At 46.7% G+C, this 507,843-nt stretch overlaps 26 protein-coding genes, 3 long non-coding RNA genes and 3 pseudogenes across 109 annotated transcripts; 15 read left to right on the top strand and 17 right to left on the bottom strand.

The window, feature by feature from the left end:
• Positions 1-44,278: 44,278 nt before the first annotated feature.
• Positions 44,279-64,642, top strand: SCIMP (SLP adaptor and CSK interacting membrane protein). Its single transcript, XM_017657516.3, has 5 exons — positions 44,279-44,936; positions 55,042-55,165; positions 56,615-56,678; positions 60,042-60,115; positions 61,922-64,642. The coding sequence occupies exons 2-5, from the start codon at positions 55,054-55,056 to the stop codon at positions 62,128-62,130; spliced, it is 459 nt and encodes a 152-aa protein (XP_017513005.1). The 5' UTR covers positions 44,279-44,936; positions 55,042-55,053; the 3' UTR covers positions 62,131-64,642.
• Positions 64,643-74,900: 10,258 nt separating this feature from the next.
• LOC140849052 (uncharacterized) lies at positions 74,901-92,165 on the top strand (annotated as a pseudogene).
• Positions 92,166-94,226: 2,061 nt separating this feature from the next.
• ZFP3 (ZFP3 zinc finger protein) lies at positions 94,227-111,309 on the bottom strand. Its single transcript, XM_017657518.3, has 2 exons — positions 110,071-111,309; positions 94,227-98,996 (listed from the first exon to the last, which is right to left on the bottom strand). Exon 2 carries the CDS (start codon positions 98,986-98,988, stop codon positions 97,486-97,488), a length of 1,503 nt encoding a protein of 500 aa, XP_017513007.2. The 5' UTR covers positions 98,989-98,996; positions 110,071-111,309; the 3' UTR covers positions 94,227-97,485.
• Positions 111,310-126,704: 15,395 nt separating this feature from the next.
• Positions 126,705-127,632, top strand: LOC118974018 (cardiolipin synthase (CMP-forming) pseudogene; annotated as a pseudogene).
• Positions 127,633-146,471: 18,839 nt separating this feature from the next.
• Positions 146,472-169,138, bottom strand: KIF1C (kinesin family member 1C). Of its 2 annotated transcripts, XM_017657519.3 has the most exons (23): positions 168,860-169,138; positions 167,068-167,188; positions 166,683-166,815; positions 166,215-166,291; positions 165,639-165,818; positions 164,942-165,007; positions 164,400-164,578; positions 164,202-164,313; positions 163,689-163,766; positions 163,517-163,582; positions 163,350-163,425; positions 162,784-162,862; positions 162,436-162,581; positions 161,351-161,520; positions 161,106-161,185; positions 160,900-160,975; positions 155,454-155,533; positions 154,524-154,618; positions 151,334-151,417; positions 150,729-150,915; positions 150,508-150,580; positions 149,323-149,937; positions 146,472-147,798 (listed from the first exon to the last, which is right to left on the bottom strand). In XM_017657519.3, the coding sequence occupies exons 3-23, from the start codon at positions 166,786-166,788 to the stop codon at positions 147,115-147,117; spliced, it is 3,309 nt and encodes a 1,102-aa protein (XP_017513008.1). In that variant the 5' UTR covers positions 166,789-166,815; positions 167,068-167,188; positions 168,860-169,138; the 3' UTR covers positions 146,472-147,114. The 2 variants fall into 2 exon arrangements, with proteins under 2 accessions (XP_017513008.1, XP_017513009.1); XM_017657520.3 differs by lacking the exon at positions 167,068-167,188.
• On the top strand, positions 168,604-174,615 carry INCA1 (inhibitor of CDK, cyclin A1 interacting protein 1). Of its 7 annotated transcripts, XM_037026899.1 has the most exons (8): positions 169,377-169,691; positions 169,861-169,954; positions 170,858-170,945; positions 172,436-172,549; positions 172,783-172,822; positions 173,101-173,294; positions 173,753-173,918; positions 174,142-174,615. In XM_037026899.1, exons 3-8 carry the CDS (start codon positions 170,863-170,865, stop codon positions 174,283-174,285), a joined length of 741 nt encoding a protein of 246 aa, XP_036882794.1. In that variant the 5' UTR covers positions 169,377-169,691; positions 169,861-169,954; positions 170,858-170,862; the 3' UTR covers positions 174,286-174,615. The 7 variants fall into 7 exon arrangements, with proteins under 7 accessions (XP_073091070.1, XP_073091069.1, XP_073091068.1 ...); XM_073234969.1 differs by lacking the exons at positions 169,377-169,691; positions 169,861-169,954 and adding an exon at positions 168,604-168,809 and having other exon boundaries at positions 173,143-173,294; XM_073234968.1 differs by lacking the exons at positions 169,377-169,691; positions 169,861-169,954 and adding an exon at positions 168,604-168,809 and having other exon boundaries at positions 173,122-173,294.
• LOC118974002 (uncharacterized) lies at positions 174,064-175,389 on the bottom strand. Of its 2 annotated transcripts, XR_012130520.1 has the most exons (3): positions 175,250-175,389; positions 174,623-174,818; positions 174,064-174,274 (listed from the first exon to the last, which is right to left on the bottom strand). It is a non-coding gene; the product is annotated as an uncharacterized lncRNA (long non-coding RNA). The 2 variants fall into 2 exon arrangements; XR_005063578.2 differs by lacking the exon at positions 175,250-175,389 and having other exon boundaries at positions 174,623-174,885.
• Positions 174,977-191,209, top strand: CAMTA2 (calmodulin binding transcription activator 2). Of its 10 annotated transcripts, none has more exons than XM_017657525.3 (24): positions 175,002-175,065; positions 175,500-175,644; positions 176,323-176,417; positions 176,619-176,722; positions 177,873-177,940; positions 178,023-178,158; positions 178,629-178,765; positions 179,084-179,148; positions 179,482-179,616; positions 180,207-181,147; positions 181,788-181,914; positions 183,336-183,470; positions 185,368-185,483; positions 186,092-186,276; positions 186,599-186,677; positions 186,861-187,083; positions 187,274-187,581; positions 188,628-188,824; positions 189,079-189,262; positions 189,472-189,543; positions 189,651-189,671; positions 189,835-190,022; positions 190,181-190,255; positions 190,359-191,209. In XM_017657525.3, the coding sequence occupies exons 1-24, from the start codon at positions 175,029-175,031 to the stop codon at positions 190,420-190,422; spliced, it is 3,837 nt and encodes a 1,278-aa protein (XP_017513014.1). In that variant the 5' UTR covers positions 175,002-175,028; the 3' UTR covers positions 190,423-191,209. The 10 variants fall into 10 exon arrangements, with proteins under 10 accessions (XP_017513017.1, XP_017513014.1, XP_073091066.1 ...); XM_017657521.3 differs by having other exon boundaries at positions 175,004-175,065; positions 178,679-178,765; positions 178,995-179,148; XM_017657522.3 differs by having other exon boundaries at positions 175,005-175,065; positions 178,694-178,765; positions 178,995-179,148.
• Positions 190,439-195,446, top strand: SPAG7 (sperm associated antigen 7). Of its 3 annotated transcripts, none has more exons than XM_037026904.2 (7): positions 190,439-191,424; positions 193,865-193,932; positions 194,171-194,259; positions 194,375-194,459; positions 194,572-194,661; positions 194,745-194,901; positions 194,995-195,446. In XM_037026904.2, exons 1-7 carry the CDS (start codon positions 191,340-191,342, stop codon positions 195,129-195,131), a joined length of 711 nt encoding a protein of 236 aa, XP_036882799.1. In that variant the 5' UTR covers positions 190,439-191,339; the 3' UTR covers positions 195,132-195,446. The 3 variants fall into 3 exon arrangements, with proteins under 3 accessions (XP_036882799.1, XP_017513028.1, XP_036882800.1); XM_017657539.3 differs by having other exon boundaries at positions 190,446-191,424; positions 195,022-195,446; XM_037026905.2 differs by lacking the exon at positions 190,439-191,424 and adding an exon at positions 191,996-192,135.
• A 771-nt stretch (positions 195,447-196,217) lies between these two features.
• On the bottom strand, positions 196,218-201,183 carry ENO3 (enolase 3). The gene is made up of 12 exons (XM_017657541.3): positions 201,029-201,183; positions 200,316-200,402; positions 199,943-200,038; positions 199,723-199,781; positions 199,472-199,541; positions 199,001-199,134; positions 197,863-198,085; positions 197,561-197,758; positions 197,164-197,365; positions 196,656-196,764; positions 196,446-196,504; positions 196,218-196,366 (listed from the first exon to the last, which is right to left on the bottom strand). Exons 2-12 carry the CDS (start codon positions 200,398-200,400, stop codon positions 196,297-196,299), a joined length of 1,305 nt encoding a protein of 434 aa, XP_017513030.1. The 5' UTR covers positions 200,401-200,402; positions 201,029-201,183; the 3' UTR covers positions 196,218-196,296.
• Positions 201,184-203,727: 2,544 nt separating this feature from the next.
• Positions 203,728-206,681, top strand: PFN1 (profilin 1). The gene is made up of 3 exons (XM_017657543.3): positions 203,728-204,034; positions 205,512-205,704; positions 206,319-206,681. The coding sequence occupies exons 1-3, from the start codon at positions 203,903-203,905 to the stop codon at positions 206,414-206,416; spliced, it is 423 nt and encodes a 140-aa protein (XP_017513032.1). The 5' UTR covers positions 203,728-203,902; the 3' UTR covers positions 206,417-206,681.
• A 465-nt stretch (positions 206,682-207,146) lies between these two features.
• RNF167 (ring finger protein 167) lies at positions 207,147-211,748 on the bottom strand. Its single transcript, XM_017657545.3, has 10 exons — positions 211,548-211,748; positions 210,912-211,412; positions 210,749-210,829; positions 209,443-209,568; positions 209,240-209,327; positions 208,959-209,049; positions 208,652-208,757; positions 208,423-208,516; positions 207,707-207,787; positions 207,147-207,631 (listed from the first exon to the last, which is right to left on the bottom strand). The coding sequence occupies exons 2-10, from the start codon at positions 210,993-210,995 to the stop codon at positions 207,339-207,341; spliced, it is 1,044 nt and encodes a 347-aa protein (XP_017513034.2). The 5' UTR covers positions 210,996-211,412; positions 211,548-211,748; the 3' UTR covers positions 207,147-207,338.
• Positions 211,749-211,864: 116 nt separating this feature from the next.
• SLC25A11 (solute carrier family 25 member 11) lies at positions 211,865-214,622 on the top strand. Of its 2 annotated transcripts, none has more exons than XM_017657546.3 (8): positions 211,865-212,098; positions 212,677-212,829; positions 212,913-213,119; positions 213,290-213,380; positions 213,463-213,553; positions 213,640-213,739; positions 213,820-213,871; positions 214,002-214,622. In XM_017657546.3, the coding sequence occupies exons 1-8, from the start codon at positions 212,004-212,006 to the stop codon at positions 214,155-214,157; spliced, it is 945 nt and encodes a 314-aa protein (XP_017513035.1). In that variant the 5' UTR covers positions 211,865-212,003; the 3' UTR covers positions 214,158-214,622. The 2 variants fall into 2 exon arrangements, with proteins under 2 accessions (XP_017513035.1, XP_073091067.1); XM_073234966.1 differs by having other exon boundaries at positions 211,877-212,015.
• Positions 214,623-214,836: 214 nt separating this feature from the next.
• On the bottom strand, positions 214,837-219,831 carry GP1BA (glycoprotein Ib platelet subunit alpha). Its single transcript, XM_017657547.3, has 2 exons — positions 219,092-219,831; positions 214,837-218,887 (listed from the first exon to the last, which is right to left on the bottom strand). The coding sequence occupies exon 2, from the start codon at positions 218,879-218,881 to the stop codon at positions 216,773-216,775; it is 2,109 nt and encodes a 702-aa protein (XP_017513036.1). The 5' UTR covers positions 218,882-218,887; positions 219,092-219,831; the 3' UTR covers positions 214,837-216,772.
• Positions 219,832-234,546: 14,715 nt separating this feature from the next.
• Positions 234,547-239,637, top strand: CHRNE (cholinergic receptor nicotinic epsilon subunit). The gene is made up of 13 exons (XM_017648297.3): positions 234,547-234,727; positions 235,094-235,201; positions 235,471-235,613; positions 235,751-235,795; positions 235,914-236,023; positions 236,165-236,320; positions 236,551-236,651; positions 237,007-237,207; positions 237,283-237,397; positions 238,661-238,775; positions 238,844-239,030; positions 239,118-239,224; positions 239,349-239,637. Exons 2-13 carry the CDS (start codon positions 235,156-235,158, stop codon positions 239,496-239,498), a joined length of 1,476 nt encoding a protein of 491 aa, XP_017503786.1. The 5' UTR covers positions 234,547-234,727; positions 235,094-235,155; the 3' UTR covers positions 239,499-239,637.
• Positions 237,514-238,802, bottom strand: C4H17orf107 (chromosome 4 C17orf107 homolog). The gene is given in 5 exon segments (XM_017648298.3): positions 237,514-237,992; positions 238,079-238,161; positions 238,164-238,272; positions 238,374-238,437; positions 238,439-238,802. Coding segments are annotated over 5 exon segments (588 nt in total). The 5' UTR covers positions 238,468-238,802; the 3' UTR covers positions 237,514-237,689.
• Positions 239,638-240,154: 517 nt separating the features above from the next.
• MINK1 (misshapen like kinase 1) lies at positions 240,155-288,246 on the bottom strand. 15 transcript variants are annotated; one of them, XM_037026799.2, is made up of 34 exons: positions 287,986-288,246; positions 256,938-257,003; positions 254,910-254,966; positions 254,704-254,829; positions 252,743-252,853; positions 252,232-252,322; positions 251,639-251,769; positions 251,348-251,402; positions 251,136-251,214; positions 250,704-250,879; positions 250,144-250,213; positions 249,593-249,794; positions 248,092-248,205; positions 247,570-247,656; positions 247,211-247,402; positions 246,902-247,075; positions 246,335-246,595; positions 245,806-245,891; positions 245,541-245,651; positions 245,286-245,398; positions 244,972-245,060; positions 244,740-244,763; positions 244,461-244,624; positions 243,946-244,051; positions 243,725-243,862; positions 243,499-243,607; positions 242,960-243,127; positions 242,711-242,854; positions 242,357-242,491; positions 242,071-242,171; positions 241,814-241,963; positions 241,575-241,734; positions 241,339-241,478; positions 240,155-241,000 (listed from the first exon to the last, which is right to left on the bottom strand). In XM_037026799.2, exons 1-34 carry the CDS (start codon positions 288,040-288,042, stop codon positions 240,917-240,919), a joined length of 4,071 nt encoding a protein of 1,356 aa, XP_036882694.1. In that variant the 5' UTR covers positions 288,043-288,246; the 3' UTR covers positions 240,155-240,916. The 15 variants fall into 15 exon arrangements, with proteins under 15 accessions (XP_036882694.1, XP_036882686.1, XP_036882689.1 ...); XM_037026791.2 differs by lacking the exon at positions 287,986-288,246 and adding an exon at positions 278,995-279,014 and having other exon boundaries at positions 243,946-244,048; XM_037026794.2 differs by lacking the exon at positions 287,986-288,246 and adding an exon at positions 278,995-279,014 and having other exon boundaries at positions 246,335-246,535.
• LOC118973993 (uncharacterized) lies at positions 282,779-292,078 on the top strand. 3 transcript variants are annotated; one of them, XR_012130518.1, is made up of 3 exons: positions 282,779-287,917; positions 290,107-290,156; positions 290,852-292,078. It is a non-coding gene; the product is annotated as an uncharacterized lncRNA (long non-coding RNA). The 3 variants fall into 3 exon arrangements; XR_012130516.1 differs by having other exon boundaries at positions 290,107-292,078; XR_012130517.1 differs by lacking the exon at positions 282,779-287,917 and adding an exon at positions 288,261-288,397 and having other exon boundaries at positions 290,107-292,078.
• Positions 292,079-295,393: 3,315 nt separating this feature from the next.
• On the bottom strand, positions 295,394-306,560 carry PLD2 (phospholipase D2). Of its 6 annotated transcripts, none has more exons than XM_037026943.2 (27): positions 306,215-306,560; positions 305,845-306,037; positions 305,546-305,654; positions 305,328-305,458; positions 305,079-305,221; positions 304,558-304,663; positions 304,405-304,470; positions 304,204-304,262; positions 303,975-304,067; positions 303,731-303,883; positions 303,131-303,280; positions 301,041-301,124; positions 300,821-300,899; positions 299,964-300,074; positions 299,619-299,789; positions 299,098-299,316; positions 298,822-298,974; positions 298,627-298,740; positions 298,408-298,512; positions 298,114-298,202; positions 297,892-298,005; positions 297,685-297,734; positions 297,281-297,415; positions 296,919-297,072; positions 296,440-296,554; positions 296,109-296,189; positions 295,394-295,704 (listed from the first exon to the last, which is right to left on the bottom strand). In XM_037026943.2, the coding sequence occupies exons 3-27, from the start codon at positions 305,652-305,654 to the stop codon at positions 295,543-295,545; spliced, it is 2,946 nt and encodes a 981-aa protein (XP_036882838.1). In that variant the 5' UTR covers positions 305,845-306,037; positions 306,215-306,560; the 3' UTR covers positions 295,394-295,542. The 6 variants fall into 6 exon arrangements, with proteins under 6 accessions (XP_036882838.1, XP_017525938.1, XP_036882839.1 ...); XM_017670449.3 differs by having other exon boundaries at positions 298,822-298,940; positions 299,098-299,224; positions 306,215-306,375; XM_037026944.2 differs by lacking the exon at positions 305,845-306,037.
• A 3,208-nt stretch (positions 306,561-309,768) lies between these two features.
• PSMB6 (proteasome 20S subunit beta 6) lies at positions 309,769-312,098 on the bottom strand. Of its 2 annotated transcripts, none has more exons than XM_073234964.1 (6): positions 311,941-312,098; positions 311,451-311,518; positions 310,706-310,837; positions 310,461-310,590; positions 310,110-310,254; positions 309,769-310,006 (listed from the first exon to the last, which is right to left on the bottom strand). In XM_073234964.1, the coding sequence occupies exons 1-6, from the start codon at positions 312,040-312,042 to the stop codon at positions 309,942-309,944; spliced, it is 642 nt and encodes a 213-aa protein (XP_073091065.1). In that variant the 5' UTR covers positions 312,043-312,098; the 3' UTR covers positions 309,769-309,941. The 2 variants fall into 2 exon arrangements, with proteins under 2 accessions (XP_073091065.1, XP_017525912.1); XM_017670423.3 differs by having other exon boundaries at positions 309,769-309,986.
• Positions 312,099-316,096: 3,998 nt separating this feature from the next.
• On the bottom strand, positions 316,097-317,706 carry GLTPD2 (glycolipid transfer protein domain containing 2). Its single transcript, XM_017670421.3, has 4 exons — positions 317,573-317,706; positions 317,402-317,466; positions 316,986-317,152; positions 316,097-316,889 (listed from the first exon to the last, which is right to left on the bottom strand). Exons 1-4 carry the CDS (start codon positions 317,676-317,678, stop codon positions 316,352-316,354), a joined length of 876 nt encoding a protein of 291 aa, XP_017525910.3. The 5' UTR covers positions 317,679-317,706; the 3' UTR covers positions 316,097-316,351.
• VMO1 (vitelline membrane outer layer 1 homolog) lies at positions 316,961-321,084 on the top strand. The gene is made up of 3 exons (XM_017670422.3): positions 316,961-319,522; positions 319,655-319,770; positions 320,014-321,084. The coding sequence occupies exons 1-3, from the start codon at positions 319,337-319,339 to the stop codon at positions 320,309-320,311; spliced, it is 600 nt and encodes a 199-aa protein (XP_017525911.1). The 5' UTR covers positions 316,961-319,336; the 3' UTR covers positions 320,312-321,084.
• A 139-nt stretch (positions 321,085-321,223) lies between these two features.
• On the bottom strand, positions 321,224-328,399 carry TM4SF5 (transmembrane 4 L six family member 5). Its single transcript, XM_017670426.3, has 5 exons — positions 328,191-328,399; positions 322,364-322,444; positions 321,836-321,972; positions 321,401-321,584; positions 321,224-321,323 (listed from the first exon to the last, which is right to left on the bottom strand). The coding sequence occupies exons 1-5, from the start codon at positions 328,365-328,367 to the stop codon at positions 321,309-321,311; spliced, it is 594 nt and encodes a 197-aa protein (XP_017525915.1). The 5' UTR covers positions 328,368-328,399; the 3' UTR covers positions 321,224-321,308.
• On the top strand, positions 321,874-367,476 carry LOC108403339 (uncharacterized). The gene is made up of 6 exons (XR_012130515.1): positions 321,874-321,995; positions 356,332-358,082; positions 358,327-358,422; positions 366,096-366,232; positions 366,497-367,014; positions 367,203-367,476. It is a non-coding gene; the product is annotated as an uncharacterized lncRNA (long non-coding RNA).
• On the bottom strand, positions 363,652-369,374 carry ZMYND15 (zinc finger MYND-type containing 15). 26 transcript variants are annotated; one of them, XM_073234941.1, is made up of 14 exons: positions 369,178-369,374; positions 368,135-368,735; positions 367,456-367,690; positions 367,212-367,367; positions 366,813-366,973; positions 366,135-366,287; positions 365,733-365,813; positions 365,473-365,589; positions 365,275-365,375; positions 365,089-365,187; positions 364,791-364,944; positions 364,651-364,709; positions 364,253-364,518; positions 363,652-363,953 (listed from the first exon to the last, which is right to left on the bottom strand). In XM_073234941.1, exons 2-14 carry the CDS (start codon positions 368,703-368,705, stop codon positions 363,782-363,784), a joined length of 2,325 nt encoding a protein of 774 aa, XP_073091042.1. In that variant the 5' UTR covers positions 368,706-368,735; positions 369,178-369,374; the 3' UTR covers positions 363,652-363,781. The 26 variants fall into 26 exon arrangements, 23 of the variants coding, with proteins under 23 accessions (XP_073091042.1, XP_073091044.1, XP_073091045.1 ...); XM_073234943.1 differs by having other exon boundaries at positions 364,253-364,464; XM_073234944.1 differs by having other exon boundaries at positions 364,253-364,413.
• Positions 369,187-376,844, top strand: CXCL16 (C-X-C motif chemokine ligand 16). Of its 5 annotated transcripts, none has more exons than XM_073234959.1 (6): positions 369,187-369,202; positions 369,531-369,918; positions 370,265-370,403; positions 370,700-370,782; positions 372,706-373,113; positions 373,575-374,942. In XM_073234959.1, the coding sequence occupies exons 2-6, from the start codon at positions 369,849-369,851 to the stop codon at positions 373,640-373,642; spliced, it is 768 nt and encodes a 255-aa protein (XP_073091060.1). In that variant the 5' UTR covers positions 369,187-369,202; positions 369,531-369,848; the 3' UTR covers positions 373,643-374,942. The 5 variants fall into 5 exon arrangements, with proteins under 5 accessions (XP_073091060.1, XP_017525933.1, XP_017525934.1 ...); XM_017670444.3 differs by lacking the exon at positions 369,187-369,202 and adding an exon at positions 375,439-376,844 and having other exon boundaries at positions 369,387-369,918; positions 373,575-373,644; XM_017670445.3 differs by lacking the exon at positions 369,187-369,202 and having other exon boundaries at positions 369,387-369,918; positions 373,575-373,644; positions 373,959-374,942.
• On the bottom strand, positions 371,188-375,782 carry MED11 (mediator complex subunit 11). 2 transcript variants are annotated; one of them, XM_017670447.2, is made up of 3 exons: positions 375,649-375,782; positions 375,325-375,455; positions 371,188-371,416 (listed from the first exon to the last, which is right to left on the bottom strand). In XM_017670447.2, exons 1-3 carry the CDS (start codon positions 375,731-375,733, stop codon positions 371,324-371,326), a joined length of 309 nt encoding a protein of 102 aa, XP_017525936.1. In that variant the 5' UTR covers positions 375,734-375,782; the 3' UTR covers positions 371,188-371,323. The 2 variants fall into 2 exon arrangements, with proteins under 2 accessions (XP_017525936.1, XP_017525935.1); XM_017670446.3 differs by lacking the exon at positions 371,188-371,416 and adding an exon at positions 371,457-374,694.
• On the top strand, positions 376,066-427,842 carry PELP1 (proline, glutamate and leucine rich protein 1). 3 transcript variants are annotated; one of them, XM_037026810.2, is made up of 17 exons: positions 376,066-376,180; positions 413,730-413,794; positions 414,177-414,282; positions 417,448-417,597; positions 417,791-417,862; positions 422,380-422,439; positions 422,765-422,915; positions 423,113-423,242; positions 423,382-423,469; positions 423,927-424,015; positions 424,096-424,212; positions 424,347-424,494; positions 424,639-424,798; positions 425,510-425,565; positions 425,725-425,931; positions 426,067-427,542; positions 427,701-427,842. In XM_037026810.2, exons 1-17 carry the CDS (start codon positions 376,082-376,084, stop codon positions 427,791-427,793), a joined length of 3,267 nt encoding a protein of 1,088 aa, XP_036882705.1. In that variant the 5' UTR covers positions 376,066-376,081; the 3' UTR covers positions 427,794-427,842. The 3 variants fall into 3 exon arrangements, with proteins under 3 accessions (XP_036882705.1, XP_036882704.1, XP_036882706.1); XM_037026809.2 differs by lacking the exon at positions 376,066-376,180 and adding an exon at positions 396,608-396,899; XM_037026811.2 differs by lacking the exons at positions 376,066-376,180; positions 417,448-417,597; positions 417,791-417,862 and adding an exon at positions 396,608-396,899.
• Positions 382,898-391,558, bottom strand: ARRB2 (arrestin beta 2). 2 transcript variants are annotated; one of them, XM_037026827.2, is made up of 15 exons: positions 391,408-391,558; positions 388,541-388,571; positions 387,778-387,838; positions 387,621-387,665; positions 387,167-387,417; positions 386,875-386,934; positions 386,397-386,464; positions 386,141-386,276; positions 385,834-385,918; positions 385,453-385,525; positions 385,060-385,197; positions 384,141-384,224; positions 383,900-383,979; positions 383,740-383,794; positions 382,898-383,445 (listed from the first exon to the last, which is right to left on the bottom strand). In XM_037026827.2, exons 1-15 carry the CDS (start codon positions 391,428-391,430, stop codon positions 383,352-383,354), a joined length of 1,284 nt encoding a protein of 427 aa, XP_036882722.1. In that variant the 5' UTR covers positions 391,431-391,558; the 3' UTR covers positions 382,898-383,351. The 2 variants fall into 2 exon arrangements, with proteins under 2 accessions (XP_036882722.1, XP_017525929.2); XM_017670440.3 differs by having other exon boundaries at positions 387,221-387,417; positions 391,408-391,557.
• Positions 427,843-454,422: 26,580 nt separating the features above from the next.
• LOC108386766 (polyunsaturated fatty acid lipoxygenase ALOX15) lies at positions 454,423-463,877 on the top strand. 2 transcript variants are annotated; one of them, XM_073234933.1, is made up of 14 exons: positions 454,425-454,836; positions 456,359-456,563; positions 456,831-456,912; positions 457,008-457,130; positions 457,239-457,342; positions 457,539-457,699; positions 458,332-458,475; positions 459,649-459,858; positions 461,187-461,273; positions 461,366-461,535; positions 461,711-461,832; positions 462,471-462,571; positions 462,678-462,845; positions 462,949-463,877. In XM_073234933.1, the coding sequence occupies exons 1-14, from the start codon at positions 454,702-454,704 to the stop codon at positions 463,126-463,128; spliced, it is 1,992 nt and encodes a 663-aa protein (XP_073091034.1). In that variant the 5' UTR covers positions 454,425-454,701; the 3' UTR covers positions 463,129-463,877. The 2 variants fall into 2 exon arrangements, with proteins under 2 accessions (XP_036882572.1, XP_073091034.1); XM_037026677.2 differs by lacking the exon at positions 461,187-461,273 and having other exon boundaries at positions 454,423-454,836.
• Positions 463,878-497,494: 33,617 nt separating this feature from the next.
• On the bottom strand, positions 497,495-502,214 carry LOC118974019 (polyunsaturated fatty acid (12S)/(13S)-lipoxygenase, epidermal-type-like; annotated as a pseudogene).
• On the bottom strand, positions 501,900-504,814 carry LOC140843026 (uncharacterized). Of its 5 annotated transcripts, none has more exons than XR_012129861.1 (3): positions 503,458-504,814; positions 502,488-502,610; positions 501,900-501,925 (listed from the first exon to the last, which is right to left on the bottom strand). XR_012129861.1 is itself a non-coding variant. In XM_073232950.1 (3 exons), exons 1-3 carry the CDS (start codon positions 503,690-503,692, stop codon positions 502,410-502,412), a joined length of 351 nt encoding a protein of 116 aa, XP_073089051.1. In that variant the 5' UTR covers positions 503,693-504,809; the 3' UTR covers positions 502,230-502,409. The 5 variants fall into 5 exon arrangements, 1 of the variants encoding a protein (XP_073089051.1); XR_012129864.1 differs by having other exon boundaries at positions 503,486-504,814; XR_012129862.1 differs by lacking the exon at positions 501,900-501,925 and adding an exon at positions 502,230-502,414 and having other exon boundaries at positions 502,500-502,610; positions 503,486-504,814.
• Positions 504,815-507,843: the final 3,029 nt, after the last annotated feature.

Genomic DNA, 507,843 nt, shown 5'->3' with positions numbered 1-507,843 from the left:
AGTGTGTTGGTTTGGACACCTAGAGCACCCCATGCCAAGGAGGTGGTTGAAAAAGAAATTTTGAAATCAGGTAGAAGCATGCAAGAGCTATGAGCACATTTTCATATTTTTAGGTAACTCCTAAGGCCCAAAAATGCCATCCCTAGGTATATATTCTAAAGAAAGCTAGTGTGTGTTCTCAAAACCTATATATATTAGTGTAAAACACATGATTCTTGTATTCTGAAAGCAATTGGGAAATAAGATTTAAACACATGAAATAATTACTTACAATTACATTGCATATGTGCCTGGGAGAAGAATACTCAAGCTGGCATGGTTTATAATACAATAAGAAAAAAAAAACCCAATGTTCATCAACAGTAGGTTATGTTTTAAAATATTCATACAATGGATGAAATACTCTACAGCAATCATAGCGAACAAACCACATCTACATGTTCAATGGAGATAAATCTCAAAAACTAAATTTAAAGAGAAGCAAATTAAAAAATAATATGTACAGCATGATTCCATTTATATAAAGTTACAAAATCTGGGAAACATGTAGTTTAGGTGAGAAAGATTTGGGGGTATTTGCCAATTACAAGCTTAAAATGAGCAAATTCAATGCAACTGTTGGAAAGCACTTATTTTGTGCTTTATTAATGGAGTCACAGAGTGTAGATTATAGGAGGTGACACCTCTCCTGCACTTTGCCCTGATCAGGTCACATCAGCGGTGTTGGCTGTGTTTGTTCTGGCACCATTATTTGCTAGGGATACGGATCAGCTGGAGTGGGTGGAGCCCACGGAATGAAGAATCTAAAAATAATTTGGTGCAAAGTGCATGGAGATATCAGAGGAAGGTATCCTGGAGGAAAAAAAGATGACTTGGACCTTGAAGACTGTCTTCAGATCCTGTACTGTATGCCCAAAGACTGCAACAAGACAGACTTCAACTCAACCTAAAGAAAAACATTTTCTCTGTCAGAGCCTACCATAAAAAGTGCTATCTTTCAGGGAGTAAGCTCCCTGCCACTGTAAGTGTACATGTAGAGCTAGCTAGCAATTGGTAGAGGTACTGTAGAAGGATTCCTGCTACGTTTGGGGGATTAGACTACATCATTTTTACAGTCATTTTCAGCCTCAAGATTCCATAATACTAATGAGAGTAATTAATTTGCTGCATTTTAAAGTTTACTAGGTGCTTTCCCATGTATTATTACATTTTACTCCTCACAATAACCCAAAAGGTGGACAATAGGCACAGAGTAGATAAACCAACATTTGCTGGATAAATTCCATTTAAAAATCCTGTCCTGTGGTTTCAGTTTGTACTTACAGAAACCACAGGACACAATGTCCAGGTGTCCCAACATGGAGTTCACTGATAGTACTCAGTAGTATTGGGGTTCTCTCTCTCTAGGACCCAGAGTCTCAAGGGTGGGAGAAGAGTCAGGACACCATACTTCTCTGGCCTTCAACAAGGGATGGCTTTGGTAGAGGTTATGGGAGAAGGAGAGGAATCAAGGGGACTTTCCCCCAGGGACCCTGTCTGCTTCCAGGCACATGGAAACATGGAAATTCCTAACCTGGGTACTGGTTCCCAAGAAGAGCCCATGAGGGACAAATGCCATTATGCCCTCAGCCATAACGGTCCTTCTCTCTCACTATCCCTGATCTATTTGACACAAGCAGCTACCTCTCTCTCCTGAGACCTGGAGTGGGTAGAAAGTGACTGTTGATCATCACTCCAATCGATCCTTACCCTCATCCCTCTCCCAAGTGAGAAGTGTACGGGAGAGTGCCGCAAACAGAGATGACTTCTCTCTCATACTCTCATGAGATACAGGTTGATGTCCCGGGCAGAGCTCCAGGCTTAGAATCAGAAGACCTGGAATTCTGGCACACATTAGCTGTCAACCCAGCACACATTATTTGACCTCTTTGAGCCCCTATTTACTTACCTTTAAAATGGGGATAATAGACTTTCCTCATGGCACATCAAGAGGACTAAAGGGATAAGGTGCCTAACTCCTAACCTATGGTAGTTGCTCTATAAATGTCTGCTTCCTCCTCTCCTCTCCTTCTCTCCTTTCCTTCCTTTTTTCCTTGATCAGTAGTTTCCATCCTGGAAAGAAGAGTCCCTGGACATTAGAAATCAGTCTGTGAAGGTATTCCTAGAGATCCAGGGCAGAAATTTTCAATATTCTCAAAGCCTAAAGGATTATACTAGATAAACATTATACTAGATAAGGTGCCAAGTCTAAAATGTTAAGTTTCCTTGCTTTGGACAGATATTATATCACATTGCTTATCTCATGATGCTAAGAAGTTCTTATGTCAGTTCTGTGTGAGCTGTTGATTAATAACACAGTCGGATCCATTATGACTTCATATATGAAGTTTGCTAAGTACACAGGTATCTTTAGACCTGGTGGGTGCTCCCTTCTCTTGGAATTCCCCTTTTATAACATTGGCCACACCAATAGCATAACCACCTGGAAATAAAAATGGATGACATTTACTAGTGTGCACCATGTGCCAGGCACTGGGCAATGTACTTTATCTTTGTATGGACTCACTTAGTCCTTTAAGAGCCTTATGATGAGGATGGGGGTAGGGGGACATGGGAACTGTTGTCAACTCATTTTGTGGATGATGGGACCAAAGAGGTTAAAAAACTCATCCAAGGTCCCAGAGCTTGCAAGTAATAGAGCTGGAAATCAGACCCAGGTCTAATAGCCATGTGGGTAATTCCCATGCTTACACTGCCAACTAGCTATGTGTCTCTGTCTCACTGAGGGAAGATGTCAATTCCCAGAAAATAGGGACAGTCATTTATTTCTAACATTGTATGGGCTAGTGTCTAACATAGGTAGGGCTCAATAAATACTTATTGAATGAATGAGAGATTAAATGGATGAAAAAATGATTTAACACTTGGAACATACGGAGCAAATAATGAAAGGATCCTTGGTGGTGGGAAGATCTACAGTTTGCAGATCAAATCTGTGTGATTCAATTCTCTTCGGTCAACATTCATCTGCTTCTCATTTCTAACTGGGTTACAGACCATAATTTTAACCATCACTACTGATAATAATTTCCACCACTTAACTGAGCACCCTCTATGTGCTAGAGATTTTACCTGTATTATCTCAATCCTCATAACAGCCCTCTGCAATAAGTTCCATTTATTATTCCAGAGTTCAGAGAGGTTAAATGATCTGCCTAAGTCATACAGTGCACTGGAGAACCAGAATTCAAATCTCTCTGACTCCAAAATGTATGTTTTTTTTGCCATCAGTGCTGGCTAACCATGTCTATCAGATATCAGCAAATACCCCTGCACTGCTATGCCATTATCAACTGAATTCATTCTTAGAATGTTCTATGATATTTCCAGAAGTTACTTTCCTTTCCATTTCTAGTTTATTTTTTTCAAATTACTCATGTAAGATTCTAGCTATAAATTTATTTTAATTACACATAAAGCAAAAGTAGCTCCTCAAACTCTCATCCCCTAATACACACACAATCCCACACCCCTCCCCAGGGCAAGCTACTATTATTAGTTTTGTATGAATCCTTTCAGACATTTTTCTATGTATCTATGAACATGCACAAACATGCACCTCTGTTTTATGTTACATTTTACATAGAAGATCACATTGTACAAATTATTCTGAACTTGCCTTTTTCCATAATAGCATAGTCAATACATATAGCTCTACTTTATTCTTTTTAACTCCCACATAGTTTCCCATTTTAGCAAAAGGGTAGGTTAATTGTAATTTGTCATTATTTACAAGGAATGCTGCAAGGAACATGCACGTCTGTTTAGGAACTTAAAAGAGTGATTTTCCAGGAGACTTACTTAGCTGCTTGGAATTACTAGATCAAAAGTCATGAACACTTTTTCATTATAATAGATACTGACAGATTAGTCTCAAGAGTATTACACCAATGCATATTCCTACCAAAAGTGTAGGAACATACTCATTTCTACACATCCTTGCCAATGCTAGATTTTATCGATCTTCTTTAAATCTGCCCATCTGATGGGGAAAAGATTATGTACCAATGTCATTTTAATAAGAATTTCCCTGAATACCAATAAGAATAGGAGTCTTATTCTTATTAGATATTTGTATTTTGCCTACTATGAATTTTATATATCTTCTGCTTGGCTTTTATTATTGATTTGTAGGCACTATTAATGTATATGGGATATTAATCTTTTATAAGTTAAATACATTGTGTTTTCTTCCAGTTTGTTATTTGTCTTTTAACTTTAATAACACTAATAGTATTATTCATTTATGGAAGTTTTAAATTTTAATTGTCAATGTATCTATCTTTTCATAGCTTCTGAATTTTTCATCTTGTCCAAAAAGGCCTTACTCACCCCTGAGTTCATAAATGTATTCTCAGTAGTTCTCCCAACATTTCCCCCCAATTTTTATAGTTTTGGTTTTTCATGTTTAAGTTTGTCATCTACTTGGAATAACTTTTTATATGGTATGAGGTAAGGGATTGAACATGGAAAATGGATAGGCAGTTGCCCCCAAATTATTTCCCCCCTTTTATTGTTGGTAAATTCCTACAAATATATAAATTATATTTTATTGTTTATAAATTCCTATAAATACATTAACTAAAATTATTTTCTTTGTTGCAAGAGAGGAAAAAGAAACCCTCAAACTGGTTTAAAAAAAGACGAGGAATTTGTTTGCTGATAACTGAGATGTCCAGAGCAGCCACTGGTTTGAGGAGAGGCTTGAATAAAATTAACTAGAGCATTAGTGGATGGAGCTGCTTTGGCTGAGGCTGAGTGGGGAGAGGGAGGGAGACATGAGAAGATGTGGAAGGGAAAAATATTCAGGCAAAAAGAGGAAAACTTTTAAGAATTCTAAAAGTATAACTAGCTTGGCATGCTCACTATAACTGGCTTGGCATGTTCAAGAGACAAAAAAAGCACCAGGGTGACTGCAGCAGACTGAATGAGAGCCAGGTGGGTGGGAGACAACTGCGGAGGTAGGCCAGGTCCAACCCTGCAAGACTTTGAAGCCCTAACAAGTAATTGAAGTATACTCTATTTTATTCCATCTACTATGGGAAGTCCCTGGAGAGTTGTAAGCAAAAGAGCTACAGGATTCAATTTACACGTTTAAAGCCCTCATACTGGTCCTTCCATTTGGAAAGAGGTAAAGGTGGTCGTGGGGAGGCCAGCAGGAGGTGCTGCCAGAGTCCGGGAGATGATGATCGTGGCTTGGCCCAGGGTTATACCAGAGGAGATACAGAAAAATGGTCAGAGAGAAAGACAAAGACCATATGATTTCACTTATATGTGGAATCTACAAAACAAAACAAATGAACAAACAAGCAAATAAAATGGAAATAAACTCAAAAACACAGACAACAGACCAGTAGTTGCCATAGGGGAGGGGGATGTGGAGATGGGTGAAATAGGTGAAGGGTAAAACGAATTTGGTGAGAATGTTTGAAATCTTGATCTCAGTGATGGTTACAAGAGTGTATACACATGTCAAATTCTTTGAGCTATACATTAAAATTTGTGCATTTAATTGTATGTACCTCAATAGAAATATATACTTTTTTAAAAAATACAAAGAAAACAACTAAAAAAAATGAAAAGTGGTCAAGTGTTTTGGTAATATTTATTGAGATGAGGATTTGCTGAGAGGGAGAAATAGAGTTCTGTTTTTGCTGTGATAGATCTAAGACACTTAGTGGGAATCTAAGAGAAAATATCAAAGAGTTGGATAGACAAATTTAGAGCTCAGGCATGAGCATATGGTTTAAGAGTCATCAGTTTAGATGATATTTGTAGTTAACAGCTAGATTATATAAAAAACTCTGTGAAACTCTGCAGAAATAAGACCAAAAACCTGACAGAAAACTGGGCAAAGGATATGGCAGTTCACTTGAAAAGTCCTCAGAAGTTTTTTAAACACATCAAAAGACACTTGGCTTCACTCAAAATAGAATTCAAAAATGAAACTACACTGAGATCTGTTTATCAGCCATTGGTTGACAAAAATTCAAAAGGTTGACAACTTCCCCTACTAATGAAACTGTGAGGAAAATAGGAACGCTCTCACACTGCTGTTGGAAGCACAAAATGAAACAAACACTATGGAGGGAAAAAATTGGTAGTATTTAACAAAATTATATATTTGTACACATTGATCCCTCGAACCAGTAATCTGTTTATGAGAACTTACCCTGAGGTTATATCTGCAAAAAAACAACAACAAATGCACAAGGTTATTAACTGTGGCATTATTTCACATAACAAAATATTTAAAACAACCCAAATATCACCTACCTAGGAAACTTGTTAAATTAAAGATAGTACAGCTACATAATTAAGTACTATGTAGCCTGTAGAAGAGAATGAAGAGTTGTATGTACTAATTTGAAATAAATGCCAAAATATATTAAGTGAAAAAAAGCAGGTTCGAATGTATATATAGTATGCTACATTTTCATAAGAAAAAATGAGGAAATAAGCTATATATTCTGTATGTCCTAATTTTTTATTACAGCTTTATTGAGAGATAATTTATATAACATAAATTTCACCCTTTTAAAGTATGCAATTTAGTGGTTAGCTGTAAATTCATGAAGACATGCAACCATCACCACAATAAATTTTAGAGCTTTTTCATCAGTACCAAAAGAAACCCCACACTCATTACAATCACTCCCTATTCCCCTCTCCACCCAGCTCCTGGTAACCACTTGTCTATTTTCCATGTATATGGATTTTCTTATTCTGGAAATCTCATATAAATGGAATTGTATGTACTTTTGTGTCTGGCTTCTTTCATAAAGCATAATGTTTCCAAGATTCATCTGTGCTGTAGCCTGTATCAGTATTTCCTTTTCTTTTGTGGCCAAATGATATTCTATTGTATGGATACACTACATTTTGTTTATCCATTCATCAGTTGAGGGACATTTGGGTTGTTTCCATATAACACTGAATATTTATATATAAATTGTGTGGATACATGCTTTCATTTCACTTGGGTATATAACTATGAGTGGAATTACTTGGTCTATGTTTAGCATTCTAAGGAACTGCCAAACTGTTTTCCAAAGTGGCTCATAGAATGAGTGGAGAAGGGTCCCCTCCTGTTTATTTTTTTGAAGAGTTTGTGAAGTATTGGTATAAATTCTTCTTCAAACACGTAGTAGGATTTTCCAGTAAAGTCATCTGGTTCTAAGATTTTCTTTCTGGGTATTTTTTTAAATTACCAATTCAATCTAATTATTTGTTATAGATTTATTTATATTTTCTATTCATAAGTCAGTTTCAGCAGTTTTATCTTTCTAGGAATTTGTGCATTTCATCTAAATTATCTAATTCATTGGCATACAATTGTTCATTTTATTCTCTTATTATCCTTTTCTTTCTATAAGATTGGTAATAATGTCCCTGCTTATGTCTTGGTCAATCTAATTAACAGTTGTCAATTTTGTTGATTTTTTTTCAAAGAATCAACTTTTACTATGTAGTTACCTTAATTGTTATTCTTTATTTCTTTGTGTGTATTTGAGCCACTGTCTAGTGTCCTTTCATTTCAACCTAGAGGACTCTATTTAGTAATGTTTGTAGGGCAGGCCTGTTTGTAATGAATTCACTTAGTTTTTGTTTATCTGGGAATGTCTTGATTTCTCCTTCATTTTTGAGGAATAATTTTTCTGAATATAGAATTCTTGGTTGACAATCTTTTTTCTTTTTTCTTTTTGCCCTTCAGCCCTTTGACTGTATCATCCCATTGCCATCTGACATCCATGGTTTCTGATAAGAATTCATCTGTTAATATTATTGAGTATTTCTTTTATATGCTGAGTCACTTTTCTCTTGCTGCTTTCAAGATTCATTCTTTGGCCTTTGTTTCCAACAGTTTGTCTGAGGCAGCTAGGTATGCATCATTTGAGTTTATCATACTTCAAGTTAGTTGACTTGAGCTTCCTGAATGTGCAAATTAATGTTTTTCATCAAATTTGGGAAGTCTTTAAATATTCTTTTTATCTCCTCTCTCCTTCTGGGACTCCCATTATTCATCTAACTGTATGCTTAATGGTGCATGTCCCGTGGGTCTCTTAGGCTCTGTTCATTTTCCTTCATTCTTTTTCCTTTCTAGTTCTCAGATTGGATAATCTCAAACAACCTATTTTCAGATTTGCTTATTCTTTCTTCTGCCAGTTCAAATCATCTGTTTAGCCCTTCTAGTGAACTTTTCACTTGAGTTATTGTACTTTCCAACTCCCGAACTTCTATCTGGTTCCTTTTTATAATTTCCATATCTTTATTGATATTCTCTATTAGGCAAGGCATCACTTTCATATTTTAGTTTAGTTCTTTAGAGATGGCTTCCTTTAGATCTTTGAACATATTTATAGTAGCTGATTTAAAGTCTTTATCTAGTAAGTCCAATGTATGGACTTCCTCAGGGTCAGCTTCTATTGACTGCTTTTTCCCAGGGTATGGGTGATACTTTCATGTCTAGACATAAATGATGCCTCATTATAAACCATAGTTTTTTTTTCTTGAAACTGTATATTTTAAATAATATAATGTGGCAATTCAAAATCAGATTCCCCAAATTTGTTGTTGTTTCAGATTTTTGCTGATGCTGTTGCTGTATGTTGCATTAATGACTTAATTCTGTAGAATCATTTTTCTTCTCTCTGCAGCCACTGAAGTCTCTACTCAATTATTTCAATGGCATCTAATTGGGCAGAGATTTCCTTAAATGCTTTGAACCAATAAACTTCACAGCCTTTGCCAAAAGGCTCCATGTGTGTGTTCAGTTATGACTTCAATGCTCCAGCAGGGAATTTACAACTGGGTCTTACCCTTCATTTCCTACTTGTGCAAATATAGGTCAGTCAGAAGTGAAAGACTGAGTCCTATCAGGTTTTTCTTGGACATGTGCATAGCTCTGCACATGCATGTGTCATTCTAGAGTCCAAAGAATTAATCAGATATTATCAAAGCCCTCTATGCACCTCACTCCCCAGTTCTTCTCCTTAAGTGCTTTGGTCAGCCTCAAGTTAGCCCCAACTGGTATTACCACCTCTGGCAGCTGTAATGTTAAACAATTGCAGCTGATTTTTTCTTCAACAAATGCCCTGGGGATAGGGCTGTTTGCATGGAGTGAGCTCTGAGTCATTTCAAATAAAAACAAGCCCTAAGAGTGGAGATTTTTAGGGAGCTGACAGTGAGATCAAATAGTGACAATTCTCTGAGTTGGGGATTTTGGAGGCAGTTCACATCTATTTCATACCCTCCAGTGACATCTAGGCTGCTGATTTTTCATAGTGTACTTTCAAGTCTACTGCAAATCTAAGGGGAATAGAGTAAATTAAAATGCCAGAAATCTTTCTGTTCTTACTTACTTTCAGCTGTTTTTCTTGAATAAATTCTCAGGTTTCAGCAAGCCTTTGGTTAGTTTTCAAAGTTCTGAAAAAGATGAGTTAAACAATTTTTTCCAGTATTTTTGTTGCTTTTATGGAGGAGCAGAATTTCAAAGATCTTCATTCTGCCATTCTGGAAATACTTCTGTATGTATTCATTTTTTTCACAAAAGGAAACATAGGCTAACCCAGAGGCGACTGAAAATCACAATATAGCAAGTAATTCTCAAACTGTTTTAGATATAGGATAGAACAAAAGCAGAAATATATTGACTTTGCTGAGGATTCTCAATAGTGCAAGAAGGAAGATTCAAATATAGAGGGACAAAGGTGTTATAGTATTTGTTGAATTCGAATTGGTGATAATAATATTAATTATTTTTTTAAATGTATTTTTTTCAAGAATTCTTGATTTTTTGCTCTTTCCACTGAAAGGGCTTAGAAGCAATAATACACTAGTAGCAATGAAGTCATCTGGCACACAGTTCATCTAAATACTGTGACCTATTAAAAAAACATGTAATATTTGTAGAAATGGATGATTCCAAGGCAGGTGCAGGAAAAGTGGAAGATGAGCATGGGACATATTTTGTACCAGAATGCAATGAAGACTAAGAAGATTAAAGAAAACTCAAAGACTAATGGAAATGTTGAAAGGACACAGGAGAAAACTTAAAGTAACCACCACTGGCCAAGTTAGTGACAATTGGAGCATCAAAATGAATAACGATGGTAATGCTTTATATTAAATTAAAATTTTCCGTTAATCAATAGTAATACTAAAATGAAAAGAGAAACAGAATAAAAAGGTCTTTACAGAAGAATGCCAGCTAGTAATCATTGAAGGAATGATAGAATAAAAAGTAGCCATTCTGCAACCCCCAGTGTAACAGTTGCTTCAGGTAAGGATCATCAATCAATGCTAAACTGTTGGGTCAAATATTTTGAAATTATAGAATATTCACAAGATCTCCAAGTATCACCCCACAGGTTACTTATTAATTACAAAGGGAGAAATTGTAGGTTTCCAATGGAGAAATCCAGAGCCTCCACTTTTTCAGTGACCAGACTTATGGACCACCGAGAGATTCAGTTTGACAAGGAAGGGCTTCTGTTGAGATTCACTAAAAAGCCACAGTATCACCTGTGTATGTTTCTCACCAAAAAAACTACACCTGAATCTAAATCATAAGTAAACAATCAGATAAATATAAAATAGGGTTTCTCAACCTGAGCACTACAGAGATTTTGGACTGGATAATTCCTTATTGTGGGGACCATTCTGTACATTATAGGATGTTTAGAGGCATCCCTGGCCTTTACCACTACATGCCAGTAGCACATTGCAATAGATCGACTATGTCCCCACAGAATTTGTATGTTGATATCCTAATCCCCACAGTGAATTCATCAGAAGTTGGGGCTTTTAGGATTAGGTCATGGGGACACAGCCTTCTTGAAAGGGATTAGTGTCCTTATAAATGAGACCTGAGAAAGTTCCCTTTCCCCTTTTGCCATTTGAGAGTATAGTGATAAAACAGCTACCTACGACCCAGGAAGTAAATCCTTGCAAAACAATTACTCTGCCAGCAACACTGTGATCTTGGATCTCCCAGCCTCCAGAACTGTGAGAAATAAAGTTCTGTTGTTCATAAGCCATTGTTAATAACCATCTGTTATTTTGTTATAGCAGCCTTCAGAGATTAACACACACCTCCCCAGTTGTGATAAACCAAAAATGTCTCCAGACATTGCCAAATTTCCCCTAGGAGGCAAAATCACTGTGGGGAAAATGGAAGTCCATGGCCAGGATCCTCACCTGATCCTAATCTCCTTTCCTGCTGTGCACGTGCAATGATGTAATATGTGTTCTGCAAGGGAGGTGCATTGTTGAGCACAGGTTGGCAATAAGCCTGTGTTGTTATACAAAGAGCTCCACCCAGCGTTCAGTACAGAGCCTGGAGTGGAGGCACAGATGGAGGTGGACTTGCTGCATGCAGACTTTTCAGAGGCAGATGTGATTCTAGCACACAGCCTGACACCACAAGAATAAAGCTTGGTATAAACCCTTTTACCCTGCAATGTACTATCATTGTTATTCAGTCTCACAGAATTCTGAGTGAATTTGCCAGGAGCTGGGAACCCCCTCCAGCCTGGAGCTTCAATCATCCAAGTTGAAAAAGACTTATTTAGAATGCATTCTACTACAAGAATGGCCTCTTCAAAAAAATCAACTCTGTGAAAAAGGCAGGGAGGGGTTGTCCAATTTACAATAAAAGAGACTAGAGGTATTAATGACCAAATGTAATAGATAAATCTTGATTTTACCTTGGATCTAAACTAAAATCTTCCATAATTTCAGAGATTTGGGGAAATTTTAATATGTGCTGCCTATTAGATTATTTTAATTTATGGTTAATTTTCTTCTGAATTTCTTTTTATTAAGGTATCATTGATATACAATCTTATGCTCAGGTTTCACATGAGCAACATTATGGTTACTACATTCCCCCTACTATCAAGTCCCCACCACATACCCCATTACAGTCACTGTCTATCAGCATAGTAAGATGCTATAGAGTCACTACTTGCCTTCTCTGTGCTATACTTCCTTCCCTGTACCCCCCCTATATTATGTGTGCTAATCATAATGCCCCTTAATCCCCTTACCCCTCCCTTCCCACCCACCCTCCCCAGTCCCTTTCCCTTTGGTAACTGTTAGTCCATTCTTGGGTTCTGTGAGTCTGCTACTGTTTTATTCCTTCAGTTTTGCTTTGTTGTTTTACTCCACAGATGAGTGAAATCATTTGGTACTTGTCTTTCTACACCTGACTTATTTCACTGAGCACAATACCCTCTAGCTCCATTCATGTTGTTGCAAATGGTAGATTTGTTTTCTTCTTATGGCTGAATAATATTCCATTGTGTATATGTACCACCTCTTCTTTATCCATTCATCTACTGATGGACACTTAGGTTGCTTCCATATCTTGGCTATTGTAAATAGTGCTGCGATAAACATAGGGATGCATATGTCTTTTTGAATCTGAGAAGTTGTATTCTTTGGGTAAATTCCAAGGAGTGGGATTCCTGGGTCAAATGGTATTTCTATTTTTAGTTTTTTGAGGAACCTCCATACTGCTTTCCACAAAGGTTGAACTAATTTACATTCCCACCAGCAGTGTAGGAGGGTTCCCCTTTCTCCACATCCTCGCCAGCATTTGCTGTTTGTCTTTTCGATGTTGGCCATCATCCTACTGGTGTGAGATGATATCTCATTGTGGTTTTACTTTGCATTTATCTGATGATTAGTGGTGTGGAGCATCTTTTCATGTGTCTGTTGGCCATCTGAATTTATTCCTTGGACAAGTGTCTGTTCAGATCCTCTGCCCATTTTTTAATCGGGTTATTTGCTTTTTGGTTGTTGAGGTGCATGAGCTCTTTATATATTTTGGATGTCAACCCTTATCAGATATGTCATTTATGAATATATTCTCCCATACTGTAGGATGCCTTTTTGTTCTACTGATGGTGTCCTTTGCTGTATAGAAGTTTTTTAGTTTGATGTAGTCTCATGTGCTCATTTTTGCTTTTGTTTCCCTTACCTGAGGAGATATGTTCATGAAACAGTAGCTCATGTTTATATTCAAGAGAGTTTTGCCTATGTTTTCTTCTAAGAGTTTGATGGTTTCATTACTTACATTCAGGTCTTTGATCCATTTTGAGTTTACTTTGTGTGTGGAATTAGACAGTAATCCAGTTTCATTCTCTTACATGTAGCTGTCCAGTTTTGCCAACACCAGTTGTTAAGAGGCTGTTATTTCCCCATTGTATATCCATGGCTTCTTTATCATATATTAATTGGCCATATATGTATGGGTTTATATCTGGGCTCTCTAGTCTGTTCCATTGGTCTATGGATCTGTTCTTATGCCAGTACCAAATTGTCTTGATTCCTGTGGCTTTGTAGTAGAGCTTGAAGTCAGGGAGCATAATCCCCCCAGCTTTGTTCTTCCTTCTCAAGATTGCTTTGGCTATTCAGGGTCTTTTGTGGTTCTGTATGAATTTCAGAACAATTTTTCCAGTTCATTGAAGAATGCTGTCAATATTTTGATAGGGATTGCATTGAATCTGTAAATTGCTTTAGGCAGAATGACCATTTTGACAATATTAATTCTTCCTATGCAAGAGCATGGGATGAATTTCCATTTATTAGTGTCCTCTTTTATTTCTTTCAAGAGTGTCTTGTACTTCTAAGGGTATAGGTCTTTCACTTCCTTAGTTAGGTTTATTCCTAGGTATTTTATTATTTTTAATGCAATTGTGAATGGAATTGTTTTCCTGATTTCTCTTTCTGCTAGTTCATCATTAGTGTATAGGAATGCAACAGATTTCTGTGTATTAATTTTGTATCCTACAACTTTGCGGAATTCAGATATTAGTTCTGGTAGTTTTGGAGTGACAGTGACAGTTTAACTTCTTACATACCAATCTGGATGCCTTTTATTTCTCTGTGTTGTCTAATTGCCATGGCTAGGACCTCGAGTACTATGTTGAATAACAGTGGAGAGAGTGGGCATCCCTGTCTTTTACCAGATCTCAGAGGAAAAGCTTTCATCTTTTCACTGTTAAGTATAATGTTGGCTGTGGGTTTGTCATATGTGGACTTTATTATGTTAATGTACTTATGGTTAATTTTCCTAGATGTAATAACATTATAGTCTCTTAGGAAAATCTTTATTCCAATCTTGATGTATACATGCTAAAATATTTAAGGGAGAAGTATCATGTTGACTGAAACTTGCTTCCAAATAGTTAGGCAAAAAATATAGTGGCAGGGGTAAAACAAGGGAGAAAAGAATAGAAAGTGTACACACAAATGTTGGCAAAATGGTAACAACTGGGGAACTTTGTGAAAGAGTATATGGGTATTCATAGTTACTATTCTTCCAACTTTTTGGTAAGCTTGAAATTTTTCAAAGTAAGATGAGGGGAAAATAGAATGAAATTCATGGAGAAAAAAAATAGATAAAGAGGCTGGAAATTATTGAGGGAGAGAATGTAGATAGAGAGTAGAAGAGAATGAAGGAAAGAGTCCTGAGGGTGCAAGGTAGGTTGAGAAGGGTGAGAAGAACCAGAGAGTGTGAAGTTCCAGAAGCTCAGAAAGAAAGCATTTCAAAAAGGACAAACATTCAACAGTATCAAATGCCACTGAGAATTCAATAAGATGCCAACAGAAAAGTCCAACAAAGATCAGCTTTGGTAAGATGTAGGTCATTGGTGACCTTGATAAAATTGTGACAAGAGACTGACTGAAGTGGCTTTTGTGGAAAAGTTGGAGATGAGGACAAGTGAAAACAAGAATAGAGCTTTCTACGGAGGTTTGTTTGGGAAAGAGAAACAGAGATATGGGGCAAGAGTTGGAAGGGGCCATGGGCTTGGAGCAGGGTTTTGCTTTGTTTATATTTTTGAAGGCCAGTGATGTGAAGACACATTTCCATGCCAGTGGGAATGATCCAGAATGTGAAAGAGGAGAGAATACATGAGCAAGGATTTTGAGTAAGTGAGAGGGGATGGATTCCAAAGAAGTTGAAGGGTTGCATTGGTGGAAAGAGGAGAGAGATAGAGCACCTATGAATGCATCAGGTTTCTTGAGGGGATCACTAGACAAGGGCATCTTTGGGCTAGGGGGAGATGTTGGAGAGTTGAGGAGAAATGTAGGAAACAGCATTGTAGGGGCCAATGGCAGTCTGCCCCCAAACATGCCACTTTGGCAGGCCAATTATTTCAAAGCTGAAAACAAGGAAGGAAGGCCCATAAAAAAGCCACAACTTTGAGGAAGGCGGAGCCAAGATGGCGGCATGAGTACAGCAGTGGAAATCTCCTCCCAAAAACACATAGAGCTATAAAAATATAACAAACAAAACTCTTCCTAAAATAGAGACCAGAGGACACAGGACAACATCCAGAACACATCCACACCTGCAAGAACCCAGCGCCTTGCAAAGGGGGTAAGATACAAGCCCCGGCCCGGCAGGACCCGAGCGACCCTCCCCCCGGCTCCCGGAGGGTGGAAAGAAACCTGAGCGATTTTTTTTTCTCTTTTTGGCGAGTGCTTTTTGGAAGCCTTAAAGGGACAGGGACCCCGTTGCTAGGGAGGCAGGGCGGCGGGACCAGTGACAGGGTGCCTGGGACCGGCGCCTAAGGACAAAGATTACTGCGTGTTTTTCCCTACGGGACTGGTGGGCGGGTGCCTGAGACCGGCGCCTGAGGACGGAGGAAATCGCACGTTTTCCCCCCCTTTTTTTTTTCTCTTTTTGGCGAGTGCTTTTTGGAGGCCTTAAAGGGACAGGGACCCCATTGCTAGGGAGGCAGGGCGGCGGGACCGGTGAGGGGGTGCCTGGGACCGGCGCCTGAAGACAAAGAATATCGCACGTTTTTCCCTGTGGGACCGGTGGGCGGGTGCTTTTTGGAAGCCTTGAAGGGACAGGTACCCTGGTGCTAGGGAGGCAGGGCAGCAGGACCAGTGAGCGGGTGCCTGGGACCGGCGCCTGAGGAAAAAAAAAAAAAATCGCGTTTTTTCCTTTTTTTTTTTTTTTTTCTGTTCCCTCTCTCATTGTTGCTGTTGTTGTTTTGGTTTGGAGAGTGCTTTTTGGAAGTCTTAAAGGGGCAGGACAGGACACTTAGACCAGAGGTAGGGAATCTGGGGATCTCTGAGCACTCTAACCCCCTGGGCAACAGGGAGCACAGAGGCCCCTTACTGAGAAAAATAGCCTACCGGCGGCTCCCCCTCCAACAGGGCTCCACCACTTTGGAGGAGCAGCCCCAGCCAGGCCACGCCCACAGCAACAGCGGAGATAGACTCCATAGCAAACGGTCAGGTAGCAGAAGCCCTGTCTGCGCACAGCTGACAAGCATAAGCCACTAGAGGTCGCTATTCTCCCAGGAGAGGAAGGCCACAAACCAACAAGAAGGGAAGCTCTTCCAGCGGTCACTCGTACCAGGTCTGCAAACTATCTCTATCACCATGAAAAGGCAAAACTACAGACAGACAAAGATCACAGAGACAACACCTGAGAAGGAGACAGACCTAACCAGTCCTCCTGAAAAAGAATTCAACATAAAAATCATGAACATGCTGACAGAGATGCAGAGAAAAATGCAAGAGCAATGGGATGAAGTCTGTAGAGAGATCACAGATGTCAGGAAGGAGATCACAGAAGTGAAACAATCCCTGGAAGGATTTATAAGCAGAATGGGTAAGATGCAAGAGGCCATTGAAGGAATAGAAGCCAGAGAGCAGGAACGTATAGAAGCTGACATAGAGAGACATAAAAGGATCTCCAGGAACGAAACAACACTAAGAGAACTATGTGACCAAACCAAAAGGAATAATACTCATATTATAGGGGTACCAGAAGAAGAAGAAAGAGGAAAAGGGATAGAAAGTCTCTTTGAAGAAATAATTGCTGAAAACTTCCCCAAACTGGGGGAGGAAATAATCGAACAGACCATGGAATTACACAGAACCCCCAACAGAAAGGATCCAAGGAGGACAACACCAAGACACATAGTAATTAAAATGGCAAGGATCAAGGACAAGAAAGAGTTTTAAAGGCAGCTAGAGAGAAAAAGGTCACCTATAAAGGAAAACCCATCAGGCTAACATCAGACGTCTCGACAGAAACCCTACAGGCCAGAAGAGAATGGCATGATATACTTAATGCAATGAAACAGAAGGGCCTTGAACCAAGGATACTGTATCCAGCACGACTATCATTTAAATATGATGGCGGGATTAAACAATTCCCAGACAAGCAAAAGCTGAGGGAATTTGCTTCCCACAAACCACCTCTACAGGGCATCCTACAGGGACTGCTCTAGATGGGAGCACTCCTAAAAAGAGCACAGAACAAAACACACAACATATGAAGAATGGAGGAGGAAGAATAAGAAGGGAGAGAAGAAAAGAATCTCCAGACAGTGTATATAACAGCTCAATAAGCAAGCTAAGTTAGGCAGTAAGATACTAAAGAAGCTAACCTTGAACCTTTGGTAACCACGAATCTAAAGCCTGCAATGGCAATAAGTACATATCTCTCAATAGTCACCCTAAATGTAAATGGACTTAATGCACCAATCAAAAGACACAGAATAATAGAATGGATAAAAAAAGCAAGACCCATCTACATGCTGCTAACAAGAAACTCACCTTAAACCCAAAGACAAGCATAGACTAAAAGCCAAAGGATGGAAAAACATATTTCAGGCAAACAACAGTGAGAAGAAAGCAGGAGTTGCAGTACAAATATCAGACAAAATAGACTTCAAAACAAAGAAAGTAACAAGAGATAAGGAAGGATACTACATAATGATAAAGGGCTCAGTCCTACAAGAGGATATAACCATTCTAAATATATATGCACCCAATACAGGAGCACCAGCATATGTGAAGCAAATACTAACAGAACTAAAGAGGGAAATAGACTGCAATGCATTCATTTTAGGAGACTTCAACACACCACTCACCCCAAAGGATAGATCCACCAGGCAGAAAATAAGTAAGGACACACAGGCACTGAACAACACACTAGAACAGATGGACCTAATAGACATCTATAGAATTCTACATCCAAAAGCAATAGGATATACATTCTTCTCAAGTGCACATGGAACATTCTCCAGAATAGACCACATACTAGCTCACAAAAAGAGCCTCAGTAAATTCCAAAATATTGAAATTCTACCAACCAATTTTTCAGACCACAAAGGTATAAAACTAGAAATAAATTCTACAAAGAAAACAAAAAGGCTCACAAACACATGGAGGCTTAACAACATGCTACTAAATAATCAATGGATCAATGAACAAATCAAAATAGAGATCAAGGAATATATAGAAACAAATGACAACAACAACACTAAGCCCCAACTTCTGTGGGATGCAGTGAAAGCAGTCTTAAGAGGAAAGTATATAGCAATCCAGGCACACTTGAAGAAGGAAGAACAATCCCCAATGAATAGTCTAACATCACAATTATCGAAACTGGAAAAAGAAGAACAAATGAGGCCTAAAGTCAGCAGAAGGAGGGACATAATAAAGATCAGAGAAGAAATAAACAAAATTGAGAAGAATAAAACAATAGCAAAAGTCAACAAAACCAAGAGCTGGTTCTTTGAGAGAATAAACAAAATAGATAAGCGTCTAGCCAAACTTATTAAGAGAAAAAGAGAATCAACGCAAATCAACATAATCAGAAATGAGAATGGAAAAATCACGACAAACTCCACAGAAATACAAAGAATTATTAAAGACTACTATGAAAACCTATACGCCAACAAGCTGGAAAACCTAGAATAAATGGACAACTTCCTAGAAAAATACAACCTCCCAAGACTGACCAAGGAAGAAACAGAAGTTAAACAAACCAATTACGAGCAAAGAAATTGAAACGGTAATCAAAAAACTACCCAAGAACAAAACCCCGGGGCCAAATGGATTTACCTCGGAATTTTATCAGACACATAGAGAAGACATAATACCCATTCTCCTTAAAGTGTTCCAAAAAATAGAAGAAGAGGGAACACTCCCAAACTCATTCAATGAAGCCAACATCACCCTAATACCAAAACCAGGCAAAGACCCCACCAAAAAAGAAAATTACAGACCAATATCCCTGATGAATGTAGATGCAAAAATACTCAATAAAATATTAGCAAACAGAATTTAACAGTATATCAAAAGGATCATACACCATGACCAACTGGGATTCATCCCAGGGATGCAAGGATGGTACAACATTCGAAAATCCATCAACATCATCCACCACATCAACAAAAAGAAAGACAAAAACCACATGATCATCTCCATAGATGCTGAAAAAGCATTTGACAAAATTCAACATCCATTCATGATAAAAACTCTCAGCAAAATGGGAATAGAGGGCAAGTACCTCAACATAATAAAGGCCATATATGATAAACCCACAGCCAGCATTATACTGAACATCGAGAAGCTGAAAGCATTTCCACTGATATCAGGAACAAGACAGGGATGCCCACTCTCCCCACTGTTATTTAACATAGTACTGGAGGTCTAGCCACGGCAATCAGACAAAACAAAGAAATACAAGGAATCCAGATTGGTAAAGAAGAAGTTAAACTGTCACTATCTGCAGATGATATGATACTGTACATAAAAAACCCTAAAGACTCCACTCCAAAACTACTAGAACTGATATCGGAATACAGCAAAGTTGCAGGATACAAAATTACCACACAGAAAACTGTAGCTTTCCTATACACTAACAATGAATCAATAGAAAGAGAAATCAGGAAAACAATTCCATTCACCATTGCATCAAAAAGAATAAAATACCTAGGAATAAACCTAACCAAAGAAGCGAAAGACTTATACACTGAAAACTACAAGTCACTCTTAAGAGAAATTAAAGGGGACACTAATAAATGGAAACTCATCCCATGCTCATGGCTAGGAAGAATTAATATCGCCAAAATGGCCATCCTGCCCAAAGCAATATACAGATTTGATGCAATCCCTCTCAAATTACCAGCAACATTCTTCAATGAATTGGAACAAATAATTCAAAAATTCATATGGAAACACCAAAGACCCCGAATAGCCAAAGCAATCCTGAGAAGGAAGAATAAAGTAGGGAGGATCTCACTCCCCAACTTCAAGCTCTACTACAAAGCCATAGTAATCAAGACAATTTGGTACTGGCACAAGAACAGAGCCACAGACCAGTGGAACAGATTAGAGACTCCAGAAATTAACCCAAACAAATATGGTCAATTAATATTTGATAAAGGAGCCATGGACATACAATGGCAAAATGACAGTCTCTTCAACAGATGGTGTTGGCAAAACTGGACAGCTACATGTAGGAGAATGAAACTGGACCATTGTCTAACCCCATATACAAAGGTAAACTCAAAATGGATCAAAGACCTGAATGTAAGTCATGAAACCATTAAACTCTTGGAAAAAAACATAGGCAAAAACCTCTTAGACATAAACATGAGTGACCTCTTCTTGAACATATCTCCCTGGGTAAGGAAAACAACAGCAAAAATGAGCAAGTGGGACTACATTAAGCTGAAAAGCTTCTGTACAGCGAAAGACACCATCAATAGAACAAAAAGGAACCCTACAGTATGGGAGAAAATATTTGAAAATGACAGATCCGATAAAGGCTTGACATCCAGAATATATAAAGAGCTCACACGCCTCAACAAACAAAAAACAAATAACCCAATTAAAAAATGGGCAGAGGAACTGAACAGACAGTTCTCTAAAAAAGAAATACAGATGGCCAAGAGACACATGAAAAGGTTCTCCACATCGCTAATTATCAGAGAAATGCAAATTAAAACTACAATGAGGTATCACCTCACACCAGTAAGGATAGCTGCCATCCAAAAGACAAACAACAACAAATGTTGGCGAGGCTGTGGAGAAAGGGGAACCCTCCTACACTGCTGGTGGGAATGTAAATTAGTTCAACCATTGTGGAAAGCAGTTTGGAGGTTCATCAAAATGCTCAAAACAGACCTACCATTTGACCCAGGAATTCCACTCCTAGGAATTTACCCTAAGAACCCAGCAATCAAGTTTGAGAAAGACAGATGCACCCCTATGTTTATCACAGCACTATTTACAATAGCCAAGAATTGGAAGCAACCTAAATGTCCATCTGTAGATGAATGGATAAAGAAGATGTGGTACATATACACAATGGAATACTACTCAGCCATAAGAAGTGGAAAAATCCAACCATTTCCAGCAACATGGATGGAGCTGGAGAGTATTATGTTCAGTGAAATAAGCCAAGCGGAGAAAGAGAAATACCAAATGATTTCACTCATCTGAGGAGTATAAGAACAAAGGAAAAACTGAAGGAACAAAACAGCAGTGGAATTACAGAACCCAAAAATGGACTAACAGGTACCAAAGGGAAAGGAACTGAGGAGGATGGGTGGGCAGGGAGGGATAAGGGGGGGGAAGAAGGGGGGTATTAAGATTAGCATGCATGGGGGGCGGTGGGAGAAAGGGGATGGTGGGCTGCACAACACAGAGAGGACAAGTAGGGATTCTACAACATTTTGCTAAGCTGATGGACAGTAACCGTAATATGGTTGTTAGGGGGGTCCTGATATAGGGGAGAGCATAGTAAACATAGTACTCTTCATGTAAGTGTAGATTAAAGATTTAAAAAAAAAAAAGAAAGAAAGAAAGAAAGAAAGAAAAGGGGGATTACTCCTTGATAGGATAAAAATATTGGTAAATCAAAGATCAACGCATGCTTTAAATATCCTTAATGTTGATCACTTAAAGGGTGTCAGATGATCAGCTATGGAGGTACTCTTTTCTGATAATATTCCTTTCTCTTAATAAAAAAAAAAAAAAAAGCAGTCCCTGTGTGCTGACCTCCAATGAGTTCTGCACAGTGGTATAGAGGGCATGTCAAAGTGTGGGCAAAGGGTCTGTTTGTTTCTATGCAGAAGATCAAGGCCTAGCTTGGATACCCAGAAAATGAACTAAGATACGATATGAGGAGGAGTTTCCGGCATCAGCACTCTCTGGAGGACTCGTGCCGGGGGATGATCATCAAAAAGCCTCCACAGGGATCCGGGCGATGCTGCGGTCGTGGCTGCGTCCACCCCACCATTTCCTGGACTTGCCATTGGAATGAGGAGGGAGATGTCTAGGCTGGCATGTGCATACAGTGAGACAACGAATTTGACCGGATCTGTACTGTTAGAACTCAACCAGGAGTTGGGAGGGGTGCAAGGTGTAGCACTCCAAAATCTTATGACTATAGACTATCTACGGTTAAAAGGACATATGGGAGGTGAACAGATCCCAGAAATGGGCTGCTTTAATTTGTCTGATTTTTCTCAGACTGTTCAAATACAGTTGGACAATATCCATCATATCATAGACAAATTTTCACAAATGCCTAGGGTGCCTAAATGGTTTTCTTGGCTTCACTGGAGATGGATGGTAATTATAGATTTGCTTTGTTTATGTCACCGTATTCCTATTATGTTAATATGTGTGTACAAATTAGTTAGTAGTTTAAGACCTATACGTACTTAAGGTACTCTACAAGAAGATATGTCAAAGAAATAATCAATCCTCCCATGTTTTCTTCCATATGCTACCTCTATAGCTTTTCTTCTTCCTTCCTAATTACAACCCTTAAATAGAATTCGTGCCTCATATCAAAGTTACCGAGTATCATAATTCCTCCAGGTGGTAAAGATACCTCGAGACAAGTGCTGGGCATAGAAGTCACAGGGCATAATTTTGCAAAGAAGTAAAAAGCTAACCTTTTCAAACAATATGGCTTCTCTCTCACTTACCAACTTTACATTTCCCTGTATGGCCCCGGAAGATGACTGGTTAGCCAGAGACAGGTAAGATTCCTCAAGGGAGGAACAACCTAAGACAGGCACAGTTGCAGGGAGGCCATCAGGTGAGAAATTGGGGATCAACAGAGGTGAGGCTCAGAACCTCATCCCCCCTGCTTTGAGAGAAATCTTCTGCATCCATGGATGGTTTATTGCCCTTGTCTAGCTTGGATTAACACATAGTCTACAGGCACACACCTGATCATCTACAATTGCTCTCCTACAACACTAAACTATGTTTTCTACCTTTATCTTGCATCTACCTACCACTTCAGCATTTTATTAAAAATAAAAATAATAATAATAATAAAGGGAGAAATGTGGGATCAACATATAAATCAAGTATAAAAATCAAACGAATATTCATATTTGACCTGATTGTTTATAGTTCATAATGCGTGATCAAAACCGAAAGTTTCTGTGATGAATGCCCTTGTACTGTTCACCATGTAAGAATTTATTCACTATGTAAGAATTCGTTCACCATGTAAGAACTTGTTCGTTATGCTTCAGAAGATTGGAGACTGACGAGAGTTAGGCTTGAGATGGATTAATGATTGTACATTGAGCATTGACCCCCCTATACTGAATTTTATTGTTGTTAACAACCATTTGATCAATAAATATGAGAGATGCCCTCTCAAAAAAAAAAAAAAAAGCCACAACTTTGACCTTTCCCTACCCGCAACTCCATAAAAAGAGTCTAGATGGAGGAGCTGCTCCAGGAGAGCTATCACCATAGAAGCTGTATTAGAACGTGACCTAGGTGTGGTGGACCGGGAGGAATGTGGCTAAGTCTGTGAAAGCTCCTTTGTGTCCCATTGCTTCTGTGTGGCCCAGCATACATTTGTTTACCAAACATTTACTCTTTCAAATTCCTGTGAACTGCCTCCCTTTCTTTTGAAGTCCCAAACCCCTACCCCTTCTTCCCTGGTTCAGGATTGTCTTTGGAATCTCGTGTCTGTGGAGTCCCACACACACATAATCACACTTCAGGTTTGGCCTCCTGTTAATCTGTCTCACAGCCATTTGGTTCGTAGATCAACTAAAAGAATCTCGAAAGGTAGAGGAAAATTCCCTAACCGTATCTCAGAAAGTAGAAAATTGAATTTACTAGGAAAGTGAAAAATAGTCTGGCAGTGCCGAGAGCTCATTTGAGGCTGTGGCCATGAATTGTGAGTTCCGTCAATACGGTGAGGTGGTTTTCTCTTGCAACATGCAGTTGTTTGGGCACAGATGCAAAGGAAGAGGAGAGCTGGGGTAAACCAGTTGTGACGGGCTTTTGTAACTGTTACTGATTGCTCAGAATCTGAACGCCTTTCCCGTAATTCGTACTTTTGGGACCCTTTCCCTATGTTAACAGTCTTGGTGAATGGTAGAGCCCTCCTCCCACCACAGAAGCTGAAACGGCCTGGAGACTTACTTTCCCAGTCTCCTTTGTGGTTGGGACTGAGCATGTGACCTAGATGCAGCCAATAAAATGCGCTGTCCCGAATTCTGAACTGGGAGTTGAGGAATAAATAGAGGCAGTAAAGAAATGTCACTGACAGTAGTGGCCATAGTGGTGACAGTGTCCAGTTCTGTTATCAGCAGTGGCAGCAACGCCAGTGGTAGCTGTCAGTTCCCAATGCCGTCAGCAATGTCACTGTGGCATTTACCCCTCTTGAACAGTAGCAGCGATGTCCTCTCCAGACTGATTCTTTGCTGTAACTCTGTGGTCCTCACCACATAGCCTCAAACCTGGTTCCCCAGCTCTCCCAGCAATTCTTTGAGCCAACCAATGTCTAAGCAATGCGAATCACTCCACTTATGAAATGGTGCTTCATTAATCATAAACCATTGAGCTCATTTACGGATTAAGTGAGCAAATTGCCATTTCCTGTAACAAGTATGGTTTGTGGCTTAAATGAACAAATACAATCTGTCGTAATAAAGATATTTTACAAGTTTATAGTCATCCCAAGCCTTGTGGTTAAAGGTTACATTCCTGTGAAATTAAACAGAAACAAAAAAGCTCTTGTCCTCTTAACAGATGACTATCTCATGGGACATCTTTAGTTCCTTCTCCTTGAATACCAGTGAACACATTGAGAGAAACTGCCATCGGGATGACAAGGAAGTACGCATGTATAGTTTAATCATAAATTAGATCTTTGGTGACAGCTGGCTAATTTCCAAAAGTGCTTTTTCCTCCTTCTCTTGCTTAGATGACAATAGCTGACATAATGTTGGAACTCTCAAATAATTCTGGCACAAATACATTGCCTTTCCAGCCTTCACATCAAAAACTCTTGTGACCAATAGTTTCTTCTGATTTTTAACTAAGGCTGGATTAAAGTTTTTAGTCATAATTTTGAGCCTACACTTTTACAATTGCACCTTTTGTTTCCTTTTTTTTTTTCCCCCTTGCTTTTTTGGTCTCATTTCATTGACTCGAACCCTTAGATCACCAAGTAACAGAGGTGAGAATGATTGTGTTTACTTTTTCAATCTTGCAACTGAATTCCTTCAGTAACCAGTGCAAATCATTTATTTCTCCAGCCTCCCTGTAACTCTGAGCTTCAGGAAAGAATAAGGTAGGTGAAAACTGACATGTACACTCCCTGTCTAATCTCTCATTTCATCTTGGCTGGTTATTCTGCCCTCTGCCCTCAGGAATCCCACCTGTGCTTCTCAGACCTCCTGCATTCGATTTTTTGTTAATTGTCATTTTGCAAATGAGGAGGGCCTTCAAGAGTTTGAGTCAGCTACTTAGTGACTGCCAAATCTATGCTCAGATTTTGGTGGCAGCAAGTCCAAACCCTACTCAGGATATTGCACAGCTGCTGAATTTTGTGAGCTTGGTTTTTGTTCTAATTTAAGTTCCTAGAAGATGGTAATGATATTTTGCTGTGTTTATGTAATGTAAATCAACTCAGCCAATGCAGACAGAACTTTAACTAAATTCAGTATTAAAAATAGTTAAGGAAAAGTCTTAATTGAGTTTTTAGAAATACTGAAGCTTTGTAAAATAACTTCTCATTTGTAAAAAAAAATATGTTTATTTCGGTAAGAGATTCAAATGTCATAAAAATGAAAGTCTAAACATATAAGGATGTTCTAAAATCATAACTTCCAGAGAAATGGGAACATGCTTTACGTACTATTCAGCAAACCATTTTGTAATTTAACACAAATTTGTAATTTAAATATAATGGACATTTTTTTTCCTTTCAGTACTTATGGGTCTAATTCATTTTTGAAGTATTTTACAGTATGTTAATGGACAAATGTACCATATTTTTTATTATCCATTACCCTACCTATGAGCATGTAATTTGTATCTAATTTAAATCAATGATGCAGTAATGAACAGTAGCTTCACAAGTAGAGCTTTGGCCAGTGAATTTCAATAAACTAGATCCCTGTAAGTGAGATGTACTTAAAAAGTGATGGTGTACAACATGGATGGAGCTGGAGGGTATTATGCTCAGTGAAATAAGTCAGGCAGAGAAAGACAAGTACCAAATGATTTCCCTCATTTGTGGAGTATAACAATGAAGCAAAACTGAAGGAGCAAAACAGCAGCAGACTCACAGACTCCAAGAGGGGTCTAGCGGTTACCAAGGGAAAGGAGTAGGGGAGGGCCGGTGGGAAGGGAGGGAGAAGACGACTGAGGGGTATTATGATTAGTACACATGGTGTGTGGGGTCATGGGGGAAGACAGTGTAGCACAGAGAAGACAAGTAGTGACTCTGTGGCATCTTACTACACTGATGGACAGTGACTGCTGTGGGGTATGGGGGGACTCAATAATATGGGGATATAGTAACCACATTGTTTTTCATGTGAAACCTTCATAAGAGTGTATATCAATGATACCTTAATTAAAAAAAAGCGATAGTGCATTTAAAAATATTTTTGGTACAAATTGCCAATTTTTTCACCAAAAATGCCAGTTTATATTCTCACTAGTGGTATATAAAAGTGCTCATTTCCCCACACCCTCACCAACACTGTGTGCTATCAGTCTTTTAAATGTTTGACAATTTGATAGATGAAAAATTATTTTGCATTTCTCTGATTACTGGTTTATTCATAATTGCCCATTTTTATTTCTAGTCTCAAATTACCTGTTTGTATCATTTTACCTGTCTTTATCATTGAATAATATTCAATTGAAGGGATATACTATAGTTTATTTATCCATTCTGCCTAAGTTTCTTTAATTGGTTTATTTGTCTTTATAGGAGTGCTCTATATATTATATATAGCAATCCTTTGTCTGTTATGTGTGTTACAGATATTTTGTCCCATATTCTTGCTTATCTTTTAACTTTTAATGCCTATCCTAGTATGGAAGATTTTGGTTTTTACTGTATTTAACGTCAAGCTGGTAAATATTTTCCATATGGCTTTTAGTCTTTATAAATTTGTGTTATATCCTGCCATTTAATTAAATTGAGCTCACTCTTAAATAAGGAATAGAAGTTGGCCAGGTGAAGGCAGGGAAGAACATTCCAAATGGAGAGACCTGAAAGGCAAGTCCATAGAAGTGGGCAGGTGCCAAGTCTTTTCCCTCAGCTCACTTCCTTCCAAACTGCTTCATTTCTGCCCCAGGGCCATGTGACTGTCCATTCTGGGCCCCCAGTACCCTTCTGTGTCACTGCAGGGTGGAGTCACAGAAGGACATGAACTTAACCGTGAGGTGTAGATCTGCCCTCACTAGGCGGGTTACCTTGGCCAAGTCACCAAGCCCAAGGATTTTTTTATATCATGTATCCATCCAACCACCTAATATTTAAAGAGCAATTGCTACCTACCAAGCAATCTGTGAGGTACTGGAGACGCCCTGATGAATGAAAGAAACAATGTTCCTGCTCTCACGGGGCTTACTATCTAGTGGAGAAGATATAATGTATAAGCAAATAAGTAAAAGGGCGATTTCACACAGTGACAAGTTCTGTTTAAAAAAACAGCATGAATAACGGATGGAGAGGAAGTGTGTGGCATCGTGGGGCATGGAGGCAGGTGAAAGTGCTGCTTAGGGTAGTGGGGAAAATTTTCTCTGAGGAGGTGATATTTGAACCAAGGATGAAATATTGAGGAGGTATCTGCCATGTGAAAATCTGGGAACCGTGTTCCAGGTAGAAGGAACAAGTGTGAAGACTGAAAAGAAGAAATCCTCAGCATGGCACAGGACCAGAAACAAAACCTGTGTGATGAATTTCAGAAAGAAGCAGGGAAACTAACTGTAGGACATAAGCTTGAGGTTATGTTTTAGAGTAGCTTTTCAGGCCAGTTTCCCTGGGACTTGTCCAGTTCACACCTGTCATCTGGCCCCTTTACAATTTGTCCTGCTGTCTCACTTTCAATACTGTTTGGGTTTGGACAGCAAATTATATAGTTGCTCTTACTACATGGCCATATTAAGGGATTCAGGTATTTTCTCAATGCAATGAGAATCTGCTGGAGGGTTTTAGTCAGGAGAATCAAGGATCCCATATTGGATGCTTCCTATAGCTACCTCAGAGCTGTCTCTACTTCTGAAATAAGAGATACCTGCTACCATAGATATGGCTTCTATTTCTGGGGATCTGCAAGATAATCCATCTGGGTAAGATTTTGTATGAAACCTAAAAAGGTTGAAATACACCATATATGGCTAGCAAATATTATGCAGATTGACACTGGCATCCTGTTGTACAGATCAGAACTTGTCACTGTGTGAAATCGCCCTTTTACTTATTTGCTTATACATTATATCTTCTCCACTAGATAGTAAGCCCCGTGAGAGCAGGAACATTGTTTCTTTCATTCATCAGGGCATCTCCAGTACCTCACAGATTGCTTGGTAGGTAGCAATTGCTCTTTAAATATTAGGTGGTTGGATGGATACATGATATAAAAAAATCCTTGGGCTTGGTGACTTGGCCAAGGTAACCCGCCTAGTGAGGGCAGATCTACACCTCACGGTTAAGTCCATGTCCTTCTGTGACTGTACAGGTCTGGCAGGGTATACAGATGTCCTGATACAAGGAGGGGCGGTCCACCTGAAGGCTTGGAGGCAAAAGTGTGCGCAGAAGCAACCATGATCTTTGCTTTCAGCATATTGCAATGGACTGCAGCGTAAATGGACCCAGTTAACCAGGTTTCCTGATGACATTATCCAGTGTTCACTAAGCCAGCTCTCCAAAACTGGACATGCAGTTTGCAAAGATAAACAAGTAAAACCAGTACAATCCCCAAATAAAGAAGCAGTGGACCTGATGCTTCTCTTGTTCCCAGTGGAGGTCCTTCTGCAGCAGTGTTATGATGTAAATACAGTGATGCACTAATCTGATCAGACAAAAATCTGGCAAATGAGTGAGAAAGTGAGAAAAATCATCAGAAAGCATGTTTGAAATACATTTATATCCACGATTATTACCAATGCCTCTCATCCTGAGTGTATAGTCTGCAGAAAATGATAGCTGTATGAGTCATTAGAAATAAAGAACTGAAATGAGTGGTAGTGTGTGCTCAAAAATGCTTTGCTATTAATGGTAGAAATTGTCTAAATCTGGAGATCCCTGGATGAGAGCAAATTCTTAATGGATCTGAGACTATTCTTAATCTGCTAACACAATGTCTAACCCAGAGTGGGTGCTCAAAATATATTTGTTCAAAAATTGTTAATGGCAGCATCAGTTTCCTGCCTGTAAGTGGGGATGATGGTAATCGTACTTCTTAGGGTTTGGGGCTGAGGGTGATGCCGGGGTTCTTGTTTGAGGAGTCAAAGAATGAACTTAGCAAACACCCAAGGTAGGAGAGCTAGGAAGAGGCTTTTATTTAGAGATACAGAGAGGACAGAGCTCGTGGCTCATGCCAGGAGGGGACAAGAGAGCCCATAGTTGTGCATTGTCTAGGGGTTTTATAGGCATTTGCAGATTTTTAGGAACATGATAAAAGGCTTAGGGGTGCAGACTTGTTAAGTGGTCCCTGAATATTTAGAATTAACTTAACACAAGGAACTTCCTGCTCTGACTTCTCCCTGAGATACCAGCATCTTGGTCTGGGAGCATATCAAACAAGACCACCTGCCCAGCCCCCAAGGTAGGCTAAGGTATTATCTGTTTGCTAAAGAGTAAGTTAAGAATATTACTTCCTAACTTCCTGGATATTAAAATGCAATCTTATCTTTAAGGTGGAATCCTTCCTGCCTTTTACTATGTTGTTTATCCCTGGGGTTTACTTGCTCAATTAGTTGCCCAGTTTGCAAATCACCTCATCAGATCTGAAGGAGGAAAGACAGCACATAGGTCTGGGCCTTAAGCATGCTAAGGTGAATCTTACACATGATTACAAATGATTAGCATAATAAAACATGTGCTACTCTTCTTTATCTGGGGAATATTAACTGATCTCACTGAAGAATGACTCTAGAGCTTAATGTTTAACACTGAGTTTTGGAAGGGGGTTTCCTTCCGTGTAGTTAAACTGCTCTGACTATAACTATCCTGCTTTGCTTTCTCTGGAGGCCCTCACCCTGTTTTTTCTAAGCCCATGGTCCCTGTCTCAAGGGGTGGGTCAAATTCTACCTCCTTCAAGCCTCAGTCTGTCTCTTCTTCTTCTCTGTGCAAATGTCCAGCTCAGGACTCACCTCTAATCACCTGGGATGACTACATTTCCCCACCTCCCAACTTGCTTATCTACCATTTATTCTCCATTCCATAGTCAGAGTGATCCTTCTAAATGTGCCTAAAACCTTTGATGGCTCCCCACTGCTGGCTGGATACAGCTCACTTCTCTTAGCCAGGTATACAGGGCCTTCAAGAGCATGATCCTGCCATAGTGCCCAGCCTTGCCTCACCTTGTCCCACAGACCCTCCCCACCTCACCCTAAGGACCCAATATCCAAATAGTTCCTTGAAGGTATCTCCAAGCCCATCTGCCCTACCCAGCACACCTCTCTCCATTTATTCCTGTTAACTCTTTGACATGGGAGTCTGAATGGGATCTCTTCCAGCAAAACTTTCCTGACCCATCCCCTCCCAGATCTGGGCTGAAGACCGTGTAGGGCCCTTCTCGTGGTGTTTGTAATTTCCGGTTTTGTTGTTTTGGTCTCCACTCCTTGAAAGCAACCAAATCAGTGAAGAGGTTTCAGTGAAGATTTTGCATGAAAGAATAAATAGATGAAAGAATGAAAACACTTGGCTTGGGCAGGATTTACTACTTGGTTCAGGCACCAGCTTACCACCAGGATATCAAAAGTTCCTTGCAGAGTGCCCACTGGGGAGGATGAACCTTCCAGGAATCCACCCCTTGGGATGTTAGTCACTCTGCAAGGCTATTAACCATGCCTCTAGCTTTGGGTTTGGCCCCCTTCTTTCTCTGGACCGTGCTGTATCCTACCACACCTTCTCTTGCTCTCTCTGTCATCAGATTGCCCTGTGTCCCTGTAGCAAGGATCTGGGTCTGCAAGCTTGGGGAAGGCACAAATCTTGGTCTCTTGCCCTGAGCACACACAGGAAGTCAGCCAGCCAGGCAGGCAGCCACAGTTATATTTAGATCTTTCTGTCACCTGATGGAGTCATCTATTAATCAAGGCATAGTGGCAGCTGTAGCATTTCAGGAGTAAACTGAGGTGGGACCAGGGCAGTGTGGAAGTGGGCAGGAAAAATGAGCATTGACTCAAGGCTCATTTAAGCAAGTCACAGGGCAGGGATGAAAATGAATGACTTCCATTAAACCTAGAGAAATTAGGTCAGTCCACAGAAGAGCATGACTTTAGAGAGAAATCAGCGCCTGGCTTGGGCAGAGGAAAGGCTGTGTCCAGAAGATGAGCAGTAACAGTGGGCTCAATTGATCAACCCCTTTCCTGCCCTGGTGGCCAGGCAGAGGCAAGATCTCTCACCCCTTCCTGCTGGTTGAGCATGGCTGAGTGGCTCTCTGACAGGCAGTTAACGCCCAGCTGTGATCAGCAGAAAGAGCTGTGGTCACAGGACCCCATTCACAAGGGAGAAACCAGAAAGAGGTGGGTGAGCAGGATTTTTTTTCAAGCCCCAGAGGACTTACTTGCCCTAGATTTGATTTATAAAATTACTACCCTGGGAGCCTGGGAATGGGCCTTAAATTATCATTGATCCAGTTACTTCTCCTTCTTTTTACCTCTAGAATCTGTCCCCACCCCTCTGGTGGAGCCACTGCTAGGATCTCGTGACCTGGCTTTCCCCCTGCAGGCTACTCCAGACCCTGCAGAAGGGCTTGGCTCCCACAGGGTCATCCATGCCCGCTGACACCCAGCCTTCCCTGCCAGACCCACTTGTGTTTTTTTTAACAGCTATACAAAAGTATTATTCACATAAAATAAACTGCATGGAATTATTGACACATAGATGTGTACCCCAGAAACCAAAATCACAGTCAAAATAATGAACATATCTATCCCCTCAAGAGATTCCTCACGTCCATTGTCATCCTTTCTGCCCACTTCTCCCCGCCCCCAACCCCAGCAACCACTGATAAGCTTTCTGTCTATAGGTTAGTTTGCAATCTGGGGGGATTTATATGTGTAAATGGAATTATGCAGTACTGGTTTCTTTCATACAGCACAATTATTCTGAGATTCATCCCTGTGATTGTGTGTATCAGTAATTCATTTCTTTTTATTGCTCAGTTTAGTACTGTTGAAAAGAAAATCCAACCAAGTAAATTTGAAGATCTAATTGGCTTTATTAAGTGGCTCATGAATAGCGCAACATCCCATCTTGCAAGTAGAGAGATGCTCCAAGGCATTGTACAAAAATGGAAGGTTTTTATAAGAAGGAGTGGGGACAAGAAGTTAGTAGCAAAAGAAAATAATGGATTGTTTCAGGCAAGGTCACCTGTTCTTAGGAGATGGATTGAGGGGGTCCTATCATGCAGATGACCTTGGAGAGGGCTCATATGATACACAACCTCATTGGTACTGACCAGAAAATTCCTGACAGACTAAATTTCTGGGGAAGGTAGAAACTACAATTGGGTTAGACATTAAGCCCAAGTTTGGTGACTTGATGGAGCAAAAGTGACTCCATTTGTGGTTTTCTTTTAACAATATTTTTCACTTTTGAATATATCCATTTACCTGTTGATGAACATTTATTAGATTATTCTTTTTTTGACCCTCAAATAAAGCAGATCTGAATGTTTGTGTACAAGTCTTCATGTCATTCCTCTTGGGTAAAAACCTAGGGGATCAATGGGTGGTCATATGGTAAGTGCCTGTTTAACTTGTTAGTGTTTATCTAAGCAGTTGCTCCATTTAGCATTCCCACCAGCAGCGTGCAAGAGTTCTAGTTCCTCCACAACCTACCCCCACTTTGATGGTAAGTCTTTTTCATGTTAACCATTCCAATAGGTGTGTTGATACCTCATGGAGGTTTTAATTTGCATTTCCCTAATCACTAATGACATTGAGGATGTCTTGTCTTTTTGGCCTTTTGATGAAGTGTCTAATATTTTCCCCATTGTTTAATTGAAATTTTTTTTCTTATCATTAAGATTTGAGAGTCCTTTATATATTCTGTGTTCAAATCTTTATCAGATATGTGATTTTCAAATATTGGCTTCCAGTCTGTGGCTGTTCTTGTCTTTTCATTCTCTTAACAGTGCTCCTTGAAGAAAAGTTTCTAATTTTGATGAAGTCTGATTTATTGATTTTCTGTCTTAAGGATAGTGCTTTTGATGTAGTATCTAAGAAATCTTGCTAACCCTAAGGTCATAAAGATTTTCTCCTATGTTTTCTTCCAGAAGTTTTAAGTTTTACATTAAGTTCTATGATCCATTTTGAGTGTTTCGGTTTGGTCTTGTTTGTTTTGGCTCAGATTTTTTTGTTTTGTTTGCATATGAATGTCCTATGGTTTCAGCACTAGTTGTTCAAAGGACTGTTCTTTCTTTCTCCATTGAATTGCCTTTGCACCTTTGTTGAAAATCAACTAACCATAAACATGCAGGTGCTGTATTCTGTTCCAGTGACCTATTTGTGTGTTTGATATATTTGCACTGATAACAAACACATGGCTTTCGTTACTGTAGCTTTACAATAAGTCTTGAACCAGGTAATGTTAAGTCCTCTGACTTTGTTCTTCTGGTTCAATATTACTTTAGTCATGCTGGTCCTTTGCATTTCCATATAGATTTTATTTTATTTATTCACTTTTTGCAGTGCTGTGAGATGGGTACTATGTTATCATTATCTCCAGTGGAGTCTAATGTGGTGATCAGTACTGTGGGTCATGGGCTCTGGATTTTCAAGTACCTGGATTTGAATCCCATCATTGTCATTTATTAGTTTAATCCACACTACATACTTATTTAGCTTTTTTATGCCTCAGTCCTCTCATGTATAAAATGGGTTTGTTAATAATACTTAAACAGATGTAGGGATAGTTAAATGAGATAATTATATTAAGTTCCAGGAATACTAGCATTTTGGTAAGTACTGGCTACAATTGTTATCTCCATTTTGCAGGTGATAGAAGTTGAGTTGTTAAAGAGGTTAAGTACTCTCCTAAGGTAGAGTTTAAAAGTGATAGAATAAATTTATAAGTGACACAACCACAGTATTTGGACTCCAGACCCCAGCTCTTTAGTCGCTATAGTGTAATCTATCTTGTGAATTTTATAAAGATAATTTATAATTCTCATACAACGTTGCAATAATAACAATAAACCCTAGCTTGTGCCAGACAGTATTCTAAGTGCTCACGTATCTTAGTTCTATGCAATCCTCACAATTCTATGAGGTAGGTATATTGTTATCCCCAGTTTACAGATCAGACACTGTGATGTTAAGCAATTTAACATGCACAGATAGTAAGTAGCAGGACCAAATGCTATTTTGGCCTTCCTAAGTCCTTTGAATTTCCATATAAATTTTAGAATCAGCTTGTTTCACACACAGAAAAAAAAAAGCCCACTGAGGTTTTGATTGTAATGGTGTTGATTTTGTAGATCGATTTGGGGACAGTTGACACCATTCTAATAACAAGTCTTTCGATCCATGAATATAATACAGCTCTCCATTTATTTAGGCTTTAAAATTTTTTCTTAGCAATGTTCTGTAGCTTTCAATGTGTAGGTCTCACACATCTTTGTCAGATCTCTCCCTAAGTATTTATTATTTTGTATGGTATTATAAATGAGATTTTTTAAAATTTCAATATCTGATTGATCATTACTAGCATACAGACATACAGCTTAGCTTTGTGTTATGTTCTGAAACATTATTAAACTCATTTATTAATGCTAGTATCTTTTTGTCATTGTATAGAATTTTCCACATAGACCATCATCTCTTCTGTGAATAAACAGTTTTTCTTTTACTTTTCAAATCTGAATTCCTTTTATGCCTTTCTCTTCTTTATTGTATTGACTAAAACTTTTAGTACAGTTTCAAATAGGAGTGGCAAAATCAGACGCTGTACCTTGATCCTAATTATAGGGCTAAAATTCAGTATGTCAGCATTAAGTATGATGTCAGCTGTAGGTTTTCCATGGAAGCCGTTTTTCAAGTTGAGAAAAAGATTTTTAAAATAATAGGAAGTCTTTCGTGTTTATCTGCCTATTTACCTATTTCGAGGCTCTTTGTTCCTTTGTGTTGATCCAGATTTTATCTAGCATCATTTTCTTTTGATTGAAGGACTTCCTTTTTTAACATAATTAATTAAATAATTTAAATTTTTATGTTGAAATATAGTTGATGTACAATATTACATTGGTTTCAGGTGTACAACTTAGTGATTCAACAATTATACACATTACTAAATGCACACCATGATAAATGTAGTTGCCATCTCTCAACATACAAAGACATTATAATATTATAGACTTTATTTCCTATGCTGTACTTTCATCCTCGTGACTAAGTTACCTTATCATTGGATGTTTGTACCTCTTTATCCCTGAAGGACTTCCTTTAACAGTTCAGGTTCATCCCTGCTGGGGCATGTGTCAGAATATCCTTTCTATTGAAATCCAAATAATATTCCACTGTATGTGTATACCACATGTTGTTTATCCACTCATTCCTCAGTGCATTCATGGGCTGTTTCTGCTTTTTGGCTGCGATGAATGATGCTGTTATGAACATAGGTGTACAAGTATCTCTTTGAGATCCTCCTTTGAGTGTTTTAGTTAGATCCTGCCTTACTGTTTTCCATAGCAGCTGCACCATTTTACACGCCCACCATCAGTGCATAACGATTCCAATTTCTCTAATATCCTCACCAGCACTTATTATTTTCACTCTCTCTCTTTTTTTAAAATAGTAGCCATCCTTGTGAGTGTCAGATGGTATCTCATTGTGGGTTTGATTTGTATTTCCCTAAATGATTACGATACTGGACATCTTTTCATGTGTTTGTTCATCATCTGCACACCTTTTTTAGAGAAATGTCTGTTCAAGTCCCTTCTCCATTTTTTAATCAGTTTGTTTGCTATTTTTGCTGTTGAACCAATGCTTGGAATTTCAATCTTTCTACAAAGTAAAGTGAAACAATAAAAAGAAGAAGAACAGTGTGTGGCCAGGGGGGTTGGAGATAGAGAGATTTCTGGTCAGAAGCTCCTTCTCTGGGCTCTCATCTCTCCAGGCAGTATCTGCTTTTGTTTGCTTGTCCTCTTAACCCGGACACTTGAAATTCCCACTTTCTGTCTATCTCCTGGGGAAGCAGGTTGGGTTGGGCTCTGCCAGGCTCCTCTGCAGGAGCATCTACCTCTTGTCTGGTTTAACAGTTAGCCACGGTCTGTGTGTGTGTGTGTGTGTGCCCACGTGCCGTAGAAGGGGGACAATGTGCTGATTGGTGGTAAAAGTAAGAATATTTCTAGACTCTCTTTAATTTATCATTTCCTTTGAGAATCCCAGGAAGAGGCTGGGTGGATGTAGAGGAAGGGCTTAGCAGCTCCAGCCAAGCTGTAACTCTGTGAGGATCTTTTCAGCCCAGCAGGTACTGAAGTGCTTCTCCACTCTCACCTCTGGGGGTGTCAGGACAGAGACCATGGGCAGAGCTCCCTGTACTATGTTCGCAGGAGCTCCAGGGAATTCCTGGGACTCCTTTGGGGTAACCTCGTCCTTTCTGCCTCTAGCTCTGGAATGTGCATCCTTCCATTCTGGGCCTCCCCAGTGTGGAGAACACTGAAGGCAGTACCTGGTCTGAGTGGTCCAGCCTTGGTCAGGCATCCTGAGCGGCCTAGGTGGCACCTCCCCTGCTGCTTTGCCTTCACCATGGGCACTGTGGGCCTCCTGCCCACAAAGTCTCTGGGGTCCTGCCTTGCTTTGTGGCTTCACCTTCCTGGCTGTCCCTGAAGCAAGCCCTCAAGTCTTTCATATCAGTTTCACAGCAAAAACTCAGCAGGGACCCAGATAACAGGCAAGTATTTAGCAATGGAAGCTCAGCATCTCCCAGAAATATGAGTGCCCAGTCCTGGTCTACAGACCACTCTTGATACCCTTCTGCTCAGAAGCTCCACTGACCTGCTCTTCTAATTCCTCAGTCCTGCCATCACTCATATAGAGAAAACTTTGTGTGTCAGTGGAAAGTTGTGCATTGTCCAAACTCCAAAGGACATCCTTCTGGGTTTCCTGATCCCAGTTCTCTGTAAGGTGTAGATAACTGATAGCAACACAAAAATAATTTTTGTCTATTGATATGCAAATTCTGTCCTACCCTGCAGAGGTTGAATAGGCTTTCCTCCCCACCCCACCCACTTTGTGGAAAAAAACACTTTTGCTTGTATTTGCACATTCATTTCAATATTTCTGATAGATAAGTGTATCTGTGGTTTCTATTTTCTTTCAAATCTCTTATGACGTCTGTCCACTTCCCCTGTTGAATAGTGAGTCGAAGAAAATCTTTCACAGGTGCTCATGTCTACGTATGAGATTTGTGATTTTATTGAAAATTATTCTTTAGCATTGAACTAGATTATATGATCTAGGCCCTGCACCCAGAAAAGACCAGAAATCTCCAGCACTAAGACCCAAAAAGAAGCCTCTTCAGGGGGAGCTACAGGGGTGACCTGGTTCCCTTTCAGTTGCCCCCAACTTCCAGTAGAGACCTCCCCTCTGTGTCCTGGTCGCCACAAGGAGCAGTACATGTGGTTGGTGAACACGTCATGAGCACAAAGGTGAGATTTTTCTGTATCATTTTGCCCCAGAACAGTTAAAAAATAGCTCAGGATCCTGGCCATCCATGTACTTGCCAGGAGATAAAATGGTTGGCTTTTGAAGGTTTTGAAAATACTTTAGCTTTTTTAAGAAAAAGTTGTTACCGAGGGCTGGGAGGAGGGCGGGTGGGGAGGTTATGTTTAATGGGGACAGAGTTTCAGTTTGGGAAGATGACATAGTTCTGGAGATGGTACTGAGGGTTACACCGCAGTGAGAACATACTTAATGCCACCGAACTGTACATTTAAAAATTGGTTAAAATGGTAAATTTTATGTTATGTACACCTTACTACAATGTAAAAAAGAGAGAGAGTTGCTGGTTTGAATGCTTTTTTGCGTGGGTTCCTGTGGAGAAAGCTGAAATTGGACAGGATTTCACAGCCTTTCAGAGACTGAACTTTTCTGTGTATGTGATTTTTAAAAATAAAACTACCTCCACCCACCCCACCTCCCCAGGTCTCAACCAGACAATGACTGTGACCCATCATCTAGAGGCTCCAGGGAACAGTGTGAGCCGGAGACAGGTCTGTCCACAGGATACTTGTTGTTCTGGAAGGATTGTGTTGGTAGCAAATGACCAAGACTTTCCTTGAGCTAGCTTAGACAAAGGCAAGGGAAGGTACTGGGAGACTCCTGGAGGTGCTGGTTGTGGGGGTGGGGGTGGGGGTTAATTTCCTATGGCTGCTGTAGCAAATTACCACAGGTTTGGTGCCTTAAAGCATCACAAATTTAATCTCTTCCAGTTCTGGCTGCCAGAAATCTCAAATGGGTTGGCAGGACTCGTTCCTTCTGGGGGGTCTAGGGAAAAATCTGTTTCCCTCCATTTTTCAGCTCCTATATGCTGCAGGCATTTCTTGGCTCCTGGCCCCTTCATCCATCACTCCAACTCTTACTTCCACCATGCATCAACTACTGCTGACTTTGACCCTCCTGCCTTGCTCTCGGGAGGCCCCTTGTAATTCCTTGGGCCCCACCTGGTTCACCCAGGATAATCTCTCCATCTCGAAGTCCTCTACTTAACCACATCTGCAAAGTCCCTTTTCCCGGCTAACATGTTCTCGGGTTCTGGAGGTGAGAAAGGCACTGTTCTGCTCCCCATACCCTCTCATGGGCATCTTCACCTCCAGAATGGGGATAAGTGGTCAGGGACCCCTTTAGACAGCAAAGAATGAGGGCCTCCTGCCCACCCCCACTCCCCCAGAATCTACATACAGACTTTACATCTGGGCCAGGAAGGTGCCACCTCAGTGACCTCACAGTGTGGACCGCAGGGAGAGGAGCTGCAGAGCCTGCTTGGCTGTGCTGGGGATGAACAGCAACCGCAGTGGCTTAGCAGGGACTCCCAGCCCCTCCCCAATGCTTTGGCCTCCCAGGCCCCTCTCAGAGCTCTTCAAAGATGAGCTCTTGTTTCTGTGATTTACAAACATACCCAAACATCTTCAGACAACTAAATGAAGACAAATTAAATCTCTAAAAATCCCACCAACTCGGAGGAAACCACTGTTCACATATTGATGCACATCTTTGTTTCAGAATCACTGACATAGTTTTCTACTCTGTTTTCATCACTCAGTAACATGATCATTTTCTACCTCAGTACATGTAGAATTACTTCTCTTTCTCTTGGTCCCATAGTATTGAATAGAATAACGTAACTCGTACACAATTAACTACCAAGGTGCTTCTAATTTTTCAGTATCATAAACAAAACTACCCTGAACCTCTTTGCCAGTTACCTAGGTATCTCCTCAGGGTAAATTTCTAAATATGGGATTGCTGAGTCAAAAGTACGTTCATTTCACATTAGATATTATTATGGGTTAAATTGTATCCTCCCAAAAGATATATTGAAGTCCTAACCCCTAGTACTTATGAATGTGACCTTTATTTGAAAGTAGAGTCTTTGCAGATGACCAAGTTAGGATGAGATCGTTAGGATGGATCCTAATCCAAGATGACTATTGTCCTTATAAAAAGGAGACATTAGACACAGGCACACAGAGAGAAGACAACATGGAAATGGCCAGAGCTTGGAGATACGCAACTGCAAGCCAAGGAACGCCAAGGATTGCCAGTCAGCACCAGAAGCTGGGAAGAGCAAAGGAAGGATCGTACCTAGAGTCTCAGAGGGAGCACGGTCCGCTTTGGTTTCTAGGCTCCAGAACTGTGAGACAATAAATTTCTTCTATTTTAAGCCACCCAGTTTGTGGTACTTCATTATAGCAGCCCTAGCAAACTAACACAGCCGTATATTGCTTAACTGTCCTCCAGAAAGGCTTTATCAGCTTAAATTCTCTTCACATTGTTATACACGTTTTTTTATTATTGGGGAGATGTAATCGTTTTCATATGTTTGCAAACTATTTGTATTTCTTCCACGAATTGCCTGTTTATACCTTTTGCCCATTTTTCTATTGGGATGTTCATTTTATTTATTAGCTTATAAGACATGTGTTCAAATTAGCAACATTGGCCCCATCCCATTTATGTACCAAATTAGTTATCTCTTTCAACCATGGACCTGGTTTCTCTTGTCCTTCAGAAACTTTTTAAAAATATAATTGAATTTAAGGATGCTTTCTTTTATGGTTTCTGATTGTATAGCCAAATTTAGGAAGTCTTTCCCCACCTGTGATAATTTTAAAAAGAAAATTATCCATATTTTCTTCTGGTACTTCAATAATTTCATTTTAAAGTTAAATCTGTGCTATACCTGAACGTGTTTTCTTATGAAAAGTGAGATTGGGATCCAGCTCAATGTTTTTTCAAAGTGACTAGATAGTACTATGAAATGAAAAGTCCGTCTTTTCCATGCTGATTTGAGATGCCACCCTTATCATATCCTAAATTCCCCAATGTACTAGAGTCTACTTCTGGACTCTTTATTGTGGTCACTGTCACAGTTAGTAGTAATCTACTCATTTGTCTCTATCCCCACTGAACTGTGAGTCACTTGAAGGCACAGGGTCCCGTTCACACTTGTGCTCAAAGACTGGCACATAGGAGGCACTCAAAAAAATATTTGACCAAATAAATGAGAACTAATAGATGGTGTCACAAGGCACCATTGCTGCCTTTCCCTTAGGTGCCCTAGCCCCCCAGTGCAGACACACACAACCTCTCATCTCCTGTGGAGGACCTGCACACAAAGGGACAGCTTCAGAGGCCATTAGACAATGTAGTGGAGGCACCTGTTCCAGTGTCCAACTCTCATTTGTGCTGCAGGCTGCGTGAGCTCCCAAGAAAGCTACCTGAGGGTCAGGACATGCGGAGCAAGGCCCTGGGCAGAGTATTTAATCATTTCATGGGGCAGACAACGATTATAAATCTCTATGGGAAAACATCAGAATCTAGACCAAAATAGGAGCTTTTTTTCTTTCTATTTAACATAGTTTGATATGTTGAACCATTCAAGTGGGGAAGTTGGTGGCCTGGAGGTAAAGAGCTCAGTATGAAGGCAGGAGGAAAGTCAAAACCACTGTAAGAGAGAGTTGTCCTTCCAAGTCATGACACCCTGTTTCCAGGACATCAGGAGCCTGGTTCAGTGGAAAGAGCTGTGCGATTTGCAGTTGGAAAGACCTCACTCAAAACTGAGTTTGCCAAACTGAGCAACTCTTTCCACTATATCAGGCTGCCCAACTGTTCCCTGTGGGTCAAGGTATCAAACTACATTATACTAAGCTTCCACCCTGAGGCCTCTACCCTCAGTGACCACTCTCTCTAAGGGTGCCAGTTGCCCCCACAAGGGCTTTCTTCCATATTAGGAGCTTCCACCCATGGGTTCTGGTTCCATTTTGAAGCCACATGATTTGAGCGGAACTTCCCTTGTGTGAGTAGTTTCTCAATTAGAAGGCATAAATCATGGCCCCTTGTGATATTTTTGCTGCCTGTATAACAGCATCCACCCCTTTCTTCAATTGCTCTTCATGGCAGGGATTGATTGACCTTGTGAAGTGCCACAAGTGGCAAGACCCTCATTTTATACGTGTCTTGGATACCTTGTCAAGAGGAAACAACAGAAGTTAAGTACCACCTGGCAGGATGTTGACAAAGACATTGAATCGTGGGGTGAGGAGTCGATTAAAATCCCTTCCAAGTTTCTGCTAGTCTGACTGTCTTGGGTTCTGTGGGTTTAAGAGCTGAACAGTGTGTGTGTGTGTGTGTGTGTGTGTGTGTGTGTGTGTGTCTGTGTGTGTGTGTGTGTGTCTGTGTGTGTGTGTGTGTGTGTGTGTGTGTGTGTGTGTGTGTGTGTGTGTGTGTGTGTCTGTGTGTGTGTGTGTGTGTGTGTGTTCCCGCCACCCCCCTTGGGAATCAGGGCCCCACTAGAATCCTGAAGGGAAAGGGAAAGCACCACAGTGACCACCAGGGGGCACCTGCAGCTCTCCTTGGCTGATCAGGGCCCTGCTCAGCAGGTGCATCTCAGCTGTGCAGAAAGGCCAAACAGCCCAGGCTAACTTCCTGCCCTCCTTTTATGGCGGTAAGACAATGGCAGAGCCAGGGGAAGAGTGTGGGCGGCAAGGACGAATTTATTAATCATCTGGGACAGCCCTGTTCAGCTGTGACACTGACCTCAATAGACCAGACGCCCTGCTGTGGAGCCCTGAACTTGACTCTTGGGCCTCCGTTTGAGGACACATTTCCCCCTGGTCAGCCACAACCATCTGCTGCAGCTCCAAACGCTCTGTCTTGGTGTATCCACATTCTCTCCGATTGGTGAGCTCCTACACAACCTTCAAGGCCCAATTCAAACACCACTACTGGGACCCTCCCACTTCTGTGTTCCCAGGGCACCAGCATTCATTGTTTTCAATAGCGTATCCCCATGTGCCCTTCTGTTCTGGAGAACCTGTACTCCACCAGGAACCATGACTTGCTCAGCTCTGAGTGGACTTGGAGTACAGGGTCTGGCACAGAGTGAAATCATTGAACCTCACCAGCATTATATTATGACTTCACCTTCCTCCCACACTTTGAGGGACTTCCCTGAAGGCAGGCACGGGGTCTATTTCTTGTCTCTGGCCCTCAGGGAAAAGTAGGCCTTCAAGTTTGCTAGAATGAAGTTGCCTCCTTTGGTGTATGGAACTCGCTTCTCTCTGTGGATGACTTGCTTCTTTTCTTGGTCAACAGACAGGTACCTGTCAGGCATTTTCTGTTGTGCTCAGGACTATGCTGGGTACTAATGGCTGGGAAGGGGAGTTGAGGAGACCTCCTGTTGGGAGAGCAGACAATCACAGAAGAGACTCATGGCACAATCCCTGGAGCACCCTCATGTTTATAAATCCAAATCTTTCAATGTACAAATGGGGAAGCTGAGGCTCAGACAGGGGACAGCTTCATCTAGGAAGTTGTTGGCAAACTGAGACTGGAATTCTGATCTCCCAACACCCGGCTTCGACTTACTATGCCAAGTGCATTGTGAGAAGCAGTAGGTCTATTGAGTTCAGTGTCACAGCTGAACAGGGCTGTCCCAGAGGATTAATAAACTCATTTATTGGATGAATCAGTGGAGCACAGATCAAAGAGTCACAGCTTTGGAACAGAGGATGAGCTCTCCCCAGAGGAGCATTTATTCACTTCTCAAAAGGTCATTTTGCATTTGTTTTTAAGGAGTTTTTTTAAGCAGTTCACTTCCAGATCAACCCCAATAAGAAAGAGCCCGGACTTCGCAAATGTTCAGACTTGGGTTCAAAGTCCTTCCCTGGCCATGCAAAGTCGATTCATGATGTGACCTCCCAGAGCTTCGATGTTCCATCCATAAGTGCAGATCTCCCAGGTAAGCAAGGATGAGATAAGGCTGGGAAACGCTGGTTTCAGGCTCTGGCCCCCAGCAGGTGCTCAAGAATGGGAGTTACAGATCCGCGACATGCCGCTGGTTGGGTACATCTCCTCCCAATTCCAAGCCCAGTGATGTTGTCTTGGCAACTCCAAGTTGGCCATGGTGGGAGTATTTACATCATCGATATTAGCAAGCACTACAAATCAGGAATCTTTTTGTTTCCTGGGAGCCGGTTGGTAAACATTTACCAGACATCCCAGAGTATCAATCACCATCATTACTGAGAACCATGAGAACTTGTTCGCTCCAGGCAGTCACAGAGCACACCAGTCTGGTTATTTTTACTGATCTGACAGCTCACTTCAGCCGGAACAGACAACTCAACAAAATGGTTGATTGGCTCCCCCGCCCAAACCCACCCCATCCCACAGCCCCCATTTTAAGAGGCTGTGAGCCTTGCTGGGAAATGTCTCATGGTGTTTCTGGGAGAGACCCAACTCAAGTCAGACTGGGCGGCTGGCCCCATTTCTCGATGCAGCCGGCCACACACCATAGAAACAGGACTCTGTCCCTCGCCTCCCTGAGCAGCTGGGCCAGCACTTACAGGGTTCCCGGGGTTTTCAAGAGCTGCTCTCCTTGTGAGATGACAGATCTGCCACACATGAGTCCAGGTTCTTCCCCAGGCCTGTTTCTGGGTAGGAGTCAGTCCTGCCATTCTTCTGGAGCTCCAGGCTGCCACATCCAGGAATGCTCAGGGCAGGCTCGTCTGTGGGGACACCCCTGTCGCCCTATACAGTGCCAAGTCTCTACCCCAGGGCCTGACCCCTCCACCCTGGAATGGACCTCTGGTCGGCCCTGAGCACAAGAGGCAGTGAGAAGATTCCGGCTCCAGGAAAGTTTTGAGTAGTCACCTTCCTGGGAAAAGAGTTTGGGTGCCTGATGACAGTGCAGGCAGGCTGAGCAGAAAGGGGAAGTGCGGTCAGGCTGCACTCACTGCCCTGAGGTGGGCGGGAGGCCTGTGGGCGAGGAAGGCCTCTCTTCAGCCACGCCTGAGCCACAGGCACTCAGGGCACTGCTGTCCTCTCAGCGGCTCGCATCTGGATGCCTTGCAGCCCAGGTAAGTACCTGGGCATGTGTCCCTGAGAGTGACCACCTGGGTTTGGGCTAGGGATTGTGGCCTGGGGCCTTGGTCTGACCTCTGGGTAGAGTTGGAGAATCACTGGCTTTGAAGAATCCACTCTGCCGGGCACTGGCTAGGTGACCTCAGAACCATTCACCTCCCTGGGCCTCCATTTTCTTGCACATATGATGGCACAGTGAAGAAACCTACCTCTCAGGTTGAAGAGACATAGGACTGGGAATGAGCTGTGCAAACTGTAAGGGGGTTGTGACTGCTTTCTGGATTCCGATGGTGACCACTGGTAACTGATTCATGAGCAGACACCAACAGGTCTGGGGGTGGGGGGTCTAGGCAGTGGCTATGTGAACGCCGGGCTACATCTTAGAGCCCTTGGAAGAAAACCCTAGAACACCGCCAGCTTTGGTGTCTTTGTTGCTGTGTCTCTGGTGTTTAGGGCTTTGCAAGGCAGCCTGTCTTCCGAAGGACTCGGGATCCAGGTGGTTGGGCTGGGTCAGATGTTGACAGAGCCGGGCTCTTGCCCTCTGGAAAATTAGTACAGGGGAGACCTGGGTTTGCCTTTGTTGTTTCCACTTCACCTTGTCATGCATCATTTGTCCCTCAAGCCACTCCCTTTCTTGGCCCCTTTGCCCATGTGGGCCTCTGAGGTAGCATCGAAAGTGAGGATTACTGGGCCTGGAGAAGACAGGGCCTGAGAGCTTCTTTTTATGTTTTGGAACCTTTTTTCACCCTCTAAAAAGTTGAAAACTGCAGAAAAAGAGGGGAAACAATGACCTCAAATTCCACCATCTCAAAGAATTAGGTGTTTTGCCTTCTAGTTTTTTTTTTTTTCAGCTATTTTAGCTATTCTGAGAAGTTTTTGTTGCTTTATTTTGATGTGAATACATTCTGGAAATAAAAATACAAACTTCACGCACCCCTGGTTCCCTCTGCCCCCTTATAAAACCAGTGTGATGGCCAGAGAGCCCCCCACTGGCAGGTTTTGCGCTTTCCTCCACACTCTTAGAACCAGACAAATCTGTTTATCTATACTAAGGTTAACATCTTTATCCCTGTTATCTATACTAAGGTTAACATATTTATACATTTAGGTTTTACTTCCTTTGGGTTACTTCTTAGGCTATAATTCTAGAAATGATATTATGGAATCAAAGAATATGACCAATTAAAAAATGTACCCACTTATTTTCAAAAAGATTTTTAAAAATCAATGCATACTGCTGTTGGCCACTGTTGGCCATGGGAGGAAGATCTGTTTTACCATAACTTTGCCAGAGCAGGATTTTGTCATTATTTTTTCATTTTTGCTTGCCAATAGATGTAGTTTCTAACTGTGGGCAGACAAATATGCCAGGGGAACAATAAAGTAGGATGGGTGAGCATGTAGGAACAGTTGAGTTCTGGAAATGAAATAGATGTGATGCAAGATTAACCTGACAGCTATGAGGACATGATAAGCTACTACACTGAAGGAAGAATGTGCCATCTGCATGGCTCTGCAGGGCCAGAAAGGGCATGTTCAGTTCCACCCTCTCCTCTTAGTTCTCTAGGAACCAGTCAGCCTTTCACAGAGGCGGGAAGACAGGGAAGGAGAAGAGAGGTTGGCTTCCTTTTAATTATGTTGCCCTTTGGGTTTTCAGTTGCCACCTATCAACTATCCACATGACCATGTTGAGTGTTGACATCAGTGAGGAGCTCAGGTGGGAACATGGGTGGTAACAGTCTGGGAACCAGAGGTGAATTCAGGCAAGAACTACTCATGCTGACTTGAAGTGCAGCCTAAGTGCTGCCTACAGTCCCCCAGGCCCCTGGGATCTAGGCTGAGAGCAGCTCAAACCCTCATTCGTGTCCTGTTGGAAGTCCAAAGCCCTTTCCGAGGCTCTGGTGGGCCCCCAGGAGGCCACCTCTCTCCCACGGTTTGCACTGGCTCCGGGCTCTGTGGGTGAGCTTATCACATCATCAGGGCTCTCAGGTCAGTCTGTGTCTGTTTCCTCCTGCTCTGACTCAGGGGGAAACCCAGCCCCTTCCTTGCTTCCCCATACCACCCAAACAAAGCTGCTGACTGGAGCACTGGAAGATGCACTAGGCATCACTGAAAACACTGGGTGGGGGGCCACAAGAGAGGTTTCTGATGCTGCAGTGCAAACATCTGCCAAATGAACATAATACAGCCCTGTTCTTAAAATGTTGTTGGCCATTCCACTGCCAAGCTCCTACCACCAGTTGCTTCTTTTGAATCATCCAGCTGGCTCCCTTCCTCCCATTCCTTCTCCCCCAGAACTCCAAATCCTACTGCCCAACGCCCAGAGGAATCAACCGTCTCCAGTTCCTACCAGCAACCTTCATTCCCTAGCCAGCCAGCTAAATATGTTAAAGGCAACTCATTCTATCTTTTCAATTTTTGCAATGAGATATAATTGATACCAGTAAAATGCATCAGTCTTAAGTATACAGTTCACTACATTTGACAACTGTATATACTCTGTAACCGCCACCCAAATCGAGATGTAGACTATTCCCAACACCACAGGAAGCTCCTTTGTGCCCCTTTCCAAGCAGACCTTTCCTGCCCCATTTTGGGGGCATTTCCTGATTTCGACTGCAACAGAGTAGTTTAGTCTGTTCTTGAACTTCACATAAAGAAATGCATACAGATTTGTGCCTTTTACATCTGGCTTCTCTCACTTAACATAATGTTTTCAGGATTGAGCTATGCTGTGTGTATCAGGAATTCATTTTTAAAAATTTCTGGGTAGCATTTCATTGTATGAATATAGCAGCATATTTATCCATTATTCTGGATGTAAAAAACTATTTTTACATAGTTTCCCACTTTTTGAGCTGACATCAGTAATAACACATGCCCAGACAGTTGATCCTAAGACTCTGAGCATGAGCAAGGCAGAGGGGGAAAAACTTCAACTGGGGGTGGGGGGAATTTAAAAGAGGGGGAAAAAAGCTAAAATCAGTTTTAATGATACATTTAACATAACCCAATCTATCCAAAATATTATAATTTTAACATATAATCAATATAAGCATTTATTAATGAGGTCTTGTCTACTCTTCTTTCCATTCTAAGTCTTTGAAATCCAGTGTGCACTTCACACTTGGAGCACATCTCAGCTCTAACTAGCCACCTAGAAAGTGCTCAGTAAATAGCCTCATGGGGCCAGTGGCTGCGGTCTTGGACAGTGCAGACCTCAGGTAAGGAGATTTGTGTCCAAGACCACAAAGCCCTTAAGGCAGAGGACAAGGATCTGGACTCAAATCCAGGTCTTCCAGCTTCCTGCTGAACTGTTTGCAAATCCGCCTCTCCCTACAGAGACCTTTTTGAGGTCTCTGCCACCTCCAACTTCCTGAAACTCTAATCCCCCCCAACACATACACACAGGCATTCTACTCACACCTTTTAGGACCCATGGTTATTTCAAATCGTTTATTTTTCATGAGAAAAACTCAAGCTTCTCAATATACCAGGCACCACCATTAGTGAGTCTTGAAAGAAACATAAGGGTTTACACTCAGTACTTCTTTTCACAGACTGGCTGTAATAGGTGAGGAAATATTGGAGTGCATCATGTGTCATGAAATGTTTTATGAAACTTGTATAATTTATGGAAATATATTGTGGCTGTCACAGTGTCAACTGCATTTCTGACTCTGAGTATCTTGGTCAGAAAAAAGCAAGTGCTGAATAAACCCACAGTCCCTGGAATTCTCGGTTTTGGGGTGTGGGTGTGCTTTCTGTCACCGAGTCCCTGGAAATGCCTTTTGGGGAAGTGAGAGTTGAGACTGGGATGGTGGCTGCCTTTAGCTGCTCTCCAGACCTGACATCACTCAGAATTTCCATAGGCTTGCAGAGGAGGATGTCTTAGGTTACTAGAGGAAAGGGGAGCAGCCCACGAAGCTGCCATTCCACCCTCAACACTGGCGCAGCCTCTGCTTCTCTGCCAGCCTGGTTAACGCCAGCAGCACATGGCAGATGGAAAGCAGGGAGCCTGTCCAAGGTTGTGCCCAGATGAGGTGGCTTTAGAATTGAAAGGCACAGTGCCTGAATTTCAGACCTGGACCCAAACTGTCCGCCACCCTGCATCATTAGAGGGGAAGTCCACAGGAGCGGAGGAAGGAAGTCGGGCAGCCCTCATTCACTCACACATTCACAGATGTGTATGAGCACCTGCTGTGTTCCAGGTGATGTTCTACCTACTGGAAACAGTGTATTCAGTTATGACTGTCCTCTAAGGATTTTGGACAAGATTCCAGGAAGCCCCTGCTCCTGTCAATGCCCTAGGGAAGAAATCCTGAGGCTCCAGTGAAGTCATTCACACCCTAGAAAAATCAGTTTCTCTCCCTCCTTGTCGAACACATCCGCAAATGAGTTTAAATGGACGGGAAGTGGGAAGAAGAGCAAGTGTGACACTTTGCTCTGGAGAGAAGTGACTTGATGGAACAGCAGGCCCTGTGACAAGCAAACAGGAAAGGTGTTTGGGGTTCAAGGAGTCTTCATAGGGCCCTTCACTCCACCCACCTACTGCCACTGCCTGTGACTGTTGCAGGGAGCAAGCCTCCCGATTCCTCATCTGCCCGGCAGGGGGCTCTGCAGAGCGGCCCAATGCAGGGCTCCTCCCTGAGGCTGAGAACCACCGGGAGTGCTTATTAAAAATGCTGATACCCAAGACTCAAGCCAAACCTACAGGTCAGGACTGGGAGTGAGTAGGGACATAAGACCCTGGTATCCGCGTTTTAATACATTTCCCAAAACCCTGGCTTGGTGATCACAAGTTAGGGCCCTAAGGTCACAAAGACATGGGTTTGGTTTCTGATTTTTCCACTTACTAGCTCTGCGACCTTGGGCAAGTTACTGAACGCTTCTAAGCCTCTGTTTTCTTCTCTGTAAATGGGGTGATAATTACAAGCTGCCTTATAGAGCCATAGTGAGGATTAAATGAGGTGGAACACGTACAGTACTTGGGACCTGTAGTAAGTTAGCTCACAGTACATGTTACTTTTCTGAAGGGCATTTTCATATTGTGGTTCTCATTATGTGAAACAAGTCACAGCTAAAGGCTGAGGTCTTGCCAATACTGGAAGTTCTTGAACAAGGGTTCTGCTTTCAGTTCTGTTATGAAAAGAAACATTACTAGCTTCATGTCAGCTGAGCAGAATAAAAAGCACATGAACTCTGGCATCTAAGAGTTCTCTTAGACCACTCTTAGGTTAGTCAATTACTAGCTGCATTTACCTTCAAAAATGGCGTGATCTCTCCAAGTTCTACTTCTTCAACTGTAACATGGGGGTAATAATAGCCCCTTGCCAAGGTAGTAATGAGGATTAAATGATAACGTGTATATCCCTGGGACTCAACCTTGGCCTCCCACTAGAATCATCTGGAGAACTTTATTAAAACAAACCTGCAGTGGCCAGGCCCCAGCCCAGATGGGTTAAATCAGTCTCTGAGGTGGTACAAACCGAGGCAGCTCTTCCAGCTCCCCAGGTTGAGAACTTTCGGTATTCCTCAAGTTCTTGGCCTGGTCCTGACACTCCCACGGTACTCAATGACTGATAACCAAAGGGGGGGCCGACACTTCCTCTGGCTCTTCTGTTCCATGTGTCCACCACATGCTTCCCCAGGTGACAGGAACTGAGGTCTGGCTCTGTGGCTGTCTGGCTCCTCCCAGTAGATGGGACCCCACACCTGTAACTGTGCCCCCAACCCGGGACCTGCTGACCTGTGGTCACTGGTCGTTGGCTTCTATCCTATTCTGGTCTTTCCTGGACCCTGAGCACCCACCTGGCTCTCAGGGCCTGGCCTTACCTTTGAGTCTGAGTCCTGCCTTTAGAAACTTCCTATGTCCTCAGACTTGAAAACAAAGATTTTCTCTCTCCGAAATAGAGACCCATGTCAGTCCCCAGCTCTGTGGCAGGTCCTTGCTGCTTCCTGACTGGGTCAGCAACCTCGGGCCTGATGCGGCGGCCTGCCCACCAGAAGATGGCAGAACCATCACTCGCTTTTTCCCCCTTACTTTTCTGGGACATCAATAGCAAGCAACATTAAAATTTTTTAACATATAAACCCACGGAAACCACTTTAACTAGGGTCTCATCTTGTGGAGATATGAGCATGAAGTGGTTTGCATGGCAACCCCACCCACCCCAGGACATCCCACATCCCAAACTCAGGAACCAGTGAGTATGTCCGATTACATGGCGAAGGGGACCTAAGTTTGCAGGTGGCGTTCAGGTTGCTAACCAGCTGGCCGGGAGATGGGGAAATGATCCTGGATTACCCGGTGGGACAAAGGCAATCACAGAGTCCTCTTAAGTGGGAGAGGGAGGCAGAAGAGGAGGCCAGAGGGACAGTGAGTTCAGAGAACTGTCAGAGGAGGTAAAACTGCTGGCATCGAGGCTGGATGAGGGGCCAGGAGCCAAGGAACACGAGTGGCCTCCAGAAGCTGGAAAGAAATGGCTTCTCCAGGGGCACCTCCAGAAGGGCCTGCTCACACTTTGACTTTAGCCCAGTGACATCCTCCTGGGCTTCTGGCCTCCAGAACCCTGAGAAAACGCAGTGGTGGTCACGGTCACTGGCTGAGCAGCCCTAGGAACACATACACTTAGCTCCTAACGACGCCTCAGCCCAGGCTCCCCCTTGTTCCAGTGCGAAGTGATCTCCCCAATGATAGTTCAGTCCGATTTCAAAACTCTCAAGTACTTTTGAATACTATGCAGGCTCATTTCGGTTTAAAAAATGTAGTCCTGCTCGTTAAAATCGTCAGCCTTATCTTCCTCTCAGAGCTCCCTCCTTTGCCCCAGTGAGCGAGGCGGTGAGGTGGAAGGGGGGTTCGGCTCCCTCAGCACCCCTTCCCTGCACTCGCTTACCTGGCCTTGGATTGAGGAGGACAGACAGGACTGCTCCACGGGAAGTCTCCCACCAGTGGGCCGTTCCTGCCGATCTAGTTAGTGGAGTTGGGTGGAGACTCGACACTTGTGGTCCCTTGAGAGAGTTGACTCATCCTCGGGCTGATACTCATGAGAGGACAGTATCCTCTCCTGCAAACCCTTCTTTGCTCCACACTTCAGTAGCTCTCAGGGAGCATGCACCCCACAGTCTGACCTAATCCAGGCCTGTCAACACAGGTGGGATTCAGCTGCCCTACCTTTCCAGCACCTGAACTTGATCATGCAGCCATCGTATGCTCCCCCCTGGCTGGACTGCCCACCATCTCTCCCAGAGCTCCTCTGCCCTCTCTGGTGGCACCCTGGCCATTAAACGAGCCTGGTAGTCCAGAGGACATCCAGCTGGGAGTGGAATGTGATTCTCTTGGGCTTGATCAAATAGAATGTTCTTCAGCTACTAGTGAAAGTAATATGTAGCAAAACCAAAAGCTTCTCTCTCCCAAAAAGCCAAGCTCTTCTTGGTTCTGTTGAAAAGGCATCTCTCAGCAGTCCTAGGAAAGGGTGCTGTTCCTCCACTCTTAGGATGTGGGGTATCTGGGGCTTTTATTATCAACTGTGAACCCTGCTCATTCATTCTAGGTCACTCTTGGGCCCTCACACCCATATCACAACCCAGCAATGCTTCTTTTAATGTAAGCTATCCTGAACCCCATCTGGCCTTTCCCTGATGTCTTGGGAGGCACCGTGATTAGCATCCACAGAGGAAGGCCTTGTGACATAGAACAACACACCCCACCTCAGTCTCAGTTCCCCAGCTGGAAGCAGGTGTGGTGGTGAGGAGGCAATAGGGTGGGAGAAGAGAAGGCTCTTGCAGCCTGCTTGGGGCTCTGAACACACTGGAGACATCTAATGGCACATCCAACCCATTCCATTTGCAAGAACAAAATGGAAAAATACTTAACACTCTGCGTAGTTCTGAAAAGTGACCCAGAGTTTCATTTTATGACATCATTCTATTTCCCCCTTCTTCCCTAGGAATCTGATGAGAATGAAATTTCTTTGGATGTGAAATCTGAGCAGTAGCTTTGCCTAGAAGCTACACTATGTGATTGATTGACTCTTTTTCAATGTTATCAATGTAAATGCAAATAGTTAAAAAATCCAGTAATTCAGAGGGTTTATAGTGCAAAGCTACAGCCCTGTCTTCCCACTTCCATCCTTCCCCCCATCATGCTTCTCAGACTCAGCAGCCTTTAACTCTTGTGTCCTGGTATTTACTTCTGTAGCTCTAGAAAGTGTTTGTGTTGCTTTTTGAAGAAAGCCTTCAAGAGTAAAACAAAAACACAAAGAGAAAATATGAGAGGAAAACTAGACAAAGAACCACATTTGAATAAGAGACTACCGAATTAGAAAATGGAGAGAAGAAAATTCTTTTTATCCACCCATCCATTCATCCTCCAGCCACCCATCTATCTATCCATTTCTCCAGAGCTAAAGAAGGTGATATTCCAATCTAGGTCTGTTGAACCAAGAGGCCACCCTCTGATATGTGGCATCTTCTTAAGTCTGGTGCCCTGTGACCTCACTGGGCCCTGCAAAACCAAATTTTAAAGCCCCACTGAGAGCCACATTTCCAGTCTCCATGTTTTTTCTTTTTGTCTTCATTCTTCTTCTCCTACTGCTTTCTGTTGTGCATCCTGAGAAGTGATTTGCAACAAAACCTCAAAACCTCACTTGAGTACATGCCTGGGGGATGAGATATCCCAGGTAGCGGACACTTCACTCTCTTAAGAGTAAATCACAGCACATCTACCAACGTAGAAAAATGACAAAACATGATGTTTAGCAAAAAAGTAAGCTGCAGAATGAGGTGTACCAAAGAGTGCCAGTTACACACGACTTTGCTACATAGACTTTATTAATAGCCAAAGAACATTTTATTTGATCAAGTCAAACCTTCACTGATTTAGAACTCAAAATCAAATCTAATACAACAATTTAATAAATGAAGACACTATGCCAGTAATACAAACATGTGTTTAACTAGTAAACCAAGTTAGGTCTTCGTAGTAACAATGGCTTTAGCAGCAACCTAATTTTGCCCCATTGCTGGGCCACCTGCCTGGGTCCCTGTTGATATCATTACTATTACTCAAAAGCGTGAATTGGAAATGGCTCTACATGAACGTGCGTGGAGGTTTCCATCAGCTAAATGATGACAGAGGATATTGATTCTCAGATAACCAAGATATGCCAGGATGTCTCAAGGATCATTTTTACTTTAGGCTTCAAGGATCATTTTTACTTTAGTGTCCAATTTAGGTCATTTTTACAGTGGGGACTTTGTAATGATCCTCCAACTTCCTGCTTCTCTTTTGTTTTTTCTTTCCTTTTCCTTTTCTTCCCTTTTCTCATTCCTTTTCCCTTTTTTCTTTTTTTCCTGGCTTTATCAAGATACAATTGACATAACTTTGTGTATGTTTAATGTTTGAATTTGATACACTTATATATTGCAAAATTATCACCACCATAGCTTTAGGCAATGTAACATCTCTATTGCATCACATAATTGCCATGTCTTTTTAGTGGTGAGAACATTTAAGATCTACTTTCTTCTTGCTCTCCATCCCCCTCTCCTCTTCCCAGACTCTCCGACCACCCATTCCTGTAACTTTTCTCCTGCAGCTAATGCAGTCTTGCCTATTCACCTTCTCCCTTCTTACCATGTTTCACTCAGAGACCTGTCAAGGTATTTTTCTAACCCCTAGCATCCCCCACAGAAAAAGCTCTCAAAATTCTATCTCCCCTGTTATAAGTTAAGTACATGTCACCCCTTTCATATAAAAACTGCAGCCAGCTATTGCTTTAAATGGTGATTCTCCCTCCTGCTGTATGTTTGACAACGAACAAAGAGTGGTGATCACATCCAACATCGCTACAGTACCCAGTAGGAACAGACCTCTGATCCTCATAATCTCCTGTGAAGCAGTAGATGGCACTGCTCCCACATTGGAGATGAGAACAGTGCCTCTCAGGGAAGGTTAAGTGACTTGCCTGAGGTCTCGCAGCTGCTAATGGGCAGGGCTGGGCTGCAAACCAGTGCCTGCCTGATCCCTGAGCAGGTAATTGCCCCCACCCCAGGATGCCGTCCACACTTGCCTCATTCCTCTCTCCCCATTCTTCTCAGGATTCCACAGCAATGGATTGGTGGAGGGACAATTTCTGGATCATCTTGGCTGCGGTCATCATCGTTGTTTCCTTGGGCCTGGGCCTCATCCTATACTGTGTCTGTGGGTGCCTGCTTAGACAAGGTAATGACCATCTCACCTGGGCAGGTGGAAGGAGGGGAAGAGGGAGGGTGCTTCTCAGAGCATTAGGGCTCCTTTAGGGCAAGACCGCCAGTCTGGGCCTGTAGAAGCCCTGCCACTAACTTATATCTCTGGGCCTCAGTTTCCCCATCTGCATCAGTGAAGGAAGAAATAATCTCCAGGAACTCTTCCAGCCCCAAAAGTTTGGGTGAAAGCAGAATCTGTTTCAAGGCACACCGTGCTTTTTCTTGCTAATGTGGCTGCTCATCACACAGCTCTTTGTATGTCAATCATACCTCGATAAAGTGGTTTTAAAAACAAACCCTCTTGAGGCATGAAACATGGACTTGATCCATGATCAACATGTTTGGCCATCATGACTACCCACATGAGATCATACTCTGAATTATCCAGTATTATATTCGCCTTTGCCAGAGGTTCTTGGCATCCTCGGCCATAAATAAGCAGCTTCGTGGAGGATTAACACTAACTTTAGATTATCTACAAGTGGGTTTCCACTTCGCTATTCATCTCCAAAGTCATGAAATCCTTGATTCTGTGGTGTGTTGTCTTGAGATCCTATCCCTTTACATAATGGCCTAAGCCTGAAGGACACCTGGGGGCAGTTAAGCCACCTTCCCCTGGGGCGACCTGGGCAGGTGTCCGTCAGTGACAAGGGCACTGCCTTCCTGTTCTATGTGGACTCAGCCTCAGAATCCTGCTCAGCCTGTGCCGGAAGGTCAGGGCTGCACAAGAAGTGATTCCTTTTTGTCATTCTTCTCAAGCTCCTCTTAGAGATGAGAAAATTAAGGTTCAGAGAGAGGCAAAGCCTTGGGTGGTCTCATAGGAGCCGGTGGCAGAGTTGGGACCAGAAGTTGGTCCACTGGACTTTCCATTCAATGTTCTTCCCCTTTACCTCTCGAGGGTAGTTTCTTTAATACAAAAAGTGTATCATAGCCCCTATAGTAATCTATTGCCTTCTTAAAACATGTTTCATTTTTAGATGTGGACAAAAGCATGATCCTGAACAGAACCTTTACCTATTCTCTTTTATCTTGACCCACTTCAGTTATCAGGCAGATTATAATTATTAATAATCTATGAGTCTAGCTCATCACGGTTGGCAAGCTGCTTTTTCCATTCCTTATCCCAGTGCCTCCCAACCACACGTTTGGTTATTTGACCAATATTTCTGAGTACCAACTACGAACCAGGCCAACTACCTACAGGCAGCATGGCCCTGCCCTCTTTGCATTGGCAGAAGGCTCTGTGGTCAGACGGCCTGCTTCCATCCTGGCTTCCCCACTTATTAGCTCTATGTCCCAAAGCCCGTTTCCCCTTGGTGGTTCTTCCAAATGTCCAGAACCTGCATGGTCTCTGAGGGCCTCTAACCTCTAAAATCAGAGCTTTTGCTATTTCTTCCTAACTGATTTAGCGTATTTGTTTCCTTAGGCAAGAAGTGGGACGTTGCCAAGCCCTTGAAACACAAGCAAAGTGAGGAAGAAAAGATGTATGAGTAAGTGGGGTGAAATCCTTCTGCTTTTTAATTTTGAGAACTGCCTCTTCACTTCCACTCCGCACTGACGCTGCCGCACTGGTCTGACTTTCACACCCATTTTCCTGGGCCACCAGTGAAATGTCATGCCTGCCGGCTCTCCCTCCTTTAAGGGGAGAGGTCTCAGGGCTTTGGGGTGCAGGGCACCATCTGGCCCTCTCTGCTTTCCAAGTCTTCCTCTTCCCACCTAGTTTGATAGAGGTCACAGGCTAGGCTCTGCATTCTGGACCCACCCCTCAGGGTTAGGGCTAGCCTTCTTTAGAGGGTTTACAAGTAGAGCCCTCTAACAGCTATTGTGCTGCACAAAAATAGGTCACGCGCTGCACTTCTATATTTTGTGACACGTTTGGGCTTTGTGATTGCTATCTGGGTAAGGGGGTCTCCAAGACCATCTCTGGACTTGATCCACTAGAAGGATTCACAGGATGCAGAAAAGCTATTATATTCAGTTATGGGTTATCACAGCAAAAGGATACAGATTAAACTCAGTAAAGGGAAAAGGCACCAAGGATGGAGTCCAGGAAAGACCAGGCTCACATATCCTATTTAAAAGAGACAATGAAGTTTAAACGGGGCTGACCAATACTGCTGATATTCAATGTGTAAATTCATAGCGATATCCCAGCTTGGAGCATAAGAAAAAATAATTTAGGGTTGTCACTGGGCCTCTCCCATTTCCTATCAGAAAATTTTTCTGGCTCCCTTGACTGGATTGTTCTCCCTTAAGCATTTCACATAACTGGCTTCCACCCTTCAGGTGTCAGCTCAAATGTCAACCCCTCGAAGAGTCCGTTCCTGACCACCCTGTCTAAAGTAATCCTGCTTATTTTCTTTATTAAACTTAAGGCAATTTTCCGAGATTGTCTTACTTAATTATTGTTTGTCGTTGTTTACTATCTGTTTTCTCCACTAGAATATAAACTGTTTCTCCATTAAGAACAGTGCCTGCAGCTTGAGAGATAATTAATAAAAATGTTTTGATTGAATGGATAACTAATATTAAGTAACATGTCTTGAACCCACCCCGTGCTAGCTACTTTACAGGCATGATCTCATTGATTCCTCCCAACAACTCTGTGAGGCAGGTGCATATTATTCCCTTTGACAGATGAGGACACTGAGGCACAGAGAAGTTAAGTTCCACACAGCCAGTGAAACTGAAGACAGCACTTAATTCTCCCAACCTCGACGTATGGCAGCATATGCAAAGTATCACCAATCAGATGCACTCCCTCAAGCCTTGGTTTCTAGGGTTTTACTGGAGGTCAGTTTTATAGGCATGGAGCACCCGCATGACCTATTTCAGCTACTCAGCCTCCACCCCCTCCAGAGGCCACGCGGATAGAGCACCACCAGGGTCCCGGGCAAACCCAGCAGGCATTCACCATCAATCACCTTGTTAGCATAAACTATCTGGCTGCTGCAGGGCCCCCAGTATACAAAAATACTCTTATCAGGCAGGATATTCCAAGAGCTTCTAGGTTATCTCCCAGGACCTGGTCAAGGGCCAATCCTTTCTTTGAAACCGTATTATCTGCCACAAAATCTATGCTTTCCTGAAATGACTTTTTTGGGAATGGGGGAACCCAGCAAATAACAGATCTCTCCTCCACCAGTTCTGATCCCCTCAAGGAGTAAGATAAAAGTGTCATGCAGTTAGGTAACATTATATTGAGAATAAAAATGGCATTGCAGCATGTGGCTCTTCTCCATGGGCAAGTGCATTTCCTAATTCAAAACCAGCCAAAGCTGTCTGCACAGGCAGCTCTGGAGAACCTCACGGGTCTCCCTCAGAGCACAGCCCCTGTTTCTGATGGCAAAGGCCCGAACAGAGTATATGCTTTCTGCAGTCAGGACAGTTCTGGAGGAGAAAGTGGGAGAAGCTAGCCTTTCCCCAGTCAGATAAATTTCCCTCCTCTGATGGGATAGCCACAGAGGGGTGCAGAGAGGCCACTGACAAAACTCTTGCTGGTTCCCCTTCTCCACTCATCCAAACCATCTAAAAATGCTCATGGATCCCCAGGTGGATTTCACCACATTAAAGGAGGCCAAAACGTGGCTCAGAGGAATTCAGAACCAGTTTGGAAATCAGAGTACACAGGAGGGACTGGGAGCCTAAGTAAAGAGGCTTTCTTGGAGTCTATGTTTGCATTAAAATGTCTTATTGAAGTATGACAGGAATACAGAAAAGTGCACCTGGAAAGAGTACAACTCAGTCAACTTCCACAATCTGAACAGACCCAGATAGCTGGCACCCAGATCAAGAAGCAAAATCACCAGGACTTTGACACCTTATATTCCCTCTCAGCCATTACACCTCAAGATAACCACTATTTGAAATAGTATAGGTTCATTTATTCTTGGCCTTATGCTTTACATAAATGGATTTGCACAGTACGTATCATTCGGTGTTTGGTTTCTTTTGCTCAACATTTTTTGTGAGGATTCACTGTATGTGCTGGTAGAGTGCTCATTCCCCCGCTGTACAGGGTCCCACTGTGGGGGTACACCATGATGAATTTATCCCTTCTACTGCTGATGGGCAACTGGGGAGTGTCCAGTTGGGGGCTATTATGAATAGTGGTGCAATGAACGTTCTAGTGCATGTCTTTTGATGAACATCTGCAAGCGTTTTGGTAATTGAATCACTAGTTCAATTACCCCCTTTGCCACCCAGGGGTTTGCTTTCTCCAGAACACAACTGTAAGTATATTTTGCCAATATTTCATTCAGGGTAGGATAACAATTTATCTAAATGTCTTAGTCAGCTCAGGCTGCCTACACAAAGTACCATAGATAAGGTGGCTTAAATTTTTTAAAAAATTAATTTTCTCACAGTTCTGGAAGCTAAAAATCCAAGGTCAAGATGTCAGCCAGTTTGGTTTCTAACGAGGGCTCTCTTCCTGGCTGGCAGATGGCTGCCTTTTTGCTGGGCCCTCACGTGGTCTTTCCTCTGTGTGTGTGTGAGGTGGGAGGATGGAGTTCCTACGGGAGTGGGGCTGTTGTCACACCATGTGTGTACGTTTAGCTTTAGGAGGACACCTGGTGGCACCTCCCCCTCCTCACACAGCTCAGGTGAGCAAAGGGAGGTGTGCTTCCTGCTCTAAATTGCCGTGCTTCAACTCTCTTCCCTCTGGTCCAGCTGCTCCCTGGACTAGAGGAGATAGTTGTTTTCGAGCACCAGTTACAAATGGTATGCGATTTTTAGAGACCAAAATTCGAATGTTCAGCCCTGTGCATGTTATTTGCTGTTTTCCTTGAAATCTGTGGACAGCAGGTGCGGGCAGCACTGAACGCTGACTCTTCCTTTTTCTCTCCCTCCAGGAATGTTATTAATCAATCACCAGTTCAATTACCCCCTTTGCCACCCAGGGGTTTGCTTTCTCCAGAACACAACTGTAAGTATATTTTGCCAATATTTCATTCAGGGTAGGATAACAATTTATCTAAATGTCTTAGTCAGCTCAGGCTGCCTACACAAAGTACCATAGATAAGGTGGCTTAAATTTTTTAAAAAATTAATTTATTCACAGTTCTGGAAGCTAAAAATCCAAGGTCAAGATGTCAGCCAGTTTGGTTTCTAAGGAGGGCTCTCTTCCTGGCTGGCAGATGGCTGCCTTTTTGCTGGGCCCTCATGTGGCCTTTCCTCTGTGTGTGCGTGAGGTGGGAGGTGGTAGGGGGCAGGGAAGAGAGAGAGAGCTCTCTGGTGTCTCTTCTTATAAGGACACTAGTCTTATGGGATCAGGGCCCCACCCGTATGACCTTTTTATACCCTTAATTACCTCCTTAGAGGCCCCATCTCCAGAAACAGACACCCTGGGGGCTTAGATCTGCAACATATGAATTTCAGGGGTCACAAATATTCAGTCCATAGCAATTGGATTTACAGATGGCAGCATCCTATTTAAAAGAGACAATGAAGTTTAAAGGGGGCTGACCAATACTGCTGATATTCAATGTGTAAATTCATAGCGATATCCCAGCTTGGAGCATAAGAAAAAAATAATTTAGGGTTGTCACTGGGCCTCTCCCATTTCCTATCAGAAAATTTTTCTGGCTCCCTTGACTGGATTGTTCTCCCTTAAGCATTTCACATAACTGGCTTCCACCCTTCAGGTGTCAGCTCAAATGTCAACCCCTCAAAGAGTCCGTTCCTGACCACCCTGTCTAAAGTAATCCTGCTTATTTTCTTTATTAAACTTAAGGCAATTTTCCGAGATTGTCTTACTTAATTATTGTTTGTCGTTGTTTACTATCTGTTTTCTCCACTAGAATATAAACTGTTTCTCCATTAAGAACAGTGCCTGCAGCTTGAGAGATAATTAATAAAAATGTTTTGATTGAATGGATAACTAATATTAAGTAACATGTCTTGAACCCACCCCGTGCTAGCTACTTTACAGGCATGATCTCATTGATTCCTCCCAACAACTCTGTGAGGCAGGTGCATATTATTCCCTTTGACAGATGAGGACACTGAGGCACAGAGAAGTTAAGTGACTTACCCATGGTCACACAGCCAGTAACTGCTGGAGCCTGGAACATGAACTAGGATCTAACTGCAGAGCTCTGCAGGAAGCAAAGTGGTGGCAGGTTTTCAGGTCCTCTTAGGAAAAGAGGAGGTTGTGGCAGAGGCAGCTCCAGTCCCATTGGAAGCAGAAAGAAGCTGTCTCATCATGCTGCCCTGAGCCACCTTAGTCCTTTTCCTATGGACCCATTCTCCACTAATCCCACTTTTTGAAAACATCACTGTCCCTTCCTTCTTAGCAGACAGATTCATACATGACCAGTCGTGGAGAGTTCTGGAAAACAGTATAAGTCATTGTGAGGGATATGCCAAAAAGGAAATAGGGTTTGTATCACTTCCTTATGAGAATTAGGATGTGTAAACACAGCACCACTCAGTCGGCTACTAGCTCTAGTCAGTTTCTTGTCTCAGCTTCTGGCTCATCGCTGCCACTGCCATGCAGTCCTACGCAAAGGGACATGGAAGTCAAGATGTCTGACCAATACATGCCATTGACTCACTGGGGTGATCTTGAGACTGTCATGTCTGTGTATCAGTTTCCTCTGTCAAATGGGGTGCTGGTCCACCAGGAAGTGGGAACATCACCAAAACCCATGACAATCATGCTGAGCCCCTGGGTCAAAGCTACATAAACACATAATAGCTTTGCATTTAAGAACCCTTTTGTGTATTCTAGCCCCACAGGAAATCCCAAGTCCGCCACCAGCTACATACTCAATCGTAAATAAAGTCCAAAAGAAGAAGACACTTTCCATCCCAAGCTATATTGAGCCTGAAGATGACTATGATGATGTGGAAATCCCGGAAGATATGGAAAAGCATCATTTCGAAACAACTGTCTCTGCTTTGTGGCAAGCTGAAGAGGCTTCACACAGTTTATTTTAAAACAATCAAGAATGGGTGAACTTCAGGAGGGATCTGGGCCCCAAAAGCCAGTGGAAATGTTCTGTAAGATCTTTCTGACCCTCAGGCAAAGAAGCATCAGCGATCAAACTAATGCAGCCAGAGGGAAGCCCATGCTCAGCCCTGGAGACCCAGAGGAGGCAGGCCTTGACCTCCCAAGGAGGGGATACTCTCCAGGGAGGACCTCTGGCTCCAGGGCTCCCACCCAAGAGTGAGTGAGCACTCAGTTCTCAGCACTCGTCCCCCTTTCCTTCCTTGTTGGTATGGTTCTAAGGGATCTTAAACCTTGGTGTCTGGGGAGGCCTCCCAGGCTCCCACGCCCAGCACGCCTGCACAGCCCCGCCACCTCCTGCATTCAGGGGCTGTGGGTGGTAGTCACAGATGAGCACTCTTGTGCACAAAGCAGTGCGTCACGCCTTGTGAGTCCGAGGAGAGGAGAGCTTTTTGTTCTTGTGAACCCTCCCCACCTACACACACCCCACCCCCAGTGCCTCTCTGTGACATTGGCCAGACCAACCATTGAAATTCAAGTGCTCACCCAGGTTTTTCTGTGCTTCCCGGTTGCACCAGAGCAATTAACAAAGGACAGAGTTGATGCAGAGGCGTCATTTTGCAATGCATGTGCTGGGGGAGCTACAGGAAAGTATGTTTCCCCAAAAAAAGTCATGGGGAAGAGGAAAGAAAGGGTGATGAAATAGCAGCTTCAAAATGAGAGGTCAGGGGGCTTAATGCCCCCTCCATAATTATCATTACTGCTTCTTCCCTTAAAGTTCTAAGCAAACAGCGCCAAGCCCCTGCCTTCCAGATCCCTGAGCAGCTGGGAAGCGGAAACTGCACTGCGATGACCTGCAGCCAACGTGCTGCTGCTGAGGGATCCAAACATCTGCTGTCCTTTAGACAAGGGCCCTTGTCGCCCAGCCCAAGTCAGCTTTGTAGGCTCCTGAGTCCCCTCCATACCTTCGCAGTGATCTGCTGGAGCCCTAGGACTTGATGCTTTGTAACCAGAACTGCAAGACAACTTTCTAAGCAATTCCCAGGAAACCGGGGGAATGAGCAGGGAGAGCACTAGGAACCACTCAGCCGGCACAGACCCCTGGACCGAGCTCCTCATGAAACGGGAAGGGTGTTCCCTCCCATTCAGGCATCCTTCCCCACCCACTGCTGCCCCACTGGGGATACGTGTGTCCTCTTGGCTTCGCTCTTTCTAGGCTCCATGGAGACTTCCAGCTTCCTGTTGGCACCTCCTTATTTTAGGCCACTGGTTCTCTAACTACGGCCTGATGGAACTCTGGTATTCCACAAGTCAAAGAGAGGATTCATTTCCCAAAATTACAGAAAAAAAAACAACTAATAAGCGGAGGGATAGAACTGTTTCGCATGTATGCTTTCCTCTTATAAATGTTCTGTAAACCATCCACATCCATCACCAAAGTTCAAAGCTGAGGGGGAGGCACTTGCCAGACTAGTATCACTGCCAGCAATCCGGTCCCAAACAGTAGCCGAACCTAATGTCCCTTCCACAGGGGAAAATGTCTGAGAAGGAGAGATTACAGCCAAGGGTAAAGGGAAGAATAAGTGGGTGATGCAAGGGAAATCCAACATTGTATTAATACCTCAAGAGAGGCTCAGAACAAGAGAATAATATTTTCTCTTGGCAAAAGCAGACCAGATGCCAGAAGGGTGAAGCTGTATGTTTGCCAAGACTGCCTCTGCTTCTGGAACCTGACAGGGTTGAATGGCAGCCTGCAAACCTGAGTGACATCGCTCTGGGAGACACTCTGATCATAAGACTTGTTGATGAACTGGACCAATTTAAAAACATTTGTAATGACTTTATAGGATAAATGAGTTGTCTTGTTAAATCTGTCCCCAGCCCACACTGGCTTCTCCAAATGTCATGCCTATTTGCACTGGTACTATTGTTCTATCTGTTGAATAAATGCCATGCCAGATGTAACTGCCAATCTGCAACAGGCATGATCGTTTTGCTGTCAGGAATCCATGTTTGAAGACCAGGGGGTGGACTTTGATAAAATGAGTTATAAGAAACACATATTTAGTCATTCAGATGATCAAATATATTTTTCCTAGATATATCTGGTCTTCATCCACAGTTCCTGAAAACACTTCAGAGCCTTGAAGGTGAAATGGGTGTCTTGTCATGTTGATGAGACACTTTTGGATCCCACCCAAGGGTTTGGGGCTGGAGGTTGAATCAGCCAATGGCCAATGATTTAGTCAATCATGACTATGCAATGAAGCCCTTACAAAAACTCATGAGAAGAGCATATCCCTCTATTTTGAGTCCTGCTTCTCTGTCAGAGAGAGCCTCCATGCTTGGGGAACCAGAACGTGTCCACGTGCCATCAAACCAAGCCCCAAGCTCCAGGAGGATAGAAGCTCCTTTATTTGGGGCCCTGCCCTACATATCTCTTCATCTGGCTATAACTAGTATCCTTTATTAAACTGGTAAATATAAGTGTTTTCCTGAGTTCTGTAAGTCTCTCTAGCAAATTAATCAAACCTAAGGGGGAGGTCGTGGGAACCTCCAATCTGCAGCTGGTAGGTCAGAAGTACAGGGAACTCCTTGGGGTTTGTGACTGGCCCCTGGAGTGGGATGTCTTGTGGGACAGAGCCCTTAACCTGGGGAATCTAATGCTGTCTCCAGGCAGATAGCATCAGAATTGAATTCCTGGACAACCTGCTGATATTCAAGAATTGCCTGGTAGTGTGTGGGGGAAGACCAAGAACCCAAAAAGAGTTATACTTCTGTGTGTACTATTATTAGTGTGTATGAAAAAAACACAAAAGCAAATGATGGGTAAATGTTAACTCCTCCTTGGTTTCTGGGACACCGCCATCTCCTGGCTCCCCTCCTGCCTGTCGGGCCTGTCTCGGTCCTGTTAGTGAGCCCTCGTCTCTGAAACATCTCTTCAGTGTGGGTCTTCCTGAGGGTTCTGTCCCCATCCCTGCCCCCATCTCACAAATAGTTAACAGTCTGATCTTTGTGATACAAATGAGGTACAAATGAGACCAGCCCAGCTCTGCCTCCGTGGGGGAAGCTTGTTCTTCCCTTCCCCATATGTATGCCACTCTTTGCAGCCAAAGCCCCTGATTTTCCTTTTGGATCCACTTCTTTCTTCCCTCTCAGTCAGTGCAATTTGTGAGAGCCTCACCCCCACCTTAGGGCTAGAGCATGTGACTCAGCCTTATGTATGCTTTAGGCTACAAGGAACAGGCTATTCACCTAAAGGTAACTTAGACAATGAGGAATTTATGACCTCACAAAGTGAGAAGTCTAGAGGCAAGCACTGCATAGTTCAGCATCTCTAAGATTCAGGAGTATGGGCTGACTTTTCTTTGTCTTAATTTTACCCTCATGGTGGCAAGGTAGCTGCCATAGCTCCAAGCATCATATCCTCACATGATAACATTCAAAGTTAGGAACAAAGGGGGCATTTTCCTCCATGTTGCTCTTTTTATTAGGGAGGAAAATCTTTCCCAGAAATACCCAGCAACTTTTCCTAATTTGTCATTGGCCTGGATTGGTTTACATGACCCGCTATAGGAAAGGCTGGGAGTCAACAGTGGGGATTTTCAGCCTTTATGGCTGGAGGTGGGCTTTGCCATCAAGAAAGTATAGTAATGTCTGCATCTTACCTTGAGATGCACCCAAAGACAAGATGGCTATAGAGCCTGCACTTCCAGCCTGGGATAAAAATAGACTTCCTTGTTATCACTCTAAGTAAAAGCAGATCTGGGTCTGCAGGGCCAGCTCCACACCACATGCTTATCCCCTTCCTGGGAAGAGAAAATGGAAGAGTAGCTGCACATGGGCTGAGAGGGGTCGGATCCTGTTCTCCCTTCTGAGTCCAAATAACTCCATCTATACTCTGAAGGAATGTCTTAAACTCAGCTCAGTCAAGTCAGCCCCTCCCTCTTCCTCATGGGAAGAGAAAGGGATTCTCTTCCTCTATGGAAATTGAGAGAAAGAGCATAAGACTCCCTTCTGATTATGGACCTTGCCTGATTATAACCTTTCCTGACCTTGACCTGTGGCCCTCTCCAGAGGCAGCAGTCAGAGCGACATCCTGGAGAACAGCCCAGCTCTGCCTCCGTGGGGGAAGCTTATTCTTCCCTTCCCCGTATGTATGCCACTCTTTGCAGCCAAAGCCCCTGATTTTCCTGTTGGATCCACTTCTTTCTCCCCTCTCAGTCAGTGCAATTTGTGAGAGCCTCACCCCCACCTTAGGGCTAGAGCATGTGACTCAGCCTGGCCAATGACAGATTCTCATTCCCTTGGCTACAATGACTGGCTGATGCTTTGAGGACTGGGGCAGGTGTTCCTTCCCACTGCATTTGCAGCTGTGGGCATATAAATTCCCAGTAAGAATCTGTTACAAATGACACTGAGCTAGGACAGATCCTAAAGGCATTGTTTGAGCCCGTGTGCAGCCATGCTTCATGTTCCCTCTGGATTTTTTTAGTTACATGAGCTGCTATTCTTTAAATGCTTTCAATTCTGCCCCTTAAGACCCACCCCCACTATCACTGCCTAATTGTGGCCCTATCATCTTTCATCCGGCTTAATCCAAAAGCCTCTTGACTGTTCTTTCCTCTAATCCATCTCAGACTTGCTGTCAGAGTGAATTTCCTAAAACACAAATCTGATTGGGTTGTGGCCTTGCTTAAAATCCTTCAATGGCTCTTTTATGCCTGCAAGGATAAAACCCACACTCCTCAGAACACCCTGTAAGGCCCTGATAACGTGCTCCCCACTGGCCTCATTTCAGCACCACCTCTTCCCCCACTGCACACTCTGACAGTGGGAAACCACTGGAAGCAACCCCAGAGCAACAGCATGGTGCTGAGGCTTTGTATAGTCTCTTCTTTCCACTGGGAACACCATGTCCCTACTTCTCCACCTGATAAACTACAACTCACCCCACAGTGCCTGGCTAGGGCATTGCTTTCTCAGAGAGGGCTTTCCTCACTGAGCCAGGGACACCCTCCCCAGCATTTCTCTTGCACTTACAATAATGAATAGTTATGCACATCTTGTGGTTACACATCTCTCCTCCCCATGAGATATTGGGACCCTTGCAGGTTAAGATTGTCTTAGGGTGATTCTACATTCACATTTGCCCAGGACAATTTTGACTTTGGTTTGATGTCTTGTTATAATTATTACCAGCACCCCTTTTCACTCTCAAAAGTGTCCTGGTTTGGATGGTGAATTATATGTTCACCCTACTTATTCATAATTAGGTTAGTGACTGTACACAGTCTTTAAAAAATATTTTTCAAATGAATGCATGAATGAGTAGGTGTCATTTTCTTCTATCAAAAAATAGCTGGATTAGATGACTTCTCTGCACTTTACTGCTTAAAGTGATTCAAATAATGTCAGTACTCCAAAAGGCTAAGACCAGCCTCCCCTTGAAAAGGACCCTCCATACAGGTTTCACATTCAGATTCATGCCTGGATCCATGACCTTTAGAGACCATTACCCTCTGGGAACCTGGCTATCAGCACCAATAAATACAGATCTCTACTGAAGACAAAGTTCCCTCAGTTAGCCTCACTAGTGGTTGGATAATCTCCTAACAGATAACAGATCCCATTTGTTTCCGGGATGTACGTTGCATTAATAGTATGATTACGGCTTGGACATGTCTCCTGAACTGTAGTGCACTTAGTTTCTAACCTATCTTATCTGCATTCTTTGCATGCAGGTGTTTGCTTCACTGTGGCCGAGCAGCAGAATGAAATCTCACCTAGATTAATACTTGGATGCTGTAAACCCTCTACTATAAATAGACACATAAAATTGACTGTGGTCACATTTAATTTTACTAGAGCAGAGTATGCATATCACTGTGCACAAAGCCATTTTAAGAAATAGCCAGTTAAAATCATTGTATCTTGGCCCTTCCACTGTAAGACTGTTTTTTATATTTACCCACATCTCATTACCAAAATTTAGTGCAGTTCAAGTTTAGATCAGACACACTTGAACAATTTACATATTCTACAATCAAAAACACCACCAAATTGCCTAAAATAACATTAGTCATTTATAAAATGACCTCTATTACATTAACAGCCTTTGTTTGTTTTTTTAACATTTGATGCCTCGACATTTTTTTTACGAAGTGGTGTCTGCAGAACATGGCTTAGGTTTAACAAAAACCGCAGAAGGTAGTAACTTAAGAAAAATGAAATTTGCCTGATGATAAAAAAAGTTTATTTGCATAACTTGTACAGTTTTACCTCCCATGAAGCACCAAATAAAAATAAATTTTCCGATTATCTTTAATATTGCCACTCTACAATGCTCTTCTCTGTGACCAAGAAAAACTTCCCGAGTACATTAAAAATAAAGATGACCCTTCATTTCTTATTATTGTTTAGAAAAGATATTCAATCACTATTTCATAGATCAAATCTCTGTTGAGTCACTGGCCTACTTTAATAATTCCACAACTCTTCACAGTTTGAAATTTGCCTGAAAAGAAAACAAACTATTTACAGATTTTTCTAAAGGTCAGCTTCAGCTACTTTGGAAAGCAATTGGGCAACATCTAGTAAAATTAACCATGTGGACACCTTACATGACCCAAAGCCCCACTTCTGGATACATACCCTAGAACAGTGGCTTTTGAACTTTTTGGTACCAGGTCTCCATTACATTCTTTTTTTTTTGTTTGTGCAGAAGATATCTATTGATATATACCTTACTGGAAGTTAAAACTGAGAAAAATTTAAGATATTTATGCATTCATTTAAAATAATAAATCCAGTCACATTAATATACATCAGTTTTATTTAAATAACTATATTTTCCCAAACAAAAAAAAATAGTGAGAAGAGTGGCATTGTGTTACATTTTGTGAATCTCTTTAATGTCTGGCTTAATAGGAAACATCCAGATTCTCATATCTGCTTCTGTGGTCAGTCTGTTGCCAACATCAACATCGTGTAGCCCCTTGAAACCTCCACTGTAGATTCACGAGAGTAAACATGAATGAGGCAGATAACATCTTAGTATTATTATAAAAATAGCTTTGATCTCATGGCCCAGCCCACACTAGAACTACTGTCCTAGAGAAACTTGAGCACAGGTATAAAGACGTTACTTATAATACTATTCATTCCAACAAGAGAGTGGAAGCTATGTATCTGTCCATCTAGAGACAACAGAAAAAGAAGCTTTTAGACAACAGAGGGGACTACACGATCCATGGGGGCTTCACTAGTACAGCTATGACTTTGAACATACTGGTGGGTGCTCAATAAATATTTGTGGAAGGAGGGAAGGAAAGAAAGAGGTAGCAAGGGAGAAAGGGAAGCAGTATGAATATTTTTCTGCGACTTGCTTTAAATTTTATTTTGTGGACATCTTTCCACTAAAATTGTAAACTTTTAGTTTGCAGGGTAGGAATAACCTAAAGCCATTCTTTTTTTTTTTTTTGAGAGGGCATCTCTCATATTTATTGATCATATGGTTGTTAACAACAATAAAATTCTGTATAGGGGACTCAATGCACAATCATTAATCAACCCCAAGCCTAATTCTTAACAGTCTCCAATCTTCTGAAGCATAATGAACAAGTTTTTAAATGATGAACAAGTTCTTACATAGTGATAAGTTCTTACATGGTGAACAGTGCAAGGGCATTCATCACAGAAACTTTCGGTTTTGATAACGCATCATGAACTATAAACAATCAGGTCAATTATGATTATTCGTTTGATTTTTATACTTGATTTATATGTGAATCCCACATTTCTCCCTTATTATTTTTTTTTAAAATATAATGCTGAAGTGGTAGATAGGTGCAAGATAAAGGTAGAAAACATAGTTTAGTGCTGTAAGAGGGCAAATGTAGATGATCAGGTGTGTGCCTATAGACTAAGTATTAATCCAAGCTAGACAAGGGCAACAAAACATCCACGGCTGCAGAAGATTTCTCTCAAAACAGGGGGGGTGAGGTTCTAAGCCTCACCTCTGTTGATCCCCAATTTCTCACCTGATGGCCCCCCTGCAACTGTGCCTGTCTTAGGTTGTTTCTCCCTTAAGGAATCTTACCCATCTCTGGCTAACCAGTCATCTTCCAGGGCCATACAGGGAAATGTAAAGTTGGTAAGTGAGAGAGAAGCAATATTGTTTGAAAAGGTTATAAAGCCATTTGATTCTTGTATAACTAGTAAGCTTCTTTTTCTGTTGTCTAAAAGCAAAGGTATATTGAAGATGTTTTTATCTGAAATCACCAGAGGCTACAAACCACTGCCACCTAGTGGTGTACTAAGAAGTCCACACATTCTGGGCAGAATGTCCTACGCTGTTAAGAAAAAATAACTGAATATTTTGCCCATATTTTGCTTGGGGGTATTCTGCAATTCAGACAGAAATTTGAGCCATTTATTGACAGGAATTTCTAGAAATTAGATGTAGACCTCTTTGGTACCCCTGTACATGGCAGATTTTCTTAAGGTAATTTAGGTAAATTTGTTAACACTTTTCAGACTAAACAGCAAAAACAACGGTTAAAACAAGTTAATAGAGTATTTCTTTCATTTAAATATCTTTTTCTTTTTCTCCTCTTTTCTTGATTTTGCCTGGTCCCTGATTTACATGGTAAGATTTTTTAAAATGCATGCAGAAAAAAATAGCAGTGCATAGTAACTGCTCAATAAATGCTTACTGCTGATGATGAGGAAAACACAAACATCCTTGGCCCTTTCTTTTTTTTATTAAGATATTATTGATATACACGCTTATATGAAGGTTTCACATGAAAAAAAAATGTGGTTACTACATTCACCCATATTTTTGAGTGCCCTGCCATATTCCATTGCCGTCACTGTCCATCAGTGTAGTAAGATGCCACAGATTCACTATATGCCTTCTCTGTGCTACACTGTCTTCCCCGTGACCCCCCACACACGTGTACTAAACATAATACCCCTCAATCCCCTTCTCCCTCCCTCCCCACCTGCCCTCCCACACCCCTCCCCTTTGGTAACCACTAGTCCCTTCTTGGAGTCTGTGAGTCTACTGCTGTTTTGTTTCTTCAGTTTTGCTTCATTGTTATACTCCACTAATGAGGGAAATCATTTGGCATTTGTTTTTCTCAGCCTGGCTTATTTCCCTGAGCATAATATCCTCCAGCTCCATTATCCACACTGTTGCAAATGGTTGGATTTGTTTGTTTCTTATGGCTGAATAGTATTCCACTGTGTATATGCACCACCTCTTCTTTATCCATTTATCTACTGATGGACACTTAGGTTGCATCCATATCTTGGCTATGGCAAATACTGCTGTGATAAACATAGGGGTGCATGTCTTTTTGAATCTGAGAACTTGTATTCTTTGGGTAAATTTGGGAGTGGAATTTCCGGGTCAAATGGTATTTCTATTCTTAGTTTTTTGAGGAAACTCCATATTGCTTTCCACAATGGATGAGCCTTGGCCCTTTTTTTTAAATACCTGTTTTTGTTCACTTTTGTATCCTTAATGTCCAGCACATATGGGAGCCCAATAACTATCATGGAAGGAAGGTGAGGGGGGCAGGAGAGGAGACAGAAGGGAGGATGGAACACTGTTTATGCTCAAAAAAGAGATGAAAGGCTATGATCTTCACAGTCCTTTCCATCTCTCTGCATATTCTAGAACATTAATAACTATGACGAAGAAGTCATGGCAAATTACAAAGACTTCAAAGGCAACCTAAAATCATTGAACTGACGATGAAGTTTTCAAGCCTCCTTACCCTTTATCACCAATGAAACAGGCTTGCCCTAAAGATGATTACTGGCAGTCCCTCATTTTTCAAATATTCATTACCTAAGTCTCCACAGTTATTAGCCTGGTTAGGAAAAATTCATCAAAACATGCCCATCCACTTCCAATTAGTTCCCTTGCAAAAAATCCCTCCACACTTAATATTCATACCTATCCTCACCTATGCAGTCAATATCTTGTCCCTCAGGTGATGGAAACATTGCTTAATAAAATAAAAATACTGTACAATGGAAATGTATTACAAAGTAAAATTGCAAATCTTCCAACAAAAGAAAAAAGGATTTCACCAAGTACACAAAAGTGATGGGAGACAATTTCTTGAGTCACGAGCGAAAGTATGGCTTGCCAATTGAGACTGGCCAAGAAAACGGATACGAAGAGTATTCCATGACAGTGATAGATGCTACATGTTCTGGTTATCTACTGCTGCATAACAAATCACACCAAGTTAACTTGCTTGAAATGACAATGATCTTATTATCTCTCACAATTTCTATAGTCCGGAATTCACAGGGGGCTGGGTTACCCAGTTCTGGCTTGGGGTCTCTTGTGTAATTGCAATGAGATGGTGGCTCTGCCTTCTCACACCAGGTTCCCTGCCCTTTTTAACCTCTAATAGGTCTCTACTGCCCTTGGATAAACCCAAAAGGCCTGTATATATGGGTTCCAGACGCTCAATGGTGTGGCCCAGTCTTTCCAAGCTCATCTCATGCCATTCACCCACACTGGCCTTCAGTTTCTCAGATGCGTTACGAGGGACCACAGGGCCCTGTGCATGTAGATCCTGCTGCCTGTTAACGCTCTCCCCCTATGGCCTCCCTTGGTAAACTATAGTGCCATTTCTCCTGTCCAAAGAGCTGTCTCATTTTTCTGATAAAAACAAACAAACAAAAAATCTGTCTTGGGTCTTGTAATGTCACAGCTCCTCTCCCGGTCTCAACATGTAACCCAAGCTGACCAAAGTACCTCATCCACTGGACACAGTGATTGGTCCAAAGTTGGCATATGATCCAAGCAGAAGCAATCAGAGTTCTTTTTCCGTAAGTGCTATAGAATCTCAACTTCTGTAATCATGGGCGCTGAAACATATCTCCATGTGGAAAAAATATATGAAGTCAACACAGAGAAAAGCAAAATTAAGAGATGGAGAGACAGAAAAAGGTGTCCTGATAATAGTGTTTAAATCCCTGAATTCTGGTCTTTCCTGAAGTCAGTCTCTCCCTGGACTTCCCTGTTAATGAGCCAAGCTGGGCTCAAATTAGAGCTGGGTTTCTTACCTCGTTGTCCTTCATCTGCCTAACTTCTCAAGAAAAGCCTGATTGCAGAAAGCCTCCACAGACCTTCCTGTGCAGGTCAAATCTTTGTTTATAAGTAGCTCTTTCAGCACCAAGGACTCTCCACTGCAGTTATTTTATATTTATAATGGAATTGTTCAAATATTTCCTCAACGTGACTTTGTGTTCCAGGAGGGGCCTTGGATTTTGCTCAGCATTCATGGTACCATCAGTGCCTGGCAGGGAGTGGGCACTCCGTACTATTTGTGTTAGAAATGAATTACAGAATGAATCAACGCTGCTGACAGGGGTACCATGTTAAGCCCAGAAAGAAGAGCTCTTTGCTTTGTTTTTGTTTTTTTAATGACTAAAATGCCAAAATTAACTACTCTTAACATGACTATATTTCTCAACAAAAAGGAAGTTCCCTCGACCATTTTCATTCTTCTGACTTAAGCAAATGTTGGTTCTTAAATCAAAAACAAACAAAACCTTCGTTATTTCAAAACATAAGAAATACAAGAAAACATTTATGCTTATGACTTTTCTGAAAAAAGACCATAGAGGACTAGCCCTACCGGATTTTAAAGCATATTTAAAAGCTCACAACAATTATAACAGTTTATTATCAAAGAAAGACAAATAGATAAGGACAGAAACACATCCAAAACACATAGCCAAATACGTACGTAAACTTAACGATAAAGCAGGCATTGTTTAAAATCAGTGAAGGAAAAGGAGAATGAGCCATTCACTGGAACTCAGGTTAAGTAACTTGCCCACAAGCGGCGGGTCAGCGTTTATCTTTCTCCCTTCAAAGCTCGCTCTTTTAAGCATTATGCTATCCTTGTCTGTCTCTGTGTCGCCAAGCCTTTGACAATAGAAGGCACCAATGAATGGGACCACAAAAGCATGCGATATATGGGGGGGGGGGCGGCGAGGGGCTGGGGGAGAGGTGGAGATTAAACAGAACAAAAATGTGAAACCTTTAATGGGGTCGCCCACCCAGACGGACCGGCTAAAGCCCGGCCGTAGGCGAGTCTAGGACCCCCGGAGAACTCAGCGTCTCGATGGTAACCTCGCTCCCGCACAGACCTGCGGGGCACGAGACCTTCGAAGAGTCCACTCGCGCGAGACCGTGACCACCACTCCGGGCCGGCCGAGTATGCGCACAGGAGACCTCTAAGCCGGTGGGAGGTGGCCTGGGGACGAGTGCGCAGACTGGCGGGCACACCCGGGACGGCGGCCGAGCTGGCCCCGGGTCCCGCCGCCTCGGGGAGCTCGCCGGAAGTGGATGCCGGGTGCGGCGCGGTGTCCAAGGTGGTGGCGCCGCGCCCGAGTGAGGAGCAGGGGCTTTGTGATGGCGGCCGTGGAGGGGGCACCGGTCGAGCGGGAGGTTGGGGGTGGCCTGGAGGTGAGGCCCCGCTGCGTTCGCAGAGCTGGGTACCCCGGTGCCTGGGTCCCTCTGGGAAGGGCGGTGGAGGGAGGCGACGGACCCCTCATTTCTCCAAGTGAAGAGAGCCTGGGGTCTCGGGCGTAGGCCCGTTATTAGCAAGGCAGAGTTCTCTTCCTTGGCCCTCGTCTGGGTCTCGGCCTGCCCCTCCCGCGGCCCTCCCCCTCCCCTCCCCCTCCCCCTCCCCCTCCCCCTCCCCCTCCCCTCCCCCTAATCTAGGCTGTTCCAGTTCCTTCCTGTGGGTAAAACAGCATGTCCCCCAGCCCAGAATCAACCTTCAGATTGACCCTGTCCCTTGGCCAATACTGTACCTGCAACGTTATTAGATACTTGAAAGTATATGATCTAGACTGAACCACAGGAATGGCCTGTATGGTCCGGACATGTTCTAACACTTGATCTAAAATCGTCATACTGTTGGAGTTCAGAGGAGGGAGGGATTTAGACTAGGCCCTTTTTTTGTAAAGTTCTTCATACTTCTTTTAGGAGTAGCTTCAAATGTCATTTCGTTTGGGAAGCTTCCAGGATTGCCACCTCCCTACCTCCGTCTTTAAGCTTTACATCTTAATTTATTTAGTGCTTAGTTGGTGTCGGTTTCATTAACACTTAACTAGCGTGTTTCGTGTCTGTGTAAATTTTGCAGGCCCTTCCTTCGGTGAGGCCTCCCATCTTTGTTTAGCATCACCTAATGCATGCACATGAACATGATTAAAAAGGATTTGAAATGGTTAGAAAGTACCGAGGCAGGCCTGCAACAGTGGGAACTATTTGTGTAAGTCAAAGATTGAATAATGATGGCCCCTGGGCCATATTTGACTGTAGAAACATCGTCTTGGCTCATGCTGTTAATTTTTATTTGAAATAACGGCTAACACTTAAAATCAGGAAATTTCTTTCACATGCATTCACACAAGATCTAAGTTTGCAGCAGCTCTTGAAAAATGAGAAGATGTGGCCAAATGGGACCCACATGACTGCCTGGTGCAATTAGCAGGAGTTGAGTAGCAGCTCCTCTAGACTCAGCATGAAAATTTCTGGTCCCCAGACCCCACTAATCTCTGTTGTATTCCAGACATTGAAGCAAAGTATCAGTTGTCATTGATCACCCAGTTTGCACTACCCATTCTAATTTATTGCCTGGCTTTTTGCAGCCATTTGAGGTGCCCTATGGGTACCTCAAACTGATGCAGATGGAGATGAAGGAAAATAGGAAGGGCATCCCAAACAGAGGTCTTGGGCAGAGGACAGGAGAAGCATAGTGGGAAAGGTACAGATACTAAAACATGGGTTTGCTTTTAGGTGAATCATAGAGTAGAGCTATTACCTGTTTAATTGTGTCCTCCTAAAAAGATAATGGTGAAGTCCTAACCCCCAGTACCTCAGAAGGTGACCTTATTTGGAAATAGGGTTGTTGTAGATGTAATTAGTTAAGATAAGGTCATACTGGAGTAGAATGGGCCCCTCATTCAATATGACTGGTGTCCTTATAAGAAGGCAACCACGTGAAGAGACAGGGAGAAGCCTAGATTGTAGTGATGCATCTACAAAGCAGGAACACAGGGCTTGCCAGCTGTCACCAGAAGCTAGGAAAGAAGCATGGAACAGCTCTCAGAGCCCACGGAAAGAAGCCGCCTTGCCCACACCTTCATCTCAGACATCCAGCCTCCAGAGCTGTGAGAGAATACTTTTTTTTTAAGCCACCCAGTTTGTGTCAGTTTGTTACAGTAGCGCTCAGAAACAGTAAGTACAGCTCTGTAAGTCAATCAGAAGCTATAAATTCCTTGAACAGGTGATAGAAAATCCATGGTAGGTTTCTGATCACTGTTGTCAGTGAAAGCAGTATTTTAGAAAATTATTTTCATCTGATGGCCTTACCAGAATCAGCTGGAGCCAGAAAACATGTTTGGAGATTTTACAGCAATTCAAGCATTGAGGAGATAAAGTTCTAGATTCAGATGTAGTTGGAGAGAGTCAAAGGGGCAGTTTTCAGTTAGGTGGGAGGTATGCACAGTGGGGCTAGAGAGGAACAACTCGAAGTTGACTAGAGCAGCGCTTCTGGGATCGTGAGCATAGCTGACTTCCCTGGAGGGCTTGGCAAGCACAGATTGCGAGACCCTCCCCCAAAGACTCAGCCTCTGTAGGTCTAAGGTTGTGCTTGAGAATTGGCATTTTTATCAGGCTCCTAGGTGAGGCTGGTGTTAACTGTGTGTGGATCACATTTTAGGTGGCACTAAGTTACATTTTCTGACTTGGAAACCACGAGAATGGTCCCATGGAGAGGGGCCTCGTCTGGTTCAGCGGTGCATCCCATAGCCTAGAACAGTGTCTGGACACTGTAGGTTCGTGATAAATATTTGTTCAGTGAAAACTAATCATTTGGGCAAAAATGGATAGTAAGGGGGATAAGCTTAGAGGCAAAAATGAAAAGTTCATTTTTATCCACTTGATTCATATTGACTGTCAGACATTGGACTGGAGATGCATTGTAAATACAGAGTAAAATGTGGGTGAAAACTAGGAGTTTTAGATGTATGACTCATTCTGGACAAAGGTTATGATTGAAGCCAGAGGTGATATGGTCAGTAAGATGTTAAATATAAAAAGACGATGAGGAGCTGGGCCTTAGTAACACCAACATTTAATAGAAGAAGAAAACTGAAAGGGTCAAGACTGTAAAAAAGTAGGGTTGGCGTATCATGCATTACAGAAGCCAAGGGAGAAAAGAATCTCAGGGGTTATTTGGTCAAGGGAAAGAAGGAAGAGCATTAACCTACTACTGAGCACCATACTGTGTTCTAGGTACTGTTCCAACACCGAATAAAACAAAGACACCCACCCCCACCATGGAGCTTACATTCTTTTCTATTTTTTTACAATTTTTTAAATTAAGATATTATTGATATACACTCTTATGAAGGTTTCACATGAAAAACAATGTGGTTGCTACACTCACCCATATCATCAAGTGCCTCCCTCATACCCCAATGTAGTCACTGTCTTATCAGTGCAGTGAGATGCCACAGAGTCACTACCTGTCTTCCCCATGTGGAGCTTACATTCTTGAGAGGCTTACACTGTAGTGGTGTATGGCTTTCTCTATGTTGGTTTTTTTTATCTGTACAGTGACATTTTGGAGTAAGTGGTATTATTTCTGTTTTACATTTGAGGAAATGATTGTTGAGGGAGAGTAAGAGGCCAGGATTCTAATCAGTTCTGCTTGCTCCCGAAGCCTATGTTCTGTTTAGGACTCCAAACTGCCTCTAAGCTCTAATCACCAGTGTCACTTTTCTGCTTTAGACACTACTTGTACTGATGATTCTAAAATCCGTCTCCATTGTAGATTTTCCTCCTGGGCTCCTGACCTGTGGCACCATCGACTCCTGGACATCTCTTCCAGATGCCCTATGGGTACCTCAAACACAATGTGTCTAGAAATGGAATGCACCACTGCCTCTCCCCTACCTCACTCTTTCAGCCCAACTCTCCAACTTAGGCAGCTGCCCAGTTTGGAAACTTGGATTTCCTTCTTAATGCCTGCTCTTTTTCCTTCACCCCTGCAGTCTAGGACAGCCACAGTTCCACATGGTTCATATTGATTCGATCCCCTTCTCTGTCCCCCATGCCAGTAGCTCATTCAAGCCCTCACTGTCACCAGTGTAATTACTGCTCTACTTTCCTAGCTGATGTCCCAGCTTTCAGCCTTGCACCCACCACTCCATTTTCCATCAAACAATCAGAACAGTCTTCTTAAAAAGATGAATCTGAGTATGCCATTCTCCTGCCTGAAGCCCTGTAGGAAAAAGTCCAAACTTCTTAGCCTAGTACACAGGCCCTCCATGATTTCACCAGTACTGCAACTTTATCTTTTTACTGTCTGGTCCTCTGGGCTTCAGTCATATGGTGCATTCAGTCACATACATGAATGCATTGTAGTTTCTCCACCTCCTGGCCTTTATACATTGTTGTAGCCTTGATCTGAAAAGCTCCTACTTTTCCATGTAGTCTAGCTGCTTCAAATTGTCTCTCAGACCTCAGCTTAGAAACCATCTCCTCAAGAAGTTTCCTCCCCGTCCCACTCCCTTAAGGTTGTGTTCTTCACATGAGGTTCCACAGCACCCTGAACTTACCCTTTTTTAAAAGCACTAAACCCATTAAATTGACTTTGTAACAGCCGCCAAAGCCCCTCAAGGAGAGGGCCTGTGTCCTCCTCATTACTGAACCACTTAGCATGTTGCCTGGCCCATAGTAGGGGCTCAGTTAAAGAGCAAACAAGTACGAGGAAATACAGTAAAGATGAAGAGTCACTGGAAAGAGAGGGTAATGTATGAAGTGCTTTTTGCCACATGGTCTCCCATTTTTGAAGTGAGGGTCAAGGTTATATACTGAGACCAAGAATAATGCAGGAAGTAGTAGAGATTTAAAAGAGAAGAGAAGGTTTGTCGTAATTGCTGCTGATTCCCTATTGGGTAGTTACGGAGCCAGAACTTCTATTTCAGAAATTCAAGATGCTGCAGGACGTGGCTGTGAATGAATCACAAAAGGATGCCAGGCTCCAGGGATGCACTCAGTGGAGTCTCTGCAAGGAAGAGATGCTAGAGGAGAAGACAGATCCAGCCTCACTGGGTAAGGGCTCTGTCCTCTAACTTAGAATCCATACACTCTGAGTTCTTAAGAGCTTTGATGGGAAAACAAAAAAACAAAGGTTTTGAAGAGCTCAGTGGAATTCGAGGATGAAGAATTCCCAGTGGCTTTGATTCTCGGAGGTAAGATGCTTCTGCTCTTTGTTTGCACCAGGCATGTCTAGCCTAATTTGTGGAGTTGAAATGGACAGTTCTTTGACTTCCCCTGAGCGTGCACTCTCTCTGTCTTCCTAGTCCTGTTAGAAACCAGTAGATGACCAAAACTCAACTCATCTTCACATCTTCAGACCTACACTTCCCACCTCAAAACCTACACTTCCTCCAACCTCTGTCTGCATGAACAGTACCATATACCAGCCATTGCCTATGTCAGAAAACAAGTCACTCTTGAGTCCTTTCTTTCCCCACACGCAGTTAATATGTTCTGTTGATTCTAGGTTCTCCCATAATAGACAGACTTTATTAGTCACTGGTCACACAATCTTGTTACTATCCATTTACACATATATCACTCCTCCATTAAACTGTAAGTTCCTTGAGGGCAGAGAGCATCTCTTACATCCATTTTTGTATTCCCCATAGCTAGTACAATGTTTGGGCCTAGTGGGTGCTCAGTTAATGTACATTAGCTGAGTAAATCAATGAATGACATGAAACACTGTATGCCTTTTTCCCAGAAACTTAAGTTCAGCTATAGAAGACTATAGGGGAGGACTCACCTTTGATCAAACCTGTGTGTTGAGCAGCATGGCCATCTCTGCAGAGAGAGCTATGTGGGACTAGGACTGGGTGCATTCCCATACCCATGCCTATGGCAAAAGTTGATCCTAATGGTTTTAATTTGGGAGGAATATTTTTATCACTGTGTACAAACAATTTTTTGTTTCCCCTTTCTATCCCCCTTACTAGTACTTGCATCACCTTCACTTTGTTCTAGGTCTTAAATGAAATGATACTACACATACCTATCTGTTGGAATCCAGTCAGGAGTCAAAAACTACAGCAGTAATTTAAACAAGGGACATTTTAATACAAAGAATTTTTAACCAGCAAAAGGTAGTTAACTGCTAAAAGGGTTAGAAGAGGACTCTGAGGAATATAGAAATAGATAATGCAGGAAGTAGCCTTTCCTCTGAGGCTAAAGAAGAGTAAGGAAGGAAGGAACCAAGAATTTAGAAGAGGCTACCCCAGCGCCAAAGCTGAGAGTCAGACTTTGTGGGAGCTCCTGTGGCTGCCACAGGGACACACATCCGGCTGGCAGCGGGGAGACTTGTCTGAGGGCAGAGGCCAGGGCTGGTCTGTAAGGGCGGCCTGCCGATGGCACAGGAATTCACCCAGGGGTGTAGGCAGGCTGGAGGTAGGTAGTCCGTAGGAAAATCTGCGGGGTCACGGACAAGCAGGCTCACTGGAGGGCATGAGCAGGCCGAGCTGGTCCACAGGAAGCCACTGAGCCTCCCATGGGCTGATTTGGCTGCCCCACCAAAACACTTCACAGGCACCGGGAAGAGAAATCCCTTTCTCTGAATAGCTTAGGTGTTCCTCTGGCCCCCCCAGCTAACAAGGGAGACACACAGGCTCCAGCTCCAAGAGTACAAGGAAGGCAGAGAAGACAAAAAAAGGACATGTGTAATATCCCATTTTTGTATCAGAAAAAAATATGTCCAGAAATAAGATGGAAAGAGTATACAGCAAAACATTGGCAGTGGTCACCTTTGGGAGGCAGAATCATGGGGTTATGGGTGCTTATTATTTTCTTCTCTGTGCTTTTTTTTTCCTATAATAAGCTTATAGTATTTTTGTGATCAACAGTGATGTTACGGAAAAAAGATTTCTCTATGATTTAAAAATACTACTCTAAAATTATGAAAAAATGATTATGAAACACATTAAGGGTTTGGAGTCATTTTTAAAATTGTACACTTCTACTTTAAGATGGTGTCTATTGAATTGATTCCCTGTCATGAAAGATACGTGAATTAACACAATTTATACTTACTCCCATCACCTCATCCCTCCTCCTCGCAGTACAATTTTTATAATTATTTTTACATCATCATGGTTTAAGCCATTTACTTTCTATTTTACACAAATAATTTCCAGTTGTTTAATCTCAGTTTTACATTTTAAATTAATTCAGTCCTCACAATATTCTTTTGGCATGTCTTCTCAATTCCTGAATATTTAATTCATTTCTTCCTCAGCTCTATTTCATTGCCCCAAAGTTCTGTCCAAAAGGAAAAGGGTGTCATACTACCTGAGTTTTTACCTACTTGAGAATGTTTGCCTGTTCTTTTTACATGAATGAACACTTTGCTGGGTGAAAAATTAGTGGAACATGCTTAGTTTCTCTTCACAACTCTGTAGGCATCACTGTAGTCTGGCATGAAGTATAGCTGTGGTAAAGTCAACCTGAAATTCTCTCCTGCGCATTACTTGCTTTTCTGCCTAGATGAACATTTGTTCACTTAATTCTGAAATACAGTTACCCCACCAGGATATGTCTTGGTGTTAACTGTTGTGTATCAACTTTTTATGGACTGTAGCATATACTTCTGGTAGATTCAAGTCTTTATTTCAGCAACATTTTCTTCTGTTATATATTTAAGTGGTTTTGTCTCTCTGCTTGTCCTTTTTCTCTTCTTTAGAAATACTGGCTATATATATTTGAATATCTTTATATTGCTACTGGTCTTCTGTATATCCATTTATATCCATTTCATTCTGTATTTCTCCAGGCCTCCTCATGACCCTGTAGTGATTGTTTTTGTTGTTTCATAGGTGAATTTCATCTGCATAATATTTTCAATTTTCCCTTCCATTTCTTTCCTCAGCTCTGCCAAATTACTGCTCACTTCTTTTTGTTGTATTATGACCTGTAATTTATTTTGAACCCTTACATCTCTTTGAGTACTTATATGAAGAGTGATTTTGTCTGTAATTAATTTGAGATAGTGGAGAACTCTGCTGAATCCTTCATATTCTTTTGGTATTCCTCTTGGATGTATGCTCCTTATCCTTCTGCTATTCATGTTCCTTTATTTCCTAAAATAACAACCATAACCTCTTTTCAGCACACATCCCACAAAGTTATCTTAATGATTACTATTCAGCAGTGAATGAAGCAGGCCCCTATCAAAAGAGACAGTGAGAAAAGGTAGAGGGCATTGAGCAAGAAACTTCTCAGTCTCTGTACAGTGTTGCTACCACAAACACCCTCCCATCAAATCTACAGGCATATCTTCCTTCAGCTCTTGGTTTCCAAGAGGTCAGTATGGAACTTTAGGTAACAGACTTTTGTAATACAGCTTGACAGTTCACACTGTCTACTGTCTCGTCACCTTCCTTTGCCTCTGTCAGTGTTCCATAGCTGGAAACTCAGTGAGTGATAGTAGGAATGACCTGCCAGCATGGTTTCTTCTTTAGCATATGCTCCCTTGCCACTCTGATATATCAAACTAGATTTCTACAGAGACAATCCTCACTTTCTGTGTGACAACCCTTCCCACCATACCTCTGCATCTCTTCATTGCAGAAGACCACTGAGTGTGCTGTTCTGGACTGTGATTCTTTGGGAGATGTCTGTATGTGGCCCTCTTTTTGAAAATGGAGTTCACCTCACTTGTTATTCTTATAATAGCTGCCAGTGAGTTTTGAGAAATGCCTTTTAATAGTCTCTGAATTTCTAACAATATATATCAAACACAAAACACTTTAAGGGAAAATTATGACAAAGCCAGTTCTTTCCAGCTTTTATTTTAATGTTATTTAAATGAAATCCAGCCTGGGTATGAAAGTTTGTGCTAAGAACACATTACTTAGTGATAATTCTTGCACTTAAAGAGCAAAGATTAACAATGGTAGTAGTAATAATAATAGCAGCTGACAACATATATAGTGCTATCTATATGTCAAGCATTGTTCTAATATGTTCTACATATATTTAAATGTTCTACATATATTTAATTCCTATAACAACTGTATAAGGTATGTACTATTATTATCTCCGTTTTATAGATGAGGAAACTGAGGCACAGAGAGTTCCTGTGACTTGCCAAAGGTCACACAGGCCCTGCTCTTAATCACTATGCTATGCTATCCATTACTCATTGCAAAAATATTAATGGTTAGAGAGTTCCTAGTACCAGAGCCAAGGTGAAATGGCTCTCTCAGGAAGCTCAGAGATGAGTTTTTGTGACTGAGCAAGGTCAGGGCTTTGAGGATATGAACACTCAAAAGCAAAAAGCTCATCTGTCTTCCAATCATAGGAGGTTACAAAATTGTTATAAAAAAGAAGACAATTCCACCAGAATACCAGAAAGAACGGTCTGGGAAAGGAGAATTCATTTCTATTAAAATGGCAAACAAACATTTTTATTCTAGGTATAGTTTCAGATTTGTTTAATCATGATACATTGCAAGGAATGGGTAGTGTGCCAGTTATTAATTTATTGCCTCTCAATTTCAAATCTACCCTTTTTTGGTTTGATGTGTTACTGGATCTGGACCAATTCTCCTTTGCCAGCTGGCACAAGATTTAGGTTTTATCAATAGATGCTGGAGGGACAGTGCAAGGCCAAAGGAAAAGGAAGGAACTTCCTGATGCTAGTGTGCTGTTATATTATTTTATTTTATTTTATTTTGTTTTGTTTTGCTGATTGGTGTGGCTGCTGGAGATCAACTTGTGGGAGGCTGGTGGCACTCATCCTAGTGGGCTGCTTCCTGTGAACCTGTTTTGGCCCAACTACAAGGCCTAGCAAGTTCCTGCCCCATTAAATAGGCCACTACCTATGGACCGGCTCCAGACTGCCCACTTTGCCCCGTGAATTTTTCTGCCACCCTGCAGGCCACTCTCATGCACCAGCTCTAGCATGTCCCCTGGAGAGTTTCATCTCCACCAATTGGGTGTGCTGTGGTAGCCACAGTCTCTCCAAAAAGGTCTGAATCTCATCCCTGGGGGGTGGGGGAGGATCCTTGTCTAGCTTATTTATTCCTCCTTAGAATTCCCAGGATAGGGAAGAAGTGATGTTTGCATTAGGAATTATAGGATGGTCTACTTATCATTTCAGATTCTGAGGCCAGGAATAAAATGAAGAACTGGAAATCAAAGATGGAAATTCATGAAAAATAGTCAGCAGGGGCTGTATCAGAAAGATTCCAAAAACAGATCTCCCAGGAATGTGGGTTAGTTGAAACCAGTGATCATAAGGACAGACTAATGAATCACTGGGTAAGCCCCTTGGAGGATTCAGTGAGACAGTTGCCTTTGCAAGAGAGAGGTATTAGGGAAGTGAGTCTCACCCCTAAGAAAGCCATTACAGGAAAGAGAAGCCATGGATGTAATGAAAGAGAAAACATACTTTCTGCAAGAGAAAGATCCCATAGATATGAGTTCTGTGGCCAGAGCTTCAAGCAAAGTAACTGAACATCAGAAAACTGATAATATAAAGAAAACTTATGAATGTAAGGACTGTGGGAAAACTTTCAGTAGGAACTCATACCTGATTATACATCACAGGATTCATACAGGAAATAAACCATATGTGTGTAATGAATGTGGGAAAGACTTTAATCAAAGTTCAAACCTGATTATACATCAGAGGATTCATGCAGGAAAAAAACCTTATATATGCCATGAATGAGGAAAAGACTTCAATCAGAGCTCTAATCTGGTCAGACATAAAAGAATTCATAGTGGTGAGAATCCTTATGAATGTCAAGAGTGTGGAAGGGCCTTCAAGGGAAACTCAAACCTTGTCCTACACCAGAGAATTCATAGTGGAGGAAAGCCATATGTATGTAATGTATGTGGGAAGGCCTTCAATCAAAGCTCAGATCTTATAATACATCACAGAATTCACACTGGAGAGAAACCCTATGAGTGTTATGAATGTGTACAAACCTTCAGTCAAAGTTCACACCTTGTCACCCATCAAAGAATTCATACTGGAGAGAAACCCTTCAAGTGTAATGAGTGTGAAAAGGGCTTCAGGCAGCATTCACGCCTTACTGAACACCAGAGACTCCACACTGAAGAGAAACCCTATGAATGTTGCAAATGTGGGAAATCCTTCAGTGGGCGCACAGCTGTTCTTAAACATTAGAAGCTGCATACTGGAAAGGAACTTGAATGTGAAAAAGCCTGTATTTCTGACTTGGACCTTATCAAACAACAGAGAATTCATAGGGAAGAAAAACCTTATGGATGTATACTGAGTGTGGAAAAACTTTCCAAGGAAGTTCAGATCTAATAAGGCATTGGACAGTTCATACTGGAGAGAAACCCTATGAATGCACTTAATGTGGGAAAGCCTTTAGCTAGAGGTCACACCTTGTTATGCATCAGAAAATTCACACTGGAGAGAAAGCCTATCAGTGCGGTGAATGTGGGAAAGCCTTCCGGCAGCATTCACTCCTCATTCAGCATCAGAGAATTCTTAATGGTGAGAAACCTTATGAATCTTAAGGAATGTGGGAAAGCCTTCATCTGGCACACAGCTTTTCTCAAACATCAGAGACTTCGTACTAGAGGAAAAACTTGAATGTGAGAAAACATTCAGCAAGAATCCGTTGCTTAGAGAAGAGCAACGAATTCTCCAAGAGGAGAAAGCTTATCAGTGTTACCAGTGTTGTAGAACTTTCCATGGCAGCTCAGACCTCATCAGACATCAGGTAGCTCATACAGGTGAGAAACTATATAAATGTAAAAAATGTGGGAAAACTTTCTATCAGAGCTCAGACCTTATGAGACATCATAGAATTCATAGTGGTGAAAAACCTTATATATATAATAAATGTGGGAAATCTTTTAGGGGCAGCTCAGATCTTATTAAACACCAGCGTGTGCACATCAGAGAGAAACCCTATTAATGCCCTGAATGTGGGAAGGCCTTCAGTCAGAACTGACACCTTATTAGTCACCAGAGAATTCATACGGGAGAGACACCCTTTGAATGTAGCAACTGTGGGAAGGCCTTCAGTGGGCGCAAAGCTTTTCTCAAACATCAGAAACTTCATACTAGAAAGGAACTTGGGGAATGTGAGTCTTCATACAGGTCTAATAGGTAACAGAAACCTAATAAGTGTAGGAAGAGCCTGATGGAGACCTCATATTATTGAACTAAAGATTTTTTTTAACCATGGAAAAGCTCTTGGACATTATGGCTTTTTTTCTGCCTCAGAGTTGACACTGGACAGTGATCCCCAGGATGTAATTACTTGAGAATGTTTTAGGGGACTTCTATCATTATTAAAATCATTAGATCAAAAATGATTTTGGCAACAACCCAAAAACTAAATTCTTCATGAAGGAGCCATTTCAATCTTGACTACCTAGTACAGTGGCAAGTACAAATTGATTTAAGTACTTTGGGGTGATTAAATCTTTCTCTGGGATGAATTATTCCCATAGGTATGTGTTTTATACATATTCTACTTTTTTCTTCCTTATAAAAGTATACTTATGCATATGTAATAAGTAGATGGTACACTAATTGAGAGGAAATGAAAAATAATCAAAATGGCAACAGGATAGCTGAAGGCTAGGAACCAGAGCCAATGAGGTGTTCCCCCAAGAAGCACTTGTAACTTTGAGGAATGAAAGAGCAAGAAACCAGGAGAACAGTATGTGTTGGAAATAGAATTAGACTGAATGCCAGGGCACAGCTTTGAGTAAACATGAGTTGGTGGGAATCAGAGGAAATTATCTACCTTGACCAGTCAGGTTATTACAGGGAGAGTTCTTCTGTCTTCAGCCAAAGCTTTGTAATTAGGCACAGCTTATTTGAGAATTGGAGAGTCCAGATAGAACTCTATAGAGATGCAAGTCATCATTTAACCTGATAACTAATATTGGTAATTAAGCTCTGCCTATTTGGGCAATCAAATGTTTGTGCTCTGAACTACTGACAGATTGTATATTAATTTACGTGAGTCATCAAAGAAAGCTACCAAATGGAACAATATAAGACAAGAATTTCAACCTCATATCTTTCTTCAGTGGGAGTAGCTTGTGAGATGCACAAAGGGGATCAGTATTTCTCAACTGGGGTGATTTTGTCTCCCAGGGGACATTTGGCAATCTTTGGAGACATTTTGGTCATCACAAATCGGAATAAAGAGTGGCACCTCAAGACCTAGGATGTTGTAAAATATCCGACAATACACAGCTCCCCACAACAGAATTATCTGGCTCCAAGTGTCAGTAGTGCTATGATTAAGAAACCATGCCCATGGATATTTAGAACAGAAGTCACCTGGGGTCGTGTACAGATTTCAGTGTGATGTGCATAGTGGCAGTGCATCCCAAGGGGAACCCAGGGTTTGATAGAAATCTAAAGTTTGATGAACTGTTTCAAGACAAGCAATCTGGTACAGTGAAGGGAGCACAGACATAAGCAATCAGACATCAGTTTGAATCCAGTAGAATATATGGGCTTCAGGACCTTGAGCAAATTATGTAACGTAACCCTCTGATCCTTATTTTCCTTGCTAATAAAATGGTGGTGAAATAATAAACCTCATGGAATAAGTGGGAGGTTTAAATAAGAAAACTAAAATGACTGTTGACACATAGAAGGACATCTGGAACCATAATCATTTTAAACAGAAGATAAAAGTATTTACAAGCAAAGTATAAGATGTGTAAGGTATAGTGGAGTCTTGGGGCGGTGTGAAGAATGTGACCTGTTAAAGTTCAAAGGACGGGCACTATGGCTTCCCCAGAGGGGTATCCTGAACAGTAGTCAGATGTCTTGAATTGGGGAAGCCCATCCACACCATCCATGAAAACTGGCTACTTGCAGATGATGTGTGGTACAGAGGCTCCAGAAGCCTGCATAGCCCCATCACCTGCCTCAAAGCTTTTAGCCCTTTTATAATCTCACATAAACTAATAATCTTTTTACATAAGAATATCTTTAAATATATTTGGGAGGGAAAAAGAGTGCAAAATAGCCTTCATCAAGTGATGCTGGATTAAAAATTGAAGATACTTAAATATTTTAGTTACTCTGATTCTAATCAAAACCTTTAGTTAACTGAAACATTTTAGCATTCTATTTTTATGAAAGAAATAAATTGAGAATTTACTACAAACAACATAACTTCATCTCCTCTACCTGTCTTTACAGTGCTATGCAGTGAGAGTGATGTTTACATTTATAAGGATAAGCAGGAATCTGAAACAGGCTTGAAGCTAATTTAATGCTGTGGTTTCCAGCGTTTTAAACTTGGACACCTCTGTACTCTGTGTTTTAAAAGATTTTGTTTACCAAAATACACTTATTAAGTAATAATTATTTATTTTTTGCTATTCATATGTGTGTATAACCATCAGTCATGCTTCTGATTGGCATAACACAACCAGACTTAGTTGGTTGTTATTTAAATTCCAGCCCAAAGCCCATTTGACCCAGGAATCCCACTCCTTGGAGTTTACCCAAAGAATACAACTTCTCAGATTCAAAAAGACATATGCACCCCTATGTTTATCACAGCACTTTTTTTACAATAGTCAAGATATGGACGCAGCCTAAGTGTCCATCAGTAGATGAACGGATAAAGAAGAGTTGGTACATATACACAATGGAATACTATTCAGCCATAAGAAAGAAACAAATCCTGCCATTTGCAACAACATGGATGGAGCTGGAAGACATTATGCTCAGTGAAATAAGCCAGGCTGGGAAAGACAAGTGCCAAATGATTTCCCTCATTTGTGGAGTATAACAATGAAGCAAAACTGAAGGAACAAAATAGCAGACTCACAGACTCCAAGAAGGGACTAGCGGTTACCAAAGGGAAGGGGGTGGAAAGGGAGGGAGAAGGGGATTAAGGGGCATTATAAATAGCACACATAATGTAGGGGGGTCATGGGGAAGGCAGTACAGCACAAGTACTGTACTGTACTCAGTGTACTTGTACAAGAAGACAAGTAGTGACTCAATAACATCTTATTACGCTGATGGACGGTGACTGCAATGAGGTCGGGGGGGACTTGATATTATGGGTGAATGTGGAAACCATAATGTTGTTCATGTGAAACTTTCATAAGATTTTATGTTAATGATACTTTAATAATAATAAAAGAAAAACACATTAAGGGAATCTTCTATTTAAAACAACATCAGCAAACACTTACTGAGCCCTTAAATATGTTCCAAATGTTGTTGAGTGTGCTTTCCTCGATCTGTCCTTTAATTCTCAGGACTGTCCTATCAGGCTCATACTAATATTACACCCATTTTATAGATGAAGAAACTGAGACACAGATAGATTAAATCACTTTCCCAAGGTCACACAACTAATAAGAGGCAGGGAGTGGGGTGGGAGGCAGGACTGAAAGCCAGGCAGTCTGACTTGGAGATTCTGCAATTAGCCCCTTCTCTGTAATACGAGTACTTTCTAAATGGATTTTTAAACACTTTGTTAAAGAAATGATCACAGACTTACCCATGTGGTAACACTGGATATTGTCATAAAAATCACAGGTATATTAAGAAAGGGATTTTCAGAAGTGTTAGATCTCATCTACTGAAGTTCACCCCCTGCCTCTAGGCAGGGCCACAAATAAACAACCAGAGCCTGGTAAGAAAAAAAAAAAAAAAGACCTTCTGAGAACAAAAGCCCACAGCTTCCACTCACAGCTGATTTCAAAGCTTAATAGTCAGAAAGTCTTAAAACTACAGCTAATTTAAATCCCACATTCCTTGGGCTGATAAACCCCAACATTTCCATTTGTCTTACTCATTCAACTATTAAATAAAAATTTATTAAGTGTGAAAAAAATTAAAGGCATTCAAAGAAACAGGAAACCGTAACTCATTATGAGAAGAAAATCATCAATAGAAACATCCAGAAATGGCATAGATGATAATTATTAGGACACTAAAAACTGCTATTATATGTTCAAGAAGGTAAAGGAAAACATGCAGAGAGAGACATAGAACATATTAAGAAGACCCAAATTCAATCCTAGATGAAAAATGCAATGTCTGAGATGAAAAATATACTGGATAGAAACTATCCAAAATGAAACATGGAGATATAAAATACTTTAAAAACAGGGAAGAAAAAAAAAAGCATCAGTGAGCTGTGGGACTTGCGTCAACCTAGTAGGTATGTAATTAGAGTCCCATGGCACAAAAAGAGTAAAGTAGAAAAACATTTGAAGAAATAATGGCTGACAATTTTCCAAATTCAATGAAAACTATAAATCCACAGATCCAAGAAGGTCAACAACGCCCAAGCAGAAGAAACATGAAGAAAAATACACCAAGGCATTGTCAAAATTAAATTGCTTAAAACCAGTAATAAACACATATGCAGCATAACTGGCTGAGATGTGGAATTTCATTTTAGAAGCAGCGACTAAAATTTATAAGCAGAATGAAGTATTGACTTTTCATAAATCTAAAGACTGTAAAACTTCACAGTGGGATTCCATATAAAGGAAGAAACCTTCAATGACAGATTCTCCAACACATTACATTCTGCAGTTTGATTGAAATCCACTGGTTAGATTTGACAGTGTTACAATGGTAATCAGATTTCTATGTCAACTGACAAAGGCTATTTAGCAGCCTTAAGGTAAATGAAATAAATGTTCATTTAAGATAAAAACAGCAGAAAATAAAAATCAGTACAATGCAGTGGTTAAGATGCAGTTTTTATTCTCTCTGAATTCTAATGCTTGTGGAAAGCATTACCTGGGATAAATCAAAGGAGAAGGAAAGTGGGTAAAGGAGAAAAGGAAGCTGCATTCTGTGGGTTCCTACCATACACCCAGCAGTGGGCTTTCAGATAACTGATAATGTACTCTACTCCTACAACCCTGAAGAGTAGGTATTTCCTTTCACTTTATGGATGAGGAAATTGAAACTCAGGGAGTAACCATGACAACACAATGCTGAATTCTGAGAGACCTCTGGGCATGCACAGGATCTTGACAGATTGGTGACACTGCTCATTTGGCCCAGACTGCCTTCAAAACAAATGGCTCCTTTTTCATTTGCACTTCCTGCACTACTGCTATTTCTTTGCCTGATGGAAGCTTATTTCTAGCTCACAAATGGGTCCGTGTGACATAGAAAGGAAAAAGGACATTAGGTTTCCCAAGGTACCCAAGCAAACACTGTAAGAAAAAAGAGCGAAAGAAAGGAATTAAAGAGGCAATGCCTGTATTCCAAGGACACAAATCCAGCTCTTGACGGGGCCCTGCTCTAGCCAAAAAGGCTTCCTGCCCACGGTTAGTCTCGCAGTAGATTCTAATCCTTTTAATAACAAGCCATATCAAAACCGATTTTCAAAGAGCATATTAATACATTTGAGGAAAACATAACCCTGTGATGATGATGAAGCTGCAAAAATAAGAACACCAAATCCTAGCAAATACATTTAAGATAGCTCATATGCAGAAATAATGTATCCAAGAAGATGGCAATAATGTGTCAGAAACAGAAATGAGATTAAGAAGTAAATAAAGGCTTTTATGAAAGAAAGACTTTAAGAATGATACAGAAGAAGTATCTGATTTTTTTTTCGGTGCTGAGAGTTATGGGAAAAGCGTAATTTAAAGCAACCTGTGGCTATCTTGTATTTGAGTAAATGGTACAGTAGATGAGTTCCCTCAGCTAAAGAGAGGTTTTGGTTCACCTGTTTAGCATTTTGCCTCTGTCTGTGTCACCTAAAAGGGTACAATTTAGATTAGATGGGTGATAGAGACCTTCAATGCCATCACCATCATGTGGGGGGATAAAGGATTTGCAGAGAAAAACAAAGAACAGCAAAGGCATCATTATGCTATCTCCGGTTAATTAAATTTGAAATGTCCACTTCCTCATTTATAGGCTCTTACTTATTGAACTCATTCATTTATTCATTTTTGAGTGGCAACCCAGGACTGAATGTGGTACACTCTTCTACAAGACTAGCCCTGTCCTCAAGGAGCAAGACAAAAGTGGCTGACACAAAGGGGTTTCCAGTCTACTGACCCCAGTACAGAAAAGGAAAGATAATTTCAGGTCATAATGGAAGTGTCCCAGTCAGTAACCCCCTCAGATCACTAGGCACTATGGGTGTTCTGATGGTGAAGTTGGTGAGAGCTCTGACTAGAGGTTTTACACATTAATTCAAAGGGCCTCTCCAGTGTGAATATTCTGATGAACTCCAAGGTGGTAATTCTATCTAAAGGGAATTTCATCTGATGCACAGAATCCTGAAGGCCACCTGAAGATCTCACCTAATGACATGAAGACTTCCCAGGTCTTTCACACATTCACTGCACTCCTGGCAGTCACCCCGACTTGGGAGCACAGGAGAGGAATGTGTATTATAGTCCTACTCTGTCTGAAGTCCCTCACTGTCCCCATCCATAGTCCAGTTTAAAGACTGCCAATTTAACCAGCAGCTAAAGGACATAGAAACGTTTTTCTCCTTTCCTGATGATTTTTTGGGTAATCCGGCCAGGAGCTGCCCCAGACCTCTACCCACTCCAATGTATAACCACCCTCCCTAGCGAAAGGCCTCAAATGATCACCTCCACGTCTATCTCCTTAGTCAATCCGGCAGGCTCAAGTCACAGGGCCTGCCCCCTTCCTAAAGCCAATCCTGTCTCGTACCTCGATACTATCCATTCCCACTGCAACTAGACTAAAATGTAATAGTACCTTATTCAGTAATGATGGTACTAGGCCTGGTTGGAAGTCCGAAAGAAGCTGGGCAGCTTTCAAGAACTCCAAAAATATAGGTGGAACGGCTGAATGAATCCCACCCAAGGATGTGACTCGCCCCCACCAACTACGAATTGCATCGGCTGAGAACAGTCCCAAGTCCCGGCCTGTGGTCCCCAGAACGCGCACGTGAGCGCCAGCTAGCGCGCCATAGCCTGCGCGGGCGACCAACACCGCGGCGCGGGGCTGGGAGGTGGGCCCCGCTCATCTCCACCTATCAGCTCGCGGCGCCCCGCCCCCCGGGCCCCAGCCCCACGGGCAGCAGTTGGTGCCTTTCTCCGCAGGGCTCCTGTGTCTGGGAGATAGGGTGGCGGACGAGCGCATTTGCCGACTCTTTGGAGACTTAGGGGGCGCTGGCAAAGCTGGGTCCACCAGATGGAAACGCGGCCTGCAAAGTTTGTTACAAACAAGTAAAAATGAGCGTTCTCGTCGGTGGTACTGCAGGACTCACACAAAGCCCCGGGAGACGAGGACGTGGGAAGGACGCCCAGGGGGCCGAAGGAGGGTGAGCTCGGGTCCTGGGGTTCACGGTGGGGGCCCGTCGGCCGCCGTCCACAAGCCCTCAAGCTGCCTTCCTCCTTCCCAGCTCCGGGCTTGGGCAGAGGCGGGGGCCGATGCTTCGCGAGCTGATGGGAACACCTCAGCCTTCTCTCTGCTCTGCAGCGCTGACCACTAGGTCTTTCGAGTCCCCAGCAGTCTCTTGGCGCTTAGCCCCCACACCCAGCACAGGTCGCAAGCCGTCATAGGCACTAGGCACGTGGTTGATGAATGTGCGTGCACGTACGCTACTGAGGCTCCCTTCCTCAGGTTATCGCCAAAATCGACCCCGCCCTTCCCACTGGGTTTATGGAGACTCCCGGTCCCTCCGTTTTCAGGGGTTCATCCAGGCAGGTCGTTTTGACATAGCTTCATCCCAAAAGCTGAGGGATGTGATGAGGGAGAATCTTGTTTTGTTTTGTTTTTAACGGAAAAGTTTGCTTCTAGGAAGGTGCAGGACTATAGGGGTCCACGGATGGTTTCAGGTGGTGCACACTTTCTAGGCAGAGCTTTCCTGGGTCTCAAAGCTCTCTGACCTACAACCTAAGGAACCTGCCTTAGACCAGGAGTCACTTAGAAGAACACATAAAAAAAATGAATCTCAGAAACAATAAACATCAACCCTGGAATCTCAGTAATAAGTTAATTTTTTAATTGGACCATCCAGATAACCTAGAATATCTTACACGGTTAGTCATGAAGCACATTATATATACAAAATATGTAACATTTGTCCTGTTATGAAAGATACAAAATCTCACCAAGCAAAGCAGATCAAGAACAGAGTGAACAGTTTTGATGCAAAACCAGAAGCTAACAAAGTATGTTCCTGTACTTAGTAAGGGAGTGAAACTCACAAGTGGGGAGAAAACTGGCATTTCTTAATAAGAGTCATATTAAGACCACCAGATCAGTATTACTGTAAACAAACATTTACCTAAAGTGTTAGCATTCCAGTAAAATTGTTGGGAAGAAAATGTACACAGACATAGCTGCAAAATTCTGAAAGGTATTTCTGGGTATTTAGGTAGGTCTTTCAGATCGTGAGGACTGTTTTTTTTTTCAGTCTAAAATTAAGAAAATTCATGTCTTTTGATAGACTTCTACTTGCACAAAATTATGACTACCAGTCTCAATTATCATCAGATTTTGACTACCCAGTAAACAGAGGGAGAGATGCAAAGAAGGAAAAGAGAAATCTTCCTGAGATAACTGAGTGAGGCAGGGAATGAGGTTGCAGGATGTGTGCATAGTGTGTAGAGTTAACTTCACCAGAATTTCTCAAGAAAGCATATATAATGAATACATTATATAATATATAGTTACATATTATATACATTATATATGAAGATTCTTCTTGGACTGAGATGTGAGACCTCACCTTTGAGAATATGCCTGTCAGGTACAACAAAAGTTGGCCATTAAATTGCCTTTTCATGTTCCATTGAGTGGATTGCTAAAAAAGGGCTTTTTCTTTTGCTGATCAGTGCATTTAAGGTCATTGAGCTGGGGCCAGGATGGCAGGGACTGGCTATATGACAAGAAAAAAGGAGGTGACTGAGCCCTGAGAGGGAAGGCAAAGAGAAAAACCTTCAGTGGTGCTTTGGCCAAGGGACTTCTGAGAACAAAAGGTCTAATAAGATGTACAATGTGAACTCCTTTCTCCACCTGTTACCCAGCATCCTCAGTAAAGTCCCTATTCTTCATGGATGTTTGTGTGAGTAAATTCTGTTAAAGACATGCTGAATTCTTTATCAGGGCTGGTAAGAGGGTGAATGTGGAAAGAATACTGGGATGCAGGAATCCGAAGTTAAAAGGATAGGTGACACCCAGGTTTCCTGTGAGACGGATAGTCTGGATATAGTTCAATTTGAATGCGAGTAAAGAATAAAGGAATGAGAGCACCTGCACTTGTAACCACCCCAAGGAAAGAGGTAAGTCAAAGAATTTCTCCTCCTAAGGGTCTAACTGCCAGAGGCAGAGGAAGGGTGGAAAGGGTGTGGACACCGTGTAGTCCGCTGTTTATACATTCAGCCCTTCTCTCCAACCAAGGATTGGAACCTATGGGAACACATTGCGGCATAAAGTAAACCCAATTTGTGGGTTTGGTTATGACCAGTTATGCTTCCAAGGACATGATTTAAATCAATTATATTAAAAACTACATAGTAATTAACAACTAATACAAATAGTGCAAACGGTTTCAAACACAGCAGCAATCAGTCTGCCTATCCATGGCACAGGTAGTGGGTAACACAGACCAGGGCTGGAGACGGGGCTCTAGCATTTACCAGCTGTGTAGTCATGAGAAAGTTACCTAACATCCCCTTGCCTCTCCTCATCTTTTAGATCGGGGTAGGAGTACCCTAACCATTGATGGCTGTGCAACTCTGTAAATTAACTGAAAGGCATTCAACTGAACACTTAAAACAGATTAATCTTATGGCATGTAAATTATCGCTCAGTCAAGCTGGTTTTTTTAAGACTGCCCACCTCATAGAGATGCTGTGAAAATAAAAATGTAAACTGGCACTGTGCCTAGCACAAAATGACAGTAAATACTAGTTATTAGTGTAATGAAGAAGAGATTAAATAATAGAACACTGAAGATATATTTTTTTTTTCAGGAACTAAGAATTATTGGGCTGGTTAAAACTCCAAAGTTCATTTAGTTCAACTCTCATTTTACAGGTAAGAAAGTTAGGAAACAGCAGGCTAAGTGCCTTATTCAAGGCCTAACTATAAGACCAGACCCTAGGCCTGCTGGATCCCCCTTAGTGCAATTGCCACTACTGCGAGGATGTGTTTCTTCAAAGAAATAACACATAGGAGAACGCAGAAGACTCATGTAGAGGTGCTGAAGAAAGAGAATTCCAAGGTCAAGGCCAAACTGAGAGGAGGTCATCGCATCCTGGCCTATCAGCCAGGGCCCCCAGTAGGGGTCCAAGTCAGAGAGCTTATGTGCTGTGGCAAGGAAGGCCCTTGTCAGTCAGGTGAACTGGCTCCTCACTGTGGCCAGATGCCAGGTGACGGTGAAGCTGCACCATCCACTCTGCTACTCCCTGACATGAGGTCTGTCAGCAGCAGCGGGAGCTGAGGCCAGAAGGAAATGCAGCAGAGTTCTTGGGAGCAGCCAGTCTGAGCAGCCCTCAAGTAGGAAGAGCTGCCAAAGGGCTGCTTCCCATCTTGCTGAGCAGTCTGGCCTTGTTTATCCCCCAGCCTTGCTAATCAGCCCCTCCGGATTCTAGGGCCTTCTCTTCCAATCCTGTAAATTGCCTGTCAGCTTCCTCCATCAAAGTACCCTCTGTAGATGAATGAGGAAGTCTAGCAGGAGATGTGAAATGACCCAAGCTTCCCACTTCATTACTGCTGCCATCTTCTAAAATGTGACTGCATGTTTGGAATATTTTGAAGCTAATAAAAGCTTACTAAATTACTCCAGTACTAAACAGTAAGCAAGAGAAAAAGGTGTGTCTTCCAAGCCATGACTTTGTAGCATTTTGGGGGACAACATTCAATGAGCCAGCTCTGTCATTCTTAGGAGGTAGTAGAATCATGCATGTTCCTCCATTTTTCCTGAAGAGTAAGTTTAGGGTAGATGGCTGGTACAGATCCCTAATGTACGTGATCTACTAGGGGAGGGAGGGAGGGAAGGAAAAAGGGACAGAGGAGAATTAAGGCCTGAAACAGCTTTTATGATATAACTTAGTATATTGAAACTTCTCAATGAATAGTTCATAAAAGTGCCTCATCCTTTTGAACCATTTAAATAAAAACCAATGGAAGGACAGAGAAGGTCTCTCCATTGATTTGATCTGCAAACTTGGGGTGCACATTATGAAACTAGTGAGTCTGACTTCAAGTTCTCCACAGAAAGCTTTCCCATTTTGCAGGTCATTCCATACAGTGAACACTTTGATGTCGGAGAAGGTGAGAGCTCCGACTAAAGGTCTTCTGGCATTCTTGGCACTCATAGGGTTTCTCTCCAGTGTGAATTCTCTGATGTATGATAAGCTGGGAATGCTGGCTGAATGTTTTCTCACACTCATTACATTCATAAGGTTTCTCTCCAATGTGAATTTTCTGGTGAAGCAGCAGCTCAGAATGATCCCAAAAGGTTCTTGCACATTCATTACACTGGTGAGGTTTCTCCCCAGTATGAATTCTCTGGTGGACAATAAGGTGAGAGGTCCGCCTAAAAGCCTTTCCACACTCAAAGCATTCATAGGGTTTCTCCCCAGTGTGAATTCTCTCATGTCTAAGAAGTTCAGAGTTCCCCCTAAAGGCCTTCCCACATTCCTTACATACATAGGGCTTCTCACCAGTATGGATTCTAATATGTCTAATAATCTCTGAGTTTTGACCAAAAGTTTTCCCACATTCATTACATTCATACGGTTTGTCCCCTGTATGAATTCTTTGATGCCGGATAAGCTCAGAACTCTGACCAAAACCTTTCCCACATTCGTTACAAAGATACGGTTTTTCCCCAGTGTGAATTTTCTGGTGTCTGATAAGGCCTGAGCTATGCTTGAAGGCTTTGCCACACTCGCTGCATTCATGGTATCTTTCTTCAGTATGAATTCTCTGATGCTGAATGAGCTGTGAGCTGACCCTGAAGGTCTTCCCACATTCATTACATTCATATGGTTTCTCTCCAGTGTGGATTCTCTGATGTAAAATAAGGGCTGAATTCTGACTGAAGGCTTTACCACATTCTTCACATTTATAAGGTCTCTCTCCAGTATGAATTCTATGATGGTGGATAAGATGTGAACTCTGAATGAAGGCCTTTCCACATTCATTACAGGCAAAGGGTTTCTCTCCAGCATGAATTCTCAGGTGCCTTCGAAGGCTTGAGTTAGTTCCAAATGTTTTTCCACACTCTTTGCATTCAAAGGGTTTCTCTCCACTATGAACTCTCATATGCTGGATAAGATGTGAGTTCTGATTAAAAGCTTTTCCACATTCTTTACATGTATGAGGCTTTTCTCCTACAAAACTTCTCTGTGTTTTGTTAGATTCTAAATTTTCTATGAAGTTTTGGGCAGAGGTAGCAAATGCATGAACTGCCTCTGCAGTAGAACCTCCCTTCTGGAGGTTTGGACTGGGACTGCGGATGCTCTCGCTCTCATTATTCCCCTGGTCTTTCTCACTTGAGGGTGATTTCTTAAAGACAATCAGTCCTGATGCAAAGTCCCTCTCCCGGGCAGACATCTGCTCCATAATCTCTTCTGTGGCCTCTCCTGAGTGCCTCTCCAACATGTCTTCACATACTGCTCCCAACTTTTGACCTTGGTAGAGCATCTTTGCAACTTTTTCTAATATTGCGCCATGTGGCTCAGTTTCTTCAGAAATTTCTTCCTTGGGAATTACTTCCTTGTTCTCAGTCCCCATCTCACAATCTGAAATGAGAGAGGGTACAAATGTGAAGGCTATATCATACTGAAATGAAGCTAACACTTGCGGAGTATGGAGCTTTGATAGGGATCTGATGGCACTCAAAAGCAGTGTTGGTATCTGGCAAAATGATAAGATGATGCTGAAAAAAGATTTAGGATTATGGTGTACATAACTAAACAAATGGCTGACACTGACTGAAAAGACTGAGAGAAATTATCAGACAATGGTTTAAGGAGAAAAATAGGAACTGGATGGTAAGAAGTGATGATAAAAGTTCCACAATAGTAACAGTGAGTTGAAGTGGAACTTGAGGTAGGTAAGGAAAATATTTAGGGAAAATGGTGGCCATATGAATAGATGGGTATATGTGAAAGGTTGGGAGAAGGGGCAAAAATGATGAATTAATAGAAATCTTGGGTTTACAGAGGAAGTAACCACAAAATGAGTAGCAAGAGGAAATATCCTTAGTCCAGCGCTGTGGTGCTCATCAGCTCTACAAGTCAGGGGACTGTATATGGGGGGGTTGCCATTTACAGCGCTACCTGGTGTGGGGGCCCGGCCTACGGCCGAGGCTGAGCCCCACTCCAGCTGGACAATGCCCTAAAGATGGCGCCTGCTTCCCTGTTGGGGATTGGCCCAGCAGACTTCCATACCCGTGCACAGCTCGTGCTGCCCGCTTAGAGTGGCGCGTGACACCTATCCGCTTAAAGGTCACGCATGATACTGTCCCGGATTGGTTGGGTGACTGAATATAAGGGAGCCCGCCGGGAGGGAGAAGAGCTGCCCGACAACTGCTGTAACCACCGTGAGAGATTAGACAATAATGTTGCTTCGGTCCCTGAAGGTTGCGACAAGTGGTGCCGAAACCCGGGAATCGTTAAACCTCCTCGCGACCTGATCCGCTGACCCTGGCGCCTGCCGATGAAGTAGAGCTTGTAACTCTTCAGGAACCGTCGCTGGACGCCGTTCGGTCGGCTGGCCAGACCGGAAGAGGGAACCGAGGAGGGTGAGTGGATCGGCAAGTAAACTGAAAGTATACGTGGCAGGGCAGACAGCAGGCAGTTGCAGTGGGTGTTTATGTGTAGTGTGTGTGTCCTGTTAGTGTTTGTGACATTGTTTATTATAATATATGGAATGAGGAGGCGCCAGTGAAGGTTCGCAGAGCGGCGACGAAATCAAAAGGTTCACAGAGTGGCGACGAAATCAAAATGTTCACAGAGTGGCGACAAAATCAAAAGGTTCGCGAAATTAGCGACGTAGTCCATCTAAATCATAACTAGGATACTTCCCCCTTTAGAGAGAGGATGGGGACGGAGGACCAGGATTGGGTTTTTCTTCGGGGGCCACTGAGGGAAAACAGCCTAAAAAGGCCCGTGTGGGTACCTCAGTGGCCCCTCACCAAAGAAAAGAAGGAAGCAGCCCACACTTTAGTACAAGAACAGATAGCAGCTGGTCACCTCCAGCCCACTACCTCGCCATGGAACACACCTATTTTTGTAATTAGGAAAAAGTATCAAAGACTGTTTCTTCTCCATCCCGCTTCACCCCAGAGACTGTCAAAGGTTTATTGCCACAGGGCATGGCTAATAGCCCCACCATGTGTATGTAAAGAAGGCCTTACAAACTGTCAGGAAACAGTTTCCCCTGATAATCTATCATTATATGGATGACATCCTTTTGTGTCATGAGAGCAGCAGGGAGCTGGAGACAACCCTCAGGGTCAGGGTATGGTGGAACGCACCCACCTCAGCCTCAAGAATGCCTTATATAAACAAAAACGGGGAATAGGAGAAGATTTTAGAACACTGGACAAAAATGGCTGCAGTGCAGCAGAGTGGCACGGCCAACAATCCAATCCAAAACACATGCCTAAAGTTTTGTGGAAGGATGTGTTGGAAGGAACATGGAAAGGCCCGGACCCAGTGATAATCTGGACCCGAGGCTCGGTTTGTGTTTTTCCACAGGACCAGCAGAACCCCGTTTGGGTGCCTGAACATCTGATACGCAGAGTGGAAAACCCCGGAGCAGAGGTACAAGATGATCGCACTGCTTCTGCTCCTGCCGTGGATCCTACAGCAGGCGACGGCGGAGCTGAGCTGCAGCTGCAGCCACCGCTGCGCTATCACCATTCCTACGGCAGAGACGCTGAATGGTCTGTCCCAGGCCACTGCCTCGGCAATGACAACGCAGAACGTCATCAACGGCCATTTTAAGAATGGGATGGCCTTGGTCAACCAACGCATGAACCTTCTTCAAGAACAATTGGACCTCTTGGGGGAGGTTTTGTCTGTGGGCTGCGTCCATTCTTATACAGGGGTGTATTACTGGTATTCCTTTTCATAATTATTCTAAAGCTGCCAACTTGTCCAGACAGTTAGGCAAGATGTTAAACGCCACCAAAGCCTGGTCAGGTGTAGGTGTCATAGGAATATTGCTAATTGTGGGCCTCTCCGGCTTGGGAGGAAAGTCTGTTACAAAAACAGCAACGGGGAGAACGGAAGGTCCTGTTGCAGGCCATGGCAGCGCTAGAGGAAGGCATCTCCCCTAGAGTATAAAACAATAAAGGGGGAAATGTGGGGGCCTGGCCTATGGCCGAGGCTGAGCCCCACTCCAGCTGGACAATGCCCTAAAGATGGCGCCTGCTTCCCTGTTGGGGATTGGCCCAGCAGACTTCCGTACCCGTGCACAGCTCGTGCTGCCCGCTTAGAGTGGCGCGTGACACCTATCCGCTTAAAGGTCACACATGATACTGTCCCGGATTGGTTGGGTGACTGAATATAAGGGAGCCCGCCGGGAGGGAGAAGAGCTGCCCGACAACTGTTGTAACTGCCGTGAGAGATTAGACAATAAAGCCTAGAGAAGAATCAAGACCTTGGGCGTGTTGCTTCGGTCCCTGAAGGGTCGCGACAACCTGGAACAGAAATAACTGTGGCTCCCTTACGTTTGGATCAAGTAAGGGCATAGCTTAACTTTCTCCAGACAATAAGTTTTCTTTTTCCTACTGATTTGAAATGCTTCCTATACCATAATCTAAATGTCCATATACATATTTGGGTTACTTTCTGGACTCCATCCAGTTCTACTGATCTATTTCTTCTTTAATACCAAACTGTTCAACCCACAGTTGTTTTATTAAAAATTTTAAGGTTAGAGAAAAGTTCTCTTCTTTTTTAAGTATTTCCTGTCTATTCTCACATTTTTCTAAATAAAGTTTACTATAATTTTTTAAAGTTCCAAATTTATCCTGATGTTTTTATATCCATCATATCTCTGTATGTCTCTTCTTTTACTGAGTTTTTCTGGTACATTCTACCTGGTCATTACTTATATATCTATCTTGGATATACATATATATGCTGTTGATTTTTATATATTAATTCTGTAATCAGCCCCTTTATAGAATTTCCTTAATACTTTTAGATCTTAAAATCCATGATTTTTGTTTTGTAAAAGGCTGTGGCAATAATTTTAGTTGTCACTCCATGTCCCCAATATCCATCCTTCCCTACCTCATCAGCAACAGAATAATTAATTTATTTAGTGTAGCAATGTTGGTAGGTAAAGAAATAAATTCCTCAGCTAAGCAGCTAGGTTTGGCCAGTAAGACACAAATGAAAGCACATGGGACTTCTGGGCAGTCTTCTTAAGAGTGAGAGGAATGCATTTCTTCACCCTCTTCCATGCTGTGATATTGGGGTGCCGTCTTGGACCATGAGTATACCAACATACCCCACCACTGGACTAGAACTGGGAAAAACCCGAGTCTCTGATGACTCCATGAAGCTGCCACACCAGCCTTGGAGTGCCTGCCTCTTGACCTCTTTATCTATGAGAGAAAGAAGCTTTTGTCTTGCTTACGTCATTATGGCCTTTTTATTTATGAAGCCAAGCCTATTCCTAACCAGTACAATGGCCTAGGGACTTAGCTATCCCCATCACAGAAGTGAAGTCCAAATACTAGGCTAATGAGCCTGGCGCTTGCTCAGGCAGTAAGCAACCCAGAGCTAATACTGAAGTGGCCCTTTGCCTTGGGCAGTGCACTTGTGCTCCACAGCAAATCTGAGGAATACAATCCTGCCATCAGTAAAAATGTTAATTATGGAAGGTGAACATGGAAGCTTCTAAGCCAAGGAGTGATACGGTCCATGGTCAGATTAGCATTTCAAGTAGCTGTACACTAGTGGCCATTCAGTAGCTTACCTAGAAAGCAGCAGGCCTAGATGCAGAGAGATCAGTTAAAAGGTTGATGCAGTCACCAAGACAAGGGGTGATGAGATTTAACTTGAGCAACAGTAGTAGTGGGAATGAAGAGGAAAGACTGGAGAAATATTTAAGAGGTCAAATTCTGTAAGACTTGGTGTATGACTGGATATAAATGTAAGGAAGAGGGAGGAGTCAAAGATGATGCCCAGATCTCCATTTATTTGAGAAATGCTAAGTGGACGGATCATGGTGCCACTGAGGTTGGGAATCCTGGAGGAGCAGCAAGTTTAGGAAGGAAAGTGGTAGATGAACTCTGTTTTGGACAAGATAAGTTTCAAGATAAAGAGGTATCAAGGAATCAGTCAGAATGTATTGGTCTAAAGCTTACAGTGGTCAGGCCTAGAGATACAGATTTGAGAGTACTTAGCATAGATGGTAATGAGTATAGTGTGAGAACTGCCAAAGACTGAGGCCAGAAACCTAGAAAGCAAAATCAAACATTTAAGAGCACTCCAGTTATCTTCCAGAACTTTCTACCTTTCCTACCTTCATTCCTATATCTTTCCACCTTTCTCTACTTTACTCTGTTCCCAAGAGGCAGGTGGCTGGAAGGTGAGAGAAGAGAACAGTCAGGATATTAATTCTCTCAGTTCCTTCCTATGAGGTCATCTTGAGCTGGTGGTGTCCCTCAGTAAAGGTCATTACTCCTCTCAAGGAGTTTAACCTACCCGACCCTCTCACTGTTCAGGCTCCAGTAACTTCTCATACCTCGTCTCTTTAGGCCTGGGCTGGTGACCACTTCACTGCTGCCAACCTCAGGTTCCTCAACAGCCTGCCCTCATCTATATATACTGGCCTTTTTGCAAATAAACCTTCCTCAACTTATCCTAATCTGAGTGAGTTGTTTCCTGTTTGGACCCTAACAATAAAGGGAAGGGTAGAGGGAGAGAAGCCTGTCAATAAGAGAAAGAATAGTTCGTGAAGTAGAGGAAATACCAGAACACAGGGTTACGGAAGCTACCAGGGTGATGGCAGAGGGAATTAAAGTGTCACATGCAACTGACAGATCCAGTAGGGTAAGCCCTGGAAAGTTTTCACTGGGACAACTAGGTGGTCGCAGGTGATCCATGAGAACAAACTTAGTGGAATGACAGAAGCGGAAGCCAGGTGGCAGTGGACTGATTAATAAACTTGTTTTTTTCAATATTTTTGGATGAAAGTGGAAGACCAAGATGGGCAGTAGTGTGAAAGGTCAAAGGATTTTTCTCTGATGGTAGAGACTTGAATGTGTTTCTATTGGCAGGCATGGTGGCAGGATAGAGACAGAGGTTAAGAGGAAATAGAAGATGAGATTACTGAAGAAATGAAGAGCCTGAGGCAGCAGAAACTGGGGTCAAGTGGTGAGGGAAAGGGAAAGTGGTGATTTGGGGTGACTGCCCTTCTCTGCCCAGCCTCCAGTCACCAACCATCCTACCCCAGGGCCTCTCTAGTCACTCATCAGGGCAGCCCTGGCAGCAACTCCCTCTCCTGACACCTGGGAGGAACCTGATCTACTGGAATCCTCAAGTCTTGCAAGCTCTCGGTGCTACCCCTCAAAATGACCTGGAATCTTCAATTGCCCTCCCCAGCGTCTTCTCTAATTTTCCCACAAAGTAAAGGTGGGCAACCAAAAAATGAATTTCTTTTTGCTGAAATTTTTGAAAATGATAGAGAATACATATCTATATAATTCTAAGGACCCACTGCAGAGAATTAGCTGTCTCCTTTGTCCATGGTACCATTTGAATTGGGAAGTGCTGTTTTAAAAGTTTCCCTCTAATACTCAGCCAAGAGCAAGTTCCACAAGCTGGTACTTCAGTCTCTTCTATTTCCAACCCCTTCTCTGACCTTTCCTTTCACCCTCATCTCTCCTGTAGTTACTCGTTTTCATCATCTAGCTGTTTACAAGGTCAGCACTCATGGAACCTGTATCTGCACCACACCATAGGGGCAATGATAGGACCACAGTAAAACAAGACCTCAGCTTCAAGACCTGGTTCAAAATTCAAATGCAGAAAGTCTTCCTCAACTAAATTCGACCTCCTCTGACCATTATTTTACTTTGCATTCTGCTAGTGACATAATATTAATGTCATTTGTTAAATATTGCTTTACAGGTACCTTCCCATCTGCAAATCAGAGCCACTTTCCATTTGGTTGATTTTCCTAGAGACACAGCCACACTTTAGACAGTATCTTCACATGAAAACACTCCACTTCTCATAGCCCGCATCTAAATTTCCAAACATAATTTCCTGTCTTTCTGTTTCTCACTTCTTCACTTTACTTTCCTAAATCTGAAATTAGCTGTTTCTGGAAAGAGATAAGGAGGTGCCCCCTGAGGAGGCTGACCACTCTTGATGCTCAGTGTGAAGGGTGACAAGCAGATCTTTACTGGGTCCCCAGCTCAGAACAGGGTCTTCAACTCTGCAGACCTGGGGTTGTTTTTTTTTTCAATGCACCTGAGGAGAACAGGCTCAGAAATCCTTATGCACAAAATATTGATACATAAACCAGATACCCACCTATTAATTAACAAGGAGAAATAATCTGAAAACCAAACGAATGAACACACACACACACACAGAGGGACTCATAAATACAGAAAACAAACTGGAGGTGCCAAGGTGGTGAGGGGGGGTGAGGAAGATGGGCAAAATAGGTAAAGGAGATTGACAGGTACATACTTCCAATTGTAAAATAAATGTCATGGGCAAGTAATGACTCCATAGCATCTTACTAGGCTGATAGACAGTGACTGCAATGCGGTGGGCAGGGGAGACTTAATAATATGAGTGAATGTTGAAACCACAATGTTGTTCATATGAAACCTTCGTAAGACTTTATCAATGATACCTTGATTAAAAAAATTAATGTCACAGGAACAAAAAGTACAGCATAGGGAATATAGTCAATGATACTGTCGTAACTTTGTATGGTGATTACACTTACTGTGGTGGGCATTTCATAATGTATATAAATTGCTGAATCACTATGTTGTACATATGAAATTAATATAATATTGTATGTCAACTACAATTAAAAATAAGATGTTTTTTAGTGAGAAACTTCAAAAGGACCACATTGCCTAGATGAAAAACCTATATGGGAAGCCACACAAAACCCTGAAAATCATTTAACAGACTTGCAGTCATAGCAGGAATTTTTTTTTTTTTAATGAATGATTCTTAAATAATGACTCTTGGTCTGGAACTAGGCTGGAGGCATAAGAATCACCTGGGAAATCTGTTTGAAACACTAATTTCCAGGTCCCACCTCAGACCTCTCAGAATCAGAATCTCCAGGGGTGGGCCAAGGGATCCATATTTTAACAAGTGCCCCAAGCAATGCTGCCACCCCACCAAGTCTGGAAGCCACTGTGTTAGACTGTCTTAGTGACAGGGGTCATCCCACTACCAGTCTGGTGCATTATCTCTACCCAGGTCTGGTCCCTCAAGATGAACACATGTGTAAAGCAGCAGGATAACAGACACATTGCCAGTTCTTCCTCTGATTTCTCTTCTCCTACTCTCCATCTTGAATACCTCTCTTCTACCCTAAAATTCTGAGAGGAGACAGGGCAGATATAGTGCAACTGACTAGATCCACTTTTCTAAGTTAAAAATCACATTTCCATTACACTTAACAGAGTATCCCCAGTTAGTGTGGCTGAACCCGAGTGGCCCAAACTGCCTAAATCAGAGTTTACAACAATCTCTTAGGATAGCAATATCACTTAATCCTTTGAATTTATCTACCAAAATCATATTGCAATTTGTAGTTTAAAAAATATTACTAAATAAACTATCAGTTGATGGTCTGATTAGGTCTTTTAAAATTTTTGTTGAAAGCAAAGATTGGGACTCCAGTTATAAAATTCCCAAGAATCATTTACTTCCTCAACAAATTATCCCTTTGTGTGGCACTCCAGGGGCTTTTCCCCAAAATGATATAAGCAAAATTAAGGAGGGCATGGGTGACAGGTCTTTCTTCTGTAAAGGGGGAAAAGAGCAACTGTGAAAGAGAAGGTGAGAATAAAGAAAGCTGGAGGCCACCGGCCCCCTCTCAAGCAGATCAGTAGTGCACAAGGATAGACATCATCTTCACATGGAAACAACCTTCAGATTTCAGCACCCATCCATATGCCCACAGATGTTACAGAAAGCATTTGTGTACCCCCTTGGGTCAAAGGCTACTGCACTGGCATTCTGGGTAGAGAACAGAGTGAGCAAAGCCTCAGAAGCCAGGAAGCGGAGTAGTAAGAAAAGGAACAGAGAAAAAGGGGTAGAAAAAGGATGAGACGTGAGGATACTCTGATATGTTGATGTAGAGGGATGGTAAGTGCTCACTGTGTGCTGTGTGCTAAGCAATATACCCACATTAGCTTGTTAAAGCCCCACAAACTCCTTGAGACAAGCATGCCAGAGAGCATGAGCAAGGAGGAACCATCAGCATGTTTCTGACAAGGCCCAGAGCAGGTTAAAATCTGGGGGTATGTGTGGTGGAAGAATGGGGGAGTGAGGGACTGGAGGACGTTAGCCAGGATATAGCTGAGCTGGCTGAGTGAGACAGGGGGGCAAATGAAGTCAGGGGAAAGAAGTGGGAGTGTGATGCTAACAATGGAGGTTACAGAGAGGGTAAAGAATGTGGTGAGCACGTGGAACCAATGACAGGCATTCTGGAAATTGGCAAGGGGTTTCATTTTGAATGTTGAAAATAAACCAAATCTCCTTTGCAACTATTCAAATTTATGATGAAAAAATGATGAAATGGTTTGGATGTCAACTTACAAATATGTAAGGGGAAAGGGGCATTCCGATTAGCACACATAATGTACGGGGGGACACAGGGAAGGCAGTATAGCAGAGAAGACAAGTAGTGATTCTATACCATCTTACTACGCTGATGGACAGTGACTGTAAAGTGGTATGTGGTGAGGACCTGAAAATGGGGGGAATCTAATAATCATAATGTTGCTCATGTCACTGTACATTAATGATACCAAAATATATATACATATATGTAAGGGGATGCAAAACTTTTCAAGTTGTTTTGTGATGTATTAGAGCAAATGTTTCCAGTAGCCTTGCTCTCTTTGCAGAATATCTGACCTCAGCCAAGATCTCCAGGAATGAGCCCCGACTGAGGTACCTAGTCAAATTAACACCATTCCCCTGGAAGTGATTATTCCAAACAGCAGCGATTGGTTCAGGAATGGACATACACCTTCATCTGGGCTGAAGATACTCTGAGGAAGTTTGCTAGGAGATTCTGGGAAAAGTTTCCTGTCATCCTGAGAGAGCCACAGAAGAGACTTCAATATGTTGTTACCTGGAACTGCTATTGCCATTTTCAATACCAGCTTGTGTATGAAGGCAGGTAGAGCTAAGAAAATCAAAGGGAAACGGAACCAGAGCCACCAGATTGTCAGTCCCGAACCACTTTACTTTACCTCTTGACTTCCAATTATACACGTGCATATTTTTAAGCCAGCTTGTGTTGCCGTCTGTTATTTACAGAGAAAAGCATCTTAACTGATAAACTTTCTCTTACCTTCTGAAAGGCCAGATCCTACCAAAAACTCAGTATCTAGTACAAGGATCACTTTCTCACCAAAGTTTTCACTAACGCCTGCAGGAAGAAGGTTCTCTTTTGTCCTGTGAACCAGCATTTCACTCACTTCTTTCTTTGTACTATAGTTATCATGATGCTTTATGTTCATTGCTCCCCAAGGCCTACAGAATAAAAACTTCTTCGTACGGCTCAAAATGCCCTCCTGGTCAGGCCCCCATTTCCCTTTCCATCTCCTGTCCCACATTCTCCAATGGCTGCTGGAAGCTGCAGTCATGCCCAGGGTCCTGCAGTTCAAATACTTCATGTTCTGTAAAGCTTCTTTCATTTAAGTAAAGTTATTCCCACTTCCTGGAATACTAGTGGCCACTTTGTGCCCTTAATGAACATCCACAGGAGTCAGCTCAAGTACAGGCAGTCCCCTCCCATTTTCTTCCCTGCCTCTAAGACCATCTTTTAACAGTTACCTCATTGTATGTCTGCTTGATCTAGCGGTGAGACGGGATGATGTTCTATTCGTCTTGTATTCCCAGTGCCTAGCACATTTTGGGTACCTGGTAAATATTTGTTAACTGAACTTTTAAAAATGTTTATTCAGTGATTCCTTGATAGCCTTGAAGACTGACTGGGTATCTCATTCATTTTTGTATCTAAAGAGATACATTTTGTATCTAAAGAGATTCACTTTGTATCTAGAACGGTGTCTGACACACAGCTGACATAAACAGTTGTTTGTAAAAATAAGTTCTTTATCTCAACCTGGATTAAAAAATCTTTATTTAATTTAAAGCCCTGCTACCCTCCTTTCCTCTGTCCTCCCCTGGTCCACACAATCAAGGAGGTTCTATTAACTCTGCTCTCCGATCTGTCTCCTTTCCATAACTAACCCTCATGAGCCCATATCCTGTCTGCAGGCACAAGGCACAATCCGCCGGGGGGTCCTTAAGTTTTTGATACTGCCAGCCATTTCGCCCCGCAGTTTACTTGGGATGTAATGTGTGAGAAAACCGCAGCTCCCATCGGCCCCCACGTAAGGGGTGTCCCTGACAGCCACGGCAACAGGGGGGGATGGACCCCGGCAGTGTCCCGGCCCCACACCCTCTGCGTGGAGGCCCGGGGAGGAGGTGGACCATAACGTCCAAGGTCACACAGCGAACTCGGGTCAGGAACGGGCCTACACGCTGGGTTTCTGCTCGGCTCGTGGGCCGGAGAGTCGGAAGCCCGGCGCCCTCCTCCCCCCGCCGTGACGGAATGAGGTCTCACCGCAGGCCGCTCCCGCCCCACGCTCACTCCGCTTGGGCTCCCGAGGCTCAGCCCTCTCGCAGAGAACCGGCAGCTGTTGTCTTGGTTTCACCGGCGGCGGACTTCGGCCACTTCCACTTCCGGCTGCATTCCAGCCAATCAGCGCGCGCCGCGCTCCGCTGGAGGGCAGGTGGTCCGCACGCCCGCGCCTGCTTGCCTCTTCAGCCTTGCTCTTCGCGCGTTCTGGCCCTACCCGATCCGCTTCTCCCCGCTGTCTGCCAAGTCAGCATCCTGGGGTGGTCCGGTGCACTGGGCGATATCCACTGCAGCTCCAGGATCACTGATGAGCTGGGTCCTCCGCGTTTCCTAGAACAGCTCCAGGGATGCACTTCCGCCCTGTGACCGGCCGCTCTGCGCACTAGTGTCGCTCCCGGAGCATAGATCTGGGCTTGAGGAGGTGAGAGATGGCTCCTCTTTCTCGCCGGGAAGTGATTGCACGGCCCCTTAAGACTCCCCAACCCGCACTCCATATCCCGTCGTTCCTTTCCTAGCTCTATGACTATAGAAAACACTGACCCCTAGATTCTAGGAACAGGGTGGTCATCTGCTGAGGGTGAAGAGAGACCTGCTCAGAGGTCAAAGAGGCTTCGCTTGAGGGAGTGATATTTGGGCTGAAATCTGAAGGTTGAGCGGGAATTACCCAGCTTAAGAAAGTGAGGAAGAGCGGTTGAAGCCCTGGGAACAGCACTCTACGCTAGCCTTATCTCTTGAGCAAGCACAGCCCGTCTCACCTCAGAACCTGTGTACTTCCTACTTTGTGGAACAAGCAAACTTACTCAGGTCTCAGTTCAAAGGTGACGTTGGAGAGCCTTCCACCCTAACTAATGTGGCCTCAAATGACACCACCCCTTTCAAATATCAATTACAAGGAAGGGCCTGTGATTGCCTGTTTGGCGTTTACTCCTGGACCAGTCATTATATTCAAAGGGATAGCAGGATTAGCCAAGACAGAATCATCGGTCTGCCCAGTTGGGGGTGCAGAGCTTCAGTGTTCGCCTCTCCATAATCCTGTAGAATAGGGAAGGGAGTGACTACTCTCAGTAAGGGATATTGTATACAAATTCAGTGCACAAGCTATCAGAAACTCTCATGAGTTCGTCGCTGGAATTAGGCCCTAGACCCTAGGGTCCATCACTTTAGCCACTCTCACACCAATATTCCTTACTCCTTTGCCTTACTGTTTGCAACTGCCTAGGAAGTTTAACCCTGGATCTGTTGAAATGTCCATTTTCTTTGCCCGCTAACAGCTACTGGGGAAAAGTTTTGGAGAAGAGTCCCCAAATAAATGTATAGTTTCTACTTCACAGAGATCTTTCACTGCTGCCCAGAAATAATTTTCTGTTTCCCTATCAGCTTGTTTAGCATTTTTCACTGTTGCTAATTCAGCCTTCTTCATTCTGCTCAACCTTTATCTAAATCATGATCCACCATCATCGCCAGCAACATCCATCCCAAGGAAAGATGCCCAGACTACAAAAGTGTCCTGCCTCAGAATCAAAGGTGGGAGACACTTGGTTCTACTTTTTACCTAGTACATCTGCGTTAACGGGCATCTGACTCAAGAACCTACATCAGTGATTCTCAGCGTTGGCTGTACATCAGAATCACTGGGGTTCTTTACAAATATTAATGTCTGGTGACACCCACACAGATTCTGTTGAAATTTATCTGAGATATGATCTGGGCACTTCCTGTGTATTTTATTTTTTAGCTTTGCAAGTGATCCTAACATACAGCCAGCAAGCTGAAAAACAGTTGGCTTAGGTCAATGATTCTCAAGCATGGTCTTTGGATGGGAGCATCAATATCGCCTGGGAACTTAGAAATGCAGATTCTCAGGCCCCACCCACAGATCTGAATCAGAAATTCTGGGATTAAGACTCAGCAAGCTGTGTTTTAACAAGCCCTTTGTAGGGGCTGCTGCACACTAAAGTTTGGGTATCACTGGCCCAAACATTGATCATTGGATCAGCCCTTGGATGTGGGTTAGACATGAAAAGGATACGTTACATTCTCCTGGCTTTATTACAGTAGCCAACTTAAGGGCCATCTGGAACAATAGGAATCTGAGGGAAGGACACCAAAGTATGTGGCCCATAAACATCATTCCCATTTCCATGTGTTTGAGGATGTGGATAGGGGCTGTTTCACAGCCTCCTAACAAGCTCAGGACTTGCATAGAATTGAATTGTATAGGTGAGTATGAGCAGTTCTTCTCCTCTTGAAAAAATGGCAGGAAGAACCTTGGCTACCCTCCAGAATCCACACAGGGACAGGTACACAGAAAGTAAAAAATGTCCTGCCCTTCTGTCTGTGGGAGCTGTGAGAAGGAGGGCTACCAGCACTGGCTGCTCCTTGCTTGTACTTTAAGCAATGTCATCTCTCAAATCAGCTTACAATTCTGACTGGACCTAGTGCTGATCATAATTATATTTCCAGTTGTCTCCACAGACACCAAACTGTTAGTACTAGCACTCGATGTCCTTTCAGACTTTAAATAGCACTGTAAGTGTAAGCCACCGTGAAGATTCTGGAAGAAGTGACCAAAAACACCTACGTTGCAAGCCAGGTCTTTCCAAAGCCCTTCTCCCACAGACATAAAACCTTGGGCCAGGATACGATCTAACGGAAGGACGCAGGCTTGGAGAGCTTTCTCTTCCCACCTCCCACTTGCACTTCTTAAACGGGTTACCTCCTTCCTTAATCCTGCCTTCCTTTCCTCTCAACAAGGCTAACCCCACAGTATATCCCACACACCCAAAATCTCACTCAACATAACACAAACGCATCTTGTCCAATGTGACTTAATCATTTCCTATGAACGTACCTTTCACCCCATATGGACAAGAGTGTTCCTTGAGAGCCAGGACTGTGCAGTGAGCCCAAAGTAACCAGTTCTGTGCCAGACCTGGCAAGGGCAAGTTTTCACTGTGCCAGGAAAGCAGCTCCTTCTTGAGCAAGTTCCCCTAAGAGGTGCCTTCGGGGTGTTGGAAGGCCCACGTCACTTTCAGGTGAAACCACAGCCCTGTTTCCAGAGGATAATCAGCAGCCTGTGGGGACCTCAGCCTCTCACTAAGTGCTCCATGGTGCTGCGTCAATTCCCAGGGAAGATGTAAAAGAAGCACCTTCCCCCAAGCTGAGAGGGCCCTGACCCGCCAAAGAACGACCCGGGTAAACACAACTCGGCAAGTAAACAACATTATGAGGGGTTATACAGAGCGGTGGACAGCATTCAGACAGCACGTTTAGCATCCCGTGTTCACCCTGCTAGCTAAGCTTTAATGGTAGAACGGTGGAGAACTGATGTGCAGGGGAATGATTACAGGTATGCTTCCACTGTGCTGGGAAACAACACACAAGGCTGGCGCACTTTCCCTTATTTCAGTGTTTTCTTGGCTATTGGATGCTTTTGCATTCCTTAGGCCTTACACGGGGTCGTGAGGCATAGGGAGGGGCTCCTCCTGTTGTAAAAAGGAATGTAACCCTGCAGCTTGACCTAACACGGCTGCTTAACACAAGATAGCTTCAAGTTGGTCAAGTTCTCAGAGGACTGTACTCCACATGGCTTGTGCCAGGTGGAGAGGCAGAGAAGGCTGCCCTGCTAGAAGGCTCAGGGCTGGGCTTTGAGATATGTGGGCGGGAACGAGACAGCAGCAGAATGTTCAAGTGAGCAAGTGACCAGAGGATAATGCGGAAGGAAGCCACACCCCACAGCTGAGGCTCCTCCCCACACCCCACAGCTGAGGCTCCTCCCCACACCCCACAGCTGAGGCTCCTCTCAGGGCTCTAGCGTCTTCACAAGGTCAGCAGAATAATCATCTGCTACCAGAGCTAAGATACCCCTAAGCCATAATAGTGCTTTTGCCCACTACGCCCCAAATCTGTCTTCAAGCCCCTCTCGTGGCAACTCTCTGGGCAACCACTATTAATTAGTCCGAATTCACATATGAGTAGAAACTATTTGCCATCCCAGGGACAAGGCCGTCCTACGTAAATATTTCTGAGGCTCTTTTTTGAGAAGATAACTTGGGAGGAAAATTAAATTTCCATATAGTATCTGGGGTCAGAGAACCAAAATGTAACAACCAGCTAGCTGGTTAATGAGGCTGGTTGATCTTGGTGACTGGGGATATTAAAATGGGGAGGATTCTCATGTGAAATTGGGATGAAGTGTGTGGGCAACCAGTGCCAGGGGCTGATGTTTGCAGGTAGTTCAAATCCATCTTTGGTTTCTCTTCCTCTTCTTTCTTGTCTCACTGGACACACCTTCTAAGCTCTACCTAGTATTTTATTTTTGGATAGGGTCACCCCCAGATAAGAAATGATCGATTCTGTAAAATTATACATTCTAGATGGGCAATGCTAGACTCTTTCTACTTGTGACTGAGTATGGAATTTGACCTGCTGTGCTGGACCCAAGGGGGAACTCACTGATCTAGGTTGTGTCTTAGGTGCCAAGATATTGGAAGAACCTGGGGCCATTTCCGGCATTGGTGGGTTATTGTTAAAAGTCAGCAGAGCTCACAAAGGGAAAAAACAGCCTCATCAGTGGAGGAAAAGGACAAACATCTCCAAACTGGGCAAGTTGGTCACACCTCCCAGCATCCTAGTAAATACTGCTTAATATGGGATGAGAGTGGTCAGGGTGAGGGGAGATAGGGACTGAACTGGAGGAGACTGGGCCTCTTGGAGGGGATATAAATGATTATATTAGGTCTCGGTCTTGTCAAAATCAGGGGGACTCCCTTCTCTTGACGAGGCCTGAGTGTTAAATTACAACACAGTGGACGTTTCGACCCTGTCAGAGAGCAGTCAAGGACCGATCCTTCACTTTTAGAGCAGCACACTCAAGGCAGCAATGCTCAGCATTCAGCTAGGGCTCTTGTCCTTCCAGCCCGCAGCTGGTGTGACTGGCCATCCACCCTAACAGCATCCCATGGATGAATTCTGTCTCATATCGTGAGATGTGGAACTTTACCTTGCAGGGAGAAGACTCAAAGGGTTTTGCCCCAAACCAGGCATCTGTTTCAAAGGGAAAAGGGTTCTGACTTCTCCTGACATAATCTGCAGAAATGACATCCAGTCAAAACTCCATGACCTTATCTGAAGCAGACTGAATGGGCAGATCCTTTTCTGTTCTCTAGTAGCAATATTAAACAATAATATGTCATAATTTTAGGACCAAAGAACCCCAGGCTGCTCTGGGGATGCTCCCCGGCTGATTCCAAGGTGTCCCAGTGTTAAGACCCCTACCCCGCATCAGACTATTGAAGGGCTACCTGGTGCTGGGACCCCATGACTTCTTGAGAGTTCAGACAGGTGTACACACATGGGTGAAAGTGGCATTTGGATAGAAAGGAGAAAGACATACCCTCTAAAGGGTTAAGGACCAGTTCCTGCTATTATGGTGAAAAAAACACCAGATTAAACATCACAAGACCTGGATTCTGGTCCTGGCTCTGCTGTTTACTATTTCTGGGACCTTAATAAAGTTGCTTAACCTCTCAGTTCCCTTATCTGAGAATGGGAATAATCTGGTGTGCCTGATGTGAAAACCACCAAGTACAGACTTTGTCAATTTTAGAGAAGAATGAGTTTCTGAGGATGTCACATAACTTAAGATCCCAATAGGAATAACGATGAAGAGGGCTGGTGTCATCACATGCCTTATAAACCTACAGTCAATGAATATATTTTGCTTTAAAGCTGTGTTTATTATCTCTATGATTTCACAGGGTACTCTCTCCTAAGTTTATAGGGCCACTAGCAGTGCAGTTGGGGAAACTTTACTGTGAAGTTTTATTACATCTTACTTCCAGTTTAAAGCAATATTTCTACATGCATTTTTCAATGCTAACAGCACCATCACTTAATAAATACAAGAACGCTATTATAGAACATTAAAAAAGCATTTAAAATTATAGCAGTACGTTTTTGCCATCTTTCTGATCTTTTATTTTATTTATTTTAAATAAAACTTTAACTTTAGAACAGTTTTAGAGGCAATACCGAGAGTCCCTTAGACCTCCACTCTCAATTTCGCCTATTAACATCTTACACTGATTAATGAACCAATTGACATGTTATTAAGTGAGGTCCACAATTTATCCAGATTTCCTCAGTTTTTACCTAATGTCCTTCTCTCATTCCAGGATCCCATCCAGAAGAGCACGTCACATTTAGTAGTCACATCTCTTGAGGCGTTTCTTGGCTGTGACATACAGTACTTTAAAAAATAACAGCACAAATCACAACACCACCACAGGAGGTGCAGAAGCAAATCAAAACAATTGCCAAGTTCTCATGATGCTCACAAAGGAGGCAGGCATTTGTTTACCAGCTAACGAGGCATTAGTGTGAACACCACAATTCCCTCACGAGCTTTCACATTTCAATTCTTGACATTTTGTTTTAATTGGAGTGGATTGGCTTTACTTCACATTTTGTGTATAAAATGAATGTTATACCACATCCTTTCAGACTACTCAACATCTCATAAGACGCAGCCTGTAACACCACACAAATAGAAGGTGGATCCCCCAGGTGAGCAGCAGATTCCAGGTTCTGGGGCCGACGTCAGGAGACTGATTTAGAAAGAAGGTCCAGGCTAGGGGCAGAGCTATCTGTATTTCAATCCCCAGGTGATTCTGATGTATTAGGGCACCACTAAATCTAAAACCACCTCAACCCTGAGGAATAAGCCTGTCATTTTAAATTCAGTATCCAAGTAACAGCCAGCTTGGATGCTGAAATTCACACTCAAGAGAATTAATGATGAATATTTCAGTAAACATGTGCCCAAACACATGACTCTAAAGACATTCTTAAGCTTACACACAGGAGGTGCTTCTAAATTCCGTTTTTAAGTTATTGAAACCTGAAATACATTTATTTACCCTTGGAACATTGTTACCGATATTGTATAAGTTTTAACAACCCCAAAAATGTATTTATGTGAGAGCACAAGTGAAAGAGCATACCCTTGCAATGAGCAATATAAAACAACACCGTGGCCAAAGAAAAAGAGGGGGGACGATGGAGGGGTAAATAAAAGATAATATTTTATTTATTTTGAGGGCTGATGTTGAGTAGATAGAATTTTTAAAAAGGGGGCCAGATGGAGTTATTGAAAGAACCGTCTGAATTCTTTCGGGACTTCTAAAGCTTGTTAGACCCTTTTACCCCGAATCCAAGGCTGCCTTCTCTCTTCAGCTATTCTCTTAGGCTTCCCACCAAAGATAGCAGTAGTTTAGATTTGCCCCAGATCTCTCTCTAGGTTTACCTTAGAACTACCAAGGGGGCTTAAAATAAAAAATCCATGTCCGTTGTGTCAGTCTGCTAGGGGTGCCAAAACAAAGCACCACAGACAGGGTGGCTTCAACTACAGAAGTATATTTTCTCATAATTCCAGAGGCTGGAAGGCCAAGACCAAAATGTCAGCAGGCTGGCCAACCGAGGCCACTCCTCTTGCCTTGCAGATGGCCGCCCTCTTGCTACATATCCTCACATGGCCCTTTCTGTATGCGGGTGCATCCCTGGGGTCCCTTCGTCTAAGGACACTAGTGATATCAGATTAGGACCCCCCCTTATAACCTCATGTACCCTTAGTTACCTCCTTAAAGGCCCTGTCTGCCAATGCAGCCACACTGGACGTTAGGACTTCAGCATATGGATTTGGGTGAGACACGGTTCAGTCCATAAACACCACAAATTATCCCAGGTCAATTGAATTACAACTGGGGGAGGGAGGAAGGACAAGCACTGATACTTTCAAAACAGCTTTGCAGGGCTGAGAACCGCTGGTAAAGTGTAGGCTTGGAGGCAGCCCCGCGTCCTTCCTGGGTTACTGCCCCTTACAAGCTCTGCAAACCTGGGAAAGTAAACTGAGTTTTGAGCCTCAGTTTCCTATCCTGTAAAATGGGGTAATATAATGCATAGAGTTCTTGTGGGAATTAAATGAGATAATACACAAAAAGGACATAGTATGTGCCAGAATCCAGGATGTGTGTGATAGCAGTTACCCCTGGCCTGGTGCTACACTGGTGTATATAGGGATTTTATGAGCTAGCAGGGAGAAAAGGGTGGAAGGAAAGGGTGTATGAGAAAGATTATCTTAAATGGAATTAAGCAAACAGGAAATCTTAAAGACACAGGAGCAGCAAATATTTTTATCTAGGTAGGCACACCCTCTCTCTGCACTGGATGAAGAGATAGTGTCCTTGATGGGCATCAGGTGGCGCCATGAGCCTACAAACCAGAGTTCAACCGTGGCTGGGGAAAGTGGACACAAAGGAAGGAAAATGTTGAGTCTGGGAGACTTGTCAGCCTGCCACAGCTGCCACTTTGTATAGATGGGGTGTCTTAAGTGCTTACATACCAGTGAACCCATAAAATTCAACATCTAGGCCAGTCTAGACTTCTCTTGATCATTAAGGGACATGTTAAAACAGGCAGAACACGTTATAGCAGTACATAAGTGTATTTACCTGTTATAAAAAATATCATAACCCACATCTCAAACCAGAGAAGCCATTTCCGTAGGCAGATACAGCAGCGAAACACGGGCCCTGGGCAGCGGAGACGGGCAACTGCAGCCCCAACGCTGCCGGCCCCTCCAAGCATCCCAGAGGGTTGCCTGGACACGTGGCCGCAGGCAGCAAAGAGTACAATTTCCAGTCTTCCTTGAGTGGGGGTGGCTGAGCCTTCACCTGTGGGACATGAAGTGACAACTTGTGGGAAGTTGCCTTGAGGGACAGGTGGCAAGTACCTTCCTCCACACCCTGCCTGCAGCAGGGCTTTGATGACAGGAGCTTCGCCGTGTCCCGGCAGGCGGGGGCTGCACCCTCGGGAGGACTAGTGGGAAGCTGGGAAGCCTGGATCCCAAGTGACCGTGAGGGCTCCACAGAAACCCCGAATCATCTACCTCTGGCCTTTCTGTGAGAGAAAAATTACTTAGATCCTGTGTAAGCCACTGTTCTTTGGGATCTTTGTTGCTCAGAGCCAAACAATCCGTGATATTCCATACGGGAACCCCAGCTTTTTTGTGTGTGGTATCATTAATATACAATTATATAAGCAACATTGTGTTTACTAGACTCCCCCCTTCACCAAGTCCCCCCCACATACCCCATTACAGTCACTGTCCATCAGCGTAGTAAGATGCTACAGAGTCACTACTTGTCTTCTCTGTGTTATACTGCCTTTCCCATGCCCCACCCTCACGTTATGTGTCCTAATCATAATGCCCCTTTTTCCCCTTCTCCCTCCCTTCCCACCCACCCTCCCCAGTTCCTTTGCCTTTGGTAACTGTTAGTCCATTCTTGGGTTCTGTGAGTCTGCTATTGTTTTGTTCCTTCAGTTTTTTTCTTTGTTCTTATACTGCACAGATGAGTGAAATCATTTGGCACTTGTCTTTCTCTGCCTGGCTTATTTCACTGAGCCTAATACCCTCTAGCTCCATCCATGTCGTTGCAAATGGTAGGATTTGTTTTCTTCTATGACTGAATAATATTCCATTGTGTATATGTACCACATCTTCTTTATCCATTCATCTACTGATGGACACTTAGGTTGCTTCCATTTTTTGGCTGTTGTAAATAGTGTTGCGATAAATATAGGGGTGCATGTGTCTTTTTGAAACTGGGCTCCTGCATTCTTAGGGTAAATTCCTAGGAGTGGAATTCCTAGGAATGGTACTCCTATTTTTAGTTTTTTTGAGGAACTTCCATATTGCTTTCCACAAAGGTTGAACTAGTTTACCTTCCCACCAGTAGTGTAGGAGGGTCCCCTTTCTCCACATCCTCACCAGCATTTGTTGTTACTATTCTTTTCTATGTTGGCCATCCTAACTGGTGTGAGGTATCTCATCGTGGTTTTACTTTGCATTTCCCAGCTTTATTTTTAAAAAAGAGTTTTGTATTAAACAAAATATGGATGAAGGAATGGAAGATCAAATAGAGGAGATGGTGACAGAGCTATGAAGACAACTGTCAAACTTTGAAGATTGAGTAGCATCACGTGTAGAAGAAAAGAGGGAAATGTTGACAATGCAGTAAAAATAACTGCTACACTATGGCTTCTGCCAGTGCTGTCTGGAAGGAGAAGGGGAGCCTGAAGAATGGAGACTAAGGTGGAGATCTGCAAGCTCCTGCTGTTGAAACAAGCTGGGCTCTTCCACAAGGCCTGTTTGAGTTAGTCACCAAACTAATAACCAGTGGGGCTTCATCAAGGCCAATTTTCTGAGACGAAAGAGTAACAAGTAGAGGTGGCGTCTAAGGTATTAATTATTCAGTAAGTCATTATGGAGTCCCCACGGGCAGGCATTTTTCTCTGAAGTAGTTCACCTTAATACTGCGACTCTCTGGGATGATAGTAAGGAATGGTAGATGATACAGTATACACGCATATTTAGTACTAGTCTTTTCCTCTAGGAAAAAGGATGCTTTGATGGTTAAGACCAGAGGACCATTAAGTGGGAAAGTCACAGATAAGTTCCTCCGACACTACCGCTAACAAACAAGGCCCTTTGCCTCATCTCTACTTCAAGGAGAGCCTTTGCTTGGCACTTGGTGGAATTCCTGTCGGGCTGCGAGAATTAGCAGCATATAGATGCTTATAGCTGTGTCTGCTGTTTTTTTGTTTTGTTTTTGTGTTTTGAACTTTTATCTCTGTGTACTTAAACTGGTTTAAAAACAAAGCAATGTGACTGAAAATTATGATATTTTAAATGGAAGTCCTTAGTGTGCCTTGGATACAAAACAATCTGAAGCCTGCCTGTTTAGCATTTCCTGGGTTCCTCTGCACAAGCACCTCTGTGAGTATCCCGAGACCACCCTGAGTTTCTGGTTCTCTAGGATGACTCACCAAACTCAGAAATTTGTAATATTTACAGTTATGGTTTATTAACTGTAGAAGGATACAGATTAAAATCAACAAAGGGAAAAGGTGCCTAGGATGGAGTCCAAAGAGAGCAGGCACAAGCTTCCAGTTGCCCTTTTTTGCCATGGGATCACAAGGACAGCACTTAATTCTCCAGCAATGACGTGTGACAGTGCGTGCAAAGTGTTACCAACCAGGAAGTTCACCCAAGCCTGGGTGTTCAGGATGCTTATTGGGGGTCAGTCATGTAAGCATGGAGTGACCTTAGCTATTCAGTCTCCAGCCCAGAAATCCAACTGATACAGTGTGACCCAGAGCCCCTAGGCATACAAAAACAGCTCTTCACCATACATCACACTGTTAGCATAAACTATCTGCTGTGGCCCAAGGCTCCAGGTACACAAGGACGCTCTTATCCGGTGTGATACTCCAAGGGCTCAGAGGTTATCCCGCAGGAGCTGGTCAAGGGCCAGTCCTGAAAACCTTCAGGAAGTGCAGGGTTTGGGCATCCCAGGCCTGCTGATAATAAAGCCATAAAAATATTAATTATTAATTACACAATAATACAAATGAATCCAGTGCCTTTATAATAAAGCACCATTACCTGAGCTAGCTTCTGAAGACCTCCACTCCTCACATGAAAAGGGTCCAACCAAAGGGTATTTGAAACAGCACCACGTGTAGCAGGCTGGCCACTCAATAAATGAGTGAGCACATTCAGGGAGAGCGGCTAGTGGTGCCCCCAAGCATGGGAGGTCTGTGTCTTACAGCTGCCCGGTTTTCCTGGCCGTGGCCCTATGAGCATGCTCACCCCTATAGCTCTTTCCCTTCACTGGCTTCCTCCCAAGTGTTGCCCTCATTTCTTCCCTTCACCCCTCTCTGCTCCAGCTCTCCCAAGACTCCCAAGATCCAGATTCCCATTTAGTCCCTTCCAAGCAAGCCATCTAGCTTTGAGGACTAGGAGGGGCAAGTGAGACAGAGGCCACAGTATTTAAGGTGACATCACCCTCAGGGCCTCCTTAAATTCTGTGCCCCAGGTACCTCACTCTCCTCCTGGCCTGCATTCTGTCTTGAAGCATCTCTGCATGGGGACCCATCGCCTTGTTTTGTGTGTATTAAAGGGCAGGTCTGAGAAGCAGCACAGGAGCTGAGTCCTGGGACTCAGAGCCAAGCATTAATTCAGGTGCGCATGAGTATGTCTGTATATCCTCCTCCTTAATAAGCACCATCCTAGAGAGTAATTCAAAATTCACTGTAAGTTCCAGAACGTAACTGGAACAGTCTGGATGGCCAGCAGCCACTTCCCTCATTTTTACCAGGGACCTCTCACCATTCAACTCTTTCAGAGGCATGAGGCATGTTTGTCCACAACATCCCAGCATCCCAGAACCTTTCTTCCCATTTATACCTACTTCTTGGAAGTAGAAAATTTGCCAGCACCCTCTGTTTCAGAGCTACCTTGCATTTTCCCGATTCTGGGTAGAAATGACTACAGAGATATCAGAAGCTCTGATCCTCATCAACAAGGACACCTGGACTGCTTACATGCCATGACACTAATAGAATGCTTCTATTAGTTTCCAAGAATTGCATCCACTGCTTTTCCATCTAGTGTGGGACTTCTGATGGTATATAAAAAGGAACTGTAGACAGACCTTCCTCCATGTTTACCATTTGATCAATTATTCACATAAGAAATGTATGAACCAAAGAGGTACATACAGAGATCAGCTAGCAGGGTTGTATCACAAAATACACAGCTATATTCAAATTGCTGAAGTTTTTATCATCTCTTTTTTTTGCAAAGTAGATTCTCAGGTACAAGTTATCCTTGAAGATATCCTCGCTTTTACAAGGATTCTTCTCTGGAATGAATTCTTTGATATTGTCATAAAGCTTCACCCATGCCCAAGTGCACATCCACATTTATTACATTTAAACAGTTTCTCTCCTGTATGAATTCTCTGAGGTTGAATAAGGTATGAATTATAATTGAAGGCCTTCCAACACTTACAACATTCACAGGTCTTTATCTCCAGAATGAATTCTTTGATGTTGAGTAAGACTCAAGTTCTCATTAAAGGTTTTACCTCATTCAATAAATTACAGGCTTTCTCCCATGAGTAAACTCAGTAATGTGGGCTCTGAGAAAAAGACTTTCTTGCAGTCATTGCATTCAAAAGATTTCTCTTCTAGCATGAAGTCTCTGGTAAGGTTGAATTATGTCTAAATGTTTCCCCACTTCCTTATGTACATGAATTCACAGATGTCCATGAGACCTACACTGTTGTTAAAGGCTCTTCTGCCCTCAATGAACTCACAGGAGTTTCTCCCAACAGATTTCTCTATTGGTAAACAATGAAGAACTCCTCCAGAAAGTTTTTTCACACTCATCACATTTTTTTAAAATATCATTGATATACAATGTTATGATGGTTTCACATATATAAAACAGTGTTTCAACATTCACCCATATTATCAAGATCTCACCCCCTCCATTGTGGTCACTGTTTATCAACAAAGTAAGATGTTACGTTTATTAATCATATTCTCCATGCTGCACTACCATCCCCGGGACCTATCTATGTTGTGACTGCAATTAATACTGCCCCTTAATCCCCCTCTCCCTCTCCCCCCAGCTTCCTCAACCTTTCCTTTTTCGTAACCAATTGTCCCTTTCACGCTCATCATATCCTAATGGCATTTCTCCACTGCGAATTCTCTGATGTTGAACAACTGAAGATTGTCTCCTAAAAAGTTATCCTGCCTTCCTCATAGTCATAAGGTCTTTTCCCCCACTATGAATTCAATAATACTTAGGAGCTCTATTTTCCCTTTGAAAACCCCCAGCATTCATTATGTTTATGATTTTTCTCCAGTATAAATTATCCAACATGGTATCAATTTTTTTGACCACACATGTCACATTTCACCTAGCTTATTGGTAAATATAAAAAAATTTAATAAAACTTTGTTGGCGAGAAGGTGTGGGGAAATGAGCACTTGTTCAGTGTTGGAGGAATGCAGATTGGTACAAAATTCTGGGGAGAACAAATTGTTGCAAATTAAAGATTCAAGGACCTTTTGATTGAGCAATTCCAAGTCTAACAGTGTATCCCACTAGACTTTATTGTGTATAAACTTGTGAGTGTACAGAGGTACTCAGCCAACATTGTTCATAACAGCAAGTGGTTTGAATAGTCTAAGTGGATCCATAGGGAAATGGTTACGTAAATTACAGTTATCAAATAAGATACATTGAAGCCTTGACTTGGGAATGAAGTTTTTATAGGTGCCAATATGAAACTATGTTGAAAATAAAAACAAGGTTCAGAATAGCATTTACTGAACTACCAACTGTGTAACAAAAAGCAAAAACAGAGTGGGGAAAACCCCCACATACTTGCTTTAATAAGTGCAGACTGTCTCTGGAAGGATTCAGAGATCCTCAGCGGAGGGAGGAAAATGGTGCTGACACCCTTTTGTTTTTTTTAATTCTATACTATAAAAATGTATTTGCTATTTAAAAAATTAAATAAAAAAAAAGTCCTGAAATCTAAGAAAGAGATGGATGAAGAGAGATGGATTCAGGCAGGTGAGATGGTTAAAATAGAGAAAGCAGCTCAGAGAATGCATTATTTCAACTTGCAGGCTGTTCAATATCCAGTTCCAGGCACTTGGAAGTCGCCGCTCCATCCAAATAAGTAAAACGCTGGACAAACTGAACAATTGACAACCCTTCTGAGATCCGTAAGGAAAGTGAGGTCCCAGGACTAACCACTGCCCCCAAAACTGGAGGGACAGACAGGTGAATAAGAGAATCACAACATACCAGAGCAGAAGGCTCCCCATGAGCCAGTGGAGAGGTCAGAAAGCCTAAGGTGTAACTGATGAATTGCTGGACACTGGGGGTGAGAGCTACAAACTCCAAGGGGAGTCAGTCATGGAGGGCAGGGGGCTGTGCTTTTGTGAATTTTACCTTCAAGAGTTCGACCAAGTATTCACAGTAAATATGGGAGAGAAATCCCCTCGTGCTTTCAGCAGAGGAAGGGGAGAAAAAAACATTTTGAAATACCTTACAGCACTCTGTTAACAATGCCTGCCCTCAGGTGAAACTAGTTCACCACAGCCTGATCTGCTGGGGCTTTATCAGGGCCCAGCCAGACTGGAAGAAGGGAACTACCCAACTCCAGCCAGCTTCCTGTCTGTAGAGAAAATGAAAGTTCCTACAGCTAGGATTCTCACCTGACCCTGGTCGGCTTGCCCACTGCACACATGTGGGCAATGAGCTATTATTGACTCTATATAAAGAGCTCCGCCCAGTGCTCTGGGCTGCACAGCTGCAGGAGAGCCGAGGCTGGCATCATGGCAGCACTGAGGACAAAGACTGAGATGGCTGGGTGGTGCAGAAAGGCCCAGAAGCAGAGACCAGCTGGCTGCATGCAGACTCACTCTGAGTGGACGGGATTCTAGCACTTGACCTGCCATGGTGGGAATGAAGTTGGGTATAAACCCTTTCACCTCAAGAACGTTGCATTGTCATTTCTCGGTCCCACTAAATCAAGAGTGAACTTGCCTGGAGTTGAAACCCTTTGGCAAGACACTGTCCCATCCAAGAGGGGAGGAAAAAAAACTTAAGAAACATTTGTGAAGTTCACAGTCCTGAGGCACTCTCTGCAAGGCTGAGACCTAGTCACTGGACTCCAGGACGCCTCCTCTCCCTGCCCACCTCACCACATTACTAAAGGCCTATTTACAGAAGTTCCTTTTACCCAGTACATCATATCCATCTATCAAGGGAAAATTACAAAGCATACTATAAGGCAAAAACAGTTTGAGGAGGCAGAGCAAGCATGAGAACAAGATATGGTGGGGATGTTGGAATTATCAAACCAAGAATTTTAAAAACCATGATTCATAAGCTAAGGGCGCCAACAGGCAAAGTAGACAACAAGCAGAGGAAAGAAAATTCTAAGAAATAAACAAAAAGAAATGCAAGAGAATCTAACTTGCTCTATAGATTCAAAGTCCCAGCAAGTTATTTTGTAGATATCAACAAACTGGCTGTAAAGTTCACATGGAGGGGCAGAAAACTCAGAATAGTCAGGACTATTTGAAGGAAAAGAGCAAAGACAACTAACACTACCCAACTTCCAGACTTAACTACAGTAATCAAGACGTTGTGGAATGTGAAACACTAGACAAACAAATCAATGCAACAAGATAGACACCCCAGAAACAGAACCACATAAATACAGCCAACTGATCTTTGACAAAGGAACAAAGGCAGCAACTTGAAGAAAAAAGTTTTTCAATAAAGTGCTGGAACAATTAGATAGCCGCATGAGAAAAAAAACCCTAGATACAGACCTTACACTCATTCACAAAATTAATTCAAAATGGATCACAGACCTACATGTAACATGTAGAACTATAAAACTCCTAGATGATAATGTAGAAGAAAATCTAGGTGAGCATGGGTTTGGTGATGACTTTTAAGATATGACACCAAAGGCATGAATCGCAAAAGAAAGTGTTTATAAGCTTGACTTCATTAAAATTAAATTTTCTGCTCTTTGAGAGGTCAAGAGAAAAGGTAAGCCACAGACTGGGAGAAAATATTCGCAAAAGGCATAGCTGATAAAGGACTGCTATCCAAAATAGACAAAATAACTCTTAAAACTCAATAGTAAGAAAACAAGTAACTTGATTTAAAAATGCACCAAAGGGGGGCCCTGCCGAGGTCGGTGCCGGGCCTCCTGGGCTGCCTGGCGGAGCGCTGGTAGCTGCGCCCGGCCGCGCTCTCCTGCAGCTGCCCGGGGCCGGCCCGCGGGGCCACTGCTGGGGCGCTGGGAAGACGGCCCCAGGGCCCGCGACCGGAGCAAACAGCCGCCGAGGCCCGAGGCGGCCGGTGGGGTCCGGCGAGCGCCGCCAGCCTGTATGAAAACCCATGGACAATCCCAAATTTGTTGTCAATGACAAGAATTGGCTTGGCCCCAGTTTTGGGCTATTTGATTATTGAAGAGGATTTTAATATTGCACTAGGAGTTTTTGCCTTAGCTGGGCTAACTGATTTGTTCCACTTACTTACATAATAATTTCAAGAGATGTGATGTTGATTGCTGCTGTTTTTTATGTCAGATACCGAACTCTTCCAACACTGCGAACACTTTTCTAAGTATTTCAACCCTTGTTATGCCACTGCTAGGTTAAAACCAACCTTCATCAGCAAGGTAAACACAGCAGTCCAGTTAATCTTGGTGGCAGCTTCTTTGGCAGCTCCTGTTTTCAATTATGCTGACAGCATTTATCTTCAAATGCTATGGTGTTTTACAGCTTTCACCACAGCTGCATCAGCTTACAGTTATCATTATGGTCGAAAAACTATTCAGGTGATAAAAGGCAGATGAAAGGGCAGATGAAAGTCTCCATCATCATTAGCAAGTGAACAATGTGCATCATCGGCAGCAGGGCCAGTGGAAATCTACATGAGTTTCCCTATTTCAAAGTTCTGCTTGAAAAAGGACTTGTTAGAACAAATCATGTCATCAAAATTTAAGTAATGTACATTGAAAATAAGCTTGATCATGGGCATATGCAGAATTTCCAATGATTTTTTAAATACAAATAAAACCATAATTTAGAGTTTTTTTATCTTAGGTTTCTTAATTTATAAGGTACCAGTTATTCCAATTATTGTCTTTTTAAAAATGTTTTTAAAAAGATAGTCCAGAGCATGGAAACTGAAGAGTTGCCACTTCTTAATAGAATTTACATTGCTTACAAAGCACTAGGGAATTTCCTGCATTCCTAGGGAACATCGTATACAACTTGGCTACACAGTTTTATGTTTGACTCTTGGATCTCTGTATACATTAATAGTTCATGTGGTTAATATTTGATCATTTTTAGGATAAAGACAATAAAGGTGGCTTAGTTGTGGATGAAGTAAACTTGTAGAGATATTTAAAGTGCAGTAAGTTTTGAAGATAATAACTTAGATCAAAGTAGAAGGAAGGTATTGAAGTTTATGGTCAGTAGTCTTCCAACCTCTCAGGTGCCTAATAGTTTAGGATAACACGTAACAAAGATAGTTGGAATGTGAGAACATGTCCGCTAGCCTGCACCATCCAGGAGGCAGTGAGTAACATCATGCCTTTTCTGGGTTTCTAACATAGCAGTGTTTGTATAATACTGGAACATGTACTCATATGTTATGTAAATTATATGAAACTGTATATTTTTCAAAGGTTTTTTAAACTTGGGGGAATCTTCTTTTGTTAAGATATTAAAGGAATAAAAGAGCTGGAAAAAAAAATGCACCAAAGATCTTAGGACACCTCACTGAAGAAGATATACAAATGGCAAATAAGCATATGAAATGATGCTCCACATCATCTGTCATTAGGGAAGTGCTGATTAACACAATAATAAGATACCACTACACACCTATTAGAAGAGCCAAAATCCAAATTGCTGGTGAGGATGTGGAGCAACAGGAACTCTGATTCATTGCTGGTGGAAATGCAAAATGGTGCAGCCACTTTGGAAGACAGTTTAGCAGTTCCTTACAAAACTAAACCCATTCTTCCCATATGATACAGCAATCACAATCTTTGGGATTTACACAAAGGAATTAAACATTTATGACCTCACAAAACTGGCACATGATGTTTATAGCAGCTTTATTCATACCTGCAAAACTTGGAGCCACCAAGATGTCCTTTGGTAGGTGAATAGATACTGGTACGTCTAGACAATGGGATATTATTCAGAACTAGGAAGAAGAAATGAGCTATCAAGCCACAAAATTACATGAAGAAAACTTAAATGCATATTACTAAGGGAAGAAACCAGTCTGAAAAGGCTAGATACAGTATGATTCCAACTATATGCTATTCTGGAAAAGACAAAACCATGAAAACAAAAATGATCAGTGATTGCCAAGAGTTAGAGGGAAGGGAGGAATGAATAGGCAGAACACAGAGGATGTTTAGGGCCATGAAACTACTCCGTATGACACTACAATGGTGGACTCATGTCCTCATACATTTACCCAAACCCATAAAAGGTACAACACCCCAAATGAACCCTAATGTAAACTGGGGACTTCGGGTGATTATGATGTGTCAATGTAGACTCACTGTAGTACATGTGTCAGTCGAGTGGGGAATATTGATAATGGAGGAGGCTATGCCCATATGGGGCCAGGGGGGCTTTGGGAAATTTGTGTACCTTCCTTTCAATTTTTCTGTGATCTTAAAAAATGCTCTTAAAAAGCAAGTTGTTTTAAAAATTGTAAACTCCCTCTCTCTTTTCCCTTGCTTTATTTTTCTCCACAGAATTTATCACCATCTGACATACTACATGTTTTAATTATTGGCTTTATTTAGTGCTTTTTCCCTCTTTTAGAATGTTCATTGAGAGCAAGGATTTTTGTGGGGAGTTTTCCTGTGTTACTGCTATATTTTTAAAGCCTGGTACAGACAAGTTCCCTAAATATTTGCTGACTTAAAGTATAGTTAGGATATGCTCAGTTGATAAGCTTGCTCTTCGGTGTTCAGTAGCAGATCTCATCACCCACTCAGCCACCCTATCTTTAGCCATATGCCCGTCTTGCTATAATCTCGGTGTCACTCCTCCTCATGGTGACCACTATGAAAATTGTAGTTCCCAAGAAGTGTCTTAGTCAACTCTGGCTGCTGTAAGAAAATACCACAGACTGGGTGGCTTAAACAGTAGATCTTGATTTCTCACAGTTCTAGACATTGCCAGTCCCATATCAAGGTGCCAGCTGATCTGGCTTCTGGTGAGGGCCCTCTTCCTGACTTGGAGACAGCCGCCTTCTCCCTGTGTCCGCACGGCAGAGAGGTGGCTCTGGTCTCTTCCTCTTCTAACAAGGGTGCTGACCCCATCACAAGGACCTACTTTTATGATCTCTCTACATCTAATTTCCTCCCAAAGGTCCCACCTCCAAATACCATCACACTAAGGGTTAGGGCTTCAACATATGAATTTGCGGGGACACACTTCAGTCCATAGCTCTATGGATTCCAAAATGGGGACCAACAGGATAAGACAGCCTGTGCCCTCAACAAGCTCAGCAACTTGTGCTGGGGGAAGGGATTGGGTTTCCCAGAGAAAACTTGTGGGAGAATGGTGGGGTTCAATGAAGGGCAAAGCACTGGCAATTACTGAAGCCAGAGAGGTGAGCGTGGGCAGCCTGTGGGCTCAGACTCCTGGTGTGCTCCTGACCTACTGCTGAGGGCTGTTATTATGCTGTCATACGCACCTGGGCCTTTTCCCTTCAGCCATTTCTCCTCTGTGAGCCTTTTTTCCTACTTCTACTCTTCTTTCTCTGTTCCTCTCAACCTTTCCTTCTTCTCAGAACTTTTGGGGTTCCCTAAGGAGCAAAGGGATTGCTGACTCTGTTAGACTTGTGCTGGAAAAGCAGTAACCTTAAACCAAATCTGGATCCACTACAGGAGCCTAACAAAATCCAGAGAACATATTTTAAGATCTCTGTTCCTCTACTGAGCACATTGAAGTTATAAAGATTCAGTGTAATGGGCAGATGGACATTTAAAACCAAAGTTATACCAAATAAAGTATCTAAGATAGTGCTTTGCATATCAATAAATGTTAGCTATGAATACGATTATACATGTCTGCATATTTAAGATTGTTCTTTGGTATCTTATGAGCTTTTGTTGTTTTTGTTATCATGATGCCAATGCTTTTTTCCATTTATTTTCTGGTTCTGGTTTGTTACTAGGAAATATTCATTATTATATCCACCCACCTTTTTTTTGGTTGGTGGGGGGTAATTTTGAAGTATTACTTAGAGAATAATTTGTTTCCCTTTCAATAGTTATGAAATTTTTGTTTCCAGTCTTTTTTGGTGTTTTTTCCCCCAGGTTACTGAGATACAATTAATATATAACATTGTATCTGTCTAAGGTGCACAACATGTTGATTTGATACACTTACATTTTGCAAAATGATCGCTACTGCAGCAAACACTGCCATCATGTCACATAATTGCCATTTCTTTTTTGTAGTGAGAACATTTAAGATTTACTCCCTTAGCAACTTTCAAGGACATGAAACAATACTATTAACTATAATCACCATGCTGTAAATTAGACCCTAGGAATTGATTCATCTTATAGCGGAGAGTTTATACCCTTAGATCAACATATCCCCGTCTCCCCCACCTAAACCCCTGGTAACCGCTACTCTACTCACTGTTTCTATGAGGTCAGCATTTTTTGGATTCCACACATATATGTGAAATCACACAGTACGTATCTTTCCCTGTCTCACTTATTTCACTTAGCAAAATGCCCTCAAGGTTCATGCAAGTTGTCTCTAATGGCAGGATTTCCTTCTTTTACCTGAAAAATATCCCACTATGCACACCACATCTTCATCTATTCATCTGTTGACAGACACCTAGGTTGTTTTCATATCTTAACTATTGTGAATAATGCCGCAGTGAACATGGGAGTGTAGACAGCTCTTCGACATTCTATTTTCATTTCCTTGGGATATATCCCCAGAAGTGGGATTGCTAGATCTTTCTTTCCAGTCGTAATGCAAAGGCTAGAATTTCAGAAAATCACATTAAAAAATAATGTAACAGCAAGCCTATCTGGATGCCAATAGAAAACCTAAGGAACCACAATAACCCACTGTAGCTTGAAGAGATTTTTTTTTAATTATAGGAAACAAATCTGTGAACCCAAATAGGAAGCAACAGTAAAAGAAACATAGACAGAACAACAACAACAACAACAAAAACTGAGCAAAATCTGAAGGAACGAACTAGTATCAAATCAAAGGTACCGTTCTAGGTGGAGGGGAGAAAAGCACGTGTAAGATCCCAGAAGCCAAGAAGACATCCCTCCCCACCAGAGCCCAAGGCTTGCGGGACAGGAGCTCTAAAGGCCTGGGCACCTTGGGGAACTACTCTGCCCTGGGCACCAGAGAGGTGCCCTCCTCCTCCAGGCCGCTGCATCACCCAGGAGAGAGGCAGTCCGTTCCAGGCTTCTGACGATGGTGAGCCAGGAGCAGTGTGAGACCTCTTCATCCCACCAACCAGGACCAGGGGAGAGATTGGGGGCTGCACAGGGTGGGATAATGGCCACCTGGTGTTAACCCACCTCTCAGTGAGGCATTCCTGAGACTTTAATATGAATCTTTTTTGTTTAAATGCAGCAAACAGTTTCACTCCATTTCAGTCACAGTGGTTTTCATGGTGCTTCTGGGTGGTGTCAGACACAAAGGTCCTGATGCAAGAACGTTTGCATATTCTATTCCCTCTTCCTAGAATGCTCTCCCTCACTTATGTTCTACTCAAAAGTCTGGACACCGTATCTAATATTTGAACATCCTACCTCTCCCCATTCACACATTTTATATCCCTCTTCCCTGCTTTTTATATATAAGAAAAAAAAGATGAGTAGGTGTATGTATATGTATAGTCACACACATGTGCACATATATATATTCTGCATTTATAAGAATTGCTGGCGGTGATGGTGATTGTCTCTGGGGAATAAAAGTCAGAGTTCACCGTAGGAGAGAGACCCATGTTTCATTTAATGTATCCTTTCTTAAAGTGTAACTTATTTTTACCATGCTATTTCCAGAATAATTGTTTTAATCTCTTTATTTCTTTTTATTTATTTAATCTCTATGTGGTTAACAGAAATAATTCTCAGCTCCCCATTCTCCTGCCCATTTTCCTGTTATCTATAAAATAATACTTGGATAAAGATAAGAAACATTGGTGAGGATGTGAATTATCAGCTATGAATATTCTAGATTTTCTCTGCGTCTAGATTTCTCTGTGTCCAGTTGACCAGGTTCCCAATGACCACAACTCATTTCTTTTTTCTCTAACACTTGAGCTAACCCTTCTTTAAGTGGTATCTGGGAGTTTTTGCTTTTACCATCATCCATTTCCCATCCTTTCATTTCTCGCAGCATTTTTTATTGATTTGTGTGTCTTTCAGATTTTTTAAAGTCCTTGGACTTGCTATTATGGAAATTTTCAAACATATGTCAAATCAAGAGAATCATATAACAAACACCCAAGTACTCATCATCCACATTCAACAACCATCAACTAACAGCCAATCTTATTTCATCTATAACCCTAGATTATAGGGGGGATGTATTCCTCCTTAACTGTAAGTTAGTGCTGGAATTTGGGGGATGGAGGGAGCTTTCATTTAATAGCTTTATTGAGATATAATTCACATAGCATAAATCTCACCCCTTAAAGTGTTCAGTTCAATGACTTTACCACCACAATGTAATTTTAGGACATTTTCATCATCCCAAAAAGAAATGTTGCTTCTCCACTGTCACATCTTATTGCCCAGCCAAGCCCTAGGCATCTCATCTTCAGGAATTGGCCTGTCCTGAATATTTCATATAAATGGGACAATACAATATGTTGGGACTGCTTCTTTATGTCTTTCAAAAAACAATAACTCAATGATTTTAGTCAAATGTCAAAAGCCCAAAAAAACATCTAACCTCTGAGCCTCTGCACACAGCTGGACTCTTTCTTGTTCACACCTGGCCTCAGCACCCCAACACCATAGTGCTGCTTTGGGGAGTGCCCAGTGCTCTTCACCAGGCCTCCATAGATACTGTTCTGAACTCCCCTTCAGCTGTAGGGTCGTGCTCACATGCGATGACGGTAAACCGCAGTGTTCATTGAACGGAAATATGAGACCAGCTCAGCAATGCACAGTTAAGTTTTCCAAACCTATCTTGTCCCTTCTCCTTCACTTCCCCCTTACAAAACTGCACAGAAAGCAGGAATAGCCCCGCCATACACACCTTGAAGTTCCTCTGATTGTTCAGTCCTCCATGGAAATCTTATTTGTGGGAACAGAAACAAAATAAATGCCCTTAAAAGGAGATAAGCAACAACATGAGGACGACGCTGGCGAGGCAGCCTCCTCCTTACCCTGCTCTGGCCTCTAGAGAGCGGAGGACGGGCTCCGAGAGACACCCAAGACGGCTGTCTGTAGTTTGGCCCCTCCTGAAAGAAAGCAGAGCCTGGGAAGGCTCCCTTTCCCTGCGGGCCACCTTCTGGCGCCAGATGCAGGTACTTTGTAATTTTACAGAGAAGCGCAGCTCCAACTGGGGCCTTGAAATAGGAAAAGGTTCTGATACAGGAGTTATCTGAGGCAGAGAGAGCACGAACAGGCGGAGGGTAACAGCAGAGAAGGGGAGCAGAGCAGCGCCGGCCTTTTTCCTCCAGTAGGCAGTAGCCCCTTCATGGCCCTATTTATCTTATTTTACTTCTTCTCAATTCGGCATCTCAACCCCTTTCGTCTGAAAATCTGCCTCACCCGTGGAATTAAAAAACCTATAAACCAAATACCTTTGATGCAGGTTGAAATGCTTAGTGAATGCAAAGCCTTCAGCTCATCATTAACCATTGGTTTTTCAGAAGGATAAAAAATAAGCTGAGGAAAGATCTACATACTAGTGGCCATAAAAATGTAAGTTCAATCTTTACTTATCCTGACCTTGTCCTACTAAAATAGAGCTTCAGTTTCTTTTCATTTTCTAGAAGTGTCAAAGAGTTTTCATTAGTAGTGGAGGAGTTGTTTTCAATAAATCTAAGACTTGTTCATTTGTAACCTCAAGCCTGTGAATGTTACAGGGCTCTGCATTTGTTCGAGTGTTTGGTATAAAAAACTGTCTTTGCTCACCTAAGTTGTAAACTGTGTTGATCATAAGACATTGCCTTGACTCAGGGGTCTCGTCACTATCAACTCCCTGTGGTATCACTGATCTGTCTCTAACTCTGCCAATATAAAACCTCTGTGGGTTCTCAAGATCTTCTCTAAAGGTATTTTTTCTTGTAAAAACAAACAAATGCAAATTGATAAATAAATCTCTATGATTAGCTGGAAAACACAATGCTGAATCTTAATTTTCCAAACTCACCCATAAATCGCAGGTGCAAACCAAGTAATCCACACAACTATTGAGGACAGGAAAAGCTCTCTAGAAGGATTTCACCAGAGGTTCAGTCACAGCAGATCTGGGGGCTGGGGAAGATGCCACCAAGTCCAGGAGGGGACAAGTCTTGTTACCTGACAGCATTTTAATTCCAACAACAGCATTTCCTGGTCGGCCACATTCTGAAGGAATGGTCTAGTTGCTGATGCTGACAGCAGGCCAGGCACAGGGCTCAGTGCTCACTGAGTCAGTACAGCCTCGTGAGGTAGGGACTGTTCCTCCCTTTACTGTTGGGGAAACTGAAGCATAGAAAGCTTAAGTAGTAACTCACTCAAAGTCACTCAGCTAGTGAGTGGCTCAGAGTCCACGCCAACGGCCACAACATTTCACTGACCAAAGGAAGCTGTTTTTTCAGTCAACAAATATTTGAGCCTCTACCATAAACCAAATAATAAAGGAACTACACAAATAAACATGGTATTTGCTCTCAAGGAGGGGGAAACTTAGTAGGGGCAATTTAGTTGGAGAAACAAGAGAAGCACCTAAGTAAATAGCAAGGCAGAGCAAAATTAAGTTTGCTAAGAGAGGTATATAGTTATTCTATGAGGTTCAGAGGAGAGAAGAGAACCCCTCACTTCACATATGGTTAGGAAAATGAAGGCTTCACTCAGAAGGTAGGGTTTGAGCTGAATCCTAAAGAAGGGCAGTATTTTGACCAGGAGATACTTGAGGAAGAAAAGAAGTTCTTTCAGGCTGAAGAGAAGATACGGCAAGTTGGGGGGTACCATTTGGCTAGTGGGTTCTTGTTATGGACCGAAGTGGATCTAAGGCAAGAAAGCAGATGGAACAAAGCCCGAACCAGGACCCAGGTCTCCTGATGCCCCGGGCTGGGCCCCTTCCATACTCGTCACTGCCTTGACAGTCATAACATTCACCTGTTTACAACCTGGGCACCTGATCTTGACACAGCCTCCCTTTGACCCAAAGCCTTTAGTCTGAGGCTAAAGGCTGGCTTTCCAGGCTACTTGCTCCAGCTGGAAGTACACTGCTGGTTCAGCCTGCTGCCAAGAAGCCAAGAATGACTTATGCAAGTAAGAGTCTAAGTTTCTTCATTTATGCTACTCTTGGGGAATTTCTCACACCCACCTTGATAGAATCATTTATACGCCCCATGATGGCTTCTCTCTCCTACCACATGGCAGTCTCCAGTACAGGAAAATCCAGTCTGATTCAAAGGGTGAATGAAGTTCAGTCCATAACCTCAAAGAGTCCAAGTCCAGGGGAGATGACAAACACAAAATTCATAACTGCATCATCATATGGCAGGTGTAGTGACAGCAATGTGCCTGGGATGAGCTTGAAAAGAAAAGGGTCCCTAACCCCAGTGGAGGAAATCAAGGTTTCCTGAGACCACTGTCTTTTTGTTCTACTGATGGTATCTTTTGCTATACAGAAGCTTTTTAGTTTAATATAGTCCCACTTGTTCATTTTTGCTTTTGTTTTCCTTGCCCAGGGATATGTTCCTAAAGAAGTTGCTTATGTTTATGTCCAAGAGATTTTTGCCTATATTTTTTTCTAAGAGTTTTATTGTTTTATGACTTACATTCAGGTCTTTGATCCATTTTGAGTTTACTTTTGTGTATGGGGTTAGACAATAATCCAGTTTCATTCTCTTACATGTAGCTGTCCAGTTTTGCCAGCACCAGCTGTTGAAGAGGCATTTCCCCATTGTATATTAATTGACCACTTATGCTTGAGTTTATATCTGGACTCTCTATTATGTTCCACTGGTTTATGGGTCTGTTCTTGTGCCAGTACCAAATTGTCTTGCTTACTGTGGCTTTGTAGTAGAGCTTAAAGTCAGGGAGTGTAAATCGGCCTGCTTTATTCTTTCTTCTCAGGATTGCTTTGGTTATTTGGGGTCTTTTGTCATTCCATATGAATTTTAGAACTATTTGTTCTAGTTCATTGAAGAATGCTGTAGGTATTTTGATAGGAATTGCATTGAATCTGTAGATTGCTTTAGGCAGGATGGCCATTTTGACGATATTAATTCTTCCTAGCCAAGAGCATGGGATGAGTTTCCAGTTGTTAGTATCCTCTTTAATTTCTCTTAAGAGTGTCCTGTAGTTTTCAGGGTATAGGTCTTTCACCTCCTCCTTGGTTAGGTGTATTCCTAGGTATTTTATTCTTTTTGATGCAATTGTAAATGGAATTGTTTTCCTGATTTCTCTTTCTGCTAGTTCATTGTTAATGTATAGAAATGCAACAGATTTCTGTGTGTTAATTTTGTATCCCGCAACTTTGCTGAATTCAGATATTAGATCTAGTAGTTTTGGAGTGGAGTCTTTAGGGTTTTTTATGTACAATATCATGTCATCTGCAAGCAGGGACAGTTTGACTTCTTCCTTGCCTATCTGGATGCCTTTTATTTCTTGGTGTTGTCTGATTGCCATGGCTAGGACCTCCAGAACTATGTTGAATAAAAGTGGGGAGAATGGGCATCCTTGTCTTGTTCCCAATCTTAAAGGAATAGCTTTCAGCTTCTCGCTGTTCAGTATAATGTTGGCTGTGGGTTTGTCGTATATGGCCTTTATTATGTTGAGGTACTTGCCCTCTATACCCATTTTGTTGAGAGTTTTTATCATGAATGATGTTGCTTTTTGATGTATTTTTGAATTCAGTTTGCTAATATTTTGTTGAGTATTTTTACATCTATTGGTCTGTAATTTTCTTTTTTTGTGGTGTCTCCATATTTTTAATAAATAAAAAACAACTTTATATTAAAGCAATAGTGATGGATTAAATGTTCTGTAAAGTTTCTTGCTGTCTTTGCAAGTCAGTGCTGCCACTCATGGCCTTTCTGCAATTGCAGCTCCAAATATTGTAAGTTTCTAATGGGAAAATATCGAGCCTCATCTACGGGCTTATTTTCTAGAAAGTCTGCTCCATGGAATTCTAGGTTCTCTTTAGGAGATGATGAGTGAACGGTAAGCCTGCCGTAAAGGTAACTCATGCTTTTGGGCAGCATTTTCCCTCCCCCTGGGTGAATTGTCAAATTCAGGCCCTGGATTGGAGACAGTAACCCTGAGTGGTAAGACTGTGGCTTTTTACAACTACCCCCAGGGAGGGGTTCTGGTCAGGGCACCAGGTTGAAGCAGAGGACTAAGATAAGCAAAATAAGGATTCAGGCCAAATTGGGATTACCTCCTTCTCTGAGATTAGCCTGTGTTCCTGAGACAGAAGGGATGGTGGGGGCTGCTGCCAGAGCAGAAGACAAAGGCTGGAAGACAGCAGAATTCATCACCACACAGATTTGGGAGAAGTCACCAGAATCAGTAATACAATATGCACAATAGCTCATGAATTGAGGGACTTTGAGGTGCCAGCCCAGCGCTCACTGTGCAGATCAGTGTCCAGCCTCCTGTCCACCCCCTGACATTAGTGTAAATGCTGCTGTGAGGTCTTCAAAATAAGAACCCTAGCAACTGTCTAGAATTCCGGGAACTTTCTGGTGAACAGGTAAGGGAGTTAGTGGAAGTAAAAAATCAGGGATTGGAGACTTGGGAATTCCTTGCCACCGCCCCTGCCAATCACATGGACTGGAGGCCATAGGGGAGCATGAGGAGCCACACCTTTCGTGACTACAGAATGAGAAGGGACTTTAGGCCCCCAAACTCACTCCTATTTAAGAAGTGCTAATCCCAGGTGGGTGCCTGTTCCCTGGGGCACAGAGTAGGCTCAGCAGCAGGGAATTGCCTTGGGAGTGTGCAGATCCTGTGAGCCCAGCTCTGTTAAGCACAGAAATTCTCCAGGTGGGAAGGGCACGTTAGACCCCCCTTCCCTCTGGGTTATTCCCTGGCCCCCATTCTCTCCCTAGGGCCACCCCTGTGCCTTGTACCCCAGATTCTGCTCTTTTGTGGAAATTAATAGTGAAGCCCAGTGTTGAGTCACTTCCCACCGAGACCCACAGTGACCTGTCTTCCCATTGTGTCACTGCTCTTATCCACCCACAAGCAAGTAGGATCTTGGAACACAGCAGAAACCCGTGATCTTCTTCACTAATAGGTTCTACCACTTCCTGTTTCCAGGATCCACTCCTCACTGGGCTCCTGCGAAAGGCGCTTTCATAATCCTACAGGTCACAGCCACCCAGGCACACTGGGAGTGACCCGCTCACACCTCGCTCCTGGGCTCCTTCCGGGGAGGTGGGGGTGACCTCTCTTGCTGTATGTAGCCTTTCTAGCATTCCACCTCTCCTCAGTGACACAGCTCCATTGCCATAGACAGACTGGTCTCTTTTGTCTCAAACTCATTCCTAGAGAAGCACCTGCACTTTATTATTTGTCTTTCCCATCTCTGCAAGGCCCCTAAACTAGGCAGCTCTGTCCATAAACTATCATTAACTGATTCACAGGCTGTGGGGCAGGAGCCTCCGGCCTGGGGGTAAAGGGTAACCTAAGAGCACAGGCGCTGTAGTCAGAGAACCAATGTGGCTCAGAGTCTGGCTCTGATCACAGCTGTGGAAGCTTGGGCTGATTGCTTCACCCTGGGGTGCCTCAGCTTCCTCATGCATATGTGGGACAATAATAGTAGTAACTACTCCATTGCACTGTCAGAAGGATTAGGGTTTTTTTAATTGAAGTATAGTTGATATACAATCTTATATTGGTTTCAAGTATACAAAACAGTGGTTCAACAGTTACCCACATTATTAAAACCTCACCCCTACTAGTGCAGTTTCTATCTGTCAACATAGGAAGATGTTACAGAACCATTGGCTGTATTCTCCATGCTGTATTACCATCCCATGACCAACTGATAATATGATCTAGATTTTTGTGTCCCTTTATCCCCCCTCACTCCCCACCCCTCCCACAGGGTAACCACCAGTTGCTTCTCAGTGTCTCTGAGTCCACTACTGTTTTGTTCATTTTGTTTTGCTTTGTTTTTAAATTCGCCAATAAGTGAAATCATATGGTACTTGTCTTTCTCCACCTGGCTATTTCACTTACCATAAAACCCTCTAGGTCCATCCATGTTGTCACAAATGGCAAGATTTCTTTCTTTTAATGGATGAGTAATATTCCATTGTGTATATGGACCATGTCTTCTTTATCCAATCATCTCTTGGTTGACATTTTGGTTGTTTCCATATTTTGGCTGTTGTAAATAATGTGGCAATAACACCGGAGTACATATATCTTTTTGAATCAGAAATTACTAGGAGGATTAAATTTGTTAATATTTTTTAAATACTTAGAACAGTGCCTGGCACATAATCAACACTATAAAAGTGTTGGGCAAATAGTGTCTTTTTAATTGTAAACCTCTCAGAGTATTAGAAACACCATTTCCTGGTATTACTATGAGGACCTAAATTTGACCACATTTCAATTTGGTTTAGGCCTTCCCCTCAGCAGTGAGTCCAAGTCCGGTTACACATCAGAATCACCCAGGAAGTTTGTGTTTGTTTAAGCACAGATGCTAGGGTTTCACTGATATATTCATTCAATAAATATTTGGTGTAAATGATCACTGAGAAGTACATAGTGAAATAGACAAGATAGCTCCTCTCAGCAAGCTTACATCCCAATGAGGTAGACAGAACAGGGGTCAGCAAAATTTTGCTGTAAATGACCAGATTGGAAGTATTTTAGGCTTTAAGGCCATAAAGTCTCTGTTGCAACCATTCAGTTGTATCCTGGTAGGAGGAAAGCAACTGTAGACAATATGTAAGTGAATGGGCATGGCTGTGTTTCAATAAAACTTTATTTATGGACACTGAAATTTGAATTTCATGTAATTTTCACATGTCATGAAATAGGATTCTTCTTTTCATTTTCTTTCAACCTTTTAAAAGTGCTGAAACCATTCCTAGCTCACAGTCTATACAAATACAGAGCAGCCTTTGAGATGGACAACAAACAAGTACAAAATATCATTTCAAAGAGTGGACTATGAAGAAAATAAAACAGTGAAATATGCTAGAGAGTGTAGGTGTCTGTAGGTAACATGGATTTGCAGCCAAGGAAGGTTCTCTGAGGAGATGTCATTAAAGTTGAGACCTAAAGGTTACAAGACTGTCATGCAAAGGCTGGAAAGGAAAGTGCTTAGAAGCCAGAAGATAAAGTCTAAATGGTAGGTAAGAACCAGATCCTGTGGGCCTTGTGGGCCCTGGTAAGGAGAAGGCCTGTCAATCTAGGCATTCTGGGAACCACAGATTTGAAAGTGAGAGAGGCTGTGAGGTTGGACCTGGGAATATCTATCTCTAAGAAGCTTCCCATGTGATTCTGATTGTACAACTGAAAAGAGAACTCTATCTGACATTATTGTAATCATTTCTCCTGACAGGTCTGACTAGATCTTCTGTCTAGAACCTTCTAGAAAGAATTATTTCCAAAGGCTTTCTTTCCTCTACCACATGGCCTGAAGTTAAGGCTTCTGGCTGGTCTCAACAATCCAACATCTTGCCCATTTTGTGAATGACGAATGGATCAAAGCATTGTGAATCACACACAAAGCAAACTGGAAGGTTCCTCCAACATAGAGTGACTCCCTGGTATTTAATAAAGACAGAATCCATCTGATTTTTTACTGTATCTATTAAACTTATTTACTCTCCAGTATACATCCTGCCATCTACTAAAATTTATGGTACAGCCAAAAAAGGCTATTCATTACATTTATGAAGTATCTCCTCAGTATGAATTATTCAAGATCTAATTATCATCTGAAACTCCAGCTTTGATTAAATTTGACCCTCCAGGACTAATCCTCTGAAACAAAATCATATCAGAATTTCATCTAAAACGGGAACTACATTTAGTTATTGTTCGGAAAGAGTATAAAACCTAAATGTGATTTGTTCCCACTAGTAAGTTTAAACATTTTAACAGTAAGGTATTAACAAAGGGCCACGTGGTGGAAGCTGCTCAGACTGAGGGTGGGGGTAGGAGAATTGATAAGGGCCTGGCTGTACCTGTTTGAGTTTTTTAAACCTACCAATAGGATTAAGACAAATGAAAGGAAAGATATAACTGGCTTAGGCGGTGGCCAGAAGAGAATGTGAACCCTGTAGTACTCAGCCAATGAGGAACCAGGGGAAGGACTCGCGCACCAGGAGATAAATTATTGGCGCCAAACTCCCCAGGTGTGCCTGCCCACCAGACTCCCAATCCTGCAAGACGGTCATTAAAGCCTCGCTCTGCTGTTTTGTTTGTCTCCGTGTCCACTTATTGAATTTGGACCAGTGAGTGTGTTTCTCACAGTTATTATGATACAACACAAACAGCCTGGAAATCTAGTATCTCAGATCTGGTCTCAGCCTATTCTACTGGATTCTGAAGAAGGACCTCATTTTCCTCATGAGTATTGAAATTCTGATAATGGTTATAATTTTGTATACAGTTAATAGGCATTATTTTGTGATTTTCAAATCAAAACTGTTACAAGAAAAAATTAATAAAATCAGAGAATTGGGTTAAAAAATTCCCCCACTTACATAACCTCTAGTGTGCTTAGATTCGAACACAGATTGTAATGCCTTTATTACATCCATTACTTATCTCTTTCATTGGTTTTCTTTTCCAAAATCTTTCTTAGTAAAATAATTCTCCAGCTTTCGCTATGGGATTTCCCCTTAACATATTAACATGCACATTTGCCCAGACTTCTAAAAACTGTTTCCGAGTCATCATTCTTTTCCTACCGTAGTCCTCCCACAACCTAACAATGCTAAGTGCATAGCACAGATGGGTGCTCAATAAATATATGTTGAACATTTTAGGATACATTTTCAGGAGACAGCAATGGATTCTTTGGGGGTGAGGAAATGCAGATTCTTTCCATTTTCTTCTACTCTTCTGTATTTGCTAAATTTCAAACAAAGCAAACCCCAATCCAAAACCTTCTCTAGTGTGAGCATCGTCTCCCCTACGGTTGGTCTTGCTTCCTTTGCACAGTCCCTATGGCAAAAGGCGTTCAATGAATGTCCCTTCTCTCCCATCTTTGGAGTTAAGAGCATCCATCATGGGGAAGACATGCTAATCCTGAAGGGAATCAGGTCATCGCTTCCCGAAAACGAAGACGAAAGCTGGCCCCGGATGAAGAACAAATCCCCGCAGACCCCTGCGTCTACTTCTCAGCCCCGTATTGCCCTCCTCTGTATCCCAGCTTCAATCCCAAGCATCTCCCGCCACGTGGGAAAATAAAGCGCAGCTCTGGCGACGTGCACGCCCAGCCGGCTGCGCGTGAGCGCGCCACCCCGCTCTCAAGGCTCTGTGAAAGTCCGCGCGCTCTCAAGGCTCTGTGAACGCGCAAGCGAAAGCGGTCCGCCGGAGAACCCGCGCCTTTCTCCCGCTGGCGGACAGCAGTGGAAGAACAGGGCTTGGGGGAGAAGTTCTAGTGCGTAAGGGGGTGCCAGGCATGGAGGAGGGTTGAACTGGAGGAGATTTGATGACTTTTGGGACCTGACCTCGTTTTGCAGCATCTGCCTTCTTTCCCAAGGCTTCAGCTCCAGTTCAGAACAAGGGAGAAAGGAGGGCACCAACCTTGAGCTCCTAATGTGTGCTAGGCCCTTTACACGTGTTACCCTCATTCAATCTTCCCAACGGCTCCATTGGGTTATTAGCCCTCTTTACAGAGAAGGAAACGGGGGCCCAAAGCGGGTGGTTCACTCAGAGTAACCCAGCTGATTAGTGCTAAGGCCTGTGTGTTCCAAAGGTTGACTGCCCTGCTCTTATTGCAGGTGAGGCCCTGGACGTGGAGGAAGGAGGGCTGCTTTTACAGCTAGGGCTGCGCCAGAATGGCCAGAACTGTTTCCACAGTCATTTTTAAAGAATCTCATCTTGTTAGGCATGAGAATTAGTCTGTGTGCTGGGGCATCAGGCAGGAACCCAACGACAGCCTAGGAGTTATAGGTACTCAGGGCAAGACTTTCCCAGGTATCTGAAAACATGCTCCTGCCCCAGAATTAAGGGGGAGCAGGAGAAAGGAGCTGGAGGAGCTGAGGTGGAAGTCCACATTGATGAGGCTATCAGGCACATTGCATGTTAATGTCAGCCCCTACAACTGTGCACTTGTTAAGGGGTGAGAGAAGCAGTTTCACCATTCACGGTTCAACACATCCAACCATCTGGTGACCAGATCTTTAGATGAGACATACTATCTAGATGATGCCAGTCTCCTCCTGCCTTTCAAAAGACAGTGGGTAGCAGGAGCCACAACTTGCATAATGAGACAGTCTGCTGGTCCTTGACCTAGAGAGAGGCAAACACTAAGCCAACCTTAGTGGGTAGCCAGAGATGTTACTGGAGCAGCAGATTACCATGGCTATAGGGAGAGCCTGTGAGCCTAGTTAGGTTAAGCAGGATACTTAAAGCCAGCCTTCCTGGGTAGCGTTCCCTAAAAATCTGCTGCTACAGAAAGCAGGGCTCCAGTGATGCCTAGGGCTTCAGACTCCATGTGAAGGAAATGGTGCAAGCAGAGTTTGTGACCCAGTTTGGGAATCGGGGGCTTGGGGAGATGGTGACTAGAACATGCACAATCCCCCTGAACCAATAAGTCATCAGGTGGCTGCAGACATTAAAGCTTTGAAAGGGGAAAGAACAATTTCAAACTAAACCAAATTAGAAACTAGATAGAAAAAAATGTGTAAGGTATAAAAAAGATGGCTTAAAAGTCCTGAGGTCCCCAAATGTATTCGAGATATAAAAACTCCAGGTGAAAGAAGTCCAAACAATCAACAAAAGGCCTCTAAAGAGGAAATTGAAGAGAGCAAACTGGATTTCCCAGGGACCCAAGGCTGAAATTGTGGCAATGTCCGAACTGAGTGAGAAAACTGGCCCACTATCTTGGTGACTTCCACCCATGGTTCTGGAGGAGGCCCACAAATGGCAGTTCTCGTTTTTTCACAGGGCAACTTTGGGGAGGAAGGCCAGAAACGAGAGGCTGACCAATTGAACATTTGAGACCTAACGGAGAAGCCAAGGTGGTTACTGGAAGGGAAAGTGCCGTCTGATGTCCTGGAGGCATGGGATGGAGCAAGGGCTTCAGTCAAGTCGAGCCCAGTTAGAATCCTAACTTCACCTCTTAAGAACAGTATGACCCTGGGCAACTCCTTAAGAACAGTATGATCTAGGCAACTCATTAATCTATTGAAATCTCAGTCTTCTTCCCATCTGAAAAATGGAGACAAAAGGAGACCTACTTTACAGGGTTGTTTTAAGAATAATATGCATAAGGGATGTTAGCATGTGTAGCATAGATCGATCAGTGGGCACTTCTCTGAATAACATCCAAAGTCCATCACTTAAAGATTGACTGGAAGGGCGAAATAGATGAAAAATGGTAAATAACATTTTTATATAAGGCAGTCTTTAGAGAAAAATAACCTAAGTGTATTCTAAATTAGTGAGCTACTTTTCCCATCTCAACTACAGCATTGTACCACTCAACTTCCCCTGACCTACAGAGAACTTTGGATTCTATCATCTTCTTGCTCACATTTAGTCTCCTTGACCAGACTGTAAACTGCTCGAGTAAACACTGTCACTAAACTATCCATTACATTCCAGATCTCAGGGTCACTGTCATTAAGTCCCTGAAGACCTGGCAGTCAAAGGTGTCTAAACACAAGTAGCTAGCACCAGGGGGCAGAAACCAAGAGTAAACATAATTAGACCCTTGCCCAGAGCCGTGGTTTGGCTGTAACTGGGATATTGTCTATGGTTTTGGCTCCTTGCTCCTAAAACTGACATCAGGAGGCTGTGGGCAAGCAGCTCAAATTTTCAAATGTATGTAGTGAAAGGACCTGTCTCCATAGATTTTAGAGAAACAGGAGGAAAGCATGGGGATTCCCGAATTTGGCAAGGTGCAGACAGGCCAGGAGAACAGTTTAACCCACAAACCTTTATGCCAGGGTTTAAAGTGGTGTGGGTTTGTTCTTCTGAGCAAGAACATTTAAACAAGCAGGCAGCATCTTTCTTGAAAACAGTCATAAGACAAAATACTACTTGGAATATTGAATGCACCCTGCTGAGAGGCAGGAAACATCAGGATGAAAGTAATCAGGTAGGTGCAGTACAACTGACCCATTCACTGTTCAACACATGCAAGACAGAGCAGTGTCTGGGGAAACTGCGGCTACTTGGGAGGCCTTTCAAACAGTTAAGTGATTCGGTGAAGCAGAACAGCTCCTTGCTCCCCAGATTCCTCCATTTCCTGTTAGGAACAGTCGGTTAGGCATTGACAGGCTGGTACTCCCTCTGCCTCCCCTCATCCCTCCTGTGTCCAGCACAATGACAGTGGTGCTGCAGCCACATGTGGAGACGCTGAGTAGGCAAAAATGAAGGAAGGGAAACTGGTTATGCCCTCCGAAATGAGACATGATGTTGAACGCTCAAGAAACCACAGGGGGGAACATTCTTGTATGTTAGTCTGGATGGCAACTGAGTGGGTGCACACCAATGTAAAAACTCACTGAGCCACACTCTTAACAACTGTGCATTTTACTTAAGTAATCTACACCTCCATTAAACACCAAAACCAAACCACCACCAGGAACAAGCTCCCTGTTTGCTCTTTTATTGAAGAGTCCCACATCCTCATGGGACTCCAGCCAAACCAGAAACCAGACAGGTCCCCCAAATATAGCAGGGGGGCCTGGAAGGGGAGGGGAATGACTTGTGATCCTACCACACTTCCCTGGAAACAAACCCACCACAGACAGACAGACAGGACAGGGCCAGGGAGAACCTGCCTCATGCAAGGTTCTCTTCCCCTTGCCCCCACTTGAAAAGAAAGTCAAACACTGGCCACGCAGCCCCCAGATCCCTACCCCACCCATAGCAGCATTTGTGGGACCCCCCCACCCCACAAGGTGGCCCCGAGGCAGCTTCCCATTGCTCTTCCTTCACTTTGGTCTGCTCCTGGCAACCCCGTGCCCTCCTCCTTCCTTTGGCCTCCGGCCCAGTCACTCTCACGGCCTCTATCAGCTTCTATCACTTACTCGGACCTTCGCTGTCATCTCTAGGGCCTCCCTGCCCCAGAGCTTCTGGGGAGGCAGTGTTTCAGGCATCTCCTTTCCTCCCAGCAAGGGCCTTGCCAGGCCCTCTGCCCAGGATGTGGGATTCACACGGCTGCCCCACTTTCCTTGAGGTCAGGGGCTGAGCGCTGCCGCCTCATTCGAGGGGGCGTAGTGTATGGGGGGTAGCGAGGCCCCGGGGGCCGTTGGGCTGGGTATGGCTGGGACTGCTGGGGATAATAGTTGTGCTTTTTGGGCTGGAAGTGCTGGGGCTCGGGCTGGGCAGAAGCCCCTCCCCGGGACCGGCCCCCTCCGTCCAGGGAGTTCCTGCGGGGACGGTGGGACCTGCGGGGACTTGGAGGCCTGCGAGCAGGGGTGGCCAATGGGGGAGTGACCTCCTCAGGGGGTTGGGGTGGAGCCGGGGCCTCCCCGCCCCCCATCCCTGGCCAGGACTCCCTGTGCTGAGGGTTACTCTTGAAGGGGAAGCGCAGCTTGCAGTCGTGAGGGGGCACAAAGCGGGCTGGGGGCCTACGCAGTCCCCCGCCCCGGACCCCAGAGCCCTGAAGTCCCTGCAGCCGCAACTGCTCCTGCTTGAGCCAGCGGAGGCGGCCACGACGGAAAGCAGGGTCCTCCTCCATCAGCCGTGACACCCGCTCCCAGCTTGACAGGGGTGGCGAGGAGGGCGGGGCCAAGGGGGCCTGATCACTGGGGGCTTCTTCCTCCACCTCTTCTGAGCCTTGGGCCGTGGCCCAGGCAGCCTCACTAGCTTCTTCATTCTCATCGTCGTGATCCTGGGAGGATGAAGGAGTAAGAAAACAGGCACATGAGGAGAGTGGATAGAGTCCTGAGCACATACGATTTGGGACAAGTCAGAGGGCTTGGAGCACCTGGATGTCAAGGGGCCCCAGGAGGGGCTTGGAGGTTAAGGAAGCTAGAAGAATAATGGGTTAGGAGCTCAGGCCAGGGAAGCAGATATTCGGAGCCCAACCCTGGCCTGCCACTTCCTATCTATGTGATCTGGGTCTCTGCCCTGTAACAGACATGTGCCCAGGCTCCCCATGTGTAAGATGGTGTCAATAATAAGTACCTGCTGCCTGGGTGGCAGTAAGAATTAAATGAGTTAAACCATGTGAAATGTTTAGAGCAGTTCCTGGCATTTAAAAGGCACTCAGCAGATATTGCTGAATAAATGAGGTGCCGTGGGGGTACAGAGGTCAATAAAAAGGGAGGGCAAGTACCTGCTGCCATTTCAGTCAGGTGAGACAGCTGACAAAAGAATGAGAAAATAAATGGTCTGGCACGGGTATCACACTTCAACATGAAAGTTAAACGTAAGTATATATATATTTTTTCTTACTGTTATTTATGTTATATGGAAGTATTTGCAATATACTACATAATATGCTTTAAATAAATTATTCAGAAGAACAGAGCAGATGGGTGGAGGACTCAGGGTGGAGGTGGCTGTGAAGAACAAATTGTCATTGTAGTGAACACCTGAAGAAAGTGAGGGGCAAGCTGTGAGGCTGTCAGAGGAAATGCATTCTAGGCAGAAGGAAGAGCAGGTGCCAAGGCCCTGAGGCAGGAGCAGGCCCAGCAAGTTCAGAGGACAGGGAAGCCAGAGGGGCTGGCATGGAGAACATGGAGAGGAGCAGGAGCTGTGTTTGGGGACGTAAGCCTTCGTAACACCAGGAGGTGTCATGACTGACTGTCACCCCCCCCCCCCCCCGGAGGCAAGCTGGAGCAGAGCAGGAAGTCGTCTGCTGTAAGTAACCCCAGCTGCTAACACCATACCCGGCCCACAGTAGGCACTCAAATATTACTTGTTGAGTGAATATATGCAAAACGAGGACTGGTGATAATACTGCCACTCACGGGGCTGTTAAGAAGATTAAATGAGGTAGCACAGGAAAAGCCCTCAGCACACCAGCCACATAGGAAACAGCCTCGGGCGGTAATAAGAGCATACATGCGTGTGACCAGCAGTAACTTAAGAACCGTGCACTTTATATGTCAGTGCTTCTCAAACTTTACTGTCCCTCAGCAATAAATGCAGAATCATCCCCACAGATGCCAACTCAGGCCTGGGGTGGAACCCAGGAGCCCATATTTTCAGTTAGTACCCTGGGGACTGTGTGGCAGGCAGTCAATTGAGTACTCCGAGAAGAGCTGTGTCACACTCCAGCACAACTTTCTACAGGAAGAGGGGAGGGAGGCTGGAATCTGAGATAAGAGGTCCAGATTCCTAAGGGAAGACAGGAAGGCTGGGAGGCTGGGGGCAGTGGTGGGAGAAAGCCGGGGCTGGGCCTCCCTACCTGCGTCAGGGGGATGACCCTCTCCATGCGGAGCATGCGGTCCCTCAGGGCCTGCAGCTCGCGGTCCTTGCTGCTGTTCTGCAGCTTCACCTCCTGCAGAATCCCAGTCAGCTTGTCGATGTGAGCCCGGAGGTCCTCCACCTCTGCCCCGCGAGCTCCCTCCTCACCGCCGCCACCTCCACTTCCGCTGCCTTCCTCTTCGCCCACCGTGTCCCAGACATCCCGGGCCACGGCCCTCCAGGCATCTCCAGGCCCCTCTGGTTTGCCATAGGTGCGACACAGCTCCCGCATTTTGAGGGCAGCCAGGGCCTCAATCTCAGCCCTCCCGTGGCGGAAGTCGGCCAGGGCCACCTCGTAGCAGATCTCCTTCACTGCCTGCATCTTCAGGTCAGCCATGGTGGCCCAGCGGGGATCTTTGCCCTGCAGCCGCCGCCTCTGGGGGATCTGATACACCCTGCGAGGGGCCCTGCGCTTGCCGCTGCTGGGAAGGCCACAGCGCTTGACGATGGTCTGGACCGTGGTGGGGGGCAGCTGTTCCCTCAAGGAAGAGATGAGCCGCCAGCTCTCTTCACAGGAGCGCTTGTCGGAGTCATCCCCGCTGTCAGAGTCGGCATACTGCAGCCAGAGAAATAGCCGGAGAGAGGGCTAAAGACATCCTGGAGCCCGTGAGCCCTACAGACACCAGAAACCCCTGCCAACCCACGCATCCTTGGTGGACTGCTGAGCCTCTGCTGTCCTATACTGTGGAAATAATGACAGTACTGGAGTACACCAGTGGGTGGCTCAGCGACCGCAGAGAGTGACCGAGAAGGGCTGGCTGTAGCTTCACCAAGTCCAAGGTCCATGCATGTATATTACAGCTCAGGAAGAGGTTAAAGGCTCAAAAGTAAGTCCACTTAAAGAACAGTCTTAGGGAAGTAATAGTACAGGTGGCACTGAGACATGGTAAAGGTCATAAAGGTGGCACAGGATTGGCTGGAGCCCAGGAAGCCACAGTCAGCTGGGAGAACTGTTCTTTCCCTGCACAGTCTCCACCCCAGTCCTCTTCTCTTAAAACTGTCTCCTCCTAGACACCCCCCATCCCCACTCTGGCTCAGACAGCCTGAGCCACATGGAGTGCGGCTCATGGGGAGGCCCATCCCACCTCTGCCTGCACCACACCCCACAGCCCAGACCACCCCTCACCAGTCGCTGCTGCTCCAGCAGAAGATCCGCTTCTTCCTTCTCTTTCCGGTACTGATTCTCCAGATCCTGAAGCCTGCGATTGCAAGGGAGAGAGGAAGAGTTGTGTGGGGTATGCAGCCACCCCCACGGGGTATCTGACTGCAGGAGGGCGCTGGGGCCTGGGGGCGGGCAGCCAGGGAGGGGGGGCCTGGGGGCCCAGCAGGAGCGCCCGCTCCTCGCACCTCTTCTCCATCTCCAGCTTGATGTCAATGCCTTGCTGCTCCAGCAGTTCCTTTTGAGCAAAGTTCCAGTCAACGGGTTCAGAGGGCGGTCCTGGGGGTGGGGGAACCCCTCGCTCCCGTTCCAGCCGTGCCTGCTCCGGGTGATTGAAGCGGAAAACGTGGTTCTTGCCCATCACAATCCTATTCCCTGGATGCGGGAGGAGGGAAAAGTGGACTCGCTCCCCCAAAGCAGCAAACCCATCCCTACACTGGGTATAAAGGGCCTTGCCCTTGCCCACAAATGCCAGGGACCCTGACACCACCACCTCTCCATCACCCCAAATCTGAGGGCAGTCAGAGCTGAGGCTCCCCCACTGACTCCAGGAAGCACCCTGTCCTGACAGCCTGAGGGAATCAGGGGAGCCTGTCATCCTCTGTTTCCCAGGGGCCACAGGAGAAACCAGAACCTGCTTCTTCATCAGCACTTCTTCCCAGTGCCTTCTACATAGTCCCATGCAGTTTTGGTTTCTTTCTAAGTCCTGCCCCAGGATTCACCCCAAAGACTCTGCCTGGGGCTTCCTACACACAGCTATGCCCCAGAACCCTCACTGGGGAACTGCGTCTACCTGACTTCAGCACCAGTGGCTCAGTCACAAGCTTCCCATTGACGTAGGTCTCTGCTCCTTCACAAGGCTCCAGGGTGACCACCACTGAGCGGAGGGAGAGAGGAAATGGAGTGATTAGACCCAGGGGAAAGGGGTTATGGTCAGTTCCCATCTTGCAATACCCCCCAAAATAGACATGCACCCCAGTCCCTCCCGCCAGTACCTGTCGGGGGTGCCATGGCCCCTCTGGTGGCAGGCAGCACAGGAAAGGAAGAGCAGAAGGAGGGTTAGAGCCCCAGCTACAGTTCCAGGAGCCTCTGCAGGGAGCTCCCTCTCTCCCACCACCATCCTCCCCAACAAACCAGTAATTCTCAGAGGGCTTCATCAACCATGTCACTTAGTCTGCAGGCCCTGTCATTTTTGCCTTCCAGATGTCCATTCCTTCCTGTCCAACTAATGTTCTCCCTGGCCAGGCCTGGATTCCTCCAAAAGGCATCTAGCCCACTTCTGTCTGATCTTGCAAACTGCCGCCTTACTTATTTTCTCAAGCTACAGCCAACAGACCACTGTCTTCACAAGACAAGATAAAGGCAATCCAATTTAATCATCCATCAAGGTGCTCCTGTCTTCTGTATAATCAGAGCCTGCTACTGCTGGGACCACAAAGACACAGGAGGCAGCTCCCTGCCCTCAAGTGGCAGTGCCCCATTGTCACAGAGGGACCCCTGTAACCCAAAGCCACTGCAACTCCTTAGCTGAGGGATGCTGAACAAGTCATCTGACTTCTATGACTTCTGTGAACTTCTAGAAAATAAGATACTAGGGTATTTCTTTACAGAATGGTTGAAAGGCTCAAAATGATACAAGAAAGTGAGTTCTTGTTATTAAGACTAAATGAACAAACCAGGATGAATTGTAACAGGAGGCAGAGATGGGGCTACTGATACTACAGGAGCACAAAGGGAGCAGAGAGGACTGCACTCAGGGGCACACGGCTGGGAATGAGCACAGGAAAGTGGTAACTTCTGAGCCGAGGCTTGAGGCACTCGGACTTCAAGGGACAGAAATGATGCAGACGGAGCAGACAGATAGGGAAAAGTGAGGCATCACCGTGTGTTGGGAACGGCAATGGAAGGTGGCAGAGGAGGGGACGGGGTAGCTATAACGGGTGCCAGTCTATCCCCACCCTTAGTTCCCACCATACCCCCAAATTCTTCATTCATTTGACAAATATACTGTGCTCCTACTATATGCAATGCACTATTTTAGGTCCTGAAAATACATGGAGATTAAAACCAAAATCTCTGCTCTCACAGAGATCACTTCCAGCTGATCAGAGGATAATGTAAATCAGCAGATAATCTGAGGTCAGGGGAGGTGCAGATACGGGTCATGGAGAGCAATGGGGCCAGGTGAGAGGACTGCCCCAGCCTAGCCATGTCCACGAACCCATAGCAATCTGCACTAAGGCAGAGCTCAGAGCACAGCCCCTGGGGCCAGGTGTGCTGTGCTGGAATTCAGCTCTGCCACCTTCAGCCGTGTGGTCTTGGACAAACTCCCTGACCCCTGGGAGCCTTAGTTCCCTCACCTGGGAGCTGCAGGAGAAAATGCAAAGGCCCAAAGTAGATGGCCAGTGAGTAATAACTACTCTTCTATGCCCATAGCTCTGTCTGCACTGCCCGCCTCCTCTCTGCCTGTCCTCTTTGGTGAAGTCTTAAACCTCCCGTAACAAGAGACCCAAAAGGACTAAGGCTATGTAGCCCCTACCCTCTGGGGCACAGATTCATGGGCTCATTCCACTCTGACATAACCGTTTCACACCTACCGTCTCCCTAAGCACACTCTAAGCCCCTGTGGGGGTGGGCTCACTCCACTCTTGTATGGTTTTGGTGTCAGCCCAGCACAGAGCCTGACATAACCACAGAACAGGAACCTGGCAATAACTCACTGGGGTGAACTGATTCAATAGCTTGCAGCTGCAATGCCGGAAACATCTGCTGCCACTGAGACCTGAACCAGCCCAGAACCACTGCATTAACCTGCTGGCCCTGAACCAGACTGAAGCCCGTGAGGCATATCTCAAACCCGAGCTGTCGGCCACACAATAGTGTCTTTCCTTATTTTAAAAATGTACTAGTAAGGGAGAAATGTGGGATTCACATATAAATCAAGCATAAAAATCAAACGAATAATCATATCTGACTTGATTGTTTATAGTTCAGGATGCATGATCAAAACCGAAAGTTTCTGTGATATGATTGCCCTTGCACTGTTCACCATGTAAGAACTTGTTCGTTATGCTTCAGAAGATTGGAGACTGTTGAGAATTAGGCTTGGGGTTGATTAATGACTGTGCATTGAGTCCCCTATACAGAATTTTATTGTTAACAACCATTTGATCAATAAATATGAGAGATGCCCTCTCAAAAAAAAAAAATGTACTGACTATGCATGCCCCATCTCTTTGTCCTCTTGAAGGTGTTAGGCCAGGCACTCCTTCCAGATCTGAGGTGCACTGCACAGCTCAAGTTGACAGAGGGCTCACGTGTTACACACCCAGCCTCCCCAGCCCAACTCATTTCCCAGTGCTCAACTTCACATAGGCCTACATGAACCCAAATCACTTCATTTTTTTTAAATGACTGAACTAGGACAAAATGGTGACCTCAAAATATGCCCTGAATCACATGAGTATTGTGTTGTTGATATATCAGTTTACTGTCTTCACCTTAGGGCTTGCAATTTCTAAAAGCTTTTGCTGCTGTGGCCATATAAGGGCTAAAAATCTCTGAAAGCTTTGGAACCAGAGAGATACAAGAGCTGACAACTCCCAGAAACTTTCAGTCATAGCTGCATAGAAGCAGGTTTTCTGGAGAGAAAGTCAGATCTCCCTCTGAAATAAATACAGGTTTTAAAAAAACAACCCAGGCTGTTGTCTGAGACTAAAAAACCAAGGGAAAGGGCAGGATCTCCTCTTCACTAGAAGCCCACCCTCTGGCGTGCTCTCTAGTGTTGTTTTGCCTTGGGGACCCTGGCCACTCCCTCCCCATCGCAGCGGTCTTCTCTCAGGGTGAGTGCACACCACTGGCCCTTAATGGCCCCTTACTACTATGGGCTCAAAGTCCCACTGAGGGCCAAGGCACATCTACTTTGTGCTCAACCCAGGCCCCTGTATTCAGCATGCAGGGTGTCTGTCTTCAGTGGCCGTTACCTTCTCCGTCTGGCTGAGGGATACTCCGGAATAGACAGTGCTGCTCCCGAATGAACTGCCCGGTCAGTTTGATGTCCACATCCACCTGGCCGACCCTGGACAAACAACAGCCAACATTTTCTGAGCAGGTGCCAGATAGTCGCCAAGCCTCTTCTAAATACAAGTTTATCCAACTCAATAAGTCAAGCTTAATTATTCCTGTTTCACAGATGAGAAGACTGATGCTCAGAATGGCAAAGTAACCTGCAAAAGATCATGCAGCCTGACAGTGGTGACCCTGAGACTGGAGCCCAGGTCTGCCTGACACTCAAGCCCACATCCTCACTCACTGTAAGATACAGCAGAGGGAAAAAGGCGACCTGGGGTGTCGGGGAGGCTCAGTCTTGGGCCTCCCATCCATCCTCAGGGCGGATCCCCCTGAGGGCTCACTCCCTACCCTGATGATAACTGAGGACAGCTGTACATGCTTGTAGGTGAGAAAGGATACCCTCAGCCCTTTAACTCCAGGAGGTGCTGAGCCCCAAGGCTTCGTGAGCATTAGCCAGTGAAGCTACCGCCATGTGGGGACTGCCCATCAACATGGGGCCAGGGGCATGTTTTCCATCTGCCCCCAAGGTAAGGTCCCACCAAGGGACACCAAGATAGTGGTGCCAGGGGCTCGGAATGCAGGGGCCTGTGTGTCCCACCTACCCTTCGCCCAGTACATCAGGAGCTTTTCTTAAGAGCAGGGCCACTTTGTTCCCAGGTGGTGTTTCACCCACACCAAAGCAGTGGGTAGAGACTGGATGGCCACTGAGAAGCCAGGCTCACCAGTGCTCAGGAAGCCCTGGTGGTCTTCAGTGAGGCCACCAGAAAAGGGAGTCATGAGTGTGGCTGCCCCTCTGCAACCACATCCCAGGACAGGCTGCCCACAGGCTGCGTGAGCACTACCTGGTAACGCCGTCTTTGATGTGGTACAGCAGACATTCAGACATCAGGGCGTCTTCGTTCAGGTTCACCAGGTGGGGAGTCTGGGGGGAGCAGGGTGGTCAGAGGTGGGATGTAGGAGCCAGACAGAGGAAGGGGAAGGGGGGAGAAAGATTCAGTGGACACCCCTCTGGGCTCCCAGCCTGCTGCTGTTCCCCCTCCCCTCTTGCAGAGCTCTCCACCTCCTTACTCCCACTTACACTTAACCACCTTCAGGGCAGCCTGACCCCCCCCCAGTTGTCACACTCAAGAGGTCCACAAATGGTCCCCACCCATCTATGCCCACCCACCCAGGCCGGCAACCCTTTCCAGGCCCCATTTCTTCAGAGGCACCTCCGTCCACCAGTCTCCCTGACGGAGACTTTAGCATCCACCCACCCTCGCCTCTGCTTTCCCTGTACTCCCTCTGTCCCCAGGTCTCAGCATTTCTTCCTCCATAATGTCTTGCCACTTCTGGAGACTACAGAGGGGACTGGGCTAGGGATTGGTACTTCCCACCTTTTATTCCTGCTTGAATTTCTTAGGACCATAGATTATTTTTATAATTGTAATTCAAAAATGAAAAGCATCAGTTCAATTCCAAAGCAAATAAAATAAATGGACCTGTTTCTCACAGCAGACTCCCCACTCTTCCCAGCCACTGCCCGTCCGAGGCCTGCTTCGCCTCTGACCACTGCCCGGTCCTGCTGAGGCCTCCCTCACCCAACCCATCCCACATGCCGGGCTGATCACCATGCTGCTCTGCAATGGAAACCTTTCACAGAAGCCCCCTTTCCTGACTTGTCTCTCTTATGGCACACACCCCCGCCCAGTGCCCTCAAGCACGTAACCAGAGAGCACACGAGCCTTGCTCCCTCTAACCTGCTCCACACCACCACCTGCCAAGCCTGGTAAGTCTCCCTCCCTCCTTGGCCCATCCTGCCACAAGCCGCCTGACTTCATTCCATCTCTACGGTCTCCCTGCTTCCTGCTCACACCACATGATGGCCGTGTCATGCTTCACTCAGAACTCTCCAGAGGCACCCCGTGCCCACCTGACATCCCTGGGCCTCCTCCACGTCAGGTCCCCAGCCCACTTATCCAGGCCCCTTTCCAGGGCCCCTCTCCCCTCTGTGCTCCTGTCTAGTGACCTGCTGAGCACCCATCCCAGAAGCAGGCCTCCCGCATCCCCGACAGCCCTCATGAGCTGCAACCCATGTTCCCTCGCCTGGAACAGCCTCCCTCCCAGCTCCACCCCCATCCCCACCTGCCAAAATCATTCACTTCCCATCCTTCATGGTCTTTCTCAAATGCCACTTCCTCCAAGAAGCTTTCCTAAGCCTTCCAACTAAACACAAGACCCCCTGCCTCCATTCTACAATGATTTCCTGTGGGCTTTCTACATGCAAGACCCTAGTGAAGTGCTGGGCGAGACACAGAGGTAAGTCAGACCCAGATGCTGCTGTCCCATCAGTAAGGAAATCAGAGTCAACTGGGGGAGGTAAGATTTGGTGTGGAAACACCATTTGCAAGTGGGAAACAGATGCTGGTAGTAGAGTTTCTGATCTTTTCACACCCAGACTTAGCTCATTCATTCACTCATTCGTTCCCAGAGAATTGAGTGCCACCACATCCTGGGAGGGGCTCCCATGCAAAGATGAATAGATGAACAGAACTCACTCGGGGGGGGTCAGGACTTCATGGAAAAGGCAGCATGGGAGCTGGTCCTGGAGGGTGAGGAGGACATGGATATGCAGAAGGAGGAGCATTCCAGATGAAAGAGTTTGAACAAAAGCACAGAGGCAGGAAAGCACAGGATGTAGGGAAACAGCCCTTTGTTGAGGCCCCATATTTCTTTGGGAGCCCCAGCGAGGCCAAGGCTATGTCCACAGTGGAGACATACCACATCTGCCCCTCTGCCCAGGCCCCCCAAGGATCACTGGGACACTCTTCCTCTTCTCCCAAGGGACACTCACGCCCCCTCCCTAGACAGCACTGTCAGGCCTGCTCTGGGAATCACGAACACGGATGGGCTCTGGAAACTGAGAGCGATCAATCCCTAGGGAGAAGGGACATGATTTAGGGCAATGCTTTGCAATCTTTGTTCAGCCCTGGAGCCCTTTGTTCAAATGAAACCTTACCTAGAAGCCTAATGCGTCAAGCAGGTAAGCTGGGAACTGCTCGGGCCAAGGCCGGGGGTGGGCGACCCAGAATCTGATCCCGCCCTGCCCCTAAGGCCCTGGGAAGGGAGCTCTAAGCAACGCTGGAAACTTACTGATTTAAGAAGTCCTTAGGCCTAGTGCTGGGAGCCCCAGAAAAAGGGGGCTTTCCCTAGGCTCCTGGCTCTCTCTAAATGGTAGATTTTCTCCCCAGACCCAATTCCCCAGCCGACCATTCCCAGGTTGGAGACACTATCTCCAAACCCGTCTCCCCAGGGAGTTTAACGGCTTTCTGTTCTTATACACATGAAAATAGTTAATCCTTACCACCTTGAGGAAATGCAAAAGTAAACTACCCTGAGACACCTTTTTTACCAATCCGTTTGGCAAAACACAAAAAGCTGAGGAGAGTGAAGGAAACGGGCTTTCTTGCGTGTTGCTCCCGGGAGTAAAACGTGGTGCAGTTACAATACTTGAAGGGCACTTTGGCAAGACAGATCAGAATTTTACATGGCTACCGTTTGACCCAAATCTCCACCTCCAGGAATTCGTTCTTCAAATAACAGACCTATTTATAAGACTGCCCAGACTATCCACCATAATATTTTTCATAGTATCAAAGAATAGGAAACAACCTAAATGTCCATGGTAGGAAACTGGTCAAAGAAACCATCATATTCAAGACAAATGTTGGGCATAAAAGCCACAGGGCATAAATCTGCAAAGAAGTAAAAAGCTAACCTTTTCAAACAATATGGCTTCTCTCTCACTTACCAACTTTATATTTCCCTGTATGGCCCCGGAAGATGACTGGTTAGCCAGAGACAGGTAAGATTCCTCAAGGGAGGAACAACCTAAGACAGGCACAGTCGCAGGGGGGCCATCAGGTGAGAAACTGGGAACCAACAGAGGTGAGGCTCAGAACCTCACCCCCCCTGTTTTGAGAGAAATCTTCTGCATCCATGGATGTTTTATTGCCCTTGTCTAGCTGGGATTAACACATAGTCTACAGGCACACACCTGATCATCTACGTTTGCTCTCTTACAGCACTAAACTATGTTTTCTACCTTTATCTTGCATCTACCTACCACTTCAGCATTTTATTTTTTTTAAAAAATAATAATAATAATAAAGGGAGAAATGTGAGATTCACATATAAATCAAGTATAAAAATCAAATGAATATTCATATTTGACCTGTTTATAGTTCATAATGAGTGATCAAAACCAAAAGTTTTTGTGAAGACTGCCCTTGTACTGTTCACCATGTAAGAACTTATTCACTATGTAAGAATTTGTTCACCATGTAAGAACTTATTCATTATGCTTCAGAAGATTGGAGACTGACAAGAACTAGGCTGGGGGTGGATTAATGATTGTGCATTGAGCATTGACTCCCCTATACATAATTTTATTGTTGTTAACAACCATTTGATCAATAAATATGAGAGATGCTCTCTCAAAAAAAAAAAAAAGAAAGAAACCATCATACATCTCTTCGATGGCATATTCTGCTTCTATGAAGAATGGACAAAACTCAGGTATTAAAAAAGAGTACAGTGTCAGGTATGGAACCAGCACTACTCCAGAACGGCTCCACGCGTGGGCACATGCAGATGATTATACACTTGTAATGAATGCCCGCGTGTGCACAGACTGCCTCTAAAAGAATTCGTTAGGAACTGATAAGGAGGTTTGCCTCTGAGAGGGGAACCTGAGGGTAGGAAGGAAGATTTCCTTTACACCTTATACACTTCTTACTACTATGGGAATATTCTCTCTGGTGTGGCCATTACAATAACAATCCAAAACAAAACAAACACCCTGCTAGGTGGTCCCAGGGCTTTAGGTGGTGGCATTCCACATCATGTGAAGCCTCTCAAGGAAGAAGCACCCACTCAACAGTCTCTCCACTCCTCTCATATTTTCTCCAAACTTGCAGCTGTGATGAGAATTCCTCAAGTACCCAGCACCCCAGGGTGGCTGCGAGCCATGCCCAGAGCTATGGGCAGCTCCTCCTCCAGATGCAGACCTCAGAACCCCCAAAGCCTTGGCTGCCCAGACAAAGCAAACCCTCTCCTCTTCTTGGATCCCCTCTCCAGGAGCCCTGCTTGCTCAGTCCCACAGATGGCCCTGACCTATGAAATCAGGAGGAGCCTTCTTCCTACAAAGCACCACTTCCTCCAGGCAACCCCTATCTGGCCCTGAGCACAGTATATGGACCAGACAGGCATGGCTGGCTGCCCAGTGGGACTGCAAGTGCCTACTTCACTCAAACTGGCCTCTCCATCACCCCTTGATCAGCATGCACAATACTGGCTGTCTACAGCCAGTGTCCACTCTGATTGCTTGGTCCCTGAGCAGTGCTGATAGTTAAAGATTTTGAATACCATTCCTGCCTCCAACTAAGCCTGGTCAACCCTGCCTTTCTGCCTGGCTGCCTTCTTTCTCAGCAAAGATTGACTGAGCACCTACTACATAGCAGGCACATGACGGTGCTGCTAGGCCCCACTCAGTTGACACCATGTTCGCTTAGCCTCATTCTCCCTGACTTGCTCTACTGTGCGAATCCCATCCATCTTTCAACCTCCACTTTCCAAACCACCGTCTCCAAGAAGCCAGCTTTCAAACACCTCGAGGTGCACTGATGCTTCCATCTTCAAAGCTCTCACTGCATTTACAATCAGTCTTACAGTTTAGGGTTTACTCCTCTGTTCCCTTACAGTCCTGTCTTCCCAAGTTATCCTTTCAAAATGCATTTTTTTGAGTAGGTAACATATGTACAGGGTACAAAGTCCAAATGATACAGTAGAGTATGCAGTGAGTCACTATCCCAGCCTAGCTCAAATCTCCTAGGGCCTCTCCTTCTTCCCCAGGGTAACCACTATAACCAGTTTCTTATGAAACCAGAGAGAAATTCCATGTGTGAACTCACATGTGTGTGAGTTTATGTCTTCAAATGCCTAGGTTCTATGCAGCTCCTGAAATCTCCCTAAGGGCAGGGACCCTGCTATCTTTTTGTGGTCTCTAGAGTCCCTGGCCACAGGCACTTAATAAGCACTCGCCTTTCTGGCTGATGGTTAGATGGAGGGGACGGTAGAGAAGGTCAGACAACATAGAGAGAAGGTGGCAGGAGTAGGGACAGAAACGATGGAGGGACAATTCAGAGATCTGAAAGATCAGAATTAGAACTCATTACCCTGCCACCCACTTCTCTAAGCATCCAGTCTCCCAGGCCTCCCTCAGCCTCCTCACTTGATCCCTCAACTCACCTTCTTTGGAGAGAAGACGCCTACAGTTCCCCCATCCTCCCGAACGGCCACCCCCATCTCAGCCAGCAATGCTTCTCTGTAGGCAAAGGACACACAGGTGTTGGTCTTATCATCGCTGCCCAGGAACCCCTTCCCTGTGGGGCCTGACCTCCCTCCCCATCCCCACTCCTCCCAGAGCGCCAGCCGCCAGCCCCCACCCCACACACCTCTCCATTCTCAGGGCTTCCGTCTTGCGTAGCTTTTCCTCCCAGGTCTCATTCAGCTCTGCTATAATCTTCTCCGTCTCCTGAGGGCACAAGACAGGCAAGGATCAGGACAGCCTGGGACAAGCACCTACCATGGGGGCCACACAGCTCCTGGGACTCCTTCTTCCTCCTCAACCCTGGCTTTGGAGAACTACACTCCCAGCAGCCCCTAGACTCCCATTCCCTCACCAGCTCCAGCTTCCCACCTGCAGCCTCTCCATGGCCTCCTCAGGACCAATCTGGGGCTCAGCAATGGGGGAGAATGGTGGCTCTAGCTCCCCATTGTGTGCTGGGGGAGATGAGGGTGAAGCTGGGGCAGGGGGAGATGATACAGGGGGCAGAGCACCGCCAGGACTCCCCTCGTCCACCTTCAGGCCTGGAAAGGAGAAAGAGGTCAAAGAGGCTGAGGCAAAGCAGAACTGATCAAAGACACAGAGAACGCCTCACAGAGGACCAGCATGTAACGACTTCAGAGGACATCAACCTTCACCAAGCAGGGAGCCTGCCCACTGCAGCCTTGATGGGCACCTGGTGTCTGCTTATCTCTTCCAGGGATGGAAGCTCATTAGTTGGACAAGGCAGTCAGTTCCTTCCACTGTTAGCCCACACAGCAGAAAGTTCTCAGCTGTGTTGAGCTAATATCTGCCGTGTGCTGCTGTTTCTAGTTCTTCCCTCTGGGTTAAGAGACTATACTTTTCCTTCTGCAAGACTACCCTTCGTATGTGGGAAGGCAAACATCACATCTACCCTTCCTCCTCTTCCCAAGAACAGACACCCTTGTTCTCCCTACCATGCCCCTCAGACTGTCCTCAGTGGAGTGGACCCAAGACTGAATGCAAAGCCCATACTTCACGTGATCAACACAGATATACCCAATAATACAGAGGCTGTTTGGTATTAGAGAGGCTGAGCATTACATTTAGAAACTATTCCACTGTTGAACTGTGGGGCTTATGATCACTAAATCCCTGATGGCTCACAGGAACTTCCGTCAATGCAGGTACCCTAAGCAGCCTGTTCTTCATGATTTACCGTTTGAATGATAAATGCAGGGCTCACCATTTACTCCTGCTCAGGTCATTTTAGCAGTTTGAGAAGCAGCCTGAACCCTGACTCCCCCCCACAGAAACTGGCCCTCTCAGCTCTATAACATCTGAAGGTGTGACGTGTCCCCTCCCTACATCACTGAATAAAGATAGGGCTTCATGGTCACTGAACTGGGCAAAAGTAAATGAAGAGGGGTGAGGCAGGCCACAGGGCATCCTTGAGTGCCCCTCCCCTGAAGCCCTACCTCCCAGAGCAGAGGCTGAGAGCCCCTGGGCCATCAGCAGCTCCCGCAGCCGAGCCACCTCTTCCTGCAGCTCTCGGATCAGCCGGGCATTGGGGTCCTCATTGATGATGGCATTGCAGCGGATCTGCTTGGTGCGGTCGGCATACCTGGGTCAGGAGGGAGCATCAGGACTGGTGAGGCCCAGACACAGGTGACCCTTGATCTGCTGTTTTTCTCTCTCCTTCCCAGGTTTTAAAATATTTGGATACAGTTGAGGGTCAGGTCAACCGGTGTCCTGGGCATGGTCCTGAGCAGCCTCTGAGCTCCTGGCACTTTTCCTCCGCTGCCCCACCCCTGCCGGAGCCCCACCTGAGGGTGCTGAGAGTCTCCTCATAATTGGTGTCCGCAGGGCTCAGGGCTGCAATCATTGCTGTGCGTGAGTTCCCACCTATGAGTGGAAGGGAGGAGACAGTTTTAGCTGGGCTAGGTCTTAAGTCAGACTGTGTCACGGAACCAGGGGGCCTCAGTGCCCAGGCAGGGGTCTTGTAGGTTGCTGTGTGGGGTAGGGTTAAGCTAAGGGTTGTGGAACTAACCATGAAACCTGGTAGTCAGAAGGAGGAGGTATGAGGTCAGAAAGACACCACACATCTGCGGGACAGTCAGAGACCAGTGGGAGGAGGATGAAATCAGCAGTGGGTGTGGGATGGGAGGGGCCCTGGGTAGCCAGGTCAGTGAGGCCCTTGGCTTGGCAGGGAGGGCGTGGCCTTGATCTCAGCATCAGTGTATCTTCAAAGACTTGTTTCCTGGTTTGTGGGGAGTCAATGGGACAACTGGGGGGTCGGGATTCTACGGGTGGCATGGGAATCTGTCACATGTATCAAAGGGAGTTAGAAGAATAGTGGAAGGATTGGCAGAGAGAGAGAGGAGTTGCTCACCCAAATTCTCCTTGAGCAGCCAGGTGAGCACAGAGTCCCTGTAAGGGATAAAATCCGACTTCCGCTTCTTTGATTGCTGGAGGATGGAAGGGGAGTGGGGGTCAGGGTGGGCCACCCCTTTGGTCCCCTTTCCCAGAGCCCCTTCTCTTCCCACCCCCAGGTCTTACCATATCTGCAAGAGCTGAGATCACCTTTCCTAGAGTAGTCAGGGATTTATTGATATTGGCACCTTCCTGGAAAGGGATGAGGAAGGCAGGAAATGAGGCCCTTCTCTCCCACTCTGCTCTACTTCCCCATTCCCCTCCCCACTGCCCTGCGCATCCCTCCTCAGCCCCTCACCTTCAGGCGCATGCCCCGGGCCCCTGAGGAGTCGGCCCGCTCACTCCCAGCAAGGTCCACCAAACTGATCTTACTAACCTGGGTCAGAGGGAAGAGGCAGGAGGCAACTGGGGTTGGTGGGGGTGGGAGAAGCAAATCAGGGGACCACCCAGCAAGGGAATTGGGCTGTTAGCAAGGGATGGAGAAAGACATGAGGGGGGAGGACAGGGGACAGGAAAATGGGGATATATACAAACAACAGCAAGAAGGTGCTTACACATCCATTTGTCACTTATTTACTTATAGGTATTTACATGCCCACTGTGTCTGGGACAAGGGACACAGTGGGATCCAAGCACTGCCCTGAGGAGTTTAGTAAGAAGGGCAAATAAGCAAATATCACTGATCTAATGGGGGATGCAGAGCGGGTGTGGAAGGTCTGAGGAGGCATTCAACCCAGAACAGGTGCAAAGGAGACCCAGGGCTCTTTCATGACATCTGTCCCTGCTACCAGATGGGGATGGGTGGCCCCACCTTCTCTGAGTCCAGCCCGGTGAGCTGGTCATGGCAGCGCTGTGTGAAGACAATGGTGAAGACAGCATGGGAACGGCTGCTGGTCTCATTCATGTTGGTGGCAGCCACAGTCCTGGGCGAAGGGAGTGGTCACTAGGTCACACCTCTCACCTTCCTAACTCTGACCCCCTTTCCCTCCACTCCATCATCCCGCCTCACCGAGCCTTATTTCCACAGTCCATGAGGTCCGCAATATCTGCGTAGGAGGTCACAGCCAATTTAGACAAGTCCTGCACATAGGGGCCCAGGATAGGGTGCTCCCGGACCCGGAGAGAGCCCCGACTCTTAGGGTTCAAGAGGTCCCGTACACGTTCACAATAGATCTCCATATAGCTCACCTGAGCGGAAGAAGCAAATAAGTAGCAAAGCCAGCAATCACACTGACCATGACACTTACCCTACACTCCCCTGAATGTGGCACAGGTCACTGCAAATAATGTGCACTGTGCATTTACTATTCTCCAGGCCTGACGCTAGGCATTTGGCATATTTGATCATTATAATTTCACAGATGAACATGCTCAGGGGCTGAAAGATGAAATATTTTGCCCAAAGCCACAGTTAGTAACTGGCAAAACCAAGAGTGGATCCCAGGCTGTCTGACTCCAAAGACTGCCCTTGATCTTAATCACTCTGCGCCCTTCCTCTCTGCCCAGCGACACTGTGCCCACTCCCCAACTCCCACTAAGATCCAGGCTTACCTCCACAGAGTAAGATAGCTGAGCACTCTGGTTCTTATTGACACGAGAGAAGAGGTCCTCACAAAGCTGGAGGTGAACACAGAGAAGGTGCTATTCACGGCACACCTCTGGCACCCAGCACCAGGCCAGGCCCTGACACAAGGGGCTGTTTAACCCTTACCATAGCCCTGAGGGAGGCATTGCTCCCATTTTACAGATGGAAAAACAGCCTCAGAGAGGTTCACACTTGTCCAGGGTCACAGACAGTTACCTGGTGAGCCAGGAAGCAAACCCAGGCATCCTAACACAGTGCAAGGCCACTGTGCTACTCAATCAGGGAGAATTGCATCAACTCTCAGTTATCCACAACTGGCTTATTCTATAGTCAACACCTAGACTACAGAACACAAGCCTGTAGGGGAACTACTTTTTAAAATAATTATGAGATAAGGCAAGACAGCAGGTGCAAAACCAGGGCTTTGACCCCAAAGCCTTGTCTCTGCTGAGCCTTGTTGCTTCTGGTAGGGACAAAGAGCCTCTCCCCAAAGTGCCCTGGGATCCGTGTTGCAGCCAGGCCCCTACCCCATCACATTCCCTATCACTAACTGCCACTAAGAGCCAGGTCCCTGATCCATGATCCACAGACCCCTGTCCTTCCTCCCCTGGGGGCAGCTGAAATGTGCTTGCTCTGGTTGCCCTGCCAGGTCCCAGGGCATACCTGAGGCACGATACCCTGCTGCCCTGGCTCCTGCCGCCCCATCATGGTGTAGGACTTCCCAGCCCCAGTCTGTCCATAGGCAAAGATGCACACGTTGTAGCCTTCAAAGGCATGGAGCAGCATCTCTTCTCCAATATCCCGATATACCTGCTGCTGAGATGCAAACTGGGGGTCCTCAGCCTGGGTAAAAAGCAGGTAGAGAATGACAGCAGGAGCCCTAGATGACTTTTGTCCTCAGTAACTAGATCCCAGGAGTCTTGTCCCCATCACTGATGATTGCCCCAAGGTCCTGTGTGCCTCACCAAACCCTATCCATGGTCATAATCATCCCCAGTCATCCCTGATGGGATCCCTGAGGATCATATCCAGTCCCTGCCAGTCTTAATTATCCCAAGGAAGTCTGCGTTCCCCATCCTGATCCCAATCACGACCTAAGGATCCTACCCAGCCCCACCCAGGTGCCTTGGTCAGTCCTGACCAATCCCCCAGAAGTCCTATTTCCCAGCCATGTGATCCCCAGGACCTAATTCCCCTGTCTTTCTTTGCTTAGCTTTTCTCCTATCCCAACAACCTCACCGAAGTGTGTGACCAGTAGGAGTAGTCGAAGGTGAAGCTTTTGGGTGCATCCTTGCCCTGTTTGGGGTTGATGATGGCTGAGAGGGCAAAGGAAGGAAGACCAAGGTCAGGTACTCCCAATTTCTGCCCACTCCCCAAAAACTCCTCAACCCAGGCAACCCACTCCCCACCTCTGTCCTAGTTCATCTCTCCCCTTTAACACTCCCCACCCCCTCCAGTCACCAAAGCTAATTTTGGCTTCTTAGGGCCCGCCCCCCACCGGGCTGCCTCCCCAGATTGGGCAATGGAGGGCCACAAGCCAACATTCCCCCTCCCAGGGACTGGGAACATGGAAAGGCCAGCCTGCCCCAGCCCCCACCCTTACAACTAGCACCTGCTCTGTGCCCAGCCCAGCCCTCCTCCGGGTCCTGCCCATGGTGGGTCCAGCCTGTCCTGCTAGTGCCCAGCCAGGCCCTGGGACTCACTCACAGGTCGTGCTGCCTTGCATGCTGACCACACACTTGGCATCCTGGCTGGTCTCACGGGCATTAAAGGGCCGAACCCTTACTGCCACTTTCACCGAGGCGCCAGCCATGGCGCCAAAGACTCCCCCTCTCCTCAGCTGGAGGACAGAGACAGAGAACGTGATTAGAGCCAGTGGGGGGACCCAGACAATGCCCCCCATTTTCTCCCAGGAACAAGTCTCTCCACAACCTTCCCCAGCTACCCAGCCCCTCTAGGACCCAGTTCCTAGTCCCCTGGTCTTCCTCCCCAGGAAATGTCATTCTCCTCAGGACTCCCAAGGTGTTCCTGCCACTCTCCCCAGCCATATCCCAGCTCAGAGGGACCTGGGCCATCACTGCAGAGTTATTACCTGGCGTCCTGGCCCCAGACCAGGGGGGCTGTATCAGTTCTGGCTGCCACCGACCCTCGTAGGGGGTGCCCCATTCTACACTTGGGGCCTGACCACGCCAGCTGAGGCTGTGGGGGAAACCCTGGTTGCGGGGGAAGAGTAGTTAGGAGGTACCTGTGGCTCCAGAGGTGTGTCAGGGATTCCACAATTGGAGGACAAGGGATGGGGGGTAATGTTAGGAAAGGTAAGGAGGGCTGTCCCTCCGGAGTGGCTAAACACAATGTGAATCCAAGGGCAGGGACGGTGATATTTTTATTCCTCGTCACTCACAAGTGTACTGAACGTTCAGACAGAGAAGAGAGAGGCTGGACAGAGGGCAATTCTGAGAGGCAGAGATACTGAGGGTGGCAGGAAGGTAGAGAAGGGAGGCAGAAAGTCAGACACCTAGAAAATGAAGAGATACAAGAGAGGAGGCAAGACTGAGGTCATGCTAGGAAAGAAGTAATAGCAGGAAGAAGGAAGGAGACACAGAGGATACCAAACAGAGAAATGTTAGACAGGGAGGGGAGCTCTGGGGCTAAAGCAAATTAGGAGCAGAGGAGAGATGAAGAGGGAGAAAACCCCAAGCAACACCTGCCCTAAACTTCCCTCACAGGGTCAGCCAGGGAGAAGTAGAAACCAATTCCCACCTAGGGCCCACAGCCTCCACACAGACAATGAATGCCGATGGGCAAAGGCCACAGGCTGGAAGTACAGCCTAGGACTCGGATCCACAAGGGCCGCCTGTGGGTCCCAAACCCCTGCTCAGCCCCCAGCATTTCCTCCTCAGGATCCAGGACAATGGGTAGGGGAGGGTGGGGTCATCCTGTATCCATCATACCAACCCCCAGAGCTCCTTTGTTGGGAGGATCCCTGAGCCAAATACCTGTGACTTTGTGGTGGAGGTAGGGGGGTGCATTGGGTCTCCCTGAAAGGAAGCAGGCAGGTCCCAGACCCACCCTGGGGCTAGAGCTGTGGAGTCCAGTGCCTGAGGAAGGTGCCAGGCTGGAGCCCAGGAATGTGGGTGATCGAGTGCCCACACCCTGGGAGGAGAGGCTGAGCAGCCCACGCCCACAGACAGCAGGGTGGAGGATTGCGAAGAAAGATCAGGGATGCTGGGCCCCCTCATGTGGGCCCAAAGGACCAAACCTCTGTCCTGCTGTGCCACACCTCACCAGCCTGGGCAGGGCATGGGAAGGCTGAGAGAGCTGCTCTGTCCCAGGACAGGAAGGGTGTAGCTGAAATCACAGAGGCTGTCGCAGGAAGAACAGCCCTGACCCCCAGACCCTGAGCAGGGACACTGATGGGGGGGACACAACGGCGACGCCGTTGCGGTTAATGGGGCAGGGAACAGGGTGGCACGGCTTGGGACAGCGGGGTAAAGGACTAGAGATAGGTACAGAGATCTGCCGGCGCTGCGTAAAGAAGCTGTAGGGTGCAGGAAGAAACCACGGCTCGGGTGGGGCCGACTGACCCGAAAGGGGGCCTCAAGCCACCTGCACCTTGCCCGCCCGTCAGTTCTAACACAGGCCCCAATCCCGGCCCCTCTGGGCGGCCATGTGGACCCTGTCCTCCTGACCAGCCAACCGACGGCCGCCCAGGGCCTGGCACCTCTGCGCCTCCGCTGCACAAACACCACATGATCCCGGGTCTCGCGGCCAGCCGGCCCCCGCAAGTCGGGACCCCCACTCGCCCCCACCCACCCCGGCCCGGCACATTCCTCGGTGGGCTTCCCCTCCCGCCTTCCTTCCCTCCCCCCACATTCAGCTCTCACCTCGTCGCGGCGGGGTTCCCGAAGCGGCTCGGCAGAGTGCAAAGGGACAAACTTTCCGGGAAGCGTGAGACGGGAGCGGGGGAGATCCGGGGCCGGCTCGGGGCTGCCCCCGCCCCTCGCCGGGTCCCCGGACGGCGGGCGGCGAACTCGCGCCCCGGGGACGACAGTAGGAGCGGCGCCAGCGGCCGGCGCCCGCCCGGGCAGCGCGAGCTGGGGCGGGAGCGAGGGGCGGGGGACAGACGGGCGCGCGCACGCGGGCTGGCGCGCGCCGTCCCCGAGAAAGGGACCCGGCCTGCTGTTAAAGGGGCAATACCCTCGGGACTGTTGGGGCCCACCGGGCGGGGACCAGGGAACGAACTGCAGACGCAGAAGAACGAGCAGGGCGCCGGCATCCGGGTGTGTTACCGGCGCCTGAGAAACGGGGCAAGTAGGGGCGGGCCTTTGAGAGGACTCAGGCCCGGAGCCCGCGCACGGCGCCGCCTCCAGAGGCGCGCCTAAGGGGCGGAACCTCCCGTCGAGCCCCGCCCAGGGGGCGGCTCAGCCCAGGCCCCGCCCCCAGGCGCGCGGCGCCGGCCGGCTGCTCTCCGAGCTCCAGTCACCGCCTCTCTCCTTCGCCCCGCCCGGCCTAGCGCTCTGGAATTCGCCGGGCAGCTGCCTCAGGTGTTGTGGCCAAGTGCGGTCAGCAGCGGCCAGGCACCCCCGAACGCGCTGTCCCTGTCGGGCCCTCAAGTGCGGCAGCCCGAGCTGGCCCGGTCCGCCGCCTCAGGCCCAAGCCACCCTCGGTCAGGCCCAGGCCGCCCCTCCCGACCCAACCTGGCCCCCTTAGGCCTCAGTGAGTCTCCTCAGGCCACACTGTTATGCTCTTAAGCTTGGCTGTTGCCCAAGGCCTGGCCCGCCTCAGCCCACCTGCCAGTCTCCTTGCCACTTGAGGCCCAAGCCACACCCTCAGGCCTGGCCCTTCCCTCCGTAGAGGGCCGACCCGTGCCCTCCGCTCTCCCCAGGCTCCAGCCAACTCCCCAGCCCAGCCTGATCCCTCAGCTACTCATCTGCCCTGTCTGGCTCCGGTTGCCCTCCAAGGCATTGGCTACTCCCTAGGTCAGCCGTTGAGTACTCTGTCTAGTTTCCTTAAGCCCCTGGCTGCCTCTTAGATCTCGGTCACCCATTTAGACCCAACTACCTGAGGTCTGAATACCCCTCAACTCCCAACTGACCCTTGTTCAGCTTTTCCCCTCTGGCCCTGGACATTGGATTTCAACTCCACTAGTCAACTCTAACTGTCCCATCTGCCACAGCAGCCCTAAATACTCCCCCATTTTTTGCCTTACTTAACTGCTTTCTCAGCCCATCCCTCGTTGCCTTTGAAAAAATACTTGTTCACCTCCAACAGTTTCCAATTCCTCTTTTCTGTCTTTTATGCTGCCTACAAGCATTCTCCTAACTTAGCTTGCGTTCTCACTTACCTTTTCTGCCCACTGCAACTGGCTCTCAGGTCATCTTTGGCTGACCCTAACTGTGGCTCTGTGCCACTAACCTCTCTGCTCACCTTTACCTACAGACATTTCCGACTTTCCCCTCCTTCCCTGTCACCAATGACCACACTTACTTTTAATTAGCCTCTCATACCTGATTTATTTACCAGCTCTCACCATACCAACTACCCACAAGTGCCTCTGCCCGGCTTGTCTCCATCTGTCATCCTCTTTCATTTTATCATCCTATATTGATAGTAAAAGTTACTTAACTGCCGTCTGTAAATTTCACTTACTCTACACATTTGGCTTCAGAAAACTGATTTTTCCTTTATTTTACCACATTCACATTTCCTGTACTCACCATCTTCAGTATGTTCAGCTAATAGAAATGTCCAACACTAGAAATACCTTTAAAACTCTTTCCTCTTTCAGGGCCAATTCATTCTCTTTACAATCTCTAGAACTGCTACTGGTCTCATCTCTATGTCCATTACATGAGTGAATGATTCATTTTCCATTCTCCCAGCACCAATGAGGAGACTCAGTCCAGCCACCCAACCCAGTCCAGTCATCCAGGTGCAGGAAGATGGGGACAACTTCATCCCCTTTGCCAAGTGAGTCCTCCCTACCCAGTGGGGAAGATGGTGAAGGGATGGAGGGAAAATTGCACACCTGGGATCTTCCCTAATAAGAGTAGGAAATAAGGAACAGGATTGATAATTCCTTAATTTATTCAACAAATAGTTTTTGAAAACACAATGTTTTCAGGCTCAGGCACCAGGGATTCAGCAATTGGAAAGATAGGGGTCCTGCTCATAGAGCTTACATTCTAGAGGGAGGAGACAGAATGTGTAAACAAACGAACATAATTTCAACTAGTGATAAATGCTGTGAAAAAAACAAACAGGAGTATCATATAGTGGAAAACAGAATGTCTTGGAGACACAAGTTTAGGAAGGGTGATTGTGAAAGACTCTTTTGGGGAGGTTAGTGTGAGATGAGGTCTGAAAAATTAAAAGAGGCCAGTCTAATAAGAACCAGGGGGAGAAGGAATAGTAGGTGTAAAAAATCCCAAGGAAGAAACAAGCTCTTGGTATCTTCTAGGACCAGGAAGCAGGTCAGTGTAACTGAACCTTAATGATCAAAGGGAAAGTGGAGAATAAAGTCAGTTAGGCAGAGGCCAGATCAAGTAGGACCTTATAAGCCACTGAAAAGAGTTTGGGTTTTACCCTAAGGACAGTAGAAATCAGTGAAAGGTTTTAAACAAGCGAATGACACAAGCAGACTTTTCTTCAACTTTTTTATTATGGAAAATTTCAAACAAATACAGAAGTTGAGATTTACTTCACAACTATCTGAGTAGTAAGAGGCTGGCTGGATGTAGATGAAAATATTATCCAGAAGCTGACTGTAAAGGGCACACTAGGCTGGGAAGGAAATGTTGAATGGGCAGCTGAACCTGAGGTGAGTCTGGAGGCCAGAGGAGGAGCCAAGGATGGAAATATAGATTTGGGGATCATCTGTGTGTTGACTGTATTTAAAGTCATGGGCCTGGGTGAGACCACCTAAGGAGAGGTGGAAATGGAGAAGATAAAGGGCCTGGGCCAAGCCCTCACTCCTTCTAGAGAGCAATAGAGCAGTCATCATTCAATCTGAGGGCTTTGGAAGTGGTGAGCACCATCTCAAACGGCTCTGCACACCCCTCCCTATCTACAAGCGTATTAGTGTTTCTGAGATAGGGAAGAGGTTCTGCTCTCCTGGATCCTTGCATTAACCAAATGAACCTATTTGTAGCTGGGGCCTTCCTCTTTGAGAGCCCTGCTTGCTAGATATGTTTTTTTTTGGTTGTGGGGTATAGAAACTTGAGATTCAGTAAGATCTGAGGTTCAAACAATTGTCAGTCTCCACCCTCACCCCAGCCCCAATCTCCTTTCAAATCAGAGGCCTCACTACCTTCCTCAGCTAAAATGGATAAGGGAGGACATTGCTTGAGGAAGCCTGAGCAGCTGTATGATCCCCTGGGAAGACAGGACTCCTGAATCCCTGGAGCCAGTAGATCCTGTAAGGGAAGAGCCAGACCCAAGCCTACCTTGTCCTGTCTCAGGTGTTCCAGGGTGGTCAGCCGATCTCCACCCTCAAGCTTGCCTTTCCAGAGCCTCAGACTGACGCCCCAGCGCTATGGAGACATCTTCTGGGAGAATCTTCGTCAAAGGCCCAGGTGGGTAGAAATGCAGAAAATGGGGACTAACTGAAGTGGGAAGGTGAGGCTATACAATTTTAAACTACCATAAAGCCTTATAGTAGTAAGACGTATCTGGGGCTAATAGTAGTCCCACTGGCTGATGGTCACATAATTGAGTGTCCTAATGCCAGATAGCTAGGTGGTTGGGAGAGAAACAGAATGGATGGGGGCATCTTCTCTTCACTTAGCTCCCTTTCTGTGCTTTACAGCCCCACCTGCATGGAGGAACAATATGTTTCACCTCTGCCGGTATGACAAATATTCTGCCTGTCAAGACTTTTTGGTTAAAATTGCACCCACTCCCTTCCTACCCCCAAACCTCCTTATTGTCCCTTCCCTCTGGTGTCCTCCAGCCAGTCCACTGGTGAAGCCCTCCTTTCTATGAACTAATCCTTATGAATCAATCCAGATCATAGCTATATTTTTGTGATCTGGGCTTCCCAAGACCCCTGACTCCATTTCAGTCCATGTTCCCCTGAGAGACCCAGTTGTGCCCTCTAGTTCCTTTTCCCCCTGCTCCGGTACAGAGAGCCACTGGTTGCTCACAGACTGGCCTGTACCCCCCTGAGGGTCTCCCACCCCCTGAGATGCTTTTTAGAAGAAAGAGAAGGAAGCCATATTTGATGGGAATGCAGCAGCGACCTGGAAGCATCCCAGCCCGGGTAAGGGCTGTCACTTACCACCTGGAGGATCTAAGGAGGCGACAGAGAATCATCAATGAGTAAGGAGAGACAGTTGGGCTCTGGGAGCCTAGCATAGTTTGGGGACAGGCTCGTTTGAACTAAGGAAGGGGTTGAGAGCTTTGAAAAAACTGAAGATTGGAAATGAGCCATGGACTTGGTGCAATTGAAGCAGAATTTCTATGGTGTGGACAGGAGGGAACTGAGGGATGGAGAGGATGAGCCACATGAGCAGGAAGGAATGGAAACTGGACCATTGCAGACAGCGAAGCACTCCATAGAACTGGAGGAGAGTAGAGAGTGAGAGGTCACCTCTGAGTCCCTGAACTGAAAATACCTCAGACCAAGGGGAGCAGAGAGTTGGGGGTGGAGAGTTGGAAGTCAAATGACAATGCCCCTCAGTCTCAGCAGGAAGTGTTTCAGGGCAGAAGAGTAAGGAATGGAGAGACAGGAAACCTGGCCTCCAGGCAGCCCTTTCCTAAGCCTAAAGTCTCCACAGACTGAAGAAGGCCCAGTGGGGCAGCTCAGGGGCTGCATCTGAGCCCCTGGTGCTTGACAATGGCAGCTGTGGATTCCCCAGCAGCACCGAATACCCTGACCTGGAAGAGGAGAGGGCACTCTATCCACCGGAAGGGAACCACTTTCTTCCTCCTGGCCGGACCCAGGTACAGTTGGAGAGGAACCTGCTGGACTGGTGGAGGGTAACATGGGCATCTGGTCTTGCATGGAGGGACATTGGAAGTCAAAAGCCAAGTTGCATAGCAGGATATGAGAAGCACAAAAATAAAGTAGGTGAGAGCCAGACACGGGTTTGGGAACTAGGAAATCTGGAGAGAGACCTACGTTTCCATTCTTTTATTCTTTTTTCAATTTCTCTCATCCGAACAGCTGCTTTGGTCTCCCTGGAGTCCCTTGGGCCAGGAGGGGTCTTGTTTCTCCAGGCAGCTGAGCTCTCTGGCCTCCTACAGCACTGTCATAGCCCGCAGAAACCCCCTCTGCAACCCTTGGAGAATGGAGCTGCCTGAGGAGTAAGGAGAAACCATGGTGCCCACGTGCTGCCGCTGCCTCGGGGACCCACGACTAGTTCTGGCTGGAATCTACCCCAGTTCTGACATCAAGGCATTTCTTTCCTTAGCCTCTCCCAACTTCCTTTCCCATCCTCTGAATGAGGCATTAACAGTGCCCTCGGCTTCCCATCTCAACCTGTCCCTCTCACAAGACCCCTCAAAGCCTGTCCCCCACGCCCGCTCCCAGGCACTGTGTTCTTTTCTGTTCGGTTATTAAAAAGCAAGAGAATTGAGCCCAGAGTTCTCTCTGTGTGAAGTGGTGATGTGATGGAGAGGTTCATGGGGAAGAGGGCTCCTTTCACCTTCTGGATGAAGTCGGGCTGGGTTCCCAAATTCCAGGAGACATGCCCAGGAGAGAAAAGGCCTCTTGAGTCCAGCGCTCCTCGCCCAGCAGTGGACGGCCGCCCGCGTCCCACTCGTCCGGCCCGGGGTCACGTCAGGGGGCCAATTTCCGCCTCCCGGTCCGCGGAATCCCGACCCTCGGCACGGCTGCCCCTTCTGGACTTCCCACCCGTCAGTCCTTCCGCCAGGCTCAGGACCCGGGAAGCCAGTTCCGCCCAGCACCCCACCCAGAGCCCCACGTGTGCTGACCCCAGGTTCCCTCCCCGACCCCCGATCCCCTTAATTGGGAAGCCCCGCCCCGCCCCGTGCGCCGTGACGTTAGGCGCCGCTGTCAGCCGGCGCTGGGGGGGGTCGGTGTGGGGTAGAATGGCCGCTGCCGCCGTCACCCGCGGGACCCCGGGAGGTAAGAGCCAGGGCCTCTCGCCCGCCTCTCCGCCCCCGCGCCAGGGGGCGCAGCTCCAGCGGCCCGGACGTGGCGCGCCGTGCCGGGGGACCACCGTCCCTCCTCCCGGTTCTCCCCACTCCCTGCTTCCGTCCTCCTCCCCCGCGCCAGGGGGCGCCGCTCGGCGCAGGGCCCCAAGGCGGACCTGTCTGGGTTTCCGGGGATCCCGGCACCCGCACTGCTCCTTGCCCGCCGCGCGCCCGTGGGCGGACTTGCCCCGCAGCTTATCCCGAACATCCATCCGTGCAGGCGGGAGGCGGGTCCTCCCCACCTCGTAGCTTCTTCGGGGACCACCGCCCCGCCGTGGAGGTCCACCCCCGGGCAGGCTCCGCACCCTGGCAGGCTGCCTGGTCCGGCCTGCGCACCTGCGCCCTGAGGCGTAGCCTTTACCCCAGCCCAGGCTCTACTGCGCCCAGCCGAGCACCGATGGGCCTCCTCCCCCTCTCCATTCCCGGACACCTGGCGGAGCCGCGCTGAGAGCATCCTCCAGCTCCCATCTGTTCCCCCAGAAGGGTGGGGGCTGAGGCCGGAGCCTGAGTGGTATAGATGGAGGCCAGGGGAAGCAGAGGCGTTAGAGGAGAGAGATGTGGGGGTGGGGTGGAGAGGGCTGTCAGCCTCTGGGTGGAGGATGGGGTGTCCCGAGGGTGGGAAGCTGGGTCCTGGGCGGTCAGCCCAGATTCTACCAGGCCCTAACCAACCTGGAGGAGAGAGAGTAGGTTAGGATCAGTTATCATATCTGCCCTTTCCCATGGAAAAATCAAATAGAGAAGAAACTCAGGGTGTGTCTTTTAAGGCCTAACTCTCCACCCGGACTTACACCTCCTGTCCTCCCCCAGTATTCACGCTCTCATTTGCCAAACCATCCTCCAAGGACCGGATGCCCTGAATTCCAGCTCCCAGGACTGACCCCACCTCAGTCAGCTTCCTCCAGAGCCCAGGCTGTTGCACCTCTGAAGCGCCTGCCCTGCCAGCCCCTCCCCTCCCCCACCCTGACTGGCTCTTCCTGATTACTCTGTTGTGTGTCTTCCCACTCCTCTTGGCTCCTGGCACCATGTCTGCGTCCTCCCTCGCCTCTCTTCCCTGGCTCTACTCTCACATCACAGACTAGCCTCATCCCTCCCAGATAGCACCACTCCGTTCCGTACCCTCTCCCCTGCTCATCCTCATCCTGGATAGATGTGGGGGCCTTTACCATGACAGTGTTCTCTCCTTTCCCAGCACAGACTCCCCCTCCCCCCGGCCCCTCAGGCCGGGGGTGACCTTGCCCCCTGGAGCCCTCACCATGAATACCAAGGACGCCACCGAGGTTGCTGGTGAGTTTACAGTCCAGACCCCCAGTTTGGGCACAGCTGGTTTTCCTCTCCGCACTGTGGTGCCCCTCTAATTCTTGGATCCCTCCTCTGCTTGTCATCCATTCAGTTTCCCCCAGTGCTTTGGACTCAAGCCCTTTTCCCCCCGCCTGTCACAGGGTGTCAGGAGCAGTATACTAAGCCGTCCCTTCTAATTCTCTTTAGAGAACAGCCATCACCTGAAGATCTTTCTCCCCAAGAAACTGCTGGAGTGTCTTCCGCGCTGTCCACTGTTACCTCCAGAGCGGCTACGGTGGAATACAAATGAGGTTTTCTAGGGATCCTGGGAGTTCAGGGCCCCGCAAGGTCTGGTGGGCTGGAGGTGTGAATGGTGGTCTGGGTATCCACACTCCCAAGTGCAGTGCACTGTTCTAGGCTCTGTGAGGATCAGTCGTAGGAGAGCCATAAAGATGTGCATCTTGTAAGAGCTCACTTCTTGGCATATCTGTCTGGGTAAATATAATATTACCAGCTACAAAGAATTTCTTACAAACTGAGCACCGTGCTGAGCACTTGACCTGTCTCATCTCATTCCATCCTCTGATGATGCTGTAGAGCAGGCAAACTGTAATCATCCCCATGGTATAGATGAGGAATCTGACTGATTTCATGTAGTTTAACTCCAGAGCCTAACTTTTAACCACCACTGGGGCTGGCTCCTTCTGGAGGGCACAGTCCTTATGTCCACCCTACACACCCTACACACCGTGCTTTGCATGTAGTTGGTGTTCAGTCGTTATTGATTTGATTATTTGATTAAAGGAGAACTGTCAGTAGAAGGGTATATGTGTTTATTTTCACTGTAAATGCAGGAAGAGCCAGGGTAGTCAGCAGGGCCTCATGGAGATCTAGGAAGGGATTTGCCTGTATAGGATGGCTAGGATTCCAGAGCCAGAGATGTGTAAGTGGTACTGCAGGCTTGCAGGGCACTAATACTCAGGAGGTGACTGTTCAGAGCATGTTCAGAGATGACTCAATGTACTGGTCTGGTAGGAATGGTAGGTACAATATGGGTAAAAATAGTGGGAACGATGGTTTGATTCCTGGTCTGGAAGAAACCTGAAGTCAGGCTGAGGAATCCAGAATTCCTGGCAGTGTCAGACCATTGAAGTTTTCTGAGTCTAGAGGTGGCACAAAATGGGATTTGGAGAGAGTAAAATAATATGCAGCATGAAGAATGGAGAATGAAGAGCATGGGCCTGGCCCCAAGATAAAGGCCCTAGTTAGGAGGGAGGGAAGGAGAGAGGGTTAGACTTCTGAGATGGAGCCTGAGATCCTTAGGAGGGCAGTGAGCCAGGTACCTGGCAACACCCTCCAGCAGCTGGCAGAGCTCAACAGAGAGGGAGACCGAGGGCATGACTCAGAGGCCAGGCCAAGTTTAGGAAGGGGGCGCCCACCTGAGTGCCTCCTCTCCTATAGGAGATTGCATCCTACTTGATCACCTTTGAGAAGCACAATGAGTGGCTATCCTGCGCCCCAAAGACCAGGTGAGAAAGTCTGTGAAGGTGAGGTATGGCAGGGATCCTGGGTTCTGTTCACAGAACTCGAGGCCAGCCCTTCCCTCCTCAGGCCTCAGAATGGCTCCATTATCCTCTACAACCGCAAGAAGGTGAAATACCGGAAGGATGGTTACCTCTGGAAGAAGCGGAAGGATGGGAAGACCACGCGAGAGGACCACATGAAGCTGAAGGTCCAGGGCATGGAGGTTAGTGAGGTGTCCAGCTCATCCCCACACCCACCCCTCTCCACCCCCTTGGCTGGGTTTGGTGACATCACTGCCTAACAGTCCCTCTTCCCTTCTCACTCACTTTGGTTGTTTATAGCCCCTTCCCTGCTTCCCATTTCCCTCTACGACCCCGCCCACCCTCCAGAGCTTAGGCCCTGGAGGACACCAGCCCCTCACTTCTCTTGCATTTCCCCCAGAGGTCCAAGTTCTGAACCTCTCAGCACATGTTTCTCTTTCCCAAACCACTTTCCTCACCTCAGATACGTTCTTGCCCTGCCCTCTGATTTCCAGATAGTCCCATAGCTCATCTTGAAGCCCTGGCCCCACTGTTCCTTTCTCTCTACCTTCATCAATGACTCAAGGAACCGGGGTTTGAAGGGTGTGGGGAACAGCAGAGGGGCGGTGAGGGTTGGAGAGGAACTGGTAGAAAGACTGGGATTCCTGCAAAGGGACTGAACAGAGGAAGAGTTGGGGAGCAGACTAGCCCTCCCCCCACCAGCCTGTCTCCTGGCAGTGTCTCTATGGCTGCTACGTTCACTCTTCCATCGTCCCCACATTCCATCGGCGCTGCTACTGGCTGCTGCAGGTAAGAACAGCAGAGCTCAGGGAGCCAGGCTCTTGTTGGCTTTTGGGAAATGGGGTCTGGAAGGATGAAGTACAAGGATGTCTAGGTTCTGGGTGTGAAAAGGAGCCTGGGAAGAAGTGGGGGTAGGGATGGAGAGAGCCAGAACTTGGGGGTGAGGTGGGGGCCCGGGAAGCTGAGTCCCCTGGACCACAGACCCTACTGTGCTGTGTGTGTGCCCTTGTGCTCTCAGAACCCCGACATCGTCCTTGTGCACTACCTGAACGTCCCAGCCCTGGAGGATTGCGGAAAGGGCTGCAGCCCCATCTTTTGTTCCATCAGCAGCGACCGGCGAGAGTGGCTGAAGTGGTCCCGGGAGGAGCTGCTGGGACAGCTAAAGCCCATGTGTAAGGCAGTAGGGCTGGGATGACACTCCCAAGGGCCAATGGAAACGGGGGCCTCCCAAAGGGCCAGGGTTCTACACCCAGAGGGGTTTCCCTCCAAGCCAAGAGGGTACTTTTCCTGAGGGGATGCTAGGATTCCTGGTGAGTTCTAAGGTGTTAGAATGTGGAGAAGGGACTGAAGGACAGCTGTGAGCTATGTGTCCCAGCAGTCTTGAGGCTGCTGGCCTCTGTTCATCTGACCAGAAGCTCTGGGATATCTCAGGTGCTTGGAGGAGCCATCAAGGTGATCTAGAGACTGGGTTGTGGGTTCACACAGCACTCCCCTTACTTCTGTAGTTCACGGCATCAAGTGGAGCTGTGGGAACGGGACAGAGGAGTTCTCTGTGGAGCAGCTGGTCCAGCAGATTCTCGACACCCACCCGACCAAGCCCGCACCCCGAACCCATGCCTGCCTCTGCAGTGGGGGCCTTGGTTAGTGACTCCTGACCTTGGAGCTCTCTTCCTGCCCAGCCACACTACTCTTACTCAAGCCAGGGGGATATCTGTCTTGCTAAGATTTGCATGCTGCTTTGCATGTCTTTTGCATATCCCAGCAAGATGCGCCAGATGAAAGAGGTCTTCCCATCTGCCTGCACACTGGCCCCAGCTCCTTTCACTTGAGTCTTGGCAACCTCTGCTCTTTATTTGCCTTCTACTTTTAGCAACTCCTGGCCTCTCCAGCACTACCACTTATACCTAGCCTTAGCTTTATACTACTTGGTAACCCCTTGATTCTGTTCTGTCCATTTTCTATGCCTTCACCTATTTCTCTCAGCTTTGTCCCACTTCCTGAATCTTCCCCTGCAATGCTCCTCCAGTACTGTTTAATTTGGGGGGTGGGGGTGGGGGTGGGGGTGAAAGCGGGAGGAGAAACATTTCTGCTGCCTCCCAGTGGCTACAGTCACTATTACACCTCTGGCACCTGGCAAAATCCCAGGAAATGCATGAAGGCTTCCTGTAAGCAAAAGCTGGGGAAAGAGATGTCTTATCCCTTCTCTCCTCTCCACCCCTTTCCACTCCAGGTTCCGGGAGCCTTACCCACAAGTGCAGCAGCACGAAACACCGCATCATCTCTCCCAAAGTGGAGCCCCGAGCTCTAACCCTGACCTCTGTCCCTCATCCCCATCCCCCTGAGCCCCCTCCACTGATAGCCCCACTTCCCCCAGAGCTCCCGAAGGCACATACCTCCCCATCTTCTTCTTCCTCTTCTTCCTCTTCATCAGGCTTTGCAGAACCCCTAGAGATCAGACCTAGCCCTCCAACCTCTCGAGAGGGTTCGTCAAGAGGAGGCACCGCCATCCTCCTCCTGACAGGACTGGAGCAGCATACTGGCAGCTTGACACCCACCGGGCATTTGGCTCCCCAGGCTGATCCTCAGCCTTCCATGAGCTTGGCTGTGGTTGTAGGCTCTGAGCCCTCTGCCCCACCAGCTCCTCCCAGCCCTGCCTTTGACCCCGATCGTTTTCTCAACAGCCCCCAGAGGGGCCAGACATATGGAGGGGGGCAAGGGGTGAGCCCAGACTTCCCTGAGGCAGAGGCCGCCCTTACCACTTGTCCTGCCCTGGAGCCTGCTGCTGCCCTGGAGCCCCAGGCAGCTGCTCGGGGGCCTCCTCTGCAGTCAGCAACAGGGGGGAGAAGAGGAAACTGCTTCTTTATTCAAGATGATGACAGTGGGGCGGAGCTCAAGGCCCAGGGGGCCGCCCCACCCGTCCCCTCTCCGACTCCTTCCACCCCACCCTCTCCTGCCCCCCTAGAGCCATCTGGCAGGGCAGGAAGAGGGGAGACCTTGTTTGGAGGAGCTGGTGGGGCAAGCGAACTGGAGCCCTTCAGTCTTTCATCATTCCCAGACCTTATGGGAGAGCTCATCAGTGACGAGGCTCCAAGCACCCCTGCCCCAACCCCCCAGCTCTCTCCTGCTCTCGGCGCCATCACGGACTTCTCCCCAGAGTGGTCCTACCCAGAGGTGAGTCCCAGACTCCTCTCCTCCCTCCTCCGTCCCTCTTCCCCATGGTCCGTGACCTAATTTCCCTCAGCTTTCCTTCCTGCTAGTTCTTTTCCTAACCTCTATTTGGACACAGAGTATAAAGCTTCTTTGCTGTTTCCATAGTCTCTCCTGCTAGTCCTTGGCCCCTTTCATCCCCTTTCACATGTTAGTTGTGGCTGGGTGAGTCCCCACGTGCCCAGGGGCTTCATTTTCTTGGTGTCTGCTTCATGGGGAGGGAAAGAGAGGCAGCTCAGCCTGGAGAAGAGATAACATAGCTGGGATGCCATGCAGACTTTGGGAGCTGAAGGCCCATCCTCAGCAGTGGGGCTTTATGCCATCCAGAGAGGAAAGGAGGAGCTATAGCTAGGGCTGTGAGGGCCTGAGAAAAGGACTTCCTCCCGTGATAGTATCTGCAGATTCAGGTAGAGGCATGTTGGGGAGGAGGGTCAGACTAGCAGATATCATCCCACTGAGTCCTGTCCAGTCCCTGTACCCACAGACTGTAGCACATGGCCTGCCACATAGCAGATACTCTCTCAGGGTCTGAATTAATGAATGAATGAGTGAAAGACTTCTCAACAAAGCTTCAGTCACGTGGCTATCTGACTTTTGTCTACAGGGTGGGGTCAAGGTGCTCATCACAGGTCCTTGGACAGAGGCCACCGAGCATTACTCCTGTGTCTTTGATCACATCGCAGTGCCAGCCTCACTTGTCCAGCCTGGTGTCCTACGCTGCTACTGTCCCGGTATGGGGAGTGGGAATAGTAGGGGAAGGGACTAATGTATGGGCACTTAGGACTTCCAGGAAGCACCAGGAACAAATGTGTTGAATTGTTTCTGAGAGCAAAAGGGCTGCACCAGTCCTAAAGCTGAGCCCCAGGCAGATGAGTCTGGGCTTAGGTGTCAGAAGCTCTAGGTTCTGGTCTAAGAAATCTACTCCTTAGCTGACAAGAGAGCAGCTCTCACTAGATACTGCTGGTGAGCAGCTAATTCCCATTTCCCCCATCTTAGTAACAGGGTCATGGTCTCTGAACTCTGATCATGGGGAATCAACCTTAGATAAGTCTGCTCCTTCCTTGGGTCCTTGGTCTCCCCTCCTATGAGGTCAGACATTTGATCCAATGGGTCTTTAACATCCATCCAGGTCCTCTGGCTTAGGTAGAGTCTATCTCTGGCTCCAATCCAGGGATCTCATGAGAGAATGGGAAGAGAGAGATGTTGGTCTCCTCCAGCCAGTCTTGGGACTGAAGGACATTGGCTTCTAGACCTGCTCTGTCCAGTATGATAGCCATTAGCCACAGGTGCCTGTTGAAATTAGCTAAAATTAAAGAAAATTTCAAATTAATTTCTCAGTCATCCCACATTTTGAGTGCTCAGCAGCCACATGGGGCTAGCAGTACCCTATTGAACAATGCAGATACAGAACATTTCTGCCATTGAGGAAAGTTCTGTTGGGCAGCACCGGTCTAGATGCCATTGCCAAGGCATGTCTCTGTCTGTTTGCCACCAGCTTTTTTCCTTACCCTTCATTCGACAGGCAGTGTGGCACTGCCTCCAGAACCACCAAAATGACTAATTGATGGCTTTGCTCTTGCTGAGTGTGTTCGTCTATCTCAGCAGCCCTGTTCCATAGGGCAGGGGAGGAAAGGGGACAAGACCTGAGAAGCAGGGGGTCAGGAGGAAGAGTCCCAGTTGCTAGCCTTGGGACCAGAGCCTGGCGGTTTTATTCTCAAGGCTACAGACATTGAGACCCTGGGATATAGCTCTCACTAGATACTGCTGGTGAGCAGTTATTTCCCATTTCCCCCATCTGGTAACAGGGTCATGATCTTTGAACTCTGATCATGAGGAATCAAGGGGTTTAACCACCATCAGATTGTTTATAAGTATCTCTTGACACTCAGCTTCCAGGCCTTGGTGCTGAATCACAAACATCCTTCACTACAAGGCCTAGAATCCAAGGGGTCTCCGGCCCACAGTAGGTATTAAGTTCTCAAGTGAATGGAGGCCCTTCCCAGTTAGTGCCAAGGACACTGAAGCCAGGGGCCTCTGGGCCACCAGCAGGGAAGTAGGGAGTAGATAGGAAATGTTCATCTGTGGCTCTGACACCAGGGGCCAAAGAGGGAGCCAGGGAAAGAGCCCTTCTCGCTGATCCTGCCCTCCCCAGCCCATGAGGTAGGGCTGGTGTCTTTGCAGGTGGCCGGGCGGGAGGGACCCCTTTCTGCTTCTGTGCTCTTTGAGTATCGAGCCCGCCGCTTCCTGTCACTGCCTAGTACTCAGCTTGACTGGTTGTCCCTGGACGGTGAGTACCTAGGCCTCTGACCCCAAGTGTTGGACCACACCACCTTGGGGCATGATATGCTCCTAGACCCTTGAGGTTCTGGTGGCCACCACCCAGCCCCAACTCCATCCCTCTTCCCTCAGCTCCCACTTCATTGGTCATTTCTGTTTGGTAGCAAACTTCCCTCACCTCCTCTTCCCTGTAAATCTTGGAGCCATCTTTGTCTCTTGCCGTCCCCTCTCCATCCCAAAGGATGGAATCTAGGCAAGCAAGGCCAAGAGGTGGGGAAGCAAATATATATGAGATATGTGTGAGTATATATAGATACATATATATACTTAGACATACATTAAATTTTCTTACTGTTTTTTCTGTATTTATAAAGATAGGTGTTTGTTATAGGAAATTTGGAAATCACAGCAAAGCATAAAGTAGAAAATGAATATATAATATATATGTATAATACATGTGTATATACATTATAACATTACTTGGTGATAATTCACCCCCCTTTTTCTTTACTTTTGTACACACACACACACAGTGATGCACATACACGTACATACACATGCATTTATTTCAGTCTAAAACTTGTTCCTTTTACTGGTTATCCCTGTGAATTATTTCTGTCCGCACCTGCTTCTGTCTTGAGGTTGCTTTTCTCTCTCCTCTTCTTGGTGTCTCCCCATTCTGAGGTCACCTTTTTGAATTAGTTAGTTTCTATCTCCCTGCACCCCTGCTCTCTCCCGTGGGGCTCTGGCCCCTGGTCAGCCTCACTCGTGGAGCCACTCCTTGCACTACACCCAAGTGGGTGTCTGGGCACCCACCTCTGACTCCAGTCTGCCTACCTTGGGATTCCAGCCCCATCTGTCCTCTGTGACTGTCCCTCCACCTGATTTTCATGTCCCTGTGTCTTATGTCTCTCCTGTGGGCCTCCTCCCTCCTCTTCTATCTGCATTTCTCCTTGGACCAGTATCTTAGCTTGCCCCCTTTCTCCTGCTGCTGGTGTGGCCCGTCCCCTGAGCAGTTCTCCTTTGTCCTCTGCTTCACCTTGTTTATCCTTTCCGCTCTCGCACCTCATTATACCTGTTTTCTGCTCATTCTCTACCCTCACACTCCGTCATCCAGTTCTGGCATCCCCACAGCATCCCTAGCCTCCACCCTGTCTCTGTGCCTGTCTTCCCATGGCTCTGATCCCTTTCCACCTCCCTTCCTTTTCCTTGTGTGATCTCAGGAGAGGACAGGTAGAGCTTGGGGGTGGGGGTGATGCTTGCTTATGCACAGGGTGGGAGCAGGAGGAAGAGGACTAGACATGGCTTTCCATCTGTCACCCTCCTTCCCCACCATCCCCTTTGTGGACAGCTGTGGGGGGCTGGGAAGAGGGGGCAATGCTTTTCAAATCACAGTCCCTGGGCTCTTTGGGGCCGTGGTTAACAGAAAGGGGGACCCTGGAATCCTTTAGCCTCAGCATGGGGGACAAAGGTAGTGTCTGGTGCAAGAAAAGCTGGTAGAACTGTTCCACTAGAAGGGAGGGGAGAGAGAGAGAGAGAGAGAGAGAGAGAGAGAGAGAGTGTGTGTGTGTGTGTGTGTGTGTGTGTGTGTGTGTGTGTGTGTGTGAGAGAGAGAGAGAGAGAGAGAGAGAGATCTGGGGCAGCTTGGGGCTGAATGCTGTTTGGGAATTTCTCCTATCTCTGTCTTGGTTCGGGTTCTGGCCCCAGGCCACTGGTTAGTACTAAGAGCCATAGCGTAAGGGCTGTCTTAGGCTGTATGAAACACTGGGTGGGTAAAGGGGCTGCTGTTTGGGGAAGAGGAAAGAAGGCGATTCTGTGTTTTCATGTTCCAGATCCTGGGACAGGCTGGTGTTTAGCGTATCACCTAGACCCTGCCCTCTGAGCATCCCATACCTGTTCCCCCTCAGACAACCAGTTCCGGATGTCCATACTGGAGCGACTAGAGCAGATGGAGAAGCGGATGGCAGAGATTGCAGCAGCTGGGCAGGCACCCTTCCAGGGTCCTGATGCAACCCCGATTCAGGTACTTCCAGGACAAGGGAGGTCTGCAGTGGGGTACAGGGTGGTTCTTCCAAAAGAAAGTATCTTTAGTGTATGACTCTTCTTGCCCTCCTGTCCCAGTCCTCCCTCCTTCTTGACGTCACTGTTCCCACCCCGCCCTGTGGCAAGAGTGGCTATTCTGGGAACCCTCTTGGCATGAAGGCTTCAGACTATTTCTGGTCTGAAGAGGGTGGTGAAGACAAGGGTGGGGGAGGGGACTGGGAGAGTTGGGGCTCAGTGCTCTGTGGGCCCTAAGTCTCTGCAGACTGTGAGAGGACTCTGGGTTCTGAGGGGGAGAAGCCATCAGTGGATATGGCACTGATCTGAGCTGATATGAAGGCTCATGGGCAAGGGTGTGTCATGTCTGGCTGCCAGAGGGGCTGGAGATTGGCTGTGGGAGTGGGGGACACCCCAGAACTCGAACTGAGAGAATTGATGAACCATCAGAAGTCACATGGTGGGAACCTGGAGTGGCAAGTGTGTGGAGGGGTCCAGCTCTAGGAGCTGAGCAGACAGGTGTGGGGTTGCCAAGTCATCCCAAGCCAAGGGACCAGATGCCCAGGTCTCTGCATAAGGGTGTGTGTCCTGCAGGATGAAGGCCAGGGGCCTGGGTTCGAGGCACGGGTGGTGGTCTTGGTAGAGAGCATGATACCACGCTCCACCTGGAGGGGTCCTGAACGTCTGGCCCATGGAAGCCCCTTCCGGGGCATGAGCCTTCTTCACTTGGCCGCTGCCCAGGGCTATGCCCGCCTCATCGAGACTCTGAGCCAGTGGCGGTGAGCAGGAGCAGTGGGGAGGGGCTGGGTAGCCACTGGGACAGATGTGCAGGGGACTGAGGAGCTGGAGGACCTGGAACCCTGTCAAAAGGGAGCTGTGGTCACTGTGGGAAGAGGGGCTGGAAGAGGACTTGCACCTGGGGGAATTTCAATATCCCCACTGACAACACTGACTTCTTACACTCCTTATTCATCTCTCTGACTGCCTCTGCCTCATCCCACTGACTTTAGTGCTTCTAGACAGCTTGCTCCCCAGTTCCTTCAATTCTGTTCCTACTTTGCATGCTTTTCCCCCGACTTGTCCCTTTCCCATTCTCTCCAGGAGTGTGGAGACCGGAAGCTTGGACTTAGAGCAAGAGGTTGACCCGCTCAACGTGGATCATTTCTCTTGCACCCCTCTGGTGAGGATGCTTAGTTCCTGAGTGCATGTGCAGCAGTGAGCAATAGGAACAGCACTTCAAAGGGAAGACCCGTTGAGGGATGCAGGAGAGGAGTGGGGAGGGCTAGCAACTGAAGACCTGGCCATGGGAGGAAGGGCCTCGGTCCTCACCTCCAACCCCTTCCTCCTCCTCTCTGCCCCACAGATGTGGGCTTGTGCCTTGGGACACCTGGAAGCTGCTGTGCTCCTTTTCCGTTGGAACAGACAGGCGCTGAGCATTCCCGACTCCTTGGGCAGGCTACCCCTGCCCGTGGCTCAATGCCGGGGTCATGTGCGCCTTGCCCGCTGCCTTGAGGAGCTGCAGAGACAGGAAACTTCAGCTGAGCTCCCACTTGCCCTGTCGCCACCATCCTCCAGCCCAGACACTGGTAAGAGTTGGCCCTAATCTTTCTAAGGGAATATGGGTGGGAGAATAGGCCAAGGGAAAGCTTACAGGTGTGAGAGTGAGAAGAGGAGGTAGGGATGGGAGATAATAGTATCAAGACTGGTTGGAGGAGGCAGGGAGACTTGAGTGGCAGATGGCTCCTGCTGCCCTCCCCCTCTTCCCTCACCTCACAGGTCTGAGCAGTGCCTCTTCACCCTCAGAGCGTTCCGAAGGCACGTTCTCTGTCACATCAGCCTATTCTAGTGCCCCGGATGGGAGTCCTCCCCCTGCTCCTCCGCCAGCCTCTGAGATTACTATGGAGGAGATGGTCGTCCCAGGCCAGCTCTCCTCTGGTGCCCTGAAGGCCCCCCTGCTCCTCATGGACTATGAAGCAACCAACCCCAAAGGGCCCCCATCCTCACCACCTCCTCTCCCACCAGCCCCAGATGGTGGGGCTGCTCCTGAGGAAGCTGACAGCCCACGGGCTGTGGATGTGATCCCGGTACTGTTCAAGTGGATGGAATTGTGAGGGTTGGAACTAGAGTTGGGTATACGGATGGGATGCTGCTGACTTGCTCAGGAAATAGAATCCAAGTCCAGCCTCTGTTTGGGAAGAAGGAGCCACTTGCCCCCAGCTTGGGGCAGGCAAGGGAACCCTTTGCTTTAGCTCCTGTCAGAGCTTGTGACTCAGAAGTCATAAGACATCAGAAGTTAAAAATTCTAGGGACTGTCTTGTTCAAGCTGGGTTGTAGGGATTACCTGTTGATCTACAAAGAGACAAGGTCCTTGGGGAACCAGAGTGGGGTCAAGTGAAGTTGGGGGGAGTGTGGAGCAGAGGTGGCAAAATGGAGGTATTCGGCAATGACCTGGGGTGGGGAGGAGGCCTGCATATGGTAAACATGAGAAAGTCTTGCAGCATGAACAAAAAACAGTATCTTTGAGAGAGAAGTGCGATTCTCTGCTAGAATCTGGGGACATACTGCTTCAGAAAGGCTAGCAGGTTAATTGGGTAGCACTGTACATCCAAAAACTTGGAGAGGTAGTCTGCATTCTGTGCTACAGGCTTCTGGGTTGCAGCAAAGGCATGGCTGGAGCCGTTCAATAGGCTGTCGGTGGTTGGCAAGCAGTGAACTGGTTCTTGGAGAACTGAAGTGCGGGTGGAGTGGCAGGCATGGCCAAGCATGTGGGGAGGGTGTACTGATTAGCTGGCACAGGCCAGGCCCAGGTGGGGCAACAGGCACTTAGTCTGGAAAGTAAAGTGCTTCATTTGCTCAGCACCTCAATCTTCATTTGGAGTGTGTCTTTCCTATATTTTCCCCATCTCCCCACAGAGTTGTACCCCCAAGTGGGAGCCCAGTAAGCATAAATGAATGAATCTGAAACTGGCTGAGAAAGACAGGGTTAGCAGGGACACCATCCCTGAGGCCTCATCATCTGTGTTGAGAGCAGGAGCAGGATAGGCAGTGGACTGCAACTACGGCTTCTGCAGGCCAGGAACATCTGGCAGTTGGGGCCCCTCAAGGCTCACCTGGCTTCTCCTTCATCCAGGTGGACATGATCTCACTGGCGAAGCAGATCATCGAAGCCACACCAGAGCGGATTAAACAAGAGGATTTCATGGGGCTGCCTGAGGCTGGAGCCCCAGTGCGGGAGCGGACAGGGGCCCTGGGACTCAGTGAGACTATGTCCTGGCTAGCCAGCTACCTGGACAATGTGGACCATTTCCCCAGCTCAGCCCCTTCCAGGTGACCAGCTCAGGACAAAGCCTCCAGATTCTTCTTCAAAGGAAGATAGGGGGGAGGGAGGAAGAAGGCTCCCCCATAGCCAAAGCTCCTTTCTGCTCAGGCCCCAGGGCCTTTGAAAAGGGGATTAGAATGGGCTGATAAGCTCTAAAGTCACTCTCCAAGCTCTGCTGCTGAGGATACGCCTTCACAGTGGTTCCTAAGTGGAAGAGGAATCTTAGATGCCCCATGGCACCCCTATTCCCTATCTCCTACAGCGAAATGCCCTTTGAGCGGGGTCGCCTGGCTATCCCTCCAGCACCTTCCTGGGCCGAGTTTCTCTCTACATCTGCCAGTGGCAAGATGGAGAGTGATTTTGCCCTGCTGACACTTTCGGATCATGAGCAGCGGGAACTGTATGAGGCAGCCCGAGTCATCCAGACGGCCTTCCGAAAATACAAGGTCAGAGGGCTAGGGGATAGCTCAAGGGATGAATCATATGATCTTGAGTCAGGGGAGACTGGGGGCTCCCAGGGGTTTGGGAGGAAGAGCAGTCATCCCGACAGGTCTCAGATGGGGTGAAGAGTTAGGGCCCCCTGCAAGTTGGAAGGATCCGTCAGATGTCTGTTTGGTGGGCCGTTGGGTGCTGACACTTCCTTCTCCCTTCTTAGGGCCGGAGGCTGAAGGAGCAGCAGGAGGTAGCAGCAGCTGTGATCCAGCGCTGTTACCGGAAGTACAAGCAGGTGAGACCCTTCTCTCTCCAAAGCATACCCCCCAACCCACACCATCATTCCAGCCCAGAGCACCCAGAATGCTGCTGGAGCCCTAACTCCCCTTCTCTCTCCACAAGCTGACCTGGATTGCACTTAAGGTATTAGGCATGAGATCTGGGTGTGAGGTTGTGGTGATTCAGCCTCTCTGGGAGTATGTGGATTAGAGAAAGAAACTTGCATCAACTGAACTTGGGGTGCCCCTCAGGGGTTTAGGTCTCTGTCCCTCCATTTCAGCCCCTATCTGTCCTCCCACCCCTGCAGTTTGCTCTCTATAAGAAGATGACCCAGGCGGCCATCCTGATCCAGAGCAAGTTCCGAAGCTACTATGAACAGAAACGATTTCAGCAAAGCCGCCGAGCGGCTGTACTCATCCAGCAGCACTATCGCTCCTACCGCCGCCGGCCTGGGCCTCCCCACCGGCCCCCGGGCAGCCTGCCTGCCCGCAGCAAGTAGGGGTCCAACCTCCAGCCCTCAAGCACTTCGTGGCCCTCCACAGCACCCATGCCCACCCCCGACATCATCCTGCCCGCCCTTGCCTGATGAGGTCTCTAAGGGGTTGAAGCCCAGGGGATGCCTGAGGTTTCTTCTCTTTTATTTCTACCACCAGAGGCTCCTTTCTCACCAAGAAGCAGGACCAAGCAGCCCGGAAGATCATGAGATTCCTCCGGCGCTGCAGACACAGGTACTCATTCCTTCCCTTCTCTCACTGGATTTTGCCCTGCCACCTCCCCCACCCCACCTCCCCGATCTGCGGGTCTCCTCTGACTCCTTCCTTGACTCTGCAGGATGAGGGAATTGAAGCAGAACCAGGAGCTTGAAGGGCTTCCCCAACCTGGACTGGCCACCTGACCTCTCCACCGCCTTTCTCACCACCTGGGGGCCGCTTCTTGCAGTCTTAAAAGGGAGAGAGCTCTGTGGGGGAAGGGGAGCCCCCCTGTCGGCAGCTTTCCCGGTCACTTATGTCGGAGCCCTTCCTAGGTCTCCACCCTCCTCCCCTCCGAAGTGCTGAGCTCCCTCTCCCACCTCAGCTCCCCCACCTCTCTCTGATTCCCTACGGGTCGAACCCCCACCCCTTTTGGCCCCTGGCTCCACAAGACCCACGCCCCACACACCTGCATCTTCAGCAGTGACCTCCGGAGCCCTGCCTGCCCCTTCTCCACAGCTCCCTCCCTGCCTGCACCCAAGGCGGCCCCTTCCCGACTTGCCTTATTTATTTGTTCGACGCGTCTCTGAATGTATCCACTTCGGTCCCACCTCTGCCTTCGCTGCGCGCGCGCCCCTCGTGTTTCAGGGCCGACCCCACCCTGATTCCGCATGTTTGTGTCTGTTTCCTACCTTTCCGGCTCTGTCTTCCCCGTCTCCCCGACTCTGGCCACCAATCTCGGGGCCAGAGTGGGAGGTTGTATATAGAAACGCGTTGCGGAGTCCCGGCCCCGTCCCCCGCGGGGAGGGGGCTTGTACATAATGTAACATACAGAGTATAGTGAAGAATCTATTTACGGCGCCTCGGGGAGGGCTGCACGGCCGGGCTCCATGGTTCCCTGGCGCGGTGGGGGCCTCCTGCCCTCTCCACGAGCACTTTCTACTTGTGCATGGGCTTGGTTTCTACGAATTGCCATTAAACATCGCTGCACCACCCAGCCTCCGGCGTTTCTCTGCAGGGGGCGGGGCGGGCGCGTGGTTTTCCGCCTCCGACGCGTTTCCGGCCTTAAAGGCCTTTCGCCCTTCCCTTTAAGACGCACCGCCCTCTCTCAGTCACTCCCAAGATGGCGGACCTACTGGGCTCCATCCTGAGCTCCATGGAAAAGCCACCCAGCCTCGGTGACCAGGAGACTCGGCGCAAGGCCCGAGGTGAGGATCCCAAATCCACAACCGCCTTTCTTCGTCCGGTTCTCAGGACCGCACTCTTCCCTCTTTGGGCAATGCCGCCTTCTGAACCTTGAAGGACCCCTCACAGGCCCCTTCAGAGACCCCCAGAGTCCGTAATAGGGCTGCCGACCCGCCCGCTGTTCTTAGCGGACGATGATTGGCTATCTGAAGCCTAGCGCCAGCCTCCCGTATTCTTCCTCACCCTGGCCTTCCACAGTCCTTGTTTTCAATTTGTCGACCGGCCCGCCTGTCTGCTGCTGGCGTGCTCTGATTGGTAGGATGCCAACACCACCCAACCACTTGGTGTTCCTCCGGCCCTCGGCTTGCCTTCAGATTCGAAGGCGGGGGCGTGTTCGCCCGCTGGGCTTCTTCCACCTCCGGCCGGAGAGGCCTGTACCCCCAATCCCCATTCTGATTGGGTCTACTGCATGCCCATCCTCAATCCTTTCACCTCTATTGGCCATCTCAATTTAAAGGTCTCCCTGTTAAGTCTTGTCCGGCCTTCTTTTGGCCCAGCCCTTTCGATTTCCTTAGGCCCTCCTACTTGGTTTAACCCCGTCCCTTCTGCTTCCCTCGAACTCTCCTCTCGCCTGTAGCCTCAAGTTAATGGTCGGTCCGGGCGGATCGTTGATTGGAGGGATGAGAATGCTCTTGCCGGGTCCGATTGGCCGTAGTCTCGCCTGTGCTCTCCAAGTAACTTCCAAGCCGGCGGTCTCAAGTTCGGCTGCCAGCGTAGGGCGCGGCCGGCCGGGCAGTGTGGGCTTTGACTGGGTAGCTCGCGCTGCGGCTTGTGCATGAGTCTGGCAGAGTGATTGCCTTGGAAAGGACCCCATCTCCTAGCCCTACCGGCCCGAAGGGCGTCAGGGCCGGCTGGCTGCTTTCAAAGTGCTCGAGTGCTGCCGAATATCAATACTATCGAAATATCTCCCATTATTTACTGACCGGGTTGTTAAGGGCCAAGGGTACCTTGCAGGAGCCCACAATCTGAAGCATTAATGAAATGGTCACACAGAAGTTTAATAACCAACTTGATAAATGCTCTGAAAGAAAAGTAATTGTTAGGAGGGCGTCTACCTAGGGGTCCTAATCTAGCCTACAGTGAGCTGAGATCTAAAGAATAAATAATTCAGTAAGGGAGGGAGAGCAAAATGTTACAGGCAGAGACGTGTATATTTGAAAGGCCGATGAAGGAGGGAGCATAATAGAACCTGGGAGTTGAAATAATTTACTGTTCATGTGGGGTTCACGAATGGCAGTTGACAGACTAGAAAGTTAAGGTTGAGAGTTGTCACTTGCCTGAGATCAGCAGGTTACTAAGTAGCAGGGTTTCAAACCCAGGTATGACTTTTAAGCCTATCTTCTTAAACATAATCTTATGCCACCTCCTCAGATGCAGAGAGAAGATTCAGACCAGTTAGGGAACAGTCAGTAGCCAAGATGGGATGCACTGATGGTGAGACCCTTGAGGTCAGAGTGATGAGAGCTCCTCAGCTGTCAGGCCCTGGGGCCACAGAGAATAACTGGATAGAATATGAACAGGGTCCCTGTCTTCTAGGGACTCATAGTCTGGTGGGAGAGACAAGCAAAAAGTTAACATTATGTTAGTTCTCAGCAGGTGCTAGAGTGTCTGAACCAAAGTGCTTGGGCCCCAGAGGAAGAAGTAACTGAGTCATGGTGGATTTCAAAGTTTGCAAAGGAGGAAAAGCATTTCAAGCAGAAGGAACAACATGTACAATGGCATGGAGTGGCTAGGAAAAAGGGAAGAGGTTCAGTGCAGATGGATCCTTTGGAAGGATTCAGATCCTTTGGAAGAAGTGGGCCTTAAGGGTATAAAGGATTTGAAATGGCAGGAGAGAGTCTAGGGGACATTAAGACCAAAGGGTAGAGGTTCCTTTGCAGTCCACCCTGGACACTTAACCTCCAAAGGAGAAGGGTGTTAAATCAGCCATTTCTGTATCATCCTAGCTGTAGAAGTGAGAAGTGCAGGTGTTACAAAATATAGGAAGTTAAATAATTTCCTGTTTCCTATGTAGACAGTGAAATGATAAACTCTTCGAGCCCAGGAGTTAGCCTCTTCTTACCTCCCCAGGTGCTTTGTAGTTCTTTGTTGTATGCATTTTTTTTTAATTTTGTTAATTGGTTTCCCCAGTGGGGTTGGGAAATGGGGTTAAACATGATTCTAATCTTTGTTACTTCCACAAGACTGTGAACTCTTAAAAGGCAAAGCTATTTCTTAATCATCTTTATGGTCTTGGGCCTAACACAGTGCCAGGTATAGAGTAAACATCAATAAATGCTTGGTGAATGGACAGTAACCCTACCTTCCTGGCCTGACCCTTTCCAGTGGACACCAGACCTCCTTACAAACTCTCCCCAGCCATGCTTCCACCCTTGGCCTCATGCTGCCATTTCTCACCCCCAGAGCAGGCTGCCCGCCTGAAGAAACTACAGGAGCAAGAGAAACAACAGAAAGTGGAGTTCCGTAAAAGGGTGAGAGCAATTGGAAGGATCGAAGGCAGCCTCAGGAAGGACTTCTAATAAGTTAGAATTGGAAGGTTGAGGACTCAGTTTTTTTGAAAATGTCATGAGACAGTTGGAGCCCAGAAACCAGTGGCATATGGAGTCTGGGAAAGATGTGGGGAAGCAAAGGCCCATTGGCCCAGCTGGGGAGAGGGATAGTGGCGTGCAGCCATCATCTCATACCTTCTTCCCTTTTCCCTCTCCCAAGATGGAGAAAGAGGTGTCAGATTTTATCCAAGACAGTGGGCAGATCAAGAAAAAGTTTCAGCCGATGAGTAAGATTGAGAGGAGCATACTGTGAGTGTCTCTGGGCCAGGGGCCAGGGTGGCACCCAGTGGGGAATCCTCGAGAGGAGGGTGCTAGGCCCCCCGTGGCTCTACATAACTCTTTCCCCTCTGCCTTTCCTTCCCAGACACGATGTGGTGGAAGTGGCTGGCCTGACATCCTTCTCCTTTGGGGAAGACGATGAGTGTCGCTATGTCATGATCTTCAAAAAGGTGAAGGCCTGAGTTCCCCACTTTCTCGTTTTCACCTGTACCCCCATGGGGGTGAGGAAAGAGAGAAAACATGTATATGGAACCTTGACCCCATCATTCCCTTCTTCCTCAGGAGTTTGCACCCTCAGATGAAGAGCTGGACTCCTACCGTCGTGGTGAGGAGTGGGACCCTCAGAAGGCTGAGGAGAAACGGAAGCTGAAAGTGAGTTCTACCCAGCAGCCCATCACCTGGGAGGGGCTGGGGTCAGGCCCCTAAGCACTGGTGCCCTACCTCTGCACCCCTAGGAGCTGGCCCAGCGGCAGGAGGAGGAGGCAGCCCAGCAGGGACCCGTGGTGGTGAGCCCCACCAGCGACTACAAGGACAAGTACAGCCACCTCATTGGCAAGGGGGCGGCCAAGGATGCAGCCCACATGCTACAGGCCAACAAGACCTACGGCTGTGGTGAGGCTACAGTGGAGTCTGGGGAGGGCAGGGAGAGAAGCAAGGGGTGGGGAGAGGGGAGGGGATCTCCCGGCCACAGCACAGGGCTCCTAGGCCCTCCCCACCTTCCCTCTGCTCCAGTGCCTGTGGCCAACAAGAGGGACACACGCTCCATTGAAGAGGCCATGAATGAGATCCGAGCCAAGAAGCGTCTACGGCAGAGCGGGGAAGAGTTGCCACCTACCTCCTAGGCATCCAGCCACCTGAGGCAGGGCAGTGGGGGACAAGGTTGCTGCTATTAGAACCCATCCTGGAGCCCCACCTCTGAACCACCTCCTCACAGCTGTCACTCAGGCTGGGGCAGGTGTTTGATTTGTCACTGTTGGAGCTTGGCTGTTGTGTGTGTGGTATGTGTAAGTGTGCATGTGTGTGTGTGTGTGTGTGTGTGTGTAAGAGTATGAGTGCACAGGTGGGTATTTAATCTGTATTATTCTCTGTTCTCCTTGGACTTTTTTCTTTCCCATGGGGCTGGGGTCACTTTACATTCAATAAACAGTTTGACCCAATGTCTTGATTTGTTTGAGTAGAGAAAGGTGGGTCCTGGAGAGGAAGAGAAATAATTTCAGTTCAATAGTACAAAACTGTTTGTGTTGGCCAAAGGTGGCCAAGTACTGGCCCTTCCAAAGAGATTTTTTTAGAGCACAAAAAACTAGAGCCACAAGGCCTTCCTTTGGATCCTGGCTATGCCAGTTGCTAACCCTGTTACCTTGGGTATTTTACCTTTTAGTGCCTCAGTTTTCTTATCTATAAAATGGGGGAAATAATGGCAGGTAACTACCTGCAACTCTCTGAAGGAACTTTCAGAGATTACACAGGTCAATATCCATCAGTTATTCGAAACAGCTCGTGCTTGAGGCTTCAGAGAAGTCGTAGTTGCTCTGATTATCACCCTCCTCCTCACAAAGCGCTTAACTCTGTGCAGGTGAGCGCCCAGACTTCCACACCACAGGGCACCTGGCAGACTGTGTACTTCGCTTCACTGACGTTTCTGATGCAGCTCCCCGTGATGTCAGCCTCGTGCTCCCCACCCTCTTCCCCTGTGGAGCTGGCTCCACATGCTGTCAACACCTCTTCAGTTTCATTTCACACAAGGCACCTGTTTCCCCCAGCCTCCTTCCAAAACGTGAACTTTGTCATTCTAGATCCAGCCCAACTTCCTGTAAGTCCCTCACTTCCTTCCTGTCCCAGCAGATTACACATCTGTTCTTCCCTTCCTGTCCTTCTACCTGTCTTACCAGCCCAAAGAACATCTCCCCCGCCAAAGGAACACACCACTGTCATGGGTTGGCACCACTTTATTTTACAAGGGCTTGAAGGCCTAGATGGGTCCTGTGTGGTCCTGGAGCCAACAGCTTCTCACTTGGCCTTTGGGTTACGGAACTTGCGTCCAGCAAAGACAGCCTTGTGCCCGAGAGCCTCCTCAATCCTAGAACGTAGACAAAGCTGTACCTTCCAACCCAATAGTCCTTGGGTCCCCACGCCCAGGCCCACTGTCCCCACTGTACCTCATGAGCTGGTTATATTTGGCTAGACGCTCTGAGCGGCAGGGGGCACCAGTCTTGATCTGAGGAGGGAAGAGGGTTGCAGGAGGTTGGAGAGGGGGGATTGGGCCTGACCCTGAAGGAGCAGTCTATGCTGGCATTCAACTCAGGGGCAGGAGTTCAAGGATCCCAAGAAAACTTGGCCAGACATTTGGAGAGGGGAGCCACAGGTACCTGTCCAGTGCAGAGCCCCACCACCAGGTCAGCGATGAATGTGTCCTCAGTCTCCCCGGAGCGGTGGCTCACCATCACCCCCCAGCCATTAGACTGAGCCAGTTTGCAGCTGGGTAGAGAGGGCACTTGATAAGGCCTAACTTGATAAGACCTCAGTGGGGCTGGGCAGGCCTTTTTCCTTCTGTTTTGGGGAGTGGATGCTTTGTGGGGAGGGTAATAACCAAGTTATTTGGGAAGTAGGAGAGAAGGGGAGATTCTTGATCTTGAATTTGGGCCCCTGAGATGCTTGTGGGAGAGAGGAACAGCATGGGCTTGGGGCAGGATCACAATGGCAAAGCTCTTGGGGTCAGCCAGGGGTTAGTCAAAGCCTAGAGGTCAGGAGGGTGGGGGTGCATCAGGAGCCAGGAGAAAGAAAGACTTGGAGTCAGTGGGTAAGCCTGTATCGAGTGGACAGAGCTGGCAGGGCAGAGAGTAGGCTGTGGTGTGCCCAGGGCCAGGAGGCACGCACGCCTGGATGGATTCAGTCACTGAGCCAATCTGGTTGACTTTCAGCAGCAGGCAGTTGCAGGCCTTCTTCTCAACAGCTTGAGCAATCCTCTTGGGGTTGGTGACTGTAAGGTCATCCCCCACGATCTGGATGTCAACCCCCGAGAGGAATGAGGTCCAGGTGGCCCAGTCATCCTGGTCAAAAGGGTCCTCAATGGAGACCACTGGTGGCGGATGGGGGTAGAATCAGGTTAAAGGTCAGAAGGGCCTTATGGAGGAGTGACAGGTCAGGAGACTTTGGGTGGGAATTGCTATGGCGCTAAGGATTGAAAGGACCAAGTTGGAGGTGCTGAGTCAGTGTGCTCTGCAGTTAGTTACCAGGCACTCAGGTGAGAGTAACGAACACCCTGGAGTCTCACCAGGATAGTTCTTGATGAAGCTCTTATACAGATCCCCCAGCTTCTCTCCAGTGATGTGCCGTGCTGGGTCATCAGGTGACTTGAAATCAAGATCATACTTCCCATTGCGATAAAACTCAGATGCTGCCACATCCATGCCAATCACCACCTTGTCTGGGTAACCAGCTGCCTGGATGGCCGTCTTCAGCAGCTCCAGGGCTGGAATGGGGGCAAGAAAGAACCTGAGGCTCCAGAGCACCCTGCCTCTGCAGCCCTTCCTGTGGGGACCCAGGGGTTCTGCCCCTCGGAGGGCACACACTGACCCTCATTGTTCTCCAGGATGTTGGGTGCAAAGCCACCCTCATCACCCACATTGGTGGCGTCCTTCCCATACTTGGCCTTGATGACCCCCTTCAGGTGGTGGTAGACCTCGGCGCCAATGCGCATGGCTTCCTTGAAGGAGCTGGCTCCCACAGGCAGAATCATGAACTCCTGCATGGCCAGCTTGTTCCCAGCATGGGAGCCCCCATTGATCACGTTGAAGGCCTGAGGTGGGGAGAAGGTGCTCAGACCTGGGCCAGGTGTGAGGGACCAAGAAAGAGCTGGGGAGGAGGATCGAGTTGGAATTTTGGCTTCCCTACTTACTAGCTGGGTGGTTGGGATGAGGAATTTACTCCTAAACCTTTTTCCTTATTTCTACAGAATGGGGATGCCACTTGCTTGCTTACCTGCAGGACCTTATGCTGAAAAATAGAGGAACTGAATGTAAAGTTCTTAGCATGTGCCTGGTAAAAGTTAACACTGACACGGCACTTAAAACTGCCAGGCAGGACTCCAATATATTCTATTAGCTCATTTCATTCCCAAAACAACCCTATTAACTAGGTACTATTATTAACCCTCATTTTACACATGAGGAAATTGAGGTATAGAGAGATTAAATAAATTTGCCTAAGATCACACAGCTAGTAAATGGGCAAAACCAGGATTGGAACCCAGTGGCTTGTCTCCAGAATTCATGCTTTTATACAATCTGCCTAGTAAGTAACAATAAATGGTAATAATGTTAATGAGATTAAATTCAAAGAGTTTCCCTAAAGAGGGCATTTGGTTTAATAAGGATTAAAGAACATAGGAGGAAATGCCAAGATCCTTGCCATGAGGAAGCTCTCCATTTGACCTGGGGGTTGGAGAGGGCAGAATGAGAAACTGGCATTGAGCTTAGGATTGGAATGTAAAGGAACTGGGTTACGTCAGGCAAAGAGGCAGGGAGGCTTAAGGAAAGGTTTGGATTATGGGGAAGAGGGAGGGGCTGGACAGCAGTAGGAGAGATTCCATTTCAGGAAACCATTTCTCTGGAGCTGGTCTGGAAGGTGGAGTGCCCAGGGGTCGCCTATGCACACTCCTCCCTGGGTGGAGCACCTGCATCATTGTGGATCTGGCAGAGGCAGCTGCACTTACAGGAACTGGGAGGATGAGGTCTGGGTTCCCAGCAAGATCTGCAATGTGTCGGTAGAGTGGGACCCCCTTCTCGGCTGCTCCAGCCTTGCACACAGCCAGGGATATGCCCAGGATGGCATTGGCCCCAAACTTGGCTGGAGGAAGCAAGCACATAAAAAGGGTGAGAGCTTCTCCCCTGAGAATGGGGTCATCTCTTCAAATGTGCTTTCTGGTCACCCCAAGAAGAATCAAAAACTCTGAACTAGTGAGTCTTAAGAGTTTGTAAACAGCCTGAGGTGCTCCAGGAACCCTCCACCCCAGGGGCTGCGTCTGTAGTTAGCCCAGGCCTGGCAGAGGGCAGGCATCAGGAAATGCCTCTAGGATGACTAAAATCCACCCAGCTATGGTGGGCCCCAAAACGTGGGACACAGAAATAATCCTAACTGGACCTCACCCTAGGGTCTCTCCCCCTAGCCCTGGCCCTTCACTCACACTTATTCTCGGTCCCATCCAGCTCAATCATGAATTTGTCAACTTTCTCTTGATCCACGACGCTTAGTTTCTGGAAGGGCAGGTTTAAGGATGGGAAAAAGAGGTCAGATTTCTCAGGAATCAGGGCACATGCAGGAAGAAGGAGAAAAGCAGGTATTTAGGGGAGATAGGATGGTTGGCCTCTCCCAAGCATGAGCTGCTGGGGTAGGCAGCAGGGTGTGGGGTGGAGGAGCGCAGGCTCTTCCACTTGCCTTTTCCAGTAGAGCAGGGCCTAAAGTCTTGTTGATGTGTTCCACAGCCTTCAGGACCCCTGGAGAGGCCAGAGGAGGGGTTCAGATCCCCAATTCAATCAGGTCTCTTCCTGTGCACCCCAGCTCATCAACAGCTTTGAGTTCCAGTCCTCCACCCCACCCACTGTATGTCCACGTTCTAAAACCAAACCCACACACAGGCTCCTTCGTCCTTCCTCACCTTTCCCCAGGTAGCGAGACTTGTCACCATCTCTTAGTTCCAGAGCCTCATAGATGCCTGTGGAAGCTCCACTGGGCACAGCTGCTCGGAACTGGCCTGGAGTGGGAGGAATCAGAAAATAAAAGGGCTCCATCCAGCCCCAAAGGGCCAAGCTATCCTCTCTGAGGGGCAGGAGGCAGCACAGAGATAGACTCTTGCTTCACCTTGCTGGGGAACCAGGTGGGAAGAGGAAGGCCTGGGAAGAACTCTGGTGAAGAGGATCCCAGAGAAAGGAGAAGATGTGGAACAGAGTTAAGGGCAAAGACCAGATGGGGTTGGGGTGGGTTGGGGAGGTCTTCTTCCGAGGCAAACCAATTCTATGGGCCTGTGTTACCCTTGGCTGTATGTAGGTCCACCTCCACCGTGGGGTTGCCCCTGGAGTCCAGGATTTCTCGGGCAAAGATTTTCTGCATGGCCATGGCTGCAGGACAAGAGGTGTGAGTGTGGACAGTTGATCCCTTAAGGAACCCGAAGTCCCTTGCCCTTTAAGAGTCTTCCCTATCCCAAGAAGGCAGGTGCTGGAGCTAAAAATATCCTACAAAAAGGTCACAGACCAGAGGCAGAGGCAGCCCCCTCCCCCACTCAGAACAGCTCCTATTCCACCCTCCCATCCTAAGAATCCAGGGGCCTCTCTTTTATAACTCCTTTAAGTCCACCACTCACTGAACCCCCATCTCCCACTTCCGCCTTCTCCCTCCATGCTTCTGGTCAAACAATTCATTCTCCATGGTTTCCTAGCCTCAGATTTCCTGTGATTCTGGTTCTCATTTTCCTGCTCCTCAGTCTTCACCAAATCCTTCGGAGCCCCCAAATTCCCCTCCTGGCTCCAACTCTACAATCTCTAGCCATCTCTTCCTGCCTCTCTTCACAGTCTCTTTTCCTTATCCTCAGGCAACCCCATCTTCCTTGCTCCAACCCCTCCAGTCTTTCTCAAGCACCCCCAGTCTCAAGAGAGAAAAAAGCTGACATTTTCCCCAGTTTCACCAAGCCAACACCACCTTCACCCTTTACTACCCCCATCCTTTGGTGCTGGAAGAGTCACCAGACCTGAGATGTCTTCAGTGGAGGTTTGGGGTGAGCTCCGAGTCTAGGTGGCAGCTGGGACAATGTCAGCTCACCCCTCTCAGGCTGGGCATTTATCTGTGAGCCACCCTGTCCCCCAGCCAGCCACGCCTCTCTCCCTCTCCAATGTGGGATGGCAGCCAAGTGCCCACTACAACCTAAAGCAGAAGCCTTTGGCCCTAGGCACTTGTCCCCTTCCCAAAGGTCAATGCCAACGCCTCCTTTCTCTCTGTCCCCCAATAACAGTTCCTACTTTTAATTCCACCCCTGGGGAGGAGCAGGAGAGTCTTCATATTAGGTCGGAAGGGGGGTCTCTCCCCTCCGCAGGATTATATTCCCCTTTTGCAAAGGTTAAAAAGGAACTAGGGCCTTTTAGGAAAGGCTAGGGGTAACCTGAGCCTAGGAAGGCCGGGGAGGGGGCCTGGAAGAGGGGCTGCAGGATTGACATCCACACATGCTTAGCTCACTTGGAGGGCGCATGGTTGCCTCAGCCTTCAGTGCTGGGAAGGGGCAGGAGGTGTGAGCAAGCTGAGTTCTAAAATTGAATCCCCCACTCAGAAGACCAGAGGGGCTCACCTCTCAGGGTCCTCATAGCGGCCTCTGTAGGCTCCACCCCATCCAAGCTCTCCGGGCCAACAAGGGGGCAGGGGACGGGGAGGGAGCCGAATTGAGATGGGCCCAGACTTGGCTTGGCTCCCTACTGATAGCGCTGGGACAGCACTTAACGCCCAGCATGGAAACTGTCAGTCGGGAGCCCCTTTCCCACCGACCCCGGGCGCTTCAGAGCGCGGTCCTAGGCCATCAATGAATTAGGTTGAACCAGGAGTGAAAAAAATGAATGGACGGGAGAAGGGGGGCCCTTTGTCAGCGTTTGATCGCCCGGGACCATTCCGGCGGTCCGCTAGTAACGCTGCTGGCAAGTGGGTAGAGACCCACACAGTAAGTAACACTCCCCGCCCCGGCGGCTCTGGGTGGAGTGTGGGGTCTGCCCGACTTCCGCTGGCAGCCCAGGCAGGGACCGGGAGGAGGGCCCAGGTTCGGGCCTGCAGGCGGACGACCATCACAGGGCACCTCGGCTCCGCGCCCCGGACTCGAAGGCTCCACCCGACGGAGCCGGGGCCGGAGCGGCCCGAGCCTCGTGACTCATCCCCAAGGCCCCCTTCCTAGCTCCCGCCCCGCCAGCCCCGCGGTGTGGGTCTCCCAGGTGGCACCCCGGGTCCCCGTTCTCTCATCTCGCCCCTCGCCCCTTATCTCTGCCCGCTAAGTCCCAGTATCTTCCCATCCTGCGGTAGGAGGTGCGGCAGGCTAGAGGTCAGGAGATGGCTGGCGGGGAGCACCACCACGTGCCCGAGTGCAGCCGCGCCCGAGGGGGCCTGTGACTCAGCCACGGCGGCTGTCGAGGAACTCGGGCTCTGGGGGCGTCGGATGCCCCAGGGGTCCGAGTGGTCGCGAGGGAAACGCTCTCCACTGGGCAGTAGTTGGGAACCGAAGCCCCCTCCCTCCTGGGAGGTGCCCCCCGCCGCTCCCAATCCTCCAGCAAGGGACCGGAAGCGGCCGAGCCGGTCGGCGGCCACCGGCGGCTAATTCACTTAGCCGGCCGCAAGGTCCTGCCCCACCCGCTCCCGGTTGGCGACAAGAGAAGTAATTACCCCCAAGTTCTTAGCGTAAGTTTTACCAAAAAAGAAAAAAAACATCCAAAGGGTCCAAAGTAGAAGGGACTTTCCCTTCTTGAAAAATTTGCAAAATTTGCAAACCTTGCAAACTTTGGTATTCTTCCGCCTTGAAAAATAGTTCTGCCCCGCCCTTCGGGCGACCGCGCTTCAGTGACCTGGCTGCGCCGGGCCAAGGGGCATGGCCGGTAACTCAAACTGCTGGCCGGGGGACTGGGAGGGGTGGGACGTGGGGCTGGGGCTCATCCAGCGACGGATAACCCCTGAGGGATAGCTCCCGTTGAGCCCAACTTGTGCCACCCGGGCAAATGCTGAAGAAAGAAGTGTTCCCAGTAGATGCGTTCAACTCTCAAAGGGGCTGGGAATTTTGTTAAATTCCCTTCCGCTCCCTTATTTCTTGAATAAATAAAATCAAGAGAGGAGAAACGACAACACAGAAGCCTCTCCCCCACCCCTCCTGCCCTAAAAGAGACACGTCCACGACCCGCCTTCCTTCACTGGGTTGTCCGTATCTGCTCGGCCAGGAGCGCCTGAGCCGGCCGCCGACCCCAACTACCCCACGCGCTTTCCCTCTGGTCCCGGCGCAGGCGCGGGCGCACGCGCCGCCGCCGCGGCCGCCCGCCGTTCCTTTCCTCCGGCGGAGGTGGGGGAAGGGGGAGTCATTCAGTTTAACCCTGAGCTCCCCGAACCCTCTTTAATTTGCCAAATTTGCAGCTTGCTAATTCTTCCTCCTTTCACTTTCCTTCCTCCCTTGGGCTCATTCCCTTCCCTTATACTAATGTCTGGTTGATAATCAACGCGAAATGCAGCAAGCCCTAAACCTAACCTTCCCCTACGCGCCACCCCCCTTCCTTTTACATTGCTTTCCATCGAACTCTGCAAATTTTGCAATAGGGGGAGGGATTTTTAAAATTGCCTGTGCAAAGTTCGGTATCTGGGTAGGCGAAGGGGGTAGGGAGGGAATGGGGAGCAGGCCCCGCCCCTACCGCCCTTTGCAAATAAAAATCTAAGGGGGGGGGAGGAGCAGGAAGTGGCGGTGCGAGGGCTGCTGCACAGCTAGCAGAGCCGCGGTCCGGACGGCAGCGCGTGCCCCAACCTCTCCACCTCCCCCCGCCCGTCAGCCAGAGGCAGCCCGAGCCCAGCCCGCGGCCCCAGCAGCACCGCCGAGAGCAGCCCCTGTTGCAGCGCCATGGCCGGGTGGAACGCCTACATCGACAACCTCATGGCGGACGGGACCTGTCAGGACGCGGCCATCGTGGGTTATAAGGACTCGCCCTCTGTCTGGGCCGCTGTCCCCGGGAAAACCTTCGTCAACATCACGGTACTGCGAGGCCTGCGCGGTCCGGGGGACTGGCCGGACTTGGACCCTGCGGGAGGGACTTGGGTGGGGGCGGGCGCGGTCTGGGAAGGGCAGCGAAAGGCCGTGACCCGGTCCTTGCCCTGGATGCGGCGCGAATGCTGGCTGCACGTGAGTGGGTACCTCTGTTGCCATCAAAGTCCTAACACCCCAGGCGGAGGCGCCCATCCCGCCAGTCTCCCCGCTTTCCGCGACGGGGCGTTACATCCGGGGCACAGGGCGGGGAGGGGCGCGCCACCCGGTGCAGCGGCCCACTTCCGCCTCCTTCAGGGCGGGGCGGGCACGCGCTGCAATTTCAACCAGGGATTGTGATTGAGAAGGGACTGAAGGATCCCTGGACCCCCCCACTCCACTTCCGGCCGCCAGCTCGCGCCCCCTCCATCTGTTTCACCTTATGCGAGAGGGAGCCCCAGTCGTGTGGCCAGGGTCCCATGCCCGTCTTCTGTGGGCTCCCTGCACCTCCCAACCCCTTTAGAGAGGGCGAGGACGCCACACGGCCCCTCTTTTAAGTCAGCATGTTGAACTGAACATTCCTGCGAGACCAATCCCGGAAGTCCCCTTGCCCTCCCTTCTCGCCATCCGGCAGGGCCTGGAGCAGGGGAACTTTGTGAGAAGTTCTAGGACAGTGTCAGTGAAGGAATAAGGGGTGACTACGTCTGTCCCCATCACCACCTCAGTCCACACTGCCCGGAAGTGGGGAGGGGGCGGAAGTTGGAAAGGGGGGAAGGGGATTTCCGGGAGGGAGAGGACCGGATGTGGGGATTTGGGGTGTAATGGGGAGGGTGAGAAAGGTTCCCCAGTGTGTGTAGACCCGAGAAGTGCTTGCCTGGTCTAGCTCCGGACCGCCCTCAAAAGTTTTCCAACTTTACCAGAAATCCCCCCGAGACCTGCTTCCCCATCTTGGGACATTGATTGGTACCTGGACCTAAACTCTACGTTACTTGGAGACCCAGGCGTCCGGGCCCCCAGCAACTCCTGCAGAACCTTTGACCAAATAAGGGCAAAGTTGCTTCTCCAGCTTCGCCCGCCCCCTCCCTTCCTCTCTTCGCTTCTGCTTTTCCTGAAGGAGAGTTCTGAGCATCCAAGGGCTCCCCACTCTGTCCCATTCCATTCTTTTCACTGGCTTTTCACCCCTTTATTTTCCTGGGTTTGCTTTCCCCGGTTAAACGAGATCTAAGTCTCCAGAGAAATATATCGCTTCTTTTACCATTCTCTAGGTTTGAGAATCATAGGTCTTTTTTTTTTTTTTTGCATTAAATTCTGAGAGTTCTAAGAGTTCCTGAAGTTCCATGGATGTGTAGAGAGCACATGACACATCTCTCCTCCTAGGGGCGGGGGGTTCTAGCTATCATGAGGAGTGCAAGGAAGTGGGTCCTTGGAGGTGGTGGTGGGAACCTTGGTGTACAGACTAATTTGGTGGGTGCTTGGGTTTCCTTTCCAGCCAGCTGAGGTTGGTGTCCTGGTTGGCAAAGACCGGTCAAGTTTTTTCGTGAATGGGCTAACACTTGGGGGCCAGAAATGCTCTGTGATCCGGGACTCACTGCTGCAGGATGGGGAATTTACTATGGATCTGCGTACCAAGAGCACCGGCGGAGCCCCCACTTTCAACATCACTGTCACCATGACTGCCAAGAGTGAGTTTGAGTCTTACCTTTCTCTAGCTCCAAGATCCCTAATGTACTTCCTTCTGTTTAATAATCTTTTGGGTGCTTTTTCTGTGTGATTCCACAGTAGGAAAGGATCAGACCAGGTTTGTATATCCGGCCTGCTGGATGCTGGGACAGTGGATAGTCCCAGTTCTGTCCCAGTTCCTCATCTTGTTGACATAAAGAAGTTGAAGTGTATTACTTCTTAAGTTCCTTCCTGCCTTGAGCCCTCAGATGAGAAACTCCCTGTTTTGTTGAAGAAGCTGGGACTGATGGCCACAAGTCAGCACTTAAGCCCTGGTCTTCTCTAAAACCTGGAGGCGGCAGGCTTATCTGCAGCCATTTCTAGGCTTAACGCAGGAATCAACAGTCCACAAGCCTTTGACCCCTAAATTTTAGTGTGTTCCTTTCCAGCCTTTAAGCTTGATTTTCCCCTTTTGAAAAGCTCTATTGTTTCAGGGTGACTGACAGCCTGCCTGTGTGTCGGGGTTGGGAGAGATGAGGTTGGGTTACAGCCCCCAGGGCTGGACAGCTGCTGAACAACTGGCAGGGGGTGGAATTGTGTGACACCTGGGTCCTAGCCTCCTTTCTCTTTCCTCCAGCGCTAGTCCTGCTGATGGGCAAAGAAGGTGTCCACGGTGGTATGATCAACAAGAAATGTTATGAAATGGCTTCCCACCTGCGGCGTTCCCAGTACTGACCTCGTCTGTCCCTTCCCCCACCACTCCCTACTGCTTTTGCACCCCTCTCCTTCCCATACACACACATATACCCATTTTTATTTTGGGGGTCATTACCCCACACCCCTTATTGCTGCCAAAACCACATGAGCTAGGGGCTGGGGCTGGATGGACAGACAACCCCCCTCCTGCCCATACTCCTCCTGTGTGTGGTTGGAAAACTTTTTTGTTTTTGGATTTTTTTTTGTTTGTTTTTTTTCTGAATAAAAAAGATTCTACTAACAAGGTGCTGTGTGGCTTGAGCTGGGGTGTCAGGATGGAGGATAGTCACTGCCATCCTAGCTTGGGGTTAGGAGCCAGGAGGGTTGAGGCACTATCTAGGCATTAGAATTTCCTGCCTCGTGTCCAGGTCTCAGCACCTGCCTCAGGCTTCCCTGGCCAGGTGGTTTAACCTTTCCACAGTGGCATGGCATTTCCAGCCCAAGGCCCTCAGCATGCTAGTTGAATTAGTGGATAATGGAATAAAGCCACCCAGACCAGAGAGTGTGTCCAGGCCTGCGGGCAAGGCAGGGCCAGTTGAGTCATCCTCATATGTGGGAGGGGCTCCCCCTCTCTGAGTCACAACAAATTTCTGCTGGGACTGTCCCCATGACTACAGGTTAGTCTCCCAGCATTCCCCTGCCCCTTGTATGTGAACATGGGCAGTTTACCAAAGTGGAAGTTCACCTGTGAGAAGTATCTCACCCTTCCTTAGTCCACAAAAATCGATTTTATTAACCCAGTAAGTGAAGACCCAGTCCCTTTACACCTCTAGTGGGATTTGGGTAAAGGAGAAACCTAGGGCAGAAATGTCCCCCTACCCTCAGCATATAAGACTGAAGGGAGAAAGGTGCTATGCAGTAGGTCACCAGAAGTATGTGGGTAGGGGGTGTATGGGGAGTGTCAGACCGGGATGGCAGCTGAAGGAGGAGAGGGTGAGGGCTCTGTTGAAGACCCAGGAAACATGGGAACTGGGGCAAGGGAGCCAAAGGAAGTGGGAAATGGGCTGGAGCCCAAAAGTGGGGTCCGCTCTGAAGCAGGGTGGTCTCTTGGTCCCCCTTCCTCATCACCCTCTTGTCCCTGTGTTTCTTCCTCCTCCTCCTCATCCCCAGGACCCCGATGAACCGGCTGCTTGCAGATGGGGCAGGTCTTCCGGGTCTGAGTGAGCCAGGGGTCCACACAGCGGCTGTGATAGGCTGCAGAGAGGCATGAGATGAATTACCGTGTCTGCTGGCTGAGTGGGCCAAGGGCACAGGAAGTCAGGGCCTCACCATGAGCACAGGGGAGTACCCTCAGCTTGTCCCCATCTTCATATTCATCCAGGCAGATGGCACAGACATCATACTGGTCTCCTAGGGGAGGAAGAAAGTCCTTAAACTGGGTCATCCTGGACCAGGACCCACAGAAGTCGCTTTGGGCAGCCTGTGGTGAAACTAATTCCTGCATGTTATTTTCCCTGGTTCTACAGAGCTAAAGGTGGGCAGGGAAAGGCAGGAGTGGAACATGAGGAATCGGGGGGTAGGAAGAGACTAGCAAAGAGCCGAGGTAAGAAGGGAAGTGGGTTTGGGGGGTGTGGGGGTGTGTGTGTAAGGGTGGAGACGAGAGGAGGAGCGGAAACGGGGGCAGGGCTTCTGCTATGGCCTTATATGGGCACTAGAGGCTCCAAGGCCTCCAGACCCAGCCCCTTCTTACCTGTTTCTTCCTCAGACCCTATCCTCCCCGCTCCCTCCATTTTTCTGTTCTCTCCACCTTTGTAAGCAAGGTCGGTTCTCCTCCTTTTCCTCCAACTAGTCCATTGAATCATCTTTGCTTTCCATCTCCTGCTCTATTCCTGTCCTGTCCTCAATGTATGTATGGATAAAAGGAAGAAGAATGGCACCTCAGGCTGACATTGCCATTTTTCTTTGCCCTGTTATCTCCTGAGCTTAAACTCCTTCAGAACCAGGTAAGCTGTGGGGCAGGCCCTTCTCTCCCTTAGCCCTCTCACCCTTCTGATAGTCATGTGTAGGGATCTGTTTCAGTTGCTCTTTGGTCAGTCGATTCCGTTGGAGTCGTTTCCGGTGCCGGATACAACGGACTATCTAGGGAAGTAGATGGATCAGGCTTCGGGAACAAAACTGGGCCATGTAGTACAAACCAGCCCCATCTCCCACCCTCAGAGCCAGTCTGGTACTAAACGCCTCAGCTCACCCCATCCTACTCCCTCAGCTACTCACCATCACTGTTCCCATGGCCAAAACCAGTAGTCCCACAATCCCTGTGAAAGGGATGAGGTAATAGCCCAAGGGGAAGCTACTGTCTGGGACCAGAAGCACCCGAGCCCTGGGAAAAGGAACACCGGTTATCAGAGGGGGAGGAAAAACAAAAGGACGAAGTAATTGGCTCTGGATAAGCCCCTAGATGGAGAAGGGGGTGGGAATAAAATCAGAAGGCCGAGTATGAGGGGCCTGAGGCTGAATGATTGGGGCACTAAGGCTTGGGCTCTAGACTGGCATGTAAGTTGAAAGGAGGAACACATCCTACCCCTTCTCGTAGACAAAGAGGGCACGCAGGTACTCGGAGCTCGTCTCCCCAATAAACACAGACGGGATCCAGATCTGCTGCTGGATTTCCTCTGTAGGGATCAGGGCATTACACCAGGGACCCAACCCTCCACTCAAATTCTTCAGTAACATCTGGCTCTTTTGCCCCCACCCATCCAGAAGATTGACTCCTTCTCCCTAAGCCTTAGGCCCTCCCATCATCTTTCCAGTAAAGTCTCACCTCTACTGGAAAACTCAGCTGTCTAGATTCCCCAGCCTTACCACTGTTCCACACCATGTTGAGAAGTTCATTGGAATTCACATTGTGTACCACAGCTGCACTATACCCAGCCTTCTGAGCATTGAGGACCTAGGGAGAAAGACAGGAGATAAAGGCCTTTCCCTCCTTTATTTCTGGTGCCTTTCGCATCCCCACCCCCACCCCGCCGCCGCAGCTTCCCAGCTCCCACTCCGCATTCAGCAACCTTGAGGTCAAAGTTGCAGTCGAATCTTCGAAGCAGTGCAATAAAGACTGACCCGTTGATCAGGGCTGGGGGTGGTGGGGCAATGGGGCTACAGGCATTGGCTGGGTGAGCCTCCACAAGGAAGCCCTGGGGAAGAGAAACAACAACCGGGTTTAAACGACCTAGGTTCTGCTCCCCAGAGCCCACCAAGCACACTGGCCCCGCATACTGCACATCCTCTGAGCATCCCACCCCAGTCAAGTCTCCCTCTTTTCTTCGCCTTCTGAAGATGCAATTGTATCAGACAACATCCCCTTACCAAACCCACTCTTCGCCCCTCTCCCTGTCCCTCCATGAGCTAACCTATACTGCATATTCCAAGCTAATGAAATTCCTTCTGCCTTCCAGTTGCCCACTGATTCTAATCGTCTCCATTCATCCATGCCACTTTTTCTAAAGTTCTGTTTCACATTCCCTTTTCCAGTACATACTCCCCTCTGTTAAAATAGACAACGGGCCCAAATAGAGTTAACTTGTGCTAAGCCCCAGGTCACCAAACCAATGCTTAATACCTAACTTACAGTTTCGGCCTCCCTAAGGAATGGAACCCTAACCCAGTCAATCTGGGGTCACCTCATCAGCACTAATGAGATAATCTGCTACATCCCTTAAAAATGGCTGACCTTGCCATAGCTCTTTGCTAGTGAAACTTCCTTGTCACACCTCCTTCTGTCTTTCATTTTGTACAGTTCTTTGGAGTTTTTTTCTATTTGCTAGATGGGATGCCACCCAATTCATGAATCATTGAAAAAAGCCTCTAAGATTTTTTAAATTTTCTCTTGAATTTTATTTTTTAACACCTCCCTTTAATTTAGCAATTACGTATCTTACAAATATACTGTTATCTGTGGCCCAAGGGAGTTCTTGCTTTGTGATGAGGTACTACAAATTTGCTTTATCTAATTGAATCTTCACAATAACCCTGAGATAACTTATATTATTGTTTCGTTATTACAGTGAAACAAAGGCTCAGGGATAACTAACGTCCAGGGTTGTAGAACCAGTAACTGGCTCCACAGACCCTACTGATAAGTACCACTTCCCCCTACCTTTTATCTTATCCACGGTTCAGTTTCCCACGTAAGGCTCAGAGATCTAGGAGGAGACTTTGCCTTCTTCCTCTAGATTCTGGATTCCACACTAGATGTGTTTCTGCATTTAGTTCTTAACTTGACTCTTCCTACCTCCGGTTCACCCAAGGGCAAGGCTCCTCAACCCCTACCAGGATGGAGGATTTGAGGAAACGGGGAAAAGGGGAAAAAGTCACCTGAAGTCCTTCCTGGCTCAAGGCAGCCCCAAAGAGTGCTGGGAGGTCTGCAAAGTCCATGCTGGCATTGTGGTCCGAGGTCTGCGGACAGTAAGAATCCGTGTTCCCTTCAGCCTGCAACCTCTTCCATTCAGTGCCCTTCCCCCATCTGCCCCTAACTCACCGCTCGAATAAGCCCCTGGATAGGGGCCACTCCCCACAGCACAGCGGCCACCACCACAGGAAGCGGGAAGGCCGCAGGGTGCATGGCAGCGGGAGGGAGAGGCTGAGGAGGCCACGTCCTCGTAGCAGGAGCAGAAGAGTTCTGCGCCGTCTCTGCCCCTCCTTCAGGATCCCAGGGGTACGACCACCCCCAGGTCTCACTTCCCAACTACATGGGGGCGCGGGAAAGGCACCCCATTTCGGGGAGTGATATATCCACCCCGTTAGTGGAGGTAGGGAGGGAGACACTAAATGTGTCCTTTTCTGTTACAGGGATAAAACGGGGAAAGGTGACAGAAAGGCAAACACAGGTGACAGAAAAACTTCTGTAAGGGTGGGGGAGCTCAAGAGGGTGGGACTTCCGGCCAGGTGGGCTGTCTTCCTAGTCCATGAAAAAGGGTTTCCGGTAAAGAAAGTCAGGCCTCTTCCAGCATTAAGCGCTCAAGATGAAGGACTTCCGGTTCTAAAAGGCCGGTTAAAAGAAGGTTAGAGTTGGAGCGAGTGCCTGTGGAGAGGGAAGGAGTACCGAAGCCTCGAAAGATAACCTAGTTGTCTGCGTTTTAGTGCCCGGGATCCTGGAGATGCCCAGTTTACAAACCTTTCTTTTTCCTGGCAGCGGCCGCCGCGGTACCTTCAGGTCTCGCGATAGTCACATACCCCCATTCCCTCCCAACCCGCTGAAATGTTGCTGTTATCTATCGCGAAAGGTCTAAATCTGGCTCGCCTAGTTCTCTCGATCTCGCGAGATCTTCAAACAATCTATTTTTCCCGCGAATCCAATTCGGTAAAAACAGCGCCTATGCTCTAGCTTCCTAAATCAGCCACACCCAACTCCCGCACCCATCGTTCAAGCTCCTCCTTTAGCCCCGCCTTACTCCCGGCCACCTTTGCGCTCTGCGCCTGCGCCTGCGCCTGCGCCGGCTCCCAGCTGGTGCAGGACCTAAGAGCCGGAGGGGCGTGCGCGCGCCTTCGCCCCTGTTGCGCGCGCGGTGTCACCTTGGCCGCGAGCGGGGCCGCGCGCGCACGGGACCAGGAGCCCGGGGCCATTGAGGCGATGGCGGCGACGGCGAGTCCTGGGGCCGGCGGGATGGATGGGAAGCCCCGTACCTCCCCTAAGTCCGTCAAGTTCCTGTTTGGGGGCTTGGCGGGGTAAGCTCAGGCCCCAGGGATGGAAAAGGAGGAGGAAGGGACGGGTGTATGGAATCGGGCCGGGTTCATCTTTGGGTCTGTTGCAGTGAACGGAGCCAGCATGGGGTCAGCGCGGTCCCTAGCGTATTGCGAGCTCCTCGATGGGCTGCCAGGATCTTTTCACCCTTTGGAAGGCCCCTACTCAGCTGCACGCGGGGTCGTTGCACTGCCCTCGCTGAGCCACCCTAGTTTCCCAACCCATTACTTGACTCTGCCGGAGTGTATGGGGTTCCAGGTCATTGCATGGCTTCTGCCAGACTACATGGAGTCCCAGGTCAAGATGCCCACCACCCCTCCCGTGGTTGGACTGCATGCAGTCCCAGGTCACTGCTTGACCCCCTTGGTACTGCATGAAGTACTTACATTGCAAGGCCTCTTCTGGACCACTGGACTTTTCCAGATACGTTTGCTTTTGGTACACTGGGAGACTCTTATACACGTGCTCACCAGCCTTCTGAATACTTAGTTGCATTGCAGGCCTTGCCCTTTGTCACCCCGTGTGACATCTGGACCTTGACTCCACTCCTGTCTTCCCCCAGGATGGGAGCTACAGTTTTTGTACAGCCCCTGGACCTCGTGAAGAACCGGATGCAGCTGAGTGGGGAAGGAGCCAAGACACGAGAGTACAAAACCAGCTTCCATGCTCTCACCAGCATCCTGAGGACAGAAGGGCTGAGGGGCATTTACACCGGGTATTTGGGCAACAGGATGGGGGTAGGGTGTGGGTTGGCAGCTCCAGACCTTGGCCTGATGTAATCACCCCTTCATTCCCCAGACTGTCGGCTGGCCTGCTGCGCCAGGCCACCTACACCACTACTCGCCTTGGCATCTACACTGTGCTGTTTGAGCGCCTGACTGGGTCTGATGGTACACCCCCTGGCTTTCTGCTGAAGGCCCTAATTGGCATGACTGCGGGTGCAACTGGTGCCTTTGTGGGAACACCAGCGGAGGTGGCTCTTATCCGCATGACTGCCGATGGCCGGTGAGTTTGGAGCCTGCCCCTAGCCTCATTCTCTAGAATCTAGAATAAAAGGACTAATTTCTTATCATAGACCTAGAGCAGAGCATTCACCTGTTCTGGCCTCCCTTTCTTTGCTGCTGTGGGACAGGGTGGTCTATCCTGAGCTTGGCCTCTCCCTGCCTTCCCACCAGGCTTCCAGCTGAACAACGCCGTGGCTACAAAAACGTGTTTAATGCTCTGATTCGAATTACCCGGGAGGAGGGTATCCCCACACTGTGGAGGGTGAGTGAAGGGGCTGAAGATGTGGAGGACGTGGGGTCAGGTCTCAGGCATTTCTGACTCCTCCCCTGCTCCCCCATGCTAGGGCTGCATCCCTACCATGGCTCGGGCTGTCGTCGTCAATGCTGCCCAGCTCGCCTCCTACTCCCAATCCAAGCAGTTCTTACTGGACTCAGGTGAGACCCAGAGCTGGGCTCTCAGCTCCCAGCCTGGTCTGGGCTAGCTCTGAGCTGACTGGCACCCCCTGCTCCACCTCCCTCAGGCTACTTCTCTGACAACATCCTATGCCACTTCTGTGCCAGCATGATCAGTGGCCTGGTCACCACTGCTGCCTCCATGCCTGTGGACATTGTCAAGACCCGGTGAGGAAGCAGGCCTGGGCCTGGAGAGGGATGGGAGGGCCTCCTTTATGTCTCCCATTCCCTTATCTTCTCTCCTACAGGATCCAGAACATGAGAATGATTGACGGGAAGCCGGAATACAAAAATGGGCTGGTGAGAACGCAGGGCTAGGGGCTCAGGCTGGAGGACTGGAAGCCCTGGGAGGGTGCTAAGGGTGGCTGGGAAAAAGGGACAGGGTCCCAGAGGCCAGGTCCTATCCCCAGTGCCCTGCCTGCCTGTCTAGGATGTGCTGGTGAAGGTTGTCCGCTACGAGGGCTTCTTCAGCCTATGGAAGGGCTTTACACCATACTATGCCCGTCTGGGTCCCCACACCGTCCTCACCTTCATCTTCTTGGAGCAAATGAACAAGGCCTACAAGCGTCTCTTTCTCAGTGGCTGAGATGGGCGAGGGGCCTGGAGCTGGTATGCTGGCGCTCCCATTCACCAGCTGCTTCTCCAGTCAGTGCACCCCGGAGGGCCTGAACTCTGCTGCCCTGGGCCCCTCTATTTATTTTCCTTCCACAGTGTGGTTCCCTCCTTGGGGGAAGAGGACTTTGGTCTGTCCTACCCCTGTTCCAGCTTGCCCTGCTTATCCTGATCCTCAGGATATCTCTGTCCTTGGCTGTGCCTCTAGGGGAGTCGGGGAACTCCCTGAGGATTTCCGGCCTCCTCTTTGGTCTTAGTTTCAGGGCACATAGGACTGCAGAAGATCCCCCTTCTCGGTGTGGAAAACAAGGCAGTGTGGGGGGACAGCAAAGAGCAAAAGCTGTCAAGATGGTCAAGGGGTCTGCAGTGGGCAGACATGGCCTTTCCTCTCTACACCTCACTGAGGACATAATCAATAAATTGGATTGATCGCACTGTCCTCAAATCTGGAGAGTTGTGGGGGCAGGAGGGGGAGGAGACTGGACAAAGAACAGGAACTGGAGATTTCAAGAAAAATTATTAAAGCACCTGCTGGTTTTATGCAAATGACATGTAAATCAGTCTTGTTACCACAGCTGACTGGGGTGAGGAAAACCAAAACTCCAGGCCCTGTGTGTTGTTTCCCGGCCAGTCACCCAAGAATGCCACCCAAATCATTTTGTGTGATCCTCAGAAAAGGCCTCTGGGGTCTGGTGACTGCTTCTGCAGCCTAAAGAGAAGGGAATAAGAGTCTCTAGAAGGGAAGGCTGACCTGGTGGGGGTGGGGGTGGGACACACATGTCCCAAACCCTGGAAGCTTGAGAAAAGAGAGGGTGTTGGCTGGAGACTTTATGTGGGCCTAGGCTGGGAAGAGTGACTGCCTCAGCCTTTCTTTAGAAGAAGATCTGTGATTCCCAGGCAGTGTCCTCAGGAGCCTAAAACGTCAGGAGGCACTGGAAGGTCAACTGAAAGGAGGGCTGGGCAACTTGAGGCCCGAAGGGGAAAGGCTTCTCCCGAGATGGGCCAGGAGATGAGCAGGCAGCAGGTGGGAGCTATCCCCTTGGCAGAGGTGGAGCTTGGCAGCCTGGCATCCCTGCTGGGCCTTCTTGCCTCCTCCATGCACATGCTGGCCTGGGCCATAGTGGCCACTTAGAGAAACTTGAAGCCTGAACCTTGTCCTTAAGGAGTTTCAAGTCCAGAGGGGAAGATGACACCAAAGCAGTTTGGAAAGAGTGTAGGAACAGACGGATGCAGGATAACATGGAGCAGCAGGCCTAGCCTGGGGGAGGAGAGACCTGTGTAGGACCAGTTAGACTGGTCCAGGAAGAGACAGCACAGCACTCCTGGCTGAGCAAAGGCTCAGAGGGATGCTGGGAGCCAGAGCCTATGCAGTCTGCAGTAGATGGAGCCCAGGGTGGGAAGTATCTGTTAGGAGATATGAAGCTGGACTGTTGGTCAGTCAGTGCACAGAAGTTGTTGCTTGCCAAGCTTGAGTGTTCTGAGTGTCCTCTTTCTGGGGAAGACCTCAAAGCAGGAGAGGGGGTCAGGTTTTCATGTTAAGATCTCCCACCATATGGAGGCAGGGGTCTCCATGGAGCCAGAAAGACTCAGCTTTCATTCCCATTCTCTGAGCTCCAGGCCTAGGTGTGGGCTGCAGACACAGCAGGAGATAAAGCCCCACCCGCCATGGTAAGGGGAATGGCAGAATCTATGGCACCAGGGCAGAGAAGGGGGCTCTGTTTGCCTGCATCCTGGCTGGACAACAGAAAACCCAAGACTTAATACAACCCACCAGGATGGTACACATCAGCAGGACCACACTCTTCCCATCTCACTGACCTGGACAGAGTGGGAAGCTGCATTTCTGAGGCCACAGGTGTGGGCGTCAGACACCTGCTGTCACTCCCAGTGCTGTAGGTTGCAGGCAGGTAGGCCTCCGCAGTGTTCTGCCCCAGGGAAACACGGTGCTGGAGCTGGAGCTGGTGCTTGGGGTGGCCTGGTTGAAGGTGCACCAAGCAGGGTAGGTGCAGGCCAAGACGGGAGCTTTTTTGGGTGAGTGCAACTAGGATGGGACCCTTGAGGCCCTAAGAACGCTAGTGACAGCTACCCCAGTCATACCCCTCCAAAAGAGATGAAGTGTTCTTTTTGAAATTTTTAATTATACAAATAATATATGATGGTGGAAAACTAGGAAGTTGCTAATAAGAGGAAAGTAAAATAAAATCACCTATATTCATACTACCCAGAGAGAGTCAGAGCTCACATTTTGATAATCCCTTTCCAAGTTTTCCTCAGTACACACATGCGGGAACCATGTTCTGTTCTTACTTGCCTTTTCTGAAAACTCCCCAAAAACAACGGTAATGACCTAGTAGTCTGGGGGCCCCACCATCCAGCATAGGAAGCTTTATTCCAGGACCCAGCCAAGTCCTTCAGGATTTGCTAGGGCCAAGGTTGTGTGCCTGTGGTGTGAAAAGGGCACTCTGATAAAGGGAAAGTAATTAAGACCTCCCCCCGGCCCTGTGCTCCTTACCCACCCACCCACACACTCCCAGCTGGATCCCAGCAGGAAAGCCTGTTAGAGCCTCTCAGGGTCCCCAAATACCCCCATCAGAGGCTGTGGCCAGAGTACCTAATGCCCACTGTACCCAGCAGGTCCTGACCACGACCCACACTCAGGGCTGAGGGCCGCCGTCCTGCCACCAGAGGCCCCACACGGCCATTAGACCGCACCCACAGGAAGAGGCTAGAGCGGAAAATGGGGAGTGACCCTTGAAGGAAAAGCAGCCAGGCCCGGGGTACGGTCACCTGCCTTCCCCTCTGTAGCTCCAGATGTGTGATGTGCGTGTCTGTGGCCAGGGCAGCTGACTGGCCAAAATCCAGGGCCCGTGGCTTCACGTGCCAGACCCAGGTCAGCAGCAGGATAAGGACCACAGAGGCAAACAGGAGCCAGAGGACACCCAAGATGTAGAAACCGAGGGGGAGGAGGCAGCAAAAGTCAGGGTTGAGGAGAGGGTCATCATTTCTGGAGCTATCCAAATCCTCTTGGACCAGCCCACGGACCTTCAGGGGGCTGACGAATTTAGAGATGATCACTGTGGTGGCTTCTAGGGTAGTAGGGAATGGGGTGGGTTCTGTGGTAGTTAAGAATCTGGTTGATTCTGAGGTAGTTGGAGCTGCAGGTTCTGGGGTGGTATTTAAGAATGTCGTTGGTTCTGACATGGTCAGGATTGGGATGGATTCTAGGTGGGTTGGGGTTGTGGTGGGCTCTGGGGTGATCCAGGTTGTGGTGGGCTCTGGGGTGGTCTGGTTAGTGGGCCTTGGGGTGGTTGGGGTGGTGAGCTCTAGGGTGGTGGGCTCTCGGGTGGTGGGCTCTTGGGTGGTTGGGGTGGTGGGCTCTGGGGTGGTGGGCTCTGGGGTGATCTGATTGGTAGGCTCTATGGTGGTGGGCTCTGGGGTGGTTGGGGTGGTGGGCTCTGGGGTGGTCCAGGTTGTGGTGGGCTCTGGGGTGGTCTGGTTGGTGGGCTCTGGGGTGGTCCAGGTTGTGGTGGGCTCTGGGGTGGTCTGGTTAGTGGGCTCTGGGGTGGTACGGGTTGTGGTGGGCTCTTGAGTGGTGGGCTCTGAGGTGGTCCGGGTTGTGGTGGGCTCTGGGATGGGTGAGAATATGATCTGTGTCTTGGTGGACTCTTGGGTTGGGAGCACCTGGCTGTATGGGGAAGCAGTAAATTCTGAGTGAAGTGGGCCCCAGTGGGCAGTGGGGGCTTTCGTGTTGGCAGAGAAGCTGACCACAGCCCTTGCAGAAGGCGCCTTGTCACCCTCATGGTCCTCCTCGTCATAGTCATCGTAATCGTCTATGCCACCCGCATCACGGAAGGAGGGGCATTCCTTCCCTAGATAGTCACATACAGGTATGCTTCCCATATTGACACATCGCACGCTGCCCACATCAGGGGTCATGGCCTTGACATCCATACCTTCCTTCCATAAGTAGACATTGTTGGCATTGTTCTGCAGCCAGAAACTGAAATAAAGGATCTCGCAGTTGCATTCCCAGGGGTTGTTGTGGAGAAAAGCAAAAGGCAGGAGGAGGTCCCCAAAGAAGTACTTTGGGATTGTGCGCAGCCAATTCCCTTGTAGGAAGAGGGTGTCGAGTTCCTCCAACCCGTCCAGAAGTCCAGGGGGCAGCTCATTCAGTTTGTTGTCAGCTAGATTGAGCTTTTTCAGCCGGGGCGTGGGTGCCAGGAGCCCGGGGGGCAGAGTGTTCAGGTTATTGCCATGCAGGTAGAGCTCTTGGAGCTGGCTCAGGCCGCTCAGGGCACCAGGAGACAATGAGGCCAGCTTGTTGAAGGAGGCATCCAGGGTGCTGAGTGCCGGGAGTGCCCGTCCCAGCAAGGGCAGGCTTTTCAGCTCATTGTGGGATATATCCAAGTTCTCCAGCAGCTTTAGTGAGGCATCAGGCTGCAGGCCAGTGAGCTGGCTTCCACCCAGGTGCAGCTGAGTGAGGCGAGCCAGAGGCACCAAGGATGCCGTGGAAAAGGTGCCCAGGGGGTTCTTACCCAGGTGGAGAATGTTTGTGTCTGCCGGCAGACCTGGAGGCAGCGCCTTCAGTCCCCGATTTTCACAGTTCGCTTCCACCTGGTTGGCCACCGTGGACACCTCGCAGACGGACTGTGGCTGCGAGGGGCTGGGCAGCAGGAGCAGCAGGAGGAGGAGCGGCATGGGGACCTGCGGCAGGCGGGCGGTGTCATTCCCAGCCCCAGCCCCACGGGAGAGGGTGCGGTGCTTGCAGAGTCTCGGTCCCCGCACCTCCCGCCCTGTCCTTGCCGCTCCCCGCTCCCTTCCCACACAGAGCCCGGACTGCCGGCCCCCAGCCCCTGGCTCCTGCCCTTCCCACAGACCCTCTCCTCCCCCAGCCCCAGCCCAGCTTACAGGCAGGTAGAAAGACCTCCGCAGGCACAGAGCTTCCTCCAGGGTGTGACTCGGTCCTTCTCTCTCCTGGCTCCAGGGAGGGTCTGGTCAGGGGCAGGAAGGGGGCAAGGATGGGGAGGAAATGCCAGGCTGATAGGGATTTTGTGACCCGGGGAACAGTCTCCCTCCCGGACACAGGCCCTTATCACCTCCCTCCACAACTTTCCCCCAGCCTCCTCTGGCCGTGCTCTACCACTTTCCTTCTATACTGGGGAGATTGGGAGTGGTCTCCTCCAACTGCCACCCCAGCCGGCCTTCCAACCACCCAGCAGCCACTCACTTCCCCTTCACTGCTGCCATCTTAGGCGTGCCCCGTCTTCACCCTCATCACCCAGCTCTAGGCTGGTTTCTCACCACCCCAACTGCACTGGCCCAGTTCTCGCCCGGGTCTCCAGTGTCCCCTGCCCTCCACTGGACACTTCTCCACTATGATTATCCTGCAACCTCCATTCCTATGGCCATCCCTACCTTTGGAGTCCTGACACTAATTTTCTGGTTTTCCTCTTACCTGTGGCTGGCCCTTCTCAGTCTCCTGTGTGGATTCCTCTTCCTCTGTCCTCCATGAAAAATGAACCTGCCCCCAGAGTTTGGTCTTGGGCTCTCCTAATGCTATCTTAATACACACATGTGATTACCCTCCTATAATCCCTTGCCTTCAGTCACCACCTATACCCCAGCGACTCTCAAATCTTTATCTCTAGCCCCGGCTGCTCTCTCCTGAGATCCAAACACATATGACTCACGGCCTTTTGGATTTCCCGGCTGTCCCATAAGCACTAAAACTGTTGAAAACTGAGCTCATCATCTCTCTCCAAATGGCTTATCTTTCTATTGTCCAACCCAGTGGTACCGTCACACACTCATTTATCTGGCCATTCAGTCCATACAAATAGAATCTCTGACAGGCTTAACTCCTCCCCTCCTTCATCCACACATCTAACCTGCACCAAGCCCTGCTGATTTTACCTCCTAATCTCTCTCAAATGCACTGTGTCTATCCCATGACCACCATTCCTAGTCTGGGCTGCCATCTTCTCTTACTGCTTCATAGCAACAGCCTCCCAACTTTCTGACTTCCCTTCCTCTCCCCACTGGGCTTGTCTTTCAGAGTGGCAGGTTTGCTCATATCCTTCCACTGTTTGAGACGATGGCTCTTGAGAACTCTCAGGGGTAAGTCTAAGATCCCAACATGGACCTGTGTGGGCTGACACTTGTTTACCTGTCTAGCCCCATGTTGTAACACTCTACCCTTCACTCTAGATCATTCTCTTTCTTGTGCCTGGACTTCCTTCTCACTACTCCTTCCCTTCTGCCTAACTTATCTGGAAAGTTCTGTTCAGAATTTCTTCTTCTGGAAAGCCCTTTAGAACATCGCATCACTCTAGATCATTCTCTTTCTTGTGCCTGGACTTCCTTCTCACTACTCCTTCCCTTCTGCCTAACTTATCTGGAAAGTTCTGTTCAGAATTTCTTCTTCTGGAAAGCCCTTTAGAACATCGCAAGACCAGGTTAGGTGCCTATTTCAGGAAGCCAGTCACCATATCTGGTCCACTGCCCTTTCTGGTGATGAAAATGTCCCACCTGCTGCCTCCCAGAAGGTGCACCATGCAACCACATAAGCCTGTCCGTATCTGCTCACCCTGGAGACTGGACAAGAGGTGGACACTTGAGCCAGAGGCAGTCAATCCACGGACTTGCCATTTATAAAATTTTCCAGCTGCATGGAAAAGTATTTGAAAACATGGAGAAAATGAGGCAGTAAGCAGCAGGAAGTGAGGTAGAAAGTGACAGAGAAAGAGGCCATGCTGTGGAGAAAGGGCCTTGAGGCTGTGGATTTTTGCTGCATTAGGTATCAGAGTTTTTAGTTGTAAGAAATAGATAATGTTCTGGCTAACTTAGGCTGAAAAGGAATTTATTAAAAATACATTGGCTACTTTACAGACATCTCAGTAAGGGCTAGAGAAGCATCCCTGGAACTGTGCAGCCAGGAACAGTGCCCAGAGCCAGGCTGCAGAACCAGTCTGGTGACAAACCTCTGCTCCTGCTGCAAGACCAGGTCACTGAAGCTTGCCTTGCTTGCTGCAGCTGTCAAGCCAGGAACTCGGTCACAACCTCCCTACTGCAGGGAGAGAATCCTGCACCAACCCTGCTCCTTTGTGATGCTAGCTCCTGGTGTGAATGACTGGTCACGTGCCTATGACCCAGCTGCAAGGGAGTCCAGGAAAGCAGGTATCTGGCATTAAGGTTCTGCTTCTCCAAGGATTCTTAAAGTTAAGGAATTTGCAGACATAGAAAAGAGATTCATATGCTCTGGCACCTACTAAAACAATCCTATGTTTTACTTTCTTCACATGTCAATGTCCTGAATTTTTTCTAATTTTGCATCTTTGAATGCTTGGTGTTAACCCTATTTGGCCATTATGACTTATTCTAATATAAATATACAAATTATATATATAATATAAATTATAATATAAATCTAGGTTGGTTTGCTCACATTTCATTCAGAACTTTTATATCTAAGTTAAAAAATAGGAGTGGCCCATAGATTTCTTTTGAGGGTCTTAGTCTTTTTCTGTTTGTTTTTGTTTTATCAGAGTTATAAAGGCCCTTGTAAAATAAATTGAAAAATTTTATATTCTTGGAAAAGTTGACGATCATAGGGATTTTGTATTCTAAGTAGATTTGATGAGTTCACCTGTGAAACCATCTGGACCTGATGCCACTGGGGGATAATTCCTTGAATATCTTTCCATTTCTACCATAATTATTGGTCTGTTGAGGTTTCTACATCTTAAGTCAATTTTTATAATTGATATTTTTTAGTAAAGTGTCTATTTCATGTGGCTGTTCAAATTTATTACTGCAAGCTTGAACATTCATGTTTATCATTTGTTAAAATCCCCATACCTGTAGTTATTGCCCCTAATGTCATTTATTTGTATTTTTTCCTCTTTATCTTCTCCCTTTCTTTCTTTCTTCCCTGCCCCTTCCCCAACCTCTTTTTATTTATTAGACTTGCCAAAGATTGGTCTATTTTATTGGACTAGTCAAAAAAAATCTAGTCAGATTTATTAGTTTTACTAGTCAATTGATTTTTTTTCTATTCGATAACAAATGTCTACTTCTATCTCTAATAACTCATACTTTGAGCTTATTTTCATATTCTCTTTCTACCTTCTTGAGTTGAAATCTCAGTTCACTCATCTTGCTTTCTTGACAGGTAAATCAATTTAATTTACACTTTTCATTTGAGTACTGTTGTGTGCCTTCTCACATGTTTTATCATTGATAGTAATTTTTTAACCCAGCAACCATTCCTCTAAAATACAAAGAACCCTGTTTCCTTTTGGGAGATTATACCTCCCCAAATGAGTGCAGACTGATGCACCTATGGAAGTAAGCACCCTGGCCTCTCACTTTGGAAACCAAAATGTCTTTGGAAGTTCCTTCCAGTAGATCCTTCCTGTCACCACCTGAGTTCAGCCCAGGAATGTGACTTAATCAAAGACAACTATGCTCCTTCTCCTATGATTTCAAATGGTGAATGAGGTGGTAAGAAAAAATATAACTGGATTTCATTCATTTCAACAAAGTGCTCAGGAAAAGCTGTAGAGCAATTCCTGCCACTCAGGCTGCCAGAGCCATCTGGTTCCTGAGAGTCCTGGACTGTCAGTGTTCACTTGTACCCAGTGAGCTCCTGCATCTTTCCAAGAAGTCTCTATTGGATTAACTTAGGTAGTTATTTCTGTTGCACTGCATCCCAAGGAATCCAATTCAGTGCTCTTGTGGTTCATTTTTAAAGAGTTTGTGCAGCATTAGTTGGAGATACTCAAGATCCATTAAGCTTTTCCTCCTTTTTTTTTTCTTTTGAGAAGTTACTCCTACCCCACCCTTAGAGTTTTTGATGAGAATGACTTCATCCTAGCTGCATGAGTGGACCTAAGCCAGTCACTAGATTCCCCTTTGACAGTTTAGGGTCTAAACAAGTACATGATATAAGCTGGTTGTGGTATCCCAAAGTCAGACTGATTGGTCCAGGAGCAGAAACTGGAAGTAAGGTGGTCCTTTCATAATGAAGCCCAAGACTTCTGTTGGATGGTTGGGGTATGCATACTTTTTCTGGATGTGGACAAGGAAGTATGTAACCCCAGGTGAGTTGTTGGCATCTATCTTGTGATCACAAGAGGGTCTGGCCTTAGGATGGAGCTAATCTCAGGGGAAGTATAATGAAAAAAAAAGAAAAGAAACCAGGTCCTTGGCATCATTGAGATACTGTATCAAACCAATTCTGAAGTTTAGTGAGCTAAATAAAAATCCTTTTATTAAAAAAAAATTGATATTGGAACTATTTGCAATATAATGAGCTTTAATAGATTATTTCCCATTTTTCCTTTTTTTAAGTAAAAATATTCACAGAGGCATTTTAAAATTTTAGGTAGATTTAAAAAAATCAAACCTTTTATTCTGCGACAACTACACATTCACATGCAGTTGTAAGAATAAGACAGAGACTCCTTGTACCCTTTCCCCGGTGTTCCCCCATGGTAACATCCTGCAAAACGATAGTACAATATCACAGCCATGTCCTCCTGACACTGTTCTGTCCAGACACAGAACATTTCCATCGCTGTAAGGATCCTTCAGGATGCCTTTTACTAGCCATGCCCACTGCCTTCCTACACAGCCCCTCCTTATCCCCCCACCAACCACTAATCTGTTCTTCCATTGCTTTAATCTTGTCATTTCAAAAATGTCGTATAAATGGAATCAATACAGTATAGAATCTTTTGGAATTGACTTTTTTTCACTCAGCATAATTCTTTGGCGGTTACTGGTTGGGTGCATCAGTCGTTCATTTCTTTTTATTGCGGAGTAGTACCCTGAGGTGTGGATGTACTGCGGTAACCATTCACCAGCTGAAGGACATTTGGGCTGATTTCAGTGTTAGCTATAACAAATAAATCTGTTATAAACAGTACCGCAGGATTTCTGTTTGAACAGACACTTTGATTTCCCTGGGGAAAACGCCCAGGACCCCAGGTCCTGGGTCATATGGTAGTTGTTTTGTGGGCTTATCTTTGGGTCTAACCCTGTTCAGCGTTTGTTCAGCTTCCCGCCAGTGTAAGTTTAAGTCTCTTGCCAAATTTGGGTACTTTGCAGCCATTACTACGTTGAGAACTTTTTCAGCCTCACCCTCTCTCCTCTGTCTGCGTCTCTGATGATGCAATGGTCGATCTTTAACAAAAGAGTCCCGTTGGTCCCTGAGACTAGTTTTTTAAGTCTGTTTTCCCTTTGTTGTTCAGGACGGGTGATTTCTATTGTTGTATCTTCCAGTTCACCTGTTCTTTTCTCTTGTTTTCTCTGTTGTGGAGCCCGTTCACTGAGCTTTAATTTCAGGTGTTATATTTTTCAGCTCTAAAATGTCCATCTGGTTCTTTAGATCTTTTCTTTCTTTGCTGAAGCTTTTTGTTTTTCCATTTGGTTCAAGCACATCCATAATTTATTTTTAAAGCATATTTTGCTGCTTTAAAATATTTTTCAGATAATTCTAACGTCTCTTTGGGTGTTAGCAGCTATTGTCTTTTTTCATGCAATTTGAGATCTTCCCAGTTCTTAGCATGATGAATGATTTTTTTTAATGAACATTTTTAAAATACATGAACATTTTAATACTATTTTATGAGACTCTGGTCCTTATTTATTTGTTTGTCTTTAGAATTTTGTAAAAATTTTAGTTTTAGGAATATCTTTAGACATTGTGTTAACCTTTTACAAACTACAGTGAGAACAAACCCACATAGTAATTCTAGGTAGATTTTTTTTTATTATTAAGGTATCATTGGTATACAACCCTATGAAGGTTTCCCATGAGCAGCATTGTGGTTACTACATTCACCCATATTATCAAGTGACTCTGAACCTTATTTAAACCTTTCATTTTAGCTGTTTTTTTCTGCCACTGCTCTGGGAGGGAAAGGGGAGGAGTTGCCTCTTTACTGCCAATGGAGGGAGAAGTTCAAGTTCACCACTCAGCCTCTGCTTACATCCGATGGAGGGGTTTCTCCTTCCTGCTGGGCAAGGGTGGGAGCTCCAGGTCCCCACATGGCCTCCCTGGTGAGGATGGCCTCCTTACTGACAAAATGGGTGAGAGTCCTGAGTTCTGATGCTCCAACAGGCCTCTGACACCACCGCTCTGGGGAGGAGGAGGGATCCCGCATTACTGCCAATCAGGGATGGAAGTCCAGGCTCCCAGGTGGCCTCCATGTGGGTCGCCTCGTTACTGGCTGGCTGGGGCAAAGTCCCCACTCCCTAATTGGCCTCCTCAGAAACCAGCCTGGCATGGAAGTTGGGGTCCCTCCTTACAAGCCTGGGGAGGGTGGAAATCTAAGTTAACAACTTTGCCTTCACTGATGTGGGTGTGGGTGTGCCAGACGAGCACAGTTTTTATGTGGTGTTTGTCTGGAACACAGTGCTTATTTTCTAAGGTTTGTCTTACAAAGCTGTGTGTCCCTTTCCTGGCCATTTGGCTAGAGAGATGGGGCTTCTGTTGGTCTGTGCCCGCTAGGGCTTCTTCACCTCCAGGACTGGAACATGTGAGGCAACAGAAATCAATTTGACCCAGTCTGGGTGATATTAACAACTTGGTTAAGGTGGAACCCACCATGTTTCTTCACTGTCAAGATTCTGTTCATCCTGTTGTAACTAAGAAGCACTATTGTGGGGAGGTACTATGTAAATATCCTGTAAATAACTCATCGTGCTGTCCCCCGGATCCTGAGGTCCCTAGCTTTTCTGCCTCCATCTCCCTACCTTTCCTGTTACATTTGTGTCCAATGTCCAGGGTTTCCATTGTACTTAGCAGGTGCAATACGGAAAAGTACCTCTACACCACCTTCCCTGAGGCAGAGTCTCAGGTGGACTTTGCTACTTTTCAATCACAAATTTCTAAATGTATGGCAGTGGACAGTAAACATCCCATGTATGGTGTGATGGTTCATTTTATGTATCAACCTGGTTCAGACTAACCATTTGTTAACATTTTGTCTCATTTGCTTCAGCATTCTTTCTCAAATGTTTTTTTCCTAAACCATTTGAGAATAAGTGGGAGACATCGTGTCCTTTCACCACTAATGTTTCAATGTGTGTTTCTTAAAAACAAAGCCATTTTCTTACATAACTGCAGTACAGTTACTAATTTTGGGAAATTTAATATTGATACAATGCTATTATCCCATCCATAGTTCATATTCTCATTCTGCCAACTGTCTGAAAACATCCTTTATAGTATTTTTCCCCAGTCCAGGACAGTACCTCTTTAGTTTCCTTTATTTCCTTAACCTGTCTTTATTTTTTATGACTTTGACATTTTTGAAAACTGCAGTCCGGCCATTATATAGAATGTCCCTCAATTTGATGTTTCTCACAGCTGGATTTGGGTTATGTTTCTCTGGTAGGAATATTACATAGGTGATGTGTCTTCCTCAATGCATCATATCAGGAAATAGATCATATCAATTTGACCCAGTATGGGTGATGTTAACTGATAGCTTGGTTAAGGTGGAATCCACCATGTTTCTCCACTGTCAGGATTCTATTTATCCTTTTGTAACTAAGAAGCACTGTTGTGGGGAGATACTATGTGAATATCTTGTTCCTAATCAAACTTTGACCCACGTATTGCAGCATAAATTGATGATGCTTGCTGAATCAGTTATTGCCACTAAGGTTGAGGAACAGTCTTTAAGGTGATTTAAGTTTATTCATGTTCCCTTGTAATCAAAAGAATTTGACTAAAAGGAAAATTAGAATCAGAAGTGGAGTTTCACCGAGGTGATTGTGAGCGTCAGCAGGTGGAAGGGAATGTTGCTCTCCAGGGTTTGCGTGGCAGAGCCGCGCATGACGCCATCCCTGGGGTCTCCTGGGCTCTGAGCATGGGCACTCTGCCAGTGCCGCCGAGGTGGGTTTGGTGGCTTCAGCTCCAGATTAGTTCCAGGAGGGAAACTGTCCTTTGAGCTCTCCAGACTGGATTGGTGACTATATCTTAAGTTTCTGCAACCCTCCCTGCCAAAGCTATCATGATACTTTGTTTTGGTGTCTGTCCACCCCTCTAGGTGGCAAACTTTGGGACGGCAGGCACGCATACAGCCCATGCTCTAACGGGTAGAAACTGTTCCATGGATTGAGAGAGGAACGACGACATCAAATAAGAGACCTCCTTTGGCTTTTCTGTGCATCATGTCTCACTTTTATATGCTTCCTCTAGTGCCCTTTTATTACAGTATTAGCAATGATCCTGCCAAAATACTACCTGCACATTTGCTGAGAAGATGGCACTTCTGAAGACTGTATTGCCCCTGCTGAAGCAGAGAATTGTGTGACATTAAGTGACCCTCTTTTTACCAGCAAAGGGACAGACTTTCCCAGAAGCCCTTCCGGAGCCAACTTCCAGTGCCACTGGTCAGAAGTGGATCATGCTGCCTTTGGCTGCGAGGGAGGGTTATGCTCTGAGTGTCTGGCAAAGGAGATGGGGATGGCTGTGACTGACTGTGACTCATCCTTGGGGCTGGGCACACACTGCTCCCTGCAAGATGGGGCTCCATCTGGAAGGTAGAAATGCACATCATACCTGCATTTCTGGGATACACTTGTCAAGTCAGGTTGGACAATTTCTTTTTCAATAAACTTTTGGATTGGGCTGGTTCATGTTTTATTTGGGATTTTCACAATTTATGTTTATAAGTGAATGAGGCCTTATTTTTTATTTTCTTGTGCTGTCCTTAGCTGAAGTAAAAACTTCATCAGACTAGTTGGCTTGCCTCCTTTTTCTATTTCCTGGAACAACTTGTATAAAATACAGATGATCTGCTCCTTGAAAGCTTGGTAGAATCCACCTATAAAGCTACCTGGACATAGGGTCACTGTGAGAACTTTCATTACCATCCCACCACTTCTCTCAGCTTCAGCTTATTGGTATTTTCCTCTTTTTTGTATATAAAGTAGCACTTATTTTTAGTAATGAATAAATTAAATAAATAAATAACCCAGCCTTGGGAGAAAGTGAAGAGAATTTCTGGCTTCACATTCCTGCTCAATAAAGCCTTTCCTCCTGTTCAGATGATGTGGATGAGGAAAGAATCAAAATTAAGAATTTGTTTTCTCTATATTTAGACCACGGGAGAAGGTTAATTTAACTCTGACTTTGTATTTCTTCAAAAAATCAGCTTTACATAGTCTTAAATAGAAAGGATGAAATGATCAGAAAAATTAATTTCTCCTATAAGAACTGGGCACATTTGATTGAAATGTAATGTCCTATATAATCCAACTAACACAAAGCCTGCTTTCAAAGGCAGGAGAGTGTAATCAGCCCTAACAGGTGTGAACATATCTGCTCTTATGTTGCTTTGGCTCAAAAAACTAGAATAGAATCATTAACAGTAAACTAAGAATACCTAATATTTTGTCATCATTGACTTAGAATATATTATCGGCAGGAGAAATATTCACGTCAAGTAGTTCTACTCCAAAAAAGAATATTAAAGGAAAAGTTTTTTCATGAGCTCATCGCAGTCCCAAGGGAACTTTTATAAGGAAAATAAAGGACAAGAAAAAGATCAAATCAGCAGCCACAAAATAAAAATTTCACAAAACCATTACCTGTGTCCAAAGTGTATCCCCCATAATTGTATGAGGAGTCAAAAGGTGACAGTGCTAGTATAAAAGGAAGGTGGGGACTGTATTCGTTCTATATTTTATACAACTGTTGCCATCAAAGTGCAGCCCATGGCATCTGAAAGTTTATAATTATTTTAAATGGCCTTTAAGAATCAGACTGCCAAAGTCTAGGCTCTACAGTAGTCCTCCAATGTGCATTTAAATAATATGTCTTATTTTAAAATTCTAAAACTGACTTAAAAAAATCAGGTAATAATTTAAATACAGAGAAATACACAGAGCTCAGGTGTTCAGTTCCATGGGTCTCAGCAAATGTGCCCCTCATGTACTCACTGCCTCCATCAAGACCCGACACTTCCATCAGCCCCGCTGTGCCATTTCCTGCTCAGTCCTCCCAACCAAGCACCCACTGATCTGGCTTGTGTGCACATCTTTGAAGGTTATGCTCTCCTTTCTCTTGGATGAACAACTAGGAATGGAATTCCTTGGTAGAGGGGGAAGATGCGTGCTTAATTTTATAAAAGATTGTCAATTTTCCAAAGGGGTTGTCCATTTTCCACTCCACTTGGTTAAAAAGTTGAGTCCCACTTACTTTTCATATTAATAGCATAAATACGAAGCATTAATACTAAAAGCATCCAAACCCAGTAAGAGTTTAGGAGTATGAATCTCTGGATCTAACCATGCATGGTTTTATGATTGTTTTCTGCATCCCTCTTGTCTGAGGATTCTCATATCACTGGGCTGGTTCGGAACTGGGAGTTCTTAGCAGTTTTTCTCTGACTGGAGCCTTTTCTTCCTGGACTCTCAGCGTCGGGGGAATCCTTGCATCACCTTGTCCACCACCATCTTCTGCTCTCTGCAGCCAAGCCTGTGTGTCAGACGCCTCCCGCGACCTGCTGTCCAGTCTTGGCTGCTAATAGGCTGCCCTTCTCCATTTATGTCCTTGTCTTCCAGCACTGGGAAGTGAGGAGCTGACTTGAGCTCTCCTTCAACAAGATGGCCAGCATGGACTTTCTTTCCTGTACCGATAAGTCCCCAGGACTTTGGTTTTCTGTACCCAAGTTAAAGCAGTTGTCGCCGGGGAAGGGCGAACACCTCCTCCTGGGCCCTGGGGACTCCTGGCTGCGCTCAGTCCCGCAGGTCTCCATGGGGACCACTGAGCCGCCGCCACCTCTTCTCTCTCCCATCTCTCCCTCTCTCCTCCCTCCCCGTCGTTCTGAAGTTATTATGAGTCTTTACCCATTCCATCTTTCCAAGGAGCCAGCCACCCTCCTGCCCTGCTCTGCAGCTTCCCTCCAATGCTAGAACCCACCACCTTCTCTCTTTTCAAGGGCTTCTCAGTGTCCCAGCCATGCTTTCACCTTTGAGGAGAGAACCAGCAGCTCCAGTGAGTCCACCACCTGTTGGCTTTCCATGGCTTTCTCCCAGTGCTTTATGAAAGGAGCAAGTGAACCACTGGCTGCAGAGATTTCCTCCCAGTCTGTCATTTGCTTGCCTTTGGTTTAATATTTTTGATCCTACAGAAGTTGTCCATATGCTTGTCTTTTCTTTATGCTGATTTTGGGCTCCAGGGAAGGGAAGGAAGGCCTTCTTCCCTCTGAGATAGTGAAGACACCGATCTTGATTTTTATTCTTGGACTTTCTTGGCTTCATTTTACACTCAAGTTTGTGACCCACCTCCTGGCAGGCAGGGATGAGGGTCTGGTGGTTATTTTGACAACCGGTTTTCCAGTCGTCCCAACAGATGTATTTGATTGAGCCTTATCTTTTACATTAATGTGTTACTTCATCCTCATTGTATTGCAGATTCTCGTATAGTGGAACACATAGCATTTTGTTTCACTGATATGAATAGGCAGTTTGCAGAAAAAGAAACATGTGGATAGGCAGGACAACTGTTGGGAAAAAAGCTTAACCTTCTTCATCAAGACATGTAAATCCTAATAATGAGATAGCAGTTTTCACCTATGGGTTTGGCACAAATTTTAAAGTTGGATAATTTTCTGTCCTGGGGAGGTTATAAGGGAACACTTATTCTCATACTCTCTTGGTGTGAACCTAAGTGGGTGCATGGTTTTTGGAGAACAATTTGGCAAGAAACATCAGAACTTTTTTTAATGCATGAATTCTTTGCCCCAGCAATTTCACTGCTAGGAATTTACCCCGTGGATATATTTCCTAAGTATGCCAAAGCAAAGTGCATTAAGTGGTTCACGTTACATAGTATAATTGCAAAAACGAGAATGGCTTTTAAAAATGTCTCTTAAATGCCTTAAATATCTCTCCTTTGGACAAGAATAACTTATTATGGCACATTCATGCGGTGGAACACTACAGAGTTAAAAAGAAGAGAAAGACCTGTAGATGCTGATATGGGCCAATCTCTACAATATTAAAAAAAAACCCTGCAGAATTATAAACAGTCAGATGCTTTTTGTACACATGAATATATTTCCACATACATACAAACGCTGGACCTTAAGTCTAGAAAGGTTTACATTTTACAGAAGCTGGTAACCTTTGGGGAGAAGGACTGGCTGGAGAGAGGAAAGCCTTTGATTTTCATTGTCTTTCTGTACTCTTCAATTTTTCTAGTGATGGCATGTGTTACTTTATTATCAGAAGAGCTTTTATAGGTATTGTGTTATGGGGCATTTTTTGTTTTCATTATACTACTTTGTTATTTTTTCAGTCTTGTATTTTTAAGCCAAGAAAAGGGGGATTTATTGGAAAGATGCTGAGGCACCTCATTCACAGGAAGTGCTAGGCAACTAACCTGCAGGAGGGGAGGAGACAAGGGCAGCTGGGTCTCTGGCATTTCTGGGATCAGGGGTTGGGGTGCTGAAGGCTCTCGCTTGTCTCTGCTTGTCCTTGTGTATCACTTGCATTCTCTCTTTCTCCACGTAAAAGGTGAGGAATGAATGTAGCTGCCTGATGCATCTAAATTTCCTCTTGCAGATCCTACAGCAGAGACTGACTTCTGATTCTTGCTTGACAAAAATGTCAGGGAAAGACTCTTTGGCCTCACTTGGGTCAGGTGTCCTCCACTGGGCCCATCAGTTCTGGCCAGTGGGTGGGGGTCTCTAAGTACCTGGCAGATCCTCTAGCCACATGGTTGGGGAACAGTTCTCAGTAGGAGGGAGGGTGCTGGGAAGATAACACATTCATTCTTTTGTTTACTCTCATTCATTTATCCAGTAAATACTTATTGAGCACCTATTATGTGCCAGGCTCTGTACCATGTACCTTGTACACAGCAAACCAGTAAGGTCTCAGCAAACAGAGAGCTTAGGTTCCAATGAGGGAGATAGTGTCTGCTATACCTCCCTGTCCTGGCTCAGCCAAACCCCCACCCCTGGCTCACCAAAGAATAAAGAACATTTCTACTGCAGGCACAGGGAGCCCTTGTCAGACCCCCTAGGGGACATTTCCAATCTGAGGGTACGGACAGCTAGAAAGGAGAAGCCTGGGAGGCCTGGTCGAGGGGGCAGCTGCAGCTGTTCTGAGGGGCCAGCCAAGAACCAGTAGGTAAAGCAAGGGGCTTCCCGTTGAGCTGAGATCTTTGAGTCTAGCTTGGAACTCAAGGTGTCCCCAGAAGCAAAACTGTGAGGCAGCCCACTAAGGCTCTGTGGATTTTTCATTACAGAACTACAACACCCAGGCCTGAGTCATCCTGAGCACCACGTAAAAGACAGTGGCTCAGATGCCCTGCTGCAGACTCCCCGGGGGGTTTCCTGTCGTGTTGACTCTGCAAGAGATGCCCCTGGGACTCACTGATCTGAGCAAGACCTCCGCTCTCGAGGTACAGCTGGCTGGTACACAGGTACGGCCTCTGCGGCTGATGCTCTTCCGGGGCATGCGATGCCTGCCCAAGGCCAATGTCCCAAGCTGCAATACAGGGGGCTTGCGCATCAAGGGATGCGTATTTCTACTCACTCTCCCTCTATCCCCAAACTGCTCTCTCCCACAGGCAGGTTGTTGGGCCAAAGGTGGTCTTGCCCTACTATTGTATTTTATATGATGTGGGGTATGTGCATATGTGACACACTATACATGATGTAGTCACGGTGATTAAATTGAGGATTTCACCCATAGTTTGGAGAATGTGTGGAAATCACCCCTGGAGGAGACTGTGTGTAAACCTGAGGACAGTGGACTCTGAGGTTGAGAGGTTTATGGAAGGCCCCTGCCACAATCACGTTTGGAAGTAGGACATCAAGTTTCCATCCTGCTGGGAAAGATACAGTGAATTTTTCAGTTGGTCCCATTCTCTTTGGGACCATGGCAGGGTGTTCTGGAAACTAAATATATAGGAAGTGGACTGGGTTGGGAAGGCATGGAAGGCGCTGGCTGTGTGTGTGGCCACAGCCACCTGCCTTGGGCAGTCTTACGCCAACGTCATGACCTTTCCATCCTGCACCCACAGCCCCATGGCATCAGGCAGAAAGCAACGAGAGAAAAGGTTGAATTGGCTGCATCTGCACAGAGAATCCAAGAGGTCGATTTGGGATCAAGACCAAGGTGAAATGACACAGAAACGGCACAGCAGAAAGGGGATATATGAGGACGAGAGGAAAGGCAGGCTGGTCAGGAGTGAGAGTGCACAGAGCAGACAGAGGCAGGGAAGGTGGGGGCTGCCTTGGCCTCTAACACTGGTCCAGTTTGCCCAGTCCATGGGTAGGCCCACAGGAAACTTGGCTTGGGGCTCTGGTTCTTGTAACAGGAAGAAGCTAAGTGACATGGTACCCTACCCCTACCTACAGCTTCCATGGCTCCTGCTTTTTACATTTTTGTCAGTCCTGGTGTCACTGTTGATATGTCTCTCCCGCCTCCTTGAGGCCATGTCTTATTCATCCTCTAATCATAGTGTCTGACCCTGCACAGGGAGCCTTGTAGGTGCCCATTAACGCAGGAGTAAATACCTGCACTAGTCACAACTTTTTGCCTAGGCTTTGCCCCACAGGCTGTGGAATAAGCCACAGTGCAAATTTTAGAGCTGATACATGTATCAGCCATGTGCAAGGATGTGGGCTGGGCCAAATATTCTTTCTGGGGGTCTCCGAAGTGGAAAACATGGAATGGTAAGAACTTAGTCGTGGAAACGAGGCTTCAGGGATGTGTGGGAAATGGACGAGCTTCATGGACCCTCTGGTCTTTGACATCCTACAGCACGGTGGCAATTATGAGGGACTTCACAGGTAGAGGAAGGAGACCCCAAAATGGACACAGAAGTGTTTTGTGAAGTGTAAAATGAACACAGGTGTATATGATCAATAAAGCTGCTTGATAAATATCATGCATTACTGCCAATCTACTTGTATGACTTTAGACCTGACCTTAGAGTACTCTTTCATACATTCAGGATGATGGCAGCTGCTTTGCTGGGTTGGTGGGAGGCAGCAATGGGTAAGGCTTATAAGGTGCTTAGTCCAGCATCTCCTGCTCTGTAAGGAAACAGATTCCTGGCATCCCATCTCTGCCATCCTCCTAAATCAGGATTCTTTGGGAATAGAGCCTAGGAATATGAATAATAATTAGGGCGACTGATTAGGGCGGTCAGGGACGACTTTAAGAAACGTTGAGAGGATCAATTAACGTGTATGTTGGAGGAAGACAGTACTATCTCCTGGGGCCACAAGGTGGCAGCAGGGAGAGGCAAGGAGAAACTAGTGTCTGGCCAGTGAGGGGTTGGGGGAAGGCAGGCTTGGGCACAAGGTTATGGGAGGAGGTGTGCCCTATATTACAGCATGGTCTCCCTTGCCAAGTGGAGTCTGTTACTGCAGACTAATCCGGGGTGATAGCCTGTCTCATTACTAGGTCCTTATGGAGACTGCTTTTGCCAAACTTTGCCGGCAGAAACTGCATTTGTGTGACCTTGAAGGGGCTGTGCCTGGTGATAATTTGTGCTCCACACAGGTGAGTATGGGAGGTAAACAATGTCACCTGCCTAGAGCAGCTTACACAAAGGACACCAGCACATGCTCAAAGCGGGATCCCCTTTCCCCTGCTGCCAGGCTGGTGGTTCCAGGTGCTCTTAAAGGACCTATCCACCTGCATCGGGCCTGCTCCAGTTGTGAGAGGATCAGGTCTGTGGCAGGGCAATTTGGCCAAAGACCAGGCAAAGGATGCTGGGATGGAGTGGGGGCAGGGAACTCAGGATGGGGCAGCTGCTTCTGGTAGCAGCCAAGACATTCCTGGCTGCAGTAGGGGTAGAAAAAGGATTATGTGACAGTTCCCTAAGGCAGCCCGGAACTAACACCCCCCTCCCCATCACTCACACAGCCTGGCCTGCCCCACTCCAAGCCTGCCAGAGCTCAGAATAACCCCGAGGACCAGACAGTGGGATGGCAGGGGATATGCTCGGGGTCCTGCTCCTCTTGCAACTCCTTGGTATGTACAGGGGTCAGGGGAGGTGGTCGAACAGACACACACACGGAGATGCTGACGTAAAGGGACAGGACAAAGACAGAGACCAAGATGTAGACTGAGACGCAATATTCGGTTCCCAGACACAGTATCATTGGTTCAGGAGACAGACCTGGAAAAATAGAGCCTGAGACAGACACAGAAGAGCACAGCCCTCCGCAGACCCAGACACAGAGAGGAAAGGTCCCACGACCTCTTCATCTCCTGACCTCACTTCTTGGCCCCATCCCCAGGCAGGGGGGAAGGGAAGAATGAGGAGCTGCGTCTTTATCACCATCTCTTTGACAACTATGATCCAGAACGCCGGCCAGTGAGGGAGCCTGAGGACACTGTCACCATCACCCTCAAGGTCACCCTGACCAATCTCATCTCACTGGTAAGAAACTACCACCCAATCCTGGCACCATCTCTGAGCCTAAAATCCCACTTCTGGCCCCAAAGGCTAGGTTCTGTTCTAAAGCTCACTGCTGGCCCTGGAACCCCACTTTAATCACCCCAATCTCCCATCTGCAGAATGAGAAAGAGGAGACCCTCACCACCAGCGTCTGGATTGGAATTGTGAGTCAAATCTGGGAAACACTGTGAGGTCTTGTCCAAGGGATCCCTTTCTCCCAGACTCCTTGTGGGCACGAAGTGGGAGATAAAGGGCGCATGTCCTTCCATTTCTAACCCTTAGGACTGGCAAGATTACCGACTCAACTACAGCAAGGATGACTTTGGGGGCATAGAAACCTTGCGGGTCCCTTCAGAACTTGTATGGCTACCAGAGATTGTGCTGGAAAACAAGTGAGGGTGTGGCCATACTGGGGGGAATCTGAGGCCTGCGGGGCTTGGGCTGGCCCTGGATGGGGCAAGGGGTTGCTTGTGTGCTTGTGGGGCCAGGGGGCAGCAGACCGGTGCAAATGCTCGGTTTCCTGGAGCCCACAGCATTGACGGCCAGTTCGGCGTGGCCTACGACGCCAACGTGCTGGTCTACGAGGGTGGCTCCGTGAGCTGGCTGCCCCCGGCCATCTACCGCAGCACCTGCGCCATTGAGGTCACCTACTTCCCCTTCGACTGGCAGAACTGCTCTCTCATTTTCCGGTAGGGAGAATTTCTCCAAGGCTCCCACGGTTACAGGATTACTGATCAGGGGGCAGGACCTGATGGGGAATATATAACCCTGGGGGCGGATCTTTGCATTAGGGGCGGAGCCGGGGCCTGGGCAATGAAGCGCGGCGTTAGTCCCACCTAGATAGCAGCATCCAGGGCTGCGCCTGAGGCAAGGACCGAGTCCGAGCTCCTGGGGTTTGGGCCCCGGCCCGGCTCCGCAGCTCGCAGACGTACAATGCCAAGGAGGTGGAGTTCGTCTTTGCCGTGGACGATGAAGGCGAGACCATCAGCAAGATCGATATTGACACGGAGGCCTATACTGGTGAGGCCCTTTCTGCTCCGAAAAACCCGCTTCTAGACAGGGTTCAGAAGAGGACTTGCAGAATGGGGTTGTCCTAGGCCATCGATACTGGGGACTGACTTTGGCAACTGAACCTGCCCCTTTCCTGAAACCATTCTCCGTGGTCAGATTAGCCTTTGCTTCCTCGCTTGAGGTCCTTCCATTCCCTCACCGGGAATGCCCCCTTCATCCTGCCGGCCCATGACTCAAACCGTCCAGACCACCTGCCCCACCCAGCCTGGTGCACACAGCCCTAAATTACAGGGATCAGTGTGGGGCCGGAAAGTGGGGCAGGGCGCCTCACCCCAAAAGCGAGCTGACCGCCCACGTCCCGCAGAGAACGGCGAGTGGGCAATCGATTTCTGCCCCGGGGCGATCCGCCACCAAGACGGGGAATTCGCTGACGGTCCGGGGGACACCGACGTCATCTACACACTTATCATTCGCCGGAAGCCTCTCTTCTACGTCATTAACATTATCGTGCCCTGCGTGCTCATCTCGGGACTAGTGCTGCTCGCCTACTTCCTGCCGGCGCAAGGTAAGCAGCTGCGCCGACCCTACCCCCCGGCTCGCTCCTGCTGGGCGGGGCCTGCTCTCACATGTGCTCCCCCAGCCGGCGGCCAGAAATGCACGGTCTCCATCAACGTCCTGCTCGCCCAGACCGTCTTCTTGTTCCTAATTGCCCAGAAAACCCCGGAGACATCTCTGAGCTTGCCAATGCTGGGCAGGTGAGGCCAGAGTGGGTCCCTGCGGTGCCCACGTGGGGATGTGGCCAGCGTTTAGGGCGGAGCCAGGTGGGCATGGGGCGGAGCCAAAACCAAACGACTCTGGGAGAATCTTTGGCTGTCTTTCCCGTATCGGACTTTATTTGAATGCTGGTTGTGTCTGGGACGGTGGTGGATTCTCTGGCCCCCCGTCCTCCGTACTGCTGCTGGACACCACCTTGAGGTCTCCTGAATATCTCTGTTGGGGGTGGGCCAGCTCAGTAACTCCCAGCCCCGCCGCCTCTAGCCTCCAAACTCACCTCCCACATCCCGAACTCAACGGTTCCCCGGAGGTTGAGAGGCCCAGTTGGCGTCGCCATTGTTGCAGGAGTGAGGCGGATCCCTGCAACCCGCGTCCACACATGCACAGCCACGGCCCGTGGAGGAAAAGCCGGGCGCTCTTGCCCGCCGCAGCCCCGGCTTGCCGAGCCCCCTGCCCCGCGGCCAGGGCTGCCCGGGCCAGCGCTCCACCCGGATCCCCAGCTTCTGGGGCTGGGCCCGAGCTGCCGTCGCCGCCATCTAGTCACTGCACCTCCTGCTGCAGCCACAGGACTAAGATCTGTAGTGAGGGTACAAGAGTTGGCGGGGATGCAGAGGTCGCTTGTCCCCCTCGCCCGCCCCTCTTCAACCCCCGCAGTGCCCCACCTCTAACAAGGTTGCGCCGAAGCTCACACTGGCCGCAGCTTCACTTAGCACCAGCCCCAGGGTGGGCTTCGGGCGGGCGGCTTCTTTGGCTCCCGCGGCTCCAGAGACTTCAGCTCACTGAAACTTTGCTTCAGATATTCATGGGCTGCACCAACAGCGAGTTCCAGAGAAGACAGAAGCAAGGGCTGAAAGGGCTGCCTGGAGAAGGAGCTGGGACAGTGGAGTCATCGGGTCATGGGGCAAAGGTCACGGGAGGGGGCGCTGGAGACCTTCCCAGAAGGTCTCAAGATGCCACCTTTGGGCGGGGCCATTGGCATAGCCTCACCTCCGTGGAGCTGTGGAAGTAGTAGACCCATAGCAGTTTCCAGGGAGCTGGGGGTCCACTTCATGGCTGCCACCGGCGGTAGGAGGAGGAGGGGGACCAGGAGGCGCGTCTGGCCCCGCAGAGGAGGTGCAGCTAGGAGCCTATCTCCACCTTTTGGGTGGGGTGCGTCTGTGAGGTCAGAGAACGAGCGGCGCCCTCTGTGGGCCAGGGGAAGTGGGGGAGCTGTGATGTGACATCACGCACTCCGCACTCTTCAGGTACCTCATTTTCGTCATGGTGGTTGCCACGCTCATTGTCATGAACTGCGTCATCGTGCTGAACGTGTCTTTGCGGACACCCACCACTCACGCTATGTCCCCGCGGCTGCGTCACGTAAGCGTCGGGTGGGCGGTTCCAACATGGGAGACCGGGCTTGAAGCTAATCCGCGCCCCGCCCCCAGGTCTTATTGGAGCTGTTGCCGCACCTCCTGGGGTCGGACGCGCCCCCCGAAGTCCCCCGAGCCCCTTTGTCCCCAAGGCGGGCGTCGTCCCTGCGTATACTGCTCCGCGCAGAGGAGCTGATACTGAAAAAGCCGCGGAGCGAGCTCGTGTTTGAGGGGCAGAGACACCGGCACGGGACCTGGACGGGTGAGCAAAGCGGACCGGTCGGACCAACTGAGGCTCCCGCAGCTGGGGAGGCTCCTAATGACCCATTCCCGGTATTGCCCCCACCAGCTGCCCTCTGCCAGAGCCTGGGCACTGCCGCTCCCGAGATCCGCTGCTGTGTGGATGCTGTGAACTTCGTGGCCGAAAGCAAGCGAAACGAAGAGGCTACCGGCGAGGTGGGCAGGAGCCAGAGAGGAGGGCTGGGGCGCTGCGGAGAACCCCCCTCTCCCACCCGCTGTCAGTTATGCAGCAGGTCCCTGCAGCCTTCATAGACTCAGCTTGTGCCCACCCCTTCCACAGGAGGTGTCCGAGTGGGTGCGCATGGGTAAGGCCCTTGACAACGTCTGCTTCTGGGCTGCTCTGGTGCTCTTTACCGTAGGATCCAGCCTCATCTTTCTCGGGGGCTACTTCAATAAAGTACCTGAACTGCCCTACCCACCATGTATGTAGACCTAAGCCTGTGGCTGCCCTGATTTCAGTCTTCCCACCCATCTCCAGGAGGAAAGAGATTTCGCAAAACAAGTTGTTGCCATTGCAGTATTATGATCCTTTCCCCCTGTGAATAATAAATCTGTATTTTATAAACTTCCCAAGAGGAGTTGTGCGTGCACGCGCATGTGTAAGTCTAGCAGCGGAGCAGGGATCAGAGGCAGCCAGTTGAGGCAGGCTCTTGGGAGCCAGTCCTCTGTAAAGCAAGAACCACCCTCGACTCAGCCTTGCTGACTTCCCGGTTTTTCTCAGGCCCCAACCTCATGTGACCCTCTAAGCCCTATGAGCCTCTCATGATTTATCAATTGACAGTCAAACAGGAGAGACCAACGATTTGCAGGACCTGCCAGGTGAAGGCTGGAGCCAGGAAGTCAGGCCCCAAAGGCCCTCTGAGCAGCTCCCTGCAGGCCCACAGGTTTAAGGCTGAGGATGCCCTGGCCCTTCCTCAGTCATTTCTTCTAGCTTTTCTTAGCCCAGCACTGCCTTTCTGACTCCTACTCTCACCCCCAAGGCAGATTCCTGCCCACACTGCCCCCTTCATCCCAGCTCTGCAGGCTTGCCCTGGTTAATATCCAGCATTGTGAGAGAAAACAGAATAGAATGGGGCCTGAAATGGGTGGAGCTGGTTGAATTGTCTTTATTAACAAACGGATATCCAAGGCCACTACACTGAGGAGGGGTAGGGACAGGGAGGGGCCAGGGCTACTTGCTGCTCACACTATATACAGATGCAAGCAAGGGGGTGTGGAGGGTGAGAGCTCCCTGCTCCCTCCCTCCACTAGGGAAGAGCAGAGGCTAGAAGAGATGAAGGTTGGAAAGGGAAATGTTTTGGCTGGCAGGGTCCCCCCTCCATTCCCTGGGGTTTGGTGGGAGGATAATCATTAAAGTGCTTTCAGAAAATGAGGAAATGGTCCCTGCCTCTGGAGTGGTGGCTGGTTACCCCCCTAAAACCTAGGGCCCAGTGACCCCCCCCAGGGTCTGGTACATTCAAGGGGGGAGCCGGCTCCCCTGACGTGCAAATAAAGGGGCCCAAGCCCCTGCCCAGTCAGCAGCAGTGGGGTACAGGGGTCTAAGCCCCAAGCACTCTCCTCTTAAGTGGAGAAAAGGGGGGGCTGGGCCCACTTGATTCCTGGTAAGGGGAAGCTGTGCCTCTCCCCGGAAGTTGGGACAGGCACAGTTTTGGAGGGAGAACATGTTGGGGAAATAGGATGGTCATGTGATCACAAAAGCATTAGGGATCAGAGGTCACGTTCCCAGCAGGCTCCAGTGAATCAAACCAGTAAAAGCAAAAGCCCAGGGAGAGGAAGGAAGGGCAGCCTAGGAAGTCTGGCTGGTGGGAGAGCTGCATCCATGTGCCACAGCCCCAGCCCAGGGCCCCATCACCAGTTCATGATGCAGTTACGGTTCAGAGTCATGAAGTAAACTTGACTGCTGCCCCCAGAGCGGACTGAGGCAAAAAACACCTGGGTGGGGTAGGAGAAGAAGTCACCAAGGGAGGGGGGGCAGGGAGGTTCTCAATTAACTAGGAGAGGGAAAGAGAGATAGAAATTGCAGAATTTAATTTCTCAGAGTGCCCCCATCCACTGTCAAAGGCAGAAATGCTCAGGGAAGAGGGCAGCTGGCAGGCCTGCAGGGGTGAAGCACTCTGGAGAGTTCTCAGAAACTGAAGGCGAGAGAAAGGTGGGCAGAGCCTGCACACTGTGCCCTTTGGGGTCCGCCTTTCAGGAAGGCTGCACCATCACCTGCCCCCCCAGCTCTGCCCATGGGCTGGGGCCCTTTCCAGGGGGAAAGGGCCTCCCACCTTGTCATTGCGCTCACACAGGAACTTGAGCCTCTGGGCTCGTTTGTGCATGAAGACCCCGTCCAGGTGGCCTGTCTCCACAGAGCGGATCTCAATGGCTTTCTCACCCCAGCCCATGATCTGGTTGGAGCAGATGTAGGCTGGGGGAAAAGGGAGTTGCAGGGCAGTGAGTAGGCTGCAGCCAGCACCACTCCAAGGCCAGCATAGGGACACACTGGGGGTGGCACTGCACTCACCCACAGAGGTGGGCATCTCTCCCCACTGCAGCACCACATCCTTAATGATCCGCCCATATGTGTTAACGTAGACGCCTTCATCCTCATAGCACAGCAACATTTCCATGCCATCCGTGTTGGGGAGAAAGATGATGGCATGAGGTGTGATCTGGCTCTGGATCTAGAAAGAAGGGAAGCTCAGTCTGAGTCTGAGTCTCAGCCTCGTCTCCCCACTCTGTCCTTGGTCCTGCCAAGCTTACATGCACAGGGATGTAGATGTCATAGCTGTTCCCCGAGTCGACATCCACGGCATGGAAGCCAGCACTGGAGCCATAGATGACCTTGAGCCGCTGTCCCTCCTCTACTGTGAGGTCGACCAGCAGGGGGCGGTGAGGGAGGTCAGCGAAGGACTGCGGAGGAGAGACGGGCTCAGGTGCACACAGGTGCAGGAGCCAGACCTTGGAACAGTGCTTGGGGGGGGTGGGGGCAGGAGGAGTAAGGAGGACTCTGGGATTACCTTGAAGGCCATGAATTTGTGGTAGGGTTTGGGGGCCCAGGCATACACCTCCACCGAGTTCTTCAGGGCAATGACCAGGAACTTAATGCGTTCATATTTCACTGGGGGCAGGAAACAAGAGGATTCGGGGATTCACCTTATTGGGCTGCCATCCCCCTCAAACAAGTCCGTCACCTCACTCCACCCCAGGTCCCAGTCTCTGGCTTCAAGGCTTTCTGAGGCGTCCCAGGCCCCCGTTTCTTTCTTGTCAGAAACAAATGTACCCTGGCCACTCTTGTGACCTCACCAACACGGTAGTGCCCGCAGCCCTCCATGTCCCCAACGGTGGTCCAGCCCTGCTTCTTCTCCACTTCCGGGTCATTATGCAGAATCTTGTTCCGGAGCCAGGACAGGTAATACACCCGCAGTTTGTTCCTTTTCCCTGAGGGGCAGACACACACACACACACACACTCTCCCCATTGGACGTCTGGCTTCTGCCTCCCGGCCAAGTCTTTTATCTGTGTACCACAGAGGGTTAGAGAGTGTGGCCCCCTTCCAGCTCCCAGGCCAGGGCTGCCTCCTCCCAGGATGCAGATGGTGACAGAGGATCCAGGAGCTGAGTCTCTCCTCCCAGCCCTGCCCCTACTCCACACTCATACCTGAGATAGTGATGAGCAAGTTGAGTCCTTCCAGCACATCCATTTGCTGGAAGCGTCGCCGCCCAATGAGTCCATACACCTTTCCCTGGCCGCTTCGGTCCAGCAACATCAGCCCGTTCTCCGTGCCCACCAGCAGGTTGACGCCTGCAATAGGAGCCCTTGGCAGATGAGAGGCAGAGCCAGCCCCCTCACCTGACCAGGAGCACAGGGAACACCAGGCCCTCCATTTCCTTCCTGGCCCTGGCTTACCCCAAAGGGCTGCACACAGGATCTCAGAATTGAATCGTTTCTTGTACTTCCGAATCTCAGGGGTTTCACTGTGGGCCCGGGTGTTGGTGGGGTTCACGTTGACCACAGAGCCTTTCCGCACATCATACTGTAGCTGATCGAGCCGACTGCCCTCTCCACCCACTAGGGCTGCCAGGAGGAGCAGAGGGGAGGGAACACAGGCTGCAGCCCTCTCACCCCGCCTCCTTGCCCCACCCCTACATTTGGTCTCGCCTTCTCCAAACACTCAGAAGGAAAGGGAAAGACGAGAATGGAGGAAGGGCACAAAGGAGTTGAAATAGAGCCAAAAGGCCTGGCAAGGTCCTCATTCTGTCACTCAGGCCCCTGGGCTATCCTGAGCATTTCTCCTCTTGGGTCAAAGGGGCCTCAGAGGCCCTGCTGCCTCTGCATCAGGGCAGGCACCAGGCCAAAGCAGAATGCTCTGTAAAGCTACCTGTGTCATCAGAGCCCACCTATGCCCCTCTCCAGGCCTCATGGCAGACCTGCCCTCCTGTCCTTACCTGTGATGGGGATGGTGTCCCCACTACCTCCGGGCTGGTAGATCCCTAGGTCCACAAACATCGTGAATGAGCTCTTGCCAGGGGCCTTTACCAGCCCACGAGACTGGTACTGTGGGAGTGGGGACAGCAGTCAGACCTCAGGTTCTTCTGCCCAGTGTAGGCCCTCTGAGCACCCCTGGTCCTCCTGCCCACTGCCAGCGCCCTTCTCTCGCCTCCACCCACTTACATCACTGCCTCCATCCTTCAAGGGGGGGCTTTGACCTTTGCTGCTCTCAGTAGGCGAGTGGCTAGGCTGGACCACATCTGGCAGGTTTGTGTAGCCATTGCTATCAGCATGCAGCAGGCTCCGCTCCTCTTCAGGGGTCTAGGAGAACAGAAGGAAGTGGGCCAGTGCTAGGGCCAAGAAGAGTGAACAGCAGATGCTGGGGAGAATGGGGGCCCACTCACACGCTGGACCACCATGGTGCCACCCCCATAGGGTGTCTGGGTCCCGGCTATCTCCTCCACATCGTGGACCACCATGGTGCTGACACTGTCCGTGTCTCCATCACTGCTATGGGAGAGAGGAAGGTTGTGAGGCCCTTCAGGTACAGGAGAGAGAAGCAGGCGCGAGCTGGAGCACTGTGCCCTCAGTCCCCACTGAGAGCAGCTACACCTGGCCCTCACAGAGCAGCCTTGCCCCATGGTAGGTGTTCCTCCCTGGCGCTAGGGGACGGCTGGCCACAGAGGGGCACTGCAGAGGCCACACCCCAAGTGATGGGACAGTAGGAGAGAGATGGCAACTCCAGCCTGTGCCCCATTCTCTGGATATGGGAAGGAAGAACTGACTAGCTGTGATAGCCAGGGATCCCCACTCTGGGAAAGGGGAACTGCTCCCCTTAGACTTGCCCCAGAGTCCCCCAGCCCTTCTCCCCTGCTGCCTGGGTATGGGAGTGCCTTCCCCTCCGCAGGACGCCCCATACCGGGCCCCAGGGGTATCTCTGCTCCCCTCTGAAGGCTCGCCATTGCTTTCCTCCTCCTCATCCTCACTGCTCTCCACATCTTCACTTGACGATGAGTAGTCCATGGCCTTCTTGGGAGGCCGGGGGGCCTCATCCAGGGTTCGCTCTTTCATCAACACAAAATCCTGCAAGGGAGGAGCTTCATGAGGAGCACAGTAGAGAAGGCAGTGGTGCAAAGGATGCCAGAGAAGGGGCAGGGTGACAGGAGGGGCTCCTTTGAGCAGGCCCCTTCTCACTAACCTCACCAATGGCTCGCTTATAGCTCTGGGAGGGCCCACAGGGGAAGAAGGGCAGCCAGGAGGAGGCAGAAGAGACATTAAGAAAGGTTAGTAACTGAGAAGTGCATCTGTTAACCCACAACCCCTCATCTCATGCAGATTAACCAAAGCCCTGGGGGCTCCAGAGGATTCGCATCTGGCCCCCAATGCCCAAGCCAGGAGAAAACAGGACCACAGTTACCCCCAGGACTTACTGCAGGCCGGCCTGGCCGTGAGCGGTGGTCTTCAGGCTTGGCTTTGTTCCCAGGGGAGAGCACGGGGGAGCTGTCCAGTTTGGAGGAGGCTGAATAAGGAAGGTGGGGGAAGGGAGGTCACTGACACCTGACTGGAGGATGGCTTCAAGCCCACACCCTGGGCTAAACCCAGAGTGCAGTGCCATGCTCCACGCCCAGCCTGATGCCCACCCAGCCCCCAAGGGTGTCTCAGTCCAAAGGTGCCAAAGGCAGGTTCATCCTGATGGAGGCTGTGTCCACACCCCAGAGCAGTCTGCCCCAGTCAGCTTCCATACCTCCCACACGGTTCCTCTCCAGTGAGCCAGCCTGGGGGAGGTGCCCGTGAGAGGCTGGGAGGACACTGTCCGATCGCTCCCAACCAGGGTCGCTCCTCCTGAGGTCGGGGTTACTATGGGAAGGACAGAGGCAGGGTCAGGAAGATGGGGTGCTCCCCTCCTCAGGGTGCTGAGCTACACCACAGAGGGAGCCGTCACCAGGGAAGCAGGTGGCAGAAGTGAGGATGGGAGTGAGTGGGGGGACAACTCCATTACCTACAGGCGTTGGGCGGGCCAGGGGGCTGAGCAGGGGGCCCTGGAGGCTTGGGGGTGCCCCGCTCTGCCCGCCTTTGCAGATAGATTTGCCAGGCGGAGTTGCTGCGAGGTCTGTGGAGGGAGCACAGGGGGTGCCGGGGCGGGAGCAGGGACGGGGCTGAGGTGACTGGGTTGGGGCTTGCCCACCTCTAAGCGGGTAACCTGGAAAACTCCCCTTGGCCCCCCCGCCCCACTCCCTAGGCCACCGGCTCCACCCAGGTGCTACCTGGCACGGACAGCCTGAGCAGCCCGGGACCCTCCGGCCCCACTGGTGTTAAGGGCAGTGGCAATAGATGAGGTCCTCTGAGGCACCTAAGGAGAGAAGGGAGAGGAGTCGGCGTGCTTTCCGCTGGCACTCGGCACTCTGCGAACATTTCATCCTCACCACAACTCTGACAGGTATTCTCCCAGCTTTTATGGAGAAGCAAACTGAGGTCAGGGAAGCTAAGGAATGTGTCCAAGGTCATAAAGCTGAGAAAATGGCAGAGCTGAGAGCCTAACCTAGGAAGTCTGTCCCAGTGTGCCTCAAAGACCCTGGGCAGGCTATACCCCAACCACTCACCACTCACCACTAGGATCCTGGGCACCATCATGAGCCGCCCACCCACCAGTAACCCACTGGGGATAGGGGCCACAGTGGATGCCTCATCCTTCTCTTCCCTTACAATCCATCCCATCTCCACCCTGCCTGCTCCCCCCACTTGCCTTCCCCTCCCTCCCTCTACTCTTCCCTGATTCTGCAGCACTGTCCTTACCTTCGGGGGGGCCTCATTATCTGGCCGGACCCAGGCTGGGGTGTTGGGGCTGGGACCAGGCCCTTCAGAGGTGGGATCTGAATTCTGGCGGATGACGGCTCCTCGGGCACTGGGCGTGGCAGTGGGTATGGGGACTGCAGGGTCAGGGTCATGGGAGGCTGGGAAGGCAGCCAGGTTTCGAGTGGGCTGGTCCTGCAGGGACTGGGATCGGGGTACAGGTGCTGCATATGGCTTCAGTGGGACCCGGTGTGCCACCAGGCTCTGCAGGGAAAGACCAGGGAGGGTGGGCTGCCTGCTCTGTTGCACATCCCCACCTGGAAGCTGGGGCCTGGGCTGGGAGGAAGGCAAGGTGAAGCCTCTGGCTTCTAATAATCCATGGAAAGAAAGAGGCTTCTAGAGCCTGAGAACAGGTAAACCGGGAACAGATACATGCAGAAGCCAGCAGGAGGTGTCTCTGCCCGTGTACGGAGGCCTGTGATCCTGGCTAAGGTAGTGTGTGCGCGTGCACACAGTGTAACTACGCTGATGGAGGCTCCCCATGTCTGTCGTGGGAACGGGGAGACTCACCTTGTGCGGTCCCTCCTGCGGCTCCACTGGCCTCTGCATAGGAGGAGTTTGGGAAAGGGGTCCTGGAGGCCCGGGGGAGGCCTGGGGTGCGAGGGGCTCTGGTCCTGTGCTGCTTGGCTTGGTTTTGGCCAAGGGAGAGTTCTGCTGCTTGTTCATCCTCGTTCGTTCCTCCACCTGTGGTTCAAGAGGACGTCCAGTAGGCCTACTATGCTTTCCGGTTCTCAAAAAGTAGGTCCTGCCGGCCCGCCGCATGCCTCTCTCCTTCTCCCGCCTTGCAGCCGTTGGCCTCAGGCGGCAGTGCGGGCATACCTCGCGCGCCCAGGCCGGCTTGCCGGCGCCGCGGCCGCCGTGGGGCAAGGGCGTCCGGTCTCCGGGCGGCGCCGGCTGTGGCCTCGGGAGCTGCTGCTGCTGAAGGGACTTGAGGTAGGCGTGCTCCTGCTGCAGCTGCCGCTGGAGCCGCTCCGACTGCCGCTGCTCCTCCAGCTGCTTCCGCTTGTACTCCTGGGCCCAAGGCAGGGGGCGCTCAGCGCGCGGCCCTGAGGGGCGGCACGCAGCCCCTCCTCCGGTCCAGCTGCCCGGCGGGCGGGTGCCCTCCCTGGCTGCTGGGAGCCCTTCCCGCTCCCAGCCCGGCCCGGCACAGCAGCTCGGAGCACGCGGGACCCCGTTACCAGCAGCAGGGCCTGTTCCTGGAGCAGCTGTTGCTGAAGGATCTCGAGCTGCCGCTGCTCCTCCTCTAGCCTGTGACGAATATATTCCTGGGGGGCGGTGGGGGGAGGCAAGGGCAGGGCAAGAGGGAGAGGAGGGACGGCGGCGGCAGAGGAATCGGGGATGGGGTCGTGGGGTGAGGATGAGGGCAGTGAGGAGAGTAATAGAGGGGTTGGAGACAAGCGTGCCCCGCAGGGGGCAGGACCGAGGAGGAAACCAGGGCGAAGGACCCACAGGGAGACGCAGGGGAGAGGAGGCCACGTGGGGCAGAGAGATGGGGAATGAGGGCACAGAGACAGGAGGGTGGGGAGTTGAAGGGTGGGAGAAAACAGAGAGAAAGAGTGAAGCTGGAAAAGATAGAGGACTCTAGGGGTAGGGAAAGAAGGGGAAAGGGTACTGGGGAGCAGGGAAGGCAGGCAGCAGGAGCCAGTAGGGGGGGCCAGGGAGGGAAGGGGTGTGTATGGTGTGCACTGGGGGCGCTGTACCTGCTCGCGCTCAGCCTGCCGCCTCTCCTCCTCCCTCCGCAGGGCCTGCATGTCCTCCAGCCGCTGCTGTTCCTTCTCTTGCAACTTCCGCTGCTCCCGCTCCCGCCGTTGTTGCTGTGGATGAAAAGAGGTGTGGTGTTGAGGACTTCCACTGCACAGCCCTGGAAGGGTGTCCCCAGGCCACTTTTGGGCGCCCCCTGGAAAGGAGATCCCTCCTGGGCAGTGCAGGCAGTGTCCTCATCATGGATGACGGTGGCAGGGAAGAGCTTCAACTTCCTACAATACAATCCTACCTACCCCTCCACAAGAGCCCACAGGCACCTGGGTTGGGAAAACTGCTGTCTAAGGGAACAGTGGGCTTGGGACAAGAGGCTGAGAGGCTGACTGCTGCCCTTGGAGTAGACTGAATCAGAGACTGTTTCTCCTGTCCACCCCTCCACCAAACAAGCAAAATCAAAACCAACGACAAATCACACACACACTCCTGGCCTGTCCAGTTTCTGCCTTAAGTCCAGTAGTGTGGGCTATACTGATAGCCTCTGGCCACGTGGGGGCACAAGAGGCCCTCGCACAGCAAAGCAAGTCAGGGCTGAGGGACCCAGCCCCACCTGCGGCAAACCCAGATTTCACTTTACTTTCACAATCTTTCTGACCAGAGAGTTGGCCAAAAATAAAACACAAGCCCTGAGAAGCCTTTACAGTTGGAACTCTGCTGTGCTCATTTCTGCAATGAGGATCTGGCAGGCCTACTGTATCTTGTAGGCACAATTATCTGTTACTCTGCTACCTGAAAACAGTACTTATTAGAAGGAATTTGCCCTAGACTCTTTGTAGCAGGCTTCCTTGCAAATTTTTTAAAAGACGGATCTGCTTTGGGCAGTAGTACATGGACAGTGTGAACACTCACTCTCCTCTTACACTTTTTTGTTAAGCCCATCTCTCTATGAACTTCCAAATCATGTAACTGCTTCAACAAAAATCCAGTCACATAAGGCAGATTTTTGGCCAACCTATACCTCTCCTTCCTTGCTACACAGTCTGCAAAATACATTTAAATATACAAGTATATGGATACTTATCTTTTAATTGGTGATTTAAAAAACCCTGGGAGCTATTTGAAAGTGATTCCCTATTAATTAATTTCTCCTGCCCATCTCCAGTTAGTACAATTGACAAGCAAATCTAAGCCCAACCAACCAGGAGGGGAAAGGAGCTCTGGAAGGATCCTGCACATGTTCTGGTCAGATGCCCAGGGCAGGGAGGTGTTTGTACATACCCCCAGCTCCCCAATAACTAGGGTAAGTGGTGCTGGACACACCAGAGTGGAGGTATACATGCAGGAATAGGACAGGGTGGCCTTGTCCGTGGGAGCAGTGAGGCTCCTCAGAAGCCTCTGGTCTGGGGGTGCCGGCAGCACATCCACACGGGCCAAGGCTAGGCCTCCAGCAGGTCTGCAGGAAAGGGCTGGGCAGCCCTGAGGCTCCTGTCCTCGCTGGCCCACCTCCTCCACGCGCCGCCGCTCCTCCTTCTGCTCCTCGATGCGGCGCTGCCGCTGGTGCAGCAGGTGTTTGATGTGAGCCTCGGGGTCCCGCGGCGGCGGCTGCAACTGCTGCTTCAGGGCCTCTGAGTTGCTCTTGTTCTCCTGCTGGAGCCGGAGAAACTCCCGACGCAGGGTGGACTCGCCGGGCACGTTCATGATGGAGCTGGCCAGGGCGGCACAGGGCGTGGGGTCAGCACCCCGCCACCTCTCACGCTCATCCCGCTCATCCCGGGGGAGCCGCCCGTGGGCTGTGCCTGGGCCGCAGGCCCTTCCTCGGGTTGCTCCGGTGGCTGACGTCTGCCCTCTGCCCCGCCCACCGCGGCCTGTCCTCCTCCCACAGCCCAGTGGCAGCCCTGAATCACCCTCACCCCCCTCTCCCTCACACATTTGTTTCATTTCTTCTCCGCACTCACGAATTCCACATTATGGGTCTGTACCTCTGTGCCCACCACCCCCAGCCCGAGTCTCTCAGTCAAGGACCACTGTTGTTCCCTCCGTGGCCCCCAGCCCACCTTGGCTCTCCTTCCTCTCCGTGGCTGTCATCTTCCTCTTCGCTGCCACTGTACTCATATTCTGTCTCCTCTGCAGGGGGGAGATCACGGCTGTTTCTTCACCCAGTGCCCTAGACCCCACCCTGGGCTAGGGAAACCTTAGATGGGGACAACCAATAACGTCTGTCTAGATGGCCACGCACCTGGGTCCCCGCCCGCCTCCTTGGAGCAATGGAGTAACGGTGGGTCTCAGGTTGGGCCTGGACAGAGATGGGGATTAGACCCCACAGTGGGTGGCATATGGCAGAATACATATGTGCACCTACATATGCATGTGCTCAACAGGAGCTTTGGCAAGGATATAAAACGGTGACCCCTTTTGGAAGACTGACTTGGACTGGGTGGTTAAAAAGGAAAAACCCCTCTGTGGTTGGAAGTTTAGGAAAGGAAATCTCCTTGGACAGGGAGAGCTGGGCCTGGGAGGGGAACATGAAGGGGAGCCGGGGGAGCCAGGGCCGGTGAAGAGGAGCAGGGGCTGATGTGTGTACTGAGACTGGCCACTTCCTTCCTCACCCACTGACCTTTCTCGCCTCGCTTCTTCCGGGATCTGTCGATGTGGTCCTTGAGCTGGATGCGGACCTGCCGCTCTGTGGGCTGGTCGCGGATGAAGGGGAACTTCAGCAGCTGCTCAGTAGGTGGGCGGCTCAGGTACGTCTTGATGAGACATGTGTCAATGAAGTCAATGAACTTCTTAGACCTGGAAATGATAGTGTTTCATACTGGGAGGATCCCTTGGAAGTGGGGTGGTCACAGGAGGAAAAGGGGGTATCCTTCATCCAAAAGCCACCTTAACTACATCCCTATCTTCTCCATATGCCAACACAGGGCCCTTGCCCTGGGGCTCTAGGGCCACAACCTCCCACCTCTTCTATGGTGCTGACCCATGCCTGGATGCAGGAGGTTAAGACAGGGTGGCCTTGTCCAGAGACCCTCCTTCCTTTCCAGAGACCTACCATTTCTTGGACTTGAGCCTGGGGGGTGGGTTTCGAGGGATGAGGAAGAGGGCTCTCATGGGGTGCATATCACACAGAGCTGAGACACAGAAGAGACACCATCAGTCCCTTCTGCCACACTGAGAGCCTGAAGGAGCCCTTCTCACCATGACCCACCTCCCCTCTACAGCCACTCTCTGGGCACTCCCTTCTCTCCCAGACTCTGGACTTACGGGGGGCTCCCTCTGCCATCTCGATGGCTGTGATTCCTAGAGACCAAATGTCACTCTACAGAAGGGAGACAAGGGACAGGTGAGTATGCCTACCAACTCTCTGCACTCACCCCCTCCCCTTGAGAACTGCTTCCTGCACGCCCCCCTTCCTGAGGCCCCTCCCCTCCAACCCTACACTGTCCTCAACTCACCCAGTCTTCCCATCCACACTCTCCTTGCCACAAAATATCAGCAACCCCTCACTGCTAACCAGCCATGAGACCTTTGTGATCCCTATTCTCTGCTCCATACCCTGTAATCGTAGGTGGCATCGGGGTTCTCATCACAGGCAATGACTTCCGGGGCCATCCAGTAGGGGGTCCCGATGAAAGTGTTCCGCCTGCCCACAGTGCGGTCCAGCTGAGCACTCACCCCAAAATCCACTGGGAAGACACAGGGGACTCTTAATGAGCATGGCACCTGCCTGCTCCCCTTGTCTCTGGCAGCATGTGTGTGCCCCCAGGCAGCACAGGTCCTTGCCCTACCCAGATGCTCTCTGGCATCTCTTAGACCCATCAACAGCCTGAAAAACCTGACCTAGTCTTCCTGTGTCTTAGGGAAAAACCAAGATCAAAGAACCACAGGACAGCATCCCATGCAGGAGTAGCCAAAATATCCCATCTCCCCAGAGGGACCTGCACGATGCCTGGAACCTAACAGGCAGCAGTAAAAAACTCCTTGAGTGACTTTCAGCAGGAGGCAGCGCATCTAGTTGAGGAGATGGGGAAGCAACAAGCTTCCCAGCCTACAGGAAGTTGGACCTGAGCCACCAGAGGGAATAATGGGGCCTCTCATTCTGTCCTGGAGGAGAGAGGGCCCCTCTGCCTCAGAAGGAGCCAGCATACCTAGCTTGACCTCGGCATTCTCTGTCAACAGCACATTCTGCCCCTTGATGTCCCGATGGATCACCTTATGGGCATGGAGGTGGGCCAGACCCTGAAGCAAGAGAGTTGGGGAAGTTAGTCTTGGTGCTGGAGGATTTGGACATGTGCCAAGGGGAGAGGAAGCTGCCAGTCTGGACAGGGTTGGTCTGAAAGAGCAGCCTCTCTCCACCCAGGAGCTCAAGAACAGGCTGAGCTTTCAGTGGGAACTTTCTCAGAATGGTGGCTCCTGGAGAAGTCCCAGCAGCTGCAAGGTTGTAGGCGGAGAAGAGCAGGGCTTGCAAACAGAGGCATTCATCTATCCCAATAGTCTGAGTTCTCCAACATTGGGGTGCTGGCCCACCCCCACCCATATCAGGCCATCTGCTCCTTAAAGAGAGCACAGCAACACCTCCTCCCCAGGGCAGAGACAGTCCATGTCCAAGGAGAAGCTCTAGCCCAAGGAGGTGAGCCAAGGGGTGGGGCTGGCGCTCACCCGGAGAATCTCCCTGCAGATGTAGGCAATACAGTCCTCTTTCAGGGCATTCCCTTTTGTGTTCTTTACCAGATCCGTCACGGAGCCAGCACCACAGAACTCCATCACCAGCTACAGGACCACCGATGCACCAGAAGGAAAAGCATCAGTCAGGCAAGGCCTCCTTTCCCCGCCAGTCCCCTGAAGGAGGACCAGAGACCTTGGGGCCAGAACTGGTATAAGCTGAAGAACAGGTGTTGTGAGGCTGCTCATAAAAGTCATAGAGATTAGGACAGAAAAGAGAGGGTACAGTCAAGAAAGACAGGGCAGATGGAGCTGAGTGAGGTAGTCTGGGTTCAGAGTAAGAGCCAAATGAATCCCTGACATCGTGGACAAAGGATGTGGGTATGTGCATTTTCCTTGGGGAGAGCCTAGTGTTTTCATCATATCCTCACTGGGACCCAAAACCCAAAAACAGTTAAGAACTACAGCTTTGGACCAGGGGTCATCAAAGTACGGCTGGTGAGCTAAGCATGGTTTTTACATTTTTAAATAGTTAGAAAGATAATCATATGATATTCAAATTTTAGTGTCCTAAATAAAGGTTCTTGGGAATATGACATTACTGTTCCCATTCATTTATGCATTATCTGTGGCTGCCTTCAAGGTACAACATATGATTGAAGTAGTTATGACAGAGACTTTATGACCCACAAGAACCCCAAATAGTTGCTATCTGGCCCCTCAGAAAAAGTCAGCCAACCCCTAACCCAGAGGCAAGGGGCTAAGAATCAGCAATTCCCCAGGTCTGCCAGAGACAGGCAATGCATGGGGTCTACCAGAGAGGGGCAACCCGTACCTTGGAGAGACTGAAGAAACTCTGCACACAGAGGCAAGCTGCACACTGATCCCTAGGAATCAGTGTGTCTGTCCAAATGTTTTCACGGTTCATTCTCAAAAAGCCACATCCACGGCAGAAAAAGGCTGGATGGGATGTATATTTGCATATGCAACAGCATTTGCATATGCCCCACCTGTGGGCCTCAGCCAGCCAGCACAGGAGGAAGGACAATGTCCAACGAATCCAGAAGAGGGCGCCTGCTCACTAGCAGCCTAACCTCTAGTCCTTAATCATTCCCACTATGCAGAATTGACAGTTAAACCAACACAACTTGTTACTCACGTGTGTGTACTCGTGTGTGTGTGTGTGAGTGTGTGTGTGTGTGTCTGTCTGTCTGTCTGTCACAAAAAGACTAAGTGCCTTGGAGGCAGGGACCATGATTCACGCTTATCTGTGCAGGCTACACAGAAGGTACTCAGTAAGAAGGTAATCAGTAAGTACTGGTCCAGCAACTGCTGGGAGGGGAGGCCTGGCATGAGCACCAGCCCCCACAGCTGCAGCCATGCCTCTGACTGCTCTCTCTCAGGAGCTGGGTGGATTACCAGAACGGGCAAGACCAGGGTATCTGCTGGCACCAGTGCCTGGGCTAGTATGGGCAATGACTCTGAGGAATGTTCTGGGCCAGGAGGGCATTTAGGGGAGGCCCAAAAGAGCTACAGCAAGCTCTGGTTAGAAGAGTCATCCAGATGGACCTATACACTGCCTGGAGGGGTCTGAGACCGGTTGCTGCCCACAAATATTTCAGTCTGTTGCTTTCCCAGGAGCTGTGCATAAAAGCAAGAGACCTGATGGGCTGACCTCTTGCTAGGAATACACTGCTCACTGCATATGCATAGGACACTGTAAGGTCAGGACAAAGGAAGGGACAAACCCCAGGACCTCTGCCACCAAAATGCTCAGAGGACAAGAGACTACAATGTGTGAGTCAGGAGATGCCTCTGGATCCAGACATAAGACAGGCTTTGTACTGAGGAAGGACTGGCAGAGGAGACTCTGGGCACTGATGCTTAGTTCTAAATGAGCAGCCTGGAGACAGGGAGGTCTGGGGAGTGTGGGGGCAGGCGGGAGGGTCATTTCTCACCCAGAGCTGATCATCGTTTCCAGGGGGGCTCTTCTTGATGAAGGCCCCATAGTAAGTGGCGATGTTTCGGTGGTGAGAATATTTTTTCAACATGTTGATCTCCTGTTTGATCTCTTCCTCCTCATCCTAGGTGAACGGGAGGAGGTAAACGCTGAGAACCACCCCCTTTTCAATGTTCCCTCCTACTGCCCCACACAGCTCCCTACCTCTGTGACGTCCATGACCTTGATGGCAGCCAGCTGCCCAGTCTTTACATGCCGACCCTGCAAGACAGAGAGCCAGGCATGGAGCGGCCTGGGTCTAGGCTCAAGGGGGGCCTGTTTCTGGGAGAGGTCACACCTCTTGGCTGTTTCCTGTCCTAGAAAGTGCCACTCATGGTAGCCAGACACCTCAATTTATGGTTTGGTCAATTTGGTAAACAATATGGTTACAGAAAAACTACAGAGCCTGGATTCCAAGTGCAAAGCTAGACTAAGACAAAGGGTCTCCTCCCCTAGAACACTCAAGGGAGATGAGAGAGACATTTGTGTTCTCTTCCAGCCTCTCTGGCTTGGACTTCCTATAGTTTGAAAGAGCAGGGAGTGAAAGATACCTTCTCCATCCTCAGATGGAGCTGGAGGGGGTTGGAGGAGGAGGCTGGAGAGGGTGGAACTTTGCCTCTGGCATCTTCTCTGCATGACAAACTACCATTGGTGATATCCCCTCTAGATAGGGACTTCCCTCTCAACAGACGCCTTTTCCACAATCATCCCCTCTTCCAAGGCTTCCCCCACCCCAGAGGTGAGCAGCAGTTTATTGAAGCAGAACTAACGCAGGCATGCTCCAGAGATGAGCAGGGTGGTGAGGTTCAGGTTGGGCATTTTTCCAGCTGGAGTTTAAGCAGCAGGTGGAATATTTGTTAGGATAGGTGGGATTTTTTCAGAATAGGGAAGGGATTTCCAGGAAATACAGTGACACCCCCTCTTACTGTCCTTAGATGGTCTGCCTTGGAACTGTTATAGTTCCCCCCTAAGGCTTTTTATTATTGTTGACAGGAAAGAATAAGAACAGCTGAGATTTTAGGGAATGCAGGGAAAAACACAGAAGGGCTGAATGACATGTATCAATGCCCCATCACCAGTGCTAATAGGAAGAAACTTCTCCTAGAGTATGTCCCTGCCATTCTCTGCCTCCCCCATCATCCTTTTGAAACTCCCAGCAGAAGCTATCTCAGGCTTGGACAGGAAAGTCCAAAGCTTCCTGGGGAAAAGCAAGGTCGGGGAAGGCGCATGGACATAGGCATTGCCAGCCCCTGGATTATTTTTATTCTCAGCAGTCATTCAAGACCTCAAGCCCAGAGAAGCAGTATAACAGAGCGCTACTACTTCCATGGCAACCACCAGGCAAGAGATGGGAGAAGGGGATAGCACCTGAACCCCAAAGCTTCCAGGGAGGAAGGGGAAGAGAAAGCCACATGGTCCCCGTGACCCAGAAAACAAAGGCACCTGAGATGCAGAGACTTGTGAAGAAACCTAGCACTGTGCCTGGCGCTGCAGCAGCCAGGCGTGCACGCTGGGGACCTCCAGCTCTGGGGCAGCATCTACTCTCTCTGCTGCAGCCACCTCCCCCACCTAAGCATGATCAGTGGTCAGGACATGTGAGAGGGCTGGCCTGGCCAGGCTAGAGGCTCCTGTCAGTGGTCGAGGAAATGTCACTTCTATCAGAGAGAGAGGCAGCTCAAAAGCAGAAGGCCTGAGCTCTGTTCCAGCCCTGTTGCAGGCCAGCTGTAGGAGCTCAAGAAAGCCACTTGCCCTCTGCAGAAGGTCATCCATTAGTCCACCAACTCCAACTCTTGGCTCTTACTGTTGTCTTGGGAGAAGCCATGCCTGTATCTTTCACCTGAGCTCTGCTCTGAATTCCCAGGTGAGCTCTAACACACTTCTCTGTACCCTTGCCACTGTCCTCATGAGTCCCTGTCCCACACACCACCCAGCTCCAGATCTGCTCCTGCCACACCCAGGGTTAGCTCTCCTCAGAGGCAGAGGCCAGCAAACATACCCCACTTCTTGTGCTTCCTTCCTTCATTACTTGTATTCTCCTCCTCTTTCCCCCAGGTCCTCCCTCCCCTGTCCCCAGGCCCCCGGCCTCTGGGATCTCTCACAGCTCCCCTCAAATCTCCAGGCCTGCGGCCCACTTCTCCCACCTCTTGGAGGGCTCCATGAAAGAGGCTCATGCTTCTGCACCAATTGTCTCACCTTGTACACCTGTCCATAGGTTCCATTGCCAACCACCTCCACCAGTTCAAAGATTCCAGCAGGGTCCTGGAGGAAGGGAAAAGAAGGGAGAGAGAAAGAACAAGATGTCAGGACTTCAATCAGATGTAGCTAGAGGAGGGAAAAGGGTATTCAGTCAGGAGATAAGAGGGAACACTAGCATATTAGGAGGCAGCTTGGGACGGCGAACCCTAATGGTCAGCTTCCCCTTTCCTGGACTGGCACAGAGTTCTATGGGAAAAGTCAGAAGAACATGAGAGAAAACAGAAGTCAGAGCCTAGCTGGCTTTTCAGATGTGCTCTTGATTTCAAACTCAGGGACGAACACTAGGAGTCCATGGCCTCATCTATAAAATGGGGATGCCCAAACACCCACCTCTGGGGTTGGCATCAACTTTCAATGAGGCAATGCCCATAAAATGCTTAAAAGGGTGCCTGGAGTCTACTGTGTGTGCAATAAAAGTTAATTATCACTGTTATTATTACATTTTTTAAAAGCAGGGATGAGGAACACTATCAGGGGGCCAGAATCTGAGAGCCACTCTCCTTTTGTCTTCCTCCCCTTCCCAGTCCTCCTGAGACCCTGGACCTCTGGGCCAGGGTTTGGGGCATCTGGGGGCTCTAAGGGACCTGAACAGAGCAGGGAGAGCAGGTGGCCGTGAGAGAGCTGCTGGGAGGGTGGTACGAAGGGAGAACTTCCAGTTCCTGCTTTCCAGAGCCAGGCAGTGCCAGGAGGAGAGGGCCCAAAGGGCTCAGACAAAGCCTCCTAAGAGGCTCATTGCCTGCTGGGCCAAGAGCAGGCAGCCTGCGAACAGCACAGCTGTGGGGGGGCCACCCACACCCTCCTGGCAGGACTTCTTGAGAGAGAGAGGTGGCAGGCGGAACGGCAAGCTGTGAGGAGCCCCAGTGCTGACCACACGTCATACGTCTGGCCACCTGAAGAGGTGAGGGGGCCACTCAGGAAACAAGCTTTCCAGGCAACACTTGGGCCTCTGTGTTGATAATCCTGAAAGTATATATACTAAAACTCCTTTCTCCCTGACTTTGAAAACCAGTACAGGATTTCCTTAAAAACCCACAAAAGAAGCCTTCACCTTTACCCACCCAGTGTGCACAGGGCCCATCACTTGGGCATGGTGGAGACCAAGCAGACACCAGCCCGAGGCTTTTTTAGAGCGTCCTCACTGTACCTGTCTTTGTCCATTTTCTCAGAGGGAAACTATAGGATGGAAATGTACCCCTAGCTCCTTGTACTTCCCCCATCAGAACACATATCATCATGACCGAAATTAGGCATTTACTTGTCTGTAAATTCCCGGAAGAAAGGGCCTGAGTCCTCTTGCTCACCAGTGTGTCCAGCACCTCACCCAGGGCCTGGCACACAACAGCCTGAGAGAACGTCCCAATCCACAGCAGGGGGACCCATGAGAGAAGGTGCAGAGGGGTTCCTTTACATGCTCTGCGTGGCCTGGTCTGACCAGACCAAAAACTTCATGATTCTATGTTCAATTATTTAGCTCCAGCTGAAGCTGCTTCTTAAACAACGACATTGAACAGGTCTGGGGGAAAAAACAGCCCTACGGGAAAGGGAAAAACTGTCACTGCAGTGTGGGGGGCTAAGGAGAGGTGTGTCTGAACCTGCAAGCTGCCAGGAACCTAGAAATTATTTTGTCTATCGGCAATTCGAGACTTAGAGGAAGGTAACACAGCTCCCTAAGAATCTCCCCAGAAAAAGGTCTCATCCATGTTGGGGCCTCTTAATTCTGACTGTTGCAAAGTCCTTTCTTCTAACTTTCTGAGACAGACGGAGACAGGAGAAAGGCCTTTGGTCATGATTTTTCCAGACACTCCTAATCTAAGAGGGAAAATACGATGGGCTTGTTAGAGTCATAATGATACACTATCATCACCTCAAATCTTAGCTCCCAATCTGTTTGGGAGGCACTGAGGGATGAAAGAACAATCCTTGAGGTCAGACACACTGGGTTTGGCTACTAAGTTAACGGTTTCAAGCCTGTTTCCTCACCCACAAGCCAAGGTGACCACATCTACTCGAAAGGGTTACTCTGAAACCATGCACAGGACCAGCGGCCATGGTATCCAACATGCTCCCCAAAGGCCCAGCCCCTCTCCACTTTCTAACAGCAGCACCATTTCCCACACCAAAGCCTGCCTCTGTACCAACTCTACTCCCCTACTCCCTTCTCCACATCAGTCACTCTGTCCTTTCTCCCCTTGAACCATCCCTGGTTATCTCTTCCTCTCAGTTACTGAAGCTGCCACACTGTCAATCCCTTCGCTCCTCCCTCTTGGAGCTCCTCCCTCCCCACTCTTCTTTCCGCTCCTGGGGCCAATTTAGAGATTTCAGCCTCTAAATGGGCACTTTCTTAATTTTATCTTCTGCCCAGAGCCATATGGCTTCCCACCCTTACAGAAGAGAGCCTGATATCTAAAGTTGCCCCATCAACCAACCAATTAATACTTTGTGACTGAGTGTCTAGTCTGCCCTGCACTGGGCTAGGCCTATTCAAGGAAAAGCTCTAAGGCAAGTTCTCTTCCTTCCTTCATCAATTAGATGCTGAGCACAAACTGTGACAACTCCTCAATCAGACACAGCAGGAGGCAGCACAATGATGTGTGAGAAACATGGGAGGTCCCTCAAAGACTTTATCATTTTATAGACATGCCAAGTCCCACAACAGGGCTATACAGCAGGGTATGATTATATGCTGTATAAGCAACTGAATGCAAGTACTCATGGCACCGAGAAATTGCTTGGCACAGAAGAAAGAGCGCTGCAGAGTGACTTTCTAGTGAGAACTCTGGCATTAGCTGAGCAAGTATCTAACTGTTTAGGGCCTCATCTTCCTCACACCAACTAAGAGGGAGTTGGATTGGGTAAAAAGCCTGATTCATACTTTCAGGGGACAGATGTAAATCCAAGTTGGGACTCCCAGGCAGGCTCCCCAGAGGAGATGGTGTCTGAGCTGTCTTTGGAGGCTGGCTAAATTTCCAACTGATAACAGGAAATTAAGAGTGGGGAAGTCCATGTGATGATGAGAAACAGTTTGGGTTTGGATGTTGAGTGAGATGTTAGGGGACACACAGGAGTAAATGTCTATCAGGCAGTCAGAAACAAAAGTCTGGAGGTAAAGACTTAGAGAATATTCATGAGTGTGAGAGCTGGAGACAGGAGACTAGATGTCCAGGGTGAGTGTACAGGGAAAGAGGACTCAAAGGGCCAAGGCCAGCCGCCAAGGGGTGGCCATGTGCTGCACACTGAGAGAGACAGTCCCTCCCCAGAGGAAGAGACAGTGAGAGAGGCCTGAGAAAATACCACCAGGCTTAGCACCTAGGAAGCCACTGGGAAGTTCTGTGGGAACTGCACTGTGAAAGTAGAAGGCAAATGGCGGGGCTGAAGAGATGGTGATGAGGAAGTGCGGGCCTGTTGCAGGACCCTCTGTGGAGAAGTCTAGCTTTGAGATGAAGGGTAAAGTCAGATGGTGGCTAAAGGAGGCAGCAGGGTCAGACAAAAGGGTTTCCAAAATTGGGAAGATCTCTCATGCTTGTGGAAGGGAAGAAGACAAAAAGAGAGGAGACTGATGATGCTTGGGAGTTGCTTTTATGATACCTATGTGTGCATGCACATGTATATATGTAGTCCACAGGCCGTAAACTGTATTTTCCACTGGTCTACAGAAGTGATAAGACACAGCAGTGCCAATGTTTCCCTTACATACATAGGATTAAGAATTAAGAATGCCCAGAAATGTATACCACAACTCAATTTATGCACTGATCTGGCTTCAAAGGTGGGCCTTTCAAATATGTGCCTGTCTGTGTGCTTGGTCCCTCTCTTCGCTGGTGATCTAGAAGAAGCACCTCCAGGGGGAGGTGCTCTGCTCCTGGGAAGTCACCATGCAGTCCTGGCTTGCCTCCTGCACAGATGCTGCATAGAACTTCTCTAGCTCTTTGTCTTGGTGTTCAAACTCTCTGTTCTCAGCAAATCTGGTTCTTGTCCAGCCAGCTGTTGACAGGTAGGAAGGGATGGGGACAAGGATATGGGTAGGGTAACTAATGAGGACAAGAAGAAATGGGGAGTGAAGAAACACTGGTAAAGGGGAAGAAAGATGAGGGGGCTCCACAAATACCTGATGGCTTTACTTGAATAATTATGTTGGAGGGAAGATAACCAATGCAGAAGGTATGAAGGGCCTGAATAAAGCAGAAAAGCTTGGGAACAGGTGCTATACAGGGGACTTCAGGGTAGTGGTCCCCAAACTTCAGGATACATAAGAATAACCCAGGTAGAAGACTCCTGAGATCCAGCTCCAGAGACTCTGATTTAGCACCACAGGTCTGCAGGGAAGAACAGGAATCTATACATTTAGGAGACATCCTAGGTGATGCTGATGCTGAGCGCCAGGGGACCCATTCTGAGAACGTCTACACGGAAAGGGGTTACTAACTAACAGGTGACAGGAGGTGTGAAGCTATCAGGAAGCAGTAGGGATCCAGTGAGGTCAGGCAGCCTGAGCAGCAGCAGGTGACGAGCATCACTTTGGGTGATCAGCTACTGCTCTCCAGGATGACAGCGCTACAGCACATCTATCCTCAGGGACTCAACTCACGCCCAATTTTACCTACATTCATGTGGCAAACACTAACTAAAACATGACCTCTTTCCTGTTAGCCAAACCAAATCCCAAGTTTTTTTTTTTAATTTTTCAGGAAGACCTCTAGCTACTCGTACCAGAAGCTATCCCACCCATGAAATTTCAACCTCAGTTTCACTGATTAATCTCATCTCCACCATGAGTTGCTCAAGAATAGGACAAAGGAGATATATATTTTTAAGTAAGAGTAAAAAAAGGTGGTTGATTCTTGCCATTTCTTTTCAGGGCTATACTGGAGGTTCTAGCCAGGGCAGTTAGATAAGAAAAAGAGAGAACAGGCTTCTGGACTGAAATGGAAGGAGGAAAACTGTATGTGTAGATGACAGAGTCTTGTATGCAGAAAATCCTAAGAAATTCACTAAAAATCTGTTAGAATGAATTAACAGGTTCAGCAAGGTTACAGGATATAAGATTAATATACAAAAATCAATTGTATTTCTACATACTATGAAAAATAATCCCAAAACTAAATTAAGAAAACAATTCCACTTACAACAGCATCAAAAAGAATACATTTAACCAAAGAAATGTTAGACATGTATGCTGAAAACTTAACACATTGAAAGAAATTAAAGACCTAAGTAAATGGAAAGATACCCCATGTTTATGGATGAGAAGTCTTAAGGTTGTTAATACCTACAGATTCAATGCACTTCTATCAAAATACTAGCTGGCTTTTTTGCAGAAATTGACAGCTTATCCTAAAAATCATATGGAAATGAAAGGGATCCAGAAGAAACAATCCTGAAAAAAGCTGGAGGACTCTCATTACCCACCCTCTTCATATCCCCTCAATAACTAGCTAGCAACTTCTCAATTTCAAAACTCACTACAAAGTTACAGTAATCAAGACAGTGAATACTGTCATAATGACAGACATAAAGATCAATGGATGAAAACAGATGCCAAAAATAAATTTGTGGTCAACTGATTTTCAGCAAGAGCACCAAGCCCATTCAACAATCCTTCAACAAATCATCCTGGAACAACTGGACATCCACATGCAAAAGAATTAAGTTGGACCCCTACCTCATATTATGTACAAAAATTAACTCAAAATAGATCACAGGCCTAAAAAGGTAAGAGCCAAAACTGTGAAAGTCTTAAAAGAAAACATAGGAGTAAATCTTCATAACCTTGGATCAGGCAATAGGTTCTTACACATGACACCAAAAACAAGCAACAAAAGCAAAAAAAACCCGGACTTCCTCAAATTTTAAAACTTCTGTGCTTCAAAGGACACCATCGAGAAAGTGAAAACACAACCCACAGAATAGAAGAAAACATTTGCAAATTATGTATCAAATAAGAGTTCTTGTCTCTGATAAGGGACCTGTATTCAGAATACTAAAAAAAGGACTCAAGAAATAATGCAACAAAAAAAGACAAATAACCCAAATAAAAATGGGCAAAAGATCTGAATAGATATTTCTCCAAAGAAGATATATACAGTTTCCAAGAAGCACATGAAAAGATGTCCAACATTAGTTAACAGGAAATGTGAACCAAAACCAGAAGGTACCACTTCACACCCAGATACACTCAAAACGATGAACAATAACAAGTACTGGCAAGGATGTGGAGAACTTGGAATCCTCATACATGGCTGGTGGAAAAGTAAAATGATGTGTCCCTTTGGAAAACAGTTTGGCAGTTCCTCAAAATGTAAAACAGAAAATTTTTTTCACATGACCCAGCAATTCTACTTGTTCGTAGATACCCAAGAGAATTGAAAACATATGTACACACAAAAATCTGTACATGCATGTTCATAGCAGCCTATTCATAACAGTCAAAAAGTAGAAACCCAAATGTCCATCAACTGATTAATGGTTATATATTCATACATTGGATTATTATTTGGCAATAAAAAGGTATGAAGTAATGATATATGCTACATCTGATGAATCTTGAAAACATACTAAATGAAAGAAGCCAGTCTAAAAAGGTTTTATGTTCTATGGCTCCATTTATGTGAAAAGCCCTAACAGGCAAATCCATAGGGACAGAAACTAGATTAGTGGTTTCCAAGGGCTGAGTGGAAGAAGGAATGTTAGTGACTGATAATGGGTACTGGATTTACTTGGGGCAGATTGAAATGCTCTGAAATGAGACAGTGGAGATAGCAAGTCTGAGAATACACTAAAAACCACTCTAAAATACTCTGAAAGTGTGAATTTTATGCTGTGATTTACATACCAGTAAAATTGTTATTAAAAAATAATAATCCTAGAGACCTCCCATAGTGCTCAATAAATTATTGTTCATTAGTGAAGTTTCTACTCTAAGAAAGCCACCCTACCAACATGGAAGGGAGCCCTCAAAGTGCTTCTGGTCTAATAACACATATGAAAATATCCTGAGACAAACACAGAAAATGATAAAATACAATCAGTTATATGATTAAGAGTCAGGTAATTTGGTTTCTATTCTTGGTTCTGCTGCTAACAGGCTGTGTGTTTGGGGGTAAGTCACTTACCTCTCTAGTTTCCCTTTCAACAAGACAAGAAAACTTTCCAGTTCTAATTCTATGATTCTAAATGCTCAAGTCCATATTCTACAGAGCTGCCACCCTAATGACTATGTATTACTTCCATACTGTGTGCCAGGAGCTGTGTTAGGCTCAGGAATATAGCAGAGAATATAATGGGGGCAGTCCCTAGTGCAAGGGTGTTTCCATTGTGATGGGGGAATCAGAAACACTAAACAACTCTACAACCACTTCTCCAATAATAACTGTGGCACGTCTCAGCCCCATCCTGTGGAGAAGTACAGGGCACTAAGGGAAGAAACTTGACCGAGCCTGGGAAATCAGAGGAAGGCTCTACTGAGGGTGACATGTTTAAGCTGGGGTCTAAAAACCTTCCCAGCACTCTCCTCTGAGCAGTCCAGTATCTGTCCCAGCGCTATGGCCCTAATCTTCACTGCCTTATATAATCTCCTATATTTTCTGTGAAGATCTCTCATTACCCACTCTTCCCATACCCCCTCAATAAGCAAGTAGCTAGCAATTTTTGTATGTATATATTTTGTATGACCTTTATTTTGTAAAATCATATGTTCATTTTTCAGCTGTTTTGCAATATTTTTATATTGTTAATGTACAATTACTTGAACATTATGGCTACTAGACTCCTATTATCAAGTCCCCCCCACATACTCCATTACAGTCACTGTCCATCAGCATAGTAAGATGCTATAGAATCATTACTTATCTTCTTTGTATATATTGCCTTCCCTGTGCCCCCACCCCCTACATTATGTGTGCTAATCGTAATGCCCCGTTTCCCCCCTTATTCCTCCCTTCCCACCCATACTCCCCAGTCCCTTTCCCTTTGGTAATTGTTAGTCCATTCTTGGGTTTTGTGAGTCTGCTGCTGTTTTGTTCCTTCAGTTTTTGCTTTGTTGTTATACTCCACAGATGAGTGAAATCATTTGGTACTTGTCTTTCTCCACCTGGCTTATTTTACTGAGCATAATACCCTCTAGCTCCATCCATGTTATTGCAAATGGTAGGATTTGTTTTCTTCTTATGGCTGAATAATATTCCATTGTGTATATGTACCACATCTTCTTTATCCATTCATCTACTGATGGACACTTAGGTTGCTTCCATTTCTTGGCTATTGTAAATAGTGCTGTGATAAATATAGGGGTGCATATGTCTTTTTCAAACTGGGCTGCTGCATTCTTAGGGTAAATTCCTAAGAGTGGAATTCCTGGGTCAAATGGTATTTCTATTTTGAGTTTTTTGAGGAACCTCCATACTGCTTTCCACAATGGTTGAACTAATTTACAATCCCACCAGCAGTGTAGGAGGGTTCTCCTTTCTCCACATCCTCACCAACATTTGTTGTTGTCTATCTTTTGGATGTTGGCCATCCTAACTGGTGTGAGGTGATATCTCATTATGGTTTTAATTTGCATTTCCCTGATGATTAGTGATGTGGAGCATCTTTTCATGTGTCTGTTGACCATCTGAATTTCTTCTTTGGAGAAGTGTCTGTTCAGATCCTGTGCCCATTTTTCTATTGGATTATTTGCTTTTTGTTTGTTGAGGTGTGTGAGCTCTTTTTATATATTTTGAATGTCAACCCTTTATCGGATCTGTCATTTATGAATATATTCTCCCATACTGTAGGATGTCTTTTTGTTCTACTGATGGTGTCCTTTGCTGTACAGAAGCTTTTTAGTTTGATATAGTCCCACTTGTTCATTTTTGCTTTTGTTTCCCTTGCCCGGGGAGATATGTTCATAAAGAAGTTGCTCATGTTTATGTCCAAGATATTTTTGCCTATATTTTTTTCTAAGAGTTTATGGTTTCATGAAGTAGCTAGCAATTTTTGAGCATTTTCTTTGTTCCTGGTACTGCTGAGTGCTTTAGAAGTATAATCTCATAATGAAGTTTGAGGTGGGTGCTGTTGGTGCATCATTTCACAGGAGAAGGAAGTTTAGTGAAATTAAATGGCTTGCCTGGGGTCACACACAGCCAGAAGTGATTGAGCCAAGGTCTGACCTCAAAACTTTGACTCCAAGGCCTGTCTTCCCAGCTCAAAGCTCCTGTCACCTAAGGGACCATTTGGTCCCTTTCTTGCCCCAGCCATGGCTCATGAATCCAACTGGTGAGTTTCTCACCCAAGGGTAGCCAGACTAAGAGAAAAAATGAGCTAGAGCAAATTTCTCCCCTTCAGACACTTCAACTAAGACCCAGAGGGAAGATGCCAGACAGAACATGACAGGTTAGGGCTGCAGAGGCCCCGATGATCTCAGGTAAAGGAAAACAGAGGCTGTCAGTGAGCAGAGAGTGCCTGCTGAGAACAAAGCAGAGTGGAGGCAGATGGAAGTGGGGGAAAGACTGATTGCTTCTAGCTGTCCCCTGGTGTCATCATGAATCTAGAACCAAGCTACAGTTCCAGTTCCAAGGAACTGGCTACACTACAGTTCATATGCCCAGACTGTTAATGAGATTCTGGATCTTAAAGTAAATTAATATTTGGTAGCCAGCACTGGTCTAAGTGCTTTATTCATACCAATCAATTTAAGCCCACAAAACTCTATGATATTGATACTGTTGTTATTCCCAGTCTAAAGATGAGGAAACCAAGACTCAGTGAAGGTAAGTAACTTGCCCAAGGTCAAAGAGCTCATTCAGTGGCAGAGCCTGGATTTGAATGCTTGTGGTCTGGCTCCAGAGTCTACACTCTAACTGTCCCTTTATCTGACCTAGCTTGAGCAGATTTCTTGCAAGCAAACAAGCTGGACAACAGCATCATTACTTAGTTTTTCACATGATTATGTCTCATCTCCCCAACTGGAAGAGAAGCTCTTCAAGGGCAGGAATCATGCTCAGGTGGTGCCCAGGTACTATACAGAATGAGAGTGATGCAGACTGTGCTGATAGAGTTGCCTGAATGAAAAATACAGCAGCATTATCTGTATGGCTGGGAGCCTGTACATGCACAAAGCTACTTTTGTTGCATGGTGAGCATGTGGAGTAACAGTTTGTGGTTGCTTTCTTTCACTCACTCAATGTTACTAAGCATTTCTTACCTCCAATATTGTATATACATGAAAACAGCATAAATGCTTTGTTGATGGAGAGGCTGTGGAAGGCATCATAAAAGTGCTGGAATCAATTACTGGAGAACAGGCCTCTGAGACAATGAACAGATTTCTTTGTGTAAGTCAAAAACTGTCAGAGGCAGTGTGCACTGTGCTCTACATTGTATGATGTTGCCTACAATTTACAATTATCCACATTCAGGTATGAAGAGACAACAGTGATGTTAACTCTCTGCTAATACTATCCAGGTAGATGTAATGCCATGTGCAATGCAAGGGTCAGTGTTTGACACACACATTTAAAGCCAGCACCACACCTACAGTGATAATGCAGCTCATTCAGGATGCTGCCAGGCACAGCTCAGGAAGTGCCTGTTGCCTGTTCCTGCTTCTCTACCACAGCAGGTATGTTTCTGAGTATACATGAGGTACTCCAGTGCTTGCTGATTTAATGTTTACATGCCAGACAGAGCAAGGCAGAATGGCTTTGGTCAAAGAAAGCTTTCCAGGATAAGTTTAGGATAAAGAACTAGGGGAAGAGAAGAGGCACCAAGCTGGGTGGGCGAAGAGGAAACATGCAGCCAGAGGGCTAGTAAGGATGCAGAAAGAAAGTTGTCCCTTCAAACTTTGCTCTGGCTCAAATCCCCCTTTGTGATTTCAGGTGTGTCAGTCTCCTCAGCCAAAGCTCGGAGATTTCTGGAAGGCACTGCCTTATGCTTCAGAATCACATGCTATGTGCTTCATAAATGTATACAGAGTGGCAATTTGGCACAGCACCTCAATCCTTCCCAAGATGCTGATTTACACCTTCATCAAGGGCTCTGTTCACTAGATCTGGCCAAGAGGGAACCAGGCCAAACTGGCCTTGGGCTCTTCCTTTTACTGCTGACCCTAAAGGGACTTCCTGGACCCCTCCTATACTCATATCTGGAGAAAGAACAAAGAGGATATGGCGAACATAGCTCTGATAAACGGCAAGGCAGGTAGTCTGACTCCTAGGGCCCAGCCCCAACTGACATTATCCTTTCCCTTCCTGGAAACCAGGAAGTCATTTTAATGCCATGGTAAAACAGATGGAGATTAGATTAAAAATGAAAGCTGTCAACTATTTCCCAAGAGAAATTGCAAAACAGTTCATGTATGAACGTTTCAGGACTGCCAGATCACAGTGCAGTTTAGAGGCTGGGATACAGTGGCAGTGGAGGTATGAATTGAAGCTCAGTGACAAGTGAGCAGTTAGCCAAGGCTGTAGGACAAGTGAAGGAGAGGAGAAAACCCCAATTACCCCCTATTTGTGTGCAGAAACCTAGAAATGTATGGGAAAGGTTTGGAATCACAGTGGAATCCAGGATGAAAGGGTGATGACAGAATGGGCAAAAGGAAGTAAGCACCTTACATTTGGAGTCACATTTCTTGGAAGTGGTTCAGAGCTGGCAGACTAGAACCCTGGCCTTCAGTCCTGTCCTGCTAACAGCACCTCCTCTAATGATATGCCTCTTCCCATGGTACTTCAGATTGCCTGTCTCCAAATGGGGAAAGTCATTCAGGCTGTGTCTGCTTTGCATGTAAAGGAAATCCCTTGAGGGGTAAAGGTTTTTTTTTTTTTCAAAGTACTATAACAAACGCAAACTGTTATTAATATTAGTCAACAATTTTTTTAAAAAATGCATGTCAAAGAGTGACTTCTTAAACCCTGTTCTACCTTGTAGGAGCTTATAAATCACAGACCCCAACACAGAGGAGAGAGTTAACGTGTTGAGAAAAGTAACATAGGCTAAAATGAAGGGATAAGATTGTCTGTGAGGCAACAGGAGGAGAAGCAGGCAGAATGGGAAAATGTATCCCCCACATTTTTGCCGACCCATGAGTCTTATAATTACAGAATTTCAGAGCTGGAAGGGCCCACCCATTAAGAATTCCAGGAGATTCTGGGAGGCTGCTGGATTAGTAGAGGTAGAATTGGAACCATAAAGTCTGGGGAAGGGCTGAAGCCCTTGGGAAAGAGACAAGGGAAGGACTGGTCTCCCCGGCGCTTCAGGCTCAGCAGTGATTATTCACTTGCACGTGCCCTGGCAGGTCCTGCTGCTGTAACCATTGCCCTTCCCAAACCTGGGCAAGGTGCCATCCTACCTCCAACAGGGGAGCAGTGCCAGGAGGTGGGGCAGCACAGGGTATGGGGGGAGAGGAGAACAGGGGCTAGGGGAGGTGGCCACAACCCCAACTCTGGCATCAGGAGACAGGTTCACTCCTATGCCAAGCACACCAGGACTCCACAGAGGCCCACAGGTTCAGACAAACAGCTAGTGCAGGGGGCGTAAAGGAGAGGGCCACCAGGGAACAAGAATGGGAACTTGTGGCCTACAGTGGGACTCAAGAGCTGGCATAAGGGAGTCCAAAGCCAAACCACTCTGTTGCCCTGGAAGAGCAGGGCTGCCAGGACCTGTGGAGCCTCTGTTTATCTGGTACTGGGACGGGGCTGGGCTGAGGCCCTCCAGTCTGCCTCCCAGAAGAAGACAATAGGCCTATTTTCCTCAGCTCTTCCTGTGACCCAGAAGGCCCACACAAGGAGGAAGAGGGCGGCAAAGGCAGCGTTAGAGACCAAGGCACAGCCTTGGGGAAGGGCCTTCAACCTCCCAGGAGCACATCAGTGGACTCAAAGTCACCCCTAAAACCCCAGCCATCTAAGTCGTAAAACACTGCCTGTCATGCAAATGCAGCTTTAAACCCCATCCCTTAGCTCCACTACCAACCAGATTACTAACCCTGGGAGAGGGGCAAATGGCATGAGAGACAGGGCAGACAGGTTTCCCCAACAGTTCAAGTCCCACAGGGCCCCAGGCTGCACTCAGTACCAGCTGAGACACAGAAGGTGCAGAGTATTCTGTGCAGAGGTGGAGACTTAGACATCCTTCAATTAGCTGTGAGTAGCTAAAGGATGTGTATGTGCATGCACATGAGAAAAAATTACAGGAGGCAGCATGTTTGTGAGAGAGTATGTGTGTAAGAGGAAAAAAATGGGAGTGGATGTGTAGGATGGGATAGGAAGCGGCGGAAAAGTTTCATCAGGTCACCTCATCCTATGCAAGCAGAGAAAATGAACACAGCCCCACGGACCCAATGGATCCAGATGCCTGCCTTTTGACAGGGGTGGCCCTCCAAGGCCCCAGTCAGTCTCCACCTACCCCCAAGGCAGCCAGGGAAATGAGTCACGTTACCCCTACTCCTACCCCAAAGCGCACAGGGTGGAAAGTATGCCCAGAGCCAAAGCATGAGACAGATGAAATGTTCCTATGGTGCAAAAGGAAGTCAATGGAGGAGTGGGATCATTGGGGCACCTCTTCATTGAGCCAACACACTGGAAGGAAGGGAGAAGGAAAGGAAGGTTAAAATCCTCATCAATTCCCCATCACCCATCATGTCCAATAATAAACTGGGCTCTAACAAAACCTTCCAAAAACTCCTTTTCCCAGCTTTCATCATTCCCTAAAACTGACTCTCCGTCTGCTCTGGGCTAACCCTACCTCTCACTGTGGAACTGCATCGTATCCTTTTATTCTGGTTCCGTACTGTGAAGTACTAGTCCTCTGTTTATCACCCACTATGTATGTTTTTGTGGGAATGGAGTGCAAGAAGGGAGGAAACCAAGTAAACTCTGGGAGTTGAGGGGAGAGAAAGAAACCAAGACAGGTGTTTACGTGCTGGTGGGGATAGGTAGTTATAAAGCCACTCTTCCTGGGTCTCCATGCCAGGACACACACATGAACATGAACACAGATGCATACACACACTTACAGTCACACAGAGAGGCATAAACAAGTTCAGACATGATACATACATGAACACAAATACCACTGTAATCAGAAATCAGTCAGAGCAGAGGGGACCCTGCCTAGGCATGGAGGTTGGGAGCAGTTCCCCTCCAGGCTTCTCAAAGCCCAGCTTCCCCACAGGGCTGCCTCAGACAGAGGCCCTGAGCTGGTAGCTCTATCCAGGCCAGAGGTCTTCACAGGTGGGTAGCTGACACATGGAGGGAGTTGGCTGAGAGGTTTTGGGGAGGAGTGCAGAGGAGAGAAAGTCAGCAGCTGGGGGAAGGAGGGAAGCAGAGGGGACCAGAATTGAAGCAGCCTAGTGTTGGTTCTAAAATGGCCACAGGCAAAGCAGGGGACAGATGGTCTCTTTCTGATGCTGAGCTGGAGAAGTGGGGGGAAAAGGAAAAGGAAAAAATAAATACCATCACAGTCAGAAATTTAAAAATAAACCAAAAGACCTTAAAGATAAACAGCTTACTTCTGAGGTTCTGCCTGCCTCCAGAGCCTTCTAAAAGAAAACAGAGAACTGCAAGCCTGGGAGGACAACCCCAGCCTCAGGTCTGAAGACTGCTGGAGATCATTCTAACCATCCCACTGCCCAGGGTTGCAATACCTTGCACAGTCTTCTAGGCAACTGAGATGCTATCTTCCCTTTACCTCGCTGATACTTCCCAAGTCTCAACTTTTTAAGGATTTTGCTTTTAAAACGTGCAAGCTGTCAGAGCAGTTTGATCTTGGTTCTGCCACGAGAAGCAGTTTCTGCCCAAGGCCAGCAGAATCAGTTTCATCACCTCACTGCCACTGCTGCCATCACCCAGTGGTCCTGCACTTCAGACTCTGCAAGGTGCTTTCCCAGCCATTATCTCATTTGTGCCTCAGACCTGTAGGGGAGCCAGGCAGGAATTATTACCCTATTTTAAAGAGGAGAAAAACCAAGGCTCCAAGAAATTAAATGTTTGTCAAGGTGGAACTAGAACTCAAGCCTGGTTGGTCTCCTGATGGCAAATCCAAGGAGGCTTCCCATACACCCCACGCTGACCCCCACCACCCACCCCCAGAAATTTGTCCACTAGATTCCATTTGCGACTAGTGAGCCAAAAAAGCTTCTTCCTCTGGCTCAGACCTGACTGCCTTACAGTTGATTATCCCACGTGTGGTTCATCTGGAGCCTTGCCAATTCCCATCTCGGGATCATTGGTTTCCTCCTGGTGTAGGGATGAGGCAGAGGGGCAAGAGACCTGCGCGCTACTGGGTTTCTCTCTGTTCTAGTAACAGCCGTGCCCTCTCACCTCTGGGTCACTATACATGCTCTTCACTCTTCCAAACACATCATTCCCCTCTTTACCTGGATGCCCCCATGCCCACCTCTCCGGGAAGTTTCCCTGACAGTACTCCTGCTCCCACAGTACTCAGTACTGCCCCTTTCATAGCACCAATCACATTTTTGTGACTGACTTTTTAATTGTCTGTCTCCTCTGCCAGACTAAGTTCATGGAGGTCAGGGCCCCTTTCAATACCTATCTGCTGAATGAAAGAATATAGAAATAAAAGAAAGTTGGTATTATCTAGAAAAACCTTCCTCTCTCCTTAATACAAGGGTTGCAAACACTAGTTTTGGGTTTATCTTCATTCTTCCAAAATAATCCATGAATATTCACATAAAAGCAATGCACTAGGGCAGCTACTAAAAGTGCATCCTTTTTTGCCTGTGAATCAGTGCCCCATAGTTTATATGCTTGGATATATGTATCACTAGAAAGTGGACTGTCTTAAGGAAGGGGACTCCTATATGGTTGGCAAAACCCAAACGGGGATATAAACAAGGACCTAAAGATTGTAGGAAGCAACAGGGCCAGAAGAGATAAGGGGAAGGTTTCCTGGAGGAGAAAGGAGCTAAGCATTTTGGAAAGAAAGTGGGCAAGAGGCTGCATAGGTGAGAAAAGCAGAGGTTCCCACCTCTGAGGACAACTTACAGGAAGGTTCAAAAATGTAAGAGGATAACTCTGACAGATTCTCTCACCAGAATGGAAACTGGGAGTGTAGGAAGATGGAATGACAGGGAAGGGTGAGGGTTTGTTTGTACTTCATAAAGAATCAGAAGGCCTGGGCACTGGTTCCGATTCTTCTGTGTAATTGAGGCAAACCAGCGGATCACTAAACCTTTCAGAACCTTTTCCTTACTTACTCAATGACAGCTAAGAAGTTATACATGCAAAAACATTCTGAAATCCACTAAGTGCTACAAACTTGCATAGTCTTTATGAAGAGACTGCCTCCCATACAGTAAGGAAAAACAGTCAAAAGGTGACTAAGACTTGGTGTTACTGGAATTTAGAGTGAACAGTGCCAGCTCAGGCAAAAAGAAACAGAATAAAAAAGTAGAATTGAGAGGAGAGCAAGTGAAAGAGGAGGGAGAAAAAAAGACCTAAGGCCTTGGAGTTAGGGCTGACAGGGCCAGGGAGGAGGGAAGTCCCTGGCAAGCAGACGCTAGGGAAGAGCAAGAAAGGGCAGAGTCAGGAAGCAGCAGAAGGCAGGCAGGCAGGGAGGGAGCCGTCAAGCCCATTCAGGCTGGCAGACACCAAGCTCACAGAGGAGGACAACAATAATCAGGGGCTGGATAATAATAACCCTTCTCACTGCTGGTTTTCAAATGTTACACAAACAAATCATTATACCTCATTGCCAACCTCCTCCTGTGGGAGTCAGGTGTCCACAAACCCAAGGGAAGAGACTAGAGAAGCTTCAGGACGAAGCCTTACCCATGAATTGATTCTAATTCCAAATGGGAGACCCAACCAAACAGCATGAGAGAGAATTTAGTAAAAATTGCTACAAATGGCAAAAGAACTATAAAGAGAAACCCAGGAAGGAAGGGCACAGGGCACAAAGCTGAGCCTGTTGGGAGAAGAGCAGGTGGAGGTTGGGACCAGCAGGGACAGGGAGGATGTCTGAATCACACACACAGAAAGGAAGACCAGGGTTGTCCTCCAAAGGGTGGAGACCAGATACTCTCTGGCTCCACCAAGCACCAACTCAGAATAAACTACAGCCCAAGGGATGTAGGTGAGACAGGAAGAACTTCCAGACCAGCAGGATAGAGCAAACATGCTCACCCAACTTTCCACCCTGCCTGTCTCTCCTTTTTCTCCTAAGAATCCTTCCCTGGCTACATTTATGACAACTCTAGGGCCCAGTGAACCAGTTCATGCATTCACTCAACAAACATTGACCACCTGCTAGACTGTGGTAATGAACAAAACAGAAATGGTCCCTTCTTTCCTGTAGCTTACAGGAAGCAGGCTTTAAAGCAGACATAATGACATAATAACTATATAAATTCAACTGTGAAAGACTACGAAGAAAAGTACAGGGCACTATTAGAAAGAGTAAAGGGAGGTCGTGATGCAGGAAAGGCCTGCAAGGGGGAGTGACATTTAAACTGAGACCAAAAGGACAAGTAAGAGTTAATCAAGCAACAAAGGCCAGAAGGCTGAGGCAGGAAGGCTGAGGCAGGAAGGAAAGAGTCTTAAATCTCCAGGCAAGGAGGAGCCAAGCAGCCTAGAATTCTTTCAGTCAATAAGGCACTTTACACATTTCTTACCAATGCCCTGTCTCGCACATTCACTTTACACATTTTTTTAACCACTGTCCAGTCCCTCACATCCTAATAAAGCCCTATATCCCCATCAGAGTATCCCTGAGGGTGTGATTCCGGTTTCCCCTCAGGCTGGGTGTTTCCCCAGAGGGGGCCCAGAGCTTTTACACAAAAGGGCACATGGGGCCAGAGTGACTGCCCAGCGACCGCTGGAATTCCTGACTCAGGGGGCAGGACAGACAAGAGTTTCAAGTTCAGATACTAGATTCTGAGGTTGTTCTTTTCTCCAGTGAGGCTGGAAGACATTCAGGGAATGGTAGAAGACTCTGGAGCAGGGAAAGGGAAGCCAGGCTCATGGAATTTCATGCCCACACCTGGGGGCTCAGTGATTCACCCATCCACAGCCATTAAGATTGAACTCAATAGACTGGGTGGTCTTCTCTTTCCCAAACAAAATGCTGAGGAGATGTTAACAGAACCTGGTGACAGCCTTTCTGGGCACAGCCTTTCTGGGCACTTTCTTTCACAGGAGCAATCAGGCGGCTACCACCCATCTAACAAGCAGTTACCAGCCCAAGTATACTTAACCTATACTTTCATTTAGCCCTTGCAGTCTTGTTAGCCTCATTTGACAAATGAGGTAAATGAGGCATGGGGGTAGTAATGACCTTGCCAGAAGTCATGCAGAAAGTAACAGAACTGGGATTAAAACTTAACTGTCTCCAAGGCCTGTGCTTCTGCAGATGAGTGATGACAGAGAAGGCCCCTCTATTCCAGGTCCCTTCCTATCTTCAAAACCCAAGTTACAACTCCCAATCCCCAGGTCAGTCCTCACCTGGTCTGACCACTCTGCCGCTCAGCAATGACAGACTCAGGAAAGTCTCTGGAGTGCACGTATACTGAAGTTCATACTTCAAACAGTCCTGCAGACCTTCTTCTAAACCTGCCCTTTATTATGTCCTTCCCAGATGCCCAGCCTCAAGCCCACACCCCAACTTTGCTCCTACTCTGAGATCTCTACACAGTAGGGGCTGGTGATTCCCAGACAGCTTAGAGACAACATCCTGGTTACCTCTTTTGCCATCATCCCCCAATCCCATTTCCCTTACCTCCTCCTTCCCCCAGCTTCACACACACAGGCCCCACCCAACAAGCATACCTTTCCTTACATATAGTACATTGCAAATCATACATCTGATCTGTTCATGTGGTCAGGTCAGTGTTGAGAACAACAGCATACCACAGAGTAGGCACTGAAAGATATGAGGAAGAGAGAAAAGGAGGGAGATGGGGACTACTGGGTCTAGGGGGACCTTGGGGATCCCCTGGTCCAGGAGTTCTCAGATGAAATCTGCATCAGATCTCCTGGGAAAACACACATACAAGGGCCGCACCCTGGACTCCGGGGGCAGGGCCTGAGTACATGCAGGTTAAAAAGCAATCCAGGTGATTCTGACTGAGCCCCTGATTAAGAGCCACTGTTTTCATCCCCTCGTTTTGCAAATAAGGAAACCAAGTGCCAAAGATACGACAGTCATCCTGTAGATAAAGAACTGTAACTAGAACCATGTCTCCTAGCTCCTAAGGCCACACTCACCATGGATCATGCTGCCTAAACTCCAAAAGTCCCACCAGACCTCCATCTGGAGCTTTCTGGAGAAGTCAATTTTACCCAATCTGAGGAGGTTACGAGGCCAGGGCAGGGCTCTGGGAAGTAACAGGGGCATTTATCTTTGATTTGTGAAACACACCTCATCTGCCCAGAATGCACCTCGGACCACAGGTCAGCCAAATACATATGAGCTCTGAGCCAGTTTCTGGTGGGGACTGGGCAACGGAGCAGAGTGGTTAAGCACAGGGGTATCAGAAGCCAGATCTAACAAGCTCCAAGACCCTGACCTACCATTAGCACCTTAAAAGATGCACGATGGCCTATGGATGCTGTGCTTTAAGCACAGGCACATAAATCAGTTTTTACTTTTATTAGTGACGGTGATAATAAACGATAATGCCAGAGTATATAGGCCAACACCTAAGGAAGGCAGTGTTTCTAGAAACGAGTGAAACATTCCTTCATTCAAACTGTGTACATCAAAGATAGTTAAACACATTCAGTCCAAGGAAAACAATCAACCTCATTTCATACCCAGCTCAGTCTAAGGAAAAAATAGACTAAATAGATTACAGTGAGAGGGACTGTGGTGAAAAGGGCCATTCAGCATTAGGCAGACGCTGGAAGATAATGCCAAATCTGTGTGCCTCCTCTCAAGTTGTGCACAGAAGACAGAGAGAAAGACTATGAGTATGAGGCCTTACTCTTTCCCTTAGTCTTTAGGATCCAACACAAGGATTGGTAATCTAGGGATACTGCCCTGAACAGTGGACCCTAAGTCACCACCCCAAACCTACTGCTGCAGGCCTCCGTGGCCTGGACTCTGTAAGACAGGCCTCTCTACAACAGGGGGCTCTCCCACTCTCCTCTTTTTCCCTCTTTCCCCATGAAGGTCAAAGAAGAAACTGGGTGTGGACAAAGCAAAGTGAGGAGACCAGGAGCACCATCCAACTGGTCAACTCTATTCTAAGAAATCGAACTTGATTCTAGTTCATGCTTTGGGTCTGTCCAGCCGTGTGGACACCACGGATGGTTACAGTCCGACACTGCAGGCCTTGAGGCCCAGGAAGGTGACATCAAAGGGGTCTCAAAGGCTGCGCATGGTTTCCCCCAAACATCTTTGGCAGCTAACTACCCCCTCCTCCCATAAGAATTTAGGGCTTTTCTGTGGCCCACCCTACAGGAGAGAAGCATCCAAGCCCACCCTACCAGATCCTAAAAACCTACCTTCCCTTTATTGAATTTGCCATGTGTGAGCTTTTGGCACTTAGAAAGGTTCCTAATGGTATGTGAATACATTGCTGAGTACAACTTCCAGCCAGAGATGTATCACTGGCTACCCCTCAGGAAAAGTGGAACACAGGAAAGCCAGAGACACTCTGACAGGTCCAAGGTACTCACCTAAAGATGGTTTTCCCCCACTTCAGGGAAAAGCACCGTTAAAGCATGTAGCCCTTTACACACAAATGCGGAAATGCTGTTACATTTTATTATCTTCTTTTCAACTCCCTAAACAACTGTCTTTCCAACTGCCCTAGCACCAACCCACCAGCCTCCCGGGAAGAGAAGAACTGAGAACAGCATGATGATGAAAATAAACACAACAAGAGAACTAGAAAGCAAGTCATAGCTGAGAGATGGCAAGAGAAGCCGAATAGGGAAGAGAAACCCTGAACTGCTTTCTGCTGTTTAATCCTCTGGTGATTCCATGCAGCCATTTCATTTTAAAACCCCTCTCAGAAAAAGATAACCTTGCATTGCAGTCAGGTGGGAGGGGACTATTCTGAGTTGCCTTATGACACAGGACTTCTGAGACAGGTCACCTCACCTGACTCAACAAATATTAAGCATCTGCTATGTCAGGCCCTTTGCTCAACTCTGCACACACAAAAAGGGAGGAGACACAGAAGTTGCCAGGGGTGTGTGTGTGGGGGGGGAGTTCTTATTTAATGGATACAGTTTCAGTTTGGTTAGATGAAAAAAGTTCTGGAGCTGGATGGCAGTGAGGGTTTACAGAAGAATGTGAATGGACTTAATGCCACCGACTATATGCTTAAGACAGCTAAAATGGTAAATTTTATGTTACGAGCATGTAACTATAGTAACATTGTAAATGGAGAGGGGGAGTGAGAGTCTTCCTTTCCTCCCTCCTAAAAACAGGCCTTCTGGATCATTCAACTCTCTCTGCTCCAGACTGAATCCTCTCAATTCTCTAGCATGTCTTTCCCCTCCTGCTATCACAGTGCTTTGTCAGGCAGCCCAACACCCAAAAGTCTCTATCAGCTCTGGGCATGAGCTCTAGGCCCCAGGGAGTTTTGTATTCCCAGCATGTGCCCACCAATGCCAATTAACCAGCAGTCCCCAGAGGCTGGGCTAATGTCACTTACCCCCTCTTCTCAAAATATGTCCCAGGTGTATCAGCAAAACCTGTCCTCTACCAAGACACAGATCTAGACCACATGCTCCAGGGGGGTAGTAACCATTTCTCATGCAGACTGTTTCCAATCTATGAAACAGACCCTACTTCAAAAGTCTCCAAATACTTCAGGACAGAAACATTATGGACAGTGTTATATCTCTAAACAAGCCCAGAAAGCCTGTTTACCACAGGCTGCACATTTACAATTAAAGCAAGCAGCAAACAATACTGCTCAAAGCATATGGTCTAGAATGTCAGCTGCAAAGTGCCCTCCTCTCAACACGTAGCCACATATATACCCTGCTGCTGGGAACACACTGCCAACCGCACAGGGCTGAACAAGCTCAGGCTCTGGAATGAGTCAGACCTGAGTCTGAATCTGGGATCTGCCACTTGCTGGTTGTCCAACTTCAGGCAAATCATTCAGCTTCCAAGTTCTACAAGCCCTGGTTTCTTCATCTTGAAACTGAAGAAAATATGGGTCACTGTGAGGGATAATGAGATAATATAAGGAGAGAACATACCGCATAGTGAACATTCATTGTTATTTCAACCCCCAAACCCCTCCTTAAGTCAATCACATTAAAATATAAGTAATTTTATCAGAGCAATCTTTGTCCTGAACTGAGAAAAGAAAAAGGGTTTACTACAGGTCTACAGGGATAAAAGAACTGACAAGCTTCTGAGCCACATGCTGCCTGTCCCCACACCCTGGCTTTGTTTGACATGTGGACTAAGGTAGTTTCCCCAGTCAAGGATGACCTTGTTAAGGGAAGAGGGACTTTCTTCAGCTTCTCCAAACTGTAGCCAGACAAGACTAAGAGCCTGTGAAGTTCTGCTCCTCAATCAGATTACAAGGTACCAAGAAGTGGATGGCAGCCCTGCTGCATGGCTTCAACTTGTCCCCATCAGCTGCTCTGCTCCCAGCCCCTCACTCACTCCCAAAGCTGTTTTTCTCCTAAGGACGTGCTAGGTCTTCCCTCTGGTTACTCCCCTGCAACTTGAGCAATGACATACACTCACAACCAGTCTTCAAGGAGACAACCTTTGGATGAAAAGACCTAAGGGAAGACACCAGTGCTAGCCTCCCCTCTCAAATGCTGCGTGCACACATCTATCTCTGCATCAGGCTGCCTAGGCTTTGTTTGGGGCGCCTGTCTGACTGTTTTCTTGAAGATTCTTTCCTGAGCCACTCAGCATTAAAGACCAAGTACTACATGCTTCAGCCACTTTCTCACAAATGTGCCTTGAAAGAAACAGTGGGTGAGTGATAAAGAGCATGGAAATCTTCCTTACAGTCTGGCTTGTAGCCTGCCCATTTTACCCTCAGAGGTGTGCTGGCAGCCAAATAACAGCTGTTAGAAGACACGTGCCATGCACACAAGTAATTCAGAGCTTACATTCTTCTCTCCAACCAGAACAAAGTAAAGGAGGGTATTTAGGAACTACTTCCGACTTCAGGGAAGAAGCCTGTCTAGTCCTTCACCTGACCTATCCTACATTCATACCAAGTTTCACATGAGCCACAAGCAGCCATTTTGGTGGAAAAACAATTCTTCAATGAGCTGCACACATTGCAGAGTGGTTAACATCCCTGATACTCCCCCACATACTAACTGCTGGTAGTGACACTGAGGCAGGGCGAAAGACAATTAAATCTCCCTCCTCAACATTTCCAAACTCCCCCTGGAGGGCAGTGCCACCCTAGTTGAGAACCACCAAATATCTGTGTTGTTTTGTCACACAGTGCCCAGCATACATGAGGTATGCTCTGTTGCTTGCAGAATCAATCTTAGGAAGACTTAAGATCCCTATCACATACAAGTGAGTAAGTCCTGAACCCCTACTATGTGCTCAGCATTTTTGTAGGCACTGTGGAGGATCACCAGGAAATGTAGATCATGGTCCCTTTATGTAAGGAAGTGATGGGAAAGCAAGACCCTAACAAGGGATTCAATACAAGGCAATATACGTTCAAATGCCAAATTATAAGGTCTGTGAGAAGGTGGAGAACATGACCAGTGGGGGCCAGCATGGTCAGGAGAAGCTTTGTGGAAAAAGCACAAGTTGAGGTAGCTTAAAGAAGGCAGAATTTTCTTCACTCAGCCCTACTGATCCTCCTTCTGTCCTTGCAAGTTATTCATAGAAAACTCCAAACCTGTGGTTCCAGGTGCAATTCAGAAACCCAGGCTCTTCAAATTCGTTTCTCAAATGGCTCCTAGTGGAAGAGGGTATGAAAAATTTCCCTCTCTCTCTCCAATGATCAGCTCACAACAGGCCTGCTTTTAGGTGGCCTCATCCCTAAGGCAAGGCAGAGGTACATTCGCTGCATGTGCACTGACTTAGGCACAGACTCGGTGGTGGGGGTTTCCAGTTGTGATCACAGAAACTCTCCACTTCACCTGTCCACTTTGGCTCTGTAAGACTCTCCTGCATGTCCCAGATGAGTCTGAGATCCTCACTATCCACTCTGTCAGAGGTCATCTTGCCTCCTCCCTTACCAACCATTATCATTTTTCTTAGGTTAAGAGTCTCCATTTCCTCCATTCATCTCTCTCCAGCCACTAAGGCTCCTCCCATAGGCTGTGCCACCAAGCACCTCTCACAGCCCATCCCACCATCTTCCCCACCGCCACCCACCTGACATTTAAGCAGCTCTTGCAGTCCGGCTCCTCCAAGAAGCCCAAGACTGTGGCTTCCACAACTCTGTTTCATTTCAAACACACAAAATCAGTAACACTCCCCCTACCTATGTAATGTAAACTGGGTCTACACCCCGCTACTTGCACACAATGTAAACTGGGTCTCATCTATTTATACACCATATCTAATGTTAAGAAAAACTCTACTTCCCACAGACCACAAGAGCTGAGCCCAAGGCTGGGCCTACCTGTGTTTTTTTATGTGAAACGAGCCTGCCTTCCAGTCCTGCCACCATTCAGGCTAGTAATGTCTAATGGTGCATACACACACATGCAACTATGTGAGGAGACGGAAATGTAATCAGCTCACTCTACTAATCACTTCACTATTTATATCAAAACATGCTGTACATTTTAAATATATACAATTTTAAAAAAATATATATAAAATAGAATGTCTAGTGATATACCTTTCTTCCTCAAATAAGTGCTCTAGGCAGTAAGCACAGCCACCTACCCAATGCAGTGACACGTGAGTCCACACAGACCCAGTACTCAGTGATTCTTCCCACAGTAAATACAAATGAGGGTCATTTCAGTCATATGCCCTTTCCATTATACATACCCTTACCCTTGAAATAAACCTCTTTTCCCCTGATAGGAAAGTTCAGAAATCCTTTTGGAAATTAAGCCCAGAGTTCCACCCCATCCTCAGACCTGTGGCCTTTGCTTGTTGACCAAACACTCCACCCTAAGAATAGCCCCATTCCAGGTCCACAATTTTGGCCATCATCAAATTCTACCTGCTGGTTTGCCTCTATCTATTCTTTCTGCGATGCCACCTTAGTTTTTTGACATGTGATTTGTTTCTCTCTCAACCAACCAACCAGTTTTGTTCTGTAAACAGGAAAAACAATTCTTGTTATATGCTCTTTTGGCACGCTAAACTTTTCAGCAACAGTCCTTAACACAGTTTGCACTTTTATATATATGTAATCATATATATGATTATTTTATTAATGTGTCCCCCCACTAAGATCTAGGCTATAGGAAAACCATGTCTGTCTTGTTTGTCACTGCCCTCTGACTAAGTTCCAGATCTTTCCTCAAACAAAACAGGAAATCCTACCCACAGTTAGCAAGTACATCCTCAGGCTGTCTGGCTACTGCACAAAATCTGCAGGGCCTCCATCCCTTTCTTCTCTCCTCCCTCTACCATTCCCTGCCCTTATAAAGAACAAAGAGCTTCAAGAAACCTTTCAATTACCCTCAAGGAGCTTCCTGTAGATGGAAGAATCCCAGGCTCTTGTCAAGGACTGGTTGATTAGGAAGAGAATGGCAGGAAAAGCAGGAGAGGGAGGACAGAATGAATGTGGGCTGTGAACAGAGTCCAAGTCTTCTACCACGGAATGTTTTTGTATCTTCCTATATTCCGTGGGCATTCAAGAAATGCTTTGAGAGTTGATTTATTTACCTGATTATTTTTTGTTCTATTTCTTCAACCTAGGAAAGAAAAGACAGAGAGTTGGGGGTATAAAGTGGGTGCTTGGGGAAAGGAAAAGACTGGATATCAGATTTCAAGATGACTGACCATGGGACAACAGAAAATGAGTATAACTCATGGGAATCAGATTTAACAAAAACTTCCCAACCCTGATATTGAGGAAAGCAGTAACAGTTGAGAATAGGGGAGCCTGAGCTTGCAAAGGCATTTCTTAGGTGGATGCACCCAGAATTCTGACAAAATAGGTTAGTATAGTTCTGATCACAGTATTAAATCCTTCCCATAGTATCCAGAACCTGATTCTTAAAACAACAGACAGACAACATCTGGTGTGAGGAAAGGCTATCACTGATGACTTTCTCTGGCACAACTTTGTCTGAGGCAGACAGATCAGTCAGGCCAACTCTTGGAAGGTTTCTGGAGATGCTCTCCAGTCCTAAAATTGTTTTATGTTTCTGAGTTGAGAGCTTAGAGCATCCCTTATTTATAGACCTATGCCAGAGTGCAAGCTTGTAAAGAGCAGTTGCATACTTCTTGCCATCCTGTCCCCAAGACGACAAGTGAGGACACTTTACATATCCAAACTGTTTGAGTGACTCTGTCATAGGCACACAGTTTAAAGTTGAAAGGGATGGAGACCAGACTTAAAATTAGGATGCTATATAGCATAGTGTTAAATGAGTTCTTGGGGCAAGTGTGAGGGGGTAGACCAGCTGGCTCTCTTGCTGACCCCTCTCACCGTCAAAACCTCACTTTTCCAAAGACTTTCCTTTCCATGTATCACTAAGGACTAGGGCAATCTATCCTATCCCACAGCATAAAGGCTGGTGGTTTCTCTAGGGCCCTGCCTGCCTCCAGAGGAAGAGTTAACACCTCATTTCATTAGGGGAAGAGTTAACACCTCATTTCAGCAAAGTTCTCTGTAATCTTCCTTCCATCATTTTTCCAAAGCAGCATTTCACTTCACTCCAAATGCTCCTAGCTCCCCAAACAGCCCTACCCTCATCCGCAGTTCTCTAGGAAAAAGTCACTACTCAATGCCATTATTTCTACTGTGGGAGGTCAGCTTTCCATTCCCCTGCCTGAGGCATCTGTCATCAACATTTGGACAGGGAGCACATCAGAACACAGTAGCAGTCCCAAATTGTTCAGCAGCCTAGAAACGCAGGCCTAGAACTGCCAACTTTCCAAGTGCTGGCTCTACAGCCTCATGAGAAGGGAAGGAAAGGGAAGACTTCTCCAAAGAATGGACACAACAACACAAAATCATTTAAAAAAGAATATCTCTGTCAGCACTACTACCTAGCAACAAGTCCCTCTTGACCTAGCTCCACGATATTATTTCAATACAGCCATACTGAGCACAGCTCGGTAGTTTCAAGGACACTGCGGTCTAAAACTTCCAGAGGGTTGGGCAGTAAAGAGAAGCTGTTTGATTTATGAAGTGGGTCAACCAAAAGGAGCTATAATACAAAGGAAACAGGTCAGCCTGGGGTCTGCTCCCTCCTTGTCCCATCCACTTCTACTGATACTTATCCTTTGTGGGAAGCCAAGAGCTCCAAGTCAGAAGATTCTTTTGGAATATAACCAAGCTTGGACACAGGGAAAGCTTGAACTAAGAGGTCCGTATTTTCTCTTGGATGATCCTAACTTTACTTTAAGGGCACTGCTCAGATGGAAGCTTCCAGAACTCTGTTTACCACCAAGGTCTGATTCCAAAAACAACTCAGAAAAGAAATATACTTAATTGTGTGAATATAAAAGAGGGGCATAAGGAAGCCTAACAAGTATGACATTTATTGTTTTCTCTCCAAGCAAGCATTGTGCCAAAACTGTTCACTTGCTATCATGACAAACATTTGGGTCCCCACTCTGTGCAAAACACTGTGACAGGCAGGCACTGGTGAAGCAAAAATGAACAAAAGAGTCAAAATCCTAGCTTCCACAGAACTTACGTTTTAGTCAGGGTTGATAAAAATATACAGTTGACCCTTGAACAACAGTTTTGAAATGCACAGATTCACTTACACATAGATTTTTTTCAATAGACATACTGGAAAATTTGGGGGGATTTGTGACAATTTGAAAACACCTTTTTTTTCTAGCTTACTTTAAGAATACAGTATATAATACATATGACATACAAAATATGTGTGGATTGACTATGTTATTGGTAAGGCTGCTGCTCAATAATAGGCATTTAGTAGTTAAGTTTTTGGGGAGCCAAAAATTACACACAAATTTTGGACTATGCAGGGGGGTCAGTTCGCCTAATCCCCATGTTGTCAGCTGTTCTTGTCAGCTGGTGATAAATACTAATGAAGCAAAATAAAGCAGACTAAGGGAATCTATATAAAAATTTATATAAAAATAAAGCAGGGTAGAGAGTGCTATTTTAGATACTGTTGTGCTAGAAGCCTTCTCTGATTGCCATCTGATAACAATAATAACAATAAGGGCTACCATACGGTCACTATGTGCCAGGAACTGGACTAAGTACTTAACATGCAGTATTTCATTTAATTCTAAGCAGCTTTGAGTTCAGTACTATTACCAATCCCACTGTACAGATGAAAAAATGGTGCTTTAGAGAGGAAAGGCTCTTTGCAGAACCTTTAGTAAGGGGAGACAGGGGAGCAAGGCCACGGCTACACAGTGAGAAAGCCAGCACTCACACTCAGGAATACAGCTACTACTACTAGTATGCTACTGTGCAGTAGAGAAATGTAGCCTCAAAGAGATCAAGTGTGCCTGTGGTCACAAAGTGGCAGGTCCATCAGGCCTCCCCACACATACATGGCTAAGAAATTAGTGCAACTCAATCTTCCTAATCCAGACTATTACTCTCATCACCAGCTGAAAACCAAGCCTTTTCTTGAAACAAAAGAAGGATGACTTGGGCTCTTCAAAACAAGTTAATGAATGCTGACTATGTTCCTCTCCCATTCCCTTCCCTAGGCCCCCTCTACTAGAAGATGATGTAGAAAGGGAAACATGCTCTGCTGCAAAGTCTCCTGGTTAACACTTCTCACTGGAAACCAGGCAGAAACAGAACAAGGGATGACTGAGCTAGCTGCTCCATAGTGCCACAGCAGCCCTCTGAGGTGCAGCAGAAGGGACAGGCTGAGAAAAGGTCAGCAGCAAGGAGAAAGCAAACCGTCTCTAGCCCCTTTAAAAGAAAGCACAGCTCTTCCTCCCCTGGCATCCTGGGGTGGCAGTGGGGGAAGGGCAGCGCTTTCTCAAGAAGCAGGAGGCAGGAAAGACAGAACCCCTGGGAGCAGGTCAGCAGGCTTTCCTTGAGGGAAGGGAGAGGAGAATAAGGAAAGTGGCAATTGAGGAAGGCTTTAAGCAGAGAAATCCAAAAAGGAAATACCACATCCGAGGTGCAGAATTGCTGGAAATCCTAGGTTGAGGGGCCAGGCCAAACTACCAGAAGAGTCTAAAGGAAAAGAGAAGCCCAAGCAGGTCCTACACTGCTTAAGCCAAAGGTCATGGTTTGGACCCTCCCATTTTTAATTGTACTGCAGTCACCACAACCACAGAAACCTATAGCCAGAGTTAATCAATAACCAACGTGGTAAGGGAAGACAGTGATTGCAGAGCAGAGTACATTAAGGGGAGCCTGGGTTTCCATTATCATGTCCCAACTGGCTTACCATGAGAACCCAGTTTAAAGTGATCATAAGAATCTTCCTCCTAAAGCCTTCAGACCCTTAACCCACCAACAATAGATGGAGAAATTCAATGCTCAGTTTCCCTCCTCAGCAACTTATCACTTTCTCTACAGCAAGTCATGTCTCCTGGCCTAACACTGCACCAAACAAATTATGACCTGAATGGCAAGAAAAACTGTGTCACCTAGAGAGACCCAATTAAGGACATGACTTTGCTCTCTTCAATTCCCCTCTCTCCTCCAGTCATATCCGGGGCACCTGTGTGGCTGACTGCCTTTTCCCACTACTGACCACGTTCCCTGGCTAACTCAAAAGCCAGAGGCAGTTTCAACAGGGGCCTCCAGTGAAGCTGACCCAGAGATGGGAAATCCTGCTCTCCCCACCCCTTGGCCTGCTGAAAAAGCCCGAAGGACACAGGACACCACCACCACCTGGGTGACAGTCTGGTGTGTTCACCTTGAAATCACTCAGTCGTCCCTTAAGCCTCCGTGCTGAAGAAAAACCACAAAAATGCTGAAAGCTCCCCAAATGAGGCATCCACGAGCCCCCAAAAAGGGACAATAATTGGTATTTCGAAGAAATTCCTGCTACAATTGTTTCCTTTTATCCCCTTTTCTAACTAGCCCTCCCTTGAGAGATCTCCATTACCTCCTCCTCCCTCCAGCCAACATAAACACCCACGGCTTTTCCAGTCTCCTGACTGACCACATGCAGCATGTGTTCTGTGTGTGTACATACATGTAAACATCCCCTTCCCAGACCAGGCTAGTTTCTGAAGAAAATAAATACCTGCCCTCCTCCCCCAGTGCTCTTGTCTCCTTCCAGCCCCACGCTGCTGCAGAGTCGGTAATGTAATATTCTGGGGCTCTGAGACCGGAAATGCCTGGTTCTGGACTGCTGCACTTGAAACCCGAGAGAAGGGATAGGGAGAGCTGAACACCGGGGTACGGGCGACGGTGAGAGGTGTGGGCTAGAGATGGGAGGCTGAAATTCCGACCAGGGAAGAGATGCAATTGAGGGGTGGTTGAGAAGAAGAAAGGGTGATGAGGGGGAGGCTGTCAAGAGAGTTGCAAAATCAAAATTCGAGGCCCTGAGAAAGAGGAGGGGGAGGAAGAAGATACAAGTAAGGGCAAGAGAAGAAGGAGGTCCGGGAGGAGGTAAGGGGCCCGGGAAAGGCACCACAATGAAGATTCTGCAGGTGACGGGGACCAAAGTTGGGGGGAACCAGTGGGTGATCCCTAAAAATCTTGGAGGAAGGGGGTCTGGAACCTGGTAAAGGCAGCGGTGGCAGGGAAGAGTGGGGGTGGGGCGCCACAGGGTGGGGACCGGATTGGTTCCCAGAATCTACAGCGAGGGGAGAGAGAAGTGGAGCAGAGGGCGACGGCCCAGCCGCGGCCCGCGCCCGGGGAAGGGGCGGGGGTCGCCCAGGGGGATGAGGCTGGCGGAGGAGGCGCCCGGAAAGCACGTGAGGTGTACAGCCACCCCGCTTCCTTGCGGCGGGGACGGGAAAGCGCGAGGCTGGGGGGCAGCGCTCTCACCCGCAGGGCAGATAGGTCGATGTCGTCCAGGCTGCGGGCGGGGGCTGGGTCGCCCATGGCCTCCGCGGGGAACGGTGCCCCGGGGCCGCTCACGCTCCGGCTCGGTTAGTCCGTTGCCGCCGTCGCCGCTTCTCCCCCATTGGGGGATCCCGGGGGCGGACTTTGCCGCGCCTCCCCGGGAAAACAGGGAGGGGGAGGGCCGGCGGGAGGACCGACCCACCGACTGACAGGAGCTATCGTCCCGGAGCCTGCAACCCGAGCTTCCCGACTCTCCTGCGCAGGCGCGGAGTGGCCGTGCACCAGGCGGGTGGACGAGGGAACGTGACGCGAGCGCGCCGTTTCCCCTCCCCCTAGGCGCCGACACCTGCGCGCAGGCGCAGGATCGAGAGCGCGAAAGGCGCGCGCAAAGATGGTGAGACCGCGCGAGTCTGGCGTGAAAGAAGTGGGCGGCGGCCCATGCGGCCGCGGAGCGGGGCCCACGAGCTGGTGCGCGTGCGCACAGGCGTTTCCTTCCCTTCCCTATTTTTTGCCCTTTCTCCACCCCATTTCCTTCTTAGCTCCCCTCTGACGCCTTTCCTTCCCTTTCTCTTCTTTGCTATGCCCAGCTGCCAATCAAGCCACCCACCTCTCTATTTGCGGGGGAAGGGGGGCGGGACGGGACCCACCCCCCTCTAGTACTAGGGGGGTTGTTATGGTAACTCCCCACGCGAGGGCTGGGTGGCTCTAGATAGGATGGGCTGTCCACCCACCTGATTGCCATGGCAACAGTGCAGCCGCTGAAGAAGGGGCCTCTCCTTGAGAACCGGGTTTGAGAAACCACATGACAGTTGGGGAGTAGTCGGGGGGACTGGCTGCCATAGGAATGCCCTTTACCCCCTTCCCTGGTTGGAGTGCAGAGAGCTGAGGAAGGAATTTCAGATCTCAGGATAGGGAATCCTACTGCAGAGTTATCTGTGCATCTGGGGTTCTGCACAAAGGAACTATTTCATCAATTATTCATGGTTGATCGCTGGAGCTGCGCCTGGGGGAAAGGGTAGCAGGGCGGCGTGGAGGGTAGGGGGAGGAACCTATGTCCAACTCCTTCAGATCTTTCTTGGGTCACCTTAGGTCTAGTCCTGTTGGCACAGTACCCCTAACCATTAGCCGCACTGAAGGCTAGGGAACACTTTGCAGGGAATCATATTATGCTATTAACATACTGCGTAACTTTGAGCAAGATGCTTTGCTTCTCTGGGCTTTTCTTGGAGGAGAAGGCTGTTTGATCCCCAAGATCGCTTCCAGTAACAATAGTATTTCTGAAAAATCCCACCACCCGCCTTCATATAAACATTAGTTTGGAGAGTTTGAATGAAAAGTCTTTGGAAAGGGGCTAACACCCTGGGTTATGGACCCTTCACTTTAGAATACCAGATGCACATGCTGTCTCATTTCCCTCCCCTTCCAATTACCTTGGCATTGTCTTTGTCCAAGCCACAATCCCCACTCACCTCTATTACTCTTACCAGCTTCCTACTTGGTCTCCCTGCCTGACCCCCTCAAATCCATTCTCTACATTTAGAATGATTTTTCTAAAACTCAAATCTGATGTCACTCTCCTGTTTAAGACCCTCCCCCACTGACTTTTGAATAGTCTAAAGTGTGACATCAAAGACCCCTCAAGATTATTCCTGCTTTTCCTGCCATGTTTTCCATTACTCTACCATTTGATCTCAGGTGTTCTAGCCATACTGAAATCCTCTACTCACAGTTCCCAGCATTTAACAGACTCCCCTCCAGCCTTTGCACTTACTGTTTCTCCTCCCTGGAATATTCTGTTAGGCAGAAAAATAGATATGAGCTGGTGGAGGGAGAATAAGGCCAGTAAAGCCCACTAAAAGGAACTCAAAGAGTTAACCAGATAAAACTAGAAAGCCAGAAAAGACAGAGTTAATGAGTTAATCAGTTGAAGCTTCAAAGGCCTGGAACAATTTCATATGTCCAGATATTCCCCAGATAAAGAAAAAGTATCCATGTCTTCATTGTGTCAATTAGATCATGCCATTGTAAACTCTACTTAGTCTGCTAAAAGGCCCAGTTTATTCTTTAACTTAAACTATACACTGTTTTTTTCTCTCCCTCCAGCCCCTAATCAAGTAACTTTATAACCAGGGCAGAAGACAGACCTCGGAAGTGTAAGTAAACCTATGTGGACAAAGAATGCTAAAGTCCCAAACTAACACAGTCACCTAAATAACCCTATTCTTGAGACAAGATTCCAAAGGAATTATAAATCACCTGTATATACCATGCCTTATGCTGACCCTTACTCAAAAAAGCCCTATAAAACCCCAGACCCCAAACCCTTAAGCGTACTGAGGTTGCTCACACTCACCTTTCTTCCAGTGTGTCACTCTCTCTGTCCCTACTTGAAATAAGTAGGGAAGGACTACTGAGAGCTCTGATTTGGGCTTGCAAGTTCCTGCCACCTGGGTGACATGGACAGGACAGCAGCTGGACAATCATGCTCCTTAGCAGCCTGCCTGAAAGTCTCTTTTCTTTGCTTTTGGGAAGTTCTCAGAACAGAATCACACTCCATCCAGTGCTCTGCAGCTCCTCCAAATCTCAGGGTGGTAGGAACTCAGTTCCTATGCTGTGTAGATTCCAAGAGGACACTGGATGCCAGGTGACATTGGCTTCAGGACTTGGCAAGGGATTATGCCCTTAGGCCGAGCAGCAGTTCAATAAGCTTCCCTTTCCCCCATTTTTCCTTACTCTCTGCTTTATTCAAGTAAACCTGCCTTTTTCTGCCTTGACTCAGGCCCCCTCCTCTCTTGAAGTGCATTCAAAATTTTTACTCTTGAATATAAACATGAGCAACTTTTTCCAGAACGCATCTCCTCGGGCAAGAGAAACAAAAGCAAAAATGAACAAATGGGACTACATCAAGCTAAAAAGCTTCTGTACAGCAAAGGACACCATCAGTAGAACAAAAAGGCATCCTACAGTATGGGAGAATATATTTGTAAACGACATATCCGACAAGGGGTTAACATCCAAAATACATAAAGAACTCACATGCCTCAACACCCAAAAAGCAAATAACCTGATTAAAAAATGGGCAGAGTATATGAACAGATAATTCTCCAAAGAAGAAATTCAGATGGCCAACAGGCACGTGAAAAGATGCTCCACATAGCTAATTATCAGGGAAATGCAAATTAAAAACAATGAGATATAACCTCACACCAGTTAGGATGGCTGAGATATAACCTCACACCAGTTAGGATGGCCAACATAGAAAAGACTAGGAACACCAAATGCTGGTGAGGATGCGAGGATGTAGATAAAGGGAACCCTCCTACACTGCTGGTGGGAATGTAAATTAATTCAACCATTGTGGAAAGCAATATGGAGGTTCCTCAAAAAACTAAAAATAGAAATACTATTTGACGTGGGAATTCCACTTCTAGAAATTTACCCAAATAAAACAAGATCTCAGATTCAAAAAGACATATGCACCCCTATGTATATTGCAGCACTATTTACAATAGCCAAGATATGGAAGCAACCTAAGTGTCTATCAGTAGACAAATGGATAAAGAAGAAGTGGTACATATACACAATGGAATACTATTCAGCCATATGAAGAAAACAAATCCTACCATTTGCAACAACATGGATGAAGCTAGAGGGTATTATGCTCAGTGAAATAACCCAGGTGGAGGAAGACAAGTATCAAATGATTTCACTCATTTGTGGAACATAAGAACAAAGCAAAACTGAAGGAACAGAACAGCAGCAGACACACAGACTCCAAGAAGGGACTAGCGGTTATCAAAGGAGAGGGGTGGGGAGGGAGGGAGAAGGGAATTGCGGGGTATTATGATTGGTACACATGGTGTGGGGGGTCACAGAGAAGGCACTGTAGCACAGAGAAGACAAGTAGTGACTCTGTGGCCTATTACTACACTGATGGACAGTGACTTCAATGGAGTATGAGGGGGGTCTTGATAATATGGGTGAATGTAGTAACCACAAGGTTCATCATGTGAAACCTTCATAAGAGTGTATATCAATGACACCTTAATAAAAAAAATTTTTTTACTGTGCTTCACTACTGTGTCTCTGCCCTCCAGTTTGTTGCAGCTGGGACAAGAACTGAAGAAAATAAACTCAAGCCCCCCAGTATCGCCATGCCCACCCTCACTGCCCTTTGCTTTGTCCCACATGTCTAAATCACTTCCTCCATGAAGCTTTCTTTTGACCCATTAAGACTGAGTTTGGCTCCTCTGTTTTAGCTGCCTGGCTTAACCCCAGAGTAACGTTTAACACTTTCAGTTATAAAATTTGTTGAATCTCCTTAAAGGCAGGAATTATGTCAGTCTTGTTCAGCACAGAGCCTGGCACCCACTAGAAGCTTAATAAAACATAAGTGAATGAAGCCCTCTCTTGTCTGGGTAGGCACTGTGATATTTAGTAATTCAAGATCAAGACAATGGAACAGTAGGAAAAAACAGAATTTAAAGTTAGTGCTTTGAGCGTCATTAATCTCTCTGTGGCTCAATTGTATCATTTGTAAAACAGAGTTAATAACAGCAAGGTTAAGAAAATAAAATTAGGTCTGTGAAGAACTTGGCATATACCAGGTCCTCAATAAGTTTACTAATGACTGACTCACTGGCAGTGTTTAATAAAGAAATAATGAATCAATGACTGAGCAAATTAAGGACACAGGGATAGGATAAATGACCACCCAAACCTCAAGTATTGGAGGTGGAGTATGGACACATGGATACATGAGGATTCATTAACCTATTCTCCACTTTTATATGTATGAAATTGTCCATAACAGAAAAGAGACAATTTGGAGAAAGCCCTGGATCAGCATCAAGAAAAGTTAAAATATTAAAAATAAAACAAATTATAGGACCCCTAGGGGATGAATGAACATTTTTGCATAGGCCAAGTCACCCTAAGGGCCTCCCACCCACTTTGGGAGGCTGAATTTATTCTCTTCATCCTGGGTCTAGAGCCAACTCATTCTGATTTCAAACCCACTGCTTCCTTCCCACCCTGTGGTGGCCTCCATTTGAGAAAGCCTAGGACTAATGAGGGGGTGCAGATGGACCAACAGACAGTATGAAGCAGAAGCCCACCTAGCCCCTAGCCCAACCAGGGACAGCTGCTGGTTCCACCCCACTCGGCAGTTAATGAGGTAATGGTCCCCTTAGAGAAAGAGGCACTTGGTGCTGACAATGAGGCTAAATAGCCAAATGCCAGTTAGTATCAGGGGACTGCTGCTTTTCTGTGTGTGTGTTAGAGGGTTGTTGTATGGAAGTGACTCCTTCAGAGGAACACAGAGCTGGACTTAAAGGAGAGGATGGGAGCAAGGCAGCAGCATCCCCTCTCTCCACATCTAGCAGCACACACCTCTTCCAGGAAGCCTTCCTAAATTCCTCACTCTACTCCCCTCCATTTCTTCCTGCTCCTCTGGTCAGTTCTGAAACTCGGGGAATGAAGGGCAAGAACTAGGACTTGTGCTAAACCTTGTCTAATTGCAAAATATTTCAGATATATAAATATATATATATTATAAAAGTTCTTATATACATCACTCAGCTGAAGATGTAAGTCACCAATTGACTTGACAAGTCCTCTCTATATACCACTGTTATCTCATCTCTTTTTTCTCCACCCATCTGGGGAGGTAATACCCTCCTCAATCCTGTGTGTGATATACCATTTATTTTCTCTCTTCCCTCTGGAGCAGCACCATCCAATAAAACTTTGTGTTTATCCCTGGTCCATATATGTGAGCCACTAGCAACAAGTGGTTACTGAGCGTGTGAAATGTGGCTAATTTGAGTCAGGAATTGTTTTAATTATTTGTAATTTTAATTAATTAAAATGTAAATAGCCAAAATGTGACCCGTGGCTACTGTATTGGCCTGTGAAGCTCCACTACATACATGCCTAAGTGCCTAAGTGCCCCATAAGGGTAGAGACTTGGTTGTATTCACTTCTGTAAGTCTAGAACAGTGTCTGCCAAAGAGCAGGTGCTTAATAATGTTTAAATCAATGACTGAATCTTTACAGCAAGTCAGCTATGTATTATTCCCACTTCCCAGTTGGGACTGATGCCAGGGTTCTTGTTCATGGAGTTGAAGAATGAATTTTGCAAATACTCAAAGTAGGAGAGCAAGTGAGAGGCTTTAATTTAGAGATAAAGTGAGAAGACAGAGCTCAGGGACAAGAGAGTCTGTAGTGGTGCATTGTCTAGGGGATTTATAAGCAGAGAGACAAAGAGCTAGGGATGCAGACCCACTAGATGGCCCCTAAAAGTTTATTTTTGAAGAGACACTAAGTTTCTTACCAGTCTTCTGGGTTATTTTGCAAAGTTATTAACAAGAAATTTACTGCTTTGATTCTTTCCCAGATAGGAGCTTCTTGGTCTGGGAGCTTATCAATCAAGACTGCCTGTCCTGCTCCCAAGATGGGCTGAGTTATTGTCTGTTATGTTAAGAAACTTACTTTTTGACTTCTTGGGTTTTAAAATGCAATCTTATCTTTAAGATGGAGTCCTTCCTGTTTTTACTACATTGTTTATGACTGGGCTTGCTTGCCATTATTATGTGCCTAGGTTGCAAATTATTTGATTTAGGGCTGGAGGAAGAAAAGCAGCATCTGGGTAAAGTTAAAGAAAATAAGCTGGGCTTTTTAGCAGGCTAAAGTAAATCTTACAATGGTATGTTCTAACTGACACAATGAAAACATAGGCTATACTGAGATACTTTCTTATCTGGGGGATATTCAAACATTCCAGGCCAAGTTACTCCTGGCTTTTTAGTTTTAATTAATCTCACAGAAGAATGTTTGTATTACTTAAGAGAATTAATGTGACTCTGACTTTCCTTAATTGTTTAATACGGAGTTTTGGTAGGGGTCTTTTTCCAGAGGCCTTCACCCTACTGTCTAAACCCACAGTTCCTGTCTCAGGACCACCAAGGCCCAGAGAAGTGATGTGACCTGACAGGGCCACCTATGTAATAGGTGACAATCCAAGCTCAGTTCTTTCTGACTGAAACCTCTACCCTTAACTACCCAAAGCCTCTCCCTATGTTGTCCCTTGAAAGCAAGAGGCAGCCCTGCAGGCCCTTCTCTGGGTACCTCCCTGCTCTGGAGCTTTGGTCAGCTCCACTGTTCTCCGGATGTCCTGGTTTGTCTCTGCCCTTCCTTCTGCCCAGGCAGCCCTGTGTGAACACCTTCTCCTCCCAGCAACCAGGTGACTGAGCTCCTGAAGCCACAGACAAATAGGGTGGAGATACAGCAGCAGAAAGAAGCAGAGTGGAGAGAAAGTGAAGGGACCTGGTGTGTGCGCAGTGAGGGGTCTGGCTGGACAGGCACTCAGCTCAGCTGAGGAAGAGGCAGACCTTTTCTATGCTTTTATTTATGAAATGCTTACTGAACTGATACAAAATTAGTGTCTGTTGGTAGGTTGGTGGAGGGAGTTAGTGTGCTACCCCCACCCCATACCTCCCGACGGCGGGGAGGTGCAGGGGGCTGAAGCCAGGAGTGGCTTCATCCTTCCCTCCACCTTGGCAGTAATGGGTGGGGAGAGGCCCTGGGGCAGGAAGGGGTTCCAGGACAGCAGGAAGGATGGAGAGATGGAAGGCGCAGGTCAGAGCCTGCTCCTCTAGGAGTACAAATGGCCCCAGGCATCCTGGCAAGAGTGTCGCTTCTCTGTAACAGAGGTTTGAACTGGGCACCATGGAGGATGAGCTTCCTGGGACTCTCTCCTGCCTCCCCGGCCCAGAGTTGGGAGTGTTCTTGTTGGCTGCTTCTCAAGAAAGGGTCCTCTGTGACTTCTCTCGTCCCCTTCAAGGCTGCCTGCCATCCCCATGTCTCAAAGGGCACTGCCCTCAGTCCTCAGGGCTAGGGAGCAGGGAGGCAGGCTCAGTGGAGCCCAGTGGCTGGTGACCTCTAGCAGGCTGGAGCCGCAGCTACGTCCACACTTCTAGGGGCATCACACCCTCCTTGCTACCCAGGGGGGGCAGCAACGACTCATCCTCCAGGAACTTGAGGGGGAAGTGGACCAGGTGGCCCTGGATCTGGGTGAGCTCAGACTGGGCCAGAGGAGGACTGACCATGGCAAGGGGTTCCACAGCCACGTATTCCCGGAGTGCCCGCAGGGAGCGTGTGGCATTGGATGGAAGACAGCGGAAGATCTGTGGTTGGGGGGCACAGAGGCCAATGAGACTTGGAGAGACTCTGGCAAGAGTCCAAGCCCAGCTGGGCTGGATGCCCCCACACCCCATACCATATTCCCCCACACTGACCCTGAGCCACTGAATCCTGTGATATGACCCCAGGCCCTCATCCCCCTTCTAAGAATGACTGTGTGGTGGGGCTTCTCTCCATCTGACCCCAAACAGGATAATCCATGAATTCCCTCTGTCAGCTCCCCTCAGTGCCCACCTGCTCATAGATATTGGCATTGCTCTCAGCTGTGTCTTGCCACAACTGGAAGAAGTCATCACAGACAGGGTCTCGGAGATCCAGGTCTGGCCGGGCACTTGCCCCAAGAATCACACTGCAGGAGAAAGGGGGCCCAACAGGGCCAGACTGAGATCCTTGGGCACCCGAGTACCAGAAAGGTTATATTGTGCCTACTTAGGCAATTCAAAAGAGATGAAATGTTAAGCAGTGAAATACTGTAAATGGAATTTTGTCTCTACTGTAGCAATTATTTTGATGCTTTAAAACACAGACCAAATGATTTAAAAAATATCTCTTATTTTTTTCGGTACTCCTACTTTGTGGGTACCCTAAACTGGATTAGTCTGCCTATTTGAATCCCAGTACTACCTCTAAGCAACTCCTCACACCTGCTCAAAAGGCAGACCTCCCCTTTCCCACCTCTCTCCAACACCTTATAGCACCCCGCCCGGCTCTACCTGAAGCAATGCTTCCGCAAACTCAAGGCAAACCTGCCCGCCTGATAGGCCCCACCGTCCATGAGGGATGGCTCCATCTCTGTGTCCTCGATCAGCACAGCCAGCTCACTGTCCCGCTTCCCCAGCAAGCTCCGGTCATTGATGTTCGCGGAGCCTGGGGTGGGTGCAAGACTCAGGGTGTCTGCCTGAGCCCACGGGGCCTCCCCACCCATCACCCCTACTGGACCACCAACCTGTGAGCAACAGACCTTCTTTGGCCTCCAGCTGCACTCTCCATCACCCCCTCTGCCCCACTGCCCCTGGCAGGTTACTGCTCCACCTCTCCGCACCCTCCTCTCCCGGGGTCCAGATTCCACACTGACCAATGATGACTGTCCGGTCATCTGCAATGAGCATCTTGCTGTGAATATAGATGAGCTCTGAGACTGGATGCCCGGCCAGCTCTCCGTGCGTGCGAAGCCCACAGATGGACATATAGTCCTGCCATGCTGTCCCCACTGTGAGTAAGAGAATGGGGGTAGGAGGGAGTGAGGTGAGAGGTGCCCTCCCTATGTAGATGGAGCCCTGTCCTGTCCTCCTCTCTTCAGAAGCTTGCAGAATCCAGTCTATCTCCTCCCTGCAGTGAAAGACCACCTGTGGTCTCAGGGCAGTGGCCCCAGAAACATTCAAGAATGATAACCTCCTTCCCTCCACCTCCGGGTCCCCAGCTTTCCAATCTCCCCCTCCCCAGGGTCCAGGGCTTGAGTCCCCAGTCCCCAGCACTCACTGGCTGCTTTGAGGCGATGTAGGATTGAATATTCCCCACGGCACAGGGTCCTGGGGGAAAAGAATGGGTGAGGGAGGTAGAGGTTGGGTGGTGGCTCTCAGGAGAGAGATGACCTCAAAAGTCCAGCAGGAAGGGGTTAGGACAGTCAGGATGACGGTGTGGGTGGGATGGGGTCCTGGAGAGGCTGAGTCTGGCTGGGCGGCTCACCTGTAAGTGAAGTGCAGAATGGCCTGGATGGCATTACCGCCACCTGTGGAGATGTCGCCCTCAAAACCTGGGAGCAGGGGCAAAAGCACATAGACTCGGAAGCACTGCCCCTGTCTGGGTAAGGGGATGGAGTCAGGGGCATGACCTGTTCCCAAAGCCCCACCCCTCTGGTTGGGCTTAAAGCACGACCCCAGCCCCCACCCTCCTGCCTCTCCACCTTACTTGTGGGCCTTCAGGATTCTGTCCACAATCTCATCACCCACTTTGTTCAGAACTGTACGCCCATCTGAGCAGCTAATGAAGAACTGATTCTGGGGCAGGGACCAAAGACAGACGTCAGCAGCTGGGCCCCTACCCTCAGCTCCCAGCCACCATCCCCACCCCCAGGCTCCAGGCCCTGGCCCCAGGCTTCTGCAATTTTCCAGGTCCAGGTACACCAGCCCTCAGTGATTGATCCTAAGTCTCTCTCCTGGGATGTCCCCTCCATTCTCTGCCCTGCCCTCACCCCAGGCAGACCTCAATGTAGAGGAAGTGCTGGCTCTCCCTGATGGTGTGCAGGTAGGCATTGAGGATGGAGTTCTCCAAGGTCCCTGCTGACCAGCGGTCCACTGACCGCAAGACCTGGGGGGACAGCAATATGACGTGGTTCCTGGCCCTCTCAGGTCAAGGGCAGTAGTAGGAGCACTGGACTGAAGGGAGGGAGAGGTGCGGGAAGGCTGAAGCCAGGGGCCTCACCTGCACAGTGGCGCACTGCCCCCCTGGGAGCACGAAGGGCAGCTGGTTTGCAGTACTGATGGACTTGGGCAGCAGGAAGGGGTACGTGGGGGTTTTGTATTTAGCCTTGGTAGTCTGAGGGGGAAGGATGGCAGAGTCAGTGGGAGGTGGCAAGCTGCCCCTGGCCCCTCCCAACCTCCAGGAGATAGTGAGCACCTTGGTGAAGTTCCAGCGTTGGATGAAGTGCCGGGCAAGATCTCGGGCAGGTAGGCCATGGACGACCACCCCAATGTCCCGCCATGGCATCCGGGGTGTGGTCTCCCTGTCGATGAAATCTGGGGAGAGGTCAGGGATAGTCTCCTGGGGACACTTGAGGCACAGAGGAGAAGGAGGTGATTACAGCAAAAGTGGCATTATCTACCCGGCTCATCTCAGCCCTGAGTTCTGCCCCTGCTCCCAGCTCTCCAGGGTTTTGGAGGAAGGGACACTCACCCTCAAATGGCCTGTCCAATTGCACCCAGTCCTTAGTGATAAGATTGCTGTAGTCCTTGCCCAGCCAGAAGAGTTGGTTGTGAGAGAGGTCTGGGGTGTCTGGAGAGTCTGAGCATGGGGCGGGGGGCTGTAGGGGGAACACACCCAAGCCAGGGGCAAGGAGAGGTTGTGAGGGCCATACAGAGCCAGGGCCAAAGAGAAGATAGGAACACTGAAAGACTGTGAGACAGAGAGACACAGAGAGACAGAGAGTAAGAATGGAACAGAAGAGTTTAATTCCCTGGCCCTCCCCTTCAGCAGCATTTGATATCCCTAGAGGAACGGGGGTGCATAGTGGGAATGGGGAAGGGACTGGGTCATAGTATCTTCAAAGTGCATTTTTGGGGTCCCAGAAAGGCAGAGAAACTCTGAGTGGGGGCAGCACTTGGAATGCCTGGCAGGGAGTAGAGCTGGGAGCTAGAAAGGGTATGGATTTCGGTTAGTTCAGTTTGGGGGAGCTCAGGAAGGCGTTGAGGGGTTACCTGTGGGGCAGGTGATTTGGGGGAGTCCCCCAGGTCAGTCAGTCGGTAGTGCAGGTCATCCCAGCGTCCATAGGCAAGGTCCAGCCCCCCCAAGAAGGCCACTACTTGGTCCACCACCAGGAGCTTCTCATGATGGGCCCACAGCGTCACCTGGTCTGGGTGGCGCATCACCTGAAGCAGATATGGAGGAGTTCATGAGGGTGGGCTTAGGTGAGAGAAGACAGAGCTGGTGCTGGGAGTCTAGAAAAACAGAAGGATGGGACATTCCAGGAAAGGAAGGGCTAGGGGATGGGAAACGGTGCTGAGCAGTGCTGTAGCATGGGACGGGTCTCAGCCCAGAGTCACCTTTATGTTGGGGTGCAGCAGCATCAGGGCCCTCTTGCTGTAGCCACTGTTGATGCCCAAGGCCAACTCCACTTCCTTGAACAGCAATATAGACACACGCACACCCTCCTCCTGGTGGTGAGGGAGGGAATAAGATCCTAATGCCTCTCAGAATGGCCACGTTCTACCCTTGCAACCTTTCCCCATGCTCAGGATTCCTGTATGTCCCTCTACCCAGCCTGCAGAACCTGGATGCTCTGCCCCTGACACCCTGCTCAGATGCTTGCAGCAAACTTAGTGGTGGGTGAGCACTCATCCATCCACACACCTGCCCACCTATCGTTATCTATCCATCCACCTTCCCAACCATTTGCTCGTCTCCTGTCTACCACCTATCATTCATCCATCTGCCCACCCACCTATCTATTGATTTGCCTTTCCAACCTTGCAACTTTCCATCCATCTCCCTTTCCATCATCTAACCACCCACCCACCTTCCATCACCCATGTCTTTCCTCCCATCCATTAACATCTGTGGATGTCCCCAACACAGCAGACACTGTGCCTTGTATACTGGAATTAGTGATATCAGCTAGTCCAGCGAGATAGACGTGTACGTCCCAGGGAACACAATAAGTATAATGGGTACTGGGAGAGAAGGCTATACCAGGTAGAGGAAGAGCACAAAGAGGGAGGTCTCACTTCTCCCTAGGGAAGAGGAAGAGGTGATGTTTGCCAGACAATGAGCCAGGATGGGTATATTTCCTCCCCCTGCAGCCTCAGATTCCCTACCTTCCCCATGCTGCAGTCCCTTCTAACCCACCTCCACGCAGAGGCAACCCCCACCACCTCGCCTCCAGCCTGACCACTCTCCTCACCGCCTTCTTCTTGAGCATAAGGTCCAGTCTCCAGTCATCTGAATGGGCTGGACGCTTCAGGTAAATCTCAGGACTCAACCTGGAATTCAGGGCAAGGGTGAGGGGCAAGCTAAGCCCAGATGACCAGTCATTCCTCCCCTTCTGCTCCCTCCTCTGACCCATAAACTGATCTGCCCCAGGCCCTATCCTGTCCCTTCTGCCTGGCTTTGCCCCCACTTACCACCAGTCTGTGATGAAAATCTCCTCTTGAGCTCTCAAGATGGCATCTGCCACAGCAGCAAAGTAACCTGCCCCATTCACAAACCTGGGGGGAGGCCAAGCCAAGGAAGTCAGGGAACTCAGAAGCCAGAAAGTTCTGGAGAGTGAAGACCGGAGGACAGTCATGGGTCAGAGGTGACAGCAGGATCAAAGATGAAGAGTGACTAGAGAGGTCAGATGGTATCAGATACAACAAAGGGGGGGATACATTTGCCAGTAGTAGCTAAATAAAAATGAAAGTTACAAAAGATACAATAAACTAAAGAAAATGACTAAAGATTGGGAGGAATAATATATGAAATATAAAGAGAGTTTCAACAAATCAATAAGAAAAGGCTGTATAAGCCAACTGCAAAATAAGCAGTGAATAAAAACTGACAGTTCACAAAGGGGATTAAAATGGTCGGTCACAGGAAAAGATGTTCAGTTTCACTAGTAAACAAGGAAATTGATATTAAGATGAAATAACATTTCTAAAATTCACTACACTAGCAAAAATTAAAACCACTGGTAACAGTATTAGCACATGGGGATGTAAGTATGGTCTTTGACCAAGTATGGTCTATGACTGTGGGAACATACATTGGTCACAGCCTTTTTAGAGGACAATTTGGCAGTATCTATCAGAATATTAAATGCACATATTCCTTAATACCATTAATGCACATAGTAATTCTATGTTTGGGAATACATCCTATTAAATAGGTAGGCAAAGACTGTGTTCACTGCAGCATCACTCATAAGAATGAAAAATGAGAAATAACCTAACTGCCTAATATCTGACACATGTATTACGTGAAAAAATAAGTCATAGAGGAAAGTGCATGATCTCATGTGCATTAAAATAAAAAGTAACACATATGCACGAGAATATGAAAATATGCAGGAAAAGGTCTGGGAGGAGAAACATCAAACTATTGCCAGGGTTACCTCTTGGGGGAGGAATGGGATTGTTGGGGGAGAGTATAGGGAAGAAGGAACGGCTAGGGGTAAAGAGTTGTGCAATGAATGGAAACGTTAACTTTTTACTTCATATGTTTCCATATTGTCTGACTTGTTAATAACTAACAGTCCACTATGATGGTTAAGGGCAGGGTCTTGACCCAGATTGCCTGAATTTGAATCCTAGTTTACAAGGTATGCAACCTGGAGCAAGTTCCTTAATTTCTTACCTCAGTTTTCTCATCTGCAAAATATAGGTAACAACCGTACCTGCCTCATACTGCCTCATAGGTCTACTGTGAAGATTCAGTGAGTTAATACAAGCAAAATATTTGGCACAGTCCCTGGCACATAGTAAGTACTATATAAATATTAGCTACTATTAGTTCTTATGTTGAAAAATAAATCTCAGTACCACTGCCAGGGAAAAAATTCCTTCCACGACTCCCCTCTGCCTATGATAAAGTTCAACTGTCTCAGTTCAGCTTGTGGAGCGCTGATCAGGCCCTGCCGGCTCCCAGCCTCTTCTCTGGTTGCTCCTCCTCAGGCTGTAACAGGTTCCTAAATATACCAGGCTGTTCCTAGCTTCTCTGCATGGACTGTCCTTCTCCATTTCATTGCAAAGGCTTTCTGGAAGCCAGACCTGACATCCCCACGCTGGGGAAGATGCTCCTCCTCGATACTCTCTGTCTACTACCAGCATGGCAAGCTCCCACTGTTTTGTGAGTGAATCACCTACTGGACTGACTGTGTCTTATTCCCACCACTGGACCTGGCACATCAGAGGTGCTTAGAAAATGTTTATTAAATGAATCAATACATCAGAGAGATTGGAAGAGATCATAGAGTACAGAGAGGGTCAGTGTGGTAAGACAGGCTTAAAAAGGTCCCTGACCAGAGATTACCAAGTTTAGGGGTCAGAAAGATCAGAGGGTATTCAGAGATCAGCATTGGTTAAAGAGGTCAGGTGATCAGGGAGATTCGGGAAGTCAAAGGGGAGGGTTATTGAGGTCAGAGGGGTCAGAGGAGATAAAAGAGGATCAAGGACTCAGAGAATACCAAGGGGTAAGAAGGTCACAGACAAGCTCAGAAGGGACATCAGTGTCTCACCACCGGGCCAACGTCCCAGGCCGGGGTGGAGCATAGCTGTCATGCCGGTGCAGCTGTATGAAGTCTTTGCCCGGGCCCTGGGCCAGCTCAGTGATCTCCTGGCCCCACCACCGAGCCTGCCGGTAGCTGCTGCACTTGAGAATCAGGGATCTGGACAGGAACAATGGGAGCACAGTCCTTACCTTCTATACCTCTGGTCTTAACCAGCAACTTCCCTTCTTTAGCTACCATCTCTTTCCGCCTTCTGCCTTTAGTCCCTAATTCATGACCCCACAGAGCAGGGCATACATCTGTCTTATTCACAGTTGGATTCTTGGCACCAGGTATTGTAGGGGGCACTCAGGATTGTTGAGTGAACAAATGAACAAATGAAGTGCCTTTTCTTTTACATTGAGAGTCCCTCCCCCAAGCGTATGCTCAATGCCCTTACCCTGGGCTCAGACTGTAAGAGCAGTCCCAGGCATCTGGCTGGACCAGTTCCCTGAGGGGTGGAAATGCCTTCCTTTCCTACAAAGTCCATGGTCACTTCCACTCAACTCCCTTCAGGGCCTTGGCTGGCTCTTCACTTCTCAGGTGCCTGCTCACACCAAGAGGCCTTACCTGTGGGAAGTGTCGATCCGGACCCCATACTGTGCCTCTGTGCTCCTTTTCCCCACCTGTATTTCAAAGCCAGGGTCGAAGAGCTGAACAAATGAGATGACGCCGGTCTCAAGGCACATGTACAGCAGGAAGGAGTCCTTCACCACCAGCCACCTGGAATGGAAGGGCTCCATCCATTCCTCCTGCCCTTGGGATCTCCTTCCTCACCCCCACCCATACCCAGCTGCTCCATGCCAGGCCTCACCTCTTGGACCAGCGATAACACACTTGGTCTCGGCCACAGCAGGTAAGGCCAGGAACTCGGTGGCCACCTGAGCGCTTCCGGATCACCCCCTCCCTGTGGGGAAAGTCAGGAAGAGATGCCAGATGAGGAATCCAGACCCCCTGCCCACCCTGCACTGCCTTCCCCATTCACAGGTAGGGAGAGATCCAGATGTTTGTAGATGGCTGGGTGAGGGCTTTCAGACACTCACAGTCCTTTGGAGCCAAGGTCTGGGATAAAGGAGAGCTGACTGACTTCCAGGAACTCTGTCTGCAGAGGAAGACAAAGACTCAGAGGAGAGACTCTGGCTTTCAGCTTCTCAGGCTCTACTGGACCTGGTCTTCTGCCCCTTGGGGATCTGATTATACTGTTCCACCTAAAAAGACCCAGGCATCCAGCCCCTAGACCTCACCATAGCATGGTAGTTGCGGTAGAAAGACATGGTCAGGAGGCAGTTGAGGTAATTCTCCAGATATTTCTAAGTAGGGGTGAGAGACAGAGACAGATGGGACCAGAACTATTTGCACACCAAATGCCTACCCAAGGACCTGTTTCCTGGTCGCACCTGTTTGCTGGATGTATGTCTGGTGGAGCCCTCAGGACCTGCTCGGGGTAGAGAGGGCATCTCTCTATTAGCTGCCTCTTGGGCTGGAGGGTAGGCAATAGCAAACCTGTGGAAGGGATGGGGTGAAGGTTAAGGAAGGGCTGGGAGGCTAAAGCACTGGAAACCGGGCTTTGGAGGAGGAGAGGAGGCCTAGAAACTGGCAGCAGCAAGGCGCCTATTCCCCCTGAAAATGGAGACAAGAAAAGGCTGCCAAAGGCATTTTGGGCATCCAGCCCAGGAGAGACACTGGCACAGAACCATGGACAGGACAAGCCCAGTGGGGAAGGTTTCCTGGTAACCGGGGTCAGGGAAGGGGGCTCAGTGGCCAGAATGGGGGGAAGTACCTGGAGGAGGAAAAGCTGTGGCCCGGGGGTGGGACAGGCACCCACCCAAAGGAGTGATGGGGCTGGGCAATGGCAGCACAGGCTGCCCCAGGGTGTGGGGCACCTGTCCTTCAGAGGAAGCAGTCTGGTCCCCCTCACCGAGCCAGAGGGAGCAGACTCATCAAGACTTTGTGTCTCAGGAGGTCCCGATGCAGCTCCTGGAAATGACGGAACTTCTTCTTGGTTGTCCAGGTAAAGTTGCCATGAGTCAAGCGGACAGAATACAGAGTGCAGGTTCCCACCTGGGGGTGTGAGGAACTGAATGGATGTCCCATGGTTGGGTTGCATACAGCCCCTCCTACCTTGGCCAGCCCTCCCTTTACCCCCTCCTGGTGCCAGCCCAGCCACCTTGGATCCACTGGTGTATCTCTCAGTGCCCACCACCTGGGCTGTGACAGGAACCCCAGGAGCAAACACCAAGGGGTGCATTTTCAGAGGCTGAAGGTCATAGACGGCCAGAAAGGGGTGCATCCGATCAGCTAAGAGGAAAGAAAGTGGGAATGTGGTCCCTCAGAGGTCTCAACCCCCTCATGCTCCTCTCCCAGAGGACTGTCCTCCGTGTGTACCTGGGTCCTCTCCCTCCTTAAGAGTGTCCACCTCATCAGGCTCCATCTGTAACTGGCTGGAGTCCAGGTCGCCCCCAGACGGGAAAAGGCTTTCAGGGGTTGCCATCATCTTAGGAATATAGAGAGGTCTCAAGGAGGTGATCTGCCCTGCAGAACCCTGTCCCCCATCCCACCTCCAGGGTCCTCTGCCTCCCACAGGTTCCCCTCTTCCTCCATCTGCCTGGCTTCTTCTGACTCCCCACCTCTCCCTGATGACAACCCCGTCGGTCTGCAACGCCCCCCCCCCCCCCGGAACCCACCGTTATCCTCTATCCCCTGTCGATCCTTCATCCACAATCCCGCAGCCCTGCCTCCCGTCTCGTAACCAGGGCACGGAGGAACACCCGGCCCAGCTTGGATGGCCCCAAACTGGGGCAGAGCAGAAGACGGCAAGGGGCCTCGGGCGGTCGCCGGGGGTCCGGAGCCTCCGGGGCTCAAGCCTCGCCAGGCCAGCTGGGAGAGGGGGTCCGGGCGGGAATGAGGAAGTTCCGTGCTCCCCGCCCGGGAGGAAAACCCCGAAATCTCAGCGCGCAGCTGAGTCAGGAGGCCCCGCAGCCCGGGCCCAAGCCCGACCCCACCCGGCTTCCCGGGCCCGGGAGCTCCGCGGTGCCCCCTCCCCGGCCGCCTCACCCGAGCCGCCCGAGCCGGCGCCAGCGCGGGTTCGCGAGCAGAGGGAGCGGAGCGGAGCCGGAGCGGAGCCCACACCCCAGCAAGCCGGGGCGGGGCCGGGCCGCGGGGCCTGCCTTCGGGGGCGGGACGGCCCCCGGCCTCACCTCCGCAGGATTCTCGTCAGTCCTGTCCCGCCCCCGCGGCCCGCCCCGCCGCCCTGCGCGCGGCTCTTGGCCGGGGGCCGCTCTCTGCGCTGCGGGGCGCGCGGCCCGCTCCGTGCGTCCGGCTGACGCTGTCAGCCAGTCTGTCCGTCGGTCCCGCGCCGTCTGAGTGCGCCCTGCCCCCGCCGCGTGGGCGCTGTACCCTGCGCACTTTCCACCGCTCCCCGCGGGCCCCCCGCCTGTTCCGGCCTCCGGCACTACCTGGGCCCCTGAAGAGACTCGCCTCCGCTGCGGGGACCCTCCGGTACCCCTTTCCTCGGCCGGCTGCGAACCACATCGGGCCTGGCCTCTGGCCAGCAATTGTAGACGGAAAGAATGATAAAAGGCTGGAGCAATGGTGGCTACAAATTCATTGATGGACGCCAAGCTTGCATTCTTTCATCCATTCACTATTGCGCCCTTAGTCCAATAGTGAACAGGACAGTCACGGAACCTGCTCTCCTGGAGCTTACGGGGACGCAGGAAAACTTTCAGGTTATAAAAGACAAATATTCCCATTTTTCCTTTAAAGCAGATTTCTTAATCTCTTTTGATGGACATTTGTGTTGTTTCTAGCTTTTGTCTATTAATAAAGCTCCTATAAACATTCCTGCATAAGTCTTTGAGTGGATGTAAGTTTTTATTTCTCTTGGGTAAAGAGCTCAGAGTATAGTTGCCGGGTCATATAATAAGTGTATGGTAACTTTATAAGAAACTGCCAAACTTTTCCAAATCCTTTTTTAAATAAAATCATTTATCTGATATATATCAGATACATAGTGCAAATACTTCCTCCCAGAATGTGGCTTTTTTTTTAAAATAATGGTGGCTTTGAAGAGCAGAAGTTTTTAATTTTGATTAATTTCTGGTACATAAACTATTAGCAATAGAAATGAATAAAGTGTAAAATGGTGCAACCGCCTTGGCAAACAGTTCCTCATACTGTTAAGCATAGTTACCATATGGCCCAGGAATTCCATACCTAGGTATATACCCAAGAGAATTTAAAACATTAGTCCACACAAAAACTACAAAAATATCCATAATAGTCTTATCCAAACAGTAAAAAGATAGAAACAACCCAATGACTATCAACCGATGACTATCAACATTATGTGGTGTATCCCTATAATAGAATATTATTATTCAGCCATAAAAAGGAATACTGTGCTGATAGATGCTACAACGTGGATGAACCTTGAACCCATTATGCTAAGTGGAAGAAGCCAGACACAAAGGACCACATTTGTATGACTCCATTTTGATGAAATGTCCTGAATAGGAAAATCTAGAGTCAGAAAGTAGACTAGTAGTTGCCAGTAGCTGGAGAGAAAGAGGACAAGGGAGTGACTGCAAATAGGTAGTTTCTTTTGAGGGCAATTAAAATGTCATAAAATTAATTGTTGTGGTTACACAGCTTTGTAAATACAGTAAAAACCACTGGATTGTACTTTAAAAGGGTGAATTTTATGGTATGTGAATTATATCTCAATAAAGCTGTTATTACAAAAGTACATACTGTTAATACACGCAACATGAGTAAATTTCAGAACAATTCTGCTGAAAGAACCCAGACTCAGAAGAGTAATACATGATTCCATTTATATACAGCTCCGAAATAGGCAAAACCAACCTATAGCAATGAAAATCAGATCAATAGTTGCCTGTGGCAAGAGATTGACTGTAAAAGGACACACAAGGGAATTTAGTGACAGAAATGTCCTATATCTTGATTGGGGTGGTAGACAAAAAGTAAACAAGTAAGCCTAATACAAGACAGTGATAAGAGCTGCTATGAAGAAAATTAAATAGGGTAATGTGAGAGCAAGATGGAGGCAGGTGGTATTTCTTAAATTTCAGGTGGTCAAGAAAGGCCTTTCTGATGAGGTGACATTTGAGCTGAGACCTGGATGATGAGTAGCCATGTGAAAATTGCAAAATGCATCAGTGTAGGTTCTGTTTATAACAAACGTACCACTGGTGCAGGATGTTGGTAGCGGGGGAGGCTATCCATATGTAGGGTAGAGGGTAGATGGGAAATGTCTGTATCACTTGCTCAATTGTTGTGAACCTGAAACTGCTCTGAAAATAGTTTATTTAAAAAAAAGAGAATCAGGAAAGAGCAGTCCCAAGCTGAAAAAACAAGTGTAAGTGTAACCCCATTGAAGTTCTAGGAAACAAAAAATGCCACTGACCAATGTCAAGATTGAGGGAACCTGCTGGGTCTTCTAGGCCATGCTAAAGAGCTAGAATATTATTCTATATGGAATGTTAAGACACTAAGTACCTTTAAGCAGGAAAACGACATGATTTAACTTACATTTAGAGATCACTTTGGTTGCTACCTGGGGAGTCTATAGAAGGGTAAGTGTGGAAGCAGCAGCCATATAGGAGGTTGGTGCCATCCTCCAGGCAAGAGATAATGGTGGCCTGGATTAAGACAGTGGTGTGGTGATGGGGAGACATACTTCTAGACACACTTGTGAGCAGTTTTTAGATTGAATGTGGAGTGCAAGAGAGGAATCAGCATTGCCTTGAAGTAGGGAGGACCAGGAGAACAGGTTTTGCAGGAAAATCAAAAGTCCTCTATTGGTTGAGTTTGAGGTACACATGTGGGGTCAGAGAACTTTCTCTGCTCTTCTTCACTTTATCTAGGACCTCCCTGCCTCCTTAGGAGCCCTCTCTTATCTCCTCCAAAACTTCAACGGCAGGATTATACTCTAGGGCAAAGTTTTCAAATGTGGTTCCTCCAGTTCCCTGAATTATGGAGTAAAGAAAAGAAGAGTTAGGCCAAGACTGAGAATATCGATCACTGCTAATGAGCACCACTGAGCTCCTGTAGATCCCTGGCTTGAGTGAGGACAGCCATGGAGGGACCAGAGTCCACTCTCAGACTCCCATCCAAGGGACTGACGACTGACTGATCCTCACACCCTCCCTACAGGAATAGAAGCTTCCAGACCTGGCTTGCAGCACTTCCAGGGGCTGCCCTCTCTCACCCAATATCCATCTTAGGTTCACCTTTCTCTCAAAAGTGAAGGAGTCATCACATTACTGCTCCTGACAGGATGAGGTGAGAGTTGAGTGTGGAGGGAGGGGACCATGAGTCTGGGTTGGAGATCTGAAGTCCTTCTGGCCTTGAGCTAGTAGCTACCCATGTCATTTGTTGGTTGCCTCCACATCAATCACACTATGGTGCCTTAAGGACTTGGATATAGTAGAGGAAAGGAAGTGTGGGACAAAGTGGTCTAGAGAAAGAGATTTGAAAACCACCTCACCAACTCCTTTGGAACTTAAAGCAATGATTTGTACAAACAGGAGTTGGACAGACAAGTTAAGGCTTGAGATCAAGAAAACAACCCCAAAGCACCCAGATTTTCTTTGACAGACTGTTTATTGAATTTTGCATTGGTACAGGGTACCTCTTATTGTATTCTAGAATCCAAGGACTCAGGGAGGTGGTAAAGTGGCAGTGGTGAATTTGGGGATCTGGTCTCCTAAAAGTACCTGCCGCTCTACCCCTGATTCTGCAATGGCTGCCAGACGGATCACCCCTCCACTGGAGCCATCCCGCTCCATGGCCAAAGCGAGAGCTGTAGATAAAAAAAGAGAGTTGTTTAGAGTCAAGTACTGGGATCACTGCAAGGAATGAGGAACATTGGTCTTGCCTGGGTAAGGGGGTTGAAGCTCACAGGCCCCAAAGCCCAAGTTCTCACCATTGGCAGTGAATTGCAGACACTCTTCCTTGGTCATGCCTTCTCGATAGGTGGCATCAACATAGCCATAGATATAGGAACTCCCAGAGCCCCCAATGGCAAAAGACTGCCTTACCATCATACCCCCCATGGGCACTGAGTACACCTGCCAGATGGAGGGAAGAAAAGAGTTATCAGCTGTACCCTCCCCGCAACACATGCACATTCAACCGTTCATTGAGGGATCGGTCTGAGAAGAGTTAAAAGTAAGAACAAGTGAGTTAGAGAACAAGAGAAATAGTAAATGGCTGGGTGGGGAGAGGATCAAAAGCACGGCTCCAGTGCTCTGGAGGTGGGGTGGTGGTATCTGACCTGCCCTCCTTCTTGGGGGTCCCAGCCCGCAATGATGATTCCTGCCATCAGGTCTTCCCGGTATCGGTAACACATCTCCTTAAAAAGGCTGGCTGCTGTGTGCACCAGTGGAGGCTCATTTAGCTCAATGCTAGAGGGTAAGGGGAGTGATAGAGAAGGCAGTGTCAGGAACTGGAAGTCACACCATTTAGCTCCTCAGGTCCCAACATCCTTCAGATATTTGCTCCTCCCCTGCCCACAAGCACCTGTGGAAACCAAGCTGGTAAGTGACAGCATCAGCTACTGCCTGGGTATCAGCTGCTGAGCCTGAGCGGCAGCAGAAAATATGATCATGAATAGGAGTCAACTTGTCAGTCACTCGATTGGCGATGTAGGACCTGCAGGATGGCAAAATAGTGAGGGAAGGGCCCCACTGGTCACCAACCTCCACCCCATTACTATCCATTCCCTCAGCTGCTTCAAACTGAAGCAGGCTGGAGAACAGACTTTGCAAGAATTTCACCAAAGGGTGAGGGAAACTGGGTAGCAGCAGAAATTGGAACAAATCCTTATCTCTAAGGAGGGGAGAAACCTCCCTTCCCACAGCTGTCTGTGGAGGGTAAGGACAGGCTGGCAGGCAGGGAAAGAAGGGAAAGATGGGAAGACCTTTCACATATATCTGCCCTGGGCTCACCCAGCACATAGTTTACAGGGCCCTTCATGAATTTACTCCTGCCCACCTGATCATAACTACATCTGTTTACTATTTAAAGTTTTACTGTAATAACAAAAATAACATAAAATTTAGCATTTTAACTATTTTTGGTGTGCAATGCAGTAGCATTAAGTACATTTACATTGTTGTGCAACCTCCTGTTTTTGACATTCTTAGCTCCCCTCATCTGAACTATTTTTAGTGCTCATACATTTCATTCAGCAAGGCAAGGAAAGAAGGGAAGGAAAGAAGGGAAAGATGGGAGGACCTTTCACATATATCTGCCCTGGGCTCACCCAGTGGTTGTTCTGGAGTCAGCCCCCAGAACCACGCCCCCATCAAACTGTACAGCCATGATAGTGGTCTGGGAAAAAGGAAAAAGCGTTAAGTCTGGGCCTCTCCACATTCTCCGGCATACAAACCTCAATGATCCCTCTACCCAATCTCTAGAGTACTAAAGTCATGCACCACTGACCCATAATCAAATCTCACAGGGGCCTCAACACCCCGCACAACACCAGAATTGCAATCCTCAACCCCCAAAGGCCCATCCTAGCCATAAACTCTCGTCCCGAGAGACTCCAGAATTCCACACTTCAGCCTACCTTCCCCCTCCCACCCCTAAAGACCACACCCTCCAGCATCCTCAGGACACGTCTTCCCCTGCCCTGAGCACATCACAGCCTACCCCCCTCCTCCCCCCACAATTCTCCCAACCCTCTCAGGCTTTATCCTTCCATCGCAACACGCATGTACACATCTCCTGAACCCCGAGTCCCTCCTCACCCCTGTGGAGACTTCTCGGTTTTCCCAGTCGGGGGTTATGGCCTCCGGCCCCCAGGCTAGTGGTGGTCCTACTCCCCGAGCAGCTACTAAGGTGGCCGCCATCTTCCTCCTCTAGTGCTGCCGCGAAGCAACTGTCGTAAAGCATCTGTCACTCTCTCTAGTCGTGCTCTGAGGCCTTCTGGCGGTGAAGCTATGCCGCGGATGACGGCAGAAGGGAGAGGAAATAATGTGGGGAAGGTTCTTTTGCGACAGTGAGCGCTTGATGGCAACGTGGCCTGCGAACACAAAACTCAAAATCAGTTTTCAAGGACTGTGGTTCTTATCGGACTGCGCAAGAATAATGTAGTTGAACCCAGTTGCAGTTCAAAGAGACTTCAAGATAGACTCGAGAGTCTCTGACTTAGTATGACCCACACTTTAGTTTCATTTCCCTTAGGTATATTCCTAGGAGTCTATAGTGGGAGTGAAATTGCTGAGTCATACAGTAACTTGTTCATCATTTTGAGGAACTGGCAGTTGTTTTACACAGCAGCTGTACCATTTCACATTCCTACCAGCTATGTATGGAAAATTCCAATTTCTCCACATCCTCATTAATTGTCATTGTGAATTTTTTATTCTAGCAATCCTGGTGGGTGGGAACTGCTCTCTTGGGTTTTTTGCATTTTCCTAATGATTAGTGATGTTGAGCATATTTTTATGTGCTAAATGACTATTTGTGTACTTTCTTTGGAAAAATGTCTTAACAAGTCTTTGACCATTTTTAAATTGAGCTGTCTTTACCGTTGAGTTGTAAGAATTCTTTTTATAATCTAGATACTAGACCTTTGTCAGATATATGATTTGCAAATATATTCTCCCATTCTATAGATTGTCTTTTCACCTCCTTCATTTCTGTCTTTTGAAGCACAAAAAGTTTAAATTTTAACAAAGTACGGTTTCTTTTCCTTTGGTTGCTTTTGTTTTTGATGTCATATCCAAGACTCTGTTGCCTAATCCAGGCCTAAAGATTCACCTCTGTTTTCTTCCTAGAGTTTTATAGTTTCAGTTCTTATATTTTTAGGTCTATGATCTATTTTGAGTTTGTTTTTGCATATGATATGAAGTAGGGTCCCCAATTCATTTTTTTTCCTGTGGATATATAGTTGTTCCAGCACCATTTTTTGAAAAGAGTATTCTTTCCTTTTTGAATGGTCTTGGCTGCTCTTGTTGAAAATCAGTTGACCATGGTGTATAATCCTTTTCATATGTGGCTTGCTAGTATTTTGTTGATGATTTTATGCATCTCTAGTCATACAATATATTAGTCTGTAGTGTTTTTTTTCCCCTTCTTGTGATATATTTGGTAATAGGTTAATGCTGACCCATAGAATGAGTAGGGAAGTGTTCCCTCTTCTATTTCTGTAAGAGTTTGTGGAGGATTGGTATTAATTTTTCTTTAAATATTTGGTAGATTTCATCAGTGAAAACATTTGGTTCTGTGCTTTCCTTTGTGGGATTCTTTTTTTATTACTAACTTGATCTCTTTATTTGTTATAGGTCTAGCCATCTTTTCTATTTTCTCTTGAGTCATTTTTGGTAGTTTTTTTTTTTTAAGGAATTTGTCTGTGTCATTTAGGTTATCTAATTTGTTGGCCTACAATTGTGTATAGTATTCTCTTAGAATCCTTTTTATTTCTATAAGATTCATAGTAAGGTACCTGCTTCCATTCTTGATTTTAGTTAATTTGAGTCTTTTTCTCATTTTTTCTTGGTCAGTCTAGTAAAAAGTTTGTGAATTTTGTTGATCTTTACCAAGAGCCAATTTTTGGTTTAACTGATTCTAATTTCTATTTCATTTATGTCCTCTCTGATTATTGTTTCTTTCCTTCTACTGTCTTTAGGTTTAGTTTGCTCTCCTTTTTCTAGTTTAAGGTGGAAGGTTGGGCTATTGATTTAGGATCTGTCTTCATTTTTTCTATAGACATCTACAGCTACAATTTTTCCTCTGAACACTGCTTATGCTGCCTCTTTAAGTTTTGGTATGTTTTGTTTTCCTTTCCACTAATTTCAAAATCTTTTCCCTGAGATTTCCACTTTGACCCATTGGTTGTTTAGGAATGTATTGTTTAATTTCCACATATTTGTACATTTCCCAAATTCCCTTCTGTTATTGATTTCTAATTTCATTCCATTTTAGTTGGAGAATATTTTGTGATTTTAACCTTTTAAAGTTTATTTAGACTTTTTCGATGGCATAACATATGATCTATCATGGAGAATGTCACATATACATTTGAGAAGAATGTTTATTTTGTTGTTATTGTGTGGGGCAGTCCTCCTCTGAATCTGCCATACTTTTTCTACATAATGCAGCTGAAGCTGATTTTTTAATTGCAAATATGATCTGGATAATCCTTTGCTTAAAATTAATTCTTGAGATAAAGTCTTATATCTGAACATAGTTTACAGGGCCCTTCATGAATTTACTCCTGCCCACCTGATCATAACTACATCTGTTTACTATTTAAATTTTTACTGTAATAACAAAAATAACATAAAATTTAGCATTTTAACTATTTTTGGTGTGCAATGCAATAGCATTAAGTACATTTACATTGTTGTGCAACCTCCTGTTTTTGACATTCTTAGCTCCCCTCATCTGAACTATTTTTAGTGCTCATACATTTCATTCAGCAAAAACCTGTTCAATGTCTACAAGGTGCCAGGTACTGTTTTGAAGCACTGGAGGTACAAGCAGGGAACAAAACAGAAATTCCTATCCCCATGGAGCTTACATCTATTGGTGGGGGGAACAACAAGACAACAAAGAAATACAATATACATTATGTTAGATAGTGAATCATAGTAAGAAGAAAAACAAAGCAGGGACGGGAGATGGGAAGGGTGTCATTGTGTGTGTTGAAATTTTATAGAAAGAATAATTAGGGAAGGTCTCACTGAGGAGACATTTGAATAAAGACAAGAAGGAGGTAAAGAAAGAAGTCATTCATCTATTTGGGAAAAAAACATTTGGGACAGAGGGAAGAGCAAGTGCAAGGATCCTGAGGTAGGATCATGACTGAGATATTTAATGAACACTGAGGAAGTAAATTTGGCTAGTATAGAGTCAGATCACATAGGGCCTTTATAAAGCTTTTAATTATTCTCAATTGAAAATATGATCCAGAAAATTTCCTGCTTAAGTTAAAAAAAAAAGTTTTGAGCAAGGAAGTGACATGATATCATCTACATTCTAAAGGATCACTTTGGCTGCTCTATTGAAAATATGCTATAGGAAGGCCAAATGTGGGAGAGACAATTAAGAGACTATTGCAATATTCCAGATGATGGGTAAAGTTGACTTGACAAGGGTGGTAGTGGAGATAGTGGGAAGTGGTCAGGTTCTGACAGATTAGGTGTGTATATGATGAAAGAGAAACAGAAGAGTCAGGAACAGTACAAGGTTTTTGGCTTAAGGACCTGGGAGAATGAAGTTGTCATTTACTGAGGTAGCAAAGACTATGAAGGGAGTCTTTGGGAGGAGAGGGTATTAGAAACTCAGTTTTAGACATATTATGTTTGCTATGCCTTGCTGAAATCCAAGAGATGTTGAATAAAGGAGGTGTATATCTAGGATTTTGGAGTCCAGTTGGAAAGTGGGTTGGCGTTATAATTTGGGAGTTATCAGTGTATGACATGGTCAAACTCTTTCATGTTCACTATTGTTGTGGGAGTACCCAAAGAAGTTATTCAATAAACATGTATTATTGAGCTGAACACCTGCTTGGTAGGCGGCATGCTGCACGGGTTTAAGGCTCGGATAGTTGACAATAAAGAGTGCTATTTATTCAAAGACAGGGAACATAAGCAGAGGTGCAGTTCCGGGAGAGGTGATTGGATCAGTGTTGGACCTGTTATATTTGTGGTGTCTGTGGAGGTGTCCAGGAGAGTTGGCTTTATGGGGGCTGAAGCTCAGGAGCCAGGTCTGGGCTAGAGACTTGGCATTTGATTGGCAAATGAAGCCAGGAGCGGTTGAGATAGGCCAGGAGAAGCGTGAGTCTCTCGGCTGCCGGGGAACAGGGATGACACATCTTCTCACATCCATTTTTTTTCTACTTCCTTTAAGCTCCTCCCGTCATCACACGAACGCCCTAAATCCAGGGCTACAGAATACTTTTTTTTTTTTTTTTACAGAATACTTTTTATTTCCCCACGGCTCCTCCCTTCTTCCCCCGTCTTCGGATAGTGGGAGGGGCTCAAAAACCCACCCGCTGGGGGCGGGAATGCAAGGACAATGACGTACGAAGAGGCGGGGTAGCGAGCTGCCCCGCCCCCAGCCGCGGCTGGCCCTTCCTAGGGGGCGCCCCTGGGCTGAACTGATCCCGCCTCAGAGCGCTTCAGTCCTCGCGGGTCGCGGCGGCCGCTGGCCTCAAGCTAGTTGGAGCAGGCCACGCTCGGCCAACACGCTCTGGGTACGGTTGTAGACATCCTCTAGCGTGTCCGCGGCCCGGGCCAGCGCGGCTCGCGCCTCTGCCTCCCTGGCTCCCGGACATGCCAGCTCGAGCAATCGGCCGCGACCGGGGAAGGCGAGGAAGGCGAGGCGGGCAGCCTGACGGATGAGCCAGGGGTGGTACGGGGCCAGGACGGTGCTATAAGCGTCGCTGCACTGCACGCCGGCGTCCGGGCCTCCGAGCATTCCGGTGGCCACCCTGTGGAGGCAGAGCTGGGACCAGCGTAGCGCACGGTGCAGCAAGAGCATTGTTCGTGAGCCCGACGACCTGGCCGAGTCTGCAGGGGCGATCCCGGGCCGCTCCAGCAGTCCCGCCCGCCGCTCCCACGCCACCATGGCCGCCAGCGACCTGTAGTGCGCCGCATCCGGGCCGCGCACACGAGCCTCGAGGGCTGTCACTTTGGTGAAGGCCTCGCTTGTCGCGAAGGCGAAGATGGAGCCGAAGGGAGTTAGGAACCTGTGTGTTTTGTGGTGGGAAGAGTGGGAAGGTTTGAGAGGGCGTTGGAGCCCCACAAAGAGGTGGGGACTGGATTGGGGGTGGGAGACCACTCACTTGACTAGCTCCCTCCATCCTGCCAGGTACTGCGACAACTCCACATCCCCTTCGGGGTTCATACTGTCACTGAACGACCTCATCATGCGGCCCAGCAAACCCTGGGGGCCCAGACACTGAGGCTTTTCCAGCTCCGGAGCCTTCAGGGGTCCCGACTGTTTCCGGACCTGGAGGGCAGATATGAGGGGAAGAGAATGGGAGCAGAACCCCTAGCCTGCTGGGTCGCCTTCGCCAAGTAGCCCAGCCAGGCTCTGAAGAAATTCCTAAGGTCTAGCTGGTGTCCCTCCTGCTGTACTTTCAGCTTCTGGCGGGAGAAGGGAGACAAGGACGACCCTTCTTTCACCAGATCCTCAGCTTGGTTCCACTTCCCTGTCCCACCTGGAGCTCCCAGTCCCAGCCCTGTCCCAAGTTTGTACCTGGAAAAGCGGCGGTCCCTCGGGAGTGCAGGACTGTGACCCATATTGGCAGCCGGAGAGGGCGCCTGCGGAGAGGCGAGGCAGTGGTGAGGGCTTGAGGAGAGAGCTTAGGTCCCGAGGGCCTGGCCTCCTGGGTTTCTCCCAGAGCAGGTGAGGGAAGGGGCCACCCACCAAGGCTCCGAGCACAGAGATAAAGCAGCAGCAGCACGAAGATAATGAAAGGAATTGCATGGCGGAACCAGGGCCTCAGCACCTGGGGAGGTGGCAAGACCCCCATGGCTGCTACTGGGACCACCAGCCCCTCACCGGCCCCCAGCCAGTCCTGTCCTTCCGCCTCCAGGAGGGGAGAGAAGCCCGTGGTGCCCTGAGGTGCAAAGGATTAATGATTAACCTATAAGGCCCCTTCCCCTGTGCCCTTTGCCCCAGAGGGCAGCATCCCAGAGGTGAGGGGCCTGATGAAGGGTATTTGAGGGATTTGGTAGCAATGACACATTTCTACATTTCTCTTCTCTGAAGGGCCCAGGTTGTAGTAAGAGGAAGCCTGGGTATTGAGAAGAGTTGGAGGTCAGAACCAGTTTCCTCACTGGGCAATGGTGTGGCCCTAAATTAACTCTGAGCTTGAGTTCCCTACACTATAAATTGAGGATAAGAGACACGTGGAAAACCTCATGTGAGGATTAAATGATAATGTATATGCAAACACTGTAAATGGAAAAGCTTACCACAATTGCTCCATTAATCTTACCTATTAAGTTCAAGCATGGGGCACCTGATCCAGGGAACACCCACATCTAAATTCTCTATCCTATGTGCAGGGGACTTTGTCTTGATCTGCATGCATGACCTCTTGGTTATATACTTTAGGCTTTATCTTTTACATTTTTGTGCTTTAGTTTTTTAAACTCCAGATTGGCTCCTCAGTTATTTGTCAGACCAGTCTTTATTTACTTCTGCATGCTAGACCTTGTACTGGGCGTCAAAAGTGCCTTCACAAGAGCTCAAGGTCCATTGGCAAATATCATCTGTCTCCCCTACTGAAATGTGAACTTTGATGAAGACGGGGGCCTTATTTTTCTTGGTTGCTGCTCTACTTACAGCACTTAGACTATTGCTTGGGCCAAAATACGTTATTGTTAAAAAATTATGTATTGAATAAACAAATACTTGTGAAGGGCAGACAAAATCGGAGGCAGTGCCCCCTGTGACAAATTTGAGCCAGTTTTCTTTTTGCAAATTAGGAGTCCACCTGGTGGTCATAGAGGGAAAAACATTCAGGGGAAGTGAGAAGCAATGCAAGCTGCAACATCTCCGGTTCTCAGTACCCTGTTCACAAACTTAGAATTGATCCTGTGTCTCTATGTATATTTTCTTCTGGGGTGGAGGGGTATCCCAGGTTCTCAAGGAGTCACAGTCCCAATCACTAAGAAGACCCTTACTAGTACCCACAGTTTATGGATTTGCCCTCTTTCTCTGATGCTCCCTCACATCCTGGAGGTCCCCGGGTTTGCTCACGACCAATCCTGTCCGGTGGGATTCCAGAGCTATCACTTTCATCTCCAGACTTAGGCTCCCCATTTCCCAGTGTGGGAATGTTTCCCAGCTTGCTGACTGTGATTTTGGGGTAATTCCCATCTCCTAAAATAGCTGTGAGGATTAAATAAAGCACACCTGCAAAACGCTAACCACAATTCAGTGGCCTATAGTGAACGTTCAGTAAAGAGATGGTTATTTCAGCTCCTTGGCTCTGGCTGCCCCTCTTCTGGCGCTGCGAGCCTCTGTCTCGCCGAGCAGAGAGAATCAAGGCTGCAGGGTTCCGGGCGCGGATTAGTTTCGGGTGTCACTTAATCTGGGCGACTCTTCCGTAATTGGAGCCCTCCTAGGGGCCAAGGTGGTATAAACGTGCGGGAGGAGCCCCAGGCTCACAGAAGCTGCGAGATGAAGCAGGGCGCAGGAGACAAGTTGCTGTTTCTGCTGTGGGCGACGTGCTGCCGACGTGCCCTAGCAAATGGCCCGAGCGGCTATAAATCGGTCATCGAGGTGACCAACGGGGGCCCTTGGGGCGACTGGGCCTGGCCCGAGATGTGTCCTGATGGATTCTTCGCCAGCGGGTTCTCCATCAAGGTGGGGGCCCAGGCCTAAGTATCAGAGGGGTCAGAGGGACTGAACGTTCACTATAGGCCACTGAGTGGGACCCTAGAGTAGAGGGAAGCAGTCTTTTGACTCATCCTCATCCCTCATCTCCTTGACGCCCAGCTGGAGCCCCCCCAAGGCATTCCTGGAGACGACACCGCTCTGAACGGGATCCGGCTGCACTGCGCACGCGGGAACGCAGAGCGCAACACGCACGTGGTGGAGTCCCAGTCTGGAAGGTGAGGAGCACGGGCTAAGGATCCCTTAGGCTGGCAGTACGCCCCCTCTCTGTTTCACACACACCCTCCCGGCAGGCACATTCCTCCAGAGCTGGGGTGCAGCTTAGACCTGGGGAATAGGTGGAAGACTAGACTGAACCCATCCGGGTCATTGCAGCACCTGGCTGGGAAGGCCCTCAGGCTGAGACGGGCTGGAGGTGGGTAGAGGGCATCAGCAGAACCAACACGTCTCTTAACTCGAAGGTGGGGTGCATGGAGTGAGCCGCAGTGGTGTCCCGGCGGCGGCTTCCTCGTGGCTTTCTCACTTCGCGTGGAGGTACCCACGACGCCTGGGGACAACACGGCTGCGAACAACGTGCTCTTCCGCTGCTCAGACAGCACGGAGCTGGAGGGGCCTGGCCTGGCCTGGGGAGATTTTGGAGACTGGAGTGAGCCGTGCCCTAAAGGCATGTGCGGCTTGCAGACCAAGATCGAGCGGCCTAGGGGCCTCCGCGATGACACCGCGCTTAACGACGTGCGCTTTTTCTGCTGCCGCAGTTAACGTTAACGCTGCCACGGCCCTCTCCCCGGTCCAGAGGGTATTTCCCGTCCTCCTGCTATTAAAGCTTCTCTGTCTTGGCTTTGGTCTCGCTTGTTTTAGGGGTGAAATACTGCATCTCCCTGTCTTCCTCCCAACCTAGAATTGGGTCAGGTCCAAGTTAGGGCTTGGTCTCAAAGGTTCCATGGCAGGCTACAGACCCACAGTCCAGGAAAAAGCACTGAAACACAATTTTGCACATAAGTTAAGGACATCGCTGGCTTTCTGAGGGTGTCTGTAGACACATCGCACCAATATAGCACACGTTGTTTCCTTTCTGAACCACCGGTGACCTCAGATTAAGAAAACTTCTACCGCATTTGGTGACAATGCTAAGATGCATTAAGTCTTCATATTCTATAAGAGGCGAATGTGTCTTTTCAATAGTTTCTTTTTCTTTCCCCCAACAAAACTCACTGGCTTTTTTGTATACAGATTCCCATTTAGGATCTTTGTCCTTGTCCTTTAGGCTCCTTTGTCCTTTGTTTAGATCCCCCGTTATCTAGAAGGTTAGCCCATCCACCAGATATCAGCTCCAATTTCACTGAGACTTTTTTTACTTTATAAAATCCCTCCATCAGTCAATATCTATCCCGTGCCGGCGTGTTTTTAAAAAGTGCTTATGGCAAGTTGAAATAATCTATTGCCTCTTTTAAAAATTACCTATGTTCCACCCCTGGAATATTAAATTCTGTGAGAGCATGGAATTTACATCTTGTTTACCACTGTATTTACAGAGCACACTAGTAAGTCAATAACTATTTGTTAAGACAATAGCAATCCGGGTTCAGGGGCCCCAAACAGGAAAGCCCTAAGTCCGGGTGTATCTGGAGGCCTTCAGGCCCTCGAGCACAGAGCACAGTCCGAGACGCGCAGGAGACCTCAAAACAGTTTATTCCCGGGCGGGAGCGGGGGCGGGTCAGGACGGTGTCCAGGCGCGGGCAGTGCGGTCAGTGGAGCCTCAGTGAACGGCGCCCTGCGGAAACAAGAACGTGAGGATACAGCCAGGGAGCAAGTAGGTTCCCGCTACAGCTCCATCCCACGCCGTCCCACCTCCTTCTTCCTGCAATCGCCGCAGAAGACACCAATTGTCGCGTTCACCAGCTGCACCCCGCAAAGCACGAGCTCCAGACAAGAAGCGGCTACCAGTAGCGAGAAGAGCGTCACGTTCCAGCAGACCACACCCGGCGGCTCCACGCACAAACTCCACTCAGTTCGGTTGAGCAAGTAAGAGCCTCTGTGGGAGGGGCAGGGTCGCGCGAGAGAAAGAGGTTACGCGAAATGCCCCGCACGTCCCCAGCGCCCCTCTACGCGCCGTAGGTGATTTGCAAAAGGGTTTTTTTTGGCCCACGTGGAGGAAGGTGTCTCGAAGGCGAGCCCCGCCCAGGTTTCCAGATCCACAAGTGAAAGGCAGGTGGGGAGAGGCAGAGTACAGAGTACGGGGTACAGGGGTGGGGGTGGGGGCAACGAATATGGGCTAAGCCTTACGCAGTTTCTTTGAAGGGGTAAGTCCAGCCAGTGTTTATTAAACATCTGGGTCCAGTTCGGAGCCCAGATCCTGATACCGAGAGGCAGTAGAGGGCCCCAAGCACGCCGAACGCCGAGGAGAAGACCGAGCGCAGCATCTGGATGCCGAGTGGAAAGAAAGGTGAGTAGGGCCGCCCCATCCCCACTCGTGGGCCGAGAGCGCCCAGCACCCTCCTCCCCGCGAAGTTCCCGCACTCCTTGAGTCGCGTTTAAAACACATTTACCGTCAAACCCCGGGGCTTGGCGTTCTGCTAGCCCTAAGAGCTAGAGGCCGCGGAAGTTCATGGGGGTTGGCGTCTCCGCCGATCCCGCCCACTGAGGCCTGAACTTTGCAGTGCAGTTCGAGGGAGGGGGTAAGTGGAGCATGGGACTCTGCAGCGGAGCGCCCGTAACTAGGAATTCCGTAGACTGAGCCGGGATTCAAAGATTCATCCTGAATTTTATCTTAATCTCATATCAATAGGAACCCCATCTTAACGTGGGTCTTACCCGGCAGCGATTTCCACAGCAGCCTGCGCCGCAGCAGCCTTTGCCCCCTGCCCGAAGGGCTGCAATTCCCGGACACAGTACCTAAGGGAGGGGAGTCCGTGAGATAGCGAGTGCCCCCACATCCCCCTGACCTTACTTGCTTCAGTGTTTACTGCTACCTGCAAGCTGCCGGTGATGCCCCCTCAGCCCTTTAAACTTTAGGAAGACCTTATTTCTGCTTCTTCTGGAGCACTGTCAGGTTTTATCTTAATTGATCATTATTTATGTGCCTGTTTATCTCTGTCCAGATTGTGGCCTCCAGAGGGTAGGGCCCAGTATCTATATCCCCCATCATTCTTGGCACATAACAGGTGCCCAATGGAATGGGAGTCAGGAGGCCTGGGTCCCCATGAATTGATTCATCTTTCTGGGTCTCAGTCTTCTCCTCTGCAAAATGGGTCTGCAAGACCTACCTCACAAGGCTGTTCTCAGGATTTAATGAAATAATGGGTTGACTTGATGTCAAGACTGGCTCAGAGTAAATGCTCAGTAACTGTAAATTCCCTCAGCTGCAGGAGAGTGGTGTTGGAGTGTCTGGTGAGCTGGGATTCTGGTGGAGGGAGCAGGCAATGCTCTGATGGGAAGTGTATGGATCCCCAAGATTCCGCCCTGCTCCTTTGTGTCCATCTCCATGTGGGCCTTCCTCACAGAGCTCATCCCCTCCCAGAGCATTCCCTCCAACAAAAGTCAACTCCTAAATTGATGCCTCCAGATTCAAATCTAACTGCTGAAGGATATGTTCATTTTAATATCTTGGTTTTAGCTCAGATTCAGCCAGCCTCATACTGACCTCACAATTGGTTCCCCATATTGTCATCTCCCTTTATCTTTCTGACTCCATTAGTGGAAATACCCTCCTGGTCAGCCAGGCTGGAAAACTTGAATCCTCCACACCCAGCCAGACCTCCAGTTTCCTAGACTTTTCCCTTAATGGCTCTTGAATCTGTTAGTCCTTTTACCTGCACAGTTAATCCCTAATCTAAACCTCCCAGGAGGATAATGTTCTCAGCCTCCCTACTAGAGTCCCGTGTCTCTTGCCCCGTGCCACCCCACCCTCCATCCTACACTGCTACCACCAGGTTAAATTTAGGTTTCAACTGGTCTTTTCTCTTCTCAAGCCCTTTAGGGTCTCCGCAGAGAGTAGTACATCAAGACTGAACTCTAGAAAGGTGCTCCAGGCTCCTTGCTTTGGCTCCAGCCTTGTCTTTGCTGCACCAGGCCAGGTTCTTTGCCTGACTCCCCTCTCTGAAATTCCACAGCTGTCTTGATCTTTGCCTCCCTGTGTGCTTCTGTCAATACTGCACCAGGCAGCGTTTTGTTCTCTTAGGGGAGGGGTTGAGAGTTTTAGTTGGGTTATATCATCCAGAGCAATGTCATGCAAACACCTACACAGTTGAATGGACTTTTCCCACAATCCTTTTTCTTTCTTCTTCCATGTCTCATGGCAGGTGTAGGGGCCAGGTCTAGACCACTTTGCTTAGCCTCTCTGGTTAGGTCACTTACTGGGAAGCATCTGGATCCAAGGGCAGCTAGAATTGCCATTTGGATTTTCCAATTCTGGATGGCCTACCTGTCTGAAATGCTTACTTTTTGAGTCAGTGTTTCTTTCCCTTTGCTGCCTGACCTCTGTCTTGCTCTGTGTCCTCTACTTGTCTTAATGAAAAGAGAAGGGTAATCATAAATGCAGAAAGAAACACTGGGTTTATAGAATGCAAATCTGGTTACTTTTCCATCTCTGGCCTCTGGCCTAGTCCAAGCTACTATCATTTATCCTGGACAACTGCAGTGACCTTAGTATGGTCCTTCTGCATCTGCCTACTGGCCTCTTACTCTTCATTCTTTACACCACAGCCAGGAGATCTTCTTAAATTCAACAGGATATGAAAATGCTCATTTTTTACTGATTGGAATGCAATTGGTGTAGGAACTTCAGAAAGCCATTTGGCAATATCTGTTGGCACTGAATATTTGCTTACTTTAAGAATCAGCAGCTTTACATGGGGGATCTCGCTTCCCAACTTCAAGCTCTACTACAAAGCCACAGTAATCAAGACAGTTTGGTATTGGCACAAGAACAGACTCATAGACCAGTGGAACAGAATAGAGCCCAGATATTAACACAAGCATATATGGTCAATTAGTATACAATAAAGGAGCCATGGATATACAATGGGGAAATGACAGCCTCTTCAACAGCTGGTGTTGGCAAAACTGGACAGCTACATGTAAGAGAATGAAACTGGATCATTGTCTAACCCCATACACAAAAGTAAATTTAAAATGGATCAAAAACCTGAATGTAAGTCATGAAACCATAAAACTCTTAGAAAAAAACATAGGCAAAAATCTCTTGGACATAAACATGAGCAACTTCTTCATGAACATATCTCCCTGGGCAAGGGAAACAAAAGCAAAAATGAACAAGCGGGACTATATCAAGCTGAAAAGCTTCTGTACAGCAAAAGACACCATCAGTAGAACAAAAAGACATCCTACAGTATGGGAGAATATATTCATAAATGACAGATCCGATAAGGGGTTGACATCCACAATACATGAAGAGTTCACACACCTCAACAAACAAAAAGCAAATAATCCAGTTGAAAAATGGGCACAGTATCTGAACAGGCACTTCTTCAAAGAAGAAATTAAGATGGCCAACAGGCACATGAAAAGATGCTCCACATTGCTAATCATCAGAGAAATGCAAATTCAAACCACAATGAGATATCACCTCATACCAGTTAGGATGGCCAACGTCCAAAAGACAAACAACAACAAATGTTGGCGAGGATGTGGAGAAAGGGGAACCCTCCTACACTGCTGGTGGGAAGGTAAACTAGTTCAGCCTTTGTGGAAAGCAGTATGGAGGTTGATCAAAAAACTAAAAATAGAAATACCATTTGACTCAGGAATTCCACTCCTAGGAATTTACCCTAAGAATGCAGCAGCTCAGTTTGAAAAAGACATATGCACCCCTATGTTTATCACAGCACTATTTACAATAGCCAAGAAATGGAAACAACCTAAGTGTCCATCAGTAGATGAATGGATAAAGAAGATGTGGTACATGTACACGATGGAATATTATTCAGCCATAAGAAGAAAACAAATCCTACCATTTGCAACAACATGGATGGAGCTAGAGGGTATTATGCTCAGTGAAATAAGCCAGGTGGAGAAAGACAAGCATCAAATGATTTCAGTCATCTGTGGAGTATAAGAACAAAGAAAAAACTGAAGGAACAAAACAGCAGCAGACTCACAGAACCCAAGAATGGACTAACAATTACCAAAGGGAAAGGGACTGGGGAGTATGGGTGGGCAGGGAGGGAGATAAGGGGGAAGAAGGGGCATTACAATTAGCACACATAACGTGGGGGGGCACAGGGAAGGCAGTATAACACAGAGAAGACAAGTAGTGATTCTATAGCATCTTACTATGCTGATAGACAGTGACTGTAATGGCATATGGGGTGGGGACTTGATAATGGGGGGGGAGGGGCAGAGTCTAGTAACCATAATGTTGCTCATGTAATTGTACATTAACGATACCAAAAAAAACACACAAAAAACCAGCAGCTTTACTCCTAGGTATGTATCTAACAGAAATGCAAATATATATTTCACCTTAAGACATTTGTGGGAATGTTTATAGCAGCATTATTTGTAAAAAGCCCAAGTTGGGAACTCTCCAAATCTCCATCAACAGTGAAATGTTTAAATAAATTGTGCTATATTCACACAATGGAATGCATAAGAAATAATAAACTACCACCCCACCTAATGATATGGATGAATCACAAACATAGGTTGAGCTAAAGAAACCGGACACAGAAGTATCCATACTATATGGTTCTGTGTATATAAAGTGCTAACCAGGCAAAACTAACCTATGGGATTAGAAGTCAGGTAGTGGGGTCCCTTGTCTGTGGGGGGTAGGTAGTGCCTGTTGTGGCAGGATGTCTGGGATTCTGCTACTGACCTGTATCTTGATTTGGACGCAGGGTACATGAGTGTGTTCATGTGTTCACTTTGCAAAAATTCATTGAGCTGTACACAGAGCATCTGGGCACTTGTCAATATGACTTCAGTAAAAGTAAAAAAAAAAGGTAAAGAGTCAATAGTTTTCTCTTGTACTTATAATAAAATTCAGGTTCCTCACTGTGGCTTTCATAGATGTACATGCTCTGGCCTCTGCCCACTTCCAATCTTATCTCATGGAACCTCAGCTGCACCTTCTGCCTGTCTAATCCTCAGATGTTCAAGCCTGTTCCTGCCTTAGAACTTGTTTGCAATGCTGAAACCTCCTTTTTGTCTCTGGGTGTCAGTTCTGACAGCCTTCCTTGAAAATGCAATAAAAAATAGCTTCCTCCCTTGCCCTCAGAGTTTTTTGTGACCACACACTGCTTAGTTTTCTAGATGGTACCTACTCCTATCTGAAATCATCTTGCTTACTTTATTCACTCACTGTTGATCAGGTGTCTGTTAAATGCAAAGCATTGGTCTAGGCACTTGGCATACAGCAGCCAAAAAAGCAGGCAATCCTTGTTCTCATGGGGTTTAAGTTCTTCCTTTTGATACTGTGCATCTCCCCAGCAGGAATGCCAGCTTCAGGGAGAGCAGGGACCTCGCCTGTGGCCCTGTGCTTTAGCATGTTTGAGAAAGGCTTCTTGAGAGTGGCTCAGGGCTTGAAGGTGGGAAGAAGACGGCTGGGAATGAGCATGTTGGGAGGGCATTGTTGGGGATCTCCCCTGAGGCAGGCTGGGGAGATTGTGGGGACGGGGGTGGTTTAGGCTGAAGAAGGGGTGCAGTGTGACACCAGGTGAGTGTGAAGGCCTGGGAGGAGTGTGACCTCTTAGAGTTGAGGGCAGAGGGATGGCGTAGAGTCCAGCAGCCATGATCCATGCGGGAGGGGGAGTGGAATAAAAGACTATGGAGGGAAAGGGGATTGTTGGATAAAGGAGAAGAGGTATCCCCATTTAGCTCACAGAGCAAAAGAAGAAAGTGAGACCTCTCCTGGGGAATTTCACTGGTCAGCCAGCCTGAGAAGTAGGGAACTGAGCTTGGTAGATCTTTTGTTTCATCCCATGAAGATGTTAAACTATCTGACCTTCCAAAAGTTCCCTTAAATGGGGATGGGGATAGAGGACAGGGGTTAGAAAGTCCAGGAAGTCGCTACTTCTTCTGACAGAATCTAGTCACCAGGAGGATGTGGGGCACTTTCTCCACCTTACTGACCTAGGTTCTGAGTCTATCCAGTGCAGAGTGGGCATCTGGAAATGTGGGTGGAGAGTGACTCTACATGGAGGCAGGGGAGGGTGACACTGAACTGATAGGTAGAATGATCCCTGATACTGCTGCCTGGCCCCGGACATTGTCACTGCATCCCCCCACCCCCTGCCTATTATTATCTTGCCCTGATTACCTCCCACACAACCAGCTACTCCTTTCTCCCTGGACCCTTGTAGTGAGGTGTTCTCAGCATCTGCTCCAAGTGGGGGTGGGAGGGGCAGAGAGGGCATAACGCCTTAACCAGAAGGGAAGCTGCTTAGAGCAGTGAGACTCGCTCCTTCTTGCTCCCCTCAGATATTCAGCTCAGCACCCTGGGGCTCCTCTAGGACCTCTACAGAGTGCTAGTGTTGGGGCAGATTGGGAGGGCTCCAGGATTCTGGCAGCCACCGCCATCCCTTCCCAGGCAGCAGTCCTTTTCCCCCTCTCGCACTCCCTCCGGTTCAGACCCCTGCAGAGTGGCGCCCAGCCTGTGCTCACTTGCCAGCCTCCTCACCATCAGGCCCCCACCGATGAAGCCAGCCATGAGCCAGGCATGCAAGCTGAGCTGCTCCACATTGGTCCAGGTGGTCTTCCCATTAGGCACCAGCAGGAGGGCGTTAGCCATGATGCAGATCAGGGAGAGGGGAATGAGGGAGAGCCCCACAAAATGGGCACACTTCCCAGTGCACATGGCGAAGGCTGGGCAGTGAGTGAAAGTGAGCCCTGGGTTCCCGGGTCCACAGGAAAACAAGCCTGGAGCGAGGAGCAAAGGTCAGGGAAGAGGTGTGGCAGAAGTCTGCAGGAGCAGGTGATAAGGGGGCCAGGCAACAGATGCAGGCCAGGAGGAGGGTGTGGGCGGGCTGCTGCCGGTGAGGTGAAGGGGAGGCTATGGTGAGGGGAGCTTGACACACAGAGGAAGTTCCTGGGGTCAGTGTGTTCTTCCTCTTTCTGCACGCACCTCTCCACAGTCCCTCTGCTGGCTCTGTACCTTGTTTGTGACTTAGCCAATGTCTGACATCTGTAAGTCTCAGTGGTCTCATCTTCATAAAGCGTAGAGTGATACCACTTGGCTCGTGGGCTGGTTGTGAGGCTACATGAGATAGTGTGAGAAGTATTTTGTAAACTAGGGTGCACTAAACAGATGTATGGTGGCCTGGTCACTTCTGTTAGTCCCCAAGGGAGGGCTCCTCCTGGAAAGGAACTATGGAAGATGATAATGGACACTTGCTGTCCTTCATTGCTTCTTGTCATTGTTTGTTCATTGACCCCTCCTCCTGTTGAGGCCACCACCTGGCTTGCAGGTGGGCTCGTGACTGAGGCCTGATTGATTAGAACATTCTATCCCCCCACCTCAGTGTTTGAGTTAGCCATGGTCACATGATCCAAGCATGAGAATTAATATCTGGTTTTTGGTGCTGGCGATATGAAACCAAAGAAGTTCTGGGTTTGGGGGGATGCTGAAGTTGCTGGTGGTATCTTGGTGACCACGAGGGTGGGCCAGCCTGCTGGAGAGTGACATCAATCCAGGGGAAAGACCAATCAAGAGATGAAGAGACCCTAAGTCTTGATAGTATCATTTGAACTCAACAGATCCAGCTATTCCTGAAACCCAACATTCCTCAGAAGGTTTGGATTTGGTGAACCACTTTGAGCTGTGGTCCTGTCAAATGTAACAGAGTCTTTTTTGATGCAGAGATTAATTCATTAAGCCCCTGCTAAGGACAGGGCCTTGTGCTGAAGACTGGAGATTCACAGTTGCACGCCTGATTCCCAGATATGGGTCTTGGGGCCAAAAAAGGAGAGCAAAGGCCCAAGTAGGATGTGATAGTACCATGGAAGAGATGGGGTGGCAGGACTCCAGCGGGCATGTGATAAGAATGTCACACAGAGAGTGGCCTCTGATATAGTGGCCTTGACCCAGGAGCCCACTCAAACTACTACAGAGACATGGAAAGTAGAGAAAACTTACCACTCAAAATGAATGCCAGCATCTGGGAGGGATTCTTATTATTTATAAGACAGGAGCTGGACTGGGAAAAATCTATGGAGAATTTACCTCTTGAATCAGAGGAGAACTGGAAAAAGAAAAGTACTTTGAACCTCTCCCAACTGCCTGCCTCTGACTCATAGAGTTATTGTGATAACTGATATTTGGTTTTGCCTTTGTTGTATTGTTTAACGCTTTAAAAAGATTTCCATGTTGTTTCCCGAGTCTCTGTTCCTTAAACTTTTTACATCCTCCTGTGTTTTGGAAGGCATATTTCAATTTTGATTTTTCCATTTTCATTTTTATTTTATTATTATTTTTTATGTTGAGGTACATACAATAAAATGCACAAATCTTAGTGTACAGCTTGATGAATTTTGACATAGAAGGCATATTTTAAGTCCTGGCTGTGGTTGCTTTGCAAGTGTTGTAAAGCCATCCTTTAATTTGTCACCCTTCTGGGAAGCCCCAGTCTGGCTGACATCCCTACAGCCCCCTTGGAGGGGTGCTGTGCAGAGGATTTTCCATGCTTTGCTCTATAGCTTATGGCCATATGACCATGTGATCCGAAGGTAAAAAGCGAACTGCTTGCTCCAGTTCTGCAGTCCTTCATGCTCTTTGCTATGACATTTTGTAGTCCGTCCCACTAGAGGTAGACTATATGTCCCACCATATGGGCACAGTGGAATGCAGACAGAATTGACAATATCCCAGCTCTGAGCCTGGGACTTAAGAGGCACTCTGTGTTGCTACTTGATACTTGTGCCCTAACATTGCCATGAGAACTACATGCCCAAGCGAGTCCAGTGGTAAGGGAAGGTGTAGGACACAAGGAAAAGGCCCAGAGCAGATCTCAGGCTCTATCAGCTGACCTCCAACCAGCCCATATGTGTATGAGGGAAATAAATGCTTATAGTTGGGTGTCACTAAGACATTGTAGGCTTTTTTTTTGTGGTATTATTAATGTACAATTACATGAGAAACATTATGGTTACTAGACGCCACCTATTATCAACTCCCCACCACATACCCCATTACAGTCACTGTCCATCAGCGTAGTAAGATGCTATTGACTCATTACTTGTCTTCTCTGTGTTATACTGCCTTCCCCGTATCCTCCTCCCCATTACATTATGTGTGTTAATCATAATGCCCCCTTTTCTCCCTTATCCCTCCCTTCCCACCCATCTTCCCCAGTCCCTTTCCCTTTGGTAATTGTTAGTCCATTCTTGGGTTCTGTGAGTTTGCTGCTGTTTTGTTCCTTAGTTTTTTCTTTGTTTTTATACTCCACAGATGAGTGAAATCATTTGATGCTTGTCTTTCTCCACCTGGCTTATTTCACTGAGCATAATACCCTCTAGCTCCATCCATGTTGTTGCAAATGGTAGGATTTGTTTCTTTCTTATGGCTAAATATTATTTCATTGTGTATATGTACCACATCTTTTTTATCCATTCATCTACTGATGGACACTTAGGTTGCTTCCATTTCTTGGCTATTGCAAATAGTGCTGCGATAAACATAGGGGTGCATATGTCTTTTTCAAACTGGGCTGCTGCATTCTTAGGGTAAATTTCTAGGAGTGGAATTCCTGAGTCAAATGGTATTTCTATTTTTAGTTTTTTGATCAACCTCCATACTGCTTTCCACAATGGTTGAACTAATTACATTGTAGGCTTTTTGTTATAGCTGACTAACACAGACCCCATCACCCGGGCCATGGCTGATTGATCCAGCAATGAGGAGCTGACCCAAAGGCACACATGTAGCCAGAGACATGAGAAGTAGCTTGACGTGAGAGCTCTACCCAGCTGTGGTGCCCTGACAGAATGCCGACTTGTCACAAACTGGATCTTCAACCTTGGGAAGCCTGACTGTAAGGGAAACAGCCTGAGAGAGTATCAGAGGGAACTTCAGAGAAGTGCGGAAGAAGGGTTTGAGCAAAAGCCACAGGGCAGCTGAAACCGTAAATAAGCAGAAGTCACAGAAAGAGAATTGTGTAGACGGCAATTATTTGGAAACTGCAGGAGGCAGAAGCCCAAGGACTGGGGAGCAGAGGCGGACAATCTGGGTCTCAGGCAAGGCAGGTGAAGAGAGGTTCTGCTGCGTCACCAGAGGCCGTGTTGAACCACCACGTCCCTAATAGCCAGCTTTCCCAGTGTAGACCTGGAGAGGGGATTCAGCCATGGTCCTGATGACAGACGGTGGAGTCGAGAGCCAGCCACATCACTGTCTTCTAGCTCAGTAATGCTGAGTCTGAGAGAGGGTGCTGCTGTTTAGGATAAATAAGGAGAAAAGAAGTATGTGTGTGGGGTGGTCCAGAGGCATTCATTATATTACATTATTTGCAATTCTGTATGCATGGAATCATGTTAATAATATAAAAACATTATAGGGATTCTCAAAACAAGGGAAGGGTATATCATCCTGAAGACTGAAAGGGATGTATTAAAGGATTTGGATGGAATTTTCAGGAAAGTTTTCACTAGAATTCTCCTTGAAGTAGGAGCAGAGTACTAAAGAAAGAAAAAGCTCATGCATTTTATTGTATGTACCGCAATATAAAAAATAACAACAACAACAAAAAAGTGCTGAGATGAAAGGTACCAGCATGTATTAGGGGGAGAAGAGGGAGAATTGCTCGGCAACTCAAACACAAAGAGAACTGAAGTCTGCTTCAGAAGCACTAAAGAACGGGACTAAAACTGGGACAGAGTAGATGAGGGATGCAGGAGACCAGCTGGAGAAAACTCTCAGTTTCAGAGGGAAAGGACCACAGGGTTAGAAAAAAGGACCAGCTTTAAAACAGGGGAAGGGAAGAAGAGAACAGAGATGTCAGGTGAGAAAACACTGCTCTCAAAGACAAGAATGGGCCCTGTGGAAGTGACCCCCACAGTTGACACACCTGTGCTAGGTGAAAGCTGCTCCGGGCATACATCCACTTGAGTTAGCAGCTGGAAAGGCATACAGTATCCCAGGTAAAATGTTAGAAGTGAACGGAATTCGATTCATCCTGACAAGATCTGTGAGTGAGAGGATACATCTAGGCAGAATTAAAAGGTTACCTAGGCAGGAACAAAAGTTAGTCTGGCCTGAGACTTCTCTGAAGAACTAAATGCCAGGAGACAAAGGAGCAATGTCTGTGGTTATGACAGGAAAAGAGAGCTGTGACTCGGTTACTGTGTGCCTATATCCAAGTTGCTTTTGGTGGATATAGATATACAATATCTAATCTTGTGAAGGGCAACAGGATTGCATTTCTGAGAATTCTTGAGTTGGGAAATACTGCTTCATCTTCTTCTTCTCCTTTTTAAAAAAAGTATTTTAACTCACCAAGAAATGCAGTAAAATAAAAACTACAAAATGGGGAAGTCTTGGCATAACTCTAAATGAATTTTGTAAATCCAGTTACAAAAGTGTTTCCAAAAAAGTCCTTTTGAAGAGAAAAATACATAAATTCTCCAAGTTATATTAACAGTAGTAAAGATGTGAATTATTTATTGCCTGTCATGCCCACAGTCCATTTTAAGGAAATACATCAAGTAACAGAAACCTAATTCTATTGAAATGAAAAAAGGTTTAGGTAATCAAAACCTCCAAAACTACAATTAACTTCCAGGCATGACTGAAAAAAAAAATAACTGATGGCTGGACTTCATTAAAATTAAAAACTTCTTGCTCTGTGAAAGACACTGTCAAGAAAATGAGAAAGCCTTTAAGATCAGGAACAAGACAAGGGTGCCCACTCTCTCTGCTTTTATTCAACATAGTTCTGGAGGTCCTAGCAATCAGACAACACAAAGAAATAAAAGGCATCCAGATTGGTAAAGAAGTTAAACTGTCCCTGTTTGCAAATGACATGATACTGTACATAAAAAACCCTAAAGAATCCACTCCAAAACTACTAGATCAAGTATCTGAATTCAGCAATGTTGCAATATACAAAATTAATACACAGAAATCTGTTGCACTCCTATACACTAATGATGAACTAACAGAAAGGGAAATCAGGAAAACAGTTCCATTCACAATTGCATCAAAAAGAATAAAATACCTACGAATAAACCTAACAAAGGAAGTGAAAGACCTATACACTGAAAACTACATGACACTCATGAGAGAAATTAAGGAAGATACCAATAAATGGAAACACATCCTGTGCTCATGGATAGGAAAAACTAATATTGTCAAAATGGCCATCCTGCCTAAAGCAATCCTCAGATTCAATGCAATCCCTATCAAAATACCAACAGTATTCCTCAGCAAACTATAGAAAATAATTCTAAAATTCATATGGAACCACAAAAGACCCCAAATAGCCAAAGAAATCTGAGAAGGAAGAATAAAGCGGGGGGTGGGGATTATGCTCCCCAACTTCAAGCTCTATTACAAAGCCACAGTAATGAAGACAATTTGGTACTGGCACAAGAACAGACCCATAGACCAATGGAACAGACTAGAGAGTCCAGCTATAAACCCAAGTACATATGGTCAGTTAATATATGATAAAAGAGACATGGACATGTGTGTGCAAATTAGTTAGTAGTTTAAAACCTATACATACTTAAGGTACTATACAAGAAGATATGTCAAAGAAATAATCAATCCTCCCAAGTTTCCTTCATATGCTACATCTATAGCTTTTCTTCTTCCTTCCTAATTACAAACTTTAAATAGAATTCGTGCCTCATATCGAATTTACCGAGTATCATAATTCCTCCAGGTGGTAAAGATACCTCGAGACAAGTGCTGGGCATAGAAGCCACAGGGCATAAATCTGCAAAGAAGTAAAAAGCTAACCTTTGCAAACAATATGGCTTCTCTCTCACTTACCAACTTTACATTTCCCTGTATGGCCCCGGAAGATGACTGGTTAGCCAGAGACGGGTAAGATTCCTCAAGGGAGGAACAACCTAAGACAGGCACAGTCGCAGGGGGGCCATCAGGTGAGAATTTGGGGATCAACAGAGGTGAGGCTCAGAACCTCACCCCCCCTGCTTTGAGAGAAATCTTCTGCATCCGTGGATGTCTTGCTGCCCTTGTCTAGCCTGGATTAATACTTAGTCCATAGGCACACACCTGATCATCTGATCATCTACATTTGCCTTCTTACAGCACTAAACTATGTTTTCTACCTTTATCTTGCATCTACCTACCACTTCAGCATTTTATTAAAAATAAAAATAATAATAATAATAGGAGAAATGTGGGATCAACATATAAATCAAGTACAAAAATCAAATGAATATTCATATTTGACCTGATGGTTTATAGGTCATATTGCATGATCAAAACCGAAAGTTTCTGTGATGACTGCCCTTGTACTGTTCACCATGTAAGAATTTATTCACTCTGTAAGAATTCGTTCACCATGTAAGAACTTGTTCGTTATGCTTCAGAAGATTGGAGACTGACGAGAATTAGGCTTGAGATGGATTAATGATTGTACATTGAGCATTGACCCCCCTATACTGAATTTTATTGTTGTTAACAACCATTTGATCAATAAATATGAGAGATGCCCTCTCAAAAAAAAAAAAAAAAAAAAAAAAAAAGAGACATGGACATACAATGGGGAAATGACAGCCTCTTCAACAACTGGTGTTGGTACAACTGGACAGCTACATGCAGGAGAATGAAACTGGATTATTGTCTATCCCCATACACAAAAGTAAACTCGAAATGGATCAAAGACCTGAATGTATGTCATGAAACCATAAAACTCTTAGAAGATAATATAGGAAAAAAATCTCCTGAATATAAACATGAGCAACTTTTTTCTGAATGCATTTCCTCGAACAAGGGAAACAAAATAAAAAATAAACACGGGACTACATCGAACTAAAAAGCTTCTGTACAGCAAAGGACACCATCAACAGAACAAAAAGGCATCCTACGGTATGGGAGAATATATTTGTAAATGACATATATGACCAGGGGTTAACGTCCAAAATATATAAAGAACTCACACACCTCAACAACCAAAAAGCAAATAACCCAATTAAAAAATGGGCAGAGGATATGAACAGACACTTCTCCAAAGAAGAAATTGAGATGGCCCACAAGCACATGAAAAGATGTTCCACATCACTAATTATCAGGGAAATGCAAATTAAAACCACAATGAGATATCACCTTAGGCCAGTAAGGATGGCCAGCATCGAAAAGACTAAGAACAACAAATGCTGGCAAGGATGCCGAGAAAGGGGAACCCTCCTACACTGCTGGTGGGAATGTAAGCTAGTTCAACCATTGTGGAAAGCAATATGGAGGTTCCTCAAAAAACTAAAAATAGAAATACCATTTGACCCGGGAATTCCACTCCTCAGAATTTACCCAAACAATATGATTTCTCAGATTCAAAAAGACATATGCACCCCTATGTTTATTGCAGCACTATTTACTATAGCCAGGATATGGAAGCAACCTAAGTGTCCATCAATAGATGAATGGATAAAGAAGATGTGGTACATATACACAATGGAATTACTCAGCCATAAGAAAGAAACAAATTCTATAATTTGCAACAACATGGATGGAGCTGGAGGATATTATGCTCAGTGAAATAAGCCAGGCAGAGAAAGACAAGTACCAAATGATTTCCCTCATTTGTGGAGTATAACAATGAAGCAAAACTGAAGGAACAAAACAGCAGCAGACTCACAGACTCCAAGAAGGGACTAGTGGTTACCAAAGGGGAGGGGTGAGGGAGGGTGGGTCGGGAGGAAAGGAAAAGGGGATTCAGGGGTATTATGATTGGCACACATGGTGTGGGGGGGGGATCAGAGGGAAGACAGTGTAGCACAGAGAAGGCAAGTAGTGTCTCTGTGGCATCTTACTACACTGATGGGCAGTGACTGCAATGGTGTATGGGGTGGACATGATAACAGGGGTGAATGTAGTAACCACATTGTTTTTTCATGTGAAATCTTCATAAGAATGTGTATCAATAATACCTTAATAAAAAAAAAGAAAAGAAAATGAGAAGGAGAAAATATTTGCAAAAGACACATCCAATAAAGGACTCTTATTCAAAACATACAAAGAACTCTTACAACTCAACAGTAAGAAAACCAACAACCTGATTTAAAAAATTGGGCAAAGACCTGAATAGATTGTACAGATACAGATAAGCATATGAGAAGATGTTCCACATTCTACGTCATTAGGGAAATGCAAAATTCTCAACATGATTGGATACCACTACACACCTATTAGAATAGCCAAAATCTCAAACACTGATGAAAATGTGGAGCAATAGGGACTCTCATCACTGCTGGTAGGAATGCACAATGGTGCAGTCACTTTGTAAGAAAGTTTAGCAGTTTCTTACAAAACTAACCATACTCTTACAATAGGATCCCACAATTGCACTTGTAGATATTTACCCAAATGACCTGAAAACTGTAGTCACACAAAAACCTGTACACAGATGTTTGTAAGAGTTTTATTTTTGATTGCAAAAATTGGAAACAGTCCAGATGTCCTTCAGTAGGTGAATGGATAAATAAGCAGTGGTACATCCATTCAAGACAATATTGTTCAGCATTAAAAGAAGTGAGCTGTGAAGCCATGAAAAGACATAAGGACAAAAAATTAAATGCATAATGCTGAGGGAAAGAAGCCAATATGAAAAGGCTATACACTGTATGATTCCAACTATATGACATTCTGGAAAAAGCAAAACTTCGTAGACAGTAAAAAGGTCAGTAGTTGCCACGGGCTGGGAGGAGGGGGAGGGATGCACAGGCAGAGCACAGAGGATTTTTAGGCCATTGAAATGATTCTGTACGATGCTATAATGATGGATCCATTTCACTATACATTTGTCAAAACCCATAGAATGTGCAACAACTGGAGGGAACCCTAATGTAAACTATGGTGTGGGGACGTTGGGGTTCCTATGGCCAGGATCCTCACTGAACTTAAACTACCTGATGATGTAACTGGCCTGTTGCTAGGCTACCGCTTCCACACCTTTAGGCAATAAGCTATTATTGTGCTATATAGAGAGCCTGGCCCAGTGCTCTGGGCAGAGGCAGAGAGGCCAGTGCTCAACCTACCGCTGGGAGAACAAGCGGGTAATAAACACTTTCACTCCAAAGAACGTTTTGCTGTCAATTTCTTTGGTCACATTGAATCCATAGTGAACTTGCCCGGAGCTGGAACCCATTGGCAAGACTTGGGTGATGATGACATGTCAGTGCAGGTTTATTGACTCTACAAATGTACCACTCTGGTGGGGGATGTTGATAGTGGGGGAGGCCGTGTGTGTGTGTTTGTGTGTGGGGGAGGGAGCAGTGGATGTGTGGAATGCTCTGTACTTTCTGCTCAATTTTGCTATGCCCTTCAACCTGCTCATTAAAAATAAAGTCTGTTTTTAAAAGAAGTCTCCGAGCTAAAGTCTCATGAGAAAAAGAGATTGTAACTATGCGAGGTGATGGACGTTAACTAAACCTGTGGTGGTAATGATTTTATAATATATACATAGATCATTATGATGTACTCCTTAAACTTACACAATGTTGTATGTCAATCATATCTCAAAAAAGTCTCTAAAAGGATTACACTGTGTTTTGAACTTGGGACAAAAAGCTAATGCATTTAGAAAGGCATGGAAACAAAATAGTGAAGATGCTAATTCTGTTGCTATCATCAGGTGAAACAAGAGAGCACTAGCAGTTAGAGGTGGAAATCTCAGACACAGTAGTGGAGCACTCTTGAGAAATGCTTCATTACCAGTGCCCTTGATGGGCATCAAGATGGGGTGGAAGAACACAGACGTTGATAACTCATTCAGAAAGCAGTTTGGAAGAGTCTGATCTAAAGGAACTTTGGAATATTATAACTGATTTATTTTACTTACCATTTTCTTTCCATGGTATGCCCCAGGATGATTTTTTAAAGGGTCTAGAAGAGCTTTTAATTAGCAGACAATAACAAATGTTAGTGTTAAGAGAGCATCATATTATAGTTTAATCTATAAAATAATAGTGTGTGTTACATTGCAGATTCAGTGAAATTCAGGATGGAACACCCATTCTGTATAGGCACAGTTATACCCCCAGGGATATAGCACTAAACTTAGCAGGCAAGGTCTCTCCCTGTTGCTTGGGGAGGCAGGCTGTCTTGCCAGTGGGTTTCAGCTCCAGGCAAGTTCACTATGGATTCAATGTGACCAAAGAAATGACAGTAGAACATTCTTGGGGTGAAAGAGTTATACTCAACTTTATTTCCACGGGTGGCAGGTTAATAACTAAAATCCCATTCACTCAGAGCAGGTCTGCACGCAGCAAGCTGGTCTCTGCCTCTGGTACTCTGTCCTCGGTGCTGCCACCACTCCAGTCTCTGCTCTCCTGCAGCTGTGCCACTGTGTCCCCCAGAGCACTGGGCGGAGCTCTTTATATAGAGTCAATAAGGACGCATTGCCCACACATGTGTAGTGAGCTAGCCTACCAGGGCCAGGTAAGAATCCTGGACACAGGAAATTTCATTTTATCCACACAGGCAATAAACTAGAAAGAGTGACTCTGCTAAATTTTATGAAGGAAATAAACAGAGTGACATGGTAGAGAGTGACTGGGGCGGTGACCACTCCAGACTCAGAGTCAGGGAACCAGAACCAAGACCTGGGCAGCAGGGGCCTCTACCTGGCTGGCTGCTTAGTTCTGTGCTTCTCCACCTTTAACACTATGCAGATCTTCTGGGGATCTTGTTAAAATGCACATTCTGAGTGAGTACTGCTGGGACAGGACCCTGAGCCTGCCTTTCTCATATGCTCTGATACTCCTGCTCAGGGACTGGCCTGTGGGTAGGAAGGCTCCAGGTGGCACTGCATATTGCAAATACTGAAACTCAAAGCTCCTGTGGGCCTTGTGAGAAAGTTTCTGAAAATCGCGGAACCAATGCAGCAGATGACAATAATGAGAGAGAAATGTGCCAGCTGCAGCGGAGGGGAAGCTAAGTGTCAGGCGTGTGCAGTGACCAGGGGTCTGCACTCAGAGCAGTTCTGGGCTAACCCTCAGGATTGCAGGCAGCAGCACTGGTCCAAGCAAGAAGTTGGCTCCTTTAGCCTCTGGGCTGTGAGGAGGCGAACAGGCCAAGGGTGTGAATTTGGGCCAGACCTTGGGCAGAACTTGATTTACAGGTGTAAATATTTAGACTTACAATGTGAGGGTCTTCCTTGGTGCTACTATCCTGGGCCTTACAAATGTTAGTAGTGGGCCTGCAGCCTATAATTTCTAATAGCTAACCCTCATGCCAAGCTCTAAGTATTTAACCCAGGAGGAACTGGACTGATTATAATCATATCCGTTTTGCAAAAGAGGAAGCTGAGAATGTGTGGATTCAAATCTAGGCAATTTGACTCCAGGGCTTGTGCTCTGGACCATGATCCTCTGTTGCTTCTGTTAGGCAGGAAAATAGATATGAGCGGGGTGGAAAGAGAGTAAGGCCAGTAAAGCCCACTAGAAGGGACTCAAAAGAGTTAACCCGTTAAAACTAGAAAAGTCAATTAAAGCTGGGAAGGCCAGGAGCAACTTGACCTGGAATGTTGAATACTCCCCAGACAAAGAAAAGTATCTCAGCATAGCCTATGTTTTCATTGTATCAATTAGCACCTGCTAAAAAGCCCAGCTTATTCAGGAAGAATTCCATCTTAACCCTTAGCATTTTAATCAAACAATAACTCAGCTCACTTTGGAGGCAGGGCAGACTGTCTTGACTGATCTGCTTCCAAACAGAAACTGCTATGCTATCCTGGGAAGGAATCAGAGCAGTAAATTTCTTGTTAAGTTAAAAGAAGAAACTTAATGTCTTATCAAAGATAAACATTCTGGGACCTTTGGCGGTCGCACCAGGCCCTTTGTGGCTTTCATGAAAGTCCCCAACAGCCTATAAAACCCCAGACTCTGAACCTTTCAGCAGCACCTCTCTCCCAGGTCGTCCGCATTCTCCTTTCTCCCAGCCGTGTACCTTTTGCTTTAAATAAACTTACTGCTCAATTTACTATGTTTTGTCTCTGCGCTTTTCCATTGGTAAGTGTCTTTATTACTTTTCTTTGTCATTCTAATTCTCCAGATTTAAGTTCAGACCTTCACTCCCTTTGTCCTATTTCAGATAAAGAAGGAGGGGCTTTTGAGAGGTCCGATCAGGGCTTGCAAATTACCATTGCCTGGGTGACCCCGGGCAGAACTGCAGTTTATGGTCCTGCTCTTTAGTAGCCTCCTAACAGTCTCCTTTCTTTGCCTCCAGGAAGTTCGCAGAACATAATCTCACTCCATTCAGTGCTGTGCAGCTCCCCCAAATCCTGGGGTGGTAGGGACTAAGTTCCCACACCATGCAGAGCCAAGCAGACACTGGATGCCAGGTGACACTGGCTTAAGGAGTTAGCAGAGCATAAGCCCCATGCTGAGTAGTGGTTCAACGAACTTCCTTTTTATTCTGATCTGTCATTCCCAGACACTCTTGCTTTAATGAATTCCTTCCTCACCTTGTACTCTTGACTTCCCTGTATCACCCAACCAACTTCCCCCTAACATCTATGCCTGCATTTTCTCTCTTTAAGTACATAACGTTAAATAAAACTTTCACTCGACTTCACTACTGTGTCTCTGCCCTTCAATTCTTTGTTGCAGCAGGGATGAGAACCGAAGAACATATACAATGCCCCCCTAACACTTCCACTCTGGGAGGGGAGCCTCTTGGAGGAGGCCTGGGGACAGGAGGAGACAGTCGCTGGGGGAGCTGAAGGCAGAATGTGGTCTGGGCTGAGAGAACAGGCTAAAGCTCTGGAGAAGAGACGCACTAAGGGTCCAAAGGAGGCCAGGTCCCTGTAATTAGAATGGGGAAGAGGGGCCCAAGGTGAGGGTGGGAGGTGGGCAGGGGCTGGATTATGTAGGGTCTTGTGAGGCATTTAGAAGCCTTTGGAGGGTTTTAAGCAATTTTTATTTATTTTTAAAAAGACCAATTTGGTGGTGTCTGGAGAATGGGTTATAGAGGGTGTGGGTAAAATTGTAATATTTCCAGAATATCTCGCCTGGCTTTAGTACATCTGCATATCAATAGGCATTCAGAGGTGGAAAGAAGTATGGCTTTAGTGCCTTTGCATATCCTCCAGGATGGAGAGAAGTTCTCCACATCAATGGGTAATTACCTGGGCAACAGAGGGTTTATCTGTACCTGAGAGGTGAGGGGGAGGGCCGGTTTTGCTTCTGCTGGAGCAGGAAAGAGAGAAGGCCCTGGACTGCAGTTTGTAAGCAATAAATGGATTTTAAACTTTATTTCTCCCTTTGGCTGATTTTGGTTTTTAGAGGTATTTTGCCCTGGGATTTCCTCTCCCCAGACTTACAGAGGGGAAGGGCAGAAGCAGGGAGACCAAGTGATAGGAGGCTGTCACAGTAGTCCAGGTGAGAGGGCATGTTGCTGTGGATGCATAGGGAGAGCACTGGATTACTGAAGGGTATAATGTGGAAGTGATGGAGAAGAAGAAGAAAATCAAAGATGGTTTCTCAGTCTTGGGTATGAGCAACCAGATGGATAATGGTTTTATTTCCTGATTTAGGGGTGTCAAAACCATGGAAATTAAAAGTATTCAGGGAGGCCCAGGAATAGAGTGATGCTATTCAGAGAACCGCACAAATTGTCACTGAGGATGTTTCATAACGTATCCTGGGGTAGGGGTAGGGGTCAATCGCTCTCTTAGCTTGGTAAAGTCAGGGTTTTCAGCTCCTGAGAAGTAACGTCCAATTGAGGACCAGAGGGAATCTTTAGAAAGAAATAATATTCAGATGGTGAAGAATGTTTAAATTCAGATTTTTCAGTAAAAACCCTGCAAATATATCCCCTTGGCATTTTTCTTCTCTTCCCTCTCACAGCTGAGACCCCTGGAGACCATGGGACCGAGCTCACTGGTCTGCCTTATGTTTGTGGTTAGTGGATACTGAGACACCAGAGAAAAAAAAATGCACTAGGCTGTAATATTTGAAAGACCCAAGAAGGTATTGGGAACAGACTTTTTCCCAGGAAGGTTGTCATTTCCTGAGAAAGGACACCAAGTCAGCAGAGATTAGGAGAGAACAGTGGAATGAGGTGAAGTATTAGAAATGAGGAGCCATCTGTGACTTATCTCCAAGTGAGTCACTGCCTTGGGTGCAGGGCAAGGGACAAGGCTGCCAGAGCTGGAGCTCCGTGCCTGGTGTCCCTTTCCTCATTGTCCCCAGGGGAAGATGTCCAATCACTTCAGTAAAGACTGCTTAGCATCTTATGATGTTGTGTATGTGCATTTCAGGGTATACAGTGTGTGGTGTGTGTGTGTGTGTGTGTGTGTGTGTGTGTGTACACTACATACATTTATACATTTCAGGGTGTGTAGTATATAATGTAGTGTATATTCATTTCAGGGGAGGCTAGCAAAGTAGAATCCTGAGTAGGGGAAGGTCACTCCCTGATCAGTGTCTGAAGTGTCAGTCATCTTCATTAGGGACCACTGAGTGGCAAGGAAGTGCTGCCAACCGACGGCAGCCCATCTGGGACACATAATGCTCTGTCCCCTGCATAGGTTCCTCTAGAGGTTCACTAGAGACACCCTGTGGAAAGATGGGGGGGGCTTGCCACCTGGTCCCCTTTTCCTTGAGTTATTTTGGGTGACATATTCATTCGCTTAGGCTACCATAATAAAGTACCATGGACTGGGAGGGTTAAACAACAAAAATTTATTTCTCTGAAGTTGTTTCTCAGTTTTGGAGGCCAAAAGGCCAAGATCAAGATGTCGGTAGGGTTGGTTTCTGCTGAGGCCTCTCTCCTTGGCTTGTAGATGCTTTCCTTCTCCAATGTCTTCCCATGATCTTCTCTTTTTTATGTGTCTGTGTCCAAATTTCTTCTGTGTGTAAGGACATCAGTCTTTTGTGTTAGGGCCCACTATAATGACCTCACTTTAACTTATCTAAAGACCCAATCTCCAGGAACCCTTGTGCACTGTTGGTGGGAATGTAAACTGATACAGCCACCATGGAGAACAGTGTGAAGTTTCTTCAAGAAATTAAAAAGAGAACTACCATATGATCCAGCCATCTCACTCCTGGCTATGTACCTAAAGGAAACAAAATCAGTATCTCAAAGACGTATCTTCACCCCATGTTCACTGAAGCATTATTTACAATGGCCAGGGTGTGGAAACCTGGATGTCCTTTGATGGATGAATGGATAAAGAAAATGGGGCTTATTTATACACACACAGTGGAATATAATTCAGCTATAAAAAAGAAGGAGATTCTGTCATTTGCCACAACATGACAAACCTGGAGGGCATTACACTAGTGAGATAAGGTAGATAAAGACAAATATTACATTGTATCGCTTATATGTAGAATCTAAAAAAAAGTTGATTTCATAGAAACAGAGAATAGAATGGTGGTTGCCAGGACTGGAGGGAGGGAGGGGAAATAGGGAGATGTAAGTCAAGGAGTACAAATGTTCAGTCATACAATGAATAAGTTCAGATAGTCTAAAGTATAGCATATACACTAACGTATAGTGACTATAGTTAATAGTATGGTACAGTACAGTTGATTTGCTTCGATTAGATCTTAAGCATTCTTACCACACACACAATTAACTATGTGAAATAAGAGATGCATTAATTATATTGATCTTGGTAATCATTTCACAATGTGTGTGTATGTCAAATCATCATGTTGTACACTTTAAATATATATATTTATATTTGTCAATTATTCCTCGGTGAGTTGGAAAGAAGAAAAAAGATCCTATCTACAAATATAGTGACTTTTTGAGGTGCAGGGTTACCACTTCAACATATGAATTTTCAGGAGCCACAGTTGAGTCCATAACAGGTGGATAAATTTTCCTTACAGCTGTAGGGCCAGATTAGAACAATAATAACAATCTGTATCTGTAACCCCCCATTTTATGAACATTATCTGAGGAGGAAGGAAAGGGATATGCTTAGGTTCTTGGTTTAATTGGGGAAAATCACAGCATGTTATTCTATTCTCGACTCCAAAGCAAGAAATACAAGTAAAGAATACTTTTTAAAATGTTGAAAGAAAACATGAGAGCAATTTAAAAAATGGGGTGTATGCTTTCCAAAGCACTGGAGAAGATTAAAAGCAAAGAAAACTTAATCCACATAGCAGGAGATAAAGCATCAAGAAAGCATAAAAAACAGTATAAAATGAGATGACTAATTATATCAAATAGATGGTGAAAAAAATTCATGTAAATATTTTAAACTCCTCTATGAAAAAAATTAATGTTTTTAAATTGAGCTGATCAGCAAAATTCTATTTCCAGTGGTTGCCTCAGGATAGGGGGTGACGGGAGACAAAACAGAAGGGAAATTGCTCTTCACTTGTGGGAAAAGGTGCTGTTGAACCTTTTGAATTTTATTATGGGCTGCTTCTTCAAAATAATAAATGCATAATAATATTAAAACATTGTGTAGTGTGTTGTAAATGGTCATTATATATTGATATAGGGTATATTTACAATAACTGAATAACACCCACAAACCTTCAGGCAGTAAATCTTATGTATTAAAGTATGTAAAGCTGAAATAGTTAGAAATACACCGGGAAATTGTGAGAAACATAATAGTACTGGGAAACTAACATAATTCACCAGTCTTGGGCGGACAAAGTAAGAAAAAATACAAAGGTACAAAGGTATCAAGAATATAAATGATAATAAGGTTGATTGATTAATTAGCCACTCATTCACCAAATATTTATTGAATGTCTATGGTGTGTACCAACCCTTTGGTGGATATCAGGAATAGAGCCGTGAACTTAAAGTCTCCATCCTGGAATTTACATTCAAATGGCATTTATTGAACCTTGTATCTCATAAGTGGAGGCCACACCTTTTTCAGTGCCAATGAAACATTTACAAGTACTGATCAAACATTAAGTTCTGAAAGAAATACCGAATTTCCCAAACCTGAAATTGTACTAACCACATTCTCTGACCACCATACAATAAACGAAAAACTTACAAATATTTCAGTAACAAAACCTAACCTCTTAAAAACTCCCAGTTATAATTTATTCTTTGATCAACGAGCAAATTCAGATTGTAAGCATAGGTGATTATAAACAGTGAGAATTTATCATAGCAAAACTTGAAGAATGGGCGTTAAGTAACACAGGATTATTGAGTCTCTATTATTAGCCAGGTGTGGTGCCAGAGACTTGTCATGCATTATCTTACATAAGCCTCACAGTAGCATAATGTCCCTGTTGTAAAGTAGCCACTCAATAAATTTTTGCAGGATGAGTGTATGAGGCTTAGAGAGATTAAGAAATGTTCCTAAGACCATACGACTGAAACTAATCAAGCTGGGACTTCTACTAAGGCCTGTCAGACTCTAATTCTTGTACTTGTAATTGCTGTGTGGAGTGATAAACGTGATTGATGAAATATGCAGAGGGGAAGAGCTGATGGCAGCAAAACCAGTTTTCTGAGGCTTTTTGCTCACCTGCTTATTCTTTTTCTCTTTATTTCCTCTCTCCTCCTTTCCTTTCTTTCATACAAAGTTTCACTGAGTACTTATTTCATACCAGGCATTGTTTAACACACTGGGGATTCGGTTGGGAGAGACAGACGATAAACAAGTAAATCAATAGATGTACAACTTTAGGTAGTGATAAGTGCTATGAAGAAAAGCAAAATGAGTTTTGGAGATAGGCTAAGAGCTACTGAGGGCTGTTTTAAGGAGAGAAGCCCGTTAAAGTCTCTCTGAGGCAGTGACTAGGAGAGAAGTGAGATTCAAGAGGAGAGCGTGCCACACAGGCAACAGCAAGCGCAACGGCCCTGAGGAGGCAAGCCCGGCCTGTTGAAGGTACAGCAAAGAAGGCTAAGGGGTTGGAGTTTGGTGAGTGAGAAAAGACTGAAGGGGTGGCGTAGGGCCCCAGACCATGTTGGTCATGCTAAGAATTTGAGCTGTCAGGGTGTCTTGGCAAAGCCCCTGGAGAGTTTGGAGTAGGGAGGACATGATCTGACTTAGGCTCTACTGTCACCCTTTGATATGAGGAGAGTGGATCATAGAAGGGCAAGCTGGAAGCCAGGAGATGGGTGATGAGGTGATGGGGGTGGCCTGGACAGTGTGGTGGAGCTAGAGGTGGTGAAGAGTGCTCACAGTTGGGACAGAGTTTGAAGACAGAGCCATTGGGACCTGCTGAGTGGGTGCCTGGCTGGATGAACCCTGAGATTTGGACCCAGTGATGGGATGGGTGGTGCCATTGGTAAACATGAGGAAGTACGGGAGAAAAGGTGTGTGGGGCAGGGGTGGGAGAATGAGGACAGAGAGGGAAAGGACAGAGACACTGGCAGGAGCAGGAGCCAGCAAAAGGATCCCCTGGCAAGGTGGGAGGAATGCCAGGAGAGTGTAATGTGCTGGAGGCTAAGGGGTGTTTACAGAGGGGAGTGACAAGTCTGTTAAGTGCTCCTGGAGAGTGGGCACTGACCACTGGGTTTGGCCAGATTATCTCCACAAGAGCGCTCATTGGAGTGGTGGGGATGCAAATGGAGAGGAACAGATAGCTGGATATCTGAGCCAGATAGATGTGAAAGACCAAAAAACAAAGGGAATTTGTAGGGAATAGTCATCATAGGTGCACTGGGAGAAAGACCAAATTCTTTTCTGGTTGCTTCTCTTTCCTCTGTAAAATAGGAATTGAGATCACTAGCTGAGGAGGTGGGTGTTGCCGTCTGAGGAGAGAATGGTGTTGAGTCACCATTTCAGAAAGCAGGAGAGAGAACTGAAAAGGGAAATCATAGGATTGTTGAACAATGCTACACAACTCACCTATGTACAGTTTGTCCTTACAAATTCAGAGTGAGATGCATTTGCACAGTTTGTCTCCAGCCATGCTCAGTCACTCAGGGGTTGTCTCGTTGGTAGTTTGGTTGAATCATGTTTGCAGTTTTGCAAGTAAGCTGGAGAGAGAAGGACAAGACCACTAAGAGTGTGTGCAAAGGAATGATGACAGCAATGACAGTTGGATCTAACTGGGTGAGGGGAGCTCTGAGACTTGGGGAGGGTGACGGGTGATGAAAATGTGGACTGGTCAGTGGACCAAAGGGCCTGAAGGGTTGAAGGATTGTTAACTGAGGGTACCAGAGAGGGATTGGGAAGATGCATAGTGGCGGCAGGCTTGAAATCAGGAGATTGGAAGTGGTGCAGTACCGATAATGACAGGGTTCTAGGGTTTGGCTCTGGAGCACGTGGCTGAGGTGGGTGGAGAAGTTTATATGGAGTGCAGAGGATGAGGAGCTGAGAGGTGGGGCTGTTGGGTGGATTGTCTAGGTGTATGTCTCATAAAGACATGATTAATGGTGGAGTAGTAAACGTAGGCCAGATGCTTAAGCTGTCAGTGAAGTTGGTAGATGCTGGAAGATGATTGCAACAGGGAGGGGTAACAGGTGGCATGTGGTCTGTTGGCATGTGCTTCAAAGAGGCTGGGGTTTTGAAGGGAAGATAAATTTTTTGTAAGCAACTACAGGGAATAGGAAAGACACCTGCCTCACCTCAGTATTTGAAGAATGGGGGAGGAAAAACCTCTTCAAAGGGTTGTGATGGAGCAATGGAGCCAAATTTCTATGGCACAGGAAGGCAAAGGGAAAACTGAGAGAAGAGGTTGATGATTTGGGAGATTTTGTGGATTTTGAGTTCCAAAGGGTCCATTGAAAGGATCTGGGGTGGGGTAGGAAAGTAGGAGATTGAGCCCAAGAGCAAATGGACAGAGTCATGTGGGGGCAAGTCACAGCAACAATGGATGCCCTGGCAGTATGAACTTCTGGCATGCCTACAATTACCAGAGATGTAAGGCATGATTATTTCTTGTGAAAGGTAATAAGTTAGTTGTAGTTGTAGCCTCTGTTGGGATTGGTCTCTTAGACACTTTGCAATAATCAGAATAACAACATTTAACATCTATTGAAGGATTGTTAACTGAGGGTACCAGAGAGGGGTTGGGAAGATGCCTAGTGGTGGCAGGCTTAAAATCAGGAGACTGGAAGTGGTGAGGACTCTCCTAAGCATTTACATTTATTAATTTCCTTCACCCTCATGGCAGTCCTATCACTATCCCCATTTTACAGGTGGGAAACAGGCACATATGGGTTGGGTGATTTGCCCAAGGCCATGAAGCTAGTAAGTGGGGAATCTGGATTTAAACTTAATCTATCTGGCCACCTAAGTCTTGTCATTAAAAAAATTTTAAGAATGCATTTTATTTAACATAATATATCCAAAATACTATCAATCCAACATGTAATCAATATAAAATGTTAGTAATGGAATGTTTTACCTTCTTTTCTCTGTGTTTTTGAAATCTGGTTTGCATTTTACACTTTAGGCACAGCTCAAGCCAGACTGGCCACATTTCTTGTATTCAGGAGCCAAAAGTGGCGAGTGGCACTGTGTTCATTCCTAAGCCTTGGCTTGCCGCATACTCCATTCCACCTCCCACTGTAGTGGTGAAGTGAGCAATGTTGGGGTGATCTTACCAGGTGCTCATTCATGGATCTGTCTCTGTGGGTTTCCCTTAAATCCCTCCACATATTTCGGAGAAAACTTTACCAAAGTGTCTCTGATTCTTTGCATGGCCAGTCATCAAGGAGAAAAGAGATCTCATAGAAAGATTTTTCTATCTGCCCAGGGAAATTGTGTTGTTTTCCGAGAAGCAGTGCAGTGAAGAGGGTATGAGCACAGGAGCCAGACTGCCTGGGTTTATCTCCAGACTACCATCCTTGACCTTGGTTAAGTTATTTACCTTCCCTATGTCTCAGTTTCCTCACCTGTAAAATGGGGGATAGTAATAATGCCTGACTTACACGCTTGTTGTGAGGATTAAATTTACATATATATGCGTTGCTTGGGAAATAGTCTGGCATAGAGTAAGCACTGCATGCATGCTTGCTGTTTGTTCTTTCTGTGCAAGGTCAATAAAGGATTGATCTTAGAAGAGTTTCTTCAGGGTTCTGGATCTGAACTTGCCTGGGTTCAAATCACATTTGTTTAAATCCATAACCCATGAACACTACCTCTCAGCTTTTGGTTGACCAAATGGAAAGAAAACCAGCAGCAATACAGACAAACTCAGCAACTCCATCACCTAATAGGATGTAATTGATACTTACAGATCACTCCACCCAGTAACAGCAGAATCCATACTCATTTCAAGCCCTCACCAAACATATGCCGAGATAGACTATATCCTGGGCTACAAAACAAACCTGAACAAATTTAAAAGAATTGAAATCATACAGAGTATGTTCTCCAACTGCAGTGGACACAAACTGGAAACCAGTAACAGAAAGATAACAGGAAAATTCTCCACATACTTGGAAACAAAACAAAACCTGTGGTCCATTAGTACGTGGATGCAACCTTAATGCTGCCTACCTGTAGCTTGCTGGCTGTTGTCAGCTGTGTAACGCTGACAACGTGCAAAACAGCAGCTTCCACACCTGTCAGTCATCCACATGCCATGGCCATTCTTTTAGGTTCTTTGGAATTCTCAGTGCCCCCAAAGCCACATTGTGTCCCTCGAGAAATGGAAGAGCCCTTCCTGTATGCGACTTTGTGTCCTGAGATCCAGGTGCTCTGCCTTGTGGCTTTACTGTAGCTCCTTTGGCCTCTGCAGTGGTTCCTCTCTTATAGGCCTCAGACCTGAGTCCATCAGGCTGGATTGGAACTAGCATCACACACGGACCCCAGTGTCATCCTCATCCCACACTTCTACACAAGTACCTATAAACTGCCTTCCTCCTTCCTTGGCCAGAAACTCCTTGCAAAGCATTTCAGAAAAATCAACTCCCTACCCACCAGATAGGCCCAGACTGTCTTGCCTCCTAGTTTGGTTCCAAGCGGGGTCACTTTCCACCTCCTCTTTTGTTTATAATAGAGAATAATTGGGAACCTCCTAAGTGTCCAAGACTGGGACTTGGTATTTGCATTTGTGAAGTAAACTGATATACAGCCATCCATGCAAACGACTGTCTAAAGACATGAAAAACTGCTCAACACATATTGTTATATTGGAATTGATTGCTATGGACATTTTAGCATAATGAACAATATGATTAAAGTTTTGTAAAAATACGTACAGGCTCTGTAAACACACCAAAATGGCTATGGTGGTTATCTCTGGGTGTTGGGATTCAGAGTCATTTGAATTTTCTTTTTTTTAGTGTCTTCTGTATTTTCTGGCCCAGTTGTTGCCTCTAATTCGCCTTCCTCTCGCTCACTGATACTCGAATCTGCTACCGCTGCTCAGTTGGGTCCCTTGTGTCCTTGTGCCTAAGACCAGGGGACCCTTCTTCTTCTCATCCACCTGACCCAAGCAGCATGTGACCCAGCTGCGCCTCTTCTGTTTCTCACTCTCCTGGTTTCCTGCCACCCTTGGGCCTTTTCCCGCTCCTTCCCTGCTCCTCTTCCTCTGACCTTCCTCACATTTGTCCCTCACCGGATTCTGTTTTTAAGGCCTCTTCTCATTCTCTCTGGCTGTTCTCATCCACTCTTCCAGTTGCAGCAGTGCCAGCTCACACCCCAGCTGTCTGCTGAAATCTCCATCAGGGGGCCCCACAAGCACCCCAAACATAACAAGCTCCACTCTGAATTCTTTACCTTTCTTTCCGACTCCCTTCCAGCTACTCTATCTACACTCCTTGCGTCCACACCGTGAGCAGATGGTACTTTCTTCTATCTTGCTGCCCCAGCTAGGAGCCAGAGAACCATCCTTCCTTCCTTTGGCTCCCGCCCTGTGCTCCTCTTGCCCCAGTATCTATTCATTGATCATGGCCTGTTATTTCTACCCTCTCATAGCCCTAGGATCTATCTGTTTCTCTCCAACAATAAGACATCATCAGCTTTTGCCAGTATCATTACCAAAACCTCCTAGCTGATCTGTCTCCTCAAGTCTTACCTCCTCATAGTCCCATCATCCCCCAAGTATAGCAGGAATATCTTTCTGAAGTTCCTTCAGTAAATGCTGAATGGCTATTGTATCCTAGGCACTGTGCAAGGGCATATTTATGAACAAGACAGTGTTCCCTTTCATGGAATTTACTTTTTAGAGTGTGTTGGGAAGAGGAGGGATAATAAACAAAGATAAAAAATTAGATAATAAAACAACTGTGATTAAGTGCTCAAATAAAATAAAAGAGCAATATGATAGAGAGTGATGGGAGTAAGGAATCCTCATTTCATTCTGAACCCCAACCATACTGAACTTCCTGTAGTTTCTCTCAAGTGCCTTGCATACTTTTGCCTCAGGGCCTTTGCACATGCTATTACTCTTTTTCCTTACCTGGCTAATGCCTACTTGTTTTTCAGGTCACTGCGTAGATGTCATTTCTTCCAGGAAGCCCTTCCTGCTACCATGAAGCTGTCTAAACTGCTTCCTTTGTGTCTCTAAGAGTCTGTAACTCTTTGGTTATCACAGCTATCACACTATACTGTAATTTTCCAGTTACTTCTCTCTTCTTCCAGGTCTCCCTCCATGCCAGTGACTTCCAGATGTATTGACCATGGTCTACAGTAAGAAATAAATTTTATATCATGATGTAGCACATTCCCACACATGTAAGCATATATTGTATATATAAGTGAAGCAAATTTACTCTAGACATATGATACATATAATACACCTAATATTTTAAATTAATTCTATTCTATTATTTCATTAAAAAAGAATGCTGATAGCCAAGATATGGAAGCAACCTAAGTGTCCATCAATAGATGAATGGATAAAGAAGATGTGGTACCTATACACAATGGAATATTATTCAGCCATAAAAAGAAAAGAAATCCTGCCATTTGCAACAACATGGGTGGATCTATGCTGAGTATTACACTCAGTGAAATAAGCCAGGCAAAGAAAGACAAATACCATACGATTTCACTTATTTGTGGAATATAAAAACAAAGCAAAACAGAAGGAACAAAACAGCAGTAGACTCATAGACACTGAGAAGTGACTAATGGTTACCATGGGGGAGGGGCTGGGAAGGGTGAGGGAAATAAAGGGGCATGATAATTTGCAATCACAATATAAATTGATCACAGGGGCTGTTGAACCACTGTGATGTACATTTGAAGCCAACATAAGATTGTATATTAATGATGTTTTAATTAAAACAGAAGAATGCTGTTTGAGGCCCACTAAATTGACTTTATGACCCACACAAAATCTCAAAAATGTGCATTTTGAAAATCTTGACCAAGACCAGGAGTCAGCAAACTTTTTCTATGAAGAGCTTCTTAGCCTATATTTTAGGCTTGGCAAGCCATATGTTTTCTCTCACAAGTATAGTACTCAAACCGTGCTGTTTGTATCATGAAAGTAGTGTGGGCAAAATTGCAATATTTCCAGAATCTCTCACCTGGCTTTTGTGTATCTCCATATCAATATGTGTTTTCAAGGGGTGGAGAGAAGTAACATCTCCATATCAATAGGTAATTTTAAGGGCCAGCGGGGGACCAGAGGTAGGGTGGAGTATTTTACTCTGCTGTGACAACCCTTGGAGAGAGATGCGGGACAACTTCTTGTAAGCAATAGATGAGTTTCTTAAGCTTTCTTTCTCCCTTTGACTGATTTCGGTTTCAAAGATATTTTGTCCGGGGATTTCCCCTCCTCAGAGTTATATGGGCATAGTTGGCAGGATCTTTGAACCTGAAATCTGTCTACATGGGTGCAACCCTTGGGCGGGCTGCCCCTGGAGATGGTGGGGAGATGCATGGAACCCCCCATCCTGTGGCTAGTGGGGAGGTCCCAGTGGCTGCAGTGGTAGAGAGTGCAGCTTCACCTGGGAATCCCCTACTTGTGGGGCTTCCAACTGGGGATTCCCTAGTGGGAAATTGGTCTAGGGTAAAACACCTCCTAGAGGGGTGGGGCCTTCCCCAGAATTGGGGAAGGGTGGAGACACGGGAAGCTGCAGAATTAGCCCTCTGTTGGATAGAAGGCTGCTTAGAGGCTCTGAGTGGCTGTGTAGCAGCTAGCATTGTAGAATCTTTTTTCGTCGAGATAGCGGAAAGGTTTATCAAGGAGAGAAACAGACTTCGGCATCACTTGGAGGAGCTGGGCAATGACCTATGGGATGCCCTTAAGGAAGAGAGAGAATTATTGAGGACCGGTCGCACTCCTAGAAGATTCCTTAGAGGCGGTGACAGAGGAGGCGGCAGGAGAAGCAGTGTTGCAGGAAGCTGTGGGGGAGGGGAAGAAAGAGCGGTGGCTTCAGCCCCGGAGATGGTGGAGGAGCCTGGGGGAGAAGATGAGGAGGGGGGCCAAGGGCGGATCTGCTGCCGAGGCCACCTCCGGAGGCACCAGTCTCTCCTGTATTAAAGGCCAGCCTAACTAATTAAAATAAAAATGAAACGACCACGGACTCCTCAGGGGGAGGAGCCGCCCCTTCCCTAGGTTGTGGGACACTCCATGCTCTGCCCCTATACCCAGGATGAGCTGGTGGACATGAGCGTCCGGTATAGGCAGAAGCCATTGGAATCTGTCTACTTGGCTTTTATGTCTCTGGGATAGGGGGGTGGAAAACATTGTTTTGTCGGGTCCTGTAATGAGTAGACTGGCTTCCCTGATGACTCACCCTTCCCTCAGGCAGCAGTTGCAATGTGCCATCACGCCTCAGGGAATCATACATTTCTGGATTGGCCATTAGCTGCCATCAGGGCAGTTTGACCTAATCAGGGTGATTTACCATACTTACCCACTAGCTGGAAAACGTATGTAGAGCTCCAACAGGTGTTGTGGGAATGGGGTATGAAAAATATCATCTATAGGAATGAGAAATCCTGTGCTGCATACAGCTCCTACATCTCTCTTTGGGTACCTAGTGACCACTTTTGCCCCCCCACATAGGGCAACCCATAAGTGAGGCTAATGCTTGTACTTTAGCAGATTTGGGGGAGGTTGAAACAATAAGGGCACAAAAGGCAGTATGGGCTTCAACTGAAAGAAGAGGTGCAAAAGGCCCAGTGAAGATCTCGAGGACCCAGATGTGGATTGATTTGATAAAGGCCAGGGAAGTGAAAGAAAAACTTGATGGGCAACCCAATAGGATCTTGTTAGAACTGTGGCACCAATTAAAGCCAGAACAGCAGTAGTAGCTGCTCAAGTCCAGGACACAGAAGCTGGAGTCAAAGCCTCATGTCCAGCCTGTGTCCCTGTAAAACTTCCTGGGGGAGAGTACTCACAATTCACCTGGGCCCTCACCCGCACACGGTTCAACTAAGGTGGGGAGTCAACGTCCCCACCTTGGGGGATGTAGTGGTGACCAGAGGCCACATGTAGAATTAGCAATTCATTCATTCCCTGTGTATGTACAATGTGTCCTGGCACTGGTGGACACAGGAGCTCAATGTTCTCTACTTTATGGCAACCCTGAGTGTTTTTCTGGGACCTCTGCTGTGATAGATGGCTATGGGGGTAAGGCAATCAGAGTGAAGAAAGCCCAAATCCCATTAGGGATAGGGCATTTACCCCCAGAGGAATATACTGTGTACATTTCTCTCATCCCTGAATACATTTTGGGGTTGGATATCCTGCAGGGCAACCCTGCAGGGCCTGTGGTTACAGACCACACTGCAGGTGAGTTCAGACTGAGGGTACGTGTGGTAAAGGCAGAATTGAGGAGACATGCTAAGCATCCACCTGTAGCTCTGCCTGTACCTTGGTGAGTGACAAATACTAAGCAGTATAAATTGCCTGGCGGGCACAAGGAAATTGGAGAAACTCTACAGGAGTTGCAGAGAGTGGGCATCATAAAGCCTACGCATAGTCCTTTTAATTCCCCAGTGTGGCCAGTGAAAAGGTCAGACAGCTCCTGGTGTATGACCGTGGACTACAGAGAATTGAATAAAGTCACACCCCCTTTGCATGCTGCTGTCCCCTCTATAGTGGCCCTTAGGGACACACTCAGTCATGAACTGGGGACATATCATTATGCTGTGGACCTTGCTAATGCTTTCTTCTCTATTGACACAGCACAGGAAAGCCAGGAACAGTTTGTCTTCATGTGGGAATGCTGACAGTGGACATTCACTGTCCTTCCACAGGGATGTCTCCACAGTGCCACCATTTGCCACAGACTTGTAGCCCAGGACTTGGTCACATGGAAGAAACTGCAAATGGTGTGGCTGTAACACTACATTGATGATATCATGCTCACCTCTGATTCTTTTGCATATTTAGAAGGGGCAGTTCCTAGACTGCTGCAAAATCTACAGGAGAAAGGATGGGCTGTGAACAGCACCAAGGTTCAGGGACCTGGTTTGTCTGTAAAATTCTTGGGGGTTGTCTGGTTGGGTAAAACTAAAGTTATTCCTGAAACAGTCACAGACAACTTCCAGGCTTTCCCTACCCCTACAACTGTGGCAGTCTTACAAGAGTTTTTGGGTCTTTTGGGCTACTGGAGAGCATTTATCCCATACTTGGCATAAATTCTGAAGCCCTTATACCGGTAGGTATGAAAGGGCATCAGGTGGGACTGGGATAAGACATGTGCAGCTGCTTTCACTGCTGTTAAGCTAGCAGTTAAGGCCATACAGGCCTTGAGTGTAATGGACTCATCAAGGCCCTGTGAGCTAGATGTTCATGTAACCGAAGATGGTTATGGATGGGGTCTTTGGCAGCAGCTTGAACAGACACACCAACCTATTGGATTCTGGTTACAACCATGGAAAGGAGCAGAGGTCTTCTACACCTTGATAGAGAAGCAACTGGCTGCTGTGTACCACACCTTGCTGGCAACAGAGCCCATCACCAGAACAGCTCTGACCAAGGTAATGGCCATCTGTCCCATCGCGGGGGTGGGTTAGAGACTGGACCCAAAGGCCATGGAGTGGCATGGCACAGACACCTACACTGGCCAAATGGGGCCCATATTTATAGCAGTATAGTGTCCTCTTTACTAGCCCCTTAAGTGGAGAACTCCAACGCTTACTGGGGCCAGTGATCTATATCAGTGGAAAGCAGGAAGAAATTGCTTTTGAGCCCTTGGTAGCTGAGAGCCCTTATCAGGAGGGAAAAGCACCTATTCCTGAAGATGCTTGGTACACAGACAGCTCCAGTTATGGGCAGCCCCTGAAGTGGAGGGCTGTGGCTTTCCATCCTAAGACTGAGGCAATATGGCTGGAGGATGGAGAGGGGAAGAGCAGCCAATGGACTGAGCTGCAGGCAGTATGGCTCATGATCACCCAGGAGCCCTCCCCTATAGTTGTCTGCACTGACAGCTGGGCCATCTTATTGGGGCTTGACCCTGTGGCTACTGACATGGTATCATGCCAACTGGATGGCTGGTCACTGGCCCCTTTGGAGGCAAGAGTTGTGGCAAGACCCATGGGCCTCTGGTCAGACTGAGGCAGTTACCACATATCATGTGACTGGCCATTTGCCTTTGGCGTCCCCAGGGAATGATGAAGCAGACACGTTGGCCCAGGTGTGCTAATTAGAAGGAAAACCTGCCTCTGATGTTGCCCAGTGGTTACATTAGCATTTTGTTGCACACGGGGCAAAAGACAATGTGGGCTGTAGCCCATCAGTGGGACTTGCCATTGACCCTTGAAGAAGTCAGCAGGGCCCGGAAGGAGTTCCCTGTGTGCTCCAAGAGGGACTTACACCCAGTCCTGCAGCAACATGGGACAATAGTAAAGGGGAAGATACCCCTTGTCAGGTGGCAGATAGACTACATTGGGCCTCTGCCCATATCAGAAGGATATCTGTATGCCATGACTTGTGTGGACACGGATACTGGACTATTGGTTGCTTTTCCTTCACATCATGCAGATCGGCAAACCTCCAAGAGGGGCCTGGAGTGTCTCTTTGCAGCCTATGGCCGGCCACAGGTGATTGAGAGTAATCATGGCACCCACTTTACTGGACATGTGTTACAAGAATGGGTGCAGCAATTAGGAATAAAGTGAAAATTTTATGTACCATATAACCCTACTGGGGCAGGCATAATAGAGAGGTACAACAGTTTGTTGAAATCTGGCCTCAAGTTGGACACCAATAGTCTACAGGGCTGGTCAGTTCGCCTATGGACAGTGCTACGGCGTTTGAATGAGAAGCCCCGAAAGCCTTGAGCCCTGTGGATATGCTAGCACACATTGCTGCCTCTCCTATACAACTGTACATGCAAACCAAAGAGGAGTTATTGAAGCCAGGATATGGCCAGCAGAGCAACATCCTGCTGCGAGCCCCAACTGCATTAAATCCTGGAGACACTGTTTAGTGGACATGGCCCTGGACATTTCGACACACGGACCAGTGACAGCACAGCTGGCATGTTGGGGTAAAGGCCTGGAAGCTGGCCTCATGCATATTTTTGGAGTAATGGCAGAGTGGTCCTCAAAGATCACGGTAGTGTACCCAAAACATCCAGGAGGTAAGAGCATCTTATGGGGAAGTTTTGTTTTATCTTTATGGCTATTGCATATACCTCCTGTAGCTCTACATATTGACCCATCTGTAACTCCCACAGGGAGGCGGGTGAAAGTCTGGTGTATTAGACCAGGATGAGATCCCATTCCTGACACTGTCCTATCACAGGACTGCTCTCTTTCATGCATCCTACCTGATGGACAGGATTTTCCTATGCTGATGTCATTAAAACATGTGTCTTATCACAGGGACTGTGGCCTGGATGCACCCCCCTGACTGTAGCTGCCGCGTGATGATTGCTCTGAATTCCCTACCTGTTCAGCTATTGCCTGCTTGTGGAATGGGTGAGCAATGGACTTAAAGACTTTGAACCTAGCTGAATTCCCCAGCTTCAGTATTATCATGATTTTATGTTATTATTAGTCTCGTTACAGTGCTCCCATTTTCTCGCACAGGGGCCATTGTGGCAGATGGGGGAACGGGTAGATTGTGAAGCAAGATTTCTGGAGGGGTGACCTGTGGGTAAAATTACAATATTTCCAGAATCTCTCACCTGGCTTTTGTGCATCTCCACATCAATAGGTGTTTCCGAGGGACCGAGAGAAGTAGTTCATCTCCATATCAATAGGTAATTACAGGGGCCAGTGAGAGACCGGAGAGGTAGGGTAGAGTTTTTACTCTGCAGTGGCAGCCAGGTTTGAGAGAGACGCAGGACAACTGCTTATAGGCAGGAAATGGGTTTCTTAAATTTTATTTCTCCCTTTGACTGATTCCTGTTCAAAGGTATTTTGCCCCGGGATTTCTCCTCACTGGAGTTACCTCAGTCATAGATAATACATGAATGATTGGGGGTCTCTTTCAATATAAATTTACGGATACTGCAATTTGAATTTCATATGATATTCACATCATGAAATATTCTTCTTTTTGTAACTTCTTAGATTTCAGGCCATACCAAAATAGGCAGTGGCTGGATTTGGCCAGAGGCCATAGTTTACTAACTCCTGCCATAGACGCTAAATTTCACGGAGGCAGGGACCATTATCTGTCTTTTTTCCCCATTGTATCTCTGAGGTCCAACACAGAGCCTTGTATGCATTCAATTAATATTTAGTAAGTGAATTATTAAAGAGAGAAATTTTTGAATTAAACGTTTGTATTATGAAAGTACTATGTGTTCATGGAAGAAAAATGAGCAATACAGCTGAACAAAATGAATAAACAAATCGTTGGTAATCCCACCACTTGGAGATAATCATATCCTTTCATACTTGTATGGAGTAGATGGCAGAATTTATGGAAAGGCTATTTTCTGGTTAAGAGAGTGGTGAAAAGTTCTATTTCCCCTCAATCCACCAGGGACCTAGGCTTCCCTTTTATGGTTGTAGGGGACATACAAAGCATATAAGGGTTTAGCAGGGGGAGACTATCCTCATCTGGGGTCAAAGAAGTCCTTCTTTCCTAAGGAAGTGACATTTAGGGTGAGGACGAATTAGTTGAGCAAGAAAACGGGGAAGTTCCACAATGAGAGAGTGTGGTGTCTTAATTTAGAGGCATCTGGCTGGAGGGTAGAGAGGGGGCAGGAAGTGGCATGACATCAGCCTGTGGAGGTTGGCAGGGACTACATTAAAAGGGCTCTGTCATCTAGATCTAACTACCAGTTTACAGGAACTAAAGAATATAGATGAACAAATTTAAAAACACCCCAACGAAATAATCAGCCAGATCCAGAATGAGGAACATTCTATGGAACGAATGATTCAGTTTCTCATTGAATCAGTGGCATGAAAATAGAAGAAAGAAAAGGGAGGTCAGTTTCAGAATAAAAGAAACTTAATAGCCATAACAACCTAAAACCATGTGTGGATCTTATTTATTTCTTGATTTGAACAAACTGTAAAAGGCATCTTTGAAATGATTGAAGAAATTTGAATGTGAACTGGATATTAAGTGATATTAAAGAATGACTGTTAATTTTATGGGGTATGATAATGGCATGGTGATTACATTTTTTAAAAAGCGCTTATTAGTTATGGATGTATGTATGTGAGATGACTGATGTATGGGGTGTGCTTTAAAAAAAACTGGAAAAAATTTGGCGGTGTGTGATATTGTAATATAAGAAGTATCTGTTTGGTCTGAACAGGTTCCTGGCACAAGTGCTTCTAAAACCCTTGGAGGGTTTCAACCATACTGGAGTTTATGTTATGAGGTGACTCTTGGAGGGCCCCTGGGTAGCTTCAGGATTATTCCTCAGGAATAACTTCCCGGTGTCTGGATTATCTACAGCTATCTGTTATTGCCCGGTGTCTGGATTATCTACAGCTATCTGTTACTGTTTAGTTTACAAAATGAAGAAACTGCTTCATAATCTATACTCTCTGGTATCAACAGTGTCTTTGTTTCTCCCTCCTCACACCATCTTGACTACTTCCTTGGTGCCTGGAGGATTTGGAGGTACTTTCTGTTGTCCCAGAATAATTTTTACATGTAGGCAACTTTTAAGCTAGTAGCTGAAGCTTAGACTGATCAAAATCTGAGTTTAGTCTAGCATCAAAATCCAAACCAGGACCCTTTTTAAATTTCATTTTAACTATCACAGATGATAACTAAGGGATTGTATTTTTGCTTTGTCCAGTAGTTTGCATTTCCTTAGTCATCCAGGGAGCTAGCTCCCTGGAAGTTGGATCTAATTTTCAAGTCCACTGGTAACTTTCACCTTTGGTAACTGATTGCACCATAGTTGCTGCTTTCATAGTATGGGTGATTGTATGTCCACCCTGGAATCAAAGGTTCTTCATCCTCCACCTTTCATCCTTTCTCTTCCCAAACCACCTATTTCTGTGAGCCAGGACCTGTCTAGCAAATCTCACTTCTGACACCAACTATTAGCTGTTTTCACTAGTAGCACTTCTGACACCAAATTTGTGTGTCCCCCCCGCACACCAACCAATTCTCCAAGTCTTCAGGCACCAGCTGAGCATCCTACAATTTAATCAACTCTGAGACTAACCCAGAGTGAGTTTAATCCTGCAAGACTGCCCCCAATTCAGATGCCAATTGCAAATCCTATACTTCTGACCAACTGACTGTAAATTGAGGGTTCCCATGAATCCCTCCTCAGGTTCAATAATTTACTAAAAGAGCTTACAGAACTCAGGAAAATAGTTTACTATTACGAGTATGAAATAAAATTGAGTTTTGTGACTCCACATGGTAGTCTTACAGGCAAAGAGAGAGCTCTGCAAGTTGGAGAAGCCCCAAGTCAGCCAGGTCAGTACATGCTGTGCTGTCAAGATGCCCTGCAGCCATTCCTGCCTGTGTCACAGCCCCTCCCCACTAACCCATGACCAGGAAAACCAGCCTGGAATACTCAGAGGAAGAAAAACTGGTCTGGTTCTTGTGTCCTTGGTAGAATTCTTCAAGAGAATGATTAATAACCCTAATAATTTCTTCCTCTTGGATATAGATAAAATCAGAATATTCATTGTCTGTTCTTTTAAGACACTGTTCTGATACGTTGATTAACTTAACGTCTTTCTTGCACCCACTCCCTGCTGTAAAAAAATATTTAAGATATCCCTAAAAGGAGGGCTTTGGTGTAGTCTATCAGAACACACTGATAAGTTGACTCTCTGGGCCATAGTCCTCAGTAAGACTATGAATAAACTTTTTCTTAAATGAGTAGCCATTTTGATTTCCGTCAACACTGGGTTATTGTAAAGAACACAGCTAGGGAGCAGCCAAGTGGAAGAGAAGAACAGGGTGGTACTGGTGTGTGTGTGTGTGTGTGTAGCTTCCATGCTTTCTCTAGATCTGCCACCCTCTGTGTTCACCCACAGAGATTCACTGAGCCCCACTGGTTAGGGATTTTTATTAAGGTTCTATTATGTAGGCATGATTGACTAAATTTTGATGATTAATTTAATCTCCAGCTCCTCTCTGCTGTCCGGGGATTGAAGGGTGAGACTGAAAGTTCCAGCCTTCTAATCACATGGTTAGTTCCTCTAGCAACCAGCCCCCATCCTGAACTTAAATAGGGGCCCACATAGTGTCAACTCAGCATAAACTCAGGTATGGTTGAAAGAGTTTTTATAAACAACAAAAGACATTCCTCTCGCCCCTTTGAATTTCTCTCAGGAAACACCAAGGGTTTTAGAAACTCTTGTGTCAGGAACCTGGACAAGACCAAATATCTGTTTCTTATTGTATCACAATACCTCAGGGGTAATAATAAAGTGGGGAAAAGGTTGCTAATTGTTGAAGCTGAGTAATGGGTACACAGGAATTCATTATGCTAAGTCTCTGGGCATTTGTGTATATTTGGAAACTTAGATAATAAAATATTTATAGTAAAAAAGAATGACCCCTTATAAGCTATACCAAGGAATCAGAACTTAATTTTTAACTTTTTATTTTGAAATAATGTTAGACTTGGGGATGAGTTGCAAAGACAGTAGAGTGTTCCCAGATACCCTTCATCTGTTTCCCTTTCATGTTCCATATTCTACTGCGGAATGTTTATCAAAACCAAGAAATTAACACTGCTATAATACCATTAGCTAAACTGCAGACTTTATTGGATTTCTACAGTTTTTCCACCACTGTCCTTTTTCTATTCCAGTATCCACATCGTAGTTGTCATGTCTCCTTAATCTCTTCCCATTGTCACAGATTCTTGATCTTCCCTTGCCTTTCATGAGTTTGACATTTTTGAGAAATAATGGTCAGGTGTTTTGTAGGCTATCCCACAATCCGAATTTGTCTGATGCTTTCTCATGATTAGACTAAGGTTATGGGTTGGGGGGTCGAATACTGCAGAGGTGATATGGCCTTCTCATTTCATCACTTCAGGGAGCACATGAGTCAACATGACATATTATTTCTTATTAACCTTAGTCACTTAGTTAAGGTGGTGTCTGCCAGGTTTCAACACCACTTTCCCTTTTCCATACTTAGTGACTAAGTCTAGCCCATGCTCACCAGGATTTTAAGAGTGGAGGAGACTCATTGAAGGGATTTAGGCAGGGGACTTTGTGTTCCAATGTCTGTTTCAGAGACATCTGTTTCACACATCTCTGCGTGAAATGTGGAGATGAGATACTGAGTTTGCAGTAAGGTTGAATGTAAACTGGTGGATGGATTTGAGTGGCTTTACAGTCTGACTCAGCAGAAGTTGGTTCATCGTTGGATATGAGGAAAGTGGAGTCAAGGATGGCCGCTGGGTAACTTGGACAGTTGGGCGGCAGGGGCCTTTCACTGAGTCTATAAACCTGTGGGGGTCTCTGTGCCCCCTGGATGTGTATGCCTCCCCTGCCTGCTAGTGAGAAGCCAACTTTCTGCCTCTTGAGCTTGCCTTGCCTTGCCTTGCCTTGGGGCGGGTCCCAGAGGGTCACTGGGGCCAGAAAATGACATCGACGCACACATTGGAAGTTTGGGATTACCAAAGGCAGGTGAGAGTCACAAGAGAGCCCTCCAGGGACTGAAAGAAGCTCGAAGAGAATAAATCATCCCGAATCCTTTTTTCTCCTACCCGTTTAATGACCCAATTAGGAGCATACAATCAAAGGGTCTACGACTCAGTGGTTTCAATTTTATTTAGCTTTTCGTGTTCCACTAATCGGCCTACCCCTCGGCAATGTGCGTATTGTTCTCCTTTCGGAGGAGTGTTGGGGGTCAGAGGGGACTGCTACCTTTCAGCCCTCACTTCCGCCGGCGGGCCGCCCGCCCAAGTTTCTTTTCTCCTCGGCGCCTCCAGGTGCGGGCGAGAGGAGCTGGGGGAGTTGGGGCTCGGGGCGCAGGCCCGGGCGCCGGGCGGGCCGCGCTCGCTGGCGGCGGCTTGTAGACCAGGTGGAAGATGAAGGCGTTGCAGTACCTGAGGGGGCGTGGTTCCGTGAGGGGCGGGGCTTCTGGGCCTCACTAGTTCCACCCGGTGGGGCTAGATTCAGGGCTCGGTCAGCCCGAGGGTAGCAGGGAAATTTGGGGGCGGTCAAGGAGTTGGAGAGACTTTGTGAGCTGATCTAAAGAGGGCTGTGTTGAGCAGAGGTGGACTGTAGGGCTGGGGCGAGGAGGGTTCCAGGAAAGCAGAGACTGGGCTGGAGGTGAGCCTTTTAGGGTACGCAGCCAGAGGGTTCGAAGGTCAGGAAGGAAATGCGGAGGGTCGTGGGTCCTTACCAGGGCATGCAGTTGTCGGCCGCTCTGAGGCGGAAGGGGGAGCGGAAGGGGTTGGGCTGTGGAGGGCTGGTGCCCCCTCCTGTGGCCACCGTCATGGTCTGGTCGTCCATCACACAACTGTACTCGCTGCTCTCCGTGAAAAAGGCCGGCACTCGGAGGGACTGGGGTGGGGCGGGCCCCTTAGACACTCGGAGAGGCTCCCACCAGGTTACCTCCCGAACAAAAGGGGTCACAGGCTGGGTTGGAAACTGAGGATCCAGACCGACCTGGATGGGGGAGGTAGACAGAGAGGAGCAAGAGGACCCGTGCACATGCCTCCTCATGGGGGCATTTGATGGGGCAGAGACTTTTGGAAAAGGAAGGACTGGGCAGGAGGTGAGAGAAGTTCCCTTTCGCACCTGTAACCGAGGCAGCGAGCTCAGCCAAGTGTCCTTGAGACCAAAGCCAGGGTTAAACCCTACGAATGGAGGGAGAGCAGGGAGAAGCTGGTTCCCATGGCCGCCTTCCACTTTCCTCACATTCCTACCCAGGCTCTTACCAACAACTAGGTCAGGCTTGGGCCCCTGGAGCAGGTGGTAGGACCGAACTGACACTTTGATCTGCAGGTCCCTGCGGCCCCCCTTCTCCTTATTCCCGGAGCTGAGGCGTGCTGATACTTCACAACAAGGACGGAGAGATACTTCAGGGCCATCCTTGGTGGGGCAGGAGTGGGGTAGAGAAACCACTGGAAGTTAGGGGGGAAGATTCAGTGGGGGAGGGGGAGGAAGGGAGGGCCCAATCAGGATCACAGCAGGAGATCAGGGCTGGAGAGACCCTGGGACCCCCTCAGCCCTCACCCTTTGCAGGGTAAAACACTGCTGGTCGCTCTCAGGGGGTAGGCCATCACCCACAAACTGCAGCTCCAGGGCCATGTGGGGGAGCAAGACCAAGAGCTCCTAAGGGACAGAGAAGACAGACCTGGGTCCCACTGTGGACCCACCTCCACACACAAATACCCAATCTACAGGCCCGGAGGGACTTACCCAGAACACCATTACAAGGTCAAACTCCTTCCTGGCCTCCACCACGTGGATTTTCAGTGACTTCTTGTTCTGGATGTTGAGCTCAGGGACTGGGTAAGAGGCTAGCCATTTGAGAATACGGGATCCTTCCCTCCTGACCCCTCCCAGTTCCCTGTCCCTCCTGTCCACACGCCCCTCCCCTCCCTCAGCTCTCCTTACAAGACTGGGGCACCAGGTGGGTGATGATGTAGTACACAGTCAGCGGGTAGGTGAGAAGCACAGCCACGGGGGAGTCCAAGCTGAGGCCCCGCCATGTGTAGTAATCCTGCCACGAGCCTGGGGACAGTGGGTCACTGGGGGACCAGGGACCTGGTCCCTAACCCTCTAGTCCAGTAGCCCCCTTTTTCTCAGCCACCCAAATTGCTGGCCCTCCACTCTCTGTCCCTACATCTAGCCCCCTGAAGGCCCCTCCAGCTCACCAAAGAGGCCCCTGGGTGGATCTGGGGGCACAGGAGGCATCAGGGGTGGCCCATTCCCATGGAGAAGCTGGTAGGGATCTCCTGAGAGGATGAAGAGAAGAGGAGGAACTTGGTGTCAAGGAGACCCCCACCTGGCCCATCCAAAGGAGCTGTATTTCCTGAGAGAGGGCCTGGAGTTGGATGCAGCAAGAGGAATGGGGGCTGCCTGTGGGGGACTTCTGGATGGGGTGGGTGAGGGTGACTTTGAGGATTGGGAAAAGGCCTGAAATGGCCCTATTATGGTGGAGGTGGGGGGGTTGGTATGTAAGTGGAGGTGCTTTCTGGGACCCAGACAACTTTTTTCTCTCCCGTCCTTCCCTCTAGGCTGAGAAGAGCCCATGCCTGAAGAGAGGCCCCACTTACCATTGAGAAGAAGGCTGAGGGATGTTGTGCTGCCCCAGGGGTGCCTGGGTGCACCAGGGCCAGGAATCAGCATGCTGAGCTGGGTCCAGTAGCCACGAGTAAGGCCTCGTGAGGCCAGGAAGGCCTCCTTGTTGAAGGTTTCACTGGTCACCTCTGGAGATGAAGGAGGGGAGGGCCTGGTAGCTAGGACCCCAGACTAGGATCCCCTCAGCTTCTCTCAAGGACACTGGGTCTGAGTCTGGTTCTAGTCATGGAGAGTACTAATATTTCTGAGTGTCTGTGGTGTAGCAGGCATCGAACCCATAGAATCATTATAAAGATGCCCTGGGTTTTTAACATTTGTCACTATCCCTGTTTTACAGATGAGGAAACTGAGGCTCCAAGAAGTAAAGTGATTCGTTGGAGGTCACCAGTCAGTGGTGGAGCTGGGAAGCAAGTGTTTGAATCCTTATTTCCGAATCTCCTAAACTCTCTCAGTGACCCAGGCCCTCAGTCCTCATCTCAAGAGCCCCTGTCTCCATCCCCAGGGCTCTAGCCCCCAGCATCAAATGCCCAGCAGCCAGCCCTTATTCCAGAGAGCTAGACTCCAGCCCCAGGCACTTTGCCTTCAGCCCCAGGACCCTGTTCCCAGGCCCAAACACCTGGTCTCAGTTTGGATCCCCTCCTGACCTATGGTACCTGTGGTGTAGGTGAAAGGCAGAGCTGCCAGCTCTCCAGCCCGCTCCATGAAGGCTGCAAGCCTTGGGCACCAAAATTGGTGGCTCACATCATCTGGGCATCGCCGCCAGTCAGCCTGGAGACAAGCCTTTCCGCAGTACAAGACAGCTCTACACTGGGGACTGGAGTCACAGGGAGCAGAGGGTGCCCAGCGTTAATCTCTGTAGGTCCTCGGCTGCCTGCCTGCTCTGCAGTTGCCCCTTGTCACCTGGTCTGCTTTTCTGTATACTCTGGAAGAGCTTCTTTTTTTGTTTCCTGTCCCTCACTCTATCTGCTGGGCCTCCACTGGCCTGCTTTCTCTCTTGCTGCCTGACTGTTGGGGTCTTCCTCCCTCTCACCCCATCTTTGCAGGCTGCTCACCAGGGTGTCAGCTTCACTTCAAAGCTGTGCCTGTGACAAACATGGCAGATTCGAGCCCGAAGGGAGGCAAAGGTAAAGCCTGGCCGGGGGCCCCATGTCCGCATTGGGGTCTTGGCTAACTTCACTCCCAGCCTTGGGACCAGAGTCGCCAGCTTTCTGAATGGGGGTGGAGACAGCATCAGGCAAATGGCTCAGGAGTCCGGACCCTTAGACCTCCCCAACCTTAGGTAGCAGATCTCTGTACCGATGCAGCTGGGCGTCTCCCACAGTAAGCTTTCGGGGTTTCCGGGGGTCTCCAGAGCCCATGGGGCAGGCCATGCTGTGGCAGAGGAGAGCATAGGCCTGAGGAGCCAGGTGCTCTGTCCCTGAATCCCTGCCTGCCCTTCCCTGGGCTCCATCCATTAGCAGGTCAATGCCCAAGATGGTGCCGTGTTCATCTGTCACCAGTAAGAGGCAGGAAAGGTGCAAGGGGACAGCCTCTGGGGAAGAAGGGAAAATTGGGGGTAGAAGGCAGCAAAGTTGGACAGGGTCAGGGGTATGAAACTCAAATGTCTACAGGACCTAGACAAGTAAACTAAGTGAGTAAGAGGACTAAGTAGGGAGGATGGGCCTCATCTGAAGGGTCAGCTGCTACACACTACTAGCATATGCTGCCGTGCAGAAACCTGCTGTTGGAACTTTACGTTTTGCTTGAGAAGGTGTAACTCCAGACTTCTGAAGTTTTTTTTTTTCTTTCATTGTTTAAATGTTGGCTCAAATTAAAACATAAAAACATGTGGGTCAATGAAAACACCTTTCCAGGTCTTACTGGCCTGAAGGTCACCTGTGTGTGGCTCCTAGCTGGGTTCTGAGTGGTAGAGGAGGGCTTCAGAAGGGGAGTATGCCTGGAAGGGGACAGGGCAGGGCCAGCCTTGGGCTCTTACCGCTTCTCTGACCCTTCCTCCTCTCAGGGCCTGTTTTGTCCTCCGCCCTGTCCTCTAGGCAGCCATTCGCACCACGTCCTGCGTCCTGCTCAGCCTCCTCTGGCTCCTCTGGAGGGTTTGCTTCCTGGGAGAACTCCCTGCTGTCAGGGGCTGGCTGCCCATCCTCCTCTTCCGTCTTCTCCATGCTTCTACCCCTCTCTTTATTCTTTTCCTCTTCCTCCTCCTCCTCCTCCTCCCCTTCCTCCAGGCTGACAAAGCTGACATAGGGGCTTAGGTCTTGCAAGTGCAGTGGGGGCTCATCTCCCAGGAGCAGGGCAGCCCCCAGGCCTGGGCCAGGGCCTGTCTCTGGCCCTTGCCCCAGGCTGATGCCCACACTACGGTTGGGTAAGACATGGAGCACCCAAAGGGCAGGATCCTGGGGCAGCCTTCTGATATGAGCCTCCAGCTGTTGCCAGCGGCCCTCAAGGCTGGCGCCCAGAGGCCCTCGCTCAGCCACGAACTTGCGGAACCAGCCAGAGAGGAGGGCAGCAAAATCTAGGAACTCATCCCGGTATCCAGACACAAACTCCATGTCTTCAGCGGCACAGGATCTGGGCCCAGACTGAGCAGAGGAAGGGATATATGGTGAGGGAAAGAGTAGTGGGAGAGTTTTGGAGCTAGGTCATAAAATGGGGAGGGTTGGGGTCAGGTAGGATGGAATCTATGGGTAAGGGTTAGCAGCAGACAATAAGATTTTCAGAGCTGAGGATAGGAGTTCAGGATGAGAATGGGCACTAGACTTGAAATTGGGTGATTAGGATTAAGGATGAATAGTCAGGAGTTAGACAGTATTTGGGGCCCCAAATTTGAGGCTCAGACCCTCAAAAGTAAAGTTTGAATTAAGGATAGAGCTAATCCTATGGGGAAGGGTTTAGTAAGGAAAGAATTTTGGATCCATGTGTGGGTTGTGAAGAGGGAATAGGAGCCCGGGCATCTCTAGGGCTTGGATCGGTTTGGCAGTGAGCCCCAGTCTAGCTCCTCCCGGCGCGCCACTACTCCGGTACCTGCAGCCGCCATCAATTTTCGAAGGTAAATACTCGGGGGCGCGAGGCTGTCGTGACGTCAGGGCCGCCCGAGGCCACGGCGCGTTCCCCGGTGACCACGCTCTGGACGCCGGGGGCGTGCGCGGACCTTCCTGCGGGCATGACCCCGCCATGTGACTGGATCCCGCGGCGCCCGCACCCCTGCTGGGGAAGTGAAAGCGTCCTGCGAGAAGAGGCCTCTTCTCCTCCTGCGCGTCCCAGGCCCGCGGACTGCCCCGGGCGGGCGGGGCTGGCATCCCTGGGCCGACCCACTCGGCTGCTGGCCGCCTGCCCAGCTTCGCCTCCCAACCTGCGTTTTCTTTCGCTTTCTTCAGACATTCCTTGCCGCCCCCTGGACGGAGGCTCCGGGCCCGGCTCGGCGCGCGGGCAGAGCAGCTTCGCCTCCGGGGGTTTCCCCGGTGCGGGAGGCGGGGGGCCGCGCGCCGTCGCCCGTACTGACCGTACTGTCGGTTCCAGACGGTGCGGGCGCCGGGAGGGAGGACGCCACCTCCTCGAGCCACCAACTCGGCGCCCACCGCCGCTGTGTCCCCAGACCTTCCCGCCGAGCGGGGGAAGGAAGCAAAAGCCTGGGAGAAACCGGCTGGACGGCACGTTCTGGAGCCTGGGACTATACAGGGAGAGGCAGCCCCGAGATGAGGCGGGGCTGGGGACCCCGGTGCCTTGCGCTCTCGTTCGCCCTGCTGGCCCAGCTGACTCTGCCAGGTTCGTCGGGAGCTGCGCTGGTGTCCAGATCCCTGCATCCGGGGAAGGGGTGGGTGTATGTGTGAGTCAGTAGGGCTGAGGGGTTCAGCTGAGTAAGTGGAGAGCCAGGATCCCCAAGAGAGTCGGGGCAGCAGGGGCAGGGCCAACTGCCTGGGGTTGGGGAGGCTGGAGAACACGAGGTTCAGGTGGGATTATGGAGGTGTTTGGGAGTGTGATGTGTAGCTGAGCCTGGGGCTCAGATCCTGGGCTCTAGGGGAGAGGCTGCAATGAGGCAGTGAGTTGGAGGCTCGCAGCTGGCGGAGCCCTTGCCCTGGGACCCTGCGCTGACCACCTCTGTCCTGCTCAGGCGATGGCAATGAGGGAAGCATTACTGGAAGTTGTCCCTGTGATGAAGTCATTTCTTCCGGTTCCCCTCTAAAGGCTGGGCCCATGGGACATCTCCGAAAGCATGTGAAAGTCTATCACCGCTGTGCTTCGTATGTCAGGTAATCTCACCCCCTCCTGGAAGGGCAGCACTTCCCGTTGTGTTGTCTCCAGGACCTTCTCTGGTCACATTTGAACTCCTCCTGCGAGGACCTTAGCCCCTACTCTGTGTTACCTTTGCCCTAATTCTCCACCCCTTCTTTTCTCTGTTCCGTCTACCCGGGAATTTCCCAGTCCCAGCAGAAATGGCTTGTTCTCTTCTTGGCCTTGTGGTGACGTCACATCTTTGGAATGAGGAAAGAGGTGGGGAAGGTGGGGGTGAGGGTAGTGCCCCTAAGACCTGGTCCTTCCTCTTTAGGTTCCAGCTACCATTCCGGAGTGTGTGTGGGGGCAGCAAAGACCAGTGGGTTCAGGAACTGATGAGCTGCTTTGATCGCAGAGGTGAGCACTTTCCCTCTCCTCCCCAGGCTGTGTCTTCAGGGCTCGGTGGCCTCCACCTTACAGTTTTCTTTGCCTCAGGCCTTTTCTCCCTGTTCTGGGGCTGGCCAAGTACTTTCACTGGAGTCCCTGTTTACCAAACATCATTCAACACCACTTTCACGATTTTTTTTGTCCATTCATGCTATCACCTGTGTTATTATTTACTTAGTATCTCTGGAAATCAGAGCACTATTTTTGTTTTCCAGCATTTCATTATGAAGTTTTTCATTTTCAGTATTTCATGTAAAGGTATCTACAAAAGTGAAAAGAATTGTACAGTGAACATCCCTATACCCACCATGTAGATTCTACAGTATTTTTTTGTGTATAATTTAAGTTTTACATATATGTACATAATAAAACAAATGGATTTTAATTTTTATATCAAGTTTATAGCATTTTAAGTATATTTGCTTTATTGCACGTACATGTCTATCCATCCCTCGGTCCACCATCATTCCACCTTATTTTTTGATGCATTTCCAAGGAAGTTGTGACATGTCTACACTTCATCCCAAAGCATTTCAGCATGTATGTTAAAAGAAGTAGAAGTCAATATTTTCTCGTTCCTTTTTTCTTTTGAAGTAAAATTGACCTATAATGAAGGAAATAAATCTTGAGTGTATACAAGCCACTTTTTTTTTGTAGATAATTATTTTTTATTGAAGGGTAGTTGACGCACAGTATTACATTAGTTTCAGGTGTACAACACAGTGATTCAACATTTATATACATGATAATTCTAGGTAACATTTATCACCATACCAAGTTGTTACAATATTTTGACTATATTCCTTATGCTATATATTACATCCCGGTTACTTATTTATTTTACAATTGGAAGTGTGTACTTTTTTTTTTTTTTGTGAGGGCATTTCTCCTATTTATTGATCAAATGGTTGTTAACAACAATAAAATTCTGTATAGGGGAGTCAATGCTCAATGCACAATCATTAATCCACCCCAAGCCTAATTTTCGTCAGTCTCCAATCTTCTGAAGCATAACGAACAAGTTCTTACATGGAGAACAAATTCTTACATAGTGAATAAGTTACATGGTGAACTGTACAAGGGCAGTCACCACAGAAACTTTCGGTTTTGATCATGCATTATGAACTATAAACAATCAGTCCAAATATGAATATTTGTTTGATTTTTATACTTGATTTATATGTGGATACCACATTTCTCTCTTTATTATTATTATTTTTAATAAAATGCTAAAGTGGTAGGTAGATGCAAGATAAAGGTAGAAAACATAGTTTAGTGTTGTAAGAGAGCAAATGTAGATGATCAGGTGTGTGCCTGTAGACTATGTGTTAATCCATACAAGCCACTTTTGAAAAACATAAATAGCAACTTGTCCTAAGTAGTGACGTCTGGGAAGTCACAAATTTTATGTGGTGGTTGTATCCTTCTCGTAAAATAATAACACAACCATTAAAATACAAAGTGTTCTTCCACATCCCACCTAAAGTTGTCTGGTGTAGCTCCATGGTACACATACTGCCTTTTAGGCTACATGGACCTACATTACTTCATTTAATTCTCCCAGCTACCTTAGCCCTTGGCACTAAAATTATTCCTACCTTATTGCTGAAAGAACTGAGTCCCAAAGGGACTAAGAGACAAGGGTCAAGGTCACACAGAGCCAGAGTTCCAATGCAGGTCTCTTGACTTCCCAGTTCAGAATGCATGCTTGTCCCCATGGTTCCATGTCTGGTTTGCTCACTTCCTTCTCCCCCACCTTTCACCTCTGCCTCTGCCTTCCTCTCCTGGCCTTGAGCTATTTTCTTGATGTTCTCCTTGACCCAGTACCCTTCTCTCTACCTACTTCTTCACTTTGTCCCCTCAGCCCTGACGCCTCAATTCTTGCCTCTCCAGAATGTGGACATGCTCACTTCAGGAAGGTGCCCCCCCAGGAGCATTTACCTCCTCCAAGGACCCTGATTGCTGACCCCACAGAAGAGGCACCTTCAGACATGGGAAGTCCTGGGCAGATGTACCTGCCACCCACCTTGAAGTCTACCCAGCAGCCAACCATTCCAGCAAGAGTACCATCCTTGGACAAGCAGCTCACCCATACCAGTGAAACCACTACTTCCACTGCAAGCCACAGCCTGGGTGTTGGGCCTGGGGTTGGAGAGAACCAGAAGCAGCTGAAAGAAAATGTGGCTGGGCCATCAGCCATGGTGCCAGTGCTGTGCCTCCTGGCCATCGTCTTTGTTCTCACAGGAGCCCTCCTGTATGTGCTATGCAAGAGGAGGAGGCAGCTGCTACAGTACTCTCCAGGTAAGCTGGGCCTCTGAATCCCTCTCCCAGGGACCCAGAGCCTCCCTGGTGGGGATCCTGCCCCCAGACTTCGTGGTAGCTGGAAACCTGATTCAGGCAGACAGATATGAAGGCTGTCTGCATCACGGACCATAGGCCAAGAGAGAAGAGTCAGTCAGACTACAGAATGGGGAGGGAAGAAAGCCACCACAGATGGGCCCAAAGACTCCTTACTGTTTGGCCTTCAAAGCCAGGCAGTGCTTGGAAAAACAAGATGGCGGCCAGACAGGCTAGTGGGAGAGGAGACTGTAGATGGTGGAAGCCATGCATTTAATTCACAAATCTTTATTGAGCACCTACTGTTTACCAGATCTGGTGGTTAATGTTTCTGAGTTTTGATTCCCCAGTTCATGCTATCACCCCATGTCCCCGGACCAGCTTCCTTTGATTTCAGAGCTCACCTCTCAGTTTATCTTTTCCAGATTTGCAGCTTCATTATGCACCTGTGGCACCAGACTCCACCGCTGGAGCTAAGAATGGAAGCTTGTGAGGGTAATGATTATGATTTACTCAGTACCCCTGCATTTAATGCACTAGAACAAACTGGTACACAGTAGGTGCTCTGTGCGTATTTAATATTTAACACACGATTAAGCACTCACCTCCCTCTCTTCTGTTTTGTTTTCTATGCCATAATGTATAATCTTCCTTTTACACTGAGTACTATCTTGGACAAATCCTGTGTTATTTTAACTACTAAAAATAATTTTATTTTTATAATTTTTGACTCTTCTTGCTGCAGACCCTGGCCTCACGTGCTTGCCCCTTTGCCTCAGCTTCTCTGCTGATGGTTCCCCATTTCCCAGGTCTCTCTTCACATTACACCAGTTGTTCCTCTCCGGCTTCAGCCCTCTCCTGCTTCCTCCCTCGACCTCACAGTGAAGGCTTGGGCTTCCCATCCATTATCCCTCTTCAGCAGCCACAGACAGGCTGGTTTTACTTCCTCAATCCTTTGCGTCACCCATATGTGCCCCAGTGAGTCTGAGCTCCTTGTTTTTGTTACTGTTTTTATTAAAACCCTTAGTTCTTGTTTTGTCTCTTCCAATGAAGAAGAAAGTGTTCTCATTGATCTAAGTCAGTGGAAACCTGTGGCAGGGACACGAAATGTATGATGAAGTGGGTTAAGCATAGCCCACTATGAATTGCCATCTCCTGTCTGAGCTGGTCAGTGCTTTTGTGAAAAAGTACAGAGCAGGAGCACCCTGCTGGAGGAGCCAGGGCTTAGTTGTAGGCTGGCTGGGTCTTGAAGTTTCTCCATTCCCACTGTTTGCTTCTTTGCCCTCATACGCTCTGACCTGCAGGGCACACATGCGGCAGCCCACGCTCCCCATCCTGCAGGTCTCCAGGTTCCACCCAGGATGCAGGTGATGTTCTCCTTCCAAGCTCTTGCTCCACCTGCCTGATCTAGTTTTCCAGCATCTGCTCACAGGTTCGGGCCACATCACTGAGCTTAAGGCGGGCATAGTCCACTCGCTTCAGGGCCATCTGACAATCCTTCCTTGAAGAGTAGCTGGATCCCTCATGGGGCTGCCCTGTGGCCACCTACAGAGCATTTAGATTAATCAGTGAAGCACCCGTTCTCTTACCCATTTCTCCCACAGGCATCAGGTCTTGTTTCATTTCTTCCTTGAGTTTGAATCTCACATGGTAGTAGCTGGATAATCTAGGGGGAGTCACTTCTGTTAACCTCACCTGTAAAATGGCGGGTGACTGTAACTACTTCCCAGAGTTATAGAAAAGTGTCTGGTACATTGTAAAAATTAAGTAAATGGTGACTGCTATTGTAAAGACTTCAAAATCCTCTCAATTCTGTTCCTTTTCTCAGGATTTGGACATCTGGGTTTTCTAAGGGCAAAGTCCTGTGGCTCAGGCACTGTTTACAAGCCGTCTTCCAGAGTTTTCCCTGTGTTGTGACTCATGTGATACAACCCAGTGAGGTAGCCAGGGCCTCCTGTAATCTTTCCTTTTGGAGGAAACTGGCTTTGGAAGGGGGTGGGGGTCCTACCAGGGTCATTCGGTAAAATTGCTGGTGGTGCCGGCTTGAGCGACTTGGTGCTTGCTGCCTAGCGCCCGCCAAAGCTCTGCAAGGGGCTTCCAAAAGCCAAGAAGGCTTAGGCTAAGGCTAGGGAGGACAGCAGGGTGGACGCGCAGCACCTCCCACCATACACACACCTGGGTGAGGTAGCGGATCTGACCTGACAGCTCCGCCTCCACGTGTTGCACCGATGCCGTGAATGCCGCCGCCTGGCGGTCTAGGAGTCGCTCATTGGTTTTTTCCTTCGACAGCTCCAGAATCACCGTACCTGCAGGGGCGGAGAGGGCAGGGCTGCCCTAGACTGCCAATACAGTCCCGCCCCAGGGTCAGCTCCACGCACTCCCGCAAGCGCCGCCATGCACCTAGGGTCCCAACCCAGCCCGGCTCCTAGTCTTCGGTCGGGGCATGGGCAGGCGGCCCGGCTTCACTCTCGCTCTGTCCTTCGGTCATCGGGTTCGAACCTGCATTCTGGAGAATGGCGCCTATTTCCCGTTCAATGTCTTCCAGTGCGCGTAGCCGCTCGTTCGCCAGGCTGTAGGTAGCCATTGTCACTCTGGGATTCCTCCACGGGATTTTCTCCTTTCGCGAAATGCGACGTTGCCACCCGGAAGTGGCTGTCGGTTTGCGCCAGCGCAGAGCGCGCTCTCTGACTGATACTACAATTCCCAGGATGCACAACGCAGCCTCTCTTCACCCGGCGAACTACAACTCCCAGGGTGTTCTGCGCATGCTCAGGGCTCCGCCGCTACCACGGGCCCACCTGTGGTGAGAGGTAGTAGCAAAACAATCCCTAGCCTGAGGCCACTCAGACCTGCCCACTTTCACGACACTCTCTTGTGGTCTGTATTTAATTTCCTATACAGGAAATCACTGAACGTTTGCTGGTGCTGGGTGATGATGGTGGGAACTCTGGGGTATTCCAGACTGGACAGCCATGCACACTCTGCTCACCCCGCCCCACCATGTATGAGGGCTTGGAGAAAGCTTGGCTTGGTGAGTGTTAATTATTCGCCTTAGCACTTCCTCCTAAACAGGGGCCGAACTGAAACACAGACTATCAATATACTCTCAGAAGCTGGCTCCTTTCAGCATTTCCCTCGTTCCCATTCTGGTTGCTTATTATGTGATGGGTTCTGGGGATGCAAAGATGAATGTAATGAGATGGACTCAAATGATAGTGGGATAAATGTTCTGTTAGAGATATGCCCATGGTGTATTGCTAGGAGCACAGAGAAAGGATTCTGAAAGTGCTGCTTCTGGAGAAGATTCTGGAACTGAATCTTAAAGGGTAACCAGGGATGAAAGGTTGGAGTGAAAAAAGGAACCGGCATAAGCACCATACCTGGTGCTGTGAAGGGACCTAGCACATTTGAAATACAGCAAGGGATTCAGTTTGACTGGAGTGAATGAGGCTTGGAGGCGGTTAGGTGTGTCAGTGGCGAGACAAGTGTGGCGAGGCAAACAGGAGGAGGCTTGCAAGCTAAGTAATTTGGAATTTGTTCTGAAAGCATTTGGGAACCTTTGAAGGGTTTTCAAGGAGTGTGTTATGACCTGATTTACCTTTTTTTCTTTTTCTTTTTTTTTTTTTTTTGAGAGGGCATCTCTCATATTTATTGATCAAATGGTTGTTAACAACAATAAAATTCTGTATGATTTACCTTTTTGTAAAGATCAAGCTTGACGGCTTATGGACGATTGAGAATGAAGCCAGTTTGTACAGAGTTAGCAAATGAATGGAGACTTTTCAGTTAAACACGAGGACTCTAGCATTTAACTTCATTCATTTCCTAAATCCTAATAAAATAACAACAGGGAATTTTATAAAGGGGTCAAAGAGAACGAGAAAGGATTTAAGAGCAAAACTTTAGATAGAAACTGAAAAACAGTGGTAACTGATTTTAGTAGTGCAGTGGTAACTAAGCCAGCAGTGAAGAAAGCTTAGAAGTAACTTGATTTGCCTTAAAATAGTGGCATCACATACAATTGGAGTGTAGGTGTTACAAAAATTAGGAGTATTATTTGAATGAGGTAGGTGAAACACACACGCACACACACACAGGATCTCCTTCTTTACTTCATATATTTTGGCAACTCCTCATCCCCAACCCATCAGATTACTGGAGGTTTCTTTGTTGGAAATGGAAAACAGAAGCTCCTTGTCAGGTAGGGCACCTGAGCATGGTTGCATTGAAAATAGAGATTAAGTGGAAGTTTATTTATTGAGTGGTGGTTTCTGGAACTTTGGCAATCAGGCTTATACCCAGGTCGGATACTGGAAGACTCTTATCTGGGGAATTGGACTAGTCAGAGAAAAGACCTAAGGGTATTAACATCAGGGGTTCTCCCAACAAAGTAGTTAGTCAGATGACCACATAGTGAAGCCTGCAGTTGGTAAGTCCCAACTGTGTCCATAGATCTTCTAGTTAGTTTCTTAGTACCTCATCCTTAAATATGAGCAGACATAAGACAAAGGATTTTTAGATATTTAAAGGAACTTTCTACCATGAAAAGCAGAGACCAAAATAAACAGGAAAACAAACATCTTAGTATAGAATAAAATTTGAGGGGAAAGAAAGGTCCTGCCCTTCTTAGATAAGAGGAACTATAATAAAAGATTGAATCCAAGAAAAATAAAGCCATGACCGAAGGAATAAAAAAATCAAGCCAAGGGTTGAAAGAGAAATTGAGGAACTCTCCCAGCAAGAAAGAAGAGAAAAATAGAGAATCAGTCCAGGGCCTTAAAATTCTATAAGAAGAGAAGAGAGAAAATGAAGAGGAAGAAAGGACATGAAAAGGGCCCACTGAGTGCCCCACATAAGGCACATCATGAAATATCAGGACACTTGAAAGGAAAAGGTCTTGCAAAAGCTTCTAGAGAGAAAACAGACCAAAAGCTAAGGATCAGCAATCAGAATGGCAGAGGGTCTCTTAATAGAAACATTGCACTGGAAGACATCAGAATAATGCCTTCACCGTTTAGAGGGGAAGTGACTTCTAATCTGGAACCCTGTATTCCAGCTGTGCTAGGCTGAAGGCTAAAAATGTAGTGACTTGACAAAGCAGAACTTAATTTTTTCTCAAACAGTTTGGTGTGCCCCACAAACCACACAGAGACCAAGGCTGGCTGTGCAGCTCTGCCATCCTTCAGGGTCTTCTGCTTAGAAAATGTGATCTGCAGGCTGGCAGCATTGGCATTACCTGGAAGCTTGTCAGAAATGCAGAATCTCAGGTCCCACCACTACCTCCTGAATCAGTATCTGAGTTTGAAGATCCCTAGGTGATCTTTATGCATAGTAACATCAGAAACACTGCTCTACAGTATTGCTGTCTGTAATGTCAAAACTGGGTTGCTGCCACCCCTGAGTTGGATTTGGCAGGAAGAGGGAAGAGAAAATGTGGAGGAGGCACACCTGTCTCAGGGCTGACTAGGAACTGACCCACAAAATTGCTACTCACATTCTACTGAAGAAAACTTAGTGGTCTCACCTAACTCCAGGGTTGAAGAAACAACCAGTCCTAACATAAGTACGTATCTAACCATCTAACCTAGGTGGCCAGCTATTATTTTAGCACTGTGGAAGAACAGATTTTAGGGGATGTGTAGACTCGCAAAACAGCCAAACTACCAAGAACAAAGACAGAATAAAGACATTTTGATATGTACGGGGTCTCAAATTTCTCTCTCCAAGTAGCCTTTCTCAGGAGGTTATTAGAGTTAGGGAGGAGTTAGGGAGAGTTCTCTTCTTCCAGAAGAGAAAGGATCCAGGATCCAGGAACTAAGGCTGTTAGCTCTAAAGAAGTGAACGGGAATCCTGGGCTTTGGGTGAAAGGAAATCCAAGGTGATGGGCTAGAAGATTCTCTAGTTCAGAGTGGAGCCAATTAGAAGGCTCCTAGAGAGATTTCTTCAAGGAGATGGAAGACATCAATGTCTGTTTTGTTTTGAATGACTTGAGAGGATATATAGACTTCTGGAGGAGAGCATAGGGTAGCATTAGTGATAAATTCAGAGATAAGTGGTTTTAAAATGACGGTTATTCAAGGAAAAACAAGTTGTGCAAGAGGAGAAAGGTAGTATGTGACTCAGCTGGCTGACCCGTGACTCTGCTTCAGATAACATCCTCAGAGGCATAAGGTAAATGCTGGATATTGATCTAACCCCGACTGATAGCATTTTCTTGGGAGGATGGGATGCAGGGGCAAGGATGGAACGCGTTCCATGGTGGGGCAGAGAGGCTACAGGGAGCTCCGTCTCCACCTTGTAGGGTGGGAAGCCAGTAGACGATGCTTAAAACAAAAATCAGAAAGTAGCAAAATAAGCATGTTATTTAGCGATATGGAGGTAAATGCCAAAAGAACATCTAAGGGAGGTGAAAGTTGTTGCCTCTGAGGAGGAAATTAGAGAGGGAAGGGGTGTACTCTTTATTGTAACAGACCTTGTAGTCATATTTGACGCCTTCAACTATGTGCATATATAATTTTGAACATGAAAACTCAATAAAAATGGGAAGTGAGAGAGGAAATAAGTAGATGATGCTGATGCTGATGCTTTTTCACCGACTGTGTAAGAGACCTAAAGTGGGCACTGTCTGTCCTTTGGCTTCCTTCCTTCCTCCCTCCCTTCCCCCTCCTTTCCTCTCTTTAATTGAAGAGCTGTCTGTGGGTTTATTTACCACGGCAGAAGAACCAGTAGAGAGAGGCAGAGGTTGAGGAGATGGGGTGGTTTGGTGAGTCTGAGAGGAGGTGGGGCAGAGACACCTGAGCCCCCCCATGAGGGATTAGCTTTGAGTTGGAGAAGGCATCTTAACCTTGGTTGAATAGGAAACCAGTACAGATGTCTGTCTGTTAGTAGGAAGTGGGAAATTGAAATCGTTCATCCCTCAGAGCCTGATCTCTGTGAAAAGCAGAAGTCACCATGAGTATAAGGAAGGTTTGGAAAACTCGTGAGTAGGATGGGAGCAGGACAGGGAGATTCTAGGGACATGGAGAGGGACAAAGGGTCATCAGGTATGGAGGGCTCAGCTGAGGTTAGAGGCCATGGGTTGTTAGTGGTCCCAAATCTGTACCCAGAGCCTAGGACAGCTTTGGCACTTAGAATGTGTTAAAAAATACTTGTTGCGTGAATGGATAAATATGGTCATATTGTGTGTTTTTTCTCTAGCAGTGCTCAGCAGCCCTTTGCTGGAGTGGAGAAGGGTGGGGTTTGAGAGCAGGTATTGTGAAAGGAGCAGTTGAGTGTGCTGATGAGATAGTGATCGATAGTGATGATCTCAAAGTTTAGTCTGGAAAGAAAAGGAAATTGTAAAAACAAACAAACAGAAGGGCCAAGAGCTTTGTGATAAAAAACCAATAAGCCATTAAAAAAGTGATTGCAAGTGACTACATTAACATAAAATTTGACTTATTAAAAATACCAGAAGCAAAGTACTTTGAAACTAGAGGTGAGTTGCGTAACATTGTGAATGTACTAAATGCCACTGAATTGTACACTTGAAGTGGTCAATTTTATGTTCCCTGAATTTTACCTCAGGAAAAAGAAAACATAGAAACAAATTCCAAAGACAAAAGACCAACTAGGAAAAATATTTGCAAAATATGTGACAAAGGGCTAATTTCTGTAAAAGAGCCCTTTAGAGTACATTAAGAAAAAATGTAAACCCAGTAAATCAAGTTCATCCTCACTCATCATCAAAGAAATGCAAATTAAAATGAGGATGATGCCATATTTCACCTGCTTGATAGGCAGCATCAAAAAAGACACCCTCTTTGACCCACAGCAACTCCTTCCACTTTTAAAAATGCATCCTACAGATACACTTCATATGTGCGAAAAGATATCTTCAAGGATAATTATTATAATTTTGTTTGAATTAGCAACATGGACGTCCTTCATGTCCGTCAATAGGAAACCAGTAAAAATAAATGACATAGGGAGAGACCTGCAGCTCTGACAGAATGAGGCAGATCCCTATACATTGTTACAGGAATGCTCTCCTAGCTACACTAGTAAGTGAAAAAGCAAGGTGTAGAAAAGTGTTCATAGTATGCTACTGTCTGTATTTAAAATAAGGGGGAAATATATCCATATGGGTATGACAGTCTAAAGATCTTTAGAAGAATAATGAAGGAACTGGGGACAGTGGTTGCCTCTGGGAATGAAAAATAGGGGGCTGGGGATCAGGGGCAGGAGGAAGCCTGCTTTTCACCGTTCACTGTTTAATACTGTTTGGATTTCAATAAAAACATGTGCAGGTCTTACCTTCTTAAAGACATTAAAATCATAAAAAGCTTGAAAAACAAGACATTGTGTCTCAAATGGTATGCTAATTAAAAACCCAGTTTCATGGATTCTTCCTGGGACCTACTGAATCAGAATCTGGGAAGATAAGAGCCTAGGACTCTCCATCTTTATCATGCCTCCCTGAGGATTCTGATTCACCTGAGGACATTTGAGATCCATAGACCAAGAGCTCAGAGGTTAACGAGCAGGTTGATGGAAGTCAGAGGAATGTGGGTAGTTCCTTCATGTGACAAAGATGGGTGTGCAGTGTGCAAGTAAGGTCATTGGCATTTTTGCAGCATTTAATACCTGTTGGTGAATAATGATTTAACTAGATGTCATGAGCCATAACATAGACTAAAGGCCTGTATGAGATGCCTCCTCTGGAACTACTTTGCTCCTGGCTGTCTGTCCCAGTCCTGCTGGCCTCTTGCAGTCCCTAAAATGTGCTGTGTTCCTTCCTACCTTCACACATGGAGTTGCCATTGCCCAGAATGCTGGGACTCCTCATCTTCCAGGGCTCTGCTTAAAGGCCAGGGAAGTCCCCAAATCCCACCTAGGTCAGAACGCCATCAGGCGTTCTCGGCTCCTGGACTTTTCCATTGTAGCACAGATGTTGTAATAATTTGGGGATGATTTAATGTTTGTTTTGGTCACTATTAATTGTCCTATTCTATGCCTGGTGCATAAGGACTTAAAATCAAGATTGTTCATGGAATGAATGAATGAGCTTTGAAAAGGAAAGGCTGGGCTATTGGACTGGGAGTGGGTGGCAGGGGTGAGGAATGTCAGTGGAACTGCTAACTCCCTCCAGCCCAGCCTGGGGCTTTGGCCAAGCCTCAGGGAATCCCTGATGAATGGCAGAGAAGCAGCCATAGGATGTAGCTTCTCAGATTGTCCACAGCAGCCATGACTCTCTTTGGCTGCCCAAAGCCTTGGCTTCTGTTAGAACTAGGGACTGGGCTCCACGGAGTGACATGTGGCTTCTGCCTGGTGAGGCCTGTGGCTGTGGTCCCACTGGGCCCAGGAATGGCTGCTTGAGTAACCATAAGGAGCAGTGGAGACGGACACACTCAGTCACTACAGGTCACCACATGGTCATATGTGTAATGGAGAGAGCCTGCCCTGCCCAGCCCAGCTCCCAAGAACATCTATCTTCCAACAAAGTGATTGCTATTTCTCCTGTAAAGGAATCAGTTTTCTTTGTGGCTTTGCCAAACTGTACTCTGGAGTCTGGACTGACCAAATCAAGTTTTGGTGTTTATCTTGGAACACAGGTGCAATCCGGCCACTTGATAAACATTTCTCACCAGCCTGTGGGCCTGGTGCTGTGTGGGAGCAGAAGAGACTGGGTCCTCCTCCCCCATGAGCCTGCAGTCATGGGGGCTCTCTAAAGGCTCCTTAAATGCTACTTGGAAAACACACACACTCATGCCTATTAAAAGGTTTATTTTCTTCTTTATGCTCAGAAACAATGAAGTGCCCTTCCCCCCCACCAAGGGTATCCCCCTGCAGGAATAGGCAGCAGGGAGAGTGATGGGGGTGTTGGTGTGAGGTTGAGTGCGGGAGTTCTTTCTGGCCCCCGTCTCCCTACTATCACTCTTTTCAGCATCCAAAAAAGTTAGGTATGAACACAGCTTGCCACCCACTGGGGGCTTGGGGAAGCACAGCTGGAGTCAAAAAATTAATGCCCACGTTCAACAAGAGATGGATCCAGTGCATACAGGGGGGGGATGGAGAGGGAAAGAGGGAGGGAAGGGGTTGGTTGAGGGAGCTGCTGGATGGAGGGGAAGGGAAGAGAGGCAGGGACCCCCCAGCAGCAGTGGGGGCCTTGGCCCTGCCCCTGCCTCGCCCAGCACCACCCACTCCCTTCTCCAGCCCCCTTCCTAGCAGAACTGGTCGTCATAGTCCTCATCCTTCATCCCCTTCAGCCGAAGCCGGGCAAAGTCCTCAAACACGATGTCATCATCTGTGGCATAGCTTAGCAGTGGAAAGGAAGGGGTGAGGCAAGGGCTTCAGACCCTCTTTTCTTCCTCCCACTCCCCTCCCAGAGACAGAGGTGTCAGAGCAGCAGTGGGACTGGAGGTATTTGCAGGAAGAGACAGAGAAGGGTCAGGGTACCAGGCAGCCTCACAGGCTAAGTTGTCCTGATTTGATGCTTACCCATCCCTCCCCAAGAGAAGAAAATGGAATAGAAGGAAGATGGGAATGTTGTTACAGGAAACTTTGTCCAAAGAGGGTCAAAGGTAGGAAGGAAGAGGATAGGTCTCTTACTTGGTATCAAATTCAATGAGGTTCGTGTCCACAGGGGCATCTGTTTCAGGAGCAGCTGAGGCAGGGAGGAGAGGGGGTAGGTGGGTGGGTGCTGGAAGGACCACCTTTTCTCCACTGGCCTAGCTTCAGGCCCTCCTTTGGGGCTGGGAGGCATGCTCACCTGTCTGGGGTCTGGGGAGGGTGATGTGGTCATGGGGCTTGGGGTGCATTAGAACAAAAGGTAGCTCCACGGAGACGTCCCTGGGGAGGGAGAGAGGCAGCATGGGGACCACCGTGGAGCCAGGGGAAACCATGACGACCCGCACCCCAGCCCTGGGGAGGGAGAGGGACAGCATGGAGACCACTGCCGAGCTGGGGGAAACCAGCATGACGCCCACCCCTGGCTGCCCCACCACACTCACCCGCCACGAGACACCACCAGCTTCACCTTGACCCTGTAGGACACTAGGATTCCCAGCACCTCCTTGTTGGCACCCTCCTTCACGCTGCAGTTGTAGGAAGGAATTGGACCTGAGCCCACAGCCCCATATCCTAGCCCACCCTTGGGGCTCCAATCAGGATTCTGAGCGGGACTACAACCTCACACAGGCCCCCTGCTCCAGCAGCACGGGCTGGGCGCTGTCGGTAAAGTCCCCCCGGGTTCCTCTGCTCAGAAGCCTCATGGGCTTCTCTCAGTGAAAGCTGAAGTCCTTGCTAGGCTGTCGTGCTGTCCTTTAGCCTCGCCCCTACCTCTGATTCTTCACCTGTACTTCTTACTGTGGTGGCCTCAGGCCACTGTGTGTGGCTGTGCAGTGTGCACTGTGTACAAAGGGCCAGTGCAGGTGAAATCTAGCCCACCCTTCGTGAAGCTGTGGACTTCCAGCCCAGGCGCTGCTCCTGCCCAGGGCACAATGACCTCGCACTTCCAGACAGACCTGGGTCCATCCACCTCGGAGTCTACTTGCGGGTCTCTCTGCCACAGCACTCCCGCCCTGCATATCCACATCGCCCACTTCCTCTGGGTCCTTGCTCAAAATTCTCCTCTGATGATGCCCTCCCTAGCAACTCTGTTTAAGGTTAACACACTTTGCCCCCGCCCCACCGTATATATCTCCCTTCTCTGCTTTGCTTCTTCTCCTTAACACTTGCCACTAAACGTGCTATGGATTTTACCATTTATCCTTCCTCCCCTATCATGTGAGATTTTTTGGTCTGTTCTGTTCACTGATAAAGCCCTGGCACCTCAGAGCCTGGCACACAGCTGGACTGAATGCTTATCTTTCTCCGGAGCTGCAGGAGCCCCCCTGCCGAGTCCCCCCAGGCCTCCCAGCACCTCCTCACATGGTGCTGGAAGCCAGGTTGGTGTCCTCGTGCTTCAGCTTCCCGTCCAGGGCAAGACCACGCTTCTCCCGGTTGTCACTAAGCAGCGGGGTGATGGTGTACACCTTACAGAACGTGGAACTGGGCGAAACCTGGTCACTGTGGAGTGGGGACAGGAGTACAGGATTCTTAGACAGGCCAGGCCAAGTGAGGGGCAGCCCCCACCACAAGCCCCTTCTCTCTTTGGGCACAGGTCACAGGTGTAGGTTTCAGCTCAACCTGCTCACGAAAATTGACAGCTCAGAGCCACCTGACTGTGGAGGAAATTCAGGAAGAACCGCACCCCTGCCCCACTGTCCCTAGGGCCTACTCTTCTCCCCTAAGGTTGGGACCCTGGGCTATTTGGATACTCACTCCTGTTCTATCTGAGCCACAGGACACTTGTACTGGGCGGTGCTGAAGAGGCAGATGTCCGCATACTGTCTCACTGTAGGGCAGGGAGGGGTTCAGTCTAGCAGCTCTGCCTGGAGCACAGACTACTGCCCTGCCCTGTGGCAACTCAGACCACATGGCAAAGGCCCCTGGCCGCAGCCTAACACCAGCCCTACCCCTCTCACACACGCCCTCCCCTCAGTGGTAAACACCAGGGCCTGTATCTCACTCTGAGGCAGCCTAAATTCTTTGAGCCCAGGTGGGTCTCCCACACTGGGTTATGTCCCTGGACTGAGATGTCACCAGGAGCCCCACGTGCAGCAACCCCCTCCCCAAGGTCCCCTTCTAACCCCCACTTCCTACCAGAGACTTTGATCTTCTTGACGGTCTTGGTGGAGTTGTTGGTGACGTGGACATTGACGTTGAGGGGCTCCCCATGGTAGTACAGCTTGAGGGGAGGGCGGGCAGGTGAATTGTTTTCACAGGCCCCAGAATGAGTATGCTGTGGCCCCCAGCACAGACACACTGCTCAGCCTCCTCCCTTGGAACCCAAGCCCACACTCAGCTAGGGCAGCCTCTTCGAAAGGAGACGTGGCTTTGCTGGAGCTTCCCCCGCCCCAGGGTCTAGCCTGCATTCTACTAGCACCTGCGTCACCCTCTGGCACCTCACCTCCTTGTCCAGCGAAGCCTCAAGGTGCAAGGACCGGTCAGACATGAGGAAGTGGCGTGTGGTTTCTGCTGACGGCTGGGGGCCAGGTTTCTCTGGGGCAAACTGCACCTTTCGGATCACCAGACGCACAGAGTTCCTGGAGGTGGGGGGTAGGTCCTTAGACACCTGAACTCCAGCTCCCACCTCCCACAGGGGCCGGGGGCTCCTGGGAGTGGGGAAGGAATGGTCCAACCATAAGGGGGGTTGCTTCCCTCACCTTTTGTGGCTTTTCTCTTCTAGTGATTTGGCACAGAAGGCTCGAATCTCAAAGTCTACCCCACAGGCCTCGGGAGGGGGAGAAAAGGTCACATCTTTCACAAGGCCCCTGCCGTCACCACCACTCCCTTCCTTCCCTCTTCCCTGGTCTTGGGCAGGAACTCTTGCCCCAACATGGTCTGAGGAGTGGAGGGCCTGGTCTTCCTCCTCTGCCTCCCTGAGGCCCAGCACCTGGCAGAAGTCAGTTCTGGCTGTGTAATGTGAGCCCCTATACCCAGGTACATGCAGGTCAAGAATAGGAGGCAGTGTCACACTTGAGCACTGACCATCCCATAGACACCCTCCTTTCACTGGGGACCCTTCCCTACGCTTAGTCGCACCCAGTGTCTCTTTGACAGCCCCCCCCCATCTCAGGTGTGCCACCAGGCTCCAGCTAACCCTGCTTTGCCCACGAGCCCTCAGAGCCATTCTGCCCATACCTTCCCTGTGTCCTCTGGGCCTGGCTGCAGTGTGACGGAGCAGGGCAGATTCTGGGGTATCTGTGGCAGAGGAAGGGAGGCTTCAATACCTCCAGAGAGCCCCCACATCTTCCTCCCAATCTCAGCTTAAGAGCCTAGAGGAGTCCTGGGGATGAGAATGGAAAAGGAAAGGGCCCCAAGAGAGGAGGCAGAGAGACAAGGGGCTCCTGAATGCAGGGTGGCCCTGAAAGGAGGTGGATCTAGGGCCCCTCCTCACTGTTTCTTCCAGATCTGCCCGTAATAGGTGCCTCACCCCCAAACATGATCCTAGACCCCTTGCCCTGCAGAAGGTGGGGGGCATCCTCACTGTGAAAAAAAAGGGGTGGGCATGCTGGCCCAGCTTCCTCAGCAGCCGGTCCTGCAGGCGGGTGGGGGGCCGGGGTGGGTTGGGTACTGGGGGGAAGGCCTGGTAGGTGGCGATGAACAGGTCTTTGCGGAAGGACAAGCCCAGCACATCCAGGTCCTCTCGGCCATAGCGGAAGGCGCAGGTGAGGGTCACAAACACTGGCGAGGGAGGGCAAGGTGGGGCAGTCAGGAGCCCCCCTTCCCCAGTCCCCCCAGTCCCCAGCAGCAGCTGCTCCTTCTCGGCAGTCTCAACCAGCCTGAATCCTTAGCCCTCCATCTCTCTGGGGTCCCTCTCAATGCCAGCCAGTTTCACTTTTCCACCTCCCTACCTCCCCTCGGGCCCCTGGACTCAGGGCCAGTACCTTTGCGGTCCTTCAAGTAGTCAGGGTCCACAAGCACCACACCATCTAAGAAAGGAACACGCGAGCTCATTTCCTGTCAGGGCCTCTCCTCCATTCCCAGGCCAAGGAACTTCTTTCCCTCACCGGGGACATGGGGCCACTTTCTGGGACCACTTACCCACGGGATCCACTTTGTCCAGATGATCTACAAAGTCCCGCTTGCCCAAGTACACAGTGAGCTGCGGATGTAGAGGGGTCACAGGGAAGACTGGGTAGGAGGGGGGCAGGGCATCAGAGCCCTCAAAAGTGGCTGCCCTGCCCTTGGTTTTCCCAGGCTGGGGTGATGGTTTTGGTTTCCTCCGGTGAGGTTGGCTGGGGAGAGTGGTGAGATTTCCCACTACCAGCCTTGAGGCTGTTTAACTGCTCCTCATATCTTTTCACACCTCTGCCCACCAGTCAAGGTAGGGGTGTGTGTGTGTGTGGTGTGTGTGTGTGTGTCCTGAAGACCTGTGTGTGTGTCTGTGTGTGTGTGTGTCCTGAAGACCAGTCAGGCGGGGGGGGTGGTGGTGGTGGTGGTGTGGTGTGTGTGTGTGTGTGTGTCCGTGTGTCCGTGTCCTGAGTGTGGTCAGCTTCACTCATTCCCCTCAAGGGATTAACTGTTAACTGTTCCCAGACTCAGGTACCCTGGCTTGGCTCCTTGGAGGGCTATGGGCTGCTGGGGCCTCCCCTTTGGTCTTGCTTAGGGACCCAGGCCTGTCCCCACCCAGCCCTGCGGCTGGCTCAGGCTGAGCAACCTTTGTGGCAAGGGGCTTCAGGAGGGAAGGAAGTCGGCTCTTAGCTGTCACAGGAAGTGGGGAGCTAGGGGTTGGGGATCGTCTAGGGGCAGGCTGGGCCTTGTTCGGGCCCAGGGAGGGTCAGGAGGAGCACTGTGGGAGACTCACCTTGCAGTTAGGGCTCGACTTCTTGAAGACCCTAACAAAACAGAAAGGGAAACCCCACTGCCTCCCTCAGACTCAGCAGGTACCCCTGAGCCAGCCTGAGAAGCAGAGCTCACCCACGATTCCTGCCTGGAGGCTTTGAGGTTCTGCCAGCCCTAGCCCTCCCACTTCTTCCCAGAAGGAAAGGGAACTACAGGTCCTTCATTATTTCCAACATGGCAGCCCCTCCTTGGTCCAGCCTCACCAGTTCCCCTCCTCCCATAAGTGACGACTGGCTGTCCCAGGAACCACCCAGGCTCTTCCCAGAGGACCTCCCCAGGAGAACCCGAATAGGCAAACTGCAGTTGTGTCTGTGCAGACCTAACCCTCTTCCCATCTTTGGTCTCCAGCTCCAAAGACAGATGGATTATTTGGAAAGGCAGTAGCCCTGGTCTTTGCCTCTAGAATGGTTTCTATGATAGGCACTAAGTGTGACCTTGCTCCATGAACCTCTGACCGTCCCCATCTCTGATCTCAGCAGCTTAAAAACCTATTTGTCTTTTAAGGCCCAGCTGAGAGATCACTTTCTTTAGAAAGTAGATCCAGCCCAGACCCCTGTCACTCCTTTTTTGGGGCTTTCTGTCACACCTTATGTTTTATTTGTGGTGTGATAGCCTGCAAGTGTATTCTCTGTCTCACTAGGTAGATGAAATACAGAGGCCTTATCCACTGAGGCATCCCCAGCACAGTGCCAACTGTACAACAGAGATGGTTGACTGGCTAACATTTAGTGCATGAATACCCTGTGCCCAGCACTGTTTTAAGTGTTTGATGTGTGTTACCTTGTTTAATACTCTTAGAAACCCCGTGATGGAGGTCCCAATATTCCAATTTCACAGGTGCCAACACACCTGAGGTACAGGAGAGGTCAAGTATTTGGCTAAGGTCACAGAGGGTGAAAATGGTAGAATTCTGATAGAAACAGAGGCAGTCTGGCTCTGAGTCCATGCTCTTCATCACTGAACTACGATACTATCCTGTCTCTCTAATTGGCATTAAGTTGGTTAAACTGAAGGTGATTCACTTCCCAGTGGCGAACCTATCTAAGTCTGGACTGTGACCCATTGCTGAGGGTAGGGAGGTAGGTGTCTGACAACTGCTACGCTCTGGCAACATGGGGGCCTGCTCTTTGAGGCACCACCTCACTCCTCCCAATCCACTCTGCCTCAGCAGATGCCTGAAAGGGTCCCGAGGTAGTAAAAACTGAACTCCTGCCAACTGGCCCCTTCTTCCAACTCCAGCACTATAACAGCTTTACTTGCCCCTTCTTTCCAGAAGGCCAAACTATCTAAAGGCCATAATGCAAAGGGTATGGAACCCCCCTGGTATCCCCATCCAAGAAAGGAGAGTAAACCCTGGTATGGTGGTAGCCTATAAGCACCCCACCTCTTGTCCCAACTTGGAGGCTGATTGCTATGGCATCATCCAAGTTCTCCTCCCTTTGCAGAAGGTTTTCCTCTCTGTCCCAGTGTTTCTTCCCATTAGGAACCCTGGCAGAGGGCTGTGATGGCCACAGTGAGTTGGACAACTGGAGTGGCTTTGGGTAATTGTCCTGGAGTAGCTGCAGGGCACCTGCCCTTTGCATTCTAACCCAGCCTACCTCCTGCCAGGCTAGAGAGAAGCAGCATGTGTATCCTGAGGCTGGCCAAGGAGGTGGAGTGTGGGGGTGCCCAGTGAGGGGGACAGCAGAAGCAGATGACCCCTTACACTTCCTGCTATTCTCTACATTTCCTGTGGCCCAGAATTTGATGGGGGTTGGGAGGGGTGTTGTGCCAAGTCAGCAGTCTCCCTTTGGTCCATCCGTCCCCTCCCTGAACCACATAACGGAAATCAGGGGCCTCCCTAAAGTCTGCGACTTCTCCTTTTTCTGGGGGTATTTAACCCCTAATCCAGCCCAGTCTACCCTCTGATCATCTCTCACCAATATTAGTTGGCTTCATGCTAAGAAACCAGGGCTCTCCTACTCTATGGGTGGTGGGGCTGATATAATGTTTTACGGAGTAAGTGGCAGCTCAGGACCAGGTCCCCATTCCTGATCCCCTTTAGATAGAGGCAGAGAGCCCCCATGTTTTTCATTTTTGCTCCTGCTCCCAAGGGACTCAGGCATTCACCCACTGCTCCCTTAGGGGTGATGGGTCACAACAGGAAGTGGATTTTGCTAGAGACCAAAAAAGAGAACTCGGGGTGTCAGTGGAAGGAAGGAGCCTTGATTGCACAGAAAACATCCGGGGAGTGGATGGCGTGCCCAGAGCAGATGCTGCCTCCCTTCAACCCCGGGAAGAGGGGTTAGGCCCCAGATAGGGGAGGGTCGCTATGCAATCTGCTCCCCCAAGATGAAGCTGTTGCTCCTAGCAACCCGAGGGAAGGCAGAAGTTTGGAAGCGGAGGTACCAAGCCCTCGGGACAGTCCCAGTGCCTGTGGGGTACTGGACAAGAGGCTTTCCAGTGGTTTGGCACGAGTCTAGAGGGAATCCCCCTCCCGGCATGCAGCTTCCCCATACCCAACCCCAAGGAGCCGGCCACCTGCTCCACCTTCCTCCGCCCCTGCATCGTAGCCTGCACCAGAGAACCCAGTAGTCCAGCCCCCATATCCTTGCGAGAACCCAGACCATGGTTTCCTGATTCCCTCCAGCCCTCGCTTTCTGCAGGAGCCCTGGCATGCGTCCCCCTCATTATTCTCCAGGACCTAGGCGTGCGGCCCCGGATGGCTGCCCCCTAGGGACCCAGGCGTCCGGTCCCCAGATTCTCTCCCCGGTGTCCTTGTCTGGGACCGTCCCCGCACCCGCCCCGAGCCGCCGCCCACGTCCCGATGCGTGGCCCCACCTCCCTTACCTGGTACCGGGTTTCTCCCCCATGGTGCGCGCGCCCGCCGCCCGCCCGGTTCGCGGCTCTCTCGCAGCCTTCTAGCCCGCTGCCAGGTCCCCGCTCCTCCCCGCGCCACTGCGCACGCGCGCCCTCTGCTCTTTCTCCTCTCCCTCCCCACCCCTCCGACTCCCCTCCGATCCTGGAGAGCCGGAGCCAGATGCGTCAGCCCGGATCTCGCGCGCCGCTGCGCCGCCCGCCCTCTCCGCACAAACAGGCTCGATGATTGGCTCCTCCCCGCCCCCCGCTTCCCTCCTCACCCCTCCCGAGAGATCTCTCCGGAACGCGCGCGGTCTCCGCTCCCTGCTCTTCCCGCCCAGCTCTCCGCCCCGCCTGGAACTGATTGGGCCCCCTTAAACGAAGGCGACCGCCTTCCTGGAGATTTGAGTCCTTTGATTGGCTTCCGGCATCCAGGCCCCGCAGGGGTCTCCTCCCCTTTGTTTGCTTTCACAGTGGCGATAGCGGCAAGGGGGGCGGTGGAATGAGCTCAATCACTGTCTGGGAAGGACGATGAGGGGATGTACACGTGGGTGAGCGGTTCCGTTTGCGTGATGCCTACTTTAGCGCGCGCCGCTGACCCTCTCACTCCAGTGCTTGCAGCATTATTTGGCCCGTCCACTACCTTCTTAAATGTGGTGTGTCGGCTCCCCCTCGCGTCCATCTTTGATCTTTGCAGGGTTACTTTTCCTAATTTCTCTGAACCTGTCTGCTCTTTCATCTGCATTCATTGCAGCCAACATCCATCCATTCATCCATCCACCCATCTATGCAAGCCTATTTTGTGCTAGTCACTGTACTAGGCGATGGGGACACAGACAAGAATTTACATGGCCCTGCTTCCTCTATAGTGGGGAGACACATAAATACATATTACAATCCCAGGAATGCTATAAGAGAGGTATGACTCAGAAGACAACTACCAGCACTCGACTGGGGCAGGAATGCAGGCTGTCAAGAGGAGGGGACATTTGAGGACAATGTTTCTGAAGTGTGGGCATAAGTTGAGAAATTGTATTCCAAAGAGAGAACAGCAAGGCACATCCTGTTCTGAAGTGTTTGTGGGGTTAAGATGCCAGGAGAGAGAAATCTGAGGAGAGGACTAGAAAAGTGTGAAGGATTTTGTGTATTGGGTGAAGGAATGAGACCAAGGTCTTCCCTGGAGGACACATGGATCCAGTAGTGGTTTTTCAAGCAAAGCACAGGCATGATGAGATTTTTTTCTTTAGGAAGATAGTTCTGGGCAATGTGAAGGGTGGAGGGAGTGGGCAGGCAAGGCTGTTGTAGACTAACACTAGTTAACGGGAGATGATAGAGCGGAAGGGAGCAGAGGGCCCAGGCTGGAGTCGTTTCTTGCACAAAATTGACCGGATTTGGCATAATGGATGGCTGACATTTCTGGACTTAAGTTAAAAACTATTTTTCTCCTTCTGTCTCTTTTCCCATATTCCACCTGGCTTCCCCAAATGAACTAATTTCACATTTCTCTCTCCACTTTTCCATGCAACAAAAATATGCACAAGACACTTTCTGAGAACATCTTTAAGGTTCAAACACAGGCCGTACCTACCAGCTGCCACTTCCCCAGCCTTCAACTCTATCAGCATCTTTTAAGCATACTCTCCACCCTTTCAAGCTTTAAGATCATACATTTCTTTCAGACTCATGAATCACTTTCCTCAAAGGGTCATGACCAGAAGGTAATGAGATCTATCTTGCTACATATATAAAGTGATTTTGGAACTGAAAGGTAGTGGTCTGTGTAAGAATATAGTAATTTATCCTCCATTTGCCCCATGGTCCCAAGCACATAAGCCGGTGAGAATTACGCCTGGGCTTGCCTGGGGCTTGACTGGGTTTACCCCGCCTTATCTCTAAACATCCCGACCCTCCCCCAAAGCAACAGGCCGAGGGGATCCACAATAAAAGGCACCACGCTGCTGCCTTCTCTCTCTCTCTCTGCTGCCCTCTCTCTCTGTCTCACTGCTCTCTTTCTCTGTCTCTGTCTGTCTCTCTGCTGCCCTCTGTCTCTGTCTGTCTCTCTGCTGCCCTCTCTCTCTCTTTGTCTCTGTCTCTCTGTCCCCCTGCTCTCTCTCCCTCTCTCTCTCTCTGCTCTCTGCTCTCTCTGTCCCACTGCTCTCTCTGCTGCTCCCTCTCTCTCTCTCTCTCTCCCCACCCCCTCTCTGGGGCAACTACTCTCTCCTTCAGTTAATAAAGTCTCTTGCGTGGGCCCGTGTCTCCTGAGTCGTTCTGGGTAAGGAGGGTCGCAGCGAGATACCCTTTCAGTCTGCATGGCATGAAAGATACTGTATTAAAAGATACTAATATCAAGACAGCTTTAGAAAAACATTAAGGTCAGAAAGAATGAAAGAGACACACCTTATCGTAGATGGGAAAAACTATAATTTTAAAGATGTCATTTCTTCTCAAATTGTCTATAAATTTAATGCCATATCAAAGTAACAATGGGACTTTTGGGGGGAACTTGATTCTAAACATAATCAGAAGAATCAGCTTTCAAGTATAGCCAGGAAAATTCTGAAAAATAAGAATAAAGCAGGCATTTGTCTTACCATGTAATTTATTATGTTAAAAATAATGAGAATTGTGTTATTGGCACAATAATTATAAATAGAGCAAAGAAACAGAATAGAGAGCCCAGATACAGACCCTTGTGGCATCTCAGTCAGTGGAGAAAGAATGTTATAGTCACTAAATTGGGTTGAAACAGCCAGCTATCGATATGGGGGGGTGGTGGTGGAAAAGAGTTATATATCTCATATCTTAAACAAAATAAATTCCAGATGAGTTGAAGATTGAAATGCACTGAATAAAACTAGGAAAATATTAGGAGAAAATAAAAAAGAATATTTTTATAATCTTGGAGGTTAAGGAAAGCCTCCAAGAAATCAAACCTGACAGTGATAAATAACAGCTAACACAGAGTATTTACCATGTGCTAAACATTGTTCCAAGAACTTTAGAAATAACAATTCACCTAATTCTCAGAACCTTATGAGCTAAGGTTTTATAATTATCACTTCACAAATGAAGAAATGGAGGCACAGCTGAGTAACTTGCAGGCTCATACAACTGCAAGAGGCAAAGCTGGTGTTTGAACTTACAAGGCTAGCTCAGAGTCTGTGCCCTTATTATAACACCTTACTTCAAAAAGACTAAGAGGTTAAAAAATAACAAATAAAATAGAAAGACAAACTGGAAGAAACCTCTTATAACTTGGCAACATATATAATAATCAAGAATAATTTCTCACAACTGCAGAGAGTTCCTATGAACTAGTAAGATACAGATGAACAACCCACTAGGAAAATGGGTCAAGGGAATGAAAAGATAATTTATAAAGATGAAATACAAATGTCTACCAGACATATGGAAAGTTACTCCATTTCACTAATGAGAGAAAATGAGGTGAAAGGAGATGTTATTACTCATCATTCAGATTGACGAAATTTAAAAAGATAAACCGAGTATTGTGATAATGTATGAGGTATAGAGAGCACCATTTTTCATGTGGGCAGGGGTGTAATTTGATGTAATCTTTCTAGATGGCATTTTACCAGTTCCTGTCAAAATTAAAAATAGGCATTCTCTTTCATCTCACACTCATTAATTTATGCACTCAACAAATATTTCATTGAGCTCCTTTTATAGGCCAGGCACTGTTCTAGATGATGAGAATAAAATAGTAAAGAAGATAGGTCCCCACTCATGGGATTTGTATTTTAGACAGAAGAAAGAGTCAATAAATTTTGAAGAGTGTTATGAGTGAGTCATTAAAAAACAATCAGGGTAACATGGTAGAGGGTGATGGGGGTTAGAGTAGGGACTACTTAGAAAGGAGCCCTCTTTACATATGGCAATATGGTCCAATCACACAGAATTAAAGTTTTTCCAGGCAAAAGCAACATGTGTAAAGGCTCGGAGGTGGGGATTGGGCTTGCTGGAGGATAGAAAGAAGGCTAGTTTGGCTCAAGGATAGGGAAAGAGAGGGAGAATGATCCATGTAGTATCTCTTGAGGTCAGAGAGGTGGTTAATAAGGCTCAGATCATGTGGATTCTAGTTGGCCAAGTTGAAAAGAAGGGGTTTCATTCAATGTCATATTTGGAAGTCACTGAAGGGCTTCAAGCAGAGAGGGCTAAGCACTGACTTACATTTGAAAAGACCACTCTGGTTTCAGTGTGGAGAAGAGACCAGAGGGCCAAGAGGGAATAAAGGAGAGCAAAGAGGCTATTGTAAAAGGTTATTTTAAGAGGCCAAGTGTGAGAGAATAGTGACTTAGGTGGGAGTTGTAGAGGAGATAAACAGAAAAAATACCCACACTGTGTTAATGTATTTTGGAGGCAGAATGCCAGGACTTGAAGAAGGATTAGTTAGAGGGCAGTAAGAGAGGAAAAGATGACTCTTGGATTTGACTCTTATTAGATTCAAAGTATTAGATTATCTTGGTGCACAAAAGTACAGAGATACTAGGTTGTTCACTAAAGTGTTAGTGAAAAACTGGAGCAGCTGAAGTATTCAGCAATATAATTGTTAAAATCATGGTGCACCCATTTCATTGTACCATGCAGTTTAAAAAACAGCGTAAAGAGGCCCACGATATATATTGAGTGAAAAAAGCCAAGTGCAGACATCACTCTTGTAAAATAAACTATGTATTATGTGTTCGTGCACAGACTAGTATTATGAAAGTATACACATTACTGAGGGTTGGGAAGAGAGTGGATGTGGCAGGAGGGAGAGTTCTACTTCATGCCTTCTGTTTTGCTTTTGCAAGGCGCCATGTATCATTTCTGTAGTCGTAAATGTAAAATGTCTACGATCTCGGACAAGGAGGTCAATTCTCTAGGATGCAGCGATGCCTAGATCGACAGTATCCTGAGACTCCGTCAGCTAACTGGACGGCTTTCGAGCACGGGCGCCTTTTGTCTGGACCACGTGTTCTTTAAGCTCCACTGGACCGCGCCCGGCAGGTCTGGCCCACCCGGCAGCCCTTTACTCCGGGAGAACTAAACGCCCTCCGCCCTGGAGCCCTGGTGCAGCGGCCCCTCCAAGCCGCGCTGCTCCCTCTCAACCAGAGCTCGGGAATCTAACGTCCCGGCACGCAGCGCGAGGAACCACAGCCCCCTATTCACAAGGCGCCAGTCGCGGTGTGTTTGCGTCATCGCGCCACGCCACCACCAGAGTCCGGGTGAAGATGGCGGCAGCCGTTATTACCGGGCCCTCCGCGGGCTCCGCGGCTGGGGTCCCCGGTGGGACCGGGGGTCTCTCGGCGGTAGGTTCAGGCCCGCGTCTCCGCCTGCTGCTGCTGGAAAGCGTGTCCGGGTTGCTGCAGCCGAGAGCTGGGACCACCCTTGCTCCTGTGCATCATCCAGTCCGCTCAGCCCCACATTTGCCCGGGCTCATGTGCCTGTTGCGGCTGCATGGGACGGTGGGCGGGGCCCAGGTGAGTTTGTGGTCCGCGTGCCCGCTGCCCTGCTGGAAGGTGTGCGCCGGGGGCGCGGTACTCTGCAGCTGCATGAGGGAAGTTAAGGGAAGGAGAGCTGGGGGCAGAAAAGTGATTCCCCTATCAATCTGCACGTGACTGACGCATTTCTCCTTTATCAAACGCCAGTAGAAACTCATTGCCCTATTGCTAGGCTATTGAAAGTAACACACGAATAGGTTAAACTCCAGGCCCTGTCGTTCTCTAAATGTATGTCTTTAGCTTCTTTTTCCTCTTGCAGTATCTGTTTTGGGGATTATTTTGACTTAGTGTATGGACGTATTCAACAAAGAAGTAGTTACTGAGTTCTTACTGAGAGCCAGGTACTGGGCCCTCCAGTTACAGATGCGATGGCTCTAAACAGTGTTACGAACACTGAGAATTGTATACTAGAGACCTCCGACCCAATCTGCAGAATTGCAGGGATTTTTTCTGAGGTACTGGAGTTTAAGGTGAGACCGTCACGAATGTGTAGGAGTTGGGGAGGGAAAGACAGTGGATGTTGGGGACGGTTCAGTCAGTGCAAAGGCTCTGTGGTAGGAGGGAACTGAAAAGGAGAGGTATTATGTCTGGGGTTCAGAGGTGGAGGGGAAGAGAGTGGCACCATGAGACTGCGGTGTCGGCCTCCTCCCCATCTCCAACCCGCAGATAGAGGAGGCGACGCGATGAGGTATTGAAGACCTTAGTAGGCCAGCCAGGGAACTCAAGGCATATCAATTCAAGAGTGGTGCTGAGAGGGCACCTCTCGTATTTATTAGTCACACAAATACATCCGAGGACAGTTGGTGATCTCATGCATACAGCAGTTGGCTTGTTGTGTTCTCAGTGCACAACTCCTTCTGCAGCGCTTCCCAGCACAGCACAATAGGGGAGATAACAATGTTGCGGGAACTGGCCTTGGTTAAGACACAACATTCCTTTAAGGAACACATCACATTTCTCAAGGCACACATCACTGATTAGTAGAGAAAAACAGTTGAGTTATGATATTTTAAGCCCACATTGGGGAAGTGGGTAGGCAATGGACAGATCATGCAGATTTTGTAGACTGGCTTAGAAGGGACCTTTGGATTATATTAAGTGTACAATCTAACACCCATTCAGTTTTGCAAGCTAGAAATTCATATATAATCCTTAACACTTTCTTCTTGCTCACACACCCCATATGCAGTCCCATTGTTTTTATCCTCAGAGTAATGTTCAGGTCTGTTCACTCCTTTCTATATTTTTCCCATTATTGCTCCTGTCAGAGATTTAACCCCCATCATCTTGCTCAGGTGAAGGCACTGATTCTAAGGATATATAGTGTGTTGAAGCTATAATAGGTGCTTCTTTAATATTTATCTCCTACGCTCCATCCTCTCCTAGTCCTCTCCCAAAATTCTACCCATCCTTCAAGACCCATGTACATTAGGTCTTCCTTGTCCAGCCTTTGTAACTAGGACCTTCCCATCTCTGCTTCCTTTCAGGAAGAGGGTTGTCAACAACCTGCTGGGTGGTTCAGTATTCTTAGCCCCAGATTTATCAGGGACAACCTCATTAGTCATATGCTAACATTACTCCTCACTGGTGAAGGTGACAGAACTGTGCTTCTGCTGTCTCAGCCTAGTTTCAGGAGCAGGAGCTGATTATCTGTTTTTCTTCCCTCTAAATCCTCCAATTCTTAATTCATGTGGTTTCTAAAATATCTACTCTACCTATAAATGTGTGGTTTCTTTCATCATCTCTTTCAAGTCTTGCCCTCATCCTTCAAGGCAAGCTACATGAATTTAGTGGCTTGCTTATTTTATCCTCGTGTCTGAAGTAGAATTTTGAGTGAAGAAGTTAAGGGTGATGTGGAAACTAGACACTCCCTTTAATCCTGCCCGTGGTCTGTCCTGTCTTGAACTTTTTCTGCCTGTGTCTCTTGTATTGGATCCTCAATACATGGAACTCTGTGTAGGGTTTCCTTTGCTTCCCCATAGACTTTGATTCAACAACATTTATTGAGTATTTATTATATATTAGCTACTATTACTCATCCCTATGTAGAGCAATAAGAAGAGTCTTTTCCCTCAGAGAATTTCTAGTCTACTTGAGGTGATAAATGAAGGTAAGTAAATAGGAGCTTGAGTGGTCTCTCCAAAGTGGAACTCCCTTAGCACAGTTTACGGTTTCAGGCTTGGATTATATCCAGTCTGCTTAACTGGTCTCCTTGTCCTCAGTTTTGCTGTTTTTAATCCATTTCCCATACAGCAGCTGGAGTGAGCTTTCTCAGGTAAAATGATCCTGTTTGCTGCTTTAAAAAATCTGTCAGTTCCTGGGCCTTCTTGCCTCTGGGCCTAAGTTCTCTTGCTTGGGTCCCCTTGCTGTGCTGCCCCTGGGCTCCCTCCCAAAATCTTTTCAATTCCCTGCTTATTTGTCACTGCCTTTCCAAACCACTTAGGATTTGCTCTTCATTACACCTTATTGAAATTATCTGTTTATGTCACGTGTACATACAACCTCTCTCCTCACACCCACACAATTAGGCCTCGATTTTTCTTACTGTGTGTAGTTAAACCTTAAGGAGAATTTCAGATTACACAGAAATAGAGAAAATAGCATTTTGAAACATCCCACCCTGTGTTGTCCCCATCACCCTAATTTAACAATGAACATTTTACCAATCTTGTTTGATTCCCACCCTCCAGTCTCTGCCAGCTGCCCCTCCCTGCATTTTGAAACAACTCCCAGATCTCATTTCCCCTATAACTGCAGGTGCTTTGAAGGACAGAATATCCTGTTCTGCTTTGTAACTCCAGGGCTTTGTACTATTTCATTCCACAGCCAATAGCCAGTGATTAAAACAAAATATGTCAGTAAGATTAGAGCATCCTCCTGCTTAAAACACCTCACAATAACTTATCATTGGACCAGACCCTATATAGTATGGCTTCTGTCACCTCTTGACCTCATATGACTTCTGGCCTGTCTTAACTACTCCAGCCACCCAAGCTAATCTTTTTTATAGAGCACACTGAGACCCTTGCTCGTCATCAGCTCCTTCTCTTTGCTGGGAAATTGTGGGAAGGTGAGCTTCTCATTCAGGTCTCAACCTACATGCCACAATTTCTTTCCCAAACACTCGGTCTTCAAGTAGTCCTTCCTGTTACAGTCAGTCATTCTTTGTCACATTATCCTGTTTTGCTTCTTTTCTAGCATTTATCACTGTTTGAAAGAGATCAACTTACCGTCTTTCCTGTGCTTTTTTCCCTTTTACTCAGTGTAAATTGCATTACAGTTACTTCCTTGCCTCTCTATCTTCATTGTACTTGCCTGGCAATAGCCTGTCTCTGTTAAATCCGACTGTTTATTCTGTACATGCACAGCTTAGTATAGATGGAGAAAAACATCTGTCCTTGCTTACTGGTCTCACTTAAAATTCATGGCCATCATCATGTGAAGTGGACCCTCAGTGTTGCCAAGCAATCCTGTTACATTTACACTTTTCCAGACAGTTGCTGATTACTTCTCTCCAGTCTGCCTGCTTAACTGAGAAGGTAGAAGCAGTTGGGTGGGAATTCCCGTAGGCCCCACCACTGTGGCTGCCAGCTTAACTTCGTCTCTGCCCATATGCTCTGCCTTCCCCCCCGTTCCTAGGGATGAGCTCCTAGATGAGGCCAGCCTTGGCTTGTGCGTTAGCTCTGTCTCCTCTCCACTTATACAAGTGCATTGCTTCAGTAGTTTGCCCATACTTCAGCATCTCTGTTGGGGCATTTTCATCAGTGTACAGCTCAAAGCTGCTTTTAAAAAAACCAAACCCTCCAGCTCCTGCCTCATTTCTCTACTCTTTAAGGCAAAACTCCTCGAATGAGTTGTTTGCACTTGCTGTCTCTGATTGTTCTCCCATTCCTCTCTCTCTCTCTCTTTTAATGACATAACTTTGAAATAACTCAAGTTTATAGAAAACTTGAAAGAATAATTCAAAGAATTTCTGTATTCCCTACACCGTGACTCCCATACACAAAATGTCAACATTTTAAATGCATATTTTGTCATTTCCTAAGCATATTTTTTCTAGGTTCATTTAGCAGTAAGTTGCAGATACAATGCCTTTTCACCTTTAAATACTTCATGTGTGTTTCTTTAAAAACAAGGATGCTCTCTTATATTACCACATTCCATCATCAAAATGAGAAAATTAACATTGATACAATAAGTTATCTATAAATTTTGTTCACATTTTGTCAATTGTCCTAGAAGTGTTCTTTATAGCAAAAGAAAAAATTCTAGTCCAGGATTCATTGCAGGATCACACCTTGCAGTTGATTGTTGTGTCCCTTTTAGTCTTGAATCTGAAATAGTTTCTCAGTCTTTATCTTATGATTTTGACATTTGTGAAGAGTACAGGATAGTTACACTTATTTTATAGTTTATATATGTCCCTCAGTTTATCTGCTGTTTTCTGATGATTAGACTCAGAATGTGCATTTTTGGCAGGAATGCTGCAGAAATGATTGTTATATCAGGGAGCACATAATGTCTTTGCCCCCTTCCTGGCGATGTTAGCTTTGATCATTGGGTTAAGGTGCCATCTGCCAGTTTTCTTCATTGTAAAGTTAAGGTTTTTTTCCTTTTGTAAGGTCTTGTGTCGTGCCAACTTTTCAATTACTTGTTTAGTATCCATTAAAGGTTCTTTAAAAGAGTAGTTACTCTGACGGTTGTCTCATAGAACTCATTTCATTTAGGCTTTCAGCCTAACCACCTCAGCAAAATACCCCTTTACCAGGTCACATGGTAATTATTGAAGGTCACCAGTGACTATCAAGATATGAAGTTCAGAGGTCAAATTTGGATCCTTTTGTTACCTCACCTATCTGTAGCTTTTGATATGGTTTATTATTCCTTCTTCCTTGCAAAATTTTCTTCACTTGGCTTCTGGGATGCCACTCTCTTGATTCTACTCTTACCATATTGGTCACTCCTTTCTAGTTTTCGTTCTGGTTCCTTCTCATTTCTCTGACCTCTAAATGTTTGAGTGCCCACGACCCCAGTCATGGTACTGCCATTTTTGTCTATTCACATTCACTCTCTTGGTGAGCTCATCCAGTCTTATAACTGACAACTTCCCAAATTCATACTCTTACCAGAATTTCTACTAACTTTCTAGACTTTTTACCCAGTGCCTCTTCAGCATCTCCATTAGGATGTTAAACAGACATCCCAGATTTAACATACCTGAAACTGAGCTCCTGGTCTCACCCCAAACCTGCTCCCCCTGCAGTACTCCCCTTTTTAGTAAATGGAGCACTCCGTCTTTTAGTTGCTCAAGTGAAAAAACTTGGACTTATTTTTGCCTTTTTCTTTATTGCTCATTCAGATCCAATTTGTTACCAAATCCTGTTGGCTCTACCTTCCAAATATATCCAGAATTTGATGCTTTGTATCCCCACTGTTAGCATCCTCTCTCTCTCTTTTTTTTAATTAAGGTATCATTGATATACAATTTATGAGGGTTTCACATGAACTTACAACATTCACCCATATTATCAAGTCCTGCCCACCCCATTGCAGTCACTGTCCATGAGCATAGTAAGGTGTTTATTAGAGTCCTTACTTGTCTTCTCCATGCTGGACCGCCTTCCCTGTGACCTACCTATATTATGTGTGCTGATCATAATACCCCTTAGTCCCCTTCCCCATCTCTCCCCACCCACCCTCCCCACCCGCTTCCTCTTTGTTAACTCCTAGTCCCTTCCTGGAGTCTGTGAGTCTCCTTCAGTGTTGTTCCTTCAGTTTTGCTTTGTTGGTTATACTCCACAAATGAGTGAAATCAGTTATTACTTGTCTTTCTCTGCCTGGTTTATTTCACCACGCATAATACCCTCTAGCTCCATCCACGTCGTTGCAAATGGTAGGATTTGTTTTCTTCTTATGGCTGAATAATATTCCATTGTGTATATGTGCCACATCTTATTTTTTTAAAATTTTTTATTAAGGTGTTATTGATATTACACTCTTATGAAGGTTTCACATGAAAAAACAATGTGGTTACTATATTTACCCATAGTATCAAGTCCCCATCCATACCCCAGTGCAGGCCCTGCCCATCAGTGCAGCAAGATGCAACAGATTCACTGTTGCCTTCTCTGTGCTACATTGTCCCCCATGTGTACTAAACAGAATACTCCTCCATTCCCTTCTCCCTCCCACACCCCTCCTCTCTGGTAACCACTAGTCCCTTTTTGGAGTCTGAATCTGCTGCTGTTTTGTTCCTTCAGTTTTGCTTCATTGTTATACTCCACAAATGAGGGAAATCATTTGGCACTTGTCTTTCTCCACCTGGCTTATTTCACTGAGCATAATACCCTCTAGCTCCATCCATGTTGTTGCAAATGGTAGGATTTGTTTCTTTCTTATGGCTGAATAGTATTCCATTGTGTATATGTACCACATCTTCTTTATCCATTCATCTACTGGTGGACACTTAGGTTGCTTCCATATCTTGGCTATTGTAAATAGTGCTCCAATAAACATAGGGGTGCATATGTCTTTTGAGTCTGAGAAGTTGTATTCTTTGGGTAAATTCCAAGGAGTGGGATTCCTGGGTCAAATGGTATTTCTATTTTTAGTTTTTTGAGGCACCTCCATATTGCTTTCCACAATGGTTAAACTAGTTCACATTCCCACCAGCAGTGTAGGAGGGTTCCCCTTTCTCCACATCCTTGCCACATTTGTTATTCTTAGTCTTTTCAATACTGGCTATCCTTACTGGCCTAAGGTGATATCTCATTGTGGTTTTAATTTGTATTTCCCTGATGATTAGTGATGTGGAGCATCTTTTCATGTGCCTGTTGGCCATCTGAATTTCTTCTTTGGAGAATTGTCTCTTCCCATTTTCCCAATATTCTCTGCCCATTTTTTTAATGGATTATTTTTTAATGGCTTTTTGGGTGTTGAGGCATGTGTCAGTTCTTTATATATTTTGGATGTTAACCCTTTGTCAGATATGTCATTTACAATATATTCTCCCATACTGCAGGATGCCTTTTTGTTCTGTTGATGGTGTCCTTTGCCATACAGGAACTTTCTAGTTTGATGTAGTCTCATGTGTTTATTTTTGCTTTTGTTTCCCTTGCTAGAGGAGATAGCGTTCAGGAAGAAGTTGCTCATGCTTATATTCAGGAGATTTTTGCTGATATTGTCTTCTAAGAGTTTTATGGTTTCATGAGTTATATTAAGGTCTTTATCCATTTTGAGTTTACTTTTGTATATGGGGTTTAACAATAATCCAGTTTCATTCTCTTGCATGTAGCTGTCCAGTTTGCCAACACCAGTTGTTGAAGAGGCTGTCATTTCCCCTTTGTATGTCCATGGCTCCTTTATCATATATTAATTGACCATATATGGTTGTGCTTATGTCAGGGCTCTCTAGTCTGTTCCATTGGTCTATGGGTCTGTTCTTGTGCCAGTACCAAATTGTCTTGATTACTGTGGTTTTGTAGTAGAGCTTGAAGTTGGGGAGCATAATCCCCCCTGCTTTATTCTTCCTTCTTAGGATTGCTTTGGCTATTTGGGGTCTTTTGTGGTTCCATATGAATTTTAGAACTATTTGCTCTAGTTCATTGAAGAATGCTGTTGGTATTTTGATAAGAACTGCATTGAATCTGTAGATTGCTTTAGGCAGGATGGTCATTTTGACTATATTAATTCTTCCTATCCATGAGCACAGGATGTGTTTCCATTTATTGGTATCTTCTTTAATTTCTCTCATGAGTGTCTTGTAGTTTTTAGAGTATAGGTCTTTCACTTCCTTGGTTAGGTTTATTCCTAGGTATTTTATACTTTTTGATGCAACTGTGAATGGAATTGTTTTCCTGATTTCTCTTTCTGCTAGTTCATTGTTAGTGTGTAGGAATGCAACAGATATCTGTGTATTAATTTTGTGTCCCACAACTTTGCTGAATTCAGATACTTGATCTAGTAGTTTTGGGGTAGATTCTTTAGGGTTTTTTATGTACAATATTTATGTCATCTGCAAATAGGGACAGTTTAACTCTTCCTTGACAATCTGGATGCCTTTTATTTCTTTGTGTTGTCTGATTGCTGTGGCTAGGCCCTCTACAAGGATGTTGAATAAAGGTGGGGAGAGTGGGCATCCTTGTCCTGTTCCCTATCTTAAAGGAAAAGCTTTCAGCTTCTCGCTGTTCAATATAACGTTGGCTGTGGGTTTGTCATATATAGCCTTTATTATGCTGAGGTACTTGTCCTCTATACCCATTTGGTTGAGAGTTTTTATCATGAATGGATGTTGAATTTTGTCAAATGCTTTTTCAGCATCTATGGAGATGATCATGTGATTTTTGTCCTTCATTTTGTTGATGTGGTGGATGATGTTGATGGATTCTTGAATGTTGTACCATCCTTGCATCCCTGGAATAAATCCTACTTGATCATGATGGATGATCTTTTTGATGTATTTTTGAATTCGGTTTGCTAATATTTTGTTGAGTATTTTTGCATCTATGTTCATCAGGTATATTGGTCTGTAATATTCTTTTTTTGTGGTGTCTTTTCCTGATTTTGGTATTGGAGTGATGCTGGCCTCAGAATGAGTTTGGAAGTATTCCCTCTTCTTCTATGCTTTGGAAACTTTAAGGAGGATGGGTATTAGGTCTTCACTAAATGTGTGATAAAATTCAGCAGTGAAGCCATCTGGTCCAGGAGTTTTGTTCTTAGGTTTTTGATTACCAATTCAATTTCATTGCTGGTAATTGGGGTCTGTTCAGATTTTCTGTTTCTTTCTGGGTCAGCCTTGGAAGGCTGTATTTTTCTAGAAAGTTGTCGATTTCTTCTAGGTTATCCAGTTTGTTAGCATATAATTTTTCATAGTACTTTCTAATAATTCTTTGTATTTCTGTGGTGTCATCTGTAGTGATTGTTCCTTGCTCATATCTGATTCTGTTTATGTGTGTTAGACTCTCTTTTTTTCTTGATAAGTCTGGCTATGGGTTTATCTATTTTGTTCATTTTCTTGAAGAACCAGCTCTTGCATTCATTGATTCTTTCTATTGTTTTATTCTTCTCGATTTTATTTATTTCTGCTCTAATCTTTATTATGTCCCTCCTACTGATTTTGGGCCTCATTCATTCTTGTTTTTCTAGTTTTTCATTAATTGTGAGTTTAGAGTGTTCATATGGGATTGTTCTTCTTTCCTGAGGTAGGCCTGTATTGCAATATACTTTCCTCTGCATGGCCTTCGTTGCATCCCACAGATTTTTGTGGTGTTGAATATTGTTGTCATTTGTCTCCATATATTGCTTCATCTCTGTTTTTATTTGGTCATTGATCCATGGTTATTTAGGAGCATGTTGTGAAGCCTCCATGTGTTTGTGGGATTTTTCATTTTCTTTGTGTAATTTATTTCTAGTTTCATACCTTTGTGATATAAGAAGTTGGTTGGTACAATTTCAGTCCTTCTGAATTTACTGAGGCTCTTTTTTGTGGCCTAATATATGATCTATTCTTGAAAATGTTCCATGTGCCCTTGAGAAGAATGTGTATCCTGCTGCTTTAGGGTGTAGAGTTGTGTAGATGTCTGTTAGGTCCACCTGTTCTAATGTGTTGTTCAGTGCCTCTGTCTCCTAATTTTCTGTCTGGTTGATCTGTCTTTTGGAGTGAGTGGAGTGTTAAAGTCTCCTAGAATGAATGCATTGCATTCTATTTCCTCTTTTAATTCTGTTATTATTTGTTTCACACATGTAGGTGCTCCTGTGTTGGGCACATAGATAATTATGGTTGTATCTTCTTGTTGGATTGACCCCTTTATCATTATGTAATGTCCTTCTTTGTCTCTTGTGACTTTCTTTGTTTTGAAGTCTATTTTGTCTTATACAAGTATACAACTCCTGCTTTTTTCTCCCTATTATTTGTATGAAATATCTTTTTCCATCCCTTCACTTTTAGTCTGTGTATGTCTTTGGATTTAAAGTGAGTCTCTTGTAGGCAGCATATTGATGGGTCCTGTTGTTTTATCCATTCAGTGACTCTTTGTCTTTTGATTGATGCATTCAGTCCATTTACATTTAGGGTGATTATTGATAGGTATGTACTTATTGCTATTGCAGGCTTTAGATTCGTGGTTACCAAAGGTTCAAGGTTAACTTCCTTACTATCTAAGAGTCTAACTTAACTTACTTAGTATGCTATTACAAACACAATCTAAAGGTTCTTTTTTTCTCCTCCTTTTTCTTCCTCCTCCATTCTTTATATATTAGGTATCATATTCTGTACTCTTTGTCTGTCCCTTGATTGACTTTGGGGATAGTTGATTTAATTTTGCATTTGCTTAGTAATTAGCTGTTCTACTTTCTTTACTGTGGTTTTATTACCTCTTTTGACAGCTATTCAACCTTAGGAACACTTCCATCTATAGCAGTCCCTCCAAAATATAGTGTAGAGATGGTTTGTGGGAGGCAAATTCTCTCAGCTTTTGCTTATATGGAAATTGTTTATTCCCTGCTTCAAATTTAAATGATAATCTTGCCTGATAAAGTATTCTTGGTTGGAGGTCCTTCTGCTTCATTGCATTAATTACATCATGCCACTCCCTTCTGGCCTGTAAGGTTTCTGCTGAGAAGTCTGATGATAACCTGATGGGCTTACCTTTGTATGTGATCTTATTTCTCTCTCTGGCTGCTTTTAAATAATCTGTCCTTATCCTTGATCTTTGATGTTTTAATTACTATATGTCTTGGTGTTGTTTTCTTTGGGTCCCTTGTGTTGGGAGATCTGTGCACCTCCATTGCCTGAGATACTATGTTCGTTTCACATTGGGGAAGTTTTCAGCAATTACCTCCTCAAAGACACTTTCTCTCCCTTTTTCTCTCTTCTTCTTCTGGTACCCCTATAATGTGAATATTTTTCCATTTGGATTGGTCACACAGTTCTCTCATATTCTTTCATTCTTAGAGATCCTTTTTTCTCTCTGTGCCTCAGCTTCTTTGTATTCCTCTTCTCTAATTTCTATTTCATATATCGTTTCCTCTGTCATATCTAATCTGCTTTTAATACCCTCCATTGTGCTCTTCAACAGTTGGATCTCCGATTGGAATTAATTCCTGAGTCCTTGAATATTTTTCTGTACCTCCATGAGCATGTTAATGATTTTTATTTTGAAATCCCTTTCAGGAAGATTCATGAAATCGATTTCATTTGAATCTTTCTCAGGTGTTGTATTCATAATTTTACATTGAACCAGGTTTCTTTGGTGTTTCATATTTGTATATGGTGCCCTTTAGTGCCCAGAAGCTCTACTCTCTGGAGCTGCTCAGCCCCTGAAGCAATGCTGGGGGTCGCAGGGGATTGGTATTGGTGCCTGGGGTGGGGAAAGAGCTGTTTCCTGCTTCCTGGCTGCTATGCCTGCCTCCACTGCCAGAACCAGTGGACCAAGCACACAGGTAAAGCCTCTATGCTTTGCATTTGTAGTTGCTGTAGACGGCGCTGCCCTCTGGCTGGTCTAATGCCAATGTAGGGTTTGCCAGTTTGCGGACCAGGTGGGGCTGGCTGGGAGAAAGGTGCAGTAGGGTACGTATCACAGAGGGGGTCCTTTGAGCTGTGTAGCCAGCCTGGGAGCGCCTGAAGATCGAGAAAGTTCCCAACCTGCTGAGCAGAGTACACCTGGACAATTTTGTCCACCTGTCCTTTTTCCTGAGCAGTAAGCTCTGTGCAATCCTTGCCCCCTTTAGCAGCCCTCTTGCTGTTAGGAAGTCTCTCAGACTGCCTGCCTTTCTTTGGTCCCAGAGCAGCCAGATATGGATCCCTGCTTTCTACAGGCGGCTGGAATCTCAGTCTCTCCAGGTCTTCTGCCTGTCTTTGCTTCCCAACCCCCTAATCACGAGAGTACCATGAAAGCATTGTGAAATGTAGGTTTGTGCTCCCAGAGCAGATCTCCTGAGTTAGGTATTCAGCAGTCCCAGGCCTCCACTTCTTCCCCGCTCCGTTTCTCTTCCTCCCGCCAGTGAGCTGGTGTGGGGGAAGGGCTTGGGTCCAGCCAGGCCACAGCTTTGGTACATTACCCTGTTCCGTGAGGTTTATTTTTTCTCCAGGTGTATGCAGTTTGGCGCAGCTATCTTTCCTGTTGCTCTTTCAGGATTAGTCATATTGATTATATTTTTGTATTAGATGTGGTTTTAGGAGGAAGCCTCTGTCTCACCTCTCATGCCGCCACTTTAATCCTCTCTGCACCACATCTTCTTTAACCATTCATCTACTGATGGACACTTAGATTGCTTCCATATCTTGGCTCTTATTAGCATCCTCTCTTAAACTGCATCATCTCTCTCTCTGGATTATTAACAATAGCCTTTTACTTCTTTCTGCTTCTGTCTTCTAAGCAAGGCAACACAAGCATTGTTGATATGTTCTAAAAGATAAGTTATGTCAGTTAATATCACTCCTCTGCCCATATGTCCTCTCTCCCTATGGCTTGTATCTTTTTTTTTTAAATTAATGAATTAATTTTGTTGTCATTAATCTACAATTACATGAAGAATATTATGTTTACTAGGGTCCCCCCTTCACCAAATCTCCCCCACAAACCCCATTACAGTCACTGTCCATCAGCGTAGTAAGATGCTGTAGAATCACTACTTGTCTTCTCTGTGTTGCACAGCCCTCCCCATGGCCCTCCACATTATACATTCTAATCGTAAGGCCCCCTTTCTTTTTCCCCGCCCTTATCCCTCCCTTCCCTCCCTTTCTCCCCAGTCCCTCTCCCTTTGGTAACTGTTAGTCCATTCTTAGGTTCTATGATTCTGCTGCTGTTGTGTTCCTTCAGTCTTTCTTTGTTCCTATAGTCTTTGGGATTGAGGTGAGTCTCTTATAAGCAGCATAGAGATGGGTCTTGCTTTTTTATCCATTCTATTATTCTGTGTCTTTTGATTGGTGCATTCAGTCCATTTACATTTAGGGTGATTATTGAAAGATATGTACTTATTGCCATTGCAGGCTTTAGATTCGTGGTTGCCAAGGGTTCAAGGTTAGCTTCTTTAGTATCATACTAACTTAACTCACTTATTGAGCTATTTTAAACACTGTCTGGTCATTCTTTATTTTTCTCCCTTCTTATTCCTCCTCCTCCGTTCTTTATATGTTGGGTGTTTTATTCTGTGCTCTTTTGTGCTTCCTTTAACTGCTTTTGTGGGTAGTTGATTTTATTTTTTGCCTTTAGTTAGTATTTGTTTGGTCTGCTTTCTTTGCTGTGATTTTATTTTCTCTGGTGACATCTATTTAGTCTTAGGAGTACTCCCATCTAGAGCAGTCCCTCTAAAATACCCTGTGGAGGTGGTTTGTGGGAGGCAAATTCCCTCAACTTTTGCTTGTCTGGGAATTGTTTAATCCCTCCTTCATATTTAAATGATAGTTGTGCTGGATACAGTATTCTTGGTCCAAGGCCCTTCTGTTTCATTGCATTAAATATATCATGCCATTCTCTTCTGGACTGTAATGTTTCTGTTGAGAAGTCTGATGATAGCCTGATGGGTTTTCCTTTGGAGGTGACCTTTTTCCTCTCTCTAGCTGCCTTTAAATCTCTGTCCTTGTCCTTGATCTTTGCCATTTTAATTATTATGTGTCTTGGTGTTGTCCTCCTTGGGCCCTTTCTGTTGGGAGTTCTGTACATGTCCATGGTCTGATCGATTATTTCCTCTCCCAGTTTGGGGAAGTTTTCAGCAATTATTTCTTCAAATACACTTTCTATCCCTTTCTCTCTCTCTTTTTCTTCTGGTACCCCTATAATGCGGATATTGTTCCTTTTGGATTGGTCACACAGTTCTCTTAATATTGTTTCATTCCTGGAGATCATTTTATCTCTCTCTGCGTCAGCTTCTATGCGTTCCTGTTCTCTGATTTCTGTTCCATCAATGGCCTCTTGCATCTTATCCATTCTGTTTATAAATCCTTCCAGAGATTGTTTCATTTCTGTAATGTCCTTCCGGACATCATCCCTTAGCTCTTGCATATTTCTCTGCAGCTGCATCAGCATGGTTATGACCTTTATTTTTAATTCTTTTTCAGGAAGACTGGTTAGGTCTATCTCCTTCTCAGGGTTTGCCTCTGTGATCTTGGTCTGTATCAATTTCTTCTGCCTTTTCATGGCAATAGATATATTTGTGGGGAGCTGGCGCATGTGTTGGGTAAGAGAAAGTCCCTTCTTGCCAGTTTGTGGCCTTCCTCTCCTGGGTGAACAGTGGCCTCTAGTGGCTTGTGCTGGGCAGCTTGGTGCAGACAGGGCTTCTGATCTTGCCCGGCTGCTATGGAGTTTATTTAGCTCTGCAGTTGCTGTGGGCATGGCCTGCCTCAGGCTGCTGCTCCAATATGGTGGAGCTGCCTCAGAGGGGGAACAGGCGGGAGGCTGTTTATCGTGGTGAGGGGCCTCCGAGCTGCGCTGCGGGGGTTCGGACGCCCAGAGTTCTCCAGGATTCCCAGCTGCTGGGCTAAGTGTCCCGGGATGCTTCCGTCCAGCGGTGGGGTCCCTGTCCCTTTAAGACTTCCAAAAAGCACTTGCTTTTCTTTGTCCCCGGGGCGCCGGCTGCAGGGACCTGCTCACAGATCTTATTGTCCTGTTTCCCTAGTTTTCAGCACCCCCACGCACGCACTGTGTCTGCGCTCTGGTGTGGATGGCTAGGGCTGGGTGTTTAGCAGTCCTGGGCTCCCTCTCCCTCCCCACTCTGACTCCTCTCCTCCGACCGGAAGCTGGGGTGAGGGGCGCTCAGGTTCCGCCGGGCCGCAGCTTGTATCTTCCCCCCTTTGCAAGGCACTGGGTTCTCGCCAGTGTGGATGTAGTCTGGCTGTTGTCCTGTGTCTTCTGGTCTCTCTTTTAGGATTAGTTGTATTTGTTGTATTTTCAAAAATATATATGGTTTTGGGAGGAGATTTCCGCTGCTCTACTCATGCCACCATCTTGGTTCACAATCTGGCTTGTATCTTTTTTGGAGTGAAAGTCACCAGTTGCCTATATGACTCTACAGGGTCTGTCTGGCCTTGCTACTGGGACCTTCAGTTTTTATTCCTCCTTCCTCTCTTGCTCACCCTTCTCTAGTGACAGTTCACCTCCTGCTGTTCCTCAGATATGCCAAGTGTGCCATTATCTCAACATCCTCTGCTTTTTTTCTCTGCTTTTCCTGGAATATGTTTTCTTTTTTTCCATCGGTATGCCCCCATTTTTTAAAAACAGCTTTACTGAGAATATAATTCACATACATACAATTAATCTACTTAAAGTGTACAATTTCAAGGTTTTTAGTGTATTTTCAAAGTTACATAACTATCACCATGGTCAGTTAGAATGTTTTCATCACTGCAAAAGGAAGCCCTGTACCCATTGGTAATCACATCCCATTTCTTTTCAGTCCCTCTCTGCCTTTCAGCCTTAGACAGCCACTGATCTACTTTTTGTCTCTATAGATTTGCCTACTTTGATGTTTCATATAAACAAGCCCTACAGTATGCGGCTTCTTGGGTCTGGCTTCTTTCCCTTAACGTGATATTTTTAAGGTTCATCCAAGTCTCAGAACTTCATTCCTTTTTATGGCCGAGTAATATTCCATTGTATGGACATACTAAATTTTGTTTATCTAGCCATCATTTGGTGGACATTTGGGTGGTTTCCACTTTTTGCTTATTATGAATAATGCTGCTGTAAATATTTGTGTATTCGCTCTTAGGAGAACATGTGTTTTTACTTCTTTTTATACACCTAGGAGTGGAATTGCTGGGTCATGTGTTAATCTGTAACCTTTTGAGGAACTGCTAGACTGTTTGCCAAAGTGGCTGCACCATTTTACATGCTTAGCAGTGTGTGAGGGTTTCAATATGTCTTGTTTTCACCTTCCTCTGCTTGAGTGGCCTTTTTAGAGGGGGCTTTTGTGCCCACTCCACACAAAATACTGTTTCCCTTCCCCTTCCCAGGCACTTCTTTCTTCATCTGCTTTATTCTTCTCCACAGCACGTAGCACCATCCAGTATACTATTTATTTGGCCATTTGTTTATTTTCCGTCTCTCTAACTAGAATTCCTTCTAACTAGGTTCTCCAGGACCTAAAGCAATGTCTCGCACAAAGCAGATGTTAAATGTTGAGTGAGTAAACATCTCCATGAGAGCAGGGACTTTGTTTACTTATTCAGCTCTGTATTCCTTTATCTGACTCAGTGCATACCATGTGTCTGTTGAAAACATGAGTAATGAATATGGTCAGGGAGATACAGCACCATGAGAGGAGTCCAGCCATTCAGGGGATGGTGAAATTACTGTGGGAGGGCTGAAGAGGAAGCCTTCCAAGGCTCCCAGAAGGTGAGGGAAGGAGGCTGTGGTTGACTAGGTTTATGTTGGCGTTAACAGCGCTGAGGAAGTCAGGAACAGGAGGAGAGGATTTATGGGGCGGGTGCCGGAAGATGGGTAGCAGATGAGTTGGGTGTCCACTCAGCAAGTGTTTGGATGGTTCCTCTGCGCTAGGTGCTGTCCGGGGATACAGAGGTGCAGGAGACCTGTCTGAAGCCTGGTAGCTGGCATGAGCTGGGCTGTCCTCTTTATAGCACCAGTTTGGGTCAGGCAAGAAACTGAGGGAAGCGTGTGGGACAGGCTGCTGTGTATGTCACCCACTGAAAATGGGGCAGAGGCTGAAATTCTCTAGAGGAATGGTCTTGGCCTCAAAGGAGGTGTGACCGTAGAGAAGGCGCCATAGATTCTGGGGCAGGGAAGGGATTGGAGAAATGGTCCAGCATCTTTGGCGTCCTATTCCTGACTCACTTCCCTGTTTTCTTTCCTACAGAACCTTTCAGCTGTTGGGGCGTTGGTAGGTCTCAGTAATGCCCGTCTTGGTTCTGTCAAAACTCGGTACGTGTTCAGCCCTGTTTTTTCTCCAGGGGAATGTTTCCTTAGGAAGTGGGCCATACATCTATCCATCCATTGTCACCACCCCATGGAGTCAAGAGATTATTCCCCTCCTGGGAGTTTGGAGAGTTTCAGTGTTTTCAGGAGCTCACTTATATCCCACCTATTCTGGCTCCTCAGTTTCCTCTGCATCCCCTGGGATTACCTCTGTTCCCTTACTTCCTTGCTGCCTGCACCTCATGTCAAGTCCTCCAATTATTCAGAAGGTAGAAACCACAGTGATCTGGTGGTGGAGCCTTGCGCTAGCCTAGTGAGAGTAAAAGAGTGGTAAATGCTTCCTCTGAATCTGCCTCCCCCTCTTATTTTCACTCATGTCTTTCTGGAGGTTTGAGGGCCTGTGTCTGCTGTCCTTGTTGGTTGGGGAGAGCTCCACAGAGATGTTCCAGCAGCACTGTGTCTCTTGGCTTCGGAGCATTCAGCAGGTCTTACAGGTAAGGATTCTGCCACCACCCTGCCGCTGCCTCCCGACCCATACCTTACTCACCATTCTGGATGCCGTGGCTCTCTGCAGCCTGGACATTTAGTTCTGTGAACAGAATAGTCAGAAGCAATTTCCCGATAGTGGGGAGGATGAACTTCAAATAGAAACATCCTTTTAAATTTTTTGATGTTTTTATCTACTGGGTTATTTTAATTCATCGGACCTTTCATACACACTGACCTCTGACTGTTTCACTTCCATGTTAGCTGTTCTAATGAGCGACATCTCTGAAGTTCCTTTTTCCAGTTTTTATTTTTTTTGCCTACTCCTTTTTTCCTCTATTAACATTCTATCTTTTCTACTTTCATATCCTTTAATGAATATCTCTACTTAGTTCTTCAACAAACATTCTGAGTACATGTGGCCGGCTGTGTGCTAAGCTCTGGGGAGACAGTGCTACAAGGTACTGAGACCCTGTGTTCGTGGTGCTTTGAGTCTAGCACAGTGCTTGGAGGACTTTGTATGGAGTTAAATGTTTACAGATAGCAAATGCTTTATGGTTTGTGAACCACACATGGCTTCTGTTGCATATTTTTTCTTTATTTTTTAACCCTTCAAGAAGGTAAAAGCCATTCTTGCCTTGTGGACCATCTTAAAACAGGTATCCACAGACCATAATCTTCTGGTCCCCACTTTAGTGGAGGAGACTAGTTGAGTAATTATACAGTGAATGTAAAATGATAAATTGTAGTAAGTGCTGTGGAAGAAAAGACTGTAGTTGTCTGAGAACATGGAACAAGACAATTTAACCTAGACTGGGGTGGTGATCAGGGTCAGTGGTTCAGGGAGGGTTTTTCTGAACTATCAGTAGGAGTAAATTGGGCTAGGAAATTTTTCTAAGTGTGCAAAAGCCCTGAGTAAAGAGGAGTTTGGCCCATTTGAAGAATTATAAGCAAGCTTATATGGTAGGGTTGGTGAGATACAACTGGGGAGGTAGGGAGATGGGGCACCAAGCTGGGTATGGCATTGTAGGCAAGTTAAGGAGTTTGGTTTTTATTCTTGGAACAGTGAGAATTTATGGATGGTTTTGAGTAGGTCTGAGGAGGTGGTGGTGACATGATCAGGTTTTCATTTGGAAATATCACTCTGGCTGCTGTGTGGAGAAAGGGTCAGAAAGGAGCCATTCACTGTAGCCTGGCCTAGGGTTGTGGCAGTGGAAATGGTGAGAAGTACAGGAAGTCCAGAGGCAAAGTGGACAGTTTCTGATGATGGACTAGGATAAAGGAGAGCATGTGTCCAGAATGACTCCTGGATTTCAGAACACAGGGGGACAGCCAGGTTCAGAGGGGAGGGGAGAAAATACCATGTTTTTGGCTTTGGGCATTTGGAAGAAGCCCTCTTAGCAAGCATTCCCCGGATCTGGTGAGAGTGGAAGTGGCCAGATGTCTCAGATGTAACCTTGAAGGTTCTGGGTCGGGGACTTCAGTCAGTGTGTTTACAAAGAGGAAGAGTCCCCAGCATGTAAATGGCAGTTGAAGCTGAGGATGAGGATGAGATACTCAAGCTGAGTACTTTACAGGCTGGATTTTAAGGTGCTCCACATTTAATGCTCAGGTGGAGGAGTTTGAGCTTACAGAGGAGATGGAGACAGCAGCAGAAGGGACAGAACCAGGGCTGTGGGTTGGATGGCGGATGGGATCTGAGGCGGCGTACTTCAGAGAAGACAGAGAATTGTTTTCGTTTATGTCTCTCTGAGGTGCAAAAAGTTGACTGAAGATTATTTATCAGATTTAGTGACTCAAGGGTCACTAAAGATAGTAGTGAAAGTGTTTTTGGTGGAGCAGTGGGTTGACCTGGGATGAGAAGTAAATGGGAGGAGGAATGGAAATACGGAAGATAGGCCATCCTTTTAAGATCTTTACCTCTAATGGTAAGGGAGAGAAATTGGGCAGTAACTGAGGCTGGGTAAGTGGAGTGCCGGCTTAAGAGAAGGATTTTTTTTTAAGTAGAAGTAGTTTGTTTTTTGTCTTATTTATTTATTTTTAATTTTAATTTTTTGATTAAGGTATCGTTGATATACAATCTTATGAAGGTTTCACATGAACAACATTATGGTTTCAACATTTACCCATATTATCAAGTCCCCCTCCCCACTCCATTGCAGTCACTGTCTATCAGCTTATTAAGATGCTTTAGAGTCATTACTTATCTAAGAGAAGGATTTTTAAGATGGGAGAGACCTGAGCATGTGTAACTGTAGTGGGAAGAATCCATTTGAGAGGGACTGGTTGGAAATACAGAGAGGGGGCTGGGTAATAGTGTGAGGTTCTGGGAAGGGAGGAGACAGTTGTCTGAAGCACAGTTGTCCTTGGATGGGAGGAGGAGTCCTGGTCTGATGTCAGGAGGGAGGGAGAGCATGGGTGAGGATGGAGATGAGTTTTCAGGTTTGGCAGGGGGAAGTAGTGGGAGTTCCTCGCTTTGGGCTTTGGGGGCGTTGTGGGTTGGGCTAAACAAGGGTGACAGTAGTGGGAGGGTTGAGTAGTGGAGAGTGCTAACCAGAAAGCAGTGCGGTGGGATTCCTGGAAGGTGGGGAGGGCCTGTTTGTAGTTGGTAGGCCCGCCTAGTCTTCCTGTTTCAGTAAACATTCTTAGGTTGCTTCGTTGACACATGGCCTCTGGTCTATCAGGAGGTGTGTGCTGAATGCTTTTCCTTACATACGTGTTAATTTACTAGGGAAGTCCTTCTAAATCCAAACTCTCTTTTTCTCCATGAGTCCCAAGGTAGGTGTGAGCCAGCCAGAAGCAAACTTGGAGAGATGCTATGGTTTTGTTGTGGCTAAGACTTTTTCAGTCTAAGTGATCTTCTCCATTCCTAGCAAGGAAATAGTTTGGGAGAGGCAAGAAACTCTTGAGATCTTCCAGGTAGTCAGATCTTTAAGGTGTGACTTTAACTTTTTTTCACCCAAATTCTCGGGACCCCCAAAATACCCACAATACTAAAATGTACACCTGTGTCCTTTCTGTGGATAAATATATTACTTCTGGATACTAATATCTCTAATGCACTCTCTTCCTACTGGTAATACGGGCATCAGCTATGGTGTTTCTCCAAGGCCTGGGTTGTCCTAGCTCTCATTCCTCCTCTTGACGACGATGGTGAGGTTGTTGCTCTTTAGTCCCAGGACCCGCCCCCCACAATGGAGTTGGCTGTGGCCGTCCTAAGGGATCTGCTCCGATATGCGGCCCAGCTGCCTACACTCTTCCGGGACATCTCTGTGAACCACCTCCCTGGCCTTCTCACCTCCCTGCTGGGCCTCAGACCAGAGGTGAGACCCTTGGTGGCCGGCAGCCCTTGCCTTCACTCAGACCGATTGGGTTAAAGAGTGTGATGGGAAGTGATTGGGGAATAGGATTGAAGAAGCCAAGAAGTATGGGAAGAGGGTGTGCACAGGGACTGGGGATTGGTTCTGTGGGGGCGTTGGCCCTCTGAGCCTTTCTTACCTCCTGTTTTTTCCACAGTGTGAGCTCTCAGCACTGGAGGGGATGAAGGCTTGTATGAGCTATTTTCCTCGGGCTTGTGGGTCTCTCAAAGTAAGTATTCATGGAAACTCTGCCCACCAGCATAAGCCTGGGTATCTATCTTACCTCAGATTCCACTGCCAAGATTTCTAAACACCCATCTTCTGATCGTCTGTCACCTATCTTAACAGCTGTAATCATGCTGCCTTATAGCATTATAAATGCATTCTCATTTAATCCTCACAGATAAAGAAATTGAAGTTAAGTAACTTGACTAAGATCCTTAGAGATTGGGACATATTTCTGATGCCAAAGCCCAGGCACTTAACCCTGGGCTCCTTCCTCTTCTTCCCTGCCTTCTTCGTACATTTAGAAAGCCTTGCCCATTTTCTACTCGGCTATTTTATTTTGTGATTTCCTCCAGGAAGCCTTCCTGACTTAATGTCAGCTTCCCCAACACTCCTCTCTCCTCAGATTCCTCACTTTGCACCCTCTGTCATTTCCCCACCCATTCCCCCAAGTTGTTATGACCTGTACAAGATGGCAATACGGCAAAACCGTATTAGGTCAGACAAGCAGGGTGTAGGTGAGGGAGGGGGCCTGTGAAAGTATTAGTTTTATTTTCAAGAAGATACAATAACAAATACGAATGGTTAACTATTCTGCAAAAGCAGTAACAGCTAAAGGGCCGTTGATATTTGGCATATTTGTTATTTGCAATATAACTGCCTGCAAGCTATAACCTAAAACAAATAGGTGTGCTTCTGTAGATGGAATGTTCTCTCATCGTGTTATGCTCATCACCATTTGCCAAACCATTGGGCATCCCTTTACTCAGATGGAAGTACGAATCTATAGAGAACTGGACTTAGTGGCATATTAATAATTTTTTGTGTAACTAATGTGGTTAATTGTGTCAGCCATCACTATTATCAGGTAAGGGGAGTTTGCCATTCATATTATCTTGAAAGTAAGAGCATGGGGAGGGTGAGGGGGATAAAGGGGTATAAAAATTCTCCATTATACTAAAAGTTGTTCATTGGGATGGTAGTACATGGAGAATATAGCCAATAATTCTGTAACATCTTCCTGTGTTGACAGATAGTAATGCATTAGTAGGGGTAAGAATTTAATAGTATGGGTAACTGTTGAACCACTGTGTTGTATACTTGCAACTAATATAAGATTGTTTGTTTATCAGTGATACTTCAAATTAAAAAAAAGTAAGATCATGTGGTTCTGTGACCAAATCAGAAAAACAAGGAGAATTGGCATTTAGTAGGTACCACTATGCAGCAGGCACCTGCTGAGTGTCTAAGATATGTTGTCTCATTTTGTCATTACAGTAATTCTGTGGAGTTGATGTCACCAATCAAACAGTGGAGGAAACAGGCCCAGAGGGGTTTAACTAATTTAATCCAAGCTTATTTATCTGGTACTTATAAAACCAGGGTGTGAGCCAGATGTTTTTGCTCTTTAATCCTGTGTTTTTCCCATTAAACCAAACTCCCCAGAAGAACTAGACAGGATTGGCAGAGAGACCTCAACAGTAATGTTAGCTCTGATGAGGTGATAGTGGCTAGAGGATCATGAGCTAAATGCGAAGCTCCGTAGGAATGTGTGCTGTGATCTGGGAGTGGTGTCTCGAGGCTTTGGTAACTGGTTCCTTGCAGTATTTAACAGCAGATGGTATTTTTCAGTGAATGTGGGTTCATTTCCTTGTTGATTCTTTGTTTTCATATGCCACTAAAGACAGGTAATAGAATCTTTGGGTAGGCAGGGCAGGACATGGTCAAGAAGGCATTTGGAGTATTTCATGGATTTTACTGAAGTTCAGTAAAGTTTTTGTACTAAAGTTTTTAAGTTCAGTAAAAACTGCCTTCTAAAATGCTCTGTAAATTAACTTCTCAAATTACAAAGGCTTGATTTTTGTCCCTGACTCCTCAGTTGTCAACATTTATGGGGGTTTACTGTTTTGATTCAGCTCGATTTGGGGTTATCTGTATCTACCTGCATCCCTCCGTGAAAGTGGGAGGAGAACTGAGTGTTACCTGCAGGGTCAAGATTGAGATAATCAGACTAGAATGACAAGTAGTTTTCTCTGCTAGTGCCTCTTAATTTTCATGGTTAATGGTCAGGAGAATTCATGTGTGATTCATAATCTTTTGTCAGACATCTAGTTTTGGAAGTCTGGCATGCTTTTGGAATACCCTTATCAAACTAAACAACAAAACTTTCATATGTTGCTGCAATGTATGTATGCCTTTATTTCTCTGAGAGTGAAGTGTCATCTGGAGAATTTCCCTGTTGGGGATTTCAGCTCTGTCTGTTGCCAACATGTCAGATAAGAATCTGTTTCATGCAAAGGCCCCAGGGGCAATTCATACTTGAAAAATCTTGCAGATCATTACTTAGGGAACTGATAATTGCCCTTTTAGAATGTTTTATCTGCTCTCTATCCCAGAGGCTCCCAGGGCGGTTGCAGTCTCCAAGCTCAGGAGTACTCCTCCCAAATTCAAGTGTTCTGAGTCCAGTGAAGTCAGTCCTGTACGGGCCTTAGTTCCCCTCCTCGTGCCAAATTGAGTAGCAGTTCCTTGGAATGAATGGGAAGACTAACACCACTCATGAAAGACACCCAGGACGTGCTGTTTGTGCGTGTGCACATGTGTGTATGTGTGCGCATTTCAAGTGAAATGTCCTAAGTGAGCCATTACTTGGTTTGTTTGGTGGTCGCTGGGGGCAGACCTGTGGTCAGAGCTGTGTGCCTGCACTCAGCTTTACTGCAGTCACATAAGGAGACTACTTTTGGCCTTGGCCCAGTTTTTGTGAGCCAGAGTCTCTGGGAAAGTGTGAGTAGTAAGTTGGCCCAAAGGGTTGAGTGCCACTATAGTTTGGGCTTTGGCAACTCTCTAAGGAATATAATCCTTGGAGAAGCCAGAGAATCAGGAGACCTGTGGGTGGTTATTGTTCTTGGTTTCAAGGGTTCTGAACCTTACCACATTAGAGGTGAAAGTGTTTTCCAAGGGAAGTGGTTCTAAGTCTTCTCTTCCACTGAGATCAGCTAGAACAGTGCTTATCTCATGGTCAGTAAGAATCCCGAAGTGTAACGTGGACAACCAGATGTGGTTCCTGCCACAGGATAAATGGGAGGGAGTCCCTGGGCAGTTGGTCTCTGAGCCAAATGAGAGCCTGCTGCCCCTGCTGCTACCCTGCTGCTCCCCTGCCACTTGCAGCGGCCACTGCCGATTCCTCTCTGCTGTCTTCTGGAAGTTTACCTTTGTGCATGTGAAGCCCCCACCCCCAGGAAGGTCCATACTTGCTAGCCTGGAATTTGAGGCCCCGGTCTGCTCCGTGGGCATCTTCTGCTTTTGCAGCCTTTCTCACAATGTTACTCTGTCTCTGGTCTCATTTTCTGAAATCTCCCCTTCTAAGCCCAGCTGTTCCCTGTCCTCCAGCATCAGTCCCTCTTGCCTGCCGCCCACTGTCCCCCTCTTGGTACCGTGCCACACTTGGTTCCCGCTTACTGTTTTCCGTGCACTGTCTGTCTTCCTGACTAACTCTTGGATTCCACTGAAGGTGGGAATCCTGTTCCTTTCCTTGTTGTATTGCTCCTTTAAGTATTCTTACCCTTTTCTGTTTCATGGATCCCTTCTCAGAATGTTCTTAAATTCATAAAACACATGAAATTGCAAGGGAAACCTCTTCTGGTGAAATCTGTAGTTATAAAAATAGTGATAGAGTTGTATGTGTTTCTTTTAAGTCAAATAATAGGATCTAGCCGCAGATCTCCTAACTACTAAAATTTCAAGTCAGTGATGCATGTGAGTGATATTTCAAGATACCTGTTACAGTGATAATGGGAAAAGAAAGTAAGCGATTTCTGTTGGTGATAGTCAGAGGTACTGCTGTGGCTTTTTGCCTACATTTTTACAATTGAAAGAAACACTACCTTCTACTTACAGGTTAGAGAAAATGATTAAGAAATTCTTTCTGTCCGTGTTCATAGGCCCCTTTGATTCTACCCCCAAATAAATCGTGGCCGCAGGTTAATGCCTCCACATAGCAGACAGAGTAAATGTTTGCTTGCTGGCCTGTGGCCTGTTGCTGCTCTGAGATGCACCGCTTTAGTTCTGTTTCAGCAACCTTCTTTCTTGGCCTTGTTCAGTCCTGACTTCTTTGGAGCCTCGTTTCCCAGTTTGGACCCTCACTTCTTGTTAAAGCTGCGGGGAGTTGGGGTTGTTGTGGGGGGTTGCTGCTTTTCAGTGTTCTGTTTCTGCATCCTTTGGCTTGAGGGAGATGACTGTCATTTGGCAGGAATTGGTGGGAGGGAGTCCAGTGTCTGTGGGGCACAGGCCAGACTCCCCCAGGAGCAGGGAGGCTGAGGATGAGAGCTAACACTCAGGATGCCCTTCGACCGCGGGGGCGTGGCTGCTTCTGGGTTGGGACCCTCTTTAGTGTGCTTTGCTTCCTGTGTCTGTGGGAGAGAAAGAGGCCTGGGCTTAGGCTCTGCTGTTGGGAATGGATGCACTGTAATCTCTGGCCTTTGGAGCTGACTCACCAGCCTCCTCCTCTCTTTCCCCCTGACCCAGGGCAAGCTGGCCTCGTTTTTCCTGTCTCGGGTAGATGCCTTGAGCCCTCAGCTCCAGCAGGTAAAGGGAAAGGAGGGAGATGGAGAGTCTGGGTTCTAAGCTGGAGCTTCTCTCTCTCTCTCTCTCTCTCTCTCTGTTGTTCCTTCTGTTAACTGCTTTTGGACCATGTTCTCCCTACTATTTCTCCCTGTTAACATACATAGAACATGCAAGTCATGACTTCTGCCTTGGTGTTTCCATTTCTGTCCTTCCATGTCATTATTCCCTTCCACTCCCCACCCCCACCCCCGAGCTCTTTGATCCCCATCTTTCTGGACATCAGTGGGGCCAGGGGATTCTGTAGCTAGGCCAGATTCCCATCTGACCAGGCTTCTTTTCTCTGCAGTTGGCCTGCGAGTGTTACTCCAGGCTGCCCTCTCTAGGGGCTGGCTTTTCCCAGGGCCTGAAGCACACTGAGAGCTGGGAGCAGGAGCTGCACAGCCTGCTGGCCTCACTGCACAGCCTGCTAGGGGCCCTGTACGAGGGAGCAGAAACAGGTAGGAACTATGGCTGGTGGGCAGCAGCAGAGTGGTTGGGGAACTTGGTCGGAGGGAACCAGGAAGGCGGCCCAGAGAGGCAGGGCAGTTGATTTCTAGGCAAAATGCATTAGCATAGAGGTGTGTCATCCACCACCAAGGAAAAGCAAGGGGCTGGAAGGAAGATCTCGAGTGTGGGGGGTGTGCTCTCTGTCCAGCTCCTCTGCAGTATGAAGGCCCTGGCGTGGAGATGCTGCTTTCCCCCTCAGAGGATGGCGATGCCCATGTCCTTCTCCGGCTTCGGCAGAGGTTTTCTGGACTGGCCCGCTGCCTGGGACTCATGCTCAGGTGTGGGAGTGAGTGCTGGAGGGAGCAGGATGGGTTGAGACAGGGGTGTCACCTTCCTCATGAGCAAGGAGGTTGAGGGTGGGTGTGGAGTCCTGCTGGGGTGCCTTTGCTGAGGGTTCCCTGCTCTGATTCTCTTTAGCTCTGAGTTTGGGGCTCCCGTGTCCGTCCCTGTGCAGGAAATCCTGGATGTCATCTGTCGGACCCTCAGCATCAGTGCCAAGAATATTGTAAGTGGAGCTTGTCTGTCCACAGCTCTTCCTTCCTCAGGACCCAGGGCAACCAGGAAAGCTGGGTGGGGCCTGAGGCTCCCAAATGATGTCGTCCCTGAGGACAACCGTTCCTTTCTTTTGTCCAAATGCCATTGTTCTCTGTGCCTCTCTTGGCACACGTGCATGCCAGAGTGGATTCACACACATACTGGGGCAACACTTGTAGCAGATACTTCCTTGGGGGGGGCTGAACTTGGGGTCAGCGGAATCATTGCTGAGAGCTTCAGCCATCCTTCCCCTCATCCTCCTCTCAGGGTCTGTTTTAGAAGATGGGGCTTTGATGTCAGGAGAGCTGGGGTTGGGTGTGGGTTCCTTACCTGTGTACACACACGTATTTAGTCACATCTACTCTGTGTCCATTTCTCTCTCTCTCACTTCCTAACCCCACTCTGTATTTTGACAATTTTTTCTGCAGAGCTTGCTTGGAGATGGTCCCCTGCGATTACTGCTGCTGCCCTCTGTCCACCTTGAAGCCTTGGACCTGCTCTCTGCGCTCATCCTCGCGTGAGTGGGATCGGGCAGGGTGCCATAAAGGGGCTGGGACATGCTGGGAGCGGGGGTCAGCATTCTGTCTTCACCCCCAGGTGTGGAGCCCGGCTCTTGCGCTTTGGGGCCCTGATCATCCGCCTGCTTCCCCAGGTCCTCAATGCCTGGAACATTGGTAGGGATACCCTCTCTCCAGGCCAGGAGAGGCCTTACAGGTGACCGCCAAGGACAGGCATACAGAGGAGAGGGTGGGTGAGGGGATGCAGGGGGGCTGGGAGTGCTAAGGGAGGGGAGGCAGGTCTGGCCTGCTAACTCTACATTTGCAGGCTGCTCTCTGCTTCCCCCACAGCACCATGCGGACCAAGGTGTATGCTGTGTTAGAGCTGTGGGTGCAGGTGTGTGGGGCCTCAGCAGGAGTGCTTCAGGGAGGAGCGTCGGGGGAGGCCCTACTCACCCACCTGCTGAGTGACATCTCTCCGCCAGCTGATGCCCTGAAGGTGAGTGAAGCCTCATCCCTTGTCTCAGGGCTCTCATCCTGTGCCCCTCGTCCAGATGAGCCTCCTCACCAAAAGCTGGCTCCTGACTCTGTTCTGCCTTCCTATTGGCCTGTGTATGTAACTTATGTTTCCCTCCACCACCAGCTGCGCAGTCCCCGCGGGAGCCCTGATGGGGGTTTGCAGACCGGAAAGCCCAGTGCCCCCAAGAAGCTAAAGCTGGATGTAGGGGAGGCAGTAGCCCCGCCCAGCCACCGGAAGGGCGATAGCAATGCCAACAGCGATGTGTGTGCATCTGCGCTGAGAGGTGGGTGAGGCCTGTGCCCTGCACCCTCGGGGCTCTGAAAAGGCCTGGCATGGTATCCCAAACTGGTGGTTGAAGTGGAGATTGTAGATAAAATACAGAACCAGTTTCAAGCCTGCAGAGAAGCTGGAAGAAGGAGCAGAAGCAGCTGGGTAACTACCAGGGCTGCCGGTGGAGTCTGGATCCTGCTGTGAGAGAGGGGGTTCATGTCATGCATGCTGCCCCTCTGGGGTCTCATTTACCTTTGCATGTTCTCTCGACATGTCAGGTACTGAGCTAGTGTGGGAAAATCCCTGCCCTGTGGAGCTCACATTCTCCCCACGCAGGCTGCTTAGTGGGGCTTCCTGCTTCCCACAGTCGCTAGTCTGGAAGCAGAAGCAGTCACGCTGTGCAGTTATCGGGTGACTTCCCTTTGGGTCCCATACATTTCACTGCCTGCCACCCACCCCAAATGAAGAAGAGGGCCAGCCCTCCCCAGATACATAAATACACATTCATAATGTACCTATATCATCTCACTTAGATACTGCCAACAATAGAGTTACTTTATGGTCCACACTTTGTAGTGGAGAAAACAAATCTACAGAAGTTGAGTGACTTGTCCGAGTTAGGCAGGGGCAGAGCTGGGCGCTCACCTTGCCCTGTGCATCTCTGAAGCCCTTGCTTGTCTTCCTGTTAGTAACCTGCCTTTTGGACAACATTCTCTTTCCCCAGGTCTCAGCCGGGCCATTCTTATGTGTGGGCCTCTCATCAAGGAGGAGACGCACAGGGTGAGTGGGGCCTGGTACCCATGGAGATGGGGGGGGCATTGCTCTGTATGTGGTGGGGATGGAGTGGGCCCCAGAGGTGCATCTGTTCAAGCCTGGGAGTAGGCCGGGAAGGGCTGGGGGGTCTGGCACTGCTGTTAGGTGTGCTCTGTGTCCTTCTAGAGGCTGCACGATCTGGTCCTACCCCTGGTCATGGGTGTCCAGCAGGGTGAGGCGCTAGGCAGCTCCCCGTATACCAGCTCCCGCTGCCGCCGTGAACTCTACCGCCTGCTGCTGGCTCTGCTGCTGGCACCGTCTCCTCGCTGCCCACCTCCTCTCGCCTGTGCCCTGCAAGCCTTTTCCCTTGGCCAGAGAGAAGACAGCCTTGAGGTAACTGCTGACTGCAGCTGAGTCCACTTCTCTGGTTTCTGGATTCACTTGTTTCTGGTGCCCACGGGCCCTCCCTCTCCCGTGCCATGAACCCTCTATTCCTGATGCTACACTTACTCTTTCTTCTGTCCTCAGGTCTCTGCTTTCTGCTCAGAAGCACTGGTCACCTGTGCTGCTCTGACCCACCCCCGGGTTCCTCCCCTACAGTCCATGGGCCCTGCGTGCCCGACACCTGCCCCAGTTCCTCCTCCAGAGGCCCCGTCCCCATTCAGGGCGCCCCCCTTCCATCCCCCAAGCCCCATGCCCTCAGCAGGCCCCATGCCCTCAGTGGGCCCCATGCCCTCAGTGGGCTCCATGCCCTCAGTGGGCCCAGTGCCGTCGGTAGGCCCCCTGCCTCCGGCGGGCCCACTGCCCCCAGCACGCTCTGGAACTGCAGCCACAGCCAACCACTTAGGCCTCTCTGTCCCAGGCCTGGTGTCTGTACCTCCCCGGCTTCTTCCTGGCCCTGAGAACCACCGGCCAGGCTCCAGTGAGGACCCCGTCCTTGCCCCTAGTGGCACTCCCCCACCTGCTCTGCCCGCAGATGAAACTTTTGGGGGGAGAGTGCCCAGACCGGCCTTTGTCCACTATGATAAGGAGGAGGTGTCCGACGTGGAGATCTCCTTGGAAAGCGACTCTGACGACAGCGTCGTGATCGTCCCTGAGGGGCTTCTGCCCCTGCCACCTCCGACCCCCTCCGGCCCCACGCCCCCGCCGGTAGCTCCACCTGGGCCCCCAGCAGCCTCCTCTCCAGGGCCAGCCAAGGAGGAGCCCGAGGAGCTGCCCACGGCCCCGGGGCCTCTCCCCCCACCCCCTCCCCCACCTGTCTCCGGCCCTGTGACGTTGCCACCACCCCAGTTGGTCCCTGAAGGGACCCCTGGTGGGGGAGGACCCTCAGCCCTGGAAGAAGACTTGACAGTTATTAATATCAACAGCAGTGATGAAGAAGAGGAGGAGGAGGAGGAGGAGGAGGAGGAAGAAGAGGAAGAGGAGGAAGAGGAGGAAGAGGACTTTGAGGAAGAAGAAGAGGACGAGGAAGAGTATTTTGAAGAGGAAGAGGAGGAAGAGGAGTTTGAGGAGGAATTTGAGGAAGAGGAGGGTGAATTGGAGGAAGAGGAGGAGGAGGAGGAGGAGGAAGAGGAGGAGCTGGAGGAGGGAGAAGAGCTGGAGTTTGGCTCAGCAGCCGGGGAGGCAGGAGGGGCCGGACCTGCACCCCCGAGCCTGCCCCCAGCGCTGCCACCAGCCGCGTCTCCCGAGGTGCCTCTGGAGTGCGAGCCTGAGCCGGGGCTGCTACTCGAGGTGGAGGAGCCGGGCGCGGGGGAGGAGCTCGGGGCCGAGACAGCCCCCCTGCTGGCGCCTGAGATGTTCCCTTCCCAGGGGGCACCAGAGAGGGGGGCGGGGAGCCCCCCAGCAGGGCTGCCCCCTCAGGAGCTTGCTGAAGAGGAACCCTCTGCTCCCCCAGCCCTGCTGGAAGAGGGGCCTGAGGGTGGGGATGACAAGGTACCACCACCGGAGACGTCCGCAACAGAAGACATGGAGGCCGAGACGGGGGCAGCAGCTCCCCAGGAGAAGGTGAGCGGGGCTGGCTGCGTGCAGGGAGGGCGGGGAGGCGGGTGCGGGAGAAGGAGTAGGGATGGCAGCTGCTTGTGTTTGTCCCCGGCTTGACCCACTCTTCTGTGTGTGTACGTGTGCGTGTGTGACTTGGAATTTTGTGTCTTTGTACCTAAAAGGAGCAGGATGACACAGCTGCCATGCTGGCTGACTTCATTGATTGTCCCCCTGATGATGAGAAGCCACCACCTGCCACAGAGCCTGATTCCTAGTCTTCTCCTACCCCCCACTCCTCGTTTCCAATAAAGTTATGTCCTTGGATTTCGACTGCTCCTTCCTTCTCTAGCTGCAACTGTGTCCCCCAGAAGCTCCATTGTCTGCTGGGCTTTTCAAAGTATCCATAGTAGACATCAGATGTGTCCATAGCTGTCCTGTTGTCTCCACTGTCCAGAAGAGGACCCCTTGACTTAAAGGGGCAATGGACTGTCCTGCTGCTCAGCAAGTTGGTGCCGCAAGAGTTCTAGATTTTTTGCTCTATGCTCTTGCTGATGCTAAATGTGTGCTAGGTTGCCTATATGGTAAAGACTACAAGGACTAAGAAGATAGAACCCTGCTCTGGAGTTTGTAATGTAGGTCTGGGAATGTGTGGAAAAATTATGGGGTTAAGTGTTGCAGTGAGTGAGCCTGTGTATACACACACATACACAGCACCCCTCGGTCTGAAAGCAGGCCAAATGATTGTGACGAAAATCTAGAAAAATATGAAAAATATATTTCTAGACTTTCCATGACCAAATGTATATGGTCATTGAATTCTGTGAAATTTGAACCTTGGGTGTCCCAAATTAAATGGACATCTGTAATGGATATAGGGAATGAGCTCGGTCTGGGGCGGGTCCTTCCAGTGATAACATCTTTGCCTTCCTCATCTCCCTGACAGCAGTTTGACAAGCTCCTTCCAGGCCTTTCTACCCACTCTTGAGAGTTGGTATTTCCCAGCCAGTCTGGCCCCTTTAAGTGCTTGCATTTATTCCAGGCCTTGTTATGATGTGCATGTGAACAGGAACCTAGAGGTGTGTATAGGAGAGGATATCGAGATTTATGGGCTTGAGGCAGACGTGTCATGATTTTCACTCATATTAAGAGTATGAACATAACGTAAAGTGCCTTGGGAATGCGGAAAAAGTGGTAATTTTTCCCAGATGTGTTTATTCTGAAGGGCCTCTTTGAAGAGTGATACTTGAGCTAATTTTTCAAAATTTAGTAAGAATTAAGCAATATTTTCCCCCAAACTTACTATTTTGAAAATTTTCAAACCTGCAGAGAAGTTGGAAGAATAAAACAGAATGTAACCTTTGCATAGATTCACCAGTTGTTAACATTTTGCTATGTTATCTCCATATAACTGTGTATACCTAGATGCAGACATAAGTATTTATATATGCAAATACATCTCTGTAGTCAACACTTATATCTATACACATTTCTTTTTTGTGGGATTCTGTAAGAGTAAGTTTCTATAAAAGTGGACATCATGGCCCTTCACCTCTGAATTCTTCAACATTATTTCCACCTAAGATCAAGGGCATTTTTCTTCAAAGTCACAATACCAGTGTCAAACCTGAGAAAAATAACAGTAATTCAATAATGTATTTATACTGTGATATTTAATTTCCCTATTTATCCTTAAGATGCTTTTATAGCTTTTTGTTCTTTTCTCTGATTCAAGATTGAGGTTTTTTAGGTGGAGAAGGCCTTTCAGGGTTTAAGGACACTGCTGGGATAAAGCTGCTGAAGTGTGGAAACTGCAGTAGTCATTGTTTTCAAAATAAAAAGAACCTGAATTTTGGAAACTATAGATAGGTAAAGTTGGCATTAGCCCCGAGGAAGAAGCTGGAACAGAAAATTTTTTAATTTAAATTATACTTTCAGTAGATAATATATTCACATGGTTCAAAACTCAAGAGGTACGAAAAGTTTGTTGAAAAGACTTCTCACTCACCTCCAGTCACCCTGGTTTCCTAGCAGCCAGTATTAATGAGTTTTATAGATTCTTCTTGAATGTATACAAGCAAATATGTATAACTGGTATATGTGTATGTAAATGGTAGTATATTACCACTTCAACATAAATCACTTAATTTCACTAAGTCATGGGTTTATTCCACAAATACTGAGTGCCAGTTCTGTATTAGGCATTGTTTCTTATTAATAAACCTATTTTCAGATAATTACAGATCCACAGGAAGTTGCAAAGGTAGTACAGAGGGTGGGAGTGACAGCTCCACCCCATGGCCCCCAGTGGCTGCATCTCTGATTATAGGACAGGGTTAAAACCTGGAATTGTGTTGGTACAGCAATAGGCGCTGTTTCACAAGCTGGAGATGGAGCAGTGAAGAAAACAAAAATTACTGCTCTGCTTTATATATTCCAGATGTGTCAGTGGGGTAGACACCCCCCAATAAATAAGATATATGTTAGGCTGTGACAAGTGTAGTGGGACAGCAAGGAAAAGGGAATAGTTTTGCACCCATAAATCTACCATGTTACTGATGTTAGAGCAGTGCAGTTTTAAGTAGGAGGTCAAGAGGTCTCACTAAGAAGGCAGTGAAGATGCAAAGGAGTTGGGGAGTACAGTTGCGGATTCTGGGGGGTGTTTTCCAGGCAGAGGGCACAGCAAGTCAGATCCTGAAGCAGGAGCATTCTTGGGGTGTTGAAGGAAGCAGGGGGGCCAGTGGGTGAAAAAGAGGAGATAAGGTCAGAAAGAATGGGGTGGGAGTAGGAATGCAGGGTGGTGATGCAGGGCTGAGGCTTCTCTGAGTGAGGTGGGGAGCTACTGGACAGTTTTGAGCAGAGACTGGACATGATATGATTTATGTTTTAACAGGACCTGATTGACTGTTCTTGGGAAATAGATGACAGTGAGGAAGTAAGGTTAGTAGCAGAGACCCCAGTTGGAGGCTCATTCAGCTAGGAGAGATGGTCACAGGCCAGTTGGTGGAGAACTGGTTGGATTCTAGGTAATTTTTGAAGGTAGAATCGACAGAATTTGAAAATCCATTTCAGGTCCTCAAGAGTTTCCTCATTTTATTTTTTACAGCTGCCTGGAATTTCATTGTACCATAATTTATTAAGCCAGTCCCTGACCAATGAATATTTATGTCAGTTCCAGGTCTTGCTGCCATAAAACAAGCAAACATGTACATGTAAGCAAATGACATGCACACAAGTCATTTTGCACATAAGTATTTTTTAATTAAGGTATTATTGATATACACTTACGAAAGTTTCGCATGAAAAACAATGTGGTTACTACATTTACCCGTATTGATTACCCGTATCAAGTCCCCACCTATATCCCATTGCAGTCACTGTCCATCAGTGTAGTAAGATGCCACAGATTCACTGTTTGCCTTCTCTGTGCTACACTGTCTTCCCTGTGACCTCTAACCATGTGTACTAAACATAATAACCCTCAATTCCCTTCTCTCTCCTTCCCACCCACTCTACCACACCCCTCACCTTTGGTAACTGCTACTCCCTTGGAGTCTGAGTCTGTTGCTGTTCTGCTCCTTCAGTTTTGCTTTGTTGTTAATACTCCACAAATGAGGGAAATCATTTGGCACTTGTCTTTCTCTGCCTAGCTTATTTCACTAAGCATAATATCCTCCAGCTTCATCCACGTTGTTGCAAATGGTAGGATTTGTTTCTTCCTTATGGCTGAATAGTATTCCATTGTTTATATGTACCACATCTTCCTTATCCATTCATCTACTGATGGATACTTAGGTTGCTTCCATATCTTGGCTATTGTAAATAGTGCTGTGATAAACATAGGGGTGCATATGTCTTTTTGAATCTAAGAACTTGTATTCTTTGGGTAAATTTCACGGAGTGGAATTCCTGGGTCAAATGGTATTTCTATTTTTAGTTTTTCAAAGAACCTTCATATTGCTTTCCACAATGGTTGAACTAGCTCACATTCCCACCAACAGTGTAGGAGGGTTCCCCTTTCTTCACATCCTTGCCAGTATTTATTGTTCTTAGTCTTTTCTATGTTGGCCATCCTTACTGGTGTGAGGTGATATCTCATTTTGTTTTTAATTTGCATTTCCCTGATGATTAGTGATGTGGAGCTTCTTTTCATGTGTCTATTGGCTATCTGAATTTCTTCTTTGGAGAATTGTCTCTTCATATTCTCCACCCATTTTTTAATGGGGTTATTTGCTTTTTGGGTGTTGAGGCATGTGGGTTCTTTATATATTTTGGATGTTAACCACTTGTCAGATATATTGTTTACAAATATATTCTACCATACTGTAGGATGCCTTCTTGTTCTGTTGATGGTGTCCCTTGCCATACAGAAGCTTTTCTAGTTTGATATAGTCCCATATGTTCATTTTTGCTTTTTGTTTGCCTTGCTCAAGGAGGTGCATTCAGGAAGAAGTTGCTCATGGTTATATTCAGGAGATTTTTCTTTATGTTTTCTTCTAAGAGTTTTATGGTTTCATGACCGTACATTCAGGTGTTTGATCCATTTTGAGTTTACTTTTGTGTATGGGGTTTAACAATAATCCAGTTTCATTCTCTTGCATGTAGCTGTCCAGTTTTGCCAATACCAGTTGTTGAAGAGGCTGTCATTTCCCCTTTGTATGTCCATGGCTCCTTTATTGTATATTAATTGGCCATTTATGGTTGTGTTTATGTCAGGGCTCTCTAATCTGTTCCATTGGTCTATGGGTCTGTTCTTGTGCCAGTACCAAATTGTCTTGATTACTGTGGTTTTGTAGTAGAGCTTGAAGTTGGGGAGCATAATTCCCCCTGCTTTATTCTTCCTTCTTAGGATTGCTTTGGCTATTCAGGGTCTTTTGTGGTTCTGTATGAATTTTAGAATGATTTGCTGTAGTTCATTGAAGAATGAATGCTGTTGGTATTTTGATAGGAATTGCATGAATCTGTAGATTGCTTTAGGCAGGATGGCCATTTTGACAATATTAATTTTTCCTGTCCATGAGCATGGGATGTGTTTCCATTTATTGGTATCTTCTTTAATTTCTCTCATAAGTGTTTTGTAGTTTTTAGAGTATAGGTCTTTCACTTCCTTGGTTAGGTTTATTCCTAGGTATTTTGTACTTCTTTTTTTTTTTTTCCCCTGGGACTCTTTTTTTTTTTAGATATATATTTTTTAATTAATGAATTAATTTTGTTGTCATTAATCTACAATTACATGAAGAATATTATGTTTACTAGGGTCCCCCCTTCACCAAATCTCCCCCACAAACCCCATTACAGTCACTGTCCATCAGCGTAGTAAGATGCTGTAGAATCACTACTTGTCTTCTCTGTGTTGCACAGCCCTCCCCATGGCCCTCCACATTATACATTCTAATCGTAAGGCCCCCTTTCTTTTTCCCCGCCCTTATCCCTCCCTTCCCTCCCTTTCTCCCCAGTCCCTCTCCCTTTGGTAACTGTTAGTCCATTCTTAGGTTCTATGATTCTGCTGCTGTTGTGTTCCTTCAGTCTTTCTTTGTTCCTATAGTCTTTGGGATTGAGGTGAGTCTCTTATAAGCAGCATAGAGATGGGTCTTGCTTTTTTATCCATTCTATTATTCTGTGTCTTTTGATTGGTGCATTCAGTCCATTTACATTTAGGGTGATTATTGAAAGATATGTACTTATTGCCATTGCAGGCTTTAGATTCGTGGTTGCCAAGGGTTCAAGGTTAGCTTCTTTAGTATCATACTAACTTAACTCACTTATTGAGCTATTTTAAACACTGTCTGGTCATTCTTTATTTTTCTCCCTTCTTATTCCTCCTCCTCCGTTCTTTATATGTTGGGTGTTTTATTCTGTGCTCTTTTGTGCTTCCTTTAACTGCTTTTGTGGGTAGTTGATTTTATTTTTTGCCTTTAGTTAGTATTTGTTTGGTCTGCTTTCTTTGCTGTGATTTTATTTTCTCTGGTGACATCTATTTAGTCTTAGGAGTACTCCCATCTAGAGCAGTCCCTCTAAAATACCCTGTGGAGGTGGTTTGTGGGAGGCAAATTCCCTCAACTTTTGCTTGTCTGGGAATTGTTTAATCCCTCCTTCATATTTAAATGATAGTTGTGCTGGATACAGTATTCTTGGTCCAAGGCCCTTCTGTTTCATTGCATTAAATATATCATGCCATTCTCTTCTGGACTGTAATGTTTCTGTTGAGAAGTCTGATGATAGCCTGATGGGTTTTCCTTTGGAGGTGACCTTTTTCCTCTCTCTAGCTGCCTTTAAATCTCTGTCCTTGTCCTTGATCTTTGCCATTTTAATTATTATGTGTCTTGGTGTTGTCCTCCTTGGGCCCTTTCTGTTGGGAGTTCTGTACATGTCCATGGTCTGATCGATTATTTCCTCTCCCAGTTTGGGGAAGTTTTCAGCAATTATTTCTTCAAATACACTTTCTATCCCTTTCTCTCTCTCTTTTTCTTCTGGTACCCCTATAATGCGGATATTGTTCCTTTTGGATTGGTCACACAGTTCTCTTAATATTGTTTCATTCCTGGAGATCATTTTATCTCTCTCTGCGTCAGCTTCTATGCGTTCCTGTTCTCTGATTTCTGTTCCATCAATGGCCTCTTGCATCTTATCCATTCTGTTTATAAATCCTTCCAGAGATTGTTTCATTTCTGTAATGTCCTTCCGGACATCATCCCTTAGCTCTTGCATATTTCTCTGCAGCTGCATCAGCATGGTTATGACCTTTATTTTTAATTCTTTTTCAGGAAGACTGGTTAGGTCTATCTCCTTCTCAGGGTTTGCCTCTGTGATCTTGGTCTGTATCAATTTCTTCTGCCTTTTCATGGCAATAGATATATTTGTGGGGAGCTGGCGCATGTGTTGGGTAAGAGAAAGTCCCTTCTTGCCAGTTTGTGGCCTTCCTCTCCTGGGTGAACAGTGGCCTCTAGTGGCTTGTGCTGGGCAGCTTGGTGCAGACAGGGCTTCTGATCTTGCCCGGCTGCTATGGAGTTTATTTAGCTCTGCAGTTGCTGTGGGCATGGCCTGCCTCAGGCTGCTGCTCCAATATGGTGGAGCTGCCTCAGAGGGGGAACAGGCGGGAGGCAGTTTATCGTGGTGACGGGCCTCTGAGCTGCACTGCGGGGGTTCGGGTGCCCTGAGATCCCCTGGATTCGCAGCTGCTGTGCTAAGTGTCCCAGGGTGCTTCTGTCCAGCTGTGGGGTCCCTGTCCCTTTAAGACTTCCAAAAAGCACTCACTTTTCTTTGTCCCAGGGGTGCGGTTGCGGGGACCCACTCACAGGTCTTACTGTCCTGGTTCCCTAGTTTTCAGCACCCCACGCACGCACTGTGTCTGCGCTCTGGTGCAGATGGTTAGGGCCGGGTGATTAGCAGTCCCGGGCTCTCTCTTCCTCCCTGCTCTGACTCCTCTCATCCCACTGGGAGCTGGGGTGAGGGGCACTCAGGTCCCACCGGGCTGCGGCTTGTATCTTCCCCCCTTCGCAAGGCGCTGGGTTCTCGCCAGTGTGGATGTGGTCTGGCTGTTGTCCTGTGTCTTCTGGTCTCTCTTTTAGGATTAGCTGTATTTTTTGTATTTTCAAAAATATGTATGGTTTTGGGAGGAGATTTCTGCTGCTCTACTCATGCCGCCATCTTGGTTCTCTGGTATTTTGTACTTTTTGATGCAACTGTGAATGGAATTGTTTTCCTGATTTCTCTTTCTGCTAGTTCATCATTATGTATAGGATGCAACAGATTTCTGCTTATTAATTTTGTATCCTGCAACTTTGTTGAATTCAGATATTAGAGCTAGTAGTTTTGGGGTGGATTCTTTAGGTTTTTTTATGTACAATATCATCTCATCTGCAAACAGTGACAGTTTAACCTCTTCGTTACCAATCTGGATGCCCTATATTTCTTTGTGTTGTCTAATTGCTGTAGTGAGGACCTCCAGAACTATGTTGAATAAAAGTAGAGAGAGTGGGCATCCTTGTCTTGTTCCCAATCTTAAAGGAAAGGCTTTCAGCTTCTTGCTGTTAAATATGTTGACTGTGGGTTTGTTATATATGGCCTTTATTATGTTGAGGTGCTTGCCCTCTATACCCATTTTGTTGATGGATTTTATCATGAAAGGATGTTGAATTTTGTCAAATCCTTTTTTGGCATCTATGGATATGATCATATGGTTTTTGTCCTTCTTTTTGTTGATGTGGTGGATGATGTTGATGGATTTTCTAATATTGTACCATCCTTGCATCCTTGGTATAAATCCTACTTGATCGTGGTGGATGATCTTTTTAATGTATTTTTGAATTCGGTTTGCTAATATTTTGTTGAGTATTTTTGCATCTATGTTCATCAGGGATATTGGTCTGTAATTTTCTTTTTTTTTTGTGGTGTCTTTTACTGGTTTTGGTATTAGAGTGGTGCTGGCTTCACAGAATGAGTTTGAAAGTATTCCGTATTCTACTTTTTGGAAAACTTTAATGAAGATGGGTATTAGGTCTTCACTAAATGTTTGATAAAATTCAGTGGTGAAACAATCTGGTCCAGGAGTTTTGTTCTTAGGTAGGTTTTTGATTACTAGTTCAATTTTGTTGCTGGTAATTGGGGTCTGTTCAGATTTTCTGTTTCTTTCTGGGTCAGCCTTGGGAGGTTGTATTTTTCTAGAAAGTTGTCCATTTCTTCTAGGTTATCCAGTTTGTTAGCATATAATTTTTCATAGTATTCTCTAATAATTCTTTGTATTTCTGTGGTGTCCATAGTGACTTTTCCTGCTCATATCTGATTCTGTTTATGTGTGTAGACTCTCTTTTTTTCTTGATAAGTCTGGCTACAGGTTTATCTATTTTGTTCATTTTCTTGAAGAACCAGCTCTTGCTTTCACTGATTCTTTCTATTGTTTTATTCTTCTTGATTTTATTTATTTTTGTTCTGATCTTTATTAGGTCTCTCCTCCTGACTTTGGGCCTCATTAGTTCTTGTTTTTCTAGTTTCGGTAATTGTGAGTTTAGAGTGTTCATTTGGGATTGTTCTCTTTCCTGGTGTAGGCCTGTATTGCAATATAGTTTCCTCTTAGCATGGCCTTCACTGTGTCCCACAGATTTTGCGGTGTTGAATTATTGTTATTTGTCTCCATATATTGCTTGATCTCTGTTTTTATTTGGTCATTGATCCATTGGTTATTTAGGAGCATGTTGTGAAGCCTCCATGTATTTGTGGGATTTTTTATTTTCTTTGTGTAATTTGTTTCTAGTTCCATACTTTTGTGGTCTGAGAAACTGGTTGGTACAATTTCAGTCTTTTTGAATTTACTGAGGCTCTTTTTGTGACCTATGATCTATTCTTGAAAATGTTCCATGTGCACTTGAGAAGATTGTGTGTTCTGCTGCTTTTGAGTGTAGAGTTCTGTAAATGTCTATTAGGTCCATCTGTTCTAATGTGTTGTAATATGTTATTCAGTGCCTGTCTCCTTACTTATTTTCTGTCTGGTTGATCTGTCCTTTGGAGTGAGTGGAGTGTTGAAGTCTCCTAGAATGAATGTATTGATTCTATTTCCTCTTTTAATTCTATTAGTATTTGTTTCACATATGTAGGTGTTCTTGTGTTGAGTGCATAGATATTTATAATGGTTATATCTTCTTGTCCTGACCCCTTTATCATTATGTAATGTCCTTCTTTGTCTTTTGTGACTTTCTTTGTTTTGAAGTCTATTTTGTCTGATACAAGTACTGCAACTCCTGCTTTTTTCTCCCTATTAGTTGCATGAAATATCTTTTTCCATCCCTTCACTTTTAGTCTGTGTATGTCTTTGGGTTTAAAGTGAGTCTCTTGTAGGTAACATATAGATGGGTCTTGTATTTTTATCCATTCAATGACTCTATGTCTTTTGATTGATGCATTCAGACCATTTACATTTAGAGTTATTATCGATAGGTATGTACTTATTGCCATTGCAGGCTTTGGATTCTTGGTCACCAAAGGTTCAAGGGTAACTTCCTTACTATCTGAGAGTCTAACTTAACTTAGTATACTGTTACAAACACAATCTAAAGGTTCTTTTCTTCTTCTCCTTTTTCTTCCTCCTCCATTCTTTATGTATTAGGTTATTATAATCTATACTCTTTGTCTATCCCTTGAATGACTTTGGGGTTAGTTGATTTAATTTTGCATTTGCTTAGTAATTAACTGTTCTACTTTTTTTTACTGTGGTTTTATTACTTCTGGTGATAGCTATTAAACCTTAGGAACACTTCCATCTATAGCAGTCCCTCCAAAATAGAGATGATTTGTGGGAGATAAATTCTCACAGCTTTTGCTTATCTGGAAATTGTTTAATCCCTTCTTTAAATTTAAATGATAATCTTGCTGGATAAAGTATTCTTGGTTGGAGGCCCGTCTGCTTCACTGCATTAAATACATCATTCCACTCCCTTCTGGCCTGTAAGGTTTCTGCTGAGAAGTCTGATGATAGCCTGATGGGCTCTCCTTTGTATGTGATCTTATCTGTCTTATCTGTCCTTATCCTTGGTCTTTGCCATTTTAATTATTATATGTCTTGGTGTTGTCTTCTTTGGGCCCCTTGTATTGGGAGATCTGTGCACCTCCATGGCCTGAGAGACTATTTCCTTTCCCAGATTGGGGAAGTTTTCAGCAATTACCTCCTCAAAGACACTTTCCCTCTTTCTCTCTCTTCTTCTTCTGGTACCCCTATAATGTGTTTATTGTTACTTTTGGATTGGTCACATTGTTCTCTCAATATTATTTCATTCTTAGAGATCCTTTTTTCTCTCTGTTGCATTTTAAGTATATGTAGGATAAATTCCTAGAAGTTGAATTACTGAGTGCTTTCTTGGACATTGTAACCAATTTTTGCCCCACCAGGAATACAAGTGCCTCCCCAAACCTTCACCAGGATGTATTAGATAGAAAGTGGTACTTCAGTGTGTTTTGTTTACATTTCTCTTATGAGACAATTGGACTCACCTTTCTCCATATGTTGAGGATGTTTTATTTCCTGTTCTGTGAAATGTCCGTGTGCTTTGCCTATTAATTTCGTTTATTTCCTGGTTTCATAGCTTTTTATATGAGGAAAATTTGCCCTTTTTGTCTGTAGTAGGAGTTAGTTTTTTTTGTGTGTGTGTGGTTTGTTTTTGTCTTTTGACTGCTTATAGTGGTTTTTACCATGTTGAAAATTTTTGCTAATGGCGTTTATCAGTAAGTCTTTTAAAGCTCCTGAGTTTTGAGTGATATTCTTAAAAAGCGCTCACCCTTCAGATTTTTAGAAGATTCTCACTTTTCTTTCTAGTATTTTTATCATGTCACACTTAAGTAATACTAGTTCTTTTATGGTTTTAGTTTTTATATTTCAATCTTTCATCCATTTGGATTTATGCTCGTGGAAGGCATGAGATACAGGTCCAACTTTACTGTTTTGCCCAAATGTCATTTATTAAACAATCCGTCTTTTCCTGAACTGAAATTTCCTGTTTTGTTATATTCTAAATTCCAGTACGTGTTTGACTCGGTATTTTGACCCTGTGTGCTATTCTATTGATCTGCCTGTGCACACTTATTTATTGTGGCTTTATAATACATTCTAGTATCTGGTAGGAAGATTAGGTTATTCAAGTGTATTTCAGCTTGACTTTGGGGAAAAAAAATAAGCAAGAGAGGGTATGAGCAAGAGTGGGTTCATGATTCAGAACAGGGCCTATGAGGCCAGCCCTTCTGGGCTTCTGGATTGATAGTCTTGGAAATGGGAGAGCACTGGACTTCACCCATCTCTTCCACTGTCACCCAGTATGCTCGTGGCTGGCATAGAGAATGTTGGCTGAATATTAGGATAGTTGTTAACTTACTCAAACAGTTAATAATCGTACTCAAAAAGAATAGATCAGATTTATTCTGGAGAAGATTTCTTGGGGGTGTGCTCTAAACCTTGTCAAAATCACAATAAATAACTTGGGTATAAGTTATGAAATTTTTATGGGATAAAGTTGGAAGGCCTGAATGTATTTGTAATTGTCTGATTGTTTAAAGTTGCATGGGAGAATTTCATAGGGATGGACATAGGTTGTTTTTGGGCTTCTCAAACTTAACACAGTATAGGAAGAAGTTGTGGCTTAGCAGAAAAGGGGATTCAGAGGTGGGTGGGGGACTTAGGAGAGCCTTCCTCCTTGAGGTTGCTTAAGGAGAGAGCTGGAGCTGGAGCAGGCAGTGATCAGAGGCATGAGGAAGTCATTGGGCAGGTTTGTGGAAGGCTTTGAATCCTGTGCTCAGGAGTTTGGGCTTTGCTCTCCAGTTAGTGAGGATTCCTTTCAAGCTGAACCTCAAGGAAGGAAGTGACTGGTTCTAATTTCCATCAGCTTTGGCAGCCTGTGAGGGAGAGCTAAAGGCCCAGATGTCAGGGAGGAAGTGTGCAGTGGCCTGGGTGGAGGATGGTCATGTGTGACTTAGCCATGGCGGCCCTGGTGTTGAAGGGTGTCTGGGGCCTGCTGTGGATGCTTCAGTCTTGGGGACCCTTGCCAAAGGCTGCCTGAGCCTCGCCTTGGAGCAGTCTCTAAGTCTGCTTTTCCCCAGGCCTCTCATCCTCTGCTCTCACTCAGTACAATGTGCCCTTACTGCCTTCACTCCTCTAGACTTGGGGCTTTGGGGGAGTGGATAGCTGGAAACCATATATAATCCCCCAAATGATAGGGCCTATGGCCAAGATAGGAGTTCAGGGTTTGTTGAGTGCTTGTGGTGTACAGACAGGATAGCAGGCACTGGAGATGGAGGAGTACATCATTCACAGTCTCTTTCCAAAGGAATTAGCAACCTGGCAATAATTAGAACCCTGAGTGAGCTGTACCTCTAGGATAGCAAGCCGTGGGTAGTTGGGTTTGGCGCTTGGAGAGGGTTCAGGGCTACAGAGAGATTTGGGGGAGGGAGGGGCCAGTTAATATCCTCGAGTGAAAAGTGGGTTGAGTATGGAACCCGGATAACACCAGTATTTTCAGGGCGAGAGGAGCCTTTTCAGGAGAGTGAAGGGAATGGGGAGAGGGTAGTGTCCCAGAAAGTGAGTGCTGCACACAGGCGGGGATGCTCAGTGCTGCTGAGAAATGTCCAGGATTGCCTACGGTCAGTGGGCTCAGGGAGAGCAGTCTCAGAAGTAGGTGGGAGGTGAGAGTCAGCAAAGGAAAGAGCAGGACTCCGATGGAAGCAGAGGAGAGGAAGTGGGGCGGTGAGGGTGGCCTCTGCCCAGGCTCTTCACTGCCCCCATCTCCTCCCAGGGACTGCCACCCTGTAGCCATCTACGGCCTGCCCTGCTCCTGTCCCCTGACTGGTTTTGTCTGCCAGAGCAGGCTGCTCAGCCTCACACAGGGTTCCCGCCCCAGCCTCCAGGGAGAGGCAGAGCTCTCCCGACAGGGGTTAGTTAGGCTCTGGGTCCAGGCCTCTTTAATGGGCAGAGAGCTGGTGTTTTCTAAGAGGCTTTGCACACCACGTCTAAAATCCCCTACTCGCCTCCATCCAGTCATTGAGCCCTCACCCTGCTTTCCCCACCTTTGCAGCACTTATTACCCTGGGGTGTATACTGAGTATGACTTCATTGGGGGTTTGTCTTCTCCCAGCAGAATGTAAATACCACAAGAGCCAGAGACCTGGCTTTGTTTTGGTTTGTCCATTGCTCTGTCTACAGGCCCAAATTTCTGGTCCGGAGTAGGGCCTGTGATGACCTTCTGTGAGTGAATGAGCAAATGAATGGTGAATGAATGAGAGGAGGAATCCCTGCTGGGCCTGGGAGCCATCGCAAGCACGGCTAACTGGTCCTTGCTCAGCCCCCTGAGGAGCTGGGAGGGGGAGATGAGCAGACCTTCCCTACAAGGAGGAGCTCTGCTAGAAGCCCTGGAGGCTCCCTGTCTAATGGGTGAGTGAGTATTGCTGGAGGAGATGTGGGAACAGTTCAGCAGGAGTTGAGCTGTTCTTCCTTTAACCATCTGGAAGGGTCACCGTGCATTCATCTTACATTTGTGTGCTCCAGCCTTCTCCCTTGTAAAAGGCTGATGAAACAGCAAAAGAACAGGCCGGGCCTGTAGGGTGCCCCAGGAACTATGTTGTCCCCCTAACCCCCAGCCCCCTGCCCCTTGCGAGCCAAGGAGACTTTGAGGGGCAGCTCTCCAAGCATAATCTCATGGAACCTGTAGGGTGCCTCTTCCCTGCTTGTGTCTCCCCGGGCTCACCTTGATCATGTGCCCTAGTTCATGTGCCCACTTTGAGCCTCTGCCCGTCTAGGCCCAGGTGGAGACCTCTGCAGTGCATGGGTGACTCCACAGCTTGCCCAGTGGGTTTCCCTAAGCACTCATTTTGGCACCCTCTGGACAGGGACTGTGTGTTGGCACCCTTCTTCCTGTGCTTCCTAGCAACATGCTTGGCCTCTAGGAGTTATTAGTGAATGGTAAGTAAGTGGAGTGTGTGTTCCAGCATTCCAGAGGAAACTGCCGTTTCCAGCCCTTCCTAATTACGTTTGGTCTCCCTAATCTCAGGCTGTTCTGTTTCCCAGTACTTTAACTCAGTTTTGGCCCAGATCTCCCCACCTCTCTGACCCCCTCCAGTCTTTATTTCTCCACCTCCTATGTGGTAGCGTAGTGCTTACACCACATGTTTGGGTCTCAAACACCAAGAATCTAAACCCATTTACACTTTGGGCATTTCAGTCCCTGTCAACCAACTTGGAGATGACTTGCTTTCACCTGTCACACTCCACCTACCATCTCTGCCATCCAGCACAGAGAACACAAATGAAAACTGTAGTCGCTCTTTCCAAGGATATCGCAGTCTTCTGGGAAACAGGCGAAAAGATGGATGCCATGAGGTGAGACCGTTGTGTAATTGTAGGACATGACGGGAGCCCAGAGAGAGCTGGTGGGTCTGTGAAGTACACGGGGTAGCGGGCAGATGTGAAGGTCTCAGAAGGGCTTTGGAGAGCAGTGCCTCTTGCGTGGGTGCTGGCGAGCAGGGGGCAGGCCTTCTGCATAGAAGAGCGCTGGGGAACCACCATGCTGGTGAGCAGACCAAGGAGCAGGATATTTGGACATTCACCCTGTAGCAGACAAAGCATTTCAATTAAAAAAATTTTAACTTCCTAATAAAAAAATTCAAATCTATAGAAAAGTTAACAGGGTACTAGTGGTACAACAGGCATCCATATGCCTTTCACTTAGATAAATGATATTTTGCCACATTTGCTTTCTCTATATTTTCCTGAAGCATTTGAGAGTGAGTTGAATGAACATGGTACTTTAACCCTTAAAGACTTCCACACCCCTAAATATTCATACAGTGAATTACACGGGGTAGCGGGCAGATGTGAAGGTCTCAGAAGGGCTTTGGAGAGCAGTGCCTCTTGCGTGGGTGCTGGCGAGCAGGGGGCAGGCCTTCTGCATAGAAGAGCGCTGGGGAACCACCATGCTGGTGAGCAGACCAAGGAGCTGGTGAGAAGATTAAGGACATCCTCATACATAACCATAACAATTGAGAGACTGCTATTACCTACCACGTTGCCCATACTCCAATTTCCTTAGTTGTCTCACCAATGTACATTATGGCTGTGAATTTCAGCTTGTTAGCATCACCAGGCACAGGTGCCATAGCTGCATCTCAGACCTGAGCTCTGTCCCTTGCTCCATGCCGGAGCCTCACCCTCCCCTGACTCCCACCTATGTTCATTCATGGCCCTTCATTGGCTGGCTGAAGCCTGGGCCATCTCTGCTAACTCCTTAGTTGTTCAAGCATCAGGTTCTAGAATTAGCATTTGCCCCTTCCTTTCTCTCCAGTCAAAAGCGTGAGTAATCCCAACTAAAAGAGACATCACTTCTGACTGAAAAGATACCTGTTAGACAAGAATGCCGTGAGGTCCAGGTTGAGGCAGGATTGAGAGACTGTCAGGCTCCCAACCAAGCATCTTTCCCTCTGGCCACATGTCCTCAGTGGTGGAACCCTTCACTAATGGAATGCAGACAGACAGGCACACACACAGATACACCCAATTCCAACCCAGTTTTTTTTTTTTTTTGCTTGAATCACGGCACTTTCTGCAGAACACTGAGGCTGGCATCCAAAAAGACCCCTCTGAACTTATTATTCAGCCTCACCCAGGCTGAATAGGTGATACATTGCTCTTGTAGCAACATAGTAGGCACTCATTTTTGTGGAATGAATAAAAAATAAAGCTACACAGCTGGGGAAACCAGGAATTGACAGCAGGCAGCAAGAAGAAAGTTTGGGATTGGTTATAGTTATATCATGAACTGGCACTGTAAGTGGGAAGAGAAGAGAACACTAAGATAAACAAATACAGAGCAGAGAGTACTTAAGGGGAGACTCATCCTATTTTGTAATAGCTATAATAACTTTAAAAATATTTCTACATCTTAAAATTTTATATTTCATCAAAGTAAACCATCCATCCATCCATTTTCTGAGAGACATACTTCCTGTTTCACTCTGGATTGATTGCTTTCTGGCCTTGTATTTTAATTGTTATTCAGGAACTTTTCTTTATCATCATCCTTGGGAATCTCTTTGCCTCTCCTCTGTTTCCTAGATCCTGTGTCTTTCTCTTTCTTGGCTTATTTCCTTATTTTAGGAGAGCACATCCTCCAACAGTTTCTTGAGAAAGGATGCGTAGGAGGTAAAATGTTACTTCTTGAATGTCTGACGATAACTTTATCCTCATATTTGACTGAAAATTTGACCAGGTACAGGGGTCAGAAATTGTTTTCCCTCAAAACCGTGTAGACATTTTCCCATGTCTTCTGGTTTCCAGTGTTGCTGTTGAGAAATTTGATGCCATTTGATTCACTTTCTTTGTGACTTTTCTTTTCTTTCTGGAAGCTTTTAGGATCTTTTTCTTTGTTCCAGTCTTCTGAAATTTCCCAGCGCTATGCCTTGGTCTGCAAGTCCATGTTTATTTTGTTGGCACTTGGTGAGTTGTATCCATCTGGCACTAATACTCTCTTAGTTCTAGAAAATTTTATTTATTTTATAAGTTTTCTCACCTTTTGTCCTCCATTCAGGATAAATATTACTATTTATCTCTTTCTGGGAGATTTCTTAACTTTTCCTCTAGCCCTCATTTGAGATTTTAACTTGCTACCACATTTTTATTTCCATGGGCTCATCCTTATCCTCTGAATTTCCTTTTTAAAAAATAAGTTCCTGTTCTTGTTTATAGTTGCCATGTCATCTCTTAGCTCTATTTTGATGCTAATGATAATTTTTAAAAAATGACTTTTCTTCAGCTCCTAATTCTCTTTTCTTCAAGTTCCCTTTCTTTGGTCTCTGTATTCATGCTAGAAGCTTTCCTCAAACCTCTGGCACACTTGACTATCTTTCCTGTTGAAAGTAAGGCCCTAGGAGATGCTCACCAAAGCTGTGGGACTTTTCTTCTAGAAGGTTTCACTGCGCAGGATCAGGTGGGGCCTGGTTCTTCTGTGGGAGGACCTCAAATAGTTTGTGGGTCATTTCACTTGGTCGAGCTCAGTTTCCTCAAATAGGAGTTCTCCTATCTCTTGCTTATGTCAACCTGCCTGGAGGTGTTCAGGAAACTTGGATGGGTGGGGGCCTGTGATTTCCTCCGGCCAGCGTAAGTTTGCTCGCTGGCTCTCAGCCATGCCTGGTGTTCCCAGGAAGTAAATGTCTACTTTTCCCCCAGGGCTGGGCAGAGGTACTTGTCTGGAAGTGCAGACCCGGGGAAGAGACCTGCTGCCCTTGAGGATTTTCAGCATATTTTCTAGTGTCCAGTCCCACTCTGTACCTGTGCCTTCAGAGGGACCTGGTGTCTTCCATTTTGGAGCTTTTTGGGGGTTCTGTGTCAGGAGTTGACTTGCTTCTTGGGGTTTTATAACCCCAGCTCTGCCTCCTTATCCATCTAGTTGTTCATTTTCCAATATATTAAGGCAGTTATCACGTGACTGCTTCTGGGTGGCAGAATTTATTGATGTCTCTCATCTATAATTGTCACCTTTCCTGCTGTCTTTATTCTTATGAGTTTATTTGTTTAAAAAAATTCCATTACTGTCATTATAGTGGGCTTTAGGAGGGAGTGGAGGTAATGGTGTGTTTGATTATGCATTTTTTTATCTATCTCTTTGGACTGAGAAATAGTGCCCTCATCATGGTTATAAAGGCCAGTTTTCTCAGGCAAAGTATGTAGTGGATAGATATATCCTTTGGGGAATGAAAAAATGGCAGAAGCCAGACTTTTGTGTGCTTAGGTATCATGCACTCTGTGTTCGAGGCAAGCTATAGGGACCTCTGTGCACCCTCTTCCTTGAGCCGTCCTTGAGCGATACTCTGCTCTTCGCCGTGGGGAGAGGGGCTCAACGGGGAAGAATGCTCGTTCTTGGGTTCCCGCCCTGCTGTGCTCATGGGCCATAGAGTAGAGGGCTCACATTGGGGTGGGCTTCAACTCAGTCTGAGTCTTGTGGGAACTAAGGTGGGAGCTATCTGGGATATGGGAAACAAGGTTGTTAGAAGCACCGAGATAAAACTTCAGTTGAAGTGTGGTGGTGTCTACAGGAACCAGAGGAGGGTTGCCGGAGAGCTCTGTGGCAGGCCGCCGGAAGCCTCCCTGCGGGACGCAGCTCCCTTTGGGGGTGGTCATTCTTCAGGACAAGTCCAGGCCCGTATGGAATAAGGTCATCTTCTGTGCATGGAACTCCCGGCACCATCGGAAATCAGTGGCAGAGCTATTCCAGTCAGTCAAGCGCACGTGCTTTTCCCTTCTAATCCCTGAACAGAAAGTCCTAAAAATTCGTGGATGTGTTAGAAATGCTACAAAGCCCCTCAGCACAAAGGCCCTCGCCTGTGTCTCCCCTCACAGACATTTCAGACGATGCCGTTTGTCAGATGTCCTGATGAAAGTCTGACCCGGCATACTCTTGCTCTCTGTCTCTGTCTCCACGATTCCACAGTGACACATTCCGGATGCCGTAGGGGATTGGAGTGCTCCAAGCTTGTTACTTCATCCTTTATTTTAAATCCACACCCTATATTAAGTCCAAAGTAAACTAACTGAGCTGAAAACATGTAATTCCTTGCAAATTGTTTGCACAATTAAGGATCATTTTTCAAATGACCCACTCACTTGGAATTTCACTAGAAAAATTTACAGCTGCCAACTCTTCTCTTGGTTTCTGGGGTTTTCAAAAAACTCTATCTCCCTTTCCAAATGACTGATCCAACTCTCAGAAACTTTTCATGAATGCATTACAGTCAAGTTTAAGCTTATTATATTATCACTTCCACATGACCAAAATTCCAACAGATTCATTCTGAAAACTTCCATAGTATGAGCCAATATGACAAATAATCCTTGCTTCCATTGGTTTGGATTACACCCTGAATATAACTGATCACACATATATATATAATGTGCACACACATACACATGTGGATTTTATTTATTAGATAGAGCCAGATAGAAAAGAAATCGAATTTACTTAATTCTTTATATTTAAACATTTCTTTTTAAGGTGGAATTAGGAAGACTAAAATAAATCTTCCTCTCCTGCTATATTCTTTCTTTGTGGTATGTAATATTTTAGCCAATTATTTCTGTAAACATAAAGGTACTAAATGCTTATCAACTTACCCAACCCACCTGCTGTTGCTTTTAATTTAAAATCATTCAAGAGTTTTCTATAAGGCATTTTTCTTCCATGACCATTTCCTCAACTGCACTCCCATATAAAACACTTTGGATCCAAAAAGAATTCTGGAGTTCTGAAATTATCAATATCATCTTCCTCAGCCCCACCCAGCCCATAGCATGGTTACACCAAGGCTGGAACCATCAGTGTCTCGGAGGCCCACAGAACCTCAGGTTTTATATGTGTTTCCTTTGAAAATCTGATGTGGTGCTGACTGTAAAAGAGTCCAAAGCCTTGGGAATCTGCGAGTCCTTGTGAGCCTTGATAGCTCTTAATAATCAACTGATCATGGAGGCCCGTTGAACTGCAGAAGGCCCAAGGGGCAATCAGATGGCAAATTGTCATTCCCACCCTTTGAAGGAGCACTCTGAATCCTCTGGACGTGTTTCCACACAAACCAGACTATGGAAGCCTGGCTTCTGCTTCATTTGGAGTTTTCCTATATTTTTGGATTCCAAGTGAATTTTATTTTGTTTTGGAGTTCACCCAGTGGTATTCACATAGTTCTAAAAGTTTTTATGTTCTTACGTTGAATTTTACCCATTGATTCAAAAAAAAAATCTATGCATCTTTGGTTGGCACCTGAAAGTTTTTCCTTGGCAAAAATGATGACTTTTAAATTAGTTTGTCTTCTATAAAAAAACACAGGCTCAAGACCTTTACTTTTTACAGTCTCCCTTTGTCAAGACCTGTTCATTAGGCATCACCTTTAAGTCTTAGTGTAAGTCCGGGGAGAGGAAATCCTGGGGCAAAATACCTCTAAAAACTGAAATCCATCAAAGGGAGAAATAAAGTTTAAAACCCATTTATTGCTTACAAACTGCAGTCCAGGGCCGGCTCTCTCCCCTGCTCCTGAAGAAGCAAGCCAGCAAGCAAGCCAGCCCCTTCTCTTAAACTCTCAGGCTCAGACACGCCCTCAGTTGCCCTGGTAATCATCCATTGACATGGAGATGAACTTCTCTCCACCCCTGGGGATATGCAAATGCACTAAAGTCAGGCGAGATATTCTGGAAATGGTACAATTTGACCCATATTTAGGTTAGCATCTCATAGCTGAATAGTCAGCTTCCTTTTGATTTTGAGTTAAAAATATCCTTAATTCCAAACAATAAATGCATTTTCAAACTATAAAAAGTAAGAGAGGAAAATGTCAGTAACTGCTGTAATTAAGTAATTTTCTTAGCCTGATTCTTGCCTATAGAAGTTTGTGGGTCCACAGTTCTTTTTTGTTAGTCCTGTTTATTTCAGTTCAAAATCATATAATTAAAAAAAACTTGTAGGGATTGTATGTATCAATTACAATCCAATCTGTTAGAAAAAATGCATATACATATATCTTTTTTGTGATAACCCCTTCTCTAGCTTGGGACTCCTTGCCCTTAAGTTTCTTAAAAGCTCTATTTGTTTTAACAGGGGAATTTTTGCCAGACATACCCTTAAGATCTTTAGAAGGACTGTTTGAAGCAACACCTTAAATCCTTCTGAGGTTTTAACAATGATTTTAATTACACCTTTGGCTTAATCTTTAGACCACATTTTCCTGAAAATGTCTTGGATTATATCTCTGCCCAGGAGCCATTTCATAATTTTGGTATTGTTGGTCATCTGGAGTGGCTAAGAATAAACAACTTTATTTTTGTATTCATTAAGTCCTGGATTGTTCATAGACAGCATTTCATCCTTAACTTATCTCTCTCCTCTTGCATTTTACCATAGGCATTGAGAAATCAGGTGGTACCTTAAATATTTTGTTTAGTAATTTCCTTAGATTATTGAGTTGATCTGATAAATTTACCCCTTTTCATATTATTGCAGGGGGCAAAGTTTTCACTGTTACTAACAATACTCCATGCATAACAAAATTTCCCTTGTGTACATAACTCTTTTCTCTAGTTTCCAATAACACTTCTCTTGCTTTCCTTGAGCCCTCGTGAACAACCTCCTTGAAGCACTGTTGACTTTCCCTAACATTCTCCTTGAGGCCCTGTAGGCTTCTGCCCAGCAGCACCTTCCCAAGCCAATGCCACATGGTTTAGGCTTTTGTTCAGCAGCACCCACTCTTGGTACCAACATCTGTTCTGGGTACTTACTTCTAGTAACAAATCACCCCCAAACTTGGAGGCTTAAAAATCTTGATGATAATTTTAGTATTACCTGTAATGGTTCTGGGGGTTACCTGGGGTAGGTGGTTCTCACTTGGAATCTCTCATTTGTGATTATAGTCAGGTTGTGACGAACTGGCTTCATCTTGAAGGCTTCCTTACTCACACATCTGGTGGCTGATGCTGGTTATCAGCTGGAAAGCCTACATGTGGCTATTGGCTGGAGGCCTCAGTTCCTCACTGGCTTGTGCAGGAGGGCTCTGTTCCTTGCCATGTGGACCTGTCTTGAGTTTCTTGATTGTCCTTATGACATGGAAGCTGACGTCTGCCATATTCTTTTGGTTGCCCAGACCAACCCTGACACAGTCTGGGAAGAGACTATATGAAGGCACGAACACCACGGGGTATGGATCACTGGGGGTTGTTCTGAAGACTGGTTGCCACTGTGTGCCCTCTGGACCCAGTGGTCATATTCATCCCACAAGCAAAATACACTCACACTTACCTCCTCTTGAGGCACCCCAAAGTCTAATCCCATCAGCTTGAAGCCCAGAATTTCATCATCTAATCAGGTCCGGGTATGAATGAGATTTCTCAAGTGTGTTTACTTAAGTAAAGAAAATTCGTCTCCTTCTGAAGATCTGTGAACTAAAGAGAAAGACAACTGCCCTCCTCCCCATCACAATGCTAGAACAGGCATAGTACAACCGCTGTAGATATTCCTATTCAAAAGTGGGGAGATGGCCTGGATTTTACTTTTCCAGCTCACAAATACATCATAATCTAGCCTCATTGAATCTACCCACAAGTTACTATAAATGACTTTTTGGTGGCTTTCCAACTTTTCAACCACACTTTTAACCTGTAAGAAAATGATTATTTTCGTGCCATTTCTACAAATGATGGGTTTTATCCACTACCTTCTGATTTTTCTTAATTTCACTTATAAAAGAAAATTTGATCTTCAGTTTCAAGACTTCTCTTATAGCCACACTTGATTATAGTTAATGCTTTTAGGATAGCACACAGCTGCTATAAAGCCTTGAATTTTGTTCAAGATGAAAATTTTGAGATTACAAAGATAACTCATGGTTCTGTAAGAAATTTGAAAATCTCCAGAGTATGTGAAGAATGAAAGTCCCTTCCCTACCTCCTCTCACTTCCTAGAAATAATTATTCCTAATACTTTGGTTTACACCTTTTCTCTATGTGTATTGTTGACAGCTTATATGGTTTTTAAAGATTGAAGATATTTTTATCCATGGAGAGAATGCTGCACAAATATTTGTATTTTATTTAATGCTCAGTTTATCAAACATATGTCTACAAGCAGAACTTTGAAATTTTTAATATTTAAACATTGATGGCAAACTTCATTAAATTTCCTTAAACAATTTAAACTGCAGTTACAAATTTAATGTGATGATTCTTTTGAATACACTTTAAACTGTACATAAAATTTTAAAACATCAACACTATGGATTTAATTAATTGTTTCATTGACACCTACTTGTTTTTCTTTAAAAATAAGATACTTTTTTAAGGTTACTAAAATACCTCTTTTGATATTTTTGGTGTTACTGAAATTTTGTCGGATCCCTTGTTCCCCCTTCAAAGAATATTGTCTAGTGCACTGAGGCTGTAGAACTGGGCTTCTCAGCCGACTGGATTCATGCTTGGACTCTGAAGCTTGTTGTTTCTCCAAAGGAGCTGTCTTTGTCCCTGTAAAACTTCTCCTGTTAACAATGAATCCACGTACATATTTAGTTTCTGCCATCTGTCCTCCTCCCCTGAAATGATGTATCTCTATACTTTTACTTGGCCAGAGTTACGGAATGCCTTGTTTTGTCATTATGATTTGCTGACTCATAGATTTGTTAGTCTTATTTAAAAAATTATGCTTCCATTATTAATGTCTTATTAGGGTTAAGGGGACATCTAGAGGATTCATTTCCTGGGAAAGACGGATTGTGTTTGCACATTAATACTCTTCTTTAGATTTGGCTAATTCAGCCTCCCAGGACCCCTGTTCTCCTTGGATTGGGAGCACAGAGCTGGGTAGCTGGTTGGGCCTTCTTTCTATCTGGTTTATCATGTGTAGCCAGATGTGCTGATCAATCCTTCGTCTTCTTGGAACAGTTCCTGTTTTTTCAGGTACTATTTGGCTGACACACCGTTCCTTGTTTTTATCCCTGTTACCAGTGAAATGAGCATATACCTGTTAATTATAAATAAATGTATACCTAGAGGAAGCACACATGCTCATATAGTAACATTCTCTTTCTTACTAAAACTATAAAATGTCAAAAATCCTAATATTCTTTTCTGTATTATACTTTTTTGCAATAGTTTACAGTAACTTTTCTCTTTTTAATATTATTATGAATTTAAGTCTTTCACAAACTCATTGTAACAGACACCCTTGGATGCCTACCTCCCAATCCATTACCCCTTCTTGGTGGGGCCCCAAATACATTTTGTGTCCATATGTATGTCCATATGTCCTTTCCTATGTAACTCAGGAGTAAATCCTGACTAGGCTAAGAGGATCATGGTGGTTCCATTTCCTTTGTTTGCTTGAAGGATTTGGTACACAGTTTCGGCTAAAAATAGATATGAAGAAACTGCTGGATTAGCTTCTGGGAAAGCTTCCCCTGCTTTTAGAAAGGGAGGCACGGGGAGAAATGGCCCTTCTTTTCCCACTGGATATTGTTATGTCTGTATGGGATTACTGGAGTGGTAGCAGCCACTTTGCTCAGGAGGCAAGTCACTGAGGAGCTAACCTGTGAAGGATGGAAAGATGGGAAAACCGAACTCCGGTTCCTTGATGCTGCTGTTGAGCCACTGAACTGAACAAACCTAGAGCTGACCTACCCTATGGACTTCTTATTTTCTGAGATAATTTTCCCCATCGTCTGAGCATTTTGAATGGATTTTTTGGTTACTTGCAACAGAAAGCAGTCTGATACCTTTTTCTATTTCAATTAATCCTATTTATTATTTAGTTTTTGCTTCTCAAAATCACAACATGGCCAGTGGAGCTCCTCTAAGTGGACATTTTTCCCTATCACCACTGCCTGTGAATTTCTTGGGTGCGTCCTTACTTTATTTTATTTTATTTTTTAGCAACAGTAGCATGTTCTAGGCTTATCCTGGCCTTACCTGCCCCCAGCATGGAGTCAGCTATCCTCTAAGAAGCCCAGGTTCCTTTTAGTGGAGAATGATATTATAGACCAAAATCTGGGCTCTAATAAGTTAATGTAGGTAAAATGGACTTTGTTGCTATCAGGACCCTTTTAGTGGTAATAGAGTTGGAAAAAGGCTAATTTTTCTAATATATAAATGTTCTTAGAAATCAGCAAGAAAAAGATCAAACTCCAATAGAAAATGGAATACCTGATTCACAGAAAACAAAGTGTGAATGGCATCTACAATATGGTTATCTTATTTATTATTAGAGAAATGTAAATTAAATTACACTAGGGTACCATTTTTCACTATCAGATTGGCAAAGGTAAAAATGTAACACACTATTGGCAAGAGTGATGCATTCTCATACATCAGTGGACTCACTGATGGGAGTGTAAATTGGTACAACTTTTACGGAGGGTAATTCAGCAGTTTCTGCCAAAATTACACGTGCTTTGGTCCAGCAATTACATTTTTACAGATTTATATGTATATCTACAGATATCTGAAGTATATCTACAAAGTATATCTACTTCATATGAGAAATGATGTATACACCAAATTTCTTTGATCATTTTTTTTTAATTTACAGAAGATTGCAAGCAACCTAAATGTGCACTTATAAGAAACTGGTAGAGTATATTAGGTTACATCAGAACAATGGCAACCTTAACAAGAAAGCTTTTTAAGTTCTGATATGGAATGATCTCCTGATTTATGTTGCAATATGGAAAAAACAAGGTGCAGGACAGTGTGTAAAGTAAGCTACCATGTGCAGGCAAAGGATAAAAAGGAAAGGCTTGTGTTTGCTTGTGAGAGTGCACAGAAGAGACTGGTGACTGACTGCCATGGGGCCAAGAGGGAGGGAGTCATTAGTGAATACAGTTGGTACCTTTTGAACTTTGAATCATGTGAATGTGCTTTCCACTAAAAAAAAAAATGTGTCTTACAGACATATTTCTACTGACTTCATTTGTTTTACCTGGCTTTTGGTACTCCATACCATGGTGGCACCAGAGTTTATTTTACTATTTATTCCCTTATGATTTACATTGCCTGGGAGTATTGTTTGCCTTTTTCTCCTCCAAGGGAAAGGCCTTATTTATAACTGATCTTTGAGTCCAGCGTGTTTTAGCAACATTGATACCCATAAGCCTGATATGATGCTAAATCCAGGAGAAACAAAAGTGAGTAAATAGTATTGGGAATGTGGTTCCTGCCTAGGAGAGGTCACCGTGGGTGGAGATACGGACTATTAAGTATGAAATATTAGAAGTATGCACAGAGTGAAAGCAGTAGAGAGGAAAGCTTATTACCTTTGGTGGGGAGTAGTGGGTGGATGTTGGAAAGCCCAGAAAAGACTTCTCTGAAAAACTGGTCTAACTAGGGCTTAGAAGGCTGAAAAGAATTTTCCAGGAGCAAGAACTGCAAGCCAACAACAGGGTGGGTTCTGGGAAACACAGGCTCCAGCCCCAGATGGAGAGACCCGAGACAAAGATGGGGTGCTGTGGGATGAGTTGGGAGGTGGGTAAGCCAGGTTAGCAAGGGCTTTGAATGCCAAGAAATTTGGTTGTTTATCATGTAAGCAACAGAAAGGCAGAGTCTTTTAAGCTGGAAAGGAATGGCCCCAGAGTTCAGCACAGGGAAGGTACACAAGTGTTCAAAGTTGGTCAAATTAATCTGGTGGCCTGAATGTACCTTCTTCAAATGCTGTTGCAGACCAGGCCTTCTCGCCCTCTTCATGCTCCCTTGCAACTGTAAGCACCACCTATGGCAAAGGTGAACCAACTTGGGAGGCCAGAGTGTGTGTGTGTGTCAGTGCGTGTGTGTGTACACGCGTCCGTGAGTGTATTTAGATGGAGGGGTTTTCCCAGCCACACGGTCTGTCTGCTGGGTCGGCTGTAGACTCCTTCCAGCACGTTTCCTGCCCAAATCCTGATGGGCTTCCCCTTCCATCCTTCTTCCCCTACGGAGATAACGGTTGGCACCCTGGACCCCAACCAGGGCTCCGCCTTCTTGGCCTGGGGACTGAGGTCTGGGCTGCGTGGAGCTAGGGGCCGCAGCGCGCCGCCAGGTGGGGCTGGTTGGAGCCCTGCCACCCCCGGCCCTGAGCCCCAGCGAGGCTTCGAGGGCGGAGTCTCGTGCCCCGTTATTTCGCGCGTCCACTCTTTTTCGCCCTCAGAAGGCTCCAAACGTCTTCGGGCAAGATGGGTCTCTATCGCGTCCGCGTGGCCACCGGGTCCTCGTTCTGTGCGGGCTCCAACAACCGGGTGCAGCTGTGGCTGGTCGGCGAGCACGGGGAGGCGGCGCTCGGGAAGAGCCTGCGGCCGGCGCGCGGTCAGGTGAGCGGCCGAGCCGGCGGCCGGGCCCCAATCCGGCCAACCAATCCCGGCCCCGAACTCGCCAGAGCCGGGAACACTGGCTGCTCGCGGTGGAGGGCGCACGCCCGGCACCAAGGGCGCCCAGAGCCCGCGGGGTAAAGCGCTGTAGGGCCGTACACGTAGCACACGGTAAGCGCCCAGTAAATGTCCCCGCCGGCCGGCCAGCCCCCTCGGAAGCGAGGGCGCACTCTTGCGCGCAGTACTCTGTCTTCCTGCAACTAGGGTTTCTGGAGCGGCCGTGCGGCCTCCTGTTTCCTCCTCTTAGAAGCTGCTGTTTCAAACCTTCTCCGCTTTTGCTGCATCCCAGACCTTGCGGCTTTACCCCTGAGTGGGTGGGGATGGAGTCCGAGGCAAAGGTGGGGACAAGAAGCCAAGAAATGAGAACACTGAGCTTCCCGACCCACTGCCCCTCTCCCACCACACCTGCCCCGGCTCTTGTTACTTTTTCCTCCGCGACCCCCAAATTCCCATCACCTGTCCAGCTCTCTCCAAGACCCCCGGATCCGGATGTCTGTCGCACGGACGCGTCAAAGAACAAGCCCAACTTAGGGCCTCCCCTCTTGCCTCCTCTCTAACATCCCCTCTTGTCTCCCCCAGGTGTCACTCGCGCTCCCCCTCTTTTCGCCTCTGTCCAGCCACGAATGACAGTTCTATCTCCTGGTTGTCTCCGGCATTCGTGCCTGGATGTCCGCCCCACCCCCGACCATCACCCCCCTCTTCACCTGCCTCGTCGCTTCCACTCCTGACCTTCCAAGCCCCCCTGCAGCCAGAGCGATTTCTTCCAAATACATTCCCACCCTTAAAACATTCCCCGCCTCCCCCCCCCCCCCCCCCCCCCCGGCTTAGAACATTGGAATGGCTTCTGCTTGTTCTTGGCTTTATCTTTGAGACTCTTAACGGTCTGATCCTGCTCATCTCTCAGCACGCGCTCAGAGCCCCGCTCCACAACGCGGTCCTAGCCTCCGCTCTGCGTTCCCCGGCACGCCTGTCGCACACCTTTCCCTCTCCCATTCTTCCCGGCCAAGCCCTTTCCACCTAGAGGTGGGTTGTCCTCGGGGAAGCCTGCGCTGGAGCAGGTGGGGCCTCCGTTGGGCTGAGCCTTAGAGGTGCTGGTGGAGGACGCCTGAGGCTCACAGCTGTCACTGCCTGGTCAACAGTGTGTCCCTCGGTTCAGCTGTGCACTCTCTGGGGCGCGGCGCCGGGTGCCCAGTGCCCGGCCTAGTGCTTGGCACAATGACCACAGGGAGGAACAAGCGAAGGATGGAGGGCACCCCCTCCACTTTCCTCCGCGGTACCCCGGGCTGAGGAACTCGATGACCCGAAACGGTGTCGCGGAGCCAGCCACCTGCTCGGTGCGCGTACCCTTTGCTCTTCTGGCTCCTTTGGAACATCTTTCCCGGAGGACCCCAGGAAGGACGTCCGGGGGAAGCCAGGCTCAGTCCCGCAAGCCCCGCTGATACTGAGCCTCTTCTGTCGCCTGCAGGAGGCAGAATTCAAGGAGGATGTGCGGGAGTACCTGGGGCCGCTGCTGTTCGTGAAACTACGCAAACGGCGCCTCCTTCAGAATGACGCCTGGTTCTGCAACTGGATCTCGGTGCAGGGCCCCGGGGATAGTGGGGATGAGTTCTGGTTCCCCTGTTACCGCTGGGTGGAGGGCGATGGCATCCTGAAACTACCAGAGGGCACTGGTTAGCGCGGGGATGGGGGTGAGGAGGTTTCTGGGGCATAAGACAAGCCGGTGGGCTGGGGGGGAGCGGAGGAAGTGGGGGGGCAGGGCGAGGGGGCTGGAACCTGGGGGACGGGTCTTCGGGGGTTGTCAACGAGGCAGGTTGCTGGGGCTGGCACGGAGCCGCACCGAGGCTCGGGCCGGGCACGATGCTGAGCATCCTCGGCAGGGCCAGGGGAGAGACCTTCAGGAGAAGCCTCATGGCCCATTCCCTCCTGCCTGCTTCTAGGCCGCACGGTGGTAGACGACCCCCAGGGCCTGTTCAGGAAACACAGGGAGGAGGAGCTGGAAGAAAGGAGGAAGCTGTACCGGTTAGCCCGCCTGCGCGCTCCTGACTGCCTCCACCCCACAGTGAACTGCTGACCGTTCTCCAGTGCCAATGTCTGATTTCATGTCTACACTGCAGGTGGGGTAACTGGAAGGATGGGTTAATCCTGAATGTGGCTGGGGGCAAAATATGTGACCTCCCTGTAGATGAGCGATTTCTGGAGGACAAGAAAATCGATTTTGAGGCTTCTCTGGCCAAGGGGTAAGAAGGAGCACCTGGGATAAAGGGACCATCCCACTGTGGGCCCGGTGGCTGTAATGTTTGATTCTGAGAATAAATCTCACAATCTTTGCCTACCTTTTCCTGAAGGTTGGCAGGCCTAGCTGTCAAAGACTCCTTAAATGTTCTGACTTGCTGGAAAGATCTGGATGACTTCAAACGGATTTTCTTGTGTGGCCAGAGCAAGCTGGCTGGTCAGTACTCCCACCCCAATACTTCTCCCAGGACCCTTACCTGCAGATCCCACCAATCCAGGGAACCAGGGTTGGGAGTCCAGAGGCCTGGGTCCCTCTGGTAGGCTGAGGTCACGTGAGGCTGGTTTGGTGGGTGTTGGAAGGAAAGGACCAAGAACTCAGATCCCACAGTGGACTTTGCAACTGCCGTCCCCAGAGCGGGTGCGGGACTCCTGGAAGGAGGATGCCTTATTTGGGTACCAGTTTCTCAATGGTGCCAACCCCATGCTGCTGAGGCGCTCTACGCACCTTCCTGCCCGCCTAGTATTCCCTCCAGGGATGGAGGAGCTGCAGGCCCAGCTGGAGAAGGAGCTCCAGGTACGGACAGAAGAGCCCTAAGGAGGTCAAGCACTGAGATGGGGTGGGGAGTGGTCGGTGTTGGTGCTGCTGCGGGGTCCACTGTGGGCCCAGCTTGCCACCAGGTGGCAAGAAGCGGTTTTATGGGAGAAATCCTAAGTGATCCTGGAGAGGGGTGGCTGTGTAGCCTTCCTCCCAGATGAGAAATGGACTGTAGAGAGAGTGTGCCACGGTTTATAGAGACAGTCAAAATGAGGAGATGCAACTGGGCCTTGGTGCTAGGATTTTGGGGGAGCGTGTGGAGTAGGGGAATCAGGGTCAGGGATGGATTTGTTAGTCAGGGGTCGGCAGGAATATCCTGGGTTTCTAGGGTGAGACAGATTTGGGTTTGAATCCTGGCTCTGCTGTTTATAAGCTGTGTGACTTCAGGCGAGATACCTATCCTCTCTGATCATCTGCTTCCTCTTCTATAAAACTGGGGCAACTTCAAGGGCATATGAGAATTATATGAGGCAATAAGCTTGTGATCCACTACGTGGTGCAAAGTAGGTGATGTAGACCAGTTAATTTCCTTCTTTTTCTTCTTTGGGGAACCTAAGTGGGAAGAAGCTGCCTTATGCTGATAGCAGCCCTTGCCCTCTTCCCGCATTCAGGGAGGCACGCTGTTTGAGGCTGACTTCTCCCTGCTGGATGGGATCAAGGCCAATGTCATCCTGTGTTGCCAGCAGCACCTGGCTGCCCCTCTGGTCATGCTGAAACTGCAGCCTGACGGGCAACTCCTGCCCATGGTCATCCAGGTGAGAGGACCCAGGATTTCTGCGCCCCAGTGCTCAGTCCCTCATCCAAATTCACTGAGTACCCACGCTGTTCAAAGGCCTTTGCTAAGGCACTGGGGGAGGCATTAAAGGAGGAAAGTTGCAGCCTAACTGGAGAGACAGACCTGGCAAATCCGAAGAAGCCCAGTATTGAGGAAGTCTCTGAGGCTGGAGCAGTCTGGGAGGGGTCATGGGAGGTGGGGCGGGTGTGAGCCTGGGAGGAGGGTCAGGACTTTGATCTGCAAGCAGGTGGGAGGGGCAGGACCTTCCCCCCAGAAGATGAGCTGGCAGAGAAGCTGAGGTATGACCAGGTGAGAGGAGCCAGGAGATTAGCAGTGGACCGTTGGGCTGGGGTTTTGGGGAATAATGTGAGCGAGGCTGTGGCAGGCCATGGGTGCTGTGCTGAGGAGTGTGAACGCAGGAGGCCAGGGCAGGCTGTTGTGGGACGCTGCAGGCATATTGTATGGGCAACTGTGTGTAAGGTGGGTGGGGGAAGGAAGAGAGTAGATGCAGGGATTAGGGAGACCTGCTCCAGCAGTTGCCCCAGGCGGAGGCAATAGGCTTAGGTGTGGGGAATAGCTGTGTGGGGCAGCAGAGGAAACTCAGACTGGCCTGGATTCACGGAGAGAGCCAAAGGAGCAGTCGGGCAAGGCACCTGCAGAAATGGGACAGATAAAGAGAAGATGCTCAGGTAGGCTTTATTTGACCAATTTTCAGGTAATAGGACGATGTGCAAATTGTAAGGTCTAGTTAGTCACTAGCTGAGACCTGGAGACCTAGTCAGCTGCACAGAGGTGGTGGTAGGATCGGAGAGATGCTGAGATTTCTGAAAAAGAGTGTGGGGTGGAGGAGACTGAGGGTTTGAATCTGGTCCACCCCAAGGGGACTGAGGGGACGTGGGGGCTGGAGAAGGCTGCAGTGGTGGCTCCAGTGGAAGAGCAGTTTCGGCAGAAGCCAAGGGCAGAGCGGTTGGGTTAATGGGCTGAGCAGATAGGAAAGGGAGGGAAAGGAGTAACCAGATGTAGGGGAGCGGCAACCAGATGGGAAACGCTAGGCAAACCTGGAAGAAGGAGGGAGAGGTTCAGCCTGTGAGGGAGGCGGAATCTATTAGGCACCCGGTACTCATCTGTTGTCTGCATACTGTCCCCACTCCAGCTCCAAGTGCCACGAGAGGGGTCCCCGCCACCACTGCTCTTCCTGCCCACGGATCCCCCCATGGTCTGGCTTCTGGCCAAATGCTGGGTCCGTAGCTCTGATTTCCAGATGCACGAGCTGCAGTCTCATCTTCTGAGGGGACACTTGATGGCTGAGGTCATTGCAGTGGCCACCATGAGGTGCCTTCCATCGATACATCCTATCTTCAAGGTGACACCTTATCCCTTCTCTCCTGCCCCTCTCTTGGCCCCATGGCACAGTGCCACCTGTGCAGGCATCTCAGGGTTTGGGGAAAGCCAGCCAATAAAAGCCAGTGAGCAAGGGAGTGAGAACGTGCTCTCATTTTCAGCAGGGTGATCTGCCCTCCAAGGAGATGGACATGACTCACTGGCCGGGTGGGGTGAGAAGTCTTGCTCTTTGTATGCATAAAGCACAGATACACATACAGTACGTAGGCAGTACCCACAAATGACTAAGGATCCCATTCCATAAGAGCAGACCATGTACATAACATAAAAGATTTTTCCTGCCAGCTTTGAAGAGTTCTAAAGTAGTAACACATAGGCTGGTCAGAGGGAGTCATAGTTCACAGCAGGAGCCTGGTTCATCATGGACAATCCAAACACAGTATTCACCCACTAACTTGTTTCTTGGGTGCCTCCTATGGGGAAAGTACCATTCTGGATGCCAGAGCTACACAAAACAAGCAAGGCCCTCATCTTCAGGGATTTTTATTTCTGTTAAGGGCTAACAGTCAATAAAGATTGCACTATAACATATCAGCTGTGATAAGTACGATGCAGAGCATCAGAGAGGGGTAATATGATGGTGAGGTTAGATTGGGTGGCCAGGAGAGGCTCCTTGGAAGAGATGACCTAGAGAATGAAACTGAAGAGCCAGTCTGGAGAGATCAAGGGGCACATTGTTCCAGGCATAGGAAATAGCTAGTGCAAAGGTCCTGAGGCAGGAACAAGCTTGGCATGATCGAAGAACAGAAAGAAGGTGAGTGTGATGGACAAAGGGGAGTGGGTAGGAGATGAAGTTCCGGAGGTAGGCAGGTTAGACCACTACATTCTCAGTGGGGGCAATTATGCTCCCCAACCGGGTGAAAGTGGTTTTAGGGGGCAAAAAAATCTTACAGTTTTTATATGTAAAGCACATATATACATGCATTACATAAGAAATATATCTGTAGTATTGAAATTTCATGTAGGGTGAGAGTAGGAAAAATACCTAAAAAGGTGCTTTAGAGGAATAATAATGAAAAAAAAGCTTGAGAAACATTGAGCTAGATGTTAAGCAATCTTGTATGAAAAGAAAAGAATGCTTTCTTTGAGTTACCATAGAGCAATAAGTCAATGGGTTGTGGAATGAATCACACATCCACTGAACACTGTTGGTGTCAAGGGGCCACTGAACTTCAAGTCTCTGCTTTTCCTGAAGACCCAGTACCTTCCCTGCCTCTCAGCCCTTACTTCCTGCGGGGACCTGCCACAGCTCTCTTCTGACTTGGCCCTCCCTTGCTCTTTTCCCTCTAGCTTATAATTCCCCACCTGCGATACACCCTGGAAATTAACCTCCGGGCCAGGACTGGTCTGGTCTCTGACTTAGGAGTTTTTGACCAGGTACGAGGAGAGAAACAGGTGTTCTGGAGTTCACAGTCCATCCTGTTCTGGGCAGCTTGATTTGCCTGACCCTGCCTGTCCTCGCTCTGCAGGTGGTGAGCACAGGTGGGGGAGGCCATGTGGAGCTGCTCAAGCGAGCTGGAGCTTTTCTGACCTACAGCTCATTCTGTCCCCCTGAGGACCTGGCTGACCGGGGGATCCTGGGAGTCAAGTCTTCCTACTATGCCCAGGACGCCCTGCGGCTCTGGGATACCATCTCTCGGTGAGGCCAGGCGGAAGGCAGGGCTGCTGGTGGTGGGGTGGAGGAGGAAGCAAGAATGGGAGGTCTGTGTCTTGTTTGGAGGCCTGGGGGCCCTGGCCTGGATATGTGGGCAAGGAGCAGCAGACCTGGAGGCTCCCTGCCAGCTTCAGCGCACTCACCCTGCACTGGCTGGCAGCTACGTGGAGGGAATGGTGCATCTCCACTACAAGACCGATGAAGCGGTGAAAGGGGATCTCGAGCTGCAGACCTGGTGTCGAGAAATCACTGACATTGGGCTGCTAGGGGCCCAGGACCGAGGTAAGACAAGCCCCTGGCATGATATGACACCTCCAGCACAAGAGAGTCCTCCTTGAAACCTACCCAGAGTCCTCTCTACTTCTATGGAAACTTGCAGAAGCATTTCCAACTCTTATGAAAGTGCGCAAAGGCTTTCCTAAGTTCCTTTCCTCTCAGCTAGAGATGGGTCCCCATCCTATGCATTGACAAGCCATCTGGGTCCTGGATGCAGTGTAACCCATGGATGCTCATTAATGTTTTAACAACCAGCTCTCTGGGAAAAGAAGCCCTGATTCCCCACCTGCGATACACCCTGGAAATTAACCTCCGGGCCAGGACTTGCCCATTTCCATGATGTAAATATTCCCACCTTAGCTACCAATGTGATGTCAACCAGCATGCTAAATACCTAAACATTTAATGCAATTGACTCCTGAGCTGGTATGAGCCATGCTGGAAGCCCACTGAGCAGGATCCTTCCTCCCCCTAAGCAGATCTCCCAGTCTCCTCAGCCCCACACAGTCTTGTGCCAACTTACACAATAGTGACTGTGAGTCCCCAGCAGTCCCCACACCTCCTGTTCTTCCCTCTCTGCCTCTTCTCTGAGCTCTGCTTCTGTTCCTGGCTTGCCAGCTTCTAACTCTCCTGACCCCTTGCAGGGTTTCCTGTCTCCTTACAGTCCCAGGACCAGCTCTGCCACTTTGCCACCATGTGCATCTTCACCTGCACGGGCCAGCACTCCTCCATCCATCTGGGCCAGGTACTTACCTCGGCGGGGTGGCTGCAGTAGGGGAGGGAGCTGTGTGCAGGTGGCCTCAGGGGTTTTCCAGCTCAGCCGACACTGACTCCAGACACTTGCCCCTCAGCTGGATTGGTACGCTTGGGTCCCTAACGCACCCTGCACAATGCGGCTGCCCCCGCCGACCACCAAGGATGTGACTCTGGAGACGGTGATGGCAACCCTGCCCAACTTTCACCAGGCTTCTCTCCAGATGTCCATCACTTGGCAGCTGGGCAGACGCCAGCCCGTTATGGTGAGTGCCAGGTGCTGGGGCTCTGAGGGGGTCAGGCAGCTGCAGGGGGGCGCGGCACTCCAAACAGAGGGTGTAAGGCTCTCAGCGGCCTTTTTCTGTCCAGGTGGCTCTGGGCCAGCATGAGGAGGAGTATTTTTCAGGCCCTGGGCCCAAGGCTGTGCTGAAGAAGTTCAGGGAAGAGCTGGCGGCCCTGGATAAGGAAATTGAGGTCCGGAATGCAAAGCTGGCCCTGCCCTACGAGTACCTGCGCCCCAGCCTGGTGGAGAACAGCGTGGCCATTTGAGCACCGCCTCCGTGGTCGTTTCAGCCCCCTTCCACCCAAGCCACAAGCCCACCTCTTAGTGCTTTCAATCTTGCCCTCCCCACCCCCTATCTCGCATCTTCCTGAAGAGTCACTTTTTCATTGTCTTCATGCACAGCAAGGAAGTTCACTCCAGATGCCCCCGCTAGGGCCCCATGCCCCGCCCCTGCCCTCCAGCACTCAGACCACCCACAGGGCAGATAACAGCCATGTATATATATATATATATATATATATACACTGTTTCTACAAAAGGGGAATAATACATATTACTCCACACCTTTTATAAATTAAATATGATTTTGAACCTAAATCGAGTTTAATGACAACAAAAAGATACTTTAGACAATGAAAGAAAAGAACTTGGACCAAACTACCCTAAATCGAATATAGGCAAGCTGGATGTCCTGAAGCCAGACCCAACACAGAGCAAGCCATTAACACAGCAGTTCTCAAGGTTTTCATTTCACAGCTCACTTAGAAAATGATAAATGGAAGTAAACTTGTTAAAGTGATTGAAGAAGCTGCTCCCAGCTAGAGAAATAATAGAGGCACTTGGCCTTGGGGTTTTGCCTGAGGGATCCATGTCATAACTATTTGCAGCTCACTGGTTAGGAAGCTCCAAATTAAAAGAATTAACTGGAAAAAATACTAAAACTTCATAATTTTAACAAGAGACAACAAAGGAATTGATAGAATCCAACTTCTGTATCTGATTAAAATTTTGGAAAAATAAACTTGTAAGTTTTATTTCTTAATATGGTCATTTGTGGGTATTTTAAAGCAGAAACTAACAGCATGTACAAGCCAAAATCTTTTCTTTTATAATATGACCAAAGTTGCTTCTTGCCTCTGATTCTATTTCATTTGGCAGAAGACATATGGGTGGTGCTTGGTCTGATTCTTGCAGGAAAAATAGGAGATAAATAGTGGAGAGGTGGGGATAGGGTGTAATGCTGGGACCTAGAAGAACCCACAAGGAGGGAAGAAAGAGGACGGCATCGTCTCCACACCAGAAATAATGCAGTAATGCAGGCTGGGGAGCGGTGCTCTGAGGTTACGTGCAGGGGCAGAGAAGCAGTGGGAAGGGGCAGTCTCATGAACATGTTTCCTGCCAGGAAATTAGACTTGACCTTTAGGAAACAACTATTGAAGGCCTTTAAGTAAGTATGACAGCATCCTTGAAGTCAAACACTCAAAAAGGCACCCCCTTCTCCTTGGGGGCCACACTGTCAGTATTGGTTCATTGGAAACTCATTCTGACAGCTTTTCTCCTCAGTTCCCTAGAGAAAAAAAACTTTAAATCCCATTGCTTTCTGGAAATGAATCTTTTAGAGTCATAGTTTATTGCAAATGGGCGTCTTTATTACAAACAGGAGAAAACCAAGATACATCACGTTGATGTTCTCTAATACATGAAAGCTTGCCCCTTAAGTTCTGGTGAAGTTACAGAAATTAAAGTGAACTTTAAAGTGAGTAAGCTAGGATTGAAATTTCTGGTTCATATGGTAATTCCATGCTTAATTTTTGGCAGAACCATCAAAATGTCCACAATGCCTAACCATTCACATGCCCACTAGCAATGTATGAGAGTTTTGATTTCTCTATATCCTCACCAACAACTGTTATTTTCTTTCTTCTTCTTCTTTTTTTAAAATTATACCCATCCTAGTGGATGTATCTTATTCTGGTTTTGATTTGCATTTCCCTAATGACTAATGATGTTGAGCATCTTTTCGTATGCCTATTGGCCATTTGTATGTCTTCTTTAGGGGAAATGTCTATTCAAATCCGTTGCCATTTTAGGATTAGGTTGTTTTTGTCTTTTTATCATTGAATTGTAAGAGTCCTCTCTGTATTTGGATACCTTATCAGATATATGATTTGCAAATATTTTCTCCCTTTCTGTAGATTGTATTTTTACTTTTTTGATAATGCTGTTTGATGCAACTTTTATTTTTCTCCAAAAGTTTTTATTGTGTCTATTTTTGGAGGATATCTCTTTCTTTTGCTGCTTTACAGATGTCTTTCCATTGTCTCCTGACTTGCATAATATCTGATGGGAAATCTGTGGTATTTTAATCTTTATTACACTGTACCTAATGTCTTTTCTCTCAGTGCTTTTAGAGTTTTATCTTTATCACTGGTTTCCCACAATTTGATTATGATGTGCCTCTGTGTCAGGCGTTTGTGTGTGTGTGTGTATTGAATTCTGTGAATTTTTATTTTATTAAATATGGAAAATATTTAGCCATTATATTTTCAAAAAACTTATGTCCCACTTCTCTATCCTTCTGGGACTCCCATTATACCTGTGTTAGACTTCTTGATATTGTCCCACAGGTTATTGAGGCAGTTTTTTCCCTCCATGTGATTCATTTGGATAGATTCTACTGTTGTTCCACCCCTCTGCTCATTTCTCTGAAAAGTCTAATTTGCTGTTAATCCCACCCAGTAAAATTTTTATATTGTATATATATTTAACTCTAGGCATTCACTTCACTCTTTTTTATATCACTATATTCATCTTTTCCTATAAGTACTTGAATATAGTTACAATGTCTGTTTTAATATCCCTGTCTTCTGATTCCATCACCTCTGTCATTGATCATTCTATTTCTATTGACTGGTTTTTCTCTTAATTATGTGTCACACTTTCCTGTTTTTTGAATGTCTAGTAAACTTTGAGTGGATGCCCAATATCATGAATATTATATTGCCGACTGACTGGATTTTGTTGCCTTTCTTTCAGTTGTTGCAAGTGTGGCAAGCAGTTGTTATTAGTGGATCAATTTGTTCCTTTAAGGCCTGTTTAGCATTGTCTGAGTGGGTCTAGAATTTCTTTCAATCAAAGGATAAGTCAGCACTACTGCCAAACTGTACTATCAAGCACTTCTGTCAAGAGTCCCAAGGGTCTAAGGTCTCTACTGAATGCTTGGGTGATCACTGAGGACTTTCCACATAGGCTGGTCAGAACTCAAATATTTCCCCACTTTGGGAACTCTGGGAAATATTCAACAATCTGGTCTTTCTTTGTCTGCTTTGCTCCTTCCCCACCACCACACACAGCTGATACTCAAGGACACCCATATGCAGATCCCTTGAAAAAAAATTTTTTTTGCTCTGGTTCCACCTCTCTAGAACTCTGTTCTGTAACTTTCAGTTGTCTAAACTCTGACTTCCTAAACTCCACCGGAGTCTGTTTAGGTCTCCTTCCATGCATTCCTAATTGGGGAACTCCCATCAAGCAGAAATCTTCTAGAGATCACCTAGTTTATTTCTCAGTGGTCACAGCTCTGATCTGTCTGTTCAATGTTGTAAAACAATTATTTCATATATGTCCAGATTTCTAGTTGTTTATATTAGGAGGGTAAGTCCATTCCTTATTACTTTATAATAGGTGTAAATGTAATAAACATGATAACTATTTTAAAGTTATGGTTATGGGTCATATTTTTTGCTTTGTCATGTCTAGTAATTCTTATTGGATATTAGACATTACAAATAGTATTTATTGAGTAGGATTTTTATGTTATCCTCTAAAGAATATCAGTCTTTGTTTTGATATGCAGCTTCATCTTTCAAGTCTCGTTTTGAATCTTCATGAGGGCAAGTCTATAGTAGTTATGAGGGCAGGTCTAGAACAGTTTTTTCTCTAAGGCTAGATTCATCTCATTCCTAAAGTGTTGCCTTTCTGGGGTAACTGCTGAACGGCCTAGGTATTCAACAAATTTCTTCACTTTGGCTCATTGGAACTGGAATGTCTCTCAATCTTGAGACTATGGTACTTGTTCACTTTATAGTTCCCATAAATCATTCTTTCTCTGGACTCATGGAATCTTACCTTATGCTATAAAGCTTGGTATTCAGACAAAGCCTCAAGGGGACCCTGTGGTACACAGAATAATGGCTCTATAAGATGTCCACATTCCAGTCTTCAGAGCCTGTGAATATATAACCTTACATGGCAAAAGGGACTTTGCATATGTGATTAGGATAAGGATCTTAAAATGAGGATATTATCCTAGATTATCTGGGTGGGCCCAAGGTGATCACAAAGGTCTTTATGAGAGAAGGCAGGTCAAAACCAGAGAAGGCAATGTAATGATGGAAGCAGAGGGTGGAGTGCTGCAGCCATGAACCAAGGAATGCTGGCAGCTTCTAGAAGCTAGAAGAGGCATTAAATGGATCCATTACACTGAATCTTAGAGCCTCCAGAGGGAACCAACCCTGCCAACATTGTGACTTTATCCCAGTGAGACTGAGTTTGAACTTCTGGCCTGCAGAACTATAATGTAATTAATTTTTGTTGTTGTAAAGTCATTAATTTTGTGGTAATTTGTTATAGCAGCAATAGGAAATGAATGCCACCATACTCACATTCCTGGAGCTTTTTCTCTACAATCACCTTTCCCCGCCCTACTCTTTCCTGCATGTTTCAGTTGCCTCAGCCTTTGTGACCTTTACTTTCTTCCTCCTAAGCTCAATGAGATCACTGTGTCCTGCCCTGTGGTCTGGAAAGAACCTCTAGGCAGAAAGCTGGGGAGGTTGTAGGGCTCACCTCATTTGCTTCCCTTTTCTCAGGGACCACAGTCCTCTGATGCCTATTAGCCAATATGTGAAAGCAAGTGTTTCATATTTTGTCAATTTTCTACTTGTTTACAGCAGGAAGTCTGGTCTGCTAACAGTTACTTCATCATAGCCAGAAGTAGAATTTTATTCATTTTTTTTGTTTTGTTGAACTCAAATATTTTGTTGAGTTCTTTTTGAACCCTTCTGGGAGTTTTTTATAGTCTCTTGTTTATTTCATTTAAAAATGTCATCTTTACTCCTTTAAACACTTACAGATAGTTATTTTGTATTCTGTATATAAGAAATACAATACCTGAAATCCTTGGCTAAATATGCAGTCATTCTTTCTGCTGGTTCTCACTCATGGTGTTTTTTTCCTTCTAGGTTAGATGACTTCTGATTATAAATTTATACCAGATGGAACCTAACCTGTGGAAACTCTGAGGCCTAAAATGGAGTTACCTTTATCTACAGATCACTTGTGGTTTGCTTACACCAGGACTCAAGGAGTATGCTTCTCATGTGAGACCACTTCAGCCCTCTGAGAGGGCTCCTAACTTAATGCAGAAGACTCAGGTTCAATGTCCCTGTCTACTAGGGGGCCCTGAACTTCATCTCTAGGTTCTAGCTCTAGAACAGCCATTTAGTCCATGAAAAGTCTGCCTTGTCATTTGCTTACTGGAACCATGCATGTGTCAGTTTCTCCACCAATATTTAGTAATTTCCCTACCCTTTAAAGCCAAGAAATATTTTAAAAATATCTATTATAGTTGGAAGGTCCTTCATAATATCTGGAAGTATAAGAAGTACCTTAATGTTTTCTTTTAATAATTTATAGTTTGTTTTCATGCTTTTAAAAACTCACATGGAATTTATTTTGGGGTATGGTGTTAGGAAGGATTCTAACCTTAAGAAAATATTGGATAGAGAGAATTATCCCAAGTCCTCTTATTACACAGTTCATTTTTTTCTCCAGGAAGTTGACATTTCCTTTATCATAGTCTAAATGTCTTTCAATTTTTTTTCTGTGTTCTGTTTTGCTCATCTGATTTCCTCTTATTATGCCAATACCATTCTATATTTCTTGTATATAGTAGTTTTATATTTCAATGTATATTTTTTCAAAATTTCCTTGGATTTTTTTATGTGTCTATTCTTTCAAATAATCTTTGTATCAGTTTATATGTTATCCTTTTAAATCTATTGTATAGTAGCAATTCTCTTTCAATTACTGATATGTAAAAGTAAAATATTACATACTTTGCTATCATTTGCTAATAAACCTATGCTGTCTTCTTTCTCCTATTATAAATTTTGGGTATCCCAGTCTGGATTTACTAATGAATTTTCAGTGGTTGGCCTTGAAACTTTGCTCGTGCATGAAATATCTGCAAGATTAGAGTCAACATTCCCTCATCCCTTACTGCTCCAGAGAAAAGTGTTCTTGTAGCTATTCTTTTAAACTAAATAGTCTTTAAATCACCAGAACTTAGATATTGTTGCTATATTCTATGCAAGTTTTCTTGACTTCTAGTTTATAGTTCTGACTGGCTGATTTTAATAAATAATGTGTCGTTCTGACAAGAATATTTAAATGGATATTAGTGTTTTTCAATAAGTGCAAATACTTGTGAATTTCCTTTGTTTATGCAGCAAGGAAAATTGGCACTTCCCCTCCCCCCTTGCATGAAGTAAAAATTAAAATAATAATTTGGCTAGATCTCTTATTTAAGTAAACTATTTTGAATTTTTGTCTCATTTAAATGGACAAATGGTACTGTGATGTGGTTTGGATAAAATGACCTGTGGATAAAATGACCTGAAAGTAGTGTGCCAGGGATGTGAGCCCACACAGGAGCCAGTGAAAGGCAGTAAGGTTCAGCCACTGTTGGCCATCACAGAGGAGTCCCTGTCCCTGCCACCTGTCTCTGACCAGCTGGGAGCAATGCTGAAGAGGCATCTTGCTGAGAAGTCTGTAGGGACACTGCATGTTAGGGTGGATTAAACTGCTGTAGCGCAGAGCCTCACATATGCAGAGGCTAAAACAGGATAGTTTATTTCTCTTCACTTACCAACCCAGGTTGGGGTTCAGTCAGTTAGGGACTCTACTCCACAATTCAAGAGCCCAGATTCTTTCCCTCTAGTTTTCCCTCCATTATATAGAGTATTATCCTCTTCTATGGGATTGAAATTGGGTTGTTACCAGTAGGAATGAGAAAGAGAATATGACAGCATGGTGTCTATGGTTCAATAATACGGTATTAGATACTTAAAATTTACTCAGAGGTATTAATTATTCAGAGAGAGATATTCCTTGGAAAGAATATGTTTCTAGCTTCAAAAGTTGGGTTTCCTATTTGACCCAGGAATTCCACTTTTAGGAATTTACCCTAAGAATGCAGCAGCCCAGTTTGAAAAAGACAGATGCACCCCTATGTTTATCGCAGCACTATTTACAATAGCCAAGAAATGGAAGCAACCTAAGCATCCATCAGTAGATGAATGGATAAAGAAGATGTGGTACATATACACAATGGAATATTATTCAGCCATAAGAAGAAAACAAATCCTACCATTTGCAACAACATGGATGGAGCTAGGGGGTATTATGCTCAGTGAAATAAGCCAAGCAGATAAAGACAAATACCAAATGATTTCACTCATCTGTGGAGTATAAGAACAAAGAAAAAACTGAAGGAACAAAACAGCAACAGAATCACAGAACCCAAGAATGGACTAACAGTTACCAAAGGGAGAGGGACTGGGGAGAAAGGGAGGGAAGGGAGGGATAAGGGTGGGGAAAAAGAAAGGGGGCCTTACGATTAGCATGTATAATGTGGAGGGGGGCATGGGGAGGGCTGTGCAACACAGAGAAGACGAGTAGTCATTCTACAGCATCTTACTACGCTGATGGACAGTGACTGTAATGGGGTTTGTGGGGGGGACTTAGTGAAGGGCGGACCCTAGTAAACATAATGTTCCTCATGTAATTGTAGATAATGAAAACAAACACACAAACAAAAAGATAATGTAAAAAAAAAAAGTTGGGTTTCCTTGGGAGAATTAAGGCTCAATCAAATGAGTTTTCCTGAAATGCTTGCTGACCAAGCTCAGAGTACCTAGAGAGGGAAAAGCAGTAACCCAAGAAAACTGCCTCTGCTCAATATTAGGGAAGTGCTGCTCTCTAGGGGTACAAATAGAGGTGCAGTTTTGGCTCACGGTTGTGTTTTCTATTCTGAATGTACACATTTCTCCCCCTTCCTTTCCAAGAGATTCCAAATCACCTGCACTTGCCACCAAATTTATTGTTTTTCACATTGTTGTTTGAATATAAATTATTTTTTCCTAGAGTCAAAATCCTAATGAATTGAGGACTGAAGACTGGAAATTCCAAGATAATTCAAAGACTCTAGTGGAGCCTCCAGATTTTCTGATGATAAAATCATATGTTTGTCAAAGTTGTCCAAAGTACTCCAAGGATTGGTACTACATAGGCTTCATGGATAACCATGAAGAATAATTTCCTTCAGAGAACATCTTTGAGTTAGAGGTTAAAAAATAAAGATCATAAATCTTTCAAATTAAACAGTTTATATTTGCTTAATTATAAGACATTAGTAAATGCTTATAAAAATCTAAGAAATAAAAAACACTAGCTGGGTTGGGGGTAGGTAGAAATAAAACCAAAATTGATAGTGTTTTAGATTTGACAGTCTTTTAAGAAAGAGCCTCTGTAGGCTGGAAGTAAAGGAAATAATTGTCAGAAAAAAATGAATCTTAAAACTTTATTCTTTGAAGAGAGAGCCAAGTCATTAATTATACTCATTAACTTGCACAAATATATTACATATGTTAATTAAATTCATCTCAAAGGGACAGAGTCATACTATGGTTTTCATGCTGTAAAAGGATATTTTTAAGTGAAAAAACATATTCAATCAAGTAATAAAACATTTAGTTAAAAGATAAATATCACATACTGATGAGAAAAAATAAAATCCACATGTTAACTGTGCAAAACAACTGTTATTAATAAACCCTTAATCAGTATTCTTAATTTAAAATGCATTCTTTCAATCAAAAGTTTTTGGATGAGCAAAAGGAAAATTTTACTAATCCTTGCTGAGTTATAAGCTAAAGAATAAACATGTGACTTTATATCAGGCCAACTATTAGTGGTCAAAAAAGCCTTAAAGACCATTTTATATTGAAACTTTTAAGCAAGATGTAGAAGAACTTAATATTCATTAGTAAAAAATAATATGAAAGGATTCTATTTTAATTATTTTATATTTTAAATCAAGATAAACTCTGCTAGATTAAATTGTTTTGTAAATTTTAGGTAAAAGATGGCTCTACATTATTTTTGGAAAATGCTAGAATTTTCCAAAGTGTGAAATAAAAATGTAAAATGATTTAGTCCATGCAAGAATTTAGATTTTTTTTAAAAACACTAAATTAAATGTAACTGTAAATTCCTTACACTTGCTTTGTAGTTCAGATAAGTTACATTACACTATTATCTAAGAATGTATAAAGGTATACACGTATGTTCAATTAAATTGGTATAATTTAGATAACAAATATCTTTTTTTTTGTAGATAATTATTTTTTATTGAGGGGTTGTTGACACACAGTATTACATTAGTTTCAGGTGAGGTGTACAACACAGTGATTCAACATTTATATACATGATAATTCTAGCTACCAGCTATCACCATACAAAGTTGTTATAATATTTTGACTATATTCCTTATGCTATACATTACATCCTGGTTACTTATTATTATTTTTTTAAGAGGGCATTTCTCATATTTATTGATCAAATGGTTGTTAACAACAATAAAATTCTGTATAGGGGAGTCAATGCTCAATGCACAATCATTAATCCACCCCAAGCCTAATTCTCGTCAGTCTCCAATCTTCTGAAGCATAACAAACAAGTTCTTACATGGAGAACAAATTCTTACATAGTGAATAAGTTACATGGTGAACATTACAAGGGCAGTCATCACAGAAACTTTCGGTTTTGCTCATGCATTATGAACTATAAACAATCAGTTCAAATATGAATATTCGTTTGATTTTTATACTTGATTTATATGTGGATACCACATTTCTCTCTTTATTATTATTATTTTTAATAAAATGCTGAAGTGGTAGGTAGATGCAAGATAAAGGTAGAAAACATAGTTCAGTGTTGTAAGAGAGCAAATGTAGATGATCAGGTGTGTGCCTGTAGACTATGTGATAACAAATATGTTTATAAACTGGTTCTTAGAACTATCAGATAAAATTGAAAAATATGTGAATCTCTAGAGCTATTCCACTTAAATTAGGTTGGTAGAAAGTTTTAAGATGTCATGTTTTTCTGACAGGTGCTTAATTCAGTAGTGCTGTACTTATAATGCTAACTTAAAGGTACTTTCTAAAATTCTTTTAACAATAAATGCACCAGCTAAAATTTTTAATTGTTTATGAGACCTTAATCCAAATCAAACTTGAGATAACTGAGTAATTTTACTTAAATGGAGGCTCCTATTGAAATTAAAAATCACAGAGCAGAGGAAATAAAGCACATTATCTTGGATGGCCACCATATGTCTTCTATGTCTTCTTTAGTAACGTTTTTTTTTTTTCAAAGAGCCAGTAAAACTCCCTTAAAAGAACTGGTGCTTCTGGTACTGGAGCATTTGTGATGTGCTCCTCAGTCTTGCCAGGAAAAAACTTCTGGGCCTTCTTAAGGGACATAATCCAGCATTCTTATGTCTCCAAGTCTTAAGAGTTTCTTTTTGTGTAAAATATCAGTTTTATGGCAGCTAAACTTCCTTTATATCATGCAGAACTATATCTGGCAATTTACTGCATAATGCAGAAAACTGTTAGAATTGCACCCGGATGTGCAAAACAACATACTGGATTCAGAACCTGTAAAGTCCTCCTATATTGACAGTTGCAGTCTGATGTATAGTTCTTTTATCTTGGTTGATTGCCCTCAAAATACAGTTTCCAGAAGAGTCCTTGGAATTCTGTTGACAGTAACAGACATTAACCCTCTCAATATGCAAGGATTGTCTTTCAGAATCTGCTCTCATATTTACCCGTGTCTTACGTTTCCAGGTGTGCTATTTCTGAGTATGCATGCCGCTGCATGCTGGCATCCCAGTCTGACTACCGGCTCAGGATGAACAGTGGGTCCTGCTTGTTTCTCTTGTGGGGCCTTCCTCTACACATCTGCACTGCCAGGTGTGTGGCAGTGACAGCACATCTAATCTAGGAAGGGTAGCTTCTTCAGGGAATGAGGGCAAGAGAGATTCCTCTCTAATGGGATGCCGGGAACATGATCCCCTTTCTTGGATGCCCAACGAACTGTGGAATTTCATCTAATGGGGATAGTCAGAAGATAAAGGTCTCTGAATTGTTCCCCAAGCAACATCCAACTAGCAAAATAAGATTAGATATGTACAATTACATATAATTGTTTTTGGTTTAAATATGTTTTCTGTTATTTTTTTTTATGAGAGTCTCTGATATCAGAGGTGTGGCCAAAAGAAGTGACCAGAGCCTGGAGGGAAGTACTTTGGCGCGTGACATCAGGAGACAGCTCTGCCTGACAGACTGAAGGCCAGAACAGTCCTGGCTCCCCAGGATGGTGGGACCCGGGACCCACCCAGGGACTCCAGTGTCTACTGAGCACGTGTTTCTTCATGGGAATGGACACACTCGAGGGAGCAGCACTAATGAGCACTCTTTCTAATTTTCCCTTGATCACCTCATTTCCCATAAGACTGAAACTCTATTCTTATCACTTGCTAAATGTTTACTTAACTAAGTCAGGGTCTCAGTTTTTGAGTTGTGGAGCACAATTCACGGCCGGTGTTATGTCTGCTATAGGAAAGGATGGTGGTAATTGCTTCAGGGGAGGCTTGGGAGTTCTCCAAGTCTCCTCATTGGCCCAGTAACCCAACCCAATGATCAGAGTCTCATGATTTCCTGATCAGTTTCTTCATTCCTCCATGATGGGATCTGATAATGTGAATTTAACTGACTCTGATTCTTCAACATGCAGAATCTCTACACTTCTTCTTTTTTTTTAACACTCCAGCTCAGTGGCTAACAAGGGAAGACAGATTCTTTGAGCATGGTCATGGGATATATTTAATCTGTGTTTAAAACAAGAATTTAGATCCATTAAAGTCTTTACCACTTCAAAGCCCTGGAAGGATTGCAGAGCTGAGGGAGAGGGTGAAGAAGAGAGAACCTGAAAGTTCAAGGAACCCCTATTTTTTTATTAAGGTATCATTGATATGCAATCTTATGCTCATATTTCACATAAGCAACATTGTGGTTACTACATTCCCCCTATGATCATGTCCCCACCATATACCCCATTACAGTCACCGTCCATCAGCATAGTAAGCTTCTCTGTGCTATACTTCCTTCCCCCTATATTATGTGTGTTAATCATAATGCCCCTTAATCCTCTTATTCCTCCCTTCCCACCCACCACCCCAAGTCCCTTTCCCTTTGGTAACTGTTAGTCCATTCTTGGGTTCTGTGAGTCTGCTGCTGTTTTGTTCCTTCAGTTTTTGCTTTGTTGTTATACTCCACAGGTGAGTGAAATCATTAGGTACTTGTCTTTCTCCGCCTGGCTTATTTCACTGGGCATAATACCCTCTAGCTCCATCCATGTTGTTGCAAATGGTAGGATTTGTTTTCTTCTTATAAGGAACCCCCATATTTTAAAAGGATGGCTCATAAGGAGAAGCCAGCAAAGGAGACTGACAAGAACAGAACAGAAAGAAGAGAATGTAGAGAGGGAGGCATCCTGAAAGCCAAGGGTGGATGTCAGAGTGGGGTAATAAATATGCATTATTGAATAGTCTACATAAACAGCTACTCAATAGGCAAGAGTTGGGTAAGGAAACCTTTCTGATTTAACAAACTCCTTGCACTCAATTTGAGTTGTGTTAATAATAAAAAATATATATCAGGGGAGAGGTTTAAAGATGGCAACATGTGAGGTGAGATAGACACCTCCTCCCAAAACCATATATAATATGAAAATTTAGCAAACACATCTAATCCTGAAAGAGCAACAGGAAAAATGGCTGATGCAGATTGCCTACACCTTTTTGGGAAAACAGCAGACTTCAAGGAAAAGGGTAAAGTACCAAAGCCGTGATCTGGATGGACCCAAGCCCTTCCCCTACCCCACTTAATGGAGGGAGGAAGAGAAATGGAGTGGGGTGGGGGTGGAGGCCTAGGACTGCTGAATACTCAGCCCTGGAGATCTTCTCTGGGAGCATGAGCCTACATTACATGGTGTTTTGGAGATTAGTGGGGTTGAAAGCTAATCCAGGCAGAATACTTGGAGAGACTGGTATTCCAGCCACTTGTGGAAAACACGTATCCACACCTGGCCACTCTGGGACAAAAGAAAGGTAGGAAGTCTGAGAGACTTCCTAACAGTGAGAGATTAAAAAAAAAAAAAGGCAAGGATTGCATAGAGCTTGCTGCTCAGGAGAAAGGACAGGTGGACAAAATTGTCTGGTGCACTCTTCCTAGCAGGCTGGGAACTTCCAGGAGCTTCAGGCCTCCATCCCCATGGCTGGCTATGCAGCTATGAGGCCCCCAACCATGATACGCAGCCTGCTGCACCTTCCTCCCAGTTGGCACCAGCTCACAAAATGGCTGCCCCTGCCGTTGCACCAGGCCAGCTAGAGGGTGGCCCCGCCTATGGCAGCTACAAATGTGAAACATAGAGACGTCTCCCTGCATGCTTGGCCCACTGGTCCTGGCAGTGGAGGCAGGCACTGCAACTCGGGAGCAGGAAAGACCTCTTTCCTTCCATCAGGCACCAGCACAACTTGCATGCAACCCCACCATCACTCCAGGGGCTGAGCAGTTCCAGTGAGTAAAGCTTTTCAAAATCCCACAAACACCAGAAAGAGGACCAAGTGGAACTGAACTCATTAGTCTTCCTGAAAGAGATTTCAAAATAAAAATCATAAACATGTTCACAGAGCTACAGAAAAATATTCAAGAATTCAGGAATGAATTCAGGAATGAGATACAAACATTGAAGAATTCAGTATCTGAAATGAAACATACAATGGAAGGATTTAAAAGCAGGTTAGATAATGTAGAGAAGATGTTAAATTAAATAGAAACTAGAGAAGAGGAATACAAAGAAGCTGAGGCAGAGAGAGAAAAAAAGTCTCTAGGAATGAAAGAATATTGAGAGAACTGTGTGATGAACCCAAACTGAACAATATTTGGATTATAGGGGTACCAGAAGAAGAAGAAGAAGAGAGAAAAGGGGACAGAAAGTGTCTTTGAGGAGGCATCTGCTGAAAACTTCCCCAATCTGGGAAAGGAGATAGTCTCTTAGGCCATGAAGGTGCACAGGTCTCCCAACACAAGGGACCCAAGAAAGACAACACCAAGATGTATAAAATTTAAAATAGTAAAGATCAAGGACAAGGACAGAGTATTAAAAGCAGCAAGAGAGAGATAAAAGATCACACACAAAGGAAAACCCATCAGACTGTCATCAGACTTCTCAACAGAAACCTTGCAGACCAGAAGGGAGTGGCATGATATATTTAATGCAATGAAGTAGAAGGGCCTCAAACCAAGAATACTCTACCCAGCAAGATTATCATTTAAATTTGAGGGAGGGATTAAACAATTTCCAGATAAGCAAAAGCTGAGAGAATTTACCTCCCATAAACCATCTCTACAGTGTATTTTGGAGGCACTGCTATACATGGGAGTGTTCCTAAAGTTAAATAGCTTTCAAGAGGGGAAATAAAACCACAATAAAGAAAGTAAACCAATCAATTACTAAGCAGATGCAAAATCAAATCAACTACCCCCAAAGTCAGTCAAGGGATAGGCAAAGAGTACAGAATACGACACCTAATATATAAAGAATGGAGGAGGAAGAAGAAGGAGGAAAAAAAAAGAAGCTTTAGATTGTGTTTGTAATAGCATACTAAGTGAGTTAAATTAGACTCTTAGATAGTAAGGAACTTAGACTTGAAGGTTTGGTAACCACTAATCTAAAGCCTCTAATGGCAATAAGTACATACCTATTGATAATCACTCTAAATGTAAGTGGACTGAATGCACCAATCAAAAGACATAGAGTCACTGAATGGATAAAAAAACAAGACCTGTCTATATGCTGCCTACAAGAGACTCACTTTAAACCCAAAGACATGCACAGTCTAAAAGTGAAGGGATGGAAAAAGATATTTTATGCAAATAATAGGGAGAAAAAAGCAAGAGTTGCAGTACTTATATCAGACAAAATAGACTTCAAAACAAAGAAAGTAACAAGAGACAAAGAAGAACATTACATAATGATAAAGGAAGGGGTCACTCCAACAAGAGGATATAACCATTATAAATATACATGAACCCAACACAGGAGCACCAACATATGTGAAACAAATACTACCAGAATTAAAGGGGGAAATAGAATGCAATGCATTCATTTTAGGAGATTTCAACACACCACTCACTCCAAAGGAGTGATCAACTAGACAGAAAATAAGTAAGAAGACAGAGACACTAAACAACACATTAGAACAGATGGACCTAATAGACATCTACAAAACACTCCACCCAAAAGCAGCAGGATACACATTCTTCTCAAGTGCACATGGAACATTTTCCAGAATAGATCACATACTAGGCCACAAAAAGAGCCTCAGTAAATTAAAAAAGATTGAATTTGTACCAACCAGTTTCTTAGACCACAAAGGTATGAAACTAGAAATAAATTATGCAAAGAAAATGAAAAAGCCCACAAACACATGGAGGCTTAACAACCTGCTCCTAAATAATCAATGGATCAATGACCAAATAAAAGCAGAGATCAAGCAATATATGGGGACAAATGACAGCAATACCTCAACACTACAAATCTGTGGGATGCAGTGAAGGCTTTCCTTAGGAAAGAAAAACAATCCCATATGAACAGTCTAAACTCACAATTAATGAAAATAGAAAAAGAATAAATGAGGCCAAAGTCAGTAGAAGGAGGGAAATAATAAAGATTAGAGCAGAAATAAGTAAAATTGAGAAGAATAAAACAATAGAAAAATATCAATGAAACCAGGAGCTGGTTCTTTGAGAAAATAAACAAAATGGATAAATTCCTAGCCAGACTTATCAAGAAAAAAGAGAGTGTAAACACATAAACAGGATCAGAAATGAGAAAGGAAAAATCACTACAGACACCACAGAAATACAAAGAATTATTAGAGAATACTATGAAAAATTATATGATAACAAACTGGATAATCTAGAAGAAACAGACAACTTTCTAGAAAAATACAACCTTCCAAGACTGACCTAGGAAGAAACATAAAATCTGAGCGTACCAATTATCAGCAACAAAATTGAATTGGTAATCAGAAAACTACCCAAGAACAAAACCACCAGACCAGATGGCTTCACCACTGAATTTTATCAAACATTTAGTGAAGACCTAATACCCATCCTCCTTAAAGTTTTCCAAAAAGCAGAAGAGGAGGGAATACTTCCAAACTCATTCTATGAGGCCAGCATCACTCTAACACCAAAACCAGAAAATGACACCATAAATGAGAAAATTACAGACCAATACCTCTAATGAATATAGATGCAAAAATACTCAACAAAATATTAGCAAATTGAATTAAAAAATGCATCAAAAGGATCATCCATCATGATCAAGTTGGATTTATTCCAGGGATGAAAGGATGGTATAATATTAAAAAATCCATCAACATCAAATACCACATCAACAGAAAGGACAACAACCACATTATCATCTCCATTGGTGCTGAGAAAGCATTCAACAAAATTCAACATCCATTCATGATAAAAACTCTCAACAAAATGGATATAGAGGGCAAGTACCTCAACATAATAAAGGCTATATATGACAAACCCACAGCCCACATTATACTTAACAGCAAGAAACTGAAAGCTTTTCCTTTAAGATCGGAAACAAGGCAAGGATGTATACTTTCCCCACTTTCATTCAACATAGTTCTGGAGGTCCTAGCCATGGCAATCAGACAACACAAAGAAATAAAAGGCATCCAGATTGGTGAGGAAGAAGTTAAACTGTCACTGTTTGCAGATGACATGATATTGTACATAAAAAACCCTAAAGAATCCATCCCAAAATGATTAGAACTAATAATTGAGTCAGCAAAGTGGCAGGATACAAAATTAATACACAGAAATCTGTTGCATTCCTATATACTAATGATGAACTAGCAGAAAGAGAAAACAGGAAAACAATTCCATTTACAATTGCATCAAAAAGAATAAAATACCTAGGAATACATGTAACCAAGGAGGTGAAAGACCTATACCCTGAAAACTACAAGACACTCATGAGAGAAATTAAAGAAGACACCAATAAATGGGAATACATCCTATGCTCATGGATAGGAAAAATTAATATTGTCAAAATGGCCATCTTGCCTAAAGCAATCTACAGATTCAATGCAATCCCTATCAAAATACCAACAGCATTCTTCAACCAACTAGAGCAAAGAGTTCTAAAATTCACATGGAACCACAGAAGACCCTGAATAGCCAATGCAATCCTGAGAAAGAAGAATAAATCTGGGGGGATTATGCTGCCCAACTTCAAGCTCTATTACAGAGCCAAAGTAATCAGGACAATTTGGTACTGGCACAAGAACAGAATAATAGGCCAATGGAACAGAATAGAGAGCCCAGATATAAACCCAAGCATACATGGTCAATTAATATATGATAAAGGAGCCATAGATACACAATGGGGAAATGACAGCCTCTTCAACAGCTAATATTGGCAAAACTGGACAGCTACATGTAAGAGAATGAAACTGTATTATTGTCTAACTCTATACACAAAGGTAAACTTGAAATGAATCAAAGGCCTGAATGTAAGTCATGAAATTATAAAACTCTTAATAAAACTCTTAGAAGAAAACATAGGAAAACTCTCCTGAATATAAACATGAGCAATTTTCTCCTGAACACATCTTCTTGGGCAAGGGAAACAAAAGCAAAAATGAACAAATGGAACTACATCAAACTAAAAAGCTTCTGTACAGCAAAGGACACCATCAACAGAACAAAAAGGCATCCTATAGTATGGGAGAATACATTTGTAAATGACTTTTCTGACAAGGGGTTAAATAACATCCAAAATATATAAAAAACTCACACACCTCAACACCCAAAAAGCAAATAACCCCACTAAAAAATGGGCGGAGAATATGACCAGACACTTCTCCAAAGAAGAAATTGAGATGGCCAACAGGCACATGAAAAGATGCTCCATATCACTAATCAGCAGGGAAATGCAAATTAAAACTACAATGAGATATCACCTCACACCAGTTAGGATGGCCAACATTGAAAAGACTAGGAACAACAAATGCTGGCGAGGATGCGGAGAAAGGGGAACCCCCCTACACTGCTGGTGGGAATGTAAGCTATTTCAACCATTGTGGAAAGCAATATGGAGGTTCCTTAAAAAACTGCAAATAGAAATACAGTTTGACCCAGGAATTCCATTCCTAGGAATTTACCCTAAGGAAACAAGATCTCAGTTTCAAAAAGACATATGCACCCCTATAGGGTTTATCACAGCACTATTTACAATAGCCAAGATATGGAAGCAACCTAAGTGTCCATCAGTAGATGAATGGATAAAGAAGATGTGGTACATATACACAATGGAATACTATTCAGCCATAAGGAAGAAACAAATCCTACCATTTGCAACAACATGGATGGAGCCAGAGGGTCTTATGCTCAGTGAAATAAGCCAGGCGGAGAAAGACAAGTACCAAATGATTTCGCTCATTTGTGGTGTATAACAACAAAGCAAAACTGAAGGAACAAAACAGTAACAGACACACAGACTCCAAGAAGGGACTAGCAGTTTCCTAAGGGGAGGGGTGGGGTAGGTCAGAGAGGGAGGGAGGGAGAAAGGAAGTGAGGGATTTATGATTAGTATACATGGTATGTGTGGGGTGTCACGGGGAAGACAGTGTACAGAAAAAACAAGTACCGACTCTGTGGCATCTTACTACACTGATAGACAGTGACTTCAATGGGGTATGGGGGGGACTTGATAATATGGGTGAATGTAGTAACTACAATGTTTTTCATGTGAAACCTTCATAAGAGTGTATATCAATGACACCTTAATATATATTACATATATCAGGGGCGCTCAGAGGTGGCCTGAGAGGATATGGGCAGAGCTCCCACCCACAGTCGTGGCTGCAAGGTGCTGCCAGACCTCCACCCATATGGTCATCTCAGTGCCCCTTCCTTAAACCTGCAGAAGACTGGAGGTTCTCTAGAGAAACTGGGCTCTGGACTCAAGGACACCTAAGCATAGCTGAGGATGGAGACGTAGTCCCAAGAGCAGTGGGATTAAGTGAAAATCTATAGGATGAATTGTGAGATCCCCAATTCTCTTCCCACACCAAATGCTGATGCCCAAAAGTCTTCCTTTCTGTGACTGGAAATTCCAACTGATGAGTCTGAGAGTCTTAAGAAACAACCCACAGGTACTGATGAGTGAGTCCTCCCTGTGAAAGAGCAGCTGGCAGCACGGAGGGAGGCCTGCCAGTTGACAGCCTTGCCCAGACTTTCGGAACTTCCGGTCTATTCTGCAGTGCCTCAGTCTTTGGAAGGACGCCCTCCAAGAAATCATACTCTTCCCCTCTTCACCAGCTGGCTTCTCCATCTCGGCCTTCTTGGCTAATTCCTACTCTCCCTAACTCTGATGTTGAAGGACTGCCTCAAGTCAGGTCTTCGGGATTTGGGCAATGAAATGGAGATTGCATGCTCTTGGGAATGATACCTGTGAGGGGGTGAAGAAACCCGGATGGACGCGTGAAGACGGTGAGCAGCGATGCCACATCCATAGCCGTGCAGCGGGAGGGGTCCTTCATACTGCCCCAAGGGACACAAAGGCGCTAGGTCTTTGCACTCCCACACTGACCGTGGATTTGATGTGGTGGTGGTGGGGTGTCCCTGAGGAGGGCTATAATCTTGCAACAGGATACATTCCCCTTTGGCAGAATGCGGTTTCTAGGGAGGGACGCAGCTGTTAGCCCTCGGCTGCCAACACGCACGACAGCTGGAGAGAGGAGCCTCAGGCTTCCCAGGAGATCCGGGTCACACAACACAACATTTACCACAAGGGCTCTTCCCTTTTCACTTTCTTTGTGACCTCATGTCGCCTCATGGCTTAAAATGCCATCTTGATACCATGACTCCTAGGCACATATCTTTAGCCAGGCCCTCACCCCTGAGCTCCAAATTTGAAGATACAACTTCCTGTTTAAAATTGACTTACAGTGAGCATCTGAGCATGTATAGAAACCAACTTCTTTTCTTTCCCCCTGAACACCTGCTCTCTCCCCATCTCAGTAAATGGCAACTCCATCCTTAAAGTCTCTCAGGCCACGTATTTGATTTTTCTGTCTCTCATGTCTTGTACCAATCTGTCAGCAAATCCTGTCAGCTCTTCCTTCCACATATATACCTAGTTGGCCCGTTTTTACCACCTCCCCTGCTACCATCTCTGTTCAAACCGACACCAGCTCTGCTTGGATCCTTGCACCTCTGAAGAAGTCACCTGCTTCCACTCCTGTCTTCCTTTATGCTCCACAGAGCTGTCAGTTGCTGTCAATCCCCATCTGATCGTTGACTGTCCTCCTCAGACCCCTTCAGTGTCTTTCCATCTTAGAGCCTTTACATACTCTCTTCTACTATGTCAAATCCTTGCTTATTCTCATCTGTTGAATTCTTATTTTCAGTCTTGTTATCTTTCAATTCCAGAACTTCAGTGTTGAATCTTACAATTATAGAACTTACATTTATTCTCTTTTTATGAATTCAAATTCTCTTCTGAAATTGGCCAATTTTTCACTCAATTCTTCACATTTTCTTCTATTTTCTTAAACATATTACAGTTATTCTTATATGCTGACTCTTTTATCTAAGTCACTTTAGGGTCCAATTCTATTATCTACTTGTTCTCTTGGGTTTTGACCTTATAGGCCTGTCCTTAGCATACCTAATAATTTTTTTAAATTGAATGTGGAACATTGTATATAAAATTTTTTTTATCTTGTTGATGTTCTCTTTCTCCAGAGAAGCTTCACCTTTTTCTTTTCTAAGCAGGTTGTTCCTACATTTTGTGATAGTCCTATGAAACTATCTCCTGTGACATTGCATCCTGTGAAAATAACCTTTAACTTCTAAGAAATCTTTAAATTAGAATGATTACATTGATAACGTTTCTGTGTGACAGTAGTATTTAAACTAACATCCTCGTTTTTATAAATACTTACCCATTTGCACCTTCATCCAGAAAAGGATCATTTTGGCTTTCTTCTAATCTTGCATTCATAAAGAAAAATAAAAGAATGACTCTTCTTGGTTTCTTATTTAAACAGAGAGTATGCGAGTCTTGCTTCATGTAAGTTCATAAATGGTGCTGTGTCGTGGTTTAGCTAACATGAGCAGAAAATGGTGCATGGAAAACCGTACCTATACTGTTGCCAAATATGAGCCAGTGAAAAGAAAGTAAGATTAACTTCTATTATGGGGTGAATGTTGTGTTTCCTAAATTCATATGCTGAAACCCTAGCCCCCAGTGTGATAGAATTTAGAGGTGCAGTGTTTTGAAGATAGTTAGGTCACAAGGGTGGGACATCATCAGTGGGATTAGTGTCCTTACAAGAAGAAACAAGAGAGAGCTTGCTTCCTCTCTCTCTGCTCTCCTCCTTGGGGAGATGCTATGAGAAGACAGCCATCTGAAAGCCAGGAACTGGGCTCTCACCAGACACCAGATCTGCCAGCACCTTGATCGTGGACTTCCCAGCCTCCAGAACTATGAGAAATAAATAGTTGTTGTTTAAACCATCCAGTCTCTGGTATGCATGTCATGGCAACCTGGCCAGACCAAGATGGCTTCTGTTGGGTATTGGTGGGGAGTCTGCCTACCTCTGCCATCTCTCTCTAACGAATGCAGAAAAATGTAGCTAAAAAGCTACGATGGTGAGAAAATCTACAGAGCCACGTGTATTAATTAGGGTAGGTTAAACTGCTTGACAAAGAGATCCAAAATTCAGTAGCTCAAACAAATAGAACTTTATTTCTCGCTAAAGAAATAGTCCAGGGCAGGTAGTCCAGGTAACCTAGAAGCTCTACTCCGTAATTCAAGAGTCCAGGATTTTTCTAACCCCTTTTTGCTTTAGAGGGAATTTTTAATCTCATGGTTGAAGCTAAGTTATGATCAGCAGGGAGAGGAAACCACTGTCAGTTCTTAAAGCCTCCAGCTGGAGCAGCAAATGCCAATTCTTGCATTCCAGGGAAGGGGACTGAGGCACATGGCCGTGTCTAACTGGGTAGGGTGACAGCCACGCTGTGCAGCTGGCAAGCCATGTGTCAGGCTATAATGGTAGTGCGGTGGAAAAAGTTTAGATCAGATGTGGAAGGATATTTAGTAGGTCCTGCCACTCCTTGGAAGGCAAGAAAATTATTTTTGTTTTCTGCTGTTGTTTTTTCTGCTTATCTTACAGATTTTTGCTAGATAGCACTGGGTATGTATTCATGAAATACAGATGAAATTTGTTTGTGAGTTGAGGCAATTGTTTTTTTTCTCTTTGAGAAAATTGCAAGCCCTATCAATGAGTTTTATATTTTGCTGCTGGACCAGGGGTGAAGTGTTGAACCTCCAAGGAAAACCAGTGACCCAGGAGGGTTTCTGGTTGTGGGGAAGTTGGGGTTCCTATGGCCAGGATCCTCACTGAACTTAAACCACCTGATGATGTAACTGGCCTGTTGCTAGGCTACCGCTTCCACACCTTTAGGCAATAAGCTATTATTGCACTATATAGAGAGCTTGGCCCAGTGCTCTGGGCGAAGGCAGAGATGCTAGTACTTGACCTACCACGGGGTGAACAAGCCGGTAATAAACCCTTTCACCACAAAGAACATTTGCTGTCATTTTCTTTGGTCATATTGAATCCATAGCAAACTTGCCTGGGGCTGAAATTCATTAGCAAGACAGTTGGCGAAGTCGGCAGGGTTCATTGTTGACCAAGGTAAAAGACAGGGTGCCCTTATGGGAGGGGTGCTTCAGCGGGCTGCCCCTGTGAATGGGGAGACAGTGGATTGCCCCCAGTGGGTATGTGGTCTGAGGTGGCTTGCCTTCTAGAGGACTGGGCCCCACCCCAGGACTGGAGGCAAGTGGAGGTGACACCTGAGGCAGTGTGGATAGCCCTTGGTATAGTAAGTAGGTCTTTTGAGAGACAGAGTGCCCGTGAGGCCGCAGGGACTATGGGTTGGCTGCTTCTCACAGTATTAAAAAAGTCTACAGAAGAGAAGGACATGCTTCTGAAAAACACTCAAGAAATGGAGGCATGAGAATGTGAGCTACAAACTTCTGTGGATTCCCTGAAGAAGGAAATGGCATTGATGCGAGAAGAGGCAGCACAAAAACGCCGGCAGCGAGGTGCCTTTGAGGAGGTAAAAGATTCCTTACTGACCGAGACAGCAGCACTGCCAGGTGCTCTGAAGGAGGAAAAGGCCATCAAGGAAAAAGACAAACTCCTGAGGGAAGCACAGGCAGAGATGGCACGAGAATGCCAGCTGAGAAGCATTGAGGTGAAGGAGGAGAGCTGCTGAAGACTGAGCTGGCACTGCTGCGAGGCGCAGTAGGAAAGGTAAATGCTGTAGCAGAGGAGGTGCTAGGGAGAGGGGAGAGAAATGGAGGAGCTGGGGAAGGATGAAGGGGCGGTGCCGGAGGCACTGAGCCCTCCTGTATTGAAAGCACGCCCAGTGGTTGTAAAGAAAATAAAAGACCCAGCAGCTGAAAGTTCCCCAAGGAGAGGAGCAGCCCCCTCCCCAGGTCGAGGAGCCCTCTGTGGTCCGCCCCTATACTCAGCCTGAGCTGGAGGATTTGGGCTCCCGGTTTAGGCAGAAGCCCTCGGAGTCAATATCAGCTTGGCTCCTGCGTCTGTGGGACTTAGGGGTGGGTGGAATTGTTCTGTCGGGATCAGAGATGGGAAAGCTGACTTCCCTGACAGTGCAGCCCGCCTTGAGGCAGCAATTGCAAAATACACATCAGACCCCAAGGAGTCACTCCCTCCTAGACTGGCTTGTGGCTGCACTTCGCTCTGTGTGGCCCAGTCAGGGTGATCTACCATCCTCTCCTGTTAGATGGCAGGCGTGTGCTGAGCTCCAACAGGTGTTACGAGAGCTAGGCATAAGAAATGCCATCTATAGTCCAGAGAATTATGGCCCAGATGAAGAGATTTTCACTGGTTCTCAGTATTGGAGCCTGCTATCTTCTTAGGGAATAAATCCAATTTAATCTCAGGCCTGTATCTGTTTTCTGAATGCATCCATCCTCTCACTCCTTATCCTTGGAAGAAAAGAGACTGTATATACTCCTTAAACTGCCTATCTCAATTTAATAATTTCCTCCATTGTTCACATAAGAAATACTTTTCCCTGTGTGATGACCTATGTTAATTGTGAGATGAATGATGGGGTATCAAAGAGAATTCTGGTATTCCAATGGAGACTGTAGTCTTTCTGTTGGTGAAGAAATATGTTTGATGAAGCTGTATGTTCTTTAAAAAATACTGGCATAGATATTCCATATATGATAAAGGAAAGTAACTTCCTTTAGAGATCATCTTTGAATTATATGGGATGATCCATTTCTGGAGGGCACTAGAATATAAAGGCTACAAAATCTTTAAGGTTCAATAGAGCCCCCATTTTATTCCTTACAGAAAATTTCTAAGTGTTTATCAACATCTAAGATAAGAGACTTTAAAGGCCATCAAGAGAGGACTAGGAAAGTACACATCAAGCCAAAATTTCTAATGCTGTAATTGCATTACTCCTGTAATAAAAAGTCTCCAGCTGAGAGAAAAATAAGTGATTACCACAGTAAAGACACATGGTATTTGGGAAAAGAACCAAGCCATACATTATACTATGGAACTTGAACACACACATTGAAAAATGGATCTAAATTAGACTTTCAGGGATTGTGTCAGTTCTAGTCCTTCAACAAGCAGAGATCAAACTGGAATTCCAAAGATTGGGAAATACCTGTGAAGGATGAAGGGGATGAGGAGCAGGAATAGGTAGAAAGAGCTTTCAGATCATGATGCAGGTCTGACACCCGGGTATGGAGAGGAGGACGTGCGGAGAACTGGCTAGGAGCAGCTTCACTCTCCAGCTGAGACCATCTTGGCCAAGTTGATGGGGAGCCCCAGAGCCAAGACCGCCTAGCAGGGAGTCCTGTATTAGACAGGAGTGGCCTGGCCGCAGTGCCTCACAATGGCCACCCATTGGCTGGGAGCTTCTGGGGGACCATCTGGCCTGGGGGTGAATGCTGCAGTGGAGCAATGAATCTAGAAGTGTGGCAGCCAGAGGCTGTCTCCCAACTCCCCTCCTTGCAGCAGGTTCTCTTGAAGAGCTGTCTGAGAATCTTACCTCCACGGCCACCACAGGGAAAGAATCTTATCCTTGAGAGGTATCTTATTCTAGCTGTAAAAGGGAATTTTTGAGTGAAAAAATTTACTCGTTTTGAACTACTTGGTTTGAACATAAATTTTACATTCTCATGAGACTATGATGAAATCTGCATAAGTAACTATGCACAACTGTTATTAATAAAAATTGAACTAATTCCTACTGAGTTAAAAGATCAAGAACAAATATATAAATTCATATCAGGTTAACTATTAATGGTCATGAAACTTTAAAGAAATTATTTTATATTGGGACTTTTACTCAAGCTGTAGATGGTTTCAATATAACTTAGCAAAAGCAAAATGAGAGGATTACATTTTAATTCAAATTCACTTAATTATCCCAATAAAAGCAATTCTTTTGCAAAAGTAAATTATTGTATACACTTTGGATTTCAGATATGGCTGTACATGATTGTCATGTTTTTCCATAGTGGGAAATAAAAATGCCAACCTGATATTTTAGTTCATTCAAGACTTTAGATCTTTTCCAAAGACTTCAGTGGAATTTCCTAAAATCTTTACACTTACTTTATCAGTCAGGTAAATTCCTATACACTTTATTTTTTTAAGTATGTAAATAGATATGTAGGCTTTAATCAAAATTGAGCTATAATTCATATCATTAATAATTTTATAAACTGATTCTTATAAACATCAGATAATCTTCTAATATATGCAGTTGTTCAGAATGACTCCACTCATTTGGATAGGGAATCTTAAAGATGTTGTACCTCTCTGACAAATGCTTACAATCAAGCATTACTGTGTTGTTTTATAACGCTAACTGAAGTGTATTATATAGAATCCTCAGCTGGCTTTGGCTTCTTGGACTAATGCAAAATTGAAGTAATCAGTGAGAAATCTTGGTTTATCTGGAGACTTGCATCGAATTAAAACTCACAGGTATAGATGATACCCCGTTTTGTGTGTGCATGTGTGTGCATGTGCGTTCAAGTATGTGTGTATGAATAAATATATTAGTTTTTTTTATTGAACAGCCAGTAAATCTCACTTAAAAGATATTGCTTCTTCAATGGCTTGAAGAATATTCTGAGGACATCGTGCAAGGGTGAGAGGGTAGGACATATATGATGGAACTAATCCAGCATTTTCATGTACCCAAGGCTTTGAAGTCCTTCTGCAACATGTCGTGAGTGTTCTAGCATCCAAACTGCATTTGCATATCATGCAGACTGCATCTGGCTTCATGTTGGCCAACATGGCCAAGTGTGAGACTCGCACCCACATGTGTAAATGCAGCATCTCTGTAAGGCTCCAAATACTGATAGGTTCAGCCTGAGGTAAAAGAACGTTCCTGTCACCTTGGTTGATTCTGCTCAAAAATCCACTTCCATAGACAGTCCCTAGATTTTAAATGACATAAACAAATTCTGAAGGCCTCTCATCATGTATAGTTTCTCTTTCAGAATCTTATTTTACATCTCCTACCCTGGAATCTGGGATCCCATCCTGAGCACTAGCTTGTGATGTGAAGGGGAGTGAGCCTGAGGGGAACTGTCATTATTCTCTCTTGCATGAGGTCATTGTCTGGGGAGGCAGGAACACCATGTCTAAGCCAGGGAGGAGCAGCTTCTTCAGAAAAGGAGTGGGAAGGAGGTTCATTTATAAGGGGAATAATGCCAGGAGCTTGACGTCCTTTCTTGGATATCCACTAACAATGGAATTTCATCTAATGGGGATAGTCAGATGATGAAGTTCCTACAAACTTTCTTTCCAGGCAAGACCCCAAGTGTCTAAATAAGACATGCAATGATGGATAACTGTGTTGGTACAAACAACATTCTGTTATGTAAGAGTCTTTGATATCAGAGGAATGAGCAAGAGAAGCAAAACGTGGAGCATGGCTTACAGCACTTTAGAAAATAATTTTTGTATGAAAATGTCATTGATATGCAATGATATTCCCTTTCTCTGCCTCCTCACCAGCGTTTTTTTATTGCTTGTCTTTTGGATCTTGGCCATCCTAATTGGTGTGAGGTGATATCTCATTGTGGTTTTAATTTGCATTTCCCTGATGATTAGCGACGTGGAGCATCTTTTTCATATGCCTGTTGGCCATCTGAATTTCTTCTTTGGAGAAGTGTCTTCAGATCCTCTGCCCATTTTTTTATTTGGGTTATTTGCCTTTGGGGTGTTGAGGTGTGTGAGTTCTTTATATATTTTGGATGTTAACCCCTGGTCAAATATATCATTTACAAATATATTCTCCCATACTGTAGGATGCCTTTTTGCTCTGTTGATGGTGTCCTTTGCTGCACAGAAGCTTTTTAGTTTGATGTAGTCCCATATGTTCATTTTTGCTTTTCTTTCCCTTGCCCAAGGAGATGTGTTCAGGAGAAAATTGCTCGTTTATATTCAGGAGAATTTTGCCTGTGTTTTCTTCTAACAGTTGTACTAAGAGTTCTATGGTTTCATGACCGTACATTCAGGTCTTTGATCCATTTTGAGTTTACTTTTGTGTATGAAGATAGACAATAATCCAGTTTCATTCTCTTACATGTAGCTGTCCAGTTTTGCCAGCACCAGCTGTTGAAGAGGCTATAATGTCCCCATTATATGTCCATGGCTCATTTATCATATATTAATTGACCATATGTGCTTGGGTGTCTATCTGTCTGCCCAGGCTTCTTGCTCCTTGGGGAGCTTAGACTCAGAGAGGCTTTTCCTGTGCATGTGCTATAGCCTGCAGATGCCGGGAAGCCTGGGGAGCAGGGCTGAGGGTCCCTGGGGGTCATCCAGACTCACCCACAGAAAGACATTCTTTCCTTCCTTCTCTCACTCAATATTTACTGAGTGTCTATTATATGCCCTTTGTCAAGCCTTATGTATTGGTGGTGGAGGAATGGGGGGCACCAAAGAAAAAAGTGAATAGGCTATGACCTCTAACCTTATGGGGTTCACAGTAAGAGTGCATGATATGGCAGGGGAAAAGTCAACTCATGCACTCACCAAGGTGGGCTCACGGTATGGAATACAGAGGTGGTTTGGGTTGCTTCTGGTTGTGAAGTCCAGGTGGTGCTGCACATGAAAGAGACCCATAAAACCTGGTTTTGTTCCAAGAGACAGAGGGACTCGCAAGTACAAAGGCAAAGAAGGGTGCACTGATTGCTGGAGGAGGGGAGGTGGGGACACACTGACATAGAGCAAATAATCCAAGGATGGATAGATGCTCTACTCAAGTGGTTCACACGTCAGAGGTGAGGCATGGCATGTCATCTCTTTCAGGGGTATTGCTTCCTAACTGAGAAAAAAGAGTGTCAAGCCCAAGTAATGGTGGAAATTCAGGCATCAGGAGCATGTGTGTCTGTGGCCCAAGGTCAGGGTGAACAGGATATATTGGGTAGAGAGGACTTGGCCCTTTTACTCACCTCTATTACTGCCCCCAGGTCCCAGATGCCTCTGTTCAGCTCACTAGTTAAGGATCGAGCTGCCTGGACACAGGCCGGGACAGTGCAATTTGACACCCACTGGCCCCCTCTCCCTCTCAGGTGCTGATGTGGGGGCCGCACCCCATCTCTCTGGCTCTGAGCCTCTACTGCTTAGCTGTATTCTGAGCTTTGTCCCCAAACAGCTGCACCTCTGCCACTGTTACCCAGAGACCTGCCTAACAAGGCCCAGCTGAGTGCTGGGGCATCCTTGCCAAGGCCAGCTGGGGAAATGGACCACCATGGCCAATGGTGGTCTTTACCTGGGTCTTCAATGGACATTCTAACCAGTTTAGGTCCAGAGGACAGAACCTGGATGGAAGAAGTAATATCTGAATGCTCTTTCCACGAGCCTTGACTATTTCTCACTGTCAGGGAAGCACCAGTCTCCAGAATGGTCCATCTTTATCTCTGAGCACCCTACTTCCCACAGTGAGTGCTGTGAAGTTTGAATAACCCTCTGCCCCTCATCTGAACTGCCAACAGGAAGAAGACTGAGGGTCCTCACCCAGTAGAGCCAGGGAGCCCGGGTGTGCTGATCCCGCTGTGCTATGGTCATTGCTACCCCGACTCTTCCAGGTGTTGCCTGAAGGTAGGCAAAGCCTGCCAGGTGCCAGGGAAGCTTGGAGAGGCACTGGGCACTGCCCAAGGAGCAATACTCCCAGCCTGAAAGAAAAGGCCTGCAGAGACATGGGCTTGCGGGAGGCCAAAGGGTTGAGGGAGGTCTCTAGCACAGTTACTGATTAAGCAAACAAGCTTATGCACTGTGTTTAATATTTTCAACACCATCAGAATCACTTTTTATTTCTCCAAAGGAGGATGATTAAATCTTCAATTGCTCATCTTAAACCTTCAAGACAAACTGGGCTATCACAAGGCTGGAACACAAACAAGGCTCCTAAAGAAAAGTTGAATAAACTTACTGTGGGGTATTTTTACATTAACTGATGCACATCTTTAAACATCATTAATCTGAAACAACTAACAGAGGCTCCTTAATGTCCATGAAGAGAAGAGTAAGTTATTGCTTTTTATTTTGGTATTAGGAAAAGACTTCTCTTCCTAAAAGAAAACAACTGCTTCTTGTACAGAGGAACTGAGAAGTGTATTCCCTTTAGTATGTAATCTTGCCAGGAAGGGAGATACAAGTTTTTCAACATTCTTGAAAGAGACACTCATAATTTTAGATCATAGTCTTCCTTAAATTAAAAGAGGGGAGTTCGGGTTTCTTTAAACAAAGAACGACTTTATTAATACAAACAGAATATAAAGCACTAAAAAATATCAGTATCCAAGTCACAGCAAAGAGGTGGCAATTCAATATCCAGGGTCAACAGAATGCTTGAAGAATCAGCAGAGAGGATTCCAAGGGTGGAGAGGGCAGCTTCCCAGGCAAAAGGGTGGGAAGGGACTGCAGCAGCTTTCTAGATTCTCCCTGATAGCCCAGCCCAGTGAGCTGAGGATCCATCTCTCCTGATCAATGGCATTCTCCAATTCACAGAATGAAATTGAGTTTTCATTTTTGCAGCCCCAGCTATGCCCAAATCCTTCTAAAATGTTCTGCACTGCCCTTGACTATTGCAGATTCAGCAACCATTATGTATTCAGCTTGAATACCAAAACACTGAGACAAAGACATTTGGTCAAATACACATTTTCCAAATCATAGAAATGTAAAGATTTATTGTTTTGGCAATGAAGTGACCAGTGGGATGTTTGCCTAGGCATCCAGCAGTAAACATACTCAGGTGACCTTACGATGTAAGTGTCAGCAGGTGTGGAAAGCCATGCTGTCACTCTCCCACTCTTTCAGAAGGAACACTGCTTCCTGTTGCATTTTAAAAGCTGCTAGCTGCAGAAAAACAAGATGGCGGTGTGAGAAGGGAGGCACAGTCCTTCTCCCAAAACCACATATAACATGAAAATACAAGACAACTAATCCTGAAAGAGTGACCGGAAAGAAGACTGCGACAAACAGCCTACATCTGGAGAAAAGAGAAGCCCTCAAATAAGAGGGTGAAGTAGCAAAGCCACGATCTGATGGGACCCACGCCCTCCCTGCACCCCAGCTGATAGGTGGGAGGAAGAGAAATGGAGCAAGGAGGGAGTAGAAGCCCAGGACTGGTAAATACCCAGTCCTGGAGATCTACTTCAGGAGCACGAACCTACATTACATAGTGCTCTGGAGACTAGAGGGGTTGGAAAGCAGACAGGCAGAATACTTAGAGAGACTGAGATTCCAGCCGCTTATGGAAACAGGTACACACGACCAGCCACTCTGGGACAAAAGAAAGGTGGGCTCTTTAAAAGACTTCCCAACAGTGAGAAGGCTGCTAAAGGGGCAAGGATTACACAGAGCTTGCTGCTCAGGAGAAAGGACAGGTGGACAAAATTGTCCCAGCATACTCAGCCCAGCAGGTTGGGAACTTTCAGGAGTTTCACATGCTCCATCTCCCTAGCTGGCAGTGCAGCCTCCAAATCCCCCACCTCGATACCCAGCTTGCCACTCCTTCCTCCCAGCCGGTACCAGATCGCAAACCTGCTGCCCCGACCATTGCACCAGGCAAGCCAGAGGGCAGCCCCACCTATGGCAGCTACAGAGGTGTAACACAGAGGCTGCTCCCTTTGCATTCTGCCCACTGACCCTGGCAGCAGAGGCAGGCACTGTGGCTGGGAAGCAGGAAAAGACTCTTTTCCAGCAGGCACCTGCGCCGCTCACCTGTGGCCCCCGCTATTGCTCCAGGTGCTGCACAGCTCCAGAGAGTAAGGATTCTGGGCACTAGAGAGCGCCACCTATACAAAGTTATTATTCTACATTATCCAGCAGGAATATGAAAAGGCAAAAGAATCTTGTTCAATCCAAAATCTCTCAAACAGCAGAAAGAGGGCTCAGTGAAACTGAAATCACCAATCTTCTTGATAAAGATTTTGAAAAGAAATCATAAACATGCTCATGGAGCTACAGAAAAATATTCAAGATCTCAGGGACGACGTCAAGAAAGAGACAGAAACATTGAAAAATACAATGTATAAAATGAAACATGCAATGGAGGGATTTAAAAGCAGTTTAGAAGAGGCAGAGGAGATGGTAAATGGAACAGAAATTAGAGAACAGGAATACAAAGAAGCTGAGGCAGAGAAAAAAGGATCTCCAGAAATAAAAGAATAAGACAACTCTGCGACCAATCCAAATGGAAAAATATTTGCATTATAGGAGTACCAGAAAAAGAAGAAGAGAGAAAAGGGGATAGAAAGTCTCTTTGAGGAAATAATTGCTAAAAACTTCCCCAATCTGGGGAAGAAAATAGACTCTCAGGCCATAGAAGTACACAGATCTCCCAACACAAGGGACCCAAGGAAGACGACACCAAGACCCTATACCCTGAACACCACAAGACACTCACAAGAGAAATTAAAGAAGATACCAATAAATGGAAATACATCCCATGCTCTTGGATAGGAAGAATTAATATTGTCAAAATGGCCATCCCGCCTAAAGCAATCTACAGATTGCATGCAATCCCTATCAAAATACCAACAACATTCTTCAACAAACTGGAACAAATAGTTCTAAAATTCATATGGAACCGCAGAAGACCCCGAATAGCTAAAGCAATCCTGTGAAAGAAGAATAAAGCAGGGGGGATTACACTTCCCAACTTCAAGCTCTATGACAAAGCCACAGTAATCAAGACAATTTTGTACTGGCACAAGAACAGACCCATAGATCAGTGGAACAGAATAGAGAACCCAGATATGGTCAATTAATATACAATAAAGGTGCCATAGATATACAATGGGGAAATGACAGCCTCTTCAACAACTGGTGTTGAAGGGTGGGGGAGGGAGGCAGAAGGGGAGTGAGGAGCATTATGATTGACACACATGGTGTAGGGGGGATCATGGGGAAGATAGTGTAGCACAGAGAAGACAAACAGTGACTCTGTGAGGTGGAAGGATCTCGATAATATGGGTGAGTGTAGTAACCGTATTGGTTTTCATGTGAAACCTTCATACGACTGTATATCAATAATACCTTAATTTTTAAAAAAACTTAAAAAAAGAAGCCTGGGCAGAAAGTGGGAGAAAGGGAGGGAGGCAAAGCAGTGCTGGAAGCTTCTTGGCTGGGCTGTGGTCGCTGCCCTAGAAGGGTTTGTTTATAACCCAGCTGCTGGCCCTGCCCACCCCTTCACCCTCTAACCCACTTGCCAAGCTAGTGGGCGCAGAGCACTTAGAATGGACAGAAGTAACGTGCTGGCCTCAGGGCACTGGCTCTTAGGGCTCAATGGGGCTGTACCAGAGCACCCTCTTGGGGTGGATTCTGGCTTTGGGCATTGGAGGTCACCCTAAGCTGCCCACCCCATCGCCCTCCTGCCTTGCGATGAGCTCTGGGCTCAGTGGTCCTGACGCTGGGGCGAAGCTTGCCACAGCCTAATCCACTTAAATAGCAGAACTTTCTCATCAACCCAAAAAGATTTATACTCCAAAGTTCCGACTCAAAGACCTGACCCTCGCGATGGAAGGGAGATGGGTAGGGGCAGAAATGGAAACCTCGATTTGGTTATTGGTTCTCCACACCGGTAAGACGGTGGGCCCTCTAGCCTACTTTGGGCTTTGAGCGCCACCTGCTGGCCACCGGGCAGAACTAGATGGAGAACAGGTCCTGTACCCATGAAGCCAAGAGGACCTCAGAACCGGCCTAAGAATTTTGGAACTTCCTTTCTCCAACCCACGAAGGAGTCAAGCCCTGTGGATAAAACAAGGGTGGCCAGAAGGTGCCTGCATTCTCCTGCCGGTTATGGATGGGTTGGGATTCTCACCTAGTGATTACAATCCAGGAGAAAAATGATACCATGTGCATCATGCACTTCTTTTATGAATTCTTGTGCTGTATAAATACACTTATTTGTCGAGAAACGAGTACCAAATGGATGTTTTAAACCCCAGAAGGAGGAATGGATTCCCTGATGGGCTCAGAAGTTCCCACCTACTAGTCTCTCCATTATACGATCTCACCAGGGTGTGGTTAAGAACATGGGCTCTGGATATGCACTGCTTAGGTTCAAATCCTGCACTCATGAGCTATATGGCCCTAGGCAGGATTCTATTTTGTTCTTACATGTCCTCACCTATTAGGTGCGCTGATTGGACAACCATGATAAACCAAAGCAAAAACTATCTGCCCAGTGCATGGAAGTGTGAATGCACAGGAGACGCTCCCTTTAGAGAGCAGTACAAATCCAATCATATATTCACTCATTTAATGCATTTTCATTAGGTGCCTATCGTTTACTGACTTTGTGTTACTCATTGGGTGCTGAAGATGCCCCAAGAGATGCTCTCTGCCAAGGAGCATACAACTGAGTAGATGTCATTTTAATACTAAAACAAAGCAAACCAACTAACAGGTGGGAAGGCAGGACACAAAGGAGTCTTTTCTTCCATCTTCTTCACACACCATGGAAAACAAATTTTATTATCTAATCAGCTCTTTTAGCTTATATATTTATAAACCAGCCTCCTTGGGAAAGAGGAGAGGGGTCAAAGAGGAAAGAACTGCAGGACTGGAAGGACACTAAGGCAGGGCGGCTGCAGGGGGTGGGCGTCAGGTCGCAGACTTCAGGGGGAACCACCTGTTACAAATTCCCTGGGGCTGTGTGAGGCAGCAGCTCCGGGCTCCCTGGCCACACAGCTGAGGGCACAGTCTGTCACCAGAGGAAGGGGCCAAGGAGGACCGGGTGCTCAGAGGAACGTAGGGATGGCAGAGCTTTGGGGCCCAGGGGGGAAGGCTCTCAGAGGGTCACACTTCTCCACGAGGCTGGGTCCAAGCTACTCATAGGGCAGGTCCAGGCCTGTATTCCAGACCTCGACCTCCTTGTCCAGGGCAGCCGGCTCCTCCTGGGATTGCTTCAGCACAGCTTGGGGCTGAGGGCCTGAGAAATACTCCTCTTGGTGCTGCCCCAAGGCCACCTGAGAGGGGAGAACAAGATGGCTCAGCTCCTAGGTGCCCCCAGCCAAGGATTCTCCCGTCCTTCCAGCTGCCTGACCCCCAGCACCCGGGCAGCTGTCTGTACCCTGACAGGCTGCCGCCTGCCTAGGACCCATGCGGTCTTTGGCATATGGGTCTAGCACAGATTGGCAGGGCATCCACTACATCCTCCTCTGTCCGGTCCTTGGAGGGGGTGGGGGCTTCTGCATGGCACACGGACCATGGGACCAGGAGAACCAGTCCAGCTGCAGGAAGGACAGCGGCTCAGACACCCAAGTGGGGGAGCTGAGCACTGGATGGTGCCCCACTTCCCCATCCCAGGAGCCCCTGGGGGTGACCCCAATAGGTTACCTGGCGCAGGCGGGTGGCAGCACACTGACCAGTACACGTGAAGATGCACATGGTGACAAAGAGGCAGAGCTGAGCCCGGGACGCTAAGGAGATGGGGAACCTGGGGGATGAGGAGAGTTAGAGGCTTTGAGGCCCAGACCCGAGACATCTCAGGCAGAGGAAGCTATTTGCAGAAACAAAAGAATGGGGGCTGGGGCTGGGGCCCGGAGACTCTATGGCTCACACGTGGTGTGCACTTTGCTGTTTATGGACTGTGCTGAACCTGGCGATGGGGAGAGGGTAGGAAAGGGTGAGGGAAACACCTAAGGGAAGTGTATCTGGTCCAGAGGAAGCCCCTGACCAGAGAGGGACAGAGGAGGGGTCTGGGGAGGCAGGGGTGTATGTTAGGGTGTCTGGGGAGTTCAAGGCAATTCTCGGGGTCCGCAGGGAGGCTGTCCTGTGAGGCAGCGAGAAGGTGCGGAGTGTCGGCTCCCACCTGGGAGCAAGCTGGCTCAGGTCAGTGGGGAGCGGCCTGTGCCTTACCCCTGCCCAGGAAGCCCTGCTGCCTGGCCTCAGGACCTCTGTGCACCAGGCCTGCGGCTCTGGGTCACTCCTCACGGCTTCATCGCTCTTGGAGAAAAGACCCACCAGCCCTCCACGTAGCTGCTCCGGGGAAGAAGGCCCCCAGTCACAAGTGGCCAGCGAAGGGCCATCTGGACCTACAGTCCCCTCGGTCTCCCCATCAAGCCCAAGGCTCCTCCCTGTCACCCTCACTGGCTGCTGACTCCCCACAGCCTGAGGGCATCTCAGTCACACAGAGAGGACTTCACACCTAAGAGCCCTTGCTCAGCCAGGTCACAGGGAGGGCACAGGAACTACAGGTCAAGCCAGCCGTGGCTCTGCAGAAGGTCCAAGTGGCCGCTGGACCCAGTGCTCATGGCCTGAGGACGAGGTGGTCAACCAGGCAGATCAGCCGTGGTGAGCCAGCTCAGGTGGGGTAGCTCAGGTCAGGGGGTCCCCGTCAGTGGGCCTGCTCAGGCCCCTCTAAGGAGAAGGCTACTCAGGAGGGAGGATGAGAGAGGCCTTCCCAGGGGAGGAGCAGGTGTGCAAAATGGGCCTTGGGGACCTTCCGTCCTGGCACTCTCCTCCCTCTTTAACACCATTTTCCATACCAGGTCAAAAACTCCCCATTTAGAGACAAGATTGCTCGTGGCCAGGGTGCTGATCTCCATGGTGCAGGGAAAGGGGGGCATCAGGAGCTGATTATGGAAGGAAGAATTGGGATGGAGTCAATTAAGGGGATCCCAGGACCCATGAGGGGAGGGAAGGTAAAGGACCACAGCTTTATAGAAAAGGAGGGAGAGGACGGGTCTCTGTGAAATTGGATTGGGTCAGTTTACCATTTGGGAGAAGAGAGACGTCTGCCCAGGGCCGACCAAGGTCAAGGGCTTAGCAGGCGGCTCCCTGCACAGTCTCACAGTATCTGTAGCAATTCTAGGACTCCCTTGTCCCACACCCAAAACCTAGCAAGTTTCCACATTGAAACTGTATCTAGGCCTCTCTTACTCCTGTGGACAAAGCATCCCTGCTCCCTCCAAGGGCAAATCCTCCCCTGAGTTGCCTCCCCCGGACATCACCCCCACCACCTCTCTCAGTCTCTGTCTCCCACCCGCCCTCCTTCGCCCTCCCTCTCTCAGGGCCACACAGTACTGGCTTCCCTAACGGGGACACCCTCCCCTGCACAGGCCCTCGCCCCTCCAGCAGCCCCTGCTCCTTGCTTCCCCTTCCCAGCAAGGCTTCTGGAAAGACTCGCCCTGCACTGTGTCTGCTGCTCACCCCCTGTTTTCTGCTCAGCGCACACCCGTCTGGCTCCTCCGCCCCCAGATGGCACTCCACACGGATGACCAAGGGCTTCCGCACCTGCAGATGCAAGTGTCATCTCCCTGCTGGTATTTTGTTCACTTCCCAGCAGCAGCAGCAGCGCGCCTCCCCCTGGCAGCTCCTGCGCACTGCATGGCCGCTCGGCTTTCGTTGCCCTCCTGCCTCGTGGCTGCCCTCCTCGTGCTCCTTTGCCCACTTCGGCCCCTCCCCCCGTGAGAAAGGGGGGCCACCCTAGAGTCCTGCCGTGGGCCACATCCTCTGCGGGAGCTGCCAACCCTGGACACCTTCATCGAGGACAAAGGCTGCATTCACATGTCTCTGTTTCCCAATAACTCTGGAATCTCTCTCTCCAGCGCTGCCCTGTTTCAAAGACACAGGCTCCTATCTAACTGCCTTGCCACATTGCCAGGGCCTCTCCGGGCACTGGAATCCTCCTGTGGTCAGAACACACTCCTGACACTTCTCCCCACCGAGGGACACGGCCTCCTCTCAGCATCCCCCACCTACTTTCTCCAAGCTAGCTGTTCAGGCGCCCTCCCTGCCCTTGCGCACAGTTAGTGTCAGCCATTCCCCAGATGCCACCGCAGATCTGCCTGTCTGCCGCGGGCCCACCCTCACTACCCACCTGCAACCTCCTCAGCACCAAGTTCAAGTCCTTGGTAAAACGTATTCTCACTCTTCCCCAGCCCAGGGGGTTTCCATAACAGGGTGTGTGGGGGTGGCTGGGGATGTGGGAGTGTGTCTGTCTGTGTGTGTCCGTGTGAGAGAGAGAGGAAGAGATGGGTCCTCACTAACATACCCCAAGGTGAGGCCCGTGCAGATGCCTCCCGAGGCTGAGAGGTGTGGGATGGGAGGCAGTCAAGTACAGAACGAGGAGGGGCTGAAATACCTCGGAGACAGGCTGCAGGCCAGGCACACTCCTCATCGTGGCCACAGAGATAACCTCAGCCATCAGGGGTCCCCTCAGGATGTGTGGCTGTAACTGGTGCAGCTGGAAATTAGAGCTGGGGATCCAGGTCTTGGCCAGGAGCCAGGCCATGGGGGGATCCGAGGACACGTACAGCACAGGTGGGGGACACTCGTGACAAGGGGGCTGGAGCTAGAGAGGGACAGAGAGTGGGGGCTGACGACCTGTGCATCTAAGTCCTCGAGGGGATCAGGGTCGGGGGAAGGTGTCTGTCCTCTAACCTGGATGAGGGTGGGTAACAGTCGGCCATCAGGCTGCAGCTTCAGCGTGAAGAGGGGCGGCCACATGTTGCTGCTTGAAAATGCTGACATTAGGTTTGAGCCCACCTAGCAGGGAGAAATCAGCTTCAAACAGAGATCCAGCCTGGAGGGCTGGGGGTCACCTCTGGACCTGGCCTTGTCTCATTTGCCACGGTGGTTCCTTCCTCTACCCATCAAGTCTGCTACTTTAAACACCCCTCACTTTCCCCAAACCCAACCCCTAAACGCAAGCTTTCCACGTCTTATGCTTTGTGTCAGAGTTGGAACTCTTTGAAGGGAACTTACTGGTTCCACCAAGCACCCCTGTCCCTGGAAACATGTCCTCCCCCAAGCCCTTCAGGCTTAAATCAGTGTGGCACAAAACAGTCCCTCCATCCTCCCCTCCAAGAAAAGCAGAGCTCCAGTTCTCTCCAGGGCCTTGTTCAGGCTCTCTCCCTGTTTCCGCCAGAAGCCTGAGCTCCTCCCTAACCTGAGTGAGACGCGTGGAATAAAGAAGGAAGGGATTAAGGAGGAGATGGAAGAGGAGGAGATGACAGGAGACAGTGTAGATCAGTGGTTCTCACCCACGGGTGATGTGGCCCCCGGAGGACGTTGGGAAATGTCTGCAGACACTCTGGGTTGTCACAACAGGGGGTGCTCCTGGCGTCCAGTGGGTGGAGGAAGGAGATGCTTCCGAGCATCCTACACGCTCAGCGCCGCCCACCAAGGTTATCTGCCCAGCGTGTCAGTGCGGAAGGTGAGAAGCCCTATGTGTAGACGGAGAAGGGTGCCGGTGGAGGAAATGGGGGAGGAGAAGGAGGCAGAGAGAAGGCAGGTGCGGCTGGCTGGGGGGAGGGTGCACAGAGAGGGCACAGCACTTGGAGCTCTTTCTCTGGCTGGGTCTTCAGGTCTCCCATCCCTAGAGGCAGCGTCTCGGGGGCATGGGGTCTGCGTCCCTGAGGAACTGGGACCCGAAGAGGGCGCCATCCTTCCAGCATTGCGAGCCCGCTCTAGGGAAAGCAGTTGGGGGGCACGCCCTGAGCTCTGAGCTCCTGGTCCCGCTTACCTGGCCCTCTCCTGTCCCCACCGTCCCCCTTCGAATCTGTGGGCTGGAAATCTGCAGGCACACAGGCTTGAGAGGTTGTACTAACTGACCAGCCGGGGCGGTCGCTCCCTACGGGAATGCTTTGGGAAATCTTCCGGCCTTTTAACGGAATCTGCGAGATCCAATGCTCCTTGAGGGCCAAGTCCTCAACCTGTGGAAAGTGGCAGTGCCAGAAGATCAACAACGCCCCCCTCGCCTCCCGAGATGTCAGCGCCCAGCCTCACCCTGGCCCTCACCCACTGGCCAGAGGGAGAGAGGGAGAGTGAAGTCGAATCGCTCGTCCTGGGAAGGTCCCACGGTGACCTCCCTGCTACCGGCAGGATTCACCCCTCTTGCCAGGAGCCCAGCTGCAGACAGAGACGGACTCGGGGTAAGTGGGCGCGGGGTTTCCCGGGATCTGGGCGGGCGTCAGAGGCGCTCTCGCGCTCACCTGAACGCCGTCCGCCTTCCTCCCGCGCCCGCTGCCGGTGCCGCTTAAGCAGCTCTGGGGGTGGTCGCACCGGCCGGGCTGTGGGAGGGCGAAGCCAGGCCCGCGGCCCCCTTTGACCTCCCTGGGCGCCCGCCCCGCGTCCGCCGCGCCCCGCGCTCCTGCGCACGTCCGCGGGCCGCCCCCGCCCCCTGGCGGCACAGCGCCCGCGCCCCCTGCCGCCTCCGCACGCCGGGCGCTACCCCGCTGCCCAGCCCCTCACCGGGGCCCTCGGGCAGGCAGAGGAGCCCTGCGCCCTGCGCCCAGCGCCCGGAAAAAGGGCCTCCCCTGGGCGCCGGGGCCGTGCACCGCGGCCCACTTGCGGAGCCACTCGGCATCCCACAGGCTCTGTGCTGGCGCAGCGTCACCGGCAGGAGGCGCCCCAGGGGCAGGACACGTTGGTCTCAAACTCCTGCGGGCCCCGAAGGAGCGCACACGCGGGTTGGGAGCCTCGGGGAGGGCAGCCGGTGAGCCTGGGCAAGCCTGGCCCTTGGAACACTGCCCAGGGGACACCTGAGTCCTCCTGGAGGTGCCGGGACAGTTCCCCGGGGTCTCCTGTCCGCCGCATCCATCCGGGCAGGGCACCGCCGCTCTGCCCCAAACCGGCCCTCGCTTCCTCGCTGCCCACCTGGCGCGCCTCCCGCGCCGCCCTCCCTCCCCCGCCGAGCCTCCCAGGCGCTGCTCCGGCCCCAGCGGCGCCCCGCGCCCGCCGCCACCTGGCCCCTCACCGAGGTCCACCTCCCCGTGCTCGCCCACCAGCCACAGCTGCTCGCGGCTGCTGGTCCCTGCTGAGAACGAGCCCCTGGTGTCCCGCGGATCGTGCACTTGCTCTCCTTGCCAGACGTGCAGCGGACCCGAGGCAAACGAGCAGGGAAGAGGCTCTGGGCACAGCCCGCTGGGAAGCCACACCCCGTCCGCGGGGTTCTTGCTGTGTGTGGCGGGCTCCCAGGCCCCACCTCCCATCCCCGGGGCCCTACCCCCCGATGCTCGCGTCCCAGCTGGCTGCCGCCTGGAGCCAGGGTTTCTCCGGAAGTGCACCTTTCCCGAACCGACCTTTCAGACTGGTCCCTGAGAGCAGTCGCACTCCCGGCCCGGAGCTGAACACCCGGCTCCGGACACCAGCCACCGCGCCCAGCCAATTTTGGTGAAATGGATGAGTAAGATAGCAGCACGCAGTGGAGACGAGGGAGATGGAACAAGGCTTGAAGGCTGGGAGATTTCTCCTGACAAGTGAGGAAACCATCTTGACGAGGATGCAGGACTTGTTGTTGAGGACACGTAGGAGATAATGACACAGGTGAAGTCCACGGGTGTGCTGTCCAGACTGGAGCCCAGAGGGGAGTTTGGAATTCCCCAGCAGCGCAATCGCGAGGCTTCCAGCGGGCTTCCCTGAAACGCGCTCCTTGGCGCCGGCACCCCGGGCCGGCCCCTGTTATGGGCCTCCAGCAGCCGGCTCCGTTCAGAGCCAATTCTTCCCCGCCGGACCTCCCAGGCTCCGCTTCCCTGACCTCGTTCGTTCGGGGAAATGTCTGCACCAGACACCAGCCCCTCCTAGATTGCGCCCAGGCGTCCTGCCCACCAGTCCGCTTGCCTCCTTCCTGGACCTTCTGCTCTATTGTGCACATAGGCCCCAAATTCACAGCTTTTGTTAAACACTGCTTCCACCTCATGTTGAAATGGTTCATCGAGATAGTTGGATCAAGGGGGAATCAAAAGTATACATTTACTGTTGTAAAGTAAACATTCTCTTTTCAAGTGAAGCCATAAAAATGTATGGACACTCGTGAATATTTGCATACAGGGCAGAGTTGAGGTTTGGGTCCATATAAAGAGCTATCCTAGATCTTTTTAGCATAAACTACACCCAAATGAGCTGACATTTATTCAAAATGGAGCTGGACTCTAAAGGTTTTCTTGGGGGAAAAGCTAAATGCAGTATCTCTCTAGCTCTTTACAATTGTCCCCAAACCTGTTGCAGTTGACCTATCCACTCCTAATCAGTAACTTGATGATGATTTTTAAATGATTCTTTTTTTTAGCTGGTACCTTGAATTATCATGTATATAAATGTTAAATCACTGTGTTGTACACCTGAAACTAATGTAATAGTGTGTGTCAACTACCCTTCAATAAAAAACAATGATTCTTTTTTTATATAGTCATAAAGTATTCAGCTGGTTTTAATTAAAAATTCTTTATGTATGCTCATGTCAACAGTTTGTCTATAAATCGAGTAATTACAATAACATACAACTGACATAATCAGTTTGGGAAGCTTATGTAACTATTCTTGATAGACAAAAAGCTCATCTTGTGGACATCAAAGTGCCAGGTGTGTCAGGAAAGAGCCTACTAGCACGTATCTGGCATACTATGGGTGTGCTGGTCTTTTTTGGAGGAGATTCACTGGTGTTAGTTACTGGTAAGTTGCTTAGGTAGGTGATTTAGAAGCTTCATTTGTAAGATGTTGTCTTTCTCTGTTACTTCCCTGTCCACTGCAGCCACTGCTCCCAATACTCAAAAATCCGGGGACCTTGAGTGGTTACAAACCCCTCCTCCCCCAGCCACATCCAGAGTTGTGTTGCTGCCATCTCTCAGTGACTACCTTCTGAAGTTCACACTGTTTGTTAGTAAAACCATCTTTTCTTCCTCCTCCAAATTGGACGACTCTCCTCTCCTCCCCATTGACTCCAACCCCTAACAAAATTCACCTCCACTCTGCAACTTCCCATTGTCCTCTAGGGCTTCAGCTTCTATTTAGAGAAGAACCTTCTTACACTTTGACAACCTGTTCCCTCCACTGACTCAATCTTCAGATCCCTACTTCTCATGTTTGGGTTGCCCACAATCCAATCACGATTTATACTTCATTTCTTATCACTTAGAACTCACCTGCACTATAGTCCACATATTGTGGTTTATCCCTTCAGCCCACAAACCTTTCGCCTTTCCCTGAAGATTGTAACTGAAGAGAAGAGAGAGAGAAAAAAGGCCTAAGGATTTCCAGGCCCTTGCAAAATTAGTAGAAATTTAGATAACATTTAGATTAATTGAGACCACTATTGCAGTCGGGGACTTCAAAAATGAGAAACCGAGTCAGAATGACGTTTTATGCAGAGGGCTTAGACTTCCTTGGAGACTAAGCACCGAGTCAGCCCTACCCTGCGGTTTTATTAGGTTACAGCAAGCAAAAAGACAGGTATGATCAATGATTATAGGACGAGTTTTTTCATCAAACTAAACAATTGCAGGCTAATTATTTCTTAAAGTTTCTCTTATGTTTCGTCAAGTCATCCGGCCATGTGAGTCCAACGTGCGTTCCTTATCTGGGTTTGCCTCAGAAAGGATCAGGAGAACTGCTCATGACTTGCACCAGATTCCAAGACTCAACACATTGTTCTATTCTCTAAGATTAGTTTCGGCTACAGATTATATTGCTCTTTCTCTTAGATTAGTTTCGACTATAGATTAAGTTTAAGCAGGAACTAAATTACAGCAAGGTTAACTGCTGGGGCATCTACAGACCATGTACTTAAAACTGTGAACATAGTGCCTTGTGTCCTGCTTCCTTATTTATCCACCTGTTTTTGATGTCCAGGACTGGAAGTTACAAAATACATTTTAATCATGGCAGGAGAAAGCAGAAATGGGAGGGTAGCATCAAGATCCTGGTAGAGGGCCAAGAGGAAGACTGAAAGGCACACGGAGAGGGAACATGGCAGAGGAGGAGAGGGCTGGGGAGTACCACTGGAGAACTTTTTTGTTGAGTACCTACTATGGTATGAGCAAAATCTTTAGTAGAAGCTTTGGGTTTTCAAACGTTTGCAAGAGTGTCTCGCCTGAGGGTTTCAGTCCTGGGCAAGTTTACTATGGATTTGCTGAGACCAAAAATGACAATGGAACACTGGGTGGTAAAAAGGGGCTCCTACCAAGCTTTATTTTCAAGATAGCAGGTCAAGCACTAGAATATGGTCAGCCTCTGTCTCGGCATCTGTGGGTAAAACTGTTACGGTTCCAGAGTATCTCACCAGGCTTTAGTGCATTTGCATATCCTCAGGGGTGGAAAGTTCATCTCCATGTCAATGGGTGATTACCTGGGCAACAAAGGGCGTGTCTGAACCTAAGTGTTTAAGGGGAGGGACTGGCTTGCTTGCTGGCTTCCTTCTGGAGCAGGGGAAAGAGACGGCGCTGGACTGCAGTTTGTAAGCAATAAACCGGGTTTTTAACTTTATTTCTCCCTTTGACTGATTTCGGTTTTTTAGAGGTATTTTGCCCCGGGATTTCCTCTTCCTGGACTTACAGCATCCCGCTCAGCCTCTTCCCCAGGCTCTGCCCTCACCGACAGACTCTGCTCCCCTCTCTCCTGATCTATTCTCTAGGATCTGCTCTTAGCACTGGGGAACTCACTACTGCGATACCGGCAGTAATGGCTTATCGCCAACGGGTATACAAGTTTTCACCTGTGCAGTGGGCTAAGTATTACATTATGGCACATATACATTGGGTGAAATTAGGATCAGGCAAGGATCCCGGCCATGGAACTTTCATTTTCCCTACAAAGAGTTTGTTCCAAAGCACTAAAGAGAGCACATACTCCTCGCTTAATTATTTTAATCAGTTCCTGAATACCCTGTGGCTAAATGTAAAAATTGTCATTACTTTTAATGGTAAATATTATGATGATTTCATCCCAACCCAAGGTACCCAAATATTTTTCACAAATTGAAAAATATATACTAGTAAACAATGGGAACATGTTTATATAAGCAGCAAACTAGTGTTGAAAGCAAATAAAGCAGTTTTCATATAAAATGAAATGTAATTATAGCCAAAGAAGACTGGATCATGGGTGGGGCTGGTGGAGGGGGATGCTCCTTTCAGCCAGACATTCACTGTCATGTGATCACCTTTGACCAGAAAAGAGGGTAAGAAAATAGTACAACACACCTAAGATTCATAGATGCTACCTCCTGATCCCTCTCTTTCAGACTCAGAATGCTAAGCAAAATTATTTGAGTTCATCTGAATATGTGAATATGGTGCAGAATTTAAATTTTCTCTGTACAACATTCTTTAATTGGAAACTGTTTTTGTTGAGTAAATTAGTAATTGGA

The sequence above is a fragment of the Manis javanica genome, chromosome 4 (assembly GCF_040802235.1).
Source record: "Manis javanica isolate MJ-LG chromosome 4, MJ_LKY, whole genome shotgun sequence".
Taxonomy (NCBI): Eukaryota; Metazoa; Chordata; class Mammalia; order Pholidota; family Manidae; genus Manis; species Manis javanica.
Note: the sequence above shows the minus strand (reverse complement) of the source record. Positions and strands in the feature narration are given on the sequence as shown.

What these genes read in the sequence shown, in the direction of transcription:
- SCIMP (XM_017657516.3), top strand. Translation starts at nt 55,054, where the DNA reads ATGGATTGGTGGAGGGACAATTTCTGGATCATCTTGGCTGCGGTCATC. An exon ending in GAGGAAGAAAAGATGTATGA is followed by an intron (nt 56,679 to 60,041) that starts GTAAGTGGGGTG and finishes CTCTCCCTCCAG; the next exon opens with GAATGTTATTAATCAATCAC. An exon ending in GCTTTCTCCAGAACACAACT is followed by an intron (nt 60,116 to 61,921) that starts GTAAGTATATTT and finishes TGTGTATTCTAG; the next exon opens with CCCCACAGGAAATCCCAAGT.
- ZFP3 (XM_017657518.3), bottom strand. Translation starts at nt 98,988, where the DNA reads ATGGGGACTGAGAACAAGGAAGTAATTCCCAAGGAAGAAATTTCTGAA.
- KIF1C (XM_017657519.3), bottom strand. Translation starts at nt 166,788, where the DNA reads ATGGCTGGCGCCTCGGTGAAAGTGGCAGTAAGGGTTCGGCCCTTTAAT. An exon ending in AGGCCATGGAGAGGCTGCAG is followed by an intron (nt 161,186 to 161,350) that starts GTGGGAAGCTGG and finishes TTGTGCCCTCAG; the next exon opens with GAGACGGAGAAGATTATAGC. An exon ending in TGCTGGAGCAGCAGCGACTG is followed by an intron (nt 149,938 to 150,507) that starts GTGAGGGGTGGT and finishes CTCTGGCTGCAG; the next exon opens with TATGCCGACTCTGACAGCGG.
- INCA1 (XM_073234967.1), top strand. Translation starts at nt 168,725, where the DNA reads ATGATCCCGGGTCTCGCGGCCAGCCGGCCCCCGCAAGTCGGGACCCCC. An exon ending in CCGGCCCGGCACATTCCTCG is followed by an intron (nt 168,810 to 170,857) that starts GTGGGCTTCCCC and finishes CCATTCTCCCAG; the next exon opens with CACCAATGAGGAGACTCAGT. An exon ending in AATATGTTTCACCTCTGCCG is followed by an intron (nt 172,823 to 173,100) that starts GTATGACAAATA and finishes GCTCCGGTACAG; the next exon opens with AGAGCCACTGGTTGCTCACA.
- CAMTA2 (XM_017657521.3), top strand. Translation starts at nt 175,029, where the DNA reads ATGGCCGCTGCCGCCGTCACCCGCGGGACCCCGGGAG. An exon ending in CTGATGCAACCCCGATTCAG is followed by an intron (nt 185,484 to 186,091) that starts GTACTTCCAGGA and finishes TGTGTCCTGCAG; the next exon opens with GATGAAGGCCAGGGGCCTGG. An exon ending in TGACCTGGATTGCACTTAAG is followed by an intron (nt 189,672 to 189,834) that starts GTATTAGGCATG and finishes CCACCCCTGCAG; the next exon opens with TTTGCTCTCTATAAGAAGAT.
- SPAG7 (XM_037026904.2), top strand. Translation starts at nt 191,340, where the DNA reads ATGGCGGACCTACTGGGCTCCATCCTGAGCTCCATGGAAAAGCCACCC. An exon ending in AAGATTGAGAGGAGCATACT is followed by an intron (nt 194,260 to 194,374) that starts GTGAGTGTCTCT and finishes TTTCCTTCCCAG; the next exon opens with ACACGATGTGGTGGAAGTGG. An exon ending in ATGTCATGATCTTCAAAAAG is followed by an intron (nt 194,460 to 194,571) that starts GTGAAGGCCTGA and finishes CTTCTTCCTCAG; the next exon opens with GAGTTTGCACCCTCAGATGA.
- ENO3 (XM_017657541.3), bottom strand. Translation starts at nt 200,400, where the DNA reads ATGGCCATGCAGAAAATCTTTGCCCGAGAAATCCTGGACTCCAGGGGC. An exon ending in CATCCTGGAGAACAATGAGG is followed by an intron (nt 197,759 to 197,862) that starts GTCAGTGTGTGC and finishes CCCCCATTCCAG; the next exon opens with CCCTGGAGCTGCTGAAGACG. An exon ending in TGGGGCTCTGCACTGGACAG is followed by an intron (nt 196,505 to 196,655) that starts GTACCTGTGGCT and finishes TTCCCTCCTCAG; the next exon opens with ATCAAGACTGGTGCCCCCTG.
- PFN1 (XM_017657543.3), top strand. Translation starts at nt 203,903, where the DNA reads ATGGCCGGGTGGAACGCCTACATCGACAACCTCATGGCGGACGGGACC. An exon ending in AAACCTTCGTCAACATCACG is followed by an intron (nt 204,035 to 205,511) that starts GTACTGCGAGGC and finishes TTTCCTTTCCAG; the next exon opens with CCAGCTGAGGTTGGTGTCCT. An exon ending in TGTCACCATGACTGCCAAGA is followed by an intron (nt 205,705 to 206,318) that starts GTGAGTTTGAGT and finishes TCTTTCCTCCAG; the next exon opens with CGCTAGTCCTGCTGATGGGC.
- RNF167 (XM_017657545.3), bottom strand. Translation starts at nt 210,995, where the DNA reads ATGCACCCTGCGGCCTTCCCGCTTCCTGTGGTGGTGGCCGCTGTGCTG. An exon ending in TCCAGGGGCTTATTCGAGCG is followed by an intron (nt 210,830 to 210,911) that starts GTGAGTTAGGGG and finishes TACTGTCCGCAG; the next exon opens with ACCTCGGACCACAATGCCAG. An exon ending in GGTACTCCCCTGTGCTCATG is followed by an intron (nt 207,632 to 207,706) that starts GTGAGGCCCTGA and finishes GCCTCTCTGCAG; the next exon opens with CCTATCACAGCCGCTGTGTG.
- SLC25A11 (XM_017657546.3), top strand. Translation starts at nt 212,004, where the DNA reads ATGGCGGCGACGGCGAGTCCTGGGGCCGGCGGGATGGATGGGAAGCCC. An exon ending in CTGTTTGGGGGCTTGGCGGG is followed by an intron (nt 212,099 to 212,676) that starts GTAAGCTCAGGC and finishes GTCTTCCCCCAG; the next exon opens with GATGGGAGCTACAGTTTTTG. An exon ending in GTGGACATTGTCAAGACCCG is followed by an intron (nt 213,740 to 213,819) that starts GTGAGGAAGCAG and finishes TCTCTCCTACAG; the next exon opens with GATCCAGAACATGAGAATGA.
- GP1BA (XM_017657547.3), bottom strand. Translation starts at nt 218,881, where the DNA reads ATGCCGCTCCTCCTCCTGCTGCTCCTGCTGCCCAGCCCCTCGCAGCCA.
- CHRNE (XM_017648297.3), top strand. Translation starts at nt 235,156, where the DNA reads ATGGCAGGGGATATGCTCGGGGTCCTGCTCCTCTTGCAACTCCTTG. An exon ending in GCTCCTCTTGCAACTCCTTG is followed by an intron (nt 235,202 to 235,470) that starts GTATGTACAGGG and finishes CCCCATCCCCAG; the next exon opens with GCAGGGGGGAAGGGAAGAAT. An exon ending in CCGGCACGGGACCTGGACGG is followed by an intron (nt 239,031 to 239,117) that starts GTGAGCAAAGCG and finishes TGCCCCCACCAG; the next exon opens with CTGCCCTCTGCCAGAGCCTG.
- MINK1 (XM_037026799.2), bottom strand. Translation starts at nt 288,042, where the DNA reads ATGGGCGACCCAGCCCCCGCCCGCAGCCTGGACGACATCGACCTATCT. An exon ending in AGGCTCAAGTCCAAGAAATG is followed by an intron (nt 250,880 to 251,135) that starts GTAGGTCTCTGG and finishes TATCATTTCCAG; the next exon opens with GTCTAAGAAGTTCATTGACT. An exon ending in CTGCGGGCACTACCGTGTTG is followed by an intron (nt 242,172 to 242,356) that starts GTGAGGTCACAA and finishes TCCTGCCCCCAG; the next exon opens with TGAAATATGAACGCATTAAG.
- PLD2 (XM_037026943.2), bottom strand. Translation starts at nt 305,654, where the DNA reads ATGATGGCAACCCCTGAAAGCCTTTTCCCGTCTGGGGGCGACCTGGAC. An exon ending in AACGCTGGAACTTCACCAAG is followed by an intron (nt 298,741 to 298,821) that starts GTGCTCACTATC and finishes CTTCCCCCTCAG; the next exon opens with ACTACCAAGGCTAAATACAA. An exon ending in AGCACTTCCTCTACATTGAG is followed by an intron (nt 298,203 to 298,407) that starts GTCTGCCTGGGG and finishes TCCCTGCCCCAG; the next exon opens with AATCAGTTCTTCATTAGCTG.
- PSMB6 (XM_017670423.3), bottom strand. Translation starts at nt 312,042, where the DNA reads ATGGCGGCCACCTTAGTAGCTGCTCGGGGAGTAGGACCACCACTAGCC. An exon ending in ACCCCCAAGAAGGAGGGCAG is followed by an intron (nt 310,255 to 310,460) that starts GTCAGATACCAC and finishes TCCATCTGGCAG; the next exon opens with GTGTACTCAGTGCCCATGGG. An exon ending in TCTGCAATTCACTGCCAATG is followed by an intron (nt 309,987 to 310,109) that starts GTGAGAACTTGG and finishes TTTTATCTACAG; the next exon opens with CTCTCGCTTTGGCCATGGAG.
- GLTPD2 (XM_017670421.3), bottom strand. Translation starts at nt 317,678, where the DNA reads ATGGGGGTCTTGCCACCTCCCCAGGTGCTGAGGCCCTGGTTCCGCCAT. An exon ending in TCTCTGTGCTCGGAGCCTTG is followed by an intron (nt 317,467 to 317,572) that starts GTGGGTGGCCCC and finishes GCCTCTCCGCAG; the next exon opens with GCGCCCTCTCCGGCTGCCAA. An exon ending in GGATGGAGGGAGCTAGTCAA is followed by an intron (nt 316,890 to 316,985) that starts GTGAGTGGTCTC and finishes CAAAACACACAG; the next exon opens with GTTCCTAACTCCCTTCGGCT.
- VMO1 (XM_017670422.3), top strand. Translation starts at nt 319,337, where the DNA reads ATGAAGCAGGGCGCAGGAGACAAGTTGCTGTTTCTGCTGTGGGCGACG. An exon ending in CCAGCGGGTTCTCCATCAAG is followed by an intron (nt 319,523 to 319,654) that starts GTGGGGGCCCAG and finishes CTTGACGCCCAG; the next exon opens with CTGGAGCCCCCCCAAGGCAT. An exon ending in GTGGAGTCCCAGTCTGGAAG is followed by an intron (nt 319,771 to 320,013) that starts GTGAGGAGCACG and finishes CTTAACTCGAAG; the next exon opens with GTGGGGTGCATGGAGTGAGC.
- TM4SF5 (XM_017670426.3), bottom strand. Translation starts at nt 328,367, where the DNA reads ATGTGCACTGGGAAGTGTGCCCATTTTGTGGGGCTCTCCCTCATTCCC. An exon ending in GCTGTGGAAATCGCTGCCGG is followed by an intron (nt 321,973 to 322,363) that starts GTAAGACCCACG and finishes CTCGGCATCCAG; the next exon opens with ATGCTGCGCTCGGTCTTCTC. An exon ending in TACCCCTTCAAAGAAACTGC is followed by an intron (nt 321,585 to 321,835) that starts GTAAGGCTTAGC and finishes CCCCTCCCACAG; the next exon opens with AGGCTCTTACTTGCTCAACC.
- ZMYND15 (XM_073234935.1), bottom strand. Translation starts at nt 368,705, where the DNA reads ATGGAGTTTGTGTCTGGATACCGGGATGAGTTCCTAGATTTTGCTGCC. An exon ending in GGAGACGCCCAGCTGCATCG is followed by an intron (nt 367,368 to 367,455) that starts GTACAGAGATCT and finishes ACCCCCATTCAG; the next exon opens with AAAGCTGGCGACTCTGGTCC. An exon ending in CCTCAGCCTTCTTCTCAATG is followed by an intron (nt 365,814 to 366,134) that starts GTAAGTGGGGCC and finishes TCATCCTCTCAG; the next exon opens with GAGATCCCTACCAGCTTCTC.
- CXCL16 (XM_017670444.3), top strand. Translation starts at nt 369,849, where the DNA reads ATGAGGCGGGGCTGGGGACCCCGGTGCCTTGCGCTCTCGTTCGCCCTG. An exon ending in GGCCCAGCTGACTCTGCCAG is followed by an intron (nt 369,919 to 370,264) that starts GTTCGTCGGGAG and finishes TGTCCTGCTCAG; the next exon opens with GCGATGGCAATGAGGGAAGC. An exon ending in GAGCTGCTTTGATCGCAGAG is followed by an intron (nt 370,783 to 372,705) that starts GTGAGCACTTTC and finishes TTGCCTCTCCAG; the next exon opens with AATGTGGACATGCTCACTTC.
- MED11 (XM_017670446.3), bottom strand. Translation starts at nt 375,733, where the DNA reads ATGGCTACCTACAGCCTGGCGAACGAGCGGCTACGCGCACTGGAAGAC. An exon ending in CGCCATTCTCCAGAATGCAG is followed by an intron (nt 375,456 to 375,648) that starts GTTCGAACCCGA and finishes CCGCCCCTGCAG; the next exon opens with GTACGGTGATTCTGGAGCTG. An exon ending in AGATCCGCTACCTCACCCAG is followed by an intron (nt 374,695 to 375,324) that starts GTGTGTGTATGG and finishes AATGCTCTGTAG; the next exon opens with GTGGCCACAGGGCAGCCCCA.
- ARRB2 (XM_037026827.2), bottom strand. Translation starts at nt 391,430, where the DNA reads ATGGGGGAGAAACCCGGTACCAG. An exon ending in GCCCAGAGGACACAGGGAAG is followed by an intron (nt 386,465 to 386,874) that starts GTATGGGCAGAA and finishes CCCCCTCCCGAG; the next exon opens with GCCTGTGGGGTAGACTTTGA. An exon ending in GTGGCTCAGATAGAACAGGA is followed by an intron (nt 385,198 to 385,452) that starts GTGAGTATCCAA and finishes CCCACTCCACAG; the next exon opens with TGACCAGGTTTCGCCCAGTT.
- PELP1 (XM_037026809.2), top strand. Translation starts at nt 396,651, where the DNA reads ATGGCGGCAGCCGTTATTACCGGGCCCTCCGCGGGCTCCGCGGCTGGG. An exon ending in GGGCTTGTGGGTCTCTCAAA is followed by an intron (nt 417,863 to 422,379) that starts GTAAGTATTCAT and finishes CCCCTGACCCAG; the next exon opens with GGCAAGCTGGCCTCGTTTTT. An exon ending in TCAAGGAGGAGACGCACAGG is followed by an intron (nt 425,566 to 425,724) that starts GTGAGTGGGGCC and finishes GTGTCCTTCTAG; the next exon opens with AGGCTGCACGATCTGGTCCT.
- LOC108386766 (XM_073234933.1), top strand. Translation starts at nt 454,702, where the DNA reads ATGGGTCTCTATCGCGTCCGCGTGGCCACCGGGTCCTCGTTCTGTGCG. An exon ending in GAAACTACCAGAGGGCACTG is followed by an intron (nt 456,564 to 456,830) that starts GTTAGCGCGGGG and finishes GCCTGCTTCTAG; the next exon opens with GCCGCACGGTGGTAGACGAC. An exon ending in TGGCCAGAGCAAGCTGGCTG is followed by an intron (nt 457,343 to 457,538) that starts GTCAGTACTCCC and finishes TGCCGTCCCCAG; the next exon opens with AGCGGGTGCGGGACTCCTGG.
- LOC140843026 (XM_073232950.1), bottom strand. Translation starts at nt 503,692, where the DNA reads ATGGGAGGTGGGGCCTGGGAGCCCGCCACACACAGCAAGAACCCCGCG. An exon ending in GCACGGGGAGGTGGACCTCG is followed by an intron (nt 502,611 to 503,457) that starts GTGAGGGGCCAG and finishes CTCTGTCTGCAG; the next exon opens with CTGGGCTCCTGGCAAGAGGG.